Here is a 508,146-nt window from a genome sequence, read left to right as displayed (position 1 = left end):
GGTAAAACGACTCTTCTCTACCGTCTTAAAATTGGCGAAGTCGTAACCACAATTCCCACAATCGGCTTCAATGTCGAATCCGTCACATACAAGAACCTAAATTTTAACGTGTGGGATCTTGGAGGGCAAACTTCAATCAGGCCATACTGGCGGTGCTACTACGCAAACACCGCAGCCGTAATATTCGTCATCGATTCCACAGACATAGAGCGATTGAACACAGCGAGTGAGGAGTTAGCGGCCATGCTGAATGAAGAAGAGCTGAGAGATGCGGCGTTACTGGTATTTGCGAATAAACAAGACCAACCCGGCGCAAAAGGAGCGGGTGAGATAAGCGAAGCGTTGAAGCTGGGAGAATTAAAAGATCGGAACTGGAGTATCGTTGCTTGTAGTGCAATCGATGGAAGAGGTGTGGACGAAGGTATGGATTGGTTGGTGGTACGTGCATATGGCAGTCCTGGTTATGCGACCTTACTAACGATGGAATCAGCAAACTGTACAGCAAGAGCAGTCATGAAAGATCGAGAAGATGAGAAGACACCATGCGATACGTCTCATATAATACATAATTCCAGCATTTACGGCGTCAAAACGACATGGCGATACGTCGCTACATTCATGCAAGGGAGGTCATTGTGCGGAAATAATACGAGTCATGATATGCGTTATATTTCTTATGGACGATATCATTGAATGCAGACCTAATGCTTCTCTAGATGAGCAACAAGTATGTCTTACTATCAGAGGAAGCAATTTCGGAAATCGATGCACAACCTTCTTCACGTGCCGCTAGGCAGCTTCACGGTAGTCGCCGTATGCATCACGGTCATGGTAGATTTCTCCCGTGGCGAGGTTCGAGATGTATAACTACTTCACTCCACCTCCAAAGCTAGTTGTGTCTGGACAGAGCTCATATCGCGCTGGGCTTGGACTGTGGTAGTATCATAGCGCAGACCGAGATCAACGAACGTGATATTTACCGTCCAGATGCAAGAATCCAACTTCTGAACAAACTGACCCAAAAGTTCTTCGTGGATATAGTAGCAGACACACACTCTGGACGCTGGTGCTCCAGTACTTCCAAAAGCTTTCAACTCTTCATCGAATTTCCTTATAGGAGAGTAGGAGAATAGAAATGATCTTAGATAATAAGGAACGTTTGATTCTTTGCAACGTTGAGTATGCCATACTCCAGGCGGTCGCTAGACTTATAAAGTTTTAATCGGTAGTAAGGACTTATAACTCCACTACGATAAAGCTTCGACTTTACAAGTCGCGTAGATCTAGATTCAATTTAATATCTTAGGGTGCTAAGACCACCTAATCATATCATTATACTCGGCATAGCTAAACTAAATGCAACGGTACGCGTCACGTAGCTATAACGGGCGGACGACTACTGGTCATATGTACTGAAGGACTGGAGAGGATTATACTAATTCAAACCGTATAAAGAAATTGTAGTGTTCTGAGGCTTTACTTATTCTAAATGTACTGTGGTTATCGTTTACGTAATGAGCGCACTCAAAGATACCTTGAAAAGGAAAAACAAAAATGAACCCAAAGCGAGTCGAACGCTTGACCTTCTGGAAACCCGCAACTGGAATCAGATATTCTACCACTGAACTATGGGTCCAGCTATGAGTTGCAAAAATCAACTTCTATACATATTTGATCAGCGAGCGCATATATACCGACTACACTTGCTAAGAACCCAAGTCAACTAGTTAGTAATTAAGCGTCGATAGAGAAGCAAACCCTATAACCGTCATCACTCGGAACCTAAGCCGTTCTGCTACTGCATCATCTCAACTTTATAAAATCCACTCCAGGAAGTGTCTCCCCTCATCAGCTCAAGCAGGCGATGTTCTATGTTGCTCACCCACCACTGTAGACGATGACCACTTCAAAAAACCAAAACAAGCACAGGACATATGTCGCATGCTGCCTAACGGCGCTCCCAGGCACGTCGATGACAAACTTCATACTGCATGTATTGTGTGAGTCTCTCGTTGCAGAGTGACGTGTACACTACCCATGAGAAATAAGACTCTTCTATTAAGCGGAAGCCATGCGATCCAGAACCACCCTTTTATTTCTTGGCTACGACAGAGCAGCTCGCTATCTGCTATCTTGTTCATCATCAGCAACACTTCCACGAACATCTCGTAAGTGGAAATACTTAAGATCTGGTCTGAATTACAATCTCAAAACATAGCATTTTGCCCAAACTGCCTCCAGTACTCCTGATCCACAACATCGATCAGATATTCGCGGCACGTACGTAGACCAAACTTGCTAGACCACGACATAACAACCGCCAACGAGATGCGCGCATGGCCTTTCTTTTTCAGGATCTCTTTCAAATACTGCACAGAGTCATGCAGCTCATAGTAAGCGCGCTGGTTCGCCCCTTCTTGGTTCCCCAGCAGTCGAGACACCTTCACAGCGAATGCATGCTCCCACGGCGCAGCCAGTATCTTAAGACCTGGGTTATCGTATACTACAATATCCTGCGCTACAGCTTCTGCCGTGAGCTCGTGGCATAGCTTTGGTGCCAGCCAGAAGTAGTTCTCCACGTTGAACCATTCAGTGCCCAGCATGACGGGGCTTTTTGCGACTACAATGTCTCGTGCCTCTTTGACTAGTGTCCGGGTGTGCTTGACGCTGATATCATTTCCAAAGAGAATGCCTTCGTTCATTGTTTGCCAACTCTTGAGATGTTTCATGTCCACGATGCCGCCCACCGTAATGAGTGTAACGGACACTCCATTGTTATAGAGATATAGAGCTATCTCGCCGAGGGCTGACTCGATGATCTTTTCGCTGAAAGTTTGGGTTAGGCGTTGGCGGAGAGATTCGGCCGTGTCTTGCTGTGGGTTATCTGATACCATGCCACTTGACAGGCCCATGATTTATCTGAGAGCAAGGGTCAGTATGTCATTTGGCTTACGGATGCTCTCTTTTCTCCTAATTTGTGGTGAATTATACTAGTTAGGGGAGCCTCTTGCTCTAGTCCATAAAACTCTGAAGTTGAGTCTTATCAACGCGACAAATAGCTAGACCTTCCTGTCGACAGCGATCTTCTCTGGTGATCTATGAGTCGTTGGCGCTATACATGTGACGAAGTCCCACTAATGACCCGGATAGTGTAGATATGAGCTTTATGTTGAACAATATCTTTCGACCTTGTTAACAGTCCCTACTTGCGCGCGTTGAACATGGTTCATTGAAATTATTTCCCCTTCACCGATGCTGTCTGCCAGTATTGATACGCATTTGGGCGAGTATAGACTGGGGTGTCAGCTTGCGTGCGGTGAAACGAGGGTGATGTGAAATATAATGTTTCGACCACAATGGTTTGTAAACTGCTTGATGTTTCACTCTAGTATGTTTTGAATACGCCTTGTACACTATACCTTCCGTAACGCTTATTGTGATCACTGCACTCACCAGTGAGTATGCAGATAATCGCGGTATGTTTATTTCGTGAAAATTTGACTTCCTAGACCATGAAACACTTATGCTATTGGCACTCATTCACCTTCACACAGGTCTCATGCATCGATTAGTATAACACACTAATTTGAATAATCAGCTCTAACCAAGTCATCCCTATAGTCTCCTCAGCGATCACTCTTTGCACACTAAGTCATACCACCGTGCTTAAACTTGTTCGGGCTTCGTGCTTTGAATATTTGGCATGATTTGCTACAAGCTCTACAGACTTCCGCCTTTCTTCTCCCTTATCATCTTCTGCTTCAAGTTCTGTTCGGTCATCAGTCAGACCAAGAGAGGCCAACAAGAAACTCCCACATGCACAAGTCATAAAGAATCTGGCTTCCAACTGGGTACCTGATTCCTGAAATGGACTGTAAGCTTCTTAATATATCCATATCTTTACATAATATGGAACAAGCTTGAAAAATCTATGGGAAGCAGAGAAACAGGGTTGAGGCGCAGGTTCGCAAGTTGGAGGTAGAGAGGGAGTTATAGATGCTAGAGAAGAGAATTAGAGAGTACATAGCCTCTTCTTGTATCAAGCAGTGCATGTGAATGGAAAAGGATAATAACAAGTTTGACGGCAAGAAAATCGAGGTAGAATATATTAGCATGAGACTTCACATGTAACTCGCTCCTGGGAACTACCGCCTTCACACTCCGAACAGAGAAAGAGACCTCTGGTGCTGTCTAAACAGCTTCTTCGCGTAAGTAACAAATATTAATCTTAGGAGAACAAACCCTTGATGAACTCAATCGCATTCTTCAAGTTCAAACAAACTCATTTACAGTACAACGGAATTCAAGAGCATGTCACTGTCACTTCTAAGGCATCATCCTGGTATTACGAGACATACTATAAGCGTATTTGGAGTCTTGAAAAGAGATATGTGTTCATGAGCAAAAGGAACAAAATATACACGTACCTTGCCGTTCGGGAGTCTTCAAGGAGGCGCCGAACAAGCTGATGTTGGAAATCAGACATATCACGCTAAATCGAAGAAAACCATTAACAGAAATCGAACACTCAAACTAAGTAAGCAACGGCGAAAGACGCCTAAGAGAAACAAATCGTGACCACTGATTTAATGTCCTTAGTAGTCATCTGTGTATTCGACTCGACCTATTTGAGTGAAGTAAAGGGGTTCAGGGCATTTCGCAGGCTCCTGTGACGTCTTTTGTCTGATGCGACAGTGTGACTGAGCGGATTGTTTTTTTCGAAGTACTTCAACAGCTTCCCGTATTGTGTTTGAAACTCCCATACCAGATAGGGCTACCATCGAGACTTTCGTTCCAAATCATGGAGCATCCTTCTTGCTTCTTGGCATGCTCAATGAGTCCGTCACCTACTTGATGTGGGAGGGAGGATAAACCTACCTCTGCGCCCCGTCTTTTGCGACTCGTCAGGCGCTGGAAGTGACTTCGATTTTGTGGTGTTCTTGGAAAACTTCCTGGAACATCTTACTTTTACTAAACGTAGGAGACCCGTGCTTCAGAGACATCTTAGTGGAACCGTGCGAAGTATCCAACTTCGTATGAGGGTGTGTGGTGTCCTGATGGGTTACTGCAGCCTTGACTTTGGTCTATGCGTATTGTTGTGCGTATGGCCGTATGTACACAGGATACTTCCGAACTCGGAAGTGTTATACTGGAAGACAGGTTTATCTTCAGTAGTGGCAATATCTCTAACGTTCCTGCTCTGCGAGTGAGTGGTCGTAGATTGACGACCGATGTTGCATGTGATCATCATGATATCAGGTCTCGCTAATTGAGATGTAGGGGAGGATCTGACGGAGGTCCAAAAACTCTCCATGCCATGGTCGACCTGTCAGGTGTTACAGGGAGGTAAGATTTGAGACATGCGTCTAGATCAATTCTAGCAGAGTACATCTCCCTATCCGACGGACAGGCTTACGCAGTGTACAGATCATGAAGTTGGTGAAAGAAGAGCATGACGTTTGCGACTAGATCATTTCCTCTCAGCCAATCAGATCGCCATACGAACAAGTGGTCGACGGTCTCAGCAACGCCAATGGACTACCTTCCCAATACAGTGGTAGGTATCACATTCTTTATATTCCAATATGTCCTGTCGCTTTCGTGACCTTCGCAGCCTTGACCTCTTGCTGTTCTTCTTCGTCAAGCATCCGAGACTTCCTACATTCAGTGCTTAGGCTTGATTCTACCTACTTCCATAAGACATTAGTTCGAGGGTCAACGAGAGAGACAATATGAAGTGGCAAGGCTGGATTACTAGCTGTCTGCTGTATAGTGCAACAAACGCTTTTCCTCAGCAAGAGGCTCTGATCCGTAGCGCCAGCAAGGGATGCGGCCAGTCACATTTCTACCTCGGTGTCACTCAGTACAGAGGCCTCCAGTCCGGCAGTCGCGACCGTAAATACTCAATTCATCTTCCGATCGACTATGACGCAAATAGAGCTTATCCTGTAGTGATGGGCTTCCATGGATCGTCCAGCATAGGGTTCTTCTTCGAGGCCGACAGTAAGATGTCGGAAGCACGCTTCTCGGGATCCAAGATCATGGTATACCCTACTGGCGCTGATGGGAATTGGGCAGGTCCAAGCTATGCAAATGCTACAGTTGGAGAGGACTTGCAATTTATCGAAGACGTATTGGCAGATGTCATGGGCAACTTCTGCGTCGACGAGAGGCGGGTTTATGCAACTGGCATCTCTAACGGAGGCGGATTTGTGAACACGATTGCTTGCAGCAGTACGGGCTCAAAGTTTGCTGCATTTGCCCCTGGAAGCGGGAGCTACTACACGGATCTGAACGGTCCTGATAATGGGTGTACTCCAGCAAGAAGCCCAATACCTATCCTTGAGATCCACGGCGGGAACGACAAGTCTGTGCCATACGCTGGTACACAACAGGGAGAAGGAGGGGCCGAACCATCTATCCCAGATTGGTATACTATTGACTCGTGTTTGTAGATCGCGCTGACAGTTACCAGGCTCAGTTCATGGGCAATCCGCAATGCCTGTACAGGACAAAAGCAGGAGGACAGTTTTGATGGCGACGTGCACCATCTAATGTGGACATGCGATGGGCTTCAAGGAGTTCTGCAGCACTGGAAGATAGATTCAATGGGTAGGTGAGATTGACATTACGCTGTACATATCTGACCTTGATACAGGACACTGTTGGGCTGATACTGAGCCAAACTTCTCTCAGCTGTCTATTCCGGAGTTGCCAACTCATATACAAGCTAGCGACATTGTAATGAAGTTCTTCGATCAGTTCGCCCTTCCTTGAAACGTCGAAGGTAGTGCTTGGCGCAACTTGATAGCAATATGGGAGTTTGGCCTGTAAATACAATGAATTACTATGTTGAAATGCAATACTTGTAGCTTGTCCTTGGAGCATTTTGCGGGTCATTCTATCGACGTGGCGCAACGCGTAGCAAACCTGACTTTAAACGTATCTAGAAGATCACCTAGGTGTAGTAAAAGTACGTTGGGACAGCACTATTAAGTTCTCATGATGTTTTTGATTCGGACTAAAATCTCTAGTTGGTAGGTGCGCACAATCTAGAGCCAATCAGAGCTCGTGCAGCATATGTCAAGTAGAAGGGAGATCTTTATGGCAACAATGCGCCAGATTCCAATAGCCTGCACATACGATGCCTTCACGATCCAGATCACGCTCTCGGTCGCCTCATCGAAGTTCCCACCGCCACCGAAGCCATAGAGACCGATCAACGTCGCCGCGCCGGCATTCCTCAAAGCATCACAGCCACCACAGCCGCCATGACCGCAAACGAAAGCGCTCTTCTCCCGTAATCGCAGTACAGCTCCCTCTTAGAGCCAGTCCAATTTCAAAGGATGACTTCATAAAGTACAGGAATGTGTTTGCACTCTACCTGGACGTACAGAAGCAGCTCCTGATAGAGGATCTACCAGAACAGGAGGTGAGGGGCCGATGGAAGAGCTTCGTAAAGAAATGGTGAGCAGCACAGCAGTGTATAGTACAACAGGAGAAATTGTTAGGCTGACGTGGGGAGGAATTCGAATGTATTAGCAGAAGGATGGTATGATCCAGAGACCCATGCGAAAGCGAATGCATCTGCAGGAGCGGAAGCAGAAGCAGCATCACGAAACTCCCGAGAATCTCCTCCCATTAGCCTCAAGAACGCTCACGCGGCTCCCGAGGAAAGCGATGATAGCGATATCGGACCTGCGCTGCCAGACGAGGACTACAACAACAATCGCACTTACGGCCCTGCACTCCCCTCAAGACAAGATCTTAGGCTCCGTGATGGTACATCGACTTAGACAAGTGCTGGGATTTAAGCTAACACCCACGACAGAAATGAGTGCAGAGGAAGCCCAAGGTCGAATGGCCGACCTCCGCTACGCTCGCAAACAAGACCGCGCAGCACAAAAGGAGCGGTTGGAAGAACTCGTCCCACGAGCAGACCCGGGCAGTCGCGAGCGACAACTTGAAAAGAAGAGAGAGACCACAGCAGCCAATCGGTCGTTCCGGGAAGCAAAATCGCCTGGAGCTGAGGAAGTAGGTGACGGAGATCTCTTAGGTGACGACGCGGATGCATTCAAGGCGCGCAAGAAAGCAGACGAGCGCAAGAAGACGGAGCGCGAGATCAGGAGAGAAGAACTGAACCGCGCGCGAGCAGCGGAATGGGAGGAGAAGATGGCAGAGCACAGAGCAAAGGAGGACAAGACAATGGCGATGTTGAAAGCAATTGCAAAGGAAAGGTTTGGCTAGAGAGATGGCTATATCGATATACACCAATCGTAGGCTCACTCAAAATTCTCAAACGCGATCACGACCATAACCGCCGCAAAGTCCCACCCAGCATAACCTCTTGTACACGTAAGAATGATTACTTGCAACAACCTTTCACATCTTTTCTTCACCTTGTAAGCCCCTTGAGTCAAATCTGAATGTCGAAAACTGGGGAAGTCGAAACATAGCGGCACTTGTCACGAGAAAACAGAGAGACCAGTGTAAGTCCTGACCTCGTGCACGCGACCGTGCGGATAACACTATCTTTATCAATACCACTTACGGCATTCATTACGACGACTGTAGTTTATGTGTCCGCAACTTAATGGGAGAAGAACTCGGAATTCTGGATTGAATACGAGCTAGACTAAACTTTAGTAGTTCCCATTTTGCTAGGCAGTGCCATTTGGGAAGTATTCCCCATCATCAATCAGCATGTCACTTTATACAATCATGATCGTGAGGTTCTCACGACTTCGCCTGCCTGACTGACTCCAGGCGGAGAAATGATATTGACGCTAAGGAAAACCAATATGCCGAGAATTACTCTCCTACCAGCATTGTTTATACATTACTCTCGGACAGATAGATCTGCTGTATTAGCTAGAACGAAAGAGAATACTGTCAAGCTGCATGCGCCCAAGAGATGAACGAACAGATACGCTCCTGCCGCTGTCCACCATGAATTGCTCTACAACTATCCCCAACACCAAGAATGCAAACGCCTGGAAATGCTTATTATGTTCACCCACGTGTATAATTTGGCGGTCTGATTCATTCGTCGTCGAGGATCGAGCTCGCTAGCGGCCCAAAGAAAGGGACTTCGAAGCGGTCGAGCAATTCCGCTGTAGAACAGAGTCAGTATCGAATCGGCATGATCGGACCTGCACACACCATCCAGATACGCCCGGTAGGTCATATACCCAATAAGTCCCAGATCTCCCACAAGCATGATATACGATATGAACGCACTCCACGAGAATATAACGTGCACGATGAACACGACCGAGAACATCAGCGCCGACTGCCACGCATGAAATCTGTCAGACTCCCCACACATTAGCACTTTATTCCTCTTCATGTAGAGACATTTCTCGACCAGCCCAGCCCAGCCCGCAACATACCGCACGTAATCACTCTTGTGCTCCAGCACCAACAGCAACACCGCCCCCGCCGGCGGCAACAGCAGATACGCAAGACACGCCTCATAATCCATCCTCAGGCCCAGCCTCGTCTCAAACATATCCACCTCTTCCCTCCTCGACCACCCTCTGCTCTCGGTCACCGCCGCATCATCTCCCCAGCCAGTGCCAGGCCCGACGTCCGGACTCCTCGCACCACTCGCGCCAGCACCGCCCCATCCTGCCGGCTCATCGAAATAACTTCTCCCAGCACCAGCACCAGCGCCACTGCCGCCGATGCGCGGGCTCGTAACGGCCTTTGTGCCGATATTCCTGATGTTGTTGGGACCGCGGGCCTGGTCGAGGCTTGCGCGCGGGGAGCGGATGCCTATCCGCTGCGGCGGAGGAGATCTTGGAGGAGGAGAGAGCGCGCGGACTCGTTCGGGGGAGGCATCCTGGTAAGGTGCAAAGTCGTGTTGGGCGGACATGACGTGGTGAAGTTGTGAGAGCGCCGTGCGCTTGAGGTCGAAGTTTTGTGAGAAGTCGTCCGTATAGACTTGCGTTTCGATGTATGGAACATTGATTCTCGCGTGCTCATAAGTTAATTAGCCACGGTCGCGATTGCGGCGGCCCGGTCCAGCTTCGGGAAATTGATCTGTTCACTCACAAGGAAAGTTGGTTGCACGGATCCCGAAGGATTAGACACCTGACATGATCACACCGCACTAACCTGACGCGGATTTCCAACAGGTATCTGTCATTGCCTATAATATTCACTACTATATATTGAGGCGAATGATGCCTTCACTTGATGGAAGCGACAAGCAGTAAATACCATACATATGGATGAGTGAGTGTTACATAGACAATACCATACGCCAAATACCGGTGAAATATTATGACACCTCTCAAGCCTCGCCATCAGTTGTTTTCTGCTCTATAGTGTCAGGCTCATTGACAACGGGTTTGGCCGAAGCATTCGAAACCGTAGGTGATGCTGGAGCTGATTTTCCGCTAACATGTTCCACTCCGTCCTTGTCTATTACAACATCACCATCCTCGTGAGCATTGCCACCAACATACGCGGTAACGTTCTCCTTTTCGCCGGTGGGCGAGGAGATCCGAATATCAAGTTGGCCAGTCTGTGTACTCTGCTCAGCTGTAGGTGCCTTGGTAAGATTGACGCCATCAGCAGCGTCAACAGCATTAATAGTAGATGCAGGGTCCTGTTCTAGAGGTACCTCAGCTATAATTTGTGATGTTTGTGAAGGAGCTGATTGGCCCGTCACGTTTAGAGTACCATCATCATGAGTTGGCACGCTCAGTACGCCCTCATTAGAGATAGAGAAGATACTTCGGGGTGCGGAAACGCTGAATGAAACAGGCGTCACAGTCTGAGGCGCCGTAGATGGAGCAATCCCGGATGGCGAGACGCCAGGTTTGCGTCTTGATGGACCTTTGGCTCGCCCTTTCCTGGCATCTGCTAGCGGTGTTGGCTCCACCGCCTTCTCAGATTCTTCTTCTTTCTCAGGTTCCTTAACTTTAGGGGCTTGAGGGCCAAGTTGTAAGCGGCTATTGAGATCACTCATAAAGCCTGCTTTTAGAGCTGCTAACTTGCTTCCGCCTGGTCTGGTAGGAATTTGGGGTTTTTGCTTCGTTGTGCTAGCTTCACCACTACCGGTACTATCTGCGCTTTCAGTAGAGACAGTCTTTTCGAAGGGATCAGAATCGTCGGAAGCACGGTGAAACGCACGCGTTGGCCGTGCAGGTATTTGTGGCTTTGGTCGACCAGGCACAACAGGCGCTTTCTTCTCGGGCGATACACCATCAGCTGCTTTACTCTTTGTTGGTCGGGCAGGCACTGTTGGTATATCTGGTACGTCGTCGGGTGACATAGGCTCAAGCTGTCGATCAAGCTCATCTTCAGGTGTATCCACTGTTGTGTACTGATGCACATCATCGGGCGCATCTTCCCAGATGTCACGGCTTGGGAACCTTTGCTTCAAACCAGGTCTAGTAGGCATATCTGCCATGATAGCGGCAGTTATATGGGTTTTAGCTAGCTTCTTAGTTTGCTCGGGTATGAAGTTAAGCTGATCTTGCTTCGTAATAGTTTCTTTACGAGCTGCTTCATCCTCAGGCTTTTCGAAAGCCTTTCTAGGCGAAGTCTCTTCGGTTCCAATCTCCTCCTCTGCCTCTGGCTCGGGGGTCTCGACCGTTGTGGACAAATGAACATGAGATGGCGCGTCTTCCCACACATCTTGACTTGGAAAGTGATAACGAGCCAGATCAGGTCTCTTTAACTTCTCCACCGCATTCGGTTTTTTCTTTGATAGTTTCTCATCGTCGTCCTCTGGGAACAGCGGCTCATACTCTTGAACATTGTCAAGTGGTGTATGAATACCCTCGATTTGCTCGCGACTTGAAAATCGTGACAAATTATTGAGAGAGCCGTTGTTACGACTTTCTGGTCGGCTGTTCACTTTTCGCAGAGAGTGCTCGCCATGAGTAAATTCAGCACTGCGCCGTCGCTCACGGTCGAATTCTGGAGACACAGCGGGTTGCATAAATTCAGGAAACTCGTGCTTCGCAACTTCGTCAGCTGCGAGAATTGGTGCATGGTATCCATGCTCCTCCGCCCAGCGATCTTCCTGGGTCTTGGTCCGAACAAGGTCAAGACTTTCCCGGCTTTCACCAACGGTTGCACTTGTTCTAGTGCGGGAAAGATCTCCCAACTTTTCGCCGAGAATAACATCATTCTTCTCTGTAGTGTTCGATTCGACCTTGCGAAGTGGGGATTCTAGATGGTTCTGGGAGGGATTCGGGGCTAGGTTCTCCGTACTAATGGCGGGAGAGGCCATGCGCGATTGGTATTCTTCAGAAACTTTATAGCCAACTTCTTCTGCAGGTGTGCCAGCATCTTCGCGAGCTTTCACTGATAGTATTAGTGTCAACTATAATAGACAGGCTAGCTACCATCAGCTTACCGAGTCGATGGTGCACCAATTTATTCAGATCATCCTGACTCATATGGTATTCTTTGCGATTGTCTTGAATCTTAGGACCATATTCGCCCATTGCTTCTTTCTTCGCGTCCTCAGGATGCTTGTCGTACCAAGATTTCTCTAATGGGTCACGTGGAGCCATTCCATGACCGTGCATACCATAGCTTCCCGGAGGCCCCTGAAAGACTTTCCGGCCGCTCTTGGTACGAGTGTGCTGTCGACCCTCTCGATGGGCTCCATTGTTAAAGAATCCGACCCCAGTAGAACCATGCTGAGGCAATTGAGACGGGGTCGGAGCCTGAACATCTCCAGCGTTCGGATACATGGGTACATGAAAACCTATTTGAGGAATGCCGTGTTCATCGTCATCTTTTATCATCGATGCTGGGCGTGAAACATCTCCAGCTGAAGACCCAGAGCGTTGTGAATTGGCCTGTCGAGCTTTCACTTCGAGTTCACCTCTCGAAGATGTAGGTTCGGGACGAGTGACACCAGAGATTCTGGCTTTAGCAGTTGCAGCAGACACCGACGCTGTGGGAGCGTGTAGAGGTAGATCTCTACTAACAGACTTTGTCTGCTCGGGCGGTGAAGCATCTTCGGGATGAAGATCATTGACCATATATTCATGACCTTCCTGGCCTATCGAGGGAAGCTGTGACACACTTGGAGGCCGACGGATCTGGGTATTATCATCACTAGTTGGCTTTTTCCCTTTGGTATGAACGAATGAGGGGTCATTCAGAGGCGACCGAGCAAACGTGCGACCCGGGGAGACGGAACGATTATCACCGCGCTTCCCTTTCGGTCGGGGAGGTATGCTAGGAGTTTCCATAGCTCTCGAAGGGTCGAGGTTCTGTCCCCGGTTCGGACGAGGTGGGATCGAAGGAGTTGACATCATGAATTGATCGGTAAAGTAACGACGCGGTAGTGGTCTATATATGACAGACAGTTGTCAGTAGTTGTCCAATCACTCTCGAAGAATTCATATATTTCTGCAGACTGGGGGATTTTGGTCGTTCTGGACGTGATAATGACACAATATGGCAGAAACCTTTCACCAAAGACTTCTGAATTGGAGCCAATCAAAAGCATTTGGCAGAAGGAAGATTCTCCTTCACAACGAAAACTAGAAGAATGCTTCAAGAGGCTCTGGAAAGGTAACATAGATGGCCATGTATCTCTAGTGTTGGGAAACAGGATCTCGGGGTCCAGACATACCTTGTATATAGTAACAGATATGGATGATAAGGAAATTGATTCGTAGCGATTGAGTCTTGGTCAAAGGACCATTGGAGCCAGTAAAATCAAGTAGGCTAGTTGACACAGTCGTACTTGTCTTCAACGAAGTAGGTAATTGGAAGTTGAAGCTTTAAGGTAATCAGGTAGGTAGGGTAGGTAGTAGTAGGGAACCTTGAGATGTCCGTGGGGAGCGTCTGTCGATCCTTTAAGAGCTGCTGCAGGAGCGGCGCACGGAGAGGTTTGGGGCTGCGTCACTTGCCCGAGTTGGGCCAGTGAAATCGCACGCAATGACACCAAAACCGGCGCCAACTACCCACCTGGACTGTTGGGGCACTGACTGGGTATTTATTGGGTACAGTATGGATACTATTACTAGCTAGGCAATGTCTACCCTTTTATCATGTAGTAAGTCATGGCCGGTATGGCGAACTTGGAATGTGCGGTCATTTTGAAGAATGTATATTTGCTGTGGCGTGGGCTATTACTGTTGTTCTATGAGACGAACACGCCTTTATCATCATCATTACCATCATCCATGGATACGATGCAGGCGAGAGGAAGGTCTGGCGAGTTCTGTACCCATATGGCTTCAATGGATACTACACTCTTTTCCTGCATGTCCTTCCCCTCAGGCTCTCAGCAGACAGTTCAGCCCTCTTTAAAACGTGGTTCAAACTTCAGGATCACGATGGACGAAGGACGGCCACCGCCTCTTTCAAGTCTGTCTCGATTGATGAATGGTCTGGCACCGGTCATGCACCCTGGGTTTCCATGTTTTCCCATAAACCAACAAACGCTTGATTCGCCAGCGCCAGCTGATCGAATTCTTTGCTGCCGTGAACTGCATCTATGCGCCTCATTCGTTCCTCTCCAAATAGCGTGCGGCATTTATGTTGCTTTGCATGCACCTTATGCGGGGTAAAACTGGGCGAGCGAGCTGTGGATGTGATCATCATGGATGCCGTAGAGTGTTCTTCACGATGCATGACATGCGCCACATTTGCTCCAAAGCGCGCTCTTCTACTTACCAACATGCAGCCCAGCATCGCGACTTGGCAACCGAAATTTAAAATCTCCTGTTGTTAGGCTAGTTTCGAACCAGTATTGCAAATCATCACAAGTTTCATTAATTTCTACTACAAAGCCGTTCGCAGCGTCTGCTTAACCAACGTTAATATGCTGTCGCTTCAGAATATCAGTTCCTTTCCCACGAGGGCAACGCCAAGGTATTGATACACGGGAAAAGAACTCCAAGTACTATATCGCACAAGTTCCATTGTGCTCTGCGCAAATCAGTCCGACTTTTAAAGCTACTGATCAAAGAAGCGTAATTCACGCTCCACATAATACACAAGCTCAAACATCCCAATGCTCTTCAAGTTCCAAATAAGGTTCGCAGACCATTCCAAGGAAGGTGCCACTGTAGTAGCTGCCTTTCGTCTTTGCTCTACACAATCATCTGTGCCACGCCCTGGCCGCCCAAAGTCTTGCTGCCGACAAATCCTTGGCCCTTGACACCCGCGATAGTGTAGAACACTGCAGCAAAAAGCAATAAGACAGCAGCAGCGATCAAGCTCGTTGTATCTACTATGAGTGAGAGCCATTGGACCAAGCTCATCACACCATAGACAGCAGCGCGCATGTAATTTGTTGCGAATCGTCGGATGAAAGCATCGAATTTCGAGGATGTTGGACAGATACGAAGGAGTAGCGGTACCTCTATAAATAGAATGATGAAGGAGCTCACGCTATAGTACATATGTTAGACGTGTAGTAGACTCAAGGGGGATCATGACTTACAGGCAGATGACACTGAAAACGATGACAATGCTAAAATGGAAGATGTTGGCGATGCCCAGGGCGAAGCAGAGAACCATGCATATGATTCCCGTCCTACGGATATGTCAGCTCTGAGTCTGATACCGGCATTTTTTATCATTCGTAATGCATCGCTTGTTCTCGAATTCCGTTTTGAGAGCAGGACGGTAGATAAACATTCTTGCGATAGAGGCCGCAGATTATATAGTACGATGCTACTTCCGATGATAATAGGGGCAGAAAAGATGTGGACGATGACAGTGAAGCTGAAGTCTACTGACCATTGTCCGTATATACCTGTGTTTACAGTTAGCAATAGGAAGTGACCAATACCACTCTTGGAGGACTGACTGAAGTTTCTTGATCTAAGTTCTTCGGCAAGAGTCATGGTGGATGGAGTATCTGTTCAGAGACTCTACTTCTTGTGGTAAGTTTACGTTGTTGATTATTGTTGTAGATGCGGAAACAAAGGTGAGTCGAAGCCTCGAAGGACAGGTAGCAGTGTTATCGGGTGCGTCAGAAGTTATCAGGAATGGAGTCTTTGATCAGTGGATGTCTGGAGCCTGGAGCGGGTTGCAATTGCGAGTGGAAAGCTGGTGGTCTTGTCGAGTTTGTTTGCGAAAGTGAGCGTTGCCTACGGGACCACGTACGAAGTTTACGTTGCGCCGAACTGCGCCAAGTCTTCACAGCCCTGCGGCTCTAACGTTCCCGGAAATGGAGACATGACATGATTACCTAGCTACCTGCAGCGCCTCAACCATACGCAATCCTCTTGATCTTGATCTTGATCAGAGCATTGCCTCAAATGTTCCCTAGCGGTCTACCAAGGCACCGTGCTCCACGATCTCATCTAGGCGCTCTGCATCCTGTTCTTAATACATCATTCTTGGCCATCGATACAGTTTCAGATACGCTACATGCGTTCATCACAGTCACTTCTAGCTCTGCTACGGGTCTCCAACGGTGTATCTCAATAGAACACTTCATTTGTTCTTCAACATAGATAAGGTATGGTATCGTACCGACAAGGACTGCCCAGGATAGTCCAAGTCTTGATCTACGCCTAATCCATAACCGCCTGCCGCACCGATACCCATTTTGACGCTATTTGATTCCCATAATGACCCATGAATGATAGATTATCTAGCCGTATACCAAGCGGAAAACGTCGTTGAAGACGAAGTAGCTTCCGCCGTCACGCTTGAGTTGGAAGGTCTGACAAAAGTTCATAACATTCTGCTCCTCGTCGACCTGGTTTTTGTCAGATATATCCTTCGTCTCCTCTCCTAATGTATGCACATACAAGCAATTGGCCAGTCACCATGACCATGATGCCGCCATCCTCGGATGTAGGCTGAGCATCCAGAGTATTCACTTTATGTTGGACCTTCTGGAATGGAAGCCCCTGTATCGCGCATCTCAGTGAGGACTTCAGGTTGTGTAGGACGATATTGGACGTACTACTAGTTTCTCGGTGATGGCCACTGCTCCTTGAGATGGGGCGCTCTCGAATGTGAGCATGGATTGCTCGCGCTTGTTTCACGACTCCGGTTAGCTAAGGCCACTGTACAACTTGAGGGTAATATATACTTACGTAGAGGCTCTGAAGAGATGCGCGATTCTCATCGAAGGTCTTGTAGTAGAATTCGACGAACTGTTCTATAACAACAAGCGTGTAAGTCAAAGCCCATAATAGGCCAAGCACTGTTTGTGCAGCCCTTCGCCGCAATAGATGTAGACGTACGAGCAATGCCTTGAAAGTCCGCTAGATCTGTTAGCCATGCTTCACGGCGCACTTCTGATTCCTCCTACCCATTTTGCTGGAGTTTATTTTTTTTGCGCAGGAGCTAGTGGATGGATTGATCGACGTAAAAAAGATCGAAGTATCTTCGAGAGGGAAGATTTAATGTACACGAGAACGTAAGAGTGGTGTCCAGATCAATGTTTGGTATGTTGCCTGGTAGATATGGCCCCTCGAACAACTCAACAGGTGGAGGGGCAGCTCTCGGAGGAGCAAGTTTCGCCGAAGCCGCGTAGGTCGCTAGGTAGCAAGAAATTTGTGCGAGCTCTCATGGCCAAATGTTCTTCTACATCTTCCTCCACACCGCAACACTTTTGCCTCGCAAACTAATCGCCTGTCTCGTTATGGCAATTTCCCATCTTAGTCGTGATTGCCTGCAGATGTGTGCAGGCTGCGAGTCCTAATCTGTACTGGTAAGTGGCGATCCTGATTTCTATGCTCGCAATGATTATTTTTCTTCAAACGATAACTTCTGAGTGCATTGCACGTTGACGTTCAATAAAAAGCCGTCAAGCTCAACAATATGAGATGTCTCAAACAAATTCATTTCTGTGTTCCTGCGTTCTTCTTCATGGGCTAACACCTTGTCTCTTTAGATTTTGCACTGTGCAGACCAACTATGCTCCCACATTCTGCAGCGATTTGACCGTGTCAACAATAGTATCCTCAAATTTCCTGTACTTCAAACCAAGCACTTCAATCGATTGCTTGTTGTTCGCTGTGAACACACCATCCGCTGGATACTCACCGCCCTTCACATCCGGGCTTGGTAGTTGAGACTCGTACTCCGGGAAGTTTTTCCGAATGATATCCACAATCAACCTATTGTTGAAATGTCCGCCTTCTGTGACGAAAAAACGCTTGTTTCCTGCGTTTGGCGCTTCGAACGCCTTGACATGCGCAAGGGCAACATCTCGAACATCGACCCATATGTAGACACCAGTCGCGGGGATCCCTGCCTTGGATTTACCTTGGATGATATCACGGACACGCTGGTTTGAGGTGTTCAAGCCGTCTAAGGAATTGAGATAGTGCACGATCGGGCCGAAGACCAACGGAGGGTTGATGGTTGAGAGTTGGAAGTTTGGCTTCTCTTTCTCCACGAAATCCCATGCTGCTCTCTCTGCAAATGTCTTACTGGCTATGTTCAATTAGCCGTTGGTATAGTGTGCATACTTGTTGTTTGACCGACCTCTGTAACCATTCTGTGGATTTTGGAGCGCTTCTTCCGTAGTGATATCGTTCCAATTCTCTTCTGAATATGTAACACCCTTAGCGAAACCTGTCTTGGGGCTGAGGATAGCAGCAAAAGAAGACGTAATGACAACCCTCTTCACAGTGGGTGCATGCTTCTTAATAGATTTCAGGATTCCAGTTGTGCCAATAACAGCGGGATCCAGTAGTTCCTGGGCTCTATTAGCACAAAACAACACTTTGACATGTACGGCACCAACCTTCTGAACATCCGTGACATTAAAATGGAAAGGCGAAGCCGTGTGCAAGACAATCTCGAATGGCGGGTCTGAAACGACCGCCTTTTCGAAGGCATCAGGCTGCGCGATATCCTCCACAATGGCGAAATCTAATTTGTCCTTGCCGACATTGGGATGAGCCTCTTTGATCTTGTCTGCCTTCTCCTGTGATCGCACTGTCGTGACCACAGAGTGGCTGCGGTGCAACGTCAGCACGTGCGACGAGACAAGTGCGATATATAGTGAACACTCACCCGTGCTCCAGCAGTACATCAAGGGTATGTGCGGCAATAAAGCCACTTCCACCAGTGAGAAGAACGCGAGACATATTATTTATTACTCGTGGTTGAGATATAAGATTGTGGGTGGAATCAGATGTTTCCAGGTGGATGCAAGAGAGAAGCACGATAAGACTGAAGAACTATTTTGCATCATCGCGGTAGGCCATTGCCTAATATCTTGCCCCAGTCAGACCTGCAAGGCCGGCAAAGGTACCAGGTATGAAGTCACATTCGGTAAGCGGGCCCTTCCAGGTCCCCACACCAGGACAGACAAGGTGGAGACCGTTTCGCTGTTCGCCAGTTAGTAAACTGCATGGGTGTTCGACGCGAGAATGCACATGAGAACAATTGTGATAACACATATACGGCACAAACAAGTAGTCAGGATCGCGAAACGCAGCTAGAGGGTTGTGCCATATGGATCGGACCGGTGAGGTAGGGTCGTGTCGACGGTATGTATATTAATGAAGCACTTGGCCACAGTTCCCACCCAGATTGCTGATAATTATCGCTCTGGCATCGTACTCAATATGCGTCGGATCATTGAATTTGAGATCCAGATAAAGAGTAGGCTAAACAGACTCTATGTTACTTGCAAATGCCATCGAATGCAATCCTATGGAAGATATAGTTGACAAGAAAAGGAATCCTTAATGGCTCAATTCATGATACAGGCGAGTTGGAGAAAGCTAGCATGCCCCATTCATGTGACTGCGTAGATCAGTAAGAAAGGAAACAAGGAAATGTTTCTATAGACCTAGATTGAATTCCACCTATCGTAATGTTAGCATGAGATGTATATATAGAAAGGGATGAGCATACTCCAACATCGATCTCACGCGCAGTCTTCACAATCTTCGAAAGTTGCACTGACTTCTCAGCGGCAGTTTGAAGATCGTCAATGGAGAAAATCTTTAGTCCAGAGTCATTTAGCTAAGGAATAAGTGAGTATACCGAGCTGTTATAGATTGTGACTAGAGCTTACCAGCTTGTGCGCCTCCTCCATGTTGGTGCCCTGCAGACGAGCAATGACCGGTGTGCGAAGGTTCATACTCTCAACGACAGCAATTAGACCCTTTGCGATAGCATCGCAACGGACAATACCACCGAAAATGTTAACAAAAATGGCAGTTACCTTGGGGTCGCTGGTGATAAGATCAAACGCCTGTTTGATGGCCTCGGGAGTGGCACCACCGCCAACGTCCAAGAAGTTAGCTGGGTTGCCTCCATTCAACTTGATGATGTCCATGGTGGCCATAGCAAGACCTGCGCCATTTACAAGACACCCTATATCACCATCGAGCTTGATGAAGTTGAGACCACACTCGGCAGCCTTGACCTCATCGGCGTCTTCTTGTGTAGTGTCCCGCCATTCGAACACATCTTTTTGGCGGAACTCTGCATTATCATCAAACCCAAGCTTAGCGTCCATAGCAAGAACCTGGTGGTCCGTAGTCTCGGAGAGGGGATTAATCTCGATCTGAGTAGCATCCTTCTCCATGAAGACCTTGTACAGCTTCTGAATCGTGTCCTTTGCGTCCTCGATGCATTGTTCGGAGAAGCCAAGCTCAGTAGCGATGTTCCGTGCGATATCATCGGTCACACCCTTGTGAATGTCGATAACGGTCGTAATGATAGCCTTGGGGTTCTCCTTCGCGACGGTTTCGATGTCCATCCCACCTTGAGAGGAAGCGACGATTACTGGTGACTGGCTTCCTCGATCCATGAGAATGGCCAAGTAAAACTCTCGACGGGCGTACTTGCGGTCCACAATGTAGACAGCGTTACACAGACGTCCGGCAGCGCCCGTTTGTTTCGTGATCAGTTTATGGCCGATCATCTGGTCAGCTAGTATCTTGGCCTCAGTGGGTCTACGAGATAAGGTCAGTATTTCTTCGCAACGCGAATCCTACTACCATACGAGTAGATGACCCTGACACCACCCTTGAACCCGTTATCGAAAGTACCCTTCCCGCGACCGCCAGCAAGAACCTGTGCCTTGATGACCATATCCTCCCCGCCTAGAAGACATTAGCATAATTCAACGTTCTCTTGAAGCTTATGTTTTGGTACCAATAGACTTTGCAATTTTCTCAGCTTCTGCGGGTGAATACGCAACATCTCCAGCAGGAACACCAATACCATACTGTCATCATCTTATCAGCATCTGGTTCAAGTTGGGCGCAGAATGCTTCGTACACTCTTCAGCAGCGCAGCAGATCGGAATTCATGTATAGATAGGTTTCTTGTCTGTTGAACTAAGGGGACTCTGAGGGATGTCTATCGTTATCAATCAGCAATGAGTCCTCATATATAATGGCGCTCGCGGAAGAGACCTCCGGAGGAGAAGGGTATACGTACCCTGGCTGCTGTAGCGAAAGAGGCCAGTGGCCTGCTGCTGGCAAGTTTATACATTGTGACGAGCTGCAATACAAGTTGTAGAGCAGACGAGGTAACGAAAAGGTGCTATTGAGATGGTTGCAAAGCAGATAACCCTAGAAAAGACCTCGGATGCGGTTGATCAAGGTTTCGACGAGTTGTTGCGGCTGCCAAGCCGGGAACTCAAGAAGAAAGCAGCGACATAAACCCTGCATGGATATAAATATTAAATCGCGCCGCGCTTCCAAACCTGATTCGTATCGCTCGCACAAGCTATCATCTTGCGCTGCTACGTACACTTACATATGATCATGCCAGCTCCGAAACAGGCTTCCGAAGCGGACATAATATACAATAAGGCGAATGTCAGTCGCGCAAACTTACAGCGAATAGCAGCGTCATGGCTGTCTCCGAACTCTGATGAGCAGCTTCAGCCTACAAAGTCTGAACACGCATTCCAGCAAGAGGAGAAAGACTTCGCTGTGAGCGGACCCGAAACGTCAGTTTAGACCCAACATATCTGCAGGCATGATGGCTGAGTGTCTAGTAGTCTCGGTATGGGCGCGCAGAACTTCGATGACGACTTCCTCAACCGCCGCAGGTTCACCTCAAATGACAAGCTGCTACAGAATCTCCTTGGGAAGAAGGTTGCAAAAGAGAGGGCCCAGCGACCGAGAGGGCCGCCAGCAGTTACGGAGAGTTCTACAACACGTAATCCTCCCCGAACTGCAGCTCCTCAGGACGCAAGCGACGAGGAGGAGGGTAGGGCGTCAATGTTCACATCGTCCAAGAAATCACGACAGTCTCGCAACGAGGCGTCCAATGGCCGTAGACATGAGGATGCCCACAGCGACAGTGGGGAGTCAAGCGAGCATGAAATTAGCAAGACTGCACAACCGCCAGCAGAAAAGACCAAAATTACCCAGCAAATCAGAGCCACGAAGCGATCGACGTCATATCTTGACGATCTACTTGCCTCAAGATCCAAAAAGAAAAAGAAGTCGGCGAAAGACCTATCGGGTGAATGAGAAAGTGGCTGCATATTACCCAGAACAAGATTCCCAGCACATTTAGAGTCGCAAAGGCGGTCGAAATTTCAATGTCTACTCCCGAACAATCAAACTCGCCATACCCATACCTGTGCCTATGCACATACTGATCACGCCCAGCTCCTGTCCCTGACGCGCCATCTCTGGTAGCAGCGTGGCCAGTTGTCGAGCCCCAGTTGCTCCAAGTGGATGACCAAGCGCGATGGCTCCCCCTTTGGGATTTACCCTGGACTCATCAATCCCCAGCTTTCTTATACAGTATATAGCTTGGCTGGCGAAAGCTTCGTTGATCTCCCAAATGCCAATGTCATCCTTCGATATGCCTGCATACTCAAGGAGTTCAGGAATGGCTACGGCAGGGCCGATGCCCATCTCATCGGGGTCACAGCCAATGGTCTTGGTACCGGCCCATTTGCCAATGATAGAAGATGACAAGCCGAGTTCTTGTGCCGTACTTCGCCTCATCATAAGAGCTGCAGCTGCACCATCAGAGACTTGTGAGCTACTTCCAGCCGTAAGTGTTCCATTCTCCTTGAATGCAGGTTTCATGGTTGCGAGCTTTTCCACGGTTGTGTTTCCTCGGATGCCGTCGTCCTTAATTACAGTTATAAGTTCCTCCTTCTCCAATACCTCCGGGTCTGGTCGCCAGATAGTCTCAACAGGAATTATTTCCTCGTCGAATAGACCCTCCTCTTGTGCCTTTGCAGCCTTCAATTGCGAGCGAGCCGCAAACGCATCCTGGTCTTCCCTGTTCACGCCATACCGTTCTGCGACGTTCTCCGCTGTGATCCCCATGTTCATGATGCAGTCTCGCGCCTCTTTTACTGGCGACTCCTTTAGCTTGTTCCACAATTGGGTCGGGATAGCTCTCGATCCATAGTTTCGTGTCATGCTCTCCATTCCTCCTCCTACTCCCACGTCGATCGCGCCCACAGCAATGCTATGCGCTATGCCTGTGATAGCTGCTAGGCCGGAGGCGCATGCGCGATTGACTGTTTGAAAAGATGTTGTGCTGGGGTATCCGACATGTACGGCGGCCATGCGTCCAGCCTTTGAGCCACCAAGCTCCGACAGGACTGTACCAATCATGACATCGTTTATTCTGGCCGGGTTGAGGTTCGGGTTTTTCGCCAGCGTAGCTTTGAGGACCTAGGTTGCGTTACGATTGTGTTGCCCGAGACCATATGTGTACGTACTGCAGCGAGTAACTCGTGGTCGTATGCATCACGCTGACCACCCTTCTTTGCTCGCGTTACGGGTGTGCGAAGGGCAGAGAGAAAGACTACGTCGTTAGGCCTCTTTTGGAGGATATTCTTGACGCCCCTCTGAACGAAGCCTGCCATGGCTGAGGATACTTCAACGTGGGAGTAGTACGGTATGAAGGGGTGAGGGTACAACCAGACAATTGAAACGTGGTGGAATATCCAGAGGACCTAGAAGATGTACAGAGGCCCTCTGTAGAGCCATTTGCGATGAACAGAGCATGGCTGTTGGTATCGGCAAATGAGCTCCACCGAGGTGGTGAAGCTCTCGGAAGCTGGACCGGTACCTGTAGTGGCGGGCCGGGACTAGCAGGCGAGGCGGGGGCGGAAATCAGCGGGGATCCAAAGGCGAAGAAGTACTGTACTGGGGAGCTTCTTCTTTTCATCTATCGTCAAAAGTCAAGACATGCGTACGATACATCCTATTCCAGGATAGATTCTTCTGGGCTGTGAGGATTAGCAAGACTCGTGTTGCCATTTGACGAATCTCTCACAGGCTCGTCATACGACCACCAATCATACTACTAACAATATCTCCAACTTTCGACCTCATGACATCAAAACAACATCTCCAACCACAGCCCGGTGATCACTGCTATAAATCCCATTATCAAACTTATTCGCCAGCACCGCGTATCCCTCCACTTTCCAGAAACTTGCATTATTTGGCCCTACCCATAAAAAGTCTATCAAAATATCATCCCCCGTATCATCCGTAAAATCCGTAAACGTATTCACATTTCCATACCTAATGCCCTCAGGCACTTGCGCTCTCAAATCCACAACCGGCGATGCCGCACTGCTCATCTCCTCATACGCCTCCTGGCCCATCTCGCTATTGAAATCCCCAGCCAACAACACCGGCACAACCGGGCCCGTCCCATTCGCACCCGTATACCCGTTAATCCGCTCGATGATCAGCTTCGCAGACTCCAATCGCGACACCGTCCCCTGGTTGTCCAGATGCGTGCACATGGCCACCACGTCCCGCCCGGTCGCCACATGTGCAAACACGCCTATTGTCAGAATTCGCACACTGCCCGCATCCCACCCTTTGCTAGGCACGTCTGGCGTCTCGCTGAGCCAGACCGTACGGAATGAGAGCAGGCGCCATTCGGATGGTCGGTAGAAGATTGGTGAGTACTCCCCTGCTTGGACGCCGTCATCACAACCTACGCCGATGTATGCCCATTCGGTGGCTGTTGTGTTTGCGGTCGTACCGGCGTTGAGATCCGTGTGGATGTCGACGACTTGGTTGTGTAGAACTTCTTGTAGACAGATTAGCGAGTTGGGTGGTGCGTTGGCGACGTGGTGGAGTTCGGCGGCGATGAGGGGGCGGCGCGTGGACCAGGGGGCTTCGTTGGTGAAGAGAGAGGTGGCTGCGTAGCGGATGTTGTGGGTTATGAGACGGATTGGTATGGAGAGGGGTGATGTGGTTGTGTATTGGGATGATACGCCTGGCGTGGTGAGGGTGAGGGTGAGAGTGGTTAGAAATGCTGCTTTGGTGAATGGTATGGGTTTCATTTTGACAAACAAGTTTTTGTTTACTCTTGAAAACGTACCTAGGTAGTCAATATGCTGAAAGGATCTCACTGAAAGCTATATATTCATAGCTGCACCCTTGTAGCTGTACCTGCATGCACTGGTGTGCGAAAGAGGAAGGTGCAAACCCGATCGACATGTCACTAAAGCGAATGGGCAGATATAGGTAACCATGCTACTCGTTGGACTTGTGGTAAGAAACGAGACATGATAGACTAACGCAAGAAAATGTGGCAGTCATTACTTGTAAGAAGACTCTATCTAATGGGTGTATTTTGAGATATATGCGATTCAATTCGAGTCGCGCTCGCGGTCTAATACAGGTTTGCAACACGCTCAGGAGTATATAGAAAGAATTGAGTCTAAAAGGTACAAATTACACAATATAAAATTAGACAACGATGCTCGCTAGGCCTGAAACATGCTAAACAGCTACAACCGTCTCGCAAACTATTACTCTAGTAAGCAGCACCACTCCTGACCAGCTCCTCGCTGGTCACATCACCAACAGTAATGCTCGCGTTGAAGTTCTGCAATACTGGTCCGTACGCAACACCATACAAACTCGTCAGCGCAGCCGAAAACAACCCATCGCCCTTCTCAATGATGTCCCCATCCAATGTAGCAGTGATGGTGATGTTGCTCAGCGTGTTGGACGCGTCGGGACCAAGGTAGGCGCTGCCAACGAGACGTCCAAGGGTGCCTGGGTATGGTGTCACCGGGCCGGAGGTAACTCCGTACGCGATCGAGATTTCTTGTGCCGATTGGATGTAGTTCTCGGAGATGACAGTGATATCAAAGGGAGAGTTGGTGGCTATGGTTTTGGGAACTGCGAAGCCGACGATGCGGGCTGAGGCAAGGCAAGTCATAGAGGCGACAGCAGCGAGGATAGAAGCGCGCATTTTGAAGAGTGGTAGGTCGGTATGTGGTTTGCGGACGAAGATGGTCTGGCGCTTGGAGATTGTCGGTAAGTAGTTGAGATCGAGTGTTGGTGTGTTTGAGCGATTGATGTCGAATTGATCAAAGAGCAGATCTAAGTACTTATAATGATCACTCGAATCAGGGATCTTCATGGTTGATAAACCCTGGTTGCAGTTAAGAGTAACATCGGCATTGCTTCGCCCACCAGGGTCGCCATTTCCATCTTCAAAATACCTATTTGGGACTTGGCGCATGAGCTTGCTATCCGGTCTTCCAGTCTATTGTCCTGATTAGGTCCGTTAGACGAGGCGACCTATGTTAATACTAGGCGAGCATTGTGGCACAGATGTCAGGTCGAACGGCGTCCGGCCGATCTCCTGATGATATAGTGGCATGATGGGTTCGCCGCCCACGGACTTTGCCCTCAGTTAGATGTCTGCAGAAAAGCTTGTAGGGAATGTGCAGGGATGGGAACAGGGCTTCGCTCACGGGAAATTACATGAGTCTAGCACATGTGGCAGGTTACCATGTATAACTCATTTGTACAATTCACCCCTCAACAAGTTAACGAAGATGTTAGGTTAACAAGTGCTGCAGTGTAGAGCTAGTTCTTCGTAGTCAAAGCGGTGCATCATCTATTAGTGATTAGTTTCCAGGCCTGACGTAGACAGTGACGCCGGGCCTGAAATCAAGCGTGGCGCGACGTTACAATAAGCAAGTTTGTCAGACTCTTCAAGTATGGCCAAGTAGTGGCGCTCCGAGGCCGACGTCACTTCAACCTGTCTGTAAAGCAAATACATTCTGGAGGTCTGTTATAACTGTATGAGAGACGATCATAATGGTTCAACTTCACTTGCGTGTTGGATACTTCATTTTAGTTCGTGTTGATTGAGACTGATTGTGCATTGATGTTGAATTTATAGTAAGCTGGAGGCCTAAGGTACGTGCGTGTTATGTACAGGCTGTGTAACTGGTCTGAGGCGTGCCTGGTGTCACATTAGAACAGTTTATATGCAGCCATGATAGTAACATTGTACACAAAGGTAGGACGTCCAAAGAATGCTTCACTGCGTAACATCAATGGCAGTGTCCACGGTGTCTTTGAGTCTGAAAATATATGAATGACGACTATAGAGGTAGAATATGCATTGACTTTCGTCCCACGTAGATAAACTCAACTATAGTCGTCTGGGTGTATACCTATACGTGGGAACTTTCTAGAAATAAATTAGAAGGCTCACCTTAGCCCCTGAGTAAGCTGGATGACATAATACTCAATATGAGGTGGAACGTTCGACTTCGTGGTAGGTAGAATCTATCCCGCGCGAAGGATTATACAGTACATCGCCCACGATTGTTTAAAGAATGCTCCTTAGATCCTTCGATGCTTGAATACCTCAATACACCCATTATTGACATTAGTGGTATCTCTGCAAGGAGCTTTCATGATGACCTCAGCAGCGACCACTGCTGAGCAAGAACGAGCAGCAGCTCTTCGAGATGCGGAGACGAAAGCTATACAAATGTTCGAAGAGATTAGCAGGACTCTTATCAAGCCAGGCCAGAGCGAGAAGGCTGTGAGTGACAAGATCCACGAGCTCGGCAAAGAGCGTTACGGCGTGCGGACGCATTGGCACAAACGACTTATCAGAAGCGGGCCAAACACTCTACTTCCATTCCGAGATAGCCCACCTGATCGCATCATCGAAGAAGATGACATTCTAGTAATTGATCTGGGACCGGTATTTGAAGCCTGGGAGGCCGACTTTGGTCGCTCGTATGTCCTGGGAAACGATCCGGAGAAGAAGAAACTTGCAAATGCTCTTGATCCAATGTGGCACAAGATCAAGGCTATGTATCAGCAGCGCCCTGATATGACTGGAGGGGAGTTGTATGAGATTGCTGTTTCTGCCGCCAAGGAGGACGGGTGGGAATGGAATGCGGATATTGCTGGACACATAGTTGGAGACTTTCCGCACGAGCGCATTCCAAACAACAAGATCACACACTATATCACGAGTGGCAATACACAGTCAATGGCGAGCATGGATAAGAAAGGCCATAGATTGCATTGGATTTTAGAAGTACATCTCAGGCATCCGAGTGGGGAGTTTGCTGGGTTCTTTGAGCAGCTATTGACGGTCGATTGAGGAACGAAGGGCGTCGCTGAGGCAATGTCAATTACCTACGCACTTCGCAGTAAAGATATATTAAATCTTGTCCATGGCTTGCGTGTCAAGTAAAATAACCAGGACAACGTGTTTCGAGGCTATGTCCAATGGTATGGAGAGAATGTGACATGCGAGGACGAAATGATTTGTGCGATGCTGTCAAAGTCCGCCCGGCGAGTTTTGACCGTCGGCATTTGAGAGTTGGATGTACAGTAATTACGTCGATACAGCTTGACAAAACCGCCGCGGATGGACTCGGATAACGGCTGCATTGGCTACCGGGCCCCTAAAGATTTGGTGAAGGCCCGCCTAAACTGCAGCCAGCGCGCGGCCAAACAAGCCCAGCCGCAGCGGCTCCACGCCTGTTCCCGGCTACTGTTGCTTGCCATGTCCTGCCGGGTGAGGAGGTGAGACGGGGGTAGAGGGCAGGGGGAGGGGGGTGGTGTGTGCCAAACGTAGGCGTATTCGGATCGCAAACAATCCTGGCCATGCGAGAATCTTATTGTCGATCTCAGCCTGACGCCACAGCTCTTACACATCTGGTCGGACCCGGATACATCTGTCTCCCATGTTGTTGCCATGACTTTCCACTACACCTCTCCACTGTTGTTGTGTTGTTGAGGCGCAAAATGTCCTTCTCAACTGGCTCCTGGACGTTGCTCCGGCTCCTCCGACCCTCCGCTCGGTGTGTTGATAGTTGACGCCCAGACTCGGGCTTTAAGCTTCTCTTCGTCCGTACTGGCTGGAAATAGTGGTTAACTGGTCCTTAGCCGTCTGGTACCGTTGCTATGTGTCGCGCGTTACCATTTCCAGCTCGGTCCAATGCGCTCGAATGATCTCATTTCGAACTTGTTGGCTTTTTGATGCTACTGCTACTACTCACTTATATTCATCTTCCTGCCCTCGTCGTCCGATGCACTGCTCGTCATACATACATATACCGCCCAACACAACATCGACACCTGTAGCTATCATTTCCATCCAGTGTCGTTACTCAATTTCAATTCTTTGATAGCTGAATCATAGCGGCAAGCCCTCGGTGGAATCGATTGATTCAATGGCGCATCCAGGTTCCCTGGATAGCCAGATGCAGTCGTCTAGCACAGAACAGACTCCTGTCAATGAATATGTCGAGCCTAAGGAGGAAGTTGAATCCATAAACTCTAGTGATGATTCAGATGCCGCCTACGCGTCGATTGTCAAGGGCAGCCAAAATGACCCGGCGGCGACAAGCAGACGGAATAGCGAGGCCATGATAACCGATTCTGATAGAGACGAACTCCGACGGATCGTCACAGCCCTTTCCAGACGACAGTCCAGCTTCACGGATGGTCTCTCGCGGACCAACACGGTTTCTGGACTTGAAGACAACGATCCGGTGCTGGATCCCAACAGCAAAAGCTTCGATTTGGGCAAATGGATACGCAAGTTCATGCAGCATTTCGAAGCCGAAGGTGTCACACCAAAACGCACCGGAGTCTTGTACAGGAACTTGAATGTCTCGGGTACCGGGTCCGCAGTTCAGTTGCAAGGGACTGTCGGCAGCATCCTGATGGCCCCATTAAGACTAGGAGAGCTTCTGAGCTTTGGAAAGAAAGAACACAAGCAGATTCTACAGAATTTCGACGGTGTAGTCAAGAGCGGTGAGCTCCTGATTGTACTTGGAAGACCTGGTTCAGGATGCAGTACCCTGCTCAAAACTATGACTGGACAGCTGCACGGCCTTGAACTAGATCCGGCTTCCACAATACACTATAACGGTATCGATCAGAAGCAGATGATCAAGGAGTTTCGGGGAGAGACGATATACAATCAGGAAGTATGTGATATGAAGTGAGGACGTGAAATGCTGCTGACACTTTATACAGGTCGATAGACATTTTCCGCATCTCACTGTCGGTCAGACTCTTGAATTTGCTGCCAGTGCACGCACTCCATCCCATAGAGTCAAAGATATGTCTCGTGAAGAGATGAGCCAGCATGTCGCAAAAGTTGTGATGGCAGTTTTCGGTCTCAGCCATACTTACAATACGAAAGTTGGTGACGACTTTATCCGCGGTGTGAGTGGAGGTGAACGAAAACGAGTCAGCATTGCAGAAATGGTGCTGGCTGGATCTCCTATGGGAGCCTGGGACAACAGCACTCGAGGTTTGGATTCGGCAACGGCTTTGAAGTTTGTCCAAGCCTTGCGAATGGCATCCGATTTCAGTGGCGCTACAAGTGCCGTAGCCATTTACCAGGCTAGTCAAGCCATTTACGATGTTTTCGACAAGGCTACAGTACTTTACGAAGGGCGTCAGATATACTTTGGCCCCGCCTCAAAGGCTAAAGCCTTCTTCGAAAGACAAGGCTGGTTGTCACCACAGAGACAGACAACTGGAGACTTCCTTACCTCCGTAACGAACGCCTCGGAACGCAAGCCAAGAGAAGGTATGGAAGACAAGGTTCCTCGTACACCTGAGGATTTTGAACGATACTGGCGAGAATCGCCAGAATACAAAGAGCTCCAATCCGAAATGGACTCATATGAGAAGGAATATCCATTGGAGAACTCTGGTGCTGCCTCTCAGTTGAGAGAGCAGCAGCAATACTTGCAAGCCAAGCATGTCCGCAAAGGGTCTCCTTACACGATCAATACGGTCATGCAGGTCCGACTCTGTACTCGACGAGCATACCAACGTGTCATGGGAGATAAATCGGCAACCGTCTCACAGTCTGTAATGAATCTGATCCTGGCTCTCATCATCGGTTCTGTCTTTTTCGGTACTCCCAACGCCTCGGGTGGTTTCTTCGCCAAAGGCTCGGTTCTGTTCATGGCTGCCCTCCTCAACGCTTTGACTGCCATTGGTGAAATCAATAGTCTGTACGCGCAACGTCCGATTGTCGAAAAACATGCTTCGTACGCCTTCTATCACCCTGCGACAGAGGCTGCAGCGGGAATAGTGCTCGATATACCCGTCAAGTTTGTCGTCTCCACAATTTTCAATATCGTCTTGTACTTCATGGCCGGTCTGCGTGTGGAGCCGGCTCAATTCTTCCTCTACTTCCTTATTACATACCTCTCGACGTTTGTAATGAGCGCTATTTTCAGGACCATGGCCGCGCTTACCAAGACCGTCTCACAGGCCATGGCTTTGTCCGGTGTTTTGGTTCTCGCTCTTGTCATCTACACCGGCTTCGTGATTGCTGTACCACAGATGCATCCCTGGTTCTCTTGGATTAGATGGATCAATCCACTATTCTACGCTTTTGAGATCCTTATCGCCAACGAATTCCACGGTCGACAGTTTGAATGCTCGAGTTTTGTTCCTTCGTACATGGTTGGAGACTCGTTCATATGCTCTATCGTAGGTGCTGTCGCGGGTCAGACGACAGTAAGTGGCGACTCGTTCATCGAACAAAACTACCAGTACTACTACTCCCACGTCTGGCGCAACTTCGGTATCCTCATCGCCTTTCTGGTCTTTTTCATGGCGATATATTTTGTCGCGGTCGAATTCAATTCTTCCATGACTAGCACTGCCGAAGTTCTCGTCTTCCAGCGTGGTCGTGTCCCTGCAGCTCTCCAAAAGGGTGCAAAGCAAGCCTCACCCGATGAGGAGATGGCTAATGGTGGTGAAGTCAAGGGTAACAGCGATGCAGGCGAAGTGAAAGCAATCGAGCCTCAGAAGGATATCTTCACCTGGAGAGATGTTGTGTACGACATTGAGGTCAAAGATGGAAGTCGCCGCCTTCTCGACAATGTTTCTGGTTGGGTAAAGCCCGGAACCCTGACCGCCTTGATGGGTGTCAGCGGTGCTGGAAAGACTACTCTTTTGGATGTGTTGGCTCAGAGGACCACTATGGGTGTCATTACTGGTGACATGCTAGTCAATGGCAAGCCCCTGGACGCCAGCTTCCAGCGCAAGACAGGTTATGTTCAACAGCAAGGTAGGTGAACTATTGAGTCATAGTAAACTCCACTGACACGTCATAGATCTACATCTTGAGACTGCCACCGTTCGAGAGTCTCTTCGATTCAGTGCCATGCTACGTCAACCCAAGACCGTTTCGAAACAAGAGAAATACGACTTTGTCGAAGAGGTCATCGATATGCTCAACATGCGCGACTTTGCTGATGCTGTTGTGGGTGTACCTGGACAAGGATTGAACGTTGAGCAACGCAAACTCCTGACAATCGGAGTGGAATTGTCGGCCAAGCCAAAACTTCTATTGTTTCTCGACGAGCCTACCAGTGGACTGGACTCTCAATCCTCGTGGGCAATCTGCTCATTCCTTCGCAAACTTGCGGATGCAGGCCAGGCAGTCCTCTGTACCGTCCATCAACCTTCCGCCATCCTCTTCCAGGAGTTCGATCGGCTTCTATTCTTGGCCAAGGGCGGAAAAACCGTCTACTTTGGCGAGATTGGAGAGAATTCTCGCACACTCCTAGACTACTTTGAGTCGAATGGGGGCCGTAAGTGCGATGATGAAGAGAATCCCGCAGAATACATGCTCGAGATTGTCAACAACGGTACCAACGACCAAGGCGAGGATTGGTTTGACGTATGGAAACAAAGTGAAAACTGCCAAGCTGTAGGCACTGAAATCGACCGCATCCACTCAGAAAAACAACATGAAGCTGTCGAGGATGACGGTGCAGACTCGCACTCCGAATTCGCAATGCCCTTTACCACTCAATTGATTGAAGTAACATGGCGCGTCACGCAACAATACTGGCGCATGCCTTCGTACATCGGCGCCAAATTCGCGCTCGGAATCGCTGCAGGCCTCTTCATCGGCTTTACATTCTACGGCGCTGATGCCACTCAGGCGGGCATGCAAAATGTCATCTTTTCCGTCTTCATGCTCACCACAATCTTCTCTACGCTTGTGCAGCAAATACAGCCGCTGTTTATCACACAGCGCGCCTTGTACGAGGTCCGTGAACGGCCGAGCAAAGCATACTCTTGGAAAGCGTTCGTTATTGCCAACATCTTCATTGAAATCCCCTGGCAAGTCATTGTCGCCATCGTCACTTGGGCATCATACTACTACGCCGTCATCGGCATCCAGTCATCTGCGCGCCAGGGTCTCGTGCTTCTCTTCGTCATCCAGCTCTTCATCTACGCCTCGTCCTTTGCACACATGACCATCGCCGCGCTCCCAGACGCCCAAACCGCCTCCGGCCTCGTCACGCTCGGAACGCTCATGTCCACGCTCTTCTGCGGTGTCCTGCAATCCCCCGACGCTCTGCCCGGCTTCTGGATCTTCATGTACCGCGTCAGCCCCTTTACCTACTGGGTCGGCGGCATCTCCGGCACCCAACTACACGAGCGCGCAATCGAGTGCTCGGCCGCCGAGACCTCACAGTTTGACCCTCCCGCAAACACGAGCTGTGGCGACTACATGCGCGACTACCTCGCCGTGGCGCCCGGCTATCTGCGCAACCCCGAGGCCATGACCAACTGCCAATACTGCCCGTTGAGCAACGGCGACCAGTATCTGGCCGGCAGCAACATCTACTACTCTGAGCGGTGGCGCGACTATGGCATCATGTGGGCGTTTATCGGGTTCAATATTACCATGGCCGTGCTGACGTACTACCTGTTCCGCGTGAAGAAGTGGAATATGAGCGGCTTTAGTCTGCCTAAAGGCAAGGGGAAGAAGGGGAAGAAGACAAGCGAGGGCAAGGAGAAGGTGGAGGCGGGCGTCAAGGATGGGGTGCAGAAGGCTGCTAATCCGATTAATGACAAGGAGGCTGTTTGAGGGAGGTTTGGGTGTTTTTTGTTTTTATCGTGATGGTTGTACATATTTATATACCCATTATGTCATCCTATTTTGTTCATATTGTGCATCATGCACTTAATATAGACTTGCCCAGCATAGTGGCTTTTTCTCAATATACCGAAGATGTTAGCATACAGTGAACTCTGTCGTATGCTGAGCTTTTTCCACTTTACACGCAGGATTTAAACCCGGATTATCTACATCTAATATAGCCGCTTATAGTCTAAAGCTGTGCCGAGTCTATACTTTGGCGTCTACAAGAACCCATCTCACCAACCAGCCAGCCAGCCCGCACGCACGCAAGCATACCCTCCCAAAATCCGACTCTACCGCATGCATGTACAACACAGGGCGCAAGCACTATCAGATCCTCAACCCACACAACCCACACCACCATCAAACAACACACAATAATCCGTCTCACACCTCCACAAACCCCTCCCCCCTTCAAATCCACTAATCAACAAAATCCCACAATGCCCATCATCATAAAACAAGACCCACTCACAAACCCACGCGTGCTAGCCCTCCTTGCAGAACACACGCGCCATATGGCGAGCGTAATCGCCGACTCTACTGCGTCTGCACGCGTGTTGGGCGTAGATGGCCTGCGCGATGCGAGCGTGACGTGCTATACGGCCTGGTGGGAGGACGACGATAACGATGGCAATAATGGCAAGGAGAAGGAGGAGGACAAGGACAACAGCGACGGGCGGCGTCTCGTGGGCATAGCTGCGCTCAAGGAGATAAGTACGTGCCCCCGAGATACCACCACACGCAAACCACCACTTCACCAACCTCCACTTTACCATCCATATAGAAATTACGCCCTATAACCAAACTCACACGAACCTTTCTTATCCCCCCCCCCCAAGACACAAGTACCACACACGCATGCGAAATCAAAGCAATGCGGACGAGCACGGAGTTTCTGCGGCAGGGCGTGGGCGCGACGTTGCTCGGGTATGTCATCGAAGAGCCGCGGAGGAGGGGCTATGCGGAGGTGTATGCGGAGACGGGGTCGTCGGGGGAGTTTGCGGGTGCGAGGAGGCTGTATGAGGAGTTTGAGTTTGTGGAATGTGGACCGTATGCTGGGGGTGGGGAGGGTGGGTTTAGTGTGTTTATGGTTTTGAGGGTTGGGTAGGGTTCAGGTTAGGAGAAGGGAGGGATGTGGGGTTGGAGGGCGATGAGATGGATGTGTCTGATATATATATATATATATATATATATATATATATATATTGGAGTGATACGCTGATATGTACCATGTAGCTCGTCTAGCGCTTCTCGCCTTCGTCATCAATGTCCAGTCGCTCATTCCGCTTGCCTACCTGCCAGTTACTCGCGACTCTTCCGATGTAGTCGGATATGAAGACGAAAGCTAGACAGCCCATTGCGATGGTGACTACAGACGGTGAGTCCGTAAAGTTGTAGTAGAAGGTGTCGTTGAACGACCCGACAACACCCAATGCTATGGCCACAGCCAACACCAGGATGCGCGACAGGGTTTGCACAAACAGGAAGATGTCGGCACGGGTCTTGCGTCGTAGGGAGATGAGGATATGCGAGACAAACGCGAATATGGCCAGAGATCCCCAGAAGTAGCTGTATGGCACAGACCATTCGTCTCTGTTGACCGAGTCCAGTGTCCGCTGCGTAGGCCAGTTGTTGTCCACGATTGTGGAGCCATAGAGTGCCGATCCGAAGTTTGCTACCAGATCGAATAGTGCTGTTCCATTGATTGCAGCATATAATTCATCAAAGGTCCAGGAGGTCGGCAAGTCTCGGATTGAGGTGCTGTTGCAGAGGCCAGGCGTGTTTGATATGGTTACCAACGTTCTCATGAGGTCGGGAAGGTCTGACCCGGCGATAGATTTGTCTTCAAACTTGTAACTTGTGATAGAACTGGCGAGAGCATTGCTTAGCTCTGTGCCGTCAAGGCCGGATAAACAGTATTCGTGCACCATTGTGGCGATGTCTATGACCTCGTGTATCCAGTACCGTCCACGCACGAGTTGCTGTGCACCTTCAACGATCCCTAAGATGGACAGGTGCAATGGGAAATGAAGAAACGCCCATATTTGTTGGCGTATGGTGCCGAAATGGCCGTGAGGAGTATTGTCAAAGTATATCATCCATAGGAAAATGATTATCTGTAGGGCGATTAGTTCTGGGATTGAAGTTATGATTCGTAGTGGTACGCACTAGCAGGATCACGAATATCAATCCATAGTACTCCGCATTTTCATGCGTTCTCAGGATGATGGAAATGGTCTTGCCAACACCCAGTATACCTTCACCGATTATGATGAGTGTCAACAAGCTCATGCGCTCGACCAGATGGGTCAACTTGAACCCAAGATCACGCCAGACAGTCGACACAGACAGAACACCAGCAATCTCCAGTGCGAGAATGACATACCAGACAATGTAAACGTTGGAGAGGAACGGGATTCTACGAAAAGCCAGTGTCATCAAGCCAAAAGCCACTGCGGAGATACAGTAAAATAATGCGTTGAGACCAACTGGAACCAGCACCTTTCTGTATCCCCTCCGGGCACAAAAGACAGCTACAACGATGTACTGGATAGCTAGAAGCGCTCGACTCGTGGCCAACGCATAGCTCAGTATGCGGAATGTGTCATTCGATGGAGTTTCGCTCTGGCCATACGTCTGGACGGTCCCTGGTTCAAAATGCGACCCTACGAGAGATAGGACGACAAAGACGGCGCATTGTATCAATTTGCAAGCGCGTTCGTAGAGGCTGTCCGAAGCGAACCGCACGTCGAAAAGAGTCACGGAAAACCAAGTACCCCACAGGATGGAGAAGAACTCTACACAACGTTAACTTATGTTAGCGTGCTGGATGGCTGGAATTTCCGACCTATGTACCCAAGAAAACCGGAGTGCTCGATTATGATGTGGTACTGCGTGAACAAGGCGAGGTTTGCGACAAAGAACAGGTCGAAGAACAGTTCCATTGAGCTTGCTTCATGTCTTTGGCCAAACACGATAGGTCCCGAGCCGTCGTCATTCTCCATCTTCACCCCTGACGTAGGGTCCGAGATGCAGGGAACGACTGCATACTTCTGCTGCTTCCCCTTACGCTGAGACCTGTCATGAAGTCAGCACGTCAGCTCCCATGTTGAGACAATGATCTATCTACCAGTCAAAGTGTGGTAGTGCGGTCGTCATATTGTGTCGACCTGGAAGAGATGAAGTCTCTTTGCAGGCTGCACGACAACAATAATAGTAGGAAACAATCTCAGGGTCCCTGATTCGAGGTGGATCCCTTGTTCGGGATGGGCGGCAAGCCTCAAACGAAGTGATCTCTCATGCATCTGCCGTTTGGTACTCGCAGCCACAGTCCCAACGTTTGCGAGTCTGGGGACAGGAGTCAATCTGATCTCACTGAGACTTGGTAGAAAGTCATAAGCATTGTGAGCTTGTATCGCGATGGATTGGCATTTCAGCCGGCATGGCTTATATATGACATGACGTCAGGTGCAAAGGCATTGCTAGATATTTTTGCAGATTGCAACAGTTGTGAATTCGCCGGCGTGGTACAATTGGGTGACTATCTCAACACTAACGATCGTTCCGCTTACTAAAGCTGTAGAGGGTTAGGCGTAGGACCAGCCCGTTAGATGTCTGTAGATCTCGTCCTGATTTGGAGGTTCCTGGTACAGCCTCTTTCAAGCAATATGAATCATCATGAATCTGGGACTAGATGTATCTTCCGTTAAGAGTAGGCGTGTTTCGAGAGCCTCGATAGAATGCTGTACCTGACGCTGAGAGATAGCGTGCTGTCATCCTTGCGACCCTCGATATTGAGACCTGCCTTGTCTAGACAAACCATAATGCTAATGCTCTCGCAAGCACATGCGTACGTGTATATGTTATAGCAGTTGTATAGGCATCTCTCCCAAGCTCTTATGTCCACGTATCCATTTGCCTAACAATATTCCGCGTTCATGGACAACTTTCGAGAAACGGGCATCAAACCATACGATCGACTGGAGGCGGATACTGTAATTCGGTCTTGATTACCCACACGATGCATAAGACCTCCGAGGGCTGTAATCAGATAGACGTGTCTGAACAACATGTATCGCCCAGCGGGCAGTATCAAGAAGGGAGAATGCCATCTAGTCGACCGGTCAGGTGAACCAAGCATATGCACATGTGTAGACTGGCAAGCACCCCCACGACATATTGAGGGCAGCTGACAACGCAGTAGAAGTAGACGAGCACCACATATGCAGACAGCGACCGGTGTGAGGAGGCCAGCAGACGAGCGGTGAGCGACGCGACCCTTATCAGAAACCCCCCTCAGAGGGGGAAGGATGTACTATGTAGCAGTGAGAGCCACCCAAAAGCAGCATCTCTATGCGGGGAAGACAGCTGACAAACAACAGACGCCAACCATCCATCTACGACGTAGTGAGGGGGAGGTGCATGCATCACCCCAGGCATGATCGCCATGGATCTCTCTCCACAGTCTCGGTCTCAATCAACCGATGCGGACCCGAGGAAGATGCGAGACGACCGGAATCTGACGCGGGCGCGATGTTCGGATTCGGTTCTACGCACGCCTGAGGCTCATTTGCCAAGAGGGTCTCGCCTCGCAGATGATGTGGCACATGGCGATCAGTCAGGAGCGGGTTTGGCGGTGCCCGTCCCCGGTATTGGCATTGACATGTGCAACGATAAACAGACCAGGGATGATCATACGAGCCAAGCGAATAACGCGAGACTTGGAGGAGTTGGCAAGGTGACTGGATGGTAAGGGAAATGAAACTTGGTGCGCTGGCAACGACGTTGAGAGGGTCCCGACGGCGGCGCAAACAAACACCTCCTAGTGCTCTTGCTCGCTGCATGTCGAAATGACAAAACCTAATGGATGTTTTGAGGCAATGAAGACCGAAGACCAGACCTCATGGAATGACTGCAGATCTGCTTCTCGAAGCACTAGAAAGGCCGTAGAAAAAGCACTGGCATATTGGGCTCGTGTCGAGCCTCTGCTCTGCAGCTCTATAAAGTTAAAGAAGCCAAGGCTTGGAGTGGTTTATCCGCGGTTCCAGCATAGACGCACCGAAAAGTCGGTGGCGCAAAGCCAAGATATTCATTCTTTGTTACCAGTGCCTGAACCTGTTACCTGTTTGTACGACGGTCGTGGATATACCATCGTACGAGTTTTATGTCGGCCCGTTTTGGACCATTTTGTCGGTCCTATGCTGGTACAAGCAATAAACATGCCTTGCATCCACGATCGAGATCAAGGTTTTTCGTGAACCATCTCCGACTAAGAGGGACCCCCCCCTTTTGACTTGATCCCGATTCCGTTTTTGAGGGGACATTCGTGAGCGGAGCGGAATCGGCACCGGGCCAGACGAATGCCTTTGTCCCTTTGTCTCCTTTACCAGGGTTTTGAAGAATTTTACCTACCCTTGCATACGGACTATCGTGGTTCTCACATTCGATAGTTAGCCGGAGCGCGTAGAGGACCAAGAAGAACGAGGAGTAATCTCTTTGTCTGCACCTCGAGTCTCGATGCTCGAGGATGCTAGTGAGTAGACAGACGGATTGGGAATCACCAGTTGTCTGCCCTTGACGGTCCGCAGGCCTCAAGACGTTGATCCAGACGCGATTCCAGGCTCAATTACCAATCGATGGACAATAAACATGCTCATCAAGCACGTCATGCTGTCGTGGTATGTTTTTGATGCTTCCGCGTCGATTATCAAGCACTCGGCTAGCAACCCGCCTCATCGCGACCGGGGGGGCCTCGCTACTGACATCATCATTATCACTATCAACAATATTTTTTTTTGCTGCCAGGTTTTGGTTTCATCATAGCAGGGTCCGATTCTGAAGTCGATGACCGACATATGGCATCTGTCTACATTTACGTAGTGCCATCTCGGTGGCTCAGATACGCGTAACTACAGCCGGACCAATATGGAGCAGTAGAACAGCACCTCTTTAGATCTCTCCATAATTACGCGTACAGGCCACAGTCAGTCCTCGGTTTCGCGTATGTAATATGGGTTTGGGGCCGAAACACGAACGCGGCCTAAAATTGGTGCGCTCTTGTCGCATATGTAAATAGCTCCCTTGCAAGGCTGAGTGTGCCTCTGGAGTCCTGAATCCTGGCGGCGCGTCAGTCAGGGCCAGGAACGAGAGACACTGCCATGCGCTGATCTGACTGTGTACAGTCCATGGATAGGTACTGCCACGTTGCTGACTCGATCCTCTTCGGCTTTGAGGGTTGCCCGGGCTGGGAGGTTGCTCGCGCGATAGCCGTGACTGCCAAGGGTCTTGTTGCAAACTGGCTTTTTACAACGGAATTGGTCCCAAGACTGCGCTCTGACTGTACATACAGTAGTAAACAGGTACTACTACGCTGAGAACAGAGAGAGGCACAGTCGTCATCCTAGCACCGAGTTAGATGTGCTGGGACCACTCTCGACGACTACCCTACATGCCAGCTAAGCGGCGCTGGCAGTTTTGCATTCCATATGCAGTCTACGGCATCACATTCTACTGCATTCAAGGCGGCACGGGTAGTTACTACAGTAGGTAGTTACAAGTTACGCGAGGCACGCGGACACGCATTGCGAAACACCAACAAATAAAACGATGGATGTAGCCATCCATGCTCGAAACACACCAACAACCACAACAACCGTAGCGGCTATAGTATGGAAGCTCGTTTCTGTATGACAGATAACGGGGATTCAGCTGGCGGGACAGGGCAGCGATGCCTGCTTTGGGTCAGAATATCTACTCCATACGTATCAATCAGATAAAATTAATAACCTAGGCGCTGAGCACAGGCTTTCGGATTCTCATCTCCCACACGTAATTTATACGCACAGACTCGACGCATGTTCCTGATGCCCCATTGCCCGTTCACGTTCGCGTGCCATCCATAAGGATCGCTTCATGCCCCCATACCCATACCCATGGACACACCCATGCCCATGCATGCAGCGCTCAGAGATCAAGCATTGCAGCCTCATCTTCTCATCTACCCCATCAGGATCCATCTTGCATCTCTCATCTCCCCTATGCAGCAGGTATCATGCAGGCCCTACGATGACCCCCAGCCATGGCCCAGGCACGGCACTCTCAGATCCCGTCCGTCTCCTTGGGATCACAATGATGATGCCCTTTCTGGGATTCTTTCTTCCCCCTGGCGGGCCCTGTGTTGTCTGTCCCCACTGACTGACCCATGCCCAATTCAATATCCAGCCTCAGCACCAGTCCCCCATGTCCCCCCCGGTCTCCCCAGTATTCCAGTATTCTAGCAGGCAACAGCGCCCAGCTCAGCTCAGCTCAGCTCAGCAGGTACCCAAGCAAAAAACACTCCGCAGAATATCCCGAGTCTCCCAAAACCCAGGACGCAAGTCCAAGTCCAGATCCAGATCCAGATCCAGATCCCATCAGTCAATCAATCAATCAACCTTCGCAGATATATTCCGATCTCGCAAGGAAGTCTTTTTAACCAATTTGCCTATCCTGCAAAGTCTCCTATTTCATTAATATATGTGCACAGCGGCTTCTCCGCGTAGATTGTGATTGTATGTGTCTAGATTCTCCTCGGCCTTCACGATACATACCCACACACACATACGTACACACATACGTACAGGCAGCGGAAGATTTCCGATAGTGGGAGAGAGAGAGAGAGAGAGACAGGCCGAGAAAAAGAAGCTATCAATTCCGTGTTGCTTGCATGCTTGCTCGCTCGCTCGCTTGCTTGCTTGGGATGGCATGTCGGAAATATCTCCTACGGTACGGTACTGCGTACACGACCCATACTTACCTAGGCCTAGATCCACTTCCTCGGTCCAGCTTTGTTCGTCTGCCAGATCCAATAGCTGCGCGTTGGTTGGTTGGCTTGTTCATTAGGTAGCATATCAATTAGGTACAGGAAGCCAAAAGAAAAAAGCACAAAGCAAAAAAAACCAATTTTACCTTTTCGAAAAACGAAAAAATACTAATGGCAAGTCCCGACCGATTTTGCAAACTCTCTTTTACCTTCTATATCCCCTAAAAGTAATTCAGTCCCAAACTTTTTTCGCAACGTAGACTTGGGGACCTGTGGCCGACCTGTGAGCAGTAGTTCGTTCGTTCACATTCATTTATTCATTCGGTACATTCGTTCGTTCGTCCATTCGCTTCCCGAGTCCGGGTCTCGGCCGGCCGGCATCCCCGGTCTCACACACGCACGCACCTACACACACACATACCTAATCCAGCTACAAACCATGCTACAATATACCCCATACTAAGAAACCTACAGCACGCACCAGTCTTACAGTTCAATCTCACAGTCTTATCTAATTGCTCTATCTATTATTCTATCTTCGCACTCGCACTCGGACGACAAAACTCTCCGATCCGGGCAGTGGGGAATGCGTCTACCAGACCGAGAGATACTCAAACAGATAAGTCTACTCAGGTCTGGAGCTCGGCGTGGCATGGCATGGCGTGGCATGGCATAGTCTAGACACATAGCTTATACTTTTGAACGAAGGAGATAGGTATGTAGATGATAATTAGCCTGTTGTTGAGTGGTACGTAGATGGATGCCTGAGGAACAGCAGTAACTACGTGCAGACCTGAGGTAACTTACCTAGGCAGTAAGTAAAGCTAGCCTGGCTAGACCTAGCTTAGACTGAGCGACCAGGTAAACCCAAGGAGGGGGTCAGGTGAGCACATGGCAGGCGGTGAGCTGATGATGGCTGGGAATGCCTGGTATGCAATAGCATGCAACGTCGGCACGGGAAGTGCGGACTTTGGTTCTGCGTTCTCCGGCAGTTGGGAATGGAAGATGGAGAGAAAGTTTAGTTTGTCAGATCACGAAGAGCAAGAGAACATGAAGGTTTTTTTTTTTTTTTGGGAATATTTTGTATTTGTGTATTGCTATAGATATTCCTTTCCGTGCTCCATCTCAACCTCAATCACTACAAAGTGTGAGAGGGAGGTGCACTATAGACCATATATGACCTTCCTCCGTCATTTCGTGTCCGTAACTACTAGCTCCACCCATGACAAACAAAATGAAAGAACAAAATCTCTTGATTTGAGTGGATATTTTCCCAGTAACTCCATACGCTGGTATGCCGGAAACAATGACGCTCGCTAAAGATCGCTATGCAGAAAGACGGGGAATGATGCTGTTGCCCAAAGTCGAGTGGGTCTAGAAGGTTGCAATCATTGGTTGGCTTCGTTGCGGCACGAAGAAGCCGTCTTTTGCAAATGAGTCTTGTTGCGAGGCTGGTATCGCGGCTGGCTTGTCGTAGAAGGATGTGGTGGTGAGTGCGGCGCGGTCCTGCTCGCTGAACTCCCTGGTCGAGGCAGGCGGTGATGTGGGCGGGCTCTCGTCGTCCGAGACGTCATCGTGGATGAGTTCTGGCATTGCATGTGCTGATGGGACACGTTCTAGAGCATGCTCCTCGTCGTCTTCGTCGTCCTCGAATTCCTCGTCGCTGTCTGAGTCGTCGTCGTACTCTACGGTGGTGATGTGGACGGGAGGGGAGGGAATGCGGCGGAGAGGAGCGACCATTTCGTAGTCGGAGTCGTCGTACTCTGAGTCTGAGTCTGAGTCCTCGTCCTCCTCCTCGCGGATGCTGTCGACCCATTGGATGTGCTTGGGCTCGTCAGCCTTGGCGGCCCTGTTGACGTTCTGATTGAACCAGGCTTCTTGGTCCCGCTCAGCATCGGCGAGCTCGATCATGAGGGAATCGAGCAGGTTTGCATGGCCGACAAGCAGCCTCAGGTTGTGGTCTGGCTTTCCAGCTTCCCTGCCCAGCTTCGACCGTGCCGACGAGGCAATGTAGTAGGTCTGGGTGAGGGACATCTTCTGCTTCTTCTGTGGAGGAGCGGTGATGTAGTGGGAGCGGGTGGCTTCGGCGGAGAATGGCTCAAAGAGAGCTTGGTTCCTGAGATGGGAAGGCATTGTGATGAGATGCAAGAGTGGGTGGAGGTTTTGTGAGAATGACTGCCTGGTGAGTCAAGGCTAAATGTCCGTGACGGTGACTCTTCTTTTGTTTCCTATGATTGATGTGCAGCAGGGGTGTCCGTGCGGTGCTAAACGGATCGGGTATGCGTGGTGGAGGAATAGTAGCGGGTGGCTTGAGTTGTTGTTGATGTTGTAGTGTGTGTACTGAAGCTTGAGATAGTTCGAGTTGATGATACTGGAGAGTGTGTGTGTGTGTCTGGAAGTGGAAACGGGCGGAGGCAAAGGTCTTTATGTTTTCGGAGACAGGATTGTGTGTGAGAGGCAGTAAAGACAGAAACGGGGAATTTGGCATGGATGGGTTCGGACGAGTCGGTGACAAGGGGAGGGTTTAGGTGGTTAGGCGTCGCTAAAGCCCGTACGAGCCTTGGAGCGGTCAAAATCTCGTCAGCTTAACAACCGGCTGCCTTGGGCCCCACGCTGCACCCACACACCACATCCTCACCCCCCCCCCCCCCCCCCTAAATCTTTCTGGTCCCTTTGTCCACTCACTCATTGTCCTCCATTGTCTTTCTTGTTCTTCTCGTTCTCGTCGGTCTCATCGGTCTCGTCGTTGCTATCGTGTCGGCTCTTCTCTCGTCTCTCCGGACTTTGGCCCCCCCCTTCTCCCCGACCAGTCAACAGTCACCACTCTAGGTACCAAACAAAAAGAAGCCCCCAGCCAGGCTGTACATCATATTCGTCCGCGGGCGTATGTAATCACCGCCAGCCTTGCTTGCAACAATTAATTAGTAGTGGTACCTACCTATGCTGCGTAATCCATTTCGGCCGTGTCGGCCTCATAGTCGATGATTCATCCGCCTACGCTGCACACGATCCAGTCATCCACCACTCACCATCCCGCTTCGGGTCCATTGCAGTCACAGTCACGATGGTGCGGAATGAATGATTGTAAATGCAGATGCCTTGATGTGGTTCGTGGTGCTGCATAGTGTTTGATTGCTGTTGTCAATGCGGTGAAAGTATACCGTTTAGCCGCACCCGTATACGCCGGACGCCTCATTACCACCACGACCTGTGAGCCCTTCGCGTTAACGTTATGCCCCGCCAGACGGCCCAAGCCGTTGAGAAGAATATACTACACACTACACTATACTACGACCTCCAAGATTCCAATGTCCAAGATTCCAAGATTCCAAGATTCCAAGCATGACGTGATATGAATGTTGGGCCTCAGTCCACTCAGTCCTATTGTGTGGCTTGACACTTGCAAAGGCTTTGTTGCTTTTGGGGGTTAGGACTTACGCAAGCAGCGGCCCATGATATACGTCCGATGGTGCGAGCCAACTGTTGAACTAATTACCTACCTTAGGCATTCATCACTATTGAAAACACTGATGCTTCCCTCAATCAGTAGATAGGCGTGCTAGTCACAAGATGGGATGTCATTCTTAGGCTCGCACTTGATACCCTTTTCTCTCGTATCGTGCAAGAACATCTATCTGTCCGTCCGCCCGACCCGACTCCGCCAGGCCCCCAAACGTTTCGTCGTCAGGCAGACTTCTTCCAGCTGATCGATGGTCGATGGATGCAACACAACGCAACGCAACGCAAGCAACACCGCTGCGCCCTCCAGCAATGCGTGTGTCAATATGCGACGCGAGGAATGCGGTGCATATTGTAACGGGCACTGCAGGAATGACTGCCGCCTCTACGCCAACCCCAGCACCGTTTGCCTGAATTCCTTGTCGAGATTGCTCATTATTGCGTGACTGCGGATGATTCACTTTCAGTCTTTTGATTCAATCATCAGACGTTTGACGGTCATGATGGGTAATTAGTGAGTCGTCCTTGTTGGCTCGGAACCAGCCTTTTGACCGGCTCCGGCTCTCGCGCGCACGAATGCGCGGATGAACCTTCTCTCCCCCTCTCGTTGCAGCTTTGTTTCTGTTCCCTGGTTCAGGACCTACACAACAATATCCAGTACCGCCAATCGCATTCCCACACTGCCACCTGCTCAACAGCTACTTGTAATACCAGGTTTCAGTTGTGGTTCGGCGCTCGGGGTTTCGGCCTTTGCGCCCTGAGGGTCACCGCATCACCGCCTTGCCTAACGTTAGGTTTTGGCTAGGTACCTAGTATGTAGCTAGTTATCGTCGAGTCATCTGCCTTACACTCTCTCCTCGCATCGCATCGCGGCTTTCGCCTTTTACGCGGACATTAGTATAATCTCCTGTATCAGTGCCAGTACATTATCATCACGCCCATCAATGGACATGTCCATGATGCCGATACCGCCCTGATTACACACATACATGCACGCCCTACCTTCCCAACTTTCCAACTGCCACCACCCGATGCGATCCCAGGTCGTGCATGGCCCTCGTAGCGATATCATCATCATCATCATCATCATCAGGGTGTTTCTGGAAGAACCGGCAGCTTCGATCACTTGTTCGTCCGTCTGGGCGCTAGGTTGCCTATTACCTGGAGACTGCTGACGGGAGAAGGCAGGCTGGCGTATCAGTTCTTGGAGCTCGTTCGTTTTACCTGCCGACGCTGCACAGACGAGCGGCATCCCGATACGGATACGCATACATCGTACAGTCGCGTCTATCCGCCGCCTGTCTGCCGCTCGGAGTCGCCTTTCGTATCTATGCCGTTACAGTATCTGTGTAAGTATGCCTGCATATACGCAATCACCGCCCACTTTTTACTCTCCTACCAAACCACATCACACCCATACGCACACACGCAAACCACTTCGCAATCCGCGCAAGCCATCTACGGTGTGTTGCGTAATGTCTAGATCGAGTATCAACTAGCAGTGTGACTGATCCCGCGGATTAATTAACCATTGCGACTTCAAGTCTGTCCGCATACATAATTACTAACCTGCACCCTAATGACTGCCTAGGGCTGGTTGGAAAGCATGCTGAGCTGACAAACGCATCTCCTCCTTCCACCAATCACGCCCCCACAAGCTGCGCAGTCCCAATTGCTCAATCCGGCTAGACCATACTCTTTCTCAACCCCACCTCACATTAGTCATTCGTAGTTTGATGGATGTTCATCGCACGCTCCCGTTTAGGTATCATTGTGCGAATAGTCGTTGATGGACGTGTGTACGATGTGCTACAAATACAGTACCACCACCTCAGCCACAGCCCTACAATAGATACCCTACCATGCTCAGCCAGACTGCTAAACTGCCACAACACACCCGCCCCGGATCCTGCTTGTCGGTGTCGATGCTGTCCTTGCCGGCATACACGTACATGCACGCCATCCAGTATTAACTGCTGCTGCTGCTGTTGTACGAGCCTTCCATGCACGCTTATACCATATATGGCCCTGCCACACGAATCCTTCACCGCTTCCATGAGGCTTCTATACGTGCCATTCGTACAGTCAGGGACGACTGTGCGGTTATGGTGGTGCTTGGGACGTCCTGGCCTATCATACATACGTGACGCTATCCGACGAACATAAACATATCAGCAAACAAAACCTATAAAGATATTGTATCTTTTAGCCATAGCTAGTCAGCCAGATCGATAAAACACGCCGCGCTGTCATCGTTGTCGTCGTCGTCGTCGTCGTCGTCGTCATGTGCAAAACACACTAACAACAACTCCGTAGCGTCGTAGATAGCTGCCCTGCCATGGATGGGGGCCTAAACCCCAATCAAGACAAAACGCATCTTTGATCAGCATCGCTGGTCTGCCGCTCTTCCCGTCCGGTAACGATGTCGATGATGTCTATCTATCTAGTCTCGATTGGGGTATATACATACATACACACGTCCGCACACGGCGACTTGCCGAGCTGTAACCCACCCCTTTCCCAAGGCGCTTGCGGAGGCTTGGTGATGCTTAGGTGTTGTTTGTGCATATGATGGATCGATGCTGTGAATTGGATAGCGTGGAATGTGGATGGAGGAAGTTGTGCCCCGGCCGAGGACGTTTGACCAGAGACGTACTTCGTCACTCGACTAGCTATATCGTATACGCGCCGTATCCGGGTGCGCTCGACCTTACGAGTAGTCCAGTTCATGTCACGGGACTTGGTGTTGGACTTGATGGATGAATGAACGGAAGGAGCATTGGCCTACTTGCTATTGACGGATAAATGCCTGAGGTCTCCGTCCAGATTGTTCTCGCTGCTCAATCTAACCTTCCCCGCATTCGGCTAGAAAGGCATGGATGCGAAGAATACTATCATGTCACCAAAAATGAGATATCCTGCATAGTCATGAGAATTGAAGGACGATGTTTCAAGTTAAGGAGAATAATGTCAGAGGTTCATACAAAGGAATCTCTCCCCCCCCCCTTTGTATATGTCTGAAGCGATTGGTTGAGTTCACATTCTTCCATTTCAAGCATTGAAAGAGAATATATCACTGTTTGCGTTATAGTCTCAAGCATGAGGATTGTAGCACTAGCAACTCTCGCATTCCGGCTCTGCATCGCCTTTGACCGCCATGCCTGCCAGTCCAGAACACCCGATCCGTACCAAGGCTGTCCGAAAGACACCACAATCCTAGTAGGCCCGACAGCAAGATTCACGACGGTGCAGTCGGCAATCTCAAGCCTCCCACACAACAACGCCTCGTACACCATCCTGATCCAGCCCGGGAACTACACCGAGCAGCTCAACGTGACCCGAGCCGGTCCACTCACGCTGCTCGGCCAGACCACCTCGTCGCCAGGTGATCAGTCGACTAACTTGGTCAACATCATATGGCGCCAGGCGACCGGCACGGCGGAGACTGGCACGCTGGATAATGCCTTTACGAGTGTCCTGACTGTGGCGCCCACGCTCAACGCCAGCTTGACCGGATCCGGTCCGACGGGGAATGCTGTGCCTGCCGATACACCGTTTGGAAATCAGGACTTTCGAGTGTACAATATCAATTTCATCAATGACTGGCGTCCGTACGCTGCCGGACCTAGCTTAGCCGTGTCCGTCAGCTATGCAAACACTGGCTTCTATAACTGCGGGTTCTACAGCTATCAGGATACGGTAAGCCAGGAGCATCACTCTGCCCTATCTGTCTGTCTGTCTGCCTGCCTGTCTGTCGCTGATTGTCGTAGGTGTATATTGGGAAGCTAGGCAATGCCTACTTCCACTCATGTGAGATTGCTGGCCAAACCGACTTCCTGTACGGCTTCGGCACAGCCTGGATCCAGTCCTCACGTCTCTCGCTGCGGAGCTGCGGTGGTGGCATCACAGCGTGGAAAGGCACGAACACTACCTTCGTCAACAAATATGGTGTCTACATCCACGACTCGCACGTGGAGAAGGCGAATTCCAGTCTAAGTATCTCCGGGAAATGCGCGCTCGGAAGGCCATGGGTACGCTCCTTCCGTTCCGGCAACATTGGGTGCTGTCAATACGCTGACTGGCCACCGTGACAGAACGCACAACATCGGTCAATCTTTGCCAATTGCTCTCTGGATGACTCCATTCAGTCTTCTGGGTATATCAAGTGGGGAACCACAGATGATCGATTCAACTACAACACGACCATGGCCGAGTGGAGAGATTATGGCCCAGGTTTCAACGAGACGGGTAGAATCCTTGCAAACGTAACGAGGCTGTTTAGTGACGAGCAGTACGAGCCTTATTCAACCATACAGAAGGTATTTCAGTTTCCCAACTCAGACGTAGAGGGGAACACTGCGTGGATTGATCGGGGTTAAACGAGCCCCGTGGGCAAAAAACAGAGGTAGCCATCTGAGTAATCCGTAGAGCAATCATATCGACATGTTTTTGGTCAGATTGAAATCGAGCAACGTCGATTGTTTAAAGTTTGTCAGTTCAGTTTGGTCGCGTGTCAATTTCACAATGCATCAAATGTTGTACTTTCCCGGTCCTCTGGAATTGAAGTCTTGCATTGCATCACCTCGAAGCACTTCAGCCACCACCCAAGTTCTTCGGCACTTCCAGCTCAGCAAGAAACCTGTCGGCCTCTCCTTTCAATCTTTTAGCGTTGATAGCCTTTCGTCGTTCTTCCACCTCCCGTTTCCGCTGCTCCTTTCTCTGGCTCATCTCAGATCGTGCGCGCTCGGTCTCCTCCCGTTCCTTTTTCAGAGCATTCATTTGTCGTTCCCTCTCTTCCTTGTCGCCAGAGAATGCGTAGAAGCCTGTGCCGCGCGTCCGTATCTCTTCCTTCGAATCGAAGTGCTTGTCTGGAGGAGGTGTGGGTTCTTTATCTCTCTTAGCAGCCAGCTCAGCCATCTTCGATGCCACACTCTCGTCTGGATTGAAAGCTGCCGTTTGTATAGTGTCGCCGTAGATAATGTTGGACGGTGCAGTTGGCTTTGTTCCGAGCTGCTCTTCCTGAATTCGGGCATTGGTTCGTTTCGCCATTTCTTCCCGAGCAATTGCAGCACGTGTGCCCTTCCTCGTCCGGCCAAACTCGTCTTGGTACTCGATCAACTCTTCATCACTTTCTTCGTCCTCGTCCGACGAGATTTCCGGAGCTTGATCTTCGGGCTTGTCTTGTGCTTCTGCCCACTTCCGATCAAAATCTACCATATGCTTATCATCCAGATCTTCTATATCTCCTCTCTTCATTGCGTTGTACAGCCTTGATTTCTCTTCCATCTTTCTCCGCGCGCGTTTCCATTGTGCTTCATCCAGAGGCTCGGTACTGGCGGCAGGCCGACTCATCTCAGAGTCCTGGAGATCCTTCAGAGCACGCTTCTTGGCATTCTTATTGTGCGCTTTGAATATGTCGTCCTTGTTGCCTTTTCGCGCTCTTCCACTCATGGTCTTGGAGCTATCCTTCGAGGAAGAAGCTATGAGAGACGATAGTTGAGATGTGAATGCCAGAGTACTCGAGGATGAGACTTCCTTGGAGTGACTCTTCTTTGGGCGTGGCTCGCCATACAGCGACGCATCTTTGGTTGACGGCATCGAGGATGATATGGCGTGAACAATGTCACATTATTGCAGATGTTGTGGAGAGAGGCCGTAATTACTAGACATGGTCAGGATCAGGTAAGGCTGCCGCTCGAGCCAAAAGATGGATGTGCGCCCTACCCCACTATTCTGCCTGCGCGAGCGCGCCAGGAATGCTGAGTGATAGCGCGTTTCGTGGGAACGATGAGGTCAGCGGCCGCTACTGCCTAAGTGAATAATCGCCTGCGACTGCAAATGCCTCGAAAGCACTTCCCACCCTAGTGCTTCGAGACAAGATTCATCGAATTACCTCTCCATGGCTGTGTGCGCTTTAAGCCACTGCCAAAATTGTCATCACCTTGTGTTCATTCACTCCTTCAGCCTGTGACACCGCTGACAATAGAAAAACACCTTGCTAAGAGACCATGTCTGAGGAGATACCAAATGTCCTCCTGGAGACTGCTGTGCGGGACCAGGATGATCTAGAAAGAGATATCGGCCGGCAGGCTGATCAGATGCTCACTGAGCAGGCGGACGAACGAGACAAGAAGCGCCTCGAGAAGACACAGCTTGAGAAAAGTAGACTGACTGCACGGACTCGACAACTTCGTGCTCGCCTCGGTCAACCGGCTAACTCAAACATCAAGAATAAGATCCGATCAGATATCGCAGACTTAGAAGTCAAGCTTGACCATGCGGACAAAGAGCTCGCCCAGATACAGACCAGGATCGAAGACAGACATCGCGAGTCCATAGACGTTCCTGAACAAGATGCAGGACATTCTGGCCCACTACCAAACGAATCCCGAAGGGAGTTCCTAATTCGTACCGGCAAGATTACACCATTCTCCAAGATTGCGCAAATACCCAAGGTCTCCGCAAGCTTGACCGATGTCATGTTGGATGCTGAAGCGAACGATGATGAGGATGTCCTGGTTAACGAGACAGAAGTCGAGGCTGCTATTGCCCCCGTGTCACATAGAAACCTGTTGCGCCCTGGATTTCGAGATGAAAAGGATGAGAACGTTGGGGAAGAGGAGGACTTTATTCCAGGAGATGATAGTGAAGCAGAGGACGATAGCGACGAATATATCGAAGTTCCAGGCTCGCACAAGAGGAAGCCTGCAAGCAAGCGTCACACAAAACTAGATGAGGTGGAGGATTTGGCCGGAGTGGATGATGGGAATGAAAGACTGTATCAAAACCGACTACAAAAGTGGGCGACAGCGAGGAGAGCTGCTCGGAAAAAAGCACGGTGTGAATTGACCTCTCAGGAGGATGGGCAAGAAGACATTGGGGAAGAGCTGAATGTCGAAGATGAGTGGCACAACCCACATCCGACGAGACCTGATGCCGACCTGGGAGGTGGCTACAGAGTTCCTGGAGACATCTATCCTTCTCTGTTCGACTACCAAAAAACAGGCGTGCAATGGCTCTCTGAGCTGTACTCGCAGCAGGTAGGAGGGATCGTGGGCGATGAGATGGGCTTGGGAAAGACAATTCAGATCATATCCTTCGTGGCGGGCTTACACTATTCGAAGAAGCTCACGAAGCCTGTCATAATTGTAGCGCCAGCAACAGTCATGAAGCAATGGGTCAACGAGTTCCATCAATGGTGGCCAGCATTACGTGTCTCTATCCTCCATACCTCCGGGAGCGGCATGATGGACGTGAAGAGGGAGAGCCAAATAGAGCGTGACCTCGAGGATGACCGCTATCGAGGCTCTACCAAACGCCTTACCAAGGCTCAGAAAGCAGCTAAAAAGATCGTGGACCGTGTCGTTAACGAAGGTCATGTCTTAGTCACCACATATACAGGGCTTCTCACGTACGCAGAGTTGTTGGTACCCGTCAACTGGGAATACGCTGTCCTAGACGAAGGCCACAAGATTCGCAACCCAGAAACGACTGTCGCATATCATTGCAAAACACTACAAACCCACAATCGTATCATCTTGTCGGGAACGCCTATGCAGAACAACCTTACTGAGCTCTGGTCACTCTTCGATTTCGTCTTTCCAATGCGCCTTGGAACACTACCGAGTTTCAGACTCCAATTCGAACACCCAATCAAGCAAGGAGGATATGCAAATGCGTCAAATCTACAAGTTGAAACCGCGATGAAGTGTGCAGAGACTTTGAAGGAGACAATCAGCCCATATCTCCTCCAGCGTTTCAAGGTCGACGTCGCAGCGGACTTACCGAAGAAGAGCGAGCGTGTTCTGTTTTGTAAGCTTACCAAGATACAAAGAGATGCATATGAGTTCTTCCTCAAATCAGAAGATATGAAATCAATTCTTTCTGGGAGGAGGCAAGCGCTTTACGGTGTGGACATTCTTCGCAAGATCAGTAATCATCCGGACCTGGTCGACCACAAGAAATTACCACAGAAGGTCGGGTACGACTACGGTAGCGGTGTTAAGTCTGGAAAGATGCAAGTAGTGAAAGCGCTGCTCGAGATGTGGAAGAAGAATGGACACAAGACGCTACTGTTCTCTCAACAGCGCATCATGCTTGACATACTTCAAAAGTTTGTCAGGAAGATGGACGGCGTTAATTTCCTGCGTATGGACGGTACAACGGACATCAAGGATCGACAACGGATGGTCGACCAGTTCAACACCGATCCCGATTTACATGTCTTTCTTCTTACTACTAAGGTCGGAGGATTGGGAGTCAACCTTACAGGCGCTGATAGAGTAATCATATTCGACCCCGACTGGAATCCGTCAACTGATGTACAAGCCCGGGAGCGTGCATGGAGGCTGGGTCAGAAACGAGAAGTTGAGATATATCGTTTAATGACAGCGGGCACGATCGAAGAGAAGATATATCATCGCCAGATTTTCAAGCAATTTCTAACAAACAAAATTTTGAGAGACCCAAAACAGCGTCAAACATTTCAGCTCCGCGATCTTCATGACTTGTTTACCCTAGGAGATGAACAGCCGGAAGGGCAAACAGAGACTAGCACTTTATTCCAAGGCACCGAAGTCAGATTCAAGGATAAGCAAGAAGCGAACAATGACGGCGCACCGATAGAAGACGTCAAACCAGGCTCACAATTGGAAACAGGTCCATCTAATGTGGACAAGATATTTGCCGTCGCACGACATGAAGACTATCGAACAGGAGAGTCATCTGCTACCACACCAGAGTCGTCTTCGAATGTTACAGAAGCTGAGCTCAAGCCTGTGAGCGACGTCAAAGACCAGCGCCTTCTGTCCACAATTTTCTCGAGATCTGGGGTCCACTCCGCTCTTGAGCACGATGCAATCATCGAATCTGGGGCTGGGAACAGGAGAAAGAAGGTCAAAGCAGATCCAGAAGTGATTGCCAAAGAGGCAAAACGGATTGCCGCCGAAGCTGCTGAGGAGCTCAGACGTGCCGGTGAAGTTGCTCGAACAGTGCCAATTGGGACGCCAACGTGGACTGGCACGTTTGGTGATGGTGGACGACCTCCGGACCCGCGAGGACGAGGACGAGGACGAGGGGGCATCGGGAGCGGTCTTGGATCTAGCTCGATCCTGTCAAACCTCTCAGCGCGAAATCCCACTCAAGCAGGGCCAAGCCAGTCTGGCTTGACACGAAATGGCACTGGTATGCGTGACGAGAGCAAGCCTCGAGGGCGAGCGTTCATTAAAATGATCCGTGACTACATCATGACTCATGGAGGCAGTGTGTATACGCAGAATCTCATTGATCACTTTGGTCGGTACTGCACAACGGAAAGCGAAACAGCGGAGTTCAAAGAGATGCTTCGACAGATTGCGACACTGCAGAGAGGATCTAGGGGTAGGGGTCGATGGATATTGAAGGACGAATACAAAGGGACAGCTAGGGTAGGAACGAGTTGAAAGTGACATGTAGTGACTCTGAACAGGGGGCATTTTCTTGACTTGCATTTGAAGGAGTATTGCATATACCGGAGTCTTGAGTTGTATGAACTCGAATTCGCATTATCAGTGGTCACACACTCGAACAGGACGAGTGCGGATAGCTTAAAGCACGTATACAGAAGATAATGGCGACAGTATGTTGAGCATTATCTTATCCACCTCATCTGGCATTTGATCTTACCAGGAACTGTTGTATTATAATGAAGCAAAACGTTATACTCCTTCGCGTTACAGTTAGCATCTACACATCAAGACACCAAGGCACCAAGGCATCAAAGCATCAATAGGCTGGCCAAATGTCGGAATCATCCCCGCAGATCTCCACCACTAGAATCCCAGCAGACGCGTACGCTGTGATGTCAACGATCTGAGCTGTCCAGCTTGCTACAACCACGATTCGACTACGGCGATCATCCGCCAGTCACTTGTCTGGCCTATCATGAGGAAGCTGTGTCGTCCCTTTTGTTGCCCCAACATGCATCGCTCATCGACGGCATCGCAGCGATTTGGATTTGGGTACTTCGACCATTGGCCGTGCTCAAAGTTTAACATATCCACAGTGACACCTGGTGGACCCCCTGCGTTGGGGGGACCCGTGCCAGTGCCTTGGTTCAAGGTTGAGCGATTTCAAAAAGCAGGAACCGAAGGATGCAAGGCAAACTAGCTCCCCGGAGTTTAAGTCGAAACGTGGAGCTGCTTTTGGGATCTAGGAGGGAGGACAAAACACATGGAGATTGATTGCTAGTAATATGCGACACAAACTACCGTGTGTCTGTGAGGCTCGGACCATTGCAGACTGGCAACATATCCAGACCAGCAACTATGCGTTGTAGAGATGCAGCAACGCGCAGAGATAGCAAACAAGGAGCGTGTGACCAGCTCGATTCCACAGAGACTGATACCGATACCGACACTGATACTGGCAGATACATACGCCATGGGCTTGTGAATGTGACCCAAGACGAGCGATAAGATGGCCGACTATTAGATCACCGGACGAGGGACCTGATACGATCGATATATGGCCGTATTGACAGTCGCAGAAGGAGAAAGAAGGAGATGCAAGGCACACGATTTGTAAATCGCCCGACAGGTCGTGGTTGTGAGTTATAACAATACCGTAGATATTACTATTATTGCTCAGTGGGAGGTTTGGCCTAATCAGTCAACCAACGATAGCCACGTCCGAGTCTATATGAGCTATGGGCTATGGGCTATGGGCTATCACATAGTATTCAATGAGCTATGATAGTATTATGAGCTATGATAGTACGGGCCATGATAGTATGGGCCGTGATAGTAGTATCCATAGGCTTTTAAGCCAACTGTGTGATGGATTGGCCATGGCGTGCGGCACATTCTTATTAACTTCCCAAGTGGTGCCCTGTCGTTCCCCTCTGCCCGCCCCAGTTCGGCTGGCCCTGCTTGTGCTGACATCAGTCTTCATAATAATATTAACGTCGCCGTCGCTTCATATTACCTCACATACTTGAACCATTCACCTCGGCCTCAAAACAACCGCCTGAGCTTGTCGTCGTCGTCGTCTTCTTCTTCTTCTACTTCTTCTTTTTCTTCTCCTCTCCTCCGGCAGCTTACATCGCTCCCACGGTCCATCCTTCCTTCCCCCCTCCTCCGACCACTTATCGCATACTAGGTGTAGGTGCACGGGTACCTACTACCTACCCACGTATCTCGCCCACGCAGCTCGCAACACCACATCCGCCCGCGTTGTGACACTCCATACTACGGTCCCCGTCCGTTCCGCCGTCGCTCGCTGGTCGATAAGCAGTATTAACATACGCTGCTGGGAGGATAGCATGTCCTTGTGACACGCGACAAATACATCCTTGTTCTATCGCCATTTTGCAGAGCTCCAGCGTGACCTGCTAACCCTGCTCGTCGTCTTCCTATCGCTAATGTCACCCTCCACCTCTCCGTGGCTATAACTGATCCTACACTTGCAAGACAGTGCACAGCCATACCTTGCCCTACTTCCTATCCGGACAATGGGCAATAGCTCCGGGAAAGAATCGCGGTCTTATGGTGCGCAAAGACCTATCAGTCGTCACGAACATTCTTCCACATCACCTGGGCCCGCAAGCCCTCCTCCACACAGCACTGCTGATCGCCTGAATGCCACATACACTCCAAGACCCGGTCGGCAAAGTAGAACTGACTTGAATTTCCTTGGCATTCCAGTATCCCGCGACAATGGCGATCAAACACCCCCGGAGACTCGGCGGGAAACAAAGGCAGAGAGAGAAGCGCGGAAGCTTGCCAAAGAACGGGAACTGCGGGAAAAAGAGCGTGAAAGGAGTTTGAAGGAAGAAGGCGTCGATGGAGGATTTCTCGTCACATTGGGGACCTACACCGGCCCAGAAGACTTCAGCAAACCTGTAGTCCGACAGCTGATGGTAATGTGTAGTATTCGTCCTTCAACGAGCAATACTGACCTACTCTACAGCTGGAACGAAGGATAGCCCCGTTCTGGAGAGGCCTAAATGACTTTTCGGAGTCCTGGGTCGAGCATCAGATTGTCTCCGCTGCGAGAGGAAACCCAATACCAGCCGCCGACGAGATTCCTGCAGATCTTGTGAATCATGCAGAACCTAGTCCAGCTGCTTCCAGCACCAATGTCAACCATCTGACCGTTCCTATCACTGGTCGATCACAGTCAGCACAATCTGAACGATCGATGAACCTTTCTGCCTCACACCCCGCTTTCTCCTTACCATCATCAGCATCACCAATTGGACAATCCCCCTCATCATCATCGCCATTCTTCCGGGGAAGAGCGAAGACGTTGGCTGCATTATCCAGTACCAAAAACAACGGCTCGCAGACTGATCTTCTCCCCCAGGAAATTCAAATGCCAAAGGATCCTTATGTAAACGGTATCCGACTGGAGGCGTACCTATACAAGGACGCCTCGGAGTGCCCAATTTGCTTTTTATATTATCCGCCCTATCTAAACAAGACGCGCTGTTGCGATCAGCCGATATGCTCCGAATGTTTTGTCCAAATCAAACGACCCGACCCACACGTGCCAGAGCATCATGACGATTCAAATGATCCTACTCATCCATCAACAAACTCGGAAGACGCAGTAAACCTGGTCTCGGAGCCCGCTGCATGCCCATACTGTGCTCAACCAGAGTTTGGTGTAACATATGAGCCGCCTCCATTCAGACGTGGCCTGGCTTATGCTGGCGGGAGCCACTTTGTAGCCTCAGCAATGTCGTCGACGTCTTCGCTGCATTCCGGCGCTGCATCCCCTGCGACAAACAGAAGACGAGCAACATCATTGTCAGCCACTGCACCAGGCGTTATCACTACAGATAGAGTTAGACCAGACTGGGCAAAGAAGTTATCGGATGCACGCGCGCATGCGATGCGTCGTGCAGCAGCAGCTACCGCTTTGCACAATGCAGCTTATGTGCTTGGGAATCAAGGTGGAAGTGAAGGCACACGGCTAGGATTTGGACGTCGTCGAAGGATCGCCATTGGCGGGGACAGTCCGAACAGCAGTGGTCGAGGCACTCCTCGACATGGAGAAAGCTCAGGCCTGCCGGGTAGTATTCTCATTCCAATAGACAGGAACCGGGATCTGGAGCTACTCGAGAGGGAAAGACGAGGGGAGAGTGAAGACCAGAACAATTTGGCTTCGGCTCGCCAGAGCTCAAGAAGACGAATTGAAGATATTGAAGAGTTGATGGTGAGAGAAGCTATACGGATGAGCTTGGCTACTGAAGAAGAGCGCAAGCGCAAAGAGGAAAAGGAAGCTATGAAAGAAGCCAAAAGGGAAGAAAAGAAGAAAGCAAAGGACGCGAAGAAGGCGGCAAAAGAGTCACTGAAAAGTAGTCTTTTTGGTAGCACTTCTGCTATGGCATCACGAAGCTCCCTGGGCCATGCTGTTCAAGGCAAAGGAAAAGAGGTTGACCGGTCCGAAGATGCTCCCGAAGTGCCCGCTGTCCCATCCCCACCAATGTCAACAAGAACAGCATCTCAGCAGCATCTTCAGGAGAGTAGGGCTCGATTAGAAGAGCAGGTGCCCGACTCCCCATTTGGCGCGTCGGTATTCAACGCACTGGGCGAGTCGTCGCATCGCCAACTGCTTCGTGAGAGATCAAATAACTCTTCAGAGGCATCGTCTATCGATGAGTCAACCTACAACCCAAATTCTCGTATCGGTGCAAGTGCACTCGGAACCAGCCCAGCATCCGGTGGGATGTTTGCACCGTCCGGCGACGACTCAGATCTCAGCTCTCAGCCAACTCCAAGCGGAAATACATCTAGCGAGCCTATGATCAATTTCACGAGCCTTAGCGCTGCTGTCGCTGGCAAGGAAGAAAAAGAAACGTCGACGTCTGGTGCAACACATATCGAGAGAATACCGGAACACCCAGTGAATGTCAAGCCATCTCAGTCAATTGCTGGTGAGACATCTACGAAGCGGGAACAGGCCGCCAATGAGCCTCCTCAGGTTCCCCCAGGAGAAGTCCAAGAACAGCAGAGTACTACAACCGCACCAGTCGTGCAGGCAGTCGGTGGAAATCGCAACACATTTGAGGATAAACCCATTAGGGACGTGAGCGTTTCCAACACTGAGCGTCGCGTTCCCCAATGACACATCGCCGAAAGACGACCGTTTTGTACAAATGATTTCATTCGTTTCGAGCATCAAGATAGATTGTCTCATTTATGCTTATGCGCAGGTCAACTAACATTGCAACCACCACCACTCCCATAAACATCCAAACATCAAGCATCGTCCTTCATTCTAACATCGGGCATTGTCCGATAACACAAGAGTCTACAAAGTAGTATCTTCAATTTTCTTATAGGAGCCTTTTCAATCGCTCATTACATTACGCACGGCGTTGCAGACCCGGTGGCACTGCATTACACCCCTCTCATATCATTTTTCTGGGTGTTTGACGGGGCAGCTTTTTAGCACAGTGGCAGCTTGGAGTAGGCGAAATGGTCTTTATAGCATGGCACGCCATCGAAGTGCGATTCTCGGAATCAAATCGCGAGTATGTAAGATACCGAACCCTTTGCCTCGAGCAAGGCAGATATCAGACGCCTCTCTCTCTCTCAGGCAGACAGAGAGAGAGGATAACTCGAATCGAATTACAAATGAAACCATAGTGGTCTCCTCTAAGAGCTTTTTTTTAGGCTGTGTTTCGATATGCTTGTGTTGTCCCAAGTTCGAAGTTGTGCTGAGATATTCGTGTCCTGGCGCACGTAGGCCCGTGTTTATCGTATGACTTTCTAGTCATGCTATCTAGCCAGACTTTTTATTCGTGATGTTCATGATTGTACTGCTTCTAGTCGGCGCAGAGAGTCTTGTTGAGCTTTCTTCCGGTAGGTACGGTACGTGATGGTGGTATTGTATCGACGGTAAGGTCTGCTCTCTATCGGTCACCACCGATGGCATTATACTTATACGATATTGTGAAACATGGGGTTGTTTTGTTTGTCACTTCTACTGTCTAGTTGTATGTATGTAATTATACCTCCCAGTTGATGTCTAATGCCGGATTTGAATGACCGTAATCGACTGCGCCGCAATGTAGTTCAGTTCCCAAAGGTTTGGACTAAAGCTCCTCTCTTCTACGCAAGTGCTATATCCTTCAGCGTTCTCTCAACCCGTATCCGAGCTTACCATGTTGATATTGCCGCAAAGAAGCTCATTTAGCGTGTCAGAATGGCACAATTTGCCGCCGATGGAGGAGGGTTCTACTCTCTTGATTCCGCACTTCCCTGATAGAGTAAAGTCCATCATAAACCTTGATGGGGACTACTGGATTGGGCTTGTGGATCAGACAACAGTCTTGAAGTATCCTCAAAACAAAGAATACCTGAGTGGTCTCGCCGCTGAATGGGAGATATACCAGAGACTCGGCAAACATCCCCGCATTACCGAAGTAAAGGGGAGACACAAGGACGGGGGTATATTTCTGGAGTACTTCCAGAACGGGTGGTTGGATCAGTACTTGCTCAAAAACCCGAAGCTCAGTGTCGGAACGAGGCTACGGCTCGCTCAGGAGACTGCCGAAGGAGTCGCTCATGTCCACCAGCAAAACATCCTGGTCTGCGATATCACTGCCCGGAACATCCTGCTCGACAGCGAGCTCCACGTCAAGCTGTGCGACTTCCAGGGCAAGATCTTGGGGCCCGACGGCACGATCCTGCTCGCTGGAGATTCATCAGAACTACCAGATGCATGCAAGCCTCGTGACGATCCATACGACCATGACATCAGCACAGATATCTTCGCCCTTGGCTCGACACTCTACTTCATCATGGCCGGCCATCAACCGTTCTCCGAACTGAATATCATTGAAGACGAGGTGAAGATCCGCGATTCCTTCCGGCAAGGGCGGTTTCCCCGTGTTGATGTGGCCGAAGAGATTATTCATAGATGTTGGAGTAGCACATATACTTCTGTACAAGAGATAGTCGACGACCTCTCTGACCTTAGACGCAAGTCGGAGACAGGGCTATCGCTCCGGGAAGACTGATCAAGGTCTAAGCCAAAGGTATGTGGAGTGTAGGCGAGGTCAAAGAAAGTGATAAAGCTTAAGGATCTGCATGGTCATTCTATGAATTTCACTATAGACTCTACTACATCCACGCCAACTTCAAACATGAAACAAACTAGACAGATTAACGAGGTCTTCTAGGAAAATAACAATTATCAAGTTCTACATTCTATACTACTATACAGACTTTTCACAACAGATAAATCAATCTGATTACCATCTTACACATCCATAGTATGAAGCCTTAGCCGCAGCCTCAGCCAATCTGACACCGATTGTCTTTGGCGTATTTAGTGCGTATGCTGTCTCTGCACTCCAAATATTGGCCGTGGCCATGAGAACCCTTGGGAAAGTTGACGTCAAAGACCCACTTCTTCAGCTCTTCGTTGAAGTAGCATTGCCGGTTCGACGCGAAAGCACACCTTCGATTGTCGTATGCATACGGGCAAATCGGTGCTATGTCGATATTATCGCCGACCATGCCCATTCTGTAGCGATCAAGGCCACCCTCGGTCCAATAAGCCGTCTCTCTATTGGGTCTGGTCAGATTTCTGATTGCTGGAAGCAGATTTCGGAAGACTACTCACTCAAACGTAACTTTGCAGGGCTTCCATTTCGGAATCTCGTTGTCACAGTGGGACCGGTCATCGGTAATCCAGCCGGGCACTCTCTTCTGATTCTGGTATTTGGAGAGACATGAGAATGGGGACACGGCTCTCTGGAAATCCCAGTCTTTCTCATGGACACGTTGGGCAAAGTTCATGCCGAAGAAGCAGAGCGGGTAGGAGCCATCGGTGAGGATCTGCGCGGTATCGGCTTTGCCATTGTTGCAGTCGCGCGTGTTGCGGATCAGAGTGTGGAGATCGATGCCGTAGTCTCCCATGAGCTTGAGATATTTCTCCTCCAGGGGCACGCGCTCCCGGGTTCCCTCGAATGGGCGATGCTTGATTACGTGGCATGAGTTGCCTTCCATCAAGGTGCCGAGTGCGGTACATGGCTGGACCAGGCCCTCGTTATATGCAGGCATCTCCTGTTCGACATACACCTGTAAGGTTGCAAGAAGGTTGCCGATGAGGCCTTGACGGGTCGTAGCGAAGGCTTTTTCCATTGCTTCGTCTATGTGTCCGTTCTGTACTGGACTAAGCCACTCGCCGCCTTTCAGCAGTTCAGCAATGGGAGAAATGGCATCTTTGGTTAGGTTCTCAACACCGATGCCAGACATTCGCCCAACCATATCGCGCACGAGCTTGGTAGAACCATCTCGGGGCATGCTACTGTCCCCGAAGATGGCCAGGAGGGTTTTCTCCAACATGGATTGGGTATCGCTGAAGAAGCCACCGAGACGGTCATTCATCACAGATGCAAGATCATTGTACTCGGGGATCTCTGGCTTGTCCTCTTCTAGGTTTTGAGCTGTAGCCTGGGTATACTCGTCAGTGAATGCCATCACTTATGAGAGGCTACTTACGGTAATAGCAGCACCAATCAGTGAGAAAATTCCCGATGCGACTGCTCCGCCTGGTGCGAAGCTGAAGATTGCAGATAGAATGGAGGGCCCTGGTTGTGAATAAGCACAAGTCCACCTCACTGGATGAGCATAACTTACCAATGGCAATGTTGTTCAGCAGGTCGCCCACCTTTTGTCCTTCTGGAGGCTTGAGAACATCAAAGTCTTTGATTATAGTGTCTACCTTAAGAGCATCCTTGATGGTCTGAACCTGAAGGTTATCTTGAAGATTCTTGAATTGGGCGTTTATCTGAGAGGCCATGATACGAATGAAGTAGTCTATTGCAAGGGTCAATCGATGTGATATGAAGTAAGTCATACTTTCGAGTGCAACGTACATTCGTATTTGTCACAGTTTGCAGGACTTTCTGGCGCTCTGCAATTATTGGAGCTCGTGTGTGCACAATCGATTGCAATGGTATTAGGCCCCATCTCAGCATCGCTGATAGCTTGAAGCCAATTATCTGGGGAAGGGAAGGTTAGCTCAGGACATCTAGAGTGTTGTTCGCCCTACCTGGGCCATTCTTGTCGAGCCATTCGCCGAGGAATTTCTCAGCACCACTTTCCGCCCATGACTTGGGCTCGAAAGCTTTGAGCCCGCAGTTCTGTGCGCTTTCGTCAACTTCGCCAAGGTCCTGAGTGATTGGGCTAGCCTGCGCGATTGCGATCAAGGCCAGTTTTGCCCATATGGATTTAGATAGACCCATGGTACGCTCGCACAGGAAACGAACAGGAAATAAAGGGGAATGTAATGAGTGACACGATAACTTCGCAAAAAGAGTGATACGATGTCTCGTTGAGAGATGAGTGACTGCGAAATGGTTACAAGTGTGAAGTTATGGTATACATCAGACCACAGGAGGAAGCTGTATATATACATGTTTACGCCTTCTATCGTTACCACTTTACAGTCTGTATCGGCTAGTTCATGGATAGTACTCATTGATGGCTCTAGCTGACCGGTGACTAATAATAGAAGCTGAGATGCAGGAAAACTCAAGGCGAGATTGCTTCCCAAGGCTATACCATCTTGGCCGTTTCGAGAGCCTGTACCGATTTACTTCGGTAATCAACCATGGGGTTTCCCTATTGACTCAGTCATGCCGCTAGCCAGAGTAACCAATGGGCTAATGAAATGCCCTTCTTACTTTAATATCAGCAGGAGTTTGCAACACTCACCGGTCGCCAGTGTGTCTGCTGCATCACTAAAACAAAGTCAAATAACGTTAATTCATCTCGAGATTACTAGCTAGGACTATAGATACCCCCTCTGCTATACTCTGATAGATATATCTATCTATAGACGACGTTAGGGTATAGTCTCATAGTTCAAACATGTAACGATATTTTGATAGGTAGCCTATATAGAATGAGCCTTACCGGACGTTGGCGGTCGGTGAGTATTGCGACCACCTGTTGTATAGTATGAGGACTACAGGACTTCTGGTGATTTACATGACCCTGGTCGCTCGGTAAAGTAATTTCAGGCAATAGAGTTGTGCTTACTACATGTTCATTGCCTATTCTGCAGGCGTATGCAAGGGTGCAGCGATCTACCTGTAGTTCACCAAACACATCCCGAATGGTAAGTAGGACGCTACCAGAATACTGATGATCGAAGTTGCTCGCTTGCTGCATCCCTCCTGGATGTGTGACTGGGGACATCGCCGCCACCACATACCATCTATTCCAGTTCCCCGTCAGTCGTAATAAGCCTAAAGCCCTTGAACGTCACCAATAACGTCCCATCGCCCCCCGTACCCTCAGGCTCATACGTCGGTTTCGCAGCATACAAGCCCACATCAATCTCCTCTCCAACACCCTCATTGAACGCCCAAGTGACCTGCCTCAAAGCCCGTCTTACACCACTCTCCACCACGTAGACCCAAAGGTCCATCCCATCCCTCTCAAGCTCAAACTCAGCCTCGTTCTGCCTGTCAGCAATCGGACTTAGGCTCCAATCACTCAAACGATCTGTAGCAACAACGCCAAGATTCGGCGCGCCAGCCTCGAATTCGATGCCTGCTTTGACCCATCGGAGGGGCCCAGTACCCGGGACTGGGAAAGTAATCACGAGCCCGCCCTGATCGTACCTGGTCTTCCAGGGTCCGGAGACGCACACGCGCATACTGACGAACTTGGATGTCAGGATTGTGGTGTAGAGAAAAGGGGCTGTGAAGTTGTCTTTGTCGAATGCGGGTCGCCATATGTCTGTGGCAGGGGGTGCCGTGATTGTGAACTCTGATTTGAATGGCGACAAGACCGTGTTATCGAATTCATTTTTGTAAGTCCATTGGATCGTGGAGTTTGCCATGATGGCGAAGAATATGGTGTAGAAGAGACAATGCAGGTGCGGGGTAATAGAATGCTGCATGTTTCGCTTGTTGTCGGTCCAAAATGTCAGCGCCGATGAATTGATTTCTCAGGACGGCTGCAGCATAACATGGCGTCCAAGCTGTTTATGTACCCTGGGCCAAGACCTGCACTGTATATATATGTGCGGCATCCTGTGACTCCAATAAGAAGGTAGTAAACACGGCGTCTTGGTATGACGCACTACTTCAGACTTTGAGTTACAACACCACGGCCAGTCACTGGACTTCAAATGTGTATGCGTACGAGCTGTCGTGGTCGCATGTACTAGCGCCACTCATACTGCAAGTAATAAGTTGGGTGTATTAGCATCTCTCTCGATAGTGGGTGAAGAAGCTAGTACTGATGTGTTCTATCACATAGACACAACATCAACCACTGTTCGATTCTCTTTCCGAATCTCCACCCATCCATCTTTCTCCAGCCGTATTATCTTGCCGTCGAGACAGATTCGTCTCCATCGAGCTTCATCTTCCCTGCCCTCGATCTCAATACGCATGCCATCAATGTCCTCATAATTGACGAGAGGTTCATCCACATGCTTCCCGCCCTGATATGCCAGGCCCATAACGCGCATAGCTTCATCTGCAGTCGTCGGCCCGAAATGTACAAGCCTCAAGCTGCCACTTAAGGGTGATGAGGCAGGGGATACTGTGAAAGTCTTCTCCAGATTTGAAACCATAGTTGCAAGCACATACATATGCTCTTCCCTGGGCACAGCCTGCCAGCTACTGGTCCCAGCGGGTAATACCGAAATCTTTGCTTTGTACGCATGTGGTGGAGAACCATCTGACGGATACAGGGCCTCCTTTGCAGCCATCTTGAACCTGTCGATACCAAATTTACGATACTCCTTAGTATCGCTGTCAGCAACAAGCCCGGCATGCATACCCCAAGAGCAGACAACAGCACCGTAGACTGTGGGCACCTTATCGACCACAGGCAATTCTTCTTCTCGTGTGGCTTCGTCTAGCAGAAGACGAGCTCCTGGCGAGAAAGTCGCTCTAAAAATGGGCAGCGGCTTTGATGAGCCGCGCGCAAGACTGGATAGGCCTGAGGTGCGGTCATCTGTTATCCCAATCGAGTGCGCGAGCGCATTTCCGGTGCCCATCGGAAGGATTGACATGGCTGGTGGTATGTAGCAATCACTATGCGGCTGCAGTGACAGTGCATTCACAATATCGACAATCCCACCATCTCCGGACATGAGGATTATACGCTGGGCTTGACCCTTGTTTGCCGAGTGAAGGATGTCGGTCTCAGTGAGTTCTTGAACAGACTTCGCCGATGTGGTCGTGTGTATCGTGTAGCTACTGCCTGCGCGATATCCAACACTGGCAAGGAATTTCTGGACAGAGTTCTCGTAGAATGATTCGGCTTGACAAGTCCCGGAGAGCGTCGAGATGATGATATGTACGTGGTGAACGGCCTTATCTCTAGCAGAAGGTACGATGAGGTTATTTAGCTCCTCTGGAAGCGTCAAGACTTTAAGATAGTGATAGCCTCGTGTGGTATCTTCCATGTCTGGGGTGTAAACATCATTGCTGCCGACATATGTCAGGGCATAACCACCCGGAAAGCTCTTGTCATCTGCAGTGAGTGGTACTACGGCGATGATATCCTTGACCGGTATGTCAGCTTTTACATCGGATCCTTCCACCTTGACGACTCCATTCGAGCCATCGTATGTGACTTCATCGACTATGAAACTGGGTCCATCGTCGGCACCAATATAAGTGTCAGGGATGGCCCAAGCAAACTCCAGACTCATCACGACGCTGCGATTGTGCTAAGAGTAAGATGAGCTGAGGAGTGAAGAAAGATATACTTAGATGGGCGGTGCTGGAGGCCAACTCTTATATGTGAATTTGACGCAATCCTGGCCAAACCCAATGTAGATAGCCTCGCATGCACAAAACACAAATGAACAATAAGAGGTTTGACTTGCGTGCCAAGCAAGTCTCAGTCTCATCATTCATCACTCATCAGCGTCAGCATCCATCGCAGGCTTCTCTTGATGTGTATTAGGGCTGAGGGCCTCATTTCCCAGGCTCCTACGCCATATTTAGAAAGCTCTGATTGGATGATACGCAGCATCTGTCGTCATAGTCGAAGACCAGTAAGCAGCCCCAGGCCTAAGGTAGAGTTAATTACCAGGTGGCGCCTTAGGCATCACTAGCTCTCATCTCAGCTCGCATCGCATCAAAAGTATTCTACGCTGGCTTCACAACACCACATCCACCTCGTCTCCCTCTTTCTCCTTCTCATCAACCGGCTGCTATTTTAAGCCATAGCTAAGCGCTGTCTAATTACCTGGTCAATTGACACAGACGCCGCTCCAGCGAGCATCATCTCCTTTCGGCGCCGCTCCCTAGAACCCTGTCAGCACGCCGCACTCACAGCTGTGACGGCACCATCACGCCCTTCAAGAAGACTCTCCATCCCGAACCATCCTCATCTCCTCCAGGACACATCTCCATTTCCCCATACAAACCCGTAATCGCATCTTCATGCACCGCAGCCGTAACCACATCACCAGTCCTCACCACCACCCGCAAACCCTACAATGAACGGCGGCCTCATTTTCCTCATCCTCCTCCTTCTCGTCATAATCCTCAGCTATGTTGGCTGGCTAGTCTTCTCACGGCGTCGTGCCTCCAAACTCGGCCTTCCCCCACCGTCTGCAAACCCCATCGCTGCCTTCCGCGCGCGTGGCTCGGGCGGCATCGGCAACATCCCCACACCGCGCACGGGCGGCCTGGTCGGCTGGTTCAACGACAAATTCCGTGCCATGAAGAACAAACGGTACGCTAGCGGTGCGTACGAGAGCTCCGGCACCCAGGCTCGCGGAAGTGCGCGTGCCCCGCTAGACCCGGACGAGGCGTGGGATAGCAGAGTAGGCAACGAGGCATACTACGAAGAGCAGGAGCTAGGGCTGCACCAGCCAACAGCATATGGCGGGGGCGGATATAATGCCAGTGTACCGGCGCCGTACGAGGAGGACTTCAATGGGCGTGGCAGGAGTCGAACGAGGGAGTTGGACGAGAGATACGACGAGGAGATGGGGCGAGGGGCCCAAAGTAATCCTTTTGGAGACCACGCGGCGACGGCTCCAGCAGGGGGAGCGAATCCATTCGGGGAGGGTGCGGAGAGGAGTGATATTGGGATGAGAGGGGTGAGTCCGAGGCCAATCGAGACGGGCGGGCATCAGCCAACGCAGAGCAAGAGTAGTCCGACAGAAAGGAGAAGTCTGTTCCGGGAGGATGTGTAGGCGTGATAGCATTGTATATTGCAAGCATGGCTGTTCGCAAGGGATATCTATTTTGGTATTCTTGTGCACAAGGCAAGGTCGCTGTCTTCATGGGAGCCGGAGTCGAATCATCTTACACGCACTGTAATTGCCTATGGTCAACTGTTGATATCTATACGACTGCTTATTCTCTATTGCAAAATTATCTGAACAGCTAATCGTCTGTCTTGTGCAACCCAACAGTCCTGATTCACACAAGAGCCTGCCAATCGCGTACCACATTGACATGATATTATTGCACGTGTGGTAAGGAGTAATTATTGTAGTAGGATGCTCCAGCCAGCGCTCCAAACGCCAGGAATGCGCGCTCCAGCCCCCTCCTCTCACCTCCATCCCCACAACCTACACCTTGAGCCACAGATTCAGCACCCCCTTCGCATACTCCACAATCTCATCCCCGCCCAGCTTACTCTCGCCATACACCCGATCCACAAACGTAATCGGCACCTCCCTCACACTAAACCCCATCGCCTTCGCCCGAACCATCATCTCCATCTGAAACGTATACCCCTTACTCTCCGTCCGCGCCATCACCTCACCCAGCACCCCCCGCCTATACAACCGAAAGCTGCCCGTCAAATCACTAACCCCCGGCCGCAGCACCGTATCCGCAAACAGATTCGCGCCCCTGCTCACCAGCTTCCTCTTCAGGTCCCAGCCGTACACCCCGCCGTTGCCCGCGTAGCGCGTGCCCGTCACGATATCGCATCCGCTCTCGCGCTGCACCCCAATCATCTGCGTGATGAATTTGGGGTGGTGGCTGAAGTCGGCGTCCATGATGATGACGAAGGTGCCGGCGGCGTACTGCAGGCCGTGGACGTATGCGGTGCCTAGGCCGAGCTTGCCGGCGCGGGGCCGCAGGTTGATGTGGCCTGGGTAGGCCTTTGCGAGCTGTTTGGCGACTTCTTGGGTGCCGTCGGGGGAGGCGTCGTCGATGATGACGATTTCCCAGTCGAGGTTGCTGTGAAGGAGAGAAGGTGGTGTTAGTGTTGGCGGTAGGGTTATGTGTATTTGTGTATGAAAGGTTGGGAAACCGTGCGAGACTTACTTCTCGGTGAAGGTCTTGTTTAGCAGCCAGACGATGATGGGCAGGTTCTTGCGCTCATTGTAGGTCGGGAGTAGCACCGAGTATTTGTCCTTCTTGACTGGCGCCATGTTGCTGGATATAACGAGCGACTGGAGTGAGGACGATTGAAAGGGTTTGAGGTCCCGAATCTGGTGGTCAGAGTTGAAAGATGTCGCAAAGTCAAGAGGACAGCGGCTCCTTGACCAGATGTCCATGCTAGCGTGAATATATTGGTCCGTGCGTTCAGCCCTACGAAATCTGGGGTCGAGGAATGATACACACAATGCGTCCTTCATGCACCTGAGCAGAAGACTTGGAACTCAAAATTGGTATCATGAACTAAGCTACGACCAAAACATATATATTAGAATATCATACCATGGCATCAACTTAGTACGTTAAGCCAGTAATGCTTTATATGCTGTGCGAAATATGTGCAAGAAACAAACTGGCAAACTTCCGCTCACTTCTTCCCTTCCATACTCAATCGAGTGACCTGCTCCCCGACTCCACTGCTACTTCTCCGATGTGTGCTCAAGGCCGGACTATGCAATTGCTCTTCGATGCTCTTCCCAAGTCCGACACTACTTGTGCTGCCGCCCGTCTTCGGCCTCTCCTCTTCCGTCTCGTGCGGCGGACTTTGTACAAGCGGTTCCCCTGGTAGCATACTCTGTAACGAATCGGCATCGCGAGGAGATGAAGCCTTCAATGTATCAGATTGTTGACCTGTTATGGCACCAGGCGCGTCTGCGGAGTAGGTTGGCGATACTGGCGAGGCTGTTTCCAGACCTACTGACGACTTTTGCGCTGCCTGCGTGGGTGACAGACCACGATGACCTTCCATGGCTGGCGAAGCAGTGAGGAATTTGGCGATTTCGCCAGGCGATGTACCAACCTGATCAGAGGTCGGTGATCCAGAGTTTCCCGGAACCCGCTTCTTAGATGACTGACTTGGGTTGAAGTATCTCGCGATAGGATTGCGATCATCCGTTTCCGTGTCTGAGTCGTCGTCGCCGCTGTCTTCGAAGTACGAATCGTCCCACAGGTCGGTATTCTGTCTCTTCAATCTCTGCCTCGCCACGGGGTCATCAGTCTTTTCGAATTCTCGCAGAGGTTTTAATTCGTCTGCCTCCTCGCGCATGTCACTCGGATCGCGATCGGGTGATTCTACCTGCTGCTGGCCGTCGACCTCCTCGCCGCTTGGTCCGACGCCTTTACTCATCCGAGGAGCTCGGTCTACAGCAGCCTCATCCTCATCCCGGGTCTTTGCAGAGTAGGTATCACCAAAGTGAGTGTCGCATAAGTGCTTGATCACCGGCCAGCCATACGCGTTGGCGAACATGCGTCTAACGACAATGTTGTTGTGCGCATCAGGTTCGAGCCTAACCAAGACTTTTCGCCATGAAAGATCCTTATGATAAGCGCGCGCAATCTTTTCCTCGACCCTCATACCGCCACTATCTTCAGCACCACTATCTTCAGTTTTAGAGGAGGAAGCACTGTCCACGCTACCGAAGGTTCGTCCGCTCTTGGATTTGGGAGGTGGTGGAGGAATGTCCTCGGGATGGTACACTCTATCGTGGAAAATGGTACGTGAACGCGTAGATGGATCTATCAGCCACGAGGTTGGCGGAATGGGTGGGTTGATAAGATCACCCGCAGACTCAAAGATAGTGGTCTTTGGTGGAGCGCCTCTTTCTTCCGGATTGTTTAGCATTGAGTCACCTCTTGATGCTTTAGGTCTCTTTGGCTTCTTCTTTGGCGATGTCTCTTCAGGGGAAGAATCTTGAGATAGGGGTTGTTCGCTCGCGGGGGCCTCGTCTGAGCTTTGTTCGGCACTTGAATCCGGTTGTGCCATCTTGATAGTCTGGCTTCGCTTGAACATCTTTGAGTCCTTTGCGGTATGTGCTCCACTAGGTTGGAGGAAACTCAAAAATCTTGACAGCGTGTTAGCTCCGCTAAGAATGAGGGACTCCTGCTTTGGTCTCGATTCTCGTCTACGCGGCTTCATCTCATGTTCATGGTCTTTCTTGATAAATTGACTCGACGCAGGTTCCGCGTCACCAGTCGTTTGCTTGGTCTGCATGGTGTCATCCAGATTTGTGGTGTCTTCTCCAGGCAACGGAACAGCAGTGTCGCTACCGTCACCAGATGCCCCGGAAGGAGACTGCGTCCTGCTGCTTATCTTTGGATTTTGAGGTGGTGGTAGCTCCAAACTTGGTTTCGAGGGATTGGGCGAAGTGTTCTGTCCCGAAAGTTGAGCGAAGCCCCATTCTGCAACAGTACCAATGAGACCGTTTTCTCTACGTGCTTTATCCACACGCCCGATACCTCGCCAGTCTAAAAAGAGGAGACAACTCGTTCGTAGTGGGACGATGCCATCATTCACCACATTAGAATACACTGTTCTGTTCCTAAACAGACGTAAGACATGATGCGCAGGTCCAGTCGGTAAGATTCTGAGCACAGGCTTTGCCCCTGGATCAGGTCCTCTCTTTTCTTTCTGGTCGTTGTTCCCGAAACCGCTCACTATGCTTGTCCACCCGTTCTTAGCTATCGTAGGTGCAGTCCAGGTAAGGCCAAGGTCTTGTCCTGTCTTTCCCACAAGTCCGAAATCTAAGGCAAACTTAACATACACAGGATTCTCATTGCTGAGTCCAAGGAAAGGCGAGGCGAGTGCTATGAAGTTTACAGGTTCGATGATTTCAAAGAATTTCGGGGAATGCTTCTGGATGTACGCAATCGCATACATCTGCGTAAGACCACCCAGAGAATGACCAATGAAACTAATATGGGCAAAGCGATAGGCCCGCTTCTTCTTTTTCACATCAGGGTGGTGTATACTACTATGTGGATGGACTTCCGGACCTTCTCCTGACGGCGGCTTAGACGAGGGCGAGAAGGTCTCCGACATCTTGTCAGCAAGGGTTCTCTTGATAGGCATGAACGGCTGATCTGGGTACGTCATGCTCAAGACGTGCTTCGCAAGGCGCTTGCCTAGGTATTGAATGCCCTTCTCGGTCCGTACTGCGTTGCCTGAAAACCCCCTCACGATGACTTCCTCGTCGTCGTCCTCGTCGTCCTGATTAGCCGTATTGTCTAGATCTTCTTGACCTCCGGAGAGAGGAGCTATCGATGGACCAGCCTCTTCCTCGCTTTTGGGACCGGGCTCTTTCTCAGCAGACGCCGCACTCGATTTCCGTTTGGGGACTGCCCCAGCCTTGCGTCGCTCCCTTGCTGCAACTCTTGCATTTTTGACAGTGGCATCTATGCTCTCCTTGAGATATAGCATATCTGCACCAAGGTTGCTATGCAGACCATGCGTCACAACAACGAGGTGAACTCTCCTCTGTGCTCTCTCCTTCCGCTCGCTTGTTTCCTGCTCATGCTGTTCCTCGTTCTTCTCGTCGTCCCACGTTGGCAGTGCAGGTTTATTCCAAAGACTTTGTGTGTCATCGACGACCAATTCTATGGCTTTTGAGTATACGCCCTTCTGGGACATGCCTTGGCTACCTTGCCCCTTGTGCTTGCCTTGCTGGTGGTCGTGCAGTTGGCCTGACTGCGGTTTTCCTCCCCCACCAGTCACGGAAGCAAACCCGATCTCCAGAGATCTCTCGTCGCGCGAGACCAGCACCTCGAAGTTCACAGATGCAGTCTTCGAGAACATCACCTGCGAAGAAACCTCTACTATCCACGTCATCTTTTTAGCCTCGCCATGTTTATCGGTCTTGAGGGCGCCACCTTCAACATCGCGAATATCCTCGGGAATCGTAAGTCGCGCGTTCCAAGACCCTCCTGCCTTTACATTTGGTTCGAATGCCGGTATTCCATCGCGCTTAGGGTTTTCAACCTTCTGATTTGGATTGTAGGTGGAGGGGTATGCGGAGGCATGAATCGTGTATGGGCCGTGTAGGTAAGCAGCGCGAAGCGGGATGGCCGAGGTGTTCTTCACCTTTACATGAAGATGTGGAGGAATCGGAAGTATGCGGTCGGCGGAAGGGGTATAGGTGATAGTATAACTGAAGAGGTCAGAGTCAGGACAGGTCCACATCGGAAGATATGGGGAACTTCTATACCGTATTACCTCGCCAACCTTGACGCTACCAGTCTGGTGAACCAGTAACATATCTCTTGCTTTCCTGAGCGCGCGTTCTTCTTCCTGGAGCGTCGAGCCGTATACCAGAAACGGCACAGTCCTCCTACTCCCTTCGTCTGCTGTTTGCGCGAGCAGGTAAGTTCGCGGCGGTAGCAACATCCACTGCAGGACCTGTCAGGATTGCGGATACCTCGGGGGCGGCGGAAACGCTATATGTCGTATTCTATCGGCAAGCGGAAGAGGCATTAGCCGAAAAAAAATCTATTAATTATGACAAGACGTATTCGTATTCTTCGGATAGCTACAGATTCGTGTACGGCGGTGTTGCGCTGGCGGTAGAGGTAGAGACAAGATTACGCCTGACCTCCGAGTGCATTGCCAGCTCAGGTGAGCGGGAAACAAGCTCGCGTGAGCAACAACAGCAGGACAGTCCAAGTCCAACCTTGGAATTTGAAAGCTAATTACTTCGATAGAAGACGGCCAGAAGCTAGAGCACTTAACACCCATACTATATATACTCCATCTATTCTTCTCTACATTCTTATTCTACTTGAATATTTTTAGTAGATATCTAATAGAATTATTTACATGTTAGTATTAGTAGAGTATTATCTATATAGGAAATCAGAAGTAACTACTTTTCTAGATATAAAGACTAGTAAATTAATATTTATTAATACCATGTTAACTTGGCCAATAGAATCTAAACATACTACTAACTAGCATCGGGATTATGTTTATATAGCTCGAAAGATTAGTAGTATGTGTTAAATGTAAGTTATTCTATAACATTGGGATTCTATATTAGACTTCCTATATTTCTATACTAGTTAGAAATCAATGTATAGTGTTTTACTATATATGATCTACTTATAGTAGTATAATGGTACTAATGAGTAGCTAACGCTTTAGCTAGGGCATCCTTTTCGGAACGTACGAATGTCTGCTTTTCTTTGCTTTCTACTCATGCTGGAAACACATGACGCATCAATGTCCACTACGACACGACATGATCGTATTCACGTTCAGAACGACGCACATGTATGACCTCCTGGTATAAAGCAGATCATGTGTAATGAACAGACCGCCAAGTTCGTTCTTTTAGAAAGATCGCTCAGGTCACCTACCCTTAAACGCCCCATAGCAAGTGTCCAACCTACCCATGCATCGCTCACAATCAAATGTCCAACAATGCCGCTGTCTGTTCTTTCGTTTTCGTAGCTTTCTTGGTTTGTGTCTCCCATAGGTTGTGGTAAGTTCCATTTTTGGCCAACAACTCCTCATGAGTCCCTCGTTCGACGATGGCGCCTTTGTCCAAGACCAAAATCATATCTGCGTCCATGATTGTCGACAAGCGATGAGCAATTACGAAGGTTGTTCGACCTTTCGTAAGTTTCGCAAAGGCATCCTGGATCAGGGACTCTGTGCCTGAGTCTACAGCCGAGGTCGCCTCGTCAAGCAGAACAATCTGCGGATTCTTAAGAACGACACGAGCGATCGACAATCTTTGAAGCTCTCCGCCAGACAGTTTGACACCACGCTCACCGACTGTGGTCTTGTAACCGTCAGGGAAGCTCATAATCTTCTCATGAATGCATGCAGCCCTGCACGCTTCTTGGACTTCTTCTTCTGTGGCATCCAGTCGCGCGTAACGTACGTTTTCAAATATGGTGTCATTGAATAGAGACCCAGATTGTGGAACATTTCCGAGCGCTTCTCGAAGGCTTTTGAGCCGCACATTCCGGATATCTTGGCCGTCGATTTCGATGCTACCGCCGGTCACGTCATAGAAACGGAACAGAAGCTTAAGCAGTGTCGACTTGCCAGATCCGGTCTCGCCAACCAAAGCTACTGTCTTACCACCCTCGACGTCGAAATTGATGTTCTTGACAGTATCTTTGCGTTTATCGTAGAAGAATTCGACGTCCTTGAATGTGATGGCTCCATTGGTAATTTGTAAGTCCTGAGCATCATCTTTGTCAGTTACAGAAGGTTTCGTCTGTAGAAGTTGGAGCATGCGCTCGGCGTCGACTAAAAGATTTGAGAAGTCCTGTGAGAATCGTGCCAAAGTCCATATGGGATATGTCAGTCTACTCCAGAATGCCCTGATGGTAACGAAAGCTCCGATTGGTCTAACTCCCTGAGCGACACGATATGCTGCCAGTAACATCATGGCCATCTCGGATATGTATAGAGTCAATTCTTGACCAGCGATGACAGCCAATGAAATGTTGTTATAGTCGATGCTTGATTTCGCTGACTCGCTTATGGCTGTATTGAGACGCTTTTCCTCGAAGGAAGCTCTATTGAAGTAGGCTACGAGCGACCAATTGCTGATGGACTGATACTGGGCCCTGCTGAGAAACCTGTACTTGTCTTGATTAATGCGTCTATATGAACGACCTATTTTGGTCCCGAAATAGGAGACGAGGAAAAATGGAATCGCGGTGAACAGAAACAGGAATGCAAAATAGATGTCAAATAGGCTGGTGATGTAGCCGACACCAATAACGAGATCAAGGACGATAGGCCCAGCATCAAATAAGACGAGCCGTACGATTCTGTTGAGCGAGTTCGCTTGCTCGACGGCTTTAATAACCTCTGCACTGTCCTTACTGTCATGGAACTCCATTGAGAGATTCATGACATGCGCAAAAGCCATACTGTTCAGCCGTTGCCATGACCACAGACTAAAGCGATAGGAAGCGCTCTCCTTGATGGTATAAAGAATTGTATCGGCGAAAGCATCCATTATGAAGAGTGTGCCGATTTCTTTCCAAGGTAGGATTCCCGTTCCACTGGAAGCTGTGAGAGCGTCCACAACAATACCCAATTGACGTGGGACCAGAACGTGAAAGGCTCGTCCAGCAATGATGGTGAGTCCGATGGCAAAAAGGAATAGCTGCATACGCCGATCCTTTGCTGGCCAGAGATGTGGTAAGAAAATGGCATAGAGTTTGATATAACCCCACCAACCTCCAGCTTCTGCGACCCTCCTCAACTGCTCTTCCTCGATCTTTTTCCTTTCTTTCTTTTGACGCTCTGCTTCGGTCTCCGGTTCAGCTGCCGAATCACTCTCAGCAGCGGACTTCGCCAGAGTACCATAGCTACCTTCGACAGCAGTCGACGAACCATCAGAAGGACAATTCTCAGGAGAGCCTATTAGAGGCTGCTGTTCTTCATCATTGCTGCTAACACCAGAAGTGTTTTTGGACAAGTCTGCGAGTTTGCGTCTAATGAGAGTTGCGGTTGCATAGCCGTATATTGCCAACAGGAAAACTATCCTCAACAGATGAATGAGTAGCTCCGCAATCTCAAAGCTGTTCTCGGTGGTCTTGCAGGTGACGCAGATTATTGTTATCGCAATTTCACACGCGCAGGCTATGAGCCACGCACCAGTATGCTGACCCAGAGGTAAGGTGTCGGATGCGAGGATCAATACGAACAGGCCAGACCAGATCAAGATAGATCCCATAGAGTACACTATCTCATCTTGTGAAGCCCACCATCCTTTTTGTACCAAAGCACGGGCGATGTAGACGATACAGTCTGCAGCGTAGGTGAGTCCAATTGCGGGTATCAGAAAAAGAGCCACCGGGCGAGTCTTGTCTTTGAATAGTTTCGGTTGTGGAGAGCGGAAGAAACAGGCCAGAATCGTAGTCGTGGTTATATAGTACAGGACCAGACCAGTCGGCAGGGCGTAGTGTAGCACCTCAACGGCTTTGGCGGACGGCATTCTTCCATATGAGGCGGAAGAAGTCATGATTCCCGCTCTCCCATCGGTTACGGACATCGGTGTTGTTGTCCCGGATGCTCTGCTGCACACGTGAAGATGAAGTGCAGAGTTTGAACGAAGAGCGGCGCGGGTTTTATAAGGGAACCTGAATGACTAGAGACTTGAAGTAGGTATGAACAGCACAACGGATCCTTACCGTGCCAGTGTAACGGCCGCTAGCAGGGTTTGCACAAGAACGCTATGTAAAATTGTAAGAGAAAATCCACGATGGTTCTCTACGATTTGTGCTCACCGCTGTGTGGCGGTGATAGGCAGCAACACACCGGTGGTTTGTGAGAAGAGAGTCGTGGCCGCTCCGCCGAATCTCATGAGCGGATGTCTACAAAGGAAATGAATGGATCAGAATGATTGTTGAGGCTTAGCATGACTGTGATTGGAGATGACCACAGCGACCTACAGTCAAAGGCAATGTTGTATTTGGTATATTGCAAAGTTAGAGTTGTGCTCGGAAGGCATACGCCACCTCAGTAACGACCGCGCTTCGCTCGCTAGAAAAGTGGATATGCCCATTGGGTGGCAGCTGTGCTGCCTAAACTACCTATGAATGTATGTGTGATTGAACTATGACTAAAAGACATAGGCCTACTAATGGATGGATGGACATGTGCGGAATGATGATCGAAGATGCAAGGAGCCAGTTCAGTTCTCAAGGAATGGTGAGCAGCACGGAGCACGACGCAGCTCACGCCAAGCTGTACATGTCTCCTTGTATCCTGATGACTCGACATGAACGCTGGCTATGGAAATTATGCCCGACTGATGACACTTCACACGAGAACGTGTTCATGCTTGCCAGTCATAGACTGTGATTATGATGATGCTGACGCTGCTGCATCGCCTGTTGCCTTGTCGTATCCTCCTGCAGCAGCCTCAGCCTGCGCGGCGACAAGGGTGTAGGATGCGAGCGGTCGAGAGCCGGTTCTCAGCCTCAGCCTCATTATCTTCTTCCATCAGCCCTCCCCAGACTATTGTCTTCGTTGTTGCCTAAGGAGTATCCTGATTTGGGTATAAGCGACGGCGACGGCGATGGCGACAACGATAACGACAACGACAGTGTCGCTGACAGAGCTGAAGAGCGTCTCAAGCTCCAGCAGACGTATACATGGCCCGTTGGGTTGTGGTAAGATCAATCCTCTCGAGGGACATTCGTCTACAAATAGACCAGTGGTGATAATGTTGTTCGTTGAGGATGTTGTTTGTATCCGAGAGAAATACACCGCGACAGCTTCAGGTCACCGATTTGGTGGGGAATGTTGGCTGCCCCTCACCCATGAAATCCTAGCTATTACCACTCACTGCACAGTAGAGTTGCTGCCCTACAGCCCTCTCCCTTGCTTTTAAGCCTTAAGGCCCTGTCTGCCCCACCCCTCCTTGCAGTGTTTCTAGCTATCACTACCCCCACGTTGCATCCCTCCCCTGGTGGCACAATGAGAAAGTTCTATTCGCTCGTCATATCATGTATCAAAACATCCTCGTGCCTCACCCAAAGCTTACACCCACCTTTCCTCAGTATCTCGTGACGCTTAAACTCTTGACACGCCTTAGTTCAATATCTACATTCTCTTCTGACCATGGACGTTCCGCGTGCCACATCTCTACACGATGTTTATACCGATGATGCAATACCATATCAGCAGAAGAGATGGGGGAACCTACTATCCAAATTCAAAGAGTTGTACGGTCGACGTGCTGATTTTGTGTCGAGAAGTCCAGGGCGCGTCAATGTTATCGGCGAGGTTTGTCCCAGTCTCAGGTCATTGCTCGTACCCTGTACCTGACATCTGTCGAAGCATATCGACTACTCCCTCTACGAAGTCCTGCCGATGGCCATCACTAGCGATATGCTCCTCGCCGTAGCTGTGCGGCCTGCATCCGACTCCAAGCCCACCGTACGCATTGCGAACATGAACTCCAAGTTCCCTGCACGCGAATTTGAGATACCAACAGAAGGAGACATTCCGATTGACGCCACCGAGAATGAGTGGAGCAATTACTTCAAAGCAGGCCTGCGTGGAACTTCGAAGCTTCTCATCAAGAGAAGAGGAAAGTTCGTCAGTGTTGGCATGGATGTTCTGGCAGACGGCTCTGTACCAAGTGGAGGAGGTCTTTCCAGCAGTGCAGCTTTCACTTGTGCAAGTGCTCTGGCCGTTATGACTGCAAATGGTGAGGAAAGAGTTGACAAGACTGAGCTCACAGAATTAGCCATCGTGTCGGAGAGAGCAGCAGGTGTCAACTCCGGAGGGTTAGTCCCTCCTAAGGCCTCTTTCTGACTACGTACTGATTCTACCTGCAGCATGGACCAGGCCGCCTCGGTGTTCTCACTGCGTGACAAAGCCTTATATGTATCTTTCAAGCCAAATCTGACGGCAAAGTCCTTGTCCTTCCCAGAGACTGATCCTCCCTTCAGCGTCGTCATAGCCCAGAGCTTCGTTGCTGCAGACAAACAAGTTACTGGACCGGTTTGCTACAACCTACGCGTAGTGGAATGTACACTGGCTGCCATGTTCCTGTCCAAAGCATTTGCTCTGAAACGAGACCTTCCACAGGATGCTTCGCCACTTGGCGTGAGTCTTCGGGGTTTCCATGACACCTTTTTCGAGGAAAAGGAAGCAGTCCCAGACAACGGCAAGGTCTCGGTACAGGACTTCAAGGCACAGTTGGAGAAGCTCATAACATTAACGGAGGATTACTTAACAGAAGAAGATGGCTATACGCGCGAACAGATCTGTGCTCTGCTTGGTACTAGCGAGGAAGAGTTGACCAAGAGGTATATGTCTAAGTTTCCGGTACGCGCAGAAAAATTCAAGCTGAGGCAACGGGCCCTACATGCGTTCACAGAGGCACTACGAGTTATCAACTTCCACGATCTCCTTGTTTCGGGTGGCGATGACAAGAGTTCAGTTCTCAAAGACCTAGGAGACCTCCTCAATCAGTCTCACGAGTCCTCGAAGAATGTCTACGAGTCGAGTTGTCCGGAGCTCGATCAACTGTGCGACCTTGCACGAAGCGCAGGCTCCGTGGGTAGCAGGGTTACAGGAGCTGGCTGGGGTGGCTGCTGCGTACATCTCGTTCCAACCAGCAAAGTGGAAGCCGTCAAAGAGGCATGGATCTCAAAGTACTATCGCAAAAGATGGCCTGATATCACCGATGAGACACTGGCCGATGCTATTGTCGTCACGAGACCTGGTGGAGGCAGTACGGTCTACAAAGTCACGAGTGATGAAGTCTGATCTGAGCAACGTCCACATAACTTCGATATGATCGTGCAGTCAATCTCGATCTGTCGATTCCCATACTCTGCCCTTGGTCGATACCCAGTGAAATCAAGCATGTGAAGATCGCTTCACAACTTGGCTATGCAAGACCGGAAAGCTCGCCGGCCTCGGTTAAGGACTTCGTATTGGTATCCTGGGTGAACACTGATGGAGTACGAGCCTGATGGGCGCCTAGCTTCTTACATTATTATCAACCAACTCTGGTCGACCGCAATACATTATGGGAGAGGTCAAATAGCATAGTCACGCTTGACATTTCTCGCCACACTGTTCATAAAACTCCATGTTCCGCCTACTGCACATTGCTCTACCCCCGGACCTATCATCAATGAATACATCCCCGTTCAGCATTGTGCAAGGCCAACACCTATCTTTAAAGCCCTGCTCCCTCACACCCTGTGACTTCTAGTTACAAGGCGATCCGTGTGTTGAACGTTCCACATCCCATATATTGGGGCTCGACTGGCACTGGCCTTTGACACCCATCATTGACCGCCATCTTCATTTCGCCCAGAGAAACCGAGTCCCGACTCCAGACCCCCCGATATATACTTACCCACCTCAAGATGCCATCCAAGGGATCCGTCAACGCATTCGTATGTGGACACGTCGACCGCCGTACCTCAAGACTCGGAAACTGCACCATCCGCGCAATACACAGATTCCCATGTCCCAAATGCAGCCGCTCCAACCCAGCCACTCATCCAAGACCAACAGCCCCAGTCTCCCGACACCGTCACCGACTCCCAAACGACATCTACCGCACCTCCCTGCCAAGCATCTCCAAAGCCCTCCGCCGCCACCTCACCAACCTATCCACATCCCTCACCTCCCTCTCCCCTCCCCACGCAAAACACGACATCTACGCCCTCCCAGAATCCCACCTCGACGCCCACCGCGCCGTCTCCGCCCTCGAACACTGGTCCCTCGACTACGCAAACCCAACCATGCCCCTGCCGCCCCACACTCACATCCAAGCCACCATCCTCAAAGCAACAGACTGCATCGCCGACCTCGAGCTCGAGCTCTCAGAGCGCTTCCGCGAACGCAGCAACAGGGCGCTCGCAGCACAGGTCCGCAATGTCGTACGTGCTGTCCTCGCATCTAGGTTGCAAGCGCCCGGGTCGGCGCCCGTCGAGTATAATTATAATGCCCAGACTGCGTTGCGGCGACGGGTATTTGCATCTTCGACGGCAAGGGGTGTGGGGACGGACGCCACTGCGTATGCGTACGGCGCGTCGCGGTATGCGCAGGCTGGTCCAGCGCGTTCTTCTTCGTACCCTTGCTTTTCTCCTTCTCCTTCTCCTCCTGTTGGTGCGGGAGCAGCGTGCACATATCCGTATACAGGCACGTACACGCACAGACCACAGTCTGGGGATGACATGCACGATCCGCCGCCCCCTTATTCGCGATACGACCCGATGCGGCGTGGAGGTGCTTAGGGTTAGGGTTTATAGTGACGCCTTCTGTGGATAGCGGTGCTGGACGTTGGGCTCAGGAGGAGGACGAAGATGAGGACGCGACGGCCAGAACGGGTAGGTGCGATGGTGGTGCTGCGCTGGAGCTCGTTCGTGGTGCCGGGGAGGGCGGTGGGCTTGCTTGTGGCGGTATGGTTGAGGGGGACTGGGGAGCAGCATGGTTTGCAATAATGGGAGTGGATGATAGTCACAGTCTATATGATTCGGATGGTGTTGGAGAGGCTGGCCACTGTACAGCACGGAGTTCGCTTCGATGATGTAGAAGACCAAGATGAATAGTGGCATGTATTTGCTGTGAAGGGTTCGCAGCAGTTGATATTAGGATTATATTATATAGTACCGGTAGTGTAGATTCGTAGAGCGATTCCCACATGGACATTGTCAGTGCATGATACCTCATGCTGAAGGTGCACAGTGCATAGGAGATTCAAATCGTATCACAGATCACCGTCCGGAAAAGACAGCAAAGCCCGCACACGTCTCCTCACACCATTTTCTGTATTTTCTGGGGTTTAAGTCAGCTAGCTTATAACATCCACGAATCTGTCCGCACTACGTGCGAATCCGCCTCGCATTTTGACAAGATAGAGTGCAGGTCTATAAAGCAAATAAGTGAGAAAGAAGTGATAACGCCAGAACAGAGCTGCCCGCCAAAGCTGAGATCACACTGTCTTCAGATTCCATTCTTCAGTGTGCTACCAACGCCAAGGTCAATTAAGCCTATGAACGCGAGGTAATGGCGGTGTTTATTATGCCAAGCGGGGAAGGGGGTTGACGAGTGGTCAATAGTGGCAAAAGTATGCTCTGCCAACCAATACTAAACCGTAATTCAAGGTCGGTGAACGGTTGCAACGCAGAAAATAGTCGAAGGTGCCTCTGAGATGACGCCTAACCAGAATAAAGTGAGGATCTGGAGCGCAAAGATGATCGATTATACGATTGATGTCGTCTCGATAAGTCAAGGTCCGCAAGGAGGGTAGACGATTCAGTCGACGAGGATAGCCTGCTAGCTAGCAGGAAGTCTTTTCATGTCACCGCCGCGAGCAATCCACTTGGGATCAATGAGCGCATCTTTGTGTGGTAGTAGGAGCTTATACGAAGTGCGTATTGTACCATCACTGACATTAACCACATTCGAGATATCTTTCGGTGTCTTCCCTTTGCCCATCAAGAACGACACCATGTAAATGCAAGCCGCGGCAACAGATAGAGGGGAGCGGCCAGCAATGTAGCCTTGGTCATTTGTGCGGATGCACAGATCGTGAGTTATAGCGCCAATCTCATCAGAAAGTCGTAACTGGTTACAGTAGCGACGGGCCAGTTCTTCAGGCTTGGTAGACTCGTTCGCGTGAATCTTAGCTGCGCCGACGACGAGACCGCCCGCAGTGACCTCGTTAGAAGTATTCTTGTTAACCTGAAGAAACTTCTCCAGAGTCTTGAAAGTGCGACCAATTTCTCTCTTCGACACCTTGGTCAGGGCATAGATCTCACGGAACGTACGAGGGGCTTTATTCTGACGACAAGCGATGAAGATGCACCCGGCAATGACAGCATCGGTCGATTTACCTTTGAACAGTCGCGCATCCTCCGTCATCTTGTACAGATGCTTAGCGGTGTCTGCAATGTGCGAACCCATGTGATAGAAGTCACAGAGAGTGCCAATCTGCTTGTATGCTGCCATCAAGCTCTTGTTGGTCTTGTCCAAAGTACTCTTGCCCTGGGCACGATTCAGATCCCTGGCAGCACGGGAGCCATCTCCAAAGCCAATGCTGGTCTGAAGTTGAGAGCCGTGGAGTAGGGGATTTGCGGCATCTCCGACACGGGAGGGATCGTCGTTGCCTTGGTCATCGTTAGAGAACGTCCGCCACTCGGAGCGTGTATCGACCAGATGTTGAGTAAGGACCAGGCCGCAAGAACCGCAGACTGTATCGCCGGACGCGAATTCCTCGACCAGGTTGGGAGGAACCTCTCGACACTCTTTACAAATCAGGTGAATGTTCAGATTTTCTTGCCATCCCAGAGGTGCCGCCTGCGGTGCTTCCACGGCGACTTGACCCGGGGATAGATTCATTGTGGAATTTGGCACGGTCATCAATGGCTTGCGAAAGTTTCTTTGTGCACGTTTTTTTACTCCTCTAGACGACTTGTGTAAGCCGTATTTTCTAACTAAGACACGGATGAAGAGTGGAGAGTGCAGTTTGGCGGTTGCGTAAAACGAGTGGTGGGTTTGATCGCGGTGTGTAGGACCGCTTCGCAAACAGCTCTTCGCTGGGCCTCACGAGGCGCTTGGTTTCGCGAAAAAGCGTTTTGAGAGAAACAGAAATAGTGACCAGCACAGTTCTGCGCGAGCGCGTTTGCAGAGTGAGACGTGGGAAGTCCAAGAGAGTTTGCGTTGGTCTGACCGGTGAAACCAGTAAAGGCGTCCGCAAGCGTTCAGAAGAGTCTGACAGGCTAGCAGAGCGGTCGTCCAGGCAAGTGTCTTGTGTGAATTCCGAAAGCTCTCACGATTTGAAAGTGGATTAAGGTCACGCGGCGTCGAAGTGTGTTGGTGAAGAAGAGAGAGGATGTAGGAAGAAGGTGAGGAGAGTGAGCGTGCGTGACATAGAGGCAGAGACTCATAACCACGTCGGTAACACGTCGGGCCGGGATAGTGCAGCCTTGCAGCCTAACTTGGAAGTTTTACACCTGAGGTGCGCAGGAATTGCGAGACCCGAAATAAGCTAGCGCCTGGGGACTCAGATTCCTCACCATCTCTACCTTATTACCCTCTCAGGAGCTGCAAGCTTGCATCAACCAATTGGCCGGCTGCGTTCCCTCACATCCTATATTCACCATGTTGTCGTCAATTCCTCTCCGGGCTTCGGTAAGATTGGAAATCTTTGATGGCTCCGCCGTAGCTAATGACGAATGTAGAGGACATCGCTCCTCCGTGTTGCGCGACAGCAACCCGCCCTCCGACGCACTTTCATCACTCCCACAGCTGTTCGACAAGGTACGACATCGTTAAACCATACCGTTCTATATTTCGCCATCTAACAATAATCTGGTCATAGCCGATCTCGTTCAAGACTTGTACCTTCGCGAATTGAAGAGCTACAAGATCCCCCAAGTCAAAGCTTCCGATGCCGAGGGTCACGTTCAGAAATTTTCCATCCCGAAGGCACCTGCATCACCAGAAGAGAGCAATATTGCAAATGAGCTAAAGGACTACGAGACACAGCAAGTCGAAGTGGAAGGTGCTGCTTCAACAGAGGGTGGAGCCGCACCAGTTGAGGAGGATTGGTTCGAAGAGGAGCCGGAAGAGGAGGAAGCTCATCATTAGATGACAACCGTCACATCATATCGGCCCTGTAAAATCCTATTATATGTTGTGTCAATAGAAGCATCAAAGCGTTTGCGCTCAAACCCAGATACCGTCACTCACAGTAGCGACCTGCCACTCACCAACAGGCTGTCATCCATTCGTATCTTCGTCTAGCATTTGAATCAAAATCCGAGAGATAAAATAGCATCTATGAAACATATTCATCTAACTTCCTTACGTGTTCGTCAATAGGCATGACGAGTAGAGTGATGGACGCGGTCTGCTTGAGCATCAGTGCTGTCATTCGCACAAGCACCTTCAGACAGGGAGAAAGTTACCACTTTCCTTGGTCAAATACAGGTCTACAGAAGCTATCTAGTATGGACTAAGTATTGTGCGCATGAACCTTGGCCCGGTCGGAAGCTTAACGGCATTTGCGAGGTTTCCGAAACGTGGAGCCATTAGATACACAGCATTAGCATGATCCGGCTGCGTACATGGTGCGCACAAATGCATGTTATCTGGAAGTGTTTGAAATCGTCTAGCCTCGAAGACAGGACTTAGGTTGAACCAATGGCCTCATTGTTCTTTTGTAGTTTGTTCATTCTTCTGATAATCAGTTTTGGGACTGTTCATGATCGCTCGGCTACTAATAAAGGTGCCACCACGACACGTCGCGTTTAGTGATGGATTGTATCGTGACATGAATATAAGTGCTGAGGCGTGAATGGCGTTACTCTACACGTGCGATAAGGGTGAGATTGTAATACCGGGGCTTCCTGCGGGGATCCAAAAGGGGTTCCCTCATATATAATGGTGACATCTAACGAGAACGTGCAGACAAGCTTGTAGTTTCAGGCATATGTCTTGCATTCGAATCATTCCCACATACTAGGTTTGTGATAGAAGAAAACCATTTCGTATGGAGGCTAGAAGCATAGCCAAAGAACAGCAGCAGGACCGGCACAGGCACGACTCGGTGTATCATTTCCTCACCGTTCAGACCGACTCAGATGCAGACTTCGTTTGTGGTCCAGACCATGACGATTCTAGCCCATCTCTCAGTCAGAGTGTAATTAGAAGTTAAAGTTCACCAGACTTGTTCCGGGAGGGCCGAGCGGCAACAGAAAAGCTTTATAATTAGGCCCTGCAGCACGCAGAAGACAATTGGAACATCACGAACGGTAAGAGACGTTGGTATGGGTGCTACCCAGTAAGGCGCTAGAGAACGTAGACGATATGTCGGACAGGAGGCAGACAAGTCCTGGGAGGGCTTGGTGTTCTGAGCTTTCACTACTCCGTACTTAGGGTATTAGCTAGTTAGCATGAGTTTTGTGAAAATGGTTGAATGAGTAATTACTATAGGAGATCGCCAGCTAGACATGTTGAATTGGCAAGCCATTTTTAGCTATCGATCTATTAACTAGAATCGGATGGGATATGACCGGAGTGACGGCGATGACGGTACCGGAGCCGCCATGCCCGAAGAATAGGCACTAATACCCAGGCAGTGCATGCTGCTGTGTATCAGTAAACGTTGCTATGGAGTCTAGAGGGATGTATGTGCGCCCGCGTGGGTACTACCCTGGTCTTGGATCTAACGTGCCATGGATGGGATATTGGCATTGGCGTTGAAACTCTCATCAAAAGGTGGGGACGTCAGCCTCCTGCTGCTGTTCAAACCTCGCGCCGTGTCTCTTTTCTATACCCATTCACTTGCTTTCCCCCTCACTGTCGTTTAGAATCTACTCAACTTTCTGTTCAATCTGCCCATACCTTCGTGTGATTGCCGAATCGTCATCTCTTTGTACATATACTTTCGCTAGCCGCCTTCGGCCCTCCATACCTCCATAGCCACGGCCACGGCCGTTCAACCGGCTTTGCCACGAGCCTCTGCGACGCTTCGTGGCCTGTCCTTCCTGCTCCATACATCTGAGGGTCGTCCCTCATTGCACCGCATGTATCCTGTCTGAAGTGTTCCATTATCGCTGAAGAGAGCCGCCTGACAAGGCATGGAGAACACGAGGTAGCTTATACCTCTTGCATGCACTCGACTCGCAGGGCAATCGATATACTTTACGCTCGCTATGCCATCGCAGATGTCGACTACGAGAGTCTCTCCCAGCGCCTTTACATCGAACCGCACTATCCGAGAAGAGAGCGAGCACTCGGATAAGGATGCAGTGGCGTCTACATCTCCACGCAAATCCGATACTGATATCCTACCACGAACTGCAAGTTACACGTATTTCGCAAAGGCGAAAGAGTCATTGTTTGAAGACAACAAGATTCTGGAATTGAAGGGCACTATCACAGAAGATGACCTTGCTGCTTCCAGCACCACCACCGGAGACGGGGATTCTTCGTCATCCTCTACCGGTCCGGATTCCGAACCTTCGCTGCCTCTCGAAATAAAACCTAGTCTGTCGTCGTCGCCTCGAAAGAGTACGAAAAACACTGTCTCTAGGTTGTTAGGCTGGAATAAATCTCAAGACGAACCGGAACAGCGCCAATCTCGACCCAGCACTGATAGCGGAAGCTCAAGATCAGCATCACGCCCAGGATCAAGATTGCGACGCAAGTCATGGATGCCTCAAGCCCCGGCTGACACGACGAGGGAGACTGGCTCCAGCGCGCCAACAAATAACAGTGAGAGAGACATCGCCAACGGCGATCAGGCTTCGGGTACTCATACTGAAGATGAGACGTCGCCGAGAAAGCTCTCGGAAGATCAGAGGAGTCGCAGCTGGACCCTTGGCGCTGGCCGCCGAATGTCCATGATAGGTCGATCTCGTGAAAGGGACAAGGGTCTGGCGAATAATGAGGAGGGAGTAATCGGAGAACATGTACCAAACAAACGAACTTTGCTGAAATCGATACCACGGCCATCAAGCATGCTGATACGCAGCCGTACGACGGATAACATATCGCCAGAAAGACAGAGCCAAGCCCGAGATGTACCTGCTGTTCCTCAACTACCAATATCATTCTCCACTGACCGATTACCGACAACGTCTAACTCGCCGATCAAGGAGCATCTTTCACCCACAGACCGCGTTCCATCTCTACCTAGACAACGTTCTTCTGACCGCCTGAGGGCTTCCAACATCAAAGGGGAGCCGCAGAGAAAAAAGGATGAACTCTGGACAGTGTTCAGAACACTAGATGGCGACTACCAAAAGTAAGTTCGAAGTGTGGCCCTCAGAACTTTCTCTTACAGGTACAGGTTCCAATCGAAATCTATTGCACTGAAAACCAATGTCGTCCGCTCCACATTGACTCCGTTTCTTCGTACATATGCTGAACATGCATCAAATCACAAACTTCGAGCCGAAGATTTAGACAGGCGTGCGAACATACTAAATAAGTGGTGGACTGGTCTATTGGAGATGCTTGCTGGGCGAAATAACCAATCAATTTCCGGTACAGACCGACCGGCCATACTGGAAGCAGTCAGTGGAATAATGGAGAGACCTGAGTGGAGACTACGCCCATCTCCCTTCAGCCCAATTACAAACAGCGGTCTCATGACGCCAGCGCCACAAACCAAATCGACCACATCTCTTTCCTCAACGAACTCCGATTTCTTAATCGAATCCGTGCAGCACAACGTCCGGAATATATTTACGCAGAACATCATGTCACAGATGTCTTTTGTCATTGCGAAAATGTCCCTCCGAAACGCTCCTGCCAGCTTGGTCTCATTTTGTGGAAAGACCTGCGCGTATGCATTTTTCTTCTGCCCAGGCATTGCTGACATGCTCATTCGCCTATGGAACCCCTCGCCGGACGTCATGCGACGTGTCATGGAAGAGAACGGGGCACCAAGGTTGGAAAAGTTTGAACGCACAGCTAAGACCATTTTGGCATTTTTCCCCCCTAATCTCCATTCCCTGAAGGTCTCGTCATTCAGACAGATATGTCAAGAGCTGAGGAAGCCGTGCCAGCTTCCGCTGGGCGCAGCACACTTGGATTGGCACGGGCCATGGACGAAACGGTGGTATGGAACAGAGAGCGATCTTTTTTACGTTTTCGTCAAGTACTTCCATGTGCTCACAAACGAATTTCTGCCGCCCGATACGACCAATCTGGAGAAGCTTTGCGCCCCTGGTGTTCTAATGGTGCATACGCAGATACTGGCAAACCTGGATGCCACCATTCATCGCCATGCTAACGCTTCGGTTGGAGACGACACGGTCAATGGACCATCCACAATTACCTTCGACGATGTGCTACAAGGCGATCCAGACGCTGCCGCAGCGCCTGTTCCGATCGGACCGACGAATGCAACTCGTCTGATGGCTGAGAATCGGCTCATTATGCTTCTGAGAGATATACTCTCGGAAAGAACTGCAAACGTCACCAACGTACGACCAATGTTTGCCGAACTGTTTTGTCAACTGTTGAAGGCTAGTGCGCGCAAAGTTTCACTTTATGACCATAATGCATCATACATGCTATGTGACTTTTTAGAAGAGGTAGTCGGTATCATCGTTCGATACGAGCAAAGTTCCAAGACTCTCATCTTGGATTGGCCATTCTGGCTCTCCGTATGCAGAAAGATGGCTGAGAGTCACAACACTGCCACTGAGATCAGGTTATACTCTTTCCTGTATTCCACGTGGAATTCCATAATCGCAGATCCAGACCGCAAGACGGATACATGCCTGGACTTTTTGCTCGATCCCGACTTTTTTGAAAGCAGATTCAATCACTGGTGTCCTATGGTTCGATCATACTACATGCGCTTACTCTGCTGGCGTGTTGCAAGATTCGATGGAGATCCAAGCGACGGAGACATGTATGTTAAAAAACTGCGTTCAATCATGGCTATGCTAACGTTCTCACTAGAATCATCTTCGACAGACTCTTGGATCAGCTTCGCGGCATTTGGTCTCATTTCCTGTTCATAAGAGAAAGAGCCCAGCGCGCGGAAAGCGTACCACCATCTACCATACCTTGTCCTCCCGCTCCAGGACGCCGTCTCCTCATCATCCGAACGGATGCGCCTGTTCACAGCCCTGCCGGCAGTTTTCTTTCATTTGACGGAATAGTCAGTCCTCACTCCAGCATACAGAAGAGCGACTCTGTACTACAGGACATTGAGACGCGTCCATCATCTTCAATGTCAGACGCCTCATCCGACTATGGCCAAAGCACTGAAGAGAAAACCAAGAAACCATGGAATCTGTTCAAGAGTTTGATAGGTATGCCGTCTTCACCTAGATCGAAGTCCAGAAGTCCTAGCTCAAAAGAAAGGACTTCTGCCAAGACCTCTGGGTCAACAACACCTACTTTCAGTCAGTCGGCTACTACTACAACGACAACGACGACCTCTGTTCCTACACATCGAAGTTATTGCTTCAGATTTTCGCTCGAGTGGCAAGATAAGCGACTACAGATCGTCAACAATATGCGTCTCTATGCGCCTCGCCTCCCCGGACCCGCTCAGCAGTATCTTATTGATCATGGCAGGATGCTCCCGACAGTCCGGAGCAGGAAGCCTGAAGGCGCTGCAGCCTCGTCTTCTAAATATGCTGGGCGTGCATTGGCAGAATGGTCCATGGTCGTGAACGAGTGCCAGAACTTCTTTGAAAGGAGAAAGCATGAAGGAGTCCCCACGAATAGTTGGGTGGAAACACCCACTTTGAGCGTTGAACATTTCAAAAGACCCAGCTGAGCTCAGTGCTCCCTAATAATTCTGGACTCGCAACCTAATTTCTCATGATACCCCGTCCACACTACGAGTTCGATGGAATATCTAGTGATGCTGTCTGAGTGTTTTAATAGCGATGGACGATCTTATGCACACTCGATTGTTCTTGGCGGTTCTTTCTGGCGCTGGATGCCAACCGTCATGTTTGCAGCATTAACTACGTTATACCATTGGCGATCCCCGTATATAAGCCACAATACATATTTTCCTGTTCTCTTTCGATCTTTGGACGACCGTGGTTCATTACAGAGGGTTGAATAGTCCATGCTTAACAGATCGGCCCAGTATGTTCGCACAATGATACCCATTGACGATCCCTGGACGTGTGTCATGCATCAAAATCTGCACTCAAAAGAGTCATGACTGATATCAATAGATCCGGAAACAGATCTGTACAGAAGTATTGTTGGCCTCAAAGCGCATTCCCCACAACCTGCTCAAGTAGGTATTTTCCGACACTGCCCCAACGTTTTGACGACTTGGCATAGATGTTATCAAATCTCCGTAACGCATGCAGACGCAACGAACAATTTCCGTCACTACCCACGGCAAGTCTAACTCCGATGTCCTAGAGGAGCGAGAATACTTTATTCGTCATCGAGAATATACTATACAGGTTCGCTACCATTCTAATGATGCCTCCGATCAGGCTGATCGTGTTTTCTACTTTGTAAGTTCTATATTCACAGACCACCCAGTCTCCATAATACCCTTGGCATACCATCAGGAACCTTTGAGTGAATTGACAATAGATTCTTGATCACTGGTCCGGTCGGCAGGCTCTGTTCCCTTGTACCCAACACAGCAAAGTCCAACTCTGTCTCGCACGCAGTGCATCGGAGAATATCAAATACAATGCGGATACAGCGGGTGGCAAGTTGTTTATAAGAGAGCTATGCTCTAAATTCTTTTTCAATCCACCCCGGTTTCTGTTTTCCATTCTGACTTCTTCGCCAAAACTGAACCACGAACAGAAGACAATGCTTTTCCAGACTTACTTTTTTGCTGCGGCTTTGATAGCCACAGTTGATGCTAGTCCACATGAGAGTCCGAGAGATAAGACCGCATTCTCTACTGTGAAGAGAGTGATATACGACAGGCTATGGAGGCGCCAGGACTGTCCTTCTGTGTGGTTTGACATTGGAAAGCAGCTTGCTAGTGAATACGTAACCAATGGACAGTGTAACAGCGATGCTCGAGGAGCAATCCGCTTGGCCTTCCATGACTGTTTCAGTGGAGGATGCGATGGCTCCATGATCCTTGCCAATGATTGCAGTAGAAAAGAGAATGCTGGCCTGCAAGACACATGCCAGAAAATCGGCGATCTAGCAAAGGAGAAGGATGTCGGTGTTGCCGATCTGATACAATTCGCCGGCGGTCAGTATATTCATTCGTTTGTATCTACTTGAGCTGACAATGCAACAGCGGCCGGCATAAAGGCATGTCCTGGAGGGGTCAGCATGCCCATATACATCGGTCGCAAGGACTCAACCACACCAGCACCCGAGGGCGAGATACCATCACATTTGGCCGACGCTGACACACTGATCAATCAATTCGCGGCGAAAGGCTTCACGACAACGGACTTGGTGGCACTTGTGGGGGCGCACAGCACGTCTCAGCAAAAGACTGTCGATACCGCCAGAGCAGGCGCAGCTCAAGACTCTACAGACGGGATCTGGGATGTCAAGTTCTATTCGGAAACGCTCGACGGCTCTGCTCCCTTCAGCTTTCCGAGCGATAAGAACATTGCGGAGAACTCGCAGTGCTCGGGGGATTGGAAACGCTTCTCAAGGAGCTCGGCGGGCTGGAACCGGGCCTTCTTCTCGGCGTAGGTTACCGATTCTTGGATGCGATGTGATTGACTGATGCTGACTGACTTTTGCTAGCATGGAGAAGATGTCGCTGCTTGGAAATGACAAGTCGGAACTGATGGACTGTTCCGCAGCACTTGATCCGTCCGACAGGCGCCGTACTATTCAGTCGGCTTCCAGAAACGCAAGATTCGTGTAAAAGCTTTTCAGTGTCTATGGGCTGCTGCCAAAATGAATTGGCATGAGCTTTGGGGTTTGGGTGGGTCAATTGATAGAAGTAATTATGTATAACAAACGATCTTTACGAAACAATACATTGTTCCTCATCTGAGTTGGAATCTGAAGTCCATCACATGACGTCTATGTGAGATAAATGAATCGATTGCTGTGGCCATAGTCCAGGAGAGGCTGTTGAACATCTTCACTCCTAGCTGTCATCCATACTACTTGCACGTGTAAGTGCCTTTTTGAGTATAGTAAGAACTGTAACCCCCCATTTCGTGCAGACTGTCTTTACTATCGAGTCTGGGGACCATTCGAAGTAGACAGCCCGCTTCTCAGAAGCATACACATTCCAGTCCCAAACAGCAGAATGAACGAGAACGGTCCCTGTCGTGGATCTCATCGAGATTGAACGAGGCATTTCCCTCTTTTCGAACGTCCATTCAGACCCTATTGGCGGCTTATGCTATCCCAAGCTCACGACGAGTCTATATAGGTCCCGGTAAATGGGTTTCTGATGCAACATTACAAGCCTATGAGCTTTATGATCCTAATACTCGTCACAGCATGAGATGTCTATTGGCTGCTTCTACATACCAAATCGCTTTCACACAAGAACGGCTTAGCCTCTACAGACCAGAAAGACCTTATAACAGCATTGCTCACCGTCACTCATTTGCCTTTCTTGAGAGAATCCCCTGTGCGCACCTCTACATCACAGCGCCTGCACTGTCCATTCGTTCATTTGTTCTCTGTCTACTCTGTCTCACCCCTCAAAATGCCCTCCACCATGCCTTGCCTTAGGAGCATTCTCATCCTAGCCACCACCACCACCACACTCCTCACAACCACCAACGCACTCCCCCATTGCGGCGCCAACCAAACCGCCTCCAGCGAAGACCCATACTGCCAAACCCTCCCCCCAGACGCCATCCCCGCACCTATAACCCCTCCCACCCCAGCCGACGGCGTGCCCGACATCGTCATCAAATCCAACTGCGACTTCCCCGTCTACCTGCGCGAAGTCATCGCCGGCACCGAGCAAAACAGCATCCACCCCTTCGGCCCCGACGGCGAGGACATCCTCATCACACCCGGCGAAGTCTGGACCTCCATGTTCTACTGGCCCAACCTGGGCATTTCCATCAAGCTCTCGCGCGACCCCTGGGTCGTCGGCGAGCCGCAGCCGCTCATCACGCAGCTCGAGTACACGTGGGAGCCCGAGCCGCAGAACTTGTGGTATGACATCAGTGATATCGACTGCTACGACACGCGGTATCCGGGCGAGCATGGGACTGACTGTCCGTTTTTTGAAGACGGGGTTTTGCTGAGGAGTGAGAGCGAGTGTCGCGTCTTGAAGTGTTTCCCGCTTGAGGATGACTGCAAGGATGCGTATATCTACCCGAACGATGACTGGGAGACGAAGTGCTGTACGGGCAAGCCGGTGCATTTGTTTGCGGACCTGTGTGCGAAGAATGTGGGTGAGGTGATGGGCGTGGAGGAGGAGGAAGGGGCTTTTTTTGATGATGTTGATGGCGAGGATCCCGAGGCGAGATATCTTGCGGACCAGCAGGCGGATGCGGTGTTTTGAGTGTGGTGTTTGTGTCATGTTCACGATGGGATGTGTTGTTGGGGGCTCATGTAGGAGGAATGTAATATTATAGAGAAGAGCCCCCCTGCATGTATTTTGCATACTTGATAGACCATTTTCGAAAATTGCAGCATCACTCTTTTACCATCAATCCTCTTCGCCATGCCTATGTCAAACCGACACGTATACTGCCCTGAGGATCTAGGCTCGAGAAGACCACCCTTTACCGCCGCATCCGTATGACGACAGTCCGCATGGTTCCGCTGCGCACGTTGAGGTCGAGACTTGGCGTAAACAAGAAAGGGACGGGACCGAGATCTTACTAGCCCCTGATTTGCCTAGACTAAGTCGAGAGACTTGATAATCATCTGAATACGCTGGTCTGAGTGTAGAGATAATATACTGTGGTCTAATGGTCTATCCATCTATCTATGTCTATATACGTTGAATGCCACGAAACTCTAGTGAATATTTTAGAGAGTATAGTTTGCGTCAAGGGGTGATGAGACACGTAATGTATGTGATCCTGTGAACTGACGTCCAACATCAGGTCTCAGACATCTGTATTCCTTGAACGAGCAGCGCGCTCTCCTCATCGCATCACAATGCCTTCTTCCCCTTCCTCCCACACTCACTCCTCCCATCAACCCCATCAATCCCATCACGCACCACCACGCACCATCTCCTCCCAACACCACCTCCGAAACCCAAGCTCAATACTCCTCGAAAAGCCCACCCAAAACACCATCTGCGCACTCGTCGGCATCGCACACCTCTCGCGCACACCGCGCACAGTAACACAACTGAGCCCCCGAACACGATGCATCTGCTCCGCCCAACCCAGACCCTCACCACCACCGGCGCCACCACCAAAGACACCCATGCAGCTCGCGGCGCGGAACCAGCCGCTGTCGACGACCGGTAGAGCGGCCCAGGCGGTATCATCATCATCAGCATTCGCACTAGTAGCAGCACCGCTGCCACCAGGAATCAGTGCCTGGACGCCAAGATCGATACTGTCAAGCCGCAGCCCCGACGATGGAGCAGCGAGAAACGCCATAGCCGTGGTCCAAGCAGCTGCGTCGGCAGACAATGTATACGGAGCGGCGCGCTTCGTGAGTGCGAGATGGCGGATATGAGCGCGGGCGAGGGGTCCGCGGTCGGCAAGGAATGGCGGGATGGCCTCGATGTTTGTGGCGAAGGAGAAGGAGTATGAGGAGTAGAGCAGCGGGGTGAGGGTGGCGTGGAGGTACTTGCAGGTTGCGAGGAGGGAGATGGCGGCACGGAAAGGGTAGATGGTGGTGAGGGGGGTGGAGGGAGGTGTGTTGGGCGGCAGGGCGAGGGCGTATGTTGTGCGCGTGGTGCGGGAAGTGAAGAGCGTGGTGTGATTGCGGATGAGGTACGTTGAACGGTGGAGTGGAGGAGGACCGGATTCTGAAGGGGGAAGATTATGAATATGGATTGTCCAGGGCTCTTCGGGGTTTGCGTCTTGTTCATGCGATTGTGTTGTCGCGCGGGAAACTGCTTTAGCTGCACTGATCCCATGGCCCGGGAGGAAGAGCATGTCCCAAATGATAAGTTTGATCTCGGTCGGTAGACGGAGTAAAGGAGACTGTTGCTGATCCATGATGGGCGTTGGACGGGCGGGCGATTCACGAGACGAAGAGTGCTTGGGTAATTGGCTGCTATGCGCCGGAACAGCTTATGAAGTGATGTCTCATAAGAGTCTCGAGAAAGGCATGCAGGAGATTTGATATAGTCCAGCCGACGACAATATCAGTTCTCAAAGGACAGGGGCAAGTATCCAGCGTAGTAGGTTGGCGACGGCGAGGGTGAGAGGACGGAGAAGTGGAGATGGGGAAAAAGCCCAACGGCAGGACATCAAGGTATCCGATCTCGGCATGCCTACCGATAGATCCGATAAGGCGTCTCCTGACTCGGACGGGCTCCGGGACACACGTTCTGCGGGCCGACCATCATGTGAAAAGAGACGCATTGCTACGGAAAAGGGTATTCGGGGTATCACAACGAGCACAAGTCAAGTCAAACCATGCCATGCCAAGTCATGTCAAGGTGCTTTCTATTGGACCTGACTGCTATACTACATGCCTTTGTCGTGGAATGTATAGCAAGGGGCGTCTCGTCCAGAGCATAATAGCTCCAAGGACATGAACAGAGGAACGCCTGCAAATGTAACTCGCGTACCCAACGAGTTTGTTCAAAACGCCTGGTCCCTTGGTATCTTAAAAAGATGTCGACGACGCTGAAACGCCGTTATGCCTGCATGAGTGGACTCCAGCGATAGAAGATTCGAAAATATTGCTGTGCTCCGGATTTACTCTTCGACCTCACCTTCCTCAGAGGCCACCTCCTCGTCCTCTTTGGTGGCTGATGCGCCGCTCCCCACCCCGTTCGTTCCCGTCTTGACCTTCTTAGATTGATGTCCGGCCTCCTCCTTTCCGTTTGCGGCTTCTTTGTCTCCCGGTTTGCTGTGTTCGGCATCTCCATTTTGCACTTCGTCGTCTTCTCGCGCACGTTTCACGCTCTGGCTGCTGCCTTCTCGCTCCATGTCGACACTCTCGGGTGTCTGCGACGTCTTTAGTCGAGTCTTTGCGTCCTCCGGTGGGCCATCCACCGGCGAGCGAAGACGTACGTATATATTCTCGACCCCTTCCTTCACGGGCGTCTTCTCGTATATCCCTGCCATATAGTTGCAAGCTCTGCGAATTTCGCGCAACGACACATGCTGCACTTCCCACCACGGCTTGCCACCTTCGTCGGGCAAGTCGACGCGGCAATACTTGGCTCCACAATATACAGCAGCTGCAGCTATCGTGCGCGCTGGGAACAGAATGCAGAGCTGTGTGTGAGCGCTGTCATTAATAAAGGTCCATGCGCTATTCCTTAGCTCCTTGTTGTGTGACTCGCGGTAGTACTGTAACATGTCGAACATTAGCTTATGCGGTTTATCGATCGTGAGATCGAAGGCGATTGCCTCAAGAAGATGATCCTCGTTCATGAGTATCGTATCGCGCCACCTCCAATAGTCTTTGGTCTGCTCATCTACGATCAAATTCGGGTTCTTCTGGGCAACACGGCAAATGACAACGACGATTTCCTTCATCTTACGGCAAGTCTCTTCCACTTTGGTGGCCAGGAAGATGCATACGGCGGCGATTTGCTTCCATGTATTAGTGCCAAGCGCCTTCCGTGCGCGATTTGCCGACTTACATAGTGGTGTAAGGCCTTTGCTCCTTCTTTCTTGTTCACCAGCGACCTCCGCATCAGAAATCTGTTAAAGTAGACGGCGGCAGTGGTCAGGGTCATTTGGGATAGCTTCAGCATGACCCCGACCTGTCCAATGAAGTTGATACCTTTAGATCGCATTTCACGCTCCTGCTCAGCACTCATCCCGTCGACAATCGACGGAGTGTGTAGTAACTCCTCTTCGGTGTATATCCATTGTAGCTCTGCTTCAGCGAGTACAGCGTTCGGCGCCTTCGGTCGATGCAGCGCAGCTGGTCGAGAGACGTTCGAGTTTGACGACTGAGACGAGGGAGGAGGCGCCATTGATAGGTGTTGAAGGAGAGTTTTATGAGAGGGGACCGTGGGGTGAAATCTGGCGAGTACCAGCTGTGTAGGACATGGAGAATAGTCGAGGGAATACAGTCGGCGGGAGAGGTTTCAAGTGAAGTCGCAAAGAGTTTTCGCGGATTGGTGGCTGGGCGAATGGTCGGGACTGAGAGAAATGGAGCTTCAATGATACGAATAGATAATTAATGCTATTGTCGATATGTTCTGATCTGGGCTGTGCACGTGTCGCTGACAAAGGGATAAGTCATCCACCATCTTTCGTCATCAGTCCAATGTTCAGAAGGTGCCAGATACGGGAGTTGGCACGACTCGGCCTCCGAATATCTTGTGGTCTGACCAAACAACCCCATTCACTCCTCGTATAAACTCTGCTTGGAGAACTTCCCAGCCATCCCCTCCTTTCCACACCCCAAACACCGACAAGAGAACATAAATCACCACTCTTACCGGCGGAAACCCACGCTCTCATCAGCCCCAATGGCAGACAGTACGTCCATACCCTCAATATCATACATATATATCACATTCACCTAAACTAACACGGTCCTTCGCAGCCGACGTCCCCAAAACCCTGCCCCCGGGCACCACGGATACCACCAGCACCACCCTCCTCACTCCCATCAACATCATCCTCATCTCCATCCTCCTCTACCTCGTCTACCTGCGCCTCCGTCCGCAAGCCCCGCAAACACTCCCCAAAGCCCCCGCGCCCACCGTCTTCCGCACATTTACCCCGCCGACACTCCTCCCATACAACGGCCTCAACGGCAAACCCATCTACTTTGCCGTGCGGGGCCGTGTGTTCGACGTGTCGACAGGCGCCTCGTTCTATGGGCCAGGAGGCCCCTATGCGAACTTCGCAGGGCGTGATGCGTCTCGCGGCCTTGCGTGTGGCAGTTTTGATGAGGATATGCTGACCAAGGACCTCACCGGGCCTTTGGATGATCTGAAGGGTTTGGGCGCGGAGGAGATGGAGGCGTTGAGGGGCTGGGAGGAGCGGTTTGAAGAAAAGTACTTGGTTGTGGGGAAGATCGTGGCCGTGGGGAGTGAGGAGGCAATAAAGGCGGAGAAGCTCGAGAAGGAGTTGGGATTGAATCCGCTATAGGTGGATTTGTTCTTCGGGCGTCTTTTGATGGGTGGATGAATTACGGGATATCTCTCTTTTGGAATCCGCCATATCTCGTGTACGGTCGGATCTGGATTGAAAAAGAGTAGTAGTGTTGATCCAACATTGACATGTGCTTCGCTTCTATGTGTAAACGCATAATATCAAACAGCATACAGCGCCATGCCTTCTAAACGGTCGGTCTAGCCCAAGATCTCATCTCAGCTACGGTCAGGTCTGTCACCCTGCGCATCCAAGCCAACACGTAATGGTAGCGTCTGCTCAACCTTCTTCATCGACTCCGGCTCCGGACTCGCATCAGGCGTCGGCCATGGTGCAACTCCCTCTTCCGCAACCTTCTCCTCAGCCCCGCCCTTCCTCTTCCCCCTCATATTCACAAACCCCTCACCCGGACTCTCCCACACATAATCCAGCCAGCCATCCAGACACTCGCCCACGCCCTCAGCCAGAATCTGCACCGCGCGCTTCCTATTCAAGCTCCACTCGTGGTCCCGCTCCCACCTACCCGCCTTGACAGCCGTCTCCCGCCCATCCTCCAACCCATCCAGGATACTCCTCCACACCTGCATCGTCTTCTGCAGCTCATCATCATTACTCACACCCATGACACTGACGCCCATCTTCGCGCCTCCGACCTGCGCATTACTCTCGCGCGTAAACGGCACTCCGCTCGCCGGGTCGCCGCGCGATCCCACACGCGATCCGATGCGCAGCCAGCTCTCGAGCGCGTACCGGATGGCAATAACCTCGAGGCGCTCGCCGTGCCGGTCGCAGAACTCGGATGCGAGGGCCACGGCACGGCGCAGATTGTTGGGCGACGGGTGCCAGTCGCCCATTGCGCCGACAGGCACGCCCGAGTGGCGGAGCATGCCCATGCCTAGCACGCTCGCGTTGGGAACAACGTCCACGCCCGCCTTGCTGAGTCTCTCGATGCCGTCTGGGCCGGCGAGGGTGGTGTTTTGCAGGGTGAAGTTTGCGTAGCTTTGGACAATATCGAGTGGCTCACCTGTCTCCTCTAGGATTCGTTCTGCGAGGCGTGCGAGGACGGGGAGCGGGTAGCCCGAGATGCCGACATAGCGGATCAGGGCTTCTGTGTCGCGTAGTCTGCGCAACTCCTTGACGGCTGTGAGGACTTCGTCTTCGGAGACGAATTCGACGTCGTGGCAGTATACCACATCCAAGTATGCCGTGCCCAGGCGCTCACAGCTGCGCTTCACGCTGTGCTGAACCCATTCGGGCGAATAGTCAAACTCGTCGCCGGCGATTCGACCGACTTTAGTAAGGATAAAGTACTCCTCGCGAGGGAAGTTGTCAAGGACGAAGGGCGTGTTCAGGGCAGTGCCCAGAAGCAGCTCCGAGGGGCCATAGTAGGGGGAGGTATCAAATGCGCGGACGCCAAGCTGCAGGGCAGATTCAACCAGACCGGTGGTGTCGAGTGCGTAAGGATCAGGGTTATACTGGCCGTTGAAGGTTGCAGTTCCGAAGATGAGGGGAGGAAGGATATCAGAGAGCCGGTCTGTGGGCTTTAAAGTGGTATTTGAGGGATCTGGAGCTGATGGGGGTATTTGCGAGGCCATCTGTAGACTGTGTAGAGAGAAGCTGTGGTTGGGCCAGGAGATCACTCGGAGATAGATAATTAGAGATATGATGCGATTGGGGGGTTCTGGTGCGGGCAGCTAGTTGAAGCCTGCAAGGAGTAGCTAGACAGCCTCTTCAGCGAAAAAGTGCGTCAATACTATGGGTCTATGCCTGAGAAGTTGCAACAGCGAAGAGGGGAAGAAAGCGCATGGCGACAAAGGGGCAGAAGTGAAATACCGCCTGGGGAATATCACCGTCAACGACTTTTTTGCTTTCCACGAATCCTGTAACGGTTGCTAGCAAGGGTTGCGGGAAGAACAGGTGCAAGTAAGTGATAGCAGAAACTAAGTTTTAGTGGGACAAGGGAGTGTAAGTGTTGCGGCGTTTGTGGGTCACGACCAAGGCCAGGGCCAGAACCAGAGGCAACATGGATGACGATGAAGATGACGCGATCGAATCTAAGGTGATCAATTAGTGATAGCGTATCCATAGTGCTAATCAACGTTCAAGTCATGTACCTTCAGCGTGTCTGGGCCAATGATCTATTCATCCACCATTCCAGTCGCTAGCCACCAGCTCCTTGCTACTGACTGATAGACTGATGCTGTCTGGTTTGCAGACATCAATCACTTGGCCATCTCGCCCTTATCATTTGTTTGCCATCTGAATGGAGAAAACTGGAACGGCTCGAGCAGCCTTGATTGGGTATTCCAGAATTAATACGTGCATGATGAAACACACTCTACCAAGTCCGGGCGCGGCTCTTCAAGAATGTGATATAGTGCCGATACAGCAGCTTGTACTCTTGAACGCCCTACGAAATGTCAGAACAGATTCCAGGAACGAATTAAGCCCCTGTGTCGCATTCGCTTGCAACCTGTTGGTCTCCTCCATCCTCATCCTCCTTCCCGAGGCTGGAAAGGCTATTTGGCAACGCTTGCCTTCTCAGAACTGAACGTCCAAACCCCGTTAGTTTTGTCTCCGTCAACAGAAACGCCGAGCTTCTTCGCGAGCTTCTCCAACGTGGCATGCGAGTCTGTCTTCACAAAGAATCGACGGTTCCATTCTTTCCCTTCTGCCTTTTCTTTATTCCGGAGCTCCCTTTGACTCTGCTCAATCACCGTCTTCTCTCGTGATGTCGCATCCATATCTCCTTTCTGAATGGCTGCTGCGACTTTCTGCCAGGCTCTCCGTGACTCCAACGGGTCTTGCTCGTCAACAGGAGCAATTGTCAGGGATGTCGTCTTGGATTTGGCGGCATCGTACGTGTCTAGAGTAGCTTTTGTTTTCGTGTCCTTGATGCTGAAGGAACCAGTCCACTGTCCATCGACCGTGTAAAGAGGTTCCTTCTCTTTACCGTCATGGTAGAGACTGGCGTTGAATGAGTTCTTCTTCCCAGACACCCAACCACGCCCGCTGTATTTTATCCTCGAGGTGTAACCGCTCGTCGAGGTGATGTACGTGTCACCATTCAGCTCTACAAACGGTGCGCCACTGTAAAGTCCTTCGATATGGAGTGGAGGCAATGTTATCAAATAGTCCTCGTCAAATTCGTCTATGTGCAGGATCGCATGCCCAATTTGCTGAGCAGCGCATCAGTGTCATGAACTACATTCTGCGGCGGATTTGACTAACCTTGACATTGATTGTCATACTGGAAAAGGACGCCTTCTGTCCATTGTATCCTTGAAGACGAACGCCGTGCTCACTGTTCCAGATACAGTACGCCGTTACTGGAGGGTGATGGCTACAAAAAGTATTAGTCTGATAGTGCGACACACTGTGAAGCACACATACCTGACTTGTTCGCTCACGAGTTGAGTCTCTCCAGCCCCATCCACCCATCTACCCAAGAAGAGCTCCCCCAAGAAGGGATTCAACGGCTTCTTCTCGCTTCCAAGCTTTTCGTTACGGGTGCTGTATTGCTGCTTTAAAGTGCTCAGGAACCATTTTAGGACCAGAAGTGCCCGTTTGGCGGGGTCTTTCTCTGCTGCAGGGGCTATGAATATGGAAGGATGTTCGGCCCAGTAGGTGGAGAATTCAACCAGCGAGGTACTGGAGAGTATGAATGCGGGGGCTGTGAGGGAAGACAGGTCGCCGTTGAAAGACGCAATAGACTGTACATTCCATCAGTCAATTGTGGAATCGCAGCATCGTACAAATATGCTGACCTTAAGGAAACTTGACCACGAGCCTTTTGCGGAGGCGGGTACGGCGGAGCCTTCAGTGGAGCTAGACATGCTGGATAACGTATAAGATGAGGATACTGCTGTCAAGGTATATCCTTTCGGTGGTGGTACGACAGGTGTAAAGGAATAAGTGAGTCCACAAAGGTGTATGAAGAGAGGACAGTTAAGAAGGCATGCGGCAGTCTCAAGGCCAAGGTTGTTGGCCAAAACGTCATGGAGCTACCTGGGTACACGCGGTACTTCGGAGGCACTTGCATGTGGGCTGCACGCGCGCAAGGTACTGTACTGTGAAAATAACTACCAAGGTACATATGTAGAGACTTAACCTGCTACCAAATGTCCGGTGGTACCTTTAACATTTATTCTACGAACACAGTACAGTATAAACCTCTTGGATGGATACGTGCATGTGCATACAGATATCATGTCATGTCAATGATCTGCACGTCAACTTTATCGCACCTGCACCTACAGGCACCACGGACCCACACTATCCCTCTTTAGGCTAAGGTTAAAGTGTTGTTTGACATGAAGTGAAACATTCGTCGCTCGCTTCTATTGTCTCTCATACGTCTTTCATATCATGTTTCCAGTCAGTCTTCTAAGGTCTTCTGAGGATTCTGATACCTTCTCAGGCTGTCCTCCATAGGCACATTTCTAGATACCATACACTATAGGCTCGAGCATGATACGGCTTGGTGCAATACCACTCATGACGACCCTCAGAAGAACGCACACCATCCTATGTACATCGCAGCCAGATTGCGTTCGCTCCTGGCCTGTCTAATCAGCGCGTCCACATATCCTTCAACCCCCAAGGGCACACTATCGCCCTTCATCAACCCCTTGAGCTTGTTCTGCACCGCGTCTAGCACTTCTTGTGGTGTATCAGGCACATCTGCCCCAACGCCAGTCCTCTTTCTCTTCTTCTGCGCACCCACAAAGTCCGCTGTTGGATCCCACACAAATGTTTCGAGGATAGTCATCAGAGTATCCATATTTTGTCGGCAGATCCTCAACACGAGCTCTGCAGCAACGCGGAAATGTCCTTCGATGCCAGCTGGCCCCATTGCATCGAGCATGTTATGAGTGAGACGGAAGGGAACAAGTTCAGGCTTCTCAAAAGTCAGGCCCTTGTCGAAGAGGCAGTTGAAGTCAACGTGGAATATGCCGCCTTCCGCATCGAGCAGTACATTTTCGCCATGTCGATCGCCTAATCCGAGGACGTGTCCGACAATTGACATCACGGCGCAAGATCGAGAATATCGGTGTCGTGCTGCAAGCCAGGTAGACGGGTCAGGAAATGACTCTGTAAACCATTCGTGTAATACAGGTGCGAACTTGGAAAGTATGTCGAGAGTAAATATTTCGGTGGAATGTGGTGGATTCGCACAAGCTGCGTCGAGAAGGGTGCGGATTTCACTATAGTCTATGACGACATTGTTCTGACGATAGATGCGAATGATGATGTCTCGGATTGGCTTGAGATTGTCCACCCATTCGACAGTGCCGCACTCTTCATTTAGGGGCGTGACACCATAAGTCTTGATATAGAGTTGACGCTTAGACGATTCCACATCGCGCCGCAGAGACCGGTTGATCATTGCGTTGAACTCCATGAGGCGTTGATCCTTGCGGAGGTCGTCCTTGGGCTTACACATGAGACCGTACTTACGGCCATCGGAACCAACTATAGTCAGTTTGCGAGGCCGCTGAAGAGAGCTCAAGACGAGAACATCGTCCTCGAACGAGCTTATTGTTAGAGCGAGGCTTGGACTTGGAAACGCCTTGTGTTTGCGAACGTGTGTCGAGTCCCGTACACTCGGAAGGCTTGTCGTCATCGTAGCCTCAATTGGAACAACTAACTGGCATGGTGCTAATTTCATGTTGAATGCAAGATCCTTACTGAGACTGACATGGGTGACTCTTGCATCCACGGCTACTTCGCAGGCATTCAGAAGTTGTTCCGTCAGTCGCTGGCCATGCGTAATGAGCACCCTCAAGTCGAGTCCCGAGTTGTCTGCTCGCTGCTTCTTCGAGATCTCTTTGAGTTTACTGAGTACTTGCTGACCTCGACTTGCTCGTTCCACTGCTGTCGATTTGACGACAGCCAGCAAAGCCCACAATGTTTGTTGGGGATGAGCTGAAGCAATCCTTAATATTATATCTTGCAGGACCTCCCAAACTTTCACATTCGGATGGCTGATGCGCGTAATGATTTGCGGGAATGCCGTATAGAAGACGTACGGTGGTATACGCTCAACGGCATACTTCTGTAGCTGTTTGTGTACGTACGTGAGATTCTTGATACGCATGTTGGAGAGCTCTACTTCTGCTGTGGATCTCCGTGCTGCTTCATGAACCTCCATGCCCAAGTCCAGCCACAGCGTGAGGACTTTTGGAACAACCTGATAGTAGTATTTTGCTCCGTATACCATAGATCGCGTGTAATTATCAATGACCAGCTTAGTATGCTCTCCAGAGATATATGATGAGCTTTGCTTATTCCTTGGGAGAGCTTTCTCTGCTTCCAGGATCTTGTTATAATGTTTGCCCAGGTAGTAATGACCTTTATCCCATCGAGCATAAGATTTTATGACGTTTTGGTACCGTCGGGTGATTTCATTTGATTGTGTTTGACCAGCTTGATCCAGCCATTTTGTGAGTAGTAGATTTGCACGAGCTACTAGTCGATTGGGTTGGTCGTTGACTTCGATACCAGTAGATACTGTAGAGTGTGTGATGGCCGGCACTTCGGCTGCATTTGGCTCTCTTGGACGGAAAGAGTCCGTATCAATGGCACCTTTGAGAGTTTGTATCGCTTTTCTTTGGTGGCCCTCTTTCCACAGTAACTTAGAGTGCTCTATCTTGGCCTCCTCGTCTCCTAACTGAGCTGCGTGCAGTACAGCGTTGTAAGCTGTGTTCGAGAACTCTGATTTGCGTGCCAGGGTCGCGCTTGTCAGCCACGACGATGCTTCGTCTAATTCAGTAAATCGGAGTCTATGATGTTTAGTGCCATTCCTTTGCATAGACCGAAAATGCTTACTTCGATAGCTGCATAGCGGCTCGTCTCGCTCCTAGTACATACTGCTTATCAGATGTGTATGCACCTATTATCTCCAACCTCTGGTTCAGTACTGGCAGGACAGCCTCGCGGCTCTTCAGCTGCGAGTTGCCGCAGCCACTGATAGCATCGATCTCGTATAACAGATGAAGCTTGAGCAGTTGGACGTGACAAGCATGTAGCGAAGACGTTGAGCTTGCCGTAAGGCTTCGCGTGATGCCTTCCTGCACCGCAGATAGTGTGGATTTGAAGTTGTCCTCGTTGCCTTTACGAAGTGCGAGTAGGGCTTTACCAACGCCCATGTTGAAGTCTTGTGTAGAGAGTGATACATCTTCTGGCACACGTGCGAGAGCCTTCTCCAGTCGGTCCCATTTGCCAGTGACCCAAGCTGCCTCAGCAGCAAAGGGCAGGGCCCGAGAAGGTAGCACAGAAGAAGAGTTACTGAAACTCTCGACGTAATTTAGCAAGGAATCTGTTCAGAGTAAGCTTTTTTTTTTCAGCATGAGTGGATTATGTATACCATATTGGCCTGACTCTTTGAGGCATGTGAATAAATCCACCTGTAAATCCTGATTCTCCGGGTCTTGAGCAAGAGACAACTCGTACCAGCTCTGAGCAGCAGACCATCTTCCCGCTTTACGATGTTCCAGGACTTGCCGAGCTGGGTCGACAAGCGTAAGATGTGCAGATATACCTTCAATACTGTCAGGTTCATCAATTTGGGAGTAGATCTGCTGCATGTACTGCAGATGGGGTTGTCGGTCGTAGATGATTCCGAGCGATTCTGCTTTTCCGGCTTGTTGGCGCATGTACTGTTCCCAATGGAATAGTGCGCGCGCATAGGAACCACATTCGACAGCACGCCGGGATATTACTTCAGCTGGTATTATACTGAGTACGTTCTCGACACTGCTGATCAGTTGAATTTCCTTAAGTTCGTCTAGTTCGGCGGGCATACGGCCTCCACGCGAGGCAGCGACCTTCGCATCGGCAACTACTCGTCTCCTTTCATGCAACCATCTAGATAGGTAGTCGAGGACTTGGAAGACATTCTGGGATAGATCAGCACTTTCTACTAGGCAAAGAATGGTCACCTACTTCACAACACTGTTTGATGTCTTCGTCTTCGACCTGGCCACCTTCTTGCTCGTATTGGAGAATTGCGAGAAGCTCTTGGGCAACATCACTGGAGTCTATATCAGTGCCACCGATAATCACATTCAATGCAGCGAAAGGAAGCATGAATGTAGCAATAGACAGATCATGTCCCCGAATGACACGAGATAAGACTCCAAAAAGCATGACGGCATTCTCACCCTTCCCTTTTTGCAGAAGGTTAAACGTGAAAGTGCGTAGCCAAACAGAGTGACTCGTTTCACTGCTGAATGTTGGAAATAACCGAACATCAGAGACGTTGCCAACGTTGTTTTGTATACGATACATCGAGCTGACGAACGGTATCAGAGTATTACGAGCGGGCTCTGACATGCTGTGCCATTTCTGATAGCTGATTTCGTTAGAAGCCCCACGTGGCTTCTGTCCCACAACCTCATGGAATTTACCAAAACGAAGAAGTTCTTGCATAGCATACGCAAGAAAGCCTTGCGCCCTCGAATTTGGCGCTGATCGGAAGGCTTTGACCAGTATATGCTCCAGCAGATGAGCAGTGAACGTGATCACCTCCGCCGCGCGCTCAAAATTGGACAGAACCAGTATGTCTTTCTTCTCCCTTATAGCTTCCACTTTGTTTGAATCAATACAGCCTATGAGACCCAAGGCAGAAGAAACATAACGGGCTATGTCGGCATCATCATCGCCAAAGCGGGCGCGGACGTCTAGAAAGCAGCGCGCAAGCTGGGATATAGTGTGTCCGGATTTTTGGCTCACCGCAGACTCGTGCAGAGCACGCTGGTTTGACTCTAGGAACGGAAGAATTTCTTGAAGAGCTTGTGAGACCACTGTTGTGCTTTCGTCTTGTAGTCGACGACAGAAGGCGTCGAACTGTCGAAGTGGATCTGATCCCCCTATCCTTCGTTTTGCAACTTGCCCTTCGAATTTCGAAAGCATATCAATTCCTCTCAAAGATGGGAATGTATCAATGTGCTCTTTGATCAAGTCACCTTTGTTCTTAAACAGATCCGACACGAGGTCATGAGCCAGGCTTTGCGTGTCGCTCTGAAAATTGGACCAGCGACGTGCAATAATCGACATCGTTGGATCAAGGAGGATACTCAAGTCATCGTCACTGACTGCGCGAACCAGAGTAATCCAGACTTGAAACGCTCGATCCCGAAGCTGTTGCTCATCCAATGCGCATTGCAAGCACGCTCGAATCTAGCTCCCTTGTTAGCGTCAAGTGCTTGATCATGACTGTGATACATATACCTGTGGGACTGCATTGCTAACAAGCTCGCCAGCAAGATTGATCATCTCTTCAATAGCTCCTAAACATCGCTTTCTTTCCGACACAGGACGAGGATCTCTGGGACTGTCGATTACAGCGGTAATGTGAGCCATGATACCAAGAATGTGCTTCTCAAAAAAGCCTTTCAAAACTTGTGTCTTCGGAAGTTTGTTCTTATCACGTCTACCTTCGGCCAAAACGGTGAGCGTGTGGAAGCCAGTTTGCACCTGTTACACGAAACTACTCAGTTTTCATTTCAACATATATCTTTAGACGGTTTCCGTACCTGGTTCTTTTTGGACTGCTCAATATCAGCGGCTCTTTTGAGCATTTCGAAGGCTACCAATATTGGCTCAGCACAAATTAGACCTTGCAGAGAGGTCTCTTGAAATTCAGGCGCGGCTGTGACGAGAAGCTCCAAGCTAGCCTTCTCTACGGAGTCTGATGGTTGGCACAGCAAGAGGGCAAGTATTGCGGCCAGATTTCTGCTCGGTTGCGTACAGACATCTCTGACTGTAGCTGATGCACCTCGAGCTGTAGCTATGCGCCTCAGGGTATCGACCTTCTTAGTCAAAACTAGGTAAGGCACCGTATCTGTTTGAGTTAAAATTAATAGTTGATTAACACTCATGCTGAGCCAGTCAGCCAGTAGTTGTGCTTTCTGAGGGCGTGTATGCAAATTTTGCACAACAGTGATAGCTAGACTGCTCCAGAATGGTCTAATCAAGTCTGCTGGTGCCTTTTCAAGCGCGGCGGCCAACCCGGAAAGCTACGATAATCAGCGATTGTCGAGAGGGGATGTGCAGGTTGTACTTCATTGTAAGCGATCCCACAAATGGGGGTATTAGAATGGCCTAGGCAGTCGATGAGATATAGCAACGCTAGGTTCAACTCTTCGTCACCACATACTCTGATTTGATCGTCAGCAAGTCCGCTGGAACCTTTGTCGTACTCACCTAGCCACCTGGCCCCACATCATGATCAATGTCTCTTGCTCCACTAGCTCATTCCGTTCTGATAAGGTTTTCAAGAATTTCAGCGTTTCTCGACGATTCTTCGTTCGAGTGACCTCTGCAACATGGCCTTGCAGGAAAGGAATAATAGCGCGGCTAGGACACAGTCAGGGGATACTACTTGCCTTCCAGACTTTTAGCGAACCTACCCGGCTGAGATACGAACTTCTCTGTGAGAACTTGTCAATGCTTTTAAACACCATTCCCCGGCCTTTGATTCAAACAAATCCAAGAATGCCGTGTCATGCGTGTGTAAAGCATGCCGGCGTATTGAACTCGCAAGTAGTACTCGATCGCGAGGCCGGAGCGCCCGTGGCATGAGGTCTGTTATCTCGTATATGTACAACGCTTGTTCTACAAGGTGATCCTCGTGGTAATCTTTACCAGGGCCTGATTCGGGACTTGTGTGGTTCTTTTCTATATCACAAACCGAGCATAGTCGCCGCAGATTCCTCGAGGTTCCTACAATCTCGAAAAGGGAAGACGAATATGCACATGGTATCAAAGAGAAAGACCTGAGAAACTCGTGCTGATCATCTATATTAGGCCCCCCAAATACGAGTCTGTTAAGTCAGCTTCCTACGATGAGAGTTACTGGGACCACCTACTCGGGATGGCGCGCTTCGAATAATTGTTGAGGAGTAACGATAGCGTCTTTGGGGGACTCCTCGCTGATTGCCTTATCAACTTGAACATGTTCAGGTTCTGAATTTCGGACGCATTCGCTAACAAGATCGTTCAGGAGCTTGCTTTGATGCTCATTACAACTTCTGTCGTTCAATTTTATTCGTTTCGTAGGTCGACTTGTCTGTCCTCCGGTTTCCTCTCCCTGCAGAAGAAGGCTTGCAAACGTAGCTTCCAGAGTAGGGTCAGTAAACTTGGGCATCGAGTCTCTAGTGCCATCTGTAGCATCTGAAGTCAAATAGCTATCTTTGAACTTCTCCGCCATCTCATGACCAAAAGCAGCACTGATTGCGACCTATCAATTGCATTTAGTCTGCATTCGAGCCTCAATAGGACTCGACGTACCTTCAAGTCGGGACTCGAAAAGCCGGATGCGCCTTCATAAGTATACGGAAGTGTGAGTAATAGCCTACGAAGTCTTCGGAAGCTCAAACTTTCTACCATTTGGATCTGTTGTCTTTGCACGCCATATTGCGTGGTGGTGCGAGTCATCGAAAGAAGGCGCATGAGTGACCAAGCCAAGCAACCCTCCAAAGAAAGTGATTCGTGTTCTTGGTATGCAGCACTGAACAGGTCTGAATAGACGTCGGTGACGATAGTAAGCGAACGCGGCAAAGAGATTAACGACTGATAGCCGTCTTTCTGTGAATAAAATGCTTCATCTAAAAGCTGAAGAAATCGAACTTGAAAGATTTGACGCTGGGTTAGGGTGAACGCGTGCGAGCTGATTGCTTGAAACGATGACCACAAACGGCCACAAGTTTCCAGAAGCCAGGAACGATCGGTATTCGATGAATGAGCTTTGAGGGAGGCCTTGAGCTTTCTTGATTGACATTGCGTGATGACTTCAAGGAAGGACCTGGCTATTATTGTCGCTTGTGTGGAGGATGCCACAACCATTTGGCAGCCGGGAGGAAGGGCTACCAAATGCTGACTTTCTGGCCATACCTTGAAAATACCATCAGTCGGAGGTAGGCTCACTTTGAATGATTTGATAGACGCAGAGGGGTCAGAATTTATTCTATCGAAAGCCTGGAGCACGGCTGAAAGGGGTCAGCATGTAAGAAGGGTCGGAAGGGACTTGCGAACCTTCAACAATTCCCTTGTAGATGTCTAGCAATGACATGGATTCACGCCATAGTGACCCAGACCCATGTAGAGTCTTAAAGCATCCTACTAAAAGGGAGCACAAGTGTTGTTGCAGCTCGTCAAGACCATTTCGACCTACGAGGAACAAGATCTTTGGGAGCAGCGTAGTAAAAAGACGAGGTCCTTTACTGTCATCCTCTTGAGTCGTCCGGAACAAAATGAGCTCTGGAGTCCGTTTCAGTATTAGCTCAATAACATACAGACTGTCTATGGCTTGAGCAATTAGGGTCTGTTGGTCGAAAGGATTTTCTGTGAACCCTGAAAGGCCTGCTTCAGCAACAACCGTTACGAGCTGTGCATTGACATCAGGATCTGGCTCTTCTGCAGATGATGTATCTTTCAAGTAGTCCTGCAGCAGTTGAGCAAAGATGGCCTTTTTCTCTGGCTCGCGTGCTGTGCTGCTCTGCGCGTGATGATTTACAATCTGAGCAGCAATCGTAGATGGAGGAGGAATGCCATTAGGCTCTCGAACACTATTGGCAGAACGCTGCGTTGACAACACGCTCGCGCGAGCCATGACTTCTCGAATCGTTCCCCATGAGGCGGTAGTAAATTGTTTGTTGTATCTGAGAAGATTCCAAGATGAACGCGGCTGGGGTGACGCGTGATCACGTGGATGATGATCTATCACATTAATTGGTCGTCTGAGCTCTGCCGACGACGTCAAATGAAGATTGACCGTGGGATATAAGTAACGACCGCCCGCCCAAGACAGAATTACCCCAATGCCACCTCGAAAGCCAGTCGAAGCCCCTTCGGGGCCAGTCGATGCCTTCTTCCGAAAAGTTGGTGCAAGTTATCGCCGCAACCTCAGTCGACACCCATTTGCGCTTTTCGGTGCACCATTCGTCCTCACTATCGTTGCGGGTAGCTTCTTCCTCACGCCAGCAACGGCTCTAAGATATGAACGGCACAACCGTAAGGTCCAGGCTCTGGGCGTAGAAGGAGAGAAGCAATATATGCAAGAGTTAGAAGCGAAGAAGAATCATAAATTCGACATTCGGGAAGAGTACTTCGTAGGTCACACTCGCATTCTCCCAAGTTGTCATAGCTAACGGGTACCCGTCATAGAAACTTGCCGGACGCGACCTCGATAACTGGGAACAGGTCAGAGTGCCAAGAAAAGAGGGTGATTTTGATGGTGTCTTCAAATGAGATATCTCCGTGTAGTTGATATTTGCATAGCGTTGGAGTCGGGTTTTGATTTTGGAACAGAGTAGATCACCATGTCGACCATTGTCGATGCGGCGAGATACACTGATCGTTACGACCGCAAGCCTAAAAACAGGACCTCGGTCGAGAGAAATACAGAAACTTGTTAACAGCCATGCCTGAATCAATCATCGGTCTGTCGTTGTGAAGCGTCCCAATACAGTCTTGAGAGGGACTGAAGTATCCATATAAATATATGCTCAGATTTATCTGACCAGCAGCAGGACAATGACTACGGCAATATGTCAGAGACTTAAGTGTATTGTCACTCATCCAAATACAGACTATGTACGGGCAGGCAATATAGTGCGCTCTAAGGATATGGCTGAATATACACATTGCTGTCACAATAATCACTCTACATCACAGGGAGGGTTAAAAAGATTCACGGATTCGAATTGAAAACTACATTGAATGAAGCAAAGTTCAGATTTCGTCGCACTCGGTAGGGTAACGTGGATCATAAACCTCATATCCGAGATCATCGAATATGCTTTTGGGCTCTTCAGCCTGTACTGCTGCTCCACCTATTCTCTTGAAACCAGGCTTCGGTGCTGCCGATTGCTGACTCGACTTGTCATCGTTGCGCTTCATAGTCATAGGCTTGAAGCCGCCCTTCTTCTTCTCAACAGAGGGGTTCGCATCATTCACAGCTTTCTTAGCCCCGTCGAGATCGAGACGAACGAGTCCTGCTTCTGCGTTCTCTTTGCGCCGCTGACGCTCTGTACGGCCAGGGTCGCGCGATGCTTCTTTAAGGTCCTGAAGTCTCTTTGTGGGAGTTTAGTGTAAAATGTCTACAGAACGATAAGACGTGATACCTGTAGAGACCTTTTGGTGGTTGTGCTCGTATGATGTCAAGTGAGAGTCAAGCTCTGGTTGACGCGCGTAGGCTTTCTGGCATAGGTCGCAGAAGAAGTTGCGCGCCGCGTCTCGGGCACTCTCTGTTTGAGGAGCTGGGTTTACATAGTTGCGCGGCGGCATGATGAAGACTGCGAGATCCGAGTTTCGTCAGACTGGAAGGACAGATAATTTCCAGAGTTGGGTCGTGCGCGCCGTTGATTGCATTGGTCGTCAGTGGAAGATTATATCGTGTGTTGACATTGCAAGTGCAGAAGTTGTCCAGTGTTGAAAGGTGGATCTTAGAAATGATGTAGCGTCGCGCACGGACATATGTAATATCTCGACGCCGAGTGGACAGGATCCCAACATATATTCATAAACACCAAATGTCACATCACCGGCCTGACAGTACAGGCGACGGGGAAACCCCCTTCGGCTTGACCGAGGTCGATCCATCCCCAATCGAAGACACACCGTACGAAGTCTCAAGCGACAGCTACTTCCCACAAGCGACGTCACCGCCGCAGAGCTCTACGACCTCGATATTTGGACTCGGTAACCATGGACCAGCATGGTATTGTACGTGGTAGAACGTTCATATACATCTTGTCCAAAGTAACTCATAGACTCCAAAGTAATCCGCGCCCAGAAATACTCCTCATACACATTCACCGTCTTCGCCGCCTTCCATGTCACGAACACCGCCATCCTCCCTCTCATAACCCGTTCCGTCACATCGAGCGACAAATACCTCCTCCTTACGCGCCCATACTACCAGAGCTTCCCTCTTGAAGCACTGCTAATCGGCATACCAGCCATCACACATGTCGCAGCCGGTGTGGCATTGCGCCTTTACCGCCGTAGCCAGTCCCTAGGCTGGTACGGCGCGGAGTCACGTAAAGATAGACGAACAATAGCATGGCCCAAGGTCTCGGGTATCAGTGCGCTGGGGTTTGCATTGTCTCCGCTCGTGGCCACACATGTATTCGTCACGAGGGTGCTACCGATGTATCTCCACGGTGACAATTCAATAATAAACCTTTCGTATGTTGCGCATGGGTTTGCGAAACATCCGATAGCGTCGTTTGTAGGATATACTGCTTTGGTGGGTGTAGGGGTCTTCCATGCCGTCTGGGGCTGGGCGAAGTGGCAGGGGTGGACACCAGTGCAAGTCACGCAAGGAGGACCAGGAGGACAGCTGCGTAGCAAGAGGAGGTGGTATAGCATTAATGGAGCAGCAGCAGCTCTGACTGGTCTCTGGCTTGCTGGAGGTCTGGTCATCGTGGGAAGAGGTGGCCAGGCAAGGGGATGGATGGCTAAAGAGTTCGACGAGCTATACAACCACCTCCCCTATTTATGGAGGTTCTCCTCTTAGATTAGAGGTGTGTTGAGCGTGAATAGTTAATCGAGGATGATCTTGTATATATGACGGACGTGAGTAAACTTTTTGATACAATACTAGAGATATAGAACTCTCAGGACATCATCTCCTCCCTAGATCTATATCAAGCACTTGCTTCGACCTTTCATTCCCGCCCACGGCTGCTTTGCCTAAGCCAAAGAACGGCTTGATCGCCAGGTCCACCACATCCTCAAAGAAGCCCTCAACGATACCCTTCAGGTCATCTCCCGTTTGCTTGAAATCCGGAAATGCATTCACCTCCAACAGCCACGTGTTTAAGTCCTCATCAACCATAAAATCCAGCCCAAACATCTCAAAAGCGTTTGGTATAGGCTGAAAATGGATCATCATGCCTCTGGCGGCAGCCTCGAACAATGCGCCTGTTGTGTCACATATCTGACTCCAGACCGCATCTTTCCAGTCCTCTGGGGCATTTTGAGGCCTGGTCAATGACCAGAATTGGTTCACGCTACCCTCGCGAATGTCGCTGCCTTGAAGACACGTATTCGTCAAATGTGCTCGGAGAGCATCTGCTGAGTCTGCTTCCCAGGGCGGTGAGTACGGCTGTGCGGCGAACAGTGCGAGCATTGGCTTGTGTACGTAGACTTTGAGGGCACCAACAGCCAATACATATGTCCTGATATGAAATTTCCGGGGTCCATGATCTGTTATGGATGGCTCCAGGAGGAGTGGTGGGTGTATATATGGCTGAGCGACAAAATGACGGAGGTGTGATGTGATGATGCCATCGCCCTCTCTCTCGTGGTTCCTGGCATCCTCCGTATCAGATGTCTCCCCGTCATCGTCCGAGTCCGAAGGGTTTTCAGCCTCCCATTCCTCGAAGATCTCCTGTAGCTCTTCTTCCGTGCTGAAGAGCCGAATGCCTTGCCCTCGATCACTCATGCCTGGTTTCAATATCCACCATTCCCGGTCTTGTGGCTCCTTGCCTTCATTCTTCTCGAAGCTCTCTCTGAGCTCAAAGGCTTCAACTAGCGCATCATCGAGGAACTCTGCATAGTCGAGCTCAAAGTCCACGGAAGCTTTCACGTGGCCTTTCAATGGTGTTTCTGGATGTTTCGTAATCCAGTTTGAGACAGTGTTTGAAAGGTAATGCTTTCGAATAAGAGCTTTGCGGATTATATATGCATTGACGAGACTTTGTGGGTTGGAAACCGCGTGCTGAAAGTCAATAGACTCATAGTCCCTAAATTGCAGCACTGCAGAGGCTGGTGTACAGGTGTCTATTGAATCTTTGAGCTCGAACGTGGAACTTGGTAGCCTCTTCTGCAGAGAACTTATGATAAGCGGTTGTATGTAGTCATCGTCATAGTCGATGATCGCAGAAAAATTCATGGTCAGCAGGTTTTGTTGTGTGGTCGGAGACTTTGTCGAAGAAATGCGAATTTTTGAGCATGGGAATGCTTCAAGCTAGTCTATTTACGGACCTGAAATGATTAATATTTCAACATATCAATTACCTAGAACAGCTTATTATGCTGATTAGTACAGTTTTTGTAGACTTAACATAGGGGTTAAACTTACAGAACTCACACCTCATAGTGTATGATCTGCGTGACTATCTATATAGAAGCGGTTTATTATGGGCTCTCTGCGACACGCTCAGCTTGCATGATACTGTAGAACCAGCTGTTCTTTGATTTAATATCACAATAATGCCTTCCGTATAGCAGAAAACTGACTGTTTCTGGTAAGGGTTATAGTATTTTCCCATGTATTGACAAAATTAGTCTGCTGATACTGGACTCTCTACCGTTAATTCGATATAGATCTTCGACTGGATTATACATTTGTTAAGCCTGGAATGAGCAACACCACGCTTATGAATAGCCATATACAGTCTTACCTAGAACTGAGTAGTCCTTGTTCAATAAACAGCTACAAGCTTATACCACTCGTTTGGCCCTCTATAGTAGGTATATCAGTACATCTTCATCTTGAAACCTTGAATTTGCATAAAGCAGAGACATACATCACGATGTTAACACTTTGATCAATCATTCACATCACATATCGATATCATATTGCACAGGTTCGAACACCACGCAAAACTCTCTCCTCTCTGTTGTCTATTGGACTATCCACCTCCCCCCTCCCCCGCCACCTCCTAAACCCTCTTCTTGCACTCCGTGCATACCTCGACTCCACAGCCAGAAACGCGGCACACCCACCTAGTGCGCTCGATCGCGCGACTGCAAACATCACACATCGCCAACGTTTCCGACTGTGGAGCGAGGGGCACCTCCTCCGCCTCCACCGACACCTCCTTACCCTTCACCGCACGCCGCGGGTCCAGACACGCCACCAGCAGGTTCCACCCCGAAGGTTTCTTGGCAACAGCCTTTGCAGGCGCGTGCATGCCGAAGAAGGCCTTGGGGTACACCGGGTAGAGCTGGTGCTCTACGCCGGCACATTGAAGAAAGGCAGGAACCTGTGGTGGGCGCCTGGCTGCCGTGACGTCGGCGGTCTGGTATGCGGCCTGTGTGTACAAGACCGGGCGGGTGGTGTCGGTGGAGCTGACGCCCCAGCTGTCTTCCAGCGCACTCTCTAGCACGCCGATGTTGCTCATGGTGGAGCTCATCTGCTGGAAGCGCAGACTGAGGGCGTCAAGCGGGCTGCTCTCCTTCAGCATCGCCCTTGTGGCGTAGTTCGGCTGGTCCGGGGTGATGATGCGTGCTTCTTTGGCTTCGAGAGCCCGGCACACGCGTTGGTGGAAGGAGGTTGGTCGGAGTTTGTTGAACCGCTCCGGTTCGGGAGCGCCAACGAGGCAGGCGATCTGGCAGGCTTTCTGCTGCAGCGAACCCTCGAGGGCGGTGATGGGTGTTTGAGAACGCATTTGGATGGGACCGGCTAGTCCTTGGGAGACGATTCTCTGCGTGAATGGAGAGGGTGCAGAGGCGGTGCTACGCTTCGATGGCGAAGGGTTGGGCGTAACGCTACTTTCAACTGTGGGAGTGATGCTGCGCTCTGACACCCAGTCATCTTCAGAGTCTTCAGGTTCTGGTTTCGTTTCGGATGCGACAGTGACCCATGAGGGTGTGCTTGAGTGATACATTGGACGCGATGGCAGAGGCTGCGGATTTGGTTGAGGAATAGTCCATTGAGGTATGGGATACGCTTTGATTGTGCTGGTTGAGGAGCTACGTGAATGACTGGGAGGGGTTTGAGGTTCCGCATATGTATTGGAATCGCTATATGATTCGGTTCGAAGTACCGGAGAATCGTAGTTGGAATTCGCATCGCTGTCGGAGTCTGATTCCTCTTCGACGGGGAGGGAGCGAAGAGAGGAGCGGCTTCGTAAGGCCAACTGGTTAGAGCCCATGGGGAGAGGACCGCGAAGGGAACGTTGTGACATATCTCGAGAATACGGATGTGTTGATACTAGGAGTGTGGCTTCGAAAGAGTCTCTGTGAGAGTTCCTGTGAGAGCTTCTGAAGGCGCCTCGCTGTGACGATGACAATGACAATGGCTCAGTGCGTTCGGATATAACTGAGAGGCGGTGTGGAAAGTAATGATCTTCGTCGGAATCCAGAAGCAAGTCGTCTACTTCAAATGCGTCGTCAAATGGGTCGACGTTGGTTTGATCCAAATGATCTGCGTCTTCAGCTGTAGGAAGTTCCTCGTTGCCTGTAATCAAGCCTGGGAGGTCAACCGTATTGAAAGTCGCGTCGAAATTCGAGTAGAAATTATTCCTGCTTGGCCGCTGTGGGCGCGTATCTGGAGCGACATTATCAAACATTGTCATGACAGAAACTCCAATGCAGCGAGAGCTGTTTGGAAGGATGGTCGATACCTGTTTCTTGACAGGTAGGAGCTGAGCAAAGGTTCGTGTAGGCGGAACAAAACGACGTCCACGAAATTGACACGCGGTGGATGTTGAGGTTGAGACTGTTGTGAAAGGTTTGCGGGGGGGCACAGCTATTTAAATACCCAAAAACTGCGTAAGGCGCCAGTCAAGATTAGACGTGAAAAGGTGTTGTTGTTGTTGTTCACTTGGGCAGTGTGGATCCCTTAATCTCGTTCGTTGTTGGGAAGTGAATTGCGAGATGCTGCGTGAAAAAGGCTTTCCCATGTGACACAGACCGCTGTAGCTAGACGAAAGAAGAAGTGGTACTAACAATGTTGCTCTACAATTTCTTCTTCAAGAGGCCTTTGAAAAAGTCAAAACTATTGCTGTCACTCTGTAGCTGGACAATTTTTCCCGTCGGCCGGTCCTCCCATCCAAGCTCTTCGGCTACTAGTAGACCCCAATCACGAGTGATGCCCCTTATGCGGGCTCGCATACCACCTTCTGTCTCTAATGTTACAACTTGATCACTAGTCAAGTCAGTACCAGATGTCCTTCCTGTAACGAATTGTGCGGTCACGTACGTATGCAGCCAATTCTTGCAGTATATGTCCTCAAGCTCGCTGTTCCATCCTGTCCGGCGAAACTTCCGATATATGTCTTCTAGACAGACAAGAATCTTCGCGAGGATCTTCTCTATTTGGAACGACCGTAGTCCCTGTGCATGTGCGAGTTTATCCAAGCTTGTAGTGGGAAGTCCGTTCGCAACATTGAGGCCTATGCCTAGCACCAAGGTAAAATCGCTGCCGGAGTAGCTAGTGTTGATGAGCAAGCCTCCGATCTTGACATAGCCTCCGCCTTCTGCATTCTTATCCAAATCAGGATCGAGTGCGTAGATGTCGTTGGGCCATTTCAACTTGACTGGTAGCTTGGAGTAGCTGGGCTCATAGGATTTGATAGCAGTGACAATTGCAAGAGCAGCAAGATACTGGATGAATACGACAGGGGCCGAAACTGTGAGCGCGACAGGGTGGCGCATGACAGTGCTAAACATGAGCCCTCCCCGAGGCGCAACCCAAACATTTGTGCCCCGACCTCTCCCAGTAATTTGCGTAGTAGCTGTGGCGGTGAAGCCATCTGGAAGATGTTTCAGTAGCGCATTGTTCCTATGAAAATTAGCAGAGAAGTATAACTCTGGACTATGAAGTACTTTTCGAGCATGGTTTGCGTGCTTGTTACAACTTCACCATATAATAAGTACTTTCCAAACTCTCCATCCTTCTCTTCAGCTTTTAGTCGATAAGCTTGCAAGTGGGCAAAATACGCGGAGTGGTTAAAGCTAGGAGTCTCTTTGTAGGATGGTAGTTCGTCTTCATGCGGGAAGACTTTCTTCAAGGCTTTGTCATAGTCAATCATAGCGGGTGCTTCGGTAGGTTTTGCAGGGGACTCGGTTGTTGCTCCTGAGATGGACGATGCTACTGTATCCTTCAAGGTTTTCATCGACCAAGACGACCGCTTCTCGAGGTGAAATGTCTCGTGACCACCTTCCACATATTCTTCCCCGTCATCTATAGTGATGACTTCTTCCCAGCTCGAAACGAGTTCGCCGACATCTGAGGGACGATGAGCTGAGAGATGGAGGCGGGAGAGTGAAGGTACCGGCTGCTCCTCTTCATTGACCTGCATGCCTAGCTTCCTCAGACAAGCCTTCATAAAGGTCGTCCTAGGCTTTTCGTTGGCAATTACAGTATCTACAACTTGCTTGTAGTTGTCTTCTGCCCCTTCTTTGGAGAGATTGATACCGGCAAACCTGTCTAATCTTAGTACAATCGATCAGAAAAAGTCTACGAGGTGCTGACTCTGGGTGAGGCCCCGTGAGAATGACATGTCCTTCCCCAATTCTACGATAGACTACGGCAGCACTCCCTTCCCCGGAATCGACATTCAAATCTTCTGTAAAACTAGCCAAGACCTCAACTCCTCGGCTCTTCAGTTTTTCGGCATCCACAAACACGCCACCACCGTTATAGTACACTCTGAAAGGGGCTTCCAGCCCTATGGAGGTCGGAAAAGCATCTTTGTTGGCCTTCAGCTCGACTGCTCGCGCACCAGCTTCGCTATTGTATACAAATCCTGGAAACGCTAGACCACGGCAAGCTCCTGGGAAGAATCCGAGCTCTCTATCGCCAACGACCTCCATTTTCTTGTCTCCGACTTCGAACTCGCAACGATTGGAGCCATAGTAGCCACCAGCACAGAATCCGATGAAGTTGCCACCGCGGTTCACAAATTGGGTAATCTTTCTATTGCCATCTCCGTTGAGTGTCCGACAATAGCCTGTATCGGCGCCTCCAGGGAAGACTAAAAGTGCGCACGTCGCAGACCACGGTTCTTTGAGGATAATGTTTCCATCCACGGGGATGACCGCATAATTCGGTGAAAGGAGTCTCCTCAGTGTGTACAAACAGTGTCTTATAGACTCCTTGGTCGCACCATGGCCTGGAGAATGATAAATTCCAAGTATACGTGATCATCTGATATGTACTTACCAGAATAAACAAGCACGTTCAGTCTCCGACTTGCGACCATGTTGATGGAGTTACCAATGCGATTGGATCAATACGGTATCCAGACCCAGCCTTTATATATATTCTTGCCTCCGAACTAGGCCATGGTACCCGAGTTCGACAGGTTTAGTACTAAGCATATACCGTCTAACTCGGAAAACGAGACTGTAGTGAAGGCAGCAAGGATCGCACGAATGTGTCGTTACGGGATGATCAACTCAATGACCTTGTCCCAATATAATTTAGCACATAGACCTTGATGCCTGTGATGAGAACTGTAAACGCGGAGGACGGAGCGGAGTTCGTCGAGCCAAAAGAAGCGTCCTTTTTTATGCCTGAGGCACACACAGCCTAACTCGAATCTGATATACCTCACCTCCCAAACTAATTATCGTTTGACGTCGGTGCTCTGCTCTGCATCCTCATCGACGACCACTCCTAATTGCCATGAGCTCAACGTGCGCCCGCCGGGCTCTCACACGTTGCTCTGCAATGTCATCATACACCCGCGCCCACTCCCAAAGCACGCTCACATACATACGATTCGCCTCTAGCACCCCGGTCTCCAGAAACACATTCAAGCCGCCGATACGAAACGCAACAGGGACATCATCCTCCCAATCCACAACCTCAAAGCCCGCAGCACCCACAAAAGCACCCGCAAAAGCACCCGCTCCATCGTCTTCTCAAGCCGCTGCTCCAGCCCCCGCCACAGCCAAACCTGCCGCAGACAGCAGCAGCAATAACACCCACGACGTCGTCGCCGGAAGGTTTCGCCCGGTGACCGCTGAACCCCTTCCGCCAACATCTCGCAACGAGGCCGCTACATCAGGCACGCACGATCTTTCCGAAGGCCTCGTCGACTCGCCGCCGCCACCGGACCCCAGCGCGCAGGCGATCGACTGGTCTCGTACATACCATGGGCTAGGCGACAGCGCGTTCCCCCCGCAGGCGGCCGAAGTGTTGCTTGCGCCGCTGAACCCTGATGATGTGGAGATCAAGCCGGACGGGATCATCTACCTGCCGGAGATCAAGTATCGGCGGATTCTGAACAAGGCGTTTGGGCCGGGCAGCTGGGGGCTGGCGCCGAGGGGGGAGAGCATTGTGACGGGGAAGCTGGTTACGAGGGAGTATGGGTTGGTTGTTGGCGGGAGGTATGTCTCGCTCTCTTTGTTTCCATTCAATGGTCTCTCATTTTACGTGTCCTACCTATTGGTTCAAGTTCTAATGTTTAATTGTGTACAGACTTGTCTCTGTTGCCCGCGGTGAGATGCAGTACTTTGATCCCGACGGGATCCCGACCGCCGTCGAAGGCTGCAAGTCCAATGCATTGATGCGATGCTGCAAGGACTTGGGCATTGCGTCCGAGCTCTGGGATCCACGATTTATACGCAAACATCTCGCTGAATATGGAAGAGAGGCATGGGTGGAGCATGTCACCACAAAGAGGAAAAAAAAGATTATGCTGAGGAAAGATGACCAGGTACGATATCCGTTCAAGGAAACTGTTGCCGGCAAATGAGCATGAGTATGTACTATACAAAGAGTCTGTAATTGGTTCAAGTTCTCGAACTGTGTACATATATGATGACATAGATTTATGGGGCACTGCCAGTAGGTGAGCTGGTTACAAGCGCGCTTAAAGTATCTAATCTCTACAAATCGTTTACTGTGTGTCCTGCTGGACGTTGTGATACTTCCAGTCGAGTGTCGCCCTTGCATGAAATCCAGTTCTTACGCCTACCCAAAAGCCAATGGCGTTGTCATGAGGTCATAATAACGAAATCTAATAAGCAAGGTCAGGATCAGCGCCAGTTGTCTTTCCTCTAGTCATGTTGTCCCGCGGATTGTGTCTGGAGGTAGGGCTTAAAGGCTTCGAGCCACTCCAGTTCCATGGCATCCAACTTCCTTGAGGCGCAGGAGACCTCCGTCCACCACTACCGCTGCCTGAAGAAGCTTCATCGCGATCGATCTTGTCGAAGTCAACCTCACTTCGGCTCTTGGGTAAGTCGGGTCGACCTTCTTGCTCGGATTCTAGGTCCATAGCTTCGCGGTCATAAGCTTGAAGTAGCACATGCAGTCCCTCACGTTGCGTATTTACATACAACATGCGTTCGTCTTTCCCCCTGAGATCGTCTGGAATAAGAGTCCCACTCCTCTGAATTTCTTCTGCTCGAGCATCTCGCGATCCTGAATAGAATGTCGAAGCACTAGAGATAGCTTGCGTCACAAGACCATACAAATCTGCACCGGGTCCAGAGCCGTGTGAAGGCCTAGCAGAAGGCATCATGAACTTGCCTAGCAGCTGTTGCGCGTAGTTCTGGCTAGTATTTCTACTATTCGGTGGTGTTCGCGGTGAAGGCTCCATGCCCATGACATTGACCTTTGCCCATTCAATTGCGAGCTTCAGATATGCCAATCCCATGGACTTCGCCTTCTCATGTGCATCGCTAATGTAATATTCGATCTCTTCTTCGTGGTGTGCAAGGAACGGCTCAACGTGCTCTTGATAGAGCATCGTGGCACCATGGGATCCGGGCATGACGAGGGAAAAATGAACGAGGAAGCGGATCCATGAGTAGAAGGGAATCCAGGTCAGTATGAAGGCGAACATGGATTCTACCAGGAGCAGGAGAGAGAGGATGCACCAGTACATGAGCCATGGTACGAGCTGGGCTGGGTCGGATGCGCGAAGGGCTTTGTAGGAGGCAAAGATAGGGAAGAGTACGGTAATGACAGACCTGTAGACGAGAGGTCAGCATCGACACTTTATATCTCGTGAGCCGTAGCTGAAGCTCTTTGTAGTCACCGCCTAATCGGAAGATGTAAGGTAGCTTAGACTCACGTCAAGATGTCTGCTATAAAGCCGAACATGGTGCCTGTTCGAGATGATATGGAGATGCTGAGGCTGTAGAAGTGTTTGTGACAAGAGGTGACGTTTATACCTCTTAGCTGGTGTAGGAGAATGAAGGTGGCTCCCGGCGTAAGTCACAAAGAAGAATAGGTATCAGTTAGCTGTGAGTGACCTTGAAGCTAAAGATGAAGTGCTCGTGACGGGTGCATGGACCGACCCATGGATCCGAGAATGACTCGCTTGCCCTGTCCGCTTTGCCCTGCCCCGCGCCCGCTGCCAAATATAGGGCTGGCGGAATTCCGATTATTAGTGCGGGGGCGGGGAAGTTGATGTTTTCGCAACAAACATATCATTTTTATGTGTCTGGCTTCTTCAAGCATGCAACCATTACCATCTGAAAGTCATATTACACTATACAGCAGACCTTCTCCGTCAATCAATGGCCTCATCTGGCTAGCTTCGTCTACACTTCTATCGGCCGTGTACTGGTGATATCATCATCTCAATTGTAGACTCGATGTACCAGGCACCAGGGGTCGCATGATTCAGCGAGAAAGCAGAGCTTTCTTCATGAACGGGCATTGGTCTGTAAATCTAGCATATCTGCGTACACTACTTCAACCACCCAGCAAGCCACCCACCTCCCTCCTTCTTCTTGATCTCCATGCCTTCCGGTACTGCACTCACCATGGCCTCCTGCTCGACTCTCTCGTTCCAATTGCTCACGAAATCTTTGATGTAACCTGGTAGCTCCTTGGCTCCATTTGTCTTCGCTGGTACTGGCTCTCCCAGGTGCTCCCACAGCGGAATGACCCCTGTCCAGTATTTGTCTACGTTCTCTTCATTTTTCAGATCCTTCTTGTCGTCCTTCACTCCTGTGTCCCTGATCTTTGCACTCGCACTGTCGATGCGAACTTTCAGTATGCGCGTGCTCGCGATCTCGCCGGCATCAGGGGGTGAACGACAATTGTCCCAGCGTTGCGGAACAATGCCGTCTGTCACAAGCTGCATAGCCCAGAGATTCTCTGCAGCATCGGCCGGAGAGACCGTAGGGTCGAGAAGGCGCGCGTGGCCATAGATGATAGCACTGCGGTAGTTATAGCTATGGTTAAACGGGGTGAGGGCTAGGACAAGGCCGTCTACTTTCGTAGCCGCAATGCTGAGAGGTACACCTTCTTCAGTAGCATTGGGAGTATCAGGGGACTTGGGCAGCTTGAACATGCGGGCTGAGATGTAGCCATGAATGTAGGCGTGTGGTTCGGTATCGTTCTCGTATTGTGCGATGCGCACAATCATCGGCAGTGTGACAGGGTACGGGGACTCTGGAGAAGGGTTGACTGAGACATGAGCAACGGGTGAGGTGTTGACGATGGAGTGGACAGTCGTAGCATCGTAATGACCCTTGGAAGAAAGGTCAGTGGCGGTAAGTGAAGATTGAAGAGCGAGAAACATACCCGCTCTGGGTGACGGCCGATTTTGTTGTCCTTGCCCTTGGGGTAGGTGAAATGCTGCATAGTTGATAGCTAGAGTGTCAATTAGTTCTATCAATCAGTGGTCATCGGGTGAAGCAACGATCTGCTATGAGGGTCAAAGGCACGATGGTGGCGTTGGTGGAGCGGGGTCAACTATAAGTTCACTCAGGTCTCTTGAATAGTGCAAGCTGCGAAAGAGTTAAGAGATCAGGAATCATAGTCCTTTTATGTATGCTGAGATACATTGTGTGAGTCAGGCCGTAAGACATGATGACTGGAAGCGCCGGTAAGTCTTGCGAGAATGATTAGACATACAAAATACCACAGAGCTGGAGTCCTGTTCTCCCATCTCGGAGTTCGAGGGACTGGGCACTAGTCCCAAAAGGGCAACCCGACAAACCAGTCACCGTAAGGCATTTAGTCAGGCATTCACAGTTCCTAATCCCGTTATCAACGTGTTCATCTCCTTCAGATCCAGATCTGCCGGCACGACGACAATAATCCATTGAAGCTGGACTTGGATGCGTGGAGAGAATACCGGCATAGAAACAATATCCTCGTCCACTCCAGCGCTCGTGATGCTGAGTCTACTCTTCGCCCTATTTGGACCAGTGGAATATCTACATCGTCTTAGGTGTAGATATGTAGCTTCGCGTGTGCACTTGAGACTATCTCAGCAAATCTTCACCTAGAATATGTCCGGACTCTTGTGTCTATCAGCTCTCCCAATACAACCGTGTCGTCCGGATCACGCAGGTCGGTGGCCGATGCATTGAAAGCATCAATACCCTTGGGTCCGCGTCTGGAGACCAGCGATGAAAACTCGTGATCGGTCTTTACCTCTCGAATTTCAAAACCCCCAAATAACATGATCATCGGGCACGAGGCACGAGGCAAGGCTGGAATTTGAATAGTCGATTCAAAGGCCGCGCGCTAACATGCGCCTTCGTAGATCGCATCAAGGGCCGCCGACGTCATAAACGGTTTCTGCGATCGCTCGAATAGCTTTCGCCAGTGGAAACATCCAAATGTTGGAATACGATTGAATCGTTCCTACTTTACTGCCTTGGCCCATGGACATCTCTTAGAACCCGGGTCGGCTCTACGAAGTTGACGCCTCGTGGGTTTACCTCTATCCGGCAATTGATGACGTCCTGCCCTCTGGGAAACGCAGACTCCGAATCAAAGCTAACTTCTCTACTGACACACTCAACAGATATATATTAGGACTCGTCGATGCGTGAACATGAGACATACATTTATACAAATTCACTGATCCTCATACACCATGCCTACTTACGCTATTCTTGGCTCCACAGGGAGCGTTGGCCAGTCTATTCTCAACGTTCTTCTACAGTCTCCCGAAACCCACATACACGCCTACTGCCGCTCATGGGCGAAGCTCTCCAAACTCCAACCTAGCATCAACAGCAACAAGCAGGTAGAAGTCTTCGAAGGCAGCCTGGATGACACGACGCTACTATCCAATTGCCTTCGCGGAACACAAACCGCCTTCTTGGCCACCGCAGAGACAGGTGGTAACCGACCAGGCACCAGAGTCTGTCAAGACACCGCACACGCCGTCGTTGCCGCCCTCAAGCAACTAAAGAGCCAAAACGAACGTCTGCCCAGGCTCGTCGTCCTGTCCTCCTCATCCACCGATCATCGATTTCTACCAGACACCCCTGCCCCTATCATGTGGCTCCTCTACCGCACGAGCTCCTACGTGTACGACGATCTCAAAGCAGCCGAGAAGTACCTTCGCGCGCAAGACGACGGCCTAGTATCTGCAACCTTTGTGAAACCTGGAGCGCTGACGGATGATAGTCAAAAGGGTCATCGTCTCAGCATGGAGAAGGCGGATATGCCACTCTCCTTCCTGGATCTAGCAGCTGGCATGGTCGAAATTGCAGACAACCAGGACCAATACGACATGAAAGGCGTTGCAGTCTGTCCTACCTCAAAGGACGTCAGTTTCCCTCGAGGAGCGCCGATACGTCTGTTCTTCGGCTTGGTGTTCCACTTCTTCCCCTGGTTGTATCGCTTTCATCCGTAAAATTGTTATGTTACGATCAAATGAGAAAGAAATTCATAACTTTTTCTGTCTCTACTTTGTGAGGGAATCACCTGATTTGACTCAATAGCATCGTTCGGTTCGCACATCCCGTGCTCCATGTCTCTGTGGGAGAATATATGCAGACCTCGACGTCCAATGAACATTTAGTGTGTGTATGTTCAAGGATTACGCGGGATATCAAGCGTCATTCCAATTTCATAGGCGTCCTACTATTTAAGGTAACCTCAGCCATCTGCAATCATTGGGGAATTAGCATATGCTCAGTTCCATATTATAGTACAATGGCATAGCCAGACAATCGATCATACACATTCTAATCTAATTTTCGAGCACTTGAAACGGACAGGCTTGAACCTTCGATTCCAGTTGTGAGACCAGCTTTGTACACCAATGCATTTGCTCTACGTACACCGAATACCAAAGAGAGTGCATTGTACTAAAATACCACTAATGCCAAAGAGCATCTCGTAAGATAATGTAGACCCTGTGTCTATGTACTTACTAGCCCTTTATTTACCCATTGGAAATGAATGTAGGCCTCAAAGAGGCCTAGTAAGAATATTGCTCAGAGTGACTCGTCCTTTGGCTCAGAAGCGGTAGTCTCGTTAGGTAGATTGAAGGCATGAGGGACCTTTTCTGAGAGATTGATGGCAACAAACGATTTAGGCAATTTCACCCTGTGCATTGTTAGTAAACTTTAGACAGTCTTGCAAACCTGGACGTACGTGTGAAATCTTGCACGAAGAGTCTCAATGATCTCTTTCCAGTCATGATGTGCTGTGAGACTGCGGCGTGGTGAAATACCAATACTATGCTTCGAGTCAAGTTGTCTGTCTCATGTCAGTAATGGCCACCAACAGCGTCAAAAAAGACAACATACACGTCAAGTGGGTCAAAAGTGTGACAGCCAGGTGAGATCGTGATGCGAATACTGTAATTGAACGAATTGGGCTCGTCCTCCGGCGTAACGTTCTGGCTCTCGTAGAGTTCAAAGCAAATTTGTGAGAGATAGTCCAATTCTGGTATGGCATTTCGGTCAATCTTCGTCTTGATACCTCCCTCGAGAATGCAGTTGAGCAAGGTATAGACATGTGACTCCTTGGTGAAGTAAAAGAAGGATTGTGCACCTTCGGAAGATTGTAGCTCTTCTAGGTCTTGCACGATCTCTTTGAGCAATGGCAAAGAAGTCAAGAGGCCAATTTCAAGTTTCTCAGTATTCGCTATACCATACTCTTGTGGTCCAATATAGTCGAAAAGTACTTTGCAATACTTGTAAAGCTCACGAAGCTTGGCCAAGCGCGCGTCCACTTTCGCTCTGGAAGCTGCAGACGTTGGGATGCCTTTGTAGAGCGAAAAGTACGACTCATGCGGGTAACTGAAAACTGGGTTCTTGTAGGTGACTGCAGCTAGAGCTTCTGACTTTCTGCGAAATCCCATACGCTGCCCAATGGACCCTTTGTCTGAAAGTAGCTTGTCACCACCATGCGGCTCTTTAGGATTCGATTTGAGTAATTCGGCAGGAACATCAGCTGTTCGTCGAGGCTCACTACTGGTAGTACTCTCTGAACCGGCAGTCGCAATTTCGACCGCTTCTTCGCTTAACTCGGGGGTGAAGATCCATTCTAAGAATTGACGGTTATGGAGCGCATCGAACTTCATCGTGTCGTAGAGCTCCGAGATTTTACTGGGATCAACCTTCTCTGAATCACAGAATTCAGAGAAAAGCTTTTCCCAGCGCTCCTTGAATAGTGCAGGATCCTCACCACAACACCACCTAGGCTGAATAGCATTGGCCCCAGAGGAACTTTGGGATGTGGCATTGACTCCGGGGGAAGATTGGGATGAGCTACTGCTTTGGGACTCTGAGACAGCGGCCAGTGAAGATACTGCACCCGCTTGCAACTTTGCGTAGTTCAGTCGCATGACATGACGATGGAACTTCATGAGCTCTATAACATTCTTGACCACCTCAGCTGGTTCTGGCATGTCCTGCGGCCAAGCGAACTGTGTGGGAGCCTTCTCGCCATCGCGTAGTAGACCTTTCAACTTCTTCTTAACTTTGTCCATCTCATCCTTAGCTGCGTTTGAATCATCGAGAAGATCTTTTCGTATCGAGATATAGTCCTCAGGTACCTCCTTTTGATGGAGGAAAGACGCCGCGAAGATTTGGGCACTCGTGGTAACGCGGCGTTCGGAGCTACTGAATACGTGAACATTGTCCAAAGCCTCACGGTTCATGAGTAGAAGATCATTTCGCATGTTCTCCCCGAGATCTTGTGCTTGATAGCGAGCTGCATGAGTAGGCTCTCCACCCCATTTGATGATCAACTGCAATTTGTCGAGGATCAAATTATTCTCTGCAGCTGCGAATCTGGATAGAAGACCACCGGAAACGGATTCGCTTCTTTTTTGAATCCAGTCTTTGTTGTTCTTCCCTTCCTTTCCTGGCGATTCTATTGTAGGATTGAGAGACGAGCCGACTTGGGCCAGATCTGGCACCTGTGATTGCTGCGACTCAACGGAGGTATTTTCATCCATTCCTGGTAGCATTTCTTCCTTTTTACGCCTACGGAACATTGGCTTGATCTGAACCTTTGTCCCCGGCTGGCTTCCTTTTCTTGCTAGCGAGTTTGCAAGCGTCTTCAGCTTCTCTGGATCTTCTACACCTTCCTTCATGGCTTGCCTGACAGCCTTCTCAACGCTCTTCAGAGCAGCTTCACCGATCAATAGCACTTCCTCTTGGTGACCTTTGAGCAGCTCTACGAATGGCTTGGTGTGGAATGTAAACTTGAACTTTTGCTTGGGCGTGCGATCTGCATGTCGAATGACTGAAACCATTCCTTTCATTTTCCATTGGGCCTTAGAAGCTGGCGCAGGCACAGGAGAAGCGATTTGGTCGTCTGGTAGTGATACCGAAGCCATATCCGTAGCCGCCTCCTCTACCGCTGGGGGAGGGAGAAATTCTGGCTGTGAAGTTGGCGGGGCGGATGGCGGTGGCCGGTATGAATTCTCGAAGCTCGGGGGAGAGGTGATTGGGGTGGTCTGGGTCAATATATCTGGAGATGTAGTGCCTTGGGTGTGAGAATTAGCATGAGGATTATGGTGTAGTAATTTTGACATGCTAGGTGATCGGAAGATGGACTTCAATTGCGCGCGATGATTAGAGAGTGTGTGCTGTCGCTGCCGTGACGAGCGATGTGACGAGTCCGTGAATACTTCTTCGTCATTGATTGAAGGGGTTGCAGATGGTGCAGATGATTGTTTACCGTCTTTACGTTTCTTCTCATTCTCGAACATGTCCCTCAATATACTGGCACACTTGTCGTAATAATCGTTGTTGTCCTTGACGAAACTCCATCCATTAACATCGATCACGTAGCTTTTACCTCCAGCCCTTAAGAGATCGAAGCCGCACACTCGCTGACCAAAGCCTTCAGCTATCTTAGCTGCCATGAGTGACTCTTCGGCATCTAAGCTCGTGACGTAACGTATCTCCTTGCCGTTTGGATTTCGTTTGACGACTCCATCGACTGTTGGTGACTTGCGAGTTTCAGCATGGCAAAATCCGGTGCCAACAGTGTACGCTTTCACATCTTCGGCATTCTCTACACGAAGAAATTTCTCATACACGTAACTGCTGTCGGGCTCACTGATGCAGCGAGGAGTCATCATGGTCTCGTCTTTCTCCGAACTTTTGTTGTTTATCTTTCGGAAAAGTCTGCGACCACCTCCTCCGTGGTGTTTCGGATAGTAAATGTGAATGTTATGATCCTCTCCGCTTACTGGTTTCTCAACGAAAGGTTTTCTGATGATGCGGCCATCGACATACAGTGCATCTCCGTCTTCGATAAGCTCCACATTCTGGCAAGGGGGAAGGCCACCACCAGTACCGTCATCTGGACCATCAAGTCGCACCCCTGTTTTTTCAAAGACGCGCTGTGCGATTTCACGCGAGGGTATCGTGGGGCCTCCATCTCGATTCACCTCTACTCTTTGCGGTGTCCGCACTGACATCGCATCCAGTATTCTAAGACATAGTCGGCGGTCCCAAAGAACTCTTTGCATGGGTATGTCGTTGACGCAAAAAGGCTTTCGAAGTCGAGCATACGCAATTGCTTTGTCCAGTGGGAATCCATCTGAAAAGAAAGAGATGAGAAAATCGCAGACTGGCCAATTTTCGACGTCTTCGTCCAAAATAACTTTGTCACCGAAAATTTTGACTTCGAACTCCCCATTTGCAATGAGACGATTCAATATATTGCGGCTGGGTTTGCTCCTTGCTTTTGCATCTAGAGCACAGACTCCAATGATGCCTATGGGACTTCGACGAAGCTCACCGTCTCTAAAGTCACGACTTCCTGGACTAGTACTACTGGCAGCACCTGTACTACCACTGATCCGTCTCTGGTTAATAGTTCGGCCGCGTGTGTTACGCCTTTCATTTCCTCGCAAGGAGGGCACTGACGCAGCAATTGGCGTACCACTAATTACTGGATCGGCCGTTGATAGAAGCTGTGATGATGAGACTGACGTGCCAGGACCATTGACTGTATTATGTACAGAGACCTGAGGTTCAACTCGAGCTGTTTTCACATTTTAGACGTGTTTCATGCCTCATCCCAATGATAGTCTGACCTTCAGGCTCTGAGCCTGTGATTGAGCTCGTACCGCTGGTTCCCCGGGCGGCATTGTATATGGCCGAACCAACAGAGTACAGGGACGAAAAAGACATTCTGTTGGATTCAAGTTCAGGATCTGATCTTGAAGGTGGAATCATGGCATCTGGCAGAGCCAATTGACCAGTCCCTAGATGCGGGTGAGAACCTTCTAAAGTTGGGGTGATGTCTGTATCGTCAAGCAGATGGGCATCGGAAAGGTGCCGCGAACCTGCATTGTCCTGCAGCGACACGGTAGCAGCCGCGGTATCTGACGCCTTTGAGGCTCTCCGCTCGGCGTACTGTCTCGGTACAGACTTAGAGGCAGGGGGAGGCATCGACACGCTGGCACGCTCGACGGCGCCAGCAGTGGTACCAGGTTCAGCATTGCGACCTTTTCGATTGGCAGAAATGGAGGGTGTAGCAGAGGTGAGAAGGTGGGAGGAGGCGGCGCGCGAACGCGTGCTTTCACTGCTGACGGTCCTGACGAGGCTATTATCCATTTGAGTAGTGAAGGACCGAGTGAAACCCACGCAATGACAGGGAGAGTGGGATATCCAGAAAGGTCTACTCTCTACTCCCTGGATAGTTTGCGACTAGCGTTTAAGCGTCACACGATAGCCAATGCCTTTTCACCGCCTTATGACGTGCATAGGGCCGACAAGGTCGAGGGGTGTCTAGTCGCACAGGCCTGCATAAGGTTCGTTCGGATATCTGAGCCGCAAGCCGTAAGCCTCTGGAAGTTGAGATTTGAGAATGATAACTTCTTATACGAGTGAAAGAATGGACACTGATTAAAGATGAGCAGATGGGCTCAGCAAGTATACATGAGAGTGAAAGAGAGTAAAAGAGAAGTTGTAGGTTAATCATCAATCATCGCACTTGTAACAAGCAGCAAGAGCGTTCTCCTGCGGTATATCTGAGCACGACGATGTACTTGCAGTCCCGTCCGAGCACTCCCGAACTTTTTTTGCGGAAGCGCTGCAGTGAGAAGAAGTCGAAGCAGAAGTTGAAGCGCAGCCCAAGTGAGTAGTGAGTTGCAGCAACGCGATGCCAGCCACTGTCCAGAATGGCGCTTCTCTCGACGGACCCATCGTCAAACGCACAAAGACAGATGCCGAGTCCAAGAAACCTCGTGCGAAGAAGGCCGTCGCGCACTCTCGGATTTTCACCCCGTTCAGAGTGGGTGTATTCTCGCCGCTTGGAGACAGCCAGTGCTAACAAAAGTAGACCGTAGGCCTTGTGTCTCCAACCGATGTGCCTTTTACGACCGCCGCGCTGGGCAAAACGACCTTCAACATCACGACATCCGTAGGCAGGAGTCTGCAGACTTATGATCTGAAGCGCGGTCTCAGCCTCATATTCTTGACGCGGCCACAGACTCCAGGACTGATCACTGCGACCACGAGTTGGAAACACAGCCAGACACTGGCCGCATGGGGAGGAGATGGCCCGGATGCGGCTCGAGGCGTATGGCTGTACAAGCGTGGTAAAGCGCACGATGAGCTGGAGAAGCCTCCTGAGTTCGATGAAAATGTCAAGCAGCTGCTTGTCTATGGCTCATGGATAGTGGCGTGCTGTGAATCTAAGATCATTGTCTGGCAGGCTTCAAACTTCGAATACTACACGACACTGATGTCGGGATCAAGAAATACATTGAGTGGCGGGATTTGCAGTATGCCAACCTACTTGAACAAAATCTTTGCCGGCCGAAGTGACGGCAGCGTCGAAATCTGGAACCTCAAAACCGGCAGATTAGTATACACCATTCTGCCTCAATCTGCGGACTATGGGGCAGTTGTCGCACTGGAACCAAGTCCCGCGCTCTCGCTTCTCGCCATATCATACGCAGGAGGGCCTCTGAACATACACGACATCAGACTAGACAAGGTTGTGATCGCACTCAAGACAGGCTCTGGCGGAAAGTTCCCAGTAACATCCATCACGTTTCGCACTGACGGTCTCGGTGCCGGTAGTGACGGCACAAAATCTGGAGTCATGGCGACTGCATGCAAAGGAACTGGAGATGTCACATTCTGGGACCTAAACAAAGGCGGTAGAAAGATGAGTGTCTTGCGTGGTGCACACAACCCTCCATCTGTAGAGAGCGGTGCTTCTGGTGGTATCAGCAAAGTCGAGTTCCTACACGGCCAAGCTGTGCTAGTAACAAGTGGTATGGACAATGCCTTGAAGACGTGGATATTCAACGAGATGCCGTTCTCCCCTGTTCCCCAGATTCTGCATTCACGCAGTGGGCACGCTGCGCCACTCTCATCATTACAGTTCTTACCCTCAGACTTCGATGGCTCTGAAGGTGGTGGTAAGTGGTTGCTGAGTGCGAGCAGAGATCGAAGTCTATGGGGCTGGAGCCTACGGAAAGACGGGCAGAGTACAGAACTGAGTCAAGGCCAGATCGAGAAGAAGGCAAAGAAGACAGGAGCCTTGACAGATGGTCTCGGATCTATCGACTCTCGAGTCACACTAGAGGATCTCAAGGCGCCAAAGATTACTTGTATCGCGTGTTCATTGAATAGAGATGGTGGAATCGGTGCTGTTCCGTCTGCAAAGGGAATCTGGACCACCGCGGACAAGTATAAAGGGCCTAAGGATACAGCTGAGAGTAGCATTACTGGATGGGAGAGTGTTGTGACCGGCCATGAGGGGGATAAAATGGCAAGAACATGGTTCTGGGGCAGGAAAAGGGCTGGTCGCTGGAAGTTTCCAACGGGAGACGGCAGCCCTGTCAGCGTAAGTCGAAACTCATACTCCGACCTTGAAGATTTTAAAAACGCTTACGATCATCACAGACTGTGGGAATCTCTCCTTGTGGAACGTTTGCTTTAGTTGGCTCGACAACTGGTAGTATAAGCATGTACAACTTGCAATCCGGCATGAGGCGACAACGATTCCCTCCACCATTGACACCGAAGCAAGCCCAAAGACTCAAGACTGAACTAGAGGAGGAAGAAGAAATCATTGCGGAGCCATATAGCGCACCTAAAAAATTCCATCGCGGCCAAGGAAAACATACGAATGCTGTCACAGGTCTTGTCGTTGATAGTCTCAATCGCACAGTTGTCAGTTGTGGCGCTGATGGCAAAGTCAAGGTATAATCACACGACCCGGGAGCTTTCATATATTTGCTAACTATGTGTATAGTTCTGGGACTTTGCAACGGGCGTTCTGAAGCATCAACTGGACTGGTACCCCACGACCACAATCAAAAGCATGCGATATCACCGTCAAAGCGATCTCATCGCCTTAGCCTGCTCCGACGGCGCCGTCCGCGTTGTCGACATCGAAACCAAGAAGCTCATTCGAGAGCTCTGGAGCTCAGATTCCCAGGTCGTTGACCTTGACTTCTCCAACGATGGCCAGTGGATCGTTGCCGCGACTTCGGACCGCCTGGTCCGCGTATGGGATCTCCCAACAGGCCATCTCATCGACGCCATGAAGCTCCGCAGTGCATGTACCGCCCTCGCATTCTCCAACACCGGCGAATTCCTCGCCACCGCCCAGGAAGACAGCGTTGGTGTTAGTATCTGGACCAACCGCTCGCTCTTCGCCCACGTGCCCAAACGCCACATCTCCGACGAGGAGATTGCCGAGACGGCCATGCCCACAGCTTCTGGCGAAGGCGGCCAGAACGTGCTCGAAGGCGCATTCGTCTCCGACTCCGGAGACGACGACGACGAGGAGGAGGACCTTCAGACATCCGCCCCGTCCCTGGACCAGCTCAGCGAGAGTCTAACGACCCTCAGTCTCGTCCCTAAATCCCGCTGGCAGAACCTCCTCCACCTCGACACCATACGCGCCCGAAACAAGCCCATAGAGGCCCCTAAGAAACCCGTCAAAGCACCCTTCTTTCTCCCCTCGCTCAACCAGGGGCCCGAAGGCACCGCCAACGCAAACACTACAACCCAGACATCCGGCGACGGAGCGCTCGCGTCAACAGCAGGGCCCATATCACGCGTCACGAAAGCCTCGCTGATGTCATCTGCCCCCGACGCGTTCAGCAAGCTCATTGCAGAGTTTTCGCATGCGCAACAAGACCCGGTGCCGCTGTTCACGCATTTATCTGCGCTTCCGCCTCCCGCGGCGGATATTGCGCTCCGCTCGCTGACTCCGATGGAACTTCCCGTGTTGATTTCCGCGCTGACGGTGCGGTTGAGGCAACGACGGGATTACGAGTTGGTGCAGGCGTGGATGGCGGTGCTGTTGAGAGTGCACGGCGAGACCATCGTGGGGGACGAAGGCACGATAGAGAAACTGCGGGAGTGGAGGGTGGTGCAGGAAGAAGAGAAGACGAGGCTGGGCAGGCTTGTTGGGTACTGTGGAGGTGTGATAGGGTATTTACGGAGCGCGAGGTAGGGTGGCTAGAATCCAGATTTGCAGAATATCACGGATGTGCATGTTGCGAACATTTGTGTGGGAAACGAGCTTTAATTACCCAAGCGTACGAACTCAAACTCAAACCCTTTTGTCATAATGTAACTATGCCCTGACTCAGTACAAAAACACAAACAGAAAGGCCACCCTGCTTTATAACCAATTCTCAATCCAGCCCGATCCAGCCTGACCCACCCAGCACCCAGCACCCAGCACCCAGCAAGTCTCACAATCTTCTTTCAGTCAAGTCTGTCCTGAGTACAGTATTATTGCCACCTCTTAGCCGCTGGAACTAGCCTCGAGCCGAAAGGCGAGGAACAGATCTGGCCCGAACGAGAAGAATCAAGCGTACAAAGGAGAGCTACCGAGGTTCGAGTAATTGAGGCGGCGGTTGGTAAAGTGAAATATGAATACAACGCAATCATGAACGCCATGAACTCCGCGCTACCTTGTGCAAATATGCCGTAGCAGAGGCCCGAACAAACTGTTACCAGAACTCGATGTAACCCAAACGCCTTCCAATGAATGTGAGAACGATTAGAGTGGATCAGATCGATTTTGGTGCTTTTAGTTTAGTTGATCGATGACGAAGATCAAATGAGTCGATTCAGGAAGTGCCATTGACCCTGAGTGCCTCGTCTTGATAGGCAGCAAAGGCAGAGTACTGTCCTCCAGCACCGGCCCACATGAGCTTTCGGTCGCGAGTTGCAGTGTTGTCGATGAGTGTAGCAACTGGGATATCGTCTGTAGTGCCTTGGCCGGTCTGGTAGGCAACGCTGAAGCCCCACGAATAAGCTTTGCCGGCTTTATTGATTGCGATGCAATGGTCGGGACCAGCAGTTGCAAACTGTCCCTTTCCTTCCACACCAGTGACCTTTGTTGGAACTTTCACAACTTTTGGAGAGCGCTTCTGGACGAGAGCACCTGCTTGAGGAACCGAGAATACAATATGGTCTTCTCGCACCTTGCTCAGATCGATACCCAATTGCGAGCCGTCGCAACGACCCCACACGAGGATGTCACCATCCTTAGCAACAGCAATCGAGTGTGAATTGCCTCCTTCAACGCTGCTGACCTCCTTGAGACTCTCAATCCATGTAGGTGTCTTGACAATGGAACCTTCGTCATCTCCAAGATCATCCGAGATACCGCACTGGGCGTAATTGTTGAGTCCCCAGCTGTAGACGTGGTTGTTTTCGCCGATAGCGAAGCTGTTATGGGTGCCGCACGAGACATCCTTGATCTTGATGACTCTACGCCCGTCTTTGATACTGATGTGAGTTGGTACAGTAGCGTTGAGCTCACTTCGTTTGATAATAGTACGGGCTAGCTGATGTTGCTGTCCAGCACCGAAGCCATAGACGACGCCTTTCTTGTCCAAAGCCAAGACGTGGTTTGCGCCACACGCAAATTTGGTAATGTTCTTCAAGCTGTCTAGAAGGACTGGTTGACGCGCGACACGTACAGAAGGGGTCAGACCGAGGGTGCCTTCGTTGCTCTTGAAAGTACCCCAGCCATAAACGCGACCTTGATTGGTGAGAGCAAATGAGCAACTGTCACCAGCAATGATATCGACAAATTTAACGCCTGGATGGAAGCGGTCTGATGGAATTTCCATTGGAGTTGATTCGAGAGGGTTCAAGCCTGTAGTACTGTCGTCATCGGAGTCGGAGTCCTCCGCAGCGTCCATGTCCTTGGTCGGCGCGTCCCATTTGGTATTGCGACCCAAGGCGCCCTCATCGTTAACACCCCAACTGAGAATCTTGTTGTCGAGGGTAAGCGCAAGGACATGCATGCCGCCGTTGGCGACGCGAACGACTTGTTTATCGTGAAGGAATTTGTTAAGGCGTGGGCGCTTCACGTCCATTTGGCCCTTCGCGTCACCGAGGCCCAGTTCGCCATTCGCGCCCTCGCCGCATACGAAGACATCGAGTATTCTCGTGTAGCGTGGGTCGTTGATGATCGGAAGGTCTTTCAAACTACCTAGACATTTGTCAGTTCCAGATACTCGGTGGCTACGGCTGGGATACTTACTTAGGCTAGGAACATCATAGTCACCTTTTGGTTTTGATTCCTCATCTGAAGCAGAGGGAGCTACAGAAGCGGCTTTCTTGGGACGCGGAGCTGCCTTCTTTGCGACGGCTTTCTTGGGGGCCACAGCTTTCTTGGCTTTCTCCTTCTCCTTTGCAGCCGTGGCCTTTTTGGCGGCCTGCGCAGCTGTGGGTTTCTTGGTACCTGGTGCTTTCAGGCTTGCCTTGGCTGGCGCTTTCTCAGCCTCTTGTTTGGCAGCGACGACTGTTTTGATACGCTTCGATACGCGCTCGCCATCGACAGCTGTTGCTTGAGTTCGCTTAGGAGGCATGATGATGGATACTTTAGCGCTCCGATCGTGGATGATTGATAACTGGCGCGTTGAGGACTGTTGTTGTTTTGGAGGGAATATGACGAACGCGACGACTCTTTGCGCTCGCGCGAGAAGGGCAGAATTTGAGAGTTTGCCGAAGAGTTTTCAGCCGTCAAGATTCTGTCACGAAACAGCTGACAGCGCGTGAAGATGCAATAGTGTTGGTGGTGAAGCAAGACTTGTGGTTGGAATAATTTTTGTCGCGTCAAAGAAACTTAGTATGGCATGTACGAGCACGGGCCTCCACAAGGCTCCGACGCCGATTGAAGGCTGCCAACCTTGATCTGATCTATTTATAAGGTCACACTTCACCACGATCTTATAAGGCATTTCAAGTAATGTAAATAAACTAATAGCGCTTTAATATATCTAAATTCTATACCTAGTAAAAGAGTGCTATATAATACGAAAGATAAAATATCGTTAACTTTATTCTAGTAGTAGAAGTAATATATATACTAGTCAGATCTAAACAAATGAGTAGTATACATTCCATAGATATTAATATAGTCTAAATCTCTTTTATAAGGACTACTAATTCTAATCATATTCATGACGCTACTCAAGACTCTGTCGCGCGCAGTTTGTTTTCGCGGAGTTGCTACTAACAGACTGCCCTAATCATTACATGGCTAGCTGCTGGAGCTCGTGCGTGGAGTCGCGGTGTTTGGCCTGCAGGTGACCACTGTCTACTGACCAGTGATCACTTCGATCGGTCGCTACGACTACTGCTTTCTCCTTCAACAATAGCCTCACGCCAGATACCCTCCAGCATGTTGTCTGTCTTGTTGCTTTCCCACCTGTTTACTGCAGCATTTGCCGCGCAACCGTCAGCTCCAGCACCTGTAGAAGCGCCACTTCGAGAGCTTCCTTGGGGCCAACTGAACTTCCTGTACGTATATAGTGTATACTCCTGCAGGAAGACCAAAACTGACTTGTAGTAGGCAGACAACAGACGTACATGGCTGGTTCGCTGGGCATCTACAAGAGTAGGTTGCTCGAGCCTAACGTCCACCCCGGTGCCATGATCTAATCTAATACAGACCGTCATACTCTGCCGACTGGGGAGACTATATATCATTCGCGAAACACCTCCGAGATCGAGCGGACGCGGACGGCAAAGATCTACTACTCATCGACACCGGCGACAGGATAGAAGGAAACGGGTTGACAGATGCTTCGGACCCAAAAGCAATCTACACATACGATATTGTGAAAGAACAAGACATAGATTTCATTTGCTCTGGAAACCATGAGCTATATAAGACAAGCTCGTCAGAGGGCGAGCTCAACTTCACTGTGCCGAACTTCAAAGACAAGTATCTCGCATCCAACCTGGACATCTTCAACCCCAAGACGGGCAACTTCGAGCCACTTGCCCGCAGATACAAGAAGCTAACGACGAAGAACCAAGGCATTCGGGTCTTGGTCTTTGGCTTCCTTTACGATTTTACAGGCAACTCGAATAACACGATTGTCCACACGGTGGAGGATACCATTAAGCAAGATTGGTTTCAGTATGCTATAAGAGACGAGGAAGTAGACCTCATCCTCGTAGCCGGGCATGTGGCAATACGATCGAAAGAGTATGATGCTATATACAAGGCCATCCGATCTGTGCAATACGATACACCCTTGCAATTCTTTGGTGGGCATACCCACATTCGAGACTTCAAGAGGTATGATGACAAGACGACTGCGCTCGAAAGCGGCCGGTACATGGAGACAATTGGATTTCTGTCTATTAGCGGTCTGAACGGGCATAGCAAGAGCGAGGACGTGTCTGCCAGCAAAGGTTTGACCTTCTCTCGGCGTTATATTGACAACAACCTCTTCTCCCTTCGACACCACAGCGGTACAGATCAGGATACATTCACTACCTCGGCCGGCAGCAAGACTTCCGCGTTAATCCACGAAGCCCGCAAGAACCTCACACTGGACACAAGATACGGCTGTGCCCCTCAGGACTACTGGGTCAACCGCGCACCCTACCCCAGCGGTACGAGCATCTTCACCTGGCTTGAAAACGAAGTGCTACCGGGCCAATTCAAGCAGTCGCATCGGGCAGCTAAGGGCCACCCAGCACTCGTTATCACAAACACAGGAGCAATGCGCTTCGATGTCTTCAAGGGGCCATTCACACGAGACACCACCTTCCTCATCTCGCCGTTCACCAGCCAGTTCAGCTACCTGCGAGACGTTCCGTACAAGAAAGCGAAGAAACTCCTACAGCTGTTGAACAACGAAGGACCGATTGTTGTCGACAAGGCACTGTCAGCCTCAGTAAGTGGGTCGCTTCACAGGCTCATGCCCGAGTTGCCAGAGATCGAGTCGGGAGATGATGACAATGACAAGACAATTGTTGTCACTCCATTAAGGAAGCACAAACCGTACGGCCAGGTACCTCTCGGCGACAAGAAGCCAGAGCTGATACCAGGCTACACAACGAAGGATGACGCTGGAGACGATGGCGACGACACACTGCACTCCGAGATCAAGTTCTACAACGTCCCGCCTTGCATCCAGGCATCGATAGGACTGGGCGATTCAGACAGTGAGACTCTGACTGACAAGGAGCCGCAAGCTGTAGACGTCGTCTACAACGAGTTTCTGGAGTCATGGATCTTACTCGCGCTCGAATATCTGGATGAGAAGCGCAGCAAGGATGATATCGCACTGTACATGAACGGGACGTTGACGGACATCATAACGGGTTGGGTGTCGGATAACTGGGCGCATGACGGGGATGACTGTCCTTGAATGAGTTGGGCTCGCTGGGATATATATGTTTTGGCATGAATTGGGAGGGGCGCAATTTTTGGGGGTAAACATAGAGGGAACAAACAAATACATGGATGGAACAGTCAGTAGAAACTAGTTTCCAGGGATTTGGAAAGCGTGATAGGAGGTGATATATTCAAGCGCATTATTAGGCAGCCATCCATGGCGGCAAAGACGCTCATGAAACAAAACACTGCAAAGTACAGGATGGGTATCACACACACACGGACAACTCCTCACTCCCTACCACCTCAACCCCCATCAGAGACCCCTTTCCAGCGTCCCCGTCCCGGAAAGATACCTCCCCTTGACAACCTCCGCCTCCCTCTCCAAATCACTCATAGTCCTACCCTCCGACCCACCACTCCCCCAGCTCCCGCCCAAACTGCCATCATCCTCATCATCACCGCTCGCACAAATCTGCCTCTTCTTCTTCTTCTTCTTCTTCTTCTTCTCCTCCCCACCAACATCAAACACCATCCCACCCGCCCGATCCCCCCTCTCCTCCACAACCCTCCTCTCCAGCTCCAAACCCCGCACTTTCTCCCGCCGCCCACGCACAACCGCCACAAGCGCAATAACGCCATAGACCAGATACGCCAGCACGACGAGCCAGCTCAGCGCGACCTTGGCCATCTGCACGGCGTTCTGGAGGGCGATTTGCGGGGCGCGCATGCTGCGCTGCGGGCAGTAAGGGGGAAGGTGGATGTTTGGGTTTGATGGGGGGGTATTTGGGGGGATGAGGATGATTTCGCAGCGGGTCCAGAAGGTGGATGTGGTGAGCCAGGAGGTGAGGAGGAGGGGCGTGGAGAGGAGGGCGTAGACGGAGGAGTGGTGGGAGGAGAAGTAGATTGCGGCGTCGAGGGGGGCGTAGAGGATGGTGAGGAGCGGAGCGAGGGAGGTGTAGAGGAGGATTTGGCTGGTTTGGGTGTTAGTCTTGGGTGTGGCTGGGAGAGGAGGGATGTGTGTGTATGGATATGTACATGAGGGAGAACTTCACGGCGCCGTTGTTGTTGTTGTTGTCGTGGGATGTGGGCTCGGCGGAGAGTTGATGTGCGTGTACGGCGGAGAGGGCGAGGACGATGCTGGAGACGAGGAAGATTGCGGCTATTAGGTAGGGCGTTGTGCGGAAGAAGCTGGTGAGGGCTTCGTCGCGGGCTTCTTGACGGTTTGCTCTTCGCTCGGCGGCGAGGGAGGACATCTTACGCGCATACGCATAGAGAGTGAGAATGGTTATGAGGGATGCGACATGGTAAGAGAGGTGGATGTCAAAGTGAATAGGGGTTAATTCAGTGGCTGTTGCTGCAGATAGAAGACCGGGAAGGAGACAAGATTTCAAACAAAAAGAGTGACTTTGAGATGCGAAGTGAGTTTATCGTGTGGTGTATGGCTGGCTGTGCAGGGCAGATACAAGGTAACAGTCCGATATCCATCTGAATACGGAGCTGACCTCCTGTACCTGGACGTCAATCTAAACATAGCCCTCAGACCAACACCTTCCCTGCTTCGAGCCAGAAGGAGCATATGGCTGTGTCGCCTCCTATAGCATTCTCCTCTGTGTATAGGAGTTTTGTGTGAGTACACAGACTCTAGGGATATATTAGAGCCGAGCACTTGGAGTTTAGACACTTAGTCGGCTATAGTGAGCTATACATGTAGACAGTAGCTATACCGGAGGAGGCCCGCTTGCAAGACACGACGGTTCGTGAACGGATCCTGACACTAGGAGGGGGCGTTGGACCATCAAGGGTTTCGTAGTGACTATGCCACAATTACCCACAGTCAGCATTTGGTGGACTGAACGAGTGTTGGAGGAGAGGCTGAGTCCTGAGCCAACACCGAAGCCAGAGATGATGTTGGGCTGATGAGCTTCCGTGCCGAATACTGCAAAAACTCCACGATCTGACCTCATGCCTGCATACTGACTGACTCGACAACGACGCAAGAGGCCGTATTCACAGCACGCTTCACGAGCATCAGCATCAGCACCATCAACATCCCTCGGTCAATTCAACCATCAAAGACAGAGAGAGAGACGGAACGGCGTCAGGACGATCTTCAAGGACACGGCACACACGGGGATTTCGGGATTATCGCGGCACAAACCCGATCCATCGCAGTGCGACTTCCGACTAATTAGTTACAGACGACGGGACAAGATCTACACGGGAAAAGACGAGATTTAAACTTCAGCCAACACGCACGTCAGGCACCAATATCATCATATCTCTGCCCCCCATCCAGCCACCCTGAGGGTTGAATGGAGAAACGATATTCACCATCTCCAACACACAATCGCACTCCTGAATCCCCGCTTATGCAACACAAGACAGCGTCGACCAATGAGTATGTCAGTCAGACAGGCCGGCCTGCCTGAACGCTCAGGCCGATCCCCTCCTCAGACGTCGTGCCGTGTCCCCCTTCCCCCCCTTCTTCCGTCGCAGCCAACGACATTGAAGATGACTCGGATTGAGTTTCGTTCAAGAAGCCATCCAGTACCTCATGCCTGGTCAAGATCTACACATGGGGGATGCCTGCTTGCCAGAAGGAGTTACAGCTTGGCAATCGGTATGTATGCAGATGATAGCGTTGCGAGCGGCATGAAGGGCTTGGGGAGATACACCCCCATCTTGCCCCAAGGAGGCTTGCGGAAAGGCGTCATCTTTTTAGTTTAAAGTTTTGAAGGAGAGAGAGAATATCTTCATAGTTGCTAACTAAGTAGGTAGGTAGGTATCTCTGCCGCGTCTGCTCACGTCTCGTCTATGTCCCTGTGGACGTATATTTATGTGTGTCGCTCTGCCGTCGTCATCAAGTCTCTTCTTTCTTTCCTCAACTCGTTTCGGAGTCCACTCTTGATCTTTGTATAGTTTCTATGATCGTTTCCTAGCGTTATATATCTCTCTTGTGTCTACTTTGTATCAATCCCGGATCCTTGCTTGTCAAAAGGATCTACGCCGCGTTTCGTTACTGGTAGACGGTCACTAGGCCTTTTCGTCCGAAGGATATCCCTACTCTGCACAACCTTGTCGTCGGTGCCAGGCCGTCCTGTCCTACTCTACAGTAACCAAACCATGGACTCAGTCCGTACCCATTCCGGCGAGACAGCCCGTCCCCAATACCCGGTAACGCGGGTGCCCTCACACAAGAACGTCCGATTCCTGTCCGCGCTCCCGAACAGTCTGCGCAACCACTTCATTGCCTTCATCGGCGAATATGTCGGCACGTTCCTGTTCCTCTTCTTCGCCTTCACGGGCACGCAGGTTGCCAACACGGCGGCCAAGAACATCACCACCGCGACGCCGGCGTTGTCGGGCACGTCGGATGTCAGCGTCGTCATGTTCATTGCGTTGAGCTTCGGGTTCTCGTTGGCGGTCAACGCGTGGGTGTTCTTCCGGATCAGTGGGGGGTTGTTTAATCCTGCTGTAAGTAGCCCCTTACCACCAACCCTATCTCTCCAAAGCAACACAACCGTGACAACACACAAAACTAACCCTTCCCCCAAAAGGTCACCCTCGCCCTCCTCTGCATCGGCGCCTTCGACACCCTCCGCGCCCTCTCCGTCTTCCTCGCCCAGATCCTCGGCGCCATCACCGCCGCCGGCATCGTAGCCGGCCTCTTCCCAGGCGACATGGCCGTCGCCACGACCCTCGGCCAAGGCACCACCGTCGCCCGCGGCCTCTTCATCGAACTATTCGCCACCTTCCAACTCACCTTCTGCATCATCATGCTAGCCGCCGAAAAGCACAAGAGCACCTACCTCGCGCCCATCGGCATCGGACTCTCCCTCTTCATCTCCGAGCTCGGGGCCGTGCCCTTTACAGGGGGCTCGCTGAATCCAGCGCGTAGCTTCGGGCCGTCGGTCGTGCTGGGCGCGTTTGATGGGTATCATTGGATTTATTGGCTGGGGCCGGTGATGGGCGCGTTGTTGGCGGTGGGGCTGTACAGGCTTGTTAAGGTGCTGGAGTATGAGACTGCGAATCCGGGGCAGGAGTTTGATGATTTGGAGCATGAGTTGTTTCGGCAGCGGACGTTTAGTTTGGCGGGCGTGGATGAGGCGGAGAAGGGGTTTGGGGGGCTTGGTGGTGGGGATGGCGGGCCGGTGAGTAGGGAGGATGTGAAGAGGCCGGTTGTGGGAGCTGCGTCGGCGGCGGCGGCGGCGGGGATGGGCATGAGCTTTAGTGATGCGAGTTTTGGGCAGTTTGGGCATGGGGTTGTGAGTCCCAAGGCGAGTCGGGCGACGATGAGGCCTGCGACGGGGAGGACGGCGGTGGAGAGGGCTTGATGTGGGACTGGGGATCTGGTTGTAACGACTTGATGATGATGATGGTGTTTCAGAGAGGGTCGGTATAACCTCTTGCTTGGATGGGATTCGGGTCGGTACACCCTCCTGTTTGGATGGACTTGGATGTATTCGTTCAATCTTTCCTAACGTCTGGTTGTTTTCTTGGGATGGGTATGGATGTATCTTCTACGTATACCCCTGGGCGGGGCGTCGTCTTGTCTCACGATACTCTCACGAATGTATACTTTCCTTCCACATGGTCTCACGAACGATGTATGCACGCTTTCTTTCGCAGATCAAACACAATCGCACACATCACACAATCACAGCAGCACATCGATCGATTCTCGTCAACGGTCGTTATACATTCAGAGCCTCAAGCTAAACGACAACACAACACAACACAACCTACTTCACTCTACTCTACTTCTTCCCCAAAGCCTCCTTTTGCAGCTGCTCATTCGTACGCTGCGCAATCCCCGCCGAGCCACCACCACTAGCATCCATGCCCTCAATCGCCGCGCCCTTTTCCGGCTCGGGCATCGGCGCGACGTTGGTCTTGGTGTGGTCTGGGATGGCATCCTGCATGCACACGTTAGCGTTGCAATGTATTGTGGAATGGAAAAGACAGTGTTGGGAATGTGGAAAACGTGTTTGAATGCAGTGCGGAATGCATTAATGCATGAATGAATGAACAAACGCATGCACAAGCGAATAGCACAAGAAACGTACACTCTTGCCTACGCCATGCACTTGAGTCTGACCGGCATCGATGGCGTTGTCGGCGGCGCCGGATCCGTCGCGAGGCATGTTGATTGATTGATTGATTTGATTGGAGATGTTTGACGTTGATCTTTGATTGGGGGACAGTTCCGATCGAGTTTTGGAAACAGAGTTTGTAGTAGAAAGACTGCTTGCTCGACTGTGTTGCTCAGAAGAAATGATGTGTCTACTACTGGAAGAGAATGGAGAGCTCTTCTTCTTAAGATCCTTCTGAGGTTGCGGAGGTAGGTGGCTAATTAGCAGAAGCGGTTGACGTCACTTTGATCATTCTGGTCGCGCTTCCCGCTTTTGGCTCCACTATTGATATAGTTCCCCGTCACGATAATCATTGGTTCGGTTCGCTTGTGCTAGCCAGGCGCACATTTTGCGGGGATGGGAAACTGCAAATGGATACTGTACCAACGAATAAGCAAAACAAACACTTTCATCTCGTATTAGCAAACGCCATCACGGTCAGGATAGACAATCACATAGATCACGAGATCACGAGGTAGAGTAGATGCTCTATTATACAGTTCATATATTTCGTGGTACTACATGTGGTCTTCATGAGACGATACTCCTACAACTCCGATACTCGAAGACACTACCGTGAAGCGCTTTCGTGATAGTGCCGGTATCCCCAAGGGCCCGAGTAGCTTGCCCAAACGTAATGCGTCAAAATCCTTTTTTGAGGACGCCAAAATGCTCGCTAGTGAAACACCCAAAACGAAAGCCGTGGTCTCCTTGCTGGCCCCACGAATGTATGCTGCATCGCCGGTGATGGCAGCCGAGCGCCTCCCCTGACTTGAACTGATTCTCTTGTCGTTGAGTCGTAGGTGTTGGTAACGGACATTCCCAAGTACTTTGTCAAAACTCAAGAACAAACGAAGGCGGGAACCCGGATGCTATAATGCCAGAACCGTCGCTAACAAGAAGTTGTTGCGCCAATGTTCGGCGAGCAAGCCAGAAGCTCATGCAGTGCGTTGTTCAGGAAAGTTGACAAAGGACTCGAAGAAGGGCTCGTTTCCAGCTTCCGTGAACTCGTTGACGGAGGAGAGAAAGTTCAAGTTCATAAAGTGAGAGGCGCTGTCGTCATCCGTGGAAAGGTCGAAGAGATTGTCCTGGAAGAGAGGCTCGTCGCGGATGATTGGGTCCATCGTAAGAAAGTTGTCGTAGCCAGGCTTGCCAAGTGAAGATGCCAATTGCTGAGCTCCGACTGACACTGCAGGTCACACAACATTGCAGCAGAATGTTGTGTCAAATCGGGCTCAGGAATGGACATCATCGCTGGGGTTGCCGGCTGGGAGGTGGTATCGGTAGGGGATTCAATGCTGCCAAGGGACGGCGAGCTTTCTGGGCCGGAGGTGTCGTACGAGGCTTTGCGGGGATTCATGGTCATCCAATCGGCAGTCTCAGTGGAGTCGAGGACATTTTGCTGAGAATCGGTGAGTTCGATCTTGACACCGACTTGGGCGTATTTCGCAATGATTTCCCGCAGAGCAGAATTCTCACGGGCGAGATGGTCTCTCTCGTCTCGGAGTTCATCGACCTCTTGACGCTTACGCTCGCGGGAGTTGTGGGCGGCGAGACGGTTACGCTTTACACGTTCGATGCGTCTTTGTTCCTTCTCGTCTTCGGTCTTTGCTCGCTTACGAGGAGGGAGGTTGGTCTTGGGTTCGGGGAGGGCTTGGCCCCATGATTTTCTTTTCTTAGGCTGTGTCTTCTGATCCTTGGGGTGGGATGTAGGAGGTTTGGACAGCGAACCAGGCATTGTGCCTGATGAAGGCGGAGTTTGAGGCATCGGGGAATTCTGGATGTCCTCAAGCTTGATTGTCTGTTGCGGTGGAGAGGGAGTCGAGGTGTTGTGGGTCAGGAGATCTTGTGTCAAGGAGTTGAGTAGGGTGGTGGTAGTCGACATTGTGGGATGAGTGGAAACAAAACAAAACCTGGAACCAGGACGTGCAGGAAGTGCGGGGATAAATATGCAAACAGGTACAAAAAGTGGCAGCCTTGAGGGAGATGACTGTGTATTGTTGTTGTTGTTGCTGGTGTGTGTGTGTGTGTGAGGAGATGGAAGGGGATGGAAAAGAGAGGGCGAAACGTGGCCTTTATGGACCTGGGGGACTGGTGGACTGGTGGACTGGCGGACTGGGGGGACTACACTACATACTACACTACTACATACATACCAGCAAGGGACTAATTAAGGCACTCGACCCAGTGGAGGCGGCGGTGGAGAAAAAAAGAGGCAGCACAAGGCACCAACCCCAGCCGGCTTCGGGGGCTTTTTTGCCCATTTTTCCTGGCACAAAGCGGACTTGGCTGCCCCCAGGCCCCCCTTGTCGCTATTTTCGACTACTATTCCAACACTTCAACTTCCTCATCACCCCCAAATCTGCACCGCCGCCGTCATCATCATCATCATCATCATCATCTTCAAACTGTTTGTACATATTCCTCTGTCTTTCTGGTCGAGTTGATCTCCTGCCCCCCCAGCTGCTTGTCTCTGCGATTCTCCAGGAAGAAATTCGACCACACATTGCGCCGATACACCGCTGACTGCTGCTGCAACCCCCTGGTTTCACCGCGTCTCCACATACCTGCTTACTGTACGGCTGGTATGAAACCGTCCGTACAGCAAGTACAGCGACATGATGATAATTCACGACTGAGAGCTTAGCCTTGCTGGCTGGCCCCTGCACCAGTCTGTGTGGCATTAGTTCCTCATGCGAAGCGTCACTCCCCGCTCTATTTATTTCCCCATAGCCAACACTATACACAACACTAACAGTAGGCTGGTGACATTCCATATGGAATGCGAATCCTTCCAACTACTTTCTCACGTCAAGAAGTAGAGACAGACCATTGAAGGCGTGTAAGAAAACATAAGGAATACGGGCTGAACAAAGCCTCAGGGCTTCTTCTTCCAGTCAGCATTTCGCAAACATTATGGATGGATACGCCCCCTTCGCTTACAAGGCATTCCTCAGCATTCTGCCAGCGCTCGAAATCAGCGCTATAGATTTGGCTTCTTTGTGTGCAGTTCCAACGTCAGCTGTAATTAGTAGTTCCACAGTAAGAAGCCAGTTGAGTACCGTACGAGCCATTACCTGCTACAAAGTAAATCTTCCATACTAGACCATGTACTACTTCCTTCACGGACGCACAGTCCCAAGTCAAATAGAGAATATACCTCTCTCTCTCCCTTTTCTCTCTCTACATACATACATACCAAATGTCACTGCCGCGCCATCTCTGACAATATCCACCGGAACCCCATTCATTCCTCCAGTAGTAATACAATAAATAGAAACATCGCTTACACTAACCACTCCTTGGCTTGGCAAGGGGGTCCCCGGCCGATCCACCATTCATCGCACACTATAATTATATACATACAGTATTAGTAGGGAATTATTATTGAACCCCTCCCCTAGATTAATTACCTATCGCACAGAACCCTTTTCTGTAGCGCAAGAGTAGATTAATTCCCCGCAAAAATCACTCGAAGTCCTGGATGAGCTAATTATTATTGTACGCGTCCTCGGTACGTATGTACCCTGCAATCTACTCCACTGAGAGTCCACTCTATTACCCGGCATATTAGTTAGGGGGGTTTACAGGTGGTGGTGGTGGTGGTGGTGCCATGGGTGACAGACAGACAGACAGTTCACATGAGCCCGCCCGCGCATCGCCGTCCGTTTCAGGCAGGCAGCCATATCGATGTCCTTTCCGAAGGCCCGTCGCCGCCTATCCATTGTCGAAACTTCAGGGGCTGCTTCAACTGTTCGCATCACGTTCTCTGTGTCATGTTTTCTAACCTTCTATCATCCTGTTACAGTATTGTTACTACACATTCCCAATTCAGGATGGCCCAGTCTCACTATATGCAGCTCCTGCCATATTCTTTGGTGCGACTACTTGTGATTGATCTATTTGATTCGATTTGAAATTGATTTGGTAAATGCAGGCAGGCCTTATTATATAAGTTGCCTTGAGATCTGCTTTGCTTTGCGCGCATGAAATCCTGATTCTACGGCGCATGATCTCTGGAACAGGTCATCCGTCTTCGTACCACGACCTAGCTGCTCGATCGAGAGTTGCCCTCCGTTCCCATTCTGTTCCATTCTGTTCTGTTCTGTTCTGCTCTAGTCACACGTGCGCCCCTATCGTTGCAACATGCACATCGACCTCCCTAATCCGGATCCATCCAGGAACCAAGCCAAGCTGCCTCCAAGACGCTTTGCAGGACAAGCATCCGCCACTCGTCAAAGCACAATCAGACGTGTGAGTTATTTACTGATTATCTATACTAAGCACAAACAGAAAAAAACGACTTCAGGCGGGCCGAATGGGGGATTCCCCATCCCAGATCGATCTGAGATGATTAACAACAAGGCCCAATCAACCGGGCGGGGTGGGGTAGGCGAGAAACGCCGATGCCTTTGCGTGATAAGATAGTAGTCTATATTTAAGTACGCTGTTGAATACCCAAAAAAAAAGCCGCTCATTTGCGGTTCGTCGCCTCGCGGTTCGCTGTTTTTCCGGCCCGAAAACCCCGTTGTTTGACGACTTCTTGCCCTTGCGCCAAGAGGGGGGTTCCTAATGTTACCTATCATATGTGCCTCGAAACTGCCTATACATACATGCTATTACCATGACGGGGAGAGCCTGTCGAAACGCTAACCGTTGTACTTTTGCTGCTAAATACATCCCACAGGAGCAGGATGGGTGCGCTCGTTTGGAGGAACAAGAGATCCATTGTCAGCTAGCTGAGCTTACATCGGGACAATGTCCCTCCAACGGTATAAACATAACATAGAGATATAAATAAATATATATGGATCAAATCACGTACCAAAACAACGCAAATGTACAACTCACATCCGAACAAAAACTTGTAAACAATAATAATAATAATGGCCCCAAACATGGCAGTTCTCAGTTCGAGAATCGACCCCGTGACACACCTCAACATCCATGATAGACAGAACATGACGTCAAATGCATGCCTACCTATCCAACTCATCCTCATCTATCCCTACCACTTCTCTTCTCAGAGCATTACGATCAGATCAGATCAAGAATAAAAATACCTTGCATGCATGCATGGAATGACAGACAGCCCCCATCTATAACCAGCAGGTAGGCCCCCACGATACATCATACATGTTCCCGCTTCCCCCAACTACCAACACGACATGGATACAATCAAAAACTGTTGGAGTTCTTGGAACAAACACTAGTATTCCATCCACACTATTAATGGCTTTGAATTATATTTCGCGTCGGTGGCCTGGGGGGCGGCGATACTAGTACCTCACTACAGTATACACGCCATATGCCGACACTGGACTATTGTAATTAGAATCATGAACTTGCATCTATAATCATCCCGGAGAGACAACACAACGTCATGGCAAACACAGAGTTTATTATCGTTGTGTCTCTCTCCATCTATCCAAGCAACCAGCTAGGCCGCGTTTTGCCTCTATCATACATTCCCCTTCTCTCTCTCTCTCATCACGTCGAGACTTGTGCCCATCGTGCGAATTGCTCCCACAAACCACGGCAATACCCCCACAACCAGACCGAAAACAATCATCTCCCGAGCCTCCCCAGATCTCCCTCATCAAACACCAACATCCTGCCCCACCTCCGCCAACGCCTCGTACACCCTCGGGCTCAGCTTATACCGGACCAGGCCCGCAAACACCATGAGATCCCGCGCCTTCTGCAGCAAGTCGTCCGCCACATTCTTGCTCTGCGCATTCTCGTACTGTCGCTGCATAATCACCTCGCGCTGCTTGCCGCAGCACAGGATGGCCCAGAGAATGAAGTTGCCGGCATTGCGCATGATGTAGTCCCACTGGTTCATGTTGGTCACGCTCTGCCGGATGGCTGCTGTGTTTCCTTTGGCTGAGAGTGGGAGGATGTTGGATTGAGTCATGCAGTCCAGCGCCGCGCCCCAGTTCCCAGCCTCGACGAGCCGCTTCGCTTTGACCATGAGCAGTTGGACGTTCAAGAGCGCGTCCTGCTCCATGGTCTGCGTAGTATAGTTGTTCACGTCACCCCAGCGCTCGCGCAGCTGTTTGAAGGCTTCGCCAAGCTGCAGGGGGTCTTCAGTTGCGAGGAGACTGAGACTACTGTTTGTTGGTGCGTTGGCCTGCGTGTCTGTCGCGCGTGGCTTCAGGGGCTCGATTGTGGCGGACGTGCCCAGGTCGGTGGCGAGGTATTCGAACACGACGCGTAGAACGGCGTCGAAGGCTTTGGACATTTCGTTAGAGAGGTAGTAGAGAAGCACGGCATCGGTCATGCGGCCGTTGCTGTCGGCGACATGTGCTGCGTTGATGGTCACCTTGCGCAGGAAGTCATTGTCCGACTGGAGCTTGACTAAGCGAAGACGGCGTTCGATGGCGCCTTTGATACGTTGGCCATCGTTGCGGATGTCGCCGATCAGAGACGCGAATTCACGCGTTTCGAGAACGAGCTCCCGAAGAGCTTCCTGGCAAACATCGGTGTGGGTTTGGCCGAGTTGACCGGGCAGATCGGCGTTGAGAGCAATGAGGATAAGATACTCGACAGCGACATCTGACTTGGCAGCCCGAAAGTCCATAGTGTAGAGACCAATCATACGAGCAAAATTGAGCTGTGGTTTGTTCCGTGTCGTAAAGGTGAGGATCTCCGAGCCGGATGTAGCAAAGTCTGAGGCGCGAAGAAGCCCATAGTAGCTAAGAGCGATGGCGAAGTGGACGGCCGATACATAGTTGTGTTGGTACAGGTAGCTTACAGCCTCTTCAAACATGCCCGCCAGAATCTGTAAGAAGAAGAACACTGTAAAGCCGTTGGTGCCCTCGGTGCCCAGAGGAAAATGCTTCTTGCCAATTTCGGCCATTGTACTCCTCAATTCGTCCAGACCAAAGGCCTCACCCGCACTGTCTTCGACACGATTGGTTTCGCGGGCTAGATTGAACTGTAGCCATACCCAGTCATCCATACCTTGAGTAAGTTCTCCAAGAGTGCGCCTTCCAAGATCACAGCGTCCAACTATCTTGTTACAGGCCTGGCGGTAGGGATCTAGGTCTGGATTCTGCATGCGGTTCTTGAACTCGTTACTGCAGCTTTGTTGCTTCTCACGCGGCAACCTTCGCTCGGGATCTTTCGCATAAGCTGTGATGTACTCTAGAAAGCGACGATCAAATGCCCGGAAAGCGCGCTCACGTTCCTTGACATAGTTGACGGCTTCTGAGTTCAGGCCAGCTCTGAGCAGATAGAAGACTACTACCCAACAGTAGTCATCCCCTACTATTTGGAGTAGATCGGGATTCTTGCAGAGCTCTTTGCGATTCGCACGAAGTGTGATGTAAGCACGTACGGTACTGATGATTGATGGAACACCGCCTGGAGCTGCTTCTTGTCGATTCTTGTCGACCGCATTTTGTACGTCGAGTAAAAATCTGATAGAATGCTGGTTAGCTTCAGCTCTGGCGCTTTACCCATGGAGACGAACTTGTTTTCCAAAAACTTGAGTGATCCACTCAGAATGCGCTTGCGTATATGAATGCTGTCGGCCGTGTTTGTGCTATCATCTAAGTATGCTTTCGCATACTGTCGTTCCCTTATCGACCCAGGATCAGTCGGACGTTCCGTCGCAACTTCTCCAGTGATGTTCATGAGTGCCTTATAGGCATCTACGTATTGTTGCGAAGTCTGGTCAACCATTAGCATAGTTCCAATTTCCTGAGATGGATCTTATTCACGTCTGTTCCAGACTGTGACTCGACTTCGGAGAATTGCGCCAGAATAGCATAAGTCCAGTCTCTATCCCTCGCTGTGTTCAGACCCCTGACCTTCTCTGCAAACTTCTCTTGCTTGCCACGGGTCAATGGATTCTCTGGCTGAGCACCAGGACCTGATTTATCGCCGGTGTCTGCTCCCGCATGACTTCTGCCAAATCGGCTATTGCTGGGTGTCCCAATGACTGATCGACCCATGTTTGCTCCCCTGAGAGACATTCCCGCACCATTTGTGGTACCTCCTAATCGATTCCGACGGCTAGATTTCCCAAAAGCGCCCCGGACTGCTGGATTCGGAGAGTTATGTTCGCCATCTATGTCCTCATGTGGCTTAGACAGGCCAAGGTGTTCGTATATACGTTTACGTTGCGCATCCCATTCCATCTGAACGTTGTCTTCCAGAAATGTATCGAAGTCGCGCTTGGACTGCTCCAAACCCTCTGCAATCATAGCAAGTGTGGATTGTGATTGGAGATTGGCAATGTACGTGTCTACGTCGGTATCTGCGGCCTGGGAAGACACCGCTGCCCCGATCCCAGCTTGCGCCTTGAACGAATTGAGGTCTTTCAACGCAGCTCCTGTCGAAACGCCTGACGCTGCAAGTAAATAGTGTCTAATGTCTCCGATAAGTATGTGCACATTACAATGACTGCGTTTACTCACGCTTTGCTGTCGCGCGCTTGAGCTATTGGTGCTCCGCTTGCGCCTAGGTTGCGCACTTTTCTAGCAATGTCCCCAAGACCAAGCTGTAGGCTCGGGAGCTCGTTGAATTGCCCTGCATCATTCTGTTGTCGATTCCTTTTCTTCCCTCGTTCGAGGAGATGGTCAAAGTAGGCAGATTGCGAAGGAGCCGTGGTTGATTGCGAGAGCGAGCCTGACGATTGCGGTTGCGATTGCTGCTGTTGTGTTTGCCCCTGCGGCGGAGCTCCAAACGTCGAGCTGAAAAGGCTTCCACCAATGGATTGCTGACCTGGTTGTGACTGCGAGGTATTGCTTCCCAACCCTCCAAATAAGCTGTTTCCAGCGGGCGGATTGCTGGCCGCATTTGCTGTCCCTACATTTCCAAACGCTGGCGTAGCACCCGCTCCTCCTCCAAATAATCCGGTCGATTGTGATGTCGTATTCGTCTGGGCACCACCAAAGAGGTTTGGTTTTGACTGTCCTGTATTTCCGAACGCGGGTGTAGCGCCCAAGCTTCCCCCAAAAATCGCTGTCGATTGTGATGTCGTGGTCGCTGGAGGGTTGCCAAAACCAATCCCTGCTTGTTGCGGCTGGGCTGCTGTTGAGCCAAACAGACTGCTGTTCTGATTTTGAGGAACCGAAGGGGTTACGGACCCAAATACTGGCGCTGGTTTTGTTGTAGATGCTGGCGCTGTAGTTGCGCTGTTACCGAACAATCCACTTACTGCTGGTTTGTTTTGGCCGCCTAGATTGCCGAACAAGCCTGACATGGTGGAGTGACAGGAAAGAGTTCGAGAGGCTCTAGGGTATAGAGAGTAACAAGAAGCGGCTACGCGCTTTATTGGGCGCCGGAGAACGCGCTGGAGGTAGGCAGAGAGTAAATTGCGAGAGTTACTACAACTTTTGGTGAGCTCGTCGCGCGAGGTAGCTGGATAGAGCTCCAAACGCCGAAGTTGTTCCGTACGAGGATGACCAGACAGACACTAATTAATCTTGAATCTAATGATTTGCTACTGGAACCAAGAGACATTTAGATCAACGTCCGACTCTTACATGAAGTTCTCTTACTGCTCAAAGTAGGATTTGGCTTTCCTAATCTCTAAAATCACGCTAGAGCATATCATACAGCATATCTGAAAGCAACGGGTGACACATCCTCATTGCCGTCAATTGGCAATGGTCACACTTAGCCTCACCAGTTTATGTTCAATTGAGTTGCTGAAAATCTCGCTTGATGTGAGAATTCTACCATGTCTAAACGAACAAGAGAAACATATGAATTTAAAGTCATGCTATAACCTACATAGTGGGCTCAGATCTTTCTCAGTTATAAAATCTCGCAGGCTGTCCTATAGCAATTGAACAACTATATTTGCCAAGTCATTTCCTGGCTTCTCTCTGCAGAAATCCTCAAGCTTGCCTAAATCTTGGGCGTGTAGAAGGACGAATCACCAGGACTTTTCCACTGGCCATGCAGGTCTCTAGGTTCCGTCGACCCTTGGAGAAGCATGCGCGGATTGTTCGTCAATGAATGCTACTATCGTGTGGATGTCAAGCCAGCGATGCGTGCCATAGTGGTTTGCTTTCAGTGCACGCCCAAAACGTTTGCGTCTCAAACAGCTGCCACCTGGCCGTGTGAACAGATATAACAAATGAAGCACGAATCTCGCTTTCTCCTCTGCGTTGAAACAGCCTCTGCTATCTTCAATCCTGCCGGTATAGTCTCCTTGTATCGAAAAAAGCTCTTCACATCCTCAGGGGCCTTATATAACACCTCAAGTTCATCAATCTCCCTTCGAAGTCATGGCGAATCCCAATCCTCTCGGACACATTGGCCTCGTACCTGGAGTTGGCTGGGTCCAGAATGGTGTGCCCTTACGAAAGTTTAAGCCGCACCATGCGATGGTCTGGCCCAAGGATGGGAAGAATGGTTCGAAATGGGGCCGAATGAAAGACATTTTGGGAGATAAAGGACCTGACATATACATGACAACGAGTGGTCATGCAGGGATGGCAAAAGATCATCGCCCACTCCGTTCCCACTGGTCTCAATGGGAGTACATGGAGGATGTCCCGAGCGAGAGAGATCCACGGTTAAACGATCCGAATTTCGACAACAATAACCTGAGACCAGCGCCATGGGTCAAGCTCTATCAAAAGCGGCCGTATCAGAGGTACGATTTCCGTAGTCGTAGGTACGGAAGTGTCAACCCTTTGACATACTCAGATGCCGTCTGGAGAGGCTCTAACGACAAGCGACGTTGGCCGATTGCAGCCAGGTGGCGAGGATATGACGGCACATACTCCCAGTGGCAAGAGTTTCCTCACTGGATCCAGCATTGATCTGGGGTATGACTTGCCAAAGTTACGTCAAGATCAATTGAGACAGCCTTCGTGCCAGGACTCCCAGGAGGAAAGGTCATCAGCACCGAGAGGTTTTGGAGATCTTGATCGTCGTGCAGCAGGCTTCAACCCATTGTCATCAATAATCTTTTTGCAACGAGCGCAGGGATTGTAGCCAGAATTATGAAACGCTGCTATCATGTCCTATTACTGTCAGATACTTGTTCGTATATGATACTGCTGGACATACCAAAAGGCGAGGCAGATGATTAGGCGATGGTCTTGAAGCTATACATCTTGTCACAGCCGCAGAGAATGAACCAGAACCCCCACATTGTACTTTGAGTGCTTTGTCCTCGTCCAGATTGATGTTTCTCGAAATAGTGAATCTGAGTGCTGAGAGGTCGAAAGGGACACGAATCTAAATGTTTCAGTATAGAACTGCCCACACTTGTATCAACTACGCACCTTAAGCACGCTGTTTTCTGATTCGGTAATAATCTTGATATGTGGATATTTATTTCTGAAGTCTTTGACTACAACCGACACATCTACTTCCGACTCATCGGACTCAGAATTTTGATTCTCATTTGATTCGTTCTTGATTTCTGTCGCGATTGTGTGCTCCATTGCGTTGGCCCAGCCGTAATGAGGGACTTGGTAGCCTGCTGTCAGATCCATATCATTTCGAAAACTCTGTTGCGCTTGGCCCATGATCTTTCTCGTCTCTTGTGACTCCCATGCTGCTTTGAAAGCAGTAAGTTTTCTTGATGAGCCAATAGCAGTCTCCTTATATTCGTTCACGAGATGCTGAGGCGATGGCTGCGGGTTGCGAAGCAGGTCAAGGATATGTGGAATACACGGACGCAGACAGTCCAGCTTGAGAAAGAATGATTAGTAGTTGCAGCAGTCATGAGGAACACATAGCCCATACTAACCTGCTCTTGAAGCCTCTCAAGGCGACCAAGTGCTTCCTTACATTGGGCTTCGTCCCACTCTGTATTATCATTCTCAGCCATCCTCTGATCGTGATACTGTTGCCACCAATGTTACTTTTTGGGAACTATCCCCAGGGGACTTGAAACCTAGCTTTGGTTCTCACGGAGGTCCTGTTGGTCGTTTGCGGGTCAGTGGGAGGCTAAGGGTACTCCGACCGATCAGACTAGTACTTATACGGTAATTGCGACACAAAAGTTGATCATCTCAGATTTCTATGTATACAACCGGAAGGGTCGGGAGCCTGAGAAGGAGACATATCAACCAGATATAACATGTCGTCCAGATATTATAAGAGTGCTTCAAGATGACTCCAGCTCAGCATGCGAAGGGTGACCGAGTAATACCAAGCCTGTGTGCCAGACCTTCTCCATCATGAACTCGGTAAGTGATCTCTTGATACATAGCAGGAGAACAAGGTATCCAGCATTCATAGTCCCTTATCGCTTGTAACCCCAATTCCAACGTCAAGGGCTTCAGTTCCCTCGTCTCCTGAAGCCGCGACCTCGACCTATCATATCATCAGACCTTAAACCCGATCCTTGAAAGGTGTGATCCCTTCGTCTTCCACTACCATTAGCCGTGTAGTTGTTGTCACCGAAACCGTATCTCCCATCTTGCAGCGACGGGTCTGCTCTTCGTACCTGAATGTTTCGTTGATCGTCTTCCATATCTACATCCATTACATCCCTTTGAGGATTTGGCCGGACGACCTCAGGGCGAGATTGAGGCTTGGACGGATGCGTATTCGAGACTGAGTCCTTCAGAAACACGTATAGTAGTCGACCATCAGCCTACACAAGCATTAGTCCGAGAGTAACTAGAAGGTGTGATCGAAGGTTACCTTTTTGTTGTTGAAGTAGTCGATCACGTTCTGTGCCGCAGAGCGCTCGCTGAACGCCAGCTCCGCTATCACGGTAGGCACGGCACTGATGAGCCTACAGCTTTTCAGGTCGCCAAACGGGGACATCACGGACTCGATATCGCTGGCTGTCGTTCCGGGCGCGAAGTTGCTGGCGACAACCGTGTAGGCTGGAGGGCTGGCTCGTCCTCTTATGCTGATCTCACCGGTGTGCCCAAGTGGGCTCGTAACACTTGAGATTTGTCCGATGTTACTACCAGACTGACTTTGCAGTTGGGCGTAGAGTTTGTTTCCTCGCTCAAAATTTGAAGTAGAGTTGGTACGTGCCAATTGAGAGCTTCGACCGCCACGAGCACTGGTCTTCAGATTTTGAACCGAGTTAGAGCGCTAGAGAACATGAGCATTAGTATGGCCTACTGCGACGAGAAAGTATTCGGGATCAAGCTCTGCGGACCTTATTAATGCCTATTCTGCTCGCGAGGCTTGCTCCAGCTCCGCCTCGTTTGGAGTTTACCACACCAGCTCCGGGCGCACTTGTTCTCCTATCCTTGTTCCTGATAGAGTTGAAAAGTTCCTCGTTCTTCTTCTTTTTCCTGTCTGTGACCTGTCAGTACGACATGCATGCAGCGCTGAAACCCCGCAAATTGTACCTGCTTTGAGCATGTCATCCAAAGACAGCTTGTCCTTTGTGGCAGCCATGGCTGCTGAGAGTGGGCGAAGTATTTAAGGATCAAAATATCGGACCGTCAGCTGTAGGACTTCGCTCTATATGCCGTCGTGGATTTATTGCGCTGCAGTGAGTATCGTAGAGATGAATGAGCGCTTGCGGGCTTTGGAGTGGAGCCGTTGGGTAAGTACTAGGAAAACGCGCTCCAGCTAGAGCCAGGATGAATTTAATTCGGAGCTTGGGCCCTTACGCGAGTCGCGTAGTCAGCCTCAGGCCCACACTATGACTCCGACTCCAACCTCAAAGGCTACAACACGCTGACACAACACAGCAAAGTACCCTTATGATAATGTATCAATTGGTTGGAGCCATTCGTACAGCCTCAGTCCGTGGATTCGAACCAGCTATATAAATTACTTAGAGATCAAACTTTGACAACATGTGAAGAACAAGTACTTCTGACGGCAGCACCGCAGGCGCAGGTGCATAGCCTCTCCTTCTCTGGTCTGATATGCCTGAACAACATGGAGAGTGCCCTTGCCATCACCATTAAAAACATAGGTAAGTTCTGAAAGTAGATCGCCTTCTCCCTGCTTCATTCATTCCCGTGTTCCCTTTTCTCCATCAACATCTCGGACACTATCATCCGCTCACTGTACTACTGTCGTATGCTCTCACATTCCGGCACGAGCGCCATCATTACCTGTTGTCCTTCTTTGTAAGGGTTTCACGTCTCTGTTCCATGTAGTCTACCGATCATCTGCTACCATGGGTCTACTACGGACCGACGAAAATACACCACCGAGCAATCATGGATCTCCAGGATCATCCTCGGGCAACGCGAAGCTTTCTGCAAAGAAACTCATGTATGGCTTCACCAAAACAGGCCTCAAGGCCAAAAAGAGTCTACTTAGCTTGTTCAACTCGGCTCAGAGCAGCCCTGACGTGCAAATGTGTGCCTCGAAAAGATGTCTCATTCCAGTGACAACAAGCTAATTGTCTTTAGACGCTCCAAATTTCCCACTCGCAATGTATCGACCCCAGACTTGCCCACGACTTTGGAAAGAAGGAACACGATCTCATCAGTCGATGAGCGACGCCTATTGCCAATTGCAACCCTGACGTCATCAACGAGATTCAGTCTCTGGTCAAACACGTTACGGCATCCTTCTTCGAGGAGACCAGTACAAATCGCCGATGACATTGAAGGCCATGAAACTCTAATGGATACACATTTGGAGCGATCAGATGCCACTCCAACGCCGGATTTCTTCCCCATAGCGCCCTCTGTTGCGCCCTCTGTCACTCTTGACCAGTCCGAGTGGGGCGACTTTGGTTCTCTCTGGAAAACAGGGAACGATATCACAGCTGATATACCACGCTCTTCTCCCATCGTCGTTCCATCAGCTTTGAAATGTACGATGGGAAGCGATACCCCCAAGCCTTCTCGCGTTATTCCTCAAAATTTCATCGTTGGAAGTATACCTCAGGAGCCTAGTCCATTTGATGACCTAGTCGCGAACGAGCCGAGTCCCACAGCAGTCAAATCCAGGTCCGAAACATTGCATATCTCGCTTGCTGGTTCACCTCTGCGATTTGCAGTAGACCCGATGCCTACTCCCATGCCAGGGACCACAATGGCAATGGATGAAGCTTATAGTGATCCGATCCCACCGGCCTACACCGACCTTTATCCGATCTCAGCAAACCCTTTCCCAATTGCTAGTAGCTGCATTGCTTCAAAGCCACCGGATTGTGGTATTGGGATCCTTGGAAGGAGTGGAGATACTTTGGACCGCCTGCGTGAAGAACTCAATGGTATAGAGTCGACAGAGGGTCCAACGGCTAAGAGAGAACCATCAGAGCCCAACGCGGACCCGAAAGATTCTCTCCATTCATGTAGCCCTCCAAACTCGAAGACTCAGATGCAATCAAGACTTTGTACGCCTTCTCCGCGGCCCGCTCGCATGGGTCCCAAGGATGAGTTTGAACGGTCTAGAGCTGACAGAGAGAGACGATACGAGGAAGCTAATGGATCTTACCATGTTGAAGCTGATTGCGTTCCTGGTAGAGATGTAGTAGACACTCCGCCAAGTCGGAGTGAAAGATGCACGTCGAGACTCACCCAGCGAAGTTCAAATTGGGGAGAGGCTGGGCTCATTCCGGAGTACATCCAACAAGCCCGCGACCATTTTGGACTGTTCGATGATAGTCCACAGTCTTCATCGGCTGCCAAACATCGTCGCAGACTCATGCGAAGCAAAAGTCTGACGGATCATCAGCTTCAATCCGACACATCGCGTAGTCACGCATCATCGCATGTGTCGATCTCTCATCTTGAATCACTGAAAGATCTCTATCTATCTTCAATTGACCCACGGATTACGGAGAGCTTTGCTTGGTTTGGCCTAGAAAGTCAACGATGCCCGAAACCTCCGTCTGTTGAAGGATTTGCAGGAACACAGGAGGAGGGCTCATCAGATGATCCAAGATCCCCGGATGACACCCCCAAGTCCAAAAGCTACTACACTGATGATCCCGTGCTCTACGATCTTATGGCAAGAATCGGTACGACTGTCGAGGACCTTGCCGAGGTAGATCTCATTCATCGCTTATTGGTGAAAGCCCGTCGAAAACAAAAGCTAAGAAAGGCTTTGAAAGGTCTTTCTAGTCCGAAGCCCGTTGTGCAGCCAAAAGTGCGGCGTGATAGACACAGTCTACCAGCTCGGTTCAAAGGTTGGTTTTCTCGAAGTCCTTCTAAATCTGGTACTATGAGCGAAGAGGCTACGGATGAAATGATATGTGAAATCGAAGCGCGGCTATATGGCCGTAAGTCTAACAAGAGCTTGGACTCCATATCTGACGACTCCGAAATCACCGTCACTGCGGAGTTTGAAGCGCATCAGACTGTTCTCGGTATCAGAGGAGGCGGACCCGCTCTGCCACGGTGTGATCGCCCTGTCAATCCGTATGGTGGGACACAGGATATATTGCCGGCAAGTCGATCAATGCCTCACGATCTTCATAAAACTCCATGGGATGGAGAAGCCAATAGGGACGATCTCACCAGCAAGTCCACTGGCATACCTATTAATTCTGTAGAGACCAATGCGGCAACCAGCGCTGGAGGATCAACGCGGCATACATCAGAGAACAAGACGTTGTCTGATTGTAAATTATCCGAAGAGAGGTTGGTCGAACCAAGCTCTAAGCAAGGTTCGGTGGTACCGGTCTCAATCTCACAGGAGATACCTGCTATGCCATTTACGGATCCGGATGACGATGATTGTTATTCTAGGAACTCTTTCGGCGATACGATCCGAAAAGCGCTAGCCAGCGACTCGGAAACTTCATCTGTGGATGAAGCCAGTTCCATTGAATATATATCAGGATCGAAGCATACCAATGCAAAACGGGACACTCCTCCCTGTGATGACGACGATGATGATGAGATGTTAACGCATTCTCGCTCAAAAGATGTCCATAGCAAGTTTCAGACACGAAGTCCAACACCTCCAGCACATGTCCTATTCAGGACGATATCACAAAAAGACAGCAAAACAGCCGCGGGAAAGCCACTGCGACCCAAATCACCTCCACCCACAATACTAGGGCCCTTAACGGAGTCAGCCCGATTGGATGATTGTGGCTCAGATGATGAGTCCACGACAGGGCTTCCAGCTGTTCACGTTGTCGACATAGAAGAAAATTATGTGGACAGTGGGGAAGAACTGAACAAATGGGGTCTCGATACCTCACCACATCCGATGAACACTGGATCTATAGTTGAAGTCCATCCTGTCCCACCTACATCTTCCGACATGCATACAACCTGATGGACGTCGTCGGCGTCATCTTCGACCCTCGCTAGTGACACACATGCTTCTTACCGCAGGTACGGTACGTTGGAAGTCCGTGAACGACCATCACTCGACCGTTTCTTCTAGCTTCAAGCTCTTTAACACATTTTAATACATTCTGTCGCTCGCATGCATGAAAGGATGGGCTGAGAAAGCGGGGCTAGTGCAGGCATTAAGCCATACCATTCTCATATCTGTCTCTAATGTCATATACATATCATTCTTATCATGGGATCATGGCCTTCACAGCAGGAGTTTAGTACCAAGCATAAAGAAATGAAGCATTATGAAAACGATTTCAGGCGCATCCTGCGTTACAGTTGGAGCTAGTGTCATTTAAGGCCTGACAGAAAGGGTGATGCTCACATGGCGCAGCGTCAAATCTTCATTATATCAATTCTCTTCCACTCGAGTAGCATGCTCACTGTATAATAACCTTTCCACAGGTCGGTACATCTTGTTCCCTATCACCACATCATATTCCCCTCTTTCACACAATGTCAAATTCCACCCGATTGCACCGCCTCAAGGGCCCATATGACCCCTATAATCGCACAAATACGCCAATAGTCTTTGTTGCAGAATGCACCCTCCAGCCTGAATAGTATAGTTGGCGTCAATAGTGGTGGTCGTAAACTAATAATGCACAGTGAATGAATGGAGGCGCACACGATCCCGGTGGCGTTGCGATTAAATATGATGTGAAGTCCGGCCGGACAAGTCCTTTTTATTCGATAGGATAAGAATGGTGGAGCGCTGTGTTGGACTTAGAAAAGGCCGAAGCCGCTGCCGAACCAGGTAAATGATAGCACGGTTATGGTCGCCATGGTAAATAGGAACCCGAGCGTTTGCTTCTCGTTACCGGTAAGAAGACTGCTGCCGCTGTTGCATGTTGGACAGTTGAATTTACCGTCTGTATTGAGTCAGTAGAGGCAAGATATGATGAGGAGTTGAATACGTACTGCTGTCGAGATCCGAGTATGGCTGCCTGACGTACATGCCAAACGTAAATGAGCCTGACGACCCAAGATATCCTGCTTTTGGGGTGGCGCTGATACTGCTGTCGGCGTCGTAGACAATCAGTGTGTACGTTTCGGTCAAAAGTGGTACTGTTGCCGAGGCCTGGTATGCGCCTGTATCCCAGAAGACTGTGTTGCTATCCTCCCATGTCTGATTTACGGCGAGTGTGTATAGCTGCTGGTTCTTTGTACATGAGGCGACGACGTCAACAGCAGTCGGAGTAACTTCGAGAGAGGTGTAGTTCCACGCAAAAGTGACCCAGTCGCCGATCTTGTAGTATGATGCCACGGCGATGGCGGAGGGGGTGATCATAGAAATGCCGCCGGCGGGTAGACGTGGATCGACGTCAATGGACTCGGTAGGCGAGCTCGTTATGGTGCGTGTGCCTCTTTCGGTGCCTGTCTGTTCTGACCCAGTTTCCTGAGCTGTGTTATCTCCTGTTCGTGATGGTTCCTTGCCGCCCGTGGTCTTCGGTGGATCTGTCACTCGCGCTGAGGCTATGAAATTGTTAGTGGCGTCGATACGCAGGAGTATCGTATAATGCCGTACCTGACTCATCATTGTTGTCCTGCCGCCGATATAATATATCTTCAATTCCTCCAACAGCGTTTATGTCTTTCAGAGAATCGAAGGAAAATGCGGATGCCAGAGAGGCGGCAAACACGGTTGTCAGGAGCTGAGAAGGCCTCATAGTGGATAGGAGGAATTTTGCAAAGGCGATTGAACTGAATGAAGAATATATCGGGGGAGGAGTCGCGAGATACAACGAGGGCGTACGGGATCGGGATCGTGAAGTCGTGGTCAAATGTCCGGCGAGTCAAAAGCAAAAGGTTTGTTGGACCCCCCTTGGAGTGTATACAAGTCTTTCAATCTTCCCTTTTCCTGCTAAGCGAGTGACGAGTAAAGGAGAAGAAGGATGAGGTAGAGAGAAGGGCAACAACGAGCGAGCGGGTGTGCCGAAGAGTGAGGATGCGAATGGCTGTGATGAGGCGGAAGAGAAAGACGAGCAAGGTGGTGGATACAAGGCGCCCTCGCTTGGTGCAACAGGGGGCGCGGCCAAGGCTTCACGGCCTCCAACACACTTTCAGTCCAAGATGGAGCAGAGACACTACACTAAGCCTATTTGGGCGGCTAGGCTATGGACAGTTTCCTATTTTTGGCAGTCTTTTGCCATCCAATAAACTTGCCATTCCATCACTTTTTTCGATAGCAACAGTCAGCAATGGCAGCTAAGAACCTCACCAGACAGCGCATCACTGTGTGGCCTGACAACGAGCCCATCACTGAGCGTGGTTGGCTAGGACAGAAGGCTGAAAGATGCTGTCCGGGCGACAGTGGATCGGAGATCGTGATTCGATATTTGTGACAGGGTTCACAACCTGAGCGCACGCTAGAATTGTCAACATGGCTTATCGATACCGGCACATGTGGTGAGCGCATTAATCCTGCGTCACATACATCTACGTTTCTTTGTTCCATGTAAGTCTATTTTCACATTGCCTGGTATATCTATGTACGAGCAAGTCCTACACAGTCGCTAATCTGGCCACCTGGCGTCGTACCTTAGAGGAGCCCTTAATCTACGACCGTTGCGTTCCTGACCACTGCGAACAATCCACTTCTTCAGCAGAACCTGTTGCCAGTCCCACTCCGGAATCACCAAACAGTGCTCCGGCTGCTCCGGAGTCAATGCAAAGATCAAAGTTGACATTTGCCCCATACTGGTTTTGGCCAGACAGACCATTCTGACTGCAAAGCGGATTTCCGGATGCTAAGGCGCGTCTCAGATATGCAAGGTTCAACGGGCTGTGCTACATACCTGGGCAAAGGTTGTTCACCATGACCACAATACTTGTGCCCGCATTCCTGAGTGTGTTGCCTGAGCTGTCCTTCTGTGCTGTCAATCTGTAGCAAGCACCGCATGCTGGACCCGCTCCAGCTCCTGGACCGACGCCGTAGAGGTTCTCAGACACCGCAGCAGAGTATCCGGGCTGAGGGCGTCAACCAAAATCAGAGCAATCGCTCAAAGAGCCCCTTACATTTGTATAGAAACCACAAGCTGCTGTATTGACATTGCAGTTACCGGAGCCCCAGCTGTCTGTCGATCCGTACTGAGTGAATGAAGCTGAGTACGTCTGGGCGAGTGATACTCTTACCAAAATCAAAGCTGAAAGCACCAATGTAAACGTCATGGTGGTAGGTCTTCTGGCAAATGTAAGAGAACTGCAGTATGTTGACTATGGCATTAAGACGACGGCCATTGGCGTTTTCTTTTATACACTCCATTCGAGTTTATCCGAAAACTTCTGACGAAATATCTTGAGCTTGATTGTCCATATGATGAAATGGTATTAATTAAGCCATGGCACGATCGTGCTCGACACCCCACTCATTGCAATTTATCCGGCACCTAGGGCGCATGATTGAAACTTTCTTGTCTACGTACATACTCCTGGACACGAGATCTACAACTCCGTTCATATATTATAAAGTATATTGGGGTAGATCTGGAGATTCCGGGACCAATAGCAGCTCGATATATAACAACGATCTGTCGAACAAGGTCATTCCACATCACTTCTCATTGCTAAACGAAAAACGCACAGCTTTATCACTTTTCGGGTGCCAGAAGTGCACCTCGAGATTCCAGCACGCTTGAAAAAGCTTATTTACATCATATTCAATGCTTTAGTCCATAGATATAAGAGAACCATAGCGAAGCGAATGATCTCCGTAGTGGTTGATACAGCGCTTGTTAATGGACGGTTGGTGGGGAAAAACAAAAGGCACAAGGACAATCACGTAACAAGTCGGGCCCATCGAGAGCGTGTCGTCTCGACTTCATAAAAAGGAACTTAGCGAGGTGTCATAATGATGAGGGGAATGCACTTTAAAGCAATGTATATGTGCATGTTTGATGGATCTAGTCCTTACCCTGGCAGCTACAAAGAGTGCTAGCGTGGTACAAGCAGTCTGCCGTAACAACGTCACCGCGCGCACCACGTTCGCGTTTCCCTGGATTCCAAGTTGCGCGCTGCCCTTGCACTCTATCACCTATGTGTTACGCCTGATTCTATTGACCCTTGCAGATTGTAAATATTTCATTCCCTCCTAGGACCTGCAATCCGTTCCCTATGGCGCCTCCAGTCTCTTTCACGAAGTGTACGCTCTCCTATCCCATTGTCGCAGCCGCATTCGACCCCTACCGGAACTATTTAGTCGTTGGTGGAGGTGGTGGAGCTGGTGAGATTCACATTCCTTGATACGCGCATATGTAGAGGTTGACTCGAAATTCAGGAAGAAGCGGCGTCAAAAACAAAATTGTATGCATGCGCAAGACGCCAGATTTCGCACCGATTAACGGCCTCTAGACTGCCCTTGATGTCTCGTCACGTTCCGAAATCACGACTGCTGCTGAAATAGAACTTTCAACAGACGAAGACTCAGTAACTTCTCTTGCAAATCTCGCTCAGAAGGATAGCATCATTACGTTTGCCGGCATAAACTCCTCAGATGCAGAGCTCAAGGCGTCTAGAAATACGCATTTCCGATCCTTCGAGATCAAATTGCCGAAAAAGAAGTCAGAGGTTACCGAAAGGATACAAGGAGAGATACAGCTTCTTGGACAGGCACGCCTTTTCACGCCACCAAAAAAGGATACAGTCAAGTCGGAAGCATATCAACGTGTACTCCGTCTTTCTCGGCCTAGGAAGAATGCGACCAGCACAAAGCGGATCGGTGCAATCGCTTCTGGCCTCGCAGGACAAGAGCATGAAGTTGTCATATTTGATGCGACTGTAGCGCAGCCCTCGGAGGGGCAGGTCATCCAGCGCATCACACCTGTTGAAGGTGTAGAAGCTAATGATATCGACATACTCGAGAGCGACAACGGTGGCTTCAACGTTGCATACTGCACAGACCAGGAGGTTTTCATTTCGGAGGTGAAATACGACTTCGAGAAGAAGGAAGCTATTGGAACGCCAAAGACTCCCAGGGCGGTCTTCTCGCTGCCATCTCCAGACACATTTGAAGGCAAGGTTCGGCCTCGGCTTCGTTCATTGAGGTGGCTTAGTCCCTCACATATACTCCTGCTGGTGAACCTTCCAAAACAGTCGGGTGTAGAGCTTCGTGTGCTGAAGCTCTACTCCACGCGTTCGGCTGGTACAATCGTATCCACGAAGAAGCTCGCAAGACATGTCAAGGCTGCTGTTGACATGGATATTAGCGAACTCAACCCCGATGAAAAGGGGGCTAGGCAAATAGCCATTGCTGTCGCCGGGAATGATATCTCTATCAGCATGTTTACTATAGACTACCGAGGACCTGAGAAGGAGTCATTCAGCAGCTTACACAATTTCACAGTCCTCCGCGACGTCCATCCCACGTCAATAACGAAAGTGGTGCTCTCACCCTTTCACTCGCCATGGACCTCTAGTTCAAGTACACCAGACTCAGATAGGAGGACTTCACCAACCGCGCAGTATCTACGAGTGGCATCGACCTCATTTGGGAATACTGTTGTGGTCGACACCTTTTCGCTCATACCACTACAAGCTAAAAAACATGGCTCACCATACGTCCTCTACACTGGTGCTAGCAACCTCTTAGAACAAGGAGCCGGTCTTTTCGTGCTGGGCTTCGCCTTCCTTGTCAGCCTCTTACTCCTCCAGTCGTATATCAACGCGAAGGGCGGTCAAGAAATCCGGATATTCCCACAACAAGTTCTTGATATCATGTCAAACCTGCGACCTGCTGGTGATAGATTTCATCCATCAAATCAGCCTGTGCAGCAGCAGGTCATTCCTGGTGTTGATGATATTCCGATTGCTAAAATCCGTCACAGCCTTCGCGACCTCCTACCGCATCGCCGAGCGAAGGACCTTGACGAGCATCTCGAAGACAAAGCCATTGTGGTCACCAGCTCCGAAGACGAGCCTCATAAGGTCGATACCGATATTCACCATGACTTGGAAGAGCTCGCAGCAAACGAGAACTTGAAGAAGTGGGAAGATTTGAGCAAGCATGAGAAGGAAATCTGGAAGAATCGCCTGTCCAAGGCTGGTCAGTGGGCGGCGAATGAGGGCGAGACTGTTCTGAAAGGTGTCTTCTTTGGTGAGCTCGCAGGTATGGTCGGCAGGGCCGCTGCAGAAGCGATACACGGATGAGATTGACTCGGTGTGAGTCTTATGTAATTGGAAATGATGATGCCGTACCGTTCTTGTGCATGTTTTCCTTGGCTAGCCGTGATGCTGCGCTCGCTGTGGCGTGTTCACGTCAGAAGTCTTTGTCGATTCATATGGTATTGATACACGCTAATGATATATATACAACAGAGCAAGATATGCACACGAGACAGGAAACTCCTCTACTGGAGATAAATACAGACACGCTTCGTTAAACATAAATCTATGGGGTATCTTTGAAACCTTCTGAAGTCATGTACGTCTAACACTTAGGCTGTCTCTCATAATTGACAGCCAGTTTCTTTTGTTATCATTACACGGTCCAATTTACGCCTCTAATCCGTGATCAATACGCCCTTGTGAAAGTAAACAATGTTCGAAATTACTCGTGAACTTTATTTCCAAACTTCCATACTTGCTCGACGCGAAGATCGCGCAATCCTTCGGCACTCACGTCTTCTGTCAAGACCACCAGATCTGCATCAGCACCCGGCTCCAGAGACCCTTTCTTGCCTTCGAGACCAAGCATTCTTGCCGGTGTTGACGTGACAGCTTTGATAGCGTCGGGAATGGAAGCACCAGTCCAGTTCAGGAAGTTGTTGACGCAGCCCACGAGCGTGATGCTACTGCCAGCAATCTTATCCTCATTCTCCTCGAGCGTCAGTAACGCGCCCCGCTTCACGATCCGCGAGCCATTCGTCCAGTCGTAAGTGCCGTCCGGCAGACCGACGAGACTCATCGCGTCCGTGACGAGGATCATGCCGTCTGGATGGGCGTTCCATGCAATCTTCACGGACGTGGAGTGGAGGTGGATGCCGTCAGCGATGACGCCGAAGAATGGCTTGCGCAGACTTGGAGACTCTGTTCCGAGCAGGCCGAAGATGCCTGGGTTGCGGTGGTGCAGCGGGCGCATGGCGTTGAAGAGATGGGTTATCATCGTGGCGCCGGCAGACACGGCCGCGCAGGCTTCTTCGTATGTTGCTTCGGAGTGGCCGATGGACACGCTGATTCCACGGGCTTTGAGTTCGGCGATGTTGGACATGGCGCCGGGCAGTTCGGGAGCCATGGTGATGTATTTGATTGGTGACTTGTGAGGGAGGAGGTTCGTGGCACCATAGCAGGCTTCTAGGTCTGCGAAGCCGGTAGGGGCGTCGCGGAGCACGGAGACGCTGTGGATGCCGTTCTTCGTGGGGTTTAAGAATGGCCCTTCGAGATGGGCACCAAGGGATTCTGCGCCTTCAGTAGGATCTCTCAATTCGCCAGAAGGCCCCAGATGTGGGACTACCTGTGAAGTACTTTAGGAGAAGCACATGCGCACAACTTCACGTTGACGCACCTCCTTATACAGCTCAGCCTTCTGACTCGTGACGGTCGGAGTATATGATGTGACGCCAGTCTTTATCAGATTCCTGTTCAGACTTCGAAGGCCCTTGATATAGGCCGTCGAGCTCTCCGGCTCTTGCGAGAAATCGAAGCCAAAGGCGCCATTCAGCTGTGCGTCGATGAAGCCCGGGGCAATGATACGTCCTCCGAGGTCGATGATACGATCCGGTGCAGCTTGGTTTCCGTAGAAGACTTCTTGGCTCTTCAAGATCTTTCCTGTGATCGTGCTTATCCATAGGTCTTCAGTGACAAGCTGATTGTCTCTGACAAGAAGACAGTTTGTGAACTTCGTTATGCCGGTCTGGGCACCCAGTGTGGACGAGTCTGAGATGGCCGAAGGCATTTTCGTGTCACCCTATGGCAGGAACTGGTACTGGCAGAATGATATGTTATGTCTACCAATTGCTTGGAGAGAGGTGAGATTGATTCGGGGTGGAACAACAGAGCATGCACAGACAAGACAGCAGAGAGCATAAAAGTCAACCGTCCAGGGTTACCTCATAGCAAGTTTTGGATTACAAAAGGCGTTCACTAGATCTAGTCGTGGTGATGGCTTATCCAAAGGCATCTTTGCGACTCTGGCAGTGGTATCGTGGACTAAGCAAGGTGCAACGTCATGGCGACCAAGGTACCTAGCCAGCATCCTCGTCGATCAGATAGCGCCAGTGTAGCAACAGACGATGGTAAGCTGCAGCCCCATAGCATTTCATCGCAGATGGAGATGATAAAGCAGCATCGTGAGGAGGCCTGATGTAAGGGTGGTGGTGGTGGTGTATGCAACGTTGAAGTCTGGATGGCTACTGGGTGGGGAGAGAAGTGTGTTGACAGGGCGCTATTCCACTTGGCTGCTCGGGTGGTCACACCACGAGTGTCAAGGCGCTTGATAGCTTACCCCAGGGCCAAATGCAACCTCAACCTCAACCTCTTGACACTTCATCCATTCACGCTGCGGCATCCAACCCGACTCTGACTCACTGAACATTGATAGTGCGGCCTGGTGCAACGTCTCACTGTGAACGCCTCCGCTGGAACAGTTCTCGACCCACTTCTCCATCCATCTTTCTGTCGCAAATATGGTTGATACCACCTTGTAACTAAGTGGGACACGTAGGTACGGCTATCGACTGTGTTTGTCAGAATTACAGTGTATCGCGCGGCCGTGAATCGCGCAGTGCCATCACGATGCCTGCGAAAGATTCAAAGCTTGATCCCGTATGGGATGATCTGGACAGGTACGATTTCATTGCGACAATGGCACCTCATGTGATCTTTAACTGATATCGTTCCAGAACCCTGGTATGTGAAGTGTTACTGTATTGGTAGTGCGAAAAGCATGCGACTAAGATGACAATGAGGGTCAACTGTTTATGATGGGCTTTGATGGCACCACTGTAACACCACAGATCAAAACCCTAATTGAGAAACACCACCTTGGTTCCATCCTACTGACTGCAAAAAACTTGAGATGTGAGCCCGTGTCTACTGGTATGTATGCTGCTGTACACTGACTTTTTCAAGCCGCCGAAGATACGACGAGACTAGTCTACGAGCTCCAGAAGATAGCACACGATGCTGGTCATCCAGTCCCACTTGCTATCGGAGTCGATCAAGAGAATGGAGGAGTGAACAGTCTCTACGATGAAATCTACATTCGCCAATACCCGAGTGCCATGGGAATGGCTGCTACCGGGTCTACTGAACTTGTCTTTGAAGTAGCCAAGGCCACTGCCGAGGAGATAGCCTCGTGTGGAATCAATTGGATATTTGGTCCTTGCTTGGATGTCCTGACGAATGCTCGCAATCAGCCACTAGGCGTTCGAACAACGGGTGATGACCCTCAAGAGGTTTCAGCTTACGGGGTCGCGTTCATGAAAGGGTATAAAGAAGCTGGACTTGCTACACTTGGCAAGCACTTTCCATCCTACGGCAATCTGGAGTTCTTGGGATCTGCGTTGGACGTTCCAATCATTACGGAATCACTCGAGCAGCTTAGTCTCAGTGCGCTCGTACCTTTCAAGAATGCTATTGCACAGGGTCTTGACTCTGTCATGGTCGGAGGATGCGCGATGTCGTCAGCTGGTTTGAATGTCATGCATGCCTGCTTGTCTGACCAAGTTGTTGACGATCTGCTGAGAAGAGATTTGAAGTTCAACGGTGTAGTGGTCTCCGAGTGTCTAGAGATGGAGGCATTGAGCCACAACATAGGTGTAGGTGGCGGCACTGTCATGGCTGTAAACGCCGGCTGTGACATCGTGCTCCTCTGTCGCTCTTTTACTGTGCAACAAGAGGCCATTGCCGGGCTGAAGCTTGGCATTGAGAATGCTATGATCTCAAGAGACAGAATTCAGCAGTCGCTACGTCGGGTGCTGACGATGAAGTCGAAATGCACCTCATGGGAAAAGGCGTTGAATCCACCTGGAATCGAGCATCTCGCAAACCTACAGCCCACACATACATCACTATCAACGAAAGCCTACAATAATTCAATCACGGTGGTGCGAGACAAGAGTAGACTTCTTCCATTAACCAACATTCTCGAACCAGAGGAGGAACTTTTACTTCTTACACCACTCGTCAAGCCGTTGGCGGCTTCTGCAGCATCGCGGGCGCTCTCTGACACTGTCACATCAGGCTCACCCGAGCCAGCAGTATGGGAGAGAAGTGCGTCAGTGATGAGTGGAGAAAGAGTTTTTCGCGAGCTAGGGAGGTCTCTAGCTCGGCAGCGCAACGGTCGAGTCCTGCATACGTCCTACACAGCAAACGGCGTGCGCCCAGTTCATGAAAACCTTATTAGTCGAGCGAGCGCTGTAGTAATCCTTACGGCGGATGCGAACCGGAACCTGTACCAGCATGGCTTCACCAAGCACGTATCGATGATATGCAACATGCAGTACACGACTGGTGGTGAGAAACGAGAGAAGCCACTCATCGTTGTCTCAGTCAGTTCGCCTTATGACTTTGCCATGGATCCGTCTATACCGACGTACATCTGCACGTACGATTTTACGGAAACTGCGCTTAACTCTCTGGTGAAGGTGCTGTACGGAGACATAAATCCCGCTGGGAATCTACCTGGGACGATAAGTCAAAGTCAGAAGCTACACCAGTCACGTCATCACTGGCTTGTCGAGAATTTCAACGAGGAGCGTGATGCGAACGCGTTGGATGCGTTGATCAAGACAGTCACTGAAGGCAGTTCGCCCAACCAGCGCTCGGAGCTTTCCAGCGCCTCATCCAATTCTTTCCTTCTCAATCACGCAGAAGTGACCGAAGCCCATTTCGTGGTACGGAATAGCAGCACACAAGCATTGTACGGGTTTTGCTCGACATACTTTTTCAAGACGACCGGGACAGGCGCAATTGGGGCATTGTTTGTGGATCCTGCACGGAGAAAGCTCTCTATCGGCCATTCACTCCACAACAGAGCGATCCGTACCCTACTCCAGCACGAGGGTATCAAGAGGTTCCAGATAGGAACACGACTGCCAAGCATTTTCCTTGGTATACCTACCGGACACAGCGCCGAGAGAAAGAGACTGAGATCCTGGTTCTCCAACATGGGATGGAACACAGCACTGTCAAGACCGGTCTGTACGATGGTCGCCCGTAACCTCGGAACTTGGAGTCCTCCAGAAGGCATGGCCAAGAGTCTGGCAAGTGCAGGTGCTGAATTTGACCTGGTGTACGGATGGGAGTACGCCGGACCAGTTTTGGACCACATCAAAACCAATAATAGACAGGGGCTTGCGGAGGTATACAAGCTCGCGCTCCAAGATTCGTCGGCGGCAGGCATTATACGGGCTAAGAGGGCAGAAGACGGAGCGATTGTCGGCACAGTCGTGCTCTACTTTGCACAGTCCAGAATGTCAGAGTTCGTACCGGCGATGAAAGACCTTGATGAGCCTACAGGTGGGATTTCGTCACCGGTGATATCGCCAGCGGTGGGAGAGTACTCGACGTTGATGCAAGGGCTCATCCTGCTGGGCATGAGGCAGATCAAGGGCCAAGGAGCCACTGCATGTGTTCTTGACTATGTGAGTGATTTCTCGGATTTCGAGCTATTTATGGCGAGTACAGATGCTGACGACTAGTGTTTCAGATGGACGGAGACGGCAACTTTGACGGACTCTCGGCAATGGGCTTCGACGTCCTGCACAACTTTGAAGAGGTGAGCTGCGACGCAGCAACATGGACAATGGTTCCCCCATCGTGAGCACGCGCACGGCGTCGATGACGTTCAGTTGTTTGAGAAGGCGAAGGCGATAGCGGGCGTTGGCAATACCCTAGCACAGTTTTACTTGGCGCATGAGACGTGTCAAGCGTCCGGACATGTACACATTCTGGATATTGGTATCTTTCCTTCCAGTTCGATATTTTCGACAATATAGAGTGTTGATTATTAGCATTTACGGTTAATGGACAAAGGTAGTGCGGGGAACAGGGTGATTAGCCCTGCATGAAGCATCCGGATTACCCATCCTGCCTAGATCATCTGCAAGCAGCGAGTCTAGTATGAACGTAACGGACATCAGCAGACGCACACTCGTATGACCAATCATGCGCGAAAGCCAGGAGAGTGAGATGGTAATTGTTTACTTTCGGCATGACTTGCATTGGATGGTCTGGCAGTTATGGCAAGTTGAGCGTGGCTAATCAAGTCGGTACCGCCGTCTTGCCGTGATGGGAAACGATAGACAGACACGATAGACATGATAGACACGCCGACAAGCCTGATCCCGGGCGCGTCTATCCATTGTGCCGCCTAATTATCGCCTTATCAAGCACTGTCTTTTATGGTTTTATCACACTGTGCGCCACGACGCGAAAGGTGAAAAGCGCATTCAAGATGACGGTAATTATCTATCTCAACATGCGACTAATATACCAAGCATTCCCGTCAAACAAGCTTGACGACTAGGTTGCAGACCGGGCAGTTGGAGGGATCTGCAGCTGCACGTAGGCGCTGTCTGAAAATCCCCGTAATATGTCATCGCTCTCAAATGGGCTTCCAGAAGCTCGCGATGCATGGGAAGTTGAGTGATGATGATGATCATCATCAGCAGACACGACACAAGCCGGTGATAAGCTTCAACACCTGTCACTATATCGCAGTAGACAACACTAAAGATGCTGTACAATACTATATCCAGACGATCCACAAGTTGGACGTTTCGATAGAGCTGCTGTGATCGTGACTCGCGCGACATCATCATCATCGTCAGCTGGTCCCCCCCCCAAGTCCAGTCTTCATTCTGCGTCTCCACCCAATGGATAGCGGACGCCTTGGCCGCATATTCCCCCATCCCTCCCTCCAAATACGACAATCGACATTGGATGTTGGAAGAAGTCGCTGTGCAGGGAAGAGAGTGAAGAGAGTGAAGGGGACTAGTTCAGGATGCATCGCGACTGGATGGGTTTTATTCTTAGCTCAGCTGTCTATCTACATTCTACATCCATCCCCTCCCCTTCCCCCCCCCCCTAGACTCTCCGTTATTCCAATCCGATTTGCGCGCAATTGCTTTCAGTGACAACCCCTACATATCCCACAATCCTGGTCGACAGAAGCAGTTTGAACTGTTTCTGCTGCTTCTGCTGCTTCTGCTACTGCTGCTGCTGCTGCTGCTTGTGCGGAAATCCCGCCCGCATATGCCACGGCCGGCGCCGTGAAGAGTGAACACGACGACCACAAGCACCAGCCTCCAGCCTTCCGGGTTCCGCTAACGTAAACTTCCATTTCCGCCCCTTCGCTCGCACAACCGTCGTCCTTTACTCGTTACTCGTACACTTCTCTCATTCCGCCCGATTTCCCCTCTAACATCCTCTCCATCTCTGCCACAATTCCACGCATCCCCGGCCTCACCAACGACCACTTTAATGACCGTATGCACATCGCGCTGCACCTTGCCAGCCCATCCCCGGGACCGCCCGCTTAGCCAGCAGCCATGGAGGGCTTCGACACCATTACGATGTCCTACTTGGCGCCCCAAATGTCACTCAACCACGTAACATCACCAGACCCTCTCAGCATGCCGATGCTGCCCCTGGATGGCTTAGAACACCATTCTAATTACGATGCCGAAACCTACGTAGGGTACGCTCCAGCCTGGCGCTCTCACTGCTCGCCTCAACAATGCTGACTTTCCTGTACAGAAGTGAAGACGCTACATTTGCGCAGCACGGCTTCCAACAGCAACAGCCTTTACAGCGCATGCCCGGCGGCTATGAAGACCCTTTCTCCGACGCCCTCAGTGGCTACGACCAGCAGCCGCAGCCGGAGCACAATGGTGCTACGGAAACATCGTCTATCGATAGCAACCACAAGCTCCTAAGCTTCTCTCTACCGGTCTACAACTATCAACTGCTCGACTACCAATTGCGCCGAACCTCCATTTCTCTCTCCGCTCAGCTACATGGCATGTTCTTCCTGGCAGAGTCGCCATGGGCGACTGTCGGCGACGCTGCAGGACCCCCGTCTGAGCTAACCTGCTACCGGAGGAACCTCTTCCAGATCACAGGACAGATAACACTGCCACGCACACTTCACAGCATATACACGGACAAGAATGAGCAGATTCCAATAATAGCGCAGGAGCTCTCAATCTCCGCAACAGAGTCGGTAGAAGGCAACTCAGTCAAGATCATTTCGGTCCCGTGGAAGACACCTGCGAATGGCGCCCAAGTCGTGGAGGACAAGAGTGAGAAAGAGCCACCTTCGATACCCCTCGAACTTAGCAATGGTCAAGAGATGGATTCAGAGTTTGTAAATTTTCCAATCGCCTGGAAAAGATTACAGTTCAGGATTGCCACGGCAAACAACGGACGGCGGAAAGAGCTCCAGCAACACTTTGTCGTCAGGATCAAGTTGATGGCCACGCTGCATACTGGGCAGAAGATACCAGTCGCAGAGGTCCACTCCGGTGCGATTATTGTACGAGGGCGCAGTCCAAGAAACTTCCAGTCGCGGAAAGACTTTCCCATCAGCGCCGGAGGCAGCACCGCACGTAAATCTTCTCACATGCCGAATCAAGTCACCCGACATTCCTCAGGAGACTCGACACAGACTGCGAACAACTTCCGGGCAGAACGGCAGGAATCGAAGTCGTCTCGGCCGGATGTTCCGCCAATACCGTTCCAGTATGACACAAATGATCTGCAGATGTCCCAACAGGACTTCTTTGACTGGAAAATGCCGACTCAGCCAGGCGCAATGACAGCGATACCAGAGCCCATCAACCTCGGACAGAATGGCGGCCAGGCATATGCCCAATCAACTCCAGATCTTGGAAGAAACGCGCCTCCTTCTCGTGCACCGCAGGCTCCAATAACGCTATCTCTGACCGAAGACGAGCCGAAGCAATCGCCAACACAGTCGGACGGTGGCGTCAGGAAGGCAGTCAAAATGACACCAAGGCGAGCGCATTCATTCTCGCTCAACCTAATCAGTAGCCCAGACGAGAGTGCTGATCTGCTTTACGAATATTTCCCGCTAGGTCTGGATGATTGGATGCCACCGGTTGATGCAGTTTATCGTCCACATGTGGTGCATCACACAAACCTCCCCCAGGACCCGAAGGCCATTGCCGTGAAAAATCGTTCAAAACGTTACTTTGCGGAAACCGAAGCGTGATTCTTGGGCGAGTATACCCTTGTGATATGCTTAGAGAGAGTTAGCATGACGCATGTGTTATAAGAAGACCAATCACGGCTTCTTCCGTGGCCCTCGTGCATCGTCTGGTAGAAGGAACAGGAGCTGTTACAGCAAAGTTTCTCTGACGTCGGCAATGCCAGAAACGCGCCCGGTCGCATAGCGATAAGCGGGAGTGATGTGACGGCGCACTCGACATACCTTTTACGGTCCCGGAAGGTATCGTACATTCAGACCGTCTCTTCGAACAAACCTCGAAAATGACAGAGATGATGGCAAGCTCGGCAGACGCTTCCGGTAACGACCTAATGCCACAAAGTGGGCGTTAATGTATGCGGCAGAATATGGTGAATCTTGGTATTGGACTTCTGGCTTCTGGCTTTTGGGGCACTGGGAGAAAATGCTCGCATATATCATGATACCAAAGCTTTTCTGAGCAGAGCTACGAGTCTCCTTTGCATTGTACGGTACTGGGGCCTTGTCGCGTCGGGAACGATCAAGGACAGGTCAGGTACTCTGTGCATGGAAGCCTGGGGATTCCGATGAGATACGAATTAGGGTAGAAACTTGGTAGTCGGGACATGGGCGAGAGAGAAGGGAGAAGGGAGGAGACGGACCGAGGAAGTACGAATGAATGAATGAATGAACGAAATAAGGCATGGAGGAAAGAAGGAAAGAAGGAAAGATGACGTGTGTATACCTTTGATAAATTCTTTTTTTTCTGGAAAGAATATAAAATGTCGAAAATGTTTGAGAAAAACATGATGATGTTATTTATATATATATATAATATACAAAAGACGGCCGAAATAAACTACCTCTGGTGTGTTTGTTTGTGGTGGAATTGATTGATTGTGCAGTGAGACTTTTCTCGTGTCCCGTTGTGGTATACTTGTGTGTTGACATTGGAATATTTCATTGCCTGGCCTGGTTGGTATGGTTGTTGGAGTATCCATTGATGGGTGGGTTGTTGTTGTTGTTGTTGGCTTGGTCTGTCATGGCTGTGCTGGTTTGTGGACTATATACTGACTATATAAAGAGGGGCGTATGCATGCATGGTAGTGGTAGTGGTAGTGGTAGTGGTAGTGGGAGTAGTACCTGGACTCTTTCTCATATCTTGTATATTCTATTTCCCTCGCGGTGGAATTGGTGGGACTTGGAAGGACTGGGCTGTGATGAGTGACTAGTGGTGAGTGATGAGTGGTGAATGAAGAATGGTGGAACGAAGATGACAACAATGATAACAATGGACAACAATGGATAACAATGGATAACAATGGACAACAATGGACAACAACGACAACAACGACAACAACGACAACAACGACAACAATCGACAACAATCGACAATAATAGACAACAACGACAATAACGACATCAACGACAGCTAATACTATGTATGTATATATGTATGTACGTATATATACCGTATCGTATCGTACCGTGTTACATGCTCTTATAATACCTAGTCACTTACTCACTTACATACTTACTTGCTTACTCACTTACTTACTCTCAAGTTGCAATCACAACGCTAGCTCATTAGCCAGAGAGAATATAACATGCAAATATATCCATAACAACCATACATGATATCCATACACACAGGGCAGAGCAGAGCACAACATATCACATCACAACATGACACGCCAGAAACACCCTCCTACCCCCCCTCTCCCCTCTCTCCCCCCTCCCTCCGTCCTCTGTAACGATCGCTGTATCTGTATGTATATATGTATGCACGGCACACCAGCCACACCAGCCTGCACCTGTACCAGCACCAGCCTGCAGCGTCCAATGCCGTGACGAATACACATATACATACTATATTACTATATGTACCTACCACTCACTAGAAACGCGCCGATGCGATGCAACCCTGCCCGCATTGATAGCCTATGCAAACATATGCAACATACAAGCGAGCAGGGAACGATAATTAAATAAAAAAGGGGCACTTTCGGATATTTCTTCAGACGCGAAATAATTAGGACGTAATCAAGAATGGACTTAATTTTTTGGCATTAATATATTATCCTCTTCTTGGGTGGTAAAGCAGTAGTAGTAGTAGTGGTAGTAAACGGTATAAAGTCGGGTCCTCTATTGGCGGCGAAGAAGAAGAAGAAGAAGAAGAAGAAGAAGAAGAAGAAGAAGAAGAAGAAAGATGTAAAAGATGTAAAGGAGGTGCGTGTAACGTGTGCCCATGCAGAAAGGGTGTACACACACACACACGCACACACCCCACGTATCTGAAATGCTGAAAATCCCCAAAATCCTTGATCCTGTTATAAGACTCCCACCGCGAAATGCGTTTCCTTTCATGACTTCATATGTGATATCCCCTGCCGTAGTTGCCACGTAGATATGTGTTTCCCCCCGAAAAACGCCTTCGCCGCAGCAGCGAGGACTATGTACATTTTTGCTGCGTGTGTCGAATATGCATGCAGGACGTGTGTCCGATTGGCCTATGCAAAGTCGCTGGATGTTGTGTGATGATACGACTTGTCCGTGTCGATATAGATGATTTGAGCAGGTTTTCGTCTAGTCTTCACAACTTGCTGCCACGGCCGCTCCAAAGATGGCCGACTCGACGGCCGGCTCGAGCATTACCGAGTTTGGCTGTGCCCCTGACATGGTAGTCAGATCATCGAGATAGGTTTGGCACACCGTCTTAAATGACGGGTATCGTTCGATGACGGAGCCGTTGCAGCCAATGGAGATGCGCCCGGACTTGGCTGGGTTGAGTCCCTCGGCCGTTGTCCGGAGATACCAGAGCGCATGGGTGCCAGTCGCGAGGAACGCAGCAGCACGATGAGTTACTAGGCTACAGATTTGACGGATCATATGTAGTTCGCTGTGGCTGGGCGTCCATTTCAGCGGGTGTGCAGCCAGGAAGGCGGCACTGGCCGTCGAGAGGTGCTTGGTCTCGTCGCTGTGAAATGTTAGGCATGGGATGCAGCAAGAATGGTGGTCAATACTCACGATTCAAAAGCAGCCATGATGGCAGTGTCAAACGAGTGTTCCTCGGAAAAGTTTCCTGGTATTTCGCCACCGAACAGTCCGGCAGTCTTGATGGCGTCTAGAAGGATCAATCGAGTGATCTCTCCCAGATAGCGACCAGCAATGAGGTGCTCAAACGGCTGGTAGTCGGGCTTTGGGTGATTCTTCTTGATCTGCTCGTCCCACTTTGTGAGGGGAAAGACAGTCTTGCCGAACATGCTAAGCTCAGTGTTGACGAGAACATTTTCGGCTTTCTCATGCCACGTCTCCGGACGCGAGCCAAACTTTTCTTGCGAAAACAGATTCACGGGAAGATGTGCAGAGGCGTTGAAGCCAGTGCCAAGAATGAGTGCAATCCTGGTAGCGTTGTCTGCAAACGCACGAGTGAGTAGAGTTGCTGAAGAGTCATTGATGATGGCCTCAACGCGCACGTTAAGATCCTGCACATGTGTTAGCACGTGCCACATTGAGGGACTATGCAAATGCGCTCACCTTGGAGCGACAAGCTTCCATCAGCTGCAGGCTGAGGTCTTTGCCAATTAGACCGTCACTGGCGCGGAAACCTTTGCCCATGGGCAGTATGGTTCCAGTTTTTTGTGATGTTTGTCTAGCACGTAATCAGCTCGAGCCCACGAGGCTGCCAAATTGACGAACATACGCAATAGGGAAGGACCATGACAGGCCCATTGACAGAACTGCAGTGTTCTGGATGTCCGATTGTGAGAGAACCTCTTGGATCTTCTCCGCCATCCAGTCAAAGAAAGCAGCACCAGGAAGCGACCTGACTGCATTGTCGATCCTGAAGCTTCGCATCTTTGACATCCACATGCCGCTCGTGGTCGAGTCTTTTCCATTCAGTTCCACCAGAGCCACGCGGAAGTTGGTACCACCAACATCCAGCGCAAGGAAGGTGCCGCGTTCGTCACCAGTTGGCAAGGTGTGGCTGAAAGAGGGAAGCATGCATTCGGTGCTGGACTGGAGTTTCTGCCGGAATTCATCCTGAAGCTGTGTAGACATAGCCAGCAGACTGTCCAAGCTCAGAGGGGCCTCGAAAGTACTCTTCACATCGAACAGAAAATCGTGCATATTTCGTTGGGAGTGGGGGACAACGTCGCGGGCACGCTTCCGTAATCGCAGTCGGGTTGGAGATAGGACCTCGGACAGAGTGGGCATGATGATATACGAGTCAAGCAGAGACATTAGAGCCTGCCAGAGTTCGATGACAGAAGTCGGTATATGCAAGAGAGGTGGCATGGATACGTTTTGGAGAGGGGTCCTAGGGGGTGGTTGAATGCGTAAAGGAATGGTCAGGCCGGCGAGAGAGTGAAGGGATTCGTGAAGCAGCAGGGTCAGCGGATAAAAGTCGAGTGAGCAGCAAGGTCGGTCGCGGTCAGAGGGAGAGGGAGAGGGTGGAGAAGCAGCAAGCAGGAGTATTTAGAGAGAGCCGGGGAAAAGTAGTGCAGGTGGTGGTGGCAGACAGGTAGGAGGAGAGGAGGTATGCATAATGGATGTATAATGTATAGGAAGAGAGAGAGGGAACAGTGGAACTACGGCAGCAAAGCTGGCATGGTGATAGGGTGGCGTGGTAGAAAGAAGGCAGAGGGCGAGGAGGAGGTGGAGTGGATTGACAGTAAAGGTGAGGTAGCAGCAACTGGAGACGAAATGGGTATTGTCAGTCGACGAAAAGGGAGCAGCAGGCAGTGGAGAGAGTCAAAAGGTAATAGCAATTAGTGAATTGATAGGTAATAGAGCAAGGTTCCATCCGTCGGCAGTAAGTGGGAATGGCGCAGGGCAAAGATGAGTAGTAGAGAAGAGAGCACAGAGGAGGAGGAAATTTTGCATCAGGCGGGGGAAAATGTCGCAAGAATGTGACGGTTGGAGCAGCAAGCAAGGGCCGAGCAGGATCACAGGAGTAGTAGCATTATTAGCATTATTAGCATGAACTCCTCCTAGTATTACAGTAACAAGGACTGATCCTGCTTCTGGTCCCGATCCCTCAATCATCATCAGCAACTGTCAATCAATGTTTCCATCTCGCATGGAGATAGGACAGGCGTGCGAGAGCGAAACAGGCGGCCGGCTGTAGAGGTTACATGCTGATTCGCTGATTCGCTTGGTGGAGGGGGGGGGAACGGGGGAGAAGTAACATTGAGGTTAAGGGGGAAGGGTTGGAAGAAGTGAGATAGGCAAAGTAATAAGGTTAATTAGAAGAGTGTGACGTGGAAAGATTGGGGATAGTTGAGAATTAGTGGGATGAAGTGTGAAGTGTGAATGGCGAGAGAAGAAGAATGCAGAGGGTGATTGATCCATTGTAACGGTGTGATGCTACTACAAAGCCCTCCTTTTAGCGGCGTTGCAGCCACAAACGACAATGAACAGCGACAGCGACAGCGACAACAGCAGCCATTGTGCGTGCAGCAGTTCTCTACAGTTCTGCAATGCCATGCATGATACAGTGATTAGTCTGATACTGGTCGCAACTCTTTGTGTTGATACTAGTTCTGTCCTTGTAAAGATAGAGAGACAGTCCCTCCCTATACACAGCACGCGTACAGTAACAGTAATACATAATTACATACTACATAACATACATCGCACTAACAGTAACGGTAACAAGCAACAGCTACCCACGTGCATATACATGCATGCGCCACACTTTATCCCCGCCCGTCCACCATTCCAGGAACATAATTACTCTCACTCACTCACAACTCATAATACACCAGCTGCAGTCAATAATCCATCTCTCTCTCTCTCTCTTTACAAAAGCAGTTACAACACCCTGTGCCTCTTCCATGCCTGTCCCATGCATCTGCGTCTAATCACACCTGTCTCCTGTCGTCTCGTCCGTCCTCAGCGCAGCCAGCAAGCAGCCAGGCACAACAACAACAACAACAACAAGGACAACAACGACAACAACAACATCTCCGAGACATGACATGTGTGTGTGAACTGCCAAATGCTCCCTCTCTCGCCTTCTCCGATTCTCGGTGTAACCATGCCATGTCATACCAACGATGCTGTGGTGCGGACTTCATTTAACACTTACACTACTACTCCATCGAATCCCGATCCCATCCCTACGCCTGGTCCAAGCTTCCTCTTGTCAGGAACGCCCGCTTGAGCTTACCTGTAAGGTTATGTTAATTATGCTATTGATTGATCATCCTAATACAAGACCTCCAAGACCTAATTAATACTGAACGAGAGATATTTACATGCCTTGACCTTGACCTTGAACCTTGAACCTCATAAATCGATCTATCTACCCCAGCCGCTCTATATCCTGACAGCAGCTATACATTATCCATCGTCCGCATCTTCCCATCCGCACAATGCTGTACTGTACTACAATGATGAATGCGCGCGTTCTCGGCCTTCTGCCGCGACGAATAATGTCGCGCAGATGGCATTCTCGACTCGCTTTCGTCCGATTCGTTTCAGTTCATTTCGTTTCGTGCAAGACTGCAGTAACAATCCATCACTCCCGGGCGGCCTCATGTACAGAGCTGCATTGCTACCTACCTACTACCTACCTCACCCACCCACACCTAGCAGCCCGTATCGTTCATCTACTTCTCACACGCCTTTGTTTCTACCACCACCACAACAACAACAACAACAAACGGTACTCATGGCCACAGTTCCACGAGGGACCAACCGGCTGTCACGCCCGTTGCGCTAATTACTAGTCCTTGTTAGATGCAGATGGATATTATTACCTCCATGAGCTTGGCGCGTGCGGTATATCAGGTACCTACCTTGTAACAAATTATGTACCATCATGGCATGGATAGCACTCCACTGTGATGCCTTCACCAAGCAGACCAACACGATTCACACATCAGAGCTTCGTGCATTATTTAACCAGAGCCATAACTCTCATTCAGAAATCTCGTGACACTCGTCATAAACTACTACCGCTGCTGCTTGCCCTTGTCCCTTGTTCCTTGGCCCGCGATCGAAACTCTAAGCATTGATTGGCCAGAGGAGGAGGGTATTGCGCCAGAAAAGAATCATGTACAAAGTGCTCATATAGATGTGTATATAAAGTGCAGAAATCGCTTTCACTCTCACAACGCCCCGAAACCAAGACAGCCGCCCCTACTTCTCGGCCTGGACGGCCTTGATCGCCGAGGTCGGCGCGACGTCCTCAAAGGACTCGTCGGTGAACTTGAGATCCTCCTCCAGGGAGACGGTGTCCTTGACCTTGAAGTGCAGGACCGGCGCGACGCAGAGGAGGGAGCCGGCGAGGAGAGCCCAGCAGGAGGCAAACATGTTGATGTAAGGCGTGTGGTTGTTGTCCAGCGACCACATGACCGCACCGCCAGCAGACTGGATGCCCTTGTAGAACCCGGCAAAGTTGGCGAGTTTGCGGCCGTTGTTGGTCAGGGAGCCCATGAACCTGTGTCCTCTTGTCAGTAACTCGTCTCAAACGCCCAGAACCCCAAGATACTACTCACCAGTACGCATATGTTTGGAATGCAGCGTCGTAGAATCCGTAGAACATGTACAGGACAAGCGGACCGCCGTAGTTGCTGGATTCCCAGTCCAGGATCAGTGCACTCTGTGGGACGACCACGCCTTCGTCCTGAGCTTTGATTGCAGCGGCAATATCAGCACGGTTATAGGTTCGCGCGAACGGGAGACCACCGCCCCAGATAGCAAAGGTACAGGCCATCAGAGCGACCCAGCCTCCCCAGGCACGAGTGGTACGGCGGAAGTGCTGGATATCGAGAGCATATCCGAAAAGGTACGAACCGACAATCTGCATGAGATAGTACAGAACACTGTTCAGCGCACGAGTACGGGTGTTGAAGCGGGCACCGTTAATGTCGTTGAAGTGGTAGGCGTAGAACCAGTTGGAGGCGAAGAACATGGGGAATAGCGCTAGAATGTACGGATCGGTCTTGAACGTCTCGAAGAGGCCCAAGAGTTCAGTCTTCCAGGAGGGGCTCTTCATCAGAATAACCTTGGAGCCATCATCGCGAATGACATTCTTGGCCTTGACGAGAGTAAAGGCAAGCGCAGCGCCGAGCAAAGTCAGGACAAGGAAACCAATGTAGGTGCCGTCAGTGACGGTGCTGGCGGTCGTCGTGTTGATGTTCTGGCCGAGAGGAATCAGACCGCCAATAACAGCGCCCATGTTGAAGATCATCCAGAACCATGAGATGAATTTGCCCTTGTTCTTCTCATCAGGGTAGGACATCATGATCGCACCCTGCGCACACCAGAGCAGACCAGCACAGACACCGAGGAAAGCACCAGCAAAGATGGAAAAGCCGTAGTTCTGAGTATGGCTGAAGGAGAGGAAGGACGCCACATAGATGCTGTAACCAAGACCGCCAAACGCGAGAGCAGCCTTGATACCAACGGTGTTTGTGATTGTTCCGGCGAAGAAGCCGACACCAGCGAATGTGGAATACAGCGCGATATTGGCCTTGTTGGCTGCGTCAGGGTCGACTTGACCACCGCCACCCATTCCACTCAGGGCGTTGAACATGCCCGGGCACAAGAAACAGACAAAGGATACGATGACAAGCTGGACGGATGGCGAGGCGTAGTAGGGAGCGGTCCAGGAACCGATTCTGATTTTCTTGTACATCCATGTTGTCGGACGGTTCACGGCACCTTGCTCTTCAGCAGAGAGGCTTTGAGAGTTGCGGGACGAGACCTCGCCAGTGGCGGTCTTCTCGGCCATGGTGTTATATGATGGATTAGGCGGTGGGTTGGAGGAAGTTGTATAAGAGAGGAGAGGTTCTCAGAAGACTCTAGAGACGAGCGCAAGGCTGGGCAGTCTTGTAGATGTTCGAGGAGGCGAAGGATTAGCAAAGTGGGGAGTTGAAACCTGAGATAGATGAAGGTCCAGGTTCGCGCCGGTGATGGCGACAGGCTAGTGAAGGGTCGGCCGAAGAAGAAGACTGGATTGAAGGTCTCCTTGGAGGAGGAGAAGCAGTGAAGAGGAGAGAGAAGCGGCGTAGAAGGAAGATGGGGTACAGAGATGCATAAGTAGTGCCGGCAATGGGGCGCGTGTGAGTATGTGGTGTATCTCTTTTTTCAGCCGTAAGAGCTGGGAATACGGAAAAGACGTTCCAATGAGGCACGCGACATGATCCACAGATAGATAGCTATTAAGTTTTAGAGTTGCAGGGAGTTTATTGGAGTGTCGGAATGATTGGACAAAGCTATGATCAACTGCTTAGTGCACGCTTCTCAAGCAAAAGACAAGAGTAACAATAGTAACAATAGTGATTTTGACAAGCCGCCAAAGCCGAAGACGGCAAAACCTCAGGTCAGAGGGAGATCCAAGGGTCCAAAAGCGCAGACGGTGACTATTTGGTGGTGTTGTGGCGTACAGAAGCCGGAGTCACCAGTGCAACCCGGCTGCAACCCTGCAGTAATTGGTTTCTCGATCAGATAGATAATAGCTGCATCAGTGTGATCAAGGCCGCCCAGTAAGATGATTGTTAACAACAGCAACCAACAAAACCCCTGCGACGACGGGCGGGATAGCGGCAGTCCAGAGGCGGCATAATGGGTGTGGATGATGGGTAGTGGATAGGTGGTAGGTAGTAGGTAGTAGACAAAAGGTAGTATAGGCTGCTCCGGGCTGCTACGGGCTGCCAGCTGCCCCCGAAAATGGGCTCCTCCTCCCCCGACAGTGGGCTCCTCCTCCCCCAAAAACGGGCTGCCTTTCCCTCTCCACCCGCTGCCACAAAGCGCCACAAAGCGACCACACAGCGGACCACAACCACCACAAACAACCCCACACTGAACGACCTTAAAGCCTCACCCGCTCCACCCTCACCCCCTTACCATCCTTCGCCATCACGCTGCCAGCTATCATCGCAAATGTAACCCTTTGATCTATCTATCCATCTATCTACACCCTCCCTTCACCTCTCCATCTTCCTGCTGTGACACCGCCTATCTTTTCACGTTGCACTTCCATCCATGACTTCCACTCTCTCCTGTAGTCGCCCTCACCACCCAATCACCCACCCATGCAATGCACCATCTACCGACTCTACCCGTGCCGCAACATGATATTTCATACCCTTGTTAAGTGACAAGGCTGACAGTTCGAACGGAGTGGCATCCAGCTTGAACCTTACCTCTCTTGTCCTACCCTAGAACCAGCTTCAGTGTACCCAGAACGACTTGTTGATGGTACAGTGGTGCTTTGCCTCGCAACACCATGATGCCACCACCCACCATTCCCTTACGTTCTGGACGTGAACTCATGTCCAGTATGCTCGCCTCTGACCTGGATACTGTGACATCAGATCCAGTCCTCCCATGTAGATAATAAATCCATTCCACGGCTGCCAGAGAGCATCGTTCTACCAGAGTTTCCGCACCACCTTCGCCAAATCGACACCTAGTCTTCCAGCATCTGTCGTAATCTATTCCAAAATGTATGCATAAGCCACTTCCTATCAATTCAATAGTTTACCTCTTCCATTCCGAGACATGGACTAATCAGCCGGCTCGCCTTAGGAGGCTCATCATCCGCGAAGAACCAGAAACGGTCGCGAAGTATATTGCCGATTACATCATCGGTATGCGTCCGCTTCAAAGATCCGTACGGCTGTACACCAGACTGACCATCTCCCAGAGCGTATCCTCACTTTCGAGCCCACACCCCAGAAACCCTTCGTGCTCGGCCTACCCACCGGCAGCAGCCCGATCTTGATATACAAGAGCCTCGTCGCACGGCACAAGGCTGGCGACATCTCCTTCCGCAATGTAGTCACCTTCAACATGGTTCGTCCGTATCCTCCCCTATCAACCTCCCCCGCTTCCTAACCATCCCAGGACGAATACGTCGGCATCCCGCGCGACCACCCAGAATCCTACCACTCCTTCATGTACAAGCACTTCTTCTCGCACGTCGACATCCCCCCAGCCTCCATCCACATCCTCAACGGCAACGCCCCCGACCTCGAAGCCGAATGCATCGCCTACGAGGAAAAGATCCGGCTGGCCGGCGGCATCGAGCTCTTCCTCGGCGGCATCGGGCCGGACGGCCACATCGCCTTCAACGAGCCGGGCTCCTCGCTCGCCTCGCGCACCCGCGTCAAGACGCTCGCCTACGACACCATCCTGGCCAACAGCCGCTTCTTCGGCCACGATCTGGCGCTGGTGCCGCGCATGGCGCTGACCGTCGGCGTCGGCACCGTGCTGGAGGCGCGCGAGGTCGTCATTGCGATTACGGGCGCGCACAAGGCGGCTGCGCTGCAGCGCTGCATCGAGGGCGGCGTCAATCATATGTGGACGCTGTCCTGTCTGCAGCTGCATCCGCATCCGCTCATTGTCGTTGATGATGACGCCACGCTCGAGCTGCAGGTCAAGACGGTCAAGTACTTCCGCAGCATTGAGGCGGTGGCTAATGAGTGCGGGTTTGGTCAGCGGCTTAGCTCCGAGCTGCGTACCGGTGTCAAGCGTGCGGCTATTGTCGAGGAGCTGTCTAGTCCGAAGACGAGTCCGGCAGGTGGCCCTGTTGGTGGTATTGGAGCTAAAGCTGATGCGTTCTTGTTGCCGCCGGTGGTCATGCCGAAGAGGCCGGTCACGCCGGAGTTGGTCCCGGATAACATGGCGAGCCGACTGCCGGTGAAGGCGCCCGAAGTGGAGAGAACGATCCCGGAGGAACTGCCGATTCAGCGGATGGGTGCGCGGGTTGCGCCTCTGGCGGGCTGAGAAGCATAGACTCGTGGAGGAGAGTAGGACTTGTGGTGATGACGGCTAAGATTGGGCGAAAATTGTGCAGAGAGACGTCCGCAAAGGGCGACCTCGGGAGGAGGATTATGGCATCTACAAAGATATGATCAGCACTCGTTGTGAGAAAAGGACTTTTCCTTTTATAACATACTATGAAGCTTTCGCTTGGACAGACTTGAGCAGAGCTCTCTGGTCCTCCTGTTATATTAGCTTAGATTAAGTGAGCACCATCGTTGATACCCCGTCCAGTTTGGCTCAGCTGGCATGTATCACGTATCATTCAATATACTTGTTGCATGTACTGTACGTATTTGCGTTTCCTGTGCTCTGTCCTGTCCTGTTTCCTCAGTGGTTTCTGTTAGCGCCCGCGTTCGTTGGTCTTGATTGGCCGACAAGCAAGCAACCCCAAACGCTCTCCCAGCGGCTACCTGTTGACTTTTTTCCACGCATCGTAGCGAAACATATCCCTTGATCCAAGAATGTGGAATCGATCAATAGCATCTCGAGACGCTACTGCGTACGTCACGTTGTGAGGCGTGCTCGTTTGACCAAGGCCGCGACCTCTAAACGCCCGCCCTTCCCCTCAGGGCCCCCAGACGCGCTCGGCAGAGGTCGTCCAATGCTTGTACCCAGTCGATTTCATACGCGCCCGACCGAGAGAACAGAGTAAGCAAAGCAGTCCAGGATGCGGCATACGACCAAAGGCTTGAGTCACTCAATGTCATGAACAATGTCAAGGTGGGAGTGTATATATAGGAGGCACCGACGGGCTGGAGAACATTGCATCGATAAGATACATAAGATACCTCGCGCCCAAACCAACCTCTACAACAGCCACCTTTTCGATAACGCCTCGTTGCGATAAAATATATATCTATACCAAAAAGACACCTGCTCAAGATGAACGCAACGCCTGTCATGCCCCAGTCTCCAACGCAATACTTTGACTTCGACGATAGCGAGCCGGCGCTCCTGATGAGATGCTCCTCGTACGAATCGCTTCAGTCGAGAGGGAGGTTGATGACAACTAGGAGACAAAGCTTGAGTGCGTTCCACCACCCTGTGAGGCATTTTGTTTCCCGGATCGCTGATTTCTGTAGTATCGTCGCTCTCCACAGTGTCCAAGGACATCCGTGCTCGACTCAGCCCGCGGCGTGGCCGGCCTGAACGAAGATCCTCGGTCACCAGCTTTTTCTCTCGAAGCCGGTATCGATCAATCTGTGCTTGATGGTCAGAGAAGGTCGCCGATGCACGGAAAGTGCGTGCAGTGTATTTTTAGAAAGCGTGCGACTGGGTCGTGCACCATGTCGAACAATCTAGTCCAGTCAGTCCTCGGAGTAGGGTTGCGGACATGACGACAGTTCGTGCTGGCATTATATTATGAGCGACTTTAGATGAGTACTGGCCCGGCTGGCGAGAACAGCGACTGTGGCGAGTCAGATATTCCTGAATAGATTTTGTACTGCCCGCGAGGCTCTTTTTTCTGATTTCGTCGTCCTACGACAAAGCTTGCGCGGTAGGCTTCCTAGCATACAGACTCGTGATAGCCTTGAACATATCTTTGACCGGAGGAAGCGCGTATGATGGGCCGACGTCAAAAATGTCTGCCAACTGCTGCTGGCGAACTATCGGCTTGTCATTCTCCTCATCCTCCAGCTCATCTAGATCATTATCCCCCGCATTTTCAAGTTCGTCTTCCTCCACCATCTCTTCGTCCTCTTCGTCTTCAATCTCTGCAGCATCGACCTCTCCACTTCCCGCCTCAGGCATCGCTGCCAGCTCGTCATAAACCGTTATGCTTGTGGCAGATGCGGCGCTGATAATGCGTATCTCAGCCTTGTGGTCCAGCAGAGCATAACCGTTGGATCCAGGCGTAGCCTGTAAGGAGATGGGCATGTTGGGAACCTCCACCGAGTCGAGTGGCTCGCAATTGTTGACCGCGAATATCGAAACTCTGCTGATATCCCTTCCTAAATCCCAGTCAACGCCTGAGTATGATACTGCGAACGTCATATCGATAGGATTCGTGGCAAAGTGTTTCTTCAGGTTTATGTCTTGACCACGAGAGAATACAAGCTCATCATTCACCATATCCCAAACAGTGAGCGACTCGGACAGGACAACCAAGTAGCGCTGAAGTATGCCGATAGATATCAGATCTTGTGCATATAAACCCGGGAGAGACGTCGTATTTCTGCCTGTCTCAGCGCTGATCATGTGAACAAGGCCGTTGCAGGGTCCGTTAGGTACGTCCAAGGTCGCAGCAAGGAGTGAACCATCTGATGAATATGCTAGGGATGCATTGCTGGCTTCACGACCAGCTTTCGCGTAATCTTCAAGCTGATGAACATTCCGTTCCAGCGCGACTGAATATCTTGAGGACCAAAATACAGCCTCACCCGAAGCGCTGCGTACCAGACTACCATCCTGGTTCTTCCTTTTCGGTGTCCAGATCTTGACATTCCCGTCTTCTCCAAGCGTAGCAAAGCCGACTTCTTGGGGATTTGAAACCATAGCAAACACTTCCCCGGATGTATACCCGTCTTCGAGAATATGCGGCGCTTCGATTCTCGTGATGAGCCTCCAAGAGCCGCTTGACTCGTCTACTCTCCAGAACTTGAGGTGAATCTCTCTGCGAGCATCTCTCTCCTCATTCTTGGTTGTGCCATTCACTACGTGCTTCAAGTCGTCCACTGGAGGCGCCCACTCTTCCAGAGTCGCCATGAACATGCCATCACAGCTGAGTTGCATTAGGGTCACATTGGGTTCCTCCACAAGCTTTGCACCTGGTGTGTCCATTGATGACGTTGCATTACTCCGGGCGACAGCTTGCCTCATGATATGGCGGCCTGTTGATATGTCGAATCTCTGGATATATGGACACGATGATGTGTTCATTGAAGCAGGAACAGCAAATAGCGCTTGATTGGGCTTACTTGGATCGAGTAGGAATGGCTTGCCGCCCGATCGTGCGTCTGACCGGGCAAACTGGGCCTGAAGACCGGCGATGTTTGTGGTCGCCTTTAGGTCAGCAGTCGAGAGCACAATGACCGAATTGTCTCCTAGGGAGATGGCGTAGCTAGAACTTCTAGGGGAGATAACAATCTGCTGTATAGGCGCGACGAGATGCGGTAGCTCGCTCCTTTTCGCATTGTCAACGTTCCAAAGACAAAGAACTGTTTCTTGACCTCCGGAGATAAGGTACAGACCTATCAAAGAAATGAGCATAATACTTTTGCCACTGACAACATGATACTTACCGTCTGCAGACCAAGTTAAGGAACCGACGGCTCTTCTGTGCCAATGAAGAATACGAGGCTCCACTCGATTCTTGTTCCTGTGAGTATCGAAAGCAGCTAACTTTGACGGTAAGTCCTCATGTACGAAGATTCTTCCATCCTCAAGACCAAAGGCTACATCAATCTGCGCCTGGGATTGCGCCATGTTTGAACTTCCTTGGTCTAATGAGCTCAACGAGCTGGCAAAAACGTCAAAGCATGTTATGTTCGAGGGTGTCTCTATTTCCCTCCACGTGTACGTTGATGGAACGCCTTTAGAAGTTCCTTTCTCTATTTCTCCCACACTAAACACATTTCCAAAGCTTACGAAAAGAACATTACCGCCTGAAAGTGCTTTGACCATGTTAGGTACTTTTGGCGTTGTCCGTACCATAGTAGATGAGACATCGTTACGGTCGCTTAACCTGTGAGCAGAGATTTCGTAGTCAGACTTTGCCTGTTTTGGATCTTCAACAGTGTATATAGTCTCGCCACCGGAAGCATTACCGCTGGATATCGAGAGATTTATGATGGAGTACTCGCGGTGTATTTCTTGAACAATGGTGCCGGACGGCCAATGCCATAGAGATATATGGCCTGCAAGCGTGGCGACGTATAGGTTCTCTGGATTCAGCTGTGATAGCACCAATGAAGAAATCGATTTTGTACCGGAGACTTGGATTCTCCTTGTAAGGAGTGAAGTTGAAGTCTCGTAGACATGAACCTCGCGCGCGTTCGCTAGAATCAAATACCTGAGCTTATTAGTATAGTAAGAATCTTGGAGCGGTCCACCAACTTTTCATCAGCTGAGAATATTGGAGGACGGTCAAGGAATCGTCCTCCTATTGATTTGGACAGTTTCCAGCTTTCTCTTGGAGCAATTGTCTGGCTTTGCAAAGTGTCTGTTCGTGCGACAACATTTTCCCCAGAAGCCCATTGGCCACTCGCTCTTCGCTGTGTTGTCTTCATCTGTAAAGCTCTTTTCGAAACATCGTCTGTGTCAATCCATGGATCTTGTATTGAATTATCGCGCGTGTTATAATAGTCGGGTTCTTCAGCCTTCGTTTCTGTTACCCCATTCGGCCCAGGTGTCTTGTGCTTCTTCGCAATCTTCTGAGGGTTTCCTCCTACATTCACCTGCCCATTTAAAACAGGTGTTGCCACTTCCGCCTTCAAATGGGTACCGTCTTGCTTAGGTGTAGAGGCTTTACCCGCCCATGTTCCATTTGCGAGAGCTTTCTTGGACTTCTTCGTTTGTCTTGGGGAATCTTTATTCATGTTGTCTTGCACTGGGCGCTTCCTCTTCTTGGTATCTGTCTTCGGGTCCGTGGACATCGTTCTTAGTCTGACTGAGACATCAACGTGGTAAGTTGAAGAGCTCGCGTGAATCTTGAACGCTTTTTACCTAAGCGTCTATATTTTTTATGGTTGGAGGACCGAGCGTTTTCGACGCTAGCGGCTAGCTGTTCGAACTTCAACGCGCCGACTACTAATTAATACTTGCTAATCATTTGCGACTCGCAGTAAAGTCTGCCACTATCGTCTGCCACACTGTACGATTCTCCTCTCTGTGCGATATCCTGGGATATTTGATTACGATTTTCGCCGAAGCCCATCTCAACATGATTATTCCGATCAGGTGCTTCTCTTGTGGAAAGGTACAATTCGATATAAGCACTGAAATGATTGCGATTCTAACGAATGTGTAAGGTCATTGCTGACCTCTGGGACCGTTACCTCGCACTACTAGATGATGGAAGTCCTGATGGGTAAGGCTATATGCTCAGAAACTCATAAGACAAAGCTCATAAGCTTGCAGAGATGCCATGGATCAGCTTGGTCTGAACCGGTATTGTTGCAGGCGCATGGTCATGACCCATGTTGATCTCATTGAAAAGCTCCTCAAGTATACTCTTCTCCCTTGACTTAGAAGCAAAAGACTCATGGATATCAGATACAATCCCGCGGATACCTTTAACCCGCGACGACAAGAAGCAAGCAAACGAGCTCAAGGCCAATGATAGTGAAACAAGTATTTCTGAATACTGCTTTAAAGTTAGAAGTATAACATTTGGAGGCGCTTGGAGTTTTGGGTCACACGTAAAGAGCACCCGCAAGGTACTGTGCATGGCGCATGGGTGGTATCGTGGTCAAAAGGTGGAATATTATGAAACGGTTAAGGACTATATGGTCCATATGGAAAACTTCCCATGTCCATAGGAATATCCATATCTATCTGGTGCTAAAGAATCTCAAGTTGATGACCTTTGCTCACGAGAGGGTTCTGTTCGACGGCTAGTACGAAGCCTCAGAGCTGGCGAAATCATAAATATCGTAGCAATCGTATGACAACCAACCGTACAACTTGCTGGGCGACACGAACAGAGACCTGTCTACTACATAGACCTGCTATTCAGATATTGAACCATTGGCCCCTAGGAGCCCTTCACTTCCTCCTAAGATATCTATAACGTGGACAGATATACCGAGCCGAAGACTCCCTCAGATCTATTGACATCTTATAGCGTCGCGGTCTTGACAGAATGAGAAATAAGGAGCCCAAAAAGTGACACCAATTATATATCATCCTAAGCTGGTCTTTTGCGATCGAAAAGGACCCGAAGTTGTGCCGCAAACTAGAGCTCCAGTCAGTAGCATGTCAAACTTCTACCAGTCTACACTTCAACCTGAATACACAATTTACATCAACCAACCTGAACATCTTCAAATCATTCACCGCTGAAAACCCGATTCCACGATGGCCCCCAAGCGCAACGTAGCCCGTCCAGCTCCAGGATATGCCTCTAGCACATACCAAGCAATCACATCTCCTGACAACCGCTCCATCGTCACGGCCGTTGGACTTTTCGCTGTAAGTATCGTCCGAGCTCAGCTCTTCTGGCATTTTGATGCATGTATCTTATGCTAACCTGCTAGCAGGCCGGCGTTGCTTTTTTACACAGTAGTTGGAGCGAGATACTGATCCCTGCGTAAACGAAAACAAATCTGCTAGGAAAGAACGATGCATAGGAACTTGAAGGGTGCGATGCGCACTCTTGGGATGCGCATTCCCTATTGTAATATTATGGAGGAGACATGACCTGTGCCGGGTCTCTGTAAAACAAGCCATCACTTTTCGGCGTCTGGGAATTGATCAATCAATACACATGCTACAAGACGGTTCTACGGATACGTTGCTCCGTCCACACGTGCACTGCTTTGACAAAACGCGACTTCCACATTGACGTTTGGCCACTGAGAGAAGGAAATCAGAATGAGGTCTGGAATAAGCCGCGCTTTGACAGTCACAGTCGAACGTAGAAGTGTTCAATACTAGGCTATTCAACTCAGCTCTGTAAATAGCAAGACCGCTAAGCAGTACAATATCTACGCAGCCGATGACCCTCGGCAAACCTATATGATATAATATTAGATCAAAGACTATGCCTGTAAATAAACGCCATTTCTTCGTGAGTATGCTCGCTCAGAGTAACCACGAAGGAGATTCATCGACGCCATAAGTCGGGGTATAACCAGAACCGCTGCCTAGATCAAACTTCTTGAATCCACACCTGATTTGTTAATTAGCATTGGGTCAGAGCGGTATGTAATTAGGCATGAACACTCACCTCCATCTTTGCCATGTCAGCCTTCTCACGTTTTGCAGATGCAAGTGCGGTCATAGTAGCCATGTCCAAATCGTCTTGATCAGCCATAGTGATCATATCATCTTCGTCCTTGATCTTGATCTTGAAGTTCTTACGGATGCCGAATTTCGTTCTGATCTGATCTGCAAAAACGGCGAAGGCGGGATTGGGGTCTATCAAAACATAGCGGGTATCTTCAGCGTGAACTTTCACTCGGATTTTCGAGACATCAGTCCCTCCTCTCCTGGTGGTCCCCGAGCGAGTAGGAGCTTCACGTCTGGACTTTTGCCGGGAAACCATCTCGAATTGTGCTCCGTCTATGTCGTCGTCGAGATCGTCTTCATCCTCTTCCTCAATATACATAGGTCGTCTTGACTTTGAATTTCTCGAGTAAGTGGATTGGTTGGACCGACGAGGTTGGTACATATCATACACGTCCTCCTCGAGAGAGTCTTCGTCGGACTGATACCGTCGTGAACGATCTGAACGATCTGCCCGTTCGTCTCGTGACCTTGATGACCCCCGTTCGCGTTCGCGTTCCCTTGACATTGCCCTGTCCCTATCGGTGCGAGGGCGTTCCGACGCCGATCTTTGAGTTCCTGTTCGCGTGGGCTTTAGTTCGAAGGCAGCACGTCCAAGTTCTAGCGGTTGAGGCTTCGGTCCACCTCCACGGACTGACTGTGCCCGTGTCATTTGGCCAGTAGCGTACTTTTCGACAGGGCGAGTTTCAGTCTCTGGGGGAGGTGTAGGTGGGAACATATTTCGAGAGATCGGAGGTTCTGATTGTTGCCGACTTCGTGATGCCAGCCCCGGCTTGACAAGGTTGGTTGCAGCGAAGGAAAGCTTATCTTCTGGTCGATCGTCTTTCGCAGAGGCCACTAGACCTTCTTGTATTCTCTTCATTTCCGTTCCAGCGAAGCCCGTGAATGCATTTGCGCGGTCAGACGCGGCAACTAGACGTGCTTTGCCCAGATAGTCCTTGGTCTTTAGATTCTTGACTTTCGCCTGGTTAGGGCGGTATACAATACCAACTGGTATGGAGAACACTGTGTAACCCTATGTCTGTCAGATCACCAGGCAGATTACCCGAAGGGTTAACGAACCTCAGCTTCTTCTCTGATCGCCTCGTCAATCACGTCGTGATCTGGTACGACCTTCTCCTTTGCAGCGAAAGACAGATCCTGCATACCCGCGTCTTTCTGTTGCAGATATATGTAGCACAGGCCGCGATTAAACAAAACCTCACACGAATATAACTTGAATTTTAGGCCCAACTGTTCGTAGTCGATGTTGTTGTTTCCCCGAAGATAGAGAAGAGTGTCATTAAAGTTCGCCAGCGCCTCCTCGAAGTCGCCCATCAAGAAGTTCGAAACTCCCTGCTGGAAGTATGCAACAGCCAGATACTGATCCAGCCGGACGGCGCGCTGGTAACAATCGACCTAATCCATAGTTAGAACTTCTTCACACTGCACCCTTCATCCATAGTAATGCTTACCGCTTTCTCATGCTCACCGAGCGTTGCATGTATTACACCGCAGTTGAAGAGAATCTTGGAGGTATCTGCAATGCTGTCGAAAGACTTGAGGGATTCGTCGAACTCGTTATTGTCATAATGCCCGAGAGCAGCTACCCATGTCTCGATTTCCTAGATATAGGTCAGCGCGAGCTCAGTGCTCGCACACGATTGCAATCGACCCACTTGTTTAAGGGACATGGTAATAAGCGTGCAGTGTTCCCGCTCGAGCGCCTCTGTAGATGCTAGAAGTAGGTATATACAAGGACGTTGTGTGTCGCTGTCGCAAGTCGACGCAAGTATGCCCCAGATCCGCACGAGAAGCCGATTCCCGAGCACTGGGAGGCTGGATGCGCGGACGAATATATCCCAGCGCTACCACGTTCGCGGTCTGGAATTGACGCTGTAAAGGCGAAGATTGATGCGTGCTCGGCTGAGCGTGATTCGTGGTGATTTGCTAAGAAGTCCCTCCCTAGCCGCCTGGGCTTTCTTAGTGTCTGCGGGGCACGGCTGTATTCCCTGCTCTTGTTGCGATGCGGCGCTCTCTAGATCCTTTCTGTAATATATGAACGGGAATCCAAAAATTGTACAATAACATAAGAATTGGGTTACAGTTGGGACGTTAAGGACAGTAGAATTGGCGTGCAAATTGATCGCGCGCACGCTCAGCAGGCGGATCAGCAGGAGTAAATGGAGGATAACAGGAGAAGCTTTGTGAAGTGCAACGTAATCAAAGGAAAGACAACAGCGCAGCTGCTGGGTCTGTAACTCATGCGGCGTTATGTCTCCATGTAATGATTAGCCAAGCTCGTGCGTATAATGGCAGAAGAATCGTTACGTTACTCCTGGCGTTCCACTTGTCTCCGGTTGTGTCTCAGTCTGTCTGGGATATTGGGGTCGATTGGGCGCTCTACCGACGACTACAAGCCATTGGACCGCCTTCGAGCCGCGCCGAGCATTCCAAGGGCGCCTACATGCACAGCGGCTATTGCCATTTGTTAACAATGGATTCTTTGCTGCCATATTTAGCCTCGCCTTGTACGCCTGAAGGTCTGGACTCAACCTTGCCCAATCTCGACAAGCAGCTAAGTCCTATGGCTTTCTTTGGTATCGTGATGCCACAATATCGTCGAAGCTGCCCATAATTCTGAGATGAATGACCACGCCAGGGACGACGGACCGTCGATCGACCATGTTTGGTGAGGCTCAAAGTTGGTAACAGGACTTGTTTGAGGTTTGTAACAGGGCAATCTTATACGTCCACCGCCACACCAGCCTAGCCCCATGTGTTGAGACGAAGGTCAAAAATCATAAGACCTACTTAACGTATAGCTTTGACTGATATCTGGGCAGACCGCATGAAGCATTATGCTTCTAAAGTTCTGACAGATCATCCCTGGCGCACTACCACCTGACACTGCTCACCAGGAGCCGCGTAGAGACTCGAGAGGTCTGAGTGTCAAACCAGGTGTGATCTTCTACGCCACCAAAAGCGCGACCTAGTCCTATTTTCAGAGCATGCCACGTTCCGACTGCTCTTTTCTTTCTTCCCAGACAGTCTTACCAGAGCACGAACATACCATCTTGTCGTTGTCCCATAAGCCAGCGCTTCGAGCAATGACACCAACAATGGTATCTCGATCATTTTTGTCAAACTTGCCTTCTCGCTGTTGAGACACGACAATGCTTCGGCCGATCAGCTCCCATATTTGAATTGGCTTGTCGAGGAACACGGTTCCAAGGCCACTTTGACCTACTTCGACTGGTCCCAAGACACCTCTACAAGGCCTGTCTTCCTGGCCGGCGCTGACTGTTTCCCAGACTCCGCCCGTGGACTCTGGACCTTGCGATATATCGCCATTCTCGCGCACTGTGGCGTGGTAGTTGCCTGGTGATACACCTCTTATGCTCAGATCGATAATAGTAAGGTTTGGAGCAACCTGAACCATTCGTACCAGACCTTTTACTTTGTTCTCCATATTAGGAGCATGAGATTCTAGAATGCATACAGATGCGCCTACGTATGACACGTCAGAATCATCCGCTTCCAGGAGGTCCAAAAGCGAAAAATCTTTGGTTATGGTACAACTTACTGTCGGAAGTCCCGCTGCCTCGTAGAATAGCATCTCGGCCCGTTGCTTGTATTGCAGCAACAATTGCCGACGGAGCCGTTGTGCCTTCAATTGTCACCAATTGGTTCCCCAAATCTGCGTTGACTTTCAGAATGCCTATCACTATGAGCCCACTTGATCGAATACGACCTGAAATTGAAAAAAGTACCATCCAACTTGTGAAGCGCCCAAGAAATATCTTCGATGCAGTCTTCACACGAAAGAGGGACCGCAAACGTTGTCTAAGAATCATAAGCTTTTGCCACTACTACTGCCTTTGCGAAAAAGGTAAAAAGGGCTCATATGTGACAATGTAAGATTTGGCGGAAGGTAGCATGGTGGAATAAACGCTTCGTCTCAAGATTTGGCTATCGTACCTGGAATGGTGGAAACATCATCTCAATTATAGACCATGAGTGTAGTAATTTTGAGTCACCTTTCATCGAAGACGTACGTCTAACTCTAGGTTGTCAAATAAATGCCGTTCTACGACCAAGGCTTTACAATCGACTATCTACCGGGCGTTACTGGAGGTAGCTAATAACTTGGAACCTGGTCATGTGATGTCTTGGCGTCTAGGATCACTGAGCGTTTTCCCGCGATCTTGCGCGCAACGAGAGCAACGTCAGTGGAACAAAACGCAACATCCACAACTGACCCATGCCCAGTACTGCATTGTATTTCCATAAAACATATACGATTTACAAATTCTCTGATCTATTAATCCATCACGGCCGGTAGGACAGGCCGGAATGTCCCAAACTATTGGCAAGGTACCTGGACTGCATCACTCAGTAATCAGTTTATAATTGCGTTCTAACAATGTTCAAGACACGTCTGGCATACAACCGCGCATGGCACGTAATCGATGTTGGGACTGATACACGGCCGCTTGGTCGTATTGCAACACAAATTGCCCTTGTCTTGATGGGCAAGCACAAACCGATTTATGATCCTTCTACAGACTGCGGAGACTATGTGGTAGCTGTAGGATGCCACGACCTACACACAACCGGCAAGAAAAGAGAAAAGAAGATGTACTACACACATAACACGAGGCCAGGAAGCCTGAAGTCAATAAGCATGGATGGGCTGTTCAAGAAATGGGGTGGCTCAGAGGTGCTGATCAAGGCTGTGAGCGGCATGCTGCCAAAGAACAGACTACGGAAACCCCGTCTAGCACGATTAAAAGGTACGAGAGGTATAAGGTGTGCTGCATGGGTCGTACTGACCAATTGTAGCATTTGAAGGCAACGCTCACCCCTACAAGAAGAATATCTTGAGGCTCGGTCACCCTGGTGCGCGGCCCGCCGGAGAACCTACATTGCGACCAACGTCGATAATAGCGGAACTAGCAGTGGAGGCACAAGCAGCAAAAGCCGGAAAGAGTCAGGGGACTTCATCGTAGGAAGTGACCGTTTTCTTTATCACTTGATAACGCATCATAAATTTTGGGACGGATCGTTCGTATGATGTATAATATTAAGAGCTTGTACATCAGCTATAGAAATGCATATTGCCCGCCTTGGCGAGGCTAAAGATTCTCATAATCGGTATATGATCTCCTAAACGCCTGTATCATGATAACCACAGCTACATGATGCTGGTCTCATAATTTTGCCTTCGATTTTCTTGATACAGTGCACTGTATCAACCCATTTGGATCAGTCTGAGGAGCATACACTTCCGCATCCCTACCCGTGTTCTTGATCCCCTTATGCCAGCTCAAATCTGGGACATATCAGCAGCAATTCTAGGGCAGAAAAATCGAACCTCAATAAACTCACCAACTTCGAAATAGTGTTTGTTTGGAAGTGCGAAGTCAACCTTGTCGACTAGGGAAACAGCAGCTAGAATCTGGTCGCTCATCTTGTACATGGTATTCTGCACACTGGCGCTCTCGTCCTTCGCAAACGTTTCTAAGATAATGTTGCGAGATTTCTCCCACGCTTGGTCGAACTGAGGAACTACAGACCTTACCTCAGCTATAGATGATAGGTTCTTCCAATGCCAGCCGCACTCGACTTCTGTACTCAGAATGCGATCCCAAACTTCAGGAAGACGAGTATATTCATCGCGATGAAACCCGTAGAAGGCAGACCCTGTACTCTTGAGTACCAGAAGCTCGCTGATGCCCGATCGAATAGACGTTCCCTGGCCCCTCCTGGTGATAGCTTCTACGAGTCGCTTTTCCTGTCCGTCGCGGAAAAACGAGTGAGGGTGTGGCCTCCCGTCAACCGTCATTCGTGTCCATTTGTGCTGGATGATATTGACATGTGCAGCGTGGATGTGCGAATAGGTATCGATAAAGTGATTGCCCAAAATCGATGCAAATAGCTCTGGAGGCGTAACTGGGTTCTGTTTGGCGAGGATGTAGATGGTCTGTTTCTGGGTATCTGTCGCGACGACGACGGAATTATCGGCTTCAGTGTAGCTATGCATGGTCATTAGTGATGGCAATCATGGATTTTGAGCTAGCTTACGAAGTTTCAATGTCGCCTTCGAGTAATATCCTCACTGTCATCTCAACGACTGATTGTGATCCATCTTCATGGCGGTGAACTTTATACAGTCGTACATTGTCTTTACCGTAGCGAGCGTAGCTAAGTTCAGACATTTTGATGGTGATATGCAAACAGATTTGAGCGATAGGCTTCGAAGAGTAGAGTGAGTATCAGGCTGCGGCAGAAAGCTATAGTATAGCAAACCCTATGACCATATATACCTTTATGCTCAAGCAGAAATCTTATCGGGATCTGCAACTCTCGGCGGCCGCCTCCGCACGCTGTTCACTATGAAGTCCTCGCAAACGCGTCGACAGTGGTCCACCGCGAAATGGCCAGACCCAGGAACACTTATGGCGAGTCGTTCAACAAGTAGCTGTTCGGCGGCCTCCGGGCACCTTGACTAAGCGCTGGATCTTCCTCACCGTGGACAGTAGTCGGGTTCGGCCGACCTAAAGCTACAAGGCTTTGACATCTAGGGGTGTGCTTTCGCATCGATTCTCACAGGCCTTTCATACTGGAGGCCACCCTGCGTTATTGTTGTTTGTCTTGAGACGACTTACCACCTTTGTCTTGAGCTCAGCGCACGCACAATGGTTCTTATATGGGTTTAGCCTAACTTCACAGCGTAGTCCTGGGAAGCACTAGCATGGTTATGCTAGCATAATACAAGGATAGAGTGGATGTATCGGGCGGCGACATGCTGCGTTACACGATTTATATTACTTGTGAACTGCATCTATGTGAATATAATAATATCGAATACCTACTAAATTGTATATTGGATAGAAGGATTCCCAACTCACATCTGACGCATTCATGTCCTGATTCGGAGAGGCACAACCCTATCTAATTTCTGTCTTGCTTCCGCTAGGGAACCTTACCTAGATAGAACAATATCCCCACTACTATCCACCTTCACAACACGACCCTCCAACCTCACTACCTCAATCCGACCGTTATCGTACACTGCGTCGAAGATCTCTAGTCCGCAACTGGAACTCTAATCGCGCCCTCGTCCATAACCTTGTTGAGGACCGTCGTCTTATACGCGACTTGAAGTGCGCATACCACTGCGAACCGTCCTCGCAACCATCAAGCCATTTTCACCTACAATGACAACAATGAGATGGATTCATAACACAACTTGAGGATTCGGTACTTAGGAAAATTATGTGGCTAGAAGATCTACCACAAGATACCCATGACACCTCCGCCTCGGCCGCCGTTACCTGGCCGCTCCGTCTCAGGGCAGAGTGATGAAGGAAACGGCAATACCTTACTTGCGCCTACAAGAATTGGTCGAGATGGTCGTTCGTACTCTTCTGCTACTGCATTGAGTCGAGGCCAATCGTATGCGACCACAGCGCCTCCGCCAGGGAGCTTCAGTTCCGACCTCAAATCTACCTACACACGGAGCGAGACGCCTCGTCCAGAGCTCGGTTCCTTTTCAAATCTCGGGGGTGTTGAAGAAGATGGGAACCCAAATTCAGAACAAAGACAAGCTGAGATAAGAGACCAGATAGATAAGGAGACGAAAATCAAAATTGGTTCAGAGAATTTGCTAGAAGCACTAAATTCCAAGAGTGCGAAGCAATCTAGGGATCAGAAGCTAAGAGTGGAAGCAGAATTGAATTCATCTAATAGAAAGATCCAACAATTGAATTTGTACCTACAAGAAGAGATCCAACGCTCACGGGACGTACCCAAAGAGACCACAGGGAGACTTTCACAACTTTTCCGCACCGCTCCCGGGCGATCGCCATCGCGGCAAGATGGCTCGGATGACGAAGGAGAGACATTCGAACCGGAGACCGAGTCACCTACGTTCGTCCTATCTGAAATTCTTCAAGCACTGGAAGCTGACGCTATGCAACCTGAATTCTACGTGGGACACGCGAATGCACTTGTGGAGCTATTTAAACGACACCCGACTCTCAAGTATGATTTGGCATGGTCCATATTTGGTCTACGCATGCAGACAATGCTGTTGAGTGACAGCCGTGAAGTAGCTGCGGCTGGATATCGACTCATACGATATGCTATCACAGACCGCCGCTCCCTCCAAACAATCCGGGCATTACACACAGACTACCTGGTTATCCTGTCGCTGGTCAAAGAGAGCAAAGCTAGTGTGGAACGAGAGCAAGCACTCAAATTTGTACGGGCTTTCCTTGATGTGAAAGATGGTGTCCAGGAAATATCAAGATCCATAATCCGGATCATTGTAGCGATCGCCGAGCACAGTGAAGATCGATTGAGGAATATCTGCACAATGACACTTGCTGAGATACTTATCAGAGATCCCCCACTTCTTGTGTCAGCGGGCGGAATCGGTGCGTTGACTGATGCTCTTGGTGAGGGCAACTACTACGCCGCTGAGAGCATTGCAGGGGCATTCCTATATCTCCTCGATGTACCGAACCGTCGCAGATTTCTGACATCCGGCTACGAGCTGGGTGGTCCGTTTGCCTCTTTCACGGACTCAAGCGCTTCACAAGCCCATGGACACGAAGAGCGACTGAGAGCGAACGCCAAGGTTATTGCTGCACTCTTCAAGAGTTGGCCCGGCCTGCTAACGCTCTGCATGAACGATTTTATCACAATCAAATCCCTAGTTGCTGCCCTTTACAATCCGACAGCTCACGTCAGAAATGTTCTTCTAGAGGTATTTTTCGATATCCTGCGCATCAAGCCCCCCTCGTGGTCTTCCTCGTTTTTGGCTGGGAGACGACTTACAACCTATGGTCGTGTTACGAACTTGAAAACCGACAAGGTCAAAAGCCAGATCGACGCCGAAGACGAAACGACGAAGTGGAGCCTCGTAGATCACTTTACGTCGCTCGTTCTATCTGTACTTATTCATTCAGGTCTCATACCGGCGCTCTTATTCGCCGAAGAAGATACTACTAATATGACTATGAAGCGCAAAACCAGTCTTCTGCTTGGAGAAGTACTAAAAATGGCCCACGAAATGTTACCGCAGTCATGGGGTGCCGACTTGCAGGTTCTTCCGGGACTCCTCCGAACAGCAGCAAAACTCGGCTTCGAAGAACGCTTTGTTGCAAGTGGAACGATATATCAAGTGGATAGCGTTAGCAGAACCTTGTATCGTTCGAACCAAACTTCACTCCATGCGAAGACGGGTACTCATTCAGAGCAAGAGCAGAAGAAATCTGAAATGGTACCCCCTCAAATAGCCCCGCAGGTCGATGAGGGTCAATTCCGTACACAGATGCTTGATACGCAAGTTTTGAACACTGTAAATTATGCAAAGTGGAATTGGCCTCTCATTCAGATCATCATTGATGGAGCATTACTGAATCCGAAGCGTCTCGACGAGGCCCTACGAAGTACGAAGTTTGTGCACCGTTTGCTAGGATTCTATCGACCGTTCAAATACCGTTTCTCGGATATCAAGAATACTAAACCAAATCAAAGATACGTTCGAGCTGGGTGTGCACTGATCCGCACATTACTACAAAACCCTGACGGGATCAAGTATCTCGCGGAAAGCAAGTTCATTCGGCAGCTTGCTGAATGTTTGTCACAGTTCGATCGACTCAGTGGTATAACTTCTGACGTACCGATTTTCTCTGTAGATCGCATCAGTGAGACTTTGACTGGGGGATATTTTGCTATGCTCGGTGCGCTTAGCAAAGATCCTAAGGGCCTATACATCCTTGAACGGTGGAAGATTATTAACATGTTCTATCATATCATAGAGCTCAGACGGCGTGACGATCTGATCAAAACCCTCTTGAGTCATCTAGACTATGATCTTGATGGTCATCTACGCATCATCGTTTCGAAGGCTATGACATCTTGCTCGAAGGATGCTCGGATATTCTCGACAAGGCTACTACGAAGATATGCCACCAAACCGATTCAGAGTCCTGATGTTCCCGGAGCAGGCACTGCGGAGTGGGCCATTCGTTTGCTTGTCACCCAGCTTTACGACCCCGAGATAGAGGTCTGCGAGGTTGCTATCAAGATATTGGAAGAGGCATGCAACGAGAAGCATTCTCTGGAGTTTGTGGTGAAGTGCAGACCTGCTCTTGATCATCTTGGAGAAATTGGTGCACCTCTTTTACTTCGATTCCTCTCCACTTCCGTTGGCTACCACTATTTGGATGGTCTTGATTATATAAGCAGAGAGATGGATGATTGGTTTCTAGGACGAAACGACACATATGTCGCTCTCATAGAAGCAAGCTTAGCACGGGCACTTGCCGACGTCCCCGAGAAAACGCAGCAGCAACAAGGAGGTTTTGAGGAGACCCTGGAGGCCCAAGACTACGGTCTGGTCCCTCCGCATTTCTACCGCGAATTGACACGTACTAAAGAGGGGTGCAAGCTTCTTGAACAAAAAGGTCACTTTGATGAGTTCACAGCTACAATACAGGACTTTGGCCTTGAAGACGAAGATGCGGAAACGATAATTAAGGTCAAAGGCTCTCTCTGGGCTGTCGGCAATGTTGGGTCTATGGCACTTGGGGCTCCGTTTCTCGAAAAGTCAGATGTCGTAAAATGGATTGTTCAAATTGCGGAGAAGTCGCTAGTACTATCACTCCGTGGCACAGCTTTCTTCGTCCTTGGCCTTATTTCAAGGAGCTTACACGGGCAAGAGATCCTGCTCGAGTGCGGTTGGGATGGGGCAGTGAACGAGATGGGCGATTCACTCGGATATTGTATCCCTTTGGAGTTCACGAAACTATTCTCAGTGAGTATTTACATGGATAGCTCTCATGAGTTACAATAGCTCATTCACCACGCAGGTCCAATCCTGGTCATCCACAGTACCTAGGTCTCGAGCAAGAACAACTGCACTTGAGCCAAGAGTATCTGTGACTGATAGTGATCCAACCAACGCGCGGATCTTGAAATTAGCAACGGATCTAGGCAATACTGTCCTTGCCAAGAAGGCTGCTAACGATCTTCATAGGTCTGTCGAACAAGTTGTATACAGAATATGATCACTAATATGGTATAGCATCAAAGCAAAGAAGGCTGTAGGATTCCACAGCCCACGACTGTTTCGGAAAGTCATGCAAGTTTTAGGAAGCCATCATTTCCACCTCGGGGTATGTCGGTTCGTGCTCGAGTTATTCGATCGGAATGTCCTCCGACAAATACTGAACGAAGAGGATGGCGAGGATGGCGAGGATGGCGAGGATGGCGAGGATTGCGAAGATGACAGCGAAGACAATGACAACTATGACAACTCCGAAGAAGAAGAAGAAGAAGAGGAAGAGGAAGAGGAAGAGGAAGAGGAAGAGGAGGAGGAGGAGGACAATAACGATGACGACGACGACGACGACGACAATGATGTCGACAGCGAGGGTTCAGACGACGACGCTCAAGAGGGACACGTGGAAACTTGAAGAGGGTCTGGTCTATTGACCACAACAGAATACATTGAAAGCTCCGATCACTACGTAAGATGGTTCGGAGCATGCGATGGGATACTTCCTCTCCTTCATGACCTAGATTCGACAGGAGATTAATGGAATACTGAACCACGGTCTTACCACATCAATGGTTGCGGCATTACCGAAGACTACCAAGAAGTGCAGCCCAGCAGCGAACGCTCTGGAACATCAGAACATATAAGAACCAGGCCCTATCACCTCCAGGGTATTGTAATGACATATCATAGGGCATTGTCTTCGGTGTTGGGATAAGACACCTTTGGAAGCAAAATTCTTAATAGATAGCGATACACGCATGCAGTCAGCATGATGGCAGGGTGAAACGTGCTGGTAAACAAAGGTGACAAGAAGCTCATGCTACCAATAGCATAGCCGAGTTGCGGTCGTAGCCTCCGGAATCAAGTATGTAGATGAGAGGCTATCGACGTTGCAAATAGTTAAGCTTTATGCACGGGACGATATGAATGACGTTATTGTCTGATGTTTCAGTGTATAGGGAACCACAGAAATGCCTGCGAACCCGAACAAACGGATATGTGAGCGGTTAAGGCCAGATTGAGAATCAATGACGCCTACTAAGGACGAGGCGTACTAAGGGAAATATACGGCGTAACATGATGCATCACGAGTCCCATTGCTAGCATAATCACCATGATAAATGGTGTGGTACTTGCAATGGAGAAGGACGCCATGAACGCTTTATTGGAAAATGACGAGCGATGCTATGACACAACTCCTAATGATATCACGACTGTAGTTGCAAGACTTCTATCTGATGTCTGTTGCTGTCTTACCGTTTGCGGTATAGCGAAGACTATAGTATCCCCCCCCCCTAAAAGTCTTCAATTCCCCTCCTCAATTCCCCTGCTCGGGGCCAAGCTGCCGCCACCACAGCACATGCAATGATCCACGCCAAACATGCCCAATATTAACGTTGCAGCTGGTACCGAGCAACGAGCACGCACCGAGCACGCACTGAGTAGTGAGTGCAATCGATAGAGATCACGGAGTCATTTCCGCCACACACGCAGAGAAACCACGAATCATGATTGCATTCGTACCACAAAAATCTCACCTGGACCAAGCATTTACCTCTGCCCCAAACAATCAGCAATAACAACAAGTGGTAAAGTGGTCCTAGCGACTCAACCCTGATCGGGAATGGTACGCGACGGCCGTCGTAGCTTCATCTACTGCTATTCTGATTCGGTCCCCGTACCACGCTGCTGCATATCATACGGAAGTTGCAGTTGCCGAATTACTCAGGGCTGAAGGGTCCCGAGGTCGTGCATTCACAAGCAATTTGATACAAACAACTTAGTGACACAGGATAGGAGGTGGTTATAGACATGTTCTGCGTGTGATAGAGTCCAGGAGGAAAATGTTGACAGAACTGGTTCTGACTGCTGTTTATCGATCGAAAGAGATATATGATGTTATATCATCATACAAGAACAAACAAAGCAAAACACTAATATCTAATACAGCCAAATGTTAGTGGGGCGCAAGCTGAGAGGCAGAAGCAGATTCGAGTGCGGATATTCGATCTGTAGCAGTGAGAGAGCACGCCGAAATCGAGAGGCCAGAACCGGCCAACCACAACGCTCCGTTTTGCTTTGCACTCGTACACAGACAAGCTCCTCATCGTCGATCCACTCCCATCCACTCCTCTTCCTAGAACCCAACCGAACAATGGCCTGTCATGAGTCTTGTCCTCATAGACATTTTGTCTACTTCCAACTACCGTCTCCTCAATAATTCTCCGTCTACTATTCTGATACACTTTATCTACTCCTCATATACACCCGCGCGTCTCTTCGCCGTTGCAGTCGCATAACTGTTCCTTTCCCCACCACGTCATTCAACCACGACCTCAATCCACGATCCTCTTTCTGCCTCTCGCATAGACTCATTTTGCTAGAGCATGTGCAGATCGCTCCTTGTCCGAGTCTGAATTGCTGACGACCTCCTACTGAATCAATCGTAACCCTCGACCACGCGAATCGACTCGTTCCACACTTCTCGAAATCAAACTCAAGGCAGAGTATGCCGCATAGCTCATACTAATCGCCATCGAAGCAATTCTGATATTAGTCAGATCTACTTGCTTCATTTCGACTTCCAATTCCACCCTCTCTCGGCCTACCGAAACCACGCGCCAAACATAGCCAAAACTGACGCTTTTTGAAAGGAACGTTTTTCCACTACAACGGTCAACCACTGGCACGCATGAGATCGCACCAAATATCTTACACCCTATGAATCTGTTAGAACCACAGAGACGCTCGTTCGCTGAGGGGGAAGAGAAATCGCCCAGTGTATCGTTGGACAAGCCAAACAAATCGATGAACGACGATGCGTCGTCATCTGCAGCCAGTGGAGGGACACATACTGCTTTGAGTGCCTACGAGGATGCCAGGGCAGTTATACGTCTAATCCAATGCCCGTATTGCTCTCGGCCATACGAACTACCAGTCACGCTGCCCTGCGGCCACTCGATGTGTCGTAAGTGTTTGCCCGAGGAGCAACCACGAGAAAACATATCGTATCCAAATACACCGGGTCGCCAGCGTGGAGTCCAATGCAGAGAATGCAGCACAGTGCACGCCGTGGGTGAGTGCAATGTTGATGTTACACTTCTCAAGGTTATGGAGGCCATCGCCACCACTGCTGCAAGTCATGACGCTGGACTTGTATGTTCGACTTTCATGGAAGAAGTCCGGCCCGCGGAGGAGACGTCATCGATTCTGACAGAGAAGGGTCCTGAGCCACGTTGTTGGGAGCTTTCTGCTGGTCGACTACAGGCGACATATCTCTTGGCGCAACGAGGCGAACTCAAACGCACCTCTGACCTGATCTATCGTTCATCACCGGTGCGTGGCGAATGCGAACAATTGGACACTGCTTTCCTACACCAACTGAGAGACTCTGCCTACAAGGAGCTCGACTGCCAAGTATGCTACAACCTAATGCTTGACCCAGTCACAACTACCTGTGGTCATTCTTTTTGCCGGAAATGTCTCGCGCGTGTGCTCGATCATTCCCGCCATTGTCCTTTCTGTCGACGCACACTGCCGATGCCACCATCGTTAGGCAATCGGCCTAGCAACGCAGCTCTATGTTCACTTCTAGATGGCTTATGTCCAGAGCTCGTGGCTTCCCGCGCCGAAGCTGTGGTCGCAGAAGAGTTTGGATCCGGGGATTCCGCCATTCCACTGTTCGTTTGTACACTAGCATTCCCGGCCATGCCAACATTTCTTCACATATTCGAACCACGTTACCGCCTCATGATTCGTCGCGCCCTAGAACGAGATCGGAGGTTCGGAATGGTCATGTATAATCGTACTGGAGCTCCTCAAGGGGAGCTTGGTCCCAGCCAATTTGTACAATACGGAACCCTCCTGGAAATTATCAATTACCAATATGAGGCCGATGGGCGTTGCTATATCGAAACTCGTGGCGTCGGCAGGTTCCGAGTACGCTCACATACCATGGTCGACGGCTACATCACCGGGAATATCGAACGTGTCGACGATGTAGGCATTGCAGAAGAGGAAGAGCGAGAAGCCTCCGAAATCCTTGCTGCCGCGGATCTCCCACGTGAGTCGCAAGAGCTCGAAACTTCGCAAATAAATTCCTATTCACCGGCTGAATTGAACGCCAAGTTGAAGTCCATGACAACTCAGGAGCTACTCCAAAAAGGCAGGGAGTATGTCGAGTCAATGCGCACTGCCAGTGCAAGGTGGTTGGATGATCGTATCGTGGAAGCTTACGGTGGACCACCTGAGGATGCTGCAACGTTCCCGTATTGGTTTGCAAGTGTCCTTCCGATCCACGACGAGGAGAAGTATGTCTTGCTACACACAACGAGCGTACGAGATCGGCTGAAAGTGGTGAATTGCTGGATACACCGGATCGAGCGTCAGAGGTGGTGGGTCCTTCTCAATATGTTCTCCCGTGGTGCCACCAATTCTTTGGACAATACTCCAGATCCTGACGAAGCTGTAGAGTCTCCTGAGTCTCCCGCTTCCCCTTAACCCCACTGTCATACTCTTCATATCTCTTCGCCACAACACGCTGATATCGGACATTGGCTGACAGGTTAACCGGAAGTGCTTGTGCAGTCCTCTAGCTGCATCTCAACACAACTTACACTGGATCTACCGCTCATCACTCGCTATTTGCCTCTCTGTCGTGATGTGGATAATAACTTTCGGTTCAGACGAAGCCACATCGCAATCCATCCAGATCCCCTTTCAGAATTTGCCCTTGTCTACGACTATCTCCTTTTCGATATCGATGCCCCTTTACCTGTCGCTGGCTATAGTGATCATCGTGCCAACAATAGTTCTGCGAATATCACGAGCGACATATCTACCTATTTTACGATGGGTGATGCCTTGAACCAGCTTGACTTTCACAGTCAAATATCTCGAGGTGCATAGGTATCTCTGCGAACAAACTATCTCCCCCCAGTTGGAAAGGCCCCGATAGTCTTCAGGCCGCAACGCATCGATGTAAACCTAGCATGGAACATCGTTTACATCCCAACCTCTCTGTATCTGTCATTACTATCTTAACGCATGTCATAATTCTATCATTGCCGGAGTAAGGGTTTTCTGGGCATTATTAGGGTCGAGGAGCCAGCCGGTGGTCCACTCTGCATATCAGCGGCGTTGCATGACATTCAAGCTATGATATCCATCTTTTTGAGCTTGCAGAAAGACCATCTCCTTGATTTTATCACGCATGAACGGTGTTTGGGCGGGAGGTCAATTTCTAAGACGGGGCATCCGAACTACATGCAGAACCTACAATGGGATTGATGGCATGATTCTCATGATAAACTGCAATACAATAAATTCAATATATTCCAAACGGTCCACTACTATATGCACAAGTCTGCTAGTCACACGAAACGAATCTACGGCATCGTCTCAAACAATCGTGGCGGTACAGCTGTGGCTTAGTGCGAGGCGGAGCTAGGAACCCTACCTCTTTGTCTGCCCTACGTCGAAGATGCACAACCTACTTCTCTTGCAAGGCTCATTTGAAGGCATATCTGGAATTAATACCATGGTAGGGGTGTATGCGATCAATACAGAAGCTGCCTTACTGTAGCCATGCTCGTTGCAAGGTTTCACGCATTTGAGGTTCCCATAGCGACTCTCCGAAAGCCACTTGATCTAGATCATGCAGGGCGTCTTAACCGGTGAGGCTGAGCCAGTCTGACGGCTGCCGCAGTCCTCTGAAGATCCAGAAGGCTGTCGACCGTCACTGTTGTAGGCATATCTGGCGGTCGTTTGCCATAAGAAGCGAGATATTAATATTGGAGATCTCTGTCGAATCTCTTATGCCAAAAAAATTAACCCCAATCGACCTCGCAGTCTAGTCTATTGTATACTATAGCTAGGACGATATGGATCCAGTCGGTGTTGGGATTGGCGTGGTTTCTTTGACGTTCCAGTTGTTCTCAGGATGTGTCAAAGGTAGGTCTTCCTGTCGGCGTGCTTTATACGTTGCTAACTTTCCGAAGGATATCAGCTTCTTTCGGAGGCTAAAGGGATGCCCCGAGAATTTCAGTACCTACGTGTCCGGCTCAAGACTGAGCAATATCGACTACTCGACTGGGCTGAAGTCGCAAATCTAGATGAGCAAGATGAGGGTCTGCTCATCAGTAATCATAGCAAAGGGCTGCTTATCGACGTCCTCGACCAACAGAAGCAAGCGCTCGATCGCTTCGGCAGAATTGATGAACGACATCAAGCATTGAGACATCCACTGGTCTCAGACATGCCTGCAGATACCAATGTTGAGCCCACAAGTCCGGACGAGGAGCCGCGCATGTCGCTCGAGCGAGCAGATACGACATTCGAGGGACGCTTTCCGCGCTCTCAAAAACTTCTCACGAAGTCTCTGGCCTGGGCTCAATCTGCGCGTACCTATCCCAGACGACTTCAGTGGGCGAGCTGGGACAAACAGAAGGTGGAAACTCTCATCATCAAGCTGACTGCCCTTAACGATTTCATGCGCGAGCTGCTCAACCACAATCAACTCCAATTACTGCAGTCAAGGCAAGTTCGGACGGAGTATCAAATTATGCAATTGAACGGCAAAGTCGACCATCTACTCCAGATATTCGAATCTGCTATGCATATGCAGAGCGCTAGCGTTCGGGGACCACTCGATCCCCTTGGTCTATTCTTGCAGACACGGGGCCTGGCAAATATTGCTCAAGACCGCATCCCTAGAGAATCTAAAATGCACAATCTAGCTGCCCTCGCACAGATCAAAGCCCTCAACTCCGCAATCGAGGACGATTCCGTGCTCACAGATTCCTTTGCTCGTGATCTCCAGCTCACAAACACCGCCTCCCAGATCAGAGACGTAGAGCTCCCTCGTCGAGACATCACAATCCTCGATAATGAGCTTAATGATGACCCTCTGGAGTCCCATCGCGTCGAAGCGTACTACACCTTCCCCAGCACCTCGTCCTCCTCGCGCCGCGGCAAGCAGCAAGTCTGGGTCGAATGGAAAACCTACGATCCACAAAACTTCAACGGTGGCCCAGACGCGAAAGTCCAAGAGCGCATCCGCCAGCTCGCCATACTTCTCAAGGAAAACAATCGCACCGAGCAATTCCGCGCACCGCACTGCCTGGGCTATTTCCGTGACGTAGACCCTTCCGCGGAGGACGATAGTTGCCGCTTCGGCCTCGTCTTTGAGAAACCGCATGGCGTGCACCCGTCTACACGGCCTACCTCACTGCTCGACTTGCTCCGTCACGCACAGGCCGACATGCCCTCCCTGACGGATCGTATCACGCTCATGACACGCATTGCGGAGTGTTTGGAGCGCCTACACGCTGTCAACTGGCTACACAAGGGCCTGCGCTCCGCAAACATCCTATTCTTCAGTGAGCACCCCGTCGGCGCTGATGTGCTAGATGGTATCGATTTCGCGCAGCCGTACGTGTCTGGCTTCGACTACTCGCGACCCGCTGCGAACGAGGACATGACCGAGAAACCGCCCGAGAATGCCGCGCATGACTTGTACCGACACCCACGAACTCAGGGGTCGGGAAATCGCGACGCCGTACCAGTAGCGAATGGTCCTACGTACCAGACAGGTGGATTCAAGAAAAGCTATGATCTTTATGCGCTAGGGATCATCCTGCTGGAGATTGCGTACTGGAAACCAATAGATCAGATTCTAGGAATTCCGAACGTGCAAAATGCGCGGCCAAACACGACCTTAAAGGTGCGGAACCGGTTATTAAGTGAGACCGAGGACTTTTTGAGGTTCGTGAAGAGCCATCTGGGTAACACGGTTGAGGCAGTCGTGAAATCTTGTATCGTGGGTCCAACGGCATTCAATATCATGGAAAATGAGGACGAAAGGAAAGAGGAGGTTGGTGCGAGATTACAGAGAGCATTCTTCGATATGGTCGTCGAGAAGCTTCAGCATATGAAGGTCTAGATCAGAATTCACTTACGTTTTCATGAGACCGCCATGGTGTCGGTATTGGCTGATTTCACCAAGTTCCTCGTCTTATAGGACAGCAGTGTGGATGTGGAGGTCATTGCGAAATAATATGAATGGCCAAAACTTCAGTTTGCTCACTCATATAATCTTCATCTTGCCATACACGCATACATAGTATGTGATCCATAACTCATTCCTTTCTTTTCTCTTGTCTATGCGATATGACTACCATCATGAAAGCCGTGCGGCACCTTGCTCATTTCTGCCAGCATCGGTATATGCAACTAAAATACATGTGAATGGAAGCTTAGTACCCGAGGCCGGTCAGGTAGTCGGCAAGCTGTTCGACGGTGTTGGCAGCCGCGCCAGGCTGCACAGTTTCGGGATAGTGGGCAATGAGCAGCGCTTGAGTGGTTTGAACGATGACTATACCCTCCTTACCCTGTGATACACAAGTGGTTAGCATTTTGATATGTGTGACACACAATGTCCTTGCATGAATCGCTAGTACTGCCTTAGATGCTTACCTTTTTGCCGTATAGACTCCGTCCTTCGGCCAACAATGTCACAAACTTTTCACCTCCAACGTAGAACCCATTGGCCGAGATTTGTTTAAAGCCAGAAGAATCGCCTTTGTCGGTAAAAGACTCGACAATCTTAGTAATCTCCTCCTTGCTAAGCTATACCACGTGTCAGCGCCTGATTCATCGTGGTGTAGCAGTTTTAGTCGTAGGTTTTTGCAAATTCCTCGATGCTCCAATCCTCTTATGCCTATTTACGGATCGCGATGAAGGGTTTGGGCAACGACGAGGTTCCACGTACTGTGAAGCCAGACGAGGCAGCCCAAACGCTGTCGCCTGCTTTGCTGAAGATTGCTGCTTTGTCGACATTTCCAGAGCCGACAAGGCTGAAGACACCAGTCAGATCACAATGCTCTTTGTACTTCAGTAGACCCATACCTGCTATCAACGTATGCTTGCCACGACATTCTGAGTGGGTTGTTTGAGAGTCGGAAAACTGAGCACTTTCGTGTTGTGGGCGCCTGGGAAACTCGAAGCGTTGCAGGAAACTATCAAACAAGCCTTGGAGTGTTGTGTGGGAGAAAGATGAATGTCAGAACCAAAGAAGTGGGCGAGGATTGCAAAGTTGACCAGAGAGTGAAGGCGACAGACAGGGAACGGTGAGTTAGTGGATTGGTGGGTTGGTGGGTAGAAGGATAGATGGAGGGGCAGGGTGCAGGCTTGTCAACAAAGGGCTTCCAAGGTTCTCTTTGGGCTGGGTGGGGCAGATTTTGAAGGCTCCTTCCCTTTGGACAACCTCTGCACTTTGTACTCAATCTCCAACCTGTTAAACATGCATGTTCAATGTGAATGATATGCTCGAGGTGTGATCGAGATCGCATATCAGTATCAACTCTCTTTCCGACTGCTCCTCCGAACCTAACCACTTCCGCATTCAACTTCTATATCATGATCATCAGATATCAGCCGCTCGTTGCGCCTTTTCCCGCGACATGATATGGCGGCTGTGGAGGCGCACATTCATTGCCTGAGACATGAGCAAGCAACCGAGTAGTGCTGGCATCGTCTTACGTGCTCTCTGCACGTCTGTTGTTGATCAGATGCTGGCAGAGTGACTCAAAGTGTCTCATTTTTTCTGAAGTCTGAAGACTAAGGAAGACTGAAGCGTCTTGGTGCTCGCAGATATCGGACTACGGAGGCTCACGGCGACGTCCGCGTATCTCCAAAAGGCATATCGACTTAAGTAGCACTACCGGATCGTACTAACCGCTGATAGCGAACATATGGATGTCCCATGACCAGTTGCAGCATTGCCCATATCGAATCTGACCGCTCCACCAAATCGACACAATGACTTAGATGTATGTATATGCAAACTTGGACCTTTCCAACTGATCCTAAGCAATGCTTGTATACCACTCCACTTTCCCGGGTCCCAACCAACAGTGCATAAGTCCACACTACGCGTGTGTGTGTAAAACTCTTATTTCGAAAGGGTACTAGCCTATGCTTCCACGATCGAAAGTGCACTTTGTTCATTGTGTGCTAGAATATCAAGTCCAGTAGACCATCTCAAGCACCCGCTTTTGAGTTCCATATAGTAGCAAGATTGACGGAATCAGCATGCACTGCCATTACTAAATGCTTCCAAGCTTGTATTGTATCTATGCTTTTGTCTGCATGTCCAAGGGTCCAAGGGTACCTATGTCAAGCCCAGATAGCATCTTAGTCAGCAGTGAACGCTAGCACCAGCTGGAAGCTGTAGCTTCCACGCGTTCATCTAACCTACAGTGTTTCATGGAGAAGCAACAATCGCGCGCCGTCGAAACTGATTACTTCCCACTTGAGTTCTCTGCACTTCTGATCGAGTACCGCGCTATAGTTTGACCAGCATCTCGAAAGCACGAACGCGGCAGCACAATGCCACCCCAATCGCAGGAAGGCTCCAAAGACCGCAGCGTATCTCGTGGCCGATCACGAACACGTTCTAGAACTGCCCTGAAAGACTCGCCTCGAAGATCATTTTCACGATCAATTCGCCAATCCGGATCACCTCGATCAGTTCCACGCACACAATCTCGAAGTCGCAGTCGATCTGGATCGCTTCGGTCCGGAAGAGATGCCCGTCGCAATGGGAATACTCGAAGCTTGAGTAGAAGTCGCAGTCAGAGTAGATCAAAGAGCTATTCGCACAGTAGAAGCAGAAGTAGAAGCAGGAGCAGGAGTAGGAGTGCTGTTGGTGACAGGTCCAGAAGACGGACTCGCAGTGCAAGCCATACTCCTCCGCCGAGGAGCTCTAAAGTATGCTTGAACTAAAGGACATGTCCCACAAGAACATTGTAATCGGCACTAACACCGTGTAGATTGTTGTTGAAAGGCTTTCAAAACATGTAAACGAAGATCATCTCCAAGAGATTTTCGGGGCGTACGGCGCCATTGATGAGCTTGACCTACCTATGAACAAGCATTGTAGGTGATCAAGGATGACACGTATGCCACATCTAACTCAACTAGTCAATCACAACCGGGGAACTGCATATATTACATACTTTGCAGCTGCAGATGCCGAAAGCGCAGTGGCGCATATGCATGAAGGACAATTAGATGGGATGGTATTGAACGTCTCCATAGTGCTACCTCGCCGTAGGTTTTCACGCTCTCCACCACTTCGAAGGCCACCTCCTGGTCGCTTCGATACACGTAGACCTCCTGAATCCTTTCGTGGGCCGCCTCCAGGGCCTGGTGGTAGAGGTGCGCGATACCGTTCGCCACTAGGAAGACGCTCCCCACCCCGTCGAGGTGGATATGGCGGCGGTGACTATCGATACAGGCCTCGCTCGTACTCACGCTCCCGCTCACCGCGGCGAAGCAGATCAAAGTCCTACTCATCGCCTTCAAGGTCTCGATCACCTCCGCCAAGGAGAGGAGGAGGCTCTGGAGGCTATCGACGACGTGATAGTCCACCTCCAGCTCGAGGAAATGGAAGACGACGGAGAAGTCCATCATATAGTAGCTACGGTACCTCTAGTCGAAGCCGAAGCCGCAGCCGTGGTCCAAGAGGTGGAAACAGGCGTTAATACCAATATCGACACACATGTATTACATGCACAGTTCAGAGCAAGGAGTTTATTTGCAATGTAATAAAACTGGGGGAATTCGCAGTGCTTCTACATCCAACTCGGTGGGTGTAAGAGACTCATGAATGATATTCGAAATTTTCCTGACCGCGATGACGTAATCGGCTCAATCGCGAGCTAAGAACTTGCGACCCAAGGCCGGCTTCAAGCTTCGAAATGCGTACTTCATGCAAGTACAGTTGTAATAGCAATCTCAAATAAGACAACACTATGCTGTAGCACTTCACTTCCTTAGCAAGTTGAAGATGCATTCAGCCATCGTTCTTTATCCCTCTTTTAAAGCGCCGCTGCCTTTCGAGCGTCCGTCTCTTGTCTACCTCCTTTTGACATGCCCAGTTCGACTCATTCTCTACACCATTTACCACATTCAAAACTCTCTCCGCGCCACGCTCTCTCCTGATACGCAACCTATACGTATAGTCTGCATCTCCGACACCCACGATCTCCAAATCACTGACCTCCCGGCTGGTGACATCCTCATTCACGCCGGCGACCTCACAAACGATGGCTCCACGCAATCCCTACAAACTCAGATCTCCTGGATCGCCTCTCTACCATACCATCATAAGATCGTTATTGCTGGAAATCACGATACCTATCTCGATCCACGGACCCGCCCCTCACTGTCCTCGGCACAGCGAAGCGCAAGTCTAGATTGGAAAGGCATCCGCTATCTGCAGCACTCATCGACGACAATCACAATCAAGTCCGCATCATCTTTATCTAGATCTCTCCGCATATATGGCGCACCTCAAATTCCTGCCTGTGGGCCGCGTGAGAGCTTCGCTTTCCAATATGAGCCTAGGCTTGACGCATGGTCCGGCACAGTACCCAGCGATACAGACGTCCTCGTCACGCATTCCCCACCGCAGCATCATCGCGACATATCGCTGCCGGAAGGCCTTGGCTGTAGGTATTTGCTTCGAGAGGTGGCGCGCGTGAGGCCGATGTTGCATGTGTTTGGGCATGTTCACTGGGGTGCGGGGATGGAGATGTGTTGGTGGGATGAGGCTCAGAGGGCGTATGAGAGGGGTATGGAGAGAGAGATTGGGTGGACAAGAGGGCTTCTGGACTTTGGGCTGTGGATTGAAGTTGTGAGAGTATTGGCGTATGGCGTAACGGCGGTGCTGTGGGGACAGGTTTGGGGTGGAGCAGAGGGCAGGGCGACAAAGATGGTCAACTCAGGTGTCGTGAAGGGTAGTACGGGCACCCTGAGTGGTAGAGTAAGCGTAGTCGACATCTGAGTAAGGGTCAACTATTGCGAAAATCAGGACCCATGCCTCGACCGTCGTTCCCGAACCGGCATGCAGCTAGTTGTGTTTGCCTGAACAGTTCGCTGTGCATATGACATTCCCTTATACAGCCATATAAATTTCTATGTTCGCCTGTGCGTATCACTGAGTCAGTCTGCCTCACTCGCGTGCCAAAGTTCGGTCGGAAATCTCTGCGTTCCACGGTCATCTCCAATGAGTACTAACTTTGAACCCACCACCGCCTATCATGACTACTCGTAAGTAGAGTACTTCAGTAATATGAGCGATATATGACCAAACCTCTGATTCTTCATATAGCACTGGTAGGGAGAGGGGGGATGGTTCCATAGACATCGGGATCGGGAGCTTTCAAACAAGAAAGACTGCCAACAACCGTACCAACAAAAATGGTCTCCATATCTTGTTGGTATTCGAGATAGATGTACTTCTGAATGCTTAGCTTAAAAGCTTATGATAAAATCGGCCGAGGTGAGGAATGGGACTCGGCCTGCATAGAGTGTGACGTGGATTACTTTTACAATCCAAGTGAGCTTTCATTCTTCTACAAGAAGAATTCTACAGTATGCCAGGTATCAGGTATAACGTGCTTAGTGCAACAAATCATTGTAATATGTTAGAACCTGGTCATAGTGTACGCAAGGGGTAGTCGATCCCAGCTGAATGTGAAACGAGGAATGTGACCGCTTGAGCATGTCAACAGGGCGGCCGCACAGTATACAACCATGTGGATTTCTCTCACAGGTTGTACCTCTATATATATCATATGCCTGCTGATCTGATCCTGTATTCGGTGTGTATTGCTCTTTATATTCACTGATCTCGGCGATCTTGTGGTGTCCAGCAATGGCGACGAATCCATTTGATCAGTTGTTGCTCATAATCACAAGCTTTACATGTCTGATATCTGGTCTGTCCACAAGGTTTTCTACAAATGCGGCCGGTATGAATGCAGAAGTCAACGCTGACTTGCCTCCATGTTCAGTAAGCTTGTAATCTCGTTCGAGAGGGTATTCTCCTGATGATACCCAGTTTAACTATGTCGCAAATTTGTTCGAGACCAGCTGCGACACCTCGAATGGCTGTTTTGGCTGGTGTACCGACTTCGCGGCTCTTGACAAGATACGGAGAACGCTATTCAACATTTGCGACTGCGAAGATCTTGACAAGCTACACCATGCAGCAGTTGAGATGTGCCAGAACCCATCGCTACCTGGCTTTACAAGTCTTATGTCTGGAACCGAGAAAGTATGTACAAGCTCTGTCTCTAGTTTGGCTGTGGGTCCCAACACGGAAGTATCGCCACTTCCAATAGTGACAACAGCCAACTTGGGGAGTGGGAGAGTGTCTACGCCTACGAATTGGAGAACGTCAGTATATAGTAACTCCTTGGGAAGAAGTGGACTGACCACAGATCAGCTCTGTACCGAAACAGGAGGCCATGTCGACCACGGTATCAAGCATATCAGCATTGCTGACAGGCAGCGATGCTCCGATAGACGTCTCTCCAGGGATGGGTGCAGCATCGGTGTTGATATCAGTCTCTCAATTTTCAAGAAGTTGGAGAGCTTTCTTTAGTATCATCGCAGTAGAAGTCGTGTTCTGGGAACTCTGATCTCTATAATTCATCATGCACTGAACGGAAGATTCGTTCCTCCGAATATCGTTCAACTATGGCCGTACTGCGCTATAAATTTAAAACTATCTTGAAGAGTAGAAGATTCCTTGATATTTTCGGATGGTTAAACACGGAGGGAAACCTGAGGGCTTTCAAAACTGGAGGCGCCTAGATTTTTTCCAAGATCTCCACCCGCCTTCTGTGATGACATTGCTGATTATGGTAATAATACGCGTTTTGGCACTTTTGTATGAAGGGGCTGTAGAAGTGAGGTGTATGGTGTGACTGTGTCCTCAAGACGTACTAATGAGAGAAAGCTGAATGTCTTGTATGGGCTCACAAGACGTTCTGCTCACAGCGCCTATGGTGACTATCCCAGACGCTGATAAGATCGAGAGATATCTAGTGTTTGCTCATAGCTCCAAGAGGATGACTGGAAGTGGGATAGTAAGGAAGCAGTGGTGACGAGCTAAAGCTATCCTACCTGCTGCCATGCACGTTACGGCAGTCGATGTGAGTTGAAACGAGAGCTGGGAGGAAACGAGAGCTGGGGATGGGGTTGTTTTGAATTGTGGTACAAGTGTCATCTTCTTTGCTCATTGCGACGACTAGCAAAGCCTTAGTAATGATAAATGATGTAGAATCGTTGTCGGGGTCAGGTACTTGGTAGTTATATTGCTGATAACGACTTGGAAGCTAATTTCTGGGCTGGTCCTGTCTTGTAGCGGAGGAAGCACTCTGTGTAATGAATGCAACCAGGCTAGGCCATGATCATTTATATGCTTCTACCTGACCACCTTCTGCTTGTGAATACAGCAAATAAGAAGTAATTGACCAAGTGTAGAATAGGTAGTAATGACGCTTATGACTATGATCTGGCCCTGATTTTGTCTAGATGTGCGTAGCGACGATGCCGTTACATGTATCAACATACATTCCATCGAATGGAACTGATTGTACCTTCATCTCAAGCGCGATTGAACCATAGACTCCTGCAGCGCGCGGAAAAGTCAAGCATCGATTGTCGGCAAACAAGCGTTGACTACTCACAAGTGCTACAATTGCCAAGGGACCCATACGAAGTTCAACAGGAAGGCAGCGATCGTTTCCCTTCCTCCTCGGGGCAACCAATTGAGATGGAATGCCCAGAGAATTGAAAGCTTGAATAACGGAAGTTGGGTTCTGTTGGTTGCCTTGAATTGCGGAGCCGCGTGCCTAGAAGGCGGTAACCGGGGCTAGGTAGGATTTCTGTTTGCCTGGAATCAGCCACATATGGCTGATTTCTCAGTTGGGATCATTCGAGAACATCCAAGATTCCAGCATGCAGCTCGAGTGGTATTAGGGAATATCTTCACTTCATATATTATACCGATAGTATATTCACATGCTTGACAATGCAATCCCATTGGCGTAAATAGGGCCCAAGGTTCTGTCATCAGTGCTAATGACTGCCAAGATAGGCCCAATGCGCCTAAGGACTTGCGTACTCCTTACTCTCTCCAATATCGATGACATCGAACACGCCAACCTCATCTATACCTTTCTTTCTGAGCGCCTCTCTCAGAATCCTTGGTGGCTCAAGCACGTCTTCGTCCGTAAGAACCCAAGTACCCCAATGCATGCCAAGCGCCCGCCTACACTTCGTGTCCAGGAAGATGTTCACTGAGTCGTAAGGATTGGCATGCATTGGAGACATGATGAAGCGTGGTGAGTATGCTCCAATCGGGATGAGTCCAAGGTCGAAAGGACCCCTGAGAGCTCCGATCTGCGCGAATGCCGGACAATGAGGAAGGTTCAACTCTGGTGAGTAGTCGTCTTCGGTGTCTGGTAGCTCAGGCACAGCGCGATACCCGGTGTCGCTGGCTGATTGTTAACCCTTCGACTTTGAACACACATGATCGTCACCTACCCTCCGAACCAAAGCTTCCTGCCACCACTCTCTACACTCCAGGATGCCCAAAGTGTATGCGCCTTGTTGAATGGACTCCTCGCAGACATGTGTTGGCAGGGCAGGCATCCGATAGTCGCACTTATCGTCTCTGGATCATTTCCCGCCTCCTTTGCCTTCAAAATCGTGGCTTCGGTTGATTTCGACAATATTAAGTCCTTCGCATCCCACCAGTCCAGCTCAGTAACATTGTGTATGCCACAATCTACAAACCATGCCTTGTTGTTCAGAGGGACAAAGAAGTGCGCATTAGGGTGACAGTTCTTGATTTTCATAATAGTCGGGTGAGAGAGATGGTCATAATGACTGTGTGAGATGATGACTATATCAATTGTCGGAATGTCCTCAATTTGACAGGGAGCCTCAGTATATCGCGCGGGCCCAAGGAAAGAGAATGGCGAACAGCGATGTGTGAAAACAGGGTCAAAGAGTACCCTCAAGCCTCCAGGAAACTCCACGTAATAGCAGGCATGGCCGAGCCACGTAGCTCTTAGATCCTGGGTATTTCGAGAGCGAAGGAAGGTAGGCTTGTGGACAGGTACCGTAGGAGGTTTCGTGTCTGGTGTGTTCGCCTTACCGCTGAATCGGCGGCTGCGCCGGGGGTCAACTGGGTTCGGTGTAGATTTATCATATCGGGGACACTCACTATATAACAGTCGAGATGATCTTGAAAGCACTTTGTTCGTTCCATGACTTCCAAGGATTGAGAAAACCCTTCCCGTTCTTCTGATGGTGTCGTAACTCTTTCGCTTCCTCAGGAATCGCTTTAGTCAATTGAGACGAGCTGATGGCAGCGGCGTAGAGTGCATTACTGGTCGAAGCAGATGACATGGTCGAAGCGTGGTGAATGTATTTTTGGGTGAAGCCCGAATGGAATTTCTGTGTGCAGTGAAGAGGACGGAGAGACAAAGATAAGTGCTGCATGCCTCCATAACCTAACGGGCCATCAGAAAGATATGCAGGTCTACCCAGGGAAGAGTCAGAGGCGCAACAGGCTTCGACATCGATTCAGCTGTCCCAGTCCATTTATTATGTCAATTGGTTGGAGATGGCGCTGTAGTGACGATGACGTTCCTACTGTAAGCTCTCCACACCCGCCCGCTGCGGGCTTTATATGAGCCCGGTCCCGATGCCCTAGCGCGGCCGGCGGATCGCCTTTAAGGGACTCTCTGCACTTAAGTCCGGTTACTTTTACCATCCTTGCCTGCAACTATCATTTCGGCTGTTGGCATGAAGTTTGTAGCGTGCACGGGAGTTCTACCGATTCATCCTGTAAACACATTCTCATTCCCGTCTGCGATTCGCGCCAAGGAGCTAGCATAGTCGATCTGCCGTGATGCCGCCTAGGCCAAGCGATCCGTCTTCCTACGTGGTCTTACAGATAGCTAGCGTGCCAGACAGGCTGATCGTATGGCAAAGTCTTGATATTCTCTACTTCTCCCTAGTCCTCTCCAGAATCGTCTTGATCATTTCGTTGCCAAGCTTGGTTGCCTCAGGGAACCGGGGTGCGAAGTATTTTTGAATGTCTTCGAACTTTGCCCTATATCCGTCGAAATGGCCCAGGCTGACTCGATCACTCCAGTCCTTGAGGTACATCAATAAATCGAACAATTGATAAAAGTGAAAATCAACTGACCCTAGCGGCAAACGTGAACTCCAAGTCGTCAGCACGGAACGTGTTATCGGTTATGGCAGTATCGATGACCTCCTCAAGGAGATCTGGCTTTCTAAACAGATACTCTGTAATGCCAAGCCACATTCGAAACAGCTATGAAGTGTCAGGAAGATAGAAGCTCATTTCAAAGTGATGCTTACCGGAGTCGAACATATCATGTGGTCGTAAGGCACAATACCTAGCTTCCACCAACAGTCGACCATGGCCAGTAAGCTCAGATGATTATTCCTGACCCTCTCTTTCGGGATAGCTCCCAGAGAAAATTGGTCAAGAAGCTCATCCTCAAGTAACAGGTCCTGGTCTTGGTCATACCTGAATACTGCAGCACCCGCAGTTTTGATGCGATCTGATAGCTCGGAGCGATGACCCCCGAGCATTAGCTTGTATAGCTCTGTTACAGATTCGGCATATTGCTTAATCTGTTTCTGGGCAGCAGGGTTCAGAATGGCAAGACCAGCATAGACATGCCACTTGTTCGCATATATGCGGAGTGTGACGTTGATCTTCACATTCTCGATGCCACCTAGGTATCGCCCGATCTCCCACGGGAATTGATTATTGGCCTTCCAAGCAGCACCCATGCTGCGCAACAGTCAGGATAGTCCAAGGGAGTACTGTACTGGGCCTACCTTAGGAAAGCTGCATGTGTAACTGCCTGCGTGTCTGCAGTGATACGGTCGTGTTGTTCAGCTGTAAGATGGACATACTTTGATTGAAGACACGAGAGCATATTCTCCACGAGTGCCAGACTTTCTTCCGATGCTCGATGCTTGATCAAGACCTGAAATGGTCAGTGAACCCCGGAGTACATATTGATGTCTATTGCATACTAGTGGTTGCCCTTTTGGGTCCACACCTGGGCCATGCAGAGAATGGCAGGAAACAATGTGAACGTCAGGGGGTAGATGTTTCTCGAAAGCAGCAATTTCGGGAGCTTTGCAAGAGGTTTGCCCTCCAACGATAGCGCCGAGCTTCGTAGCTTGAGAGGTGATTCATATCAGCTATGTTTAGGGCTTCGAAAGAAGTGATCATACAAGGACCGTACTGAGCTACAACTTCATTAATGAACTTGGCTTCTACACTATAGATGATATAATCGCTACAGCGCGAGACGAGATGACCGTTCGGCAGGATTGAGACATTTTTCTGAAAAGCCTCAGTATTGTTTTTATGTGAAATATGTACATATGGAGCCCTACGCTAGCGCTATATTCTTTCTGCAACTGCTCATATTTCTCGGGTACGTCGCTGGCATTTATGCTGATACGCATCAGAGGTCAGTATACTTTCGCTAGATTGAGTATTCACAGTAACTTTCGAGAAGTTAGCTTGATCCACGTAGGTATATGCGTGTATGAAGGATTCATATGAAAATATTCAGACGAAAAAGAATAAGGTAGCGAGAAGTTACATCAGTGACGACTCCGTCCTAATCTTTGTAGCCAAAACGGATACAGAGCTTCGGACAAGCCATACTCGAGCCAAATGCGCTCAGGTCATCATAATAGAGAGTGAGGGGATAACATGGAAGTGAGACGTACCATTTCATGCCGATGTGAGAAGATATTGGGAAGATGATCTTACCTCCATCCAGCATTGCTGAGTCTATTGGCGTACATCTTACCCATGACGCCCATGCCGATGATCCCAATGCTCTTGTTTTTCATGGCTACTAGATTAGTGCAAGACAAGATGGCGACTGCGCGGGTATTGTGGACGACAAAGTGCAGGTAACGTTTTGCTATTGCAGGGCTATTTGATCATGGCGGAAATGCAAGTAAAAGCAGTGGTCGTTCAAGCAGCTGTCAAAGAAAGTGCATTGGTGAGATTTTACTGGAAAATGGTGCGCGCGAAGTTGCTGTGTAGAATTGAAAGATGAGAGTAAAGTTCTTCGACAGTTTTTAAGGTGCTTGGGGCACGGACTGTCCTCGGATAAACTTCGTTCCATCCGCCAAACTATCCCACAAGCGAGGCGAAATTTGACAGCCCACCTTTTGTAAATGGACGTTTAATCCTAACGACAACTAACAACAGCAAAATTCGCAACCATGCCACCAAAGAAGAAGGTCGAGCGCGCTGCGCAAGAGAACATCCAGCTCGGTCCCCAGGTCCGCGAGGGTGAGAACTCGGTATAGATGGAATCATTGAACTAGACGCTAATATTTCTCACAGGCGAGCTCGTCTTCGGTGTTGCACGTATCTTCGCGTCTTTCAACGACACCTTCGTCCATGTTACTGATCTGTCCGGTCGCGAAACCATCTCCCGTGTCACCGGCGGTATGAAGGTCAAGGCTGATCGCGACGAGTCCTCCCCATATGCTGCTATGTTGGCTGCCCAGGACGTTGCCGCACGTTGTAAGGAGTTGGGCATTACTGCACTCCACGTAAAGATCCGTGCTACTGGAGGTAAGAATAAGAAGACTTGACTATATACGACTGTGGTGCCTAATGGTGACATAGGTAACGGTACCAAGACCCCAGGCCCAGGAGCTCAATCCGCTCTCCGTGCTCTCGCTCGTGCTGGCATGAAAATAGGTCGCATCGAGGACGTGACCCCTACCCCTTCCGATTCTACAAGAAGAAAGGGTGGTCGCCGTGGTCGCCGTCTCTGATCTGTTGGTCTGGACTTGGAGGTTCTGCACATTTCGGGGATCGTGACAATTACGCGGAGAACGGCCTCAGCCGCCTGGTCTCCAATCTTATCGCTTGTCACATAGAAACCAATGGAAGACTTCACACATGATTTGAAGACTTGATTTGAGTGACTACATTTGGCTATATACAACTGGCACATCTGATACCTCGGCTCTGTGTCTTATGTGTACTAAACAAGATGGGTCTGGACTATGTATGTCGTTATGCTTGAATGAACAATCATGGCATATGTTTATTGTTGGGGTATATTGGTTTGAATATTGATGCCTAAATCTCTTCGTGCGATTGACCCTTTACATCCGCACAAACAATCCCAAACCATTTCGAAGATGTGCAGCTCGTCGCAGCTGGTAGAGTCGTTGGGCGACTGGTCAGTTTAGCTGGCATACTGGTAATAGATGGCCAGGGGTCAAGACATCCACCAAACCATCCAGGGGTAGCACAAGACGATGTTGCAGTAGGTTCAGAGATCGAGGTCGTAGTGACTGTGGGTGCTGGTGCTGCAGACCCGCTACTACTAGAAATGGACGTGGTCGTGGTCGTGCTGGTTTCATCCAGACATCCGAACCAACCAGGAGTCCTGCATGTAGAAGTGCTTGACGATGAGGTCGTGGTCGTCGTGCTGTCTTCGGTTGTAGACTCGTCCAGACAGCCCCACCAACCTGGCGTTTTGCAAGTGGTGGTTCTTGTCCGCGTGTAGGATGATGATGTCGTGATTGGTAGTCTTGTTGTGGTCGTCTCAGTGCCGTTGCTTTCGTAATAATCCCAAAGAAAACAGTCCGAACAGTTCGAATACTGTTGACATTTTGGCGGAGCCTCGTACTTCTCGATGACATCAGATATGACACTGACGATCTTATGCGATCCGATTCCGACACGCCAGCCGAAGTCTTTCACAGTGTCATATACACATTTAGAGCCCGTATGACACACGCTCTGCATTGCGTATCCCGCAATGGTGCAGATTGAGCTTGCGCTATTGCATAGCCCCATATATATAGGGTCTGCGGTGTGCCCAAAATGGAAACCCCCTGTGCTTGCCCGTGCTGACATACTGCCAACAGTATCGCCAGGAGGTACTGGTAGACCCAACCTGGCAGCAGGCATAGCTTCTGGGACCGCCTCAAATGAAACGACCGGTAGACCAAACGTGAGTCCAAGCATACTGCTCACAGCGCCTCCGAGTGAGTGACCAGACAACCATACATCCGCATTTGGATACAAAGCTGTTACGTTGTGGTACAAGTCTTGTGCCGCGTAGTAGTAACGGTTTTTTGCCCGGAGGCTTTTGGTCAAGCAAGTGGAGTTGCACTGGTACGTATCCATCTGGCAGTCACAGACGCGTTTCCACATGAATTGACCACCTTGCCCACAGCAACAGCTGAAAAACAAATTGTCATTGATCTTGTCGTTCGTCGTGGTCTCAGCTCCGTCAAACATAGCCGGTGAGGTACCTTTGAGGCCAATCACAACGGTCCGATTGTCGGTGTCTGCGAATATATGGCCACGAAGCCCATCAGTCTCCCAGCCGAAGTCCTCGGTATAGTTGAATCCTCCTCCCACGGGTAACCAGTCGCTTTGACTCGGTGTTATCACGTACGCGTCAGCCGCCATACGAGCGAAGCTCAGTACAGTCTCTTGATCGGTAACATTAGGGCCCTTGATCTCATCCTCGACCCAAGCTGATATTGGAAGGTCCGCTGCTTTTCCGGTCATGCGGCTCGTCTCAAGCATAGAATCTATAGTTGACCTTGTTCTATCCGCCAATCTTTGTATCTTCAAGGGTGCAGCTCGAGCTTTGAGTGACTTTGGCGCAGTATAGTGCTTCGTCGTGTCATCGTCATATGTAACCAACAAAGAGGCTTCGGGTGGAATGTCAAGTCGTCTATGTAGGCCTGGGTGCTGATAGGTCCCATGATGGAAGATATGTCTTAAGGTCTATGATTAGGGTTAGCGTATGGTGCATGTAGTGAGTGTAGGCCGACTAACAAAGTCATGATCGGTACTTTGGGGTGGTAAAGGTATCTGAGGCTCTATGACTGGTAGTTGGACGTCCTGATGCGAACGCTCTGCTTTCGATACGGGCGACAAAACCAGGAAGGACAGTAGGAGCCTAGCCGTTACTCTCCCCGCTGAAGCGCAGTCGTGGTGTTGCGTTCGCATTGTAGACATGTCGTGGAATGCGACTGTTCAAACCATAAGTACGCGATATGGAGAAGTACAACGATCTTTGATAACAGAAGTGTGATAAGGAAAGCGTTGGAAGTCAATAGTGGCAGCGTGATGCATGACGTTAGTCCCATGGTATGCCTGGATCGGCCGATGGATCGTAGTTGAGAGCTGCCCCGCCAATGAACGGCTCCCCATGCGACCCAGATGAGAACAAGCGTGGCCTTTGTACTTCCCAAGGACAATAGCATGTGCGCATCTGATGTTGTATCCTTGCCAGGCTAAATATTTCCCGGCATTGTTGTCCTACCACTTCTAATCTTCGCGCTTCTCTAAAAACTGTTTTAGTAGAGTCCAAAGATGCAGAGGTCCACGTCTGATGACGCCTCTCGATCGCGACCTCTGCAGACTTCCAAAAGCTTCAGTCGTCTGGAGACCACGTCTGACAGCCCGTTGACACGAAGTCGCGCCAGCACTGTTGGAGCTGATCCTATTCCGGAGATCCTGGCGCACGAGATAGCTCCTTCGACAGAGTCAGAAGACGAAGCAGCCAAGGTCGACTTTTTTACAACAAAGGAAGATGACGAGCCTACGAACGATGGCGATGAAGCAGAGGATGCAGTCGTCGAAGGACCCCCGACTTTAGAGCAGCTGCCTATTGAGATTCGTAGTATGTTGGAAAGGTAAACTAGAGAATAGCCGTACTTATGAATTCACGCTCATGAATACACTGCAGGTTTCTTGAATCACTTACGGCCAAAGTGCACCCAACGCCATTGTCTGTTGATACCCTCTCAGACATGTTCCAAGAATTCTATACTCGTGCAAGCTCTCAGATAGGAACGCACATAGCCGCGCTTGCATCACGAATAGGAAGGGAGACACGTTCAAGTTCAGGTGATGTGATAGTTGGCTCTCATCCCAAGATGACGCGGACTTCAAGTAGCGGATCCGAGATGCTGACGCCGTCTGAGGTTACTGATCGACGAAAAGCACGAAGACAGCTAGAACTGAAAAGAGTAGCATTAGAAGAGGCTGTTGAACGAGTCGTGTGCAGCAAATTATACGAGAAACTGTGGAGACACCGAAGTACTGATGATGGAGAAAGAGATCAGAAGCTTCGATCTAGGATCGCAGCATTAGCGTTGGTGGGGATAGGATTGAAAGAGCTTCTCGTGTCTAGCGAAGATGTGACAACTGAACTACGTGAAACCACGGCTCAAAACGAAGAGATCATAAAGGAATGGCTTGCGGGTGCCAGAAACGGGCTCGCTCGTATGGATGAGGAGCAGTACCCGCTTGGCAAGCTACAACAGCTGACCGCTGTTCATAAAAGCATCGTCGAGACACTTTCCCGGATTTTCCCAGCCTCATCGTCTGCGGATGAAATCCTTCCTACCCTCATATACACATTGATCACCTCACCGCCCGAATCTGTGAACGTCATCAGCAATGTTAATTTTATTCAGCGTTTCCGTGCCAATACTCGCATGGATGGAGAAGCTGCATATTGTCTAGTCAATCTGGAGGCTGCTATATCATTTCTTGAGACAGTAGATCTCTCGTCGCTGCGAGCTGGTGAATTGCCTTCAGGCCCAGATAAAGCTAGTAGTCACACCACACCCAGGAGTGAGAGCGGCCCTATGAACTTGGGGCTGTCACAAGAACCTGAGGCCCCAACATCGCACACAGAAATAGCATCAAAAGGGCAGGTCACGCCAACGCCCCGAGCACAGCGGCGTCTCAGTAATCTCATCACTTCCCAAACCACCAAAATCGAAGCTGCAAGTGACGCTGTACGAGAGAGCATCAAGTCTAGTGCGGATCAAGCTCTGGATACTATCAACAACACTCTCGAAGAGAGCATGAAGTTTTTCTTTGGACGATTGAGAGAGCAACAGAAGAATAACAGTGCCATAGGTCCAGATGAGAACATCATTCCGAAGACCTTGGAGGATGCACGTAAGCTCGTGAGTACGCCACCGCCGGAAGAAGATGCAGCGAGCACAAACGAGGACGGAAAACCAGACGAGCCACTCTCCCGCCTCGATAGCAAGCTCTCCGATATCTTCGGTGGGAAACGTCCCTTACGAGAACGAAGCGTCGATAGTACGAAGAGTGGTGGGAGCGGGAAACGAGTTGCTTTCGCATCCGAGAAGAATTCAACGGCCAATACCGCTAGTATTATTCAAACTGCAACTGGTACGACTCCGGTAGCGACCGGTAATGCAGCAGTAGAGTCGATGCGGACTCTCGGCACATCTCTGAACCCACTGAATCGATTTGCCAACATCAATATGATACCACGCTTCGGTCGCGGTCCCGCTACATCAACTCCCTCTGGTGTCACCGCGACTGCGACCGCAACCGGGATAGGGAAGGACCTCGCTACGAAGTCAGAGACCGTGTCTATTCCAGACGATAAGGCTGTGAAAGCATTGACGGCCTTGGAAGAGCTGAAGAAGACCTCACCACCACTTAAAAAGTACATGGAAATGAAAGATGCGAAAACAGTTCGAATAGGAGAGGTGGACGAGTTGCTGAAGGAATATCAGAGGCTTGCAGCAGCATTGCGGCAAGCTCTGCAATCTGGGTTGTGATTATAGAAATTTTTGAACATTTCCCTTCCAAATCTAGATTTGGTCTTAGCCTTGGTTTGCCTCATCCATTGCGTAGATGGTGTTTGGAGTCATAAAACTCAAAATTACGCCAAATATTGTTGAGAACTAGCACCTGGTCATGTCTGGTCACTAGATAGAACTTTGTATGCCGTACGATAATAACGCTTTCCATTGTGACGGAAATGACTCTGTGCGCTCACATGCGATACAGACATGCTACACGACCCTCTCGGCAATACCCGCCAACCCTGTCCCAGACCTAAGTAGACCTAGCGCGTCCCCGTCGTAGTCTACAAGCCCGAATCGTGCGCACGTAGTGACGCAAGCTGGCATTTCAGTGAGAACCCCGAGCCGATGTCTTTCTTGGTACTCAAACTTGCACGGCCAGTTCCGGCTCAAAAGATGGACCCACCATCACTGTGGTCTGGCCAATCAAACGGACGTCCTGGACTACTAAGGAATGCTTATGCGCTTGAGACTGTTATCAGGGTGCCTTGCGCCGATTGGCCGTCAGAACTGACAGGAGGAAAGTCGTAGACGTCGATGTCGTGAGAATTCGAGGCTCTCTCTTGGCAGAACACTTGGCAAGTGCTTTGGAAAGGTTAGGGGGCAAGCAGGAAGTTTATGTGCGAATGAGGGATATATATCCATAAGAAGACGATTACCGAACTTATTCAGAGGCTTTGTGATAAAGGTTGCGGAGTGATGCTGCATATGCAGATGGTGATGCCTTGGCATGGACGCCCACATGTGAACGACAAGCAGCTGAACGAGGAGGAGAAGACTGGCGGGGTCGCGAATGTATGAGACTCTCCTGTGAGACAGGCGACGCTTTTCAGGATACGAAACTTTTAGCTTTTTCGTATATAGAAGACCATAGGAGGTTCAATTATACTCATGCCAAGAGTGAAATTTCTTGGCTCTCCTCTTGGATGCATGTGGCTGTGAGTGCAGTAGTTGTACATGACGATGCGAGGGAGTCCGCTACGTTTCTATACTGAAATATCGCCGCCGAACCCTACAGGCCTCCGCGTTGTAGCATCTCCTTCAATGGATGGTATAATCGCCATGGCCTTATATATCTTGCCCATTCCTTGTGGACCCCTGTCTACTAACCTCTTCCAGCCTGTTTCTATCCTTCTCTTCTCCTCCTCACTCTGCGCCTTCGTCATCAGCATCTCCGCACGCGTCTGAATACCCATGGCACCTAGCCAAGTCCCTTGCTCCATAGGACCATGAACCACGACGTTAGGGCTGGCGCCCAGGGCTGCATTCGCAAGGGCGACAAAATCAACATCTGCACTGACATCGACAGCGCCAGGAGAAGCAAGAGGAGAGAGGCGCTCATGATGTCTGATACCGCGTAGAGAGTTTGTTGGTATCGTATCCATGGTACCGTAGTCGAGTATCAGGGCCGCTCCAGAAGCTGTAGGTTTCGAGAAAGCTTGTGCTTTAGCACTATTCAGCGCTTCCTGAGTATCGGAGCCACCTATGCGCGTGGCAAATTCTGATACATATGCCAAAGATTCGGGACTAATTTCGATTATTGCATCTTTGACGTGCTTCAGTGCCTTGTAGCGTTGCGATGTTTCTGGTAAATAAAGGCTGTGTGGTGTATGTTTCTTCGATACTGATAGCTCGAATTCCGGAAGTTGCTTGGCCAGGTCTGGCGCCAAAGGATCTGGGTCAGCCGTAGGCGATATCACCAACTCTCGCCATTGACGCGTCGGCCCTTTCAATTGCCCTGTCGTGGGAGTACCAGGCCGTTCATGGGCAGTGACATTATCTCCATGATCAGCAGTCTGTTCGATACTTTGAAAGACGTGGATTGGAAGAGCATCAAAGAACTCGTGCGCTACGATGAACGGTGACTCGTTTGCATCTAAACTCATGAGTAAGGAATCAGTGTATGAGATCAGATCACCGTTTGAGGCCTACCTTTCGGTAACAGGCGGACGTCCTCGGTCCATATGACCTTGACCCCCTCCAAATGTTTGCTCTGGCTTTCGAAGCCGATGTCATTCTCTTGCATTGTCGCATCCCCACAGAGCAACTGCTTCTGCGCCTCGCGTAATATTGGGCTTGCCTCAACCAGATATATCGCCTCGATACTAGATGCCATCGGCTCAAAGTTTTGTATCGTCTTTACACCCATCAGTCTTGTCCAGTATCTCATCGTGTTGCGAGACGCACCCGTAGCATATCGTTCATGAGTGTCCCTCTGCCGGGCCCCATCTCCATTATGGTGACCCCCGAGCTTCTCTTTCCTTGGGACATCCATTCTGTCAAGAACCATAGTCCAATGAGCTCTCCAAATATCTGTGATATCTCAGGCGATGTCACAAAGTCCCCCTTTTGGCCAAATTGGTCTCGCCCAGTCTCAGTCTGGCTCGTGTAATAGCCTCCGTCCGGGGATGTAAGAACTTGACGCATGTATGCAGCAACTGTGATTGGACCCGTAGCCTGCCGTTACAGATCAGCAATTGTTTACAACCCGGTCGGTATGCGTGGTTCACCTCAATGGCGTTGGCAAGCATCTTTGCTAACGGAGTCGACCATTGCCGATTCTTGAATTCCGACGATAGCCATCTCCTGCAGATACGAGAGCATTGTGTTGATCTCTGTGATCTGCGTGCCACCAACGAGAAGACAGAAGAAGCGATCTGATGCGAGGAGCGCATTGTAGTCTTCTGCCTCTCTAGGAGCTATAGTTGAATGCGCGGATTGCCACCAGCAAACATGAAGTGCTGAACACCTTGGCACGGATTGAATCAACAGGTAAGCCTATTGTCTTGGAATGCGAGTAAAACATATAAAGATACTAGGTGCCACTCTAGCAAACGGACAAGCTTCGCGTGCATCCATCTGCACGACACGACGCGATGACATTTCCTCCACCATATGCGTAGTATTGAGCACGCAAGCTATCGTCGTCGGCACCAGCTACCACCTCGGACTTAGCCCGGAATCACCCTTGTACCACCAAAATCCAAATAAAGTTGATTTGTTGACTTTAGCTTCACAACAAAACTCACCTTCACACATTCTTTGTACCATTGACCTCTCCAAGCACGTGTGATACAATGGCGGACGCAAAGCCTACAGAGGTTGTTCCTCTCACATCCCCAGACGCTACGAACAAGCCCGACGAAGCTCCCCAGAAGACCGAGCCCTCTGGAGGTGCCGTTCTCCCACTCACGCAAGAGCCGGAAGAAGCCCCGGTCGAGCAGAAGACCGAAGGTGCCGTGAACGCCCTTCCTCTAACCTCATCTGAGGCAACGAAAGAGCCAGAGGGTGAACCTACCAAAGTGGAGCCTGGTGCTGCACTGCCGTTGACTTCTGGTCCTGAAGACAAGGAGAATAAGACAGATGCAGACGCAGGTGCTGCAGACTCCCACGACGGCTGGCCAACCCTCACCGCCGAACACCCGCTCTCAAAATTCGTCGTTGAACTGCCCACTCTCGTCAAAGAGGCCGACTACAATGAAGTCTGGGGCGTCCACCTCGCGTCTGACAACAGCTTCCAAACGAAGCTCATCCTCCAGAAGTTCCTTCGTGCAAACCAGAATGATCTCTCCAAGGCGAAGGATCAGCTTCTCAAGACCCTAAAGTGGCGCAAAGAGTTTCAACCTCTCAAGACAATTGAAGAGGTTTTCGACAAGAGCAAGTTCGGCGGCTTGGGCTATATTCTCGACCTGAGTGATGTTCCCGAAGATGGCAAGGCAGTCGTGACCTTCAACCTCTACGGCGCGGTCAAGGACAACAAAAAGACCTTCGGCGTACTTGACGAGTACAAATCGTTGCCCTTCTCCGCCCATTGAACCGGATAAACTAACACTTCTATCCAGATTCATTCGCTGGCGCGTTAGCCTCATGGAGCTCTCTCTCCAGAAACTCTCTCTATCAACCGCCACCACTCCGATACCCGACTGGAATACCGGCCGCGACCCATACCAAGCATACCAGGTGCACGACTACATGTCCGTGTCTTTCCTGCGCCAAGACCCTCTTGTCAAAGCCGCCGTCAAGGCCACCGTTGACACCTTCTCCGCATACTACCCGGAGACACTATCACGCAAGTTCTTCATCAACGTGCCTGCAGTCATGGGCTGGATGTTCACGGCCGCCAAGATGCTTCTGAGCAAGGAGACCGTGCGCAAATTCACCGTTCTGAGCTCCGGTAGCACGCTAGTGTCGGAATTAGGTCCAGATGTACCGGAGCAGTACGGCGGTAAGGGCAAGAGCCTCGAGGAAGCTGGCACAGGTCCAAAGATGGATGACAAGACAGAGGTTGCGGTTACGACCGAGTGAAGTGAAAAAGTCATGTATGGGGCACGAGACATACAGTTATTGTATTCCAACCCCTTTTCTTTCTGAACAGCGTATTACTCGATGCTCCCTGAGATGTATCCTTGTATAGCTCCGGCGCGCATCTATCTACATATTGTCAGGCAAATAGTTGCTTCTTTTGTTCTCTTTCTGCGGGACTTCCGATGTCTAGTCAATACTACCACAAAATGTTTCGGCGGCATGCATTCTCGTATAGCTACTTCGTATTAGCCTCTTGTCAGACTTTGACAGTATTGAGATGATGTTTTTTGCAACCGGTCGGTTAGACCTATTTGTCACTATCGTTGCCATTCATGTTTGGCTGGGGGATATATCTCCACATTCTCGCTTGTCGGTCACATCGGTGAAGACCGTGCTTGCGGCTTGCTGTCAGTGTACTCTAGCGCCCGCCGCCGTACTCGGATGAGCGGAACGAGCCGTTGTGGCGTAGGGGATCAATGGGAATTCACATGCATATACATTTTAGATCTAAGAACATGAAGTATGGTGAAAAGGGAGCAGGTACGCGAATGCCAATACCGTACTTGAAGATAGAATTAAGTCTGTCTGTCTGAGACGCGGAAAACTGCTTCTACGCTCGTGTTCCTTTTTCTCGCAATTCGCACCATTGCATTGAGGTAATATTCAAGACTCAAGTGAATATGAAACATGCGCTCCTATACGTATTCGCTCATCCGATCCCATCTGACCTGGCCCTGTATTATTTGGCCCTTTAATACCATGTCTACGCCCTAGAGACGAAGAAGCATTTTCAGTAGTTGTGGAGATCCGTTATCGGGGTTGCCGCCAACAGAACTCTGAGACTCTTCGTCAGGGTAGAAAAAAGCAGCAACAGCAATGATCACATAAGCTGCGATCAAGAGCGCGCCTTCAAGGTAGTTGCTCCTTCCATCTAAGACCAAGAAGTTGACCACGAAAACTGAAGCAAACAGTGAAATGGTCTCAAACAGAGTGAAGTACAAGGTCATGTCCTTGTTCATGCACCATCCGAGAATGACGACAAGAGGGGTGACGAAGATGGCGATCTGGATGCTACTACCGACTGCAACACCAATAGCCAGGTCCATTTTGTTCTTCGCTGCTACTGTAACAGCAGTGACATGCTCAGCCGCATTACCAACGATGGGAAGGATGATGAGACCAATAAATGCTTCGCTCACACCGGAACCACCAGACTCAGTCAATTGAGGAATTGCGTCAACCAAAAATTCAGCGCAAACTGCGACGAGACCAGTAGAGAACAATAGTAGCATGACCGCAGCAGTTCTGGACATTTGGGGCTTCTCCTCGTCTTTCACAAGTGGTATACCGGTTCCTGGGAGACCAGAAGGTCTAATCTGCGATGCCTGAGACGCTTGTCTGTTCAGGCGATCCGGAAGAGATGTAGTCTTGCGAAGGCGGTGGTGCGCGACCCGTGGGATCATCGGTGCACCAATAGAAGGTTGAGGGTTCTCAGGAGGTGGCATAACAAAAACGTTGTTCGAGAGTAAAGTGGGCATACTTGGTCTAAGCGTTCCTTGCCGAGTAGAAAATTGACGAATATTGAATGGGCGGCGAGCTTGGTTCGCAGGAGTATTCATCGAGTCTTCGAGGGTTTCATCTGCGAAGCCTACTCTCGGTCCAACAATGTCTACATCTGTGGGCGATGTAGTCGTGGAGATATTAGCCAGGCCGCTAAAAGATTCTTGGTGTTTCGGGGGTTCGGGTACATCATCGGTATAAGTCGTATTCTTACCTTTGTGATGCTTCTTCTCCTTCTTCTTCTGTTTCTTACTTTTGGATCTCTCGGGGCTTTTAGAAGGAGACACTACTCCTTCAGGCTGGAAATCTCGGATCGTAGTGCCTTCTGAGTTTGTTCTGGGCATCCTAGGTTCGGTCTCCATATCAGCTTCGTCGCCGCTCATAACCGCATTGGACATCGAGATGCGACGAGACTTGGCCTCAGGGTTCGATGATACGGACATGTTCCGCTGTGTGTCGAAGTAAGCTAGACTCGACTGGACCTCAGGCGAAGGAGAATTGATGGTGGTCGATGGTGTCGACGTTGTTTCTTTCGAGCTAGCGCTCGACTTTCTACGCTTACGCCTCATCATCCTCTTAATTCGCTTGGTAGTCTTGTGAGAGCCGCTTGAGCTATCAGTGTCGCTTGAGCTCGAGGTATCTGATGAGCTTGACGAGCTAGAGTTGAGCATATCATGCAAAACACCAGGATGTGATTCCAAGTCGATGACAGACTGTGGGGTACTCTCGTACAGATACGCGTGAGACTTCAGCTGGAAGAGAAGATAAAGAATGTAGACCAGTAGTAGAACTACACTAGTACCACGACTGATCTTGAGTGTAGTTCTGTCAGCGTTGGCATTGTCTGAGAAAGACGCATGGAAAGCAGTCTGTACCACGACATTAGCATTCTCCAGTAAAGGCTTCATGGCACGATGTGCTTACTGGTAATAGAAGACTAACAACGCTCAGGCTGAGCATACAAGCGCTCATCTGCGTGACGGTGCTGTTGTATATCTACCGTAGAGTTAGGATTTTAAGCCGATCTAAGAGTACTTGAGTACGGACCTGTTCTCGGAAGCGAAGGCCACCAAATAGGAAAGCCATTCCAAGAATCAGCAGCAGGTTTGCAAGGATTGATCCAAGCAGTGAAGCTTGCACAATGCGGATTTCATTCTTAACCAATGCAATGATGAATATGATAAGCTCGACAGCATTACCAAATGATACGTTAAGAAGAGCACCTAGGGTGTCGCCCAAGCGACTGGCAACACTTTCAGTAGCATGACTAAGTAGACCAGCCAGTGGAATGATAGCTATGGCGTTCATAGCAAAAATGATACTCGGGCTCAGCCCGGCAGCTTTACAGGCAATGCCAACGGGAACGAATATGAGTAGGACATTGATCCAACTGTATGTTATGGCATCCTTAGTATGAATGATAAATCGTTTGGAACCAGCATGAAGACGAGAGGCCCAACCGGGCTTCTGGTCCTCCTGCAACTTCTCATTGTCTAAGGAGGTAGATGACGCTCCCGAAGCCTGCGTATTGACGGGCGGAGGGGCAGGTGGCGGCGAGTTCGAGGATGTATCGTCTGCAACATTGTTTCTGGTTGCCTTGCTGCCGCTAATGAAATCGGCATGGTGACTCGGAAGCCGATTGTGTGTTGCGGATCCAGGTGGTGCTGCGGAGGAAGACGAAGCATTGGTGGAGGAGGAGGATTGGTTGGTCAGCGGCAAGACGGACTTCTCAGCGGCCTTTGAGCGACTCTTGACATTCGACTTTGCCCATGGGTTTATTCTGTCTAATAAACTCGGATCGTCAGAAGCTTCTCCCATCGATGGTGTAATAAGCACAAAGGGCGTGTGTTGAAAGGTGTAGGAGAGAGAGGGAGAGGGTATGACGAAGTGGGTGAGGCGGCTTTATTTGATCTTGACGATCCGTCCATCTGTCGGCGACGAAGCTCGCTGCTCCCGAAGAAGCAGCCATGTGCCCCACTTGGTCAGGATGCAGCCAACTTTCAAGCATGCGGATCCTTGGAAGCTCCGGCTGCAGCACGAATAGAGAGAGCGACGTCAACTCACGCATGTCAGGACTTTGAATTGGTTTCCTGTGCGACACGTGGGCGCACAGTGCCGAAACAAATATTTGTCTAATATGCCGGTGGAAGAGCGCATGCAGCTTGTGACGAAGGTGTGCAAACAAAAAGGAAACATTGATAGAAAGTTGAATTGCGTGAAGGCTAATAAGCGTGTGACGATTGAGGTTGAGAGACCCAGACAACAAGAGATACCTTACGTTGTTACGCCCACGCCTCCCCTGAGTAGCTAGCTAATTAGCTAGGGTCGCGCCTCACCCACACAGCAACTTCCCCATGTCCCCTCCCCCCAAATTCATGATCGCTTTCTACGTCTACAGATAATTAGATGGCATTCTCTACATCTACATACCGTTTCAATGCTTCGATCTCTTACGCAAAGGCGCTTATCAACCATCGTCACCACCACGAGCTACTGATGTCGGATAGATAGCATATTGATATGATCTAGCAGGACTCACACAGTCATGCACGAATCTAGATGCATGACTAGCTCACCCTCGCTATCAACGGAGGCTCTGTTTACCGATGACCTGTGGCGCAGGCTGTGGCGAGTGACGATTCAGCCAATCAATATCTGTCTACCATTCGTCACGCGAGCCAGTTCCTGTGGAGATATCTGTCGAAAGTATTAGAGCCCGGTTCTTAACACACCTTGTAGTACGTAGTGCGAGTGATGGTGGTCCGCATCCGTGGTTTGTTAACCGATGTCAATGTTCCTATGACGCGATCGTCTGATAGCAAGGTTGTACAACATTCAACGGTACGATGCTTGTCATGATCTAATGCGCTTACCATTCAGAGAGGCACACATATGAAGTTGACAGGGATAAGAACAAAGAATCATCCGGAAGGCACTATGAATTGGCTACCTTAATTAAGCTTTCGATATGAGTTTGGGCCGGCACCCGGACATATTTCGATATATTAGCGTTATCGATTTAGTATCCTCCACTACAGTGCTGCACTGAGTACAGCTTCTCCAACATTCCAAAAAGTTGCAGTCGTAGCAGTCACACTCGATGAGATATACCAGCAGAGCAGCTTTGTCTATGAATGCATGCAATGTTGAAACCAGAGGGCATGCTGGTTTCGTCGTATAATATCTGATATGATGAGTGCTCCTCTTGAGATCGGCCTAATCCGGAAACTCCCTAAACACCCAAGTCATTGTATTCCAACCCTCTTAATTCCGGAGGGCTCGCAGCCTCTCGTTCAGCCCATCCTCTTCTTGTTCGGTAGGACCAATCTTGGTCTTCGCTGGGGTAGCCTCCTCTAGTTCTTGATGCAGCTCCACCCCAGCCTTGTCTGCAGTCTGTGCCATGAGTTTATCGACATCTTCTTGCGGTGTCCCAACTGCTGTCGCCGATGATGTAGCGTTTTCGTAGTATCCGGTCGCGACGTCCAGGTCCTCGAACTGTGTCTCAAACTTGTCCATGACTGCCGATATCTATAGCCGTGTCAGTCCCTACATCTTCAAAGCCTTCTTGCAGTCATCTTGATGCTTCCCACCTTTTCGAGATCCATTTGCTTCATAGCCACGTCCATACCCTTCACAACATTTGCCATGCTGCCGGTCACCTGGCGCATTGTCACGGCTGTCTGGACTCTGCTGCTGACTGCGTCGATTCGAGATGCTAGGCGTAGCAGATTCAACTTCTCGTTTTGTTTCCGAATAGCGTTCTGGGCATATATCCGGGCAATATCATTGTTTCCTTGTTTCATAGCCTGTACGAAGACCAAGTCAGTAGAGGATCTGGTGGGCTGGTTCGTCAAGGCGAAACCTTTTCCAGTCTGGTCTTCTCAGACTGTTCGTCTTTCCCGGCTTTCGCTGCTTGTCTGTTCAGTTGCTTCGCCGTAAACTAGAAGCCAGGTCAGCTGCAGGTGCCTATGGTGTATCTTTGGAAGATGCGCAGCATACCTTGAGGTTGAACAAGGCCTTTTCGAGACCAGACATCTTGGGCTGATTCTGTGCTGATCAGAGCGGAGCGCCGTGATTTGTATAAGGCAGAACAGGAGACTTGAGCGATACGGAGCGTGGATGTTGAAAGCTTGCCTTTGTCGAAGCGCGAACCATGTGAATGATGCCTGGTAGAGTGCGGGCAGGTGCTGGCTGGGCGGGAGCCCCACGTCATTTAGAAACATTTACATTTGGATACCTTCCTTAAGGTACCAGTGTAGCACAACATTCCATCCTGATCTCCTTCACAACATTGATTTATTCACAGCGTTGAGTTAATAAATATCGTCTCACGCTGTCGGCCGCCTTTATGCGGCGGTCATTCGCCTTGCTCCGTCTGCCCGTGTATGCGGTATTCAGTCCGAGCGCGAAATCGCTCTACCCCTACGACAATATTGACAAGCCCATATCACTTTGTGTATAACCCTCGCACTGACGCCTGAACTCCACTAGATGCATTGTGCATTCCGAAAACGCCAGTCTCCTATATTCGACTCTCGAGCACGACTTCATTCCTCACCAGGCCCTGTAAACTTGGACGTGGCGGAGGCAAACAACTCTTCTTGCTGCCGTATCAATTCTTCCTCAGTCAAACCGCTCTGTTCTATCTTACTCTGCTTCTTTTCGCGGTTCTGGCTCGGTCGTCAGTATCATCACATCCATCGTAGCGATAAACTCACCACCTGCGCAGCCTTGAAATCCTTGGATACATCTAGGATGTGGCTGACGTAGTCGGAGAATCCCAGTTCTTCTAATGCTTTCGTTACATGTTCGCATGCAATGGTCTTCTTCGCCTCCTTCTCTGCTATCTCGTTGGCTTCGGATGAGATCAGAGTGATGAACTCGACGCAGCACTCGATAAGAACATCGCGGGTATCTTTCGCAAAGGCAGTTCCCGAGTCTTTATTGAGAATCTCTGTTATGATCTTCTGTACGGTTGCTAATCACAATGTCAGCCCAACACAGGTCAATGTTCCCAAAGCTAGGGAAATGCAATGCTCGAGAAACAGCGCAAGATGAATTCGAACTGTATAGCCAAGTAGGATCGGTTTCATGAAATGGAGTGGAATACCTTTTGGAAGGGATAGCTCATCGTTGCCTGTCTCACATCAGCGATTTGCGCAGAACGAGTTGACGGACTAGCAGGCTGCGCAAAAGTCGTCGCAAATAGGACTTACCACCAAATTCTCGGTCAGACATCCTGAAAGACGGTTACTATGTCAGGAGACCCTGTATTCAAGCTTATGTGTGCTATGCTGATAGGTTGATCTTCGACTTTTGAGGACAGACATTTCGGTGCTGGTGGGAGGGAGGGTGGCAGTATTTGAACTTGAGCTTTTAGCACTACGACAGCAACAGACGACGCGACCAGGCAGGGGTTGTCGGCCTTTCTTCCTTCACCGCCCGCCTCCGGGCACCGGGCACTACTGAGGCTGGGCCGTGCGCATTCTCTGACAGCTTTTAAATTTCATTTTTCCGTTTCCACACTCTTCGCATTCCATCAACGACATCAGGCGCGAATGCAGCCACATCGTCAAGCCCGCACATGTTCATATCGTCATATGCAAATTCTGCTCCTTAATAGTACCTGCTTAACTTGGAACACGAAAGACCGCTGGACTATGTGACCGTCGTTTACACGCGCGGTCACATTCACATACCGCTTTCTTGTAAGTCACAGCTCCCTCGCAATTTCTCCTTCCCTTCAATGATGATCATTCGTGTCGCCCCTATCTTAAAATAACCATGGTGATTACACGTCTAGCCAAAAGACTGGCTGAGAAACCCCAACTTGACCCATTCATTCATATCGACCTTCTTGGACATTGCTAATAGAATGAAAAGTGTAGGGTTTACAGAAACGTCACTCTGCCTTTGTCTGTTCGGATGCAGCCGTAATTCTACTCCCATCATGATGTTTGCCTCTTCGTGCTTACCGTACACGCTTGTACATGATACATGACCATGGGCGACCGTTGAAAAGCTCGTATGGATTCTGAAGGTATGTTTCACACTATCATGCACGGCGCCCCTCTATGATGAACAAAACATGTACTATCAAATTCGGACATACAATGACGAATAAAAATGGTTCGATTACCTGAAAAGTACCTCGACGATCATACTGTCAAACTTACCTGTCGTGACCACTGCTAACACCATGAAGACAATATCTCCAACAACTACTCGGTCTATATTGGCCTGGATCGGTATTTGATAACGTAAGCATCACATTCTCTCCCAAATCCTTGTGATGATGATCCTAATCATTCCATGCTAAAACTGAAGGCCTCGGCCTGATGCTGCTTCAATGATATCCTACTTTTCATCTTTCGACTGACTGCACCTCCCTCCACCGTCCTTGCATCTGATTCCTCAATAACACTTTACTGATCAGTCACACAGTCGTCGTCGCCTCGCGCTCTACAGTCTACTCAACCCTGATATGCTTTCAGATCCTCTGCATTCCAGCTAGGTACATATCATCAGTCACACCCATGTTTGTGTCATGGCAGTACTTACCTGAGAAACTTCCCGCTCAGCTCCTTGGGCGCGTCAATTGCAAGCTTTGCGATGACATGACCCGGTTGCTCCGGTTTCAGTAACTTTCCAGTGGTCTTCAAAGCTGAAAATTTTTCATAGTCCTTCTGGCTCATGGTGCTTTGATGTTTCTCGCGGATATCTCTTTGCATATCAGTATCAACTGTTCCTGGTCGAACCGCAATTGATAACACATCTGGTTCCTCTTCACCCAAAGAAAGAACAAGATGGTTGAGGGTCGCTTTCGCTGCCCCATACGCCCCCCACCCTGTATAGGCATTTTGAGATGCACCGGATGAGGTTATGATAATGCTTCCCTTGGACTGCTTCAATGATGGCAGAGCCTCCTTGACCTTGGATGTGTTAGTAGTTTATTTGCGAGGGTTCATGCTCACTTGCCAATGTGATGATAGAGAATAGATTGATATCAAATGCAGTTTTCCATTCCTCAATGTCTAAATCTGCAATCTTTTTGACAGGATCCAAAGTTCCGTGATTGGCAATAAGTCCATCCAAACGATTCCATTCACGGGTTGCAGCCTCGATAGCTTGCTTTGCAAGGCGAGAGTCGGCTAGATCTCCTGCTAAAGCCTTGACCTGAGAGGGATATTCAGATTCCAACTTCTGTAGAGGCTCGAGACTCCGCGATACAACTATCAAGTTGCATTTCTGTTTCAGCAGGTAATGGGCAATTGCTAACCCCATGCCTGAAGTACGTGTCAGACGAGGGTAGCGACATGGTCGCGTGATTGTCGTACGATGCGGGGGCAAGGGCAAGGGCTACGTACCTCGAGATGCGCCTGTGAGCACAAAGACTTTCCCTTGAGCGGCCATGGTTAGTCTCTGCAGTTGATGGTGCTTTGGAAGTCTGATCGCTCGTTCTGGTGCAGGATCTTGTCGGGAAGCGCGGCAGACCGAACGAAGTCTGTATCGCCAACCCCACCCGTTTTTCTGACGTACAAGGGGCAGAGACCACCCCTATGGATCCGGATGTTGGTGGGGCAATCAAGGCGTTGCTCTCGAACGACAAGCCGATTGTACACTCCCGGATGTCGCGAAGGGTTGGTGCATTTTCAAATGCTACTGCCGACTATATTATGGTCGACTCGATGGACAATCCGTCGTTCGGCTCACGGTAGAGTTGTTTAGAATCCAAGTCCAGTAATCCGATAGCAATGGCACAAAACAACACCGTGATAATCGGTGCCGGCATAATCGGCTGCTCAACCGCGTACTACCTTTCGCAATCGACCAACACCGCGGCGCAATCAATACATCTGGTGGAGGCTTCGGAGGAGCTGTTCAAGTGTGCTTCTGGATTTGCGGGAGGCTTCCTGGCTAAAGATTGTAGGCACCATCCCTTCCCGCCTCTTCTCATGTGTCCAAGTGACTAGCTGACAATACTGCAGGGTTTGCTCCTGTTGTAGCACCTCTCGGAGCTCTCTCCTTTCAGCTTCACAGGGAGCTGGCTGAGAAGAGCAACGGGAGGGAGAGATGGGGATACAGCTCCACCATCACGTCATCCCTATCGAGGGACAGCGAGGAGGCAGTAGATGGTAGCGGAGAGGATTGGCTTCGCGATGGCACCAGCCGGGCGAATACTGCAGCGGCAGACTCGTCCATCTCAGGCGAAAGCCAGGACCAGCTTCCACCCTGGTTGACGACGTCGCAAGAAGACACCGTCGAAGTGATAAGTAGCAAGGAAACTACCGCTCAAGTGTAGGTCATGAGCCCCTTACAAGCTACATCCCCCACAAAGACTCCACTAACAAAGAATTCACAAGCGACCCATTACAGCTCTCCAAATTCCTCCTCGACGAATGCCTAGCCGCCGGCGTCCACCTCCACCACCCAGCCCGCGCCATCTCCATCTCCAAAGACACCCGCGACGACACCCTCGCCTCCATCCGCATACACGACGCCATCAACGGCGTCGAGTCAAACATACCCTGCACCCGCCTCGTCCTCACAGCCGGCGCCTGGACACCAGCAGTCTTCAAAACCCTCTTCCCAGCATCCACCTACAGCCCCCCAATCAGTGCCCTAGCCGGCCACTCCCTCCTCCTCAAGAGCCCGCGCTGGACACCTACCACGCAGAGCAGGAGGACCCAAGCCTGCCACGCCCTCTTCGCCCCCGACGACGCCGCCGCCGGCTTCGCCCCCGAGATCTTCGCCCGCCGCGCCGGCGAGCTGTACATCGCAGGGCTAAACTCCTCGTCTCTACCCCTGCCAGACCGCGCATCCGACGCCGTCCCACAACCCGCATCTATCGACCAGCTCAAGAAAGTCGCCGAACTGCTCCTCGGACACCCGGAAGCCCGGGAGTCGGATCTGCGTGTTATCCGGGAATCGGTGTGTTTCCGGCCTGTGGCGGCGGGGGGGAGGCCGTTGGTCGGGAGGGTGGATGATGGGCGGCTTGGCGGGGTGAGGACAAGGGGTGGGGGCCAGGGCGGCGTGTTTGTTGCGGCTGGGCATGGGGCGTGGGGGATTTCGCAGTGTTTGGGGACGGGGAAGGTGGTGGGGGAGATGGTGGAGGGGCGGGAGACGAGTGTGGATGTGGGTGGGTTGGGTATCTAGGTTTGGGAGATGATAGTTTATTATAAGTCGTTTAGAATCTATTCTATCGTACTGGACAGAGTACTATCCATGCTATGATCATCTGGTCCGACCGTCTCACCACCCCTTCCTCACTTCCTCGTCTGCTTCTTCATGACCGCGTTGATCACAAGCGGCCGCACCTCAGTCTTGAGATACGGCACTACCTTTTTCGTGAACAGCTTCTTGAGTTCGGCCTTGCCTCTCTCCTGCTCTTCCTTTGTGAGCATCTTGTCCATAAACGCCCGGGCGTTTTCGTATTGGCTTCGTTTGGCTACTGTCTCGCTTGGCGTCGTGGTAGGGCATGATGCTGGGGGTGTGGCTTCAGTTGTTTGCACGTGTGGGTTTGGCTGTGCTGCGGCTGTGTGGGCTTGGGGAGGCGGGTTTGTTGTCTGGGGTGTCTTGGGTTTTGGCATGGTTTTGGCTGGGGTTTGGGTTTGTGTGTTGTGATGTTTGTGATGTTTTCTGTGAGAGTAGTACTACGGGATATTGATAGATTATCACGTCCGAAACGTTGCCGTAAAGGTTTCTGCTCAGTATGAGATAGCAGCGAATAGTATAGCAGTCCTCAAGCAGTCCAAGTCATACCAAGTACCAAGTACCCAAACCTTCTCTCACAGCGCGCAACACATATATATACACACACACAACCCCCCATTCCAAACACCAACAGAAGAAAGAAAGAGCAAAGTCACAACCATCGCCACGACGACATTGTTCCCTAACCACACCCCCCAACACAACGCCACCCACCCACCCACCCCTTACACCAAGATCCCCGTGAAAGCCAATCCGCCTGCACAATGAACTAACTATACATGCCCATGTCCAGAGAAAAGAAAATATTGAATGGTCACCACCCCCCGTTTCTCCCTCAAATTGAAGAAAGTCCAAAGTCACCCTCAAAGCCCACCCAGAAACATCCTCTCCTGCCGCTCCTCGCGTTCCCGTCTGCGCCGCTCCTTGTTTTCGCGCATCCATCGGTCCTCTTCGGCGATGGAATGGAGCCATTCTCTGAGCCAACGCCAGGGATTGCGACTTTTTGGGTGTTCGGGCATTTGGGGGGGGGGCGGGATGGGGTGTGGTGATGTGTCGGTGTAGAAATTTGTGGTTTTTTCTGGGGGGAGAAAGGCGTGCCGGTTTGTGTATGTGTGTGTGTGTGTGTAGACAGACGCAGTTTCTACAGTGTCTACCACTATGATCTTAAACCCTCGAATAGTAAGTAAGTGAGCAGTCAGGAATACATTCCAACAAGAAAAGCACCTATGAACACTTTATGTATAACATATATATAACATACATACTCCTCTGTGGTACATCCGCACAACACATGAGCCATACCTCCAGACATTCACCACATAGCGTGTGAACGATACACGCGCCCATTCAACCGTAAAAGCACATCGTTCATCCAGCCCCCTCTTTCTCTACAATGTCGGTTTTGCCTCCTGGTGTCCTGTCCCTGTCTTACGCAGGATCGCGGATGAGTACTCCTTGATACTCGTGTTTCTGGGATATGTAACTGGCAGAAGGGGTATGACTGGCAAAAAGGGACACGAGATCCGACATGCGCCGTAGCCATCAACACAGCTACATCAAGCACGACACACAAATCACGACGTGACCAAACCCACAGAACCTCTTCATTCTGTGCTGGCTACACAAACATCACTACCACAACCCCGAAGCCCACCGCCAAAGCATCACCTCTCTACACCCCCCTTAACCCCCCTCCCACCCAACAAACCACACAAACAGCCTACATCAACATCAGCACAAATGCACAAAACCACAGGGAAGGACTACATTATTCGATACTTACCCAACCACCACCCCCCCTCACACCATCTTCAACCTGAACCCCGCCCCCGCCGCCTCCGCATCCCGCCCGGAAAACAAGCCAGTAAGGTCGACGGCGTCCCTGCCCTTCGCAAACGCGCCCTTCTCACCCCGCTTCGGCGCATCGGGCGTCGCCCTACGACGACGCTTTTCCTGGCCCGCCTTGCTGGGAAAGGTGGGGAACATGGCCTTTGACTTGGGCTTAGGCTGTTCGCGGAAGTAGGGATGGGCGAGCATCTCCGTCGCGGTCGGCCGGGAGGCTGGGTTGAGGGAGAGCAGGGCGGCGAGCAGGGCGCTGCCTGCGTTGGTCAGGATGGGGAATTTGGAGCGGATGAGGGCGGAGGATTTGGGCGGGTTGGGGAGGCGCGGCAGACGGAGGGCTCTGGCGTTGGGGAGGCGGCGGAAGCCGGGCCAGGAGTCGTCGTTGGGGATGCCGGCGAGGGCGAAGATCTTGGCGAGCTGGTCGACTTCGTTCTTGCCCTGGAGGAGCGGGTCTTTGGTGAGGAGTTCGCCGAAGATGCAGCCGACGGACCACATGTCGATTGCGGTGTCGTAGGTGGAGGCGCCGAGGAGGAGCTCTGGGGCGCGGTACCAGAGGGTGACGACGAGCTGGGTGAGGTTTGGAGGCGGGGGGTCGCTGAAGTAGCGTGCCATGCCGAAGTCGGCGATCTTGATCTCGCCGCGGTTGTTCATGAGGATGTTTGAGGTCTTGAGGTCGCGATGGATGATCCAGTGGTCGTGGAGGAATTCCATGGCGGACGCGAGCTGGAGGAGGAGTGTCTTTGTTTCAGACGGTAGGAAGGGCTCGGCCATGTCTTCTTGCAGCGTCCTGAGATCGTGCTCCAGAAAGTCCATTACCAGGAATACATCACTGAAGTCGTCTCCGTCGCCTACAACGACTTCGCGCAGATCGACAATGTTGGGGTGTTTTGAGGCTTTGAGGGTCTGTATCTCTCGCAGTGCGGTCACTGGGAAACCGTCATTCAGATTGTCCATTTTGAGCTTCTTGAGCGCCACCACCTCTCCTGTCGCAATCTCCCTTGCTCTTGAAACCCAGCCATACGAGCCCTCCTCGATGTGATTCAGCCGTTCGAAGTTGTCGACGTGTCTGCAAGGGCCCAAAGACGGCGCATGGAATTTGAGGAGCTTTGTTGGCGCTTCAGCAGCTTTGTCGGTCTTCTGAGCCGTGTCGGTATTCTGAGCCGGTGAGAGTCTTTGCCGTTTCGCGGGCCGGTTCTCGAGGTCGTCACGAACCCCTCCTTGTTGTTGTTCTTGTTGTTCATGTTGTTTGCGACGTTCCTCTGCGAGCTTCTGTTGTGCTAGCTTTGCGCGCTTCTTCGCCTCCTTTTCTTTTCTCCGCTGCTCTTCGGCGACGGCGTCCTCCTGGCTGTCCGCCCATCGCGACTTTCCCGTCATGGCAGTGGCAATTGAGTTGCGTTGTGAGCTCTGTTATGGCTGGCTGGCTGGCGGCACGGGAGCTTGAAGCCCTGGAGGTGGATGATGTTTCTAGTGGAGTGCGCTAGTCGACGTCAGAGCTCGAGGGGGAAGCTCAAGCACGGACCTGAACCGCATTTTCGCAATTCATGACATGTGCTTGCTAGACGAACTTGTCGTTCCTTCCTAACACAACATCTCCAGACATAGGTAATTATCGTACATCCCAAGACTATGATATCGAAATGACCGCAGCACCCAATCATCCCAATAACCTACTCTATACATCCCCAACAAGCCTCACAGCATCCCCATAAACCTAAACAGCCCCCAGCCCATAGAACCATCCATCCATCCTCAAAATCAACAACAATGCCACCACCCCAAACGCCCTCCTCAACAACAACAACAACCCTCCTCCTAACCGGCCTCCCGCCCACCGCCCTCACCGGCATCGACCTCCTCTCCTTCACCCCCGGGCCCAACTTCCACGGCATAAAACTGCTGCCCCCAGGCTTCCACTTCGTCTTCGCCAGCGCCACAGACTCGTTCAGTCTGCGCCACGGTCTCTGGTTCCACGTTCCCGGCCCTGCATCATCATCATCATCACCACCACTACCATCACCACCGGATGTCCTCGCCGCGAAATGGGACGCCAAAACCGAGACCCTCGTGCCGGAGTCTTTCTCAGACGCAGCGGAGCTCGACCGGGCGCGCGCGCGGGTAGGAGCGCTGTGGGAGTCCGGCTTGCTGGCGTACCGACAGACTGCCTCCGGGCAGGGCGTAGCAGCGCAGACATTCGACGACGGCGCAGACTGGCGCCTCCTGACATCGCATGTCACATCCGCGCTGCTCACACGCGTCACGGGGGCAGGAGCGGCGGATGATGCTGATGATGCAGACAGCGAGCAAGCATGGAGCTGGAGTCTCACAACAGGGAGTTCAGCGGCGCAGGACGTGGACGAGATACCGGGTCTTACGAGTAGCGAAGCCGCAGCAACAGCAGCAACAGGGCGAGAATTGCGTTTTCTCCCGATCAACCTGCGGCAGACGTGGCGGGAGGGCGCAACGGGGCGGGAGCGGACGGATGCGGCGCAGGACCGGACGTGGGCGCTGAACGAGCTCGTGGAGCGGAACTGTCACGGCAAGGACGGGTACGAGGTGTTGGGGGAGATGCAGTTCTGCTTTGTGATGGTGCTGACGCTGGGGAATTACTCGTGTTTGGAGCAGTGGAAGCGGGTGTTGGGCTTGTTGTTTACGTGTCGGGGGGCGGTGGGGCAGAGGGCGGAGTTGTTTGTTGAGACGATTAGGACGTTGAAGGTGCAGCTTAGGCATAGTCAGGATGTGGATGGGGGACTGTTTGATATGTCTGAGGATGGCGGGGCGTTGCTTAAGAGCTTGGTGCGCAAGTTCAGGGCGGGCTTGGAGGATGTGGATGGGGCTGGCAAGGCGGATGTTGTGGATGAGTTGGATGAGTTTGAGGAATTCTTGCGTGTGGAGTTTGGGTGGGAGGTTGGGGGGAGTTTTTTGAGAAAGGGCATGTTTCAGTTGGAGGATGGGGAGCAGGTTGAGGCGGAGGTTTGTGGGTATGATGAGGATGATGAGACGGGCGAGTTTGCGCCGCTGGTGGTGGAGCTTACGACTGCACAGAGGAGGGCGCTGTCTATGGATGATGGTGTTGATGATAGTCCTGCGGCTGTGCTGGATGAGAGTGACTCTGACGATCGGGACTTGGAAGACATGGACGCTCGATATTGAGTCATGTTGACCATGACTGCCATGCGAAGACGGCAGTGAGCCTTCAGGTACTCACTTGGATGCACATACGGTAGCTGGTCAAGCCGCGACTTGTTCTGACTGCCAGCACAGAATCAGTAGCCTGGTCAGCTCTGTGATGAATCATGGCTTGAGATGTGAATGGAACTGCTGGTCGGACAAGAGCAATTGCAGCTGATGGCGCAGGAAATGAAAGCAGCTGCACCAGCATGCATCGGACATTTGATACTGCAGCACACACACACATGTCCGACAGGTGTTGCTTTTTTTTTTCTCTTGTCTACTGGATCCAGCTGGCTTGGTCGAACAACAAAGGCGCATCCGATGTCAAATTGTTTTGGTATTGTCCAAATACGGCTGATGTGCCGAATCGGGCATGCGTTTTGATGATACGACTGCATCAAGGGGACTACTAAGATCGTCGGAAGTAGGAGGATATTGTCTGCCACAGCAAAGAGTTTTCCAGAATGGCCAGGAAGGGCATGGGCTAGAAACTGCGGATTCTGCGCTGTGACGCAGCAATCCGTGCGTTTCACTGCTGCATGCTCACAGTGTGGCGGTCCGGTCATGGACGACTGCTGCTGGACTGTGAAATTAACAAGACGACTTTTCGAGTCGAATGACCTGATGAAAAAACCGATCAGATCCTGCCGCACAGTTCAACAACAATTGCTGGAAAACTCCCAGGCCAGGACGCTAGGGTTGGCCTTGCAAATATAAGCACAGGAACCTTGTTTGTTACAAGTTGATTGGAGGCGAGGGTCTGTGTTTTGTCTTTTACCGTGGTTTTGGAAATGCGAAAGGTGCGTTCCAGAAACCAGAAAAGTTTTGCCGAAGATTGGAAAAGTCGCGCACGTGGGGACATGATTTAAAGTTGGACGGATCATGGGGATTGTAGGCATGCGGTCTGGGAAATGGGATGGATGGATGGGCGAATGCTGGCTGGTGCACCGACCGACATCAAGAGGTGATCCTGGCGGTGATTGTTTGGGAGGTTCCCAAGGTTTGATATGGCGGATTGGAATGTTTGGCGTGCGTCACTGGCGATCGATCGCGATTGTGATGGTGATATGAAGCGTTGTAGCTGAATCGTGTTATGATCCGATGTTTGTTATGAAACTTGGTGGTCAGAGGTCACGTCCTTGATGCCGCGTATTGGGCATGGAGAGAGTAGCTGCGTAACTCTGCATCGATGATACTGTACAGTAATTAGCTGGACTGGAGAGAGTTTACTTATTCCACCCCCGCATATCATCAAATGGGGTTGCATGTGGCGCAGTGAAGAGGCTGAATTGGCAGACGCTATATGATGTCGTATGCGCGCGTGTGAGGACAGGTTCATGGACGCGTCGCGTCAAAGATAGTTTGTGGACAGGAATGGATCGACTGCGTGTCCCGTCAGGCCGGGTGGTACGAACGATGCCCAGATTACCATATTATCATCTATCATGAGACAGAGAGCTCACGTGGAAGCAAGAGCAGGCAAATTGGGCAACGAAGGGGGTCCGGCGCCACGACCAAAGGCCAGTCTATTGTCTTTGTACGCTCCGAGGCTCCAAAGAACAGAGCGGAATCCGGGGCAGGGCGGGCAGACAGCCTTTGTTGTACACAGTAACAGCTTGATCGATGACGATAAATGCTTGTTGGCTGCTGGTAGAGGCGTGCGTCCGGGGGGAGGGCAGGCAAGACGAGTGGACCAAATTAGCAATTATGACTTATAGTAGACCAGAACCAAGCAAGTGATAATTAGTGCGTAAGATGGGTTATAAAAAGGCCTGTCAAAGGTGTAGTGGGCAAAAAAAAAAACAAAAAAGCTAATGGCAAGGTACTGTACTATCAAGGAGCATGGGCCAGATGGAAAGGGGCAGGGCAGCAATGATTGGACGAGAGGGATATATGAATATATTGGAGGGGAGACACAGAGACTACAACGACAGGACAGAATAAACACAAGCCGGCGGCGACAGCTGGACTGCTGGCTAGAGTATTTTACTAGGTGGAGCGGCTAGGTAGTTTAGGTGGTAATTAGTAGTAGTACTGTAGTTTAGGCAGTGTAGCAGCCTAGGAATAGGCAGGGGATAGCGTGGTGGCAGCCTAGGGATTAGTGGCCCAACAGCCTAGATATTAGCTAACCGGCCCAGCTGGGGGTCGGTTTGCCCAGCTTTCAGGAACAGGAAAGGCGGCAAATTGGTCGACAGCTCTTCTCTTTGGGCCCGGCCCCAGTCATTGGGTCAGGGCGGCATTATGCTCACATTACGCATCACCCATCTCTCCATGTATGCATCATGCATCCAGCTATCATCGATTCGTTCATCTATTCATCCATCCAACCATCTACCCACCCATGCACCGGAGCATCGGTTGGCCTTGGGTGCGCGCGCAGGTACAGGTGCAGGTGCAGGTACAAGGTACAGATGCAAACACCGCTTGGAGGGACTGCTGCTTTCTGCCTGTGCACCGACCGATACAGCACCAGGGACACAGGACAGGTACAGGTACAGGTACAGGTACAGGTGCAGGTACAAGACAGATAATTACAGGTAGGTATTGCAGTACCAGCTGAGAGAGAACCTTTTTCATAGCTGCGTGAGATTGAAGATAATAATACTCGAATTGACGGTCCAGCAGCTTCTGACACTTTTAATTGCTCTTGTCAGTCGACACTGGCTAATACCTGGCTCGTGTTTCAGAAGAAGAGTTGTCCCCGGCAAGTGGGGGCCTTTGCACATGTGTTATGTATGTGTGTGTGTCCCGGTAGAGGGCTTGGTGGGCGGTGGGCGGTGGGTGGTGGCGGCTTGGGTAGCCAGGAACAGCCGAATTCTAGTGGACCAAGAGTGGCCCCAACTGCCCCAAAGTGGCCCCAACTGCCCCAAAGTGGCCCCAGGTGTCCCAAAGTTGCTGCTCCCCCCTGCTGACAACGACACTGACAAGCACCATGTCAACCAAGTCAAATCTCTCTCTCTCTCTCTCTCTCTCGAATCGATCGAGGAAGCTTGCGATCGTTCGAAGCTGTGCATCACTGCATTGGAGGTGCTGTGCTGTGCATGAGAGAGAGCATGCCCTTCTTCATCCCGTATCCGTGTCCAGCCACGAGTCTACTAAATTGATATCCTCGTTCATTAGCTACACCAATTATCTACCTTGCCACAAGAGACAGACATATCAACAGTCAGCCCAACCATTGATGCCGTACAGCTGCCACCAACTCACCACCAGAGCGTGTTGTGTTGTGCAGCCACTAGGACTGCAAAGGTGCATACTGACAATGTGTGTGGACAGTGTGGTGGTGTTTGTGCGAGTGTGCGAGTGTGCGAATGTGCGAGTACGAGGCTTCACGGGCAGGCCTCCATTCCCGCTGACCAACCTACTACCATACCACCACCACCACCACCACCACTCACCTATCACCATCCGTCCATCCATACACTACGTTTCGCCATCCATCCATCCATCCATCCATCCTCTTCATCATCACACTTCTCATTTCGAGCCTCCGCTTCTCGCCCATCTCCACTGAAACAATTCCGTTTCTTCCACGTCTTTCGTTGGGCTGCTGCCCTGCCTACTACCACCACCCTCCTTGACTCCCCCCATACCTCGCTTCCTCAACACCGACACAAACGTTAATCCTGCCTTGACCACCACCACCACTTGCTCCAATCCCTTCGCCTCCTCTGCCCACTTTCTTCACACAACCTTGCCAGCAGCCAGGCCCACACACCCAAGTCTCCCCCAAGTCCGGAACTGAGCGCGCCACGATTGCTGCCGTCGCCGGGCCGTCTACACCATCAGCTCGTCGAACCATCGACCAGCGGACCTTTGTCAATTGGCCGGGATCGTCGACGCTAAGAGCCTACTTTTCTGCTGTGCTGCTTTTCTGCAAACCCCTTCCCCCTCCCCTCCCCCCTTGTCATCTCTCCTCAGCGTGGAGAAAACGGGCGTGCTGGTCCAGTCACAGTCGAGCTTTGTGCTCTCGTCTTTTTTCCATCTTGCCCCCCTTACGCTGCAAGGTACGTACATGGTCCTCCCCCCCCCAAAACTAGCCTTGTCCCCCTTCAGACTCAGGAACCAGAGCGGGAGACTGCCCGGCGGCTTCTCTCTCACACACCTTTCTTTTCCTCGTGCGCTCTCGTCCTGTTTCCCCCTCTGACAGCTTTTTCTAACCATCCTCACAGTCCTTTTTGCTCAAGACGCTGGCAACGTCTTCTTTGCTCCTTCCTCGCTCACTACTCTTTACCGTCGTCCTTCGCTTCTGTATCTGTCCACTCTCTAGAAACACTCTTTTACCACACCCCTGCTCCATACTCCATCTCGATTCAACTGACGCTCCTTGCTCGCACCGCCTTGACCTCCGAAACCTATCAATTCCTCCGCCTCGGAACATTACCCTCAACCGTACCATTCTCTGCTCGATATAGCATTACTCCCGCCGTCCGCATTCATTCAGCCGATCCTGCTACTTTGATACCATCCTCTCAAACCAATTCACAGCAGCTTGGTGTGTATGGAGACAGTTGTGCTGGGCCTAGACCTAAAAGATACACCATCACGATCGCGTATCATCCACGCCAGTCGCCTAGCTGCTCAGCCACGACTGCTCACCCGCGTGGACACGCTCGAAAGCGAAGACAATTGAATCCTCACTGTAAGCACGTCGAATATACTCGGATCAAACCGTGAAAGTCGTTGCCGCCGGTTATCTCAAGCTGCGCGTGCAACAGACTTATCCACAGAAGTAGACCTTCCCGGACAAACGTTAGTGTCGTAATTGCACGCATTGCAACACCTATAACACACACACACACACACACACACACACACACACACACACACGACTTGTAAGACAGCTTCCCTTCAATGGTCCAGCATACTACTACTGGCGATTCGCCCATCTCTCTCTCCAACCACCCCAAGTGTCTTGTCCGCAAACGTTCCATCATAGCTAACCTTTGCAAAGCCACAATGAACAGATTCTTCACAAAGTCCAGAAAGGACGCCACAGAAGACCTGGGCAACTCTTCCGCCTCGTTTGGAACGAAGAAACCAAAAAAGGGTAAGAAAGGTCAGGTCGAGCAAAAACCAGAGCTTGATCTGGCTGCTGCCCTACCGAGCTCCGATGACTTTCGTACCAGCTTGATCATGCCAAACCTGTCGGCGCGCTTCAGCATGCTAAGAGAGCAAGACGATCCAAAGTCGAAGCTGGGCAAGGCTAGCGACGACAGTGTTCTATCCTCCAACAGACAGTCACGCCTTTACGACTTTGGCTTCAAATCATCAACCCTCGCCGACATTGATGAGATGTCCATCAATGGCTCTATCAAACCTCCATTCTTGATGGAGAGACAGACCTCAATGGAGACTCTTCGCACTACCTCTGATGATATGGATGGTGGCAGTGTCATGAGTCGAGCACGCCCGGGCGAAGGCAATATCCTGTTTGGTGGTCGTCAAAAAGTGTACAAGATTTCTGGCACCGGCAATAACCGAGGAAGAGCTTTGTATGAAGATGATGTCAGCATGTCGTCCTTTCAGAGGCTGCGGAAAGAAGAAAAGGAGAGGCGGGAGCAAGAGCTACGCGATCAGGTCAATACTGCCTCTCTCAGGGACGACACTCTGGCAGCCTTGTCCGGCTACGACAAGCGGCGTGAAACATCCTCATCTACGAATTCAGGACCATCAAACTCCCGATCCTCAACAGCAGCAACCTCAATCGCATCACAGGGTGCAACTGCAGTCTCACCCACCAGTCAGTCACAAGCGCCGCTCGAGCGTTCAGTCACCAAGACCAGAAGACTCTACGAACAGGGCTTGGATCAGCACATGCACGAACAGCAGACCTCCCAGCTCAACAGACTCAACACAGTTCAGAGACAACAACACGGCGGTACCGCAAGCGGGAAATCCTCTCCAACTGCCCTGTCGCAGGCTCGGAGCGCTAGCAACTTGAGCGACCGATATCAGCGCTCCAACCCTGCCTCGAGAACGGTCAGCCCACCTCCGGTGACGTATAACAACCACGCCATTGCACCGAGAGATAACTTTTCGAATGCCTCCAGTCCTGTCTTGGGCCACTCAAGCACACCACCAATCAGTCCCGTTCAAGCTGACCAAGATGAACTGACGAGTGCGCTCAATCCCAATGACCGAGGAAAGGCCACGGCTCTCGGAGCGTTCAACAAGCCGAAAGCTTTTAGTGAGGAACAATATCTGCAACGCCAAATGCACCTTCACCAAGGCGGCCGAGACACCCCTCCACCCCGACGAGGTGACGATGGTGATGACGGTGAGGGTGATTCGTCACGAAGAGAGAGTGATCAAGCCCAGACTGCCCCCAAGGCCGCCGCCGCCCCTACCGCCTTCAGTGTCTTCCAAAATGCCGCCAACCAGATGCGGGTGAATGGCGCTCAAAGTTCGCAGCCTCAGACCTTGGCTTCTGGTCAACAACGATCGTTCTCTGCCTCTGCAGATGGAGCAGATGTCGACTCTGATGCCTCGAGAAGCCCGCTCGCGCCCAAATTAGTCGCCCCTCCTATCCATGAGCATCCTGCTTTGCGGTCTCAGCAGCAGCAGTCTGACCATGTCCCGGCACGGAAACGAATCGAGGATACACGCCCAATCCCACAGTCTGCAGCTCCTGCTCTCGACCTAGATGGCGCCAAAGGCATCGATCTCGACTCGCCCACACTCGGCCCAAACGGTGGATGCTTGAGTGGTCTTGTTCGTCAGCACCTGCGCAACGTCAGCAACGTCTCATCCAATTACTCGGACCACAATTCAGACACAACCGGCCCGCAAGACAACTTCTACCAGCAGAGCTACTCGAGTCAGAATCTGGCGCCTTCCGTCTCTGACACGGCTGCCCATTCGGCTCACAGCCACTCTAACCCCTGGGACCTCGAAGACTTTGACCGGAGCGATTACATGGAGAATGACAGCATGAGTTCTGTCAGCCCTGTCGACCAGCAGGCACCACAGTCGACTTCTACTACTACTACCGGTCGTAAACTCACGCTCGACGAGATGGAAGCTCGCGCGTTTGAGATCCAACAGGAGGCCGAGGCCAGAAGAGCAGCCTGGGAGCTTGAGATGATGACTAAACACAAACGACAACCTAGTGTTGAGGAGCGCGATGCATTCCAGCAAGAGCTCGCCCAACGCCAGAAGGCCATTGCGGAAAGGATGCGCCAAGTGGAAGAGGACAGTCACTCAGTCTCCAATGCACGGAAGGCGTTTGGCATGCTCAGGTCAAAGTCGAGCAAGGACTCAATGGCCTCAAGCCTCCGCCATGAGCCCAGCAGGATGAAGATGCCTGGATACAGTGGCTCTTCCACAAGTGTGAACAAGATCGGTCGAGACCAATGGCGATCCGAGGATGAGCGGCACGCCTCGCTGAGGTCTCGAGGCTCCTCCCATTCCAGGCCCAGATATGGAGGAAACACGTATGACAACCAGTATCATTTTGATGCTGGGCGCGAAAGTAGTCGTGAGCATAGCAGACCACCCGTTGGCCGATCTCCCGCTTCCCAGGCCAGCTCAGTTCGCAATCGATCCAGCTCTGATATCTCGTCTGGGCGATCCCGCAGCCGTGCCTATCACGACGAGCTGGACAGGTCAATGGCAGAGGAGACTGGGTCGACGAGCACAACGCCTGACGCCACCTTTGCAGTCCCGTCATCGAATCGAAGCCGCAGCAACAGCAAGTCAACGGCGACAAGTCAATATTCCGAGCACTCGCTGCATCCATCTCATCTCAATACCTCGCACCAAGTGCCATCTATGCCTAGCCCAGCGATTGGTCTTTCCGGAGCCTTTCCACCCTCACCTCGTCCATCTCCAGGCCCGACAAATGGCCCAATGTCTCTCCAACGCCCTATCCAAACAGGCTATGCTGTCAGTGCTACGCCTCCACTGTCGGCGGTCAACACACCCACAGGCACAGCTTTTGGCCCTAACCGCCAGCAGCCCCGTCGACGTACTGTCAACAAGCAGGACATTTCCGAGCCTACCCTACTGTCCTCTACGTCTGTGCAAGAGACCGTCGCTCTTCCACCCGGCGCCTCTCTCAAGAACGGCCAGGACTTTGTACCGCCTTTGCCACCAATGAATCCACGCAGACGATTCGGCTTTGGTCGATCCAGCCCAAACAGCCCTGCCCAGACACCCACTTCGAGCAGCCCCACTGCGGAGATTGACGGCCCTTTTCTTCAGGCGCGAACCTATTCTGGTGACGATGCCGAGAAACTTCGCAGGCAGCGACAGAAGCTCCGGAAGACATCTAGCGAGGGTCATGGACTTCGCGAGATTTCTCAATATCAAGCTCGTGCTCCCCCAAGCCAGTCACCTCCACGAACACGCCGGTACTAGATCGCAGAACCACTTCTTTGTGCTATAATTATTCTTCTTGCTGTCAATATCTTTCATCACGATACGGCCGCAAACTTGGATGAACCCTTCGGCGCAAGGCAGTTTTATCCGCCTTATGCGCTGGTTAAGGGAATCAATCAAAAGCTCCCGGCGTTCGCGGCACGATTTTTCTTGATCTTTCACTTGTACCCATTCCCCACCCAACCCATATGGCAAACGGCGACTTTTGTCAGGCGCAGCATAATCATCATTTCACAACGACTCTTCTGGCACAGGCTCTTGCGCGCCCATTTCCTTGATTTCACCGAGCTGCGCAACACCAATAGTGGGCAGACGTACACGTAACCATTTTCATTTTCTTTCCTGTCTGAGCTAATTTAGCCCTTGCGAGCATGGGGCGTTCTATCTTGTACTCAATTTTCCATCTGGGCATCGATGGCTACATGCATGGCATGGGGTGTGATGGGGGGGAAATACCAAATTACTTTGCACATCAAGGTGCCTTTTTGTTTCTTTTTCTCTTGTCAAGAATAGATTGAACGAGCAAGGGTGGGTGTGGTGGTGGTCGAGAGAAAAATACGGGATGTATTGCACAAAGCAGGAGGAGCATCTACGCCTTGATTTGCAATTCTGGCGATTACCGAGTAACAACACCAAAGAATGAAATGCTCCATACATGTATCGGTCTCTAGTCACGGCTTGTGTGTGACAGTGTTGTGTGTAGTCCAGACGACTGCCGTGGTGACTATGCATGACATGATATGATTGATATACAGGTACCTAAGCCTGCCTTGCCGACCGACGGACCGACCTACATACATCGAGCGTCTTTTTTTTTATTTTTGCTGTGTGCTTTTTGACGCGCGCTACGGAATGCTCCGTGTAAGCAGGTATGTTGTTACGTTATGCATGTCGTGCTAGCTAGCATATGTAGGTCATGATGCCTTTTGTTTTTTTGCATGCTTATGCCTGCTCTGTCTGGTTTTGCATGTTTATGCTTGTTTATGCCTGTTTATACCTGTTTACGCCTTGGTTATGCCCCTGATTTTCGCCTTTTTGGGTTTGTTTGCCTTGGTTATTATATGCCTTGTTTTTCGTCTCTGGGTTTGTTTGCCCTGTCTATGCCCTGTTTATGCTTTGCTCTGATTCATTTATTCTTCAAGTTGCCAATACCAATTAATTAACATTAACTAATTAATAACGAACACGACCACGACCACGACTACGACTACGACTACCAAACACACCAACACTAACACGAGCGCACTTACTTCCTTGCTCGCTCGCTTGTTTTGGTCTGCCATATATATATATATACACACAATACACATCTACAGTCAAGGGGTTCAGGGGGGTGGGGGGAAACATTGAATATAAACCTGTAGTCAACGCACTACACTACACTACACTACACTACACTACACTACACTACACTACACTACACTACACTCACTTTGCAGCCTGGGACTGTCTGTGTGCCTGAAGAAAAAGGTGTTGTTCCATTAGACTTGATGCATGCGCGTGCCCTGGTTTACTGTAAACCAATCAACCAACCAAATGACTAACCAACAACAAATAAACAAAACACTCAAGTCGACCATTTTCCTTCCCTTCCCTTCCCTTCCCTTTCCTTCCCTTCCCTTCCGTCTCCTCCCTCTCTGTCCTCTCCCCTCCCCTCCCCTCCCCTCCCCTCCCCAAAGCCCAGCACAAAAGGCCCGGAGCAATGATGAGAAAAGGGTGTATATATCTGTGCATGCATGTATGTGTGCATGCATACATACACAGTATATTTGACTGTGTTTCTCCCTGCGGAAAAAGCAGCCGCTCATCCATCACAAGTAGATAGATACACGCAGTGCATGTATGAGATGTATGAAATGAATGAATGAATGACTGTATATGTCAGCAGTATTAGTAGTAGTAGTAGTAGGAGCAGAAGACGCCAGACTGGCTACTGGTGGTAACTAGATTTGTTGGATCGTTAGATAGCTAGCTAGCTAGCTACATAGCCAGAGAGTTAGTCAGTCAGTCAGTCAGTCAGTCAGTCAGTCAGTCAGAGAGTAATGGGGATAGAGAAAGACAGAAGAAGAAGAAGAAGCAGAGAGAGACAGAGAAGAAAAAGAAGCCTAGAGAGGAGAAAAATGTAGTGTCCTGTCAAGGAGGAAAAGAACATTCCGTGCTAAATCAAAGGTTGTAGTAGTAGTAGTAGGTAGGTAGGTAGGTATTACATTCCATCCCTTCATTCTTTTGGACAGCAAAAGTTTCAAGGTTTGCGGGATTAGGTCGCGCTACAAAGAGGTTTTTGGTCGCTGCTGCTTCAACTCGGATGCGAGTCTTTCGAGCCTGACGTTCGAGCCTATAGCATAGTATAGTAGGTACCGTACCTATGCTCAAATTCAGCAGAGGGAACCAAGCTATGCAAGTCGCAATGCACTCAGTAAAAAGCCATTCATTCGTGGCAGACAAAGGTTTTCTCCGCCTTTTCCTTTCCCGCTCTTCAACGCCTCTGGTCGATATCATTCCCGGACAAGCCACCATCCCCACGTCCTGTAGAGGGCCACAAATATTCGTTTAATAAGGTACTATTCCGTCGATACTCCTGGTGTTGCATGATAGATGGACTAACAGGCTAGAAGCAATGGCAGCTAGTCATTTATAGTAAGATCCACAATCGTAGTCGCGGCGGGTGTGGGCTGCTGAGTGGACAAGCGCTCGATATTCTGGGCTTTGCGTCTCCCTGCTGCCTCCCAGGCATTGAACTGCATTCTGTTCATGCGGAACGGAAGGTCAGAAAGCACGTGGCCATAGCGCGCTCGAATGAGGAGTGCGTTGTACTCCCCCTCCGTCAACGATGAAGGCGGGGTCGGCCACGCTGGAAACTCCTTGTTGAATTCCTGAGCGAACCTTTCTTCTAAATTCCGAGGCTTAGTCGGCGCTGGGACAGCGGGCTTCGAGACAATCTGCTGTGGGTCACTGCTTTTGGGCCGCCTGAGTCTGACAGGCTCCTTGTAAGCTTGCTTTTGCTGGTCGGCGAAGGCGTCGGTAACGAGCACGGCACTCTCAGGCTTCTTAGTGTCCAGCAGGTCTTGTGTGAGTGGTGGCTCTGGACTCGCTGCCAGTAACTCAAGTCGGCGTTGTCCCTCCTGCCTCAATCGATTGTAAAGAAATTTGCTGGGCAACGCTGGAAAAGTATGAAGGATGCCGGGGAACAGAGCCTTGAGGGACAGCTCCCGAAAAAGTGCTTCAGACATCCCTTTGTGCTCGTATGCGAGATTTGGATGGAGTGTCCGGAAGAAATTTGCCCTGTCAATCTCTTGTCGCGTAAAGAAGGTATTGGCCGGCCTGGTCACACGTTCGACTTCCTGGTCTACCTCATTTCGTCCATCTTCGACCTCCATGTCATCCTTCATGACGTTCTCGGTGTCGTCCATCTCGAGTTTCGAAGCTCCGCCACGCAATTTCGCCTTTAGTCGTGATACACTTGCTGCCGCTTCTTCCAATCTTGCCTTATGTCGTATGGCTCCCAAACGACGAGTGTCTACTGTGTTACCTCAAATTAGAATCTGCATGCTTGTGGGTGTGTGAATCTGTATCAGTCACAGAGACAAAAGGTAGTTAGACACTACTACAACGAGAAGCAACTTACCTTTCTTAGGCGTGGCAGCCAAGCGGGGCTCAGGAGCTTCCATATTGACTTCCCTATCACAGACCTGAACATCGTCTTCAGTTGACGCATTTCCTGCTCTATAAATTGGTGTTAATACAAGTTCAATATGGATTGGTCAGTCTAAGCCGATAGCAGTTACCTGTTCTCATATATCCGGCGCAGATGATCACGCTGCCAACGAAATGACGAGTAATCTCCCGCGAATATACAGCCAAGTATACTGCTATGCTTACGATCTGCCACGTTTTGCGACTCCAACGCAGCCATATGCTGTTTCAGGTCCCGGTGAGCGTCCGAGAACAAACGGAAGATGAGTGGGATCTTGCTTGAGCCACCAGATATGTCGTTCGATTCATTATTCGGATCGACGATACAGAGGCGATCCTTCTTGGTCAGCTTGCCGTCTGGGCCGCATCGTCCCTGGCGGAAGTACGTCAGCGTGACCCCAGATATCATGATGAGTAGGCCTCTTACCTTCTTCTCGTACTTGATTGGGTTCATTCGTAACATGACCCCATCGTAGTTGAATTTGTTGCCATACAGGTCGAAGAACTCGAGCAGAATCTCGCCAAGATGCTGACTGGGGTCCATGTTGCCGCTTTGCACAGCCGGAAGACTGGCTATCAGGTGAGTCACAAGACAAGTAACCGTGAAGCCACCGATGCCTCCAAGAAAAACTTCGTTCAGCCCGCGCATCAGCAGGAAATGTTTAATCAGTGTCACAATCTTTGGCATCGCAGGGTATTTATCACTCCAGTCATAGAATGTTTTGTTGGCCGTGACGCCACTCATGTTCTCAAAGGACATGTCCACTTTGAGACCAGTGCGATGATCAATGAACTTTATAATCGGCACTTTTGCACTAGGAATTACTTCGCCGTTAGGCTCGGCTATGCCTTGGTGCAACAGATATTGTAGGAGTGAATGGAGATCCTTAGTCCTCCGTCCAAAAACCGGAGGGCCGTAGTCATAGTAAGAGTTGGACACCATGACGAGGTCCATGTCAGCAGTAGGCAAATACAGTCCAGCGGCGTAAGATCCGAAAGCCATGAGACGGCAACTGCCATGTCTTTTGCGAATCACCTTCTCTATCCGGTCAACCAGATCCTTTCTGATTTCAGCTTCAAAGTCATGCGGCCGGACGTACTCGTAGAAGTCACAGATTTCTTTGTGGAGCCAAAGTCCGACGTCCGCGGTCCGAGAATGATCTATGGTGCACCAAGGAGTGGAATCTTGCCCTTTGATGGGTAACCACTGCTCGACAACGGTTCCATCGATTTCATTAGCCCGGAGCTTTCTCTTCTTCGACTTCTGAGGCGCAGGAGAAGCTGCCCTTGGTCTCTTCGGCGCATCTACTGGGGCTCTAGCGAACTCAGGTCTTGCGGCAAAGTCATTCAAAGATCCAGTATGTCGCTTTCCAGGTGGCGGAGACTCATGTTCCGACACGGTCGCTTCGCCGTCGTCTTCATCATTACCACCGTCATCGAAATTGAGAGATATGAAGTCTACGTTCTGACTGACCGCGTTAGATCCGTCGGCTGTCTTTTCCTGGTCGACTTTGGCTTTTCTGATCAGTTGTACAACATCCTTCTTCTTCTTCAACGACTCGTCTGGTGGAGGCAAAGCTGTGTACGGGTCTGGATTCGACCACTTCGGGACAGAGTCACCATCAGCTTGATTGAACTGGTTGCGCGGTTTCTTTGCGTCTGGCCCTGGCTGATCAGCAGCTGAATCAGATGCTCCGTTGTCCTCATCCTCGCTTGTTGAATCGCCCAGATCATTGAATTTCAAGGCGCCGTCTGCAACTCCAAGGAACTGCTCATCGCGAGACAAGGTGTTATTTCGGAGTAGCGCGCGATCATGGGCCGCTACAGGACCAGAGTACTGGCCCCGACGGAAGCCAGCACCACGAGGTGCGCGACGACGAGGAGGATGTTGTGGGATATCTTGCTGAGATGCGGGAGGAAAGCGCGGTGCGTTTGGGGGAGGCTGGAAGGAGAAATCATCACGAGCCGGAGGTACGTTGTAGTCACGGTATGCATTGCGACCAGACGGTCTGTACGTGTCCGGGCCACGATGCGATGTGGAGTCGGAATGTCGTTGCGACGTTGGGCGGTAGCTATCGCTTTTCGCAGGAGGTGGAGGGAACATAGGGCGATACGAGTCGCCCATTGTAAAGAAGTTCAATGGACCAACACTTGTAGGTTTATTGGGGTGCGAGTGAAGGTGGAGGAAAGAAGTTTGTGTGTGGATTGAAACGCGCGCGCGCGACGGGACTGAAATCTCGAAGTCCTCTAGCCTGAACTGGACTAGCGTAAGAACGTCGTCATACCTTGGCGTTGTATGTAGGGCTGACCTCGACTGATGAGCTTTTGACTGTTACAGAGTTTGGTGAAAGCATACCACTGTTAAGCTAAATGTGATACTGGTCTTAATCGTAGTATATAATATATTTATCTACCATTCTCTCAGTCGAGATATATAAAGGGTACTCAAGAACTAAATGAATAGTAGGAGATATCAAAGTATAGATAGTAAGGAGAGTAAACATAGAAGAAACTACTCTTGTAAGACTTAATACTGGCTATTACCTCTTTAGCAGATGTATATCTCTCTTTCGGTGTTCTACTGTGACAGTCGGGGGGATTCTACGTATGATGTACTGTCTGCGGCTCAGTAGGAGAACCATGAGTTATCACCTCCTTTAACCCTCGAAGGCATAGCAGTGTAGACTAAGCGGAGTCTCGCTTCTGTTGTATTGGAAATCCAGATGGAGAACTCTGCTGATCAAGGACACGTAAAGTTGTCGGCCAAAGCAGGATATCTAATGTCCTTTGATCACGGCCGATCCATAACTTCATTGCTAATATCGTGTGGCAAAGCCCTCATTCCTCTCATCCTTCTCAATACGACTCTGCACACCGACTATAGACGATGTAGCCTCAATCGTCGTAGCAGAGCCAAGCCACGTTGCAATGCTTCCAATAAACGGCATCACCGAGCGACGGAGGAGTCTCGCCAGCCATCCTGACCAAGTCAGCGTCCGCACAAGTCGCTCGCCCCCCCCGTCATAAGTCGTAGTGGCTTGTCCGCACAAGTCGCGCAGCACCGCACAACTGACTCAAACACCCTCTTCAAGGCACGCAAACACGTCCAAACCCCACGAGTGGAGAAATTTGCGACGCACAAGACGCGCAGATCCGACCGCACAATGCGCGCAACACGGCTGATTGGCTGGCAGGTCGTCGATCGGCGACGCCTGGAAGTCCTTGACGGGCCGCTCCTTGCCTCGAAGGGCTCGCTCGGTCGCGTTGGTCGGTTAGTCGGTTGGGGGGCGCGGCACGTGTTTCTTATCGCAATAATCGCGCCTTATCATATAAGAAGACCCCGCTCGTCTGATACCCCTCGACTTACCTCCAGCAACACCAGTTACACACTTCCTCTCAAAGCATCCTCGTCTCAGACCCAGCTACACTTTCAATCCACAACCCTTCAACAACAAACATACCATCCAACATGCACGGCTGCTCTTGCGGAGACTCCTGCGCCTGCGGTGCCAACTGCACTTGCGGCGTACGTACCCCCTCCTTTCAACCCAATTCACGACCCAAGTGAATGCTAACATAGTCACACAGAAATAACCCAATCCACAACACACCAACAACCCCCCTTCGGATACACAGATTGCATGATTCGGAGTTTTTGCTAGGATGTCACTCCTTCAAATTTGCTATTGCTTGCTTGGTTGATCAGGATTCGTGGTTGTTACTTTCCAGGCCGACGGATTAATGGGATGATGTACAAGGCAAACGCTATCATCCTCTCTCTTCGCAAACAAATCGAGCTTTGAGATACCAAATTGACACATACACCATTGAATACGACATTTTTGTTCCATACCATACATGCTTCACTATATCCTCCTCCACTGTGGTCCATCCTCTCCCTCTGCACAGACTCACTCCCCTTACTTCGAGCATCAGGCACAATCCCTGAACATTGTTTCATACTTACGCAGATAAGGCACATCAGCCCTATCGATCTGACCACCAGTACAAACCACCACCGCCACGTACCTAAGACTTCAAAGCCCAGTCACTCATAACATCACATCACATTCACATCACATACACAAAGTCTCGAGAATTTTCTCTCCAAGTTATATATTCAGATATACACCATCCTACATAACACAACCCAAAAGCTCCAACGCTCACGATCCCATCATGTCGTACCCTTACAGTGGTTTAGAACCCGCTCATGTCCGGCTCTTCCTTCCCAGCTAGCAAGCAAGTAGAGAAGAAAAGAGGTTGTTTGTATGTGTATTGTGCTGCGGCTCAAAACGTGCTCAGAGATGCGTTGTTATTGTTGTCGATGGAAAGGGAGTAGGGAGACGGTTGTTGGGAAAGCTTAGTGCTTGGTGGTTGTCAGTACGGTAGTGGTGTTTTGCTGGCTCTTGGGAAGGAGTGGGAGGAAGGGAAGGGTAGGGAAGTGAAGTGGGTGAAAGAGATGAGTGATGGGAGAGAGGAACGTACGCTGCAGGCACCACAGCCGCACGAGTTGCAGTTGCCGGAGCAAGAGCAAGAGGAGCAGCTACTGTGAATAGGCATTGAGGTCAGCGTTATCCTTGTCAAGGGTATACATATACTGTCGAAGCCGAGCTGATGATGTCAAGTGGTAATGCACAAGACGTTACCAGCTCGACCAGCCCGTCACGAGAAGGGAGAGAGGACTCACCAGGGAGACATGTTGACAGAGTTGGTTGATTTAAAAATCGAAAGAATTTGGTTGTAGTAGTAGTAAAAGCTTGTAGTATTGCAAAGATATCGATCGCGGATGAAGAATCGACCTTCACAGACCGCGAGCCAGCACTCCTTATATACACTTTCCCAAGGGTTGCTCACCCCCGTCGCGAGATATGCAGGATACGTGTGTTTGGTCCAATACAACCATCCCACACTGCTCCCTCCAACCATCAGACATACCTACACCTCCCGGACAGGGTCAGACTCGTCTGGCCGGCGTAGCGCCATGCCACCCACCCGTTCCTGTACCCATCCATCTCATCGACACGTCTGCGTCTCGGCGCTGCTCTCGGTCGTCGCGGCATGTCAACATACTGCATATCTTTGCTGTCCTCTACCTCTCGCCAGGCCAGGCATGATCACAGCAGTGTATCTAGACATCAAACATGGACCATAAACTTACCGGTACTATACACAATATGTCTGCCAGAGTACTGAATGCCAAGAGTACATCTACTGCAGCATGTATGTGGCGTGGGGATGGAGTGGCCTAGCAAGGATGGGAACGAGCCGGGGGCTCGTCGACCAGCCAGCAGCAGAGCATGCACGTGGATGACATTGACGACAACTGCCATCGGGTAAGATCAACACCCGTCGGAATCAGAGACATGGCGTGGGGTCCATTTACCCAACCACTACACGAATACATGCGGATGCAGCTGCAAACGCATCTCTGACCTTACCTCAAACTTGACCTGTACGATGTGACGTGGGTAAATCAAGGCTGCTTAGCGCATCTTAATACTGCGCTAAGTTGCATCTGTGCAGGGACGGCTTTGGAACCCTTCGGCTTTGGCATTTCTACCTGGCCTTCGTGTCGCTTATTCCGGCTACATGTTAAATCACCTGAGATGGCAATGGATGGCCTACTCACTCTTCTCCAAGCCGTGTGACCCACCCGGCGTTGCGTGCCCTATTTGACGCGCTATACTGGTAATCACAGCCTACCGTATCGGAGGTACCCGGACGCCGGGTCATCGGAAAACGAGCATGATATGTATCGACCTGCCATGAATGATATCGTATAGACAGAGCGACCCGTACACTGCGATGTTTGGTGGCTCGCCCGGCGTGTGCCCAGACCTATGCAGGACTCCACGACAGAACAGGGTTTGATGCTACGACCCAGGCCGATTGTGGTAGTGATGTGCGGTCGAATGTGTGAAGCCTGACGACTATCAGATATGTTGTTGGCATACTCCATCAAGCGCTAGCGGTCTCTGAGCTCCAACTTCTGGTCATCCTGCATCGTGGGACTGATGACTCGCGTATTTTGCGGCGTCCAATGTGAGCCAGCTCAAGGATGCTCCGGCTTGGCCAGTAGCCCAATCAGGAGTTCATCATGGCCCGTGATGAGATGCGTGCAACCACAGCGTGTACGTCCCGCCGACGGTCCGTAAGGGAGGTCCAGAAGCCCGGACCGTTGGTACAGCTCCGAGGCGCATCGAAGCTCCGTAAAGTAGTATATTTTACAAGGTCATTTCATCGTCCTGGCGCTCCGGATGGAGCTGACAGAATTCCTTGATATAAGTCGCTGTGTATATTCCACGATCACTAGATGGGCCGATGTGGTTATAGCCGTCGGGCAACGGTGGCCGTGAAGCTGATGGATGCGGCGTTGGTCAGCGGAAAGTGTCTCGGCTTTACGATCTGGCCTTGCGCCGACGACGCTAGTGCTTGCGAATGATAGGGTGAAATCAGCTTGGCAATGCGTGACAGGTGTGGGGGCTCCAGGTTTCTTGATGATTCCCTTTGCTCTTTACTTCAAGTGACCTCTTTGTGTATCATGCAAAGTGGAAAATTAAGTGGGACCGTCCCTTTCGATGCCACTCTTAGAGCCTTTTCCTTTGCGTACATAGAGGTCAGTCGAAGTGGATACCAATCCAAGCGGCTAACGCGACTGAAGATCGATTGGGAATGTCCGTGTCGTTGGAGATCCTCGCCTGCAGCCTTTCAGGATTTCGATTGTATGCAAGAATTATATGCATACACCATTATCCTGGGACGTGGGATGCTCGATGCGCTATTTGCGCGGCGTCTTTGCTCGAAGGAGATATCTCATACGCACAGCTACTACGTGCTTCGTCTAGAGTCCATCACTGCCTCTTTCATGGAACTGTGCATGAATGGTAGCGGAAGTGATTGCACACGGCTAGATAGCATCGAGACTTGCGTTCGAGTACTCATTTTGTATGAGCGACATTGGTATAGCAGCTGACGTTGGAAGGGCCGATTGTTGCAGTTGACTTCCTATTCGTCACAACATGGCTGTTGATTGGCCTGATAAGTTCGCCATGTTTCCATTAGTGCTGTGTCGAGAGGGCTTCGTGATTTGAATGTCAATTATTGGCGAAGTCCGATATCGTAAATCGAATCCTCTAAAGTAACGTAATTGAAAGTGTGTCGGTAGAGCTGTAGTGGGGACGTGGGATTGTCGGACTGCGTCCCTATTGTGAAAATAGCGAGAATTACAGAACCGTTACAGGCTTCGTGTTGCGTCTGATGGAGGTTGTGCTTAGTCGTACGATGAAGTCGAAGTCGATACCTAAGACATGCTACAGTTGACATGTGCTGCCACTTCTGAGCAATTGTTAAATCGCATGTGTCCGTAATTACGAGACTTACAACTGGCATGCTCGGCCTTGGCTTGATGATTTTCGGGTGTGTATTTGCACGTCTCGATCATCCAGGCCTGTCTGCCGTCCCATCTTCACCTTGGTCGACTCTTTCAACGAAGCCCAGGAGACCGCTTTTAGCTCCACTCGTGAATCGAAGGAGATAGAATCAAGACGTTACTGATAGTTCGCAGATAGTCGGACTTCGTGTTGCGTCCTCTTTCCACAGAGCGATAGCTCAGTCTTTGACCCGACACACAGGCATATCGTCACGAGACTGCAAGCACAAGACTCTAGACATTCAGGCGAATTGGTCATTGTCTTCATTGGCTTCGGGACCAGGAACGGAGCAATTTGCTTGAATCATCCGGCGCCGCCCTAACAGCAAGACTTGGGACCTGGGTCCGGAGGTGTTCGTAGGCTGAGTATGCAAGAGGCGGTTGAATTGTCCTACTGCGAATCCTAGAGTGCTATGAATGGTAGATCCTTGAACAATTGATATCCTCGAAATATAACAGAGCTGAGCTTGTGAAGTTAGGATACTCGGTTACTCAGAAGGCAGCCGTAGCCGGTACAAATGCTTCACATAATACTTGTTGGTCCGCTCGCCAATGACTACGGGTGCAAGTTCTGCACAGGACCATGGGCAAGTGCTCGCATTTCCGACAGCTCGAACATGTAGAGGAAAGAAATATACGGCGACAGAGGAGTGGCTATACACCAGAGTGCGCTTTGGGGTAATACTGGCCCAACGATGAAGCTGAAGTCAACAAGCAAAGCTTCTTCATCCGCGATCCCAGAGATAGGCATGCTGAACCACAACCCTGCTCGCTCAAAGTAGGGAAGTCGGCCGCAAGTCGTCTACTAGAGCTCACTAGCCAGGGTGAAGGTCGTACCAACGCGTGATCCGTTTAATCGAGACCAAGATAAGACTGTCTGGGAAGGTCGCCGAGAGACGTGCCGTTCTGCGCGATCGAGGTACGCGAGACGAGATGCTCTGGTTTGGTCTTGCATTTGACGTCTTCCAGCAAGTAGAAGAATAATCGGCTGGCCCATAGATCCTGTTAAGACTAAAGAACCATATGGCGATTTCGTGGTGAAATCATGCGGCCATAGACCCCGAGGCAAAGGAACTACTTGTAGGAGGACGTCTGCGGTCGTTCGAATCTGCCGTCGATGGCGTGCTCGCTACGTTTCAGTGGGTGAAACCACGACAACGTCGTCGCGGTAGGTGACCGAGATCGTGGATTGGCAGGCAAATTGCGGATCTGACTTGCATCCATTCGTTAGACAGTTCTGAAAGCCATCTGTCATATGTTTGCGAACGCATGAATGCATCTGCGACAGTATTTGAGTTCCGTTGCGGATCCACTTAGGTTTGCGATTGGTACAATGGACCAAGAGTACGTGCCATGCGAGACCAACACCACCAACCGGCGTAGAGAGCGTGATAGATGCAGTATCAGGACTGTCAATATTCAAGCAAGGGAGATGGAAGTGGGAGTAGAAATGAGGTGTGTTGGCAGGTGGTGGACAACATGGTACATACATGCTTAAATCTATGATTACGTGATGTTGGCAGGTCAACATTGTACTCACGCATGAGACATGGCACACACCAATCTTGATCAAATGTGACCAAGCCTCGAGCCACCATTATCAGATTGGGACCGCGTGTCAACATCCTAATGGTATCGCGATGTGCTCCTGTAACTCCGCGCTAATGTCATGTTTCTATCCTAGCTGCATGCGGGCCTCATCTCCAAAATTCCATTCATCTTGGCGCTGCTGATGCCGCACAGGCGTGTGGAGGTCATTATCATCGTCACTCCTACGAGAGCTCGCCGCACTTCCTTCTGTGTCACCACTCTTCATGCTCCCAGAGTTGCTGCTTCTTCTGAACCAACGTCGGCGCCTTGTGCCTTGACTGTTAGCGTCGCTCTCATTGGCTGTGTCATCCAACAATGTTGCTTCAGACTCTGACCCGACGACTGAGCCAGCTTTTGGCGACGAGCTCAGTCGAGGCGTTGGTGAAGGCGTGACGTCCATCGAAGGGGAGATCTCAACAAGCTCGGCGTCTCTATACCACTTTCGGCGCCGAGTATAACGGCCCCAGCCATCTAACCCTCTTCGACCATCTCGCCACTATTATGGATGTTAGGGCCAGGGACAATAGCCAGTATTGATATCTCACCTTGTTATCGTAAAAAAGCCACCCATTAACGGATTGACTCCCGGAAGGATCGGATTCACTATATTCAGCACCATCGACTCTCCATATACTGCCATCAACCCATCTCCATTTTGCATGTCCTCCTTCAACCTCCGGTAGATCGAAAGCATCTTTCGACGGTGCTGGAAATAGAGTCTCATCAGTCCACGCAGCCCGCTCATAAGCTAGCATCGATGCAGTCCAGCCAATACCAAGCCATCTTCTCTGGTTCTCGAATATGGAGAATGTGAAGCGGATACCTGGGGAATCAGACCTTCTCTTCGCAGCGAGAGATGCCGCGATTGCGTTTGCACTCCTGGTCCGTGGTGGGAGTGGGGGTGGTCTATCCGTTTTGTTCTTGCCGTTTTGGTTTTCCAGACTTTCGAAATTCAAGCCCGTCACCGTCGCACATACCTTTCGAACTGTTTTTGACCGCCATAAGACAAGCCGAGATACTCTTGCAGGCCTTGAGTGCCAACTCAGAATCACAGTCCCAACGCTTAGAATTACTCTTTTCGTTGTTATCAAATACAATGGCGGCAACGTCATGAGAATCCAGACAGGAGTGATGAGCAATATGCGAATAAACATTGTTGTCAGGGCGGGCCTAGTGGTTGCTGATGTTGCTGTTCTTTGCGTGGATAGGAAGTCTGTAAATCGTAGAAAAGGGTCCAGTAGTATGTTACACCTTGAAGTGAACAGTTTGACGGTATTTACGATCTCTTCTAGGCTCTTATGGTGCCTCGTGTTGGTGGTCTCGGGATCGCCTCTTCTGTGCCCTTTCTGTTTCTCGCCGGTCCAGCCTGTGGATGACAGAGGAGAATATCTTCTTGAATACATTCCGATTATGATCCCTACGACCACCACGAGTGGCCCGGCCCATCTTACAACCAAATCTCCATATATTGTCAGTAGCCAGAAGCCGGCTACCATAAGAAAACTTTCCCAGGGATCTCCTGTTGTCCATGTTATCAGCCCTACGATCTTGCTCAATGTCAAGATGAACGGATGCGAGAATGCGAGTACTCGTGTGACTTGTGGTGGAGTTGCGACCAGAAGAGGGCTCTTTTGGTGTACTAGTATGGTCGAACGTTGTTGCGACACAGTGCTACTCTGTGGACCAGACGAAGGCGCGAAGGCGGCGTAGGTGGGAGGGTTGGGATCCGCCGCCGCTTGCGATGGTCCATCGTAGGAGTTTCGATGTGAGTTCGACATGTAATCTGTCCACGGGGAATCTGGTGAAGCATTAGTTCACCGTACAGACAAGTTGTTGCAGCTTGTTGATGAGAAAGACAGAGGAAACTTGCCAAGTGCGGCCATGCATGCGTGGAAGCTACTGCGTCATGTTATTACGTCTGCCAGACTTTATTCCGTAATGAGAGGCTCGCGCGTGCAGAAGAAGACCTTGGACTCTTAGTCTAGCTGAAGGACACGCGCTAGAATGTCTCTACCCGTGAAGCAGAACGTGAGTGTATGAATATGAGTGATCAGGCGGTTATCTGGTGATGAGGTCACTCGCGGGGATGTGGAAGCTCGGGCTTGATGCTGAAGCTACTTGTGATAGAGAGCTGGTGAAATCTGATGCCGTACAATAGTAATTAGTGGTGTAGAGGCTATATGTACAATACATCTACGCTGTATTACATGCAGTTCTAGTAATGATGCACATGAACGAATGCTCTATGTGCATGTGAGTGAGACCGAGGCTACCTTGGTACAACGTCAGCGGTGCGAAGCCCACCTAGCTCCGGGGTTACAGCTCGCGACTCGCGACGCGGCCTAAGCACATGCTTAGGAAATTCAGAATCGATATATCGCATGGCTCAGAACGAAATTCGCCGCACTCTATGTTGCGCAGTCTAGGGCAAAAAGCTACCCTGCTGCAAGAAGCTGAGAAGGCTCTGGTCGCACAATCCGCGTTCAAGAGTCTGAATGCCTTCATAAGTGTTCCGAACGCGGACATCCTGCTTCGAGAGGTTGCAGAACATGAAGCAGCACCAGCCAAAGGTGAAGTCAAAAATATAAGAATACATGTGCACAAGACTGACTTGCTTCAGGCCCTTTGTCTGGGAAACTTATAGCTGTCAAAGACAACATATGTACCTCTAGCCTTCCGACAACTGCTGGCTCGCGCCTCCTGAGACATTTTACGAGTCCGTACGATGCGACCATAATTGAGAAGCTACGTGCGTCTGGAGCTGTGATAGCAGGCAAAACCAATCTGGATGAGTTTGGCATGGGATCCCACTCTACACATTCGCACTTCGGCCCAGTATCGCAAGTTTCTGCAAGTGGTCAAATAACTAGTGTCGGAGGAAGCTCAGGAGGCAGCGCTGTAGCCGTTGCTACTGGACAGTGCCATGCGTATGAAACTTGATGGTCCTGATTCGAGACACTTACTGAAAGAACTACAGGGCGGTTGGTACAGACACAGGTGGCTCAGTCAGACTCCCGGCTGCGTATAATAATGTCGTAGGCTTTAAACCCTCGTACGGACTGGTTTCTCGATGGGGCGTAATAGCATATGCAAACTCCCTCGATACCGTTGGCGTGTTTGGAAGAAACCTCGGAGACACGCGAATCATGTTTGGTAGATATCATGAACCGGCCACTTTACCCAGCTAACACGAGCATAGATGCCCTCAACGCATTCGATGCACGCGACCCCACAAGTCTTTCTGAGCACATCCGCGCCCGAATGCGTTCTAACGTATGCATGGAGAATGGAAAAGACGTGGTCTCGTTGCGAGTTGGGGTCCCAACTGACTACAATATCGATGAGCTGGACACGGCAGTTAAAAACGCCTGGATTACTACATTGCAAGCCCTACAGGGTCAGGGGGCAACACTGGTACCTGTTGAACTGCAGACAACCCGTCATGCGTTGTCTGCATACTACGTTCTGGCACCAGCTGAGGTATCATCGAACCTGGCAAAATACGACGGGGTGCGCTACGGCGAAAGGACCTCAGGCCCCGATGGTACCTCAGACTCCGTCCTATTCGCAAAGACCCGAGGCGAGCTTGGCGCAGAAGCCAAGCGGCGAATCCTGCTGGGAGCCTACTCCCTCAGCGCAGAAGCGAAGGACAACTACTTCATCCAAGCACAAAAGGTCCGTAAACTGGTGCAGGATGACTTCAACAAGGCCTTCAGGAAGCCAAATCCCCTGTATCCTGAGCACCGTACGTCAAACGCAGAAGGCGTTGATGTCCTGATATGTCCTACTGCGCCAACGCCACCCCCTGAGCTCGAGAGGCTGAGGGATCAGCAGCCGGTAGATGCGTACACGAATGACGTCTTTACTGTTCCTGCTAGTCTTGCTGGTCTGCCAGCACTTAGTATGCCAGTTGGTGGAAACAAGAGTAATGGCATCGGCATACAAGTCATTGGCCAGTTCGGAGACGACCACTTAGTCTTCGACGTCGCAGAGCGCATTGAGGAGTGTACATAGACATGATCATCGATAGATCACCATGGGATCCTTCCTCTTTTCGCTGTCAAAGCAGACTGAACGTCTCAGATAAGCTTGATGAACTAACTCAGTTGTGTTTAATCAAATGATTTGGTGTCACACGATAAGAAAGGCGTGGCCGGTATGGACCTATCATGGGATCAGTTTCCATCAGAATCAAGTCTTGACCAAATACCGGGCATTTAACACGACGACCATGTTATAAGTCTTGCCAACAGGATAACTTATAATTGCTGCCATATCAAGGAGCATGATTCCTCTTCGGACTCGACTATGTTTCGCGACCACTCTTGAAGCGTATCTGACGACGAAGCATTTAACATGGGTTGTGCGCCTGCACCTTCTCGACATCGTTGTACGCACGATGAGACTCAAAACTGATGCTTTATATGCCTGTAGTAAGTATCTAAAATTGCTCTATCCGCAGACACTCTTTATCTGTCCCCAAAATTGTGAGCGTTTGAGATTCGTCATGATCGCTAGGTGTTGCGAACACATCCCTCGGCCCCTTCCATAGATCTTCGTCTTGTTATGAGGTGATACAGTCCATCACAATTCATCCTTTGCTCTCTCATCATCTGCCTTTTTCGCCCCTTCACACACCGCCGGTGTGCCCACCTCCATTCTGTACACGCACTTCTCTTCCTCGACCGTCTTCCACACCTCATCGCTGTCCGCACAAGCCAGCACGACAAGCGTACTGCGGTTCGGTCCGTTCCAGCAGTGATTGCCGTTTTCATACTTCAATGCCCATCTTTCCCCACTGCCAAGCCCCTTGCCGTCTGGCGGTAGCTCGTCGTCCACCATGATCTTCTCGATACGCACGAAATTCCCCATGCCCGTATGCGCACCTCCTTTTCTGGGGATCTGCTTCGTCTTATCCAGGTAGCAGACCTCGTAGGTGTACTCGCCAGATTCGTGAGAGACACATTTGGACTTGAGCGCGCGGAAGACCTCGGCTGGGCCGTAGTCTGTGTCAAGATCTGCTTTGTGCTTTTCGAGCTCGTCGCGATTCTTTTTGAGATCATCTTGTGCGGACTTGAGGCGCTCGCGCGCGTCTTTGATGGCTTGCGGCTCGTCGCCTTCTGCGGCGGGAGAGGCGAGGATGCCGTTCTCGATGAGCATGATGCGTAGGTCGCGGAGTTTCTGGTCAATCCAGGTGCGAAGGGAGGCGGGGAGATATTTTTCGAATTGATAGACTGGATGACGTTAGTTCCCGGTCAATTAAAAAGGGGATGATGATAGGTTAACTTACGGACGTCGACATCGGATTCCTCGTCATCTTTCTCATAGTCTGCCCAGGTCAGACCGTGAGATTCGTCTGGTTCAAGGATTTCATCTAGGTCGGCTTCGCGAGTAGGGTCGTCTTTGGGATGGTCTTTGGCAGCATAGTCCTCCCATCTTCTGACAGCGCTTTTGACGCCTTCGTCATTAAAGTTTGGATTGTACTCGACCTTGAATTGAGTCAAGATCGATTCAAGATCCACGATTCTTTTTTTCAAGTCATTTCGTTCTGTTCGCGTCTTCTCCAATTGACTTCTCAGCTCTTCTGTCCGTCCCTTTGCGAGTGAGATCAGAACAGTCATTCTTCCACCCTTGCCCGCTCCTCTGATAACCTTGCCTTTCTCGGCGCGCTCGATGTCAGTGAGCTCCTTTTCAAGCCCGCTAACCTTGAGCTCTGATCCTTGAATCTCAGTGGCCAGCGTTTGAAGCCTATCTTCCACCTCTTTGCGCAACCGCGCGGCTTCAGTTACGAGCTCCTTTCGCTTGCGATTTGCATTGTTCAACGACTTTTGCCGGGCATCGTCTAGTTTCCTCCACTCCTTGCCAATCTCTTTGCATTTGTCCTCGCACTTCACGCCTCCGACACCCTCCCACTCTTCACTGCCATCACAACATTGTTCGTAGTCACATATACCGTCATTGACGTTCGTAAATGGTACATATGCAGGCAAATGACCCTTGTTCTTACAGTAGAAGCCAGGTAGGGCTAGTGAGGTGTTCTCTTCGACGGTGGGAGGCGACAAGGGCGAGATATAGGAGCACGCGGAAGTGCCTGGCTCATCAGAGCCGTCCGGGCAGTCGCAGTAGTCGTCGTTGACGCGGGAGAAAGGAATCTTGACAGACGGACTCGAGATGCAAGTGAATGTGTTTGCATCTTTGAAGAACTTTGCAACTGTGTATAATGAGCATTGATCAATAACGAGATAGCTTGTTCCGGAAGCTCACATTCAGGACCTACACCCCGCGGTCGAGATGAGTCTGAAGCAGCAAGGACCGGGGTAATTGCTGGAGCAAGAAGTATTAGAGCCTCTAGCTGCACTGTCCTCATTGTTGGTCTATGTGCATCTATTGCCCGTATTGTGTTCTATAGCTCAATTTCAAGACAGCTGGCTTGTTACTACAAACCGATATAGTGGCGCTAGTGCCGACACTCAGTCCAACCAATCACGCGGCACTAGGACTTGGCACTCAACAGACCACAATTCAAAGCCCCGAGTAAATACGTCTACCATCGAATGTTTGACGAGCACAAACTCCGGGCCTGGTCGTAAATGTTATATTACTGCAATCTAGATGGTGAGAGTGCGTCATACAACCCCACAATGTTCGAATGTTTTGTTCCTTCGTGTTTCGACACCTCCAGGCCATGCCCAGAAAACTCCAAAAACTGTCTTCCACCACCGATTGATCAGGACGAGAAGCACAATACGCAGAAGGAATCGCCAAGGGCATGGCTTTGTTTGATGTGCTAAATGTATACCAAAGAAGTGGTCTGTATGCCATTGCACGTTGTGAGGAAAAACTCTCCGTGCCATGGTTCCGTATGTTGACGGAAGTCTATCAGTCCCGTCAATGAGTGATCTTCCATCGTCTTGCTCAACAGAGATGACGACAAGACAGCCTCATTGGACCCTGGAGCCTTCTGGACTATTTCGGTGAGCGGATACTAAGACAGACTATCTTTGGATCAGGGCTCAGCATCCTCTATGTCCTAACTAATGGGTCATCCTGCACCTACTAGACGTTGCACGTATGGGGACTTCCGCATTCGGTACCGTCGAGGTATCGACCTTCTTGTCCCTGCAGCCTCTTATATCCAGACACATTCGCTATTCCTATCCATCTCCTCCACGAATAATCCCTACTACTACAAGGATTCTTTTCACTCTGTTTCTTCCTTTACATGCTACACTATCAACTTCTGAGACTTCCGTATTAACCCTGCTCAACACTCGGCGAGGTGCATCACACATTCAGTTTGATGCGCTCTTTCAAATTCTATAATATGCAACGGACGGTTTCACAAAACGCCTCATCGAGCCCTCGATCTTCGGTTGAGCCAAACGCTGCTCCAGATACAACCCAAGCACGAGGCTCGAGAATCACAAGGGATCGGCGAAGTCTCACAATGACAGACGTCAAGACCGCTGTGACCCCTGATCGAGCTGAACCATCGGTGTCATTGCGCATAAGATCGTCCGCGGAGCCTGTTCTCGCACCTGCGGAGCGGAGCGGAGTACAGTGGCAGACGAACGTATCAGATGACGGTGATATATCTTCAGGCTTTAGCTCATTTGCGTCTTCTACCACAGATCTCAGCGAAACCAGAGAGAAAGACGTGCCTATCCTAAGGATCAATACCGGACATCTATCTAGCAACACATCGTCGCATAGGTCACCCTTACTACGATCAGCTTCGTCAACGTCATCCAGTCCTAAAAGTGCCCTAGCAGAACCGGCTGTAACTCATGTGACTGTGAGTCCTAGTAAGACTGGTCCCGCCGTTGAGATAGTCAATTCGCCAGCAGGTCGCTACGACGTCATCTGGGACGAACAATTGGGTGAACGGGAGCAGTCTGGTCTTATTAGTCCGACAAAGGTTGACGAGGTCGAACCACCGCTTCGCCCTACCGCAGGTATCGACATCGTCACCAAGAAATTGTCATACTGGGCCTGGTCCGGACTTGAACATCCCCTCCAGCGTTCCCGGTCCGAGCCTTCACTTGAAATTCTTCCGGTGGTGCAACCCCAATCGACAACGATGGAAGCAACACCCTCGCTGCCTGTCCCACCAAACAGTATGCGTACAAGTCAGCGAACAAGTGGGCACTCATCTCAGCAGTCTCGACAAGCTTCCCCACTTCCACCCAATCTCAACGAGGCAGACGAACGCCTAATCAAACAAATTTCAGGAGGTGATCACCTCGAAGTACCCGATCTGGTTCCGACTCGACGGGATCAGAGTAGCTCGGACTCTTCGGATGGAACAAACAGTCCTCAGCTACTTACTGATCCGAAATTTGGCTTTCATCGAGATTCAGTGGCGCTTGCACGGGATCGACTGTTCAAGACCAGCGGTATCCAGCCAGAACGATTTGCTCGCAAAGACTCACTTGCAGTTGCGAGAGCACGAATCTCAAGACCGAAACCTCAACATGAAGCACAGGCTATGACACAAATCGCCCAGGATCGACCAGTACACTTCTTCCCACGCAGTGGGTGCGCTAGTATGCGAAGAGCGCGTGAACAATCGTCCGAGGAGGAGGATGACAACAAGGCTGATAATCGACGATCAGCACATATCGTGATCGTTGAGCCTGTCAAGCCGTCTGAATAAGTGATGGGTGAATAACACGGAAACAAGGAGTTTAGGATGTGATGGGTCACCAGGATGCGTTGCAACGATGATGAAGTATGATTGTACGATTAAGGGACGACCTGTCTGGCGTGTATGGAAGCTTCGAACGACAGTTATCGATCAGCGAGACTTAGCCGCCAAAGAAAAAACCAATACGAAATGTAGTCTTCTGACGAAAAACCTGTGAAAGTGAAAGCATACAGCGACCGGATTACTCAGCGGAGGCTTAGTAATCGATCCAAGAGCGTTCTTGAAGATTGAACATCAGACGGCGAGAGTGATTAGTCTCTGAATGTATTGTATCCCACAAAGATGAGTATCGCGCGTAAGCGCTTGTGATTGTTGTGGTTGTTATATGCGCCACGATGCTTGACTCGTGATTCGTGTCATGGTGGCTGAAAATTACGCAGGACGGAATGCGGCGCGATAGCTAGGCCGATGGTGGATGCATGGATGAAACATGATTTGGTGTGTTTGGAATGCAAACATATCAACGCAGTGGATCAACATACGTAAGGAGACAGAGTCAGTCAGTCAGTCAGTCAGTCAGTCAGTCAGTCAGTCAGTCAGTCAGTCAGTCAGTCAGTCAGTCAGTGTATGCTAACGCACGTGCTTGACCAGCGAAAATACAGTAGCCATCTTATATATCGTGGATTACAATTCATGGCGTTGGAAGACAAAGGGTTACTTTCCTTGCAATCTCGCCTTCGCATATTTGCATAATCTCGAGACATCAGCTGACACTGATACTTTGGCTTTGTAAGGATGTCTGCCATGCAATCCAAGACTGGCATCCCATGGTGGCGCACGGCAGAGCCAAAACAAACCGCTCCACCACTTCATACATTGGGTTCAAGTCTGAAGGGACAAAGGATGTCCGCTCCATCGTCTTTGTCTTCTTTGTCGCTGAACTCGTCACCGTTATTGTCATCACCGTCGTCGTCGTCATCATCATCATCATCATCATTACTCTTCCCAAGTCCAAGACACAGCCGCGCGGTGGGGAGCTGTTCGCATCGAAATGGCTCATCCGACAGTCAACACACCTCCATCAACCCGTCGACGTAGGCTGTATCCATAAAAGGGCCTATAAGTATCTGCAACACGACTGTCTCAGCAGTTTCGCCATCAGTGCTCACTTACTGTTTCGGTGATGTTGCAGACTGTAGCAGTTCCGCCGTCGCACAAACCATGCAATCCACCCCAGCATTGGCCCATTCACTACCAGTGCTCTCCCGGCGCCTCCGCTTCTCCCGTAGCTACCGAGTCGGCCGGCACATGTGACATGATCTAAATCCTCTCACGACTCTAAAGTGTCGAGTCTACACTCTCCCTTTTGGGCCATTCGCCCGGCTGACTTCAAACTTTCTCTTGCTGGAGTTCTGCTTAAAAGTTGGATCGCCGCGCCCCTCCCCCTGCGGTCAACATCGTCCTGCCCTGCCCATGTCCTTGTGACTAAGTCCGGCCGTGTCCGTTGTCCGTCTCCGGTCGTCGCCTTACACTTTTTTCACTGACGACTTTTGGTGTTTTGCCCGACCCCGATTGTTGATGAGGTTTTATATAGCTCGCATGCTTAGTGAGACGACGCCTGTGGAATCCTTCAATTATCACCGTCGCGACTCCCGGCCCAACCACAACACGAGCAGGAGGCGGAGGAGAGCATCACATTCAGTGTTTGGGTATATAGAGCTGGCAGCCCCTCTCTAGCGACTTTACTGGATCACGTTTCGAGCCATGTTGTTCCAACACAAGAATCTGCTGGTCATCATTGCTGTTGCCCTCGCAGCAGCATACATCTATCAAAAAGTCGCCCTCTACTTCCGCAGACGCGCATTCAAGAAAGAGCATGGCTGCGAACCTTCATACTCCCGCTATCAGTTCAAGGACCCCATCTTCGGCCTCGACCTGATCCTCACCAACATCCGGGCCGCCAAAAGCAGAACCTACCTCGAGACCTCATACAACCGCTTCCAAAAATACGGCACCACCTTCACCTCAAAGATGGTCACCAAGCCCCTCATCGTCACCATCGAGCCCGAGAACGTCAAGACCGTCCTATCCACCCGATTCAAAGACTTCGGCCTCGGCGAACGCCTCCTCCCCTTCGCCCCCCTCCTCGGCAAAGGCATCTTCACCATGGACGGCGACCACTGGGCGCACAGCAGACACATGATCCGCCCCAACTTCGCCCGCGACCAGGTCGCAGACCTCCAAATGCTCGAAAGCCACGTGCAGGAACTGCTCAAGAGCATCCCGCGCGACGGCACCACCATCGACCTCCAAGACCTCTTCTTCCGCACCACCATCGACTCCGCAACCGAGTTCCTCTTCGGCGAATCCGTCGACTCCCAGCGCCAGTGCCGCGACCAGCCCGCCCTGCACGGCGCCGCAGACCCCTCCTCCTCCTTCGCCGACGCCTTCAACTACGCCCAGCGCGCCTGCGCCACCCGCTCCCGCCTCGGCGCCCTCCGCGTCTTCTACTCCGACTCCAAAGACACAGCCTCCACCCGCATCTGCCACGCCTTCGTCCAGAAATACGTCAACGACGCCCTGCTCTACCGCAAGCACCTCGACCTCGACCCCGAAAAAGCCGCGCCCCCATCCGACGCCAAATACGTCTTCCTCCACGAACTCGCCAAATCCACCACCGACCCCGTCCGGCTCCGCGACGAGCTCCTCAACGTCCTCCTTGCCGGCCGCGACACCACCGCCTCGCTGCTGAGCAATCTCTTCTTCGTCCTCGCCCGTCGCCCGGATATCTGGGCGAAGCTCCGTGCCGAAGTCGCGCAGCTGGGTGGCGCCCCGCCCTCGTACGAGCAGCTGCGCAATATGAAGTATCTCAAGTACTGCATGAACGAATGTACGTCCAATCTACCCACCCCCCTTCCCAATGAAAACCACACTAACCCACCCACCCAACACAGCCCTCCGCCTCCACCCCGTCGTCCCCAACAACGGCCGCGTCGCAAAAGTAGACACCGTCCTCCCCCTCGGCGGCGGGCCCACCGGCACCTCCCCTCTCTTCGTCCCCAAAGGCACACAGGTCATCTACTCGCCGTACGCCATGCACCGCCGACAAGATTACTACGGCGCCGACGCGCTCGAGTTCCGCCCCGAGCGCTGGGCGAGCTTGAGGCCTGGGTGGGAGTATTTGCCGTTTAATGGGGGCCCGCGGATTTGTTTGGGGCAGCAGTATGCGTTGACGGAGGCGGGGTATGTTACTGTTAGGTTGGCGCAGGGGTTTGGTGGGGTGGAGGCGAGGGGGGAGGAGGGGAGGGGGTGGGTTGAGGGGTTGAGTTTGACGCTTGCTTGTGGGGATGGGGTTAGGGTTGGGTTGAGGGTTGAGGAGGGGGAGGGGGAGGGGGAGGGGGTGTGATTGGGGAGTGTTGAGGGAGTTGGGGGAGTGGTGGGTTAGGTGGGGATGAGATGAATGAAGTGTATGTTTGTATGCATGGACGAGACGAGATGAATGATGTGTATGTGTGTATGCATGGATGAGTGCTGATGACATGAAATGAGATGAAATGAAATTTTGAATCTGCGCATCAGGAGCGGTATTGGGTTTATGGATGAAGTCGGAGCTTTTGATTTAGGAACATCGTGGCGATTGCATGGCTACATCGTGGATTCTGCATGTACGTACGTATGTACGAACAAGTGCCGAACGCGCACCTCACCCACCACGCATAACCCTACATCCTCCATCCCCTTCCCATTCATGCCCTTATCTCCATATCATCCATCCATCCATCCATCAACCCGCTCATCCCCTCACTCGTCCATCCTTTAACGGTACTACAACCCAGACACGATCAGCACACCGCTCCTCTCCCCTCGCTGCACCACCGACAACAGATCCAAGAACTCACCTTGACAAACCCAATCTCCTTTGCGTGCTCGCGGAAGGCCTGTCGGCTCATGTTCAGGCCGTATTTGCGGATGATACCCGATTTCTTCCGGTCGCCGGTGACGACACTGTGCACGGGAGTTGTCAGCGTGGGTGCGCGGCTGGAGGTTTGCGAAAAGGGAAAAAAAAGGGAGATGGAAGGGGGAATGGAGCATGAGTGTGGAGCAGGATGTAGTGAGAAGAGCATGCCGGGAGGGAGAGAGAGAGAGAAGGAGAGACAAGAATGTTGTGTGTGGGCGGATGGATGGGTGTGTGCATGTCCAGCGACGAGCGAATGCGAAGCCATCGTATCCTTCTCTCTCCCATATCTTCTCTCATCCTCTCTCTCCCTATCTCTCCTCATAATTCTCAGCCTCATCTTCTCCCTCTCTCTTCCTCAACTCCTCATCCACCCTCTGTCCTATTCTCCACCCATCCATCCATCCCTCCTCTTCTCCCTCATCTCGTCCTCTCCAATCTTCTTCTCCATGCAAACATCCCTATCTATTCTCTTCCTCATAACCCTCCAACTCCTCCTCTTCCACCCAAACACACCCACCCAAACACAGACAACGCAACTCAAGCAAATCGAAACCAAAACAAAATCGAAACAAACACAAAGAGAGATAAAAAAAAGGTCAAACAACATACCAACCAAGCGCCGCCTTTCCATACGTGCGCGGGCGCGAGTAGTAGACGGTATCGTGGGCCATGATTGTGATTGAATTTTTGCTTTAGATCTTCGTTCCGTCGAGGGTCGAGGGTTGAGGGTCGAATACGATCGTTGTCTTTGTCGTTGACGTTGTTGGCGTTGGGCGTTGGGCGTTGTGGTGAGAGAAAGGTGTAGTTTTTGCGGGTAGATAGAGAAAGAAGCTAGTGCGTGTGTGGTCTCGCTTGTGTGCACGGTGTGCGTGTAAGTGGAGCCCCGTGCGTTGCGTGTATGCCAAGACTTTGGTGGGTAAAGTTCGGGGGTCGAGGGATTAGTGGAGGCCTTAGGCTTCATGTGTAGGTAAGACTGAACTGATGACCTAGGAGAGGGCATGCGAGTCGCTGCGATAGATAGATATTCAGATTAGTATAAGTAGAAGTTAGATCAGATTGGTAAAGGCTACCCTGGTATATATATACCCACAAAGACGCCCCATCAAGCAGAACAATCGCAGGTAAAAATGCGCTCTCTATCAATTGGTTCGCAGTAAAGAACCATAAAAAGCTCTATAGGGGTATCACAAAAATCCAGGCCATCAACAACACACAACCATTGATCCTTTACAGATCTATACCTCCATGCCCACGCCCATGCCCACGCCCATGCCCACGCCCATGCCCACGCCCATGCCCACGCCCATGCCCACGCCCACGCCCATCTCCCTCTCCACCTCCAGCACCGTCAACGGCACCTTCCTCCCCGCCCACCTCTCCACCTCCCTCTCCGCAAACCCATTCTGACTATTCAGCGAAAAGACGAGAAACCCCAGCTCCTCCCTCCCCACATCAAACACCTCCCACCAGTCCTCCCCAGCCAGCTTCATCTCCCGCTCATGGCCCGCCAGGTAGATCGCCGCCGTGGCCAGCGCCGCCGGCTGATGCGTCAGGTACAGCTTTTGCGGGCTGAAGAGGGCGCTGTTGAGGTGTGCCAGCACGCGCTTCGTCAGTGCTGAGCCGGCGGCGTGGTCGGCGAAGGCGTCGAGCGTCTGCATGTATGTGATGGCCAGGGCGTAGGGCAGGGCGGTGTCGGTGGTGAAGCCGAGGGTGCGGAGGAGGAGGGCTTCGGTGCGCATGAGCGCGAGGCGGCGGGCTTGGTATGTGCCTTCGGAGACAAAGTAGGTTTGTGGGTCGAGGGGGTTGGGGGAGTTGGGGGCGTGGTGCTCGAAGGTGGTCTCGTGGGCGTCAAAGTAGGCGTATACGTTTATGACGCTGCGGGGTGATCTGGGGTAGGCGGAGAGTTTGGCGGTGACGTAGAGGGATGCGATGGAGATGTCCTGGTGTGAGGGTCAGCTAGGAGGCGGTGGGATGGTTGTTGTTGTGACTGCTCTGTCTGACCTTGGCTCCGTACTTCTTCAAGCTGCCTCCTTCTGGGCCGAGCCAGAATCTTGTGTAGTTGACGATTGCGATGGCGATGATGTCTTGAGGAAGTCGCAGGAGAATGCCTGCTAATTGGGTAAGACGGGCGCCAGCAAAGTGAATGGAGTCTTCGAGCTCCTTTGGTATGCCATCAATTTGAGAGGCTGAGGTTTCTAATTGCTCGACTGTGGCCATAGGGTTGCCGATGAGCTTTGGCGGTGCTGAAGCCATGCTGACAGTGAAGCTTGGTTGAGTCTTGCGGAGCGATTGCGAAGGTTCAATGGCATGCAGATGGGCTGCAAGTTAGCTGAGAGCTCCGCACGCAAGATGTGTGCGACACGAGCATGTGTCGAGCAAAGATTGACGCAGCTTGATACGCAGACAGGCGGATAAGCGCACGGACCACCACGCATATCAGATTCGATGCCAGACGGAGCCTCGGAGGAGCTATTGACGGTCGAGCCATGTTACTAGTTGAAAGTATGTGGATGTATAGGTTTCTGATGCTTTAATTTGTCGTTTGACGGAACCTAGGCTCTCTCAATTCATGTTAAACTAGCTCTTCTGAGCGTGGTTCTCGTAGCTGGGCGGATACTCGGAGTTTGACATCTTGTAACGTACACTTGACTGCATGGACGTAATGCTCAAAGCACATATATCCGCATCAAAATCTACAACTTACTCTCCTTCTTCCCAGCCACCAACCTGACCATCGCCCGGCCGTTACTCAAACAAACCTTCCCACCCTTAACCTTCGTCACAAACCGCACCTCCCTCCACTCGCCCTCCCCGTCCAGAACCCAGACATCCGTCTCCAACACATCGCCCGGCAAAACGGGACTCGCAAACCGCGCCGCAAACTCCCGCATATTCGCGGGGTCGCTCCCACCAAGCGCCTTCAGAATGCCATGACACGTCGTGTTCCAGCTATACAACCCATGCATGATCGCGCCTCCAAACCCCATCTTGGCCCCAGCCTCGGGACTCGCATGCAGCGGGTTATAGTCGCCGTTCAGACGGTACAGCAGCGCCGACGTCTTCGTGGTGGCGTGTGAGAAGCTCACGTCTGCCTTCTTGCCCTCGGGCGGCGGGTAATTCACGCCCTTGGGACCCTTGGGCCCGCCCCAGCCGCCTTGCTTGACGAAGAAGGCGCTGCCAATCACTTTGCTGTACACCTTCTCGTCTCCACCGGGGAGCTTCTCGAGGAGCTGGGTCTCGGTCTCGACGACGCTGCCGGGGGCGCCCTTGTCGTAGACGCCGAGGACGATGGTGCGGGAGACGAATGTGCGGCCGGCGGAGGAGAGCGGGATCGGGTGCAAGAGGATGATTTTGCGCTCGCCGTCGACGACGCGCTTGGAGTCGAATTTGGGGACGCCGGGGATTGGGGTGGAGGAGTTGCGGGCGTAGAAGTCGATTACGTCGGTGTCGGTGTGCTTGAAGGGGAGGATGATTGGGTAGGTGGGGAAGGCGGCGAAGGAAGGATGGAGTTCCTGTGTTGTTCGGGTTAGTTACTGGTGCTGGTATTGGCTTTTGTGTGGGAGGATGTGCATGAGTGAGAGCGCATACATAGAGAAAGTGCAGCTCGTCCTCGGTAGCGCCAATGCTGTTGGCGAAGAGGAGCAGGTCGCGCTTCAGCCAGCTGACAGGCACTTCCGGGTGGACGAAGCCAACGCCAAAGTTCTTCTCTGGGTCCGGAGCCATGACTTGATGGATGTATGTTGCACAGAGCTAGCCGTAATATAGGAAGATTGATAAGATAAGATTTAGGATGCGATGGAAGTACTAATTAGCTAAAGCTAGAGTACGACCTGGGGGAGGTTGGAGGAGGGGGAGGGCAAGAAGGAAGAGTTTTGACAGGCTAGTGCAAGCTTCTTATTGTGGACTGTCTTACGCCGAGAAATCCGGCAGAGGAATGCAATGCTATACGTTAATTGAGTTAATGTACGCGGGGGGGAAGACGAAATCGGGAGTTGATGGCGGAGTTGTACGAAAGTACTAGCTTGTCCTTACCGAATGCCGAGGTGGCCCATAATCCTTGTAAGTTCTCGGCCGATCAAAGTCTGGTTGATATGCACAACGGTCGCTGGAAAGTAAGAAGACAACGATTCATCGACAGTGACATGGGGCATCAAATTGATCGACAGACATGCAGACAGACGCATGAGCCTCTCATTTCTTAATTCAAGCTGTCGCTACAGCGAGCATACGACCAATCAATGTCACAGTCTGATGTGCTTCTCATTCGGACCGTATATACATAGCGCATTACCATTGTTTCCTCAACATACGGAGTTCCACACGAGCAAACGTCATAGATGCTCGACGTAACACAACGCCAGACCCAGTTTCGATTACGTCACCATCTCCCATTAGAAAATCTCTCAAAACAAGACGATTTTCCACCCAAAAGCAGCTCGTACGGAATGTGTACGTCCATCATGAATGATGCATTACGAACCATGCCCCAGGCCACGCAATGCAGAACCAGAAATGTGGAACACAAGTGATGAAAAAAGCAACTAAGAAAGGGGTGTGGAACAGCATGGGTATCAATAATTGCCTGCCTCCTTCATATATATATATGAGATACGATAGGTCGACCAATGCATCATCGTTGAAGCTGATGTGGCCTGCTGATGATCCTCCGAACTTTGCTGACTGAATGTAACGGAAGTGAGGGAGGGTAATTACGAATTGGTAGTTCTTGGTCCGGTTGACTCGAAGTGCGCGTTTGCGTAATGGCCAGGTCAGGATTATGCGAGCTGTTGCCTGGGTGAAAATGTGTGTCAAGGGGGGAGCCTCCAAAGGGGAGGTCAAACTTTTGGACGCCAAGGAATGCCACCAAAACTCATCATTCGCCCGGACAGAGTGTACAAATGATTCGGGCTCACACGTCGTCGAGACGGCCACTGCCGAAGAAACTGTCATCATTGTCGTTGGAAATGATGCCGCTCATACGGTTGTAAGCCTTTGGGTTCGAGTAATGCTTGTCCCAGTCATCATCATCGTCTTCTTCCATTCGGTCCATCACGTCTCTGCCACCAAACTGTCTGTCCATTGCACTTTCGTCAACAAAGGTGAATCCCTTGAAGTTTGCCTGCATGGTAGGTGATAGCGGGGTAGAGGCGGGGTGAGCACCAGAAGTCAACGCGGCAGCGCGGGCATTCAAGGAACCAACGCCTCCGTTGAGTGCATTCGTGAATTCGGGATCGAAGTTGGACGTGTCTTCCTCAGACTTCAACTTTGGCTTGAATGGCGGTGCAACATTCTTCTTTGCCAGTGCTACCCAATCAATGTCTGCAAAGAATGGATGAGCCTTGAGTTCTTCGGCATCGCGGGTTGCTCCCAGACGATGCCTCGGGTTACGGTTGAGAAGGCCTTTGACAAAATTCCTGCCTTCTGTGCTGAGAGCGTCGCGCGGGAAGCGAACCTTTCCAAATGCGATATTTTTGTACATCTGCTGCGTGTCTTCGGCGTAGAAGGGACTCCAGCCACAGCACATCTCAAAGACGAGGACACCGAGCGACCAAAAGTCAACCATCTTGGTGTAGCCATGCTCGTCCAACAAGACCTCGGGGGCAAGGTATTCGGTGGTACCACAAAATGTGTTTGTAGTGGCATCGTCGGTCAGATTGGCCTTTGACAGACCGAAATCGCAAAGCGCGATATGGCCTTTGGCATCTAGAAGAATGTTTTCGGGTTTGAGGTCTCGGTAGACAATGTCGTGGTTGTGCAGATGTTGCAGGGCCAGGATGAGCTCGGCAATGTAGAACTTTGCACGCGCCTCCAGAAATCTTCCTTCTTTTTGCAAGTGCCAGAACAGTTCACCGCCGGACATGAAGTCAGTTACTAGGTACAGGTCTGCTGGGGTCTGAAACGAGAACTTGAGACCGACAATGAATGGCGAATCGGACATGGCGGTGCGTACGAGGATGTTGCGCTCACCGAGCGTGTGAGCAACCTCTTTCTTCTGTACAATGACCTTTTTCGACAAAACCTTCATGGCGTATATGCGTCGTGTGTCCTTCTTCCTCACCTGGAACACTTGGCCGAAAGTGCCCTTGCCGATCAACTTGAGGATTGAGAAATCTTCAGGGCCGATATGCCTCTTCTCAACATCCTTTTGGAAGTTGATCCGGAGATGAATCTCCCCGCTCACCTCATCCGCCTCTCCTTCGCGGGCGACCAAGGGAAACCAGCTGTCGATTGGTCGTTCGTACTCGACGAGATTCGGACAGAATCGTACATGGCCCAGGAATGCTTCGCCGTTTGACTTGTCAAAGACGGAGACGTCAATTTCCGACAGGTCCCCTACGACGTCACTGCTAGGAAGTTAGCATGTGCGTCATGTGCAAGCAGCACGCGGTAAATCCCCATTGCTTACAATATGGCTTCATGATCCCAGTGGGGCTGCGTGATGTATTTTTCATTTTCTTTAGGATCCGAGCTCATACCCGTGTTGCTGCTCTGTCGACTGCGCATTGGAATCGCCATTGGACGTCCCATGTCGCTCTCGGTACGCTTCATTGTGATGCCACCAGGGCCGTGGCCATCCCGCTTAGCCGACGCGTCCCCTCGCGGACCGTCTGATATGTATTCTGCCCATTGAAACTGACACACGACATATGGGTCGATGCTGGGACGCAGTCCACGACCTTCGGTGATGGAGACACTCAGTTTTCCTTTTGGTGGCTTGAGACCGGTACTTTGGGTCGAGGCGTTCCTTCCGAGTTTTGAGGGTGTTTGAGCAGATCTGCTCTCGTGGGATTGCGATCGCGGGGTTTGAGGCGGGGTATTCTGTGAAAGTGGCGGCGTGACACCGCCTTCAGTTAGCTTCTCTACACATTCTTGAGTGGTAGAAGAAGAATGAGAGGAATCAGCGGAATCAGGCGGTAGAGCTTCTGACGGGCGACGGGTAGCAGGATTTGAAATATGAACGGCAGGAACGGTAGAGGTGGTGACGACACCGCAAAGTGGACTTGATGTTACAAGAGTGTGCCTGCGCGACTTGGTGGGGGCAGAGTGAGAGTCGGCATCTTTCTGATCGCGCGTGGACAAGGTACGACCAGAAGTACGACCAGACCCAATGTGATCCAGCTCTTCCTTGCTGACCTGATGCATTGAAGAGGACGAAGAGGCTGGAGGGGTGGGGTAGAAGAAAGAGAGAGGATTCATAAAGGTTGTCGGGGGTGGTGGTGGTGGTGGTGGTGGTGAAAGGTCTGGTTGAGGAGAAAGAGGCAGTGATGGGGAAGAGGAGGAATCTTTTGGGTCTTGTGTTTCTGAAGGGGAACACGGGGCGGTGGGTAGTGTGTTGCGGCCGAGATTGTGCGCATTGTGGAGGGCAACAACATCATTGTTCGCAGAAAGGGCATGTTTTGTGGTGGTGGTGGTGGTGGTGGTGGTTGGAAGAGGTGCGGGGGGCGGGGTATTGATGATATTATGAAGATCCTCAGACTTTGGGTGATTACGGAAGGAATCACGAACCTGGCCAAAGTAACTGTGAAGTATGCCTGGCAGTCGCTTATCCGTAGGGTCTGGTCGCGGTGTCGCAGCACCTGGAGGCGTGGAGCTATTCGAACCGATGTGGTCGTGGTCGTCGTCGGCAGCTGGCCGGCTAAGTGGACAGCGAGGGTTAGCAGAGAGCATTGTGAAGGAGAGTGGTTTGCCAACAACAAAGAAGAAACAGAAGTTTGATGGATAAAGGGAAGAGAGAGAAAGAGAGACAGGGCAGGGCAGCTGAGCCAAAGCTGACGATTCTATTTCAGGATGGGATAGATGCTAGTGAGTGGCGGTAGCAAATGCAAAGTGGACAGCAGCACCGGGGGAGGGAGGGGGGGCGAGGCGGTGACGGGCAGGCTGAGTGATAGTAGAGAGTGCTAGATGGGTACTTGGACGCAACGTTGGAACAAAGTCCGCAGGTCAGTTGTCTTGTTGTCCTAGACATGTAACTGCTATAGGCTCCATGGAGAGTAGAATGGTGCAGTATGCAGGCGTCCAGTCGAGAATGTGGCGGAGCTCTGCATGGGGGTATGTATGTATGTGTGTGTCTGTGTGTCGCGCGGCAAGCAGGTGCCGCCATGGTAATTGCAGTGATGCGGTTTGAGGTGGCAATGTAGCCAAGAAGCACAGAAGCCAAGCAGGGCCTTGACGCCTCCATTTGCCGTTCGAGAAGGTTTTTTGTGGTTGTGGTTGTGGTTTTGTAGCACATGCTGGGGTGGGTTGAGGTACCACGACGCTCGTGGCTGGCTAGGGGGGGGGGCAGGGACATCCAATTGCGAATACAAGGCAGATGTTGAAAAAAGAGGGAGGATGGTTAAAAGGGACAGAAGGAGAAAACAAGTGAACATACCTTTGCATCATTGCCTGCCTGAGCAAATCCGAAGCAGTATGCGGATTGAGGCCGTCGTGGGAAGTCATTCTGCGTGGTGGGGTATTTCTGGTGGTGGTGGTGTTGGCTGCAGCAGGGCCGGATGTAGCGACTATGGTGTTCAAGGTGGGCACCGCACTGGAGCTCTTACAGTACGAGCGAGCTGCCGGACGCTGCGTGCAGGTGGATTGTGAAGCAGAAGATGATGATGATGATGCAGATGCAGATGCAGATGCAGATTGAAGATGAAGAGCCGAGGAAGTGGCAGGTAGATAGCTTGTCAGACGACGTTGAAGAGTGCTGACAAGGCCTGGACGAAGCAACTTCAGCGAACTCGAAGTGTCGTCTGCAGCAGCAGCGGTGGAAGAGCGGTCATGGAGGAGGAGGAGGTTGGAGGTGGAAGTGAGAGGAGGAAGAGGTGGAGAAGGGATAGTAGATGGAAAAGTGGTGGTGGTAGTAGTAGTGGTAGTAGTGCTGCTGGTGCATGAATTGATGATGGCAGACGACGAGAACGACGAAGAGGAGCCGACAGTGCGGGCAGGAGGATTAGTGCGGGCAGGATTAATGCTGCCTTCACGCGCTGGAGCTGGAGCTGGAGCTGCTGGTGCTTCTTGTGCTGGTAATAGTAGTAGTAGTAGTAGTAGTGGTGGTGGTGCTGGATGTGGGCCTGAGGGTTGGCCGTCCTTGTCCTCGTCCTCGTCTCGTCTTGGTGCCGTCATCCTTTTTTTTTCTTTCTCGTCGTTCTAATTATTCTTTGCCCTTTACTTTACTGGTTGGTTGATTGGTTGGTTGGTGTGCTTTGTTGCTTGGGTGCTTGGGTACTTGGGTGCTTGGTGCTGCTGGCTGGTGCTGGTGCTGCTGGCTGCAACGGTTGGTCCCTCCCCAGCCTCTCTTCTCTCTCTGCCTCTCTGCCTCTTCTGCCTTTCTTTGCCTCTGCCTCTCTCCTCTCTCTGTCAAAGCTCCTCGCTTTTCTCATGCACAGTCCACACTCCACTCCACTGCTCAATCTTAAATCTCACTCTCCTCTTTTTTTTCTCTCCCATAGACCGACCGGTGGAACGTGACAGTGTAGACCCTCCTCGGCTGGCTGGTTGGCTGGCTGGCTGGCTGACTGACTGACTGACTGACTGGTCTTGTTTGACTGTTTGACGACTGGCTGACTGACTGACTGACTGCCCGTCTCTTCTCTCTCTCTCTCCTTTCCACTGCTCACTCCTCACTGCCGGTCTGTGTTGTGTTGTGAAGCGTAATGGCGTAAGCAGGCTCGAGCATCTGATGCATCCCAACCCAAGCCAGCCACATGCAGCCCCAGTCAAATCTTCACCCCCTTCACGAGCCGACGATTTCCACTCCACACTCCCTGTCCTGCCCTACCTACCGCAACGCTCTCCTGTGTGAGAGGATGCAATGCAGCTGGCCACTTCTAGCCTTCCGGACAAGCCCATTCGTTTCTGGCGGTCACAACTGCTCCTGTCGCTCTCCAATCGCCGCCGCTGCTGCTGATATCAGATGCAGTCTACTGTAGCTGAGGGGGGCATGCAGATGTCAGTGCCACTATGATGGTACTGTACTGTACTGTACTGTATTGTACTGTATCTAGTACTATGTCGTCGTGACCGCTTGCTTGCAGGGCTGAATCTGCCACGCTTTCCTTCACCCTGTCCGATTGTTCATTGAGATGTGTCCGACGTGAGATGCAAGTGAACGTGAAAGCGAATGTGCAAGTGAAGAGTGAAATGTGAGATGAGCTGAATAATGTTCACCTAGCAGTAGCTAACCTTGCCTTGTGCTCCTCCTGTCCTTTGTTCCCTTTTTGACTTCCATCAGCTCCTGCTACTTCCTTTGTCCCTCCGTCCTTGATTCGCCAGTCACCATATTCACTCACCACCCTACTTGCTTGTTGCTTCATCCACCCATCCATTCTTCCATTCTTCCTCCCTAAACTCTCCTTTCCAGCGTTCCATGGTTCCAAGCTTGTTCTTTCGGCAGCCCCGTCTGTGCATCTGTCCCGGTAGCTCTTGTACCTCCTCCCATCACACATCCATGCTTATCACCCAAACTTCAATCTGCTCCTGGCCGACTAATCTTGCACACACTACAGAGAGAAGAGAAGGTGAAAGTGGCACTACTGCTGCACTGCCGATTTGTTTCAGTCTTTCAAGCATATCGGCAATCCCTTTACTGGTCCACCATTCCATGATCAAGGACCTTCGCCCTCATTTGCCCCCGGACGTGTCACAAACTACCTTTATTAGGTACCACCTCCTTGCCAGCCATGCCGTATCCGATATGCATGCAAAGCTACGGCTTGGCCTCGCGTGTTGCCTGCCTTTGTCACTCCCGTCTACTCCCCGTCTACTCCACGCCACCCCTTCACTTTCTCTCTTGGGACCAAGTCATCCAATCAAAGGATATGTGGGCAACTATTACAACATTGACGTTTCAGCCCGGCAAAGCTGTCGACTTTACTCGTCTATCCCACCCACGACCCAGTAACGTGTGATATGAAAATAAAGTATCATTACTCCTTGTCAATTAGACAAGATGTAGCTGTGCCTGCGAGTAGACATGTGCAAGCATACGTCACCACGAGGGTCAGCTCAGATCGCTGCTCCGCTCGGAGTTGACTCCACCATCGGATGAGATGTGAAATGACGACATACAAAATCCACAAAGTTTATATTGAACCTACTCGAGTGACCGGGAATACAAACATAGTATGGCGTAATTAGTGCTTCACCTGAGGAGTGAGTGATGTAGAACACGGCGTGGTGTGCACACGCGTGAAGTTCATGCCTAGGTGCCTGATAGTTACAGGTCCACGCTAGCTCATAACAGTCTAGCTTGCTTCAGCCCTACGACGCCTGGACGCCACATCTCTCTCCTGCGCGTCTTGCCGACTGAAAGAACTACGAGCTGGCAGACTCGCTTCATCTCGAGCTCACTGCGATCACCGCATCCTCACCAAATACCCCGCTCAACACTAGCGTCCGTCCTGATCTCTGCTTCCTCCGCACCCATCTTTGCGTAACTTCACAATGGCACGTCGCGGACGTGGGTCCAGGCGCGCCGCAGCTCGTAAGTCAGGTCGTAGCTTCTAGACCCTGTGTCGCTGATTATTACTCAAGGAACTCCTACTCCAGTTGAACAGGAGTCGGATCAAGAGATGGTTGATGTAGATGAGTCGCGTGTGCAGACACCCTTAGAAGACGAGGGCGACGCGCAAGATTCCGATGCCCAACCCGCTGCTTCAGATGCTGCCTCGCCGCCAGTCATTCAGCAATTTCCACGGAAGAAGCGCCTTGGTAGGCCGCCTAAGAATCGCCCTCCAGACTGGAATACCTCGGAGGTTGATGCGAACTCGGAAGGCGGTACGCCGCAAAAACGTCGTCGAGGACGTCCGTCCATGGGTCCACGCGGACGGGGTTCTCGGGGTGGAGCTTCGCAGAGCACACGGGTAGCCATCGACAAAGAAGGCAACATGATGGACGTGGTGGGCGATGAAGTTGCGCTGCCTGAGGATCCGGAGGGTGAAGAGAAGGTTGACAAGATGGGCAACTTGCAAGGTGGAAGAGATTATCGCGTGCGAGTCTTTACAATTACTGGAAGAGGTGACCGTCTTTACATGTTGTCGACAGAGCCGGCACGATGCATTGGCTTTCGAGACAGCTATCTCTTCTTCACCAAGCACATGCAGCTGTACAAGATCATAATCGACGACCACGAGAAAATGGATCTGATCGCAAGAGATCTCATTCCACATTCATACAAGGGCCGTTCCATTGGTGTGGTGACTGCTCGTTCCGTCTTTCGAGAATTCGGTGCCAAGATCGTCATTGGCGGCAAGAAGGTTATCGATGACTACTATGCGTCGGCCGCGAGAGAGCGGGGAGATGTAGAGGGGGAGATCGCGGAGCCGAATGACCGACTTCCAGCACCGGGTGAGCCATACAACAAAAACCAGTACGTGGCCTGGCATGGTGCCAGTGCGGTCTACCATACCGGCGCACCCAGTGTTCCGCTTCAGAATGGCAAACCCGTGGTCGGCAAACGTAAAGTTAACATCACATCTGCGAACTGGATGTTTGAGCACGCAAGATCATCAAGGTGAAGTCATACAATTCAGCATCTTCTTCTACGTGTAACTTACCACTCGCAGTCGATTTAACTCGAAGCTTGTGGCCGATCGCCACGCAAATATGAGCGGAATCTACGATCCACATACAAACATGATGCACTTCCCCAGAGCAACACAGCCAACACATGCAAAGTGGGAAGAGATTTCAGCAGAGGACACTGAACGTCCGGCTGTACGAGAGGGACTTCTCTTGGCTAATGGTGCAACCGAAACGACACACTTAGTAGACTCGACCGATCCCGTGACCACGAATGCGAGTAGTATGTTCTCGTCCGTGCCACCTGTTGTTTCACGCAACTTTCTCGTCACAGATGCCTACTCGCAATCACCAGCTATCTCCAATCTTGGCATACCAGGACCAGAGGGCGACTTTTACGACGTTGGCACGAATGGCCTTGCCAGCATTCCAGACAGCATACTCGAGGATCTGCCCGCAGAATGTCGAGAGGCGTTCGAAGACACGAAACGAGTGGAGCTCGAATGGAAGCAAGGCTGGGGCACAGAATCACAACACGGAGCTCGAGCCACACTACGGATTGGATTCTCCGGTGTGCCGGTCTGATGACTATCTGATCCGGACTTTCTCTTTCCATCTTGTGGTTCTATTTCCAGGCTAGGAGTATATGTATGCGACGGATTCGGGTGTGTGCGTTCCACTGCTTGCGGGAGCAAATCGTTTACGGCGTTGTGCGGTCTGGCCTGGCCATGGGGCAGTAGCTTCCAATTTGATTCAATCCAACATTATCTCATGACATCATCGCAGATCGATGCATAATACCCAAGTCTCAGGCGAACCAAAGATCTTCTCTTCATGTTTCAGTGCCGACTTGGCCATCACTGCATGGTCGTGCTACTTACTCCTTCACATTCTTTTCTATCCTTGAGCGTTCTACGTTTCCAAACAAGGGACTCTTGGCACATTCCATATGCCAGACATCATAACTACTGCAAACAGCTTGACGTCAAATCATATCCGGACCCTTGTACATTGCGCACGTTCTCTACGCTGATAAGACTGTTCTAGTGTGCTCGAGTATAGTGATGTCGGTGGTCGATTTGACCCTAGCTCGTCCTACGTCCTCTATTGCTTCACTCGGTTCTCCTTTCCATCATCCATCTCGACTCTGCTTTCAAGGTGCGAGAGCGGCAGCACGGTCTAGTTTGTCTGTTGTAGCACTTCTCCGGCCTTGAGTGTCTGCGTGACATGGATCTTAGGTCTCTCACAAACTCTTCGAATGCTTGTCCACAGCCGTTTCTTCGCAGTGACAGCGTGGACGGCACTGGTGGATGTATCTTGTCGCCTTGCCTACTCTACTAGTAATGGTATACTGACCGTGGATAGACATCGAGGGTCGATACTGCGGCGCGTCACCACAAGACTCAAGCATACAGTGCTGTTTGCCATGCCCGATACAGCAGTGGATCTATCCGACTGGTGCGTTTTCCATGTTTTTTCCTACTGCAGAAAGCCAGGCCTAGCTGAACACGCACAGATTGGATCGAGGACCTGAAGATTGGCAATTACCTCGCCGTCATCTCGACGGTGCTGTGTGTGTTTCTGATCACCACGATACTTGTCTTGCCGCCGTCCAGTTATGCGATCTCGCCCGCGAGCATGAGAGGCGCCGCTGTCAAGCACAAGCGATACACGCACATTGGGTTGTTGGTCCCCATACTTCTGATCTCTGTGCATACCATGAGTCCTAGTTCGATGGTCTTTACGCTGACGAGGTTGCAGCTAGCATTCTTGATACCGCTGGGATCAGACCCGGATTTGTGCTATGATAGCATAACTCCGAATCGCCTCCAGGACGACATGTCCTGTGCCTGGACCGCCAGCCTCCTAGGCGCCGGCGCTCTCGGAGCGACATTCTGGGGTGAGTACTGCCCCCAACCAAGTCCATCGACACAAATCTAAGACCGTACTGCATGCAGTCTTCCTCAAAATGCTCAACCTGCTCATCCTCTTCACGAAACAGAGCAAATCCGTCGACGACAGCCCCATTCTACGCGTCACCGGCATCCTCCTCGGCATCCTCGTGCCCGGCACGCTCCTGACCGTCACCCTAACCGTGACAGGCGCCAGCTACCGCATCGGCCAGACCTGTCTACCCAACCACGAACACAGCATTGCCACGCTGTGGTCCTGGCTTCTCGCGTTCTCGGGCGGCTCGCTGGCGTGTTTCTGCGCCACGACGGTGGTCATTGTGCGCAGACTGCGCAAGTTCAAGAACATGAATCGGCGGCATATGCGTGAGCGGAGACCGGTGTTGGTCGTGCTCGCTGCGTTTTGGACGCGGTTGTGTGCGTTGTCGGGATGGAATCGTGGGGATACTTCCGCGGGGAGGTTTCCGCATCCGCATCCACATCCTCTTCCGCCGCCGTCACGACATCACGACACCAAATCCTTCATCGAAGACACCAGCACGCACACCCCTCTCACCTCCCCGCAACACCAACAACTACATGCCCTCCCCGCCTACGGCGGCGGCGACGGCACCTCCCCAACCAAACACATCTCCCCCATGCTCCTCAAGCACTACCTCACCATGCAATGGCGCAACATGCTCACCAGCATCGCCGTCGTCACCCAAGCCATCTTCTTCACCGTCGTCTTCTGGTCGCAGGACCGCAAACTCGGCAAAAGCGTCTCTCTCGGCGATGACAGCGCCGAACGCCAGGCCACGGCGCGCTGGAGCAAGTGTCTGGTCGAGAACGTAGGTAGCAGGGAGAGGTGTCTGGCGGATGCGGCGCATCTTACCGTCCCGCGTGGGGTCATCCTGGGCGCGTTCATTTTGGCTTCGGTGGGTTTTGTTGCGTGCCCTTGCTTTTTTTACACGTCGTTTGTTGCGAACTGTGTATTGTTAGCTGGCTGGCTGATTGACTGACTATCAACGCGCAGATCTGCGGCATCCAAGTCTTCGCCCTCGTCTTCCGCGCCAAAATGCTCGCCGCGTGGGTCCGGTTTTTCGCCATCAGATTCCCCGTTTCCAGCACTTCCACCCCTTTAATTCCCTTTGCCAAAACCCCATCCCTTTTCACTCCTATCCCTATGTCCTCACCCAACTACACCTCAAACCCACCCCAAACCCCAAAACCAACCCCACCCCCAAAACCAAAGATAGGCTCCCCCCTACACCCGCACAAACTCACCTCCGGCATCGCTATACCCATGCCCTGCGCGCCCGTGCGGGATGGCGGGGTGTGCAGGGCCGAGGTTTCTAGGAAGGGGGATATCCGTGCGGGTGCTCGTCATTCTGCTAGATTGACCGGTGATGGGCGGCGGGTGAGTCGGGGGCTGAGGGAGAATCGGGGACTAAGGGAGAGTCGGGGGCTGAGGGGCAGTGTCAGGACGAGTATGAGGGTGCGGGCATGTGATTTGGAGAAGCCGCTGCCGGCTGTTCCTGAGGGGTAGGGTAGGGGGTAGGGTAGGGGGTAGGGGGTGGGAGGGTGTGCGTTGATATAGGAGAGAGGAGGGGAGGGCATGGGCATGACATGAGCTCGAAACTCGATATAGCATACTATCAGTACTACCCAACTCAGTTCGTTTTGCATATAGACCTGGCCAATAGTGCTTCAGCGTCGCTGTGTATTGATATAACTTCATTTCTTTCGCCGCTCCCCTCATAACTAAAAGGGGCAACAGCGCTCTGGTAAAGATAGATAGAGAGAGAGAGAGAGAGAGAGAGAGAGATAGAGAGAGAGAGATAGAGAGAGAGAGAGAGAGAGAGAGAGATAGAGAGAGAGAGATAGAGAGAGAGATAGAGAGAGAGAGAGATAACAAAGTCATGGTTCAAATCCAATTGTATGTGTGTCTGTGTGTGTATGCGTGTGTACGCGTGTGTATGTGTGTATGCGTGTGTGTATGTGTGTATGCGTGTATGCGTGTATGCGTGTATGCGTGTACGCGTGTACGCGTGTGTGTATGTGTGTATGCGTGTATGCGTGTGTATGTATTTGTATATAATATGTACATATCAAAGGAGTGGAGAGCAAGAGTCCCCTCCAGCCCGGATATCGGACCTGAGAGCGAAAAGCCCGCGCTCCCCCTGCCCAGGGGATCGAGATGATATCTTGATACTGCTGTGTGCGTGTATCTCGACTTCTACATCATCGCCCCGGTTGAACGCAGAAAATGGATTCGCCATTCATGCATGCATGCCCCCAGAAAGAAAGAAAGAAACGCCGTGCTGGATGATGCCCCCCTTGACTACGTTCAAGACTCTGTCCCATCTCCTCCTCCTCCTCCTCCTCCTCCTCCTCCTCCTCCGTCATTGCTTTATTCCTACATCCCGTCCCTCCATACCCGCTTTTGTCACACATCCCCCATCCCCCATCCCCCAAAACCCCCCCAAAAACACCCCCTCACTTATAAACCCTCGGCCTCCAACCCCCCTTAACCTCCGCCTCCCTCTCCGCCACACCCCTCGCATTCCCAACCTCCGCCTCAATCCTCTCCCTCGCCCTCAAAATCTTACTCTGCAAATAGAAGCTCCCGCCCTTCTTCGGATCATTCAGATCAAACAGCTTCTTGAACCGCTCCCCGACTGCCTCCAGGTTTGCAGTAGCAGCTTCCGCACCTGCTTTCGGCGGCGCGACATTCAGGATCTTGCATGCTTCGTCGAGGGTGAGGCCGGAGGAGGATGTGGCGAAGGAGTTGGGCTGGCCGGTCTTTGCGGCTTGGGCGGCGTATTTTTGCGAGGCGGAGGCTTGGGTCCATGCTTCTGTTACTGCGCGGCCGAAGATGCGGGTTCCGGTGGTGAGGACTTGGAATATTATGCGGTGGGCCTAGGGGGGGAGGGGTGGTTAGTTGGGGGGTTTGTGAGGCGGTGGTTCTTGGGGGTGTAGTTGCGTACCATTGTGGTTTGGATGGAGGGTGTAGGTAGCTCGTGTGAGCTTGATGGGGTTGTGTGACTTTCTTTGGAGATGTAGGTTGAGGTTGTGTGGAGGGAGGGGTTTTGGTGTGGTGGTGTGATGGGATGCGCGTGGGTGTTGCGCGATGGAAGAATGGAATTGAACGGATGGATGGATCCTTTTTTGAGGTTTGCGGAGGTCATTCATAGGTAGGTTAGGTTGTTGTGAGGCTTGGCAGGGTTCGGGGTTCAGCCGAGGTGGCTCCGTGCAGGGCGTTATCTTGGAGTGAGTGCTCAGTGCTGTTGTACATTTGTCTCGATATATACAGATGTGGCATACTGAAGTCGCATCAGGGCTGATTGTTTTGAACATTACAGGTGCTTCTGCTGGTCAGTCCAGGTCACAGCTTCGACTGGGCCTGGTCTGGAGACCTGAACTATGGATGTCTGAATCGCTGCTAGGCATGTCTTGATACGGATACATGTAAACTGTGCCCATACACATCATCCCGCTTGTGTGCAATTCTTGGTTCCGACATCTGCACAGGGGATTCCAGCAATGCTGACAGTAGTCTTCTTAAGAGCCGAGACCCCGCATATCAATCCATACCTGTACCGAACTACTGAATCATCTACATACATAGCAACAGCATTTCCACTACATCAAGCATCACTCTACTCACTTTGAAGACCAATTGTCAGAATGGCCCCAACCAAAATACCACGCTTCTCCGACCTACCACTAAACAAAGACGACCCATTCCACTCAGCATGGGGCTTGTAAACACCCACCCGTTCAACCAACGCCCGCACATCACCCAAGCTCACATTCCCAGATATGGCAAAGACGACCAGCTCGGCACCCTCAATCGCCTGACGGACGAGGTCGTGCTTGAGGCTGCCAAAGAGATCAAGACCGGGGTTCGGTAGGCACATCCTGAGTCCCTTGAGCATCGACGAATAAAGCACACCATTCCCACATTCAAACCCGACATCTCCACGCACTCACACCCCAAACTCTCAAACAGCATCTCCCTCAACTGGCCCCTCGACGCCCAAGCCGAAACCCCCTTCTTCGCCCGCCAAGCCTTCCACCAAAACCTCTACTCCAAGCCTCCGCGCTGCGTAAACGACGATGTCTGGACACTAAACACCCAGTCCTCCAGCCAATGTATGTACATGAAACATGGAACATGAAACATGACTCCCTCCCATCCTTGCCTGCCTTGTCCTCTGTATAAACCACGTGCCTCTCCTTCCCCCATACCACTTTCACTCAAGCAAATCAATCACTAGGGGACGGACCCCGCCACTTCGGCTACCAGCAAGAACGCAGATTCTACAACGGCGCGACGCTAGAGGACATCCACAAACCCGGAAGTTCCCATCTCGGAATCGGAGGTAAGTCCCCGGAAAAGCCCCCTCGTCCCCGTACCATACAGAACCCAGTTGATCCACACACACAGCATGGTCCGAATCCAGCATCGTCAGCCACACCATCCTCCTCAACTACCACACCCAGCGCCTCGCGCAAACTCCCTCCCCCACGACGCCTTTTCCACGACGCCAACGATCCCCTAACGCACCTCAAAGCCGTCGCCGAAGCACAGCGCACCGTCATCAAACACGGCGACATCCTCATCATTATCATTCGCTCCGGCTACATGGCCGCGTACAACAGCACCACCCGCGGGGAGACGCTGACGACGATGGCGAAAAGCCTACCGCACCATGCTGGGCGGGCGTGGAGCAGTCCGAGGCCGTGCTGGAGTGGATATGGATATGGGAGTAACTTCTCGGCTGTTGCGGGCGATTCAGCCCGAGTTTTGAGTGTTGGCTGACGTAGCGGGATTGGCATCTGTATGAGGTCTTGCTTGGTGGGTGGGGGGGTGCCCGATTGGTGAGCTGTTTGATTTGGAGAGGCTGGGGGCGCATTGGAAGAAGGTTGGGAGGTATGAGTTCTTTTGTGACGAGTGAGGTTTGCAATGTGAGTGGTACGAGGGGTGGGGTGCAGCCATGGAGGAGGCTAGGCTAATATGTGTAGGTTCCTGGTGGTGTGGCAAGTCCGCCTAATATACTTGCGATATTTTGACGTTAGGAGAGGAAAGTCTTTGTTTAGTAGTGATGTCGAATAGTTCCGTACCCAGACAGAAACTAAGCTATATGTAATGTACTAAGGACCGAACGAGCCGCTCATCACCTTGTCATGCGGTGTCGTTGCCTATGGAAATGTGCCTAACTGTGTCTGTAACCAGTCTCACTGGCTTTTCTTCGTTTCGTTTCCAGCAGCGTACTTCTCCATCAGTCCTGTACCAGCCTTGGCACTCTCTTGCCACCCTTTCTGCCTACTCCAGAATCTCGATTCTGGACTGCTGGCACTCAGGCTTGCGTCCCTAGCATCATCTTCGAGAGATTGGCGGGATATTTCCGTGTAACTCTCACCCATCGCTGGAGACTTGCTGAGCTGCCCCAAGCTCTCATTGAAATACTGCTTTCGTACCATGAACCGTTCCCGTCGCTCCTTTTGAAGACCAGGGGATTCGAGTTTGCTGATTGCCACGCGAACTCCCCATCTGACCGTGAGAAAGATGTGCTCGGAAAAGAACACGGCGAGCAGGAGGCCCCAGACTTTGATGCCGTACGGAGTACCATGCGGGCCTGCTTCGTCGTCGCTGAACAGAAAGACAAGTGCGGCTGTAGACATACTTCCGACCCATGCGAGGAACTCAAGGCTGTCTAGCCACGGGCCGATTGTGTCTGAGCGCCATGGGACCGGCCGTTGCATCTCGACGCAGATCTTGATAGCATCGGCTCGGAGTTCGAACCAATTATTCACGAGGAAAGAAACCGCGGTGACAGGCCAGACCACACTGAATAGCGAGAGGTATCCAAACTGTACCTTGTTAGTCGGCGGATTCCACACAGAATAATAATACTCACTTGGACAACCATCTCTCTGAGGTCACTTGTTACGTCGTATATAGATAGAGTTGCCTCGTTGCGGACTCTTTTCAGAAACTGGTGTTCTTCTGGTGGATCATTCGCAGCGACGTCAAGGGTTCCATTGTTTCCAGCCCGCTTGCTCTGAATCTCCTTGTATTTCATGAAGCCCTGTCTCTTAAGGTATGGCACAATGACCTCCATTGCCATGTTGACTACCTGAGCGGTCACAGTGAAGTATATGACCTGCTTCTTCAATCGATCAGGATTGATCGCAAATCCAACCTTTGGTGAGGTGAGTTGCTTTTCATTCTCTGCGAATGGCTTGACAGTAAGACTGAAAACATCAAGATATGGGACAATGATGCTGCCGAAGGGAACGTAGACAAAAGCTGTTAGGAAGATCGGCAGGTACGAGGTAATGAAGTTGATAATGAATATCTTTCTGGTAAGAGCAGCCTCGTAGGCACTATGGGTCTCATAGTTTTCGAATGCGGTGAGACGAGTCGCAAAGTCCGTCAAGAGGCCAGTCAAAATGGGCATAACGATTGTCAATATACCAGTCGGTAGGAAAACCTGCTGCATGTAAGCTGTATGGAATCGACCGAGAAGTCAAGAGACGTACCAAAACAGTCTTGAACGGCCCATTGTAGACTTCTGAAATGAAAACCTCGATGCCAAAGCACGTGGCGATCAGGGTCCCGAGTAATGCTGCAGCACCCAGAGCAAATGGCAACTGCAATAGTTGCCTCTGCAAACGTTTCGTGCCAGAGAAGATCCTAATTGTCTCCCCAGTGACCGGATCTTTGATTTCCCTTTCGTGCTCGAAATCCTTCCTTTTGACATCAATCTTGGAGACATTGCGGACACCCCAGCGGACTGCGAGGTCGCTCTCTTGGTGCTTCCACCACTCTGTAAAAACTATGCACCATATGCCGTTCACAATCGCATACAAGGGGGAAAAGTTTCCGAGGAGTAGCCACGCTGATGCGCCGAAGATTGCGGGAAATACGAGGAACGCAAAATAGGACTGCGTGAATGCAAAGTAAAAGGCAATCTGGAGAGATTAGTCAAAGATTTCACTGATATCAGAAATAACGCTCACCTTTTCACCGAGACGGTTTCGTATCTCATCTAAATCCTCCGTCTTCAGATACCAGACTCTGCTCCACTGTTTGATCCAGTCCTTGTTATACGAGTGGTCGTGAAGGGCGAAGATGCTCTCCACTTCTTTCCATTCTCCCTCTTTAGGCGTAATGCCCGCGCCCCCCTCATCTTCTGGATTTGTGATGAGCTGATATATAATCCTCAGGCGCTCGGCTTCCGAGAGAGGTTCGGATTCAAGTGCTGTTCGAGTGTCTTTTGGTGGCGCCGCGGCTCTTACGCCATGGATCCAATCATGTACCCTAATATGGGTGAGCGCAGGCCAACTCCAACGGGATAAAGATCTTACCTCGATCGGTATACCTCGCCGTAGAGATGCTCTTCGGAAGCGACCTTCACGAACAGGAGGAGCGAATGGTTTTCGCCGTTGCGTACCTCCGTAGCGAGACCCGCAGATGATAGGCTATGACAGAGCTTCTCAAACTTTGCCGCAGCTGTGGCTTTGTCTACAGAAGTTAGAATATGCCTTGAAGCTTCAGATCACGAGTGTGCCAACCACTGTCTGCGAATCTGTAGCTGATTACATAGTCAACATCCAGGTTTGTTTGGGGACCAGAGTTCTTAGGTGATGAGGTCATGCTGAGCCAACTCTAAGGAATATAGGTTATAGAGATCAAAGGGTATGGAGCTCGTCCATATAGGGATATCCAGGAATTTGAAGAGAGAATGCTGCATGTGCGCTGAAGCAAGAATCCAGCGAGCTGTCGGACGCCCTTGGCGCAATCCACGCCCACGTCATACATAGTGCGGGCGCCGACCCCTGTTGCTTGAGGAGGATCTGTCATGGATACTAGGTAGTATATAGTTAGATCGGGAATATACTGCTCCCCTATTTCTTCGATTGAACATAACATTTTTGACTCGCCTTCACACTGACTTGAATTATTTACTGTATCAGCTTGATATATCTACCAGCGCGGAATCTGCTTTATGCGCCCAAGCGGAGATCTGCTGCACCTTGGCTAGAGGCCTGACCATTTTCGACAGGGGTTTCCTAAAGCTTTGAACGGGTGCGGAGGTCGCGCAGTCGTAGACAGAGTCTCATAAGAGCGTGGCTCTCTGCACGTATGCGGTTGACAAGCAGTGGCCGTATGAGAGTTGTTAACCCGGCGACAACGCATTGTCAAGCGTCCCTGTGCCTCCATTTTCTATGTGACAGATGAGACTCATAGGTCAGAAAATGGTCGCTGGAGTGCGCAATATTCTGCCATCATGACTCTACACTGCCTTTCCATTTTCCACTCCATACAGTAAACTCGTCCTCCTGTCCGTCCCAATTTAGCTTCGCAAGAGCAGCAGCTTCCGACGCCATATCGATACAGTTTTTCAGCCTTGCCTCTGCAGACCCGCCGTCCAGCTCATACAGAGCCCCAGCCAATTCATCGACTTCGTCGGGGATACTCTTCAGCTCATCTATGATCTGGTTTAATCGTTTTGTGCGACGTAACAAGGTATGCTCTGTCGCTGCACTTGGTGGAAATGTGAATATGAATGGTTTCAGTCGACGCTTGATTAAAGCTTGGTATAACACAGCGATTGAAGATAACTTTTTGTTTGTGCGTTCTACCTGCTCACGTAGGGCAGTATCGTTTTTGGGTAATCTCTTTGATGCGCCGAATATAGCGTCTAGCTCATCGTCTTCGTCTGAAAATCCTTCATCGGAGAAGTCGGCCTCGTCCCCGTCGACTTCTTCCGCCCACTCTTTCAGCTCTGCCAAAGCATCTTTCAGTGTTTGGTGATATTGAGTTGCTTTCATTACGGCGAGACCGGGCAGACTAAGCTTCTCTAATGCGACGAGCGAGTCGCATGCTTCCCATACAACGCCAGTTGAGGATAAGTTGTCGCGTTGAGAGACTGCGTCCGAGCTAGGAGAGTCTAAGATCCCAGCTTCTGTCTCGGTGAGCGTACGTAGCTCTTGTACCATGACCAACATCTCTCTGATTACGCGCGCGACCCGGGTGCGTGCTTCCCTAATCATCATATCTCCCCAGATGCTCTGATCGCTGACGTCTGCACTACCCGGATTATCGGAGTTTGGGGAAATCGGATGCCATGAGCAAGACAATATGTCCACTGCACCCATCATGCCCATAATGCACTTTTCCACGCATGCCTTCAGTTCGGCCGTCATTGACTTTGCGCCGAACGGTTTGTTCATGATCATGAGGGACAGCTTGGTGGTGTGAGCGTGAAGGAGCTTCCCTGAGTCGCGGAGAATAGTGAGAGGATTCAGGACACGCTGATCTGGAGGAAGAGTAGGAATGGACGTCGGGGGATTCGTCACAGAGGTCAACAGCTGTGTGAGGAGAGTTTGAGTGCGGATCGTATAGGAGAGGAGATTGTCCATGTCTGGCTTTGAAGAGGGTTGAGTTGCGGCAGTAGGCTTCTTTGGAGGCATATCTGAGACGTGTGTCGAGTTTGTGAACGGCGTACTTCTGGGTCGACAATCGAGGAGGGGTAAAGTGAAATTGATGTTGGAGTCACAAGAAAGTTGGAGCGCGAAAATGCCTGCTCCTTAGCCAGTCGCGCATCGCCCATATCCGCAACTTAAACGTCACAAGTCGGGCTCAAGGTTAGTCAAAACACTACAACACTTCCAGTCAACACAAGATGTCGCTCGCAGACTATCTCGCAAAGAACTATCTGAATGCGGATGATAGATCGGAAAAGAAGAGCAAGAAGAGGAAGCGCAAGGGTACCGCCGCTCCCACAGAAGGACTCATCATAGAGGATGAGGACAACAGTTGGCGGAATGGCAAGCAAAACGAAGAAGATGACGATGGACCGACAACAAGTAGGTCTCATAGGTCTACCAGCCAGTATAATGCTGATGTTGCCGTAGTATCTGGCCAGAGCATAGAACGCCGCAAGCTCAAGAAGTCCGGCTGGAAAACTGTCGGGAGTGCAGCGCCATCCAATGCCGAGCAAGCTGCCGCAGACGCCATCATTGCATCTGCCGCGGCCGAAAACTCGGTCCGCGCAGGTGCTGAAGATGAAGCGCCGACGGTCGAAGATTCAGAAAACATTATGAAGATGGAGTCTGGTGCCTTCGCCGGTCTACAGACAGCCGCGCAGGTCGAAGCCGCCATCAAAATCAAAGAGCGGGAAGAACGAGAGGCGTATGGTGCGGCAAGTGCTGCACGGTCAGGCAAGGAGCATGAAACAATATATCGTGACGCATCGGGGCGAATTATAAATGTGGCAATGAAGCGTGCGGAGGCGCGTAAGAAGGCAGAGGAAGAGGAGCGGAAGAAAGTCGCGGAGGTACGAATGGCGAAAGGAGATGTTCAGCTCGCTGAACAGGCGGCACGGAAACAACAGCTCAAGGATGCAAAGTATATGACATTATCGAGATATGCTGATGACGAGGAATTGAACGATAAGATGAAAGACAAGGATCGGTGGAACGATCCGGCGGCAGGCTTTCTGGTTAAGAAGAAAGAGGGCCGAAGCGTTACGGGTAAGCCGTTGTACAAGGGTGCTGCAGCACCTAATCGATACGGGATTCGACCTGGATATCGGTGGGATGGCGTCGATAGGAGTAATGGTTTTGAAAAGGAATATTTTGCGGCAAAGAACAAGAAGGTCAACAGACAAGAATTGGAATATGCCTGGCAGATGGATGCATAGAATGCAGCTTTGTAAATGCCCTGGTAGTAGCACCTTTGAACTCCGGGAAAAGCAGGCCGTCATTGAATCAGGATACCATTTCCAGCCGAGTAACCTCAAGCGCTTCGCTGAAGTACGTCATTACCCTCTGGGATGCTCAACGCGCATTCTTCAGTCTAGCTTCTGGTGTGTAGATATGCGATCGCCAAATGAAGAAGCCAAGTCTATTTGTAGTGTACATACTCTACAAACCCTACCAGAGAACTTCAGTCACGACAAGGTCGGGATGCATGTAATTCTTATCATGATGCTCCGGAGGGCTCAGCTGTCTGCCATGCCATGTCTGTACAAATTGTCTCGCACTCACAGGATCCTCAAAGTCCAGTATCCATCGATTGTATGTTTGCTCCTCTAGTTGTTCCAGGGAGACTTCATCACAGCGCATATAGCCGTTCCTTGCAGCTGTGTATAGCACGTCTTGCAACCTCTGTATGCCATAAAGCCAATGTTTGAGATTCCAAAGCTCTCCGCGCTCTTTTCCGTCGGCTCTAATCGCAGCGATAAGGCTTCTTTTTGCCATGGTAGATCCTCCATGTGCGGTCAGCAGGACTTTTGTCTTAGGCGGCGGACTGTCTAGTTTAGACGATGAGGATGGAGCTGCTGCATTGTGTTCGACTATTGGGCAGTAACCGCCGTTGGCTAACAAATGGTACATGTGGCCAAGGTACGGACGTTCCAGATATTCGAGCGAGAAGTCGTTTCCGTCGGGCGCTAGAGTGAAGGATTGCCTCAAAGCATACAAATCAATGCCATCCTCTTCGCATCCGGGCGCAGCTGGAATTGCTCCCAAGAGCGAAGTCGGCGCTGCCATAGAACTTAGCCTTGCTGCTTTGTGCGCGTGTGCACTGTACTCCATGGCAGCCCTTTTGTTCGCAAAAACGATGCAATACGACCCAGTCCGCTCTAATGACCATGTATTGCGCAATGGAATGACTGGGATATACATGAGCACGCTTATTCAAGCTGTTGAAGCAATTACAAGACTTACCTCTTTGAATGTCGGATCCAATTGGCCACTCAGCAATGTGCTTACCTCGAGGAATAATTCTTCTAAAGTCATCCTCGCTCAGGTTTCGAGAGGCACCCTTCAGCATCAAAACCGAGAATTCCTGTCGATTGAACTCGTATTGTGCACGTATGTCCTCCTTGCGACTTTGCCCACCGGGAGCATACTTGTCCTCGGCAGATATCGACGGGTCAGGACTACGAGTCTCGCCAGCACGCGCAGTTGAAATATGAAGTCGAGGGACCGGAATGTGGCCAAGTGTTTTCAGGTCTCTCATTTTACTGAGTCTTGTTTTTGGGAATAGCTCATCCAGGAGCGAAGTTGACTTTGACTTTTCATCATTGTGGATCCCTTTGTCAAAGGTGATTTCAGGTGCCCTTCGAGGGGGCGCATATGCTGTCGTTGAATTCCGAAGTGTATCATCGGCGTCCGGCTTGTTTTGCGCTACCTCTGGAAACAGCTCGTTCAATAAAGAATTCGTCTTGGAGTTCGCTTTACCTGATCTTGCGATTTCAGTACTGCGCTCGGGCTGTTTGAGATCACTGTCTCGCGCCGATTCAAGTTTTATTCTTCTGAAATGTGCAGGTGAAGCTCGTGCTTGTCTTGCACCAGGTAGAGCAGGAAAGAACCTGATTGGAACATTTCCACTGGTATCTCTCGGCCATTTTGCTGAGAAGCCTGAACCTTTAAGTGATGTGCTTCGAGAGATCCTTAGAGGCGTTTGGCTCGCTGTGTCGGGTTTCACCGGGTAAGAATTGGATTTGCCATCAGAGGCATATCGTCGGTGGGCAACGTTGTGCGAGCATCTCGCGAATAAATTTTGAGATGGAGTCGCAAAGGCGGGTATCAGAAAGTCGGGCGGCAGGCACAGTGAGCGCTTCATGTAGAGGTGTCGGGCAATTATATCCAGAAGGACTGGAGTCACCGCATCACGGAAGCCTAAGGGAATATTAATTACGTAATCATAAACCGAGCTCCTATTTATACGGAGCGGTGACACATATCATGATTTTGCTAATAATTTCCAATTGCAATTTTATACTTTCTCTTCTTGGGAATCAAATAGTGCACCATAGCAGGACAGCACACGTCGCAGAATGCCTGACTTCACAGTCAGACCCTACGAAGGAGGCAGCGACTCGAACTCGCTGGAAGCAGCTTTTCGAATATATCTCACTAGCTCAAGCCTGACGCAGTGCGGCTTGAAGAATGGCGAGCTATGCATACTGAAAGACGCCAGTGGAAAGCCAGTATACGGATTTGCTTGGCTGTATAAAAGCCCCAATGCAAATAATGCAAAGCCTATAGCGAAGGTCACAGAATCCTTCAAGAACTTTTACGGCCTCTCTTTCCAGGAAAAGGTCAGCATAGAAAAGGGCGCTGATGGTAGGATACATGCAGACACGGTGTACCTTAGGTCTACAGATATCAGCGAACGTGGGTCTTTGCTAGAGGATTTTGCGGACCTTGAACAGGCGTTGTTCTGTATCCATATTTTGTTGTGTATGTATAGATGCGTAGATCTTTTGGCTTCTCCATGACTGACGCTGTCAGTTGCTGCTTCGAGTGCGTGCTCTCCATACACAATCGATGTGGTGTCGAAGATCAAGTCTAGGAAGCGTCAGTTGCAGATACATGCTATTGAGCCAGCAGCCACGTCTAGTACTTTATACAAAGTCGACCACAGAACGAAGATCGTTCTAGACACGCCTGGTGATGTCAATTCGCTCGTAGAGGAATGTCCGCAAATAGTATTGAAAGCTGCGCCCAAGCCTGACTTTGCAACCATTGGTGGTCTTGAGCAGCAATTGGACATCTTGACAAAGTCCATTTCTCGCATGATAGATGACAATAAGACGAAGACAAACTGGACGAGGCCACCAAAATGCCGACGCGGCGCCGGTATCCTCCTTCATGGCCCTGAGGGAACAGGCAAGACCATGACCATCCAAGGCCTCGCAGCAGCCTTCGGACCGCACGTCTTCGAGATCAGCCCGGCAACTCTAGGCACGACCGCAAAGGATGCACATGCCAAGCTGAAAGAGATATTCGCAAAAGCTGAGCAGGTCCAACCAAGTCTCGTCACCATAGATCACTGGGAAACCGTCTTTGGAGACGCAGAGTCTGCTCGAAGAGATTTGCTTGACAGTCTGGCGTCTCGGTTACGTGCTTTGAAGGGAGAGCGGACGCTTGTAGTGGCAGCTGCGCGCAGTCTCCAGGCCGTCGACAAGTCCCTGAGGTCCTACGACACGTTCAGCAAAGTCATCGAGATACCAGTTCCTGATGCCAGGGCGCGTGGCAGTATCCTCAAATCGATCCTCGACACCACTAAACAAGACCCGCTCTGCGAGCGCATCGGCGAACGCACCCACGGATACGTAGGCCGAGACCTCGTCGAACTATGCATAGTCGCACTCGAGAAGGCCGAAGAGCGAGTCGACGCCGCACCCCCTTCCGAGCCCATCCCAGACACCGACCAACCCCCAGCACACATCTCGACCGACATCTTAACCGAACAAGACTTCACCTCAGCACTCCACGAAGTGCGCCCCAGCGCCATGAAAGAAGTATTCCTCGAAACCCCCAAAGTCCGCTGGGAAGACATCGGCGGCGCCGAAGCCGTCAAAGAAGCAATGTACAAAGTCACCGTGCGTCCCTACAAAGTACGTAAACAAATCCTCCTCCCCCCTTTTTTCCTCCCCACCCCCAAACCGAAAACTAACAAACCCACCCCGAAACACAGTATCCAGCCCTAATCAAACACCTCTCCCTCACCCCGCAAAAAGGCATCCTCCTCTACGGTCCCCCAGGCTGCTCCAAGACCCTCACCGCCCAAGCCGTCGCCTCCTCAGCAGGCCTCAACTTCCTCGCCGTCAAAGGCGCCGAGCTCCTAAACATGTACGTCGGCGAATCCGAACGCGCCATCCGCGCCCTCTTCACCCGCGCCCGCGCCGCCTCCCCCAGCGTCATCTTCTTCGACGAAATCGACGCCATCGCCGCCTCCTCCCGCAACAACAACATACACACTCCAGGCCTCAACGTCGTCACCACCCTCCTCAACGAAATGGACGGCATCGAAACCCTCAGCAACGTCCTCGTCATCGCAGCTACTAACGCCCCCGAGGCCCTCGACCCCGCCCTCCTGCGCCCTGGCCGCATAGACACGATTCTATACGTCGGGCCCCCGACCACCCCCGCCCGCCGCGAGATCTTCACCTTGCGCAACCGTCGCAGAGAGCTTGAGCAGGACGTCGACGTCGATGTGCTGGCGGAGCGCACAGAGGGATGTTCCGGCGCGGAAGTAGTGCGGATCTGCGATGTTGCGGCGGAGGAGGCGGCGGCGGAGTGGGAGGGTGGGGAGAAGGGGGAGATGCCGAGGGTGGGGATGAGGCATTTTGAGAAGGCGTTGGGGGATGTGCCGAGGATGATTACGGCGGATATGAGGAGGCGGTATGAGGAGTGGGCGCCGGGCGGGGTGTCGAAGTTGTTGTAGGGAGTGTCTTGTGGATAACGTCTAGATGGATATGTAGATAGGCCTGATCTTTATTGACGAGTTATACCATCTACATCTTCTCTAGCTGGGGCTAGAGCAATATATACAGCCACATGCACGTCAGGCAGGGCGTGTTCATAAGCATAGTTGTCAAGGGCCAGAGAGGACGTGGCAGAAGCAGGGAAGTACGAAGGAGGTAGTAGAAGCACAAAAAAATCATAGACTCATATCACGGCTATACATATATCCCCCCACCCTCTCAACGAAGAACATCACTCGTATACCTAACAAGCACTTCAAACCACCCTCTCCCCCTCCACCCCCCCACTATCCCCTCCCTCCTTCGTTCCGAAATCAAACCCCAGGCACCACAAACCCCTCCACTCGCGGCCAGTCTCCCAGCCCCCCAACATCCCCGCCAATCCTCACAAACTGCCCCACACTCGGCACCTGCCCATCAAGCACAAACACCATAAACCACCCGGGCGGACAAACATGCGCATCCGGCGGCGCCGTAACCGTACACGTGTTTCCCCGACAGCTAAACTCGGGGAAAAACGTGCGTTGGCCAAACGTATTGCCGTGAGTATTACTAGTAGTGCCGAGGAGGGAGATGCGGAGGCTGGAGAGCGGGGAGGAGAGTGCGGATGTGAGGGTGAGTGTGAATGTGGAGGCGTAGGGGATAGCGGTTGTGTTTACTGCTGCTGTGGAGGATGATGGGGAGAGTGAGGAGGGGAGGGTGAAGGTGGGGCGGGGGAGGCCGGAGAGCAGGTACGGTGGGAGGAAGACCTCGACGCGGTATTCGTTTGTCGAGACTGCGTCGGGTCCATCGTCTGGGTTGGAGCCTGAAACGAGGACGCGGCCGTCGGGGAGGAGGAGGGCTTCGCTGTGGTAGAGGCGGGGGATGGTGGTATTTGCCATGACACTGATACGTTGATTGACGGGTTTCCGGGGGTCGTAGAGCAGGGCGTTGAAGTTCGGGTCGGAGGCAAGGCCGAAGCCCGCGACGCCGAAGTGTGCGCCGTTGAGGATGAGGAAAGTGCCGTCCGGCAGGGCGGTCATGCAGGAGAGGACGCGCTTGCTGGGCATGCGCTCGATAGTCCATTGCGGGTTTGCGGCTTCGGGCTGGGTGGAGACGCAGTTGTCGAGTGGGACTGGGTAGCCGGGGGTTGAGCCGCCGCAGATGAGGACTTCGAGGGGGTCGGTGTAGGGAGCGTGCTGGGGGAAGATCATGAGGGTGCCTTCGAGCGGATATGTGCGGCCGCCGAGGGGGTTGTTGACGGCGCCGGGGATGTTGGGGAGGGTTTTGATGGTGGCCATGGTGTTTTCGTCGAGGATGCGGGCTTCGTTGTAGTAGCCGACGAAGATGCCGCCGCCTGGGAGGACGACGAGGAAGGGGTAGAGGTTCAGGGGGTCGGTTCGCTGTAGCCAGTCCATGGTAAGTACAGGGCCGACGCGAGGCACGATTTCGATGGTAGGGACAGCAGGTCCGTTGGAGCCTGTCTCGCCACCGACGATGAGGATGGAGCCGTTGGCCATTTGCATGGCACTGGGGTACCAGCGACCGTTCTGTAGTTGAAGCTCGTCGGCGTTTTCCTCCCAGTCGTTGACACTCTGCTCGCCAGGCGCACCATCTGGCCAGTAGAGGCGGATGCCCATGGTCGACGTGCCTGCCCAGCCGCCAAAGGTGACTTGTCGACCAGCTCTATCCGGAAGAACGAGACCGGCTGCGCAGAAAATGTCCGTCCGAAGACCAATCATCTCGCGCCAGGCCGCATCGTAATTGTCCTCGTAAAAGGGGTCAAACTCGTATGAGCCAGTGCCATTGTACTGAGTACCGAACTTCTCCTGGAAAGTAACCTTCCCATTGACCCCCAAAGTGGTGATGAGGGCAACAGTCGGCGCGTAGATGAGAAACTCGTACCTTCCAGCATCATTGCCAGAGGGGTAGTTCCAGACCTGGAGCTGATCGCCCTGATATTCGTAGTAGGACATGCGATTTCCGGCGCCGCAGAACGCTTCCGGATTCCCGGGACAAGGAGTGTTGCACTCGGAATCATCGACAAAGGTGGTTCCCGCCGGGACCATGTCTGGGTCGCCGCAGTAGCACTCCTCGCCGTACTCCATGCCGCCCGCGTTGTAGCCGAACGTCATGCATGAGGTCAGGCATGTGGTGGCATTGTTGGTGTTTGCGTAGACAGCTTTGTACGGTAATGTCCTTGTACCACCAGAGTCGTCCCTGTCATGAATTAGTATATCAAAGTATCGTCGTGGAAACGCCCCAGGGTAACCCACGTGCGACAGCCAATATACTTGAAGTTACCAGGCAAGTTATCCGTCTGCTGTTCGGGCCGCTGAATGATCTTCACCGGCGCTTGACCATACACACTCACTCTGTCCGGTCCACCGCACTTCTGGTCAGCAGCCCCGGAACAAGCCATGCTACAGTCCGAGTCCGTAGTGTTGAGCGCGCCATTACGGATGTAGTTGTCACAGAAGCACTGCCTGGAGTATTCCATCCCTGCAACAGAGTATCCCATCTGCACGCATGTCGACACACACCCATTGATGGTCAAAGAGTCGCTATCGGGCGGTCCATGCACCAGAATACGGCCATATTGGCCATCTACATAGCAGCCTGCATAGGTCCAGCCTTGCGGCAGCTGGTTAGCCGAGCCAGTCTCTCTCGGTGCCGCCGTGGCAACAGCACCAGTAGGCGTGGTGGCTACATCAACCTCAGACGGTGTGGTCTGAGCAGGTACTGGAGCATCAGTGTTTGGCCGATCAACGGCGGTGCCCGGATCAACAGTCGGGGAAGGTTGAGAATTTGGTGCAGACGACTGAACGGCGTCTGGCGGTCCGTACAGGTTGATGCGGTTCGCACCACCACAAAACTCGGTACTGTTCCCCTTGCATGTCATCGTACAGCCATCAGACTTGGGGCCATGGCCGTTGTCGATTGTGTTACCGCAATCTAGCAGACATTAGACGGCTTCCGGGACGGTCTAGGTCGTTTGGACCGACTCACAGCATTCGTACGAGTATTCGACCCCAGCATACTTGTATTTGCCCGCCTTGCACGCAGCCGTACACTTGGCGACGGTCAAATCTCCCTGTACGGCAACGCCCTGGGAGAGCGTGCGGGAACCGCCATCTCTGCCCCTTTTGTTAGTATGTACAATAGTGCCAAGCAATTGGAGACTGGGGTTGATCGAGATGTGTGATATAGGGGGTGTATCATGGCAGGATTGAATTTCACGTACTCATAACAGCCCAAAGACTTCCATCCAGCTGGACCTGGATTGACGATAGGATCCGCAGCAGGGGACTGTCCGTTCCAATATACTGTAAGACGGCCTGGACCACCACATGCCTGCGCCGCATCACCATTACAGGCCATGTTACAGTCCGAATCCGGACTCTCGGTCGCTGTGCTCGAGAGACGAGCTCCGCAGTCTAAATCAGAGGAGCAACATGGTCAGTGATTGTAGTATGGATCGACAAAGCCATGATCCAGCATTGGGGCGCCTTTAATACAACAAAAGTGTGACGAGATCAACATACAGCACTCCCCGGCATACTCTGTTCCAGCATAGATGAAGCCGTTCTGGCTACAGTACGAGATACACACCTCGCCGGTCATTTGGTTTCCGCTATTGTAGCCGCCATTGCTCAGGGTGCGGGACCCCGTGCTATCACTGCAAGATGAGGATCAGCACGTCAACAAAGCACATAATCTGGATAGATAGAGAAACACACGAATAGCATCCTTGATATGTCCAGTTACCAGGGAGCTTCGAAGCAGGCGTCAAGTCGCGTGCGGCAAGATGTACATTGCTTGCCCACGGCAGGGATCTAGCACTGGAGGGAGCAGCAAACTATATCGCCAAGAGATAAATGTCAGCCAGGGGCTCAGTCAGGTTGACGTGCATAGACAGGACCGGAAGCGAGCTCACTCACCCAAGAAGCAGACAGGAACAGGCAGATTGAGAATAGGCTCGTCATCCTTGGCTAAGCTATCGACCTATTGTGCCTGAATGGAGGCAAGACAGCAACCGAAGTCAAGGTCAGGGAGAGACAACGACGGGCTGGAGAGGGGGCCAAACAAGCAGGGACAGCGACATATTTAATGGAGTGAAAAACACACACACGAAGAACAACATGGCAGTGCTACAATACGATGCGTCCAGGTCAAGTGATGGCAGTCAGGTCCGGTAGACGTCAGCAGTACCGATTCAGAAAAGACAGATCTGGAGTTCTCCATTCTGTCAGCGAGGCGCAAAAGAGGGCTGAAAGGCCGAGACGGACAACATCCATAGTCGGTGAGGAGGCTCTCTCATGCCCCATGAAGTGTCGGCCGAGCAAGTGAATACATTGACCAGATGAGGCATAGGGCTATTAGCGGCACAACACACGAGTGTGTAGAGGCTCATGGAAAGTATGAAGCACTTGGCTAGTTGGGCTGACGGGTGGTAGCCCCATGGAGGCGTCGAGTTGGAGTTAGGATTGAGATTGTATTGGGATAGGACATTGGTGGTGAGAAAATGCAGTGAAGGGCAAAAATCAATAGAAGACGTTGCAGCGGGTGCATGTGTAGTGCGTGGGAGCAACATGGCGGCAGGGATGAGTCGTGGTCATGGTCTTGGCCAGGGGGGGGGAGGGGTCCCAATACCACATTTGGGCTGCCGTACACCAAAAGCCCCCCCGGATGAACGCCACCTCGTATTATCATGGCTCCTCCCGCCCATCCATCCTCTGACTCTCACTCTGACTCTGACTCGTGCTGATATGTGCTTTCACTGCCCCTCGCTGATATATATGCACATCATATTGGAAGAACACGAGTGATTAGTTTACCTGCCTGTTTGTCTATCTGCCAGCCTGCATAGAAGGGCTCCAGAAGGACCGATGACGGTACGAAAATGCAACTGACGAGTGGGTACAGTAATTACGCATTATCAATGTCGGTATGGGATGATATGCAGTATATCATAGCACAAGTACCGCATACCATAGTATGATACGGTATACCACAGCACACCCCAGTATTTAACATTCCTGGACCACAGTACAGCACCGCCTCAATACCTTACCACGTCTTATCCCAACGTCACACCGAAACGCTCCCGGGATGAATGAATGAATGCATGTTTACTCGTATACTCCAGCTTGCACCACCAACCAACATGCACTGTAATGTCACACCACGTCTCTAACGCTCATCATCCTTATCAACATCCATCGAGCCCACCACCACTACTACTTCATGCACTGCCATGCAGCCTTCTGGGCTAGATGTTGACCGATATCTGTCTTATCTACCTGTCTATCTGTCTATTCTATCCGCTCAGGTGTCATCAGCAGTAGCGGTGGGGGTAGTGCATATATCAATTCGAAACACCACATTCGACGTGCATATATATAGATAGGTACATACGTACACTCATATACGTATATGGATATATATGTATATACCCATATCAATATGCAAATTACATGCAGTCAATCAGTCAGTCACTAAAAGAACACCATGCTATAATCGGTCTATATCTCATACATCGTTACACCCCAGCAATAATCTCGTCCCATGTACGCCCTGAATGTACGCCGCGTTTGTCCATCTAGCTATCATCAGACAGACCCTGATGTAGCAAACCCATGCAACCTGCTGCAACAATGTACAGCGAGCACTGTACAACACGAGCTGAAAAAAAATGCAGAACTCGATCATCAGCCTTTTTTAGCATGCTCCCTCTTGCCACATCTTCACTGACTTGACCGTCATGCCGCGAGCGTTGCCCTCGCCCCAAGTCGGCAGCCATTGGTCAATGTCTGCGCACAGGAAAGTCAGCGTTTCTGTACTCACTAGCACACTGGTTTCTGTACAAACTCACTCTTGTAAAAGTCGTATGCACTGTTTCCAGCATCCGTCCACGGCTTACCACCTTCACCGTCCCTAGTCCGACTGTCAGTATATCGCGTGATGCTTGCGTGTCGGACGCCCACTTACCGGAACCAGCCGTTGCGTCCACCCACTGCCACGTTCAAGATAAGGTAGAAGTTCTGGTCGAACGGTGCCGCGTTGCCCGCTGCACCAGCCCATGGGTTCGATACAATGCTCGAATTCTCCGTCGCCGGCCCAAAGTCACCGCGCTCCCACATCGTCTGCTCGTTCTTGAATCGCCAATACATGACCTGCTGCAGTCTGCTGTCCACATACGTGAAGAGGTAGTCCGATGACCACTCTATGCCGAATGTGTGGAACCCTTTGCTGAAGTCTGTCCGTCGAAGCTGACGTCCTCGGGTTGCTCGCCAGAATGCGTCTGTGCTTGTCGTCGGTCCTGCATTGTATACTGCGTCAGCCTCTAAATCCTCATACCCTATTGCGCCAGAATCTACACTTACCCCAGTGCATTGAACTCGTGTAGATGTCGCGGCCCCCGAGAGCATAGTCAACTCCGTTGCCTCGTCCTTCGGCAATGTCTAGTTCTCCACTTCTGGGCCAAACTCCGTACACACTATCCTCTGGCATCATCCCTTCTTCTGTTAGCTACAGCCTGCCATAGAATCAAGTCACACGTACAAATTGCTGGCCACAGCCAGTCTCCCTGAGGAAACTTGGCTGTTACCTCAATGCGTCCATATCTGATGCTCTTCTTGCCCCGCGTCGAAAGCCTTGCAGACCGCACAGGAGGAATGATCTGTCCAAGCGTACCGTTAGAGTGGATCGAGCATTCACTATTGCTACTTCCAGTGCAGCTGCCGTCGCCTCCTGCTTGCGTCAGGTTGAGCGTGTATCCGTCAAAGATCTGGTCTCTCGTAATTCCAGCTGTGTCGGTCGTGAGGGTCGGAACAATGTGAAGACCCTCACTGTCAACAAACGTATTCTTCTCGTCCGTCGTCGTCCAGTCGAAAGTTCCCGACCCGAACCCATTGACTTGGACCTCGTGGAACCAATTGTCTTCATTAAATCGCTCAAAATTGTCCTCCATGATCAGACACATCTACAAAATGTCAGGTCAGCAACCTAACCCTTTGCCTGCACAGCAGCTTCACTTACGGGCTTGTTCTCGACTTTCATTGCAGCAGTGTAATTGATATACGCCGCGAGCACGAATCCAATCCCAATGAACACCCAGATGATATAGTTGCTATATTTCCACTTCTTCATCCTCTTGTCGCTTACCCATGGTCTCTCATATCTGCCAGCTATCAGCATCATGTCATGTCGTAGACAGGTCCGATGTCGAGATACATACTCTCCCTTTAGCTTGTAGCTAGTGAATCTGTGCTTGCCCGTATAGGCACCTCCATCGGAGAATGAGTGTGTCTCTGAAAGCAGAGACGGTCTTATGGATGAAGCTGAAGAGACTGCGGCGCTGTCCGAGAAAGGCCCACGGACAGTAGGGGGTGTCTGGGACATGGTGGAGAGGGGAGTGTTGGCTGAGTGTCTGGGTGTTTGGGTGGTGCGGATCAGTCAATGTTCTCTCGCGAGAGAGCGCGATATGAATAATAATAATAATAATACAACTTCAGATGGAAACAATATTCGCGGCTATCCCCATGTCTGATATGGGGCTTGATGTGATACAGCCCAGCTGAAGAGTGGTTCCAGAAGCTGTCTTGACAGGCCTGTAGACTTTTTTTTCTTTCTTTTGACTGCCGCGGCGTATGGAGAATTCCATGCGTCGGCGGCGTTCTAGAGGCGTTCCTTTTTAGCAACCCACGTAATTATTTGACAGGTGGTCTAGGAGCCACGAGCAGGTCATGAATTGTGCGACTATCTGCATGGATGCGGGAGGGATCATCATGCAAAGCTAGGCGACATGGATAGATACAAACCGAGGGACTATTGACTCAGTGTTAGTTGCATAGCTCGCAAGTGCAATACACCACTGCCGTAACCTTATCTGGGGACCCACTCGCCCAAAGGGGTCATCCTGGCTGTCTTCTTGCTGACCTGCATAAACACGAACTAGCTCGAAACGGTATACTGTATAATATGAGATGTTGAGACATAGAAAATTCCCCTGTGAAAGCAAAATCAGACTTGTCGGGAGGAGCAACTCCGTCATGCACATGTTGCGAGGAGTAACATACTCTCCGCATGGTACAGTAAGAACAAGTGAGCCAAGTTGCAAAGTGCCGAGTTCGTAGAATAATCATAAGTGGCTATGCCCGAGCGCCCGAAGGCCCGCAGGCTCCACAGGTATATACAATGTAACAAATACTTGTAGACAAGGGTGAGGGTCTACCAAAGAGGGCCCAATCACGATCGGGGTGGATTCGATCGGGTACACCAAGCCAAGCGTATCGATAGATGGACGGGGCCTACCGCGGAAGAGATTGAGGCGTACCACAAACTTCTGCTTGTTTAGCAGCGTCTCCCAGTTGAACCGGATCGGCATGTTGCTGTTCTCCACGTCGATCCAGCGCAGATCTTCAACGGCGTTTGGCGTTTTACATGTATCACACAAGGCCCGCCTACATAGAAAAGCACGACGTTCTGCAGAAATCAGGTCTGCGTCAGCGTGTGAGGTGATGAGATTAGACATCAAGACTTGCATTTGGACTCTTGGAGTATTGTACAACATTTTGTGAGACTACTGATGCTGACGGTTATCGTGTCGATGCTAGATGGTCCGTGCGGTCTGACATGGGACAAGGGGAGTGTAGGGGTGCCGAGGGCCGTGGCTTGCAAGACGAGGCTGTTATCTCTAGTGCGCTGGGGTGTTGCGTGGAGAGATGGTGTTTGGTGTTGTTGATGTCTGTAGTGGCTTGAACGGGCGCCAACGGACTCAAATGGCTTCTAGATTTCGGCGCATATAAGCTGCTGGCCCTTGCACAAGCCAGCAGCCAGCAGCCAAAATCACACAACCATGGCTCGTAGCGCCGCCTTGATGCCGAAATGGCGTTGAGCTTGTCCCTCTCTACCTCTCTATAGCTGGCTGAGCGAGAAATGCCACCCGTGTCAGCCGTGTTGCTTATTGGGACGCACTCGCTTGCCTATGCCTCGCGGCCATGGCAATTGCTAGAGGCGTTCGCTTGATATGGACGGTCCACTCTTTATCGGTTCATCGAGATTGACCACGTTTGTGTCGTTGCGTACGCACTACATAGTACTGCTGTGCGTGCTTGTACGCAACTGGGACACGGCTAGTGCGGAGGCGGAGACCTTGCGAGAAAGCGGTATGAGGTGCGATGCGATACGAATCGACTGTCATGGCTTGAATGTCGTGAATGGAAATGGAAACGAGATGAACAGGCGTCTGCTCTGAGCTGCGTCTGTTCAGTGTGTAGAGGTAAAGTATTAGAAGGTAAGGTAACATTCCACTGGCACTGGCAGGCCTGTTGTATTAGACTGACTAAGCTCGAGTCTGTGGAAGTAAAGTATCTACTTACATACCCAACTAGGTAGGTACGTACGTACTGGACTGCCCTGCCGATCTTCCGCCGCCGAAGAAGGCGCAACTTTCCATCCTCTACTTCTTCGTGATATATAATACTCAAATGCATGATATATAATACATAATACAAGATACATGGTACATGATAGATAATAATTAATGGATACACCGCCACCACCACCAACCACTCACACATACAGACTGACATTCTCTTCCGGTGTCCTAGAAAACTCTTCAGAAATGTTGATGCTTCGTTACTTTGAACCATTCTCCACATATTCTTGCTCTCAATTAAAGTGGATTCGTGAAAATGTCTTCTACTGGTAATCCATTAATTGCCATCATACACAGAACGCGAGTGCATGCCATCCCTCTGTTCGTCGACAACAACCCTGCTTCTCGTGCTAAGCACTCGGCGGTCCATCTCAGTCCATATTAAATATTCTGAACCTTCTCTGCTTCACCAGACAAGGAGCTACAGAGCTTAGTTCTCGTTGGCTCCCATCTCAATCCGCCATCTCCCGCCGTCTGTGACGGTCTCCCGCCATCTTTCTTTGCTCCGTGCTAGCTCGTGTGAACTGTCACAGCACAGCCTACGTCTACGCCTACGCATGGGCATGGGGGGTTCTTGGCGAGAGACCCAAAAGTTGCAAATGGCAAATGTAAAAATTTACAAGGCTCAGGCACGAGTATCGTCCATTGCCGAGTGCGTGTTCGGATGTACCCGTACCAAAATGGCATCGTCCCCGACGTCTCCCTCTTTACACCTTTGCAGTGGCCAACATGGTGGCCTTCTTCTTATTATACACTTCTGCCCCCTCAGCGTTCGTTTCCAATTGCTGTGGTGCTTTCGTAATACAATAATACCAAACCAATTGACCATTATTTGGCACATGCCCCTCCCTTGCGTACCTGTCTGCTGCTGCTAAAGCTACCAGGTGCCGACAAGGGAATTTGTATCCTATTGGTCAAGACAGAAACATTAATGCTTCTCGTTATGACTTTTATGGAGGGATTGGAATATATTCATCCATCACAACGCACAGGGACAGCAAATGTTCTGATGTTATTGCTAGGTCCCTCTGTTATATGCGGCGCTGTTACATATCTCGTATGTTACGCTGTGGTCCTTCGACTTTCAATTCCTGTCCCGCTCTGTGTTTTGCATAGCATCTTGGCAATCGTTTGGGGTGTGTCGGCTCATCATGCACGCTATAAATCACTGCTTCCAAACAATACTCTACCCAACCCCCACAAGCGGCACATGCCCTCCACTAACTAATCACCAGCCCTCCCCTACCGTGTCATATACAAGGGACTTCGTTGCGCGTGGAGTTTGATGCCTGAACTTCAAAGACTAGTCCTCACTTGGAAACCAGCTTTGGTCTACTTACTCAATTGGCACCGTAATATTTCATTGACCCATTTTGGACGAAGCCGCGCTACTGCATATCTATCTCAAATCTCACACCAGCCATCATGCCCGAGGGTCCTTCTGTAGCTTCTTTTCCATCCCCCCTTGTTGTCTAAGCTATCGATGCTGGCGCCTCTGGTATATGCACGCGGTGCATGGGTGGTTTGACCGAATCTGTTCAGCATGCTCCACCATGTGCTTCAGGGCTACAAACGCCATCGATTGCGCTGACTGGCGTCTCTGCCGGCGCCGCCGCAGTATGCGATCACCGATTCAGCTTTCGCTAGGAAAGTGTCGTCTTCAAGGATCTATTTTTCCCTATCACAGCTTTCCTTTTGATCTGACACATGTGGAGCCATCAACCATACTCCTGGGACCCATATCCGCTCGCGGCAACTCTCATCGCGTCGGCTCGAAGGTCTGGATCTTTTTTCGTCCAGATTTTCTTTTGAGCTTCCACCATCTCCAAGCCTCAACCACCGAGGGAACCTGCCGTCATCCTACCTCTCTACATCTCAGCTGAGGGTAAGCTCCGTCGATCGTCTACCATAGGTATATCTCTTCCAGGGTCCTTCCTAAAGCTCGAGAGTATTCTTTCATCTTGACTGAGTATCAAAAATTGCCGTTGCTCGAGTCGTATTATCAATTGAGCTTTCAAGAGGTCTAGAGTTCTGAATTCGAAGAGCCCTTTTTAACGCTCTTGTGCGTTCAAGGTTCTCGAGATCAGCGATTCGTCCTACTTTCTCTTCTTCCTCCACCCACCTTAATCTCCAAAATGGACACCATTTCTCCTATTACCCCGGACAGCATGTCCTCCAGAGCATCGCACACGTCTCAGCGATCATCAAATCATAGACCTGTCGCCGTTTCGCGGAACACTATGACATTCATCGACGATGCCATGAAGTACAAGGCTGTAAGTGTCTTTCCCCTTATCAGTCGCTACTCGTGTCCTTACACGTGCACAGATGATCAAATATCTGTCCGGCAGAATAACAGGCAATCAATGGTTACCGAGCGTGAGCGAGCGGGAACACAGCGCCTATGGTGTTCTCCTACGCAGGGCACGCGGTGAATACGTCTGCGATCCGGAGCCTGTCAATGCCTGGCTTCTTGCAGCAGTCCAGAAGATTAACGTAGCCGTCGCGTTCACCATGAGCACCCAGACAACAGATGTTATCTTCTCTACTATTCAACCACATCAGACCGATCTGGCCTTACCTAACGGATCGCAACTCCAGATCGTGAACTCGTTGGCAGAGATCGCCTCGTCTTCGTCTGGAAGCATCCGAAAGTTCCAATATGCTGCGCTGGTGCGCGAGGAGAAGCTGCTGCTAGTATGGCATGACGAGCTAGATAAGATCCTGAACCATGCTGCAAACATTGAAGGAAAATTGCTTGCAATGGTAGGTCTTTCTATCGTTCCAAGATGGACACAGATGAGGTGAAGTCAGAACTGACGTGTGTGGCAGATCTGGGGCTCGACCGCATCCCCGTTTTCGGCTCTTGGCACGCCTCTGAACATGACTAATCAACATTCCGTTGTGAACTCGGAAGCAAACTCAACACACAACTTGCCCCTTGATGAGAAGAAAGAGCCCGTTGAGGCGACCGAAGAAGTATCCTCCATCGATGAAGAGGCCCAAAATCCTGAGTCGCTGGGACGTCCCCTCGTCTTCGTTTCGAGTGTTATGGTCGGTTTCTCAGTATGCCTCCTAGTCGTGTTGATGCTTGGCTTCGGGAGCGCGAATCTTGTGCTCCAGTCACTGACCGATGGAAACTTCATACGCATGGCTCTACTGGCTACTGTACCCATCTTCATGCTGTTCAGTATGTTCTTCGCCATCTGTCTGTTCACAGATCTTTTCCAGCTCATTGGGCCGATCGGTGGGTTGAAGAAAAACACCAGGTTCTTCTCTGCTATCAAGCCAGACCTCTCACGTGCATATGCCAGCGGCTTCAGGCCGCCACCAATGACCATCCAGATGCCAGTATACAAGGAGTCTCTTCAAGGTGTCATCATCCCAACTGTTACTAGTTTGAAGCAGGCCATTTCTCACTACGAGTCTCACGGGGGCACCGCATCCATCTTCATCAACGACGATGGTCTCGCACATCTTTCCGAGGACGAGGCCAGAGAGCGTGTTGAGTTCTATCACGACAACAACATCGGTTGGGTCTCCCGCCCAAAGCACAACGATGACGGTTTTATACGCAAGGGCAAATTCAAGAAGGCTTCCAACATGAACTTTGCCCTGAACATTTCCAACAAGGTCGAGGACAAACTTGATCAGATGGTCAATGAGCTGGAGAAGGATGGCTATCTTGACGACCGCGAGGAAGAGCGACTTTACAAGGCTGCCCTCAAACAGGTTCTCGATGAAAACCCGAGAGCAAAGGCTGATGGGAACATTCGTGTTGGAGAGTTCATCCTCATCGTCGACTCTGATACCCAAGTGGTAAGTCATTTCTGTCAAGTCTCAGTCTCAATCACTAACGTCTCGGAAGCCTGCCGACTGTCTCCTATATGGTGCTGCGGAGATGTATCTTAGCCCAGAAGTCGCCATCATCCAACATTCCACTGGTGTCATGCAAGTCTCCTGGGACTACTTTGAGAATGGTATCACCTTCTTCACCAATCTTATCTACTCTGCTGTTAGTTTTGCTGTTGGATCTGGCGAAACGTAAGTGCCTTTTTCCCTCTAATGCAATTCCAGTACTGACTGATGCAGCGCCCCTTTCGTCGGCCACAACGCTTTCCTTCGCTGGCAAGCTGTACAGTCTGTTGGTCGCCACGAAGAAAATGGGTATATCGCTTTCTGGTCCGAATCGCACGTATCAGAGGATTTTGACATCGCTCTTCGTCTCCAGATCGCCGGCAATATCGTCCGCCTAGCCACCTACCACGACAACCAATTCAAGGAGGGTGTCTCACTCACAATCTACGACGAACTTGCACGATGGGAAAAGTACGCATACGGTTGCAACGAGCTCGTCTTCAACCCTGTCCACCAATGGCTCTGGAAGTCTCCCTTCACCCCGCTCTTCCGCACATTCCTATGGTCCGACATGCAGCTGAGCTCCAAGATCACCATACTCGGCTACATCTCATCCTACTACGCCCTCGCCTCCGGCTTCCCGCTCACCATCCTCAACTACTTCCTTATCGGCTGGTTCAACGGCCACCTCGACAAGTTCTACATGGAGTCCTGGAAAGTCTTCCTCTCGCTCGTCATCGTCTTCTCGCTCCTCGGCAACGTCGCCCTCGCCGTCCTGCGCTACCGCCTCGGCGAAAAGGCCCTCTTCCCCGCCCTGCTCGAGAACTTCAAGTGGATGCCCATGTTCGCCGTCTTCTTCGGCGGCCTGCCCTTCCATCTCAACCTCGCCATCCTCGCACATATGTTTAAGATCGATATGCAGTGGGGCGCTACCGCTAAGGAGAAGGAAAACTCGAATTTCTTCAAGGAGATGCCCAAAATCTTTAACAGCTTCAAGTGGCTGTATGCCATCTTGGTGCCGCTTGTCGGCGGTATGATCTACCTGGGCTGCTTCGCGCCCCGCGGCTGGGAAATCAATAGCATTGCCGCGATTGTGCCCATGAGCATTACGTTGGCGAGTCACGCGCTGATGCCGCTGATGCTGAATCCGAGTTTGATGGTCTTTAATTACTAAAAGAGGGCTTTACTTGGTGCTCTTGCGTCGTTTTGTTTTGGCATGGTGATGCCGGGAATCGGGTCTCCTTGTAATACACGCACACACTATAGACGGGGATTTGGGGTTCATGAGATTATGGGTTACGGTCGCGAAACGAGATTCTTCCTGAAAATAATATATATAATGATCACAACATGAAAAATGCACATATTTGAGCTATCATCAATCATATCGGTGCTATAGTCTCTGCCGACTTTATTTCTCACCAAGACTACGGCTTCATTCGTGACATCTCTCCAAAGTCCAAGACGGACGAGGTCCATATCTAAACATTGCGACATACGATCCTCAACATACCAGTGATGTTCAGATCCACAGGTTGATCCATACTCATTCAATTATGCTATACTCCCCCATCTTCTCAAACTCAACCGCAAACAACACCGCACCACACATACACAACCCTCAACACCAATTTCCCAAACTCATTATCCACCAGCGCCACAAGATACACATGCTTCAAACACTACATCCCTGACCCTATCCCCTGACCCTCCTACTGTACAAGAACGCAGACCTCCCCCTCCCCTCTCCTCCAGTCTGTATTATATCTGTAATTGTAACATATCCGTACTGTATGCCCCTGTACTGCAAGGGGGGAACTGTGGAGTGGGATGCAGCTTGTGGGAATTTCGGGCTGGTGGACTGATGGCCACGTGTTGAGTGGGCGGGGTCAAGATGGATGGATGGGGCAGCTCGGGGTCTAGACTTGCTCGGAGAATGAGTGAAAGTGGTAGGAATGGAGTGTTCCTGGGATTTTGGTTGATTGTCTACACGGTTCATGATTCGGTGTTCTTGTTTGTCTGGGGCGAGACTATGGTGGGGAGTGGAGACGGGGAGTGGAGAGTTTTGGGATTATCATGCTCGCTAGAACATTCTGTATGTGGTCGAAAGGTGGAGGGATAGGTAGATGGGGATTGCATTTGCGGATCTTGTTTGATTGTCTATGTGGTTTACGACTCGGTGCCATTAGTCTGTCCTCTCTGGCGGGACCATGGTGGAGACATGGTGTGGAGATTTTGGGACTATGATGCTCGCTAGAATCTTCTGTATGTGGTCGAAGGATATTGAGAGGCGTTTGGCAAGGCTGGGACTTGTCAGCCGCTCCACAGGGCTGTCTGACGTGTAGTGCTGTGTATCTACAGTGGAGAACATGCATCCTGCATCAGCAGAGGATTCCCAAACGAGCGGCACCCAAACCGGGAACGCCATATTGGACAAACCAGGTAACCGGTCGTTCGCGAAAGCAGACAAGCAAGCCGCTTACAGCGTGACAGGAAACCGTATACAGCACGCGATTCAGCCCTGCCGTATCCACTCCCTGAACCCCTGACTCGCCCGTAACGAGACAGCGCCACCATATCGGTAGGCAATTGCCAATACGATGGACACGCCATGACTTGCAGCCATATCCGCATCCATCCTCGACCCTGACTATCCTGAATCAGTCCATATCCAGCACGACCAGGGCATCAGATTCGGCACGCCCGCGCATCCTTGCGACATGCTCATCCTCGCTTACACTCGAACCCAGCACTCGCATCCGTCTAGAACGCGTTCGCCGGAGTGCCATGCTTGACCGTGGATAGCTGAAGAGCGTGTTTCCCATGCCATGTCATGTCATGTCGTCGAAATAAACCTTGATTGTACGCGAGCGGTCCGTCCGGAGGCCGCTAGGACGGACTTTGGGCTTGACTCGGAGGATTCGGTCGCATTCGGCACACCCCCGGATCCTGGCTGACTGCTGCCGCTCATAGGAAAATTACTTGACTGGAGCAGTTGTGGTAATGCCAAATGGTGGCGTCGTGGCTCGTGTTTGCCGGGCCGACACGCGCCCTCAGTACGAAAGGCGTTTGATATGCGTCGTTAGTGCGGTGGACAGCCATCAGTCGTTTGGCGAGGTTGAAATACGAGGTGCGCAGCTGACGTATTTGTTGATACTATCTACTCACGCATCTTTGCTTTTGTCTTGGTTTACAAGGTGCAATGAACAGGAGCCAGCGTAAACCCATCTGCACCTTGTCTAATCGGGTTGGAATTCGTGCCTGAGGCAGCTAACACCGCCAATGAACCGTGCTGTTCACTCTTGAGTCTTGTCCCAAACAATCCTAATGAACGTTCCATCACGCGTCCGATCACTAAAGCTAGAGATCGTGCAGGACAACATGATGTACAGGTTCCATATTGACAACGCCATATGAACCTCGTCATGATCCGATATCGGGACATGCAGCAGCTGGAGCTCCATCAAAAGCTCCAAGGTTTGAGACCAAGCTCGGTAGAGCTGACTTGCCACAGCACGTCACTTCTGACAAGCCCGCACAAAGCATTATAGTAGAAATGACCTTGGTAAATATATCAAGACTCGTGAGAACAGTATATCTTCATATCAAGACTGTCAAACTCATTTAGAAGCATGGCATCGCAAGCTCCAACAGTGCGTGCCTCCACGCGCCTCCGGGAACTATTAAACGATAAGAGCAGGATGGTCGTAGCACCAGGGGTATACGATGGTTTCACAGCTCGTCTAGCTCTCAACGTCGGTTTCGACGCTTTGTACATGACTGGTTTGTACGTGACAGACCTCATCCTGTCGAACGATGAGAACTAACCCTCCTGGCCCCAGTGGCACTTCCCTCTCGCGCATCGGCTGGCCCGACTTGGGCCTTGCAACCGCATCTGACATGATTGCGAATGCCTCTCTCATCGCCAACCTCGATCCCTCGATCCCCCTCATCGCCGACGCAGATACCGGCTACGGCGGCCCTATCGCCGTCGCGCGGACCGTCAGCCAGTACATCCAAGCCGGCGTTGCTGCATTCCATCTCGAGGACCAAGTCCAGACGAAGCGCTGCGGCCATCTGCTAGGCAAGGAGCTCGTCACGAAGGAAGAATTCGTGAGCCGGATCAAGGCCGCCGTCGAAGCGCGCACGAGAGCGCAGAGCGATATCATCATCATTGCCCGCACCGACGCGCTTGCCGGGCCAGGCTTTGATGAAGCGATCGAGCGGCTGCGTGCTGCAATCGGTGCGGGTGCAGATGTGGCGTTTCTTGAAGGCATCAGGAATGAAGCGCAGGCGACAGCGGTCTGTGAGATCATGGGCGAGACGCCTATGCTGCTGAACCTCGTGCCGGGCGGACTGACGCCGAACTGGTCGATGAGACAGGCACAGGACCTCGGCTTCAGGATGACGATTGTACCACTCATGCTACTTGAAGCATCACAGAAGGCGTCAACAGAGGCCCTGAAAGCGCTGAAATCGGATGGCAAAGTGAACTATGGCGAAAAAGGCCCACGGGGATTGTCTGAGCTATGTGGACTAAAAGACGCAATGAAGATTGATGAGATATCCGGGGGCAAAGCACTTGGTAGTATCTAGGTAATCACAATGAAAGTCCCACCTCCCCAAAATACAGCATCCCAACGACCAACATCCTAAACTATTCTCGCCCCAAACCCACCACACAGTGGCAGAAAGCACGCGAAAAAGCGCTTGCACGAGAGCCATCAAAAACCATCCCGCCGTGTAGACCATGTGGGTGTTCCGATAGAGGAGAGCAATCTTGTCCTGCTCGGCTCGCAAATGGCAAGTCAGTTGAAAAAACGTGGCTCTAGCTATTTATAATGTACATCCACAAAGTCTAGGCCAGAATTGGCCCAAGTAGCTGAGGGAAGAAGTTTTAAGTGAAACGCAACTCGAATACTAAAGTTGAAGACTGATTGTGGTGTTGCTGTTGGAAATGCATTCGTCGTGGCCACCGTCTTTGCCTGAGGCCTCACAAATTAGGCCTCGGTTCTGCCAGGCGGTGAACTTTCTGCCTCAACACCATCCTTCGCGAACTGCCTTGCGAAGGACTTGACCGTCTTGACCGTCTTGATCATCCCACCCCCCTCATCATGATTCAATATCGTGTCGCACAGAGCAGTGCTTCATTTAGGGAATCTCCATCACCAAAGAAAGTTTATTTCTGTCACCCTGGCTACTGCTATCCCAGAAACACGCTCATCGTGCTACCCGCAGTTGATAAAAGCAACAACGGCGCGTTTGGCATCCATTTAGAGACTGCGCGTCTGGCTTGCGGTATACTAGCCGGCAACGAGTTCATCGATACTTTCTTCACGGAAAATGAGCCAAATGGTACCCGCGTTCCTCATGACCCAGAGCATCTGCTGACCTTGGAGCGATATTACTTCCATGTAACACACAAAGGCATGTAATTACTTCGCAGGGCAAGTCCATCACTGAGAAATATAGAAATGTATCCGATAGTTCTAACTTTTGACGACTGGCCCTTTCCTCATGATCGTTTGCCACATTATTGGAAGTCCCTCTACATACCCCCTCAGCCGGATCGCGCGCATGGCCGGTATGACGACTTGCGTTCCGTTTTCAATCGAGATATCAGCTGTAGAGTAACGGGCCACCAAATGGGAACACAGAAATCTCACTTGATACACAGCAGACTGCTGGAGTGGTTTGACAGAAACAACATGGAAGTATACAAGCTAGCAGAAGCTGATGCTAATGAACTGTGCATCAACTCTCCTGCCAACGTCGTCGTACTTCGTGCAGACATCCATACTCTTCTTGACTCGGATAAAATGACCATCTTGCCCAAACACATACATGCACCAATCAACGACGGGGAAGTGCCCATCTATCAATCTCCTTCTCAATCGACATCAGCCCTGTCACTCGTTTTACATGTTATACGACCCGATACTGCCGGCGAGTTAACGACATTATATCAGAATACATCATTGCACCGGATTTCTGGAATTAGTGTTCAATATCTTTTCGCCGCATACGCCATCAAAGTATTCAGTCTTGCAACGTTCTTCAAACACGATGGTCTCGGAAGAACTGCATGGAAGTGGAATCTACAAACTATGAAGCTTGAGGAGGCGGACGTGTCTCTGCCTCCTAGAAAGCCCCGAAGTTCGTCCAATAAGCGTTCCAGTAAAAGCCCAACGAAAAGATCACGGACCGAGGGAGATGTTGATGACGACGACAATTTTCACAGCCCGTCACCAAATGGATTGTCTCGCACGCCATCTCGAGGACGGAAGAGGTACCGTGATTCTGACTTGTGCAGAGCTCCGGAGGATACACAACGCGAAATTTCTCAGTTGACCGAAGGGACTACCATCCCTGATACTGAAATTTCAACCCCTTCTAGTAACCATTCACAAAATCGAGAGGGTTCCCCAGCCATAAGAGCTCGGAAGCGCAGAAACACTGGAATGCCCGTGAGAACAGAAGAAAAACGACCAATGCGTTGAATCTGCCTAGGAAATCCTGGGCACGGTCAATATTTCAGCCTACCCCTCTCCTGCTAGACCATGTCGTCTCATCCCATGACATCAATACAAGTAGTATGAATTTCGAGGTCACCAGACCTGGACAGCCGATCCCATGCCCTGTACAACGTATAGAACTTCCCCGACTGCGAGTCCGAGGGTAGCTGTACTTCCACTCCATACCAGAGATCTCGGCCTCTAAAAGCCTTATGCTTCCGTTGCTAAAGCTTTTGGCGCCGGCGCGACTCCCCCCTCCCGTTGAGCTAGTAGCAATGAAGCACCCGGCCATGATCAGCTTAGTGCGCATAAAGATAGCAAGACCGGATTATTGACTGTGAGCTCGGCCAGCGTTGGATTGTGCACTTTATGCGAGTCCATATATTCGAGATCTTGCAAACCCTCTGGAAAACCCGAGTCGAATTTTTCACTTGAATTCGAAACCGGCTCGCAGAATCCACACATAGTGTGTTCCTTTGCCTCCTTTCTATTCTACAGAAGTACATTGCAGTGCCTCTTTGTCAATCTGTCTAAAGTGAGAGGAGATGCAAGTTTCTATCCGCCTCTATGATCGTGAAACTGGAGCCTCAAGTATCAGAGCTGCGCGGATTGTCTACGCGTTGCAAGAAGCCTCAAAATGCGTTGGATTTCTTCCGGTAATCGGGACAACTATGCCTCTCCAACACGAGAGACAGGCCCACTTACGCGCTCATCTTTTCAAGGGACCGACGGCACACATGCAAGGCAGTCGGAAAGTGGGTGCTACTGTGTCTCTCCATTTTTGAGCGTAAGCCCATCCTCGCGCACTTTTCGAGAAGCTAGAGGGCAGAGACCCGAAATCGTCTTGCATTAATTGGAAACGAGATGCTACTGTGCCTATGTACCAAAGCTCAGACAGAAATCTAGAATATAGTGAACGATTGGATACAATGTGCAGTGAGACGTCACAGAAATCTGCAAGCGAACCTCGAGTGATGACAAACGATTACCATTTCACAAGAGCGTGCGATATAATCGATCCTTCAAATATGACGGCACTTCCGCGCTCGGATCCTTTTACGACCCGCCGAAATCTTTTTTGAGAACCAGTTGAATGCTTAGACAAGAATACGGGCTTTCCTTCTCCTGTCTGTTGTTATCGAATCCATACCTTCGACCGTTGGTTGATCGGTTCGAAAGTTCTTCGATGCGCATTACACCAGATGCGGTCGGAGTTGACCCTTTACCATCGCTCCCTCCTGGCACCTAGGGCATGTTCATTCGCCACATCCGTTCGTCGACAGGTTGATATGGGATGTTATTCTCACGTAGGAGCCGGAGCACTTCCATGGATATGCGCAAAAGTCTCAGTGCTGTTCAAATTTTGTGCAAAGATCCAAAATCCGTTGTTGAATTGTTGTTCATCTCGCAATCGGCCACAGACGACGGTCTTGTTGATTGAAGTCCGCTTCGAACTCTCGAGATAGAATAGTCTAGTTGGAGCTCGTAAAAGGGTCACTGGCTGCCAGAGCGATTCTGACGCGATTGCTACTGGATCACATGATCCGAGACAGATCGTTATGTAATATTTGCCCACGGAGGCGTCCATGAACCTGATAGGGACTAACATGGTGGCAAGTCGGGTCTGTGGTGTATCCGTGCAATTAGTGTCTCTCAGAGCAGCTCGTGGGTGGTTTAGGTTCCCGTCGGGCAGGCCTCATACCATCAATGTACGAGTGAGGAGTGCACTAAAGTATCCCATGTACCCGGAGCAATAAACATCACTCGACCATTCACTTCTTTGCCGGGGCCTTCGTGAAGAACGAACTCAGTTTCTTCATCCCAGCTGTATTCACCTTCTTCAGGTCTCTCACACCCCGGCTCTCGGACTTCTTTTTTCGTTCTTCTTCTTCCTTTTTCAATTTTTTCTCAGCGCGCAACGCCGCGGCCTCATCATCGTCGTCCGCTGCGCGCTTACGGCTGATGTTATCGGTGATGGAGCGCAGGGCTTGGGCCTTCTCGCGCAAGCTGGCGATGTGAGCTAGATGCGCATCGAGGGGGCTGAAGTCGATAGCCTTCTGGCTCGAGAGGTGGGATGTGAGAGTAGGATGGAGATGACATGGGACATAGGATGAGAGGATAAAGGAGAATGCTGTTTTAAGGCGCAGGAGATCGGGTATACCTTCGGGGGCTTCGATAAGTGGGGTCTTGGATGCGGACGTCGCAGTGCTGATTGACACAGAGGTCGCTACGGTTTCTGTGCTGAGCGCAGAATCGGTCGACAGTTGTGATTCTGCACTGGTGTCGGAAGGCGTCCGCGTGCCCTCCGTATCAATAAGGTTGTCTGCTTGTGATACTTCTACGCTCGTAGAGCTGTCCTCTCGCTTAACACTGAGGACCGGTATCTGCAATACAAGGCGAACGTATTTCTCCTCCAAGGACGCGGGAAGGCCATTATCCGTCATCCTCTTTGCCTTGGACAGTAGCTCTTGAACCAACTTTTCGTCTGATAATCTATACATTTGCTCACCACCTGCATCAACATCGTCGCATACAGCAGCCATCCGCTTCTCTAGAATTTCCCTTGCTTTTACGTTATTCAACAAGAATTTGAGGTGCCGAGACGAATCGCTGAGTTTCTCGAGATGGTCGTCTAAGGATAAGAACATTTGTTTCTGAGGTGCTTTGACTTTCGCGGAAGGCGCCAGAACTGGAAGTAAGAGGAATAACGGATCCATATGGGTTGCTATCATCAAGTCGGGTGCTGAAGTCACGTAACCATCCGAAAATGGCACAGGCTTTCCTGTATCCTCATCTTTACTCGTTTTTATACAGTCTCCCTCTACACTCGCTACGTCCACGGGACCATTTTGCGATGGACTGAAGAGCCAGCTCCTCGGTAACCTCTTCGGTGCAGCGATCCTTGTGAACTCATAGAAACCTTTGCTTGGGCAGAAAAGATAGCGGTTGGGAGACGTAGTAGCTGGATTTGCCAGGGTGACTATGCGCGCATTCTCGGAGAGACCTTCTGGCAGAACGAAAGGTATAGGCGGATTATCGACGCACGCTGGTAAGGATGCGGTTGTTTGCTGTGTGGTCGCCTCTACCTCCTTAGAAGTTGAGGACTTTGGGGGCTTTGAGCGTGTTTTCATGGTATCAATTGCTGTACGAACCTTTTTGGGAGAGATCACGAATGGATGTATCCAAGCACAATCAACGCCCGGTCGTTTCGCGCTAGGCGACGCGTCGTTTATGTCTTGGCGTAGCTCACTCACGCGACGAGAACCCAAGCATTAACGACCGTCGATTGGACAGTGCGCATTCTTTAAGCCGTTTCGGATATGTGAACAACCTGGATGTGGCACGGCGAACCTTGTACATTCTAGCCTTCACTATCGTGATGGACCAGTACTCGTTGTCACGATCAGCATCTAGGGCGCGTCGTTCGAATAACGTCATCCGGCTCTTTGGCCCCTAGATATTCAATGTCTCGAGGTAAGGTGGTCAATGGAAACGAGGGCAAAAGACTGACGCATTAACAAGTACCGGAAAGGCAGAGAAATTGGCCGCCAAGGTCTCCACACGAGGCATTGTTGACGTCCCCGAGCGGGCGAAAGAGACTCGAAAGCCGACTAAATCGCGACGCATCACCATCCCCAACGAAGCGACCGCAGCCTACATCTCGACTCAATGCATTACACAAAGCTATGTCCGAGGATGAAGACGAAGATGATGAGGAGACGCTACAGCTCAAGCTACAAGAAATCCAAGCACAGTTGAAGCTAAAAAAATTGCAACAGGCAAAGGCTCGAAAGGCCGCCCAAGGAAGCTCTGACACAGAACAGACTAGAACGTCTACACACTCGAGGAGAGCCCAGTCGCCGGCGTTCACTGTCCAGATACCCGTATCTCCTACACATGATAAGAGAGCTCCAAAGCTTCCCCCTTCACCAGCACGCGTGCTCTTAGGGATCGACAAAGGCCTAAGAGCACAAGATGTGTCCTTGAAGCGGGCCGCGAGCTTCTCTACCAGGCTGGAGAAGACTCGGGCCGACCTGAAATTAAACCCCAGGCCCACGTCACAACAGGGCGGGGATGGTCATGCGGCGCCCAGAGGCAAAAGCTTTAGCGAGAAGTTGATCCAGATCAGAGACGCAGAACGCGAACGCAATGAAAAACAGGAACGTGTTTTAAAGTCCAGGAGCAGTGGCTTTGGGTTCAACAAAAAGGACCAGCACGGCGTCAGCGATATGCGTACTTCTTCGCAGCAATCAATGCACAGTCAAGGACAACAACCGAATCTGCGGCAAGGCTTCACTAAGTCATCTGATGCACTGTCTCGTCAAAATAAAGATGCATCTTTTCACACTTCCTCCCCATCCATATCAACGACGCTTACAGGCCGTTCTGAAACATCCATGTCATCGCAGCGTTCATTGGCGTCTAGATCTTCCGAAAACAATCTTAGATCCTTCAGATCTCGAGCCACCTCCCCGACCACTCAATACGAGACAGAACCGGATTCAGCTGTTTCGATAGATCCATCACTCTTTGAATCGTTTTCTGGCATCCATCTCTCAAAGCGCATTGTTCCACATACAACATTGACACGACATCTAGATGGAAAGACAGTATACACTATTCCCCAACTACTGAAGGAAGTTAAATCGCCCCACTATGATCCTCCGGACGTTGAAGCAGACTACGTTGTTCTCGGGATCATTGCATCTAAATCAACACCTCTAAACCATAAGAAGAAATACCAGAAGACCTCGAATGGCGACCCGGACGAGGAAGCCGAAGATGATCAAGCTGCAGGGCGAGCCAAATTTATGGTACTGCGGCTTTCAGATCTCCACTGGGAATTGGACATGTATTTATTTGCAACTGGGTTCTCGGAATTCTGGAAGTTGACAGTGGGCACAGTGGTTGCAATACTGAATCCGGGAATCATGCCGCCGAAGAATAAGGATACTGGGAACTTTTCCTTGAAGCTATCAAGTAGCGAGGACAGTGTCATTGAGATTGGATCTGCGCGTGATCTGGGGTTTTGCAACGCAGTCAAGAAAGACGGCAAGCAATGCGGCTCCTGGGTGGATCTCCGCAAGACGAAGGTTTGCGAATTTCATGTCAGTCTCGCCATTGAAAAGACGAAAAGTGGGCGCATGGAGGTCAACACGATGACTGGATTTGGATCTCGGTCTGGTGGTGGGTCTGGCATGTTCGGTCTCCGAAAGGGCGCAGCCGGCACGAAACGAAGCGACGAGCTTAAAAGAGAAGGCATGTTTAGAGATCGTAGTATACACGAAACGGTATACATTGCGCCCAGTGCGGCTAAAATTCTCGATGACGAAGATATGGATTTCGGGGGCGGCATCGAGAGAACGCTTTCTCGCGCTGAACAGTCTAGGAAGCGATTCGCAGACAAAGAAAAGGAGCGGGAACTAGCAAGAAAGCTTGGACAGATGGGTACAGGTCTTGGGGGGGAGTATATGCGCCGGAAAGTTGGCGATGTTTCTGGATACAATGCCAACACTGGGTCGGACAGCTCGAGGGATGGACCAAAGGAGAAGACAGACGCAGCAAGTCTGGGACTGCTGAATCGAAAAGCTAGTGACGTCAGCCTCGCCCATGCAAACAAGCGGAAGCGAGTGCTCAACTCTGGAAGTGAAGCTGTAGGGTGGGGCGGAGCTTATAGACGCGGTCTTCCAAGTCCAATTAGAAAGCCGGAGGTGCGACAGTCAAGTCCGGTCAAGAAGAAGGCCAGGTTCATCCTTGAGGAGAAGGGCATAAGATTGCCCGGTCGAGAAAGCCTAGGAGGTCGTGGAAATACCCCTGACGATGATGATGACGACGACGGGTTGGAGATCATTTAGCGGCTACTTGATCATTTCTTGGAGTCTGGAGGGTCTTTTGGAGTAGGCGTTCGAGACTGAACTTCGTTCAAGTTCGTAAATTTGGTTTGGGTATCAAAATATCATTTGTACAGGGGTATTCGCCCCATAGTGGCACATTATACCAGTGGTCTGCAGCCACCACACAATGCCAATCAGCGTTTTCCACGTCCCTCAAGTTCTCCTCGTGCCTCTGACTCCTCGGCCAATGCCGCTGCTGCTACTGCTGCTGCCTCTCGTAGAATTGGTCCTACTTAAACCACGCCCCCCTTGCCCACCAACTCCTGTGTATGTTCTTCCTGGTGCGGTCGTGCTGGAGGCGCGTCCTCTTGTTACCCTTCCCCTCCCCGTACCACGTGTCATAGTAGCAGCGGCTTTCTTCCTCTCGTCATCCTCAGCTTTGCGCACGGCAGCCTCTTTCCTCATCTGCTCCTCTACCTGGCGTCGCTCGGCCGCTTGCTGCTTCTCTACCGCCTCTGACTCGATGTCCTGAAGATCCTGGGTTGCCCCATGCCAAGTTGGGTTTAGGATCAATCGCTGGTTATGCTCTGTCTGGGAAAGAATGCGTGTCCAAGTCTGCAGTAACGTAGAAGCTGATGTCACAGTTTTATTTACAGTCTACAAGACAATTAGCAGATATTGCATGACTGGTCATATAGTCAGTGAGGGTACTTACACCCATGTTCTCTTTTGCTTTCTCTAGACTTGCGACGACGTCTTCGATCGCCTTATTGACATTTTGCACGTTCTCGAGCTCGCGCCGAAGTGCAGCTTCCCGGGCTTCTTCTGAGCTGTACCGGGACTCTGGCCGCGCTGTGGTATTTGATGAGGAAGACTGCAACGTTGCATCCGGGATCTCGCGATCGTTCCGCCCAGGAGTGTCTATGTCTATCTGGAAGCTGTCTTCGGTATCGGAGAAGTTTAATGAATCCATGTCTATGTCAAGCTGAGACTGAGACTTAGAATAGGGGGGCTGTGACAGAGCTCTTAGTTTAGTCCTTGGAACGATGTAAAATGAAGATTGGTGTCGTTGTTCAATGCAAATCCTATTGTGTTAACTTCGTGGAGGGGACCGAACCACCCACCTCTGGACCCTGAAACCAGAAACGCGTCGTGGTGTTTGTTTATTAGTGTCCGCGCACGGACATCTCTGGAGGCAGTGCGCTCCGCCAAGGACCATCCCCAGCCTCCTCCGCGTTCCGAGTTGAACCCAACCTTCTTTGATTTTGATTCATTCCTCCCGCATCCCACAACACACCATTTCCGTTCCCCCTCAAGCACAACTCACAAACCTTTTAACATCTCTACGGAGGTCAAATTTCTCATCGCATTCAACTTACCTTGTCGCTACTACCTCCTCACTCCCGTCATTGCTACCGCGCGACCGCGACATCACTCAGCAATTTTGAAGAAAGAGTCCCTGAAAACTTCCCAGACGGGTAATTGCGATAGCGACCTAAGGCTGAAAAGTCTCAAGTGAAGTGAATACCTCGTTTCGCTTCTTACCTGTCTCTATGGAGACCACTCCGCCGCCGCCGCAGCGGCCTCACACACCGCCTACACCTCTCCACGGACCGAAATACGACAGCTATGAGCCATATTCGCCGCGCCGCTCCAGTCGCGTAGCTAGCCAGCGCAAAGACTATCATCATTCACAGCAACTTATCACCACTCCTCCATCTGAGAAACGTACTGCCAAAAGAACTATTCGCGCTAGCACACCGACAGGACTTCCGCAGAGCTCGCAGAACCTCTCTCCTCCATCATCACCCACCTCCCCCATACCCCAACTCTCAGTACGCAAGCCCACGTTTATCGGTCGGAAAGGAGCTCATCACACCCGACTTGACGGCCTGACTGACAAGTCAGATCTGACTGCACACGAGGGACCCTCGAAGGGCGTTGCAATCAACGCTTTCGGTATGCTTCCTACACCTGCGAAAACACCGCGCAAACGCGCCCCACAACCGCAGGCATCTCTCAAAGGTACTGCAAGAGTGCTCTTCGGCGATCGCCCTGCCACTATCGAGGACGCCATGCCCACCCCAAAGAAGAAAAGCCGAGGAAAGAACGCACTGTCTCTTGGTAGCTTCGAAGAGCTCGAGGGCAATGAAGATTCTAGCAGCATTACCATCTACACAGATTCTAAAGAACGTTTTCCAGAGGAAGATGTGGCAGAGGACAATCCTTTCATGACGCGTACACGCACGAACGGTACCGCGAGAATCCAGACTCGCTCAGAGAAGGCCAAGGGGCCCAAGACCAAGGAAAGAGAAGAGATGGAGAGGACAGTAGCAGATGGTGAAGGTCTTATCTACGTATTGTGAGTATTCGATTCTCGCTGTGCGCCCATGGCAACACTAACGTTTCTGTAGTCGTGGCAAGAGTGTCTTCCGCGCATTCGACGAATCTAACGCAGATGATGAGCCTATAACCTCAAGTGATACGGAAGCGTGCCGTCAAGCTGGCGCTACGAAGCGTATTGCTCGGTCGTCCATCAGGCCACGCCTTCTCTTCCCAACTGACGAAGAACGCCGCGCTCGCGCCGCCGCCGCAAATGCCGCAGACGAAGAAGCTGTCACCGATATCGAAGACGACGAAGCGGAGCACGACGAGCCTGCCGCAGTCATGACACCGATCAAAAACAAGTTTACCGCTCTCCCGACTCCCCGCTCAAGCCGTCGCAAAGAGAAGAAGGCACCTCCTGTCACTTTTGAGGAGCCTACTCAAGCATACCCTGATCGTTTCGAAGATAGCGACGTCAACGACAAAGCAGCACGCGTATCGGCTTCCAATTCGACAAAGGCTAGCCCCTTTGACAGCTGGCGTCGCAGCAAGTCCGGATCACGCTCGCCTTTGTTGGGAAGGAAGGGCAAACGTGCAGGCGAACCGATCAACGGCGAAGCATCAAAGCGGACCCGGAGCGCTTCTCAGCAAAACTAGAGCCAGTAAAGCTGGGTCTGACCACTTATAACGACATCACGACGGTTACAGCGGGTCTACTGGTTAGGAGTTTCGGCTACGAGATATCAGTAAGCGCTCATGCATCATCGGAAGAGCGTGTGTGTGCACAGGATATAGGGTGCACGTAGCATATGGGAGCGCACATAGGGCATCGGCGTTATATATGGGCTGGTGGGACTAAACCTTTGTCGTGGATGCTTGGACGGCTGGGGAACTCTTTGTCTTGGGTCCATTGCAATAACAAGTCACTTTGCGCCAGGACATCTCAAAGGTTGTTTGTTTCACAATCAGCTCGGTTTTCACAAATTAAACCATGGTAATTGCACTTCATCTCTACTGCGTGTGTGTGACCTGTAACGCGAATGAATTCACAAGCTTGTAAGATACATTCTGAAACAAGCCAAATCGCTCAACACGTACGCCATGTGTAACAAAAACGAACGCGAAACAACTCGTCACATTCAAAGGGAAAGTTTTACCGTTCAGTCCATCGCTCTCCCTAACACTTCCCTCAATTCTTTCACTACCTGCGTCAAATTTTCCAGAGTCATCATGCCTTCGGGGCAGAACGCTCCTATGTCCAATTTATCCCCTCGCTCAGCAATCTCAATGTCTAGTGCGTGCTGCATATACTTAATTAGCGTCGCTCCATGCACAAATGTAAACCGACCAGACGGCGCAACTTACCAAATATGCATCACTGTAGCGCGATTCAATGCGATCAAATGAAGACAACGACTGTCGACCGGCGGCGGTCAGCTCTGTAACGCAGGTACGTGGTTCCCGTAACTCGGCATCTAGCGATGTTAATGTGATCGGAGTGTCAGACGCAGTATTCCCTGTCCGATCATTTGCATTTGATGGAGATGGAGGGACTGGATCGACCCCAACCTCCGTATGTGATAGGGAACCAGATTCATCGCCCGGCTCCGCACCCGGCAAACGAATAAAATTCACAAAGGTATCGACGCGAACAGCGGTCCAGTTATATATATCTGCGAGGCTGGTGGCGGCATTTGGGAATGAGCCGATTTCGAGGAGGTCTTGATGTACTCTGATAGCACTGTCGATGAGCGACTCGGTCATCAGAGAATGGACTCGGATGGGTACAAGATTCACAGATGGAATTGTCGCCGACGGGAGTGACTCCATCTTGGGATGGAAGCGATTGGCCAGGTATATGCCAATTGTGACCCCGTCGAGTCTGGGTTTCGTGGGATCGAATGTTGCATAGACGCGGGCATAGGCCGCCAGAAGTATACTTTGGAGTGTGATTCTATGCCGCTGGGCGACTTTACGGAGATCTAGATGACGAATCGTTTGTGATCGGTATACTTCGAATCTGTTCGTTGGCGTTTCGCGCGGCTGAAGTAGTAAAAGTGGCGATTTGGTTGAAAGCCCGCGGTTCACTGAAAGGTCTTGGAAGTAAGATTTCCAAAAAACTTTTTGCTGGTCCAAGAGGCCATCAATGGAAGGAAGAGCTGTGAAGTCCAACATGAGAGATCTGAGGTTGGGTCCGACAGAAGGTCTATGACACAGCACAATAAGACGATCCAGTAAGAGTGGAAGGCTGACGCCGTCATAGAGAGCGTGATGTAGCTTGAGACTCAAGATCCACCCATCGTCTGACTTGTCCGCATAAAGATCAGCAAAAGGCTGACCAAAATCTTTCTCTAAGTAACCCGGGCGGATCAGACTCGGCCGTTTCTTCAAAGTTGCTTGGATGAACGGTGGTGTATCTAGTGTCGGGTCCTTATACAAGAGAAAGGTCGTGCGCAGCATTGGCTGCTCATCGACGAGAGCAGTCCAGGCGGCCTGGAGCCGTTCCAGCGAAACCTGTCCTGATAGCTTATAATGGAATGTTGGGTAGAATGAGTATCCCTCTGACTTCTTCCATGCCACCAACATGTAAGTCTGACCTGCCGTGGCCGGCAAGAACGTGTCGACATCGTCCTTTTTGTGATAGTATTTCTTTCGTAAAAGCGCAAGATACTCTGTTTCAAGATCCCTCATTGTCTCGCCGGTCATGTCCTTTCTAGCTTCGGTTGAGGTGGAGACCATACGAGCTATCTGAATGCATGAGCCGGCTTTCAGCAAGTCGCCGACGCTGATTTTCAGTCCGCTACTCCGTAACAGGGAAACAACTTTGATGGCGCTGATCGAGTCCAGACCGAGCTGGAAGACTGATGTGCTTCGCAAGATGTCGTCCTCAGATACTTTAGCAACTCGAGCGATTGTCTTTCTCACTACTTCCTCCTTTTCTGTCCAATGTTCTTGAATGCCCACTTCTGTTCTCTCTGCAAGGCTCTGAATATGTTCTACTTGTGATAGTTGCTGCTCATTAAATGATGGAAGTCCACAGACGGATATCCCGTTGTTGCTGAAGTGAAAGACTGAAGAAGTGGGTTCACTGACCAATATTTGTAGAGTGTGATCAAGTCGCTGTAGGAGTGTATCTGCTCCTTCCATGTCCAGGTAGTCATTGCGGCATGCGCAGCGCCACCAAATCTTTCCGTCGGCAGCCTCCATCTCGGCAGCAATAGGATATTCTGTATCACTCTTGCCACCAACGCTTTGGTATAGAGGTTCTGCTGTAGCCCCTTGGCGTTCTGGTCTACGCTGATATATGAACAGGGTGTTGAAGAAGTCTTCACCACGCCTTCCAGTCACAGATTGAATCTTTCGTAGTGGGAAATGTTGATGCGGTCTAATCTTGGCCATATTACTCTGCATATAGCGAAGTAAGTCTTGGCAAGTGCCATGGATAATAGATCGTACTGGTACCGTATTCATAGTCGGAAATAAGGAGCCATTCGAAACCTCGCTATCCCGACCAGATAGTACGACTCCGAACGTGACATCCAGACTATGAGTATAGGATGCGAGTACAAGTGCCCAACAAGTCTGACTGAGTGTTTGCAGGGAGACACCGAGATTCTTGCAGGCTTCCCGCACAATAACAAGGGATAATGCACTTTGGAACTCCTGGCGATTTGTGTCTTCCTCACCGCCGTTGTCTGGATCACGCTGCCTTGGAAATGGTGCAGCATTTGTGTCGGAGAGGAACTCCTTCCAGAAATCGCCATTATTCAAAGCACCAGACCCGACTATCTCAAACACCGTTTCATCATGGTGTTGGTCTTCAATCACGTTCCCATTATATGCAGCATTCACCCGGTCATGTAAGACCCCAAGAGACCATCCGTCATAGAGAGCATGTGCTATACTGAGTAACAGATAGCTCTCTTGAGATACTGTTATAAGCCTAAGCTGTAATAAACTCGTGTTGAAACCCTTAAAGGCTGCATCGAAGCAGATATCTGCTATAATTTCGTCCACATCTTTGTCGGAAGTGCTGCATTCTTGCCAATTAAGATCCACGAAAGAGTAGATGACTTGAGCATAGGAGGCGTCAAAATCCGATGATTCCACAACCTGAAACGTTGTTCGAAGTATCGGACTGCTTTGCACGATATTTGCCCATGCTGTTTTCAAGCGATCGACATCAACTTTCGGTGATAGCTTAAGCAGGTCATGGTTGAAGTACCGTTTGAAATCTGAAGCAAACATCTCTGCGACCATCGATTCTTGGAGTGGCGTTGCTGGAAGAACACGCTCGATGAGCTCACCCTGCCGAATACTTCTCATGTACTTTTCTAACTTTTCCTGTTTCACTTTTATGGTTTCCAGAGAATTTAAATCATCCGTCTTGCTATGCGAGGTCCCTAAAAAGTGATTTGATATCTTCTCGATCGTCAAATGCCGCATGATTGCAGACACTGGAAGTGACCAGCCGCGCTTTCGTAGCCTGGATGATAGACTAATGGCGTCGATACTATCCAGGCCCACGTCAAAGATGGATGTGGATGGCTGGATAGTTGATGCGCTCATTCCTGTCATTTCTGCCAGCTCAGAACGTAGAGCTTCGCTCTCCCGAGTCCAATTGAACGTTTGTGATACTGAGACGCCATGATCCGACGCCACGTTGACTTCGACTGACTTGGTGATGGAACTGAACGGGCCGACGGTGTTTGATACAAGATCCTGAGGTGACTTTACCAACGATTTGACAGCCGCCTGAAATTGATCGAGGAGCTCTCTAGCTTCTTCTGAGTCTATAAACTCACCCCTCACAGCCAGTGTCGCCTGGAGTGACCCATCTTGCTTCTGTATGACCTCCAACGCGATTGGATAATCAGGCTCAGTGTCTTCAACAGTCAGATCCCATAGGTCATTACGGTTCCATTCAATAGACTGTAATCTCTCCTTTTGAAAGACCAGAAGATTCTCAAATGGGGTCATGTCAGAATTCATGCCTGTCCACTTAAGAACGTCGCGAAGAGGAGTATGCTGATATGGGAGGACGCCCATATTGAACTCGTGGCATCTCTCTACAACATATGCCCACGTGGATGTATTGTCAAATTGTATGTGGAGTGGTATTGTGTTGAATAGCGGGCCTATCGTCAATTCAGCATCGGGATATTCCAATGTCCTTCCTGAGACAACGATGCCTAAAGTAATCGAGTCAGATAATTTTTTTTGGAGTACTGCACTCCAGGATGCCTGAACGATGGCTTGATCTGTTACTCTCAACGCCTTCCTCACTTCCTCATATCTGTCGTCTAACGCGAATACTGATGAGACCGTCGCATTCAATGTATGCAAGCTCTTGTACTGGCGCTTAAATTGTTGTGGTGTAGCATTCGAATACTGTGTTTTAAAGAAATCCTGTGCACCTGGTGCTTTCCGTAGAGGTCCATACGGGAGCATATCTTTAAAACTCAATCCTCGAGTAGTGGTCTTATAGTGTCGATACTCTTGCACAACGCGCTCGAAGACCATTGATAGACTGTTGCCGTCATAGATTGCGTGGAAGAAGTGAACCGCCATGATCGTACGTTTTGATGACGTAGCAAAGGTAATCTGGAAGGGCTTCGCGATGATATCGTTGTTACAATCTCGCCATGCTCGAGCCTCTGATTTCAAGGCAGTTACCAGGTTGCTATCATCAGCGATATCCACCGCAATGCATGGTAGGGAACAATTCTCGATGACGACTTGAATGTATCCATCATCCGTAGGCATAAACCTAGTACGGAGAATCTCCACATCTCCGTAGACACTGGTCCACGATGTCTTCAATCGGTTGATATCTGTTGTAGCAGCCAACTCGAAAATAAAAGTGTTGAAATAAACCTTGTTGTCGACTCTCAAAGCTCTGGAGATCATCCCTTGTTGTAGTGGCGTGCAAGGAGCAATGCTCGCTATAGTCTCTGTCTTGACGCCGAGAAGATTCGTGGCAAGAGACTTATATTTGTGATGGGTTGCAGCTATTAATTGCACTACCTCGAGAACGGCACTCTCCTCGTTCGAAAATTGTGTATTTCTCAGAGCCATTGCCAGCCTTCCCACGGTTGGATTCTTCATGATGATTGCAGGCGAGACGTATCTCAACCCGGACTCTTTCAATTTCATAGAGAGACTTATCACTGTAATGGAGTCTAGACCAAGCTCGAAGATGCTGGAGTCTCTCGATGCAAGATCACTGTTCACACTGACGATCGAGTCTACGGCGTCTAAAATCAATCGCTCGGTGCTTGAAAAAGGCTTCGAGTCTGTTGTGTCAGAAAGCTCCTGCAATACTTCGCGAGATAGGCCGTTGTAGATTTCTCGTAGCCGTTTCCCGTCTGCCTTATTGTTTACTGACAGCGGTATCGAAGTGATCGGAATGATGTGAGTGGGGACCATGTAGGTTGCCAATAGATTCTTGCACTTCTCTTTGACCAGTGACACGATCCTGGAGGCTCCTGATACCACTTCTGGTTCCCCTTTACTTAGTAATGACTTTCCTATAACAATGTAAGACACAAGCTGCTCTCCTTGTTGTCTTTCGTGCTTGAGCACCAATGTTGTTACGTCTTCTACCTGGCGTACACTCTGCTTGATGACAGAGTTGATCTCACCAATCTCCAAACGCTGACCTCGTAGCTTGATTTGGTCGTCAGATCTTCCAAGGAAATCAAAAGTACCGTCGTGCAAAATGCGGACAAGATCTCCTGTTCGGTAGACTCTTTCTTTGAAGTTGTTGAGTGTCGGGAACTTCTCCGACGTCAGGTCCGGTTGATTGAGGTACCCTTTTCCTATGAGCTTGCCAGAGACGCACAGCTCGCCGATGGCACCGCGAAACACAGGTATATCTGTCTCAGGTTGTAGAACAAAAGAGCCCACGTTATCGAACGCAGGTCCGATATTCGATGGTTTGCCATTTGCAGGAACCCTAGGATACATCGTGCAGCCAATTGTAGCCTCTGTGGGACCGTAACCGTTGTATATGACTCCTTTGGGGCCCCATACATCCAAAATATCTTGGCGCAATTGCTCCCCACCCGTGATGAAGACTCCACGGCAAAGATCCGGAACGTCCTTAGGATAGATTAGACGTGCCAAGCTCGGGGTCAGATCGATATGTGTGATACCAAGCTTTCGGATACTTCCTTGCAAGTCTTCAAAAATCAGGTCGCGTGGAGCGGATACAACTCTGATACCGACAGACCAGCTCCAATATTGCTCCAAGACGGAAACATCAAAGTGGAAAGAGGCGAATTGGAGCCATCTAGAGGCGTCATCCCAGTGCCCTGAAAAAAGCTGTTGAAATGCGAGCATTGCTTGAACAGCGTTCTCGTGCGTCAACTCGCAGCCCTTTGGGGTTCCCGTCGTACCGGAAGTATACAAGCAGTAGCTACGATCTTGTGGGCTGATTGAGCGGGAAAGTGAAGGCGCATTGGCTGAGAACGACATCAGATCAGTATCATCCATATTGATGAGTGTTCCTGGTCTATCAAGAATGAAATCTTGAGAGAGTGTTCGGGTAGACAAAAACAACTGTGCTCCGGAATCTTCATAGATGAACATCTTTCGTGCTGCTGGTGCAGTGGGATCAATGGCAACATAGGCACACCCGGCCTTCAAGATGCCCAGGATCGAGAAATATGCCTCGGGACACTTATCGAAACATATAGCTATGAGATTTCCCGGTATGGTACCTCTGTCTACCAGCATATTTGCAATCTTATTCCCAAGGCGGTCCAGATCCTCATATGTCCATAGTTCTGATCGTGGTTCTGTTTCATCAAAACCTATCGCAAATTCCAATGCGATTCGTTTTGGATGTTCAAGCGCACTTCGCTCCACGAATTGGTGCAGCAGTTGGACACTGGACGGTATCACGATGTTTTTGGCAGGTGTAATAGAATACAGGTGCAGGTTTCTTTTATATGAATCGTCAGCGTTCCCGTCTGGTAGTTTGACTAGGTCAGTCAGTACGGTATCAAGCTGTTGTATAAGAATTGCTGCTTGTTCATCTGGTAGCAAGCTCGCATCATAAGTCAACCGATATTGAAGCCGATTTTCCGTGTTCGGCTCCAATTCTATCGAGATAGCATGCTTTTTCATATTAGTTCTAGACTGTTAAACCCAGTTCAGGACTCACATCGTCTTTAGCCTCTTCTACTTCTAATTTCCAAGAGTACCTTACGTCTGAAATTTTAGAAAGCTTTTGATACGCGAAAATAGTATCAAACAACGGTTCGTTTGGATAGCCTGTCAGCCTTTGAATGTCACTCAGAGGTGTGAACTGATGCTCTCGGACTGCCACATTTGTATCCATCATTACTTGTAGTAGCTCGCGATTGCTATTGTGGTTCCGAATAGTGATCGGCACAGTTGTGAAACACGGGAATACAGCTTCCTCGGATTCGTGTGATGATCGACCTGAAAGTACTACGCCGAATGTTACCGCTTGCTCTCCAGTGTATGCTGCCAAGATACGAGCCCACGCTGCCTGCGCTGCCGCTTGAAGAGTGATATTTGCATGTCGACAGTCATGTTCTAAATCAGTAAGCGTAGTAGAAGCGAGTTCTACGAGCACCTGTTTTCCAGAACTGCTAACTTGAACTGGATGTAGATTCGGGAAGCGGTTGATAAAAATCCTGTCTCGTGTGTTTTTCCAGAAGGACTTTGCTGCTTCATTTATCTTGCTAGCCTGTATGATATCACTCAGAACTGGCTCAATAGGTAATTCTGGAGCTAGTCTCTGGGACTGAAGAGTCTTAGCAAAACTATCCATGATGGCATTGAAGCTTTGTGCATCGTATAGTGCATGTAGAATCGACATGGAAACCATGACCCGACCTTCGGTTTCCACCGCTACTATGCGCCATGGTGGTAAGTGGAGACTTTGGAGTATGTCGTTTGAGCAGCTTGCTTGCCATTCTCTGAAATTGGTTTCCGACCAGGAAACCCCCTCAAAAAATCTGAGATTTGATTCCACAGCCGTCTCTTTGTAGCTGACCATACAGAATTGACTTCCGGCAACTTGTAGATTGATAAAGCCAACACGTAGCATCTCGTGATTCTGGCATACTGTTGACCAGGCTTCCCTAGTCTGACTCACGCTAATTTGGGGATCCAGGAGCAGCGTAAACCTATTCAAGTAGAGTTCACCATCTGACTGGATGAACTTGGCAAGCAGACCATTTTGTAGCGGAGTACAGGGGCGGATTACGACAAAGTCGTTCGTGTTGATCCGAGTGGAAGATCTCAGTGACCGGCGACACTCACCATCGAAACTTCGAAAATCAAATCCCTCATGATGCTTTGCATACCCTTTGCTGCCACCATGATCTTCTAAGAATATAGACAGCGAGTCACAAGTTGGATGTCGAAGCACATGCTCCGCAAGAACATTGAAGCCTATCTTACGAAGCTTGGATGCAATTTGCACAGCATTGATACTATCAAGGCCGAGCTGATAGATAGACGTATCATGTGACACTTTAGCCAATGGGGTTCTAGCAAGTGCAGCTAGAGTCTTTCGAAGCTCTAACTGAAGTGGCGTCCAGACTCTCTCCACATTCTCTGTTTTGTCTGAAGATTGCTGGATGTTCCGATGCAATATCATGCTCAAAGCCTTCTTGTCTAATTTTCCAGCAGCTGATAGGGGAAAGTTTTCAATGGAAAGGAAAAATGAGGGCACCATGTAGGATGGCAGCTGTCTCTTAGCAGATCGCTTGGCGGCTTCAATTATGGCGTCACTAGTCTGATCAACTGTGCTGATGTTGGGCTGAATGAATGAGACAAGCTGGCCTTTGTTATCTTCAGAGGTTCTTAGAACTTGTGTTGTGACAGATTTGATGTCTGGGTGGGCTTGTTCGATGACAGTTGTGATCTCTTCCAGTTCTATACGTAGCCCCCGCATCTTAATTTGATCATCGTTTCGGCCAATAAATTCAAAGGTTCCATCGGTGAGCATACGAACCAAATCACCAGTCTTGTACAGCTTTTGACCATCAACCTGAATGAAGTGCCTTTGTGTCAAGTCGACGTTGGCATGGTACTCTCGTGCAATTTGAGGGCCCCCTAAGTAAAGCTCACCAGCACCAAGAATTGGTACATCAAAATGGCCTAAGGGAGAGTAGAGGTAGAACGACACCGAGGGAAAAGGCTTGCCGATCACAGCCGGGCTGGTCTCCTTATCCATTAGCTGTATTGTGGAACAGAATGCCGCTTCTGTAGGACCATAGGAGTTGACGCATTTTCCAGGCCACCGATCGACTATCTCTTGAGCCATAGGCTCGCCGATACAGTATAAATACTTTACCGAGGGAACAAACGACGGTTTCAGTATTCTAGCTACTGAAGGTGTCAAATCTAGAAGCGTGATCTGATTATCTTCGATCACTTCGATCAAGCTGTTGAGCAAAAGAGTCTGCTCTGCGGCATACAAGCAGAACCCGAAAGACCAGGCCAAGAAGCAATCGTAGTAACACATGTCGAACGTAGTGGCAGCATATTGAAGTAACCTCGAATTCTGGTCCCATGGAATGATATCTTTTGAGCTTTCAATAGTATGCATGGGACTTTTATGCTCCATACTAACTGCTTTGGGCTTTCCAGTCGACCCGGAGGTGTATAATCGATACGCTAAGCATCCACTATGAAACCCATCGACTTTTGGATTATGAGATGATGGTTTGAGAGGTTGCGACAATGTCAGACATGTGATTTCTGGAGGACATCCAGGAGGTGATTCAGTGTCGCAGATCATGATCCTTGCTCCAAGTTCATCAATCATATACTGCTTCCGTGATGGGGGTAGATCAGGGTCGATGGGCGTAAAGGCGGCTCCAGCCTTCAGAATACCAAGGACACTGGCATAGAACATGGGTGACTTCGGAGCGTGAATTGGCACAGCGTCTCCAATGCGAACGTTTAGACGAAGTAAAGCTTCGGCTATTGAGTTAGCGATACCATTTAGTTCATCAAAAGTCCAAGTCTGGAATTTCTTGTCAGCCCAAGAGAAAGAAAGCGCCGTAGCTGTTGGACAGAGCCTTGCTTGATCCTCAAACGCGGATTGTAAACCTCGATGTTCTTCCTGTTCAAGGATACATGGTTCAGGGTTACTTATGGACAGTGAGCCTGAGCACAGTCCTAAGAATTCAACAGTCGATGCTGAAGGGTTAGTGATACACGATCGCAGAGCTGCAGTGTACACTTTAGCCAACACACGAGCATCACGATCCGAAATATATGACGTGTCGTAATGGACCGTGAGCGTGACAGTGCCTGTAGCTGGACTTGGGACGACTTCACCAACAAGCGGGAAGTCCATAGATCCTACATCCTCGATAAGCTTCCATATTCGATCATCCAGTTTTTTGGGCGGTCGTTGCAGTATAAAAAGTGTGTCAAAGAGTTGCTGTCCGGTTACTCCGATGACCGACTGAATACGTCGTAGTGGAGTCAACTGATAAGGAAGGACTTCTACGTTGTGATTACTTAGACTGCGCATTAAGTCGATATTCTGGGTGTTCAACGACATGTCCGCTCGAATGGGCAAGGTGTTGAAGCAAGGAGCCGCAAGTCGATCAAGGTCATCTGAGCTAGTTGTGCGACCACTGAAAACACTCCCGAAACAAACGTCTTGCTCGCCGAGTATACTTTGAAGCATTTTTGCCCAGGCAGCTTGAGTTGCGGATAAAAGTGATACTGATGAGCCTTTACAGCCGTGCGTGACTTCATCAAGTGAGACATCCAGATCTACAACCACCATTGCCTTCATATTTTTAGTTTTCCTCCAGTTGGCCGACTTTCCATTCAAGTAAGGAAACGCAGTGGGCTCAAAGTTTGCAAGAACTCTAGACCAGAACTCATCTGCTCCCTCCATATCTGTAGATACCATGTCCTTCAAGAATAGTTCATATGATATCGGCGACGATAACAATAGGCCATTGTATATATCTTGAACGTCGGATAGTACTATAGACATTGCCTCTGCATCATAGATAGCATGATGGCAGCAGAATAACATATATGTGGTAGTAGGCGTGATGAAAGAAGTAAATTTCAAAGGTGGTCCTGTAGAGTCTGGGATGGACTTAGCGAAGCTTTGAGCATGCTTTTCAACCCTGGACGGCAGTAAATCCTCTTCCGTATCTTCAGTTATCCATACTGCTGAAATGTTTTTAAGTACAACCTGGGCGTACGTAAAACGAGGGTCGTCGGTCGGCACGAAGCATGTACGTAAAATTTCGTGCCTTTCGCAGACCCTTTCCCACGCATGCTGGAGTCGACCCAAATCCCCTTGCACTTGGAACAGCATTCTGTTAACGTATGTGATAGACGTAGAACTGATTTCAGCTGAAAGCATTGCCTCCTGTAAAGGTGTACATGGCAGAATTTTTGCAAGTTCCAAGCCTTTCTTTCTTGACTGTAGGGAGATACAGTCTATTATTTCCTTGGAAAATATATTTTGTAAATCGTGAACACGGGTCTTAGAACGTTGTTCTATTTCCTCTGGGTCTTTTGAAATTCGTGACGCTAATGCAACAGTCGTCGGGTTCTGTAGAATCAGCGAGACAGGCACATGATATCCAGTGAGGCGTTTCAAAATTCTTGACATCGAGATCGCGATAAGAGAGTCCAGACCGTACCGAGCAAAGGGCAGGGCCTTCTTAATGATGGACACAGGAATATCGAGTGATTCTGCGAGCGCTGCCGCCACTAATTTCTCTCCTCTGGTCCAGTTGCCGGTATCATTCGCAGTCTCGGGCGGGTGGCTGATCTCAATCTCTTTCGATTGCGACTCGATCTCGGCTATAGGACCGATGACTTGTACGTGACCGGCACCAAGTATTCTGCCATATTGACCACTACGTATCAGTTTCTGAGACTCAGTCGTAAGCTTTCTAGTTGCGGCAAGTAGAACACTATCTTGATGCGGAGAGAATACAATTTCTCCAAGTGCCCCTTTTGGTATCAAAAGATCGGATTGTGGTCGCATTATTAGAATGGCCATATTTTTCACAGTCTGTTCGAGAGGTGGAACAAGTGATAAAGGTATGAAAGCTTTGCGTGATGCAACGACAGACAAACAATCTTGGCTTAGAGACTCTGTAATATTGTTCAATTGCCGGTTGGGGCAATCCATGAAGAACTCTGAAAGTGAATCAATTTGCAGTAAAAGAGTCTCAACAACGGATCTAGACAGAGCATTCGGATCGAAAGTGGCACGGGCTGTGATTTGTTCAGTGCTTGGTTCGATCTCAATCATGAGTTTAGATTCAAGGTAGTCAGCGCTCTTGATCTGTTTGACGGTAAGCCGCTCGAGATCTTCGTATGTCTGAGTAGTCTGCTGCCATGCAAAGACAACATCAAACATTGTATTTCCAAGCGGAACATTGGCGATTTTTTTGATATCTCGTAGCGGGAGCAAACAATGCTTGACTGCTCTTCGATTCAGGGTGTGAACATCAGACAGGACTTGTTGTATCTCTTGTGAATGACCCAGTTGCATCCGCAAAGGAAGTGTTGCAATACATGGACCAACTGTTGACTCGATTCCTGACAAGGCGAGGCTTCGACCGGACGTGACAAGACCGATAGTCACTTCCGGCGATCCGATGTACGCACCGATTAGGCAGGACAAAGCAACTTGAAAGTAGACCTGTGGACTGATATTCATCTTTTGAGCTGCTTTTCGAGCTTTAGGATAAGTGCTGCTCAGAATTCTCCATGAAACGCAAGCTTTCCGGTTTCCTGGATCTGAGATACACAACGTCGGAAGCGGTCTGGGCCGAAAACCATGGAGTTCGATACACCAAAATGAACTAGCTATCTCCATTTCGGCAGTGCGGTCTTCCATTGTCAAATATTTTGTCACTTGGCTGTACTGCGTTCTCTTAGCCTTAGCCTCCCCGCGTAGGTAGCTGCTGAGATCCTGCAACATCAGCTCCAATGACCATCCATCATAGATATGATGTGGAAGCTGTAGGAGCACCCTCGGTGGAGATTTGGTCGTACATATCTGGACTGCTAGTGGTTGCAAAAGCTTCTGAGGTGTACCTAGGGAGTATTCGCGGTCGAACGATGGCACGGTCGTAATGCGAGGTTTCACAGAAGGCTGCCAGATCACTTGTACGAATGAACGTAGTTCGTTATCATGGTAGAATCCAGTGCGAAGTACCTCACTTTCATCAATAAGTCTCTCGATGGCGTTGCGTATAGCAAAGATATTGTGCTCTCGAGTGAATTCAAGCTCGACCCAATTGCAGTACCGGACCGAATCGACAGCAGTTTCAGACAACATGGCCTCCTGCAAAGGCGTGCATGGTAGAATGTCTTGTACTTTGTTCTTGTTCTTGCTCAGGATACCTCGTCCGAGGAAAGAGTGTAGTGTCGCCTGAGCTCTCGATTGTTGTTGGACGGCCTCATCTGAAATTGGTTTTGACGAGGACTCCAGATACAGTACCAGACTTTTAACATTCTCCGCTTCTAGGACATCGGTCATCCCTATCTTGAACCCAGCCGACCGCAAAGATGAGGAAAGTCTAATAGCATTAAGGGAATCGACACCCGCAGACACTAGAGGAGTAGACAGCCCGACGTGATCTCCTAGAACCTTTTGGCAGTGTCCGAGGACGCATTCAAGGATCACGCTATCTATATTTTCCTCCTCTTCAGACTCAACGATATGCATATGCCGTCTTTGTTCGATATATCTGTGCTCAAGTGCGTTCCGATCGACCTTTCCAGAAGGAAGCTGAGGCAAGTCTTTGACAAATACAATGTCTCCCGGAACCATGAATTCTGGAAGCCACCGCCGACAACACTCTATGATCTGTTCTCGACTGACTTCTGTGTACACCAGACAGAAGAGGACGAGAACTCCAGATACTACACATGCGACTGCGGTGCGGCAGTGACTGGCCTGGAGAGCAGCTTGTTCGATCTCGCCCAATTCGACTCTTTGTCCTCTGAGTTTGATCTGACCGCTGCTGAGCCTGCCAAAACATTCAATTCGTCCATCGTTCCGAATTTTTGCCTTGTCGCCTGTTCGATAGACTGTTCCGTAATTCTCAGTATTGATAAATGCAGAACTCGTTTGTTCCTGGCGATTAAGATATCCAACAGCAAGCTGATGACCTCCAATCGCAAGCTCGCCTGTTTCGCCAAGGGGCAGAATCTTAAAAGTCTCAGGATGATGAGTTGCTGACACAGGAGCAATGATGAAAGCAGAGACTGAGTCGAGTGGGTATCCTATATTACCGACTTGGTCCTCGGAGTTAAATGCAGGCTGCAGTGTGCAGTGTATGGAGCATTCCGTTGGGCCATACATTCCCCAAAGTATACTATCTCGAGCTTCACCAGCTCCAAATTCGTTGATGACGTGTGGAGTGAGCATCTCACCGATTGTCAATAGCAATTTCAGCTGCGGGACAGCTGCTCGCGTTTGGAGAAGCGTACCTGCGACCGTTGGAGTCAACTCCGCCGCATCTACATCCATCAGTCGCATAATTCCTGGTAAGTCGTCTAACAAGGAATATCTATCACACGCAACCAAGGTAGAGCCCCGCAAGAACGGGAAGAATATCTCAAAGACCGATACGTCGAACGTCGGTGCTGCGAATTGGAGAAACCGGGAAAACCGTGGAATGTGTCGCTCATGTGCAAGCAGACTCTGGCATACTGCACCATGGGGGATCCCCACGCCTTTCGGCGTGCCCGTTGATCCTGAAGTGTACATGACATAGGCCAGGTCTGTAGACTTCACAGTAGGTAACACAGACTTGACATCTACATGCGAGTCCTCCTCATCGAAGCCAAGAGCAATGACATCGACCTCGTCAAGTGCCGTAAGCTTGGTTCTATAAGACTCTATTGTCAATAGCAAACGAGCATGTACATCTTTGACGATGAATTTGATGCGCTCAGCAGGTGCGTCAATACTCAGAGTGCAAAAGCTTCCTCCAGCTCTGAGTATGGCTAGTAATGTGATGTACAGCTCAGGCCCTTGGGGCATGAGCACAGGCACGGTAGGTCTGGACCCGGCTGATGTGCGCTCGAAATGCCGTATTAGATGATGTGCCCATGTCTTGCTCTGGTCCCGTAGAGTCTGATATGTGTAGCGTCTTCTAGTCCTATCGTCGTTCAGGAAATCGATTGCACAGTGATCTGAGGGACATTGTTTATTGACAAGTTCGTGCAAGACATCAGGGCCAACTAAAAGCTGGGGTCTCGCATTGAGTGTCGAATCTTCCATCTTGTGAGGTATACGCCGGGTGAACAGTAACTATTCAGTTTACATCCGAGAAATACTTCAACTCGATCGCAACTTGAAGAATTGTAAGGATACAGCGGTTTTGAAAGCCAGTATAGGTGAATAACGAGATATTCGGAGACGTAAACTAGCCATGAACTGAGACAGTGACGCTTTGCAACAGACTGCTATTCATTAGCTTCGTCGAGGTAGGTCAAAGACGATTGTTACGAACGCAATCCAAACTAACTTGTTGACATGAAAATCGGTACGCAATTCTAACTATGCTCCCGAACAGGGTACACGTGAATACGCGACTTCCTAGAAATTTGTGTCGACTTGGACTGTGGCATCGTCGGTATTGAAACACAATTATACGAGTATCGGAGAAGTACGTTGATAAGCGAGCTCAAGCCATCGGAAGCGATTCATGGGTGTAATTATCAAAGCTATTAATAGTAGTGTATCGGAGTAGTTGAAGTCTCGAATTCGAATCCTGTGGATGTCGTTGATGTCAGTATTCGGATCGTGGCGTTGTGTATATTTTGTACTAGGTGGCGTATTATGTAGACCGCACAGATTGAAGACCTACACTTTTCAAAGTGAAGTGTGTGGATTTGTACCAAGAAACAAGTTTGGATCTATTTGCACGGAATTTCAAGGTACATCAACGTACAGATGCTACTAGTTGATGCTGTCTTCCCCTGTCTGTTGACCCAGGCACGTGTCGGCATTTGCCCTTTGCGCTCTAATTAGAATGTTCACCGAAACACTGTAATTGTTCAGATGGCTGAAAAAGCATAATCACGTTCTGATGTTAGGATACTGAACCGGTCTACCGATGGTGAGACTCGATTCGAGCCAGCATTAGCTTTATAACGATGTAACATCCTGGACGAAAGCGTGGGGATAGTAGAATGGAGGGCGCCTGTAGTGAGTCGCGACGAGCTTGTGAGGACAGGGCTGTAATGGGTCTAAAAAAGGGTCCCGCACTACCAGTATTGTGACATGACCGATTATGGAAGATGTATCGAACATTGTTTCGGCCACCAACATCCTCACTGTTCAGGTGATGGTTGTGAGCCACCATAATAATAAAACAGGTGGATCCGACGCCTAGGATCAGGTAGATCCATGCGGATACATATACCCCACGTCCTCTACTATGGCTACATAAGTACGCTCAACCTACCCACTCGGGCCTAAGCTACCCACCCATCAAAGCACCACTGCAGAGAATAGTCACTGCACTGCTGTATCGATCGTCCATGTTATACTACTTGAGAAGGTAGACACATACTCATGCGTCCAATCATTCGCCAGACATCAACGTTCATGCAAAGTCATCCGGTCTAGAAAGCAACTTACTGGTTGACGGTCCGAATCGACTGTTCTTTGTGTAACAAGGACCATAATTATACATGAGGCGTTCGCAGAACTTCGTGTGTCAGCACATATCAGACGCTGACGAGTGGCTAGTTGCCACGAGGCTGAAGAACGGGCCGTCATGCATGCAAGACCGTACTGTTAAAAGCATAGATGTTTGCATATTCGATCAAAGAGCCCTAGAGTCTGGAGACTAGAAGCAGGCACTGATAGTGCCACATTGTGCCGATCCCTGTGGCCGTATGGGGCAACGAACTCCAAGTTATACTTTACTATGTACGCACGATTTATCGAGTTAACATACAACTAGAAAGAGCTTGATGTGCACAAGCTGCGTGGAAGTCATCATGAATACCTTGTAGTTGATTGGACCGCAGCGCCCGGAGGGCAATTTCGGTATCCATATAATATTCAACAGCATCACAGCGCCTACTTCATCTAATGAATCAATGCATGACCAGATGATTGGCACATTCGCAATGTGCAAGTCGCCGAGCCAGTGTCAGGCCACCTCCCTGAAACATGGGAACTTTTCGCAGAATGGAAGGTTGCATGTCTTCTGGACGTATCTACCGGTAATTACTTATCAACGAGGCACAACAATGTCCGAAGACTTTAGAAACACCAGACTCATAGCTCATAAGGCCGTTGATGGCTCCCGATCCGGAATGGAAGAGCATATCCCGCAGGACGCGATTCCTTTCAGACCCATGACTTTGAATACAACACCAATGAGCCTTGATGGCAATCTTTCCCAAGTAATAAGTCGTATAGCGAGCTAGTCTCCTGTGAGTCTACATGCTCAGCATTTTCGTTTATTGCCCTCCGCGTCCATAGAAAAACAAAAAACGGGACCTATATTGACCAACTACAATCCACCCAGGCCCTGACATAGCGACGATGAGCGCGGTTCGCTTATGTATACCACCTTGGGTCATGATGCACTCCTGGTAGACGACGAATACGGTGTATTCTGACTATCGTCTCTCAATGCAGAATAGCTTGTATATGATATAGTAATCCACACTGAAGAAGGTGAAGGAGTGGGATCCGTAATCGTCGAAAAGCAATCCATTGCTGCGACACCCACGTTCAAGCCACATAGACGTTAGTGGAAAATAAGCGCGCTATGCCGCACCACCAATGTCACCGAGCCTCGGAGATGGCTCGTATGACGTCTAATCTGATCAGATAAGACAAATGTCCTGATCCTGCTCGGCCGGAGCTGTGGCCCAAGCTTGGTTTCTAAAGGACACACCATGCGTTCCCTATGTGGGCGCCATCTGATATGCTCCGCTGAGCTTCATTCACTTTCTCTGTCGTCGAAGAGCTTAATAACCCTGGCTCAAGCATTAAGTTCGAATGTTGCATGATTCAAGGGCTTTATACCGAGGCTCTTCCGGGCTCTTCTGCGAGAAAATTTTGCGCTTCCAAGACATAAGTGGAGAGAGGAACAGAGAAGTAGGCTTATTCGGGCATGGCTCGAAGCTCCGGTGTCTTATCTGATCCGGAGATTAGATCCTGATCCTGGAAGGTCGTCTTCTTAGCCACTCGTGGAACTCTCCACATTGTGCAATACGCATTCAAATTGAATAACATGGCATTAAGCGTGACATTCTGCATGCGAAGAGTTTTCCTTGACCATGCTCACCCTCAATTTAGATCCTGGACACCGTGTCTACAGACCCACGCCAAGCAGAACCCTGCACGGTGAATAGGTCGCATACACTGGACCCCCCTATATCTCAAAGTCAATGGCTTTTAACGAAGTTGTTAGAGTAGCGCCGTGGCTTGTTGATCGACAACACTCTTCCTCTAGACTTTGCGTGTAAGTACGGGCTTATTTATTCCTTGACTTTGCTTTTCTCTCTCGAGCTGTACATAAAAGCCTCCTGTGTCTCGCCAGACTCAGTACGTCATCGATGAGCCGACTATTAGACATCATACCAAACCATTTTTGCTAGCTTCGGACGATTGACGTCTTCCGAACAACCCATCTATCCGGCACAGGCACACATGCTACAGCTACACACTACTGATTGAGCATCTACGTCAAGACCTCATACTACAAGTCCTGGGGTTACTTCTTTTCGCCTCTTCGTTCAGGTACCAATATCTTGACGTACTATCGATCATGGCACCTCACTTCGACTCCAGGGGCTCTTCACCCCACGATTTGACAAGCTCCACCAGGAATCATTACGCCCACCCTGTCGGTGACGGATATCTAGAAACAACTGATTCTAAAGACTACAATGTCTCCCATCTTCAATATACGGAACCCGACGATCTTCACGACCTAGTATGCGTTGGATTCGGACCAGCATCTTTGGCAATCGCCGTTGCTCTGCATGATTCACTGGATACTCCAAATATCTGTCGTGATCTCCCAAACTTGTCAGAACACCAGCCAAAAGTGGCATTCTTGGAGCGGCAACCAAGCTTTGCGTGGCATGCAGGTATGCTTTTGCCTGGAGCGAAAATGCAGATCTCTTTCATCAAGGATATGGCGACGCTACGTAATCCTCGCAGCGAGTTCACATTTATGAACTACTTGCACAAGAACGGCCGGTTGGTAGAGTTTACGAATCTTGGGACATTCCTGCCGCAACGCGTTGAGTACGAAGATTACATGCGCTGGTGCGCCAACTGGTTCAACGAAGTTGTTGAATACGACCAGGAAGTCGTCCAGATAATCCCTGAAAACCTATCAACCGGAAGCCAGAAAGTCGAGTCTTTCATCGTCAAGTCAAGAAACCGACGGACTAATACCATGACTGAGCGCCGTACACGCAACGTAGTTATTGCAGCTGGTGGCAGGCCCAGCATTCCAAAGCATCTTCCGCAGCGTCATCCCAAGGTCATTCACTCCTCTCAGTACTCTCATGTCATCCGTGATCTTTTTAAGGACCCGCAGTATCCTTACCGTGCAGCTGTCATTGGTGGAGGTCAAAGTGCGGCAGAAATATTCGAAAATCTCCACTCCCATTACCCTAATTCCCAGACGAATCTGATCATTAAAGGCGCCGCTCTGCGCCCAAGCGATGACTCCCCATTGTGAGTATCATAGTAGTTTCTACATGTGGTTCTAATAATCGTCACAGCGTGAACGAGATCTTCAACCCATCACGTGTTGATGATGTCTATCATCAATCACCTGCACTTCGCGCCTCAGCTTTAGCCGCCGACCGCAACACAAACTACGGTGTAGTTCGTCTTGATCTCTTGGAACGCATATATGAGACTATCTACACGCAACGCATCAGGTACAAGTCTGAGGCCGCCTGGCCACACCACATTCTTCCTCACCGCCACATACTGAAGATTACCGACTCCCCTGAGATCCCCGGCGGTGTCCGTCTGCATATCCACAATACGAGTGGTGATTTCTACGTCGAGGGTGAGAATGGAGACGAAGTCATTGACGTAGATGCTGTGTTCGTTGCCACAGGCTACCGACGAAACGCGCACGAGGACATGCTGGAGGGTGCCGAGGGTCTCAGACCCAATGGTGCGCATAAGTGGGAGGTTGGTCGCGACTATCGCGTTCTTTTCAAGGAGGGCACCGTCGTAGAGGATGCGGGAGTCTGGCTGCAAGGATGCTGCGAGAGCACGCACGGCGTGAGTATGCAACCTAGCATGTCCGATTCAGACGTTCTAACATTCATTGCAGCTGAGTGATTCGCTCCTATCTGTCCTAGCATCGCGAGCAGGGGAGATGGTAAACAACATCTTCGGCGCCGATCCCTATCCTACGCAAAGAGGCTCAAAGAAATCCATCAGCTTGAATGGCAGGAGCAGCATGACTAGTAACGGTATAACCAATTTGAACTGAATGGTTTCACTAGTGGTTTAATATGTGCCATGGAGTATGAGTGGCGGAATCTGTGTTAAAGCCGAGACCTTGAATCGATAATTTTATGTAGCAATGAGCAGGTGCAAAGTTTATGGCTGAATGTTTGACTCGTCGACAGCGAATATTTCTCTCAATCGAACTATTACAATCAGTCTTCGTTCAATAGTTATGCCAACCTTACTATTATAGGCATTACAAGGCATAACGTGACGACTGAGTTCTGAAGCTGCTACACGATATTCAAACTACAATGAAGCCCATATTAGCATTCTTCCAGTACACTAGCTAGAACAATTGTAAGGGGACCATAACTTCCTTATTTAAATCTTACAACACAATCAACAAGTAAATTGTTACGGTACGCCAGGGCAATTGAGGATTCTGAAGACATTTAGCTTAGTCTTGAATCACGTCGACACGTCAGAGAAAATTACATCATAGTTTCAACGGTGACCATAAACTTTCAGCGAAAAGAAACTCGATGTATTCAAACAGATATAGACGGATACAAATCCGGTTTAGCGCTCTCTCCTACATACCTGTCCGGCCCCCACCTGCAGCAGTGCATCCATGCAATCCATGCATAGGATAGGTATTGTCCGACCACCACTCGTTCACCCATAATCGGGAAGCAATGAATTCCCCTCAATCGTCTATTTCCTTCACCGACACGCCAATACCGCTCGATGTTCCTCCAGCTCCCCTCGAAGATGCCCCTCTAGCGCCCTCGTCGTCGACCAACAAGCCCCTGCCCCCGCGGCCCCCGCCTAGTCGCACCGTGAGCTTCGCCGACACAGACGACGAATACATCTACAGCACGCAAGACAACTCGTACCAAACACCTCAATATGTATACATCATATACACTCTCTCAATCGCATGCTCCGTCGCATCGGTGGGATGTTTCCTCGTGGCTATGTACATTGCACACCACATACCGTTCGCGAACGAGTGGACTCAGCAGACGGATCGGTATGGCGAGCTAGGGGTGCGGGAGATGATGATACTGGTGAGTATCACCTGGCTTGGCTGTTCCTTACGATGTTGCGCGACAGACGATGGGCAGTAGCTGACAGGTTGAGAAGGGGGGCGTCAACGCAGCGTGGACAGGCTTCAATTTGCGAATGGCGCGGCAAAATACGTATTTCCGGCTGGTGGTGCTGAATTCGATGTACGACTTTCTCATCTGGGCGGCGCTGCTGGCTTTTGCGATACTTGTGTACTTGGTTGAGCTGCTGGACCGCGATAATATGTGCTGGAACTCAAATGTTCCGCGCGACCGGGTGGGCGAGTGTGAGTATTTTAGTGAGCAGATCTTATTACCGCTGGATCTGACCGGGGCCGGGCTACCTATGCTTGTAGCTGTGCTGCATTTTATCCTGCTTATTGCGAGGTGTAGTCTGGATATCCCGGAGTGGTGGAAAGGCGAGGGGCCGTATCCTTATGATGACGTTGGGTTGCAGTTGCAGCGAATGACGACGGAGAGTGGAGATTCGGAAGAAGCGCAGAGACTGGTCCCCGCAGACGAAGAGGATGGGTCTGAAGACGAGCAAACACAGCTGCCGGAGACTGATGCACAGGCTGAACCGCACGAGTCGAGAACGTCCCGTGATGAGGAAGAAGGTCTTATTCAACTATAAATATCCTACCACATTGTCGTCGCTTTGAAGGAGTACCCGTCTCTTCTCAGGACTTCTTCCCCATAAAATTGCCATTTACGACGTGCTGGTCTCTTATCACCATATGTTTATAGGTCCCACCAACAATCGTACTCTTATGCACTGTGCAATGGGCCAACGTCGCGCCCTGTATCACACTCTCCTCCACCTTGACATGCGCCAGTGAGCTCTTGCTCACCTGGGACTGCGTCAAGTTGCAATGTTTCAATGTCGACGCCTCACTGACGCTGGACGCCTGTATGGTGCCGTGTTTGATAGTGGAATTACTGACTTGAGATTTCATGACGTGCGTGTGGGCGAGGGAGGAGCCTGTTACTGTCGAGTCGGGCTCGATCTTGCTGTGCTTGATTGAGGAGGGCTCTGATTGGTACTGCGGTGACAGGTCGGATGGGAGATCACTGCGCGAGCTGACTAGAGCTACTGGGAGCTCATGTGGACGCTGGACTATGTTGGAGTCTTGAAGCTCGCTCACAGATGAAGTAGGCGTCGCAGCAGGTAATTCGCTTGCTGGGGTAGGTGACAACAGCTCGTATGGCGGAGGAGAGGTCGGGGCTGTAGCAAAAGCACTGCTTGGAGTTTCAGCACACATAAGAACCTTGTCGTGTGTCATGATGGCTTGGAAAGGTGAATATCTGCTGCGGAATGAGCTGTCCAAATGGTCTGGTGGTTTCCTACCAGAGATACTAGGTAGTACGAAAGCCGCTGCATATAAACCTCACGGTCAGTGAGGCTGAGCCGCGCGCCGTCTAATGTTACGAATGAAGACGCGCGGCAGAACGAATATGACTACAGCTATAGCAGAGATTTCGATAGACAGCTTGACTTTAGTCGGGGCGTGTGAGTGTGAGTGCGAGTCCGCGATGGAAATTCCATGGAGTCTGAGACAGGTCAGACTATGATGCCTGAGGCCACAACTTCACGACCTGATCCGCGCTTCGGCCGTCATCAGATTCGAAGTCGACATCATCATCTCGGCTTAAGCGATATCGCAGCGGCTATAATCGTGTTTCCCGGCACAGTGTTGTAAACATCGTAAACTTCATTCTAGCTGCAACGCAAAAACCCCCAGCCCATATACAATGCTGGTGCAATATGAAATATCAACATCCCTGCCCGTGTGGCCCTACGCTGCACCCAATGCACACACCGCACACCCGTAGCTGAAAGAATTGCGTTATAGCGTGGGACTTCACCCATCCCACGCTTCAACATGGTCATGCGGCCTTCCACCAACGTACAAAATCACGCAGATGGCGTCGGCTACCGCGAGGGTGGTGTCGTCGCGACGTGCCGTAGTTGGTGCTATGACTGGCATGACTAAGGACTGCGTGGATGACCTTCATTTCTTTGCATGCCTCGCGACGAAGTCTGGTACATTCCTGTGGGGCGAGCTGTTGATCTGGCGATGGATGTAGTTAAGTGTGTTGAAGTTCAGCGTGTATTCTGTTCTGTGCTTGTATATGTGGCTGCCGGCTGTAGCAAGACTGGTCATGATGCTGTGGGCCGACGAGCTCGAATGCCGGATTGGACGTCAACGAAATTGAAAATCTAGATAGAGCCAAAGGCTTGTGTAAATGCGACAGGACCAACATCGTCGAAGGATCATACGCTGAGTTAATCATGGCAGCCTCTCGTACACATTTTTTACGGTAACATAGCGCCGATGCGCGCCTGTCTAGTTTTGAACCACGACGGCAGGATGACCAAATATTGACACTCAGAATTCTGTAATAACATCAATATTATGTCTACAGAGCATTGCTGCAACTGATACCCTATAGTACAGCTCGGAATAGGTGGTATAGGAAGGTGGTGCTGGCCACCCTCCATCTCAGCTATGTTACCGTAAAAAATGTCGGTGGAATGGGACATGGTGAGTACCAGCGAGGCCACAGAACCAATAGGATGAGGATCTCGTGAATTTAATCGTTGAACAACACAAGTATTCTTGACCAAGCGAGCTCCCTTAGTCGTTCAAACGGAAGATATTCCACGTCTATCTCAATCTCTACAAGAACGTACATGTCTACTCACAATAGCAGTATTAGCTCTCCTCCAGAGGCATACGAGCCCTGCCTCTAGTTTAAAAATCTCGTGATTGCCGTTCTCAGCAAATGCACCAACTGACTGTGTTTAAGATCCAAGCCATATTTACATAAAGTATGCATTTCAAAGCATGACTGCCATTACTCGAGTCCAACTCCCAGAATATGCTACGATATTTTAAGTAGAAACCCGACATAGGCCTCAAGATGATCTTCTCTATTCAAATGTCTGTATGCAGAGATCGTCCTGTCAGTGCATTGGCGAGCTGGAAACACTCCTTCCATACTATCATGCGAGATTATATGTTCTAAATACTAAAGAGCATGTCGCTTCTATACTGTTCAAAGGGTATACTAACACCTCTCTTGCCGCCAGCTACTCATATCCCATGTCAGTCATGTCTGAAGATCGTCGTATGATATGTCTAGTTCGAACAGCACCCTGATCAACGAACACATGCGTTTTATTGACGTCTTTAACGCATCCATGAAAACGCTATTTAACATAAAAGGCCACTTTGCATGTTGGCGGAAGACTAGTTTGAGTACACAAATGCAGCTTTGAAGTCGATTGATCGATCCAGTTTCTGTCTGTAGCTGTATGCTCCATATCTTCTGTCTAATTATCTCTTGAGTCTTGTTTTCTCCCTCTGTACCTCAGTTTCTTTAGAGTTGGTCTACCAATCTTCCGCTCTATACAACTCTCATATCTCAAGTTCTCCCTATCATCTAATCTATCCCATTTGTTAGATAGCCGAAGTAATAGTGAACCCCGAGGATTCCTCGATCGATAAATTCTATAGTAGGTTAGTAGAAGGAATGCATCTCATTGTCGCGTCAGTCTGTACGTCTCCAATGCATGTGGAACACAAATTCATTCATTGTTTTGTCGAAATTACCACCATACATTTGTCCCATTGGCTAGGTCACTTTAAAAATCGATCCTCGCAAACACCATGAATAAGCCAGCGCATAACTTGGAACTCTTACCAGACACAGTGTGCGCACTGTACTATAGTCTAGGTTGGCGAGGGGTTCGGAGACAAGACCAGAAGATCTTCGATACGAGTGCTGGGAGGAGATGGGATTTCGGGCGAAGATGGAGACTATATGATGAAGGTTATGTGGGGTCACATTGTATTTGAGGTACAACTGGGTAGCATTGGAGGCGATAGATTTGCGAGGTGTGTGAAAGGGGATTCGAGCTTGTTGATTATGAGAGGGAACACAGAACTGTGTCAGGCGTCCGTAAGGAGAAGTCAATGGACACAAAAGAAATGAGCATGTCTCATAATGTATGCGGGTCCCAACCCATGTCAAACACAATGGAGATATCGATTGAGGTCCTCAGGTTCTCCCTGGTGTCTTTGGGCAGGAATTAATTTTGTCATTTCAATGTATACATAGTGTATTGATGTAAAAGTCGGCTGTATTAATATTAGCTTAGCCTATCTCATATACTTGTCTTACTTCCATCGGAGCTTGCGATAGCTTCGGCGATTGCGTATAAATCTCGCTCTGGAAATGCTCGCTTCCCTCAAACTCAGGGGCGTGGTCTCCTACCAGCTCTTGGACTCCTGGATTCCATTTTGGTTTTTGGGCGTACGAAGGGATTGGTGGTACTGTCGCGGTATGTAGAGCCTTTGCTTTATTCCTGCGTATATAACAGAAGCTGATAATGACAATAATGGCTAGTAGTGCTACCCCACCGATTATTACACCAATGATAGCTCCGATGGGAAACTTTGAAGAGGGTTCTTGTTGGGACGGATTCAGGGTAGACATCGGCAATATAGGATTGATGATGCCGGTAGGACTCGGCTGGCATAGTGAATCGTCCTGTGAGGCTGGGATGGAAACAAGATCGGTATCCGTGGTTGGATTTGCCTCCCAAAGCGTGAATTCACCGATTTCGTGATTGACCAACATGACTGCAGCCGTGAAAAAGTATTTGCCCAGCATCAAAACTTCTACATGTTCGTATTCGTTCTGACCTAACATGACATACTGGATCTTAGAATTGTACGCGACGACACCGGTATCGTTCGATACCATATTTTCTGCGACGACGAACTGACTATTTGGTATCGTCACATTGAGACCAGATTCGAGACCAATGATGATATCGCCCTGGTAAACATCTTCCGGATAGAAGTACACCATAAAGGTGGAATTGGATCCGTCTGTTCCTATGGTCTGAGGGATTTCGGTCATGTAACTCATCTCTTGAAAACGTGTGAGATAATATGACGAACGGGGAAAAGTCATCAAGCTTGAACATTCCGGGCATAAGCACGCTTCTAGATTCGTACTTCCCGGCATGGAGTGAAGCAGACTAGGCATGGATCCGTTTGGAAACTTGAGCAGGATGTCGGTCACTGCCACTACCAGGCCGGACGGACAATCGCCTGGCTCCGTGATCTGACCGGTATGGTTCTTGGCATTCTTTATCTTCGCTGCATCGTAACCTCCTAAGACTAGGCCCCCATCCATTCGAGCACTTTTCTCTGCACCAGAAAGCCCCCACCAGAAAGACCATGCTCGTGAACTGATGGTCCGCATTTGTATAAGTCTTGTAAGTAAAGTCGAATTCCGACCGAGACCAAGAGGATTTTGCGGTAATCCAGTCAAGTCTTGGTCGATGATGCCCAATGGAAAGCCGTCAAGACTAACATTCGACGTGACTAAGAGTGTATCGTTTGCCCAACTTGCCTCGGTAATCGTTGAGTTGTCGACCAGGCTGCCACTGGCAGGAAATAAATTTCCCGCGGAATGAAAGGTAGAAGAATCTTTCCACACAGGGAGCCCACCTCTTTCAGTTGTACACTTTTTTGCTGACACAGTGATATCGCAATATCCAGACTCGTTATATATCCATGCATTGTGGAGATATCTACGATGGGTCAGATCTGCATTGTCCATATTTCATTGTTGTGACGTACGGCACAGGTTGAAAGCTGAGATTCTGCGGTGGAGTGCCTATAGAGAGTGCTGCCCCTCTGAACTTGACAGCACTGGAGATGGGAACATCTGTAATAGGTACGCTTATAGATCGGAATTTACATTCTGGTCCAGCAGCGTATGTATAAGCTACAGTACGAAGTAAAAGGAGTAGTACAGAGAGCGAAGTCATTGAAGTTGGAATTCCTGAACGACGGCGTGTGCTGAAAAGCACGAAAGAATGTATGGATTGTATCGTACGAAACTCGCAAAAAGATGACTTAGACTCAGAAGCAGATCACAAGGTGTATATGTTTTGCGACAAAATATACATATCATAGATTTACAGACTCGCGCTCTCAACCCAGCTTCAAATGGGGCAAGGGGAGGCCCGAAGCGCCCGACGCGACCATTCTTCAGTGGCCTTGGAGGTTATTCGATCACAGACGGCGAAAATAATGAATCATAGGCGCTTTTATGGACGTTCAGGGTACAATCCTGTTCACAATCGAACGTCTGGTCTACGAAGCATGAAAAAGCCGTTTCAGTACTAGGCGTCTTTGTTGCCTCATGAGTTGGCACTTCAGCCGTGGTGTCAAGTTTCCGGTGCCCCATATGAACTTGAAGCTATTCCATCATGTTTAGTATGCCTTCTCCTCGTATATGACGTCGGAAACATACATATCTGTTACTGAGACATATAGACTGATATTGACTTGCGTCTAGACAGGATCGTTATGAGCTTCTAGATGTGGAGAAGAGAAACTATGGTGCATAAAGTACTTGTAACTATGAACAACGGTTGTCAGAAGGTATTAGCCGCCGTTCGATATGGTTGGCAACCTTCATGGCTGTTGTGGAGCACTTGCTGGTTGACTGTGATTGGCCGGACGCTGGCGCCTAAAACTGCAGTACTGTGCCGCAGCGGCGCCTCACGCAAGCAATTATTGGGAGCTGTTCTATTTTTATTATAATTAATGGTGGCATGAATGATTCTCTTTGCGAGACATATTAAGTCCACGTGTGTCATGTTGCATGAAGACATTGTGCTGGATTGTGGGACCTCAACTGAATGATGCTTCCAGCCTCGCGCATATTGAGATCCAAAGCCTTACTAGGGACAGGGGTTGTTATATGGCTTCTCTTCTTATTTCATTACTGGAGGTCCGGAGAGACAGGGATTTTGGGTCATTGGCGAGGTAGTAGTGGCGCCGATAATTCTACGCTTGGCGTACGTTCTATGATCCCGACTTTGGGCATGGTTAGAGCCATAGCTGACTTGCAGCAGTTTCAATCTATCATTGCGATTGCCCCAAAGGATGTTCCGGATAGACTGAAATGGAGACAACAGGGTCTGCTGGCAGCCGCGTCCCGGTCGAGGCTCGATATCACGATACCCGAGATATCGGTGGCCACTGAAGATCAGATCGAGGCCCTGATCAGGGAACAGAATGGCGAGTCCGGCAGAGCGTTCGCCCTGTCGTGGCTCGGCCATCTGAATGCTATTCGCGAAGCTAGCAAACAAGGGACGACGTTAATCATCGAAGACGACGCTGATTGGGATGTGAATATTAGACCAAATATGCCACTCATCGCGTCCGGTATGCGCAATTTGACGCGGTACGGGAGGAATGACACAACGAGTCCGACTTTTTTGCCATATGGCGATAGTTGGGATCTGCTTTGGTTGGGTCATTGCGGAGAGAACATCGATTGGCATTGGCCTATGGTTCGCTTCGAAGACCCGCTGGTACCGCCCTATATCAACTCCTGGGAAAAGTCGATCGCTCCTGATCCAGGTCATATTCGCACCATTCATAAGTCCGTAGGGCCGATATGTAGCTTCGCATATGCGTTGACTGGTGATGCAGCCACAAAGATTCTAGCCGAGAAAGACCAAGGCACTGAGAGTTTCGATATCTGGCTACACATTATGTGCAAAGGAGAGAGGTTGCGGTGCTTGAGCGTCAATCCAGAATTATTCCACCACCACGAAGCTGCAGGCCATCGTGACAGCCTTATCAATGGGGAGAGTGATGAGGAAGTCGTCGAGAAAGCCGTGACGCAGAATATTTGGCACAGCGCTCGGTGCAATACAGATCAGCGCGAGGAGCCTCTGATTGAATGCATGGGAGAAGATGAAAGAGGGAAAGGCGACTGGTAACAGTATGTGATCTAGTAAATCTGGTCCCCAATGCAGATTATGGGGTCGATACATCTTAAGGCTACTCCCGATGAGTAACTGATTCATCTGCCTAAGAAGATATACGGCGAATCTAGAGTATGAAGAGCCTCTCCCTGCGCCTGAAGAGGCCATCCGAAAAGCTGAAGGAAGGAGGGTGCTCCGTCTATTGTTGAAATAGCGAAAAGCTGTTCGGACGATAAAGCTCAAGCAAGCCATGTGCGAATGAATAGATGTTCGTGAGTGCGTATGAAAGCCACTGTGTGACAACGACGATATCGTAGTATGCGTGTCATGGCCCACGTCCCTCCCTCAGCATAGCAATATACTTCTCCATCCTTCTCTGACGCGTCTTCGCCGTCTTCGCACTATGCAATTGCAGCGCGATAACATAGCGGCTCGACCTGCTCAACGTCTTGAAGAAATCCGCTGCATCGCGATCACCCTCCAGCGCGTTCAAGAACTCATCTGGAACACTCAAGTCCCTCTGACCAGCATAGCTAGCATCCCACCGCCCATCCGCCTTTGCACGCTCGACCTCCACAAGCCCAGCCGGCATCATGCGGCCCGTCGCGATTAATTGCTCGACAAAGTCGACGTTGCGCTTCGACCACATGCTGCGCTGGCGGCGCGGCGTGAACTTCTGGATGAACGAGGTAGCGTCGTGGGATTTACGCTGGCCATCGATCCAACCAAAGCAAAGCGCTTCCTGAAGAGCGTCGGCGTATGTGACTGTTTCCATCTTGCTGGCTTTCTTGTAGATTTGAAGCCAGATGCCTGGGATGGAGCTGTTGTTGGCTTGGAGCCATTGGCGAAATGCGGAAGCGCTCTTGAAAGATCTGATTTGATATTCAGCCATTGCGATCTTAGAAGACGCAAACGCTTTCTAAAGGATCGTAAACGTAGTGTGTTCTCATCGAAGCTAGTTTAAGGCGCGAGATGTTGCAGGATTGAAAGTATTACAACATATTGGAAGCAGTAGGTGTAAAGCGCTAAATTCCTAGCCTAAAGCATTGACAGAAAGCCTTTATACGTTCTTGAAAGCCCAGCTCAAGCACATTCGGCCATACCAACCAGAAAGCAAGCGGTCCCGTTCGCTCCCGCCTATTTAAGCTGGTTAGGGGTGGATTAGTAGTTAGGTGGGTGACCACTAGCGAATACCCACTGCTGAATGTTTTGACTTTTTCCACTTGTGGAGGTAATTTTACGTAGGTGCCAGCGTCAGTCGGCTAGAACAAAGATAGGGATGTGACTTGAATGTGAAGACATCTACAGGCTCAAAGTTTAGTTACACGATCTCGCTCGTGTCTGATATTGATCTGACAGTCTGGGTTCTTCGATTATATCCAGTCCTCATCGTGGCTATCCGTACCTGGACTCTAGCGTTCTGCGAAGGAATATGCCATGAAGGCCGGATCACAGAAACAGTTCCAAGAAGAAATTGCAACACTGGAGCGAAATGTGAAAGTAAAGAGTCCTTCTGCGATTGTGCCTGAGGAGCCACATGAAGGCACTTAAGAAGTCGATCCAATAACGTCTGAGTCATTCCACCATGCAAAACACCAGTAGCTGAAATGCGTAAATCTCTCGTGTATATCGCGCGCTCCAAACGCCAAATCCAAATTTGCTTGAGCTGTCTTCTCAAGCTCTAAACCATAGACTTCAGTGCAAACCCAAACAAACTATCCATAGCAACCCAGCCCCTTCCGTTCCGTTCCAGCCACTTGCCCACACACTCCTTTATCGCGCCAAACCCGCCGCGATTGACCTCTGCCAAGATCTTCACCTTCTCGCCCTCATCGCCTTCGGTTTTGCCCTTTGTCGCCCGATCGACATCGAAAACAGCTTGTGAGTACAGCAACTGATTGTACAACGCACGCTCCGTGTACTCCCACTGCATCTTGCCGAGGCAGCCAGATCCAAGGCCGCGAGGGCCTAGGCAGCGATGCCCATAAACGCTCATCTGGCGTGTTCGGCTGCTGCAATCGGGATCAGTGCAGACGAGCCAGCCGGCATAGTATCGGGCGACATGCTGGCGGATTTGAGACTCCAATTGAGCGATGATGCTGTATGACTCGATCTGCTTGCCGCAAGCAATGTTGGCGCAGGTAACGCCTGTGTGCGTCATGGCGAGAGTGGTGCCCGAAGAAGATTTGGAGGGGACGAAGCCAAAGAAGGGGGCAGAAGAGGTGCAATGTCGACAGCGGAGGATAATTGGGGAGCACTCTTTAAAGCGCTCCGAGTCGGGGATCTGCGATTCTAGAGGATGGATGCTGAATTCTTCACTCTGAGTGCTGTTACCACCGACAGGAGAGATTCGATATTTGGATGTGTCCAGGCCTAAGCACTCCGCAAGTCGGGTAATGTTGGTTCCGGAAATTGGTGCGCATAGACGCTCGACAGGTGGAAGTATCTGCTTGTGCAAATAGTAGTCCACGTCGGGCTTGAGCGTGGGATCAGCTCGGATCTCTTCTGGAGTAAATGCGTGCCTTGCAGCTCCTTCTGCAGATCCATTCGACTCCCCAGTAATCACAAAGGACATGACGTCCTTTGCTCGAACGTGTTTGCCCTTGGCGATTTGACGCAACGCGACCTGAACTGAAGGCATGCTGTTGCCATTAGGATAGTCCTTAGGATCCTTTCCCAATTGCTAGAGGATATGTTAGCAATGTAGTGGCACGAGGTCTGTATGAGCAACTCACTGTAAAGATTGTATACTTGGGAATCGGAATGGTGTTCTCGCGCATCTTTTGCGAAAGCTCCCGGAGGTATTCGTGAATCTTCTCTACGACAGTTTCGGGATCTTCGCCAGAGAGGAGGAAGTTAAGCAATTGTCTAGGTTCTCGTTAGAAGGGAATGACATAGCAAGAGGCATAGGACTTACGAAGATGTATCCTTTGATAGTGCACAGTACTCTCGTCGTCTCATGTCAAGACCCTTGACCTCTAATTTTTCAACATACTTGCCATCGATAGACACCATGTTGACGGCAGCATACTTTTTCTTCGCATGAAGCAACAACCTCCTGAAAACATTGTCGATGTCGATCTCCAGCAGCTTGTAACTGTCGTTAACGTCACGTTTGAACTCGTTACCGACTTTCAAAGCATCCGACATGTTATCCATATTAGTGTTGATCATGACAGAGTCAGTGTCTCCGTAAATGACTCGCAGTTGTCGAGCTTCAGCCATATCTTTGGTGCGCCGTAGGATCTCACGACCCTTGAACGTTGTGAGCATAGCCAGCGGTCGAGCATAGAAACGCGACTTGGTGTAACCAAGACACCCGTACATAGAGTTGGCAGTGAGCTTCAAAGCCATCTGCTTAATGTCCCAAGTCGCAAGTTGATCTGGATTGGCGCTGGGATCCTTCATCAATTTCTTGACTTCTCGTCGTCGCTTGACAAGAGTAGCAATAAGTTTCGGGAGGATACCAAGATCTTCATCTGAGTTGGGTACCTCAGGAACCTTATCATCTTCCTCCGATATGTCCGCTCGTTCCACGGTCGTGAAGCAGATGTTGAATTCCTGAATGATACTGGGATACAGACTGTTGAAGTCCATGACAAGAATGAACTTGTCGTATAGACCTTTCTCCGGCTCAAAGACGAGCCCACCCTTGAACTTGTCTTTCTTCTTAGTGTCCGCGCCTTCTTCGCCTTCAGCCTGCTCCTCTTCGGCTTTGGGTTTACCCCTGCCCCAGGTCTTATCGGGACAGATGTACTTGTTCTTGTAGAACTCGTGCAGTAAAATGTATTCATTACGCTCGGCACGAGTTCCGCTCAACGTTCTTGCCCACGAGTTGCCCGCAAGATTTGTCAGGACTTTACTCAAAGGGAGCATCTGGACCTTGAGAGCCACGGCGGCAATGAAATATGTATCAGTCTCACAATGCTTCAGGTAGTTCATAAGTCCGGCGCGATCTTTCGCCCAAGTCTTGAGGGCAGCCTCGTAATCGAATTCTTGTCGATTGTTGTCGGATCCAAGGACAAGCTGACACATCTCCTTGAGACTCCAAGATTGGCATTTTGTCATGAGTGATTTGCCCATGTCGTTGGCTAAGTCGCAGTGTAGGCGTCCGGCAGCTAGCTGCTTCTCGAGGAAATGACTACTAGCACCTTTACCCATGTTTTTCGGCCAGTCACTTCTCTTTAGACGTCCAATCCGGTGCCAGCCGGGGGTCTTCTTCTCTCGCATACGGTTCAAGAGCACTGGGTAGTCAAAGTCGTCGAGGCGATGACCTACAAGCACATCAGGATCGACTTTTTGCAGAATTGCCATGAAGATGCTGAGGAGACTCTGTTCATTCTTCTCCAGCTTGATCGTGCCTTGGTGCTTCTCTGTGTCGGTCTTGAATCCAGGAGGGAACGCTTCAGATCCAGGCCGCATGACCGTAAACGTTTTGCAAGGAAGCTTTTCCGGTGGAGTAGTGTCTAGGAGTGAAACATTCTCGTAGACTCTGGAACTAACCATCAGAATTTCAGGCTTGTTATCCTTTTCGTTGAATTTTGTTCGAAGCGAGATACTCATCAATGTCAGCGGAGGGGCTTCTAAGTTATCAGAGGATCCCAGCGTGGTAATGAGCTTTGGCTTTGAGACTTGAGCCTCGAGCTTACACCATGACGCGTTGTTGACAGCGTTGAAGTTTGCGTCCTCGATCTTGAGCCAACACGGACCCATAATGTTCTTCCAGAGCACAAATTGTTCGAACAAACCCGTATTCGTGCCGAAAACGTGCGAAAATGTTTCTCCTTTCAGATCAGTAGGCAGGGCTGCCTTATCATATGGGTACATGAGCTTGAGATAGTCGGCTTCTTTTGGTATATCAGGCAGTTCAAAGGCGTACTTCCTGGAACTGTCCTTTATTTTGTGCTCTGTCACTCGGAAACGGGACATCAGACCGTCGACTTCCTGGTAGACATCACCCATCTCGATCTCCTCGCCGGTATCGCGACCGTGCTTCTGACGCTTTTCTCGAGGAAGAAAGTATAGTTTTCTGAGAATGTTGTCGACCTTGATGAAGCAACTGACGAAAGTATCGGTGGACTTGTCCTTGACCTTGCCAAACAAGCACAAGCTCCCGTTCACTTCAGTGTAGTCCAGCCAGAACATACGCAGACTGCCGTCTTCCTCCAATGCATGTTGCGGATCCAACTTCCCAACATGCACACTTTCTCGCGCGGGGCTGCTCATGATATTCAGCTTGCTTGTGACATTATTCAGATCGGCGGCGTCCAGCATGTCCGCGGGAGGAGCATGCACGGGAGAAGAGCTGCCCGGAGTAGGTAGGGTCGGTTTCTTGATGAGTTTCGGTACGGGCCTACTGCCAACGATATTGACCTTGGCAGACTGTGGGCCTGAATGGCCTAGTGCTGGTGCAACTTCCATAAGGTCGTCATCCTCCTCCTCGACCTTGATTGCCTGTGATTTCCGTTCAACTGCCTTGACAACCGGAGACGACGGAAGAACCTGGTCACTCATGGGGGCGTCGTCGTTCTCGATGGGTGGCATATCAAAGTCATTCTCAGCGGGAGGTGTGTCGAACATGTGGGTATCGTCATTGTGCGTCTTTGTGGGTCTGGGTTTGACCCGATTTTCGGACATCGGCGGTGAGAGCACACGAGTCTTTCGGCGAGTTTCTGTCTTCACTGGTCGAGGCGCTGCACGTCGGCTGGGGATGTTGGTGTCGATGTCTCCAAGCAAGTCTGCCATGAATGCGGCGTCCTCGGCTGTCGCCACGGGCTGGTGGGAGTCAGCAACGGTAAACGTGCGTCGTGAGGAGCGGATTTACCTTGGGCTTTGGACCCTTTGCTGCTTGTTTGTTGTTGAAGTATTTACCGATATCGTGGTTCGTTTTCTCTTTCTTCTTCTCATCCTCTTCGCGTTTCCGCTTCGCTATAAGTATGAACGGGTTAGTACTACGGACATGGAGCAGTGTGTAAGAGCTATGTAAGCGGACCTGTCTTTCCCTTGGTAGGAGCCTCTTGCTCGCTCTCAGATTCGTCGCCATACCGATGGGGGTCATCCCAATCCTCACGACCATCGTCCGCGTAGCCCTCGCCATTGTCGTCTACAACGAAGTCGTCCTGGTCAAGCCGGCCACGAATGACCTTCTTGTACCCTTCCTCATCCACTACATCGTACAGATCGGTTTCTTCGGCGACTTCGTAACTTTCCAAGCGTGTCTTGCCCGACTTGCGTAGCTCGCGAAGCTTCTGGAGGGCAGAGGCACGAGAAGCCATGTTGGACGGAGAGACCTTTCAAATAGAAATGACAGACTATTCGTATACGGGATTCATTAGTGGAGGACTGTTGAGGAATGGGGTTAAGTTTGCATTGTGAGGATGCGGAGGTTGGAGATGTTCAGCGTGTTGGTGTTGAGGGCCGGGAGAGTACGCGCTCCGACGCGTCGCTAATTGGATTGGAAAGCTTGGACGTGAGACGCGGTGGATCCTCCGACCAATTGTGGTTAGACCATCAACACCAACGCCATCCATTGATGGTAGACGCAATATCCAGACTGCGGATACACATCAATGAACAAATTGTTCGCAATCCCACTGCAGTCCGTTCGCTACTATCCAGCACGTGATCGTGTACTCCAGCGTCGAACTTGGACTTGGACGCGCTCTTTCGCAGCAGTTGCAATGGCGTCTCGAGAACCTTTGGTCTGGATTGATTGCGAGGTCCGTCGACGCGACATCGAAGACCAGCCACACCGTTTGACACAGCCCAGATGACCGGACTCAACGCAGAGACAGAGTCCCTCCTTGAGATCGCCTGCTTCATTACCGACCACGATCTGAACATGCTAGACTCGCAAGGCTTCCAGACTGTCATCCACCACCCCAGATCGCGCATGGCCCAGATGGACGCATGGTGCACGCAGCATCATGGCGACTCCGGTTTGACCGAGCGAGTCGTTGCGTCCACGACGACCTCGGAGCAGGCCGCCGATGCTCTCCTCGCGTATATCCGGCGCCATGTGCCGACGGAGCGCACAGCTCTGCTGGCCGGGAATTCCGTGCACGCTGATCGAAGTTTTCTTGCCAAAGCGCCCTACGACCGCGTCCTGCGGTATCTGCACTATCGAATCCTCGATGTCAGCTCACTCAAGGAAGCAGCCAGGCGCTGGGCACCAGATGAGGCGCTCAAGAGCATGCCTTTGAAGAAGAACCTGCACGAGGCCCGGGCTGACATCTTGGAGAGCATTGCTGAGGCTAGGTATTACAGGGATACTTTCTTCGCCAAAGGTCGTTGAGAGTCTACGCTCACCAAGTTTGACCTTCTCCCAGTCCAATACCCCTTGGCACATGTCAATATGCTGCCCTGTCTGATATGCATGTCATGCAATTGTAGACAGGCTTAACACATGGGCGTATTGAGAGGGACTGAACCCAGTAGATCGTGATACCTATGAAAATGCGTATCTGTTTTGTCCGGAACCCCACTGTGAAGTTCTGTTTCTGAAGCCTAGGTGACAGGGTCTTGAGGCACACAGCCTACGCATAATTATTGCAAGAAGATACTCATACAAGCTATACGCATGGTCTATAGTTCTCTGTCATTAACACCACCAATGCATCTGGAGGCCCCTGCAGAACACACGGAACACAAGCCACTTCAAAGCCCCACACATGAATATTCGCAAACGCGGCATTTCGGCAGCATAACATGCCATACAACATTCGGGCAGTACAGTCCTAGTCATGCAGCGACCACACTATACCACTTCGACCGTCTGTAGCACATTGCAATCAGAAAGCTTAAGGGACCGAGGAATGCACGAAGATGTGAGCGAAATCATGTTTATGTAGCCACAATGTCATCTTCTATGTATGATCTTGTGCGAGCTTCCGAGCTCATAGGTGGTTAAGATTCATCGGAAAGTAAAGCCTGGCCGGTATAGTCCTCACGGTAGAATACATACGGAATACAAGCCAATTAGCAGAGAACGAGACTAGTGGCTTGCTTTTTGATGCATTGCCTGCCGGGTATTAATAACCAAACGAATGGGTGGGAATTACCACCCTCGAAGAACAGTCTACACCAAACAGCTCTTGTCATCTCTATCGCACGGACTGCTACGCAAGTATGGACTGCCATGCAAATATGAACGGCACTCGCGTCATCAGCGCCGCATATGGTCGCGATTCAGACTGCACAGTCAGGCTGAAGTCGAACAATACGCTGTTTGAGGTGCTCTTATCTACGGAATCTCCAAAGACCTCCATAGAATACCGATACCTACAGCGGATTTCAGACCAAGATGAAACTCTTGTTGATCAAGCTTTCGAAGACCTTTACGACGAGCTCTCTCTACTGATCCTGCCTTACATCGAAGTGGCGTCGGTCCAGGAAGAGACTCCACCTGTTCGAAGCCAGACGCTTCATGATGTACTGCATCCGTCTAAAATGCGATTTTGTTTGCGAACGAATGACGGCCAGGCAACCCTTTGCCCAAAACCGGAGTCCCCCACCCTCGAAGCAAGTGACGCTTGGCAACCCCATATCAAGGAATTCGCTGGACTACCTGTCTTCGTGTCATCAGAGATTGAAGTCTTAAAAGTCCTACAAATGGATCGAGCCTTCAAGGTGTCGAAAGATGGGACCACATTTTGCGCCAAAATCTCGCGGGGCCTATCCGATCGACACTCTATGAGCAGGGAGATAGCATGCCTTCATCGCCTTCGCGAAGCTGGCATTACTCCATTGCGCTACCCGACTATTCATGGGCTTGTCGTCCGAGATGATCACAATGAGAGTGTTGTGGGGTTCGTGATGGAATACATTGAGCCTCGCGTAAATCTACACGCCGATCTATCTGCCTGGAATGATGACGTATATCATTGGGCCGACACCATTGAGCGAACTATCCGTGAGTGGCACGAACATGGTATCATTTGGGGCGATGCAAAGGTAGACAATATCATCATAAGATCTGACGGAGATGGAACCCAGTTGAAACCCTGTATTGTGGACTTTGGCGGTAGCTGGTCAAGTGGCTGGGTTGACCAGAGCCTTTGTGAGACAAAAGAGGGCGATCTGCAAGGCATACATCGGATACGTGAGTTTCTGTGTCGGACTGCGCGCCCTAAGGAACTACGATGTGATACTGTTCACCTGGGGCATTCCGTCCATCAACAAGAAGCCATCAAACCTGCGGACGATTCTGATCTACTTCAATCTTACCCAGAGGCATAGTAGTCTATATGGATCTAGCCATACAGAAAAGGCAAGGAGATTGTAACTCCAATCTGGAAGGGGGCGCATAGCCGTGGTCATATCTGGAAATTCTCATCTGGGGGGACTTTCGAGGCGTCCAACAAGGCTGGGTATCAATATCTCCATCTGACATACTCCAAATATATGTCATGACTCTTTACGCAAATTGGAAACACGCCAAGACAGAGTCACCGTTCAATTCCCATGGGCGAGCTCCTACCAACACACGCCTTGAACTTTTTACACGCCTTGAGCTTTTTACACGCCTTGAGCATTCTACTACATCTAAGACAGGAATCAAGCTTCACGAAGGATCTCTGTTCAAAAGTTGCAGGCGAATTGTAAGGCGTCATAGTTGATGGATGATCTGCGCCGACAAGCCTGCAGATGGTGGACTCATTATGTTTGTAAACATGACACCGACTCAACCCAAGGCCCAAAAAGCCTTCCATAACGTGCTATCGGACCACAATATCTTGTCAATGAGATATTCCCTTGGGACACCTGTGCAGATGTGGGCAGGCTTGGGGTTTTTGATGGACGCTTCGTGTGATTTTATGAACAAGATCCTATAGGAGCCTCAAATGAAAGAGATTGATTGCTTCACTGGTTGGTTTGACCTAAACGAATGTTGCCTTTGAAAGCTGACGTGGAAAGATTTCCCGTGCCATCAGAAAAGATAGGCGTCGGAGAAAGATATATTACACAATAACATAAACGCAAGGCCAGAAGCATCGGTGGCCAGCTAGATTGATGCAGTCGTCACAACAACAGCATAAAGTGTACAGTCTGTTTCAGCCTATACGTTCCACTAAAGTATTGAAGAGCCTTATGAATGACACATAACATAGAATTTATGTCCTCCTCTATATGGGGACTCTATCAATGGAAGGCGCAAATCTCCACTTATAGGAATTCTCATAGATCTAGTGCATAGGTCGAGGTCATCTATTCATGCACGGAGTTGATGGGTGATATACATGGTTAACGTCATCATTGCGATGTCAGCAGAGGATTGCAATCTGTGCATACCGTTGCTTGGTTCTCACGATGCCAGTTCTCGGCTTTTGTGACGGAGCAACAACACCGAGTATCCCAGCAATGCTACAGTAGAGACGAGGAAATCCCCATCTTCAAGATATACCTGTTCTTTGCGTCGGTCTTCTCGGAACTTCTTAACTGTGTTTGTTTGTTCGTGGAAGAGTTGTGACATTCTTGATACGCGTGCTCTAGCCATCGCGGAACTGCTTGACCTTCCCGACTTATAAGACGGGGAAGAAGACCAATGAATTAAGTATAGAACATCACCAACGGTGTAGAAATATCATGCATCTCGACGTGCAGGGGTCCGAGGAAAGTACACCGAATTTTGAGTGGTTAGGCTTACGGGTCAAATACCAAGCGATGCAGTGACCAGTCTATGTAGCATGCGAGTTGATTGGAGCCGGAGATAATCGTCCACCAAATTACTAAATATAGTTCTATTCCAGGATTTCAAGCATAACCAATTGGCTTGATGGTCTAGTGGTATGATTCGCGCTTAGGGTTCACCCTAGGTTTAATATGCGCGAGGTCCCGGGTTCGACTCCCGGTTAAGCCCTTTTGTATTATATCTTTGATTACTCTTTTTGGTGTCATTTTATCCTTTTCCTTTCCTACTTTTCTATTTTTGGTCCCTTGTTCGAATTCAAGGTAGACGTGCTACATGCGAGGGGGGTATCTCTCTTATATGTTCTTTCTTTTTACTTAAGTTAACTAACTCTTATCGTGCATCTATTTATTTTATTAATCCCCTAACTCTCTATTTCTCTTACTTCTTTATTTTCTATATATTAGTATCTCCTGGGAGAAAGTCCTTTAATAAAAAAGTAATCCATGAATAGATGCCTAGTACGCGAGACTACGAGGCTTGATCTACGTATCTATAACTATGCGTGTATAGGGTAGATACACGACGTATACACATGTACAGTGTCTCTTCTCTCTCTTCTCTCTCTTCTCTCTCTTCTCTCTCTTCTCTCTCTTCTCTCTCTTCTCTCTCTTCTCTCTCTTCTCTCTCTTTAAAGTAAGGTATATAATACCTACCATAGCCATGAGTACCTAGTGCCCGAGTACCGAGTAATAGCGATAGACAAAGGGGAAAGGAGGAGGGAGGGTGGAAGGGGGAGGGGTGTTGTAGTGTTGTAGTGTTGTAGTGTTTACAGCGCTACCGAGGGGGATGGTTAGTACGTTTTATGTCTTTAGCAGTGCGAATTCGTGCAGATTGGGTAGCTTGAGGATAGAGGTCTATATCGTGTCGATTTCATGCGATTCGTGGTGCGGATTGAGGCGTTGGGATGTAGGGTTGACGACTAGATTTAATTGGATTGGACTGGGCTGAGGATGGATTGGATTGGATTGGACTTGACTTGGCTTGACTTGACTTTACTTGACTGGACTTGACTTGACTTGACTGGATTTGACCCGACAGAACGGAAAACAGAGAATGCAGATTTCCCCAGGATATGGGTTCCGGTTTTTATATCGGAGTGTATTGAATCAGAGTGGTGGACGACGACGACGACGACGACGACGACGACGCCGAGCAGAAGAACGGCATGAACACGACATGCCCATCCGCACAATCGACAGTTTCTACCCCATCCCACCCCATCCCTTCAACCCAAGTCATACCCCAAATCCTCAGATACCAAAACACATCTCGCAGACCAAACTCCCTGATCAACGAATCATGGGTATATATTCCCTCATTCATTCACTCAGACATATCCCCATCCTCCTCCTCCCCCTCATCCCCATCCCCATCCTCCCCCTCTCCTTCCTCCCCATCCCCCTCCCCAACCTCATCCTCCTCCTCCTCCACCATCCCAACCCCCCACCCCCGTCTCGCAGACGAAGCCTTCGCCTTCGCCGCCGACAAAGCAGCACGCTCACCGACAAAATGCCCGCCCGTCCACTCCGCACCACAAGACGGACACTTGCGCGTGCTCTGGCGCTCGAAGTAGCGCTGCGTGCAGCCGTCGTGCAGTCTGGCGCCGCAGTCGTAGTTTGCGCAGCGCTGGCCCTGTTTGATGCGTTGTTGCTGTTAGTCGTCTTTGTCTGTCTGTCTGTTTCTTGTCTGTCTGTCTGTCTGTCTGGCTGTCTGTTTTTTGTCCGTCTGTTTTTTGTCCGTCTGTTTTTTGTCCGTCTGTTTTTTGTCCGTCTGTTTTTTGTCCGTCCGTCCGTCCGTCCGTCCGTAACGGCGAGAAAAACGCAAGTACAAACCAGGAACCCGAACCAAGAAACGAGACACCGCCGGGGGAAAGAAAGAAAGAAAGAAAGAAAGAAAGAAAGAAAGAAAGAAAGAAAGAAAGGGAAAGACGTACAACAGTAATAATATCCCGACACGCGACACAAACCCTCACCCGCACCACACCCTCACCACCCCCCTCATCCCCATCCCCTTCAAGCACCTCATTATAAGTATCCACCAACCACCCCCTCAACTCCACCAACGCCCTCGTCCCCAAACTCACAAACCCCGCCTCACTCTCCTCAAACCACCCCTCACTCACCATCTCATCCAGCACCCTCTCCGCCTGCCCCATCGTCAGTCCCGCCCCCGCACTCCCCTGCGTAGCCTGCGTAGCCCCCAAACTCCCCCTCCCCCCACCACCCCTCCCACGCGCAAGATTCAACCCCTGCACCCGCGAAACAGCCAACACCTCCCTACTCCTCGTATTATACGTCTCAAACATGGCATCCAGACACCTCTTGACAAAGGCAAGCTCGTCGGGGGAGCGCGTGGTAGCGAGCTGGGTGAGGGGGTCGCTGGCGGTGTTGACGAGGGCGTAGAGCATGGAGCGGGTGTGCTGGGAGCGGGCGTTGCGGATCTCGAGGTCGAAGGGGTGGAGGTGGGTGTTGAGGGTGCCGAGGTGGGCGTAGAAGGTTGGCCGGTCGATGTCGGCTGGGAGGGTTGGGCGGGAGGGGTTGGCTGTTTTTTGGGGGGGGGTGGGGTGTTAGTCTAGGTTGGTGGTGGGTTGTTGTAGATTTATGGGAGAGGGAAGAGGGAGGGAGAGCGAAAAGGTGTGTGGATAGATAGTTGCAAGGAGGGTTCTAACCTGCGGTCAGGATGGCGGCGAGGATTGGTTGCGCCTCCGTGTAGGTGAGTGTGCCCCGGCTCATAAACGCCTGGAGAAAGGCGCGATGCGTGTCGTCATATTGCGACATGATTGAATTGGTAGAGATCGCAGAGAGACGAATGGGTGAGATGCGACATCAAGACAATATTTCACGCGGGGTCAGACTACGCGTTGGCGTGTCGCGTCGCAAGGCACGTCACCACGTGACACCACTCTAGCCCTCAGCGCAAGACCAACAATGTCTATTAGGATGATCTATTGACTTAGTCTGTGGCGCTCGATTTCCTGCGCGTTGCATTTCTCGCCCTCAAACTTCAAACCTTCAAACCCACCGAGACCAGACCGTGACGCCAAAAATGCTAAATGTAACGTCGAAACAGCCCAAACGCCTTGATGCACGAAGCCCAATGCCTATCCATACTCCTCCCACCTGTCGCGCAGGGACAGTCACTGCCCATGACCAAATTACTGCGCGTGCTGTTGCTCGTCAATCAGCCATTCCAGCACGGTCTCGTAGCACAGCACGTATTGTCTCAGACTCTGCACCATGCTGAGGCGCTGATGCCGGAATTCCTCTGCCGTCTTCTCAATCAAATCCACACTGTCGTTCTCCTTCCATACATCCACTCCGCCATCCGAGCTTGACCCAAAAAAGAAGTCTTGACCCTGAGACGAATCAATGTCCATCGAGTTTGAGGATTGACGCTTCGTCTTCTCCTGATGTTGTTGTCGGATCATGTCAATTACCGTGTCAACAGTACAGAATGTGCCAGTGCGCCCACACCCGGCGCTGCAATGCACGACAATGGGCCTGCTATTTGAAGACTCCACCCCCCTCTTGGTGCCGTTGTATGAACGCACAACAGCATTGGTCTGTTCGACCAGCCCAAGAAGATGGGCTGGATGGGCGGGCGCACCGAAATCGGGCCAACTCGAGTACTGCAACTGAGTTATTTCCCGCATCCGTTCGAATGGATGGTCACAGTGTGACAGCGTGAATTTGCGAACGATAACGAATGGTTGGTCCGAAGTCGGGGCTGCCTCGGCGAAGCCTTTCGTCACTGGGCTGACCGAAGATTGTCGGCTGTCCATTCCTGTTTGGTTCCGTTTCCGATGGATTCTCGAGAGCTCCAACGAAGCGCGATGCTCGGATAAGAAGTTGAGGCGTAGCTGGCCGTACTGCTTGCCAGACCAGTAGTTGTGGGCCTTGACTTGGCCACCCTCATGCTCAGCAGTAAGCATGACGATGACGCGGGCGTCTTGCTGCCACACAGTATTCCAAAAGTCCTAGACGTGGATTAGTAAAATGCATCAACATTATGTTCGTGACGCATGATTACTTACATCAAAAGTTGACGGGATTGGGGCCTGGGTGGCAATGTATTTCTTGTTCGACCAACCAGCACTGACGTGACTGGCATTGATGTAGTCACAAGCCCCGCCAGTAACACCTTGCAGTCTTACACGAGAGTGCTCATACGGCCAAATGTTGTTGTACCGGTTTTTAGAACCCTTTTCAATCCCAGCAATCTTGACTTTTCTCGATGCACCTGGGCTCGGCGTGCCATACGATACGTGTCCGGACAATGCCTCCTGCATACGTCTCTGCTCACGCTTCTCAATGTGCAGGAACTTGTCGGCGACCAACTTTCCGTCGTTGCGTTGGTCGATAGCTTGATTGAGCCAAAATGGAAGTGATCCCTCCATGTTTGGGGTCATGGCCGCTGGGCGTTTGAGAGACATTTGACCAACGCCTCCTATCAAATCCATGTTCTGTCTGATATTGCCAAAGAACGGATTTGCAGCATTTTCGGTCAGCGGCATGGGACAGCCACCGATGACGGGTGCGATTGAAGGGCCGGAAGCATCAGTGCTGACGCTAGTATTCCGAGAATTCGAGCCTGATGGTGCGTCTCCAGATACATGGCTGGAGAAGCTTTCCGAGAATTCCCGAAATCCACCACGAATAATATACGAAGCACCGTTCCATCCTTCGCTAGCAAACTTCTTGAGCGTGTTGATGCATATAGTGGCGTCCTTCATTGTGCTCGATTCTGCGTCGTATACAATAATGTACTTGCTATTCCTCCAACCTTCAAACTTCTTCTTGGACTCTTCATCCTTGAATGTTTCTGCGAGTTTTGCAACGTTGAACGAGGGTCTCTTGATAAGCGTTGTAGGGATACAGAGACTGAGAGCACCGATGATGCGCGCCTTTGCGTACTGCGTAGATACGCGGAGGTCGAGTAGTAGAATCTCCTCTCCGGCCGAGTCCAGCAGATTGACTAGACGCTGCGGTGTGATCATAGCGGGGCCGTCGCACTTTCGATCAATGTCTATCTGTTCGGGCAGGGTCTCGGACCGCGAGTGGCTTGATATAGGAGATATAAGCGTCTGGGGTGGCAAGGATGGGCGGTCTGATTTGTCGGGGGAGAAGAAGGATGCATCCTGGAATGAGCCTACGCTGCTGCTGTCGGTGAAGCTCGCGGGTGAGTTTCGACGAACACGATCAGGGAAGATGTCGGAATCGTCAGAGTGCTGGCGCTTTGGCGAGCGAGGCTTTGTAGGAGTGTCCAGGTTGGAAAGGGTTGTGAGGATAGCGGCAGGGCGCTGATTGGGAGGCGAAGGTCGCTTAGGCGATATAGGTGAGGCTGGTAGCTGAGGTGCGAGTGATTTGGCAACGCCGTCAAAGGAATGTAGGCGTCCCAAGGCAAAGCCACTGCCATGTTCAGATGACTGTTTTCGGAAGGCGGCAAAGGCAGGATTTGACTCGACGGGTAGGGGCGAGGCGGCTGCTACACTCTGTATTGAATGAGGAGACAGTTGTGATCGTGTAGTTTTTGTGTCGGAATTCGAGGCGAAGACGTCGGTCTGGCTGTCAAACGACATGCCAAAGTAGTTTGGGCTTGGAGTTCGCGGGTCCTGATGTATTGGCAGAGTGGTAAAGGCGGGAGGAGCCATGGCAGCGACATAGGGCGATCTGGCGTGCGAACGAGAAGCACTACTTGTAGCCCGTTGTATCCTGGGAGAAGCATAAGGGTGTGCTTTATCGCGAGCACGCGACGAGACGCTTGGTGAAGCAGACATGTTGTAGTGTTGAAGTGTATGGATGTATCGGCATCGAGCACCGGGGCTGCGACAGTGGATATGAGGAGATCAGGTCGTCGATCGGGATCATAGATGGCCTGGTGGCAGACGAGTGTAGGTGTGTGTATGGGTGTATGTGTGTGTGTGTGTATGAGCGAGAGAGACGATAGGATTTGGAGATGTAAGAGGAGAGCGGAAGGGGTCAACGGTCGGACAGACGAGAGCGGTGCGGAGAGGTAGGGGATGCAGCGGACGGGCCAGATGCAGGCGGTAGTCGGAAAGGATAGAAGACTGGATCTAGTGGCGTTCAAGAGCGATCATCATGGCTGTTCTGGCGGTATAGGGTGTAGGGTGTAGGGTGGTGGAGTGTGGAGATCTGCTCTGTTGAATGTTGATCCAGGGCGAAACGGAGTAGAATCGTCAGGCTGAGAGCGATGACGTTTGTGGCAAGAGTGAGGTAGTGTATGGAGACAGCGGGAGGCTTGAGGGCGCGAAGACGATACGGACGTAGCGAGACGAACAGAGGCAGTGAATGGAGAGTAGAGTAGAGTGGAGGTTGTAGTAAAGATTGTGATGGTATAGTGTTGAAGAGCACGCGCGAGAATCTATCACGAAACGAAGGGCAGATGGCGATGATGCAGGTAAAAGGAGGGGGGGGTGGATATGAACGGAAAAGAGTGGTGGTGGTGGTTGTGGTGGTAATTAGTGGTGAGAGGCGAGGGCGAGGGCGACAGGCGAGAGAGAGCTGGGAGGGAGCCGGCAGTGGGCGGTCAACGAGCGGTGGTACAGTAAAGAAAAGTGGTGGTAATGGATCCATGGAGGGAGTGGTGGGGCACAAAAGATGTCATCACTCCCGCCCAAAAAGTCGAAAAGGACCCTGAATTTGACTGACTGACCCTGGACTGATGAGACTGGCCGTCCCGTCTTGCGTCTACAGTAGCTAATTAGCTAGGTCTTGACCCTGGAACTAAACGATTCTTGGCCGTTTGACCCTGCAGCAGCTGTTGCGCTGTTGTGCTGTTGTGCTGTGGTTGGCTGTTCCGGGGGGTTAGGAGGGGCTACTGGCTGCTTGCTGTTGGCTCTTTAGGCTGCTGGCTGCTGCTGCTGCTGCTGCTGCTGATGCTGCTGCGGCTGTCCAGGCGGGCTGTTTTGGCTGCATCGTCCCCGTTTCAAAGATAATAGCCCCCCTCAAAACAGCGTCAGGGTCCCCTCCGCCTCAGGGTCTCTCTCTTCAGGGTCCTCGCGGCACTTTCAGCGGGCGTCCACCATTTCCCGGCTGCCTCCCTCCCTAATTAATTCTTCCTTTTTCCACGCCCATCTCAGCCTCCGTTCCTCGGTCGTGTGCCATGCCATTACCAGAAATTGCATCCATCGCGCCCTCAACTCATCACGCTATTTGACGACGATCATACCATTGCCAGCTGCCTTTCAACACATAATCACAACAGCAATCCTACACCATCTGTCATCCTCTTGACGCTGCGCTGCAGCACCTACTGATTAGTCCTCTTCCGCAGCAGCCGGGCCAAGAATCGACACGGCGTAATCACCACCACCATCACCACCACCACCAGTAATTATACGAGGGCACAATCCGCCTACCACTGCAACAAGTCCAGGCTTTCCTGCCACTGACTCACTGACTCTCACTTACCACGCGATGATGGCGCAAGGCCCAGACCTCGTGCTCCTCCTTCTAAAATAGTCCTATCAATCAATTCAATGTCGGATGCCGCTTTCGGATCTGATCCTTTCCATCTAATCTATCTAATCTGCCCCCGCTACCCGACCCGACGTATGGCGTATTTTCTTCTTCTTTCCGCCGCCGTGCTGACAGCGTCATGCCAGTCTGTGAATGCCGCTTGTTAGCCTCTGGTTACCTAATCAGGAATCTGTATCCTTGCCTACACATGTATTGTATGCGACCTCGCTTCAACCAGACAACCAGACATTGTCGTCTAACATCGCACTGAGACTGTTGCTGGCCATGGTACACTGACTGCACCAAAGCTTCAACTATTTTAGTGCTTCGTTTCTGCAAGGTTGGCGGACAAGACGTTCCCGTGACTTGCCCGTGACTTGCCCGTGACTTGTCTGACGAACTGCATGTACGATAAACGAGTATTATGGCTTTTATATAGATCTATCTGTGTGGTCGTCCTACCTGAAGATACGAATGTGACACTGCGTCAACACACACACACACACATGGCAATCCTTCAGACGACGCCACGGACGCCATGTTCTGCATCCATCCATTGTACTTGACTGTCGAAGAGCACGGATGCATTCTGGTTCTCCATGTCTAGACCACATCTCGACACTCCCTTTTGTATATATATAAATATACACACACACCGCTCCGCCCTCACGCCCCAACCTCAAACCGCCCCTCAATCATCGACCAAAACTCCTCCACAACCCCCTTCTGCCCCTCGCCCGCCCGCACAGCCAAATGCCTCCGCTCATCAATCCCCACCTCCCAACCCCCCGCATTCCCATCCACAAACACGCCCCCGGCCTCCCGTAGAATCGCCACGCCCGCACACACATCCCACGCCCAACACCCAGCCTCCCAGTACGCATCCAGCGTCCCACTGGCCACCTCACACAGATTCAGCGCCGCACTGCCAAAGCTGCGCAGCCCATGCACCATCGCCCCGCCCGCCTCCTTGCTCGCGCACAGCCGCGCAAACGTGCGGCTGCGCACCGCAAAGTCGTTGCCCGTCCTCTCCGAGCCCCACTCTACCGCGACCAGACACGTGCTTAGGTCCGGCATGGGCGCCGGGTCGTGCAGGGGCAGTTTCTGCGCGCGTGCGGCTGCGCTCGTGGAGTGTGTTGCGGCGGTGCTGTCGGTGTACTTGTAGGCGCCCTGGCCTTGGACTGCGGACCAGAGCGTGCGGGTGAAGGGGTTGTAGACTACGCCGACGATGGGGGTGCGGGCGACGGCGAGGCCGAGTGAGATGCAGACGTCGTGGAAGCGGTGGACGAAGTTGGTGGTGCCGTCGATGGGGTCGCAGATGAAGGTGGGTGCGGGCGTGAGCTTGTCGCCTGGCTGGTAGGTTTCCTCGCCCATGAAGGCGAAGTCTGGGTAGTGCTGCTTGAGCGTGGTAGAGACCATCTTCTCGACGGCTTGGTCGGTTTCGGTGACGAGGTCGGCCGCTGGTTGGGGGTTAGATTGTGTTGTGTTGAATGGGGAGCTCTTGTTTAGTTGTGAATGGGCATATTCAATACATCGTAATATATCATGAAGGGAAGGGAAGTGTACAAGAACAACCCAGACAACATCATGGCACAATCGAGAAGATAAGCATCTAGCATACGAATAAACACACTCACAATTCTTCTTGATGCCCGTGCTCCCAGACACAGGCGTTGCCGCCGTCATCATATCTCCAGCCCTGTGCGCCACCGACACAAGGAGGTCATGAACCGCCTGATAATCAATTGCGTCCGCCATCTTGTCTTGGGCAGGAGATAAAACAGGCTGATGAGAGATCAATCTCTACTACGATCAATTGCAAGTCGAACAAACAGCGGTAGTTGATGTTGACAACGTGGGGTTCGAAAACTCACCAAATGCCAGCAGCCCCTCGAATTCTTATCGATAAGATGCACATCTGCACTTACCCCAACATGGATGGATGTATGGATAGATCCGTCCCTCGGCATCCTAAACAAACCACCCGCATCCAGTACCTAATTAATTAATTACTGCCCTAAACACCAGACAATGCCAAGCACAAGCATAAACACAACCCAAGCTTGACACATTCACACCCTCACCACCATCATCTCCTCTCCCCAATCCACGCCCACATCACCACCAAAACAACCATGCCCACCAAACCCACCACCATCACCACCACCTCCCCCTTCACAGCCCACCCCTGGTGCACAACCCTCCTCAGAAACCCATCCTACACCCTCCGCCCCGCCCAACACACCCTCCCCACCCGCGCTCCCACCGAAGACACCTTCTTCGCCCACACCCTCTCCACCCCAACCACCATATCCAGTCTCGTCTGTCTGTATAAAAACCCACCTGTCCGCAACACCAAAAACACCAAAAACACAACCCCAACAACCCCAACAACCCCCCAATCCCCCCAATCCCCCGAAGCCCGCTGGCTCCTCGCCCTGCAATCCCACCTAAACGGCTACCCGGACACCGCCCACGGCGGCCTCATCGCCACCATCCTCGACGAGATAACCGGCTATCTGATCAACGTGAACGCCGACCTGAGAGAGGCGCGAGCAGCAGCAGCAGCAGCAGGAGCAGCAGCCGGTGTGCGCACCGCCCAGGAGGCAGGCGAAATAGAAGAAATAGAAGGTAAAGAAGGTAAAGAGGAAGAAGAAGACGAAGACGAAGCAGCACGGGGCTTCTACACCGCCTACCTGAACGTGCGGTACCGCGCGCAGCTCAAGACGCCGGGCGTGTACATGGCCGTGGCGCGGTACGAGCGGGTGGATGAGGCGCGGGGCAAGGTCTGGCTCAGGGCGGAGATTGTGGATGGGGGTGGGAGGGTGTATGCGGATGCGGAGGCGTTGTATGTGCGGCCGCGGGCGAAGATGTGATGATTGTTCTATGTTTAGATTTTTTGGGGGGGGGGTTTTTTTTGGAAAGAGAAAGAAGGGGAGAGAGGAAGAGAGGAAGGGGGTAATGTCCCATATTAGCGACGTTCCAGGAGGCGATATCGTTGCAAGCGAACAACACAAGCCCCATGACGGGCTTTAGATTTTACGTTTAGAAGTTACATGTACTCGAAGGTATAACAAAAAACAAACCCCATGTTCCATGAGACTTGCTCATGCCTGCCCGCCGTCCGCCATCCAGTCGTAGCGGACCCCGTTCCTTCCATTTCCATCTAATGAAAAATTCAAACACGATAGTGCGTCATGATATATCGTTACAAAGTGCTAAGAAGATGCTCGGATGATATGATAATTTGGGAGAGGGGCCGGGCGGGGTGGACTGCCCTCCGCCTCCTCAAGATGCAAAAACTTGAAACATCCCAAAAGAAAAGCACCCCCTTGCGCTTCGCCATAAACTCCGAAAGCCCACCAGGACGCGTTGTGCAAACTGCTTTATATTCTCTCTATGGGTATCATGTATGCTGTATGTGCTGGCCAAGAACTCGTTCCCATTTGCTCAGATCATGTTGTTGCTCGGAAGTGGAGGCTTGACCCCGGGCAGTGGCTTCTTCCGCGAAAGGCTGCGTTTGAATTTTGACTTCGTAGTCGCTCTCTTGACTAGTGGCTGAGGCTCCTGCGCCCATCGCTCACGCTCGATGCGGTCAAATGTATCGTCCATTGTATTGGTCCGCGTAGAGACCAGTTTGGGACTTATTTCATCCGGTACAGGCGTTTTCGGTACGTTTGTGAGCTTAGTCACATCATCCACGTTGCTTCTGCGGCGCTCTAACCGGCGTTGATCGATCGTCTCTTGCGTGAGATGGCCGAATCCATTTCGTTTCTTGAAACACGCCTCCATCAGTGCATTCGGATTGATGAGCTTCCGGGGAAGATTCTGCACAATCTGAAAGATTTCCATAGGGTCATTCACAGCTCGTATGAAGTCTTCTCCAATTTTGAAAATGGCAAGCGCGATTCGGAACAAAGTCTTCGATCCTTCGTAAAACAGACAGTCCCAGACCCTAAGCACAGTCTCAATTGGAAGACTGCTGACAAATAATGACATGAACCATGACGTTGTTGCAAGGGATACAGTGGGTAATCTTGCGGCGGCAGTCGCTACATGCGATGAATGTCCAGATGGGTCGTTGGTATCGTCAATCGCTGCCCAGACCAGTGGCATGGATTCCTTAATACAACCCATCAATACTCCAATGTCGATATTGGCCCCCAGTATCTTGCCGTGCGTACCAGGGAGATGTTCAGTTGTAATAATGTTCAGAAGAATAAAGGCTTTCTCTTCGTCTTCTTCCAGGAAGAGTAACAGTAGACCAGCAAGAAAGTTTAAAGACTGACAATAACCGATGTTTGGGTTATGAATAGCAAATGCCTGCAGTACTCGACGCAAGGCCTTTAGGATCGAAGTTTCATTCTCCATAGCCGTAGAGTCAGGCCGGTCAAACGACTGTGTTTCGGACGGCGGGGCAGATGAGTCGAACTCAGGTTTGAAGCGAATGTTGTCCGGGAATGTGCGATGCAGGTCGCGCTCGATATGCTCTCGATCCAGATCGCTCAATGCCCCTTCATTGATTTGTTCCATGAGATCGGAATAAAGTGTTGGATTTTGTGCTAAGTTTTGAGGACCACCGGCATAGAAGAACCAGGCTGCACCGCGCCAATCAGGAGGTAGACCTTTGCGGATGAATCGTTTGACTTGATCAGACGGGGGTGGAAACTCTTTAGGGTTTTCGTATGGCAGTCCGCATTTTTTCATGAGCGTAACCCACTTCTTCCTCCGCCTGTCAAGATATTCAATATAGTGGAAGTTCCATACGTCATGTTCGACCAGGGTAATGTGTTGAGAGACCTTTTTGAAACCGTAGCGGTCTCGTACAGCGGGTGGAGATAGATCTGACATTGTCGAGGGCGTTGCAGAAGCTCGACCAGTCATTATCTGAGAGGAGTTGCTGGTATGGTGGGTTTTGGGTAGAGAAAGAGCCCTCATCATTTGTGGCTCCGTCTTTCCACTTTCCGACCTCTCTAGGCTTGCCACACGTTCGAGTTGCGAAGCAGACGTGGTAGAGCTGTCTTGCCCGCTAGGTGAGCGGGCGAGTGTTGCTTGAGATACGTATCCTTCGTCCTTGAAGTCGGGTGCATCCCGCTGAGTGATTGCGTTCTGGTGCTCTTCCGGTATTTCAGGTACTTCTGGTGGATCGTCATAGAAGCCTGCCTCGTACATGCCAATAGCGTCCTCTACACTCATACTCTTGCGAAGCTCCTCCTTGTCAAGCGGCGGAAGTGTGAAGTTGAACGCGAACTCCGAGGCCGTGTCGCTTTTGGAGACGATACTACTTCGTTCGGTGCCGCTCGTGTCCAACAAGCTAGAAGAGGCGACGGTGAAGCCTGAACGGAAGCTGTTCCGCACAGACTCTGGTATCTTTGGAGTCTCTCGTCGCAGTGGAGACTGGTTGCTCTCCCGACCGAGCGCGCCACGGTCTGGCTTGTATGTGGCAGAAGGTACAGAACGCTGCCCAACTCTATAGGGACCGTAGTCAGGAATGGACGTAGCAGTCCTGAGTACACGCTGATGCGGTAACGGTCCTGGAGTAGTCGATCCGCGGGCACGACCCGCAGCTGTGGACGGCCGTATTATGTCACCAGACCTACCGACCTGAAGCGTCGACGAGTAGCCCGAGTCTTCAAAATCGGACTCCTCTGGTAATTCTGGTATTGGCGGGCTCTTCAATCGCGTAGGCGACGATGGTTCGCCGACAGGGAAGTGGGATTGACTGGGTGATGACAAGGGCGAAGGCGACTTTGTAGAGGTAGATATATGTCGAACGCGAGGCGAATGAAAGAGTTTCACACTGCTCTGGGAGGTGGCAGATGTTCGGGTTGGGCTCGTAGGATGTGAGGATAATGGCGAGTAGACGACAGGAGGTGGAGGACTATTACTTTTAGTTGGAGGAAGTTGCTCGTTCAGGCGTAACGACTGGAAGTTCCGATGAGCGGAAGCGAAGCCATTTCCCGGTAGCTGGGGAAGAGCATCATCATTTTGGGGAGAGAAGGGAGGAGTGTGTTTTGGGGAGTGTGAAGAGCGGGTGGTGGCAGTGTCTTCCATGTAGGCTGTTCCTTGCATCGTCTCCCATTCCGTGGTACCTGGATCTCCCTGAATCGTGTCCCCCTCTTTGGTGTTCATGTTGTCGATTGACATTGCCAGAGTTCGCCCATCCAGCCAGGACTCTCTATCCACCTCTCTGCAGATGGAAGGGCCCAGGTCGAAAGGCCAACCTCATTCCCCTGAGGATGTCATGCACGAAGGCGACCGTCAGCTCAAATCTCGTCAATGCAGGAATATTGACATGGGGCGTGGGCGATATAGTGCTAGGACGGCGAGGGTTGTTTCAGGGCTGGAAAGGGCGCATCCAAGTCGAGTCCGTGGAAAAGGAATGTTGTCCAAAAAAGATGCCGGACCGCAGGCCAATTGCAGCAATGAAGTCGCAGAAAAGGGAAAAGGTGTGTGGAGGAGGAGGAGGGTCGGTAGAAGTCGAGGATATTAAGCAGCCAGGGGAGCGGATGTAATGGTAGAGACAGGGTGGTACCAGGATGGTACCTGAGAGCTGGGAGCTGGGGAGTTCGGGCAGGCAGATCGTGATGGATTGGAAAGATGAAAGATGCCTGGTCCTGGCGGTTGTGGCCTCCTTGTGCTGCTGGTCACTTGGTGGTTGTGCAGAAAGGTGGTCCCGGGCCAGCAGGTGGTCCGTCCTGGGCATTTCAGGGTTAAAAAAACTCCTGCCTTGGGCGAATCACTCGTTTCAGACTGCTGAACACGCCCGTCCTCTGTCTGTCACCAGCTGTCTTATGCCTCCGAACGCACCCCGATGACTTTCTTTTTTTTTACCTTTTCTTGTCTTTTTTGGCTGCAGCTCGATACTTCGGGGTTTATGGACATTCGAGCAGCATTGGTATTGTCATTACTGTAACAATACTGCATATATTGCATACCTACTGCTGCATATACGCCGACCAAGCAAATCACCATCGTGTGCGACTCTGGACGCGTGCTAGACGCGTGCACCCAGCCAGCAGCTTTGTTTTTGTTCTTTGTTTGAGTGAAAGGCACTAGAACACTAGAACAGACTACCGTAATTATAAACAGACTGCGCGCTCAGATGACAGCGCGCAGGCACTTGGAACGGGCAGCTTATAATACCGTCTCACCGGCGCGGGTACGGATGGAACACGCGATGACATGCACTTGTTCTTGGACGCCATGATAGGTGGCCGCTATCATTTGAAGCCTGCCCTCAATGAGAATAGTCTTCAACACCACACAATTTTAATCTGCAAGTGCCTTCACGCCTTGGTCTATCCATAGGACCGTACGCAGCCGTGTCAGGCTATTCGACCTGTCGCTCTCGTCTGCGCATTCTAGAGTAGATCCCAGCACGAGCTTCATTTCCCGCCTGTGGAACCTTAAATGCCAGATTGCGTCACTGTTGACATGCACGAGCAGTCCTTGCCAACGTCCATTAATAGCATTCAAGGCTTCCAGGAATAACATCCACGATTAAAATGTCACTGGTGAATAGGCTTCGATCGAACATGTTCCGTGTTTGCTATGTAGATTGCATAGAACATGTTCGCAGTGAAAGCAATCAAACCCAATCCCTGAACCTAGATTCCCAACGCCAGATGATGCAATATCTCTTCATTTCCCAGTCCTCTGAAAGAGTCAAAAATCATTGTCGACACTTCCTGTCCTCGTATCGTGTGTCTTCCCCAGACCTAGCCTCATTTCTTCGCATTAGCGTACTTCTTGGTCCAGTCCTTCGCCGTCTTCTCAAACTCTTTCCGATTGCTCTTGTACTGCTCTGCAATACCCGTTTCGACCGCATCATCAGGGTTTGGTTCCACTAGAAGGTTACGTGCCATGTTCAGCACGGCTAGAATCTTGTTTGGTGGTTTCCATTCGTCACTGCGCAGCATGCCCAAACACATGGATCCTTTGTCATCGTTGCTGACATTTGGATGGTATATCTTCGTTTGAAAGGCCAAGATCGGAGGCTTAAAAGGGTAGTCCTTTGGCAGCGTGAGGACAAGTCTGAAAGTGCCACCCTAGGGTCAAAGTTAGAAAGCAGCGCCGGGACAATGAGAATGAACGTACCGAGTAGACAGACTGCTCAGGCCCGTCCATGAATATCTCCCAGATGTGTACGTCGGACTCATCGACCAGTCGTACCCGCATGCCATCAGGAGGACTGCTGGTGATCTCCCCAAGTTCCTACAGCAGCCATGTTAGTTGGAACGAGCTTGAGGTGTCGCAGAACGAGAGGGGTCGCTGATTACCTTCACAATACGTTTCTTGCCGCTCATGATGTGGGATAGCTGTGGGTTACAGTATGGACAGTGGCTAGAGTATGGAAGTGTTAGTTGTGACTAGAGTCTTGACAAAGTAGCACAAAGACTTATATAGCGACGGCCAACAAGGTGTTGAAGTTTAAGCTACCTACTGCGCGCTTGGTGAATCATTCCGCGGTCAGGCAAGTGTCACTGTTCAAAGGCGGAGGCGTAGCGCTGGTACCGACGGTCTGGAGTTTACTTGGGTGCCTGGAGTAGTAAACGCGGTAAATGGGCTAAATTATCTATTAATTAGCAGCACGTGTGCACGCGTAGAATTAGATACGGCGGCTAGTTCACAATGAATCTTCTTCATCGTCGAGAATACATTGATGCTTGCGGGACAATCGGAGCCTTCACTTGATATCATCCGATGCCTACCCTTATCGATACTGCTGTGCTCAAGCCAGAGTCTTCAACAGATTTATCCATGACGTCGGTAAAAATGCTTACGCGGGTAGGGTGTACACTTTCACGCGTTTCGTGATAGAGCAGTAGACGTGCTGTTCACAGATCATGACTGGATGACTCCATTGGCCAGTCGACTGACAGTTGTCATGTGGTTCGTGGTATCCGTACAAGGGTGGAGGTGTACCAGGCGCTTCGTTGTTATCGTCGCCTTGAAAAGGATACCGTGACAGTGACCAGACGAGAGTCGGCCTCGTGTAATAATCGTCCATTGTCCATCATCCAATGTGAATGCGACCAGCCGTAATCGTGGGGCGCAGCACCGTCAAATTACGGCCAGCCAATAGGCCAAAATCAACAATGTTGACAGGGCGACATAGCAGGCATGGAATCGGATGGCTGAGAGAAAGCTTGCTGAGCCTGTTGTCGCGTTCTACCTAATCTGAACCTGGGATGTTATTGGCACCGCCTCAGCCCAATCTCTTGGCAAACCATCCAGCCAGTCACTATATATACGAGGCTCTCCCCCACACCCGCTTCCTTTGCTCACGCCTCGCCAAGTTCAACGTCAGAGCCAGCCGAATACATACGCTCGTTAGGTTCTCACTCTTCGCAGTGAAGATTCTAGCCTGCTAAAGTTCCTCAGTGTCTTTTCTTTCTCTTTCCCGAGCAAAGATCAGTCCTGAGAACTTCCGGAGCTCCCCTTCGCATGCCACGATAATCAGCGCCACGCTCGCTCACCACGCTCTTTTCCCTCGCCAACCTTCGTCGCTCATTCAACGATTCCCCTCTTCGGATCACAATGTTCAAGCGCTCTTTCGCCTCGAAGGATCGCGTCACTAAGGTGACCAAACAGCCGAAGAAATCGTTCCGTGAGAATATTCAAGCCAAGCAGAAGATGTTCGAGAAGATGGACAGTCCCATGTCCATGGGCAGGTATGCAAGCCCCGGGTGACTTGCCGGATATTTCGTCTGATTTCCGTACTGACTCTATCCATAGCACCTCTCCTGGTCTTACCAGTGCCATCATCACTCTTGTGATTGGCAAAGACCAGCGATTGTTCGCTGCTCACGAAGACGTACTGTGCTACTCGCCGTTCTTTGCTTCGGCGCTGCGAGGCCAGTTCTTCGACGACACTCGACGCATCAACCTGCCCGACGAAGAAGCTGAAGTCTTTTCCTGTATCCTCGAGTATCTCTACAAGGGGGACTACTATCCCCGCCTCCTGCAAGACAAGAGGCACAACACATGGATACTAGAAGGTGCAGTCTCCTCCCCGGATCCGTCCGATAAAACTGGCGGTCGCGGTCCAGTCGAGCCCACAATCTATCATTCGGGTGTGGGCGATGTCATCTTGCGTGACACAGCGGTGTACTGCGCCGCAGAGCGGTACGGTCTCGAGGAGCTCAAGAAGCTCGCTCTGCGCAAGCAGGGTCTCCAAAGTGGGATCGAGGTTGGCACCATTCTCCGCAGTGCTCGCTACGCGTATGACAACACTCCCGACAATGACTCGAGGCTCCGCGCTCACTACCTTGCTCTCATTATCCGTAGCCGACGCACTTTCAAGCGCAGTGGCACAATGCAGATGGAGATGGAGATTGGCGGTAAATTGTTCTTTGATCTCTTCGTGGCGATGTGCAACCACATCGATGATATTGTGGACATCTCGCAAGTCCCCCGAGTCTCCTAGTATCCAGCACCGATAGCTCCTCTCGCTGTCTCTCTACATGAGTATTAACAAGCCATAGGAACTCGAAATCTCCCAAGACCATCTAGACTGGCTTGCACAGAACCTTGGACGAGCATCAAACATCCCGCTCGGAGTTGCCCAGAATGAGAAGTCCCCCAAGTTTCGCGACCAAATTGCTATCGCCTTGATCGGCGCCCCGCGAATACCCCTCCGAGCGCTGTAGTCCAGGTTGATTACTCCCCTCACTTCACTTCTCCCTTGAGGTTGGCCATCCGGTTGCACAAACGTACAATTATAATTCCCCCCAATCTCTCCACTCCTGGCCGTACAAACCCGCATCATCGCTTCCCTTGCCCAGTCGACAAGGCTGAGAAATTGATTTGTTTGATGCGGGCTACCGGCCACTGTTGTTGCCCATGGGCGTTTTGTTAGTGAGTTCTTTGCGCGCTATACCTCTTGCACCAAACCCGGAAAAAAAAATACAGAGCCCACGTCTGCGACGTCTTCGCATGTTGCTTTCCCTTTGTTGGATGAAATGTTGTCCTATAAACATTTGGACAAACCCAATCTGTCGTTATCCATCATGTCGTTGTGTTTAGCGATTGTGTAGTACTAGTGGGTGTTTGGCGATTTCGCTCCTTATCTTGTGTGGGAATCGAGAGACCCTCGTGCTCGTTGGGAACCGCAGGTACCGCTTGGATCAGTGTTTAGGTGATCGTAGTGTTGTAGCAAGAACAATGAGAAACATCAGGCCGCCTCAGATATGTCCCTCTTTTGAAAAGTGAATTTGATTGTACTGCGTCGTTAAAATGAGGGTTCTCCTCACCGAGCTGGACAAGGGTAAAATCATTCTTGCATGCGAATCAACTCTGTAAGACTGCCATCCTCATCTACCCACCCACCGAACCAGTAGGGAGAACAAACGGTAGAGTAAGGAATAGAATTGGAGGTCTGTAAACGACGATGCATGCATGCCGGCAGGCACACTGAGATTTCAGATTTTTGGGGGTACTGGGATTGAATCGGTGTGGTTGTATGGGATGAGAATGTGATAGAAGAGCTGTGGTGTGATACAGCAGCTGTCCTGGTAAGTGGGAAGGCATGTCGTAGCTTCCTTTCGGATGCAGTACAGAGAAGAAGTTGCACGTAGATAGGGGTCAAGGCATTAGTGGATGAGGGGGAGATATACAGTGTCTGTGGGTGGGTGAGTGTAGTTAGTTTCCTGTGACGTTTGTCGTCAGAGCTATCCATCAATATTTCTGCTCGACGATAACGATGCGATGGATTTGAGTGCTGGGGTATTAATTCATTAAACTATGGTAGCTCATTGTGTCGTCTTCGTTACGATCATTCATTTATCGTGTGTGTGCAATACTTCCCCCTTCCCAAAAAAAAATCCTGCGCTGCGAATTCATTCTGGAACCAATGCGAACTCCCCATCCTTCCTCTAGTTCTTCTTTTCCCCAGGCGTGGCACTCGGTAGGGGAACCTCCTTCGGCTCCGGCAAATCCAGCACACTCGGCAGGTTCTCCACCCGCGGACTGACGGGCCGTTGATCAACTCTGTCATCATGAATCGTCAACGGTGGTTCGGACGATGTTGCATTGCTAGCCGCACGCTGCTCCTCGGCCTGCTTCTTCAGCGACTCCTCGTAGTAGTTCGTGGGCGTGAGGACGATGCTGTCGTCCGCGTCGGAATCGGAGGAGTTGGCGGCAGACTCGGCGCGCTCTTTGGATTCGCGTTGTTCGGTCTCGAGGCGGGTCTCGCGGCCACGCTTGTGGCAGTACCAGAAGACGAAGAGGAGGACTGTAAAGATGTTAGCACTCACTTGTAGAGACCTGGGAACAGGGCGGGGAGGGGCGTACTGAAGACGGCTAAGCTGAGCAGCATGTTTGTACCGGTCATGAACATGGGGAATCGCAGCTTCAGGAAGTTCAGGATGCTGCGCAGCATCGTGGCTACGGCGCCTTGTGCGGTCACGAGACTCTTGAGGGACGGAATCTGCCGTTTCTTCTTGCTCTTCGATGCGCCTGTTGCAGAGGCTGAGAGGCTAGGCTTTTCTGCCGCAGCTGCGAGGACTTCGGGTCCCAAGGCAGCAGTCATCTTTGCGGGGAGAGAACGCACAAGAGACTGGATCCAGGGGGGAAGTCCTTCGTACAGCTTGTTGAGTTGCTCTTCAGAGCCGCGAAGAAGTTTCTCGAGGTCATCATAAGCCGTGGGAACGCCGTTGACGATGTCTTTCAGGATGATTTTGAACTTGTCGAGAAGTTCTTGTGATTCTTTGGAGAAGCTGAAAACGCGGTTGTTCACAGCTGCGAGGTTGAGTTGGTCGAGGACCGCGTTGAGATCGCTGTTCTCTTTCTCTACGTCTGCCGCAGGCTCGACTACCGCAGGAACTGCTTGAGTCTCCTTCTGCTTTCCTTTCTTGTCTTTGCTCTTGGCTTCCTTTTTATCATCCTTCTCCTTCTCTTTGCTATCTCCCTTCTCTTTTCTCTTGCTGAGCACGGAATTACCGCGGGCTAAGGTCGTCTCGTAGAAGGCCGAGAACCTATTCTTCTTCTTCTCTTCCTCTGCTGGAGGTGATGTGGGCAAAGCGACTTGTTCTGCACCGTCCATCAAAGCTATTTGTGCATCTTTTGATTTCTGAGGCCGATCTGGAAGAGGTGGAGGTGTGCTTTCTTCAGTGACCTCACGCCAGAAGCGTTCTTCTTCTTCAGTCAAGACAGGAGATCTAGGAGTCTCACGTTCTTTGACTTGTACAGGTGGTTTTGTCTTCTGGTCAGCCTTCTTGAGGGAGAAATATTCGAGGACCATGATGGCGTCGTATGTAAGTACACTGGCAGGTATATACTCAACGTATGCAGGCTAGTTTGAGTTGACTTTGAGCGTGATGGAATGTATGTCTGAGGACTCAAAACTTGTGGCAAAGGCAGGTAGGTATTATATTGTCGACCTTGGGGCGAGTTCGTATAGAACCTGTTTCGAGAATGTTTGGAGATCAATGTGGCGCATAGTTATGGTTGGAGTGCGTAAGAGCGGCTGTATGCCCAATCGCGGGGCATCTCCAGCCACATCTTTCACTTTCACATGCTGCGGCCTCGACGTCATTAGGATAAAGACTGCACCGTGTAGTCTAGCCCAGTTGGGCTTAGAATGGATCCGATACCCCCTTCCCTGACCTCGGACCGCCTTCTGAATTGTTTCTATCGTGAAGTTTATGGTCAATATCAATTCTGTTTTGTGTTCGTCTGCCATCACATTGCGATCAAAACCATGAATCATATAGAGAAATACAGGACATGACTAGTAATCCAACAACCCAATGTCATGACCAGCAAACCATGAAAACTTTTCCCATTAATGGAGCGAGCTCACCCACAACATCGAAGGATGACCATAAGCCTCGCAGTCATGGGGCTGAAATCTAGAAGGCATGAATTAAAGTATTTGCGAATTCAGCATAGATAGCAGATGCACCTGTATTATCCGGTACGTCAACTCAGAGAGTTCAACGCGGTTCGAAAGGGTAAGTCAAGGAAAGCCAACAGTGAATATTAGAGTTCTTGGTGATCAGACAACAATGGGATCATAAGACCGCCGATATCGGTATCCTGTTCACTCGGATATCTCTTCTACATATGCCTCCTCGTTACAATATAAATCTCATTTGATCCTATCAACGCTCGATCCCCTTCTCTCTTATATCAGATATATATCTATCACTTGTCTTCCCACATCTTTGCAAGTTGAATTCGCAAACATCACGAAATTGGCAAAGTCCACTGTTTCATGTCCTCAATCTTCCGCTCTAAACAGCACAGCTCATAATATGCACCACAACATATACATGCTCAACAATTGAACACGATCGGAGAACTGAACAAGCACTAGATCTCTCTGGAGCAACGCATCACTGCAGTTATCACATGGGTATCAAATCCCTTCTTGAGCCCCCAGAAGACCAATCACGGTTTCAGTTTACATCAGAGGGTCACAGTTCTCCTGACCTTTTAGCCAGAACACGTCATTCACCTTGCGTCACCCAAAAACCTTTGTCACCCAGCAACGAAACTTTGCTAATAAGCTGAAAAATTTCACCGCAAATCCATCGTTTCTCATATCTTGTGACGCTCCGTCCTGAAATCGCAACGGCAACTCTCTCTTCAATAGGCCTTTCCATTGCTTCCCATTGCTATTGTCCTTTGGGTACGATAAGTACAATTCATCAGCATGTCGGATTTCCTCCACTTTTACGATGAGTATGACGACGAGAGGCCGATAGCTGAACCAGTCGAGAACCGTGGTCGTCGCAAGAACCCTGCCGTCGATTTGCCAGGTCAGAGGTTCCTTCCAGCCAGTTTTGCATCTCCTGACTTGTCTCTAGTAATACTCCGCACGCGTAATGATGATGAGAACGGCGAGGTTCACGTAAGTCACTCGACACATCGTTCAGACTATGATTAAAGCTCACATGATGTCGATCAGGGGAATAACGGTGTCGAGACTGACTCTGCAATCGACTTCACCTTCATGTCGGTCTACCAGGAAGGTGCTAATGGCAAACGGCAGCTTATGCGTGTCCAAGGAGGCCGAGCTGCGGCACCCAAAGCTATCAATACACAAGCCGATGATGATGATGCCATGCTGGTATGGATGAAAAACATGGGCTACTCGGACAAACAAGTAGTTGACGCTTTCGCGCGTGACGGCCGAACTGTCTATTCGACTACCAGTATTACTGGTCGCTATACTAGGGTCTTGCGTGCCCAAGAAAATGAATATGACGAGCTCCTTGAACGAGAACTTGTCGAATGGACTGCTGAAGATGTGAGTCACCAGACTGATAAAAAGCCAAGCTGATACTGATCACATGTTACTAGGACGAAGAACTTATGAAGGCATACCAGAAAGTAAATGAAGAGATTTACGCTGCATTCAAACGGATTCGTGATAAACGATTTCGAATGGTTGCCACGGCAATGCGTAAAGAAGTGCCTACTTCCAAGTATTCTGCGAAAGCTTGCTACGACCGATACAATGGCCTTGTAAATGGCACTGCTTGCATCCCAGTCGATGTTCACGACGAGCCCGAGAGAGTCAAGACTGAGCGAGACGCTCGAGTTGCAGCAGCTGAGAACGAAAGACGCAAGAACTTAGCACTCGAGGCGGCCGCAATCAAGAAACAAGAGGCTCAAGAGGCAACGGCCAAGCGTCTCAAGGAGATGCGTACTGTAAAGGCCATGGATCGTAAAGAAGAACGTCTCAAGAAAGAGACTGAGATGCGGTTGAATAAGGCAGCTGAGGCTAAGGCCGCAATGTTCGCCCACCACATCAAGGTACGTGCTGCAAGAGACAAAGGCAAGCAGGTGGCTGCCGACGATGAGATAGGCTCAGATGACGATGAGAGAGTCATCGACCCGCGAGAGGACATGTCAGTGGAGGATCTCCGACATCTATGCAAGAAGAAGGGGATCAACAATAGGGGCAAGAAGTTGCAGATGGTCAATCGTCTCTACGTTAGTGATGAGAGAATGACTATTCCAGCACTGAAGGCACGATGCCGCGAGATCGGCCGCCCAACCGGCGGAACCAAGGACATGCTTTTGTACCGTATCGCCGATCATGAGGCTCGTTCATACTCCAAGCCTATCGAAAAGCGCCGCAAGAAAGCCCTCAGTAAGGCTGAAAAGGCTCAGGCTCAGGAGGACCAAGAGTTGCATGACATGTTCCACAAGATCAATGCCATCTGACATGTCGCAATTTCTGGATTGTGAGACGGTTCAATAACTGCCTTCAACTCGAAAATACCATCCATCACCAAGCCTACCTTACACACTGAAAACTTCGCCGGTACAATATCAATCGCGCCAGCCTCAACGTCTGGGTGTTCAAATCCTCCCATCGCCTTTTTTGCGTCTCACCAGCCTGCTCTATCACCTTTCCAGCTCAAGAATGGCCTATTGAGCCTTTCAGGTATGCTACATTCAACATGGCTACCTAGATGCCTTGGGATTACTCTGCCGTGAGATTGCTATTACTTACACCTGAGAATGCTGGATATTACCGTTCCACGACATAAAGCCTCGACAATGGGTCCTCTTGGCTTTCCAAAAACGCACTTTTATCTCCTGGAAGCGTTGGCTATCAAAGCCACGAACTTAGGATTTCAAGAGGAAGGTGCCTGACATTATTTACTAGGGCTGGCGCTGATGGAGTTCTTGGCAAGCGAAAGAAGATGGAAAACAAAAGCGTAGTTGGATTTTTCTCATGTTTACTTTTCCCATTTCACATTTCACATTACACATTCCCCGTTACGGACGCCCTCATTGTGGAACTAGGCACTTCCTTCGTTGGTAGCCTATCGTCTCGTTGATATTCTTTGTAGCTACTCATTTTGGAGGCGTCGTATGCGTATCTTTTAATTCTTATCCATTACAGCATACGTATGTTTCTGTGTGACTCATGGAACTAGATCCATTGCTAACAAATAGACCCTCGACGGGTCCACAACGCCGAAGGCTCCACGTATTTGCTCCTCGCTACTTGACGGTAAGACATTGGGTTGGATTCTGCAGCCAAGATGATGCGATAGAAATCTAGAGCCCTTGTGCCAATACAGAGGATTTTCCAAGAATCATATTGAGATGATCTCTAAGTTCACATGAGGCAGTCGGATTCCTCAAAGTCAACTTTCAAGGCTTTCTCGTTCGCCGCAGGAGGCATATAGAAAGGCGCACGCGAGGAATAAAGAAGTGCACTTGGGGGTATTTACGTTCATACTTCACAATGGTACTATATACTCATGCCACCCCAGCTCTAGCATTATATGTATCTAGTCATATCCAGCGTATACTTCAATGCAAACGTACCGAGGTCCACCGGCCAAGGGGATGTATCTACAGACTTTAGCACAAGTGATGTAAGTATCATTAGATACGACTCTGGTCCGATCTATTCTTATTGCTAGCTTGAAATTTCCTACATTCAAGCGTCAACCATTTGTGGTATACTTCAGCTAGTAAGCCGAACAAATCGAGAGCTTGATTGGCATATCCTTTGGAAGATTGATGAGTTCGAGGCAAAGTGAATACACAAGGCTGTGGAGAAGACAGTCTACGGATGGATGCGTCTCCACGCCCGCGTCCCATCCAAGCGTGAGCGGAAAAGCCCCTTATTCATGATGCTGTCTCGGCTAACATCCCTTGTAAGATCATGTCAGTTATTCCTGTCCCGCAAACAGAAGAATACCCCGCATCCCGGGTCTGTTTTCCCCACATGCAAATGATAGCTACTCCGCCTGTCTTGTTCCCTTAGTCTGACTTCACATACCGCCCAGTTCCAACTTCAGCAGCCAATCAAGACATCGTGTGCATCTCTTACATGTCAATCACCTTCGACATACCGAGCTGTACCAGAGGACAATGCTACACAAGACGTCTTACAATCGTCCAAGACTCCAAGATACCTTGCCTTCTTCCACACAACCGGAGAAAGCATGCGTTTCAAGGTTACGGACAAACGGACGATACTATGATAATCAGCGTGTAGATATTCGCGTGACAACAAGGACCCCAATCAGCTTATTCAGCTGAGTTACGACCGAGTTTAAAGATTTTTTTCTGATCAGACCACTTCTCATGACCTATAGTAGTCTAGCTCCTAACCTGTGAATATTACCCTTAAACAAGCATGGACAAAAAAGACAAGATTTTGACACGCTAAAATCTATCACCCTGGATACCATAGTAGTCATCCCATCCATATTCACGACTCGCTAATGTGATACGGAACAAGACCCTAGATCGAGATGCTTGCTCTTTGATGGTCGGTTGCAAACTTGATTGCAGTGATCAGAAGAAGTGGCGTACATCTGCTATACGATCGGCGGAAGAGCTGTAATATCTCACTTTCGTCATATACTTGGTCACCGATGCGTGTGTCGGCTTCATCATAGTAGGCTGTGCCATGGGTTGGTCGATTTGCCGGTAGTATGAACACACTGGCTTGTGCGGCATCCACCCTGGACCTATGGCGATAAACTATATATTGACTTCTGACCCCATCTGTCGAGTATGTCACCTGCAGCCTGACCCTCAAGTATTCCACAATGGTTTGTTTCCGCACTGACATTGGCGCTACAAATGGGCACCCCGTTCGCGACGACAATGATACTTACGCGAAGCAATTGGAAACTGATGTCCTCATAGTAGGAGCTGGCTTCGGTGGAATCTACCTCATGCACAAGCTTCGCCAGCAAGGCTTCAAATGCAAGATCTACGAAGCTGGCAAGGATCTTGGAGGCATCTGGCATTGGAACTGCTATCCTGGTGCTCGTGTCGACTCGCAAGTCCCTGTTTACGAATACTCGATACCTGAGGTTTACGAGGTACTATGGTGTTTCAATAGCTGTCGCAGGCTTGAGCTAATAAATACAAATAGACCTGGACCTGGAGCGAACGATATCCCGGCTGGGCTGAGCTCCGAAGATACTTCGATCACGTGGATAAGCAGCTTCAGATCAGGAAGGACACAGCTTTTGAGACTCGTGTCACAGGTGCTGAGTTTGACAAGAAGTCTAACAAATGGAACGTCAAGACCGAGGATGGTCGCCAAGCAACAGCAAGATATTTGCTCCTTGCAACAGGCTTCGCTGCTAAGCGCTACTTTCCCGACTGGAAGGGCCTCAACACATTCGAAGGCATCATTCACCACTCAAGTTTTTGGCCGGAAGAAGGTGTAGACGTCAAGGGAAAGCGCGTTGCTGTCATCGGCACTGGATCGACCGGCATACAGCTCTCTCAAGAGACATCACGCGAGGGAGCCACCGTTACAGTGTTCCAACGTACGCCCAACCTATGCTTGCCAATGGTACAACGGCCGTTGACTCCTGAAGACCAGATGAAGCGCAAGGGTGAATATCCTAGATTCTTCGAGGATCGCATGAAGACCTTCGCAGGGTTCCAGTATGATTTTAGTGACAAGAACACCTTTGATGACACGCCCGAAGAGCGTGAGGCATTTTTCCAGAAGCTGTGGGACAACGGTGGCTTCGAATTCTGGCTGGCTACCTATGCAGACATGCTGTACGATGCCAAGGCGAATGATGAAGCTTACAACTTCTGGGCTAAGAAGACTCGCGCTCGCATCACAGACCCCAAGAAGCGTGACATTCTTGCACCGTTAAAGAAGCGCCATGCGTTTGGCGTGAAGCGTCCATCGTTGGAACAGGATTTCTACGAGCAGATGGACAAGCCGACCAATGAGGTTGTGGACGTCAGAGAGACTCCCATTAAGAGGTTCACGAAGACTGGTATCGAGACCTACGATGGCCTACACCGCGAATTTGATATCATCGCTCTTGCGACTGGCTTTGATTCTGTCACCGGTGGTATGATGACCATGGGTCTCAAGGATGTTCATGGCGTGGACCTGAGTCGACGCTGGGCCAAGGGAACCTACACATATCTAGGTATGACTTGTGCTGGCTTCCCTAACCTCATGTTCCTGTATGGAGCACATGGCCCGACAGCATTTAGCAACGGACCTAGCTGTGTAGAGGCACAAGGTAACTGGATCGTCGATGCTATCGTGAAGGCGTCCAAAGAAAATATCACGTACATCAATCCCACGAAGGATGCCGAGGAGAAGTGGCACAAGAACGTCACACAGATCAGCAACAAGACTCTTTTCCCGACTGCAGATAGTTGGTATATGGGTGCCAACATTCCTGGTAAGCCCCGTGAGCAATTGAATTACGCTGGCGGGATTCCGCTGTATGAGAAAGAGACGCGGGCGGCTCTCGAGAACTGGGAAGGATTTATTACGGCGTAGATATTCAGATTATGTACAGTGTATTTAGCGGTGGCCATACCTTGATTGGGATGATTGTTTCCAATACGTTTTGACGTTTATATCCATAAAGTCTATCTTCAGAAGTTTTCTCTTTATTGATATCCGATGCAATGCAACAACGTGAACGTTGAGGAGTTCCTCGGACAAAGCTCGGCTAGCTCATTATATCCGGATGGGTACATTCATCTGGCTGCCAAGAATGACGTCGTGACTCGGTCGAACATGCTCTAACTCTGACCCAATGCATCAAGACCTCCATCAGTGTCGCCAGCCATATACCCCCATGCAAAGCTACTATGAGGACAGTGCTCCTCTTCAGTAGCGCATGTCTCCGCCCTGCGCTGACCTCTTGCACCCGCAATGCAACTCCGACAACGACGCGACGCCTCTTCAAAGAGTATTCCGTGCTTCAGCGCCCCTTCAAGCATTTCAAGAGGCCGCCGAAACCACCATACGGCAAGACTGCCTTTGTTGCATCTCTCAGTCCTCTTGCATTCGTTGACATAAGCGATCATGACCCGGAAGATGGGCAGACCGGCGAGGAGCTCATGCTCAAAGCATCAAGAGAGGAATTGAAGAAGCAGGTGCCGAAACCTCTCCAGAACTCGAAGAAGTATCGGAGAACGATATATTACTTTGTGGACTATTATATTTGGGAGCCGATATGTACGGCGTTTCGATTCTTGCATTTGGTTGTCATATTCGTCCCAGTGATCGCGACGATTCCAGCGATATGGTTTGGAAAAAGGCGGAAGGATAGAGATAATGAGCGGTCCGGGACGCTTTTCTGGTACTGGTTCCTGGTTAAGTCCATGGAAAGAGCGGGAGCTGCATTTATAAAGGTCAAGTCTCAAGACCAGATGGAGTGCAATTGAAAGCTAACGAGACCATAGCTTGGTCAATGGGCAGCATCACGGACAGATATCTTTCCTAACGAACTCTGTGCGGTAATGTCGAGTCTACATTCAGATGCACCAGCACACTCGATGGCGAGTACCAAGAAGACTATAGAAAGAGCATTTGGTGGTCGATCATTTGAAGATATATTCGAGGAGTTTGATGAGAAGCCTCTAGGGGTGGGAGCGATCGCACAGGTCTACAAGGCTAAACTCAAAGACGATCTGACGGTTCCTCCTGACGTGGATCTCGATGAGCCTAATCTTAGACAAAGGTTCAGGAAAGGTGTTGATGTCACGCTCAAGCATGTCCCGCAGAGGAAGCCATCAAGCTACGTTGCCATCAAAGTTCTGCATCCGGGCATCGATAAGATAGTGCAACGAGATATCAAGATCATGGGCGCGTTCGCTAGTATTATCAATGTACTGCCTGGAATGGAATGGCTTTCGTTCCCGGATGAGGTCAGGGTCTTTGGGAATATGATGAAGCTACAATTAGACCTGCGCATAGAATCGGCCAATCTCACGGTATTCCGTAAGAACTTCGCGAACCGAACTACGGCTTGGTTCCCCTACCCGTATACAGACTACACCACACGACAAGTCCTGATCGAAGAGTTTGCCCACGGCATCCCGTTGAGCGACTTTCTCGAGAACGGCGGTGGAGTGTTTCAGAAGGACATTGCAGACGAGGGCTTGGACGCATTTCTGACTATGGTCCTCATCGACAATTTCATTCACGCCGATCTCCACCCTGGAAACATCATGGTCCGTTTCTACAAGCCGGAGCAGCTCGATGTTCCCAAGTTCAGCAAGCAGGCCAAATCTACCCCTCAGGAGTCTACTGATGTGACAGAAGAAGTGCTAAGTCGTCTTCGGCCACACAAGAAGAACAAGGCCGAGTGGACGAAACAGCTAGCACAGATAGACAACGAAGGATACCGACCACAGCTGATCTTCATTGACACTGGTCTAGTAACCGAGCTGAACGCAACGAACAGGGCAAATTTCCTGGATCTCTTCAAAGCCGTCGCAGAATTCGATGGCTACAAGGCCGGACATTTGATGGTCGAACGTTGTCGGCAACCCGAGGCGGTCTTAGACAAAGAAGTCTTTGCACTTAGGATGCAGCATCTTGTGCTAGGCGTCAAGAGTCGAACTTTCGCATTGGGAAAGATTAAGATTGGTGACATTTTGAATGAAGTGCTGAGCATGGTGCGTGGGCATCATGTTAGGCTTGAGGGCGATTTCGTGAATGTCGTCCTGAGTATTCTGCTTCTGGAAGGCATTGGGAGAAATCTAGATCCGAACCTAGATTTATTTGCAGGGTAAGTCTCGTAATAACATTGTGGGAAGATTTTGCATACTGAAACTCATTAAGTGCTCTCCCGATCCTTCGACAACTGGGCGCTCAATCAGGTTCTTCGATGTTACGAGGTGGAGATTTCTCCATGCTCAAAGTATGGGCTGGTCTCGAAGCAAGAAGTCTGTTACAGGCATCTGTTGAGACTATCGAAGCATGTGTAAAATATGACCAGCTTTCACCGAATATTTGATAATAATATGGGACAATTGGACAAGAACGCATTGTCAATCAAAGGAGTTAGGAGCGGATCATGTTGTTACGAGGGACACGTGGATAGGTATAATGATCATTCGGACGGTAGTTGCTGATTATATAGAGGCATTGAAGTTCAGAGGACTTCTGCTGATGTTCCATACTATGATATAATTCACTCATTGATATTTCAAGCCGCGATCCGGTCGCGTGCATCAACGTCTGTGCAGCTGAGGCGCAGCCAGGAACGCCTTAGGGCCCCCGCGCTACGTCACCCTTCAGCCCTGCTCTACCAGTTCGCATCAGCTCATTCAGCTCTGCCTTGCTCGCAAGTTTCCTTCAATCTCTTAAGTTATCCTGGCTGCCACTTTACAGTCCACAAGAAATCGCATCGTTCATACGCCAATCATGAAGTCTTTCAAGTCGAAGTTCGAAAAAGTCGTCTCCGACGCCCAGTCGAAGCTCTCCTCCAATCCAAAAGTCAATTCTGCAGCCCAAGGCGCCATGAACACTGGCTCGTCTATGTTACAAGGCGCTGTCAATTTCGCTAAAGGTGTGACGTCTGGCCATGCCTCACTCAAGGCGACATTTGCCAATGTCACATCTGCGCCGGTCAATCGCGCTGGCCATTCTCTTGCAGTCGTCAAGGGCCGCGCCTATATCTTTGGAGGAGAGAGTGCAGGCGGAGCTTTGGCAGATAATGACATGTATATGATCATCTTGCCAAGTGGTGGAGTTCTTGATGCTGATTGTGGGTCACTTTCATGGTAAAATGGTAGTAAGGCTGACGAGACGTAGTCACAAATATCGAAGCTAGAGCGAAAACACTACGGGAAGGTGCAGCTTTGGAAAGTCAGACAGGAGCTATACCTGCAAGCAGAAAGGGACACAGCGCTGTCGTGGTCGGAGACAACATATATATCTACGGAGGCGAAGACGAGAAGGGACAGGCTGTGGATAGCGCGTACCCGGGACGAGTTTGGGTGTTTGACACCACAATCAAAGCATGGTCAGCTTTAGATCCAGCTGATGGCACCGCTCCACCCACCAGGAGCCTCCATGGTGCTGCAAGCAGTGACGAGCCTGGTCCACAGCTGAAGCAGAACGTACATGATCCATTACCGCAGACACCTATGGACCCAGCGAAGACAGTGAGTTTCCTCAACTCTAACATTCACAAGCATACATCAATTAATGATATCGCTCAAGGTCCCCGATGTCCCCGAAAAAGATTCCTGGGGTACTCTCATCATCGCCAATGGACGCTCTCTCGCCGATAATTCCCTCCTCTCCGATGCCTGGGCCTTCGATATCCGTACCCGCGCCTGGAGGCAACTCCCCTCACCACCTGCTCCGGCCCGGACCGGGTCTTCCCTCGCAGTGGCGTCTCAAACTCTCTTCCGCTTTGGCGGCTACGACGGTACACAGCATCTCGGCGGTGGCATTGACTCCTTCTCCCTTACAAACGTCTTAACCCCCGCCCCGTCCAGCAGCACCTCCGACGCATCCACGCCCCTACATGCCCGCCCCTGGCACTCGCACCCGTATATCAACGGTCTCGGCCCGCGCGAACGTACACATGCGGGCCTGGCCACAATCACCACCGGCCAAGGCCGACGCCACCTCCTTCTCATCGGCGGCCAAACGAGCGCCGCACCCGGCTCACCCGTCGCATACTTTGACGATGTATGGACATACGCACTCCCTGCAGCCATGAACACCGCAGCAGGGATCAAAGACGCGGCAGCCAGTCGGATGCGCAGTGCTAGCGCAGCAGCAACCAAGAGCGCTGAGAGACCGGGAAGTAGTGCGGATGGGAGCGCGTGGGCGGAGGTCCGTTATCTGTATCTTGATAAAGATGGAGATGTCAGGCCCGAGGGCCGCAGTCTGGATGGCAGGGGCAAAGGGATCGGGAGCCGGGGTCAATTCGCGGTCGCGAGCCAGGAAAGTGATAGCTCGAGTGTCGTGGTATGGGGTGGCGTTGCAGGGGATGGAAAGGTTCTCGGAGATGGGTGGTTAGTCACCGTTGAAAGGTGGTAATGAAAACGCCGTGGACATGGCTGGACATGATGAACTCTAGTTTACGAAAAGGAAGGAGGGCAGGGGGAGAAACCCGAAGAAAAAACCAGCCAGCGACTTGCAATCCATATTTCGGCGTTCACAGCTCAAGTAGGAGGTCTACCTACGTAGTCAGTCGGCCCAACTTTTTAACACTTTCGGAATGTTATTTTCTTGATTGTCAAATGGAATTATTTTCCTCACTGTTTGCTCTCTCTCACACACACTCTCTCTCTCTCTTCAACGAATTATGAAAAGCCCAAGGATACGACAACAATGCAGCCAGACTCCACAATACGTCGTGTGCGTGCATATATGCGCAGCACGGGTGTAACAATTAGTGGTTAGTGTTTGTGTCCCGAGATCCACGTAGGGGCTTTTAGGAAAAGGACTCTGGCGTTGGGTAGATGAGAGCTTGATGAGTACATGAATACGACTTTTCACAGCTATCCTCACCGCGGAACATGCTATGCTATGCTATGCTATGCTATGCTATGCTGGTGATCTATGCTAGCCAAGGCAGGAAGATTGGGCTGAATGCTGAGGTGAGGTGGGTGGTATGCACAACAGCAGCATCTGGTCGAAGCCTTTGCAAATGCGTCACAATGCGCGTTGTATGTTAAAACGATAAATGGACAGGAAGACTAGACGAGTGCTTGCTTTTCGGCTGTCAAATATAGATCGAGATGTACAGCGGCATATCCGTTCAAATTCGAAATTCCAGGAATGCAGACTTTTGACGTTCCACGAAACTCTACCGCGGTCAGAGAAATAACAGTGATATTGACAAGGATAGGTAGTAATATGTCTCCGTGTTGACAGAAAGATCAAAGAAGCAACATCTCTCTGGATGTTGTACCCGAAACGCCGCGCAAATGCTTATGCAAACAAACCGAACCGCCATGCCCTGCTCTATATATGCGTCTATCTATACACTCATGAAAGTTGAGAACCTCCTCGGCTTCGCGCCCTTTGGCGTCCGCAGCACCTCTTTCAGGTCTTTGCAAGCATTGAGATAATGGTCCCAGACACCAGGCGTGACCTTCAATGGGTTTGGTGCTTTGTCCCATCCATGAGGCACGCCTGGTACCATGCGATACCTCACGTTCTTGCCGAAGTCGTTGCGCAACCGATCGCGCATTTTCTCGCCTTCAGCAAGAAGCATATCCCACTCGCAAGTATACATTATAATGTCCTCGGGTAATTTGGCGAGCATGTCCGTCGGGGCTTTGCCCGGTGAAAGATACGGGTGCGCCATATCAAGCGTAGGAGGCTGCAGATATGACTCATCAAATAAGTTGGTGAACATAGCAGGTAGCTCCTGGTCCTTGCGAAGACAAGTGGCACGTCGCTCTTCTCGCGTGACTGTGTAGTCTGTCGGTGGGTACCATGCGCAGAGAGCTTTGATCTTGAGCTGGTGCGATTCGGAAATTATGAAAAGGTCCTTGGATTTGCGCCGGGTCTCCATGGACTTCCGAATGCTGAGGGGCTTCTTTTTAGATGTCCTCGACGAGTACGAATCTTGCGGTGAATCGTCGCTACCAGCGCTGGCGGGTAGCGTGAGGTCCGTTTTACTATCAGGCTCGACAGAACGCTCTGGAACCATGATTGTCTCTTCTTGCATGCGTAAAGGTACAGTGAACGTCATGTTGCCGCCTGAAGAGAAACCACTAATGGCCATGCGATCAGGGTCGATGAGGAGATCCTCACAATGCTCAGTGATGTACTTCACAGCATCAACCCCGTCCTCAACTGGTGTTGGGAAAGCATGCTCAGGTGCAAGACGATAGTCCACCGCTACGACCACGGCATTAACCTGACTGACAACGCATTGTGCCCATCTAGCATCATCTGATGCGGTCCCAAGTGTGAACCCTCCCCCGTGGAAGTTGACAACCACGGGGAATCTCTTTCGGCGCAAACGCTGTTGCAGTACATAGTCGTTCGGAACGTAGAAGTGTAGTTGAAAATGCCCTGTGTTCGGAGATATGGTCGCTTGAATGGTTCTCGAGAAACTAGGCTTTGGCGGCCGAGGTGGAGCTAGACGATGAAGTAGCATCCCAATTGACATTAGAGAGCGCCAGAAATGAGCCTGTACGTGGAGAACCCATTGAGGGCGTGCATTGGGTGCGGGCGGTCGCTGAATATGTGGATGCTCAGCGTTCGTCTTTCGCGTAAGGAGGCTTGGACGCTGTGGTGGGACAGGCTTCTCCTCTGGTGGGTGCAAGACCTCTGCCATAGTAAAGGTGAGGAGATAAGAGTATTGATTAGTGTTTGATATACTCGGGGAGAAAATGCGATAAACAGTGAGCTGGACAAGGTCTCAGAGCGAGTGAAACGGCGTCAGGCCAGATATGTGTGTCAAAGAGTGTGAATGCTGTCCGGCGCGTTGATGACGAGAAGGAGCGGAGTTTACCAACACCACTTGGCAGGAACCTGGTGAATAGGGAATTAGGGACTGGTGTATGTCGCAGGGTAGGACGCGTTCATATGCGAGTTGGAGTAAATGCAGATGCTTGCAGGTCCCATATGTAGAGGATTATGATGGAGTTCCTACAGTGCTGATCGGACTGGAATAATGCAGAAGGTTGCCCGGATCGTGGTATAATGACGTACGCGCGTTGCTTGGGGCGTTCTAACTACCTGTAGCTTGGGCACCAGCCTTGCGCCATCCCGAATTAGGTACAGACCTCGGCCTTCGCCATTGGCTAGAATGCTCAAGCAATGAATGCTTCGATATATGTAGCGTCATGTCAAGATCGAAAGGTCCGCAGCAGGATTATAAGATTTGTGAAAGGACTAGAGTAACATGCATGCAGCAGAGACGTTCGGATGTAAAAACTCCCCAGCCACGAAGCTGTTCAAGTCCTCAAAGAGCGCCGTGTCCCAATGCTCCTCTCGTGATGCAGCCCAACCCCAAAAGCACAATCAAATCGCGCCCGTCGAAGAGATGATGAAGTCGCTAGAGCAAACGCCAGTGACCTTGCGGACCCGAAAACCCAAAACCATGTTCTCACCTAGGAATGCTGTCGAAGTTTGCTCTAAGCTTAGATCAGCTCGAAGTCGTCTTCATCAGCAGCAGCCTCGGGAGCAGATTGTGGCGGCTTCATTGCTTTGCCCTTGCCCTTCGCCTTCACTACGGGCTCGCCGTCACTACCGAGCACCTCATACTCTTCTCTGACGAGCTTATCGGTCGCCACAACCTCGTATCGTTCAACCGCTTTTGCCAAAGCGGCGCTCAGGATCTGACTTCCGTGGCTGGGTCCGCTGGCGGCGTCAAACGAGTAGGCGACCTCGGCGTCTGGCTCTGGAGCTGCAGACGCCTCATCGACCTCCTCAGGTGCAGACGAGTCTCCACTATCATAGTATTCATTGATGTCGGCTTTGCGGCCCTCTCGCGAGCGAGCCTTGAAGGTGGCAACAGCTATGCCATCGCGACGCACGCCGCTCGGTTCTCTGTATGCGACATTAGGTTTGGTTACAGGATGTATGCGACAATAGAGTGCGTACCTGTTATCGGGACGTGCCGGTCGAGCGTGGGCAACGTCAGTAGTAAGACGACCAGGTCCGAATGCTGAACCGTGAGCCCACTTGCGCTTCTGATCAAGAGTGCTGCGTTGGTTTTCGGTGGCAGCACTTCGAAGGTCGTGAGTAGAGAAGGTTTGCTTGCTGGCCATTATTCCGATCTCTGTACGGACGGGTATGGTAGGAGATTAGACGTCGGACAAAAGTATGGTATAGTATTAATGGTCGACGGGAATAGACAGGAGAAGAAGTGTAGGAGAAAGCGATGAAGAAGTAGATGACGGAAGACGGAGAGGTGAGAGTGAAGTAGTTGGCACAGAGTGAGAGTGTGTCACAGGGAGGCAGCTGCTACTCGTCTTAGATGAGTCGAACAAAGCTGAGTCAAAGATGGGTCCGGGGGTTTATGGAAGGTGGCTGTGGCGGATAGTAAGCTGTTCTGGAACGGATACGCCTGAAAGAAGGATGTTGATAGGTAGAAGTGTTGAGGAGAGGAGCTGGAGCAGGTAACCAAGCTATGTATGAGTACAAGTACCTAGAGCTGTTGTTGTTATTGTTAGCAACCACGACTAAGAATGAGTGAAGAGCTGCTCTATCTTGCTACCCCGGATCTCAGCGGTGCACTGATCACTGATAAGCCTACAGCCAGAAGCCAAACATCCAGCCCGTGGCGCCATCCCGCGCCGCAAGTTGCTCATTCATTGGCAAGCTGTCTAGGCTGTGACGGCGCGTGCATGCAGCATGACGGCTGTTGTTCGAACGCCTCGGTCGGAAGTGCGTACATGTAGTCGCGATCACGATGCAGCTGGCGGTGGTGGCATTGGAGGGATGACGGAGGTTGTCTTGGACAAGTCGGTCTCTTAGTCGGGGGATGATGAGGAGCTCTCCATGGCTGTGAAGGGTCTTGGCGGAGTCACAAGTCACCGGGCCTGTCTGATCGGAGCAAAGGGGGAGGGTTTTGCCGAAATGGCCCCTAACCCCTAACCCCTCTCTTTGTTTCGCGTATCATTCACTTCTGCCAACATGCGTTTCCCTCGATGCATGTGCTATTGGCCGCAGCATTATTACCTTCAACCTCTAGCTTTGTCCTCTGCGCTAATACAAGTGTTGCTTCCGTATGCAAACGGTCTTCAAACGCCACTTGCGCCATCCCTTTGTTACAAGATAACACGATTACAGGGACATCCATCAAAGAGGAGCCATCATATCTAGACGTCATTGCCATTAACTTGCTATGGTCATGTCACGCTGCTACGCCAGCATCTTCCAACTCGTTCTCAGTATCGTCACTATCGTCGAATTCTTCGCTTGGCAAGATGTCTGGGAACCTGATCTGGTCAATGCAAGACTTTCCCGGACAGGACGTCGTGGTGCTCAAGAGACATCTCACCATCCGTATTTACTAAAGTCAACAGAGAACACGCCCATGCTGTCTTGATCCACATCCACGTGCTCCCGTCTTAACGCCGCAGCTTGTCGGGTAGCACCGTGAGGCCCTCTGTTGAGTATCGTATCAGCTCCATGCTTCCGGCTTGGTCCGACATTGCTTACCTTGGGCTTATCTCGCCCTTGGCGTTAATCACCCGCTGCCAGGGCACATTGCCATCGTGGTACTCCGAGCTGCCTTCTTGCGATGGCAGATGTTTTAGACAAATGCCGACTTGTCTTTATTGGTAGCATGTCAGCAGTAATATTGTGTCAACTGAAAGATGATATGAACCTTCTACGCTCAGCTACTTTTGGGTTAGCGAAAATGTTGAAGCGATACATACAAAGGAGACGTACGCTTTCCCAACAGCTTTGCTATGTGGCTATACGATGTCACTCTACCCTCCGGTATCTCTTGGATAGCCTCATAGACTGCCGTATACCACAGATGGACGGTTTCTGAGCGCTCCCGTGGCATCTTGGAAGCTGTTGTTCGAACGCAGTGAACCTACGCAATAGATGATAGGACTCCCGGTTGCGTAAGCTATCACGCGCGAGAGAAACGCGCTGTCCCGTGATTTAGAGTCTTCTAAGTGGTTTTGCGCCACATTTGCTGTGGCGGCAGATAGGTTGTGCCCGCATTTCACATTTCATTGAGCCCGTTGACGCCTCTGCTACAACTGCATCACTCTCAAATTATGGCGCCTCGCCTGTCTATAGTAAATACACAAGCAGACCTCGCGGCAAAGACGTTCGTTCTCGACAATGGCGCCTACACCATCAAAGCTGGTTATTCAAGCCCAGACCCAAAGCCAACAGACTGTTCCATAATACAAAATACTATCGCACACAGCGCACGCGACCGAGCGACATACATCGGCTCACAGCTAGAAAACTGCAATGATTTCGGCGAGCTCGCATATCGGAGGCCAGTACAGAAAGGCTTTGTCGTCAACTGGGAAGCCCAAAAGGCCATCTGGGAGCATTCGTTCTTCGACCATAGCGCGAAGCTCAAGGTACGGCCACGAAAGCAGCGTCAAGAGGAGGATGGCTGAACGGTGCTCAGGTCGACCCAAAGGATACAAACTTGATCCTGACGGAAGCGCCCAACTGTATGGAGGCACTGCAAAACAATACCGATGAGATGGTATTTGAGTACTTCCAGTTCGCCACTTATCACCGATGCCTGGGTACAAATTGACTCATTTCTCTCTTACACCTTGCACAAATCGTAGCTGACTGCTTCTTAGCGGCATCTCTGAATGCCTACAATGACATCTCCTCGATCTACACAAATCAGTCTCCCACTCCCCCTGCCCCTCCTGTTGCGCCCATTCAGTCGCTTCTGGTGGTCGACACCTCATACTCACATACCACCGTCATCCCTCTACTCTCCTCCGCTCCACTTCAGTCCGCGATTCGACGCCTTAGTCCGGGCGGTAAACTTCTTACAAATTTCCTAAAGGAGCAAGCCTCTATCCGCCACTTCAATGTCATCGAAGAAACACACCTGCTTAACGATGCAAAAGAGGCATCTGTATACATATCTCACGATTTCAGAAAAGATATGGATCTTACATGGGCAGGCGGTGCGAGAGACGATGCTGCGACGCGGAGGTATGACGAGACAACAACGCTGGACTTCGTGCTGCCAGACTACGAGACTGTGAAGAAGGGATATGTGAGACCGCATGCACCGGCAGTTGCGCGAAGTAAAATTGCGCTGCGCGAAGATATCCTCCCACTCTCCAATGAGCGATTCCGCACACCAGAGCTCATATTCAATCCGACTGACACTGGAATACCGGAAGCAGGGCTCCCGGAAGCTATAGTACAATCTCTATCTGCTCTACCAGAAGGCCTACGGCCAGCGATGTGTAGCAATATCATTGTCGTAGGGGGAAACACGCTCATATCGGGGCTTGTTCAGCGATTGAGCGAGGAGGTACGCACGCTGCTGCCAAGGGAGTACCCGGTGAGAGTAAGCCGCGCACCTGATCCAATTGTGTCGACTTGGCTGGGAGGGGCGAGATTGGGTGCGGATCGAGAGGCATTGAGGGATAAAGTTGTTACTAGGAAGGAATATGAGGAGATGGGAGTGGGCTACTTGCAAAAGAGGTTCTCAGGAAGAGCCTAGAGAAGGAGATACCATACACCCGTTGTTTACATAGATACATGGGCAACCATAGTATAAACATTAAGGATAAAAATTCATCCGGCAAGGCGATTAAGCCTGAACTACCATGCATATCAATAGGTAGATGCATGCATGAATCAATAGATATAGTAGTGCTACCTCATGCAGACTAGCGCAGATTTCCCCGACATCCCGACCTCCGAGCGTGTTTACGAAAACAATCACCATGTCGGACAGACGTCTAGTTTGCTTACCACTCCAATATTTCATGAAATCATAGACTTGCCGTATTCCTTTCAACTTCGAACTGCGCACACCTGACGGATTACTTTCCTATTGAAGTCTGTCAAATATTCCAACCTATCGAGTCTCGCAGGCGAGCAATAACAAGAGTTTGGATCGCTGGTAGCCTCTCGTTACACATCGCCATGGAAGACCGCCGCAGCAAAGCGACGCCGATGGACTTCCAGTACGAGAATATGACGGGGCCTACAGATGCCACTTCTCCATTCATGACACTGGGAAGATCTGGCATGAAGCGTGAGCAGGAAATTATCTATGACTGGCACGAGCGCAAAAGCTGATTGACCACACCTCGACAGGAACACACAGCGCCTTCAATTCTCCTTCAAAAGCACAGCCTTTTGGGCTTCGCGAGCCCAATGGTAGTAGTTTTCTGTTCAGCAGTACCTCGGGCAGAGATAAGCCTTTGCCAGCCAACCCTCCGCGATCATTTGACCCAAAGTTCAATACGCCCAGAAAGATGGAGGTCGACTTCTCCAGTGGTGGGGAGACACCGGACACAGAGATAAACAGTGAAGCCAACACTCCGGATGTGATTAGGAAGAAGAGCACTGCCTCACCTACCAAGGCACCCTCCTCGCCGTCGAAGAGCAGTCCAAGCAAAGACCGGCGAAACAGCTTCTTCGGCAAAATGGGTCGCATGTTCAATAGCCCTGGTCGCGGCGAAATTGCGAAGCGCGAATACTACTCCGCGAAAAGCGAGCGGCGCGTCCAACGCCGGCGCGCAAAAGAGCTCAAGGAAATCGCACGCCGCAACTCCACCGAAGAGGACGACGAAGACGACTCCTCCAACAACAAGAGCAAGAAGAACAACACCACATCCCCAAAAGGCAGCGTCATCGCCGCAGTCCTCTCCTTCGTCCACGAACACCCCAACCTGCCCCATATCCTCTCCTGGTACCTCCAATTCCTCTTCAACGGGTTCCTCGGCTTCATCGCCGCGTACATCGTCTGGTCCTTCGTCGCCGCCATCATGGGCGACGTCGACATGGCAGCCAAGAAAGTCACCGCTGAGACAATGCGCGAAATGGCCGTGTGCGCGAAACAATACCAGGAGAACCGCTGCGACCCGGCCACGCGCGCGCCCGCACTCGAGAACGTATGCAATAACTGGGACAAGTGCATGAATCAGGATCCCACCGCTGTAGGCAAAGCAAGCGTGTCGGCCCATACATTCGCAATGATCTTCAATAGCCTGATTGAGCCCATCAGCTACAAGGCCATGGTACGTCCCTCTTCTCATCCTCATCCTCCTCCTCCTCTCCTTGCCCCCTACCGACCAACCGCCCACCCGACCTCCAAAACTGACAAATGCACCACCCCAGTTCTTCTCCCTCGCCATCCTCTCCTCCTTCTTCTACATGTCAAATACGGCCTTTGGCTTCTTCCGCAACAAGACCGCAGAGCAGTTCCAGCACCTTCACCAGCAGCAGCAGCACTACATGCAACCGCCACCCGCGACACCGCAGCGCCAGTACAGCGGCCAGTTCTACACTCCGTACCAGCAGGGGTCCATACGGATGGGCCACGAGCCCATGCCCAGCTTGCCGCCGGGAGCTGGAGCAAGCGAGGAACAACGGCAAATTGGGTGGTGAGAGGAAAAAAAGCAAGGATGGCGTTACAGGTTTTTAGTTTTTCATTCTTCTTATTCGGGTGTCTTGTCATGTTGGGAGCATTTCAATGTACGCCCGGGGTCTTTTTTTTTTTGAGCGGGGGGGCCGCGGAGATTATCAGTACATAACACATGCACACACGATACGAGAACGTGAATGAAATGCCACTTGCGGCATATAAGAATTTGCATCGAACATTGAATTATTTCATTTGCTCGGATCCTATATTGCTACATACCTTTGTCCGTCAAGCCCTCATCAAGACGACCAAAGCATGTAACGAAAAAGAGATCGCGATCTAGCTTTTGCTTGCGCGTACACAAACATCTATATAGGTACATACAAGTCCCAAACTCCTGAGATGTACAGCCAGAGTGTCATTCATTACATGTATCCCGATCGGAACGTCAATGTCTTTCCCCGCCCCGAAAACTGACCATCCAGACTAAGCCGCAGTAGCGACCTTGACGTCGTCCTTGTCCTCATACTTATCCCAGTTTGCAAGAATGTTGCCGATCTTAGGCGAATTGGTCAAACGATACACATCCTCAAAGTACTCCTTTGTAATCTCAAAGGGCCGCGCGGTCACGTTGGGAATGTATTTGCCAATCAGCTTGCTGGGGTCGATAGACGTCTTGTTGATCTTCTTGAGCAGGAAGCTTCGGAAAGGCTTGACACCGGAGCGCAAGAAAGTGCTGTGGAAAGGTACATCGATTCCACGGAGCGGGATGGTTGCGAAGCCGCGCTGTAGCTCGAGAGGCTGTGGCTTAGCTTCAGTTTGCTTCGCACTCTCGCGAACGATATCGAGAAGTTGCTCCTTGACGTCTTCCAGAGACATGGTCTCCATCAAACCCTGGATATCCACCTTTTGGGCCTTCAGATAGTTTGTGACATTTGTAAGGCAGTCGAGAGCGCGGAGATCTCCGGCGCAGACGTATTGCAGATTGCCAATATTGTAGTTGACGATCTCGAGAAGCCAGCCAGTTTCCTCTGCAATGTTCTCCACGACGTATTGCAAGGCTTGCTCGTTGAAGGTTTTCGAGATCCTGCTCGGGTTGACGGCGCACATGGAGTAGTTGGAACGACCAGCCTCGTCACGCTCGACGGCGACTTGCATGGTCAGACCCCGATAGAACACAACAGACACCAAGCTTTCGATTGGCATGACCTCGGCAAGAGCAGCAAGAGCCGAGTACTCGCCCAAAGAGTGACCAGCAAAACTGCTGTCACGCTGAACGAGACCTTTGCTTCTCATGTCTTCAAAGGACGCCTTCTCCATCAACGTCAATGCAGGCTGCGTGAATTGGGTGGCGGATAGCAATCCGGTGGGCGAACGATAGGTGTAGGATGTGGTGTTCTCATCAATGTCCTTAAAGATCTTTTCCGACTTGACCGTGCCGTCCGCACCTACAGTCTCAAAAGTCATGGACATGTAGTTCTGGCGGATTGCTTTGCCACGAGGACCACCGAAATGGACTGTGAACTCTTTCGGGTTGTTCTTGACAATGTTCGTAATGGCAAAACCTGTACATGTTAACAGAATCGATAAGCCGAACACAAAGGTACTTACCATAGTTGTCCAAGAAATGCTTGTCAGCACGATCCCATACCTCTTTGGCGACCGGGCTGCTTTCATATAGGTCCATACCCATACCTTGCTCTTGAGAGCCTTGTCCAGTGAAGACGTAAGCCGTCGCTGGTTGTTCGACCTCGGCCTCGGCGATGAGAACCTTATCTTCAGTCTCCTTATTGCTAGCCTCTATTTTGATGATTTTGCGACCGGCGACCATGCCTACGTGCTGTAATTTTACTTCAATTATGTCGTCAGGTAGTACCATTCCGACGAGGGAGGCGTGGAAACTACGGACACGACCAACGTGGTTTTCTGCAGCCCATGTCTCTACTAGACTCCTAACAGCGGCACTTGAATACATGCCATGAGTGATAGTACCAGGCAGTCCTGCGTAGCTCGAGAACACTCGAGAAACGTGAATTGGGTTATAGTCACCCGAGACCTTAGCGTATGTCTCGTTCGAAGCCGGAGCCTTAAGAGTCAAAGGCGTCTTGCCACTTAGCGGGATTGGGTTCTCGAAGTTGACAGGCTGGTCCATGGCCGAGCCGTTCCTCTGGAGGTAGTCCAAGACCGGGTTGCCTTGAGAGACACCAGCTTCGTATTCAACTGATGCGATCTGGATAACTTCTTTGGTGGGCAACTCCAGAAGGACCTCACCAATGGTCTGGACTGAGCTGTAAATAGTCTTGCTCTTGTAGCGAACGAGACTTTGCAGCTTGAAGGTCAAGGTCTTATCGAGGAGGTCCAGGTCTGGTTCATCCGTGCGGAACCATTCCTTAGAGCGTAAGATAGCAATGTCCTTTGATGTCGTGAGATGGAGCTCCATTGGAGTTTCGATTTTCCTTTGAAAGGTATTCTCGAAATCGTTGTAAACCCCACGGTAAAGGAACTGACTAGTGACTTCCATCACAGGCAGACCGTCCCGGGTGATAGTTCCACAAATCTCGACCATCTTGCCAGAATCTTGATTGATGACAGCGTTGACTTCAGCTGTGGTACTGAGGACATCACCCTTTTTGAGTGGCTCCGCCCCGGGTATCATCCTGAAGCCGTTCGAAAGGTGTACCAGCTTCAACAGATCGCCATCAATGACCCTTGGGAAAATTGGCTTGGTAATGGCCTTCCAGCCAATGACGATGGCAAAATCCATGGGCGCAAATACTTCGTGGCCTGGGCGTTCAACGAAAGCTTCACCTGTGTTGCCGACCGCGTGGATGAAGTCATTGATGGCCTCACCAGTGACCTTGGCCTGCCCACCTTCGAATTTGGAATCGACAGACGCATCGAAAGGACAAACTTCATCACCGAACCAGACTCGGTAATAGAACTCTTTGATGCGGTCATTCCTTTCGCTCATGACCTCGCGGATCGGGGCGTACCCAGTCTCCGGGTGGTAGGTGAACTTGAGTGGAAGTGCTACAGGCTTGCCTTCAGCAGTTCGGCCCTCAATCAGGTTCACCGTGATTTCATTGCCCTTAGGTTTACTGATTTCGACCGTCTTGACATATTTGCCACCGTTGTATAGTTCCCTGACAGTGATCACAGTCTGTTCTGGATCATTGGGGTGAGCAATCTCTACAGTCATGCCTGGAGTAGGCGCGAATATGCGGTGCATAGGGTTAGTCTGGAAACGTTGGCCCTGTACAAATACATCGGCTGTGAAGAAAGCGTGACGCCAAGAGTATCCCTGCCCGGCAAGGATTTGAAGCCATGATGCGAGATCAGGCAAAGCGGTATTTGGTGTTGATGCCAGGCGATAGATCGCCTTGCCCTCAAGTTCAGAGATTGTCAGACCCTCATTCTCCACAACCTCGCTATACTCGACGACGTGGGCTCCAAAATATTCAGTGACTGGGATCTTGGACTCGTCTCCGCCATAAACATCCTGGGTAAGGCTCTTGATATGACTGTTATGGATGTTATCCAAAATTTCCTTGATAGGCTCGTCGACCTTTGTTGAGTATTTAACGGCCATTGGACCTTGGAGGATACAGGTCCTCCCAACGTCTTGGTCAACAACCGCTTCCAAGTCTTCGGATTGCCATAGAGAGTCTTTCTTGAAGAAAAACTCGAAAGTGCTGTCAAGGACAGGAACGAACGGGACAGGCTTCTGGCCGCGGCGCTGGCATAGCAGAAGGAAGTGTTGGACATCTTGCGCATTGATAAGCTGAGCTTCAGCCTCAGGATATGCCTTTAAAATGTTTTCCACCGTCTCAAAAGGAGCATCTAGTTCAGAATAGCTTTGCAGAAGCGATTCCTTCCCCACGCTCGAAAACCGTTCCTCAACACGTCGAATGAAGTCGCCAGTCAGTCTCGCTAAACTCTTATCGATCCAGCGCTTCTCATGCTTGACGTACATCAGATGAACCATTCGCCGAACGACCTCTGCGTAGGTCATGTCTTCAAGATCTACAGACTGTCCTGCGGCGTTGCGACCAAACCAGACCTTCTGAAAGTCTTCGTTCAGTTTCTTGATGATGTAGTCACGGTTTTTCTTGAGTTCAGGGATGCGTTTGGCTTTATCTAGACTGAAAATCTTTTGATCCATCTCAGCCCAGAATTGAACACCCCTAGTAGCAAGTTTATGAATCGGTTCGCCCATTTCGGAACGAACGGTGATAACGCCTCCGGCGGGGCCTTTGTATGTCTTCTCCCATTCAGAATCGTCCAAGCCTGGAGCGTCTACGATAGCCTGCTTCGCGTTCTTGGAGGTGAATGCCTCTTTCGCGGTCATCATGCGACTACCGAACATGCATCCATCGAAAGGCATAGGCGGATAACCATATTTCTTTGACCAAGCACCCGTGAGATAGGGGTAAGTGTCTTCAGCCCCACCAAATCCACTACCAGCTACAAGAATCAAATTGCTACACTTTCGAAGCCGGCTGTACATTTGCAGGATCGGTTGGTGGAAGTCTTCAAATGAGTGATGGCCACCGCCACGGCCACCAGTCCATTGCATGATGACTGGGAAGGCAGGGTTTGCTCTAGCGATATTGATGACTTGTTGGATCGCCTCCGAGGATCCTGGTTTAAAGGCAATGTGCTTAATGCCCAAAGTCTCGATATACTCGTTTGCTACTTCAATAGACGGGACACCAGCACCAATCGTGAGTCCCTCAATAGGGACGCCACTGGCACGTAGCTTGGCGATCATTGGAATCTGCCAGCCCATGGCTCTGGGGTTGACATAGATAAGGTTCACAGTGATACCACGTCCTGGAGGAATGGACTTTTCCACCTTCGAGATCGCCTCAGTCATGCTCTTTTCGTTGTAGTACCCACCCCCAGCCAGTTCGATCTCGTAGCCTGCATTCATTGTTGCAGCTACGAACTCTGGCCACACAGTCGTAGGAGTCATACCAGCAACCATGATAGGCGGTAGACCAAGCATTCTGCTCATCTTGGTGTCTACGAAAGTCTGTCCGGCAGAAGTTTTAACGAGCTTCGGCCCATGCTCTCTGACCCAATCAACGGCATATTTGACGGCATGCTCAGCGTCACGGTCGAAAAGCTCCGGCTTATAGCCAACCTCGGCGTTAGTACCATCGATAGTACCAGCCAAGATGACCCGAACTCCAGTACCATCCTTGTTGCGATTTGTTAGAACTCCGAGGCCAGATATGCCACCGGGACCGAAATCGAGAATATGTGTTGCCTTCAGGAATTTTGTCGCTGTTTCCCAGTTCACAGGATCTTGTGTGATCATTCGTACAAGATCAGGAATGATGTTTGATGATTTAGCCTTCTGTAGGTTGGCCCCAGTATTCGTGTCGAACAAAGGAATACCCAAGCTTTCTCTGCTGATATGAGTATCTTTGAGATCCTCCTCGATTAGCTTGTATGCACCAGAGAGGTATGGAGAATGGAATGGCGCGGTAATGGGAAGGAACCGATTGACGAAGCGGACTTTGCGATCCGTAAAAGGAATACGCGTTTGGTCCAAGCCTGTGGGAGCCTTTGTCTTGCGGAGACGAAGATTCAGACCATACAGGGAGATTGGTGGCCCAGTGACAACGAAGTTGCGTGCACTGTTGACAAGAGAGATGGCGATGTGTCGGTCTGTAGGTAAATGCTCGTTGGTCGCGTCGATATGGGCCTGTACTGCTGACCGTGGGAGGTCTCGAATCGAGAGCATTGGGGTTGGGGTTCCTTCGCCATTGTCTTCCGAATCTTGCAGCACTGATGGTGCAAGTGACGTGCGTGGGTATGCCTGCTGACTGCGGCATCCAATCCAGAACAAAGTAGTGAGCGCCGTACGTGCAGCAACATCAAATGTTTCCCAGTTCTTAGCAGACGATATCGCGGCAGCAGTCACAACACCTTGGGAATGACCCGTAGTCCCACTCAATCGCTCTCTCAAGTAGCCCGGATGAGTACCGATGACTCTACACGTCACGACGTAGTGCGCGAGCTGCGTCAGCCCGATGAGAGGAAAACTAACAGGAGCAGAAACCAGGTAATCGATATCTGGTTGCGCTTCCTTATTGTTAAGCCATCTCATAACATCTAGCCCTTTCGCATACAGCTTCTCTGCTCGAGGGTCGCGCGAAAGCTGTTGCAGGTGGCGAGCGGCGGACTCGATGAAGTCTTCAGTGAATGACGGGTAGGTGGTATGAATTTCGCGAAGTTCGTCGAAGTATTCCTCGATGTTTCCTTGACCGCCAAACACAGCGTAGACAAAGGCATTCTCATCCGAGACTTCTCTGAAGAGCGCAGACTCATGAAATTTTATCGGACGGTCTATAGCGGACCGTGCAGCGTAGTATGATTTGACAGTGACAATCTTTTTCTGCTCAATTCCCGGTAGTGTTGCGGCTACCGCGTGGACTTCATTACCACGTAGGAAAGCTCTTTCAAACTCGTTAAAGACAAGTTTGAGAACCTCCTCGAAAGAGCCAGGATCATCACCCTCGTCCACCTCCTTTGCACAATGGCCCAGGTATCGCGCTACTAACTCAGTGACGGATGAGGGCTCGTCATCCTGCGCTAGTTCGTCGGTTGGTTCTGGAAGAGTGGCATCGAAGCCTTCTTTCAGCTGGGAGGCATTGAAATGAAGAGCGGTGGGTATCAGTAGTGTATATTCGAGGGTGCCATGTGATAGAACGAGGGGTCGAAGAGACGCTTGAGAGCGTGGTGTGGAAATGCCGGTCTGAGGGCCTGAGCCGAACATGGTGTGCGAGGCTTGGAACACAGGTGTATGCGATCTATGTAAGTGTAAGCGTGTATGTCAGACTGAAGGCGAAATTTTAAGTACCTTCAATCGTACGGTCTATGAAGTGTGATGAGAAATTTCGTGTAGACTGCTCTCGCAGCTTTCTCTATTTTTTTGGTCGGACGAGGAGCTGTGGTGTGCAGGAAGAGGTAATGAATTGGAGAGAAGGAGGGCAAGCTTCTCAATTGCGATAGGAAAGGTGAGATTAGAAAGTCGATGGCAGCGTGAGAGTTTCTGCTGAGGAGGATTGGAGGAGGCGTAATCTTCTCAGCAAGCGGACAGGCGGCGATGTGTCGGCACAGTTGTGGATGGTGAAGCTTGAAATTTTGGGGGCCCGTGCTCAAACCTCACCTGCATTGTTGCTGCAGGTTGAGGCGCCAGGGAGCGTGTTGTTGGGGTAGATTCCACGCTAGTGCGGACTTCCCAGTCAGCTGGGGTTAGCATATCCCGTATCGTAATATTCGGATTTCATGCTCAGGTCATCTTCTTTTCCGTATCCAGACCAAGCTTCAGATAAGAACAAAGCCCACTAGTCTAAGTATCTGCATAATATTACATCTGTATCGTTGATTTTGCTTCACTACTTCCATTTAGGGATGCATTTCTACCTCCCAGCAGCTCTTAGTAAGAATTGGTATCCAAGAGTAAATATGGGGCACCGTGTTCGTATCGATTCATTACACGAAATTTAATATTTCTACAGTGGCGCCACCTGCTGCGGACCTGCGGGAAAACGGGATTAACACAAGTGGAAACGATTGCTACGCGAGAATATTGTGGTCCTGATAGGGCTGGCAATGGCATGTTTTCTAGCCTCCTTGGTTCTGCCCATTGTTATTCACTACATCAGCAGCAGCAGCAAAACACGCGTGCAACTTAGAGATAGGAGGATTTCGAGAGGTACTCAACCAAATAATTCTCAATGCTCATCACACGAAAGCACTACGTAGACGCCCAAACCATCCCGCATTCCGCACAGTAGGCTTGACGCCATGTTGCAGGGATGGGCAGGCGGAATCTAGCTGCACTGGTGGCTAGTGCGTTGTGGCCCGGTTGTTGGGTGGCCGAGTCGTGGGAAAAAGTGCACACCCTGGCTGGGCTACAACTTCTCAACGCTCGCAACTATCGCCATTTCAGCGAGCACTCATCCTCCTCTACAATCTGTTACAGGCCTGTCATTATTCCTGTTGCCTGGTATCACCTTCATCCTGCCGCGCATCAGGTAATTGATTCATACACAACCTCCATCATTTGCTCCCATCAATTATTCTCTTACTTTTCTTCCCCCGTGCAGCCGGACGACTCCTACCGCTCAGCTCACGCCCTTTTCTCCCCTCTCACCCTCTCATGAGATCAAGGCCATAGTTTCAATCCCTTATATACTCCCCAATCACGAAACCCACCAAGAAGTAGTCCTACCGTCCTTACCATGCGTCCCGAAGTCGAGCAGGAGCTTTCCCATACACTCCTGGTGGAGCTCCTTGCATATCAATTTGCATCGCCTGTGAGGTGGATTGAAACGCAAGATGTCATCCTCGGCGAAAAAACGACAGAGCGTATTGTCGAGATTGGACCGGCAGACACACTTGGTGTGATGGCAAAGAGGACTTTAGCCACCAAATACGAAGCCCACGACGCGGCCAAGTCTGTCTCTCGAGACATTCTCTGTTACAACAAGGATGCCAGAGACATATACTACACAGCAGATCCAATAGCAGAGGAACCCGAGCCAGCGAGCTCGGGCGAGTCAGCACCTACATCATCTACACCATCCTCCTCACAACCAGCACAGGCCGCAGTGCCAGCGGCAGCTCCCCCGCCGTCGAATTCTGGCCCTGCTGCATCTGTGGAGGATGCTCCGGTCTCTGCTACCGACATATTGCGATCTCTCGTTGCGCAGAAGCTAAAGAAAGCCTTGACTGATATTCCCCTGAGCAAAGCCATTAAAGACTTGGTAGGAGGTGAGTAATCCTTGATGGTATGGAAACATCGAGTGAGACTGACAACCCCGCTCAGGCAAGTCCACCTTGCAAAACGAGATTCTAGGTGACTTGGGGAAAGAGTTCGGATCAACACCCGAGAAGCCAGAAGACACCCCTCTCGACGAACTCGGTGGATCTATGCAAGCAACATTCAATGGCCAACTCGGCAAACAATCTTCTTCGCTTATTGCAAGAATGGTGTCTTCCAAAATGCCTGGTGGTTTCAACATTACAGCTGTCCGAAAATACTTGGAAACAAGATGGGGACTCCAATCGGGTCGACAGGATGGCGTCCTCTTGTTGGCCCTGACAGCCGAGCCTGCTTCACGTCTAGGATCAGAAAATGATGCCAAATCGTGGCTCGACGACATGGCCAACAAATACGCTGCTCATGCTGGTGTCAACCTGTCATCACCGGCCGCTGGCGGTGACGCCGGTGGCTCTGGCGGCGGCATGATGATGGATCCTGCTGCACTGGATGCTCTGACTAAAGACCAGAAGGCATTCGTAAAGCAACAATTAGAACTCCAGGCACGTTACTTGAAAATGGATTTGCGTGCGGGTGACAAGGCTTTCGTTGGTGCTCAGAAAACTGCCAATGCATTGCAGGCACAACTCGATCTCTGGAATGCGGAACACGGTGAATTCTACGCTAGTGGCATCGAGCCATCCTTCACCCCTCTCAAAGCTCGCGTATACGATTCTTCGTGGAATTGGGCACGTCAAGATGCCTTGAGCATGTACTATGACATCATTTTCGGTCGACTGAAGGCAGTTGACCGCGAAATTGTCAGTCGATGTATACAGATCATGAATCGATCGAACCCTGTCCTACTAGAATTTATGCAGTACCACATCGATCACTGCCCGACTGACCGTGGCGAGACTTATGAACTCGCTAAAGAGCTAGGAGAGCAGTTGATCGAGAACTGCAAGGATGTGTTGGACGCAAACCCTGTTTACAAGGATGTAGCAGTTCCAACAGCACCGCATCTCGAGATTGATGCTCGTGGAAATATGAATTACAGCGAGGTTCCTAGAGCTAGTGTCAGGAAGCTTGAGCATTACGTGAGGGAAATGGCTGAAGGTGGAAAGCTTTCTGAGTACGGCAACCGCACTAAAGTCCAAAACGATCTCCAGCGCATATACAAGCTCATTCGCCAGCAACATAAGCTGTCCAAGTCCTCTCAACTACAGATCAAGTCTCTCTACAGCAATGTCATCCGTTCATTGTCAATGAATGAGGGTCAAATAATGCCCCAAGAAAACGGCAATGGCAAGATGATGAATGGTCACGCAAAGAAAGGCCGAAATGGCCGTATTCCTCAGCTTAAGCAAGGCAAGGTTGAGACGATTCCGTTCTTGCATCTGAAGAGAAAAGATGACCACGGATGGGAATACAGCAAGAAGCTGACAGGCATCTACCTCGATGCGCTTGAGCATGCAGCAAAGGACGGTGTCAGCTTTGCTGGCAAAAATGTCCTGATGACTGGAGCTGGCGCTGGATCCATTGGCGCAGAGGTCTTGCAGGGCCTGATCAGTGGTGGCGCCAAGGTCGTTGTCACCACAAGTCGATTCTCGCGTGAAGTCAACGAGTACTACCAATCAATGTATACCAGATATGGTGCTCGTGGATCGCAGTTGATTGTTGTTCCCTTCAACCAAGGCAGCAAGCAAGATGTGGACGCTCTGGTCGACTACATTTACGACACCAAGAAGGGTCTTGGTTGGGACCTAGATTTTGTTGTTCCTTTCGCCGCGATCTCCGAAAACGGTCGTGAGATCGATGGTATCGATTCCAAGTCTGAGCTTGCACATCGTATCATGCTTACCAATCTGCTGCGCTTACTTGGTGCCGTCAAGACAAAGAAGTTTGACAACTCCTATCAGACTCGGCCCGCCCAGGTCATTCTGCCGTTGTCTCCTAACCACGGAACTTTCGGTAATGATGGTCTATATGCCGAGTCTAAGATCGCGCTTGAGACTTTATTCAGCAGGTGGCATTCGGAGAGCTGGGGCAGCTATTTGACCATTTGCGGTGCCATCATTGGATGGACTCGCGGTACTGGTCTCATGGCCGGAAATAACGTCGTTGCCGAAGGCATTGAGAAGTACGGTGTCAGGACGTTCTCGCAGCAAGAGATGGCTTTCAATTTGCTTGGTCTAATGGCTCCTCCAATTGTCAACTTATGCCAAGTCGAACCAGTATGGGCAGATCTTAACGGCGGTTTCCAGTATATTCCCAACCTCAAAGACCTAATGACCGACCTTAGGAAGGACTTTACAGAAACTGCCGAGATCCGCAACGCCGTTACTAAGGAGAACGCTATCGAGAACAAGATCGTTAATGGAGAGGATAGCGAGGCGTTATACAAGAAAGTCACAATCCAACCCAGAGCCAATCTCAAGTTCGACTTTCCCCAAGTCCCAGATTGGGAGACTGAAGTAAAGCCTTTGAACGAAAACCTGAAGGGCATGGTCGATCTAGAGAAAATTGTTGTTGTCACAGGTTTTGCTGAAGTTGGGCCTTGGGGTAACTCCAGGACTCGCTGGGAAATGGAAGCTTATGGCCAATTCTCTCTTGAAGGGTGCGTCGAGATGGCGTGGATCATGGGTCTTATCAAGAATCATAACGGCCCGCTTAAAGGCAAGAGTTATTCTGGATGGGTAGACGGCAAAACTGGCGAACCAGTTGACGACAAAGACGTAAAGCAGAAGTATGAGAAGTACATTCTCGAACATTCCGGCATTCGCTTGATTGAGCCTGAGCTTTTCAGGGGCTACGATCCCACAAAGAAGCAGCTTATGCAAGAGATCCAAATTGAAGAAGATCTAGACCCATTTGAATCATCAAAGGAAACTGCCGAGGAATTCAAGCGGGAGCACGGCGACAAAGTTGAGATCTTCGAGATCGCCGATTCAGGAGAATACACTGTTCGTCTCAAGAAGGGTGCTACGCTCCTCATTCCAAAGGCCCTACGATTCGATCGTCTTGTTGCTGGGCAAATACCGACTGGTTGGGACGCAAAGAAATATGGTATCGAAGACGACATCATTTCGCAGGTCGATCCAGTCACACTATTCGTGCTCGTATCCACTGCGGAAGCCCTACTATCGTCTGGTGTTACTGACCCGTATGAATTCTATCAATATGTCCACATCTCCCAAGTTGGAAACTGCATAGGCTCCGGTATTGGTGGCACTACTGCTCTGCGTGGCATGTACAAGGACCGTTTCTTAGATAAGCCGCTGCAGAAGGACATCCTTCAGGAGTCTTTCATCAACACCATGAGCGCCTGGGTCAACATGTTGCTCCTCTCATCGACGGGTCCCATTAAGACGCCAGTCGGTGCTTGTGCCACAGCTGTCGAGTCTATTGACATCGGCTATGATACTATCGTCGAAGGCAAGGCTCGTATCTGCTTTGTCGGCGGATTCGATGATTTCCAAGAGGAAGGTTCTTACGAATTCGCCAACATGAAGGCTACTAGCAACGCCGAGGATGAATTCGCTCACGGCAGAACTCCCAAAGAAATGTCGAGACCTACTACCACTACTCGTAACGGCTTCATGGAATCTCAAGGTTGTGGTATGCAAGTCATAATGGATGCTCAGCTAGCCTTGGATATGGGTGTTCCAATCTATGGTATTCTGGGTTTCACTGCGACTGCGACTGATAAAATTGGACGCTCTGTCCCTGCGCCAGGTCAGGGTGTCCTCACGACAGCTCGGGAGGTCAAGTCGAAGTTCCCATCACCTCTGCTCGATATCAAATATCGTAAGAGGCAGATGGAGCTCCGTCGCAAGCAGATCAAACAGTGGCAGGAGTCTGAATTCATGTACCTGCAAGAGGAAGTTGCGGCGATGAAGACACAAGGCGAGAAGTTTGACGAGTCGGAGTATATGCAAGAACGTGCCGGCCATATCGAGCGAGAAGCCAAGCGACAAGAGAAAGATGCGCTGTACAGCTTGGGCAACAATTTCTGGAAACAAGACGAACGCATTGCACCTCTTCGTGGCGCACTTGCCACTTGGGGTTTGACCATCGATGATCTCGGAGTTGCTTCGTTCCATGGTACATCCACTGTCGCCAATGACAAGAATGAGTCGGATGTCCTGTGCCAACAGATGAAGCATCTCGGACGCAAGAAGGGCAATGCCATGCTCGGTATCTTCCAGAAATATCTCACAGGTCACCCCAAGGGTGCAGCGGGTGCATGGATGTTTAACGGTTGCCTACAAGTTCTCAATAGCGGTCTGGTTCCTGGTAACCGCAATGCCGACAACGTCGACAAAGTCATGGAGAAATTTGATTACATTGTGTATCCGAGCCGGTCGATTCAAACGGACGGCGTCAAGGCGTTTTCAGTTACCTCGTTCGGCTTTGGTCAAAAGGGAGCCCAAGCTATTGGTATTCACCCCAAGTACCTCTTCGCTACTCTTGATCACACCCAGTACCAGACATACAAGCAAAAGGTGGAGTCCAGGCAGAAGAAAGCTTATCGCTACTATCATGACGGTCTCATTAATAACACAATGTTCCGTGCGAAGAACAAGTCGCCTTACGAAGATGCCCAGCAAAGCGAGGTATTCCTTAACCCATCAGCACGTGTCGCGACGGACAAGAAGTCCGGCGACTTCTTATACCCCTCAAAGGCGCCAAAGCCAACCAAGGACGAGAGGACCGAAGAAACGCGAAAGATGGTCGAGTCTCTCGCCAAGGCCACGGCAACAGAAAACACCAGGATTGGCGTTGACGTGGAAAGTATCGACGCCATACCAATCGAAAACGAGACATTCGTCACGCGGAATTTCACACCATCAGAACAGGCATACTGCCGCAAAGCACCATCGACGCGTGCCTCTTTCGCAGGTCGGTGGAGTGCAAAGGAAGCTGTATTCAAGTCTCTTGGTGTTGAAGGCAAGGGTGCGGGCGCACCGCTTGCTGAGATTGAAATCACCAACGATGACAAAGGCGCCCCAGTTGTTACCGTAAGTACTATCTCAGTGTCCTAACTTTAGAACATACTAATGCATAAAACAGTTACATGGTGCTGCCAGCGCAGCTGCAAAGAAAGCCGGCGTGAAGAGCGTGAGCGTCAGCATCAGCCATAGCGACCAACAGGCCATTGCTATTGCCGTCGCGTCTTTCTAAGCCCCGTCTACAACTCTTCATGTAATCTATCCGTTGTGTGTGAGCGAAAGCAACTCTTTTGATATCCTGCGCCGGGGTAGGAGCCGGCGCTGATGTATAACTCTGTGCGAAGGATCGGGCGGTAGATAGAGGGGGAAAGTAGTTAAAGTAGGAGATTAGATTTATTGCAGCAGTGCAAGTCCGTTCTACTTTTTTTTCAACTTCTCCGCTTTTCCTCTCCCCTAATTCGGGTCTGCGTAGCTGAAGCAGAACACTTGTCGGTGGTACATAATCGACTACAATATCTATAAATGGCCTACGTTCCATGATCCCTATCAATTCACTCATCACGTGATGGTTATCTGCCAAGTATCTTGGCCCGTCCACAAGACTCTTGGACGCAATGGCACCACCTTGATTCGTCTCTCGGTCGTGACGATTGGGTACGTAATACCTCGCAGTGGGGCCAGCGTTCTTGTCACTGTCTGTGCCTGTTGCCGTGTTGAGGGGGCGATAAGCGCGTGAGCATGGCGATGGAATATAAAAAGCCGCTTGAGGAACGTGAATGTTGAGATTTGACCCCCCTCGAGGTGATCGTTGACATATGCGGTCTGAGGGAGGCAATATGGTGTTTCCTGTCCTCTTGGTCATCATCAAGGCGCTCTTTGCGTCTTTTATTATCGTTGCGCTTCTGGCTGGAGATGGTGTGGGCGCGGAGGATGTGCTGTTGAGCAAACGGGTCGGAGCATCAACGCTCGGGAAACGAGGCCTGGATCAAGATGGGAACTACAATATCTGTACGTTGTCATTCCCGCCACATGACCGCAGCAGTCACAGCATAGCTAACATGCCTACTCGCAGCATTCTTCCATATCAACGATGTACACGCGCATCTCGACGAGTTCAGCACCTCGGGCACCGACTGCACTCATCCAGAGCGTGGCTGCTACGGGGGTGCGGCACGCATCAAGCACACGCTCGACACGTTGCGCCCGCAGCACGCTGACAGCCTCTTCCTCAACGCCGGCGACGAGTTCCAGGGCACGCTCTTCTACACGTACTACGGCGGCGAGAAGATTGCGGCGACGCTGAACCAGCTCGGCGTCGACGCGATGACGTTGGGTAACCATGAGTTTGACGGCGGCGACAGTGCGCTGGGAGCGTTTCTGGCGAATCTGACGTTCCCGATTGTGTCGGCGAATGTGCGGTCCACGCACCCGGTGCTGAACGCGACGATCCGGCCGTACGTGGTGTTTGAGGAGAAGAAGCTGGCGGTGATTGGCGTGACGACTGCGACGACGCCTAGCATCTCGAAGCCTGGAAATGGCACTGTGTTTCTGGACGTCGTGAAGACGGTGCAGGATACGGTCGATCATATCCGTGCCACGACGGGTGTGGTGCGCATCGCGGCCCTGACGCATATTGGATATGAAGAGGACAAGCGGCTGGCCGAGGCGACGACAGGGCTATTCCTGATCATGGGCGGCCACAGCCATACACCCCTGGGCGACTTCGAAGGCGCAAAGGGCCCGTACCCGACCATCGCGCACAACAAAGACGGCGACGAGGTCTTTATCGTCACGGCGTACCGCTGGGGCGAGTATCTGGGCTACATCGACGTGACATACGCCCCAGACGGCAAGATCCTCGCCTACCACGGCGCGCCCATCCACCTCACCAACCAAACCCAGCAAGACGACTCCCTCAAGGCACAAGTCAAGCAATGGCGCGGCCCCTTCGAGAAGTTCGCCGCCGAGGTCGTCGGCCAGTCCTCCGTCACGCTCGAGCAGGCAAACTGCAAGACCGCAGAATGCACCCTCGGCGATGTCATGTGCGACGCCATGCTCGCATACCGCCGCAACGAATCGTCCGATTCCAGCGTGAATTTCGCACTCATCAACGCCGGCGGTGTCCGCGCGCCCATCGACCAGGGGCCCATCACGCGCGGCGAAATCCTCACTGCGTTTCCCTTTGGCAACGCCATCGTCGACCTGAAGCTGCGCGGCAACGCCCTCTGGGATACCCTTGAGGGCATCGTGTCCGGCACAAACACCGCCAATGGCGCGCCTGTGACAAGCTTCTTCCAGGTCAGCGCCGGGATCGTGGTTGAGTATAACCCGGGCAACGAGCCTGGGAAGCGACTGGTGCGTGTTACGATTGGTGGGAAGCCGTTGGATAAGAGCGCTGAGTATACGCTTGTCACGCTGGATTTCTTGGCTGGTGGTGAGTCGTTCTTTCTTTCTCCCTTTCTTCTCCTCTTCGAAGCGTACAAATCATCGCACCCCTTAATATACTAACCATACGTCTTTATTTCCCAGGCGGCGATAACATCTTCACACCTACTACCAACCTCGTCGTGCTCGACACGCAAGACGTCGTCCTCACGAACTACGTCCAAGCTCACTCGCCCATCAACATCGAGATTGAGGGCCGTATCCGTGTTGTTAATGGCAGCGGGACGCCGATGGACAGTGTAGCCGTACCGTCGCCGTCTGCTATGCCTTCCCCCGAGAGTGCTGCGTCGTCGGTGTTGGAGGTGGGGAGATTGCTGCTGCTGTTGGGTGTGATGCTGGTGGTCGGGGTCTTGGGGGTTGCATGAGTATGAGCTTTGGTGTCAGTGTCAGCGTTGGGGAAAATCAGGCGATGGGGGACCGGGAGAGGAGTGTTGGGGTTCAGAAATGGCTTGTATCATATTGTACCGAAATACCAGAGTTTGATCCCATCAATCACACTCCTCCTTAACAACACAGCCGCTGTCAAGAGCAGGTATACAGACCCAAGCAATACCGGAACGACTGTGTCTATTACCAAAGGGTCAGAACAGGAATAAGAAGGAGAGAAAACATAGATCTATTGCAGAGGTCAAGTGTATTATGACGACAACATATACATGTGTATTCTTCCCGTCACTATAACGACAAAACAGCAAGTATCTGTGTTTTCTTGGGGGTCTGGATTGATGTCAATTATCGAGGACTCTTTGATGGAGACGAGAGATCTGGTAAAGACCGCGTGTGCTTGTGATGGGTCGGGTGTGCATGCGGGGAGTTCAACGAGTGTCTGTTTAGCTCAATGGTGATATATTGTGATGTCAGAAGCCCCTTGATTGGAGTTGGGAGGTTCGTAGACATAGGAGGTTTGTAACTTAGTATCAGCTGACAGATCTTGTGGACGTGGCCAGAATACACATATGCAATGCGGAGATGTTAGTTGTGAGACAAATACAGATGATCTGAAACCTCTGTATACGCGAGAGATTTAATGAGATTCCTTGATATCATTTGCTAGGATCTGCTTTTCAAGATATGCGATGCTTCTATGTGCGTGTATATCTACCGTGATGCAAAGTGCGATGCTGAACCCTGTGAGAACGCCGAATACTGATGTTGATGGCGAAAAGCGCTAGACAACAATGCTTGAGTGCGACATGCGATGTTTATATGCTAGGATTGTATGCTGAGATCTTTCTGTAGAGTGCGGCAGAAAGGTTGAATGTTCTACCATAGGCCCGGGCCGAAGGTGCCGCCGTCGGGAACTTTCTTGTATGCGCAAGCCTGCCAATCGCAGCCCTGTGTGGGTGTTAGTCGTGGGATATGAAAAGAGCATGATGGCACTTGCCTGCTTATAAACTTCCGTGCCCCACCACTTGAAGCCATCCATCCACCCTGGATACAGGAACCCGAAGAACACGACCACGACGCCGACCGCGAGCCCGGAGTCAAGCGCAGCGCTGAGTGTCATGTTGTACTTCCGCCACCATTCGTTCTTCTTCTTCATTAGTCGATCATTGAAGATCCAGCACACCACTGCCCAGACACTGAAGTTCAGTCCTGTAGCAGGGGGTATCCAACTGAGACTACCGAACAGCACAGGCAGGTTGATCTTGCGCCAGATGTTCTTCTTACTGCGAGTACCAAGGTACCAGACGAGAATCGACGAGAGGAAGCCAAAGAGGAATGCCCATACCAGTGGACGGTAGAGAGCCCCAGGGCCGAAGAAACGTTGCGGACCAACAACACCCCATAGTATACTACCGTTGAAATGAACCCGTGCAAGAGGGCACGTAAAGCCATTGATAGCAAAGGCAGTGCATATGCCAGGGATGTTTGCAAGCATCCAATTGAGAACGCCAATCTGGGTAAGTGATGATATGACGGTAGCGGTTAGTTGCAGCGAGAAAAGGATTCGCGGGGGGATCTTCATGTAATGACCAAGTTTCAGGTCAGCGGAAAATTTTAGACCTTGCGTCGAGGTGATGTAGCCGTAGGTTACGAAGACCATGTTTGCGACCGGACGACCGGGGAAAACGACACCACAGATGAGCTGGCAGATTAGGTAGAGACTACTTTGCTGATTCGTGATTGCCATGACAATGCCGATAGGGATGAAAAGAACGGAGCATATGCCGAGGGCGAGAAGGAGGCCATACCAGGGTAGGTGGATGGGAAAGTACTCGACAACAAACATTCCAATGGCTGTCATGCTCAGTCCAGTCAGCACATACCACCTAAGCGGAACATCGCGGTATCTTCTCATAAGACGGTTATGGACATCTTCCGCACCCAAGAGATTATCAAGACCTGGCTCAGAAGCGTTCATGCTACGTCTGCTGGTTGGCTTGCGAAGTGTAGAGGTTGAATCGTTCGTAGTGGTCGGAAGTGGATCGTAGCCACTTTTGCCCTGACTGCGGATCTCCCTCATGGATCGTCGCCATTGGCGGATAATGTCTTTACCGTGCCAGAGGCCTGTGTGAGTGACCAGGGCTGAGAGGGCAGCAAATTGCAGAGCATAGCTGAGCACATATGTTATCGGTAGAAACACACGGCTGTAGTTGTTATATCCCTCATGATCGAACAGGTAGTCAGGAGTTAAAATCCTGCTGACATCATACGGCTTTCCGGTGTTGTCAAAGACCGCAGTCGATAAAATTGGCATGTACGAGGAGTACATGACATTGGAGTAGTAGAGAATAGGGGCGACTATCCACATGACAACGATGAGTCCAGCAACAATGTTTAGTGCCGCCCAGAATGGAACAGCCAGAGGAGATCCAATGTATGCGATTTGTGACCAGTCGAATGTTAGAGGGAAAATACCAAGGCCAGATGCAATGCCAAAAAAGTTGGCGACGACAACGTTCTTCGGGGCAAACCATGTGACGACGCTGAAATAGCTCAGTGCCGGAAAGAGAAGTCCAGGGAGGAAGTAGAATAGCACCGATCCAATAAAGACATAGAGAAAGAATTTTGATCTAGATACTGTCCACCCGTTGGCAGGCTTATTCTCTTCTTTATGCAGGGTAGAGAATAACGAAGCAGATATGAGGGTTCCAGGCCAGATCATGCCGCTCGGTCGAACAAGGTAGTTTCTAGTTAGCCCAGCCATCGCGTACCCAAGCACTTGTGTCGAAATTGTTAGAAGAATTTGATAGGTGATACCAAGCTTCTGACCGTAGAACATGGTCTGTTCCACAATGACATCGGTGGCGAAAGCGAAACCAAAGGAGACATTGCTGCTGATATACACACATGCGTGCTCCTTTTCGTTCCACCGCCCCTGACCAAGCCAAAGTCTTAAACTCCTTCGCCATGTCGAATCTTGATCCGCCAGTGACGGTTGAATATGGCCATTGAGGTGCACTTGTCGAGATGCCGGATCCAGGCGTCCAGTCAGAGTGCCGTCGCTAAAACGCTCATCAGGATCGCCTACCCGCTTGAAGAACTGATCCCAAAGCAGACCTAAAGGATGGACGAGTAAGAGTGCAATGACAGGAGTAATGCTAACGCTAGGGTATCTTAGGGAGAAGAACAGATTGGTGGAGGAACCAAGAATAGCGAAAAGAATGGAGAGAAACCACATGCGCGGAGTATTGATGGATAGTGTAGTGTCATCTGTAGGCTTTACTGAGGCTCGAACTTGGTGGTAGGGAGAGTTGTCAGGAGGATCGGCTTCGTCGGTGTCGCTGCCAGAGTCCGACCCTGATGCAGAGTGTCCACTCTGGCTGGAAACTTCATCGTCTTCAGAGACAACTGCATGCTTACTCCTAGTATCTGGAACGGCCTCGATATTGGGCACAGTGCTCCCAGCATTGAATCTCGACTCCACTCCAGGGTCTGCTGGGGTAGTCTCCAGGTCGAGGTCGTGTCTCTCGGTCTCGCTTCCATTGCTTTTCGGGCCTGTGCGTCTGCTTCGCCGAGAGCCTCTGTGGGCACTGCCACTGGCGATGGAGTCGTCCTCGTCGTCAGCTGGGTGAGGATCAGAGAATGAGTCCTTGCTGGCCGAGATGCTATACTGGAGCGCGCTTTTAGCTCTTCGGGATCGATGTGCAATTTGGCGGGCGGTCACGTCTTCCTCGCTGTCCTCGGTACTCGAGCCTAACGAAGAGATGGCAAGTGCACCATACGAACCCGTTCCTTGTGCTGGTGATGAGCGCAAGAGGATAGGTATGCGTGACATACTAGAAGGCGTCACGACAGCCTTCGAACGGCTGCAGCAACAAAGAACAAAGAGTGTCCTTCCAGGGCCGTCGACATTAGCAATGACCAGTCTACTCCCCTATAGTTGATCTCAGTGGTCCTGTGTCTCATGAGGATGTCATCGGCGTGTTACTAGGTGAAGCTTTCTCTGACTTGAGGAGAGAGAAGAAAGTCAGGCACAGGCCAAGCAAGAGGATGAGCGTGACGTGGAAGAGGGCGACGCGGACGGCCCTGCACGCATCAGCTGGCGCCCGTAGGATTGCAGAACCCAAGAGCGGGCGCGGCCTTATAATGCAGATCGGTGGACGCCAAACGTGCGATATCCCTGAAGCAATGCAGAAGTACTCGCGATGTTTGATAGTAACAACGGTAAGCTTATCAATCTGATCTGATTAGAGATTAGATGGGGAGGGAAGGAGGGATCACCTTCCAAGCTTATTTCCAAGGTCGAAAGGTCCCAAAGTTTCAGGGAAGGAACAAGGGAATGACGACGATGATGCGACGGCTGCGTGGCTCGTGGCTCGTGACTCGTGACTGGCGACTCATGACTCGTGGCGTACGTGCGATCCGATCAAGGTCCCGCGGTCACCTGAGTCACGCTAAGTCGTTCCAAGGCCATCACGGTTGTCAGTGACTGTCAATCTAACCCCCGGCCTACATTGATGCCTGATGGCCTTACCACGATACAATTGCCAGTCTCGGTTGTATATTTACACAGTATATCATATGTACACATATAGTGGGGACGGAGTCATTTCTCAGCCCTGCGCGTGGCCTGATCGCGGCCCCAGGTCGGCCAGCATCGTAATGGCGCCGTCCATATCCTCTTTGTTATACAGGAACAGTCCCTGCAAAGCAGCCGTGCTAACAACGTTTGCAAGTTGGAGCTCTTTAACTCGCTGCATGAACCGTCGCTTTCCATGCCCCTCTCCATCAAAATCAGCATAGAATCTATCCCAGAGCTGCTCTATCTGTCCTTCCGTGGCTTCACCTAGCCGTACCGTCATGTCGACCCGCCCGGGGCGTACCAAGGCCTCATCAAGTCGCTCAATGTGGTTCGTCGTCAAGAATATGATCCGTTCCTCGGCACTGGCTACCCCGTCCAGTGCATTCAGTAGTCCGGAGAAGGTGACTGTTGCCCCCGAGTAGCCGTCTTCCCCTGCAACCTTTCGGTTGATGAAGGCGGCATCGGCATCTTCCAGTAGGACAATCGTCCTGGAAGGCACCTTTGTTAATAGATGGTTTAGCTTGTCGTCTGTGAGCCCGCGCTGACTGACGTTCAACATGGCAATATTGAAGTCAAAGTGTCCTGCGAGGGCTTGGATGAAAGAGCTCTTCCCCGTCCCAGGAGGGCCATATAGCAGGTAGCCACGACGGTATGGGATTCCACGATCGAGGTACCACGTCCTTGCCTGTATGAATGATTCAAGATCCTCCACAATCCTCTCCTTTACGCCTGCCTCGAGTACGACTGAGTCGAGCGGTCTCTTTCGTTTCGGTTCTCCGAACTGTTTCCACTCGAAGCCCATACAGGTATAGATGCTTGTCTTGCCCTCTTGTCTGTGTTGTGCCAACTCATGTGCCTCTGTGAACAGCTTCTCGAAGATGTGTCTGTGAGTATATAGTGTCGTCATTGTTATCGTCTCGAACGGCGTGCCGCTGTTTAGATCAAATGACTTCTCTCTTTGTCTGTTCACGAGTATGAATGCATTCTTGTACCTCAGCAGATGCCGGCCATGCCCAGGTACAAGACTGAAGTGTGTACTTTGCGAACCATCCGACCTGCTGACTTTCGCTGTCTTCACTTGCAAATGGTGCAATCGAGGATTTATCCGTTCAAGGATCGAGGAGAAGATACCAATTCGGGGAGGAGATTTCGTTGTGTCTGTAACAGACTTGCCGGCGAGTTGTGATCTTTGGTATGCGGTCATCCATTGCAAGAGCCAATCGTATGAAGCGTCGTGACGGGTAATCTCTATATCGACAAGCATGCGACGTCTCAAAAGCTCTGCACTCTGTCGGATGCCTTTTTGTCCGAATCGAGCGGCAGCGGCAAGGGCAGCTAAGCCGAAACCCTTCGAAATACACATTAGTGTCGCAACATGCCTGACATGCTTGCCACGCTTACTGCGGTGAAGAACGGATTCCCCGTCAGTTGGGCGAAGATTGAGCCACCGCCATCATTCCCAGCGGGAAGAAGATGCGAGGTCAGCGCATTATGCTGCTGCTGAGCATTCTGCGACAGTACGGGCGCATTCTTGTCCATCTACGTGGGAGATGTTTGATGATTGAAAGACCACACGGAAGTGTTTACACTCACGTCATGGCATGATATCGTAGTTGATTATAATGAGACGGTGGAATTTTTCCTCCAGATGGAGTGTCTGCACTAATTACTAGTGCAGATCTCATAGGGCTGGGAGCTATGGCCGCAATGCCAAGACCAGGCGTTGTGATTTCCCAATTTGACAGTCCAACCCAATGTTTTTGCAGATTCTTTACGCGCACAGTGTCGAATTTTCTCTTCGATACATGTTTTTTCAGTGAGTCTCACTATTGGTGTCTTTCGTTGTAATCCAGAGATCGCGTTCTCCTACGATGGCGTCACCAGCGGGTAATAGTGTGACTATCGATAAAGCATATTTCGAAGCTCTGTTGCGGCGGTGAGTTAACAGTTGTGATAATTCCCAATCCAATCCGTTGCTGACAGTTCTCATAGAGCAGAATTTGTGAGTATTTATCCTATTAAAGCCTGTGCGATTTTTACTATACGATAGTCAGACTCACACGCCAACAGTATACAGCTGGTGACCACGATACCGTCACTATATCGCGAGCTGAATATGAATTCTTGGTATGTATGCGGAGCGCCCCGAGTCAATCACATTGTGCTCACTTGAACAGGTCCGATCTATCTCTGAGTACCGTACGTGTGAATCTTGACTCCTGATGTTGACCCAGCGTACATTACTGAGCTTCTTATCCTGTACGTTCAACTAACGCGACATGTTGTAGGCTCGCTTTGTAACGCCCTGATTCGAGGTGGCGTCACACAAGAGGTGCTGCAGATACTCACCAAGGGTGGCGATAATGATGATCAACAGACAGAAGAGGAGTCTGGAAGGGACTGCACTTTCGACAAACCGCAGCATATACCGGTGCAATTGTCTGCTCCCGACAATACACCAGGGTTCGACCATTCGCCCGTGCCATCATGTTTTGATAGTCATCCGTTAAGGGGACAGGAAGTTTCGCAGACCCGCGACAGCTATTCTCCTGAAGAAGATCACGACGAAGACCAGTATCCGAGGGTCAAGACTGATCGAGAAGAGACTCGTACCGATCGATCTCTTCCTCGAGATACTAAACGTACCATCCATATCACAAACCTTGCGAGCCAGATGCCAATGAGAGACCTCATCAACGTTATTCGTGGCGGTCGAATCCTGGAAGCCTATTTCCGGAAAGACCATTCGGTCATTGTATCTTTTGTTGAGGGCGCCGAGGAGTTCGTCCGCTATGCTCGGAAGGAGAATATCTGCGTGAATGGTCGACCGGTACTATTGCCATGTTATTTGCATGATGTGCGACTTCAGTTTGACGTACTGACAATGCATAGATTCACGTTAAGTGGGCTGAACGCCAGTTCCGACTCGCACCGCATGTCGCCAACAAGCTCGCCAATGGTGCTACCCGCAATCTCGTCATTCGTCGTGGCACGAAAAAGCACACAGAAGAAGGAATCCGTGAGGACATGGAGCATATCGAAAATCTTATTATCCTCGACATCGACGTCAGAGGCGAGGACATCTTCTTGTCAACCAATTCCGTACATCAAGCCATGTACGCTCGCACATGTATGATGTCCAGGGCTGCGTATAAAGGTCTACGTATCGAGTGGTGTCCTGATCCATGTGGTGCGACGCTTCCCAAGTCAAAAGTGCCCCGCCATCGTAACCACAGATTTCAGACTGCTGTTGTGGACCCGGTATCGTCAGTGGTCAACCGATATACCTTGCTTAGTCTCGATGCTAGCAGCAGCGACTCTGGAAAAGAGAAGCAGGCGGATCAAAACTTCCCGGCGTATGGAGTTGGCCTGTCCAGCAATTGGGCGGAAAGCGTAACGGCGTGAATTAAAGCCTTCCTTTCCTAAAAGATCAGAGTTGATCTTCGAGTCCTACGGGTCGATACCACAATCTGTCGAATCTCCCTTTGTTTCCTGTTCTGATTTTCCTTCACAGATCGCGAGACCATAGTCGGGACCACAGGCCCCCACACGCGTGTGCCCCCAATAATAATTGGTATTAGTGCAGAGCTTGTCTGAGTCGGAGGTTGTTTGATTTTTCTTCTCTTCATCGATACCCTGCCCGAAATATGGCTTTTGGTGTATCATTCAAATAGGGGCCGAGAGTATGTCATGTTGTCACAATGCCAAACAGTCATGGTAACAAGCCACACCAGAGATTTGGTACATCATAGTCTACCCTTCTCCCGCTTGGTATGTCTGTAGTCGTAATGCCAATCCTGTCTAGCAAGATCAGCACGGACTTTGTAATTCTCCTCAGCATCCTCCAGGATTCCGAGATCAAGATCAATGACAGCCATGCCTTCAGCGCTGCTACCAAGGCGCGCAATAGGTCCAACATAGGGTATAACAACTTGAGACAGACCAGCGTAGCCCTTTTGAGGAGGCCCACCCGCGTTTGCAAAGATGATTGCTGCCACCGACGACGGTAAGCCTTTCGCATCACTATCCAAACTTAAGGCAACTCACCACAAGTATTCTCAAAAGTCCTCGCTGTTAGCATGCTGTCCAAGAACAGCGCCTCAGCCTTCGGGTTCAGCTTCAAGCCTTCCAGCGAGCAGTCGAACAGCGTCCAAAACGTCGGGATGATGATCGTCTTCGCGCCCGCAGCAATGAGCTCGCGGAATGCTTCAGGAAACGCAAGATCCCAACATATCAACAGACCGACCTTACCAATCGGCGTATCAAACACTTCGTGCGGGGCATGTGTCGAAGATTCGAGATGGTCGCGCTCAATCGCGCCCCTGAAAGTCATCCATTAGTTCTAAATGAAGAAAACCAGCAACGCCCAATATTGTATGTCCCGTGCACGAGTAGAACTCACCACAGATTCTTCTTCACATACTTACCCACTATCTCGCCCTGCCTACCGATGAAATAGCAAACATTATACATGACATCTGCCCCCATACCCTCGCCTGTGCCTTCCCCACTTACATGCCGCTCCACAATCGTCCCTGGCACAATGCACACGGCCAACTCCTTGGCCAGCGCCTGATACTTTGCCAGCCAGACGGCCCAGTCGCTGCATGCGTCTCTGAATGCCGGGTCTGCAGGCAGCCAGTTGGTGAGGTGGTACTCGGGTAGCACGCAGAGCTCGGCGCCTTGGGCGACGGCGCTGCGAATAAAAGCGCTTGCTTTAGCGAAGTTTTTGGCTGGCGAGAGGGGGATTGGGTGGAGTTGGATAGTGGCAACTCTGTGGGTTGGAGACATTCTCCGGTTGAAGGGGGACGAGAAAGAATGATGTGGATGGGGCACTGGATGAGGTGGTGGGCCCAGAAATTTGTGGATATAAGTGTTTTCGGCGGTGTTTCTGGGGACGGATCAGATGGATGTTGGAGTTGTAATGAATGGGTTTATGGATTGCGGGGTGCTTAGAAAGCGGGTGACGTTTTACTGCTTTTGGGTGGAGATTCAAACAGGGTGGTGGTTTGAGGCGGTATGTCTCTGACATACGCATATGATAGTCCTGTGCTTAGCAGTACCGCAATAGCTTACTTATGGACATCGAATCAAAATGCGATGATACTTGCAATCGAGTTGATCCCCTGTGGTCCTTCACGATTTGTGAGCGAGTATGGATAACTTGGAGGATAGGGATCACAATCATGCCAATATCGAGACATAACTAATGGCATCTAAAAATTTTCCCTCCTACTGAGTGCAATGTGAACTATCAACTCCGAATTATTGGTAATCCGTTTGGAGGAGATGCCCTGAAGGTGGTAGCATTTATCGATTGAAAATAAGGCAACAAGGCGTCGACATCCCACTTTCGCAAGCGAAAACTACACGAAATTCGTCCCGCTCGACAAAGAGAACAGCCAACGACCACGCCAACGCTCTCGCATCACCCTACTTTACCTCGATCGCGCTGTATATTGTCACGGCGTCATCATGTCTTTAAGACAACAAGAGGCGCCATTGCGCGCGCCGGCTGACGACTCAGACGTCGAAGAAGAGGCGCTCGCTAACGACTACCGTGAGCAAGTGCAATATGAAGATGGTATGGACGACATCGACCACTCCAGTTCTTTTGGTCAGTCAGGTGGAGCAGATCTCCAGGCACAATTAGCGGCAGCTGCTACGCCTCTTGAATTCCAAGCAACCCTCGAAACAAAGATTTTGAGCTACGACAACTACTGCAGTCTCTTCCACTACATACTAAACTCGGAAGGGCCTGTGGACATTGAGGTCCCATCTGTGAGTGTGTGATGGTACCTAAAGGTTCATTACTTACTGGAATTAGTACTACTGGGCATGGGACGTGATCGACGAATTCATCTACCAATTCAATAGCTTCTGCGCATATCGACAGAAAGTCGCTCTGAAGGCCGACAATGAGGATGAAATTGCCATACTCCGCGAGAACCCGAACACCTGGGGATGCTACAGTGTCCTCAACGTCCTTTATTCCCTTATCCAAAAGTCACAAATTACAGAGCAACTAGACGCTATGAAGAGGGGAGAAGAGGCGTCAAATTACGCTGGAGAGTACGGTAACAGGCCGCTTTACAAGATGCTGGGATACTTCTCTATCATTGGACTTTTGCGGGTACACTGTCTGCTTGGAGATTTCAGTCTGGCCATCAAGACCCTCGACAACATCGAGCTGAACAAGAAGGCCATGTTTGCCCGCGTTATGGCTGCGCACTTTACCACATACTACTATGTTGGATTCTCGTACATGATGATGCGCAGGTATTCGGATGCTATCCGCATGTTCAGCCACATCCTGGTGTACGTTTCGCGGACGAAGAATTTCCAGAAGAACGCCCAATACGACTCAATCTCCAAGAAGAATGATCAGATGTACGCCCTCATCGCGATCTGTGTAGCTTTCCAACCCACAAGATTAGATGACACTATTCATACTGCACTGAGAGAAAAGTTCGGCGAGCAGTTTACCCGCCTTCAACGCGGAGGACCAGAGGCATTGCCTATATTCGAGGAATACTTCAGGACTGCGTGTCCTAGATTCATCTCGCCAACACCTCCTGACTTCGATAACGCTGAGATCAACATTGACCCTGTGGAGCACCACCTTGCTATCTTCATGGAGGAGGTCAAGGTTAACATGTGGTCACCAACTGTGAAGAGCTACCTTAAGCTTTACACAACTATGGACCTCAAGAAGCTTGCTGGCTTCCTCGACGTAGAACCAGAGAAGCTGAGACATTGGCTACTCGTAAACAAACAAAGAAGCCGGCAGGTCAGGTGGAGCGAAGGTGGACTTTTGGATGGCGATATTATCAATAGCAGTGATTTGGACTATGCCATGGAAGGAGTAAGTTGGGCAAAATTCTGAGTATGAGCAAAGCTAACCGACGGTCTAGGATTTAATTCATGTCTCCGAAGCAAAGGTTGGTCGTAGACTGGTAGATTGGTACCTGAGGAACTTGTCAAGGACATACTGAATATGAGGATTCGATCTGGAAGACCCATATCATTTCCTATCGTCCCGTAGCATGGAACATCGGAGCATGGAGTTAGCATCTTTGACGAATCAATGCGCACATTGCCACTTCCAAGGCGCGGTAGAAAGAATCCGTCAGAGTGTCTAGTGAAGCTAGAATGGCTAGATGTACTAGAAAGGTATATATCTAAACAAAATAATACCCTCCAACGCAGGCATACTGCGCAATGACGGTCAACGCAGTCGCGGAAATTGAGTACTTTAATTTGATGTTGTGAAATAGCCGACAAGCTTGAGCGGACTACGACTTCCTTGCCACACCTTCATTCCCTCACTTGCAACATCACACTGCACTCTATTTTGTTCCGACGCCCCTCGACACGCTTCTTGATGTGATCTGCTTCTTCCAGGAGGCTCGCACAGAGTCTGACGATGACGACACCGGCACAGACACTACCCTAAGAACTACGCGTCACACCGTGCCGTAACATTTATTACTGTCAAAACTCTCGCAAGCAATCGCAGTCTCCGCTCGTGCAACCGGAGTGTATCACTTCAAAGGACTTTACAGATAACAGCAGCCAGTCAAGATGTCGCCTGATCTCAACACAATTCCGCAGACGCCCCGCGCTGTGGCCAGTGGTGCTGCAGCTGCATCAACATCCCATCACTCCTCAACTCCGACTTCACGACGCGCATCGCAAATTTTCCCGATGAGCCCACCTCCTTTACCTCTGGCTTCGCCAAGCGGAGCCCTTCCTACCGCTTCAAATACTACGGCCCAGCCGTTCCCACCGCTGAGTCCTGGCATGGCTTCAGTACACCCACCTTCAGATAGAGACATTGCAGGCGTGCCCATGCGGCACCCACGCCCTTTGACGGCCGCTGAGCTTCATCTAGAGCTCGAAAAAGAACAAGAGGCCGTGGTGAGTACTCCCAAGTCCCAGCACACATGTGTCGCCTCGAGCATCAAGAGATACCTCTTGTCGCGTGTACGTCATAGTTCCTACAATCCACTAACACCCATACGAATGACAGGTCAATCGTCTAACCCGTGAACTCTCTGCTCTCCGGGCACATTCCGCTTCCGTTGCATCCACCGCATCGTCAACAGCCTCGGGTGGTGCCCTCCTCTTCGACGCAACCGACCCTTCGGCTCAACATACCGGCGCCTTGACTGGTCCAACGCACCCGACTGCATCCCGCCGCCACCGCAGCTCTTCTAGCATATCGCGAACAAGCCAAAGCACGGGCTACGTGCCGCACTCAGCATCCAGCTCCGCCGCCGGCCCGCACCGATACTCGATGTCGTCACAGCCCGGCAGCGCGAACGATGTAGCGCCACCACGATCGGCAAGTATAGGCCTGAGCACACCGAGGTACGAGGAGGTTGCACATTACAGGATGGAGCTGGAGGAGGCGAAGAGGGAGAATGATCTGCTGAGGAGGAAGATCAGGGATTTGGAGAGGACGCTGAGGGGAAGGAGGGATAGCAGCACGGATACGCAGCCCAGAGGACGCCGGGAGAGGGCAGGTGATAATGCGGGATCCGGGAATACGATTAGCGAGGCCAGGGCTTGAGCCGTCAAGCGGAGAATGGGGAGAGTCGTGCAGGCATGCCGGACAGATTGGGAGAGTGGATCGGAGACCAAGTCCCGAGGACAGCCTTGTCCAGGCGGCGGAGAGAGTATAAGACCACATCCGGGGGGAATGGTGGCATTCATGAATTATGATACTAGTCTGTCATAGTCGTAACCAGGCGACGATACGAGCAATAAGTACGCCTCACAGTCTTTACAACGCAGTAATACGACGCTTCACAGAACATCAAGCGCTATCGTGACGCAGCTTACAGTACTAAAGTACCAAAGCTATATATATAACAAATCAAAACAAAATCAAATTCTCCATGACGTTCTCCACCACCACTTATCACAATAAACCCTCCCTCGGTGCCCCAAACTCCCAACTGCCGAACCGTTAACCCGACACTCCAAACCACGCGATAATACACAACAGCAATGTAGAATCTACAACACAGACCGCGGCTTTCCTGACGTATCCGCGATGCCTACGAGTTCCCCCCCAAGGGTCTCGACTAGAACGCGGTCTTCTGCCCGCGCCCAACGCACCAATCGGCGGGCATCCTCTCAGATCCAAAGCGGTAGTTTACCAGCGGGACTAGGCTCAATTGGGCTTTAGCGTGGCTTGTATGCCGGCATTTGGGATATGCTATGATGGAGAGGTGGCTTAATATATATTGGTGTGGGTGCTTGCTGGCAGGCGATGGGACTATACATTTTGCAGATCTCTTTTTCTTCAGGGGAGATATATTCATATATATTTCTGAAGTCGAAAGGTGTTGCGTGATTTTATGACAGGATCAGCGGACGACGACTTAATTGCGCGCGATTTATTTTTCCGAACGTTTTGTGCTGTGCACATAACAGAGCTCTGGGCTTCTAGCCTATCAAAAGAGGCAACTGGTGATAGCACTTTAGAGGGATAGGGTTCGACGACAGATACAAGAGGCACGGGGGATTTGTTAGTGCTGCTGGACGATATACTGGTCATTGTGAAGAAAGATCTGAGTTTCGGGTCATAACGTTTGATCAAAACGTTTCGAGTGGTCATAGAATAGGGCCCAGGACAGACAGTTACGCAGGAACAACAGGTACGTGTGCATCAGGTTGTTATTGTGCGCTTTTTGCACGTTGGCTCAGAGATGCGGTGATCCGCAATTGGATCATGATCTCGATTTTTTTGATGTGTTGAGCCTTGTGGCTGGCTGATTGTTGAGCTGCGGGCTGATCACATCGCACAGACCCTCCAGAGCATAAATCACGACTATTCGTGGTGGACATCCGATTCTCATCCAGATTTCCAGCAACCATGTGTTTCGGGCCAGCAATTTCCTCCATGTCCCTTGGCCGGGCATGGGTGCACGAACTGCCTCACAAGCTAGACATGGCTGCCAAATACGGCTTCAAGGGTATCGAAATCTTCTACGAGGACTTGGAGTTCTGCGCGAAGTCCTTGCCAGGAGGCAACGTGCCGGAGAACAGACTCGTAGCGGCGCGCGAGATACGGAAACTATGCGATGAAAGAGATCTGAAGGTGATATGCCTGCAACCGTTCATGCATTACGAGGGGTTGAAGGACCGAGAAAAGCACAAGGAGAGGATCGAGGAGATGAAGCTGTGGTTAAAGCTTGCGAAAACCCTGGGGACAGATCAGATTCTCATACCTTCGAATTTCTTGCCTACAGAAGAGATCACATCTGATCTAGATGTAATTGTTGCAGACCTGGTTGAAGTCGCAGACTTGGGCGCAGACGTATCACCACCGATCCGGTTTTCATATGAAAGCTTGGCCTGGGGAACGTATATTGACACGTGGGACAAATGCTGGGACATTGTCAAAAGGGTCGACAGAGCCAACTTTGGTATCTGCTTGGACACATTCAACATTGCTGGACGTGTCTTTGCTGATCCCGCGGCGGTGACAGGCTGCACGACTGATGCGGAAGAGGCCATTAAAAAGACCATCTCAGAACTTATCGCGACTGTGACAACAGAGAAGGTATTCCTGGTGCAGGTCGCCAACGCCGAAAGGCTGCCCGAACCCCTGATTGAGGGCCACCAATTTTACAATCCGGAACAGCCAGCACGTATGAGCTGGTCGAGAAACTGTCGCCTCTTCTATGGCGAACAAGATCGAGGTGCATATCTACCTGTCAAGGAGATATCGGATGCCATAATTCATGGCTTGGGATACGACGGTTGGGTCAGCGCAGAACTCTTCAACAGAAGAATGAGTGATGCCGACACGGAGGCGCCAGAGGAATTGGCGAAGCGAGGTGGAGAGAGCTGGAAAGAGTTTGTGAAGGACTTGAGACTTGGTGCACATGACAAAGATGTTCCAGATATCGCCATTATTTCATGAGGCCATTTGCTGATTTTCTTAACATTAGCGAGGCTGGCGCTTAGGTGTATTCTGCAGGGTTGTGTATTTGACGTCGCTGTAGCGACAATGATAGACATCGTTTCTTCAGATCAGATCAGTGCGAGTCCGGACTCAAATATATTATACGAGTACCCTCAACGCGTTATTGCATTGTAGCCCTCGACATGGCAAATGTAGCAGCCTTACGAAACGGAAGTCCGAAACATGGCTGGTGAGTGGCGGTGCAAAGGGAACGCCCGCCAATCATAGCAATCATCGTATGTTGCATGATTGTGTCCAATCCCGAGTCCTCGTGGGCGTAAGGCTGCTGAATATGCTGGTATCTGACTGGTATGGTAGATGCTCTTGAGACGGTTCAGGTGTGGCCGATGGTATAGTTCATATAAATTCGTAAGCCAAGGAACGAGAAACGGTGCTAGAAAGAAGACCACAATACGAGAGGGTGTTGAAAGACATTCAACCCAAGAGAGTGCCGACGGTAATCATGATATTCACACCAGCAGGAGAGTGGGAGTGGGATAGAAGACGAAAAACACGTCATGGCGACTAAGGCATAAAGTGTAGTATATCAGGCAGAAATGAGGCTGAGAACAAAGGAAGGGGAATGTCTCGAAACGCTACGCCGACTAGGACGCAGACTACGCAGGAACAGGACTAACCCTGCCGCTGTGGACCCCGCTACCGACTAGTAAGACCGACGTAACAGCTCCAAACATCCCACCAAGTCCCAAGTGTTACTTTTTCCTTATCGTACAACTATTCCCATCCCATTGACCTTTCTCGACTTCTTCTCTACCTTCAGTCTACTGCTCCCTCCTAGCCACGCCCTTGAGGTTCTGTCCCTACTCTCCTTCGTCTGTCTTCGAAGCTTTAATCACTCAGGTTTCCTCTCCACGCTACTCCCAAATAGTTCTCTCCGCTCCCCGACGCCAACTTGTCGCGCAAGAGTTCCAAGACCGACTGTTGCTGTTGCTGGCTATAGGCCAAGCAAAGTCCAGTCAGTGCGCAGCTTCTTATATATAAATACCTCGCTCAGTCACGCAATCCGACAATCAAGCCCTAATCATGGCACCAACACTACCAGCCCCTCTCGAGGGCAAGAAGAGGAGGATTGCCATCATGACCAGTGGCGGTGACTCCCCTGGCATGAATGGCGCAGTAAGAGCTTGTGTGAGAATGGCCATAGCCAAGGGGTGCGAAGCATACTGTGTTTACGAGGGCTATGAAGGCTTAGTGCAGGGCGGTGACATGATCAAGCCCATGAAATGGGAGGACGTTCGAGGTTTTCTGTCAGAGGGCGGCACTCTGATCGGTACCGCACGGTGTATGGCCTTCATGGAACGACCAGGACGACTGACCGCGGCGAAGAACATGATTATGAACGGGATTGACGCGCTCATCATCTGCGGAGGCGACGGCAGTCTTACTGGTGCGGATAAGTTTCGCGCCGAGTGGCCAGGACTCATGGAGGAACTTGTACAAAAGAAGCAATTGACTGTTGAGCAAGTGGCTCCTTTCAGGCAGCTGAACATCGTCGGACTTGTCGGCAGTATCGACAATGACTTATCCATGACCGATGCTACCATTGGGTGCTATTCTTCTTTGCAGCGCATTTGTGAATCCGTGGACTATATCGGTAAGCGGAATCGGGCCTTGATCATGCATTCTGCTGAATCACATAGATGCGACTGCGCAGTCACACCAACGTGCATTCGTTATCGAAGTCATGGGTAGACATTGTGGCTGGCTCGCATTGATGGCTGGAGTCAGTACTGGTGCAGATTATGTTTTTATGCCTGAGAAGCCACCACCAGAGAATTGGGAAGAAGATCTTGCCAGTATAGTCAAGAAGCATAGAAGTCTTGGGAAGAGAAAGACTATCGTCATTGTTGCTGAAGGAGCCCACGACTGCAACCTTCAGCCTATTAAAGTCAGCAAAGTCAAGGATCTCCTTGCTGGTGATAAGTTGAAACTTGATACCAGGATCACTACTCTTGGACACGTCCAGCGTGGAGGACAAGCTTGCGCTTACGACCGAATGCTTTCAACATTACAAGGAGCTGAGGCTGTCAATGCTGTTTTGGATGCCGAACCGGGGATTCCCAGTCCAGTCATCTGTATTGTTGAGTAAGTCATACAACTTTTATTCGATGAAATTGTCATGCTAACGCAACCCAAGGAACAAAATTGTGCGTCGATCACTCCTTGAGGCCGTTGCTCAAACCAAGGAAGTTGCAAAATGCATAGAGAGAAAGGAATTTGACAAAGCAATGCAATTACGAGACGCCGAGTTCACAGAATACTACAACGCCTATAAGATTACCACTTCCACCGAAAAGCCAGAGATGTTACTACCCGAAGAGAAGCGCATGCGAGTCGGCATCATCCATGTCGGTGCGCCGGCTGGTGGTATGAATGCAGCAACTCGAGCGGCAGTAGCGTATTGCTTGGCTCGAGGCCACACGCCCATTGCTCTTCACAATGGATTCCCTGGTCTCATCCGTCATCACGATGACAAGCCTCTTGGTTCCGTGCGAGAAATCAGCTGGCTGGACGCCGAGTCGTGGGCTAGTAAAGGAGGCTCTGAAATTGGTACCAACCGTAGCTTACCCTCGGAAGATCTGGAGACGGTTGCTTTTTGCTTCAAAAAGTACAACATTCAGGGTCTATTCGTCGTCGGTGGATTTGAGGCTTTCACCGCAGTTAGTGAGCTTCGCCAGGGTCGCCCACACTACAGCTCCTTTAAGATTCCCATGATCGTTCTTCCGGCGACCGTCAGTAACAACGTACCTGGCACAGAGTATTCGATTGGTAGTGATACTTGCTTGAACGCGTTAATTCAATACTGTGATGCATGTCGACAGTCAGCTTCTTCATCCAGGCGACGAGTTTTTGTTGTTGAGACTCAAGGTGGCTACAGTGGTTACATTGCGACAGTAGCAGGTCTATCGATTGGTGCTGTTGCCGTGTATACCCCAGGTAAGTGCATTGACTGCCCTGCTGACCCCAGGACTAATGCTTCTTGTAGAAGAGGGAATCAACATAAAAATGTTGGACAAAGATATTGATTTACTCCGGGAGACATTTGCGAAGGATAGAGGTCAAAGCAGGGCTGGAAAGATCATTCTCCGTAATGAAAAGGCATCAGATTGTGTAAGTATCTCTGGTCGCTTGCGCTTGCTTGCATATAATTGCTTACGACACATCAGTACACGACCGAAATCATTGCCAATATGATCCGGAACGAAGCAAATGGCCGCTTCGAAGCCCGTTACGCTGTCCCGGGCCACTTCCAGCAAGGTACAACACCTTCACCAATGGATCGCTGCCGCGCCGCTCGATTCGGAGTTCGCTCGATCCAGCATCTGGAAGGTTGGTTTGGAAAGACCAAAGATGAAATTGACAACGATCCCGCGAGCACTGTCGTAATCGGTATTAGAGGTGCACAAGTCAAGCTTTCTCCAATGGAAAGCGTCGAGCGTTTTGAAACTGATTGGAAGGCTAGAAGGCCGAAAGAAGAATTCTGGAAAGACTACAACGAGATTGTTGATACACTCAGTGGGCGTAAGAGAGGAGCCATCTCCTAGACCCCTCGTGATACAATTCCTGTAGCGTTTTGATTACCTTCGCCTTGTCGTAGAGTTTGTAGAAGTTTAGTAGAAATTCCATAGATATGGCGGTTGAGGGCACATACACAAGTTCAGCACTAAAATCTGCTACGACTATACGCCTGTGATGGGAATGACGACCGGATACAAATCACGTTGTTGCAGAGCTTTGTTGATGCAACGATGAGGTTCGCACGCTGATTGGTGACGACCATATCTCTTAGCTCCATTATGCAGCCCCACATGCAGCAAGTTCTGCCACAAGCGAAAACCATGCGGTCGGACATATTCACCGCCTTCTAAATGTAGTTAGTGTAACCTCCACAATCATGGGTGGATATCACTTTTCCTCTGCTCTACCATCACCCTCACCAATTGAACATGTCCACGGAGAAGAAGCGAAAGCGCGAGCGCGATGGCTCTGCGCCTAAGACTAAGGTTGCAAAGATTGAAGAATCGACCCACGCCTCAAAACCTGCGAAGTCTCCAACACCAGTACCAGACGAGCCTGCGCCTGTGGCGAAGAAAACGTTCGAAGACCTGGGAGTGATTGATTCACTATGCGAAGCTTGCGTAGCACTGGGGTACAAACACCCTACGCCGTAAGTCACATACCTTCCAGATGTGCGCTCCGCAGGACTAACCATATCACAGAATTCAATCTGAGTCAATTCCAGTAGCGCTTCAAGGTCGCGATATCGTGGGACTGGCAGAGACGGGCAGTGGGAAGACCGCTGCATTTGCTCTTCCGATACTACAAGATCTCCTCGACAAGCAACAGTCCTTTTTCGGGCTTGTTCTTGCGCCGACTCGCGAACTCGCATACCAAATAGAGAAGGCTTTCACCGCGCTGGGATCTCTCATAAATGTAAAATGCGCTGTCTTGGTCGGAGGCATGGATATGATGGCACAGTCTATTGCACTAGGCAAGAAACCACACATCATCGTCGCGACGCCTGGTAGACTTCTAGATCATTTAGAGAATACCCGCGGCTTTTCCCTTAAGAATCTTAAGTACCTTGTCATGGACGAAGCAGACCGCCTCCTCGACCTCGACTTCGGCCCTATCCTAGACAAGATATTGAAGGTTCTTCCAAGAGAAGGTCGCCATACATATCTCTTCAGTGCAACCATGTCGTCCAAAGTCGAGCAACTCCAGCGCGCATCCCTACATAATCCCATCAAAGTATCGATCTCAAAATCTTCACATCAGACCGTCGAAACACTACTCCAGTACTGGAACCTCATTCCACACAAGTATAAAGATCTCTACCTCGTTCATATGCTCTCAGAGGCTATCGGACATACCGCAATCGTGTTTACTCGGACCGTCAACGAAGCCCATCGTATTTCCATCCTACTGCGCTCACTTGGCATCTCAGCAATCCCGCTTCACGGTCAAATGTCCCAATCCGCCCGTCTCGCATCACTCAACAAATTTCGCTCACGAGGGCGTGATATCCTTGTCGCTACCGACGTCGCCGCACGTGGTCTCGACATTGAGAATGTCGACCTCGTTGTCAACTTTGACCTCCCGCAAGACTCGGAGACTTACGTGCACCGTGTTGGTCGCACAGCCAGAGCAGGGAAGAGCGGTAAGGCGGTGACGCTGGTCACTCAGTACGACATCGAGCCGTTCCAACGCATTGAGATGGCACTCGGCAAGAAATTGCCCCAGGCGACGGTGGAAAAGGATGAGGTCATGGTGTTGAGTGAGCGAGTCGGCGAGGCGCAGAGGGAGGCTGTACGCCAGATGAAGACCCTACATGAGGATAGAGGGAAAAAAGGCGCCGCTATGAGGGGTAGAAGGAAAGGTGGCGGGAGAGATGCTATGGACAGGGACGAGGGGTAGAATTGTCGTAGTTTCAAATTGAAAGGAGTGTGATGGTCACTTTCTGGGAATGATGTCTCTGTATGAACATGGCATTTGGTACTCTCATCATCACTTTGGCAGCGTGCCTCGAGCTCGAAAACCTCTCTCTAGCAGCAGAAGCATTCTCCACCCGACGCATCTCGAGCTTACGCCCATACAACGACGACCCAGTCATTTCATCTCTACCACTATCTACTCCCACATATGTCTCTCATCGACTCCATAAGTCCCGTTACCACCGTATATCCAGATTTGGTCCCACATGGACTTCGTGCTAATCTTTCGCTAGTTCCTATTGACATCTAAAAAAATTCCATACAGGCCACAGCGTCAATCGTAATAAATCGGGCACACATGTCATTTATTGCGACTCATCTGCGTGTGTACGTCTCTTACCCTCCCCTAGAGACACTACTTAGCTGGAATTTCGCGTCTGTCTAATTCCATATTCCTCTGTTTCCCACCCCAAGTCTACCCCCCACTCTTCACTGGGTCTCTTCTTTCAGACTTAGTTTCGCACGCCCGTAGTCCAGAGATCAGGTGTGGGAGAGTAGGTATATGGTCTGCCATGTATGTATGTACGGAATGTGGTCGCGTTCGGGAAGGATTAGGCGTTGGAATCGATGGGATCGTACAAGGACTCATGGTGGACCGATACTGCTATTTAGATGGTCATTCTAGAGTGCTGGAGGGTTATTCCTGGATTTGTGACTAGCAGAGCGTACGGTGGCGATTGCACGACGTGCTGATTATCTGTATGAGCTCCCGAGGTGAGGAGTGTTGCGAAAAATGAGATTTGGGATGATGTAAACTCGTGATACTATACTTCAATGTGGCTTTGAGAAGAGCTCTTTCTACTGGTAGCCAACGTATTAGATCCATGATGTTTTCTGAATTGTGTGGTGTTTGTGATCGGTTGTGGAGAAAGGGGTGCGGTTGTGATGCATTCTGGTCATCATATTGAAGCGTAGGTGCAAGCTGGAACAACTTCATGCGGCAGAGAGGTATCGTTCTGACAGATAGGCAGCAGTCCAAATTCAAGGAGACTTGTACACGGTACGGCACTTATGGGTCTCCGTAGAGCCCAAGGTCGAAGGCATGTTACACTGTGGTTTTTATACTAAAGCACGACAATATGGTAGAATCACATCAAACGATAGAGAGGAGTTGATTCTACAGATATCCAGCAGTCCAGGCCGTTCATATCCGCTCATACGAGCAAGTTCTCCGCACTGACAGCGACCAGGAAACTACATGATGATATAGTCTTCGCGCAACTTGGCCACCACCTCCCTCGTCCACGCCCTGCTTCCCCTCACCGGCACTGCCGGATCAATAAGCCGTCCACGCGCATCGAACGCCTTCTTCGGCACCTGCACACTGCGACATGCCTCGTCGATTTTACCCGCCTCCCAGTCTTTCTCCTGCACGGTGCCCAGGTACTCCTGCCACTTGACTTCGATGTCGTTGCCCGGCACGCCCCACTGCAGGTTCTCGTACTTCATGTCGGCTTTGAGATCGCCGACGACACGATACATCCAGCCGGCGCCGTAGAAGGACAGCTGGATGAAGAGAGAGTACTGCGTCATGTTGAAGGTGCCCATGTCGGTGGTGATGAGCCATGCCTTGAGCGTGCTGAGACGCGGCTCAGGGGAGTCAGTGCGGGCAATCCAGAGCGGGTTGGACGGAATTGGGAATTTGTACTTGTTGTCTCTGGAGTTGTCTTTGAGAGCGTAGGGGTCGTCTTGGACGTCGGACATGGCAGCGTCATCAGACTTGGTTGCTAGAGCGGTTGCGGTGGGATTATCCTCGTCGTCAATGGTATCTTCGGTGCTCTGATTGAGGTTGGTGTTGCTGCTCTCACCAGTGGAGGCTGCGTCGGGGTTCACGGGAGTTGAAGCTGGGACGCCCATATCGTCGTTGAGCAACTGGCGAAGAGCAGACCAGGTGTTAAAAGCGTCAGAGTTGGGAGATGGGTTCTGGGTATCAGGCAAGTCATCTGGAGGCCAGTTCCAGGTGTTGAAGTTGTGAAGGTTCGACTACATAATGTGTCAGCGGCCAGATCTTCACATCTGGAGTGATATACTACACCATTATTTTACCCTAAGTAAGAAAGATAATGTCTAGTACAGGAGATAGACTGGAACTGTACGTTGTTTGATGACGCGGTACCGTGAAACGAGCACGAGTTAGAGTTGGTTACAGGACGATGTGGGAAGATGACGAAGTAGAAGAGAGACGAACAGAGAGGCAGGATTGTGATGGTTTTGACTTGTATTATGCAACATCTGCTCCTTATTGTGTAGTATGAAGTGTTGTCACAGTTCACTTCACCTACCTGAGCCTTGTTTACGCGAGGCACGTCAGATGGACTGGTCGTACCACGCGGACCCATGGCCACGACGTCAAAGTGAATTAAGGATACCTAATCCAAAGATGATGTCCTCCTTGCGGAACACAAGAAGCGATCAGTCTCATTCTCTATACTTTCCAAAGCTGGTCCAATCCCGTCAGTGGTCTGTGTACTCAACGGGTATCCCACTCGATTCAAGAACACTCATGAATTCCTTCGTGTGATGACCCGGTTTGAGGGAATGTGTAGATGAAGCGTTACTCATCATCGTCCGCCAAGTTTCAAGATTTCGGTCCACGCGCACTCGCTTTTATGAATTGGTGCTTTTGGCATACAGCCTCAATGACGGCTTCTATACTTACTTATCATGATGCGTGAAAGTCGTTATGGATGCTCTGATGAGACTTGAAACGTACCGCATTATCTCTGAGTCCACCTGAGAAGCACAGCTGACTCTTCGGGTGTCTGGCTACCATCCAGAGTTGATCATTCATCAGGAAGTTTTGCAAGGGAGGATAGGAGCCCATGCGGTTGAGATTTCATTTACCTGCTTATTTGCTGGGCTGTCGTGACTCAAATGAGAATCAATTGAGCGATCAGCTCATGCATGGAAATAAAGAATACTGAGAGGACTGTAGGAGCATAGAATTTAGCTAGTGGAGACTCCTAAAACAACTAAGAATACAATTGAATGGGGTTTTTTAGAAATGTATAAATGCTAAAGGGGCTCTTAAAAATACTTAAAGGACAAATTAAATTATAGAAAGACTCGCAGAGCTGTCCATGATAGTCAAGTATTCTTAGACATTCAGACTAATCCAACGAAAAAATCCTTGCAGGATAAAGTATGTGATGCGAAGATGACTGGCAAAGGTCTCTAATCGACGTCGGTTCCCTCTCCACTAGCGCTCCGACATCAAAAGTCCGTGCGCAAAAATATCCTAAAAGTTTCAAACTTGCGCAACCACAAGACTGTACCCGAGTCTTCCACCGACACAGCTAAATTGCATTATATCCAAAATGCCGGAACGCAGGAAAAAGCGCACCATGACCCCGGCTAACGGGGGCTTGAAGAAGGCAGGCGACGGCGCACCAAAGAGCATGGTGATTCGCATTGGCGCTGGCGAGGTCGGGAGTAGCGTGAGCCAGTTGGTCAAGGATGTGAGGCATGTCATGGAGCCTGGAACGGCAAGTCGTTTGAAGGTATTCAATATGTCCCTTGGCTGTTTACTGCATCTGTCACGAATTGCACATATTTGAACATATAAGCCTGAGCAGAGATAACATATGGTTTACAGGAACGCCGCGCAAACAAATTGCGCGACTACACAACGATGTGCGGACCTTTAGGCGTCTCACATCTACTCCTCTTCTCGCGATCGTCTAATAACAATACAAACATGCGACTAGCGCGCACACCGCGAGGACCAACACTGCACTTCAGGGTAGAAAAGTACTCGCTATGTAAGGATATCATAAAGGCACAAAAGCACCCGCGAACAGCAGGGCCAAATGACTTCCTTACAGCGCCACTAGTATGTCCTTTTATCTGCGCTCTGCACGTCACTGAAGCTCCATACAAAGTACTGATACTGGCTTGCAGCTTGTTATGAATAACTTTCTCTCTCCTGAAACGACTACCAATCCCTCCGTACCGCGTCACCTCGAGCGCCTCGTCACCGAAATGTTTCAGTCTCTCTTTCCCCCAATCGCGCCGCAAAATACACCCCTATCTTCGATCCGCCGAGTCCTCTTGTTGAATCGCGAGCCTTCACCTGAAGATGATGGTACATACATAATCAGTCTGCGACACTATGCCATAACTACAAAGCAGACCGGCCTTTCCAAAGCTATAAAGCGCTTAAATGCAGCCAAAAATTTGAAGAGGTCGCAAGAGAAAAAAAAGAAGGGTCTACCAAATCTAGGGAATCTGGAGGATGTAGCAGATTTCATGCTGGATCCGTCGGGAGCAGGGTATACGTCAGCTTCGGACACCGAAATCGAGACGGACGCAGAGGTCGAAGTCTTGTCGAATGTGACAAAGAAGGTGCTGAACAGGCGAGACCTACAAAAGCAACGGGAGCAACTGGCGGCAGAGGAGAATCCACAATTGCGTCGCGTGCAAAGCCAGGTCGAACGACGGGCTGTAAAACTTATTGAACTAGGTCCGCGAATGAGGCTTCGACTGACAAAGGTCGAGGACGATATGTGTACCGGAAAGGTGCTCTGGCATGAGTACATTGAGAAGTCGAGGGAGGAGATTCAAAAGATGGACAAACTATGGGAGAAGCGCCACGAAGAGAAGGCAGAGCGGAAGAGGATACAAAAAGAAAACATCGAACGGAAAAAGAAGGAGAGAGGTGCAAAGGGGAAGGATAACACGGAGGATCAAGACGAGGACATGCAGGATTATGATCCAGATCTGGATGACGACGAGTGGGATGAGGATGCGGGGGGCGTGGAATTGGAGGAGGAGGAGGAGGAGGAGGAGGAGGAGGAGGAGGATGACGTTACAGACGTAGACGAGAATGAAGACGAGGCTTAATGACCATCGTTGGAGTTGTATAAATGCAAACACCGTTCTGTCATGATTCAAGCATCCTCGATGGATTGTGGCAAAGGCCTGGTGTTCTCTATCAGCCGATTTCTCATAGAGGTGCGTCGGCTTTGACCGTGGCCTAGACTTACGGTATTTTGTCAACCGAGAGAGTATTATTCGATGGACATTGCAGAACATGGTCCATGTAGCAGTGCTAGGCGATACCGGGTCATCTGCTCACTTCGCCTTAGGACGCCTGATCACAACCTTGTTCGTCGACTCGTCCAACTGCCAGCCTACACCTTGCCCTACCAACTCGTCCCAGGTCGCTTCCACACTCCGTTCCACAAAAGGCTTTTCCACGCTGATATAGCTTCGTCCAAAGCATTTCAGGACGTGGAGTCTCATTCTGTCCTCGGCGGGAGCAAGCAACTTGGCCTGATAGCCATCGATAGCTCTTCTTAGCTTCCAGAATCTGACCCAATTATCGGTTGTGAGCGCTCTCAGGACCCCCTCTACTCTTCTATCGCGGTACTGGTATTCAATCCTTGTTGCGTGTGCAGCTGTGATGTCACTGAGCCGACAGGCTTGGTCAAGGATGTAGTAGCCCGCGAACTCGTGGAGCTCAGGCTCTGAGAGCGGAGAGCGAGGATGGATGTGTTTCAAGAGATATAGAAGGGCCGGATGATATGACTCGAAGGACTGTACAAGTATAGAGGCGTGTATTATGAAGATGTATGCTCGTTGAGCGAAGTTGTCGACACGGTGCGATGCTACTATAGCTTCACGGAGTTTACGCATCGCTGAGAGGATCATGTTGAGCTCCACAGTCAGTGTTCGTTTGCCTTGTGGTTCCTGTCGAGATGACATCGAGAACGTCGTTGTGTTCGAGTGGGCCGATACAGGACGAGAGGATGTAACAGAGCTGGACGATGAGCAGGCAGAGATACCACTGCTTTCGCTTTCACCTGTGTCTTCGACGGGGACCAGCGATATCGCTGCAAATAGGTTTGTCAACTCATCACCACCGCCAGATTCAGCACATAGTTGCATGTAACGCGTCACAATTGTCTTATAGAACTCCTCTTGCTTGTTGAACGTATGAAGTCTGTCTGCAAGTTAGATCTTGACCGAGACTAGCTTGGACGCAGCAGAATTGAGCCACCTTGTCTCTCCTTTCGAAGGTAACCCATACTCTTCCAATGGATCAGTGACCACTGGTTTGAGACGATTAAGCTGAGAAAACTCGCGCCATCGACTGCCACCCCCGGACGGTGGACCTCGTCGTCCACTGGGTCTTTGCTGTGCAGCCATAGTCTGGAGATAACACTGACGCGCGGTTCAAGTTTATGGCTCATTGGGACGCATATAGAATGTCTTTCACGACTGCGACAAACGCTATGTCTTCTGCGTGACTCCGAAATAGGTAGTGTCCACGGGTGTTGTAGGTTGCGGAGGAAGGTCAGACTAATCTTCGTGCCTTAGGCGCACGTTTAGAAACTACCTTTTATATTTCATGTAAAAAGCTGGGTAATCATCGGTCACCGGGATTCAATAGATACTTTTATTCGGCTAGGCGGTCGTAGGGGATCGAGAGTGATGAACATCCGTGTTCAGATCTGCCCCTCGATATGTTGTTTCTCCTTTTGTATATATTTTTCGACATTGTTCATTGTAGTGCCTGAGGCAGAACATGCCGTTATCGGAGTTAAGGCGTGCACGCTAGAGCACTTTCACATTTCGCACGTGCCGCAATGATTAGCCCTAATACTCCTCCGCGGTCCATATATGATGCTCTCTAGACAGCTCTTCTACAGGCAGCTTTGCGATCTTTCACTGCATCTGGTACAAGCCGATCTCTTTTTTTCGACGTCTGGATTGGCGGAACGCGTATGCCTCCGCTCTGTCCCAACAACTCCTATTCCCAACAGGTCTCAGATACATGGATGTCTGAAGAGTACCTAATCAAAATCACCTACTCCAGGACCTCTTATTCTAGATGATACTAAAAGCATCAATATCAAAACTCCTTGTCCAACCACTTGGACCCACTCAATCACGTTACAGATCGTTCCAACTAGACTAGAGCATGGACGCTATGACTGCGGCCAGCAAAGAGGCCGTTGAGTCACTCTCTAATATAGCACAAAAGACAACAGCAAAGATCGAAGATCGCTTAACAGTTTTGTGGCCCGAGATAGAAGAATGGCAGCAGGATAACCATTACATCTGGTCTGGATATCGTCCGGCAAGCAATTCCTTTTCTCGGTCGTTTGGTAGCCTGGGATATATACACAATGAGACTGTCAATATCTACACCCATCTTCTTGGAGCTGTAGTAGCCGTCATAGGCGCCATCGCCATGTACAACATCTTCAAGCCCCGGTACGACCTCGCAACATCTGAGGACGTCATTGCCTTTTCCTGCTTCTTTGTAGGTGCCACTGCGTGTCTCGGCATGTCTGCAACGTTCCACACAATTTCGAATCATTCTCACTCTGTCGCCGCATTCGGAAACAAGCTTGATTACTTAGGTATCCTCTGTTTGATTTGGGGCTCTTATGTTCCGACTCTCTATTATGGATTCCAGAGAGATGAGCGACTGGTCAAGATCTATACAGGAACCATCACGGCGAATTGTTTTGGTACAGCCATGCTCTGTATCATGCCAAGATTCCGCACTGCCGCCTTCAGACCACTCCGCGCGGGTATGTTTGTCCTGACAGGTTTGACTGGTGTCATTCCCGTCGTCCACGGAGTGTTTCTGCACGGTTGGCCAACGATGGAAACTCAGATGGCTCTGAGTTGGGTCATCAGTCAGGGAACTATGTACATTATCGGGGCCGGCATATATGCAGCCCGCGTGCCTGAGCGATTTTTCCCAGGAAAGTTTGATATCTGGGGCTCCAGTCATCAGATTTTTCATTGCTTCGTGGTAGCCGCAGCAGCTATACACTTTGTCGGCCTTGTCAAAGCTTTCGACCACTGGCATGGGTTGAGAGCTACGTCTCCACATATGCAAGTATTCAAGGACTATATATGGTGGAAGTAGATCGCCCGATCTCACATCTTGCGCAGCACAGCATCTAGATCAGTAGAGATGATTAGATCATGCTCTCCAACCACAACCACTTCATCGGAAATGTCCAACAGATCTATGCGTGTCAGCCTCTCAAGGATTTGCTACGAGTCTAAAGACACAAGAACTGGCTAGCATACCAAAAGAGCAATTAGTCTAGACCGGCATCTTTTCGTCCTCGCGCTTGCAGAAAGTCGATATTCTAGATTGTCTCACGTTCATGATCTCATCAGCCGCGGCAGTATTGTATATGTAGCTCCACCTGGATCCTCATTAAGCCACCATCGCTAAAGCTCACTTTTGGAAGACAGGGATACAGGCTATCGTCATACCCTCGTCTTCGCTTCACTGTCCCACAGACCAGGTGACCTCGCCAACTTTAGGTCAGTAAACACACTTACTTTGTTCACGGATATCATAATCTGAAGAGAGCGACAGCATCCTAGAGGTGGCAAACCCATGCTACGTTTCCGTCAGACACGTCCGCATCCTCCCTTGTCTCCTTTGGGGTGCATTGCGGCTGACCCGAGCAAGCAACTCTCCAGATACCCCTGTAATGCGCAAAGGGTGAGATCGACGGCTCGTGTCCACGAATAATTCATACGAGAGCGGCTACCAGCCTATGCTTGGACAGGTCATGGTATTTCGGGTGCCAGAGCTGCTAGACGTGAAACTCGGGCTGTGATACATGACTATACATCTGGTTGCGAGCTCGCGACCTACCTTCACTATGCGCATACGACGTGTCTGCTGCGACTTGGCTGGAAGACAGTGCAGATCTCGCTATCTCAGGTGGGCCACTGAACCGAAGCCCAAACAGTTCACCGTTGTTCATAGCATGCGGCTCCGCTGGTGTCTTATGTTTCAACAATTGTCCGGAGGCACTGTGCAACCCTCGAGTTGGGGATAATAGCCACCTATGAAGGTCTACATGACTCTGCCATCAGTACTATGGTAGTTCATTGCGAGACGAGCTGGTTCAGTTCTCTCGCCCGGCCCTCCATGGAGATTTCGAATCCAGACCCTGGCCACAATACTTGGCTTTGTACCCTGTACGTCAGCAGTCAGCCTACATATAAAAATGGTCCTGTTCAGCCTTGCACTTCGCATCTCCACAATAAAATGCTACATCCTCCCCGATACGATCATTATCGAATCACCAGATCCACGAATAAGCGCCGCATGGCACTTACCAAGGTTTGCTTGGTCTGGTCAAGCAATGGATCATGCGAGAATACGACAAAATCCTTGATGTTCCAGAACACAACCCACGACTTGATGACCATGTCTTAGATCTCATAGAGTCATAGACCCTGCCGTGCAACCTCCATGTGCGGCATACTCAGCAATTCTCAGTCACAGTATTTTCAAAGTTCCTTCAAGAGCTCGGTTAAAGCAATGCATGGTCATTGGGCTGGCAATTGTGCTGTGGCCCCTGCCTCGCATGGTATCCTACACTTGCTATACTGCAAATCTAGATTGGTAATCGAACAATTGACCAGACAATGGAGTCCATTTCAGAAAGCCCATTTCGTAGGCAGTCACAAGTCATGATCAAAGACCTCATGCATGTGTCCGGTATGTCATCTCAAATGTATTCCGATATTGCCAGCACGTAATGGGCCTGTCCATCCTTTTCCAAGATCAATCTAACAGCAATAAAGCTAAGATATTGTCCAAGCTCTTATCAGCCATATTCGACACCACTCTGTTCCACTCTATGCACGCCATGCCAAGGACTTCGCCCGCCACGAATGGGTCTGGCTTGACTGTAAACAAATCTTACACGATTTTTCAGCCCTCAATCACTGACTCCTTGTGTTCAGTGCCACCGCCATCGTCCCACATTTGCAGAAACGAGGTTGAATCTGGCGTTTCGCTACAGGGAGAAGGGTTTCATGTATGATCCCTTTTAGGGTTCTCGATCAGACGATTGTTGAGTCCACAGTAAAGTCTATGCTAGTAAATATAAAGGTCCAGGATGCCTACCGAAATATGTTTGAGTTACTTTGCAATATCTACAAACCATACAGTGTTGATGTTTCAAACCACTTCAGAGTGTTACTTCAGCATCATGCCTACCTTGTCATTGCCACGAATCGCTTTCCTCAGCTCTTTGTTGATGACTTCGTCTTTTGCCAAAGACTGGGAAAGTCCTGCCTACACATCATTATATCAATATCCCTTACCGGTCCCACCCACTAAAATCCCGAAAAGGTACAGACTTACATCAGCCTCGCTTACCTGACTGACTTTCGATACAGGACAATTACAAACCCAGATACTGGAGCACCTATTGATTTCTATGAGGTCGATATACTCCCGTTGGAGCAGCAAGTTTACCCAAAGTTGGGGAAAGCGAAGCTTTGGGGGTACGATGGCATATCTCCAGGGCCGACTTTTCGCATGGAGAAAGGTCGTGAGTCTGTGGTCCGTTTCATCAACCATGGTCGATTAGCAAACTCGGTACATTTGCACGGATCCTACAGTAGGTCGCCTTGGGATGGGTGGGCTGAAGAGTAAGCGACTAAAATAAATGAATGATATGACATCTCTGATCTGACGTGAATATAGCATCACACCCGTCGGATCATATAAGGACTATTACTATCCAAATAGACAAGCTGGACGAACCCTCTGGTATCATGATCACGCGATCGACCATACTGCCGAGAATGCTTACTTTGGACAAGCTGGATTTTACATCTTGGTAAGTCTTATCATTCTTCTCATAGGACCTTTCGGTACTGATTGAATAACAGCATGACCCTGATGATGACAAATATGGTCTCCCATCAGGTAACTATGATATTCCACTCGCCTTGAGTGCCAAACAATACAACAAAGACGGCACACTCTACTCCCCAGCAAACGAGGAGACTAGCTTGTATGGCGATGTCATACATGTAAATGGACAGCCATGGCCGTACATGAAAGTAGAGCCTAGGAAATACCGTTTTCGGTTCCTGAATGCTGCAATTTCTCGCACATTCAACATGTATATTGAGAAATCAACCGCTACAGGCAAGAAGCTTGGTTTCAGTGTCGTCGGTTCTGATGCTGGACTCCTCACTAATCCAGTCGCAACAACTGATCTGCCTATCTCAATGGCGGAAAGATGGGAGATTGTGATTGATTTTGCGGCTTACTCTGGTCAAAACATCACCTTGCGGAACAGTCGTGACGTTGGGGCCGACACAGATTATCTCCATACAGATAAGGTGATGCAATTCAATGTAGGCACTACAGTGTCTGACAGTGCGAATAATGGTGCTCTACCCACCAGGCTTCGAGATGTGCCATATCCGAAGGATAAAACAGGCGTCGACCATCACTTCAAGTTCCATCGTAGCAATGGTCAATGGCAGATTAATGGCGTCACATTCGCAGACCCGAATAATCGCGTACTAGCAAAGCCGCAACGAGGTACTACGGAGATTTGGGAACTGGAGAACTCATCTGGTGGGTGGACGCACCCGATCCACATCCACTTGATCGATATGAAGATCATGAAGCGAACTGGCGGTAAGGGCCGAGGGGTTCTACCATTTGAAGCTGCAGGACTTAAGGATGTTGTCTGGCTCGCAGAAGGCGAGACAGTGACCGTCGAAGGTACGTCCGTCTTACAAGGATACACAATGACGATACTAACTAATCATCACAGCCGTCTACGGTCCACACGACGGTCTGTATATGTTTCACTGCCACAATTTGATCCACGAAGACCATGAAATGATGGCGGCTTTCAACGTCACTATGTTGACCGATCTTGGGTACAATGAAACGCACTTCATCGACCCAATGGAGGAAAGATGGCGAGCTAAGCCTTATGATGCTGCGTATTGGACAAATGACAGGGTTGATGACTCCGTCAAGTCGATGGCGATATTACATCCTTATGATAGGATCCCCGAGGCCGAGGCAGCCGTAGCAGGTTATTGGGCTACCAAGATTCAAGCGAGGGCTGAGGCTACGTCTGTGCCCTCAACACTGTACACGGCGGTTGCGGCTCCGACGGATATAAGTATAAAGTAGACGAACGAGGCTGTGATCCCATCTCAAGCTTTGTAATATCTGATTATCATTATTGCCAGTATAAAGGGGTCGATTGTGTTTTGTAGTTGCTCGAAGCTCGTCTGTTGTGCTCGACGATCGAACTGCATGTAATGCAGGCGTCTTTCCAGGCATCTATTGTTGTATGAACAGACGTGGTCGTATCTAAGTGGTTGAGTGCCAGGCATGGATCCATGACACTGCGCCGCTTCGTTGCATGACTACCCCTCATTTTCATCGATCAGCTGAATACTCGTCCCCAAAGACTATGACCATTAACATTGATCCATCTAAGCTTTCTGCCTGGGTCAATTGCGACTACTCCTTCATCCAACACCTGTCGTTGTCACGGGCGACAACACAACAATGCGACTCCTAAGTGTAGCTCCGGATGGTGGTCTGCAGCTGAAAACGTACAGCGAAGATCAGGTTCCTCCTTATGCCATCCTTTCCCATACCTGGGGACGACTCGAGGACTACGAGGTGACTTACAGAGACGTACTGGATGGTACTGGATTGAACAAACCTGGGTATGAAAAGTTGCTGTTCTGTCACAATCAGGCTATGAGACACGATTTGACGTACTTCTGGGTCGACGCATGCTGTATTGATAAGTCCAACAGCACAGAGTTACAGGAGGCTATCAACTCTATGTTTCGTTGGTACCAACGGGCTGAAAGATGCTACGTCTACCTCACGGATGTCTCCATCCGTGCCGGAGAACGACAGCTATCGCGAGAAGAATGGTTACCTTCTTTTGAAAGCAGTCGCTGGCATACAAGGGCTTGGACACTTCAAGAACTGATTGCGCCACGAAGTGTCGAGTTCTACTCTCGTGAGCACGTGTATCTGGGGGACAAAGTCTTTCTCGCCGAGAACCTAAGACGAATCACTTCAATTGACAACGCAGTCTTATCGAATGGCAACTTTCTTCAATATAGTATTGATGACCGAATCCGCTGGTGCGAGACGCGCCAGGCGACAAAATCGGAAGACAAGGTTTACTCTTTACTTGGACTGTGCAATATTTATCTTCCGCTCATCTACGGTGAGGGGGAAGAGCATGCAATGAGGCGGTTGAGGAAAGAGATATCTGAGGCAGACCATCTTATTACCGCACCCGGTATGTTGTATCACCTATAGATTGAGTGAATTCTGATGACAATCTAATAGCCCGGAGGCGCCCCTTCATGGTGCCATTCGAACGAAATTCACGATTTACTGGGCGCGAACATGACCTATCGCAAGTGAGTGGAATGCTATTCCGTGGTACAGAGACTAGCAGAGCAGCGATCGTCGGATTAGGGGGCATTGGTAAAACGCAAGTTGCGATCGAGCTTGCCTATCGAGCAGCTGAGCTCTACCCTGACTGCGCAATATTTTGGATTCCTATGACCAATACGGAGAGTCTCGACCGAGCTTACAGCTCTTTAGCGGACGAGCTTGACGTACCTGGACGCCGTAATAGTTCCACTGACTTGAAATTACTTGTACAAATGCACATGAGCAGGGTTGAAACTGGACGATGGTTGATGATATTCGACAACGCGGACTCGATGGAGACATGGACTGACAAACAAAGCGATCGTCACGCTGGAAAACGACTCATTCACTGTTTGCCCAAGAGTGCCCTTGGTAGCATTCTTTTCACATCACGAGACAAGAAGGTTGCAGTGAAGTTGGCTGAGAGCGAAGTGATAGTTTTAAAAGGCTTAGAGCCCAGCTTTTCTGTGGAGCTATTACGTAAAAGCCTTATACACACAGAGGATGTAGATCGGCCCTGTGAGAGTGAATTGGAAGCTCTCGGTGAGCTGCTGACACATTTGCCGCTGGCACTTTCGCAAGCAGCGGCATATCTGAATTCCAACGACGTCTCAATCGCAACATACCTGACTCTATTCCAAGAGCAAGACGACACCGCTATAGAACTTCTAAGTGAGGAGTTTGAGGACCAAGGACGATATGAGACCGCCAGGAACCCAATAGCAGCGACATGGCTCATATCGTTTGAGCGCATTAGAGCAACTGACAATCTGGCTGCCGAATACCTCTCGCTGATGGCTTGCCTTGAACACAAGGACATACCTCATTCGTTTCTTCCAGCCGGTCCCTCGAAAAAGAAACAGCTTGATGCTATCGGAACACTCACTGCCTACTCATTCCTCATGAAGACCACATCAAATACATACAATCTACATAGGCTAGTCCATCATGCTACTTGGAAATGGTTGAAAGACAGAGACCTGAGTCGTGGCTTTACCCGCAAGGCACTTGAACGTCTAGACGAGGTCGTTCCAATGGGATACGAGAACAGACATGTTTGGAGGCAGTTTCTCGGTCACATGGGACACGTACTTGACTTGGATAAGATTTCTGTGTCTGACGAGTTACATCTAAACCTTACCTGGAGGCTTGGTCATTATCTGAAAAGTGATGGCAGATATCGCGAAGCCGAGCTTAGGTCCCTTAAAGCATGGAGAGCCCTGGAGTTGGAGCCTGATAGTGATAGATACGATGCATCAAGTACAACTAATGGCATGACTACTTTGGCATTGTGTCTGATTCGCCAAGGCAGATCTGGAGAAATAGAGGATCTAGTTTCACAGATCATCGACCGGAGACAACGGAAAGAAGGCTATGACCATATTTATACCCTCGAAGCAAAATCTATGATGGTAGAGATTCATGCCCGCAACGGTCGTTTTAGGGAAGCCGAGCATCTTATCTCTGAAATCGTCGAAGTCTCAAAGAGGAAGTTTGGAATAGACGAAACTACATTGTCTTATATGGCAGATCACGCCGAGGTATGCTACCACCTAGGCAAAAAGGATAAAGGTCGTGAGATTGGGCAGTTTGTGCTTAGGGAGTCGAAAAAGCTCTATCGTTTATCGCCCATATGCACCTTCAACACCGTGGAATGGTTGGATCGTCGTAGTGAATCTTCTTCTAGACATAGAGAAGCGAAGGCGATGTGTGTGCAAAATTCGGAAATCTTGTCTACGTCGTTAGGCGTGGCATATCGTACATTTTTAACTCACCAGTTGAATCTTGGTTTGCTACAGAAGACCCTCGGCGAGTTTGAGACCGCATCCCAGATATTCGAAGGAGTTACGCCGTTTTTGCAATCTGAACTTGGTGCAGAACATCCCAGCTGTTTACAAATATTGTCTGCCCTTGCTCACTGCTATCTAATAATGGGCCGACTTGTTGAGAGTGGGCAGATACTCACAAGGGTCTTGGAATCTCAAAGAAGGATATTGGGTGACGACCATCCGGACACACTTGATACCCTGAAAGTTTGCATGGAACATAGCGTGCTTCGTGGGGACCTTGTCCAGGCTGAGAGGCTCGGAATCGCCGTGATTGAGGGTTATAGACATGTATCAAGGAGTGATGAGCTCGAAAGTGGGAATGTCATGTACCTCCTGGCTCATGTATACGAATACCTCGGCCGCCTCTCTGAAGCAATTTCCTTGCTGGAAGCCTGTATATCTACGCGTGATCTGGAGTCTATTCCGAATACTCGCCTCGCGGATAATTGTAGAGAACATTTGGTAAGACTAAAGAAGGATCCGAGGTCAAGTTCGGAAGAAGATAATGACCTGGGGAAGAGCTCGAAAGACGAAAAATGATCGAAAGACAAGCCAAAGGACACGCCAAAGGACAAAGGAGGAGTCAAACGACACAGAAGAAGCCAAAGGAGTGGGAACAAACTCTGAATTAGCACAATTCGCAAGAGCAAGAGAGAACAGCAACGAGCATGCAAGGAATAGATATCTTTCATCAGGAGTGCTAAAGCATTAGATTGAACAAAGGTCTTTAAGAAGAGCCACTAAGCTTACGTATGAATGGATGGTTTCTCGAGTAAATGCGAGAGCTTCTATTAACTGAACATTGTTCTACAAGAGTCTATATAATCAAGGCTTTCGCAGGTACGAGATTGTAACGTTCGGGTTTGAGATATCTCGAAGTACTATATGAGATTAATGAGTTGTCGGCCCTTGATTTGGTATCGCCTAGTCGAATGAAGTTATAAGGATACAGCGCTTATTTTCGTAATATATATAGTAAGACACTTTTATATTATAGTAGATCTAAGTTATAGCTACTTTCTTCTAGTCTTATATTATAACTAACTCTATATTATAATACCCTAAATTTCTCTAGTAATATCTCTCTCTTAATCTAAGAATCTACTATCTATATAAGAATAAAGTAAATAGATAGTAGTATAGCTAGATAGAATAATAGAGTATATTCTATTCTAGAATAAATTAGTACTAAACTCTCTTAGTAGTAATTAAAGAGTATATATATAAAGAGGTACTAATCTACCTAGTATATAACCATTTACTATCTATTATACTATCTCTAACTAAGTTAGCTAAGATATATATAGATCTAGTGTAAGAATAGAGTAATTAGATAGTAGTGTAGCTAGATAGAATAATAGGGTGTATTCTATCATAGAACGAATTACTACCAAACCCTTTCGGTGGTAATTAGAGAGTATATATATAAAGGGGCGCCAATCTGTTTAGCACGTGACCGTTCACTGCCTATCACGCCTGGCCAAGTTAGCTGGTGTTATAGCTACAGTAGTAGCACACACCATGTATAATTAATATAGGTAGTTGCGAACCGGTCGTTTATATAAATACAACCGACCGGATATATATATAGAAAATAGTATACTTTATAACTAATATAACTTAACTTATTAATAATCTTAATAAAGTAGTAGCTAAAAGCTAGTACCTACTAGTTCGTATACTTCGAACACTAAGTCCTCTTTACTAGGCTATCTTAGTTAATATAGTAATAATAGAATAATCGCTAGTTTAAGCGACCTCCTCCTTACTATACTACCTATACTAACTACTTTATTATAGGCTAGTAAAATGTCCTCCTTCTAGTATACGGTATAAGTAGAATAGACTCGTTATATTACTATAAACTTAACTCTCTAGAGCTCGAGAACGCTCTATTTACTAGTTATAAAACTATATATAGATTAAACTAGGTATCTACGACTCCGTTACTTCCGTATCTTACTATTTAGCTTAAAAGTTTTCCGTTATATACCAGATACTAGCGATTTTATATTTCCTATACTCTTACTAGCCGCTCATAATAATAGCTTATATTACTACTAGAGGACTTAGTTCTTCTAGGGCATTAACTATTTAGTTATAGATAAGTTAATTAATAGACGTTTAGAAATCTACCGCTACTTAAGATAGTACTTAATTATCTTATTACTAACTATCTACCGCCCTCTACTCTAGAACGTTCCTTACAAAGTAGAAGGCTAGCTACTAAGTCTTTTCTACTATAGTAGTTAATAAATCGCCTAGTATTATAAGAGGCGTATAACTTATTCCTAAATAACCCGTTAATTCGAGCTTAGTACCCTTTAACTACTAGGCTCCCTAGGGCTTTCTTAAGCTTATCGGACTCGGTTAATTATATAGTAAGCTCTAGCACGGACGCTACTACATCCGACCACCCTAAACGTGCTAGCACTTTAGTAGAATATACTATACCACGTTAGATAGATATAGACGCCGGTAATAGTAGCACGCTAGCTAGGGCTCTAATAACTAGTAATAGGGACTTTACGGTAAGGTAGTAAGCTATAATTATAGCTATAATCTAGTAGGCTCTTACTTAGCGGGCGGGTAGTTCACGAGATAATAACTAAAACCTAATAGATAGTAGTAAAAACCTACCGTTTAACGATAACGAAGACGGTCGAGGGTTTAGAATATAAGAAATTAGATTCTTCTAACCTAACTTAGATCGTAGCTTCGGAGATAGAGATATCGTTTTTACTAGTTAGGACATATATATATATAGCGTGTATATTTTCCTTAACTAGATTAAAGACGCTACTACGGCTAGAGAAACCGAAACTATTAAGTTAAAAATCTCTTAGTATCTACGAGGATATGCCCTCGAGTAATTTATATTAGGTTTATCCAATCTTAAGAAGGAGGCGCTCTATTACTTACCTAGTTTAGACGCCTAGACTACGGCCTTAATTAAGTAGTTTAAGTAGCCGTTATCTAACGCTCTATCATCCCTTATAACGTGAAGATATACTCTCTAATAGGCCCGCTTCTAAACTAACGTTACTTTATACGTATATACTATAGCTTATAACTATAGTACTATATAATTATTAGGCCCTTCTAGCTAAAACGCTTAGACGTTTACATGGAACGGCATTAATATTCTCCTTTACTAGGGTCTACCTCTACTAATAGAATCTATGTCTCTAGCCTAATTTATATAAACTCTATAGATAAAATGCAAAGAATAGTACTAACTCGCCTACTATTACCTTAGGGGTATATAGCGCGGTACTTTAAGTTAATTTACTTAATAAGGAAGAGGAGATAGTTAATATAATAGCTCTTATCGCTATAACTTACCTTAACCGTTTAGTAACTCTTAAGACTAGAGCTAGCCTAATAGCCGTTATCTTATAACTAATTAATCTAATCGACGCTATAACTCGTACTAGCCCCGCCCTCTATAATAGTTCTAATAAGGGTTAGAAGATTTAGATAAAGGCGGTCGAAAGGTATTAGCTAACGTACATTAGCTACTAGCCATAACTAGTACTTCTATAGATTATTCTACCGGTTCTAGAACGACTAATAAGCCCTATACCGGCTAGCCTCGGTCTCTCGGTAATAATAGACGATTTACCTAACTACTATAACTATTCTACTAGGCGTATAATATTTAGGAAGGATTATATAACCTAGATATTAAAGATACTTACTATACGGGGGTTAAAGAAGCTTTCTTCTACCTTAGGCTAACTAATACGGACACTATTAAACTCGTGTAGTTTAGTAACGAAACCGGCCTCGCTAGCCTTAACCCGCCGCCTAGTAATATTAATAAGAGTCTACCTTTGTAGTTCGTAGCGTACTAAGTAACTAATACACGTCTAGTACGCTAGATCTAATATAATGTTTATAATAAGGTATTTCTATCGCGAAATAAGCTATTTAAGTACCTTAAGGATAGAAAGTACCTTAAGACGATAGTAAAGGCTAAGGTTCCCCTATGTAATTATATAGTCCTAAGATTAGACGTCGTATATTATAATATCTAGGGTAACGTGGTACTATTATTAGTTAGTAATCTACTAGGCACCGGCCGAGCGTATAAAGGATTATACTATATCTAAGTCGAGGCCTCGCTTAGTCTTAACGGCCCCGTTAAACGTATCTATCTAGATATAGAAAGCGTAGTAACGCTAATTAACTAAGCCTTTCTTAAACGGTAGAACCTTAATACCTAAATACTTATCTAACTAGCTATTTCTATTTAAGGAGTAGAGGGAGTTAAGCCTATAAAGTTAACTAAGTTTATAGTTATTACGCTATTCCTCCCGGGCTAAACGTCTAACGGTTTAACTACTATAATTATAAAAGTAATATATGAAGTATATATTCTTAACCGTCTATAGGTAGGTCTCCTTCTTAGAACCGATATTATAGTATCTTAGAAGATAGATATCTATATAAGCACGTATATAATAACTATTAGTATATATAGCGGGATTACTATACTAACCTTTACTACTACTATTCGACTAGTAGTATACCGGGGAGTAACCGTTTCATAGTATACCGTCCTCTAGCTACGAACACTTATACTAGTTCTAATTATAATCCGTTGCTAGCATGAATTAGTTATAGAAGATTACGTGTTTACCCTAATATACGTAAGTATAAGGCTTGGTTAGAGTAGAGGCGTCTATATATATCTTACTAACTAAAATATAGTATATATATTTATCGTAAACCGTGGATTTAGATTAGTATATATAAATAAAAATATAAGACTTAGTATATTAATAGACGAAATAGACGCCCTCTATATATTTTAGACTAAAGTAGTCCCTTTAGATAGTACGGAGGGATTATCTATAAAGCTTACTCGGCTTAATAAAGTTAAATAGATAGACGCGTTTAGTATAAAAATTTACGCTAAAGACGAAGCGACTACCTAGATGTTTAATAAGATTATCTAAAGTTACGCTACCTTATTTTATAATACTAGACTTATAAACATCCTAGAGAAAGACTAGATATATATCCCCCTAGTAAGTAACTAGAAAACGGCTAGTATAAAGCTAAGCTACCGTATCTACCCGTTAGGAGCAAGCGGTAAGACCATTATTAATAAGATATATAATAAGCTTTATATATAAGGTCACATAGAATACCTAATATAGGTAATACCGTTCGGTTTCCTAATATTCGTTATATACTCTATAGTAAAGTATAAGGATTATAGACGTAGAATAGTAGTCTAACAGGTTATAGGAGGATTCGGGAATATATTTAAAAGGGTAGTCTACTCTTCTAATAAGGTTAATTTCTAAAGAGTAGGAATCAAGTATATACGGCCTACTTATATAGTGGTCTCGCTTATTCTAGCTAGCTTAACCTAGGTCCACCTATCATAGACCGTACTAGACCATAGTAGTCTAGTTAAGTCTATCCTAGTATTAGCCCTAATAATATCCTTCTTCTTTTTATGCTTCGCCCTAAAGTACTTAGCTATATATAAATCTGTAATTCTATAAGTGTTATGTTTATACGCGTATCTAATTAAATCCATATAATATTATTAATAGTCTTTATATTAGTAAACTTAAGCTCTAGTTTACTTTTATTTATATACGCGCTTATCTCTTACTTTATAGCTACTACCTTAGAGATAGCTCCGCGGGTTATATAACCGCTATATTAACTAAGCTTATATTTAGTTCTCTTATTCTAAATTTTCTTCTCTAGTATATCTACCTTACTCTTAAGGTAAGTCGTTAATTCGTATACTATCTCCTTTAGTTTAGATCCGTTCGGGTCTAGAGTGGTCTATTTTTATTAGAGCTGGTCCTATATAATCTATTCGCGTTATTATAGTTACTAATTTAGCTTCTTTAATTACCTTTAAGACTAAACAAGTATTCTACTCTTAGATCTCTAGCTAACGTGTGTATATAGATATCTAATACTAGTCCTATTTCTAAGCCTACCTCCTCCTCTTATAAGACTCGCTCTAAAGGAATTATCTCTACTCTAGCTATACCGGCTAAAAAATCTACTTATTATAGTAGTATAAAGACGCGCTCTAAGTTAGAGAAGAAGGTAGCTAAGGCTACTACTACTATTACTACTAACGTGGCCACTAGTCGCTCTAATCTAGGTAATCCTAGTACTAGTATTACGGAAGAGGTGGCTATAAAGCCTATCTACACCTACTTATACTATCTATCTACTCTACCTCCTTTAGAGGATAAAGAAGATCTTATTATAGACGATAATCGAGAGTTCACGCCTTCGCCGCCTTACTCTAAATACTATTCCTCTTTTCGGTCTAATATAGACTAACTTAGTCGCTCTAGGTTCTTTTAGGACCTTAATATTTACTCTAAACCTAGCCCTAGTAATAATAAGGCCTAGGTCGCCGAAGATACTAAACATAGTCGCGGTTTACGCTATAGAAAAATAGCGAACTACGGTTTAATATACTTTAAGTATATTAAGGCTTACGCCACTAGCTCTAAATATCTCTTCTACTCTAACTCTAGTATTAGCTACTACTCTACTACTCGTAACGGGCCTATACACCTAATCTTTAAGCTCTCTACCCGCTACCGCCGCTATACCGTCCTTAGTAAAGTTTATCTTTAGATAAGTCTATTAGGCTATTTTAGTCTAGGGTAATCTAAAGTCGTCTATACTAATACGTTTTTAGGTTTCTATTTATATATAAGATATATATAACGATCTTCGCGTTCGCGAGACTCTCGGTAGTTCTAGTAGTTATCTAGCTTCTATACGTAGAGAGTTTAGGGAGCGCTATAAGCTCTTTCTAGAGGTTATTAAAGTATAAGTTTAGAAACCGTTAATTATTATTAACCTTAGCTTATAATTTTTAGTCGCCGCGAGATTCCTAGCGCTTAGGCTACCTATTCTAGGGAGTTAGTTTTAGCTACTAAGGCCGTAGAAGAGATTCGTACTATTCCTTCCCGCCCACCTCATACTACTAACGGGTCTTATAAGAGATCTACTAGTTCTCCTTCTAAGTCACCTTATAAGAGGGTATATATTCTATTCTAGATTATTCTAGACCGTGTTAGCTAACTTTAGGTCTAGTCGCTCCGCTCTAGCGCTTAGTTATTATCTTACTAGGCTCTAACCGAGCGCGTGGTTACTCTAGAGAATAAGGTCTCTAACCTCCGTCGCTCTATTACTCGGTTAGTTTATTTACTATACTCTAAGAGTAATAATAAGATAGAGAAGTAGCTCTATGGCTCTATTTACTAGGGTTTCTATATAGTATATATTAGCTCTATCTACCTGGTTTCTATCCGTTTTAGTCCTTTTTAGACCGTTTAGATACCCGTCTACTAGTTTTCTAGTAATTTAATTCTTAACTTAATAATATTATATATGTTCTTATTTATTCTATAACTATTAAATTTTAGGTTCTAATTTTCTTTAAGTTACTTAAGTGTAGATATTATATATAAATTAGTTTATCTCTCTAAATTATATTAGAGTACCTAAACTAGTAGCCTAGTAGTTATTAGTTCGGGTACTCTAACCTTTTATATTATATATTACGAGTTTAATTCCGTAGTAGAGTACCTTTTTAGTTTCTTAGTCCTATATTCTTCTCATATATAATGGTCTATATTAGTCTATTCTAGACTTCTCTATATTATTCTATTATAATATATCGCGTCGCGTGTCTATAACGGTTATTTACGTTTTCTTCGCGTTTAGTAACCGTACATCGCTTAAATTATAGGGCTGCCTTATAGAGTTTTCCTAGTGTACATTTAGGATTCGTAATTCGATACTTCGTTCTCTACGGTATCCTTCTTCTTTTTATAACGGCCCCGATAGCGCTAGGTTTACGGTAGTAACGTGTTATCCTATAACCTCTATTTATATATAGCTATCGCGGTACTTAAGATATATACCGTAGGTTCCTAGGTATCCTTATCCTTAGTATAGTTCTTCTAATAGATTCGATACTTTTAGATACCGTTCTTATTAAGCCTATGTTCGATAATATAGTCTACTTTATACACGTCTAGTCTATCTTAGAGTATAATAAAGTATAATTATACGTTCGTACGTTTATACACATTAGATTAAAACCTTTTAAGTAATAAGACGTAGAATATATTATAGACTTTTATATCATTTCCTAGGTTAAGCTTATAGACTCTTATACTAATATAACGTTTAATTCGGAAGGGACTAGCCATTTTATAATTAAGCTTTTTATTTACTTATAATATTTATATATTATAGACGTTAAGAAGGACTTCGTCTCCCTCCTTATACGCTTAATCTTTAACTAATCTATTATAGTACTTTATATATAACTTATTTACTTACTAGATTATTACGCGATAGTTACGTGCGGTTTTAAAGATTTTAATTACTAGTTCCTACGCGTGGATGTTAATATCTATCGTTTGGTCGAACTAGACCGTGTAAGGTTTGAAACCTATTCTTAGACTACGTTCTAGGTTCGCCTAGAAGGGCGTAATACCTATTATACTATAATAACTATTATTATACGCGAATTCTACTATACTTAGTAGAGAGGCCTAGTTATCTTATTTAAAATTATAGAATGCACGAAGGTAGGCCTCGAGCGTTTAGTTCTATCGCTCTATCTAACTATCTATTTATAGATGGAATACTATTAACATATTTCTATTTATACCGGCCATTTCATAGAATAATATCTAGAATTTAGATGTGAATATACTTCCTTGGTCTGTAACGATTCTTTTTAGTATACTATAGACCTTAATAATCTTATTCTAGAATACTTATACTAGTTCTTTTAATGTAATCGTCTTCTATATAGGGACGTACCTAGATATCTTTATAAGTCTATCTACGATAATAAGAATTAAATTATAACTTATTCTAAGTATCTTACTTAGAGGTAAGTTAACTATAAAATCTATAGTAATATCTTTCTATATAAAGAGGGGGACTAGTAGAGGCTATAAGTTTCTATATAGCTTATACCTAGATACCTTTATTCTTTAATAAATCGGATAAGTAGCTATCCATTCTTCGACGTACTTAGATATATCTTTCTAAAAATAGTACTAACGAATTAAGCTTAGGGTACGTATATACCCGAAATATTCTACTAGGTTAGCGTTATGGTATTAGCTAACTATAGTAAATTATATATTACCCGTTAGTATATAGTACTTTCTATTATAGTAGAGTAAGCTATCTACGAAGGTCTACTTATAGTCTACTTCGGTCCGTAATAATCTATCTTACTATATTTTACGTAACTTTAAAACTATTAGGTCTATCTTTTATAGATCCACGATTAACTAGGTAAGATCTACTTAATATACACGCTAGGTACTATCGCCCTCTCTAATAGCGCCGATAAATGGCTCGCTAGAGACTTCGGTACCGTGTCTTTAGTTACCGGCTTCGGTCTTATAAATTTAATTACTAGTATTAGCGTTAGCATCTCGCTAATTATTAGATAACTTATTATCTAACCTTATCCTTAAGAGTTAGGCCTATAGCTACTCTAGGACCCTATAGCTACTATAATTCTAGGCGCCTTCTTTATAGTTAGGTCTTCTTAATATTCTATTAGCTAGGTTTATACTTCTAGGTTAATAGTAGATTATAAAGTAGAAATTTATAAGCTACTTAGCCTATTGAACCTATTGATGATTTAAAACTATTGTGCTTATAAATCCCTTTAAGTTATAGTAATTAGTTAGTAACTTAATATTATATATAGTACCTTTAAGATAATATCGCTACTACTTAAACGACTCTACTATTACTAGTAGCTCTTAGTTATAAATAGTATATCTAGTCTCGACGTCGGCTATCTTACGCGAGAAGAATATAACTAGATACTATTAGATCTTTTTAGACTCTATTAGTCTAGGCTAGAAGAGTATACCTAAGATTATAAATTCTAATATATTAGTTTCGACGTAAATAGGTTTAGTTAGGTCGAAGTATACTAGTAATAGGGCGGTTATAAATACTTCTTTAATCTTCTTAAAGGATGTTCTTTTAACCTTAGTTAATTTAATAGGTTATAATTTAATATTACGCTATTTCTATCTACTACGGACTATAATAGATAAGTTAGTAGTAATAGTACGTGTATTAAGTGGTGCGGCTAAACGGGAGAAGTATTTAATAAATTTTCGGTAGTAGTTAGCGAAGCTAATAAAGACACATATATCTCGAACGGATTTTAGTTTAGGCTAGTCTATAATAGTAGTAACTCTATCTCTCTCTATGGTTATACCTTAATTAGTAATAACGAAGCTAAGAAAGTTAATATAGTTCTAATGGAACTTACATTTAGATAGCTTAATATATAGCTTATACTTTTCTAGCCTATCTAGGACTATACGTACGTGCTAGATATACTTCTCCTTATTATCTAAGAAGATAAGGATATTATCTAGGTACACGATATATGTCGTGTTAAGTAGGCCTACTAGCGCGTTATTAATATATACTTAGAAGGTACCTAGCGCGTTAGTTAGTCTAAAAGGGACTATAGTATACTTAAAGTATCTATAACGGGTTCTAAAAGCCGTTTTCTATTCATCGCCTTCCTTAATATAAAGGCGATAGTAGGTGTTACGTAGATCGAGCTTAGTAAAGATCTTTATACATTCTAGTCTATTAATAGACTCGGAGATAAGAGGTAGTAGATAACGATTCTTTTACGTAATATTATTTAGGCTATAGTAGTTGATACATAGATAGAGGCTCCTATTCTTCTTCTTTATAAAGAGGATTAGAGCTCTAGCTAGAGATATACTAGGCCTAATCTATCCTTACGTAAGGTTCTTTTCGATATATTCTTAAAGGGCTTATAACTTAGGTCCTAAAAGAGGGTAGATAGGTCTATGTAGAGGTTACTAGCCGTCTTCGAGATTAATAGTAAGGTTAGTAGATTAGTATTAAGATAGTTTAAAGGAATCGATCGCTAATATAATATATTAGTATATTTTATACTAATATAGTAGGTTTTCGTCTACTTTAATACTAAGCTTACTATTTTATATAAGTAAGAGTACGTAGATAGTAGAGATCGCCTTCTCGTAATCTTTCTAGAATTATTCGTCGTTAATAAGCTATACTAGTTCCTATTAAGGTAGGTTTATACGCTAGCCAGCTATCTTCTTAAGGAAGTCTAGTTTTAGGTTATATTTCTTAAGCTATAGTATACCTAGGATCATGTTAAAGGGACTATCTACTACGATAAAGGTTAAGTAGTAGAGTTTCTATTTCCCTCCGCTATCCTAGATACCGTATTTAATAGTATAGATACCGTATAACTTAATAGGACCGTTAATACTATAGAATATAGTACCTATTAGAGCTTAGATATTAGCGTTAAGTTCTCGTGCTTATTAGATTGATATAACGTTAGTAGCCGACCTACTATTAAGTATTATAGTCTAATATTATCCACGAGGGACCTTAATAGGTCTAGCCTATAGTTCGATATACTATTTAGCGGATTACCCCTCTATTATAGTCGCGCCTATAAGTCGCGAGGGTTTCTTATAGGCTATTAGTTTTTTATATTCTATGCTAGGTAGTTAGGCGCGATGTATTCTAGCTACTAGTACTTATAGTATATAACTAGTTAGTTAGTTATATTAGCACTTAGTGGCTTCCCTAAACGGTACTTAGGTACTATATAGCCTATTCTACTATAGGTATAGTAAGTAACTTTAGGTCGTTTATACGAGTTAGTCCTTATATCTTAATATATCAATTAGTAGAGAGATCTATAATATAATCCGCGTGGTTTTAAATTTAAGGCGTAGTAGTAGCCTTATAACGTCCCGCGAGATCTATTACTAAATCGGTTTTAGTTAGACGATTTTACGTTAGATTAGATTATTAGGGATAGTCATATACTAGCGCGGCGTTAATTATTCATTATATACTAGTATCGCTCCGTGAGGTTTATAAGAGCTTAGAGGTCTATAGAGATTATTATTATAAGATTAAGACGGTCCTTTATATTTAGGGCGAGGGACCGTTTAAAGTCGTCGTACTATTAGATTATATAGTCTTCTTTAGCTTCTCTCTAGAGAGGCCGAAGGTATTTAAGAAGTTATAACGGTAACTAATTATCTCGTTATTAAGTCTTAAAGATATAGCCCTAGGCCTAGTCGCGTCGTTTAGCTCTATTACTAAAATATTAGAGGAGAAATTCGGTGAACGTGTTCTAGTTATAGGTATCCTTAGAATATTCGATTTAGTATACCATCTAACGTTCTAAAGGCGTTAGGTTAAGGTAGTTCTAGGCGAATCTAATTTTATTACTATCGTTCGTGAATAGATAGAAGAATCGGCTATATTAGTAAGTCTATATATAGAAACTCTTTCTACTTTTACTATCGAAGTAAGGTAGTTTCTTAGGTTAGGGTAATTAGGATAGTAGTAGACTAGGATGGATCGTTTTAGTTAGTATAGGTCTATATAAATATAGATTAGTTATTACTAGAACTAAAGCGCGTAATATAGCTTTAAGTCTTATAGTATATCCTTAAGCTTCGTTAAGTTCGCGTAGTTATTACTTAAGTTAAATCTATCGTTACCTCTCTTCGTGTAGTCTAGTATATATATTATTATAAGGTATAGTTAACGTTAGGCGATTCTAATAGATTAACTCGTTAATATTAATAAGATCTAGCCTCGTATTAAGGTTAGGTCTAGTATAGTTTAAACTAGACCAAGATAGAGTATAATAGACTCTATCCTTATATTCTATAATATCTTCTATAGTTATACGGAATATCGTACGAGTTATTAGTATAATAGTCTATAAGGTATAGTTATTAGTAGGGGTAGTTATAGGTAGACTATTCTCCTCGTTTAGATTAGAAGAAGGTCTACTATAAGAGGTAGTGCCACGAGTATTATAACGAGTGGTTAGAGCTATTTCTATAAACTACTATCGTGCTATATAAAGAGGAATTAAAATATAAGGATTATAGACGTAGGATAGTAGTCTAATAGGTCATAGGAGGATTCGGGAATATATTTAAAAGGGTAGTCTACTCTTCTAATAAGGTTGATTTCTAAAGAGTAGGAATTAAGTATATACGGTCTACTTATATAGTAGTCTCGCTTATTCTAGCTGGCTTAACCTAGGTCCACCTATTACGGACCGTACTAGACCATAGTAGTCTAGTTAAGTCTATCCTAGTGTTAGCCCTAATATAAAGTTACTTACCTAGATATTGCGCGAGGACGCTAGTTAGGCGATTAGAGATATAAGAGGCCTAAATAAAATTAGTATTAAGGACTTCTATCTATTACTACTCTAGGGCGATATTATCTAACGTACGGCTAGAAAGAAGTTTATATCTATCGTTAATATAGCTAGCTTCTTCTACTAGTGGCCGGTTACTAAGGAAGACCGTTATAAACTAACGTTTATATTATACTAGGGCTAGGAGTAGTTAAACGTCGTTCTAATAGGTTTCTATAACTCTCTACCGTACGTATAGAGATAGATTAATAAGATCTTACACGACGCTAGATATAAGGCGTTTACCATAGTATATATTAACGACATTCTCGTATTTAGTAAGGAACTTAACGAGTATCTTAACTACCTTTAGCGGGTATTTACTATACTATAAGTAAGAAACCTAACGCTTAAAGATAAAAAGTATTACTTAGAATACCTATCTATTACTCTACTTAGTTAGAAGGTCGACGCTTATAGACTCTCTACTATAGCCGAGAAATTAGTAGCTATATATAATCTCTAGTATCCCGAAACGCTCGATAAGCTTAAATACTACCTTAGACTAACCGGATAGTTACGGTAATACGTGCCATATTACGCTTAGCTTACCTAGAATCTATAGACTAAGAAAACGCGTCTTCTTAAAGAAGTATCTTTAGCGGGATATATACGTATAGTATACTATAAACGAATAAAGATCGCTCGAATAGACTAGCTATTAGCGTTATAGGAGGGCATTTAGGCCGCCTTTACGGACGAGACTAAGCTTATCTACTATAATCTAAAACGACGGCTCTACGTAGATATTAACGTATTAAAGTACGGCTTTAGAGTCTTTACTTACTATATTAAAGAGGAAGTAGGCGATATTATAAAGATTAGATAATTAGATATCGAGCCTATTCTATACCTTAGTAAAGAACTCTCTATAGCCGAGTCGCGGTACTAGCCGATAGAGCTAGAAGTAGTAGTGGTCGTATGGACTATACGCCGAATACGCTATATAGTTAATGGTTTAGACTAACTAATAATTATTATTACTAACCACGTAGCCACGCTAAGTATTATTCGATAGATAGTACTTATAAGCTTATTAGTTAATAAGCTAAATCTCTAACTAGTACGGGCCTTATAGTATCTATTCTAGTTTAACCTAGAGCTTAAATATAGGCTAGATAAAGAATACGTGGTACCTAACGCTCTTTCTCGGCTCTGTTAGATCCACGATAGAGCCTAGCTAAGAGACTTAGATATTCTTAAGGAGCTCTTAACGTTTAACGTCGTAATAGTTAAAATTAACCTAAAATTTATAAGGTAGCTAGCTAACGTATATAATAACAATAAGTACTAGGTAAGTATAAAAGCTATAGTACTAGACTAGGATAATAATATCACCTAACTAATTCCTTTTTAATTTACTAATAGTATAATTTATTATATTAATTAGCTTATAGACCTTACTTACTATACCTCTTCTTTTACATCCCTAAGAGGCTAACTTAGTCCATTCGGGGTAATACAGCGAGATATACACCTTAATTAATAGAGTATACCAAGTACACTAACTACTACCATATACACGTACGTGCAGCGTCGAAACTAAGACGTTATCGCCGTATAAAGATATATACATACCCTCTTAAAATCCTCACGGAGATAGAGGCACGGACTATACTACTAGAACGCTGACACGCCGACCCCCTTTTATTAGTTAAGGGTAGCCCTTAACTAATAAATATGGCGGCCTTAGGCACCGATATACCCCGGTATATACCGGATATACCCCCACCGGTACGATAGAAAAGGCTATATAGTAATATTACTAAGAGTAACTATATACCTATCCAAAACGTAGAACACACCTAAAGGCGTATACTACTATAGATAGATGGAATAAAGGGGACCCCGAGAGGGGAAACCCTTCTAGATTATATTAACTACTAGGTAGTATATATAGAGAAGGAAGCCGGAGAGGGCTAGAAGACCCTCCTATATATATTCTAGGACCTTATCTAGAATCTAAAGGGAATTATGGAGGAGGAGAAGAAGATATAACTAGGAGGACCGGAGGGTAGGCTCGACCGAATAGAGGCTAGCCTACGTAGAATCTAGGAGGAACTTACTTAAGGTAAGCGCCCTAGTATATAGGTATAAATAGTAGTAACACCGGAGACTATACTACGGGCCCCCCGGACCGGTAACGCGGTGTATAGTATACGCGTCGCAATCTAGGATAAGGACACCCTAGTATAGGTCTAGTAAGCATCCCTAAAGAATATAGTAAGTAAGATTAATGAATAAAAGGGAATATAGTTAAATATCGTTACCGCTAAACTCACGCTAGGAGAAGTAGTACTTACTATAATAACGAATATTACGTAGTAGACCATCTTATGTAATCCGAACGCGATTAGTAGTATCTTCCTAGGCGCCTCTATTAGGGCGGCCATATACCCGATATAGGTATACTCTATATCTATAAGCGGATAGGTTATTAGAGAAGAGGATATCACGCGGATAGAATAGTTAAATAAGCGAAAATACCTAGGGATTAAGATTATAAGAGTATAGTAGAAGAATATATAAGGGATTAAAACTAGATTAAAGGCATACTCTACTATAATAGTAGAGCTTAAGGACCCCGCCCTCGCGTATTAAATTACGTAAGAGGGATTCCTAGCGGAAGGGGAGCTTCTTATAGCGGAACCATAGGATAGAGCATGGGCGATAATATAGTACTTTAACTATTAGGGATACGGGTATACGGCATAGTAGTACTCCTAAAAGACTAGGTATAGGTAGTATTAATAAGAATATAGTATCTAGGAGTGCCCCTATAGAACACGAGGAGAGGGCTAGAGGGATAGGGACACGGCGAAGTACTCTAACTACGACGGTAAGTACCCGTCGTAGTCGGCTACGTACGCGAAACGCAAATAGGTTACTAAATATATCTACTTAATCCGGATAAAGAGAGTAAGGTAGCTATAAACGATACGACCTACTACCGTTCCTCTCTTTACTATAATACTACTACTATAGACTATCTCCTTATAAGGAAGTAGTTAGGAATAGTAAACCGTCCCGAGAAAGCTAATAATAGGATAGCCCCGAGGAATTACTAAGGCCGCCGCCGCACGAGGATAGTCGCGTCTTAGAGGAACAAATATATAGGCCTATATATTCCCTAGCACCTAATAAGAGACCAAGATACACTTCTAATTATATAGGCAAACGTATAGTATAAATATAAGAACTAGGCGATACTCCTCGAGAAGACCGGAGCTGTAATACTCGCTATATAGAAGCTATATAAATACTACTAGACGAATAAACCAATAACACACCTAGGATATTATATAATATACCCCCTAGGACCGGAGAGGAGAGTCCTCTTCCATGTCTATAAGTCTATTCTACTCTTATTATGGTCGTATACTAAACGGGATAACCTCCGGATAATACTATACCTCTAGACGAATATTAGACCCCTCTATATATATAATATATATAATTAGAACCGATCGCTTTAGGCGGATAATATACTTAAGGGTACTACCGAGCTAGAATAATATATCCTCCTAGGAGACTTTAATCTCTATTATAGCTAGTAGGGTAGACTAACCATTACCCGCGAAGAGCTTCGAGCTAGAGAACTACGCACCTAATACCACGGCTTTCTATACCTTCTTATACTAGTAGGATAGATTACCTAGCGAAAATATAAATAAGATAAGGGCGGATCCACACTCGACCTCACCCTAGCCACTAGATATATTTATAATAGGACTTAATACTACCGCCTAAGCCTTATATAGATAGACTCTAACCACGAATATATAGAGACCGTAATAGACGTATCTACCCCTTAAGACTAACGAGGGCGATAGCTATAGAAGAATACTAACTAGGAAAAGTACCTAAAGGACCTAGAATCGACGATCCTAGACCCGTCTATAGTCGACGTATCTAATGGCCCGGCTATTAACCAGGCCGTGAATATACTCCTATAGGCGTACTAGGGAGTAAGAGATAAACACGTGCCGTACCGAATATATAGACCCCTAGACCTAAAAAGCATACCTTAAGTATAAGAGCATAGATAAGAAGTCCGGAGATTATATACACGCGTATACTATAACTATATATCTAAAGTATAGAATAAATAGAGAGAGGCGAGAAGATAATAAGATAAGGTCCTCCGTAATAAGCGACGTAAATAGTAGCGTATAGTCACGGACAGATACACACGTAATACTACTAGACTATAGTATATAGTAAAATAGACTAAAAGTACCGCCTCCCCGACACCTATACCACTTATACCCCCCCTTATATATTAAGAAAAGATATACTCTATAAGCCTCGAGAAAATAGAGATCCTATAAGAGGTTATATTCCCTCTCCTAGAACCCGTAGACCTATTAGATATTAACGGCACGGAATACCTAGAAGCCGTAAGTATCCCTAGGGAAATCACGGACAATAATATACTCGGCGCTATTAAGATACTCCCGAACGATAAAGCGCCCGGGCTAGATAGAATTCCGAATCAATGCCTTAAGAGGACTATATAGGCGACCTTACTAATTATAGGCTATATATTCCGAGCGTGCGCCCGTATAGGATACTACCTATAGAGCTTCTAAACCGTATATATAGTTATACTTCTAAAACTAGGGAAGAGCCTAAACACGCCGAAGGGATAGAGGCTAATCGCCCTCCTCTCCTACCTTAGTAAGGTACTAGAAGCCACGATTACTAAGAAGATAAGTATAGTAGTATAGGTACACGGCCTTCTCCTAGTAAACCAGAAGGCGAAGGTAGGAAGCTCCCTAATTATAGCCATTTAATATATCCTCGAGGTTATCTAGACTATATAGAAATAAGGATAAGTTATTACGCTACTCTCCCTAGATATAGTAGGGGCGTTTAATAAGGTAAACTATATAAGACTTATCCATAACCTCCGGATAAGGCGAATACCTAAGTAGATTATATGATTTATATAGTCCTTCCTCGTATAAAGGACTACTTAAATATATATCCCCGGATACCGAAGCGAATATAAGGAGACGGTATACGGTATCCCGTAAGGGAGTACTATCTCCGTGATTCTCTTCCTCTTCTTTATAGTAGATCTCCTTTAGGGAATAGAATATATAGAGGTAGTCGGATACGCGGATAATATATACCTCCTCGCGGTCGATAGTAGTACTAGTAGAATATATACACGACTCGAATAAGACCATAAGAAATGCGTCTAGTAGATAAAGCGCCACGGAGTAAAATTCACACCTAAAAAATACTAGCTTATATACTTTATTAACTACTATAGAGGATGGGCTACTAGGGAGGGGGCACGTCGCCCCTAAATCGACGCCTTTATAGAACTACTAGTATAGAGTATACGAGCACTTAGCGTCATAATTAATAATAAGCTAAAATAGGGACTATAGGTGGCACACGCCGTCTCTAGAGCCCTCTAGATAGAAACCGCTATACGCTAGATTACGGCATCTACGTAGAGAATAGCCTAGGATAAGGCGAGACAGCTATACGTCTCCCTAGTACGCCTAGCCTTTATATACGGATACAAGTACTAGTATACGGCTCTTATATAAGCTCGGCGGGTAAAGCTTAAGTCTATATAAAACCATATACTCCGCCTTATCTCCGGCGTATATAAAGCTACTAACACGACGCTTCTCTGACGTGAGATAAATGTAATGAGTATATAGGACTTCTACTAGATATAGAGACTTATATACTTTACTAAATAATAAGTATAAGAATGTGGAGGAGATAGGGTATATACCTTCGCTGTACTACGTATATGTATCCGCGTGTATTACTAGGCCCTCCCTACTATAGGATAAACTTAAGTATAATATAAATACTATATAGAGGCGGACTCGAGCTAGACCGCGTAGAAGGTTCGAAATAACCCGGATACCGTCCTAAGCTAATAGAGCCCTAAGGAGCTTAGCCGCGTTATACGGTCGTAGATCTAGAATAAATAGAGGGAGATACTTAAAGCCTAGTGGGCCTCCTAATAGGATAGGTATCTAGAATAGATCTAAGGGCCTTAGAAGGAACTAAGTAAATAGATATATAAAGGGCTAACGAAGGCCTAAGCATCCATACTCCTCTAAGCCCGAATAGGCGCTATAGGTCTCCTATATTACCTCTACTAGAGAGGTATTCTAGATATATCTCTCTAGTGCGAGGACTACGGCCGGAGAGGTATAATACGCTACTACCTCGCGACGTGCTCTAGCCTCTATACCCTAAGATAAGCCCTTATCTATATAATAAGGACCTCCGATATCACGCGATAGCTTAATAAGTACCCTAAGGACGTCGCCCGATAGATACTCGTACACCTTCCTCTCCCCTAGTTCTAGTAGACCCGCGTATATATACTAGAAGAAGCCCGATATATACCGGAAGAACCCCGGTATACGTTGGAAGAACCCCGGGAGAACCGCGATTATTAGTTAAGGGTAGCCCTTAACTAATAATCTCCGCATCTACACGTGCTACCTAAGGGTAAACTATTATAATATAGGCTATAGGCCTATGGGTAGCCCCTAGGGCTATATATATATAAAGAATAAGAGGATAGATAGAGCGTAGTTATAGATATAAGGGAGTTTTTCCTATTTATAGGTTTCTTCTTATATAGTAGCTTAGACTAGAGGAGGCATACGCCTATAGAGTGGTACTCTACCTAGTTTACTAATATTATTATTATTATTATTAATTAGCTTAATAGACGATATTAGATCTACGTACTAAAATTACTCGATAGAGATATCTTTACTTAATTCTATAATAAAAGTACTTATATAGGATTTTTCTAAGTATACGATTGAATTTGCGCGGGCTACTTTATTTATCGGCTTACAAAGCGCCTAAAGTACTATATTTAGTACTATCCCACCTATAAAACTTACTAGATATAAAGATATACGCCGTATAGTGAATTAAAGCTAGTCTAGTTACCGCTAATACTATTTTATACGGTTATAATAGACTTTATTATCGGACTACCAAGATAGAATAGACTTAACGCGCTACTTACTATAACGGATAAGTTTACTAAGTGAATCTACCTTATCCTAGGCCGGAATAACTAGACTACCGCGTAATAGGTAACTACGTTTAGAAGGAGTATACTACTAGAATAGAGAGTTCTAGCCGTAATTATTTATAATAGAGACCGAAAATTCCTATCGTTATTTTAGAAAGGAATTTTCGAGGGCATTAGTACTAAAATCCTAGTATTAACTACTTATTATAAATAGAGTAACGGTTAAAGTGAACGCACGAACTAAACGGTAGAGATTACCCTATATTTTCTTATTTTAATATCGCTAGCTATAGGCTAGACGATCTATATCCTATTAGTCTAGTAGCTTATAAATAATTTAATAAACGCCTTAATATAAAAATCTCTAAACGAGATGGTATACGGCTTCTAACTATCTAAAGGCATTCTATTTAAGGAGACTAGTTTAATAGAAGTGAATAATTACGCCCGAAAGCGTGATATAAACTAGAAAGAGGCGTTAGACGCGCTAGTATTTGCCTAGACGCGTATAAAGGAGCGTTTTAATAGGCGCTATACGTCTCTACTAGACCTCGCTTCTAGTAACTAGGTCTATATTTAACTATATAAAGGGTATAAGATTCTAGACGCTTATTATAAGCTTAGCTAATAACGAGTCGGACTAGTACTAATTAAACGTATAGTAGACTATTAGGCGTACAAACTAGAGCTACCGGAGATATAGAAAATACACCTAGTAATATCTATTAAATAGTTAGAACTATTTCTAAAGAATCTTAACCATTTTAACCGTAGAGAAGACATACGCCTACTTACTATTATAAATAAGTAGATAGTAATGGCCATCTATAATCGGCGCTATATTTAAATTAGGCGTAATTATAAACTAACCGTTAAATACTAGGTAACGGTATATAGTAATAGTCTAGAATTCGGTTAGTAGATACGGCGAAGTATACTTCTATTAGACTTAGTCGAAGAATATAACCTTAGATAAGCCTATAGAAATAGTCTACTAGGAGCCTAGCTAGGTCAACGACTACTTAAAGTCGCAATACCTATCCGCCCCTAGCCGTTATAGGTAGAGAGCCGTTAATATCTATTATAACGAGCGGCGTTATAATATATATATTTACTAAGCATTCTATAGATATATAACTATTAAGTACTTCCTTATATTATTCGCTTAAAGGTCGGTACCGGACCTAGATTAGTTAACTAAAGATAACTACTACGGTTAAGCCGACCGCACGGCCTACTATTCGTAGTTACTAACCTATAAATATTCTATAATATCGACTAATTACTATATATAACTAGCTTTATCCTTACTAGACCTAGTATATTAATTTAGTAGGCTTATAATAGTTATACTTAATCTAAACTAACTAATATCCTTCTACGTCTACATCTAAAGATAGACGAAAAGTACTACTAGTAGCCTATAGAAAAGATTTAGGCGCGAGTAAATATCGACCTAGCTAACTAACTATTCTATATAGCTCTATATAACGTAATAGTAAACTAGGTAGATTCTAAGAGTTTTTCTAGCTTATTAAAAGCTTTTCTACTAATTCTTCTAGAATACATAGTAATAGGATACCCTTCGTTATCGGCTCTACCCGTATAGATCTCCGGCGATAGACCGGTAGTAGATAATTTCTCTACGACTAAATAACGGCACCTATTAAAATACGATTTATAGCCGTTTTATATAGATTATCCTATTAATATTACAGAGGACTATATAACTTAGCCGCCTACGAACGTCTAGCCGTCCGACTAAGTAAAGTTACTAATTATTATAGTAATAGAGTAATAGATTATAAGGAAGGGCAAGGTTAATATCTAATAACCGGCCGTATTCTTAAAAGAAGGATGGTTTTAGGATAGTTATCTCCCGCGCGGAGCCCCCGGCGTTTTAAATAATAAGATCGTAATTATCTTTAATTAATTTATACTCGGTAGAGTAGTAATATTACTACTATATTATTAGTAGATTCTAGAAAAGACTCGTTCTAAGCCCTAGGTAATTAAAGATAAGCCATTTATAGCGAATAAAACCGACCGTTATACTTAGGCGGTACCCTTAGATATTAACCTAATATACGGGCATAAAGATAATAATAGTAGTATTTTAGCTAAGCGACTATTAAAGATCGTAAGTACCGTATATCCGACTATAAAAAGTCTAGTAGACGATCTAATTTTAGCCCGATCGCGATGAGTAGGTTATATACGTACCACGTTACTTATATTACTAACCACTACCAATAATTCGGACTTTAGCTTACTATATAGTTAGTTAAGTAGGTAGCGAATAAACTCGGGTAGCTTAGTACTAAACGTTAGTAACCTATTACTATTTATACCTAAATTAAGTCGGGTAATTAATTTTGAAACTAGTACGTAAAGATTTAACCTAATTACGATTCTATAGAAAGATTAGCTAGATAATAAGAAAGCGACTATATTAGGTATCTATATATATAACCTTAACGTAGTCGAAAGAATCGTTAACTAGTTAACCTAGGCTAACGCCTATCTTACTAATGTCTACTAATAACTATATAATATAACCTCGTCTATTAAGATAAATATAGTTAACTAGAGAACCACGGTAGCTACCTAGGTATAATTTTTAACGTCCGTTCTAATAGCTACCGGGAATAACCTACGCGTAATACTCCTTAAGTAAGCTAAAACTCTTTATAAACTTATCGGTAATAAAGGTATTAACTTAGTTAAAAATAGATATAAGTAACCTATATTTAAGTATACTATTTTAACGACTAAAGACTCCTTCGAAGTTAAGAGTAACCTAGATATATATATTATATTATTCTAGAACTTTTAGTAGAAAGTAAGTACCGCTAAAAAGATATAGGGCCTCGATAGAGTAGTTATAGAAAGTCTAGTTTTTAAAAAACCAACCATTAAGAGGGATCTCTATATTATCTAACCTAAGCTCGTAAAGAAACGAGTCGTTATCTTATCTAATAAGGAAGAAATTAATAGCGATTTCGCTATAGTATAGCCCTACCTAGTTATAAAGATAACCTTAGCCGCCTTAAAAACGTTATCTTAGTTATTTTAATAAAAGCCTAAGTGTTAGGACGGGAACCCTAACGGACCTGTATGGACCATTCTAATCCATGTAGCCACGTAGCGGCTAGAGCTAGGATGAGTTAGCTAGGTTAAGCGAGGTTACTATATAAGTAGACCGCATAAACTAATTCCTACTCGTTAGGAATTAACCTAGTATAAGAGTAAGACTACTCTATAAATACATTCCTATATCTCTCTATAAACTATTAGACTACTATCCCACGTCTTTACTCTTTATATTTTAATTCCTCTCTATATAGTACGACGGTAGCTTATAGAGATAGCTCCTACTACGCGCTATAATACCCGTGGCACTACCTTACACGAGAGACTCTCTCTAAATCTAAATAAAGAGAATAGTCTCCCTACGACCATCTCTACTAATAAGTATACTCTATAGGCTATCGCACTAATAACTAGTACGGTATTCCGTATAACTATAGAAGATTACCTAGATAATAAGGAAGGAGTCTATTATATTCTATCGCGGTCTAGTTTATACTATACTAGACCTATCCTTACTATAAGACTAGACCCTATTAACGTTAATGAATTAATTCGTTAGAACTAACTAACGTTAACCACGCCTTATAATAACGTATATACTAAGCTATACGCGGAGAGGTAGCGTTAGGCTTAGCTTAAGTAGTAACTTCGTGAACTTAATAAAGCGCGAGGACGAACCGCTAGACTCGAAGCCGCACTACGCGCTTTAGTACTAGTAGTAACTAATCTATACTAATATAGACTAACTTAAGCCGAAATAGTCTAACTAAGTCTATTACTATTCTAGTTACCTTAGTCTAAGAAACTACCTTACTTCGACGGTAAAACTAGGAGAAGCTTTTATAAATAGACTTACTAGTATAGCCGATTCTTCTACCTATTCACGAACGATAGTAATAAGATTAGGTTCGCATAGAACTATCTAGACCTAACGCTATCTAAACGTTAGATAGTATATCGAATTAAATACCCTAAGGATGCGTATAACTAGGACACGTTTACTAAATTCCTTCTTTAATACTTTGGCGATAGAGCCGAGCGACGCGAATAGACTTAGAGCTATATCTTTAAGACTTAATAGCGAGAGAGACAATCCCCATTATAACTCCTAAAATACCTCCGACCTCTTTAGAGAGAAGCTAAGGAAGATCGTATAGTTTAATAATACGACGACTTTAAAAGGTCCCTTAACCCGAGCGTAAAGAAACGTATCGACCTTATAACGTCTATCTCTACTAACCTTTAGGTACTCGCGAATCTCGTAGAATAACATTAGTATATAATAAATAACCAACGTCGTATAGGCGTATAACTATCCCTATTAATCTAATCCGATATAAAATCGTCTAAAGAGGACCGGTTTAGTAATAGATTACGCGGAACACCTTATAGGCGCTACCACTCTATGAACTTAAGAAGACGAGGCCCGTACCGCGGATCTTTCTACTAGTCGATATATCGAGACGCGAGAAACGACTTATATAAATAACCTAAAGTTACCTACTACACCTATAGTAGGATAGGCTATATAGTACCTAAGTACCGCTTAGGGAAACCACCGAATACTAATATAGATACTAAGTTAGTTATATACTATAAGTACTAGTAGCTAGGATATATCACGCCTAACTACCCGGTATATAATATTAAAAACTAACTACCTATAAGAAACTCTCGTGACTTATAGGCGTAACTAAAATAGAGAGATAACTAGCTAACTAGTATATCGAACTATAGGCTAGGCCTATTAAGGTCCCCCGTGGATAATATTAGACTATAATACTCGATAGCGGTTTAGCCACTAACGTTATATTGACTTAACGAGCACGAGAACTTAATATTAATATTTAAGTACTAATAGGTGCTACCTTCTATAGTATCGATGGTCCTATTAAATCGTAGGGTACCTATACTATTAAATATAGCATCTAGGATAGCGGGGGGAAGTGGAAACCCTACTACTTAACCTTTATCGTAGTAGATAGCCCCTTTAATATGATCCTCGGTATACCGTAGCTCGAAAAATATAACCCGAAACTAGACTTTATCTAGAAAATAGCTAGCTAGCGTATGTACCTACTATAATAGAACCTAGTATAGCTAGTCGACGACGAATAATTCTAGAAGGACTACGAAAAGGTAATCTCTACTATTTATATTCTCTTACTTACTTAAAATAGAGAGCTTAGCATTAAAGTAGACGAAAACCTACTATATTAGTATAAAATATACTAATATATCGCGTTAGCGATCGACTCGTCCGAATTACCTTAATACTAACCTACTAATCTTACTATTAACCTTAAGGACGGTTAATAACCCCTATACGGACCCATCTACCCTCTATTAGAATCTAAGCTATAGGTCCTCCGAGAATACATCGAAAAGAACCTTATATAAGGATAGATTAGGCCTAGTATATCCCTAGCCGGAGCCCTAATTCTCTTTATAAAGAAGAAGGATAGGAGTCTCCATCTATATATCGACTACTATAGCCTGAATAATATCACGCGAAAGAATTATTACCTACTACCTCTTATCTCCGAGTCTATTAATAGACTAGGGCGCGTAAAGATCTTTACTAAGCTCGATCTACGCGACGCCTACTACCGCCTATATATTAAGAAGGGCGATAAGTAGAAAACGGCGTTTAGGACCCGTTATAGATACTTTAAGTATATAGTAGTCCCTTTTAGACTAACTAACGCGCTAGGGACCTTCTAAGCGTACATTAATAACGCGCTAGTAGGCCTACTTAATACGATGTACATCGTATACCTTAACGACATCCTTATCTTCTCTAATAACGAAGAAGAACACATCTAGTACGTACGCGTAGTCCTAGATAGGCTAGAAAAACATAAGCTATATATTAAGCTATCTAAATATAAGTTCTACTAGGACCACGTTAACTTCCTTAGCTTCGTCATTACTAATTAAGGTATAACCATAGAAAGGGATAGAGTTACTACTATCGTGGACTAGCCTAAACTAAAATTAGTTCGAGATATACGTGTCTTTATTAGATTTACTAATTACTACTAAAAATTCGTTAAGTACTTCTCCTAGCTAGTAGTACCGCTTAACGCGCGTACTACTACTATAGATTTATCTATTACGGTCCGCGGTGGATAGAAATAGCGTAATATTAAATCGTAGCCTATAGAATTATTAGAAGGCGAAAGGGCCTCCTTCGAGAAAATCAAAGAGGCATTTATAACTACCCTATTACTAGTGTACTTCGACCTAACTAAACCTATCTACGTTAAA

The 508,146-nt window shown here is 49.7% G+C and overlaps 186 protein-coding genes and 2 non-coding genes across 188 annotated transcripts in view; 91 read left to right on the top strand and 97 right to left on the bottom strand.

Moving 5' to 3' along the window:
- The window catches only part of EJ05DRAFT_264933 (ARF/SAR superfamily), a 1,041-nt gene extending 424 nt beyond the window's left edge, over positions 1-617 (top strand). Inside the window, exons 2-3 of the mRNA XM_033740297.1 lie at positions 1-438; positions 491-617. The exon at positions 1-438 is cut by the window's left edge and continues 9 nt beyond it. Of these exons, the coding sequence (XP_033603916.1) occupies positions 1-438; positions 491-517 (465 nt within the window). The 3' untranslated portion in view covers positions 518-617. The remainder of the gene's footprint in view (positions 439-490) is intronic.
- Positions 618-1,555: 938 nt separating this feature from the next.
- EJ05DRAFT_t24 lies at positions 1,556-1,636 on the bottom strand. Its single transcript has one exon. It is a non-coding gene; the product is annotated as a tRNA-Trp (tRNA).
- Positions 1,637-2,161: 525 nt separating this feature from the next.
- EJ05DRAFT_524799 (uncharacterized protein) lies at positions 2,162-2,912 on the bottom strand (the record flags this gene model as incomplete). Its single annotated transcript, XM_033748827.1, has 1 exon — positions 2,162-2,912. One exon carries the CDS (start codon positions 2,910-2,912, stop codon positions 2,208-2,210), a length of 705 nt encoding a protein of 234 aa, XP_033603915.1. The 3' UTR covers positions 2,162-2,207.
- A 2,675-nt stretch (positions 2,913-5,587) lies between these two features.
- EJ05DRAFT_264925 (uncharacterized protein) lies at positions 5,588-6,942 on the top strand. The gene is made up of 2 exons (XM_033740296.1): positions 5,588-6,430; positions 6,476-6,942. The coding sequence occupies exons 1-2, from the start codon at positions 5,733-5,735 to the stop codon at positions 6,618-6,620; spliced, it is 843 nt and encodes a 280-aa protein (XP_033603914.1). The 5' UTR covers positions 5,588-5,732; the 3' UTR covers positions 6,621-6,942.
- Positions 6,943-7,115: 173 nt separating this feature from the next.
- EJ05DRAFT_473961 (uncharacterized protein) lies at positions 7,116-8,376 on the top strand. Its single transcript, XM_033743504.1, has 3 exons — positions 7,116-7,467; positions 7,526-7,782; positions 7,832-8,376. The coding sequence occupies exons 1-3, from the start codon at positions 7,145-7,147 to the stop codon at positions 8,245-8,247; spliced, it is 996 nt and encodes a 331-aa protein (XP_033603913.1). The 5' UTR covers positions 7,116-7,144; the 3' UTR covers positions 8,248-8,376.
- Positions 8,377-9,042: 666 nt separating this feature from the next.
- Positions 9,043-9,877, bottom strand: EJ05DRAFT_483828 (uncharacterized protein; the record flags this gene model as incomplete). The annotated part of the gene is made up of 2 exons (XM_033745289.1): positions 9,043-9,113; positions 9,163-9,877. 2 exons carry the CDS (start codon positions 9,875-9,877, stop codon positions 9,043-9,045), a joined length of 786 nt encoding a protein of 261 aa, XP_033603912.1.
- A 210-nt stretch (positions 9,878-10,087) lies between these two features.
- On the bottom strand, positions 10,088-13,708 carry EJ05DRAFT_264914 (uncharacterized protein). Its single transcript, XM_033740295.1, has 3 exons — positions 13,613-13,708; positions 12,377-13,326; positions 10,088-12,309 (listed from the first exon to the last, which is right to left on the bottom strand). The coding sequence occupies exons 2-3, from the start codon at positions 13,290-13,292 to the stop codon at positions 10,298-10,300; spliced, it is 2,928 nt and encodes a 975-aa protein (XP_033603911.1). The 5' UTR covers positions 13,293-13,326; positions 13,613-13,708; the 3' UTR covers positions 10,088-10,297.
- A 1,035-nt stretch (positions 13,709-14,743) lies between these two features.
- EJ05DRAFT_473957 (golgi apparatus membrane protein-like protein tvp18) lies at positions 14,744-16,111 on the bottom strand. Its single transcript, XM_033743503.1, has 4 exons — positions 15,803-16,111; positions 15,733-15,748; positions 15,434-15,526; positions 14,744-15,381 (listed from the first exon to the last, which is right to left on the bottom strand). Exons 1-4 carry the CDS (start codon positions 15,837-15,839, stop codon positions 15,081-15,083), a joined length of 447 nt encoding a protein of 148 aa, XP_033603910.1. The 5' UTR covers positions 15,840-16,111; the 3' UTR covers positions 14,744-15,080.
- A 413-nt stretch (positions 16,112-16,524) lies between these two features.
- EJ05DRAFT_264644 (nuclear transport factor 2) lies at positions 16,525-17,568 on the bottom strand. The gene is made up of 6 exons (XM_033740294.1): positions 17,264-17,568; positions 17,196-17,216; positions 17,046-17,110; positions 16,913-16,984; positions 16,755-16,856; positions 16,525-16,702 (listed from the first exon to the last, which is right to left on the bottom strand). Exons 1-6 carry the CDS (start codon positions 17,265-17,267, stop codon positions 16,595-16,597), a joined length of 372 nt encoding a protein of 123 aa, XP_033603909.1. The 5' UTR covers positions 17,268-17,568; the 3' UTR covers positions 16,525-16,594.
- A 122-nt stretch (positions 17,569-17,690) lies between these two features.
- EJ05DRAFT_473955 (NAD(P)-binding protein) lies at positions 17,691-19,136 on the bottom strand. Its single transcript, XM_033743502.1, has 4 exons — positions 18,979-19,136; positions 18,707-18,920; positions 18,445-18,658; positions 17,691-18,393 (listed from the first exon to the last, which is right to left on the bottom strand). Exons 1-4 carry the CDS (start codon positions 19,050-19,052, stop codon positions 17,870-17,872), a joined length of 1,026 nt encoding a protein of 341 aa, XP_033603908.1. The 5' UTR covers positions 19,053-19,136; the 3' UTR covers positions 17,691-17,869.
- Positions 19,137-19,391: 255 nt separating this feature from the next.
- EJ05DRAFT_508618 (succinyl-CoA ligase-like protein subunit beta) lies at positions 19,392-21,420 on the bottom strand (the record flags this gene model as incomplete). The annotated part of the gene is made up of 7 exons (XM_033748020.1): positions 19,392-19,778; positions 19,828-19,938; positions 19,991-20,876; positions 20,927-21,026; positions 21,079-21,151; positions 21,205-21,285; positions 21,367-21,420. 7 exons carry the CDS (start codon positions 21,418-21,420, stop codon positions 19,755-19,757), a joined length of 1,329 nt encoding a protein of 442 aa, XP_033603907.1. The 3' UTR covers positions 19,392-19,754.
- A 233-nt stretch (positions 21,421-21,653) lies between these two features.
- Positions 21,654-22,348, top strand: EJ05DRAFT_536229 (uncharacterized protein; the record flags this gene model as incomplete). Its single annotated transcript, XM_033749300.1, has 3 exons — positions 21,654-21,883; positions 21,935-22,239; positions 22,311-22,348. Exons 1-3 carry the CDS (start codon positions 21,690-21,692, stop codon positions 22,346-22,348), a joined length of 537 nt encoding a protein of 178 aa, XP_033603906.1. The 5' UTR covers positions 21,654-21,689.
- EJ05DRAFT_473952 (beta ketoadipyl CoA thiolase, TH2) lies at positions 22,249-24,080 on the bottom strand. Its single transcript, XM_033743501.1, has 2 exons — positions 23,630-24,080; positions 22,249-23,582 (listed from the first exon to the last, which is right to left on the bottom strand). Exons 1-2 carry the CDS (start codon positions 23,774-23,776, stop codon positions 22,488-22,490), a joined length of 1,242 nt encoding a protein of 413 aa, XP_033603905.1. The 5' UTR covers positions 23,777-24,080; the 3' UTR covers positions 22,249-22,487.
- Positions 24,081-24,142: 62 nt separating this feature from the next.
- On the bottom strand, positions 24,143-25,254 carry EJ05DRAFT_473951 (uncharacterized protein). The gene has a single exon (XM_033743500.1). It carries the CDS (start codon positions 25,217-25,219, stop codon positions 24,245-24,247), a length of 975 nt encoding a protein of 324 aa, XP_033603904.1. The 5' UTR covers positions 25,220-25,254; the 3' UTR covers positions 24,143-24,244.
- A 199-nt stretch (positions 25,255-25,453) lies between these two features.
- On the bottom strand, positions 25,454-26,580 carry EJ05DRAFT_473950 (uncharacterized protein). Its single transcript, XM_033743499.1, has one exon. It carries the CDS (start codon positions 26,410-26,412, stop codon positions 25,696-25,698), a length of 717 nt encoding a protein of 238 aa, XP_033603903.1. The 5' UTR covers positions 26,413-26,580; the 3' UTR covers positions 25,454-25,695.
- Positions 26,581-27,489: 909 nt separating this feature from the next.
- EJ05DRAFT_473948 (Creatinase/aminopeptidase) lies at positions 27,490-28,430 on the top strand. The gene has a single exon (XM_033743498.1). The coding sequence runs from the start codon at positions 27,604-27,606 to the stop codon at positions 28,306-28,308; it is 705 nt and encodes a 234-aa protein (XP_033603902.1). The 5' UTR covers positions 27,490-27,603; the 3' UTR covers positions 28,309-28,430.
- A 956-nt stretch (positions 28,431-29,386) lies between these two features.
- EJ05DRAFT_498002 (ATP-binding cassette transporter ABC1) lies at positions 29,387-34,077 on the top strand (the record flags this gene model as incomplete). The annotated part of the gene is made up of 3 exons (XM_033746626.1): positions 29,387-30,148; positions 30,198-32,259; positions 32,306-34,077. 3 exons carry the CDS (start codon positions 29,387-29,389, stop codon positions 34,075-34,077), a joined length of 4,596 nt encoding a protein of 1,531 aa, XP_033603901.1.
- A 497-nt stretch (positions 34,078-34,574) lies between these two features.
- Positions 34,575-35,242, top strand: EJ05DRAFT_508612 (uncharacterized protein; the record flags this gene model as incomplete). Its single annotated transcript, XM_033748019.1, has 2 exons — positions 34,575-34,848; positions 34,974-35,242. 2 exons carry the CDS (start codon positions 34,575-34,577, stop codon positions 35,240-35,242), a joined length of 543 nt encoding a protein of 180 aa, XP_033603900.1.
- A 133-nt stretch (positions 35,243-35,375) lies between these two features.
- Positions 35,376-37,293, bottom strand: EJ05DRAFT_498000 (uncharacterized protein; the record flags this gene model as incomplete). The annotated part of the gene is made up of 4 exons (XM_033746625.1): positions 35,376-36,251; positions 36,304-36,932; positions 36,983-37,212; positions 37,265-37,293. 4 exons carry the CDS (start codon positions 37,291-37,293, stop codon positions 35,376-35,378), a joined length of 1,764 nt encoding a protein of 587 aa, XP_033603899.1.
- A 5,989-nt stretch (positions 37,294-43,282) lies between these two features.
- EJ05DRAFT_264432 (uncharacterized protein) lies at positions 43,283-44,542 on the bottom strand. The gene has a single exon (XM_033740293.1). It carries the CDS (start codon positions 44,066-44,068, stop codon positions 43,310-43,312), a length of 759 nt encoding a protein of 252 aa, XP_033603898.1. The 5' UTR covers positions 44,069-44,542; the 3' UTR covers positions 43,283-43,309.
- A 3,846-nt stretch (positions 44,543-48,388) lies between these two features.
- EJ05DRAFT_473941 (pectin lyase-like protein) lies at positions 48,389-49,549 on the top strand. The gene is made up of 2 exons (XM_033743497.1): positions 48,389-49,093; positions 49,165-49,549. Exons 1-2 carry the CDS (start codon positions 48,494-48,496, stop codon positions 49,483-49,485), a joined length of 921 nt encoding a protein of 306 aa, XP_033603897.1. The 5' UTR covers positions 48,389-48,493; the 3' UTR covers positions 49,486-49,549.
- Positions 49,550-49,880: 331 nt separating this feature from the next.
- On the bottom strand, positions 49,881-51,072 carry EJ05DRAFT_264402 (uncharacterized protein). Its single transcript, XM_033740292.1, has one exon. It carries the CDS (start codon positions 50,990-50,992, stop codon positions 49,988-49,990), a length of 1,005 nt encoding a protein of 334 aa, XP_033603896.1. The 5' UTR covers positions 50,993-51,072; the 3' UTR covers positions 49,881-49,987.
- A 125-nt stretch (positions 51,073-51,197) lies between these two features.
- On the top strand, positions 51,198-55,079 carry EJ05DRAFT_536218 (uncharacterized protein). The gene has a single exon (XM_033749299.1). It carries the CDS (start codon positions 51,403-51,405, stop codon positions 54,832-54,834), a length of 3,432 nt encoding a protein of 1,143 aa, XP_033603895.1. The 5' UTR covers positions 51,198-51,402; the 3' UTR covers positions 54,835-55,079.
- A 1,547-nt stretch (positions 55,080-56,626) lies between these two features.
- On the top strand, positions 56,627-59,687 carry EJ05DRAFT_264380 (uncharacterized protein). Its single transcript, XM_033740291.1, has 2 exons — positions 56,627-57,290; positions 57,341-59,687. The coding sequence occupies exons 1-2, from the start codon at positions 56,883-56,885 to the stop codon at positions 59,501-59,503; spliced, it is 2,571 nt and encodes an 856-aa protein (XP_033603894.1). The 5' UTR covers positions 56,627-56,882; the 3' UTR covers positions 59,504-59,687.
- A 918-nt stretch (positions 59,688-60,605) lies between these two features.
- EJ05DRAFT_530870 (kinase-like protein) lies at positions 60,606-61,403 on the top strand (the record flags this gene model as incomplete). Its single annotated transcript, XM_033748993.1, has 1 exon — positions 60,606-61,403. The coding sequence occupies one exon, from the start codon at positions 60,606-60,608 to the stop codon at positions 61,401-61,403; it is 798 nt and encodes a 265-aa protein (XP_033603893.1).
- Positions 61,404-61,524: 121 nt separating this feature from the next.
- EJ05DRAFT_536215 (uncharacterized protein) lies at positions 61,525-63,911 on the bottom strand. Its single transcript, XM_033749298.1, has 6 exons — positions 63,446-63,911; positions 63,270-63,395; positions 63,031-63,210; positions 62,893-62,981; positions 62,012-62,844; positions 61,525-61,954 (listed from the first exon to the last, which is right to left on the bottom strand). The coding sequence occupies exons 1-6, from the start codon at positions 63,636-63,638 to the stop codon at positions 61,681-61,683; spliced, it is 1,695 nt and encodes a 564-aa protein (XP_033603892.1). The 5' UTR covers positions 63,639-63,911; the 3' UTR covers positions 61,525-61,680.
- A 704-nt stretch (positions 63,912-64,615) lies between these two features.
- On the bottom strand, positions 64,616-65,245 carry EJ05DRAFT_497991 (uncharacterized protein; the record flags this gene model as incomplete). The annotated part of the gene is made up of 1 exon (XM_033746624.1): positions 64,616-65,245. The coding sequence occupies one exon, from the start codon at positions 65,243-65,245 to the stop codon at positions 64,616-64,618; it is 630 nt and encodes a 209-aa protein (XP_033603891.1).
- A 73-nt stretch (positions 65,246-65,318) lies between these two features.
- Positions 65,319-67,311, bottom strand: EJ05DRAFT_264330 (uncharacterized protein). Its single transcript, XM_033740290.1, has one exon. The coding sequence runs from the start codon at positions 67,073-67,075 to the stop codon at positions 65,660-65,662; it is 1,416 nt and encodes a 471-aa protein (XP_033603890.1). The 5' UTR covers positions 67,076-67,311; the 3' UTR covers positions 65,319-65,659.
- A 191-nt stretch (positions 67,312-67,502) lies between these two features.
- EJ05DRAFT_473935 (uncharacterized protein) lies at positions 67,503-68,762 on the top strand. Its single transcript, XM_033743496.1, has one exon. The coding sequence runs from the start codon at positions 67,871-67,873 to the stop codon at positions 68,573-68,575; it is 705 nt and encodes a 234-aa protein (XP_033603889.1). The 5' UTR covers positions 67,503-67,870; the 3' UTR covers positions 68,576-68,762.
- Positions 68,723-69,866, bottom strand: EJ05DRAFT_449715 (glycosyltransferase family 2 protein). The gene is made up of 2 exons (XM_033742343.1): positions 69,663-69,866; positions 68,723-69,575 (listed from the first exon to the last, which is right to left on the bottom strand). The coding sequence occupies exons 1-2, from the start codon at positions 69,767-69,769 to the stop codon at positions 68,957-68,959; spliced, it is 726 nt and encodes a 241-aa protein (XP_033603888.1). The 5' UTR covers positions 69,770-69,866; the 3' UTR covers positions 68,723-68,956.
- Positions 69,867-70,026: 160 nt separating this feature from the next.
- Positions 70,027-74,153, bottom strand: EJ05DRAFT_462073 (DUF676-domain-containing protein). The gene is made up of 2 exons (XM_033742670.1): positions 73,757-74,153; positions 70,027-73,699 (listed from the first exon to the last, which is right to left on the bottom strand). The coding sequence occupies exons 1-2, from the start codon at positions 73,933-73,935 to the stop codon at positions 70,144-70,146; spliced, it is 3,735 nt and encodes a 1,244-aa protein (XP_033603887.1). The 5' UTR covers positions 73,936-74,153; the 3' UTR covers positions 70,027-70,143.
- An 848-nt stretch (positions 74,154-75,001) lies between these two features.
- On the bottom strand, positions 75,002-76,780 carry EJ05DRAFT_430803 (P-loop containing nucleoside triphosphate hydrolase protein; the record flags this gene model as incomplete). Its single annotated transcript, XM_033741553.1, has 1 exon — positions 75,002-76,780. A coding segment is annotated over one exon (1,779 nt), but the record flags the coding sequence as incomplete, so codon positions are not given.
- Positions 76,781-79,143: 2,363 nt separating this feature from the next.
- EJ05DRAFT_435254 (galactokinase) lies at positions 79,144-80,802 on the top strand (the record flags this gene model as incomplete). Its single annotated transcript, XM_033741690.1, has 3 exons — positions 79,144-79,308; positions 79,363-79,814; positions 79,866-80,802. The coding sequence occupies 3 exons, from the start codon at positions 79,144-79,146 to the stop codon at positions 80,800-80,802; spliced, it is 1,554 nt and encodes a 517-aa protein (XP_033603885.1).
- A 611-nt stretch (positions 80,803-81,413) lies between these two features.
- EJ05DRAFT_497984 (uncharacterized protein) lies at positions 81,414-82,289 on the top strand (the record flags this gene model as incomplete). Its single annotated transcript, XM_033746623.1, has 1 exon — positions 81,414-82,289. One exon carries the CDS (start codon positions 81,414-81,416, stop codon positions 82,287-82,289), a length of 876 nt encoding a protein of 291 aa, XP_033603884.1.
- A 1,042-nt stretch (positions 82,290-83,331) lies between these two features.
- On the bottom strand, positions 83,332-84,396 carry EJ05DRAFT_483800 (transcription initiation factor IIB; the record flags this gene model as incomplete). Its single annotated transcript, XM_033745288.1, has 1 exon — positions 83,332-84,396. One exon carries the CDS (start codon positions 84,394-84,396, stop codon positions 83,332-83,334), a length of 1,065 nt encoding a protein of 354 aa, XP_033603883.1.
- Positions 84,397-85,158: 762 nt separating this feature from the next.
- EJ05DRAFT_536206 (uncharacterized protein) lies at positions 85,159-85,852 on the top strand (the record flags this gene model as incomplete). The annotated part of the gene is made up of 3 exons (XM_033749297.1): positions 85,159-85,188; positions 85,239-85,317; positions 85,379-85,852. The coding sequence occupies 3 exons, from the start codon at positions 85,159-85,161 to the stop codon at positions 85,645-85,647; spliced, it is 378 nt and encodes a 125-aa protein (XP_033603882.1). The 3' UTR covers positions 85,648-85,852.
- A 1,643-nt stretch (positions 85,853-87,495) lies between these two features.
- On the top strand, positions 87,496-91,507 carry EJ05DRAFT_264147 (DUF1765-domain-containing protein). Its single transcript, XM_033740289.1, has 3 exons — positions 87,496-88,810; positions 88,856-90,430; positions 90,481-91,507. Exons 1-3 carry the CDS (start codon positions 87,717-87,719, stop codon positions 91,307-91,309), a joined length of 3,498 nt encoding a protein of 1,165 aa, XP_033603881.1. The 5' UTR covers positions 87,496-87,716; the 3' UTR covers positions 91,310-91,507.
- Positions 91,508-92,325: 818 nt separating this feature from the next.
- On the top strand, positions 92,326-93,358 carry EJ05DRAFT_497980 (heme peroxidase; the record flags this gene model as incomplete). The annotated part of the gene is made up of 3 exons (XM_033746622.1): positions 92,326-92,722; positions 92,771-93,176; positions 93,235-93,358. The coding sequence occupies 3 exons, from the start codon at positions 92,326-92,328 to the stop codon at positions 93,356-93,358; spliced, it is 927 nt and encodes a 308-aa protein (XP_033603880.1).
- Positions 93,359-94,171: 813 nt separating this feature from the next.
- Positions 94,172-94,972, top strand: EJ05DRAFT_483796 (uncharacterized protein; the record flags this gene model as incomplete). Its single annotated transcript, XM_033745287.1, has 1 exon — positions 94,172-94,972. One exon carries the CDS (start codon positions 94,172-94,174, stop codon positions 94,970-94,972), a length of 801 nt encoding a protein of 266 aa, XP_033603879.1.
- Positions 94,973-95,360: 388 nt separating this feature from the next.
- EJ05DRAFT_264133 (uncharacterized protein) lies at positions 95,361-96,713 on the bottom strand. Its single transcript, XM_033740288.1, has one exon. It carries the CDS (start codon positions 96,597-96,599, stop codon positions 95,634-95,636), a length of 966 nt encoding a protein of 321 aa, XP_033603878.1. The 5' UTR covers positions 96,600-96,713; the 3' UTR covers positions 95,361-95,633.
- Positions 96,714-97,026: 313 nt separating this feature from the next.
- EJ05DRAFT_473928 (cyclin-like protein) lies at positions 97,027-98,742 on the bottom strand. Its single transcript, XM_033743495.1, has 3 exons — positions 98,204-98,742; positions 97,626-98,153; positions 97,027-97,559 (listed from the first exon to the last, which is right to left on the bottom strand). The coding sequence occupies exons 1-3, from the start codon at positions 98,540-98,542 to the stop codon at positions 97,308-97,310; spliced, it is 1,119 nt and encodes a 372-aa protein (XP_033603877.1). The 5' UTR covers positions 98,543-98,742; the 3' UTR covers positions 97,027-97,307.
- Positions 98,743-98,804: 62 nt separating this feature from the next.
- EJ05DRAFT_264083 (cytochrome b5) lies at positions 98,805-99,853 on the top strand. The gene is made up of 2 exons (XM_033740286.1): positions 98,805-99,053; positions 99,121-99,853. The coding sequence occupies exons 1-2, from the start codon at positions 99,044-99,046 to the stop codon at positions 99,669-99,671; spliced, it is 561 nt and encodes a 186-aa protein (XP_033603876.1). The 5' UTR covers positions 98,805-99,043; the 3' UTR covers positions 99,672-99,853.
- On the bottom strand, positions 99,619-101,603 carry EJ05DRAFT_264116 (Aldo/keto reductase). Its single transcript, XM_033740287.1, has one exon. The coding sequence runs from the start codon at positions 101,267-101,269 to the stop codon at positions 99,893-99,895; it is 1,377 nt and encodes a 458-aa protein (XP_033603875.1). The 5' UTR covers positions 101,270-101,603; the 3' UTR covers positions 99,619-99,892.
- Positions 101,604-102,193: 590 nt separating this feature from the next.
- On the bottom strand, positions 102,194-103,510 carry EJ05DRAFT_483791 (oxysterol binding protein-like protein; the record flags this gene model as incomplete). Its single annotated transcript, XM_033745286.1, has 4 exons — positions 102,194-102,853; positions 102,906-103,017; positions 103,068-103,387; positions 103,442-103,510. 4 exons carry the CDS (start codon positions 103,508-103,510, stop codon positions 102,194-102,196), a joined length of 1,161 nt encoding a protein of 386 aa, XP_033603874.1.
- Positions 103,511-104,003: 493 nt separating this feature from the next.
- EJ05DRAFT_449694 (uncharacterized protein) lies at positions 104,004-112,311 on the bottom strand. Its single transcript, XM_033742342.1, has 12 exons — positions 111,714-112,311; positions 110,970-111,667; positions 110,549-110,919; positions 110,090-110,503; positions 109,884-110,036; positions 109,741-109,837; positions 109,214-109,696; positions 108,909-109,154; positions 107,622-108,857; positions 107,044-107,575; positions 106,506-106,995; positions 104,004-106,459 (listed from the first exon to the last, which is right to left on the bottom strand). Exons 1-12 carry the CDS (start codon positions 112,288-112,290, stop codon positions 104,182-104,184), a joined length of 7,575 nt encoding a protein of 2,524 aa, XP_033603873.1. The 5' UTR covers positions 112,291-112,311; the 3' UTR covers positions 104,004-104,181.
- A 128-nt stretch (positions 112,312-112,439) lies between these two features.
- Positions 112,440-113,304, top strand: EJ05DRAFT_508586 (cytochrome c oxidase assembly protein cox-16, mitochondrial). The gene is made up of 2 exons (XM_033748018.1): positions 112,440-112,789; positions 112,845-113,304. The coding sequence occupies exons 1-2, from the start codon at positions 112,499-112,501 to the stop codon at positions 112,926-112,928; spliced, it is 375 nt and encodes a 124-aa protein (XP_033603872.1). The 5' UTR covers positions 112,440-112,498; the 3' UTR covers positions 112,929-113,304.
- Positions 113,305-113,411: 107 nt separating this feature from the next.
- Positions 113,412-114,171, bottom strand: EJ05DRAFT_536197 (zinc finger domain-containing protein; the record flags this gene model as incomplete). Its single annotated transcript, XM_033749296.1, has 2 exons — positions 113,814-114,171; positions 113,412-113,753 (listed from the first exon to the last, which is right to left on the bottom strand). Exons 1-2 carry the CDS (start codon positions 113,964-113,966, stop codon positions 113,412-113,414), a joined length of 495 nt encoding a protein of 164 aa, XP_033603871.1. The 5' UTR covers positions 113,967-114,171.
- Positions 114,172-114,211: 40 nt separating this feature from the next.
- EJ05DRAFT_483787 (uncharacterized protein) lies at positions 114,212-115,200 on the top strand (the record flags this gene model as incomplete). The annotated part of the gene is made up of 2 exons (XM_033745285.1): positions 114,212-114,404; positions 114,461-115,200. The coding sequence occupies 2 exons, from the start codon at positions 114,212-114,214 to the stop codon at positions 115,198-115,200; spliced, it is 933 nt and encodes a 310-aa protein (XP_033603870.1).
- Positions 115,201-115,207: 7 nt separating this feature from the next.
- On the bottom strand, positions 115,208-116,638 carry EJ05DRAFT_264005 (TTL-domain-containing protein). Its single transcript, XM_033740285.1, has one exon. It carries the CDS (start codon positions 116,578-116,580, stop codon positions 115,309-115,311), a length of 1,272 nt encoding a protein of 423 aa, XP_033603869.1. The 5' UTR covers positions 116,581-116,638; the 3' UTR covers positions 115,208-115,308.
- A 333-nt stretch (positions 116,639-116,971) lies between these two features.
- Positions 116,972-118,990, bottom strand: EJ05DRAFT_483785 (uncharacterized protein; the record flags this gene model as incomplete). Its single annotated transcript, XM_033745284.1, has 2 exons — positions 116,972-117,091; positions 117,383-118,990. 2 exons carry the CDS (start codon positions 118,988-118,990, stop codon positions 116,972-116,974), a joined length of 1,728 nt encoding a protein of 575 aa, XP_033603868.1.
- A 382-nt stretch (positions 118,991-119,372) lies between these two features.
- EJ05DRAFT_435261 (putative biotin apo-protein ligase) lies at positions 119,373-121,621 on the bottom strand (the record flags this gene model as incomplete). The annotated part of the gene is made up of 5 exons (XM_033741691.1): positions 119,373-119,562; positions 119,617-120,198; positions 120,243-120,842; positions 120,892-121,531; positions 121,582-121,621. 5 exons carry the CDS (start codon positions 121,619-121,621, stop codon positions 119,373-119,375), a joined length of 2,052 nt encoding a protein of 683 aa, XP_033603867.1.
- Positions 121,622-121,998: 377 nt separating this feature from the next.
- EJ05DRAFT_473916 (Mgm101p-domain-containing protein) lies at positions 121,999-123,269 on the top strand. The gene is made up of 2 exons (XM_033743494.1): positions 121,999-122,753; positions 122,845-123,269. The coding sequence occupies exons 1-2, from the start codon at positions 122,092-122,094 to the stop codon at positions 123,119-123,121; spliced, it is 939 nt and encodes a 312-aa protein (XP_033603866.1). The 5' UTR covers positions 121,999-122,091; the 3' UTR covers positions 123,122-123,269.
- EJ05DRAFT_263938 (uncharacterized protein) lies at positions 123,127-124,687 on the bottom strand. The gene is made up of 2 exons (XM_033740284.1): positions 124,445-124,687; positions 123,127-124,340 (listed from the first exon to the last, which is right to left on the bottom strand). Exons 1-2 carry the CDS (start codon positions 124,471-124,473, stop codon positions 123,386-123,388), a joined length of 984 nt encoding a protein of 327 aa, XP_033603865.1. The 5' UTR covers positions 124,474-124,687; the 3' UTR covers positions 123,127-123,385.
- Positions 124,688-124,847: 160 nt separating this feature from the next.
- On the bottom strand, positions 124,848-126,229 carry EJ05DRAFT_508579 (uncharacterized protein). Its single transcript, XM_033748017.1, has 2 exons — positions 125,908-126,229; positions 124,848-125,854 (listed from the first exon to the last, which is right to left on the bottom strand). Exons 1-2 carry the CDS (start codon positions 125,965-125,967, stop codon positions 125,066-125,068), a joined length of 849 nt encoding a protein of 282 aa, XP_033603864.1. The 5' UTR covers positions 125,968-126,229; the 3' UTR covers positions 124,848-125,065.
- Positions 126,230-126,982: 753 nt separating this feature from the next.
- Positions 126,983-128,232, top strand: EJ05DRAFT_473914 (putative toxin biosynthesis protein). Its single transcript, XM_033743493.1, has one exon. It carries the CDS (start codon positions 127,214-127,216, stop codon positions 127,979-127,981), a length of 768 nt encoding a protein of 255 aa, XP_033603863.1. The 5' UTR covers positions 126,983-127,213; the 3' UTR covers positions 127,982-128,232.
- A 59-nt stretch (positions 128,233-128,291) lies between these two features.
- On the bottom strand, positions 128,292-133,011 carry EJ05DRAFT_473913 (uncharacterized protein). Its single transcript, XM_033743492.1, has 5 exons — positions 132,890-133,011; positions 132,638-132,808; positions 128,883-132,585; positions 128,728-128,832; positions 128,292-128,679 (listed from the first exon to the last, which is right to left on the bottom strand). The coding sequence occupies exons 1-5, from the start codon at positions 132,993-132,995 to the stop codon at positions 128,568-128,570; spliced, it is 4,197 nt and encodes a 1,398-aa protein (XP_033603862.1). The 5' UTR covers positions 132,996-133,011; the 3' UTR covers positions 128,292-128,567.
- A 651-nt stretch (positions 133,012-133,662) lies between these two features.
- On the top strand, positions 133,663-137,178 carry EJ05DRAFT_462044 (WD-repeat protein-like protein). The gene is made up of 4 exons (XM_033742669.1): positions 133,663-133,839; positions 133,888-135,405; positions 135,465-135,764; positions 135,817-137,178. Exons 1-4 carry the CDS (start codon positions 133,708-133,710, stop codon positions 137,026-137,028), a joined length of 3,162 nt encoding a protein of 1,053 aa, XP_033603861.1. The 5' UTR covers positions 133,663-133,707; the 3' UTR covers positions 137,029-137,178.
- A 475-nt stretch (positions 137,179-137,653) lies between these two features.
- Positions 137,654-139,408, bottom strand: EJ05DRAFT_497960 (RCC1/BLIP-II; the record flags this gene model as incomplete). The annotated part of the gene is made up of 2 exons (XM_033746621.1): positions 137,654-139,029; positions 139,081-139,408. The coding sequence occupies 2 exons, from the start codon at positions 139,406-139,408 to the stop codon at positions 137,654-137,656; spliced, it is 1,704 nt and encodes a 567-aa protein (XP_033603860.1).
- Positions 139,409-140,011: 603 nt separating this feature from the next.
- Positions 140,012-142,210, top strand: EJ05DRAFT_530853 (uncharacterized protein; the record flags this gene model as incomplete). The annotated part of the gene is made up of 4 exons (XM_033748992.1): positions 140,012-140,342; positions 140,395-140,439; positions 140,494-141,449; positions 141,483-142,210. Exons 1-4 carry the CDS (start codon positions 140,224-140,226, stop codon positions 142,208-142,210), a joined length of 1,848 nt encoding a protein of 615 aa, XP_033603859.1. The 5' UTR covers positions 140,012-140,223.
- Positions 142,211-145,104: 2,894 nt separating this feature from the next.
- EJ05DRAFT_263785 (aquaporin-like protein) lies at positions 145,105-146,602 on the top strand. Its single transcript, XM_033740282.1, has 2 exons — positions 145,105-145,653; positions 145,737-146,602. The coding sequence occupies exons 1-2, from the start codon at positions 145,303-145,305 to the stop codon at positions 146,511-146,513; spliced, it is 1,128 nt and encodes a 375-aa protein (XP_033603858.1). The 5' UTR covers positions 145,105-145,302; the 3' UTR covers positions 146,514-146,602.
- Positions 146,603-146,936: 334 nt separating this feature from the next.
- Positions 146,937-147,323, bottom strand: EJ05DRAFT_497956 (uncharacterized protein; the record flags this gene model as incomplete). Its single annotated transcript, XM_033746620.1, has 2 exons — positions 146,937-147,095; positions 147,246-147,323. The coding sequence occupies 2 exons, from the start codon at positions 147,321-147,323 to the stop codon at positions 146,937-146,939; spliced, it is 237 nt and encodes a 78-aa protein (XP_033603857.1).
- Positions 147,324-148,347: 1,024 nt separating this feature from the next.
- EJ05DRAFT_483773 (uncharacterized protein) lies at positions 148,348-149,196 on the bottom strand (the record flags this gene model as incomplete). The annotated part of the gene is made up of 1 exon (XM_033745283.1): positions 148,348-149,196. The coding sequence occupies one exon, from the start codon at positions 149,194-149,196 to the stop codon at positions 148,348-148,350; it is 849 nt and encodes a 282-aa protein (XP_033603856.1).
- A 262-nt stretch (positions 149,197-149,458) lies between these two features.
- EJ05DRAFT_263803 (uncharacterized protein) lies at positions 149,459-150,364 on the bottom strand. The gene has a single exon (XM_033740283.1). The coding sequence runs from the start codon at positions 150,086-150,088 to the stop codon at positions 149,624-149,626; it is 465 nt and encodes a 154-aa protein (XP_033603855.1). The 5' UTR covers positions 150,089-150,364; the 3' UTR covers positions 149,459-149,623.
- Positions 150,365-152,567: 2,203 nt separating this feature from the next.
- Positions 152,568-156,639, bottom strand: EJ05DRAFT_530851 (NIC-domain-containing protein). Its single transcript, XM_033748991.1, has 4 exons — positions 155,738-156,639; positions 155,039-155,687; positions 154,789-154,988; positions 152,568-154,735 (listed from the first exon to the last, which is right to left on the bottom strand). The coding sequence occupies exons 1-4, from the start codon at positions 156,523-156,525 to the stop codon at positions 152,911-152,913; spliced, it is 3,462 nt and encodes a 1,153-aa protein (XP_033603854.1). The 5' UTR covers positions 156,526-156,639; the 3' UTR covers positions 152,568-152,910.
- A 919-nt stretch (positions 156,640-157,558) lies between these two features.
- EJ05DRAFT_497953 (uncharacterized protein) lies at positions 157,559-158,098 on the top strand (the record flags this gene model as incomplete). The annotated part of the gene is made up of 1 exon (XM_033746619.1): positions 157,559-158,098. One exon carries the CDS (start codon positions 157,559-157,561, stop codon positions 158,096-158,098), a length of 540 nt encoding a protein of 179 aa, XP_033603853.1.
- A 33-nt stretch (positions 158,099-158,131) lies between these two features.
- On the bottom strand, positions 158,132-159,117 carry EJ05DRAFT_497952 (uncharacterized protein; the record flags this gene model as incomplete). The annotated part of the gene is made up of 4 exons (XM_033746618.1): positions 158,132-158,302; positions 158,349-158,519; positions 158,567-158,977; positions 159,037-159,117. The coding sequence occupies 4 exons, from the start codon at positions 159,115-159,117 to the stop codon at positions 158,132-158,134; spliced, it is 834 nt and encodes a 277-aa protein (XP_033603852.1).
- A 181-nt stretch (positions 159,118-159,298) lies between these two features.
- Positions 159,299-160,804, bottom strand: EJ05DRAFT_473901 (uncharacterized protein). Its single transcript, XM_033743491.1, has 4 exons — positions 160,607-160,804; positions 160,411-160,553; positions 159,939-160,343; positions 159,299-159,888 (listed from the first exon to the last, which is right to left on the bottom strand). The coding sequence occupies exons 1-4, from the start codon at positions 160,653-160,655 to the stop codon at positions 159,571-159,573; spliced, it is 915 nt and encodes a 304-aa protein (XP_033603851.1). The 5' UTR covers positions 160,656-160,804; the 3' UTR covers positions 159,299-159,570.
- A 409-nt stretch (positions 160,805-161,213) lies between these two features.
- EJ05DRAFT_263730 (uncharacterized protein) lies at positions 161,214-164,822 on the top strand. The gene is made up of 2 exons (XM_033740281.1): positions 161,214-161,576; positions 161,630-164,822. Exons 1-2 carry the CDS (start codon positions 161,392-161,394, stop codon positions 164,457-164,459), a joined length of 3,015 nt encoding a protein of 1,004 aa, XP_033603850.1. The 5' UTR covers positions 161,214-161,391; the 3' UTR covers positions 164,460-164,822.
- A 428-nt stretch (positions 164,823-165,250) lies between these two features.
- Positions 165,251-166,194, bottom strand: EJ05DRAFT_536178 (uncharacterized protein; the record flags this gene model as incomplete). The annotated part of the gene is made up of 3 exons (XM_033749295.1): positions 165,251-165,396; positions 165,446-166,000; positions 166,053-166,194. 3 exons carry the CDS (start codon positions 166,192-166,194, stop codon positions 165,251-165,253), a joined length of 843 nt encoding a protein of 280 aa, XP_033603849.1.
- An 889-nt stretch (positions 166,195-167,083) lies between these two features.
- Positions 167,084-167,695, bottom strand: EJ05DRAFT_483767 (uncharacterized protein; the record flags this gene model as incomplete). The annotated part of the gene is made up of 3 exons (XM_033745282.1): positions 167,084-167,274; positions 167,323-167,494; positions 167,543-167,695. The coding sequence occupies 3 exons, from the start codon at positions 167,693-167,695 to the stop codon at positions 167,084-167,086; spliced, it is 516 nt and encodes a 171-aa protein (XP_033603848.1).
- Positions 167,696-168,494: 799 nt separating this feature from the next.
- EJ05DRAFT_536176 (uncharacterized protein) lies at positions 168,495-170,949 on the top strand. The gene is made up of 3 exons (XM_033749294.1): positions 168,495-168,746; positions 168,801-168,835; positions 168,875-170,949. The coding sequence occupies exons 1-3, from the start codon at positions 168,638-168,640 to the stop codon at positions 170,666-170,668; spliced, it is 1,938 nt and encodes a 645-aa protein (XP_033603847.1). The 5' UTR covers positions 168,495-168,637; the 3' UTR covers positions 170,669-170,949.
- Positions 170,950-171,068: 119 nt separating this feature from the next.
- Positions 171,069-172,862, bottom strand: EJ05DRAFT_536175 (N-acetylglucosamine-6-phosphate deacetylase; the record flags this gene model as incomplete). Its single annotated transcript, XM_033749293.1, has 2 exons — positions 172,023-172,862; positions 171,069-171,971 (listed from the first exon to the last, which is right to left on the bottom strand). The coding sequence occupies exons 1-2, from the start codon at positions 172,410-172,412 to the stop codon at positions 171,069-171,071; spliced, it is 1,293 nt and encodes a 430-aa protein (XP_033603846.1). The 5' UTR covers positions 172,413-172,862.
- Positions 172,863-173,251: 389 nt separating this feature from the next.
- Positions 173,252-176,282, top strand: EJ05DRAFT_497945 (glycoside hydrolase; the record flags this gene model as incomplete). Its single annotated transcript, XM_033746617.1, has 5 exons — positions 173,252-173,301; positions 173,359-173,365; positions 173,425-173,536; positions 173,588-176,103; positions 176,169-176,282. The coding sequence occupies 5 exons, from the start codon at positions 173,252-173,254 to the stop codon at positions 176,280-176,282; spliced, it is 2,799 nt and encodes a 932-aa protein (XP_033603845.1).
- A 1,729-nt stretch (positions 176,283-178,011) lies between these two features.
- On the top strand, positions 178,012-179,696 carry EJ05DRAFT_497944 (p53-like transcription factor; the record flags this gene model as incomplete). Its single annotated transcript, XM_033746616.1, has 2 exons — positions 178,012-178,160; positions 178,220-179,696. 2 exons carry the CDS (start codon positions 178,012-178,014, stop codon positions 179,694-179,696), a joined length of 1,626 nt encoding a protein of 541 aa, XP_033603844.1.
- A 2,449-nt stretch (positions 179,697-182,145) lies between these two features.
- Positions 182,146-184,196, bottom strand: EJ05DRAFT_263422 (actin-like ATPase domain-containing protein). Its single transcript, XM_033740280.1, has 4 exons — positions 183,373-184,196; positions 183,207-183,321; positions 182,697-183,154; positions 182,146-182,646 (listed from the first exon to the last, which is right to left on the bottom strand). Exons 1-4 carry the CDS (start codon positions 183,966-183,968, stop codon positions 182,256-182,258), a joined length of 1,560 nt encoding a protein of 519 aa, XP_033603843.1. The 5' UTR covers positions 183,969-184,196; the 3' UTR covers positions 182,146-182,255.
- A 2,412-nt stretch (positions 184,197-186,608) lies between these two features.
- On the bottom strand, positions 186,609-188,658 carry EJ05DRAFT_263085 (MFS general substrate transporter). Its single transcript, XM_033740278.1, has 2 exons — positions 187,178-188,658; positions 186,609-187,119 (listed from the first exon to the last, which is right to left on the bottom strand). Exons 1-2 carry the CDS (start codon positions 188,413-188,415, stop codon positions 186,819-186,821), a joined length of 1,539 nt encoding a protein of 512 aa, XP_033603842.1. The 5' UTR covers positions 188,416-188,658; the 3' UTR covers positions 186,609-186,818.
- A 1,357-nt stretch (positions 188,659-190,015) lies between these two features.
- EJ05DRAFT_473894 (glucosamine-6-phosphate isomerase) lies at positions 190,016-191,710 on the top strand. Its single transcript, XM_033743490.1, has 4 exons — positions 190,016-190,132; positions 190,215-190,276; positions 190,333-190,481; positions 190,533-191,710. Coding segments are annotated over exons 1-4 (1,095 nt in total). The 5' UTR covers positions 190,016-190,130; the 3' UTR covers positions 191,415-191,710.
- A 1,222-nt stretch (positions 191,711-192,932) lies between these two features.
- Positions 192,933-196,048, bottom strand: EJ05DRAFT_497939 (WD40 repeat-like protein; the record flags this gene model as incomplete). The annotated part of the gene is made up of 3 exons (XM_033746615.1): positions 192,933-194,644; positions 194,696-195,465; positions 195,510-196,048. 3 exons carry the CDS (start codon positions 196,046-196,048, stop codon positions 192,933-192,935), a joined length of 3,021 nt encoding a protein of 1,006 aa, XP_033603840.1.
- Positions 196,049-196,335: 287 nt separating this feature from the next.
- Positions 196,336-196,734, top strand: EJ05DRAFT_497938 (uncharacterized protein; the record flags this gene model as incomplete). The annotated part of the gene is made up of 4 exons (XM_033746614.1): positions 196,336-196,371; positions 196,424-196,482; positions 196,533-196,619; positions 196,668-196,734. 4 exons carry the CDS (start codon positions 196,336-196,338, stop codon positions 196,732-196,734), a joined length of 249 nt encoding a protein of 82 aa, XP_033603839.1.
- Positions 196,735-197,471: 737 nt separating this feature from the next.
- Positions 197,472-197,707, top strand: EJ05DRAFT_497937 (uncharacterized protein; the record flags this gene model as incomplete). Its single annotated transcript, XM_033746613.1, has 2 exons — positions 197,472-197,585; positions 197,654-197,707. The coding sequence occupies 2 exons, from the start codon at positions 197,472-197,474 to the stop codon at positions 197,705-197,707; spliced, it is 168 nt and encodes a 55-aa protein (XP_033603838.1).
- Positions 197,708-197,941: 234 nt separating this feature from the next.
- EJ05DRAFT_263117 (uncharacterized protein) lies at positions 197,942-200,359 on the bottom strand. The gene is made up of 5 exons (XM_033740279.1): positions 200,060-200,359; positions 199,856-200,005; positions 199,464-199,799; positions 198,343-199,416; positions 197,942-198,285 (listed from the first exon to the last, which is right to left on the bottom strand). Exons 1-5 carry the CDS (start codon positions 200,072-200,074, stop codon positions 198,265-198,267), a joined length of 1,596 nt encoding a protein of 531 aa, XP_033603837.1. The 5' UTR covers positions 200,075-200,359; the 3' UTR covers positions 197,942-198,264.
- A 1,025-nt stretch (positions 200,360-201,384) lies between these two features.
- On the bottom strand, positions 201,385-202,226 carry EJ05DRAFT_435043 (superoxide dismutase 1 copper chaperone; the record flags this gene model as incomplete). Its single annotated transcript, XM_033741681.1, has 3 exons — positions 201,385-201,917; positions 201,967-202,050; positions 202,154-202,226. Coding segments are annotated over 3 exons (690 nt in total), but the record flags the coding sequence as incomplete, so codon positions are not given.
- A 381-nt stretch (positions 202,227-202,607) lies between these two features.
- Positions 202,608-203,535, top strand: EJ05DRAFT_473889 (mitochondrial 54S ribosomal protein YmL23). Its single transcript, XM_033743489.1, has 3 exons — positions 202,608-202,757; positions 202,816-203,176; positions 203,226-203,535. The coding sequence occupies exons 1-3, from the start codon at positions 202,737-202,739 to the stop codon at positions 203,390-203,392; spliced, it is 549 nt and encodes a 182-aa protein (XP_033603835.1). The 5' UTR covers positions 202,608-202,736; the 3' UTR covers positions 203,393-203,535.
- On the bottom strand, positions 203,496-205,049 carry EJ05DRAFT_449648 (uricase). Its single transcript, XM_033742341.1, has 3 exons — positions 204,468-205,049; positions 203,772-204,418; positions 203,496-203,715 (listed from the first exon to the last, which is right to left on the bottom strand). The coding sequence occupies exons 1-3, from the start codon at positions 204,599-204,601 to the stop codon at positions 203,594-203,596; spliced, it is 903 nt and encodes a 300-aa protein (XP_033603834.1). The 5' UTR covers positions 204,602-205,049; the 3' UTR covers positions 203,496-203,593.
- Positions 205,050-205,251: 202 nt separating this feature from the next.
- EJ05DRAFT_262622 (cytosolic regulator pianissimo) lies at positions 205,252-209,499 on the top strand. The gene is made up of 2 exons (XM_033740276.1): positions 205,252-209,211; positions 209,267-209,499. Exons 1-2 carry the CDS (start codon positions 205,693-205,695, stop codon positions 209,462-209,464), a joined length of 3,717 nt encoding a protein of 1,238 aa, XP_033603833.1. The 5' UTR covers positions 205,252-205,692; the 3' UTR covers positions 209,465-209,499.
- A 1,072-nt stretch (positions 209,500-210,571) lies between these two features.
- Positions 210,572-213,957, top strand: EJ05DRAFT_497932 (LON-domain-containing protein; the record flags this gene model as incomplete). Its single annotated transcript, XM_033746612.1, has 3 exons — positions 210,572-210,697; positions 211,408-211,469; positions 212,112-213,957. 3 exons carry the CDS (start codon positions 210,572-210,574, stop codon positions 213,955-213,957), a joined length of 2,034 nt encoding a protein of 677 aa, XP_033603832.1.
- A 1,166-nt stretch (positions 213,958-215,123) lies between these two features.
- EJ05DRAFT_262959 (uncharacterized protein) lies at positions 215,124-217,556 on the top strand. The gene is made up of 2 exons (XM_033740277.1): positions 215,124-215,409; positions 215,457-217,556. Exons 1-2 carry the CDS (start codon positions 215,340-215,342, stop codon positions 217,397-217,399), a joined length of 2,013 nt encoding a protein of 670 aa, XP_033603831.1. The 5' UTR covers positions 215,124-215,339; the 3' UTR covers positions 217,400-217,556.
- A 156-nt stretch (positions 217,557-217,712) lies between these two features.
- Positions 217,713-218,692, bottom strand: EJ05DRAFT_508546 (profilin-A; the record flags this gene model as incomplete). The annotated part of the gene is made up of 4 exons (XM_033748016.1): positions 218,365-218,692; positions 218,228-218,312; positions 217,933-218,085; positions 217,713-217,847 (listed from the first exon to the last, which is right to left on the bottom strand). Exons 1-4 carry the CDS (start codon positions 218,391-218,393, stop codon positions 217,713-217,715), a joined length of 402 nt encoding a protein of 133 aa, XP_033603830.1. The 5' UTR covers positions 218,394-218,692.
- Positions 218,693-220,150: 1,458 nt separating this feature from the next.
- EJ05DRAFT_262606 (uncharacterized protein) lies at positions 220,151-221,188 on the top strand. The gene is made up of 4 exons (XM_033740274.1): positions 220,151-220,227; positions 220,290-220,395; positions 220,441-220,569; positions 220,796-221,188. The coding sequence occupies exons 2-4, from the start codon at positions 220,383-220,385 to the stop codon at positions 221,065-221,067; spliced, it is 414 nt and encodes a 137-aa protein (XP_033603829.1). The 5' UTR covers positions 220,151-220,227; positions 220,290-220,382; the 3' UTR covers positions 221,068-221,188.
- Positions 221,156-222,603, top strand: EJ05DRAFT_262611 (phosphoric ester hydrolase-like protein). Its single transcript, XM_033740275.1, has one exon. It carries the CDS (start codon positions 221,309-221,311, stop codon positions 222,305-222,307), a length of 999 nt encoding a protein of 332 aa, XP_033603828.1. The 5' UTR covers positions 221,156-221,308; the 3' UTR covers positions 222,308-222,603.
- A 577-nt stretch (positions 222,604-223,180) lies between these two features.
- Positions 223,181-223,949, top strand: EJ05DRAFT_497927 (uncharacterized protein; the record flags this gene model as incomplete). The annotated part of the gene is made up of 3 exons (XM_033746611.1): positions 223,181-223,318; positions 223,367-223,704; positions 223,754-223,949. 3 exons carry the CDS (start codon positions 223,181-223,183, stop codon positions 223,947-223,949), a joined length of 672 nt encoding a protein of 223 aa, XP_033603827.1.
- A 1,474-nt stretch (positions 223,950-225,423) lies between these two features.
- Positions 225,424-226,731, bottom strand: EJ05DRAFT_497926 (Zn-dependent hydrolase/oxidoreductase; the record flags this gene model as incomplete). The annotated part of the gene is made up of 3 exons (XM_033746610.1): positions 225,424-225,811; positions 225,862-226,491; positions 226,547-226,731. 3 exons carry the CDS (start codon positions 226,729-226,731, stop codon positions 225,424-225,426), a joined length of 1,203 nt encoding a protein of 400 aa, XP_033603826.1.
- A 183-nt stretch (positions 226,732-226,914) lies between these two features.
- EJ05DRAFT_473885 (prephenate dehydrogenase) lies at positions 226,915-229,436 on the bottom strand. The gene is made up of 8 exons (XM_033743488.1): positions 229,160-229,436; positions 228,775-228,835; positions 228,610-228,721; positions 228,406-228,554; positions 228,205-228,356; positions 227,716-228,157; positions 227,537-227,668; positions 226,915-227,484 (listed from the first exon to the last, which is right to left on the bottom strand). The coding sequence occupies exons 1-8, from the start codon at positions 229,240-229,242 to the stop codon at positions 227,332-227,334; spliced, it is 1,284 nt and encodes a 427-aa protein (XP_033603825.1). The 5' UTR covers positions 229,243-229,436; the 3' UTR covers positions 226,915-227,331.
- Positions 229,437-229,623: 187 nt separating this feature from the next.
- Positions 229,624-230,187, top strand: EJ05DRAFT_497924 (uncharacterized protein; the record flags this gene model as incomplete). Its single annotated transcript, XM_033746609.1, has 3 exons — positions 229,624-229,693; positions 229,748-229,981; positions 230,036-230,187. 3 exons carry the CDS (start codon positions 229,624-229,626, stop codon positions 230,185-230,187), a joined length of 456 nt encoding a protein of 151 aa, XP_033603824.1.
- Positions 230,188-230,497: 310 nt separating this feature from the next.
- EJ05DRAFT_536156 (alpha/beta-hydrolase) lies at positions 230,498-232,402 on the bottom strand (the record flags this gene model as incomplete). The annotated part of the gene is made up of 2 exons (XM_033749292.1): positions 230,498-232,168; positions 232,220-232,402. The coding sequence occupies 2 exons, from the start codon at positions 232,400-232,402 to the stop codon at positions 230,498-230,500; spliced, it is 1,854 nt and encodes a 617-aa protein (XP_033603823.1).
- Positions 232,403-232,643: 241 nt separating this feature from the next.
- EJ05DRAFT_536155 (uncharacterized protein) lies at positions 232,644-235,188 on the top strand. Its single transcript, XM_033749291.1, has 2 exons — positions 232,644-233,082; positions 233,136-235,188. The coding sequence occupies exons 1-2, from the start codon at positions 232,760-232,762 to the stop codon at positions 234,997-234,999; spliced, it is 2,187 nt and encodes a 728-aa protein (XP_033603822.1). The 5' UTR covers positions 232,644-232,759; the 3' UTR covers positions 235,000-235,188.
- Positions 235,189-235,891: 703 nt separating this feature from the next.
- On the bottom strand, positions 235,892-237,907 carry EJ05DRAFT_262262 (DUF185-domain-containing protein). The gene is made up of 4 exons (XM_033740273.1): positions 237,537-237,907; positions 237,214-237,483; positions 236,959-237,163; positions 235,892-236,902 (listed from the first exon to the last, which is right to left on the bottom strand). The coding sequence occupies exons 1-4, from the start codon at positions 237,699-237,701 to the stop codon at positions 236,013-236,015; spliced, it is 1,530 nt and encodes a 509-aa protein (XP_033603821.1). The 5' UTR covers positions 237,702-237,907; the 3' UTR covers positions 235,892-236,012.
- Positions 237,908-237,992: 85 nt separating this feature from the next.
- Positions 237,993-239,716, top strand: EJ05DRAFT_262164 (CRAL/TRIO domain-containing protein). The gene is made up of 3 exons (XM_033740271.1): positions 237,993-238,362; positions 238,402-238,810; positions 238,869-239,716. Exons 1-3 carry the CDS (start codon positions 238,104-238,106, stop codon positions 239,329-239,331), a joined length of 1,131 nt encoding a protein of 376 aa, XP_033603820.1. The 5' UTR covers positions 237,993-238,103; the 3' UTR covers positions 239,332-239,716.
- Positions 239,717-239,828: 112 nt separating this feature from the next.
- EJ05DRAFT_449626 (uncharacterized protein) lies at positions 239,829-243,108 on the bottom strand. The gene is made up of 4 exons (XM_033742340.1): positions 242,956-243,108; positions 241,939-242,675; positions 241,816-241,887; positions 239,829-241,760 (listed from the first exon to the last, which is right to left on the bottom strand). Exons 1-4 carry the CDS (start codon positions 242,957-242,959, stop codon positions 240,102-240,104), a joined length of 2,472 nt encoding a protein of 823 aa, XP_033603819.1. The 5' UTR covers positions 242,960-243,108; the 3' UTR covers positions 239,829-240,101.
- A 706-nt stretch (positions 243,109-243,814) lies between these two features.
- Positions 243,815-244,951, bottom strand: EJ05DRAFT_473880 (uncharacterized protein). The gene is made up of 4 exons (XM_033743487.1): positions 244,891-244,951; positions 244,754-244,831; positions 244,482-244,697; positions 243,815-244,419 (listed from the first exon to the last, which is right to left on the bottom strand). The coding sequence occupies exons 1-4, from the start codon at positions 244,924-244,926 to the stop codon at positions 244,156-244,158; spliced, it is 594 nt and encodes a 197-aa protein (XP_033603818.1). The 5' UTR covers positions 244,927-244,951; the 3' UTR covers positions 243,815-244,155.
- Positions 244,952-245,438: 487 nt separating this feature from the next.
- Positions 245,439-246,129, bottom strand: EJ05DRAFT_491970 (putative CBF/NF-Y family transcription factor; the record flags this gene model as incomplete). The annotated part of the gene is made up of 4 exons (XM_033746016.1): positions 245,439-245,561; positions 245,610-245,869; positions 246,002-246,028; positions 246,108-246,129. The coding sequence occupies 4 exons, from the start codon at positions 246,127-246,129 to the stop codon at positions 245,439-245,441; spliced, it is 432 nt and encodes a 143-aa protein (XP_033603817.1).
- A 1,235-nt stretch (positions 246,130-247,364) lies between these two features.
- Positions 247,365-248,304, bottom strand: EJ05DRAFT_497916 (NAD(P)-binding protein; the record flags this gene model as incomplete). The annotated part of the gene is made up of 4 exons (XM_033746608.1): positions 247,365-247,401; positions 247,453-247,823; positions 247,948-248,177; positions 248,259-248,304. The coding sequence occupies 4 exons, from the start codon at positions 248,302-248,304 to the stop codon at positions 247,365-247,367; spliced, it is 684 nt and encodes a 227-aa protein (XP_033603816.1).
- A 341-nt stretch (positions 248,305-248,645) lies between these two features.
- On the top strand, positions 248,646-250,047 carry EJ05DRAFT_524706 (nucleotide-binding domain-containing protein; the record flags this gene model as incomplete). Its single annotated transcript, XM_033748826.1, has 3 exons — positions 248,646-248,817; positions 248,880-249,189; positions 249,255-250,047. The coding sequence occupies 3 exons, from the start codon at positions 248,646-248,648 to the stop codon at positions 250,045-250,047; spliced, it is 1,275 nt and encodes a 424-aa protein (XP_033603815.1).
- EJ05DRAFT_261979 (uncharacterized protein) lies at positions 249,925-250,574 on the top strand. Its single transcript, XM_033740270.1, has one exon. The coding sequence runs from the start codon at positions 250,180-250,182 to the stop codon at positions 250,513-250,515; it is 336 nt and encodes a 111-aa protein (XP_033603814.1). The 5' UTR covers positions 249,925-250,179; the 3' UTR covers positions 250,516-250,574.
- Positions 250,575-251,899: 1,325 nt separating this feature from the next.
- Positions 251,900-253,462, bottom strand: EJ05DRAFT_261479 (kinase-like protein). The gene has a single exon (XM_033740269.1). The coding sequence runs from the start codon at positions 253,318-253,320 to the stop codon at positions 251,905-251,907; it is 1,416 nt and encodes a 471-aa protein (XP_033603813.1). The 5' UTR covers positions 253,321-253,462; the 3' UTR covers positions 251,900-251,904.
- Positions 253,463-253,492: 30 nt separating this feature from the next.
- On the top strand, positions 253,493-255,159 carry EJ05DRAFT_261475 (uncharacterized protein). The gene has a single exon (XM_033740268.1). It carries the CDS (start codon positions 253,711-253,713, stop codon positions 255,094-255,096), a length of 1,386 nt encoding a protein of 461 aa, XP_033603812.1. The 5' UTR covers positions 253,493-253,710; the 3' UTR covers positions 255,097-255,159.
- Positions 255,160-259,876: 4,717 nt separating this feature from the next.
- Positions 259,877-263,958, top strand: EJ05DRAFT_261450 (uncharacterized protein). Its single transcript, XM_033740267.1, has 3 exons — positions 259,877-259,952; positions 260,072-262,601; positions 262,755-263,958. The coding sequence occupies exons 2-3, from the start codon at positions 260,077-260,079 to the stop codon at positions 263,476-263,478; spliced, it is 3,249 nt and encodes a 1,082-aa protein (XP_033603811.1). The 5' UTR covers positions 259,877-259,952; positions 260,072-260,076; the 3' UTR covers positions 263,479-263,958.
- Positions 263,959-266,088: 2,130 nt separating this feature from the next.
- On the bottom strand, positions 266,089-267,415 carry EJ05DRAFT_261384 (uncharacterized protein). Its single transcript, XM_033740265.1, has 2 exons — positions 267,125-267,415; positions 266,089-267,016 (listed from the first exon to the last, which is right to left on the bottom strand). Exons 1-2 carry the CDS (start codon positions 267,165-267,167, stop codon positions 266,124-266,126), a joined length of 936 nt encoding a protein of 311 aa, XP_033603810.1. The 5' UTR covers positions 267,168-267,415; the 3' UTR covers positions 266,089-266,123.
- On the bottom strand, positions 267,245-269,385 carry EJ05DRAFT_261387 (uncharacterized protein). Its single transcript, XM_033740266.1, has 2 exons — positions 267,620-269,385; positions 267,245-267,565 (listed from the first exon to the last, which is right to left on the bottom strand). The coding sequence occupies exons 1-2, from the start codon at positions 269,315-269,317 to the stop codon at positions 267,281-267,283; spliced, it is 1,983 nt and encodes a 660-aa protein (XP_033603809.1). The 5' UTR covers positions 269,318-269,385; the 3' UTR covers positions 267,245-267,280.
- Positions 269,386-273,406: 4,021 nt separating this feature from the next.
- Positions 273,407-274,230, top strand: EJ05DRAFT_260503 (uncharacterized protein). Its single transcript, XM_033740259.1, has one exon. The coding sequence runs from the start codon at positions 273,659-273,661 to the stop codon at positions 274,166-274,168; it is 510 nt and encodes a 169-aa protein (XP_033603808.1). The 5' UTR covers positions 273,407-273,658; the 3' UTR covers positions 274,169-274,230.
- Positions 274,231-275,960: 1,730 nt separating this feature from the next.
- EJ05DRAFT_261296 (Pex24p-domain-containing protein) lies at positions 275,961-278,336 on the bottom strand. The gene is made up of 3 exons (XM_033740262.1): positions 278,115-278,336; positions 276,760-277,997; positions 275,961-276,710 (listed from the first exon to the last, which is right to left on the bottom strand). The coding sequence occupies exons 2-3, from the start codon at positions 277,990-277,992 to the stop codon at positions 276,300-276,302; spliced, it is 1,644 nt and encodes a 547-aa protein (XP_033603807.1). The 5' UTR covers positions 277,993-277,997; positions 278,115-278,336; the 3' UTR covers positions 275,961-276,299.
- A 92-nt stretch (positions 278,337-278,428) lies between these two features.
- On the top strand, positions 278,429-280,228 carry EJ05DRAFT_530838 (amidase signature enzyme; the record flags this gene model as incomplete). The annotated part of the gene is made up of 4 exons (XM_033748990.1): positions 278,429-278,784; positions 278,835-279,141; positions 279,192-279,367; positions 279,414-280,228. The coding sequence occupies exons 1-4, from the start codon at positions 278,565-278,567 to the stop codon at positions 280,226-280,228; spliced, it is 1,518 nt and encodes a 505-aa protein (XP_033603806.1). The 5' UTR covers positions 278,429-278,564.
- Positions 280,229-280,611: 383 nt separating this feature from the next.
- EJ05DRAFT_536141 (glucosidase 2 subunit beta precursor) lies at positions 280,612-282,630 on the bottom strand. The gene is made up of 3 exons (XM_033749290.1): positions 282,479-282,630; positions 281,505-282,425; positions 280,612-281,448 (listed from the first exon to the last, which is right to left on the bottom strand). Exons 1-3 carry the CDS (start codon positions 282,579-282,581, stop codon positions 280,799-280,801), a joined length of 1,674 nt encoding a protein of 557 aa, XP_033603805.1. The 5' UTR covers positions 282,582-282,630; the 3' UTR covers positions 280,612-280,798.
- A 645-nt stretch (positions 282,631-283,275) lies between these two features.
- On the top strand, positions 283,276-285,251 carry EJ05DRAFT_260480 (uncharacterized protein). The gene has a single exon (XM_033740258.1). It carries the CDS (start codon positions 283,515-283,517, stop codon positions 284,868-284,870), a length of 1,356 nt encoding a protein of 451 aa, XP_033603804.1. The 5' UTR covers positions 283,276-283,514; the 3' UTR covers positions 284,871-285,251.
- A 437-nt stretch (positions 285,252-285,688) lies between these two features.
- Positions 285,689-286,185, top strand: EJ05DRAFT_497904 (uncharacterized protein; the record flags this gene model as incomplete). The annotated part of the gene is made up of 2 exons (XM_033746607.1): positions 285,689-285,955; positions 286,009-286,185. The coding sequence occupies 2 exons, from the start codon at positions 285,689-285,691 to the stop codon at positions 286,183-286,185; spliced, it is 444 nt and encodes a 147-aa protein (XP_033603803.1).
- A 150-nt stretch (positions 286,186-286,335) lies between these two features.
- Positions 286,336-288,267, top strand: EJ05DRAFT_524690 (cytochrome P450; the record flags this gene model as incomplete). Its single annotated transcript, XM_033748825.1, has 2 exons — positions 286,336-287,751; positions 287,816-288,267. Exons 1-2 carry the CDS (start codon positions 286,626-286,628, stop codon positions 288,265-288,267), a joined length of 1,578 nt encoding a protein of 525 aa, XP_033603802.1. The 5' UTR covers positions 286,336-286,625.
- A 410-nt stretch (positions 288,268-288,677) lies between these two features.
- EJ05DRAFT_497902 (ribosomal protein S14) lies at positions 288,678-289,490 on the bottom strand (the record flags this gene model as incomplete). Its single annotated transcript, XM_033746606.1, has 3 exons — positions 288,678-288,686; positions 288,761-288,866; positions 289,429-289,490. The coding sequence occupies 3 exons, from the start codon at positions 289,488-289,490 to the stop codon at positions 288,678-288,680; spliced, it is 177 nt and encodes a 58-aa protein (XP_033603801.1).
- A 525-nt stretch (positions 289,491-290,015) lies between these two features.
- On the bottom strand, positions 290,016-291,185 carry EJ05DRAFT_260169 (uncharacterized protein). Its single transcript, XM_033740255.1, has 3 exons — positions 290,821-291,185; positions 290,097-290,759; positions 290,016-290,060 (listed from the first exon to the last, which is right to left on the bottom strand). Exons 1-3 carry the CDS (start codon positions 291,070-291,072, stop codon positions 290,055-290,057), a joined length of 921 nt encoding a protein of 306 aa, XP_033603800.1. The 5' UTR covers positions 291,073-291,185; the 3' UTR covers positions 290,016-290,054.
- Position 291,186: 1 nt separating this feature from the next.
- On the bottom strand, positions 291,187-292,678 carry EJ05DRAFT_260168 (Thioesterase/thiol ester dehydrase-isomerase). Its single transcript, XM_033740254.1, has 2 exons — positions 292,408-292,678; positions 291,187-292,331 (listed from the first exon to the last, which is right to left on the bottom strand). The coding sequence occupies exons 1-2, from the start codon at positions 292,540-292,542 to the stop codon at positions 291,513-291,515; spliced, it is 954 nt and encodes a 317-aa protein (XP_033603799.1). The 5' UTR covers positions 292,543-292,678; the 3' UTR covers positions 291,187-291,512.
- Positions 292,679-293,374: 696 nt separating this feature from the next.
- EJ05DRAFT_524684 (kinase-like protein) lies at positions 293,375-296,487 on the bottom strand (the record flags this gene model as incomplete). The annotated part of the gene is made up of 3 exons (XM_033748824.1): positions 293,375-295,163; positions 295,226-295,819; positions 296,297-296,487. 3 exons carry the CDS (start codon positions 296,485-296,487, stop codon positions 293,729-293,731), a joined length of 2,220 nt encoding a protein of 739 aa, XP_033603798.1. The 3' UTR covers positions 293,375-293,728.
- A 3,759-nt stretch (positions 296,488-300,246) lies between these two features.
- Positions 300,247-301,908, top strand: EJ05DRAFT_497898 (nuclear localization protein; the record flags this gene model as incomplete). The annotated part of the gene is made up of 3 exons (XM_033746605.1): positions 300,247-300,286; positions 300,337-301,315; positions 301,368-301,908. The coding sequence occupies 3 exons, from the start codon at positions 300,247-300,249 to the stop codon at positions 301,906-301,908; spliced, it is 1,560 nt and encodes a 519-aa protein (XP_033603797.1).
- Positions 301,909-302,666: 758 nt separating this feature from the next.
- EJ05DRAFT_260326 (uncharacterized protein) lies at positions 302,667-304,416 on the top strand. Its single transcript, XM_033740256.1, has 3 exons — positions 302,667-303,033; positions 303,085-303,223; positions 303,282-304,416. The coding sequence occupies exons 1-3, from the start codon at positions 302,962-302,964 to the stop codon at positions 304,232-304,234; spliced, it is 1,164 nt and encodes a 387-aa protein (XP_033603796.1). The 5' UTR covers positions 302,667-302,961; the 3' UTR covers positions 304,235-304,416.
- A 1,288-nt stretch (positions 304,417-305,704) lies between these two features.
- Positions 305,705-306,389, bottom strand: EJ05DRAFT_461967 (protein transporter). The gene is made up of 2 exons (XM_033742668.1): positions 306,203-306,389; positions 305,705-306,134 (listed from the first exon to the last, which is right to left on the bottom strand). The coding sequence occupies exons 1-2, from the start codon at positions 306,203-306,205 to the stop codon at positions 305,712-305,714; spliced, it is 426 nt and encodes a 141-aa protein (XP_033603795.1). The 5' UTR covers positions 306,206-306,389; the 3' UTR covers positions 305,705-305,711.
- A 125-nt stretch (positions 306,390-306,514) lies between these two features.
- Positions 306,515-308,310, top strand: EJ05DRAFT_260139 (uncharacterized protein). The gene is made up of 7 exons (XM_033740253.1): positions 306,515-306,683; positions 306,782-306,979; positions 307,036-307,125; positions 307,228-307,370; positions 307,496-307,600; positions 307,666-308,193; positions 308,244-308,310. The coding sequence occupies exons 2-6, from the start codon at positions 306,903-306,905 to the stop codon at positions 307,989-307,991; spliced, it is 741 nt and encodes a 246-aa protein (XP_033603794.1). The 5' UTR covers positions 306,515-306,683; positions 306,782-306,902; the 3' UTR covers positions 307,992-308,193; positions 308,244-308,310.
- EJ05DRAFT_449604 (DUF590-domain-containing protein) lies at positions 308,299-311,029 on the bottom strand. Its single transcript, XM_033742339.1, has 6 exons — positions 310,800-311,029; positions 310,593-310,749; positions 310,245-310,545; positions 309,765-310,196; positions 309,140-309,715; positions 308,299-309,092 (listed from the first exon to the last, which is right to left on the bottom strand). Exons 1-6 carry the CDS (start codon positions 310,879-310,881, stop codon positions 308,457-308,459), a joined length of 2,184 nt encoding a protein of 727 aa, XP_033603793.1. The 5' UTR covers positions 310,882-311,029; the 3' UTR covers positions 308,299-308,456.
- Positions 311,030-311,150: 121 nt separating this feature from the next.
- On the bottom strand, positions 311,151-312,753 carry EJ05DRAFT_473860 (uncharacterized protein). The gene has a single exon (XM_033743486.1). It carries the CDS (start codon positions 312,699-312,701, stop codon positions 311,514-311,516), a length of 1,188 nt encoding a protein of 395 aa, XP_033603792.1. The 5' UTR covers positions 312,702-312,753; the 3' UTR covers positions 311,151-311,513.
- Positions 312,754-312,880: 127 nt separating this feature from the next.
- On the top strand, positions 312,881-314,206 carry EJ05DRAFT_536132 (uncharacterized protein). The gene is made up of 2 exons (XM_033749289.1): positions 312,881-313,097; positions 313,146-314,206. The coding sequence occupies exons 1-2, from the start codon at positions 312,914-312,916 to the stop codon at positions 313,931-313,933; spliced, it is 972 nt and encodes a 323-aa protein (XP_033603791.1). The 5' UTR covers positions 312,881-312,913; the 3' UTR covers positions 313,934-314,206.
- On the bottom strand, positions 314,166-315,861 carry EJ05DRAFT_497891 (uncharacterized protein; the record flags this gene model as incomplete). The annotated part of the gene is made up of 2 exons (XM_033746604.1): positions 314,166-314,905; positions 314,961-315,861. The coding sequence occupies 2 exons, from the start codon at positions 315,859-315,861 to the stop codon at positions 314,166-314,168; spliced, it is 1,641 nt and encodes a 546-aa protein (XP_033603790.1).
- A 150-nt stretch (positions 315,862-316,011) lies between these two features.
- On the top strand, positions 316,012-318,742 carry EJ05DRAFT_530833 (AAA-domain-containing protein). Its single transcript, XM_033748989.1, has 3 exons — positions 316,012-316,481; positions 316,533-317,641; positions 317,722-318,742. Exons 1-3 carry the CDS (start codon positions 316,076-316,078, stop codon positions 318,469-318,471), a joined length of 2,265 nt encoding a protein of 754 aa, XP_033603789.1. The 5' UTR covers positions 316,012-316,075; the 3' UTR covers positions 318,472-318,742.
- A 69-nt stretch (positions 318,743-318,811) lies between these two features.
- Positions 318,812-322,667, bottom strand: EJ05DRAFT_461958 (WSC-domain-containing protein). Its single transcript, XM_033742667.1, has 7 exons — positions 322,432-322,667; positions 322,231-322,349; positions 322,036-322,169; positions 321,735-321,927; positions 321,500-321,627; positions 320,767-321,445; positions 318,812-320,710 (listed from the first exon to the last, which is right to left on the bottom strand). Exons 1-7 carry the CDS (start codon positions 322,474-322,476, stop codon positions 318,826-318,828), a joined length of 3,183 nt encoding a protein of 1,060 aa, XP_033603788.1. The 5' UTR covers positions 322,477-322,667; the 3' UTR covers positions 318,812-318,825.
- Positions 322,668-324,037: 1,370 nt separating this feature from the next.
- Positions 324,038-326,176, bottom strand: EJ05DRAFT_449593 (glycosyl hydrolase). Its single transcript, XM_033742338.1, has 7 exons — positions 325,731-326,176; positions 325,532-325,673; positions 325,055-325,475; positions 324,877-325,008; positions 324,482-324,812; positions 324,366-324,427; positions 324,038-324,303 (listed from the first exon to the last, which is right to left on the bottom strand). Exons 1-7 carry the CDS (start codon positions 325,892-325,894, stop codon positions 324,212-324,214), a joined length of 1,344 nt encoding a protein of 447 aa, XP_033603787.1. The 5' UTR covers positions 325,895-326,176; the 3' UTR covers positions 324,038-324,211.
- A 438-nt stretch (positions 326,177-326,614) lies between these two features.
- EJ05DRAFT_473855 (uncharacterized protein) lies at positions 326,615-327,353 on the bottom strand. The gene is made up of 2 exons (XM_033743485.1): positions 327,037-327,353; positions 326,615-326,977 (listed from the first exon to the last, which is right to left on the bottom strand). The coding sequence occupies exon 2, from the start codon at positions 326,877-326,879 to the stop codon at positions 326,634-326,636; it is 246 nt and encodes an 81-aa protein (XP_033603786.1). The 5' UTR covers positions 326,880-326,977; positions 327,037-327,353; the 3' UTR covers positions 326,615-326,633.
- Positions 327,354-330,172: 2,819 nt separating this feature from the next.
- Positions 330,173-332,964, top strand: EJ05DRAFT_491960 (uncharacterized protein; the record flags this gene model as incomplete). The annotated part of the gene is made up of 5 exons (XM_033746015.1): positions 330,173-330,208; positions 330,261-330,698; positions 330,765-331,751; positions 331,801-331,976; positions 332,025-332,964. The coding sequence occupies 5 exons, from the start codon at positions 330,173-330,175 to the stop codon at positions 332,962-332,964; spliced, it is 2,577 nt and encodes an 858-aa protein (XP_033603785.1).
- A 1,833-nt stretch (positions 332,965-334,797) lies between these two features.
- EJ05DRAFT_259868 (uncharacterized protein) lies at positions 334,798-335,276 on the bottom strand. Its single transcript, XM_033740252.1, has one exon. The coding sequence runs from the start codon at positions 335,233-335,235 to the stop codon at positions 334,981-334,983; it is 255 nt and encodes an 84-aa protein (XP_033603784.1). The 5' UTR covers positions 335,236-335,276; the 3' UTR covers positions 334,798-334,980.
- Positions 335,277-335,288: 12 nt separating this feature from the next.
- On the top strand, positions 335,289-336,701 carry EJ05DRAFT_473853 (Phosphoenolpyruvate/pyruvate domain-containing protein). The gene is made up of 2 exons (XM_033743484.1): positions 335,289-335,577; positions 335,633-336,701. The coding sequence occupies exons 1-2, from the start codon at positions 335,492-335,494 to the stop codon at positions 336,384-336,386; spliced, it is 840 nt and encodes a 279-aa protein (XP_033603783.1). The 5' UTR covers positions 335,289-335,491; the 3' UTR covers positions 336,387-336,701.
- Positions 336,702-336,904: 203 nt separating this feature from the next.
- EJ05DRAFT_483711 (uncharacterized protein) lies at positions 336,905-338,290 on the top strand (the record flags this gene model as incomplete). The annotated part of the gene is made up of 2 exons (XM_033745281.1): positions 336,905-337,145; positions 337,278-338,290. The coding sequence occupies 2 exons, from the start codon at positions 336,905-336,907 to the stop codon at positions 338,288-338,290; spliced, it is 1,254 nt and encodes a 417-aa protein (XP_033603782.1).
- Positions 338,291-339,996: 1,706 nt separating this feature from the next.
- On the bottom strand, positions 339,997-341,475 carry EJ05DRAFT_259812 (uncharacterized protein). The gene has a single exon (XM_033740251.1). The coding sequence runs from the start codon at positions 341,434-341,436 to the stop codon at positions 340,078-340,080; it is 1,359 nt and encodes a 452-aa protein (XP_033603781.1). The 5' UTR covers positions 341,437-341,475; the 3' UTR covers positions 339,997-340,077.
- A 97-nt stretch (positions 341,476-341,572) lies between these two features.
- EJ05DRAFT_473851 (uncharacterized protein) lies at positions 341,573-344,310 on the top strand. The gene is made up of 2 exons (XM_033743483.1): positions 341,573-341,779; positions 341,828-344,310. Exons 1-2 carry the CDS (start codon positions 341,770-341,772, stop codon positions 344,158-344,160), a joined length of 2,343 nt encoding a protein of 780 aa, XP_033603780.1. The 5' UTR covers positions 341,573-341,769; the 3' UTR covers positions 344,161-344,310.
- A 42-nt stretch (positions 344,311-344,352) lies between these two features.
- On the bottom strand, positions 344,353-345,112 carry EJ05DRAFT_497880 (uncharacterized protein; the record flags this gene model as incomplete). Its single annotated transcript, XM_033746603.1, has 2 exons — positions 344,353-344,796; positions 344,855-345,112. 2 exons carry the CDS (start codon positions 345,110-345,112, stop codon positions 344,353-344,355), a joined length of 702 nt encoding a protein of 233 aa, XP_033603779.1.
- A 580-nt stretch (positions 345,113-345,692) lies between these two features.
- Positions 345,693-347,121, top strand: EJ05DRAFT_497879 (uncharacterized protein; the record flags this gene model as incomplete). The annotated part of the gene is made up of 2 exons (XM_033746602.1): positions 345,693-346,501; positions 346,554-347,121. 2 exons carry the CDS (start codon positions 345,693-345,695, stop codon positions 347,119-347,121), a joined length of 1,377 nt encoding a protein of 458 aa, XP_033603778.1.
- A 251-nt stretch (positions 347,122-347,372) lies between these two features.
- On the bottom strand, positions 347,373-363,026 carry EJ05DRAFT_259760 (uncharacterized protein). The gene is made up of 4 exons (XM_033740250.1): positions 362,991-363,026; positions 354,635-362,925; positions 347,830-354,588; positions 347,373-347,765 (listed from the first exon to the last, which is right to left on the bottom strand). Exons 2-4 carry the CDS (start codon positions 362,741-362,743, stop codon positions 347,625-347,627), a joined length of 15,009 nt encoding a protein of 5,002 aa, XP_033603777.1. The 5' UTR covers positions 362,744-362,925; positions 362,991-363,026; the 3' UTR covers positions 347,373-347,624.
- Positions 363,027-365,937: 2,911 nt separating this feature from the next.
- Positions 365,938-368,273, top strand: EJ05DRAFT_473848 (L-ornithine N5-oxygenase sida; the record flags this gene model as incomplete). Its single annotated transcript, XM_033743482.1, has 4 exons — positions 365,938-366,037; positions 366,091-367,183; positions 367,231-367,747; positions 367,800-368,273. Coding segments are annotated over exons 2-4 (1,597 nt in total), but the record flags the coding sequence as incomplete, so codon positions are not given.
- A 312-nt stretch (positions 368,274-368,585) lies between these two features.
- EJ05DRAFT_473847 (uncharacterized protein) lies at positions 368,586-369,751 on the top strand. Its single transcript, XM_033743481.1, has 2 exons — positions 368,586-368,991; positions 369,068-369,751. The coding sequence occupies exons 1-2, from the start codon at positions 368,617-368,619 to the stop codon at positions 369,620-369,622; spliced, it is 930 nt and encodes a 309-aa protein (XP_033603775.1). The 5' UTR covers positions 368,586-368,616; the 3' UTR covers positions 369,623-369,751.
- EJ05DRAFT_497875 (uncharacterized protein) lies at positions 369,669-370,976 on the bottom strand (the record flags this gene model as incomplete). The annotated part of the gene is made up of 3 exons (XM_033746601.1): positions 369,669-370,363; positions 370,418-370,539; positions 370,900-370,976. The coding sequence occupies 3 exons, from the start codon at positions 370,974-370,976 to the stop codon at positions 369,669-369,671; spliced, it is 894 nt and encodes a 297-aa protein (XP_033603774.1).
- A 1,476-nt stretch (positions 370,977-372,452) lies between these two features.
- On the bottom strand, positions 372,453-374,839 carry EJ05DRAFT_483703 (uncharacterized protein; the record flags this gene model as incomplete). The annotated part of the gene is made up of 5 exons (XM_033745280.1): positions 372,453-372,503; positions 372,697-372,939; positions 373,177-374,599; positions 374,649-374,736; positions 374,770-374,839. 5 exons carry the CDS (start codon positions 374,837-374,839, stop codon positions 372,453-372,455), a joined length of 1,875 nt encoding a protein of 624 aa, XP_033603773.1.
- Positions 374,840-375,567: 728 nt separating this feature from the next.
- EJ05DRAFT_259666 (uncharacterized protein) lies at positions 375,568-376,965 on the top strand. Its single transcript, XM_033740248.1, has 2 exons — positions 375,568-375,877; positions 375,935-376,965. Exons 1-2 carry the CDS (start codon positions 375,719-375,721, stop codon positions 376,808-376,810), a joined length of 1,035 nt encoding a protein of 344 aa, XP_033603772.1. The 5' UTR covers positions 375,568-375,718; the 3' UTR covers positions 376,811-376,965.
- On the bottom strand, positions 376,966-378,084 carry EJ05DRAFT_259672 (uncharacterized protein). Its single transcript, XM_033740249.1, has 2 exons — positions 377,994-378,084; positions 376,966-377,932 (listed from the first exon to the last, which is right to left on the bottom strand). The coding sequence occupies exon 2, from the start codon at positions 377,685-377,687 to the stop codon at positions 377,121-377,123; it is 567 nt and encodes a 188-aa protein (XP_033603771.1). The 5' UTR covers positions 377,688-377,932; positions 377,994-378,084; the 3' UTR covers positions 376,966-377,120.
- Positions 378,085-378,125: 41 nt separating this feature from the next.
- On the bottom strand, positions 378,126-383,205 carry EJ05DRAFT_461947 (DNA polymeras-like protein alpha catalytic subunit). The gene is made up of 5 exons (XM_033742666.1): positions 382,788-383,205; positions 382,620-382,723; positions 379,713-382,570; positions 379,531-379,663; positions 378,126-379,478 (listed from the first exon to the last, which is right to left on the bottom strand). Exons 1-5 carry the CDS (start codon positions 383,068-383,070, stop codon positions 378,477-378,479), a joined length of 4,380 nt encoding a protein of 1,459 aa, XP_033603770.1. The 5' UTR covers positions 383,071-383,205; the 3' UTR covers positions 378,126-378,476.
- A 270-nt stretch (positions 383,206-383,475) lies between these two features.
- EJ05DRAFT_435598 (RNA exonuclease Rex2) lies at positions 383,476-384,089 on the top strand (the record flags this gene model as incomplete). The annotated part of the gene is made up of 2 exons (XM_033741705.1): positions 383,476-383,514; positions 383,565-384,089. 2 exons carry the CDS (start codon positions 383,476-383,478, stop codon positions 384,087-384,089), a joined length of 564 nt encoding a protein of 187 aa, XP_033603769.1.
- An 851-nt stretch (positions 384,090-384,940) lies between these two features.
- Positions 384,941-386,032, top strand: EJ05DRAFT_497869 (uncharacterized protein; the record flags this gene model as incomplete). Its single annotated transcript, XM_033746600.1, has 1 exon — positions 384,941-386,032. The coding sequence occupies one exon, from the start codon at positions 384,941-384,943 to the stop codon at positions 386,030-386,032; it is 1,092 nt and encodes a 363-aa protein (XP_033603768.1).
- Positions 386,033-387,563: 1,531 nt separating this feature from the next.
- EJ05DRAFT_t25 lies at positions 387,564-387,653 on the top strand. Its single transcript has one exon. It is a non-coding gene; the product is annotated as a tRNA-Pro (tRNA).
- Positions 387,654-388,808: 1,155 nt separating this feature from the next.
- On the bottom strand, positions 388,809-390,314 carry EJ05DRAFT_524638 (uncharacterized protein; the record flags this gene model as incomplete). The annotated part of the gene is made up of 3 exons (XM_033748823.1): positions 390,154-390,314; positions 389,452-390,026; positions 388,809-389,117 (listed from the first exon to the last, which is right to left on the bottom strand). Exons 1-3 carry the CDS (start codon positions 390,260-390,262, stop codon positions 388,809-388,811), a joined length of 993 nt encoding a protein of 330 aa, XP_033603767.1. The 5' UTR covers positions 390,263-390,314.
- A 325-nt stretch (positions 390,315-390,639) lies between these two features.
- On the bottom strand, positions 390,640-393,135 carry EJ05DRAFT_435581 (uncharacterized protein; the record flags this gene model as incomplete). Its single annotated transcript, XM_033741704.1, has 2 exons — positions 390,640-391,461; positions 391,519-393,135. The coding sequence occupies 2 exons, from the start codon at positions 393,133-393,135 to the stop codon at positions 390,640-390,642; spliced, it is 2,439 nt and encodes an 812-aa protein (XP_033603766.1).
- A 2,230-nt stretch (positions 393,136-395,365) lies between these two features.
- Positions 395,366-396,835, bottom strand: EJ05DRAFT_508487 (inositol monophosphatase). The gene is made up of 2 exons (XM_033748015.1): positions 396,601-396,835; positions 395,366-396,423 (listed from the first exon to the last, which is right to left on the bottom strand). Exons 1-2 carry the CDS (start codon positions 396,719-396,721, stop codon positions 395,630-395,632), a joined length of 915 nt encoding a protein of 304 aa, XP_033603765.1. The 5' UTR covers positions 396,722-396,835; the 3' UTR covers positions 395,366-395,629.
- A 127-nt stretch (positions 396,836-396,962) lies between these two features.
- EJ05DRAFT_473837 (uncharacterized protein) lies at positions 396,963-398,062 on the top strand. Its single transcript, XM_033743480.1, has one exon. The coding sequence runs from the start codon at positions 397,099-397,101 to the stop codon at positions 397,837-397,839; it is 741 nt and encodes a 246-aa protein (XP_033603764.1). The 5' UTR covers positions 396,963-397,098; the 3' UTR covers positions 397,840-398,062.
- A 351-nt stretch (positions 398,063-398,413) lies between these two features.
- On the bottom strand, positions 398,414-399,901 carry EJ05DRAFT_434895 (RabGAP/TBC; the record flags this gene model as incomplete). Its single annotated transcript, XM_033741677.1, has 1 exon — positions 398,414-399,901. The coding sequence occupies one exon, from the start codon at positions 399,899-399,901 to the stop codon at positions 398,414-398,416; it is 1,488 nt and encodes a 495-aa protein (XP_033603763.1).
- A 2,789-nt stretch (positions 399,902-402,690) lies between these two features.
- EJ05DRAFT_483692 (putative ubiquitin conjugating enzyme) lies at positions 402,691-403,272 on the bottom strand (the record flags this gene model as incomplete). Its single annotated transcript, XM_033745279.1, has 3 exons — positions 402,691-403,014; positions 403,064-403,180; positions 403,246-403,272. The coding sequence occupies 3 exons, from the start codon at positions 403,270-403,272 to the stop codon at positions 402,691-402,693; spliced, it is 468 nt and encodes a 155-aa protein (XP_033603762.1).
- Positions 403,273-404,134: 862 nt separating this feature from the next.
- Positions 404,135-405,614, top strand: EJ05DRAFT_473834 (uncharacterized protein). The gene is made up of 3 exons (XM_033743479.1): positions 404,135-404,640; positions 404,705-405,373; positions 405,454-405,614. The coding sequence occupies exons 1-3, from the start codon at positions 404,507-404,509 to the stop codon at positions 405,479-405,481; spliced, it is 831 nt and encodes a 276-aa protein (XP_033603761.1). The 5' UTR covers positions 404,135-404,506; the 3' UTR covers positions 405,482-405,614.
- A 1,073-nt stretch (positions 405,615-406,687) lies between these two features.
- Positions 406,688-408,453, bottom strand: EJ05DRAFT_536107 (uncharacterized protein). Its single transcript, XM_033749288.1, has 2 exons — positions 407,261-408,453; positions 406,688-407,201 (listed from the first exon to the last, which is right to left on the bottom strand). Exons 1-2 carry the CDS (start codon positions 408,207-408,209, stop codon positions 406,843-406,845), a joined length of 1,308 nt encoding a protein of 435 aa, XP_033603760.1. The 5' UTR covers positions 408,210-408,453; the 3' UTR covers positions 406,688-406,842.
- Positions 408,454-409,625: 1,172 nt separating this feature from the next.
- On the top strand, positions 409,626-411,145 carry EJ05DRAFT_497860 (uncharacterized protein; the record flags this gene model as incomplete). The annotated part of the gene is made up of 4 exons (XM_033746599.1): positions 409,626-409,731; positions 409,780-409,823; positions 409,881-410,222; positions 410,276-411,145. The coding sequence occupies 4 exons, from the start codon at positions 409,626-409,628 to the stop codon at positions 411,143-411,145; spliced, it is 1,362 nt and encodes a 453-aa protein (XP_033603759.1).
- Positions 411,146-413,502: 2,357 nt separating this feature from the next.
- EJ05DRAFT_497859 (FAD/NAD(P)-binding domain-containing protein) lies at positions 413,503-415,226 on the top strand (the record flags this gene model as incomplete). Its single annotated transcript, XM_033746598.1, has 2 exons — positions 413,503-413,781; positions 413,835-415,226. 2 exons carry the CDS (start codon positions 413,503-413,505, stop codon positions 415,224-415,226), a joined length of 1,671 nt encoding a protein of 556 aa, XP_033603758.1.
- A 231-nt stretch (positions 415,227-415,457) lies between these two features.
- EJ05DRAFT_449566 (ABC1-domain-containing protein) lies at positions 415,458-417,880 on the top strand. Its single transcript, XM_033742337.1, has 3 exons — positions 415,458-416,089; positions 416,141-417,471; positions 417,525-417,880. The coding sequence occupies exons 1-3, from the start codon at positions 415,544-415,546 to the stop codon at positions 417,697-417,699; spliced, it is 2,052 nt and encodes a 683-aa protein (XP_033603757.1). The 5' UTR covers positions 415,458-415,543; the 3' UTR covers positions 417,700-417,880.
- A 182-nt stretch (positions 417,881-418,062) lies between these two features.
- On the top strand, positions 418,063-419,829 carry EJ05DRAFT_473828 (uncharacterized protein). The gene is made up of 3 exons (XM_033743478.1): positions 418,063-418,452; positions 418,500-418,852; positions 418,911-419,829. The coding sequence occupies exons 1-3, from the start codon at positions 418,110-418,112 to the stop codon at positions 419,739-419,741; spliced, it is 1,527 nt and encodes a 508-aa protein (XP_033603756.1). The 5' UTR covers positions 418,063-418,109; the 3' UTR covers positions 419,742-419,829.
- An 858-nt stretch (positions 419,830-420,687) lies between these two features.
- Positions 420,688-421,818, bottom strand: EJ05DRAFT_435517 (alpha/beta-hydrolase; the record flags this gene model as incomplete). Its single annotated transcript, XM_033741702.1, has 2 exons — positions 420,688-421,221; positions 421,363-421,818. 2 exons carry the CDS (start codon positions 421,816-421,818, stop codon positions 420,688-420,690), a joined length of 990 nt encoding a protein of 329 aa, XP_033603755.1.
- Positions 421,819-422,402: 584 nt separating this feature from the next.
- EJ05DRAFT_258931 (uncharacterized protein) lies at positions 422,403-423,646 on the bottom strand. Its single transcript, XM_033740247.1, has 2 exons — positions 423,270-423,646; positions 422,403-423,215 (listed from the first exon to the last, which is right to left on the bottom strand). The coding sequence occupies exons 1-2, from the start codon at positions 423,434-423,436 to the stop codon at positions 422,807-422,809; spliced, it is 576 nt and encodes a 191-aa protein (XP_033603754.1). The 5' UTR covers positions 423,437-423,646; the 3' UTR covers positions 422,403-422,806.
- Positions 423,647-424,296: 650 nt separating this feature from the next.
- On the bottom strand, positions 424,297-425,224 carry EJ05DRAFT_508475 (putative 6-O-methylguanine DNA methyltransferase). The gene is made up of 5 exons (XM_033748014.1): positions 425,067-425,224; positions 425,002-425,014; positions 424,833-424,946; positions 424,672-424,779; positions 424,297-424,609 (listed from the first exon to the last, which is right to left on the bottom strand). The coding sequence occupies exons 1-5, from the start codon at positions 425,185-425,187 to the stop codon at positions 424,525-424,527; spliced, it is 441 nt and encodes a 146-aa protein (XP_033603753.1). The 5' UTR covers positions 425,188-425,224; the 3' UTR covers positions 424,297-424,524.
- On the top strand, positions 425,176-426,948 carry EJ05DRAFT_530822 (actin-related protein-like protein 6). The gene is made up of 3 exons (XM_033748988.1): positions 425,176-425,725; positions 425,776-425,899; positions 425,960-426,948. Exons 1-3 carry the CDS (start codon positions 425,408-425,410, stop codon positions 426,844-426,846), a joined length of 1,329 nt encoding a protein of 442 aa, XP_033603752.1. The 5' UTR covers positions 425,176-425,407; the 3' UTR covers positions 426,847-426,948.
- Positions 426,949-427,274: 326 nt separating this feature from the next.
- Positions 427,275-428,744, top strand: EJ05DRAFT_497852 (uncharacterized protein; the record flags this gene model as incomplete). Its single annotated transcript, XM_033746597.1, has 3 exons — positions 427,275-427,386; positions 427,449-428,374; positions 428,475-428,744. 3 exons carry the CDS (start codon positions 427,275-427,277, stop codon positions 428,742-428,744), a joined length of 1,308 nt encoding a protein of 435 aa, XP_033603751.1.
- A 204-nt stretch (positions 428,745-428,948) lies between these two features.
- EJ05DRAFT_473825 (beta subunit of fatty acid synthase) lies at positions 428,949-435,820 on the bottom strand. The gene is made up of 3 exons (XM_033743477.1): positions 435,593-435,820; positions 430,333-435,542; positions 428,949-430,286 (listed from the first exon to the last, which is right to left on the bottom strand). Exons 2-3 carry the CDS (start codon positions 435,506-435,508, stop codon positions 429,208-429,210), a joined length of 6,255 nt encoding a protein of 2,084 aa, XP_033603750.1. The 5' UTR covers positions 435,509-435,542; positions 435,593-435,820; the 3' UTR covers positions 428,949-429,207.
- A 582-nt stretch (positions 435,821-436,402) lies between these two features.
- On the top strand, positions 436,403-436,969 carry EJ05DRAFT_258831 (uncharacterized protein). Its single transcript, XM_033740246.1, has one exon. The coding sequence runs from the start codon at positions 436,554-436,556 to the stop codon at positions 436,899-436,901; it is 348 nt and encodes a 115-aa protein (XP_033603749.1). The 5' UTR covers positions 436,403-436,553; the 3' UTR covers positions 436,902-436,969.
- EJ05DRAFT_508472 (3-oxoacyl-synthase) lies at positions 436,652-442,975 on the top strand. The gene is made up of 3 exons (XM_033748013.1): positions 436,652-437,511; positions 437,567-442,524; positions 442,577-442,975. Exons 1-3 carry the CDS (start codon positions 436,980-436,982, stop codon positions 442,685-442,687), a joined length of 5,601 nt encoding a protein of 1,866 aa, XP_033603748.1. The 5' UTR covers positions 436,652-436,979; the 3' UTR covers positions 442,688-442,975.
- A 316-nt stretch (positions 442,976-443,291) lies between these two features.
- EJ05DRAFT_491948 (Metallo-dependent phosphatase) lies at positions 443,292-445,265 on the top strand (the record flags this gene model as incomplete). Its single annotated transcript, XM_033746014.1, has 3 exons — positions 443,292-443,463; positions 443,528-444,896; positions 444,932-445,265. The coding sequence occupies 3 exons, from the start codon at positions 443,292-443,294 to the stop codon at positions 445,263-445,265; spliced, it is 1,875 nt and encodes a 624-aa protein (XP_033603747.1).
- A 598-nt stretch (positions 445,266-445,863) lies between these two features.
- On the bottom strand, positions 445,864-449,610 carry EJ05DRAFT_473822 (OPT-domain-containing protein). The gene is made up of 2 exons (XM_033743476.1): positions 446,285-449,610; positions 445,864-446,235 (listed from the first exon to the last, which is right to left on the bottom strand). The coding sequence occupies exons 1-2, from the start codon at positions 449,120-449,122 to the stop codon at positions 446,164-446,166; spliced, it is 2,910 nt and encodes a 969-aa protein (XP_033603746.1). The 5' UTR covers positions 449,123-449,610; the 3' UTR covers positions 445,864-446,163.
- A 185-nt stretch (positions 449,611-449,795) lies between these two features.
- On the bottom strand, positions 449,796-451,805 carry EJ05DRAFT_461912 (putative mitochondrial chaperone BCS1). Its single transcript, XM_033742665.1, has 2 exons — positions 451,271-451,805; positions 449,796-451,217 (listed from the first exon to the last, which is right to left on the bottom strand). Exons 1-2 carry the CDS (start codon positions 451,406-451,408, stop codon positions 449,901-449,903), a joined length of 1,455 nt encoding a protein of 484 aa, XP_033603745.1. The 5' UTR covers positions 451,409-451,805; the 3' UTR covers positions 449,796-449,900.
- EJ05DRAFT_497846 (uncharacterized protein) lies at positions 451,741-453,274 on the top strand (the record flags this gene model as incomplete). The annotated part of the gene is made up of 6 exons (XM_033746596.1): positions 451,741-451,805; positions 451,862-451,871; positions 451,940-451,996; positions 452,047-452,068; positions 452,158-452,699; positions 452,762-453,274. 6 exons carry the CDS (start codon positions 451,741-451,743, stop codon positions 453,272-453,274), a joined length of 1,209 nt encoding a protein of 402 aa, XP_033603744.1.
- A 36-nt stretch (positions 453,275-453,310) lies between these two features.
- On the bottom strand, positions 453,311-455,002 carry EJ05DRAFT_258734 (carbon-nitrogen hydrolase). Its single transcript, XM_033740245.1, has 3 exons — positions 454,272-455,002; positions 453,917-454,191; positions 453,311-453,860 (listed from the first exon to the last, which is right to left on the bottom strand). The coding sequence occupies exons 1-3, from the start codon at positions 454,658-454,660 to the stop codon at positions 453,616-453,618; spliced, it is 909 nt and encodes a 302-aa protein (XP_033603743.1). The 5' UTR covers positions 454,661-455,002; the 3' UTR covers positions 453,311-453,615.
- A 283-nt stretch (positions 455,003-455,285) lies between these two features.
- Positions 455,286-457,112, top strand: EJ05DRAFT_530816 (eukaryotic translation initiation factor 3). Its single transcript, XM_033748987.1, has 3 exons — positions 455,286-455,650; positions 455,697-456,734; positions 456,784-457,112. Exons 1-3 carry the CDS (start codon positions 455,345-455,347, stop codon positions 456,862-456,864), a joined length of 1,425 nt encoding a protein of 474 aa, XP_033603742.1. The 5' UTR covers positions 455,286-455,344; the 3' UTR covers positions 456,865-457,112.
- Positions 457,113-457,183: 71 nt separating this feature from the next.
- EJ05DRAFT_508466 (uncharacterized protein) lies at positions 457,184-458,772 on the top strand. Its single transcript, XM_033748012.1, has 2 exons — positions 457,184-457,789; positions 457,902-458,772. Exons 1-2 carry the CDS (start codon positions 457,454-457,456, stop codon positions 458,442-458,444), a joined length of 879 nt encoding a protein of 292 aa, XP_033603741.1. The 5' UTR covers positions 457,184-457,453; the 3' UTR covers positions 458,445-458,772.
- A 983-nt stretch (positions 458,773-459,755) lies between these two features.
- Positions 459,756-460,808, top strand: EJ05DRAFT_483671 (putative dehydroshikimate dehydratase; the record flags this gene model as incomplete). Its single annotated transcript, XM_033745278.1, has 1 exon — positions 459,756-460,808. One exon carries the CDS (start codon positions 459,756-459,758, stop codon positions 460,806-460,808), a length of 1,053 nt encoding a protein of 350 aa, XP_033603740.1.
- Positions 460,809-461,547: 739 nt separating this feature from the next.
- On the top strand, positions 461,548-464,546 carry EJ05DRAFT_473815 (6-phosphofructokinase). Its single transcript, XM_033743475.1, has 5 exons — positions 461,548-462,465; positions 462,512-462,956; positions 463,009-463,808; positions 463,858-463,982; positions 464,039-464,546. The coding sequence occupies exons 1-5, from the start codon at positions 461,895-461,897 to the stop codon at positions 464,414-464,416; spliced, it is 2,319 nt and encodes a 772-aa protein (XP_033603739.1). The 5' UTR covers positions 461,548-461,894; the 3' UTR covers positions 464,417-464,546.
- A 272-nt stretch (positions 464,547-464,818) lies between these two features.
- On the top strand, positions 464,819-466,289 carry EJ05DRAFT_435637 (putative ATP-dependent RNA helicase; the record flags this gene model as incomplete). Its single annotated transcript, XM_033741707.1, has 2 exons — positions 464,819-465,039; positions 465,092-466,289. The coding sequence occupies 2 exons, from the start codon at positions 464,819-464,821 to the stop codon at positions 466,287-466,289; spliced, it is 1,419 nt and encodes a 472-aa protein (XP_033603738.1).
- A 7-nt stretch (positions 466,290-466,296) lies between these two features.
- Positions 466,297-466,658, top strand: EJ05DRAFT_258614 (uncharacterized protein). The gene is made up of 2 exons (XM_033740244.1): positions 466,297-466,550; positions 466,600-466,658. The coding sequence occupies exons 1-2, from the start codon at positions 466,352-466,354 to the stop codon at positions 466,614-466,616; spliced, it is 216 nt and encodes a 71-aa protein (XP_033603737.1). The 5' UTR covers positions 466,297-466,351; the 3' UTR covers positions 466,617-466,658.
- An 811-nt stretch (positions 466,659-467,469) lies between these two features.
- On the bottom strand, positions 467,470-468,510 carry EJ05DRAFT_258580 (uncharacterized protein). Its single transcript, XM_033740243.1, has 2 exons — positions 468,402-468,510; positions 467,470-468,349 (listed from the first exon to the last, which is right to left on the bottom strand). The coding sequence occupies exons 1-2, from the start codon at positions 468,402-468,404 to the stop codon at positions 467,561-467,563; spliced, it is 792 nt and encodes a 263-aa protein (XP_033603736.1). The 5' UTR covers positions 468,405-468,510; the 3' UTR covers positions 467,470-467,560.
- Positions 468,511-469,605: 1,095 nt separating this feature from the next.
- EJ05DRAFT_508461 (RNA-binding protein required for 60S ribosomal subunit biogenesis) lies at positions 469,606-471,458 on the top strand. Its single transcript, XM_033748011.1, has 3 exons — positions 469,606-469,866; positions 469,962-470,198; positions 470,267-471,458. The coding sequence occupies exons 1-3, from the start codon at positions 469,684-469,686 to the stop codon at positions 471,206-471,208; spliced, it is 1,362 nt and encodes a 453-aa protein (XP_033603735.1). The 5' UTR covers positions 469,606-469,683; the 3' UTR covers positions 471,209-471,458.
- Positions 471,093-472,822, bottom strand: EJ05DRAFT_473812 (uncharacterized protein). The gene is made up of 3 exons (XM_033743474.1): positions 472,368-472,822; positions 471,352-472,310; positions 471,093-471,286 (listed from the first exon to the last, which is right to left on the bottom strand). The coding sequence occupies exons 1-2, from the start codon at positions 472,514-472,516 to the stop codon at positions 471,440-471,442; spliced, it is 1,020 nt and encodes a 339-aa protein (XP_033603734.1). The 5' UTR covers positions 472,517-472,822; the 3' UTR covers positions 471,093-471,286; positions 471,352-471,439.
- A 129-nt stretch (positions 472,823-472,951) lies between these two features.
- On the top strand, positions 472,952-474,561 carry EJ05DRAFT_473811 (HlyIII-domain-containing protein). Its single transcript, XM_033743473.1, has one exon. The coding sequence runs from the start codon at positions 473,292-473,294 to the stop codon at positions 474,252-474,254; it is 963 nt and encodes a 320-aa protein (XP_033603733.1). The 5' UTR covers positions 472,952-473,291; the 3' UTR covers positions 474,255-474,561.
- Positions 474,562-476,355: 1,794 nt separating this feature from the next.
- On the top strand, positions 476,356-478,316 carry EJ05DRAFT_491941 (Cupredoxin; the record flags this gene model as incomplete). The annotated part of the gene is made up of 5 exons (XM_033746013.1): positions 476,356-476,498; positions 476,546-476,800; positions 476,856-476,991; positions 477,044-477,893; positions 477,946-478,316. 5 exons carry the CDS (start codon positions 476,356-476,358, stop codon positions 478,314-478,316), a joined length of 1,755 nt encoding a protein of 584 aa, XP_033603732.1.
- EJ05DRAFT_524608 (HET-domain-containing protein) lies at positions 478,213-482,107 on the top strand (the record flags this gene model as incomplete). Its single annotated transcript, XM_033748822.1, has 4 exons — positions 478,213-479,457; positions 479,508-480,836; positions 481,344-481,714; positions 482,072-482,107. The coding sequence occupies exons 1-4, from the start codon at positions 478,701-478,703 to the stop codon at positions 482,105-482,107; spliced, it is 2,493 nt and encodes an 830-aa protein (XP_033603731.1). The 5' UTR covers positions 478,213-478,700.
- Positions 482,108-508,146: the final 26,039 nt, after the last annotated feature.

This window comes from Pseudovirgaria hyperparasitica (genome assembly GCF_010093815.1).
Source record: "Pseudovirgaria hyperparasitica strain CBS 121739 unplaced genomic scaffold EJ05scaffold_3, whole genome shotgun sequence".
Taxonomy (NCBI): Eukaryota; Fungi; Ascomycota; class Dothideomycetes; order Acrospermales; family Acrospermaceae; genus Pseudovirgaria; species Pseudovirgaria hyperparasitica.
The sequence above is the reverse complement of the archived record's forward strand: the minus strand, read 5'-3'. Positions and strand labels throughout refer to the sequence as shown.

Excerpts from the sequence above, each read along its gene's own strand:
- EJ05DRAFT_264925 (XM_033740296.1), top strand. The coding sequence starts at position 5,733 with ATGAAGTGGCAAGGCTGGATTACTAGCTGTCTGCTGTATAGTGCAACA. Across the intron at positions 6,431-6,475 it reads GAACCATCTATCCCAGATTG|GCTCAGTTCATGGGCAATCC; the intron begins GTATACTATTGA and ends GACAGTTACCAG.
- EJ05DRAFT_473961 (XM_033743504.1), top strand. The coding sequence starts at position 7,145 with ATGCCTTCACGATCCAGATCACGCTCTCGGTCGCCTCATCGAAGTTCC. Across the intron at positions 7,468-7,525 it reads AAGAGCTTCGTAAAGAAATG|GAATTCGAATGTATTAGCAG; the intron begins GTGAGCAGCACA and ends TGACGTGGGGAG. Across the intron at positions 7,783-7,831 it reads AGATCTTAGGCTCCGTGATG|AAATGAGTGCAGAGGAAGCC; the intron begins GTACATCGACTT and ends CACCCACGACAG.
- EJ05DRAFT_264914 (XM_033740295.1), bottom strand. The coding sequence starts at position 13,292 with ATGATGTCAACTCCTTCGATCCCACCTCGTCCGAACCGGGGACAGAAC. Across the intron at positions 12,310-12,376 it reads ATTGGTGCACCATCGACTCG|ATGCTGGCACACCTGCAGAA; the intron begins GTAAGCTGATGG and ends AAGCTCGCGAAG.
- EJ05DRAFT_473957 (XM_033743503.1), bottom strand. The coding sequence starts at position 15,839 with ATGACTCTTGCCGAAGAACTTAGATCAAGAAACTTCA. Across the intron at positions 15,382-15,433 it reads GTTTTCAGTGTCATCTGCCT|CGTGAGCTCCTTCATCATTC; the intron begins GTAAGTCATGAT and ends TATGTACTATAG.
- EJ05DRAFT_264644 (XM_033740294.1), bottom strand. Across the intron at positions 17,111-17,195 it reads GGACTTTCAAGGCATTGCTC|AACAGTTCGTCGAATTCTAC; the intron begins GTACGTCTACAT and ends TTGTTGTTATAG. Across the intron at positions 16,857-16,912 it reads CCATCACCGAGAAACTAGTA|GGGCTTCCATTCCAGAAGGT; the intron begins GTACGTCCAATA and ends TGCGCGATACAG.
- EJ05DRAFT_473955 (XM_033743502.1), bottom strand. The coding sequence starts at position 19,052 with ATGTCTCGCGTTCTTCTCACTGGTGGAAGTGGCTTTATTGCCGCACAT. Across the intron at positions 18,921-18,978 it reads GATGTACTGCTGGAGCACGG|CCACTCTGTGGTCACGACAG; the intron begins GTGAGTGTTCAC and ends GTTGCACCGCAG. Across the intron at positions 18,394-18,444 it reads TCCACAGAATGGTTACAGAG|CCAGTAAGACATTTGCAGAG; the intron begins GTCGGTCAAACA and ends AATTGAACATAG.
- EJ05DRAFT_473952 (XM_033743501.1), bottom strand. The coding sequence starts at position 23,776 with ATGGCAGGCTTCGTTCAGAGGGGCGTCAAGAATATCCTCCAAAAGAGG. Across the intron at positions 23,583-23,629 it reads ACCACGAGTTACTCGCTGCA|GTCCTCAAAGCTACGCTGGC; the intron begins GTACGTACACAT and ends AACGCAACCTAG.
- EJ05DRAFT_473951 (XM_033743500.1), bottom strand. The coding sequence starts at position 25,219 with ATGAAACCCATACCATTCACCAAAGCAGCATTTCTAACCACTCTCACC.
- EJ05DRAFT_473950 (XM_033743499.1), bottom strand. The coding sequence starts at position 26,412 with ATGCGCCAAGTCCCAAATAGGTATTTTGAAGATGGAAATGGCGACCCT.
- EJ05DRAFT_473948 (XM_033743498.1), top strand. The coding sequence starts at position 27,604 with ATGATGACCTCAGCAGCGACCACTGCTGAGCAAGAACGAGCAGCAGCT.
- EJ05DRAFT_264432 (XM_033740293.1), bottom strand. The coding sequence starts at position 44,068 with ATGCCTTCCCATCTCAGGAACCAAGCTCTCTTTGAGCCATTCTCCGCC.
- EJ05DRAFT_473941 (XM_033743497.1), top strand. The coding sequence starts at position 48,494 with ATGAGGATTGTAGCACTAGCAACTCTCGCATTCCGGCTCTGCATCGCC. Across the intron at positions 49,094-49,164 it reads TCTACAGCTATCAGGATACG|GTGTATATTGGGAAGCTAGG; the intron begins GTAAGCCAGGAG and ends TGATTGTCGTAG.
- EJ05DRAFT_264402 (XM_033740292.1), bottom strand. The coding sequence starts at position 50,992 with ATGCCGTCAACCAAAGATGCGTCGCTGTATGGCGAGCCACGCCCAAAG.
- EJ05DRAFT_536218 (XM_033749299.1), top strand. The coding sequence starts at position 51,403 with ATGTCTGAGGAGATACCAAATGTCCTCCTGGAGACTGCTGTGCGGGAC.
- EJ05DRAFT_264380 (XM_033740291.1), top strand. The coding sequence starts at position 56,883 with ATGGGCAATAGCTCCGGGAAAGAATCGCGGTCTTATGGTGCGCAAAGA. Across the intron at positions 57,291-57,340 it reads CTGTAGTCCGACAGCTGATG|CTGGAACGAAGGATAGCCCC; the intron begins GTAATGTGTAGT and ends CCTACTCTACAG.
- EJ05DRAFT_536215 (XM_033749298.1), bottom strand. The coding sequence starts at position 63,638 with ATGGGTCTATCTAAATCCATATGGGCAAAACTGGCCTTGATCGCAATC. Across the intron at positions 62,982-63,030 it reads GCTGAACAACATTGCCATTG|GGCCCTCCATTCTATCTGCA; the intron begins GTAAGTTATGCT and ends ATTCACAACCAG. Across the intron at positions 62,845-62,892 it reads TGATTGGTGCTGCTATTACC|GCTACAGCTCAAAACCTAGA; the intron begins GTAAGTAGCCTC and ends GAGTATACCCAG.
- EJ05DRAFT_264330 (XM_033740290.1), bottom strand. The coding sequence starts at position 67,075 with ATGAGTCTGGAGTTTGCTTGGGCCATCCCTGACACTTATATTGGTGCC.
- EJ05DRAFT_473935 (XM_033743496.1), top strand. The coding sequence starts at position 67,871 with ATGAACGGCGGCCTCATTTTCCTCATCCTCCTCCTTCTCGTCATAATC.
- EJ05DRAFT_449715 (XM_033742343.1), bottom strand. The coding sequence starts at position 69,769 with ATGGCGCCAGTCAAGAAGGACAAATACTCGGTGCTACTCCCGACCTAC. Across the intron at positions 69,576-69,662 it reads AACAAGACCTTCACCGAGAA|CAACCTCGACTGGGAAATCG; the intron begins GTAAGTCTCGCA and ends TCTCCTTCACAG.
- EJ05DRAFT_462073 (XM_033742670.1), bottom strand. The coding sequence starts at position 73,935 with ATGTTGCTACCGCCGCGAACTTACCTGCTCGCGCAAACAGCAGACGAA. Across the intron at positions 73,700-73,756 it reads AAGGTTGGCGAGGTAATACG|TTATACTATCACCTATACCC; the intron begins GTATAGAAGTTC and ends TGACCTCTTCAG.
- EJ05DRAFT_264147 (XM_033740289.1), top strand. The coding sequence starts at position 87,717 with ATGCCATCGCAGATGTCGACTACGAGAGTCTCTCCCAGCGCCTTTACA. Across the intron at positions 88,811-88,855 it reads CTAGATGGCGACTACCAAAA|GTTCCAATCGAAATCTATTG; the intron begins GTAAGTTCGAAG and ends TTACAGGTACAG. Across the intron at positions 90,431-90,480 it reads GATCCAAGCGACGGAGACAT|AATCATCTTCGACAGACTCT; the intron begins GTATGTTAAAAA and ends CGTTCTCACTAG.
- EJ05DRAFT_264133 (XM_033740288.1), bottom strand. The coding sequence starts at position 96,599 with ATGGATCAGCAACAGTCTCCTTTACTCCGTCTACCGACCGAGATCAAA.
- EJ05DRAFT_473928 (XM_033743495.1), bottom strand. The coding sequence starts at position 98,542 with ATGGCGCCTCCTCCCTCGTCTCAGTCGTCAAACTCGAACGTCTCTCGA. Across the intron at positions 98,154-98,203 it reads CAAAGGCCTTACACCACTAT|CAAATCGCCGCCGTATGCAT; the intron begins GTAAGTCGGCAA and ends AATACATGGAAG. Across the intron at positions 97,560-97,625 it reads AAGGGGTCGAGAATATATAC|ACACCCGAGAGTGTCGACAT; the intron begins GTACGTCTTCGC and ends AAGACGTCGCAG.
- EJ05DRAFT_264116 (XM_033740287.1), bottom strand. The coding sequence starts at position 101,269 with ATGGCCTCGCAAATACCCCCATCAGCTCCAGATCCCTCAAATACCACT.
- EJ05DRAFT_449694 (XM_033742342.1), bottom strand. The coding sequence starts at position 112,290 with ATGGCTCGCGCGAGCGTGTTGTCAACGCAGCGTTCTGCCAATAGTGTT. Across the intron at positions 111,668-111,713 it reads CTACAAGGGAATTGTTGAAG|CCGTGCTCCAGGCTTTCGAT; the intron begins GTTCGCAAGTCC and ends GACCCCTTTCAG. Across the intron at positions 108,858-108,908 it reads TTAGCAATGCAGTCCCACAG|ATTCGAGCGTGCTTGCAATG; the intron begins GTATATGTATCA and ends CAAGGGAGCTAG.
- EJ05DRAFT_508586 (XM_033748018.1), top strand. The coding sequence starts at position 112,499 with ATGCCACCTCGAAAGCCAGTCGAAGCCCCTTCGGGGCCAGTCGATGCC. Across the intron at positions 112,790-112,844 it reads ACATTCGGGAAGAGTACTTC|AAACTTGCCGGACGCGACCT; the intron begins GTAGGTCACACT and ends TACCCGTCATAG.
- EJ05DRAFT_264005 (XM_033740285.1), bottom strand. The coding sequence starts at position 116,580 with ATGAATTTTTCTGCGATCATCGACTATGACGATGACTACATACAACCG.
- EJ05DRAFT_473916 (XM_033743494.1), top strand. The coding sequence starts at position 122,092 with ATGTCATCATACACCCGCGCCCACTCCCAAAGCACGCTCACATACATA. Across the intron at positions 122,754-122,844 it reads GGGTTGGTTGTTGGCGGGAG|ACTTGTCTCTGTTGCCCGCG; the intron begins GTATGTCTCGCT and ends AATTGTGTACAG.
- EJ05DRAFT_263938 (XM_033740284.1), bottom strand. The coding sequence starts at position 124,473 with ATGTTCGGCTTTATAGCAGACATCTTGAC. Across the intron at positions 124,341-124,444 it reads TTTATAGCAGACATCTTGAC|GTCTGTCATTACCGTACTCT; the intron begins GTGAGTCTAAGC and ends TCTCGTCTACAG.
- EJ05DRAFT_508579 (XM_033748017.1), bottom strand. The coding sequence starts at position 125,967 with ATGCAGCATTTCACCTACCCCAAGGGCAAGGACAACAAAATCGGCCGT. Across the intron at positions 125,855-125,907 it reads TCGGCCGTCACCCAGAGCGG|GGTCATTACGATGCTACGAC; the intron begins GTATGTTTCTCG and ends CTTTCTTCCAAG.
- EJ05DRAFT_473914 (XM_033743493.1), top strand. The coding sequence starts at position 127,214 with ATGCCTACTTACGCTATTCTTGGCTCCACAGGGAGCGTTGGCCAGTCT.
- EJ05DRAFT_473913 (XM_033743492.1), bottom strand. The coding sequence starts at position 132,995 with ATGCCTCCCCCTGCCTCTAAGTCTGTACCGAGACAGTACGCCGAGCGG. Across the intron at positions 132,809-132,889 it reads GTCGCTGCAGGACAATGCAG|GGACTGGTCAATTGGCTCTG; the intron begins GTTCGCGGCACC and ends ACCCGCATCTAG. Across the intron at positions 132,586-132,637 it reads CACAGGCTCAGAGCCTGAAG|CTCGAGTTGAACCTCAGGTC; the intron begins GTCAGACTATCA and ends ATGTGAAAACAG.
- EJ05DRAFT_462044 (XM_033742669.1), top strand. The coding sequence starts at position 133,708 with ATGCCAGCCACTGTCCAGAATGGCGCTTCTCTCGACGGACCCATCGTC. Across the intron at positions 135,406-135,464 it reads GAGACGGCAGCCCTGTCAGC|ACTGTGGGAATCTCTCCTTG; the intron begins GTAAGTCGAAAC and ends CGATCATCACAG. Across the intron at positions 135,765-135,816 it reads GCGCTGATGGCAAAGTCAAG|TTCTGGGACTTTGCAACGGG; the intron begins GTATAATCACAC and ends CTATGTGTATAG.
- EJ05DRAFT_263785 (XM_033740282.1), top strand. The coding sequence starts at position 145,303 with ATGGACTCAGTCCGTACCCATTCCGGCGAGACAGCCCGTCCCCAATAC. Across the intron at positions 145,654-145,736 it reads GGGGGTTGTTTAATCCTGCT|GTCACCCTCGCCCTCCTCTG; the intron begins GTAAGTAGCCCC and ends TTCCCCCAAAAG.
- EJ05DRAFT_263803 (XM_033740283.1), bottom strand. The coding sequence starts at position 150,088 with ATGGAATGTCACCAGCCTACTGTTAGTGTTGTGTATAGTGTTGGCTAT.
- EJ05DRAFT_530851 (XM_033748991.1), bottom strand. The coding sequence starts at position 156,525 with ATGTCAGGCTTGTTCGGCAATCTAGGCGGCCAAAACAAACCAGCAGTA. Across the intron at positions 155,688-155,737 it reads CAAGCGCGCGACAGCAAAGC|ACACTATTTACTTGCAGCGT; the intron begins GTGAGTAAACGC and ends CGGAGACATTAG. Across the intron at positions 154,989-155,038 it reads AGTCACAGTCTGGAACAGAC|ACTTCGCAACAATACGTAGA; the intron begins GTGAATAAGATC and ends ATGGTTGACCAG.
- EJ05DRAFT_473901 (XM_033743491.1), bottom strand. The coding sequence starts at position 160,655 with ATGGCTGCCACAAAGGACAAGCTGTCTTTGGATGACATGCTCAAAGCA. Across the intron at positions 160,344-160,410 it reads GCAGAATAGGCATTAATAAG|CGCTCTAACTCGGTTCAAAA; the intron begins GTCCGCAGAGCT and ends CATGTTCTCTAG. Across the intron at positions 159,889-159,938 it reads ACTACTTCAACAACAAAAAG|GCTGATGGTCGACTACTATA; the intron begins GTAACCTTCGAT and ends ATGCTTGTGTAG.
- EJ05DRAFT_263730 (XM_033740281.1), top strand. The coding sequence starts at position 161,392 with ATGGGTCTACTACGGACCGACGAAAATACACCACCGAGCAATCATGGA. Across the intron at positions 161,577-161,629 it reads AGCAGCCCTGACGTGCAAAT|ACGCTCCAAATTTCCCACTC; the intron begins GTGTGCCTCGAA and ends AATTGTCTTTAG.
- EJ05DRAFT_536176 (XM_033749294.1), top strand. The coding sequence starts at position 168,638 with ATGGCGCCTCCAGTCTCTTTCACGAAGTGTACGCTCTCCTATCCCATT. Across the intron at positions 168,747-168,800 it reads TGGTGGAGGTGGTGGAGCTG|GAAGAAGCGGCGTCAAAAAC; the intron begins GTGAGATTCACA and ends CTCGAAATTCAG. Across the intron at positions 168,836-168,874 it reads AAAACAAAATTGTATGCATG|ACTGCCCTTGATGTCTCGTC; the intron begins CGCAAGACGCCA and ends AACGGCCTCTAG.
- EJ05DRAFT_263422 (XM_033740280.1), bottom strand. The coding sequence starts at position 183,968 with ATGCCACCTCTCTTGCATATACCGACTTCTGTCATCGAACTCTGGCAG. Across the intron at positions 183,322-183,372 it reads TCATGGTCCTTCCCTATTGC|ACAAACATCACAAAAAACTG; the intron begins GTATGTTCGTCA and ends ATTACGTGCTAG. Across the intron at positions 182,647-182,696 it reads ATCATGGCTGCTTTTGAATC|CGACGAGACCAAGCACCTCT; the intron begins GTGAGTATTGAC and ends AACATTTCACAG.
- EJ05DRAFT_263085 (XM_033740278.1), bottom strand. The coding sequence starts at position 188,415 with ATGGCCGAGAAGACCGCCACTGGCGAGGTCTCGTCCCGCAACTCTCAA. Across the intron at positions 187,120-187,177 it reads TTCCAAACATATGCGTACTG|GTTCATGGGCTCCCTGACCA; the intron begins GTGAGTAGTATC and ends AAGAGGACACAG.
- EJ05DRAFT_473894 (XM_033743490.1), top strand. Across the intron at positions 190,277-190,332 it reads TATTGCCGATTACATCATCG|AGCGTATCCTCACTTTCGAG; the intron begins GTATGCGTCCGC and ends ACCATCTCCCAG. Across the intron at positions 190,482-190,532 it reads ATGTAGTCACCTTCAACATG|GACGAATACGTCGGCATCCC; the intron begins GTTCGTCCGTAT and ends TAACCATCCCAG.
- EJ05DRAFT_263117 (XM_033740279.1), bottom strand. Across the intron at positions 199,800-199,855 it reads TCGGTGAGCATGAGAAAGCG|GTCGATTGTTACCAGCGCGC; the intron begins GTAAGCATTACT and ends ACTATGGATTAG. Across the intron at positions 199,417-199,463 it reads CGATCAGAGAAGAAGCTGAG|GGTTACACAGTGTTCTCCAT; the intron begins GTTCGTTAACCC and ends TGACAGACATAG.
- EJ05DRAFT_473889 (XM_033743489.1), top strand. The coding sequence starts at position 202,737 with ATGTCCCAAACTATTGGCAAG. Across the intron at positions 202,758-202,815 it reads TGTCCCAAACTATTGGCAAG|ACACGTCTGGCATACAACCG; the intron begins GTACCTGGACTG and ends ACAATGTTCAAG. Across the intron at positions 203,177-203,225 it reads CCGTCTAGCACGATTAAAAG|CATTTGAAGGCAACGCTCAC; the intron begins GTACGAGAGGTA and ends GACCAATTGTAG.
- EJ05DRAFT_449648 (XM_033742341.1), bottom strand. The coding sequence starts at position 204,601 with ATGTCTGAACTTAGCTACGCTCGCTACGGTAAAGACAATGTACGACTG. Across the intron at positions 204,419-204,467 it reads GAAGGCGACATTGAAACTTC|CTACACTGAAGCCGATAATT; the intron begins GTAAGCTAGCTC and ends GACCATGCATAG. Across the intron at positions 203,716-203,771 it reads CAAACACTATTTCGAAGTTG|ATTTGAGCTGGCATAAGGGG; the intron begins GTGAGTTTATTG and ends GATATGTCCCAG.
- EJ05DRAFT_262622 (XM_033740276.1), top strand. The coding sequence starts at position 205,693 with ATGACACCTCCGCCTCGGCCGCCGTTACCTGGCCGCTCCGTCTCAGGG. Across the intron at positions 209,212-209,266 it reads AGTTCACGAAACTATTCTCA|GTCCAATCCTGGTCATCCAC; the intron begins GTGAGTATTTAC and ends TTCACCACGCAG.
- EJ05DRAFT_262959 (XM_033740277.1), top strand. The coding sequence starts at position 215,340 with ATGGATCCAGTCGGTGTTGGGATTGGCGTGGTTTCTTTGACGTTCCAG. Across the intron at positions 215,410-215,456 it reads GTTCTCAGGATGTGTCAAAG|GATATCAGCTTCTTTCGGAG; the intron begins GTAGGTCTTCCT and ends AACTTTCCGAAG.
- EJ05DRAFT_262606 (XM_033740274.1), top strand. Across the intron at positions 220,570-220,795 it reads CTCCATAGTGCTACCTCGCC|CAGATCAAAGTCCTACTCAT; the intron begins GTAGGTTTTCAC and ends ACCGCGGCGAAG.
- EJ05DRAFT_262611 (XM_033740275.1), top strand. The coding sequence starts at position 221,309 with ATGCATTCAGCCATCGTTCTTTATCCCTCTTTTAAAGCGCCGCTGCCT.
- EJ05DRAFT_473885 (XM_033743488.1), bottom strand. The coding sequence starts at position 229,242 with ATGAAAAACAAGAGCATTGGGATCATCGGCATGGGCGTCATGGGTAAG. Across the intron at positions 227,669-227,715 it reads ACATGATATGTTCGACTCCG|CTGTTTCGAATGTGGCTTGG; the intron begins GTAAGCATCACT and ends GACACTTCATAG. Across the intron at positions 227,485-227,536 it reads AGTTCACGTTTGCCGCTAGG|GACTGGAGTGATCGAGTCAG; the intron begins GTCAGTTGATTT and ends ATGTACCTCAAG.
- EJ05DRAFT_536155 (XM_033749291.1), top strand. The coding sequence starts at position 232,760 with ATGCAGAGGTCCACGTCTGATGACGCCTCTCGATCGCGACCTCTGCAG. Across the intron at positions 233,083-233,135 it reads ATTCGTAGTATGTTGGAAAG|GTTTCTTGAATCACTTACGG; the intron begins GTAAACTAGAGA and ends AATACACTGCAG.
- EJ05DRAFT_262262 (XM_033740273.1), bottom strand. The coding sequence starts at position 237,701 with ATGCGCTCCTCGCATCAGATCGCTTCTTCTGTCTTCTCGTTGGTGGCA. Across the intron at positions 237,484-237,536 it reads TGCTTGCCAACGCCATTGAG|GCTACGGGTCCAATCACAGT; the intron begins GTGAACCACGCA and ends CTGTAACGGCAG. Across the intron at positions 237,164-237,213 it reads TCATGAACGATATGCTACGG|ACGATACAAAACTTTGAGCC; the intron begins GTGCGTCTCGCA and ends ATGGGTGTAAAG.
- EJ05DRAFT_262164 (XM_033740271.1), top strand. The coding sequence starts at position 238,104 with ATGGCGGACGCAAAGCCTACAGAGGTTGTTCCTCTCACATCCCCAGAC. Across the intron at positions 238,363-238,401 it reads TGCACTGCCGTTGACTTCTG|GTGCTGCAGACTCCCACGAC; the intron begins GTCCTGAAGACA and ends ATGCAGACGCAG. Across the intron at positions 238,811-238,868 it reads ACCTTCGGCGTACTTGACGA|ATTCATTCGCTGGCGCGTTA; the intron begins GTACAAATCGTT and ends ACTTCTATCCAG.
- EJ05DRAFT_449626 (XM_033742340.1), bottom strand. Across the intron at positions 241,888-241,938 it reads GCCTTCGCTTCCGAGAACAG|ATATACAACAGCACCGTCAC; the intron begins GTCCGTACTCAA and ends ACTCTACGGTAG. Across the intron at positions 241,761-241,815 it reads TTGTTAGTCTTCTATTACCA|ACTGCTTTCCATGCGTCTTT; the intron begins GTAAGCACATCG and ends GTCGTGGTACAG.
- EJ05DRAFT_473880 (XM_033743487.1), bottom strand. The coding sequence starts at position 244,926 with ATGTCTGGTCTCGAAAAGGCCTTGTTCAACCTCAAG. Across the intron at positions 244,832-244,890 it reads AGGCCTTGTTCAACCTCAAG|TTTACGGCGAAGCAACTGAA; the intron begins GTATGCTGCGCA and ends CCTGGCTTCTAG. Across the intron at positions 244,420-244,481 it reads AGCAAATGGATCTCGAAAAG|ATATCGGCAGTCATGGACAA; the intron begins GTGGGAAGCATC and ends ACACGGCTATAG.
- EJ05DRAFT_261979 (XM_033740270.1), top strand. The coding sequence starts at position 250,180 with ATGACCGCGTTGATCACAAGCGGCCGCACCTCAGTCTTGAGATACGGC.
- EJ05DRAFT_261479 (XM_033740269.1), bottom strand. The coding sequence starts at position 253,320 with ATGACGGGAAAGTCGCGATGGGCGGACAGCCAGGAGGACGCCGTCGCC.
- EJ05DRAFT_261475 (XM_033740268.1), top strand. The coding sequence starts at position 253,711 with ATGCCACCACCCCAAACGCCCTCCTCAACAACAACAACAACCCTCCTC.
- EJ05DRAFT_261450 (XM_033740267.1), top strand. The coding sequence starts at position 260,077 with ATGAACAGATTCTTCACAAAGTCCAGAAAGGACGCCACAGAAGACCTG. Across the intron at positions 262,602-262,754 it reads GGGCGCGAAAGTAGTCGTGA|CACAACGCCTGACGCCACCT; the intron begins GCATAGCAGACC and ends TGGGTCGACGAG.
- EJ05DRAFT_261384 (XM_033740265.1), bottom strand. The coding sequence starts at position 267,167 with ATGGAAGCTCCTGAGCCCCGCTTGGCTGCCACGCCTAAGAAAG. Across the intron at positions 267,017-267,124 it reads GGCTGCCACGCCTAAGAAAG|ACACTCGTCGTTTGGGAGCC; the intron begins GTAAGTTGCTTC and ends GTAACACAGTAG.
- EJ05DRAFT_261387 (XM_033740266.1), bottom strand. The coding sequence starts at position 269,317 with ATGGGCGACTCGTATCGCCCTATGTTCCCTCCACCTCCTGCGAAAAGC. Across the intron at positions 267,566-267,619 it reads CAATCAAGTACGAGAAGAAG|GGACGATGCGGCCCAGACGG; the intron begins GTAAGAGGCCTA and ends TACTTCCGCCAG.
- EJ05DRAFT_260503 (XM_033740259.1), top strand. The coding sequence starts at position 273,659 with ATGCGTGACAGGTGTGGGGGCTCCAGGTTTCTTGATGATTCCCTTTGC.
- EJ05DRAFT_261296 (XM_033740262.1), bottom strand. The coding sequence starts at position 277,992 with ATGTCGAACTCACATCGAAACTCCTACGATGGACCATCGCAAGCGGCG. Across the intron at positions 276,711-276,759 it reads GGCTTTTTTACGATAACAAG|TGGCGAGATGGTCGAAGAGG; the intron begins GTGAGATATCAA and ends CATCCATAATAG.
- EJ05DRAFT_536141 (XM_033749290.1), bottom strand. The coding sequence starts at position 282,581 with ATGAGGACAGTGCAGCTAGAGGCTCTAATACTTCTTGCTCCAGCAATT. Across the intron at positions 282,426-282,478 it reads GCGGGGTGTAGGTCCTGAAT|TTGCAAAGTTCTTCAAAGAT; the intron begins GTGAGCTTCCGG and ends CATTATACACAG. Across the intron at positions 281,449-281,504 it reads GGAATCCGATGTCGACGTCC|TCTATCAATTCGAAAAATAT; the intron begins GTAAGTTAACCT and ends AACGTCATCCAG.
- EJ05DRAFT_260480 (XM_033740258.1), top strand. The coding sequence starts at position 283,515 with ATGCGCTCTTTCAAATTCTATAATATGCAACGGACGGTTTCACAAAAC.
- EJ05DRAFT_260169 (XM_033740255.1), bottom strand. The coding sequence starts at position 291,072 with ATGGCTTCAGCACCGCCAAAGCTCATCGGCAACCCTATGGCCACAGTC. Across the intron at positions 290,760-290,820 it reads TGAAGAAGTACGGAGCCAAG|GACATCTCCATCGCATCCCT; the intron begins GTCAGACAGAGC and ends CCCTCACACCAG.
- EJ05DRAFT_260168 (XM_033740254.1), bottom strand. The coding sequence starts at position 292,542 with ATGGCTCCGGACCCAGAGAAGAACTTTGGCGTTGGCTTCGTCCACCCG. Across the intron at positions 292,332-292,407 it reads ACGAGCTGCACTTTCTCTAT|GAACTCCATCCTTCCTTCGC; the intron begins GTATGCGCTCTC and ends CGAACAACACAG.
- EJ05DRAFT_260326 (XM_033740256.1), top strand. The coding sequence starts at position 302,962 with ATGAGAGGCGCCGCTGTCAAGCACAAGCGATACACGCACATTGGGTTG. Across the intron at positions 303,034-303,084 it reads TCCCCATACTTCTGATCTCT|CTAGCATTCTTGATACCGCT; the intron begins GTGCATACCATG and ends ACGAGGTTGCAG. Across the intron at positions 303,224-303,281 it reads TCTCGGAGCGACATTCTGGG|TCTTCCTCAAAATGCTCAAC; the intron begins GTGAGTACTGCC and ends TACTGCATGCAG.
- EJ05DRAFT_260139 (XM_033740253.1), top strand. The coding sequence starts at position 306,903 with ATGGCCCCAACCAAAATACCACGCTTCTCCGACCTACCACTAAACAAA. Across the intron at positions 307,371-307,495 it reads CACCCAGTCCTCCAGCCAAT|GGGACGGACCCCGCCACTTC; the intron begins GTATGTACATGA and ends ATCAATCACTAG. Across the intron at positions 307,601-307,665 it reads TTCCCATCTCGGAATCGGAG|CATGGTCCGAATCCAGCATC; the intron begins GTAAGTCCCCGG and ends CCACACACACAG.
- EJ05DRAFT_449604 (XM_033742339.1), bottom strand. The coding sequence starts at position 310,881 with ATGACCTCATCACCTAAGAACTCTGGTCCCCAAACAAACCTGGATGTT. Across the intron at positions 310,750-310,799 it reads CTACAGATTCGCAGACAGTG|ACAAAGCCACAGCTGCGGCA; the intron begins GTTGGCACACTC and ends TAACTTCTGTAG. Across the intron at positions 310,546-310,592 it reads GGCGAGGTATACCGATCGAG|GGTACATGATTGGATCCATG; the intron begins GTAAGATCTTTA and ends CACCCATATTAG.
- EJ05DRAFT_473860 (XM_033743486.1), bottom strand. The coding sequence starts at position 312,701 with ATGCCTCCAAAGAAGCCTACTGCCGCAACTCAACCCTCTTCAAAGCCA.
- EJ05DRAFT_536132 (XM_033749289.1), top strand. The coding sequence starts at position 312,914 with ATGTCGCTCGCAGACTATCTCGCAAAGAACTATCTGAATGCGGATGAT. Across the intron at positions 313,098-313,145 it reads TGACGATGGACCGACAACAA|TATCTGGCCAGAGCATAGAA; the intron begins GTAGGTCTCATA and ends ATGTTGCCGTAG.
- EJ05DRAFT_530833 (XM_033748989.1), top strand. The coding sequence starts at position 316,076 with ATGCCTGACTTCACAGTCAGACCCTACGAAGGAGGCAGCGACTCGAAC. Across the intron at positions 316,482-316,532 it reads CTGTATCCATATTTTGTTGT|TTGCTGCTTCGAGTGCGTGC; the intron begins GTATGTATAGAT and ends TGACGCTGTCAG. Across the intron at positions 317,642-317,721 it reads TCACCGTGCGTCCCTACAAA|TATCCAGCCCTAATCAAACA; the intron begins GTACGTAAACAA and ends CCCGAAACACAG.
- EJ05DRAFT_461958 (XM_033742667.1), bottom strand. The coding sequence starts at position 322,476 with ATGACGAGCCTATTCTCAATCTGCCTGTTCCTGTCTGCTTCTTGG. Across the intron at positions 322,350-322,431 it reads TGTTCCTGTCTGCTTCTTGG|TTTGCTGCTCCCTCCAGTGC; the intron begins GTGAGTGAGCTC and ends TTGGCGATATAG. Across the intron at positions 321,928-322,035 it reads AGAGTATGCCGGGGAGTGCT|ACTGCGGAGCTCGTCTCTCG; the intron begins GTATGTTGATCT and ends CCTCTGATTTAG.
- EJ05DRAFT_449593 (XM_033742338.1), bottom strand. The coding sequence starts at position 325,894 with ATGTCCCAGACACCCCCTACTGTCCGTGGGCCTTTCTCGGACAGCGCC. Across the intron at positions 324,428-324,481 it reads GGACGCAACGGCTGGTTCCG|GGACGGTGAAGGTGGTAAGC; the intron begins GTAAGTGGGCGT and ends CAGTCGGACTAG. Across the intron at positions 324,304-324,365 it reads TGCATACGACTTTTACAAGA|ACATTGACCAATGGCTGCCG; the intron begins GTGAGTTTGTAC and ends TCCTGTGCGCAG.
- EJ05DRAFT_473855 (XM_033743485.1), bottom strand. The coding sequence starts at position 326,879 with ATGCCGATCCGGTTCAACTGGGAGACGCTGCTAAACAAGCAGAAGTTT.
- EJ05DRAFT_259868 (XM_033740252.1), bottom strand. The coding sequence starts at position 335,235 with ATGTCCCGATATCGGATCATGACGAGGTTCATATGGCGTTGTCAATAT.
- EJ05DRAFT_473853 (XM_033743484.1), top strand. The coding sequence starts at position 335,492 with ATGGTCGTAGCACCAGGGGTATACGATGGTTTCACAGCTCGTCTAGCT. Across the intron at positions 335,578-335,632 it reads GCTTTGTACATGACTGGTTT|TGGCACTTCCCTCTCGCGCA; the intron begins GTACGTGACAGA and ends TCCTGGCCCCAG.
- EJ05DRAFT_259812 (XM_033740251.1), bottom strand. The coding sequence starts at position 341,436 with ATGAAAACACGCTCAAAGCCCCCAAAGTCCTCAACTTCTAAGGAGGTA.
- EJ05DRAFT_259760 (XM_033740250.1), bottom strand. The coding sequence starts at position 362,743 with ATGGAAGATTCGACACTCAATGCGAGACCCCAGCTTTTAGTTGGCCCT. Across the intron at positions 354,589-354,634 it reads TAGAAGAGGCTAAAGACGAT|CATGCTATCTCGATAGAATT; the intron begins GTGAGTCCTGAA and ends AATATGAAAAAG. Across the intron at positions 347,766-347,829 it reads GCTACAGTGATGCATATTTG|CACGCACTAGACATTGAGAT; the intron begins GTAAGTTGCGCC and ends AAGTATATGCAG.
- EJ05DRAFT_473847 (XM_033743481.1), top strand. The coding sequence starts at position 368,617 with ATGAATTCCCCTCAATCGTCTATTTCCTTCACCGACACGCCAATACCG. Across the intron at positions 368,992-369,067 it reads TGCGGGAGATGATGATACTG|GGGGGCGTCAACGCAGCGTG; the intron begins GTGAGTATCACC and ends CAGGTTGAGAAG.
- EJ05DRAFT_259666 (XM_033740248.1), top strand. The coding sequence starts at position 375,719 with ATGATGCTTCCAGCCTCGCGCATATTGAGATCCAAAGCCTTACTAGGG. Across the intron at positions 375,878-375,934 it reads CCGATAATTCTACGCTTGGC|TTTCAATCTATCATTGCGAT; the intron begins GTACGTTCTATG and ends GACTTGCAGCAG.
- EJ05DRAFT_259672 (XM_033740249.1), bottom strand. The coding sequence starts at position 377,687 with ATGGCTGAATATCAAATCAGATCTTTCAAGAGCGCTTCCGCATTTCGC.
- EJ05DRAFT_461947 (XM_033742666.1), bottom strand. The coding sequence starts at position 383,070 with ATGGCTTCTCGTGCCTCTGCCCTCCAGAAGCTTCGCGAGCTACGCAAG. Across the intron at positions 382,571-382,619 it reads CAAAGGGTCCAAAGCCCAAG|CCCGTGGCGACAGCCGAGGA; the intron begins GTAAATCCGCTC and ends GACTCCCACCAG. Across the intron at positions 379,664-379,712 it reads CTATCAAAGGATACATCTTC|ACAATTGCTTAACTTCCTCC; the intron begins GTAAGTCCTATG and ends ACGAGAACCTAG.
- EJ05DRAFT_508487 (XM_033748015.1), bottom strand. The coding sequence starts at position 396,721 with ATGGCGGACGCAATTGATTATCAGGCGGTTCATGACCTCCTTGTGTCG. Across the intron at positions 396,424-396,600 it reads CACGGGCATCAAGAAGAATT|CGGCCGACCTCGTCACCGAA; the intron begins GTGAGTGTGTTT and ends ACCCCCAACCAG.
- EJ05DRAFT_473837 (XM_033743480.1), top strand. The coding sequence starts at position 397,099 with ATGCCCACCAAACCCACCACCATCACCACCACCTCCCCCTTCACAGCC.
- EJ05DRAFT_473834 (XM_033743479.1), top strand. The coding sequence starts at position 404,507 with ATGTTCAAGCGCTCTTTCGCCTCGAAGGATCGCGTCACTAAGGTGACC. Across the intron at positions 404,641-404,704 it reads AGTCCCATGTCCATGGGCAG|CACCTCTCCTGGTCTTACCA; the intron begins GTATGCAAGCCC and ends CTCTATCCATAG. Across the intron at positions 405,374-405,453 it reads GATGATATTGTGGACATCTC|GAACTCGAAATCTCCCAAGA; the intron begins GCAAGTCCCCCG and ends AACAAGCCATAG.
- EJ05DRAFT_536107 (XM_033749288.1), bottom strand. The coding sequence starts at position 408,209 with ATGGTCCTCGAATATTTCTCCCTCAAGAAGGCTGACCAGAAGACAAAA. Across the intron at positions 407,202-407,260 it reads GCTCAGCTTAGCCGTCTTCA|TCCTCCTCTTCGTCTTCTGG; the intron begins GTACGCCCCTCC and ends ACATCTTTACAG.
- EJ05DRAFT_449566 (XM_033742337.1), top strand. The coding sequence starts at position 415,544 with ATGAGGACAGTGCTCCTCTTCAGTAGCGCATGTCTCCGCCCTGCGCTG. Across the intron at positions 416,090-416,140 it reads CGGGAGCTGCATTTATAAAG|CTTGGTCAATGGGCAGCATC; the intron begins GTCAAGTCTCAA and ends ACGAGACCATAG. Across the intron at positions 417,472-417,524 it reads AACCTAGATTTATTTGCAGG|TGCTCTCCCGATCCTTCGAC; the intron begins GTAAGTCTCGTA and ends AAACTCATTAAG.
- EJ05DRAFT_473828 (XM_033743478.1), top strand. The coding sequence starts at position 418,110 with ATGAAGTCTTTCAAGTCGAAGTTCGAAAAAGTCGTCTCCGACGCCCAG. Across the intron at positions 418,453-418,499 it reads TGGAGTTCTTGATGCTGATT|TCACAAATATCGAAGCTAGA; the intron begins GTGGGTCACTTT and ends GACGAGACGTAG. Across the intron at positions 418,853-418,910 it reads CTATGGACCCAGCGAAGACA|GTCCCCGATGTCCCCGAAAA; the intron begins GTGAGTTTCCTC and ends ATATCGCTCAAG.
- EJ05DRAFT_258931 (XM_033740247.1), bottom strand. The coding sequence starts at position 423,436 with ATGGCCAGCAAGCAAACCTTCTCTACTCACGACCTTCGAAGTGCTGCC. Across the intron at positions 423,216-423,269 it reads CCGGCACGTCCCGATAACAG|AGAACCGAGCGGCGTGCGTC; the intron begins GTACGCACTCTA and ends TGTCGCATACAG.
- EJ05DRAFT_508475 (XM_033748014.1), bottom strand. The coding sequence starts at position 425,187 with ATGCCACGGGAGCGCTCAGAAACCGTCCATCTGTGGTATACGGCAGTC. Across the intron at positions 424,780-424,832 it reads AAGGGCGAGATAAGCCCAAG|AGGGCCTCACGGTGCTACCC; the intron begins GTAAGCAATGTC and ends GATACTCAACAG. Across the intron at positions 424,610-424,671 it reads GACTTTAGTAAATACGGATG|GTTCCCAGACATCTTGCCAA; the intron begins GTGAGATGTCTC and ends TGACCAGATCAG.
- EJ05DRAFT_530822 (XM_033748988.1), top strand. The coding sequence starts at position 425,408 with ATGGCGCCTCGCCTGTCTATAGTAAATACACAAGCAGACCTCGCGGCA. Across the intron at positions 425,726-425,775 it reads ACCATAGCGCGAAGCTCAAG|GTCGACCCAAAGGATACAAA; the intron begins GTACGGCCACGA and ends AACGGTGCTCAG. Across the intron at positions 425,900-425,959 it reads CACTTATCACCGATGCCTGG|CGGCATCTCTGAATGCCTAC; the intron begins GTACAAATTGAC and ends ACTGCTTCTTAG.
- EJ05DRAFT_473825 (XM_033743477.1), bottom strand. The coding sequence starts at position 435,508 with ATGTTCGGCTCAGGCCCTCAGACCGGCATTTCCACACCACGCTCTCAA. Across the intron at positions 430,287-430,332 it reads GCATTTCTTGGACAACTATG|GTTTTGCCATTACGAACATT; the intron begins GTAAGTACCTTT and ends TAACATGTACAG.
- EJ05DRAFT_258831 (XM_033740246.1), top strand. The coding sequence starts at position 436,554 with ATGGGCAGGCGGAATCTAGCTGCACTGGTGGCTAGTGCGTTGTGGCCC.
- EJ05DRAFT_508472 (XM_033748013.1), top strand. The coding sequence starts at position 436,980 with ATGCGTCCCGAAGTCGAGCAGGAGCTTTCCCATACACTCCTGGTGGAG. Across the intron at positions 437,512-437,566 it reads CATTAAAGACTTGGTAGGAG|GCAAGTCCACCTTGCAAAAC; the intron begins GTGAGTAATCCT and ends AACCCCGCTCAG. Across the intron at positions 442,525-442,576 it reads AAGGCGCCCCAGTTGTTACC|TTACATGGTGCTGCCAGCGC; the intron begins GTAAGTACTATC and ends TGCATAAAACAG.
- EJ05DRAFT_473822 (XM_033743476.1), bottom strand. The coding sequence starts at position 449,122 with ATGTCACGCATACCTATCCTCTTGCGCTCATCACCAGCACAAGGAACG. Across the intron at positions 446,236-446,284 it reads GCACGGAAGTTTATAAGCAG|GGCTGCGATTGGCAGGCTTG; the intron begins GCAAGTGCCATC and ends ACACCCACACAG.
- EJ05DRAFT_461912 (XM_033742665.1), bottom strand. The coding sequence starts at position 451,408 with ATGGACAAGAATGCGCCCGTACTGTCGCAGAATGCTCAGCAGCAGCAT. Across the intron at positions 451,218-451,270 it reads GGAATCCGTTCTTCACCGCA|GGTTTCGGCTTAGCTGCCCT; the intron begins GTAAGCGTGGCA and ends TGTATTTCGAAG.
- EJ05DRAFT_258734 (XM_033740245.1), bottom strand. The coding sequence starts at position 454,660 with ATGTCTCCAACCCACAGAGTTGCCACTATCCAACTCCACCCAATCCCC. Across the intron at positions 454,192-454,271 it reads TATGTGAAGAAGAATCTGTG|GGGCGCGATTGAGCGCGACC; the intron begins GTGAGTTCTACT and ends GATGACTTTCAG. Across the intron at positions 453,861-453,916 it reads GACTTTTGAGAATACTTGTG|CAATCATCTTTGCAAACGCG; the intron begins GTGAGTTGCCTT and ends CGTCGGTGGCAG.
- EJ05DRAFT_530816 (XM_033748987.1), top strand. The coding sequence starts at position 455,345 with ATGTCTTTAAGACAACAAGAGGCGCCATTGCGCGCGCCGGCTGACGAC. Across the intron at positions 455,651-455,696 it reads TGGACATTGAGGTCCCATCT|TACTACTGGGCATGGGACGT; the intron begins GTGAGTGTGTGA and ends TACTGGAATTAG. Across the intron at positions 456,735-456,783 it reads TGGACTATGCCATGGAAGGA|GATTTAATTCATGTCTCCGA; the intron begins GTAAGTTGGGCA and ends CCGACGGTCTAG.
- EJ05DRAFT_508466 (XM_033748012.1), top strand. The coding sequence starts at position 457,454 with ATGTCGCCTGATCTCAACACAATTCCGCAGACGCCCCGCGCTGTGGCC. Across the intron at positions 457,790-457,901 it reads AAAAAGAACAAGAGGCCGTG|GTCAATCGTCTAACCCGTGA; the intron begins GTGAGTACTCCC and ends TACGAATGACAG.
- EJ05DRAFT_473815 (XM_033743475.1), top strand. The coding sequence starts at position 461,895 with ATGGCACCAACACTACCAGCCCCTCTCGAGGGCAAGAAGAGGAGGATT. Across the intron at positions 462,466-462,511 it reads TGAATCCGTGGACTATATCG|ATGCGACTGCGCAGTCACAC; the intron begins GTAAGCGGAATC and ends TGAATCACATAG. Across the intron at positions 463,809-463,857 it reads TGTTGCCGTGTATACCCCAG|AAGAGGGAATCAACATAAAA; the intron begins GTAAGTGCATTG and ends TGCTTCTTGTAG.
- EJ05DRAFT_258614 (XM_033740244.1), top strand. The coding sequence starts at position 466,352 with ATGAACATGGCATTTGGTACTCTCATCATCACTTTGGCAGCGTGCCTC.
- EJ05DRAFT_508461 (XM_033748011.1), top strand. The coding sequence starts at position 469,684 with ATGCCGGAACGCAGGAAAAAGCGCACCATGACCCCGGCTAACGGGGGC. Across the intron at positions 469,867-469,961 it reads GAACGGCAAGTCGTTTGAAG|GAACGCCGCGCAAACAAATT; the intron begins GTATTCAATATG and ends TATGGTTTACAG. Across the intron at positions 470,199-470,266 it reads ACTTCCTTACAGCGCCACTA|CTTGTTATGAATAACTTTCT; the intron begins GTATGTCCTTTT and ends ACTGGCTTGCAG.
- EJ05DRAFT_473812 (XM_033743474.1), bottom strand. The coding sequence starts at position 472,516 with ATGGCTGCACAGCAAAGACCCAGTGGACGACGAGGTCCACCGTCCGGG. Across the intron at positions 472,311-472,367 it reads CCTTCGAAAGGAGAGACAAG|ACTTCATACGTTCAACAAGC; the intron begins GTGGCTCAATTC and ends ACTTGCAGACAG.
- EJ05DRAFT_473811 (XM_033743473.1), top strand. The coding sequence starts at position 473,292 with ATGGACGCTATGACTGCGGCCAGCAAAGAGGCCGTTGAGTCACTCTCT.